General features: G+C 37.4%; 5 protein-coding genes, 2 long non-coding RNA genes and 1 pseudogene across 23 annotated transcripts; 3 read left to right on the forward strand and 5 right to left on the reverse strand.

Annotated features, from left to right (window-relative positions):
- Positions 1-404: 404 nt before the first annotated feature.
- On the reverse strand, positions 405-114,968 carry LOC138918537 (uncharacterized). Of its 2 annotated transcripts, none has more exons than XR_011428011.1 (6): positions 114,711-114,968; positions 104,802-104,906; positions 81,227-81,320; positions 20,236-20,357; positions 15,595-15,855; positions 405-14,940 (listed from the first exon to the last, which is right to left on the reverse strand). It is a non-coding gene; the product is annotated as an uncharacterized lncRNA (long non-coding RNA). The 2 variants fall into 2 exon arrangements; XR_011428010.1 differs by having other exon boundaries at positions 104,802-109,162.
- Positions 114,969-181,512: 66,544 nt separating this feature from the next.
- MZT1 (mitotic spindle organizing protein 1) lies at positions 181,513-200,519 on the reverse strand. Its single transcript, XM_023621685.2, has 3 exons — positions 200,386-200,519; positions 191,241-191,386; positions 181,513-183,575 (listed from the first exon to the last, which is right to left on the reverse strand). Exons 1-3 carry the CDS (start codon positions 200,462-200,464, stop codon positions 183,552-183,554), a joined length of 249 nt encoding a protein of 82 aa, XP_023477453.1. The 5' UTR covers positions 200,465-200,519; the 3' UTR covers positions 181,513-183,551.
- BORA (BORA aurora kinase A activator) lies at positions 200,137-227,987 on the forward strand. Of its 6 annotated transcripts, none has more exons than XM_023621684.2 (12): positions 200,137-200,359; positions 201,791-201,958; positions 203,952-204,058; positions 207,092-207,137; positions 209,993-210,074; positions 214,859-214,924; positions 215,473-215,529; positions 215,947-216,173; positions 216,802-216,937; positions 218,994-219,604; positions 225,776-225,905; positions 226,886-227,203. In XM_023621684.2, exons 1-11 carry the CDS (start codon positions 200,222-200,224, stop codon positions 225,896-225,898), a joined length of 1,761 nt encoding a protein of 586 aa, XP_023477452.2. In that variant the 5' UTR covers positions 200,137-200,221; the 3' UTR covers positions 225,899-225,905; positions 226,886-227,203. The 6 variants fall into 6 exon arrangements, with proteins under 6 accessions (XP_023477452.2, XP_070095956.1, XP_070095960.1 ...); XM_070239854.1 differs by lacking the exon at positions 200,137-200,359 and adding an exon at positions 200,484-200,874 and having other exon boundaries at positions 226,886-227,987; XM_070239859.1 differs by lacking the exon at positions 203,952-204,058 and having other exon boundaries at positions 200,196-200,359.
- On the reverse strand, positions 226,524-254,170 carry DIS3 (DIS3 homolog, exosome endoribonuclease and 3'-5' exoribonuclease). 5 transcript variants are annotated; one of them, XM_070239850.1, is made up of 23 exons: positions 253,640-254,003; positions 253,313-253,380; positions 252,909-253,066; positions 252,054-252,143; positions 250,121-250,314; positions 249,641-249,714; positions 246,644-246,811; positions 245,583-245,747; positions 244,338-244,451; positions 244,079-244,216; positions 243,369-243,515; positions 242,868-242,984; positions 242,239-242,340; positions 241,224-241,288; positions 241,056-241,140; positions 239,452-239,579; positions 236,332-236,418; positions 234,156-234,312; positions 232,577-232,791; positions 232,297-232,465; positions 232,009-232,167; positions 231,172-231,294; positions 226,524-230,508 (listed from the first exon to the last, which is right to left on the reverse strand). In XM_070239850.1, exons 5-23 carry the CDS (start codon positions 250,212-250,214, stop codon positions 230,425-230,427), a joined length of 2,391 nt encoding a protein of 796 aa, XP_070095951.1. In that variant the 5' UTR covers positions 250,215-250,314; positions 252,054-252,143; positions 252,909-253,066; positions 253,313-253,380; positions 253,640-254,003; the 3' UTR covers positions 226,524-230,424. The 5 variants fall into 5 exon arrangements, with proteins under 5 accessions (XP_070095951.1, XP_023477447.1, XP_070095950.1 ...); XM_023621679.2 differs by lacking the exon at positions 252,054-252,143 and having other exon boundaries at positions 253,640-254,005; XM_070239849.1 differs by lacking the exon at positions 253,313-253,380.
- On the forward strand, positions 254,151-429,666 carry PIBF1 (progesterone immunomodulatory binding factor 1). 5 transcript variants are annotated; one of them, XR_011427823.1, is made up of 19 exons: positions 254,168-254,405; positions 255,500-255,799; positions 260,772-260,872; positions 264,099-264,297; positions 266,687-266,806; positions 284,746-284,879; positions 290,103-290,211; positions 290,476-290,657; positions 291,832-291,957; positions 305,570-305,668; positions 343,571-343,736; positions 349,182-349,332; positions 353,063-353,153; positions 366,361-366,463; positions 385,879-386,009; positions 392,682-392,766; positions 414,794-414,967; positions 417,174-417,811; positions 429,376-429,666. XR_011427823.1 is itself a non-coding variant. In XM_023621682.2 (18 exons), exons 2-18 carry the CDS (start codon positions 255,548-255,550, stop codon positions 429,424-429,426), a joined length of 2,274 nt encoding a protein of 757 aa, XP_023477450.2. In that variant the 5' UTR covers positions 254,151-254,405; positions 255,500-255,547; the 3' UTR covers positions 429,427-429,666. The 5 variants fall into 5 exon arrangements, 2 of the variants coding, with proteins under 2 accessions (XP_023477450.2, XP_070095953.1); XM_023621682.2 differs by lacking the exon at positions 417,174-417,811 and having other exon boundaries at positions 254,151-254,405; XR_011427825.1 differs by lacking the exons at positions 385,879-386,009; positions 417,174-417,811.
- Positions 426,154-426,659, reverse strand: LOC100051999 (small ribosomal subunit protein eS24 pseudogene; annotated as a pseudogene).
- A 27,468-nt stretch (positions 429,667-457,134) lies between the features above and the next one.
- KLF5 (KLF transcription factor 5) lies at positions 457,135-478,522 on the forward strand. Of its 3 annotated transcripts, none has more exons than XM_014732129.3 (4): positions 457,135-457,362; positions 464,133-465,006; positions 466,047-466,106; positions 476,789-478,522. In XM_014732129.3, the coding sequence occupies exons 2-4, from the start codon at positions 464,145-464,147 to the stop codon at positions 476,965-476,967; spliced, it is 1,101 nt and encodes a 366-aa protein (XP_014587615.1). In that variant the 5' UTR covers positions 457,135-457,362; positions 464,133-464,144; the 3' UTR covers positions 476,968-478,522. The 3 variants fall into 3 exon arrangements, with proteins under 3 accessions (XP_014587615.1, XP_023477454.1, XP_023477455.1); XM_023621686.2 differs by lacking the exon at positions 457,135-457,362 and adding an exon at positions 460,862-461,811; XM_023621687.2 differs by lacking the exon at positions 457,135-457,362 and adding an exon at positions 461,810-462,347.
- A 60,926-nt stretch (positions 478,523-539,448) lies between these two features.
- On the reverse strand, positions 539,449-544,191 carry LOC111768691 (uncharacterized). The gene is made up of 3 exons (XR_002801164.2): positions 544,084-544,191; positions 539,736-539,852; positions 539,449-539,619 (listed from the first exon to the last, which is right to left on the reverse strand). It is a non-coding gene; the product is annotated as an uncharacterized lncRNA (long non-coding RNA).
- Positions 544,192-576,716: the final 32,525 nt, after the last annotated feature.

The raw sequence follows: 576,716 nt of genomic DNA on the forward strand, positions 1-576,716 counted from the left end.
CTTCTTCTGTCGTAAGCCTATTTCCTCGTTCTATTTCCCAGTGGGTGAATTCAAGATGGCCCTAAAACTTCCTGGATCTAAAACCGGATAAGGTTACTCTATCATTTAAGCCAAATTCACACCTCTCTGTGAGTGATCTTCAGTGGAGAAAAATGTGGCATTGATTCCTTATTATCAATCAATAACATTATTAAATATCCACCAGGAATTTGGCACTTTTCATAATTTCTCTGAAATTTGGAAGACCTAAAGCTGAGAGATTCCATGCCTTGTCCTTCCCGAGGAAACAGGAATTGAAAATCCTAAGGTTTAGGGGTAAAGGTAATTCTTATGTAAGGTGAAAGATGGATTCATAATGCAAAAACAGCAACATGTACAGACACCAAACTTGATGTTTCATGAGATGTTTTATTGTCATAGTATTTTAGAACCGAAAAGAACTTTAGAAATCACCTGTGCAACCCCAACATTTCACATATGGAGAAATTGATTCCCAGAACATTTTGATTAATTGAATTATGAAAGACTTAATCTTTTGCTACCTAAAATAAATGAGTGGAAAGAACAATGATAAACACTCACTAGTATTTCGTTAAAACATCTTTATTTAAGATCATAAGCAGGGCATATTTCTCATGAGATAGTACATGGTCGTTTCAGAGCATTGTTTTAGGTATCTGTGTGTATCACCACAACACTTATCAGTGTTGACGTCTTTTTTACCCTATGGTACTAAGGGACCATACCTATTTACTCTGCTGTACCTATTCAGGTGATTGCCTTCTTCAGCTAGGAGGTTAATAAAGAGAACACAGGGGACAGAGATGAAGGTAAAGTAAAAGAGAGGAAGGGAAGACAAGGGAGAGAGAGAGGCAAAAGATCATTTAGTCCCATCTCAATTTTTTTCTCATTATGCTTTCAAATTTCAACATGTGAACCTAGGGAAAGTTGTCTTCATCTGACAATTTGTGAGCAAGTGTAACTCCTTTCCTTCATGAAATTAACCTCAAATGTTAAACAAACAAGGGAAAATAAAATTGGAAAACCTTTGTTATAATATTCCTCATAAATTCACTTTGTGTAACTTCTACAAAGTAGAATCTTACTGACAGCTGGGCACATCTTCGTGATTGATCTGAAGAAGTGATAATGTATTTCCAAAACAATATAAATGACACATGTTAACGTATGATTTTTATCAGTGGGAAAAAATTTTCTTTTTCTTTTTAATTTCAAGAAAGCATAATGATCTTGTGGGAACAAACTTTTAGACTTTAGGGAAGGAAAGACAAATGGGTTCCAGGATATCTTCCCAAGGACAAAGAAGAGGAAGATGGAGTGGCATGTGAGGTATTGCTCTAAATCTAGGTCAGAATAGCCATAAGAACACTGAGACTTAAGAGTGGTTGTTCTATTGAGTGATGTGACTTAAATCAATATGGAGGGATCATCTCTGGCTAATATGTTTGACATTAATTTTCTAATCAGATTTCACCTATAGTCTGTCATCATTCCTTTCAGAAATCATCAATATTTTACTTGGATGAATACATCATAATCTTTTTACTTTCTCTTGTGGCTTTATTCCTGTTTTAATAATATTGCATTTTAGTAATTATATCTAACTAAACTAGAAACTGAAAAAAAGATGCTCTCCAAACTTGGGCTCTGACTTTCAGCTGTATCATCATTCTTGATGGAGAGTGCAGTTTTCAGTTTTATGCAAAGATCATTTATACAGGGTAGTGTTACTGAATAATATTTGGCCCTAGAATGTACATCTATCTCAGCTAATGAACTTCAGCTTTCACCACAATTTATATTGACCGAGCTGTCCTCAATCCAATAAATATTAGCCCAATGAGCGAACAAATTTAATCTGTGGCCACAATATGTGTGGATATGGCATCTCCAGACACGCAAAAACATTTACCTCTCTATTCAATGTGAAAGATATGCTAGCAGTGGGGCTCAGAGCATTATGTAGAAGATCTAGAGTTAGGTTACTTTTGAGAGTCAGTATGGAAAAAAAATGCTCTGTAAGATTTTGAGTCAAACAATCTTTGGTTAAAATCTTCCTTAGAGAAGTTACTTAGACTCTCTGAGACTCAATTTGTATATCAATAAAATATAAATACATTTTATTCCCCTCACAGGATTGAGAGGAAATAAAATAATAAATGTGAAAGCATCCAATCCAGTGCCTGACACATTGCAGCACCTCACAAAAAATTACTTTACACTCAATCTAGGTTGATTAATCCACTTTACTCAAGGGGAGATTCTGCTATTTTAGCAACTCAACTTCTCTAACCTTGTTCCTCACACTGTTCTTCCCTCTCAAGCAAAGAAAACAAGGAGAAACAAACAAATTCTCAGGAATTGCAGCTGGGCCCAAGCAAGCTGGCCTACTGCTGGACCTAGGAAGTGTTGCTTCAAAGGCTTGTCAATGCTGCCTGTGGTGATGGAATCCCAAAGATGTGAGGCAGGGGTCAACCTTTACTCAAGGTCAAACTGGTAAAGAGTTTGAAACCATAAATCATAAAATATCTCATATTCAGTAAGTATAAGAAGGGTTGTTCAGAGGTTTGAGATGCAAATAGGGTAAGGAAAGAACAGTGAAATTTAAGGTAACGATTTGATGGTTTTTCAAGCTGATTTGGAAAAAGAGTTTTAAAGCTTAAAAGACTGGCAAGCATCATGATCTCTGGCAGTCTAACTTCTTAAATGGAGTTTCACAGACCTTACTAGTTTTTGACAACTCTCACATCATTTAATTTTTTAAGAGATGTGTTTGACCCAAGGTTTTTGAAATATCTTTATATTTGACCTAGAAGACACCTTCAGCCTAGCCTCTTTTAAAGATAACTCTGACACAAAAGTTAGCCTTGGCTAGTAGCCACACCGCCGTAAGTTTTGACCTTGAGTGAGTTCTAGTTTCTAGTAATATTTGAATAAGTGACTTTTAGGTGAAAGTAAGAGGTCAGGAAGTAAAGGACCTAAGTTATGAGGATTGATTTTTATTATTTCTTTCTCATTAATTGCCTGTGCACTACCCCTTCCCCTCTGATTTAATACCTTCTGAAAATTTCCTTCATTTGTAGGTCATTAACAGTAATTTTAATGTAGGTCGTGTCCTATTATAAAAAATTCCAAAGACTTATCTGAAGCAAAGTGACAGAGTGGAAAGAGATTTGGCGGTGGAGTAGGAACGACTGGATTCCCATCCTGGTTCTACCACTAACTAGTTGGATAAACTATCTTTACCTTAGATGAGATGATGATAATCAGCTCTTCAAACTCACAGGGTCTTTACATGGTTTAAATACATTCTTGCCTATGGAAACATATAGAAAGCTGTAAAATATTGCACACATAAATCATTATGCTAATTAAATTATGTATTTGATTTATGGTCTTGAAATTTTGAGGATAAAATAGTGTTTCAATAAATTACTCTTGAAATAACTTTCTTTTAAATATATATTGAAATAAAAATATTTGTATTCATGGCATTTAGACTACAAAATTCAAAGCTGCAATTTCTAAAATAATTATATTCTATGAAGTTAACCCCGAAGAGTAGTAATAAGAGCCTCCTAAGAGATCGAGCTGCTTCTATCCTTGTCCACTTAGAGTCTATTTTCAACAGTTGCCCAAATGATTCTTTCAAATAGTAAGTCAGATCATTTCACTCCTCATCAAATCTATCCAATGACTCCCCCGTCACTCAGAGTAAAAGCTAAAGTGCTTAACAATGGCCAAAAAGACTACATATGATTGGATCCCCTGTTAACTCTCTGACCTCATCTCCTACTGATTGCCCCAGATCCACATTTGCTCCTCAGTACCTCTGGGTTGTCTATTCCCCCCACCTGAACACTTTCTCTCTGATGTGGCTAACTCACTCATGGCATTCAACTCTTTGTTCAATTGTCATTTTCCCAATTAGACGTATCCTGACCACTCTATTTAAAATTGCACTCCTCCTCCACATACTCAATACACTTAACTCTGTTGTAACTTTTCTTTCTTCTAAAGTATCACCTTGTAATATACTACATAATTTGCATATTTATCATGTTTATTGTTTGCCTCCAGCCCCCACAATATAAACTCCACCAGGGAAAGGATTTCATCTGTTACCTCCACTGATATAACTCACATACTTCAAACAGAGCCTGGGCAATAGGAAAAGTGCTCAAAAAATTACTCACTGAGAGAATGAATGATATAATGATGATACCATATAAAATTTTGTCAGTAGATGTGATGACTTCTCTGGCCCATTCTTGTGACCAACCACAGCATTTACAGGATATGTGCATCCAAAAAAAGGTAAGAAGTGTGGCTATAAAAAGAGAATGAAACTACCCAGCTCTTCTAAACACAGAATCCATGACCTTGGAATCTTTTTATACATTTTTTAACCAATGGTGTTAACAGGATTTTCTTTGTCCTAAGTCTATAGAACATGACAACATTAATCTCTTAGTAAATTTGCATAAAATTTGCAAATATAATTTCATGATCTGTAAAACCAAAATCAAAGTATAATATAGCAATTTCACTGACTTAATCTTCCAGAATTCTATCAAGAAAGTAATCAGATTTTTTATCATTATTTATCCTTTTTTAAATACTTATGGTTCATCATTCTGCAGTTATCTAGAGGTCGATTAGTAATTTTCTCCCTTCATATTTATTCCAATGTTTTAGTTGAGATTAAACTAATTATATCTGGTACCTAGAATTACCTACCTCTTTCATCTTTTAAACCCATAAGACATTACTTTTTAATTTATATTTAGAAATTGGAAGTTTCATACCAATTTTTTAAAACCCAACCTGTATTGGATCAATAATTCTGCTGCTTGGTCATCTTATGCAGACGGGCAAGTTAGTACCTATAATTAGGACTATGTCATACCTCCCTTTATTAACACTATGACTTCAGTGGTGGCAGCTGTGGTCTTTGGTTTACTGTTCCTAGTCTCGGTCTTCCTTTCCAATTCAAAGCTATACACCAAAATTTTGGTTCTGTCCCCAGTTTCCAATACGAAGTCAAGGCATTCAGTCTGAGCAGATCATTGTACACACTGGTGAGAATCAAGCAAAAAAAACAGAGATGATGGTCTTAACAACAAGGTCATAACTCTTAAAATGACTTCCACACAGTCTCCATACCATGAGCGATGTTGGACCTCCGATTAATACCAGACAAGAGTATGAAATCCATTTGTGTAGTCATTGTACTATGAAAGATATTTTTAATCCAGTCACTGAGTAACTTATTGTTAAATACATTGGCCACCTTTTTGGGTTTTTTGTTTGTTTATTTGGGGTTTATTTTGGCTGGCTGAGCAACAATAGTGCCAAACAGTTACTAAACACATTTTCTAAGGATTTTCATTTTTCTTACTTCTAATCTAAAACTTGAAATTTCCCCTGTTTCTCTTTTGTCTTCACTAACCATGACTCACTCAAATGTAATGCACTCTCTCTGGTTTTTAAGGGAATTGAAATATTTATCAAAATTGAAATGAAATGTAAATCTAAATCTACCTCACTAGATGGCAACCATATGTCATATGTGAAGAAAACTGAAGTACTAAACTTCCTAGTCTGTTTGTGTAAAAAGGACTTTAAAGACGTCTTTTCAAAAACAACATAGATTTCATGGGGCTTCTTTTCTTCTTTTGTATAACCTGGTTTGTCTTCTAAAGCTTCAAACCTGATTATACAACATCATTCTATAAATTTGTTCCCTAGAATTTCTCTATCCCCCTCATTAGTCTTTAAAAGTTTCATTATTTGCTTCCTTACCGGAATACATTTCTCTAGAAACATTATATGGATCTTATCCTGGTGTGCTAACTCCAGGCTTTTGGCTATTGTCCAGCTTGAACAATTAGTTAAAATTCTCTTTGAGTTTTAACCAGATGTTATAGTCCTCATTTCCTGACCTAAAAGGCTCTTTGAAATTATGAAGAACTTTTAAATACTTGTCCCATTCTCTTTCTGAGCTAGCTGCACCTTCTTGCTAACTTAATATGGTCTGAGATTCAGTATACACACATAATTAGTGCGGTTTATACAACATTTGGAATAAATCAGGCTTAAAAATACTTTAAATATGAGAAGGCAAGCATTAATTAGCAAAGATTTACACATTGTATATCTATTGACTTTAAATTTCCTTTTATCAAGGTTTTTAGTTGAGATTTTATTTACTAAAGAGATCAGAGCATTAATTCCAGAGTTTTCTAAATTTCAGATAGTATCATCTATTCAATGAGACTGTAATCTTTCTGAAGATATACCTTTTACCCATTTTGCATCTTATCCAGACCCAATCAATGCCGTTTACATTGTGAGTCCCCAACATAGATTCACGATCACTTGATACGATGTGCAGTTGTGTATTACTAGTCATCCATAATCACAACCATTTAACTTATTTTTTTCTCTTAACCTTTTATTCCTACATTTAGTTAACTCTTCATAGACCTTCAGGGAGCCAAATTAAAGTAACTGTCCTCACTCACCCTTGATTGCCGAAATTACCAAAAGAGGAGCTGCTGTGGGCCCAAGACAGTGGATGGGCAAAGGCAGCGCCTGTCGATCCTGAACGGTCAGCAACAAAGGCGATGGGTAGGATGGAGGAAAAGGAGTAAAAGAAACACTTTTAAAGCCCAATCAACTGATTAGGAGAAAATCCTCAAGATGTGTAGTGCATGCAGTGGACTTTTGAGAGGAAATACTAGCCAGAAGCTATGCTTAACTTTCCCTGTTCCTTATCTCTAGCAGCAATTGAAACCAAATGCTTAGGTCTTTTAAGTACAGCCTCTGGGTTGGTGGTGTTCTGTGTTTAGATAAAAGTGAGTTCAATATTTCTTTATTAATTTTAATGGTATAACAAGAATGGTGTCTCATTTGGACACAAAGAGTTCAAAGTTACTATATAAGCACTCTTCCATTAATCTTTAAAATGTATCTGCTGGGTGAGCAGCCAACATAATCCTGCCTAAACAGATAAGAAAATAGAGAGCTAGTGAGAAGGTGACTGGTTCTGTTTAAAGCTACACAACGAATCAGAGAAAGAGATGCAGCTCCAGGTCTCACCCCTGCTCTGGGCCGTGGCCACCTCTACTGGCACATGCTCATGAGAACAGCCAAAAAGCTGATGCTTGGGAGTTGCAAATTACTTGATAAAAGGGCCTCCTTCTGATCATTTCTGGGCCATTCAAAAGAGAATTCCATAAGTGAAATTTCTAGAAAGTTCAGAAGAGAATTTCGTAAGCGAAAAGTAATATTTTCTGTGACACCAGTAGTTTGTGTTGTATCCTTTGCTTGCATAGCATCAGTTCTTAATTATCTAGAAAATAATTATCCATTTGTGGCTTATCAGGCCCCTTTTTTCTCTCCTGCTTCCTGCCTTTGGGCCATTTCACTGCTCATTAATATTTGCATCAGAGGCCAGATCAGCTGCTTTGCTGGTGGATCTGGTTAAAAGTTTTGGTGGGCAAAGAGATAGAAACCATTGAATCTATAAAATGTAGTGAATATCTTGAGGTTTAACCCATCTATACTACACTAGACAGCCAAACTCAGTAACAAATGATAATGTTCATTTGTCAGGGATAGGTCCACTCTTTTTTGCCTTTTACTCTGCTTATCTACTTTCCTCTAATTCTATACTTGATGCTTATTATCACAGATAATTGAAATTTGACAAAAGACGCAATCAAGTGTCTGATGGATTTTGACAATGTTCACGTTTTTAAACCGCATTTTCCCACCCCTAGAAGAGAACCTCAATAAATACATCTTACATTTATTAAGGAATAAATGAAAGGTGTGCTTGTTCTGTATTATTTGTGGGTTGGTAGATAAAATATGGCGATCAGCACCCTGCCACCCCTGCCCCTTCAAGGATTCTCCCTGGTTAAAGAGCGGGTGCTGGCGGTGGGGGATTAGTAAGAAGCCGTGATTGCCTCATGAATCAGGGTGAAGCTTCTCACAGGTGGCAGTTAGTTTGATCTTCCCAGTCACTCTAGGAGGTGATATATCTTTTGCGATTATCACTCACAAGGATATCCTTGAAGGAAAACGAGGCTGCCTCGCCAAAACACAACTAAATGAAACAAACAAAAAGGAACAGTGACAGTGGAAGGGGGCAACAGAGAGGATTCTTTTAGAATCTACACAGATAAAATGGAGCGTGTTGGTGAAATCCTTCTGCTGCCACTCACAGCCCTATTCCTAGAGCTGTGCTGACCGCATCAAAACAATGCTGCTGCATAAGCAAGGCAATAAGCAGAGACCATTAGCTCTGTTTCCATTAGACACGCAGAGGGTAAAAAAAAAAAAAAAAAAAAATCAATAACAGGCAAACACAAGATAAAATTGATAGGAAAGAAATGTTAATTTTAAAGCTTTAAAACGAGGTATTGCAAACAATGGCAGGCAATAAAACCTTAAAAACTATTTTTAAAACTTTCAAAATCATTTACATGGGGAAAAGAACTCTAGCAGGAACATATACAGCATATTAAACTTTAGTGCATTTTTAATGACTTGTTTTAAACAAATTATGCATGAGATAGATTACACATCCCTCACCCACTTAACAAAAAGGCATACGCACGAACAAAAACAAAACCAGGTGGCTTTTAAAAAGAAATTAAGTGTATACTTGGTGACTGATTGGGAGAAATGCCAAGCGATGTAAAGGACTTCATAGAATAGAGTTCTCTTGAAAGAAGCTAGATTGATGGGCTTTTCGGCCCAGACTGCAGGCAGAACAGTACAAATGATGATCAGTCTCTGCCTTTGCATTCCATCCTCTAAATGCCCTCAGCAGACAGGGTAGGGGAGCAGAAAAAACAAGAGCTCTGGGATAACAAGTCTTAGATTTCAGTCCCAGCCACAGCACTCATTAACTGTGCTAACTTGAACAAGTATTTCTCCCGCCCTTCCTTCCCTTATTTGTCAGATGGAGGTAATAATAATGACGCCGTCTTATCTCCCTAACTTGGAATGAGGCCCAAACCTTGGTATTTTTAAAGGCCCCAGATTATTATAATCTACAGGCATGTTTCAAAACCATTGGTTTCAAGCATTGGGTCTCAAATTTCAGGGCGCTTATGAATCCCTGGAAGAGTTTGTTAAAACACGGACAGTTGAGCCCCGCCCTCAGAGTTTCTGATTCAGTAGGTCTAGGGTAGGGGAGGAAAATTTGTGTTTCTAATAAATTACCACGTACTTCTGAACCTGCTTGTATGGGGGCCACACTGTGAGAACTTCCGGTCAAGCCTTGCTATTCTAGTGTGCTCCACACACCAGCATGGTCAGCATCACCCGGGAGCTGGTTAGTCATTCAGACCCACCCAGACCTTGTTGGAAATGCTGATGCAGTCTGCCAAACTAGAAATGGCATTTCACGGGATCTCCAGGTGATCTGTATACCCACTAATGTTTGAGAATCACTACTCCAGAGCATCCTTGGAGGAAGTGGAACCAATAAAAGATTGTGAAAAATCTGCTATAGGGTGCTTGTAGGAAGAGCCTCCCAATCCAAACAACAAAACTCCAGGTTCTTGGCATTGGCATTTCTCCCAGGAAGTCCCGTTTGTGAAACTGACAATATACCCCAATTGGAAACGGCTTTTCTCATGAAGCAAGGGGCTTAGACCCACTGCAGTAGGTGCCAGACTGCTGAGTGCCCACCTGAGCCATGAGGCCAGATTGAACAATTACTACAGTATCTTTTGACTATCGATATAAATTTTGTTTCCTTAGAGGATGATCTTCTTTCCAGTGCTTGCCTGTTCTTTTTCCCATCATCCTGTGAAGACTTTCTTTGTGTTTCCCATGGATGTGCTCGCTTTGTATCTAATTATGGACTTTGGCAGTCACATGAAATTTGGTCAGAAGCAAAGGCTGAAAACACCCAGTGCATTTCCATCAGGGAGTTCCTTTAGGCTAAAGAGTCACTGGGTTAAGTGTCAATGATCTAATATCAACCCAGCATCACCAGAACCCCTTCATTCAAACAAGGCTTCCCATTACGTGGAATACAAATCGGAGCACCAGCTTCACATTTGTGAGATTTATACGACCATTTAGAGAAATTCTTCTTGTAACTCCTCTGATAACATCACTGGCAATACAAAGCCGAACGGTTCAAATCAGATTTCATCTCTACCATGTAGTGGTTTAGTGTTTGAGGATGAACTTACAGACTATTAAATTTATAAAAAACAAAGACAAATATACAACATAAAACAATTCAAGCTCCAAAAGCTTTATATTAGCTTTTGGAAAAGAACAGCTAGAAGAAGAAAAAGGCAGTGAAGATTAAATCTTTTAAGATTCAATTTGTCAATCCTGCCATATAAGGCCTAACCTTGCTGGAGAGTTAGAATTATGACTTTATTTTAGTCTACAACTAAGCAAGGCAGTGGATATCACTTCGATGATAAGTTTTACAGTAAAATCAATGAGAAAATGTTTTGATTTTCAGAACTACCCTCCACAAGTGATATTAATAATGTAAGTATTATGGCAATAATGTGTATATTACATTAACAATGTAAACATATAAACGCAAGGATTTTTCTTTTTTATTTCCGTGTGTGATTTCTTTCTTAAAAGTGAAGCCATGGTGAAAAAAATAAGTAAACTATTAGGATCTAAGAGATGTTTTAGAACTGAATTATTTTTCAGCCTTACAGTCTGTCTCTCTTCTTACCAATATTAAAAAAAAGAAAGACATTATCTTTCTCACACAAATGAATCAGAACTCTAAGCACTGTCTCCCTGGCAGGAGAATTCCTTCTACTCCCAATAGTTCTGACTTTCTAATCAGATATTTCTCCATATGGGTTTTTTTTTCCATCTTGCAAGTTTGTTGCACCAGTTAAAATTCCTCTCCGCTTTACGAGAACTAAAGAATTTGTGTTTCTTCACTGCAAGTGATGGAAATCTTTCTGTAATTTACTTTCAGACAACAGACTTTATTAACAAACTGCATTGCATGATCCACTACCTACCTGTGGAAAGAAGTGTGATCATTCCAGTCCAGCCATGTGTCAAACTTACAGCAGCTCAGTTATCCTATTTGTGTTCTATGCATTTATCTCATGAATGACAGATCCCTGCAGCAAGGAATGGTTTGTCTAAAAGCTACCAAACATATTTGAAATATTCCTATTAATGCTTTATACTAATATTAAATGTTGGTGAATTAGTGTTGCCCTAACAAACAAAATCTCCTAGGCCACAATTTTTTTAAATACGGTAACTCAAATACCTTTTCTCAGCCATCAGGAGACACACGAAGTTCAGAACTGAATCTACATCCCGACTAGATGGTAATGCCTTGAGGGCAGAAACTCAGGATGCTGGTCATCAGTCACCTGCAAGGGGCCCTGCAGTGGCAGACACTCTGCTTGTTGAGTGGATGGATGGATGAACAGAAGTTCCTCCAGCTATGACCACTGTGTTTAACCACTTGCCCAGCATACGACCACTTTGTTCTAGAAAGAGAAGGCTGCTTCCTGATAACAGTGTTTAATTGTGGACACTATGTAAGACCTTTGTCCAAACAAAAAGAGGCTTTGAACTTATAGAATAACTTTCGTTAACCTGGGCTAGGTTGTTAAGTCCCTTGAAATGGGTTCTTTGTAAACTCCACCAGGCCTCACCCAGAGCTTGGCACATAGTAGTTGTTTGTTAAATGGAATTGACTTGATTCAGTAGAAGCCATTTAGTGTCAACAAAAGTAAGTACATTAATGCATTGCTCCACATCTTACTCATTAGAGTCACTCTGTTTTAAACTCTCCTTTCAAATTGTATATTAATCTTTTTGATGAGCTAATGCATGTAGATGGTACAAATTGAAAAGGTATAAAAGGGCATACGGTGAAGAGTATGTCTCCATCGCTCTGACTCCCAGGTGCTCAGAACTCATTGTGGGAGGAAAATCTGAAAACTTACCTTTTATAAAAGGAAGTGTTTTATTGTTGTTGTTGTTGTTGCTGCTGTTTTTAAGTACCATGGGAAACTAATGCATTTTCCTTTGGCACTTTAACCCTCAACTTTTTCTTAGTCTTTTTAGATGTGGAAAACAATTTCTCCTGTAAGGTAAACAAAACCTGGTACACCAACTGCAAACAGTATTAGTAAGGCTGGCAGTAGCAAGTCTAAAAGCTATTCGCCTGAGACCTGATGGCCCTACTGTGCTTTTTTTCATTGCTATTCACAAGAAACAAATTGCCAACAGCACCATCGAGGGCGGGTCTTACCTCTAACAACCACGGGCCATATATGAATCAGCTGTGATAGAAGTTTGTGTTGGAAGCTTTCTATGTTTCCGAGGTTATTCTTCAAAGATATTCAGACAGTCAAGCAGCAGTTTAAGAAAGCAATGACTGGTTTGCTGCTTTTTCTAATCCAGTGGGTAGCGATAAACCACTCAGAGTAAGAATAAAGATTGAGGATTAAGATCAACAGAGCATTTATACTACAGCATTTCCTGATGTGACAAATCTCCTGCTTTTGCTGTTTTGCTTGTTTGTTTCACTTTGTTTTATTAGATTACACAGACTTTTCACCTATTTATAGGAGCACAGAAACTTCACTAAAGCACAGAAGAAAATGTACGTTCATATGCTAAATAAACACAGACAGAAAAAAATGCATTTTGGCCCTATGGGAAAACAGTAAAGTTACTAACACCATTTGTGACTTTGCATTATGTTTTAGTGACTTCAGAGAAATTCTATAACATTTCTTGATATGTTCAGCAACCCTTACGATAATTTTAAGGAAGGAAAATATAAAGGGAAAGCATTAACATTAAAAAATATATATATTGGAGACAATGACAAATGCATCCTACAGAGAATTACAAAATATTTCATACCACGCCTGCCTCTTTCACACCATCCCATAACACTGGCCTTGACCAGAGATAACTATGTTTTAGGCATTACATGAGCATTAAATTGTCTTTGGATATTTTTCTAAGCACTTGAGATTTCTCAGGTAATACTTCATGCTAAATTAAATAAGAGAATACTACAAGCAGAGCATCTCAGGCATTATGAGTCTGCAAATCAATTCCACAACCCAGGGTGCTACTTTGTTCTTGAGCCGTTGGTGTAAAGTGCTACATAATTTGAACATTCACCTACTAAAACTTGCATGTACATGCCTAACGCTGCTTTTTCCAAAATACGTGATGACGCATACTATATATTAGAAGGTAAGGCAGAGCCCTTAACAACCCCCTAGGGATGTCTCTCTCTCTCTTTTTCTTCTTTCTTTCCAACAGCAATGGTCTTTGCTTAAAGTTCCTGAACCTAAAAATGTTTTATGAATTTCAACTTTGAGAAAGTGAATCAGATTTAATCCAAAAAGGAAAAGGGGAGATAGTAGCATTTACACATTTCTGGAAGCTGGCAGCAAGATAAATCCAATGTGACAAATCTCTGTGGGCTGTTAAGTGAATTTTGTTATGGAAAGCACACATAAGGCATGCCTAATGAGAAGTAGGGTGCTGGGTTTTGAGAAATGGGCTACTATTTATGAATTCTAGGTGGTATGCAAAAGAAAGGCATTCAAGGATTTAAACACTGATCTCTCCAGAGCCTGGACTTTGCTCTGGGCATCACTCAGGACAGAAAACATGGGGTGCATATGATCCTTCAGATAACCACACATCTTATAGGATAATCCGTAAGTCTTCAACGCCTCTGGGCTTTTCATTTAACTAAACAGGATCGGAATTCAGGATTGTCAAGGAGAAAATCTGTGCCATAGTGGAAAGACCTCCATCTTAGGAGAAAAATTTTGGTTTCAAATCCTGCTTCAAGCCCTAGTATCTTTATTTATAAATAACATGATAATACGTGGCCTGCCCACTTCATAATGTCCTTGTGCAATTCAATGAGATAATGCATTGGAAAGAGATTTTGAAGTGTTAGTGCTTCAGACATGTAAACTGTTAGCATTATTAATACCTGGGAAATCATCATGACCATAGATTTGCTCTATGTCAAAATTGCTACATGGCCAGAATCTGGACAGGAAAGTTTCTCCACTAGTCCAGGGGAAGCAGCCAATCCAATTTCATTGCTAAGAAGACCACAAGAGCAGAGCTGCCAAGACCTAATCACATTAATATAGAAGTTTTACTCTCTTCCACCAGATTGTGTGCAACTTGTGGGCCCAGATCCTACTTTGTTCATCTCTGTATCCCCAGCATCCAGCAGAGTTAACTCTCACCAAATGACTGTGAATGAAGTAAAATAAATGAGATGTCTGCTATATTAGGCATTTTGACAGATACATGAGTCAGAGTTCAAACAGAGAAGCAGAACCACTAGGAAATACATTTATACTAAGGGACTTATTATAGGTATTTGGCTCTGCTCTATTGTGGGAGCTGGTTAAACAGTACACAAAGGTTGTTGCTTTTGTGTTTGGTGTTGAAGCCTGAATTCAGCAGGGCAGTCAATCAAGAAGAAAAGATGGCCATGAAGAGGGGAAATAAGGACAATGTGGAACCTACAAGGATAACTGGAATCTGCAAAGACAGACCAGAACCCACATCAGTGCCTTACCACCACTGAGACTCCACCTTCAATGATGAGGAAGTCCTGCAGGTAAAGCTCATGCTCTTCATCAGGGAGCTAAACACGCACCTAGCCCAGGAGGAAGAGAAGCTGAAGGTGGAGATCCAGTGGGCCCAAACACTGCCCCACACCAGCCAGGTGTGGGTAAGCGACAATGTACATTAGCTCAACAGCACGTCATGCCCTGTACAGATCTTCCAACCCAAAAGAATATGGTGGCAGTTTCACTTGCATCTTCCAAATGTCATTCAAAATGTCTCTCATGGTCCATGAAGTATGTGGAGAAGGGAATTCTGGGAAACAAATGGTAAGCATCCGCTAGTTGCCTGGCATTTTGTACACTCATTGGAATCCTACAACTCTTTAGAACTATTACTTTCCTTGCTTCCTAGATGAACCCTCTGAAATCCTGTTTACATAACCCACCTGGGGTCAAAACCCACCCACCTCTAGGCCTGCAGTCCATGCCCTTTTCCTACACTTCTACCTACAGAGCAGCTGGAACGTTAACACATGCCCTCAGCCTGGCTTTGAGTGTTCCTCAGGGCAACCCTGAGGAAAATTTACAGCACCTGGAAAGAGCTTCTATCAGTTTCCCCGTTCTCAACAGTGACATAGAGACAGAGCTGATGACACACTCTTTCACATTCTCTCTTCAGTGTCCCTTAGAGAGGTCCAGAGAAGAATGAATTAAGAGCCCCAGAGAGCACCCCCTTGGAGAGTAGGAAGAGGTGGAAAGGATGTCAAAGCCCGCCAAGCCTGCCTCCTCCAAGCTTGGGTTAGTTCTCTCACCCAATATTCCCGTGTGCACTCAACACACACTTGACGAGGAGCCCTTACATGCCTGGACAGCCTGGCTGTGTCTACACTTCAGGTTTCTGCCCCTTCACAGAGTGAGTAACAAGACAGCATTATGTCATACCACCCAGAGGACACTTGTTCCCTACCTGGGGGCTCTCCGCCATGGTTGTCCCCTTGAAAGCCAGCTCACATTCCTGAATATCGAACTTTGTCATGTTGGGTACATTTTACAATTTCTAGTTTCTTAAAAGTACAACTGTTCATACATCCATTTCTGGTAGTTACGCCTCTCTCAGGCACACTCCTCTGGCATCTCCTCAGGCTAGAAGCTCTTCTGGACGTCACATCTCATTTTATCACAGAGTATTTTTAAAGTTTGAGTCCGAGAATGAAGATAGAGAAGACCCCTGTGCCGTGGGAAGAGAAATACACGAATCTGAATTTGAGGTTCATTAATTTTTCAAGAAAATTTTTGTATTTTTAAATATATTTAATAGACTACATGAACAGATGTTGCAGAGTGTGAGTTTTGAAGTCTTTCAAATATTTAAATGTAAACTCCACGAAAATCAACAAAAATGTAAGTCATGCTTTTTTATGTCTCTTTTTGCTATTAATTTTGTGCACAAGCTGAGTGAGGAATAGAATCAGTTCTATTTCATTTAAGAATGAGCATGTCTTCCTTCCATCCCAGGCAGGCCTTAGGCAAACTGGGAAGGAGAGGAAGTTGAATATTTCAGAGCCTTCCAAACATGCAGCCTGCCGGAGGCATTCTAGAACCCGTAAGCCAGACACTTCCAAACACAAAATTAATTTCTCCTGTGCCCATTCTCTCTGAGTCTATTGCACCAAAAAATTGGATTAATACGTTTGTGTACGAAGGTTAACAATGACCAGAGCTGATAGCACAATTCATTTATACAAAGATCTTCAAAGTCTTAAGGAATGACTAATAGAGAGTCTTCGAAATTTTCTGGAAGGTAAATCAGGTTGTACCTGTTTTGTCAAAGGGGTCAAGGAAAGTCAATCACAGCCACAAAGGATATTTACATTTTTAATTAAAGAAAGATGGAAATTATACAGAAAAATATTATGGTTGTAAAGTAAATAAAATGCAGCTCGTGGCGAAATGCACTTTTCTGTCATTCTCCTTTAGGTAAAACGTTATAGCCGTGCAGTCATATATTTTTAGGGGGATGGAAATCACCTTTCCTGCCCTCTTCCTATTTCACATTGGCGTTTTTTCCAAGGTCGTTAAAATGAAAGAATGACAGTAGACTTTCTTTATCAACAGCTTGTTCCAACAGATACAATACATGGATGGGGGATCAAAAAGAGCATGAGAAGCATTTCTGCCAACATTGTAGAAAATATTGAACATCTGCTATATCTGGGATCCTGGGAGTTGTAATTATAATTTTTTGAAATCTGTACACAAGAGTTATAAATATTAGAACTGTAGCCTGTGAAAGCCATGAAATATTTAACTTGTTTGGCAGGCTTAAGCAAAACTCATAAACTTAATTTAAGCAAGCCAAACACTATAGTTTTACCAATTTTATATCTTTCATGTCATTAGTTAGATAAATTAAAGCAAACTATAAAACAGCCTGGAGATTGCCGACTGGAAGTCCTGGGGTATACCAAAAACGCGTTTTGAGAATTAACTCATTTTAATAACGTTTTACCTTTCACCTTTCCCAGTTATCAACACTTGTCAAAGACTCTTTGGTTTGGGGATGAGGGGAGGGGGTGGATTTGCTATTAAGAAATGTCTCCAGGGTAAGTAAAAAGAAAAGCAGGCATCAGACATCTTAAGCAGCTTCACAAAAGCCACAATAAGAACTGAAAGCTACTGGCGATTGCCTCGGTGTCAGTTCAATATCAACACAACAAAAACCCACATGCCACCTTGAGTGAAAACTTTTCTAACTTGAAAACAAGGCCTGGTAAACAGCTCTGTGCTGCTGTAGAAGACAAACTGAGAGACTAAGAGAGCAGAGAGAAACCAGGTTTCCATCGGGTTAGATCTGTGGCCCTGTAACATTGCCCAGACTTGTCTTTAGCAATATGGACTAGAACACGCTGGGCCGTGTCCACCTTACATGTGCCTTTGAGGTTTAACACATGACAGTGATAACCAAGCCGACCTTAGTGCCTATTTTTAAGTTAAAAGTAGCTTCATATACAAGTATAAAGGTAGCTTCAACATTTCTTCATTAGCATCCCCTCCATGCTGCCTACTCTTATCCTATGCCCAGAAGGTTCCCCAATAAGAAACTAAGGATAAGGATATTCACATTATAGATTCTCCATGAAGAAAATAATTGATGGGGCCGGCCCAGTGGTACAGCGGTTAAGTTCGCATGTTCTGCTCCCCCAGCCTGGGGTTCACTGGTTCAGATCCCGGGTGTGGACCTGTGCACCGCTTATCAAGACATGCTGTGGCAGGAGTCCCACATATAAAGCAGAGGCAGATGGGCACGAATATTAGCTGAGGGCCAGTCTTCCTCAGCAAAAAGAGGAGGATTGATTGGCAGCAGATGTTAGCTCAGGGCTAAATCTTCCTCAAAAAAAAAAAAAAAGAAAGAAAGAAAAGAATTGATGATGCTACCATTTATTTCGTAGCACTTTATTGACATGTTTTTGCAATTGAACCTCAGAGCAACCCTATTTATGACTATGTGTCTTGTACAGACTAAAAGAATGAATGGCCACAGAAGTTGTGAGGTGAGCCCACATTTGCACAGCTCACAGCACTGAGCCTGGTCCTGAGGTCTCCTGAAGCTTGGTCCAGCACTCTGGTCACAAGGGAGGCAGCAGATTCTCAGAACATCTACCTGACGGGAGGATGAAGCAGGAGGGAGCTGAGGGGCTCCAAGTCCGGAGTAAGGCTGCTGGTGCTGCTCAGGACTCTTGGCTTGCCCTCCTCCTGGCCCTGGCACTCTGAGGATTCAGTATCTCTATTAAAACTTCCTACTCCTCTTTCCCTGCCTTGTCTCTCTCTTCTAACCCCTACAAAGGACTGAAACTGGCTGTCAGCTCTGGGGCTTGCCACAGTCATAGCAGCCTTTGTTAACAAGTTAAGAATCTACAGGAATCCCCTTTTTGCTGTCTCTACACTCTGTACATGAGAGCAATCAAATGGATCAGCTGGAAACCCCTAGCTGCGAATGCATAAAAGAGCAAATGAATAGAAAAGTTCAAACGAGATATTTCACTGAAATATCCTGCTGATCCAGTTTTATTCTGCATTTAAGAAAATAATACCCATGCCCAAACAGCCTCTTTCTCCCCGAAGTAGAGGGTTGATATCACACAGACTCTACACAGGGGAACCAATTCAAGGCAGAACTAAAAGTTCCAGTTCAATCCAATCAGCCCATGTCAGATGTCTGGGGCCAGTCCAACAGGGCTTAGAATGGGATTTGAAAGAGCCAATGCGAGTTGCCGGAGGCCCACACAGGCAGGAACTTATACCTCAGGTTTACTTGGACAAGAAGTGAGCATTAACAGTTTTTCAAGTGTCTCCTGGGTGCTGGGCACTGTGCAAGGCTTTTTATATATGTTTCTTCATTCACCTTCACAATAAGCTTATGGGATAGATTTCAGTATTCGTTATCTCCCTTTTAAACAGACATCATGAAGTCATTTCCTTAAGATTAAAAAGCCAGTAAGTGGAAGATATAAATATTGTATGCAGATCTGCAGCAAATGGAAATTTTAGGGTGAATCTACATTTAACTCACCCTTGAGAATTGTGAATTTCTAGGCCTGCCTTGACCAGGGACACAAAGCTGGGATGGAATGGAACAAGGTAATTAGGCTGCCTTAATCCTTCCCACATTCTTGGGAGGTGTGGAGATGCCAAATACAACCAAAGTGCTAGCTGTAAGGGTGTCTTGGTGCGGGGGCATGGACCTGCGTTCCCTCTCCAATCCTGCCCTCCTCCAGGCCCCCAAGAAGGACCATCGTCCATGAAGGGCATGGAGAGCATGGTCTCATCTCCTGGGGACCAAGCGGAGAGGAACATGGCAGATAAAGGCTGGAGAAACAAGGGCCCCGGTCTTCTTGTCTTCCTTCTGATCATCATCACAGGTAAAGTAAAAAAAGGACCAGAATCAAAGCTCAAAGACTCTCAAACATGGAACTCAAAAGACGTAAGTGCCATGACCTGACATTATTTTTTCTTTTACAAAGAATAACAAATTGGAAATTCCAACAGCATTGCAGAAGTGTTTGACTCAGTTCCCACTCATAGTTGAAAACTGCATTTCTGCTGTCCTGCTGCCGAGCTTTCTCACCCACAGGAGGGCACTGCCTCTGATTACACCAACAGGTTCGAGTCCTGAGGGTCAGGCCTGTTGCGCAAGTGCCAGGAGGAAGCAGAGGAGGAGTCTGCAGCAGGACCTGCAGCGCAGGAGCCATCCGGCTCCTGGGGCTGACTCCTTGCCGCTTTCCTTCTCTGCTGCTCACAGGCAGTGCAGACTCGGGAACCTTTCCAGGACAGTTGTATGAAAGAGAAAGCCATTACTCCTCCAAGCCTGAGTAGTGACAGAGGCAACTCCACTAGGATTCCTGATCAAGCCACCACGTCTGGTGGGAACTGCATTTTCCACTAAGATTGCTGGACTTGTTTACATGTGTTTTATTCAGAGCTACAGTAATCTGTTCACAAGAGACAGAAATCCTGGTAAATCAATCCTTAAAGCCTGTTGACATTTGTCCACTTGGCAGATCATAAAAGGCCCTTGAAAATCACAGGAGTAAATGTGTAAACCGCTTACCAAATTATATGAGGTAAACGCCAAGAGAAGGCGTTCTGCAGGATGAGATCACTGACTTGTGACTGCCTTCCGAATGTAACTATTTTGGTCTTGGGTTACATGTGAGGTGTTGCCAAGATCAACTGAAAGAGAGACAAAGACACATGAATTCAGCCCAAAAGCTGACTTTAAAGTTCTCTGTCTTCAAAAAGACTGGAGATTCTTTATGAGATGTAGTTTTGCATAAACAATCTTTGCTAACAAGAGTTTTCCCCAAATATCAGCGAAATTTTATCCAGTTCCTTGTAAACATTATGTGAGTGCCAGAAATGATCTTGGAGTTTTGAAAGAAAAAACTAGAACTAGAGAAAACTTCATGCCGTAAATACACAGATAAAATACACACTGAAATGACTGGTGGCAATCAGACAGCGAGGGGCTCAGAGTTCAAGATCACTGCCACCACTTTCCCGAGAATATCTCTGGAGAGAGTTCTCAAAGACTTGAAGAGGATGTAATAGAATCGTTATGCACAAAGCGCTGTATAATGTGTGCTCACTGTCCTTACAACAGTACAGGCAAATCTCTACCAGAAGCTGTTATGCCTGAATTGAGGCTTATCCCAGACTCTCTGAGAAATCAGGATCAAAGCCTAAAACCTTCTTTATGTATCAGGGTAATCACTATAGATTCTATTTTAAATCTTTTGCCTCAGTTGCCTAAGGATAAATTGCTTGTATTTGAATCTTCCATAGAGACAGTGCATTAGTTTCATTACATCTCTCCACTGTTTTACACATCGTACTAGATATTCAGCTAGAAGTGCAAAATGAGACTCAAAGAAGACAGAGGGAAAGAGAGAGGAGAGAGGCAAGGCAGGGGAGAGAGAGAGAGAGAAGCGGAAATGAATGCTACTATATATACTTAGGTAAGGAATTCTCTTAATATTCATACATGTCTTGGATCAACAGTAAAGCTCACGGTAAGGAGGAGCTCCCAGGTCTCCAAGGTGGCAGGAAACCCTTCAAGTGTGGTGAGCTCCTGTGGACAGGAGGGGTGTGGCTTACTCCTATGAGAGCAGCCTGGGCAGGGTTTCTGGAACTTTCCAGGGATCCCAGCTCTTTACCAGGGTGAGAGTTATAAATACGCTTCCTGACTTCCAGGAAGAGTTTGCTAAGGGTTTACAAAGCCTGTGCCTCTGTTCTTCTACAACCCATGGACTGCAGGCACATATCACAACACCACAGAACCTTTCATTGATAAGGGACCTTACAGGGGAACCGGTTCAACATCCTAATGAAAGCATACCTTCCCTCTCTAGTGTCTTCACTCTGGTCTCATCCAGCTTGCACAGACAGAGACAGGGAACACCCTGTCCCCAAGGGAGCCCTTGTCATCTTTGGACAGCTCTGGCTCTCCAAAACCAATTTTTCGGAAATAATCATTTTCGTTAGTCCTATTCCCTCAAGATCTTAAAAAACAGACACAATTCCTCTTCTTCCTGAAATATGAAGCAGATGTCAGGGCTCCAGAACCAGCAGTCATGTTGGACTTTGGCAGCCTTTTCCTCTCCATTCTTCCCAGTTAAAGAGAAGAAGAGACTGTGTCCAGGTCACATGCATCTGCCTCTGTCTGGGCCCCTGGGTTTGGGGAACTCTGTGGCATGCCTTGGTAGTGCCATATACCTGTGGGTCTTTATGGAGAAAAACTCTTTGCAGGTTTCTGACTTTTCAGTTGTGCTACCTATACTGAAGGAAGAGCTTTTAATTTCATCCAAATGATGTGATCCGCTTATCCTCTGCTCAGTCCACATGCGTTTGGTGGGTGACAATTATGTACCCGTTCTATGTTTTATGCTAAGTTTAGGGAAATTTAATGGTGATTAAGACACAACCCCTCTCCTCAAGGAGCTGATCATCTAGAGGAAACTCTGGATGAGTAAACAGGCAGGTCTAATACATCATTTGTAGGATGACAAGAGCTCAGAGAAAGGGCTGCAATCCAGTCATAGGCAGTCCTAGAGGAACTGACATCTAAAAGGAGAGTCAAGCAGTAGACAAATGAAAGGGGAAAAAAACAGAATGCTTCCCAAGCAAAAGGAAGAGCTTTTGTAGAAGACCAGAGCAGGGAGAGAGCGTGATACATTTCTGGAACTGCTTAGAACAAAGGCAGGTAGGCATAAGTGTTTATCAATAGCCTATGACTGTATCTCTTCGTATATGTGAATGAAGCTGTGGTCCACACAAAAGATTTTAGGTATTAAACTGTGTGCTTGTGTTTATGTCATACTTGCATATTAAAGATTAAATAAAATTCAGTCATATATAAGCACTGAGATACAAAGAAGATAAAATGTTGTTCTTGGCTTTGTGGAGCTCACAGTCTGATGGAAGCAATATTTTTTTAAACTTGAATGTTGTCCACAGCAAAATTTTCAAATAATAACACTGGTTATTTAGTTTTGTGAAAAGTTTTTAAATTGTTTTGAGTAGATAGTCTTCTGAGACAGAAACCCAAAATAGAAGTCACCTACTCCACAATGTTCTCTTTCTTCTTAATCAAAAATAGTAATAGTAATCAAAAATAGCAAGTCCTATCCTTGAATGTTAATTGAAAATCCAAATGCATTTTGGTCAGAGATTAGCTCCCTGACTGTTCCTTCTATTGACCTTGGAGCGTCTCTACAGAGCTAAAAAGATAAAGAGTTGAACTGAGTTGGAGAGGAGGCTGATGTGCATAGAGTGTGGACATGGCAAGGAATGGGCTGTAAGAAGCTCCGTGGGAGAAAATTCTAAAAAGGGAGGAAACCATCACTGGCAGTTAAATGTTTACCAAGAAAGAAAGACTAGTGGACTAAAGTAAGGAGGCAAATTTGATTAAAGAAAAATGTTCTGGATTCTACTTAAAACCTCTCCTTGCCTGTTTCAAGAAAGGTTTTCTTCTTAATTTAAACGAAGTTTTCTCAACCTTGGCACTATTGCTATTTTGGGCTGGATAATCCTTTGTTGTGGGGGGCTCTCCTAGGCACTGTAGGATATTTAACAGCATCCCTGACCTCAATCCACTGCATGCCAGTAGCACGCGCAAACACACACCAGGTGTGACAAACAAAAATGTCTCCAAGCATTGCCTAATGCCTCACGGGGATCAAAACAGACTTGTTTCAAGAACCACTGACTTAAACTAACAGGGACAAGGGGGTAGAGCACAGCCAAAAGAATTTTGTGGAATATGGGAAGGGATCCTTATGGCAAAAATTACTGCAATCCCACTGTTGCAGATTATCAGTGTTCTCCAAAATTCTTAACCTGAACAATCTTTAGGGTCTGTTTGACACACATGCACACACACACACACAAATTAAGTGGAATTTTTCAACCATCTTTATATTGAGCTGGTACTAAGAAATAAGTTGTGTACTCTGTAATATAAGAATTAAGTGGATTTCCAAATCAGCTTCCTGGGGTTTCAGAATAATGTCATGTTACCATATTGGTGCCGGAAAAAAAAATGTATCTCATCAAAACGATTCCAGAAGCACCTCATTTTGATAGGAAAGTACTTTGTGATGATTACCTAATCGGCAGCATTTGTTGAAATGCTTTTAATAGACCTTTTTTATCACATGCAAAAGAATTTCAATGCTAGTTCAGTCTCCTGTTTCATTCTGCCATGAATCAATTTGTAGAGACATTTAGAAGTCAATAATCCACTGCAGCTTTCATGACAGGTGATTAATTTCTACATTTTAGAGACATCATAAGATTTAGCAATAAAAAGGCCTTGAAGTAACCTACCAAACAGCTTTAATCTCAGCCTTGGGACTGTTGCTAAATATGAATGCTTGTACACAAATGTGAATGATTGAAGTTAGTAGGTTTTATTGCAGACTCCTTGTGTTTTCATATTAATCTTGCTTTACAATCAGGCTATCTATACAATCAATTTATGGTGGATATTTTTTCCAACACAATGCTTGGAGGGAGGTGGGGGCTAACAAATTATTTACGCACAAAGGGTTTGTTCTACAAAAGAAGTCATTTTACATGCTTATTGCTGAGGGGATGACTGATTTTATTGGTGTAGCAGGAAAGAGAAAAAAGAAGTGAAGGTGGCCTTACAAAAGATTCAGATGGGGAATAGGTTCAGGAAAGGATGGCAATGAATGCCGAGCAATGGCTAGCACTTCTTTCCAAAGAATCGGCTACTCTCTTCATAATGCCTTTCTTTCCATCATTTTTATTCTCAAAATTAACAGAGGCTTTATTGTAGTTTCTAATCCTCATCAGAAGATTTCTATAAATTCTAATACTAACAAAAAGAGTGAAGTTAATCTAACCTAAAAAGAAGGGAATTTGGGTTCTACCACTGAGGGGTGGTAAAGACCCATACGTGGATATTTGTTTAAAAATAAATATATGAGTAAAGATGGATACATTTGGTGTTCTACATAACTGATCATTTCTGACCAACGAATGGTATGTTCTTAGAAAACACTAAGTATTCCTAAGGCAGATGTTCCAAGTTCGGTCAAGTTGTGCCGTGTTTGTTAAATCTTGGTAGCTTGAAGTTTTGCTTTGTTCTGACATGTTTTTGATGTAAGTGGAGGAACAGTGCTGATCGGCTTTATGGAAGAAATGTGGGGTTTTTTCTTTTTTCAGAAGGAAATGACTAAAGAAGGGGTGGTTGCTTGACACACGTACAAAACAAGAGGAGACAGCATGCTCCTGGGGAAGATCCAAGAACAAGACACGGAGACAAAAATAAAAGACCTCTCAGGAGACCACCCATCAAACCAGAACTCACACTCACCTCCCGTCACTGTGCCCTTTCCCTTCCCCACTGCTACTATCAAGATTTTGCTTTCCTTATTATTCTTCTTGTTTTAAAGACTAGACATCTGTTATTATCTTTTCTTCTTTCTTCTTTTTTTATCCAAACTTGGCATGTCTCCCATTAAAGTGTTTTCTAAAACAGTTCGTTCTCTTTATTCCCTGATTTAGGGCACCAAGCCCTTCTAACTAGCTTAGCTCCATGCCCTCCAGCCTTCACTGCCTCCAGTCTTACCCTGACCACCCTCCTACACCTCCGCAAAGCCGCTGCCAGACTAACCTCCTCACAGGACCTCTTGCCAAGCTGTTTGCCTTTTTTTGTTCATTCACACATTCAAGGAGCAAGTCTGAGCAATTAATACATGCTAGGCACTCTGGTAGGGACTAGGAATTTAAAGAAGAAGACAGGATGTCTTCATGTAAATAGCTTGAAATCCATCCAGAGAGACAGACACATAAATAACTGGCAGAGTGGTAAGTGCTATAACAGACATGTATGCATGTATTCACAAAGTGCAGTAGGCATTCAGCTAAAGTTGTTATCAACACCTCCTAAGGAGAGGATATCAGGGCTGAACTCTGTGCCAAATCTTACCAGGAAGAGAAAGGCTATGCAGACAGAGCAAATAATAAAGTAAACACGTGGAATAATCCTGCCCTTAAAATAGAAAGGTAGATTAGAGATTAGATGATAGATAGATAGATAGATAGATAGATGGATGGATAGACAGACAGATGACAGAATCTCCTCCTGACTTCCTGACTCTCTCTGTCTCTTTCTCTCTCTCTTCTCTCTTCTCATCTCATCTCCTGCGAATTTCTTGAAAGACTAGTCTATGCTTGCTTCCTTCCCACTTATTTTTCAGCCTACTGCTCCAAGGACACGCTTTCCCCCACTTAGAAGATGTGACCTCCTAGATGCCAAATCAAAAGCAACTTTTTCCATCCTTATCCTACTGGACCACTCTTGGATTTAAAACTTTCATGTATGCTCTCATTTTAAAAACTATTTCTTTGGCTTTGACACACATTGAAACTTTCTTGTACCCCTTCTCCTATCTCTCAGCCTCCTTTGTGGGCTCTGTTTCTTTACCTCCCTTTAAAGGTTGAGCTCCTGAAAGATCTCTTCTCACTGTACACACCTTCCCTTGGGGTGAGTCATCATTCTCGCAGTTATGACGAGCACCTATCACCATTCCCCACCAGTCTCCAGTCCAGACCTCCCTCCTGAAGTCAGAACCATTACATCAGACTACCTGTAGAACAGCTCATAACGTTATATCAAACCACCTGAAGAACATCTGTCAATTGGCCACAATGTGTTGTTTTTAAGGAGAAGGGAGGGAAGACACAAAAAGGCGAAGAACATGCTTCATCTAGATTAATCAGATCTATTTGTCAGAGAGGCAGTTGGCAAAACAAGGAGCACATGCAGGAGTTATACAAGATGTTCCAGTTAGGATGAAGGGAGATAGTACACTTGTACATGAATCTAATAAATTGTGTGTGCATGTGTGCATATGCATGTATGTGTATGATACAGGCATAAATAGTTTTATTGCATAGAGCACATGATCAAAAAGATTTGGAGATCACTGAAATAAAGCACAGTTCTTATGAAGACAAAGCTGTGAGTTCAGTCCTGTGGGGGACAATTGTTTACTCTCTAAATAACAAGATCTTCTCTGTACTATATCTTTTATTTCCTTTGCTCAAGAATCCAAAAGTCCAAGTTTAAAACCTAAATATAACTTTTATCCTATACACATAAAACTTTGTTTTTCATTTCAGGATACCTTTTGAGTTTCAGGAACTAAATTTTGGAGATACCGCCAAAATTGACAATCCCATGAGTACTTGATACCGAGACAGAAAGTTCAGGATAAGTGTCCACTTTCTCTCATTGGTCTTTTAACACTTCTCATTGGCCAAATAGAGAGCTGTAAACACGTACATGCACATATGCATGCGTGTGCACATCCGTTAATTTCTCTTTTGTTTAAATAGCAATATCTAGCATTTATTAATGTTCCTGTGACAGGTTCTAAGTGTTCCATATGTATCAACTTATTTAAGCTTCAGAAAAACTTGATGAGGTAGATATTATTACCATACTAATTTTACAGGAAACAGAAACAGAAAATAAGTAATTCGCAAATATGATAGAAGTATAAATTATCAAGAACTATAAGATAGAAAATTCTTAATTTGATAGATATTGAAAGAAAAAAATTACTGCAACTTCTTGCTTTCATCTTCAATTATTTACTTTCATAGATTTACCAGGTGTGGATGCAATACAGTTAAGGGGCAAGGAAAGTTATTAAAAACCATAACTAGCCTTATTTTCCACTCTTTCATAATTTTTCGTGATTTTTCATCATCTTAGGTACCAAAATATACATCAAAGCTGGAAATACCACTAAGACAAAAGGACAATTGTTTGCTGTGTTAACCTCAGAGAAGTATTGCAGCCCAGTAACATCTGTAATAAAACGATGGCTGCCTGTTTTTTCACCAGTGTCAAATCATCATAAAATACTGAGGAGAAGGGAGGAATCAAATCTCACAGTCCTCGAAATCTGATATGAGGTCTATAACCAACCCCGTGCCAGACGGGGAGCTTTTACAAGAGAACAAACACACTGTAAGGGAATGAATCAAAGCAGAGGATTCGATAATTGAGGAGGTGACAACACATCAGATAGCGGGTGGCAGAGTGAGGTATGGAACAGGAGTTGCCTGCCCAGTAACACACAAGAAGAGTTACGACATTTATGCATTTTCATTTCTACAGGTGGGAACCTCAAATCATTCCATGGGCTAGCCTCTGAGTACCTCTAATCCCAGCCTGCCAAGCCTCAGTTGATATACTCCTGTGTTGTCAGAGATGGACTCAACATATTTTCAACAATATTTCTTTGGTCCTAAGGAGATACATTTGAAGTCTAAACAACCTGTAAATTCAAACCTTATTTTCTATGTTTAGGGCATATGCCTTACAGGTTCAACCTTACAGGTTCTATTGTACATGGCTATAGATTCAGGAAATATTATTTGACCAACTACTCTGTGCCAGGCTTGGGCAAGATTATTCTCCTACAATTTCTCATTCACTCCCAACAGCCATGCTCTGCTGGATGTGCTATCAGTGATAAAATAAGAATCAGAGAAGTTAAGTGATTGCCCAAGATAATATATTTTAGAAGAATTTATTTTTTGCCTACTATGGTGAGTCTAATTGCAGCTGCAGAGTTGAAGGACTGCAGGACTAGAATGTGCTCACCTTCTGCCTGAGCTCAGAACCCTGGAGACTGAGGTGCTCTCTCTCTCTCCTCCCAGGACTCTCCATCAGGATCTCACTGCCAGGAAGTTCTCTGTCAAGCCTGCCAACTTCTGGCAACAAATTTTTCCATTTTATTTCAGACAATGGATCTGTCCTTTGCTAAGACAACATAAAATTTGATTATTTTCCTACTTTACTATTTACTATATTTTACAATTTTTCAAGATTTTCTTTTCTTCGTCTTTAGCAAATGAAATAGCATATGGCTAAAAGGCCTAAGGATAAGCCAGTACTCCAACAGAGGACAATTAGCCTTCCAAATAGATTCTGACCTCTCCCAACAGATCTCCATTCCAATTTTAAATTATCCTCTTGACCTTAAAGATGATGCTCTGTGGGAGTGAGACACCTAAAACTACTGCTCTTCATAACTGAGTTGAGTTATGAATTTAAAGTTTCCCACAAAATAGCAATAAATCTGGATCCAAAGACAGTTTAGGAAAGCTCTAGGAAAAGTGTTGTTCTCTCATCTCAAGGACTTTTCAGTCCTTACCGAATTTAATTGTTGCACTTTCTCAAATTAGCCAGATGTCTCAAAAGATCTGCCTTATAACCTTAGAAGACATTGAGGACTGGGGCAACCCCTTAGTGTGATCTTGCTGCAGATTTAATCTTGAAGACAAAATGGTGCAAACTTCTGATGGGATTCATTGTAGGAAGTCATGTTGAATGAGAAGCAAATACCGGGGTGAGTGGGATCAAATTAGCACCCATCCTAGCTTCACCCTACCAATGGTTCAAACTAAGACCATGCATTCATAACTCTTTGGGTACTTTGTTGCCTCACATGAAAAATGTAAGATCCTTGACTAAGTTATTTGGAAACCTCATCTTATGACTTGCCATTGGAATAAACATAATTAAACTTATCCATCTCGGCTTCAGAATGGAATGATCTAATATTAAGTTCTCTACTCATTTCATTCTGAAAGCCAAGTAGAAGCTGGTTGGAGTTAGAATAATTCCACCAAGGCCATGAAGGATGGAGTTCATCATAACTCTGTTAGGAAAGCACTTTTTTCAACAGAATAAATTTCAGAATTTTATTTAACAAACCAGAGCATGACCAGAATTCCAAGTTTCCTCTGGGGAAAAAAGGGCACTATAATAATAATATAAGTTGATAATATTCTTTCACCATGTATTGGATGTCAGTGGGTGACAGTGTTGCATAGACTTCTGGTGCACTGAGAAATAGGCCAATTTTGAAGCCAATCAATGAGTGACTCATTCTCTGCTGTTTTCCCAGGAACTTGAATAATAGCTAACATAGTAGGATCTTGACACATATTTGATAAATGAATAAATGAATTAACAAATGAAACTGTTTCAATCTCTTTAGTTTACAGATAAGACTGAAAAAAGCTAAAGAATTTATCCTGGACTACTAGCAAACAGAAGCTAAAACCCAGAATCTCTAGATTTTCTCCAGTGTCACATTGTGACTTTCCGTTTTTAGTCTGCTTGGTTTTGAATGTTTAGAAAATGTAAGCCTGTATTGAGCAAGCTACAAGTCAATTGAGGTACTGATTTACCTCAAAATGCCATAGCATAGAGCTTTCCAAATGGGCCTAATTATAGAAATCACCTGGTATATTTACTAAAAATAAAGGTTCTCAGGACTCTGCCTGGAGATTCTAATTCAGTATTTCTCACGAGGCAAATCCGGGGAACATTAACCCAGCCAGGTTGCTGGAGAGGGAAGAGACCTCCCTTTGCTCTCCACAAGTACACCTGGTTCAAACCAAAGAGGAGAGGGTGAAGAGACGCTGATCTGCTCAGTTGGGATGCAGGAATACAGAATGCTCTGTTTATTGCTGGTGAGTCAAAGGACACTGATGAGAGCAGTGAGGAAGGTGATGTTGAGGGCAAGAAAACACGTGGGAGAGACGGCGCTCACCTTTGATTCATTAATTAAATTTGCAGAAAGGCAGCTGCCCAAGAGGTCCTGCAGCTGCACACGCTGGACTCCACTTTTTATGAGAAAGAAACAAATGACCTAAAGGCAAACTGATGTAGGGTTTTTCTTTTTCCAGAAACTAAGTTTCAGCACCACTGCTAGGATGAGTACTCGGCCATTTCTATGTTCCATATCACTCACATGGGCATTTTCACCACAGTTGCCTTCACCCAGGTGAAAATATAAATATTTTATGTGAATGAATGAATGGCGAGTTCCGTCTTCAACCATTAGCACTAGTACATGAGAATTTATCTTGATGGTCCTTTTCCGGAATCAGTATCATTTCCTTTAAGGAATATGTATACTATGAACTACATTATTACAGATATTAAAAGAGAAAATGGAGAATGAGTCAATGGCAGAATAGTTGGAAACAGAGGATTTCACAAGCACACATGCTAAAAGCCTTAAGGGAAATAAAACATGATGACAAAAAGTAAACAGGGATTACAATTGTATGCTAGTCACTGTATCAGTGAGGAAGGAGGGTATGTAGATGTGCTTAAGACAGATTCACTTTTTTTCTCTTTTTTTGCAGTTTTCTAATGTAAATCCTGCTAATGTAATCCTGGCAAATTCCATGAACACAGTACATAATTGCTGCAATGCAAGCTTCACGAGAGTAAAGTCAATGTCTGCTTTACCTAACAGCCCCCAGAGCCTAGCACAGAGCCTGGTACATGGTAGACACTCAGTAAAGACTAGATACATAGAGAAATGAAGGGATGGATGGATGGGTTGGATAGATAGATGAATGGATGGATGGAGGGAGGGAGGGATGGATGGTTGGATGGATGGACGGATGGATAAACGGGTGGATGGATTATCTTGGATACTTAGGGGGAGACATATACATACCTACAACTATCCTAAGCTGTTTTCAGCTTCAGGAGTCTAGCTGTTCTAAGTCTTTGAAACCATGGTGAGATATGGAAGATGAGACCTACAAGGTAGAAGTCAGTACTACTCTTCATAAAATCAGCAAGGAATTAAATCTTGATGAAAGACTATTATACTCGTTTACTAGGGCTGCCATAGCAAATTACCACAAACCAGGTGCCTTGCACAACAAAAATGTATTGTCTCACAGCTTTGGAGACTAGAAATCTGCGGTCAAGCTGTCGGCAGAGTTGGTTCCTTCTGAGGGTGTGAGGAAGAATCTGTTCCACGCTTCTCTCCTCTTCTGGTGGTTTGCTGGCAATCTTTGCCATTCCTTGGCTTGCAGATGCATCAACCCCCAATCTCTGCCTTCACTTTCCTCTGGTGTTCTCCTTGTGTGTGCGTGTCTGTCTCCAAATTCCCCCCTTCTTATAAGGACACCAGTCATTAGGGCCCACCCTAATGACCTCATTTTAGCTTGATTACCTCTGCAAAGACCCTATCTCAGATACAAGGGGTTAGGACCTCTACATAGGAATTCAGAGGAGGGACACAATTCAACCCATAACAACCAGTTATGAAAATAAGTGCTACCTAGAATGCATATTATCTGCAACAAAATAAAACTAAATTATTGTTTAAGCTTCTCATGGAGGAGAAGATGATGTTCCAGTAACAAACGGATAGTAAATAAAAATAAGTACAAATTACCCATTGTTACTTAACATTTCTAAAATGTCCTTGATATTCTCTTGATATAATTGCTCTCTACTAGTTTAAAGAGGGTATTCCTTCACTGTTTAAACACACAGTTCTTGTGTAAAAATATTTATAGGAACCTTAATAGATTTACTTCCAACATCAGTTCTCTCTCATCCTCTGTTACATTTAATGGTTAAATTCCTCCAATACCATGTATTTAAGGAATCTAGTTGTCATGGTTTCAAAATAAATACCATATATAGTACTGCATATATTTTGGAGAGATGTCAATCTAAAATAAACTTAAAGTTCTGACCCTTGAAAAGACAGTGCCCTCAGAAAATTTACTTACCATTTCCTGACATTGATAAATAACTGAGATTGTGCTATTTATAGAAGTGATTTAGCTGGATATATACAAATGATAAAGTTCAGCTCATTTTACGTGAGAACAAGTACCTTTATGATGAAGGAAAAGGGATATTAAAGCAATATCCAACAAAAACTTTTAAAAGCTTAGATAAGTTGTATAAGTCACCTCCATTGGGAGTCTGATAAACATTGAGAGGAAAAGATCAAATTCACTGTTATAGTAACAATCATGGTATTTGGCTTTTTTGCTCTATGAACGGGACATCAAACATATCCTCTGAGTACACTAGACTCAAAAAAGAGAAAATTAAGAGGGCTAAATGTTAAGTCCTACATTCAGAAAGTTCAGGGGAAATATGGTTATGATCACACAGGCATAGATTCTAACTAGGAAAATAAACTAAGAGTGAAGAAACACTGAAAAATAAAATTTATTTCACTGCCTGACAATTATAATTGATCCTGAAGAGAAGGGAATAAATTTTTAAATCAACAAGGCTTTGACATAAAATCAAGGACATTTGTGTATTTAGACTAATAACAGAGTTCTACAAATGATCAAATAGAGGAATACACTAAAGACAGTACCTTTCCTAAATATCAGCGAAATTCAATTAGAAACATATAATTGTTAAATCTCACTCACAATTGCATCAAAATATACAAAAATATCTAGGGACAAATTAAGCACAAAATACATAGATCACATGCAGAAAAATACAAAGTGTTTTCAGTAAATAAAATAAGTAGAGAAGCGTAGCAAGTGATTGAGATGACTTTAACACTGCATAAATGTCAATTCTTTCTTAATTGACACAGTTAAGATTTTTCCATTGAAAACTCCAAAAGAATTTTTTGGCAAAATGAATCTAAACTTCATCTGGAAGAATAACATGCCCATGTAACCAAGAACATTTTGAGAAAGAAAACTGCATGAGGATTTGCCCTGGGAGATATCAAATATATTTTTTGTAAAGCTATTGCAAAGTTACAATACTTACATGGGTTCAGTGGAGTACAAGCATTCACTATGACACAACTAAATACATAGCTAGCAAAGAAAAAGCTCCTGTAAACTTAGCCTGCAGTTTCAAAAAAGTAGGAACACTAGAGTTTATCTAAAGAAGGGAATGCTATAAATTGGACTGCTTCAAGGGTAGAAATTTGGCCTAGGAGGGATTTCTGATGTTCCTCGCCACTTCAGGACTCTATGAAAACAAAGTAGAATGTATGCAGACGACTGTGACTCCAAGACTTTTGAAAAAATGTTTCATCAGAGCCAGCCCTGATGGCCTAGTGGCTAAAGTCTGGCACTCTCACCTCTTCCATGGCCTGTGTTCACTTCCCAGTCACGGAACCACATTTCCTGTCTGTCAGTTGCCATGCTGTGGTGGTAGCTCACATAGAAGAACTAGAATGACTTACAACTAGGCCGTATAACCAGGTACTGGGGCTTTGGGGAGAAAAAAATGTTTCATTAAAGCCCTCATATTTTATCAGAGTACTTTAGAGGTCTCTGGGGCAGGTAAATAGGAGGAGAAATGGGTGCATTCAAGTTCACATATCATAAAGATCACTTGGCAGCAGTGAAATGGATTAGAAGGGCAAGGACGGGCAACAGGAAGACCAGCTTGACGGTTATTATAATAGTCCAAGCAAGAAGGTTGACGGAACAGAGTAGCAGTGGAGGTGGACAGGAAAAAAGGAATCAAGAATTATTTAGGAGGTAAGATTACCTTGGTGATAATGGCATATCAGAGTAAGTATGAATGAAATTCCCAGACAATTCACACGTATGCAGTCTTAAGCAACTGGATAATAAGGAATAAAGACGGGTGGGTTTAGAGGGGAAGACAATGAGTCCAATTGCTAGGTCTTTACTTTTAAGAAAGAATCTGCATTTTTACATATTTTATATATTTGATATATTTATTTTACATATTGAGGTTCACCATATAATTTTACTTGTGAAAAGATTCTGTTGCCTTAAAAAAAGATTGAAAATTTCTAGATTTGTGCAAGAGTCTTTGCATAGTTACGCCAATTCACATTTGCAAAAGACAAAAACTAGGTGCTTATAAAGTTAGGTGACTTTCATCCATATACCTAACCAGTGTCAAATATGAACATTTTAGTTCTAAGACTTGTGATCCCAACCGTGTTCTCAGATCACGACCACTTGTGATACAGAACGTCATGAACTTTGAACTTCTGACCTGATAAGGACCTTAAAGTTCTCCTGGTCCAATCCTTTGATTGTACAAGAAACAGTCCCAGACATTTGTCCCAGCTTGCAAAGCAAGTGCAGTGATATAGCTCAGATTAGAATCCAATAGAGTAAATCCTAATTGGGCCTGTGACCCACTGCCACATCCTGCCTCACCACTGGATGCTAAATCAGGCAGTAGAATTAATAGCATTTAATGACATTTTGAAAACAAACTGCATTTTTCTATTAACAAAATAGATTCAACATAGTATCTTATTCAATCTTCACAACTCCGTGAATTAAGAATAAGATTCCCACTGTACAGATGAGGAAACTAAAGTTTATAGAAAAAAGTAACTTGCCCAAAGTCACATAGCTATGTGTTAAACTTTAACTCAGATCTTGGAACTATAAGCTCTTTTCCCTAATGCCCCCATTTACAAGAGAAATGAAATTAAACACACACACACACATATGTATATATATATACACCAGAAGGAACTAATGCTATTTCACATAGGTCTGTTGCAAGATGGTGAAAAATAAATAATACATACAAGGTTTGTGTATCATATTAAAATCAGAATTTTTAAAACTGCTTACCTAATACATTTACCTTGACATCATAGATTACCTTTAATACTACACTTGCCCTGATGTATTTGACCTCTATTCATAGAAAATGAAACGCAGCTATAAGGATTGATTTTTAGATCTCTTTATTAAAGTAAAAAATGAGCCAAAATCAAATTTCAGTATGTCTAATATTTATGCTTGCAAAGACAGTCTTGCAAGTGTCAACATTGGGTTTATATTAGCATTATGGACGATCAGCAGGTATTGGGTGAAAAAGCTAGCATCAATAAGAAAGTCCCATAATAACAGTAAACACAACTTCAGGATATTGTTTTAAAAATATACATAGCCTCTCATTTAGACTGTAGTTATTTTATTAACAATATTCTTTAAGCTCATTTTTCTAAAGTGCATAAAACTCATCATTTTTCAATGTCAGTTTCCAGAGAACATTCTTCCTAACCACAAATTGAAGTAATTGGCCAGTATGGTGAAAGAAAAATGGGTAGAAACCAAGAGCCCTGGATTCTTGTTCTAGGCAGCATGGCAGAGAGATTAAGAGCAAAGACTTAACCAGCTAGCTAGACTCCAATCCTGACTCTACCACTTGCTAACTGTGTGACAGCGGCCCCATTATTCAACTTCATGATGCCTCAGTTTCCTCAACTGTTAAATGGGGATGACAACAATTGCACCTACCTGAGAGTTATTGTCAGGATTAAATTCACACTTATAAAGCACATAAAACAATGACTGGAACAAAGTAAATGTTAGATAAACTTTTGTCAATGAAACAAAATTTAGGCAAGTCATTGTGTGAATTTCGACAAGTCACTTGACTTATCTGATCATTGATCACCTTCTCTATACCATGAAGTGACTGCACAACCTCTAAACTCTGCCTGAGTTACCCCTTTTGGAGATAATTAGAAGAGGAGACTACAGAATACAATAAAAGAGGTAAAGCAGAAAGAAAAGTCAGAGTGGAGTGCTTGGAAATTAAACCCTGGGAGACTGCTAGCAGGATCATAGTGCTTTGGAGTTGAAGTTTGCAGGCTGTTTGACGGTGGTCAAGTCTCAGCTCCTCCCTAACCTGCATGATGACTGACAGATTTCTCAGCATCTCTGAGCCTCACAATCCCCATTTCTATTGACGGTAGATTTAATAGCAATCCCTACTTCACAAGCAGTCAGGAATGAGATTATGCAAGTAAAGCATAAGGTTTGACACATAGTAAGACAGTGTTCTGGTGGTGATAAGAATGACAATGATTATGATGTCTATGAGGAAATTTAGCAATTTTATAACTAACTCTCCTATCAATTCACAAAATTATTATAAACTCTACAAATTTTATTAAATGGGCAGTGTGAGGCTTAGCTCAACTGAATTCCTTCTTTTAGTGGTCAGGCACACCACACAAATTCTAAAAACAAAATATGAAACTAGAAAAAATAATTTTCCATCACAACTTACCACTTTCATTTTAAATTGTTTTACCTAAATACCCACAACTTTAAAGCGTTCACACGGAATTTTAAAAATAACAAAGTATTAAATGATTTCGCTTTAAGGAAGCAGAGCATTATTAATAACTCAAGGATGACGTGTGATTGCACAGCAATAGAAACCTAGTGCAAGTGATCCTGTCCTTCAGATGTGAAGATGTCTCTGTGGGTGTCACTTTCAGTTTAGTTGATACAGCTTAAATAAACAGAACTATGAACAATTTTGTAGGCTAAATAGATTTTAGTAGACCAAACAAAATTTTAAACTATTTTCAAGGCTACCCATAAACATTATATCAAATCCGCAAGAATATTTCTTTGGGAAAAAAAAAGATGCTAAGCACTAATTTTATGTGCTTACTTTCAATACTTATAAAATTTCTAATGTTTTCTATTCGTATTTTACTGCATTACTGTTTTGGTAAAATGTAGTAAATGCCGTTGAAAAATTAAATAAGGTACAATAGAAGATTAAATAATCCAAAAATCTGCCACTCAGAAATAATCTCTGTTAATACTTTGGAAAATATCATGTTAGCCCTCTCTCAAAACATATATACACATATGAATTATGTACATATGGTGTTACCTTAATTATATCATGCCAAATGGTATTTCTTAATATGTTTTTCTCTCAACAATATGCTATGGTCATCTTTTTTATCTCAGTAAATGTGGATCTATATCATCATTTTTATTGCCATATTGTATTCACTAACATATTAGCAAAATCTACTTAGTCCATCATTAATGAATACTTAAAACATTCTTTTGTAATCATTTTGTGAAATGTGATTATCTTCCCCCTCTGATAATCCTTCCAGCCAAATAAGAAATATTTTTTTAAAAAAGAAAAATATTAAAAAAAAATAAGATCCCATTCACTAGTAATTTAAATATTTAACACGTTATATATTACTATAATATATATTTAAAATATGTTTGCATTCCCAAAAATATATAAAGAAATATGTAGGTCCTATAATAAGAAAATTACAAAACTGTACTAAAGAAGAAAGACTTGAAAAAATGGAAATATAAAACTTGTCTTGAATATGAAGATTCAATGTTGTAATAAGCTAGTTCTGCCTAAATGATTACATAAAATTAATGCAATCCCATTTAAAATCCCAGAGGATCTTTTAATGATTCTAAATGTTATCTAAATAATAAGTATGCAAGAATATTCAGGACAATTTGAAAAAGAAGGAAGATCAGGAGAAGAAGAAGGAAAACGAGAAAAGGAGGAGAAGAAGGAAGATTCATCAAAAGACACTGGAATGTATTATATAGCCATCATGATCAAAACAATGTGGTACTGGCACAGGAATGTTTAATGAGATCAATGAGACAGAATATACATTCCAGGAAGTACATAGTGACATCACATGATAAAGGTGTCATTTCAAATCACATCTGAACTGTTCAATAAATAACACTAGGGCAAACTGCCATTGTAAAAAAAAATTAAAGCTACACAATGAACTCTGTCTTTACACTATAACAAATTCCAAATAAATCAAATGTTTGAATGTCTAGAATAAGCCCATAATCTATTAGAAAAAAACCGTGATGAGCTATCATATAATTTTAAAACAGGAGACATTTTTTGAACACGTCACAACCAATGGAAATCATAAAGGGAATGGATGTATCTGTTTGATGATATAAAATTTAAATTTTCTGTTTGATTTTTTTTTTAAGAAACAACATACATAACATTGAAAGACAAACCACAAACTGGTATCATTTTTATAGCCCTTTTTCATTTGAAAGAAGGCTTTTACTTCATATCATTGCCTAAAAAGTTGTTTTATAGCGCTTTACAAATCCCAATAGAGGAGGGATCCTTGACCCCTACATGAACTGTATACTTGCTATTGAAAAACGAACGAACTGCTAGCTTCCCTCAGTTTTTCCAAATAAGCTTTCACATGTAGCCTACTGATAATACATTCTTGTTGTAACAATTATACAACAATGCAAACCTATTCAATTACAAGATATTCAGGTATAACCTTATTTTATCATGCCAATAAATCTCACATTTGTTACTGACATTTTTAAAAGGTATCTCTTCAGTCTCTGAAGAAATATTTGGAAAGTGTTCCTTTTCTCCTGCATCAGATAAGCCTTCTTAAAAGACAAGGGCCCCTGTGGCAGCTATCACTAACTGATACACAATTTCAACATAAGACACTTTATAGATTGCCTCCACTCTAAGGGGGGACACACAATAGAATGATCATGTTTTAGCCTAAAATGATTTTTTTTATTTTTACAAATATATTTATCCCCCTCTTGCTGCCAGAAAAACAAAAGGTCAATAACTTAGATGAATATTTATCCTCTATACCTTGAGGATTAAATAAGTTAATATATATAAATCATTTAAAATAGTGTCTTAGCATGCTGTAAGTGTTAAATAAATGTGAATTGTTAATATCATTATTAGAATAATTATTTAGTCCAAATTAAGGCAGGAGCACCTGAGAGGAAGGAAACTACTGCCTATGAGTCCTCTTAAATAAACAGTCCATACATATCTATCTGATCTTGGAAATGAAGTGAAGAAACAGATAATGGCTTTGAGCTACAGTTTCCAGGTTACGATTAATGACGTCTGGCTAGTAATGTCATGGCATTGTGCAAGTCAGGGGAGGGAAGACAGAATGAGAGGTCATCCACTGGTGTTCTTACCAAAGCATATTTAAATTGTTTCTCTCACACCAGGTGAATTGCTAGTCATGAAAGGTGGAGAACACAAGGAAGAGAAAGAAGACACTCAAGTTGCAGAGACAGCACGGCGGCATCACATTGACAGCCCAGTAACTGATAGGTCAGGCAGCTAGGACTTTAGAGTGACGGAAAAGATGCAGATGAATCAGGAATTGGCGACCTGAGGCAGAGGGTAGGAGGCGATAGCCATGGTGGGCTCTCTGAAGGGACTCCAGGCTGGACAAGAACAGAGACTAATCCCCTTGCCATGCCAGTTAAGGGTTAAGGGTCATATCTGTTCTCTCTAGTAGAGGGGCTAGAAATTGACATCAGAACCCACTGTATTTCCTTTAGCGTATTTTGTATATTCAGTAAAACACATGCTATTTTTCAGAATATGGTTTCAGACAGCATCAACAGAGCCTACGATCTTTTTCGAAAATTTCCAAACTAAAAGACAAATAGAGGCCGGCCCAATGGCAAAGCGGTTAAGTTCATATGCTCTACTTCGGCAGCCTAGGGTTTGCTGGTTCAGATCCCAAGCGCAGACTTAAGCGCCACTTATCAAGCCATGTTGTGGCAGGCGTCCCACATATAAAGCAGAGGAAGATGGACACGGATGTTAGCTCAGGGCCAATCTTCCTCAGCAAGAAGAGGATTGGTGGCGGATGTCAGCTCAGAGCTAATCTTCCTCAAAAAAAAAAAAAGACAAAGATCAAAATTCTAGTACCCTGATTGGACAAAACCAAGAATAAGGACATATTTCCAAACGGTATGTTAACAAACTTATTTCAACCTGGGTATACTACACATTGGATAAGGATCTGTTAAGAGTGTAAGACACCTGGAAATTCCTGATGACTTAACCTATTTGTCTGTTTTGGGTCATACAACATTTGCTTCAAAGTAGTTTTCTATACCACAGAAGAAGGAAGTTTCCAGCCACAATATTTAATTAGTACTTAATTAAGAGCATCAACATAAGTGATGCAGGGTTGGGCTCCAATGTTTGTACCTGGATATGGGTAAACAGTTTCTACTGAGTCTTGGCTGTCTGACAGCTCTCAGCTGTCATTGGCACTACACAGCCCAGAGAAGGTGCTGATGCTCCTTGGCAAGTGTATACTAGTAAACACTCAAAGCAGTCAGAGAAATTCAATCACATCAAGTAAACTACTGAAGAGAAAATGCGGCAACAAACTCACATGTATATGCTTCATATTGAGCCTAAGTTATTACTCCAAGTAGTCCCTGAATGGGTTCATCAACTCCTTCTACAGTTAACTGAGGTATCAGCTATCCCAAGGTATCTTCAAGAATATTGTTCACTCAGGTAAAGTCGGTACAACTGCCAAAACCCAAATACTCATTTGATGCAAGTAAAATCCTTGATGAACTGCGATTACCAAATTGACCTGCCTCCGGTGAGCAACCTGTCTTACGCCAAGCCACCAAGGGAATAACATCACTATGTATCTGGAAATATCTGGAATTAATAATCTTTTTGACCACTAGGCAACTCTTTTAAATATGAAAACTGGGTGATTGAGTTTCCTGTACTTTGTTAAACACTAACCAATTATAGGACCTTGGACTGGCCATTTAACCTTTCTGGTTTCTTCACCTATAAAAGGAATGAGGTTTTCTATGAACTCTTCAGTTCTGAAATGATTCGATTTGCTACTATGTATTTATATAGCATATTCCTTATGCAGATTTCAAAATCTCTCAAGAGACTCTCATTAGTATTCTCAGTATTGCTGTGAGGCAGGCAGGTGGCAAGGTTTATTATCCCCATTTTTTTTTAAAAGAGACAGTGAGACACTTTGCTGACACAGCACTCTTGACCAAGTGAAGACTAGAAGCTAGGCGTCCTAATACTAATCAAGAACTCTGTTAAACCACTTTGCTACTAAACTAAATGGAAGGTCTCTGATGAATAAAATATTCTGTGCTCATGGGAGGAAAAAATGTTGTTTGATCATCTTGCAGAGATGTAATGGTTTCAAACAATGATTTCCAAATTGTAGCCCACACGATATTCCAGGTGGTTTTCTCAGTTCTCGTTGCCATATTGCTATGCGTATTTTCTTTTTCTGACACGAATAGCAAAATGTGAATCTAGTAAAGTAGAAGGGTGTTAGAGAATGTGTATAAGAAAAGGAAGAAGATAGTCTGAGGTATAAATAATTAAATTTACAACGGAAAATTTTCAGAGAATAAATTATATAATCTACATTAATATATAGAAATTATAGCTAAATTCAATTATACAAGTCAATGAAATGAGATTGTTATCCAAAGAATAATCCAAACACCTTTTGATAACAGTATGTATTTATCAAGAACTACAAAGGGCCTAAGGTTTTATCTTATTTATAATCTAACAAATTGGCCTGCCATAGTTTCATGGGTGATGACAGAAGACACAATACTCCTAGCTCAGAGAAAAAGGATGTCATTACTATGAGGAGTAGTAGTAGCCAGAGTATCGTACCATTATTTTTGCTTTAGCTTCCCAAGCCCCACTTCCCACAGGGCAATGCAAAGAGAGCCAGATGACATCTTCACATGCAATAGGCTGCATTAGAGGAGAGAAACTCAGAGCTTAGGGATCTTGAGTTGCCTATGTAATGGACAGTAAGCCCTTTTGTCCAGAGGAAGACACTATCTTATCTTTCAGGGGTGTTCACTACATAAACAGGCCTGGAAAGATAGTCCAGAGCGAAAACAGTCAGTGCCTCTGTCTGCAAAAAGTGCAGAAACACAAGAGACCCATAGAGAAAACCTCCCAACAGTATTTTCTAATTTTATTTGACTTGGAGAATTGTTTCCCAACTGTATTTTCTGATTTTATTTGACTATGTGTATCTGGAGTTCTGAGAACTCTCAAGTGCTCAAAGTAAATAACGTAACAATATTGATGAAAAATAGGACTTTTTCCCCAACCTGAACTCCTCCAGGATGTCGCCTTGTTTCTGTCTCCATTCTAGTCGTTCAATGAATTCAAAGCTGAAAAATAACTTCTTTGGTTCACATTTTTCAGCCTTAGCTTCACCCCTTTCTACTTATTAAAGCAAGCTCAAGTCCCCCCACGAGTGAGACAATACACGTAAAACCACCCTGAAATGAACAAAATCCCATATGAACTTAAAGTTGGGATTCCAAATTCCTTGTCTTAGTTCCAAGTACTCTGCAAAATCCATAATTCTCTTTTCTTATTTCATAATCACTTGAAACTCCCTTTGTTTCTCTTTAGCTCTGAATCTCAAGTCTTAGTTATGACCACATATCCAGAAAACAAAGAAAATCTCTGGTAGCCCCCAGTCATGGAAGTAGGCTCACCATCAAACATATGCTCTTGGGTACAACTGTGGTCAGTATTCCCACAAAGTTTCTGGCAACATCTGAGAAGTCGCACTTGCGGTGGGTGAGCATGTATACTGGAGAGTCACATGGTGGCCATCAGATCTTGGAAGTGCTACTCACTAGCTATAGGAACTTGGCTTGGTTGTTAAAGCTCTCTGTGACTCAGCTTTCCATTTGTAAGATGAGGGTGATAACACCTACCTCTTAGGGTGTGGAGGAAGATTAAATTAATTCACAAAAGACTGCCTGGCTCATAGGTATTTGTTAAAGGTTTGCTGATGAATGAACTTACCAAATTGCCACTGTTAACATCATTACTGCTAAAATACTGACATTAAGGGAAATATGTAGATAATGAATAGCACATTTTTTTAGAACCTACAGATCATTCCTAATTTGTTCTTATAAACTAGAGTTTGGGGGGAGCGGTGGACAAAGAGATGTTAATCTATTCACAAATTAAAAAAGGAAACTTTCAGAAATTTTGCTGCATTAGATACACCTCATTGATTGTTAAATAAGCATTTTCTACTGTGCTCAAGATTTAATATCAAACTGCTAATTTTGTTTCTTGAAAGGTTATGTATGGAATTATGATTGGAGAGCTATGACCTTCCCCTCTATAAAGAGAAAATTTGGTTTCATGTAAATATAAATTGTTATTTTAGGTGGAAATATGAAGGTCTTAAAAGTTGCACAATGTGGAATTTTCATTCCATACAAACAAATATAGAACAAGAAGAGGTAAATAAATGGCAATGACATTTTTAACATGACATTTTAGAATATTTAAAGGGACCACAAGAACAATAAGTGCATCTTGTGTGCAACTGTCTTTGAAGTTCTAATCTCAGTTCATGCCACTAAATCATCAAGGAAGGCTATTTTTAACTTGTTATGTAAAAGCTTTAGGAAAAAAAATCAAGGAGCTCAGGAAACGTCAAACAGAAAGAAGTTTTTGTACATTCTTAGTATACTACGGTGATATATGTATGGATCAGAGAGAATTAATTTATCCCAAAATTTTCCAGAATAGCATGAAAAGACTTACAGAAAGGGAATGATGTCTCTTCCTAAACATCTTCTTTGAGCTACTTTGTGAGTGAAATATTTGTGTGGCTAAACCACAGGACAGATTTAACCAATTAACAAAATATCAACCCTGGAAACTAGATGTGAACCTGATTATGAGGCCTCTCTGGGAAGAACACCAACCTCCCTGTAGTTCCAGAGATGAGCTTTAACACCAGACGGAGGACGGACTCCCCATCTTAGTGAAAGCCCAAACAACTCGCTCCTGATGAAAAATTCTTTTTCCTCTCTCTGCTCCCTTCTTTCCTCACATTTCTCTCTTTTTCCTCCTGTCACCTCTCTCAAGTACACACACAGATCCCTCTGTTCTTACCTTTCTTAATCTAGTCTATCTCTTTAACAAAAGTTAAGATTTCCATGGTGTCTTCCCTTCACCTGCAATAAATGACAATATGTATAACATGCAATGCTTTCTCACGTAATGAATTTTGTCACATCATTGGGTAACATTTTGATTGTAAACACCCCCTTACTCTGGGTCAGTAGGAGAACCCCGCATCTATCATCTTTCTCCCAAGAGAGTGAATTTGCTCTTTTGTACACTGTCCACATTCCTTTAATCATGTGTTAAAATCTTTATTTTGAAAATGGGAAACATAAATGGTGTCATCTCTGCAGTTGGGGAGAAAACGGAAAGATCCAAATTTCTCTCACACTTTAATGTGGGTGAGCCATGATCTACTTGTTAAAATTCTTGGATTGCTAATAAAAGTCATAATATACCAAATGGTGGTAATTTGGATGAAACAAGCATATCAATCATTGAGGAATGGGCTCATGGCTCTTTATCTGGGCAGAATCATTAAGTAGAATTTATGATATATAATGTATACTATTAAGTAGGTTCCATTAAACTTGCCTGCCAAACTCATTCTACATAGAGAGACGTTTCTAAAAGCAAGATGTATGCAAGAGCGCCATCTATAGTAAAACTTCCACATTTATTTTACAATGCGAAAAACCAAGAAAATTACCAGGTTTCGAAACAGAAAATTTAAAGAAAAAAAAATACTGAGGAATTGAGATGTTTCGTTTAATTTGTAAGTCCAAACCAGCTTCGAAAAAGAAATTGTATGAAATTTATTTGAATAAAAAATATAAACATTCTAAGACACAAATTTTGTTTCCTAGGGAAAAAGTACTCTGATTTTGCAGATAATTTAAACCACAGAAATAGCTTTTCTTCTAATTTAAATAAATAATAATTCAAGCAAAACCATTACACTTTTTACTACTCTTTAAACATTCCTCTGTTTTGTTTTTTGAGACTGTACTTTCAGCAATCTCCTTTTTTGAAACCCGAAAACAATAGCCATTTAAAGTACAAATAAATAAACTTCTTTCTGATGTTCAATTATTTAGAAAACATATTGCCCAAATACTTTACTTCAGCACAAATATAAGATAGATGAAGACTGCTAGGAAATGGTAACTACTGCTAGTGCTGTGAAATGTCCTTTAGGAGTTGATATCCACAGAAATTTAGTCTTAAATACTTGTTACTTTGACCTAGAAGCTAATTATGAGGGAGTCGAGCCAAAAAGTGAGATGAATAAAAAGAAATTTCATTGGTATTACAGAGAGAGTTGCCAGAAACAGCTTACAAATCATGAATCTATACAGAGATGAAAAGTTGAGTCTAAATTATTATTCGACTGGGTCCTTAAATCAATGAAGAGCAAAAAATGATTACAGTGGACCTTTAATTTTCAACTATAAAAAGTCAACATGGTGGCTTGTTCAACAGTGTTTTACTGCAGGCCGTTAAGAAAGCGTTTGCCTTCTCCTTTCCAAAAAGAGTATGTTTTTTTTAAACCGAAGTTCCAATCAATCATTGCTGCAGATCACATAAGAAGCTGCTCAGCTCTCTGACCAAGTGTGGTCTGTCTAGCAGGAAACAAACCAGGAGAGGAGGATGCCCTGAAGGTACCCCTCATTATGTCACACTTGGGCCTTTTTGCGGTTCATAGGCCCATTGTTCCTCTTGGGGAGGCTGGATTTTAAGTACATTCAGCACTCATCAAGCAGGGTGCCAAATAGAGAGCACTACACACCGATGTCCTCTGTTTGCAGAGCACGAGGAGCCGGGACAGCAGCAGCTTTCCCACAATGCACTGCGACGGTGCTTCATCTCGGCCCTGGGAGGCCCACTTCTCAGGATGAGAGGATAATTCACTCGCTATAGCCCATTCAATCTTCAGCCTCTCGGCTGACGCTGCCAACAGAAGTGCCAATTAATGCCAATTACAATGGTGACTTTTCTGATATGGGCACCTACTCATATAGGCCATCAAACAGCCATCATATATTAATGACTGTCAGTCATTACCAATATGGGCGAAGTTTGAACTAGTGACCTAGAGGAGAACTGCTCTTTATCCTACTTCCAACTCCCTGAACCGTCCAATTCCCCTCCCCCTTTCTTGGCCAATGTTCTTAATTATAGTTTTGTACCTGAATAATGAATGCGCTACGTTTTGACAGTGACAATTGCTGAAACCGTGACAGCAGAAGTGCAGCTACTGTCTGCCATTTAGCAGTCCCTGTCACAGCCTTCAGGCCATTGAGGTCCAGCTCAAACCTTGAGGGGGCACTCGGATTTCCTTTGTCATTCAATCGAGTGTATTTTTTTATTTGTCTTTACTACTCCTTAGAAATAAGGAGAGCATTCTTATGCAGATAAATGTGTCACAGGCTTCTATGCAGATGCTGCCATTCGGCCTTTCTTATCTGCTCATTATTTCATATAGCCTTATGAGACAGAAACTCCCCATACAATTAAATATACTGCAAATTAATCTGGAAATGCACCGTTCAGTCTCAGGAAGAGAAAGCAAGTTAAACACAACAAATATTCTGAATGATAGAAAAGTGTCAAGTTCCTTTTGTTCTTGAATATCATTTAAATCCCAATTTGGGGCACAGTCCCTAAATGGCCAGTTGCTGTCTACTGACTGACGGGAGGTGTTTTCAGCGACCCTGAGACTCAACTCACTTAACTCCCAGAATGCACTTCAGCCTGCAGCCTTCAGGGATATCTATCTCAAGTTTGGACAATTCCTAGATTTTGGAAAAGAACTTCAGGAGAAAGAAATTGTTACCAAGCCCTTCACTTTACCTTCCAAGGGGGCTGAATAAAGACCCAGCAATGGCCCCACATTCCTCGCACATCGAAAGAACAAGAGAAGTAACCAAACAGTGAGATGTGTCACACTTCCAACTCTTTACTCTTTCTCTGAAAGCGGCACCAAAGGACAACTTTGGAAGAAATATTCTGGAATTTCACTTAATTCCTCAACATCCATGACACATTTCCAAAAAATGGTAATTCCTTTAAAAAACGTTTAATTTCAACACATAGATTTAGAAATCAAGGTTAAGTAGTCTGTCCTATTTACCTAGTGAGATGGTGGCAAAATTAAGGTTAAGGCCTTTTGAGGCCATTTAAGTTTGCAATTCCAGCAACCTCCTCTGAGTGCTACACATGCACAATTCCGTGCAACTGGCGACCTGCATAGGAAAGATGATTAGCACCATTTTGCAGATAAGGAAAGGAAGGTCTGGGAGGATAAGACAAACTGCCCAAGACACCGCAACGTATAAGTGGCAGAACCAGGACGGGAACCCAAATATCGCTGGCTCCAAAGAACATGATTGTTCACTGTATCACATGACCTTAGTCCTATGGAGATTTATTGGAAAAGTAGGTCAGCATTCCTTAGGCCACTTCAGTTTGCTGTGCAAAATCCTCAAGCAGTCTATGAATCTTTGAGATTTCAAGTCACTCCAAGTTGCCATAGAGTAAAACACGACAGGCAGCATCCTATACTAGATAAACGTGGCAGAAAATACACTGGTTTCCATTCTTGCCCAGTGACGCTGATGCCATAAGGAAAAGAGACTAGAAGGTAAGAAATGCAGGACATGGTTTTTCTTTAACTTTCCAAGAATGTGACTCCCAAAGGGCACCATCTAATAAAACTTTAAATAAAACAGAGTGATTTTGTTACTATTAGTGACCATTCACTTAAGTCTATTGAGAGTTTATACACGTTATAAACTAACCAATTCCCACAATGGGTATTGTCGTCTCATTTAATGCATGAATAAACCAAGGCTCAACAAAGTTCAGCCAGTTGCCCAAATGTACCAAGCTCAAGCTAGGATCTGAACCAGGGCTCTTAAACTCCAAAGCCACAAGTTCTGTCTCACCACACTGCTCCTCAGTAAGATCTTTGGTCTCACAGCTATCCACATTTACTTGTTTGGGAGAGAAGAGTCCCCAGAGGATATTTCTAAATAGATTAGTCTAAATAGACTATGACTGTCCTCACTTCAAGGGTTTAAGAGGTGGAAGAGTGTGTAGAACAATATTTTTTAAAGTATTAACCTCAGGAGAAAATATCAAAAACTTCTTAAGATGATCCTTTATCTTGGTAGTGTGTTTTAAATGACAGAGACCTTTCCAACTTTGAGAGAAGATTAGGGAAAAAATAAGACTAGTGTACAGAGTAAACAGACTGTAGAAGTCTAGGGAAAAAAATAACTAAATGCAATCTCTTTCTGGCCTCACCCTGCCTTTCAAAAGAGGAGCTCCAGGAGACTGCCTGCAGCACAAAGGAGACCCCCTCAAAGACACAGCCGTCATTGGTTTTTGAAAAACACATGGTGAGCCGTCCCTCCTCCCATGCTGGGCGGGCTCACACACAGTACTTCCTTTACACGAAACATATCAGGACTCAAGAAGCCCTCCAAGTACTACATAAAAATATATATAAAATATTAGAAATAATCCTGGGGATGAATTTTTCCTTAAGACTAACATTCTAACCCCTGATGTGATGGGTCTTCAAAGCGCACAGCACCCTAGCACTGTGAGGCCATTCTGGACCAAACACAAGGAAATTAGCCTGGCTGATAAGCAATTTTAAGGTCACAGTAAGGAAACATCTAAGATCTAGGGATAATAAATATTACAGAGGTTGAAATGCAAAGTCATGAAAGATTAAAGGAAATAATAAAATGTTTGTGACTTCGGGAAATCCAACTTTGAGGAAATGTGTCACACCCTGAGGAATTCACTAATCGAAAATCCACTACTGAAAAGTAGGTATTATCAGCTGGTACAGGTGAAACCAAATAGCTTCTGATTCTGTGGAGGACTTACGTGGGACACAAGGTCAAGAATTTCTGACAAGTGTTCTGCAGAAACAACTGAGGACGTCTTCAAAAGGGACAAAAATTTCAGTGTTCCACTCTTGAAGCCAGCAGGAAAATAAATATATAAATCAAAGAAAATCATAAGGATGGGCATTTTTTAAAGAAAGGACGTAATGAAAAGATGAGAACATCAAGGACAGAAAAAAAAGAATGAAATAAGGCATTAAACAATCTAGTCTAAATTTAGGACAAAGATTAAAAGGTAAAGATTGAGCTGTGTTCGCGAGTGCTCTACGATCCACTCACGGAATCCAGCAATGCTTCATCTTTTAAGACCTTGCAGCTCTTCCCAGACTTCCACATCTTAGCTGGCAGCATTTTTCTCCTCTACCTACATTTTTCTTTCTAAATTTAACTATGGTTTCCTTTCTCTGACTACATTTGAAATGCCACTATTTCAACTTTTAAACAGTTTGCGTGCAAGATGTTGTTTTATGTAAAGAAGGAAAAAGATTGACAAATCTAAACCAAACAGGGAAGAATGATAAATATTTTGCTTCTCTATCACAGCTCTCTCCATATGCCTCAAATAAAACATTTCCAGTCGAGCTCTGCTTCTGCAGAAAGCTTACCAACAAATAGGTCTTTATTAGTATGTAACATGTGTAAATGTAATTAGCTTTTTTTAAAGAAACAATTGAAATATGATGTTTATGAAAAGGAACTAGAATTATTATTTTTTTTTTTGCAAATGAAATCTGAAACTGTGCAAGCTATTGACAGACCGATGGCTGGGTCGGTTGCCAGAAGCTGGTTAGGGAAGTCAGTATGAAGGTCACTAATTTGATTCTGTTTTATCTCAACAGGACCTTGAAACAAAGAACACAGCCTTAAATAGACAGTGAGGAGGGATGGACGATTAAACGTGCCTTACTGTCAGTTCTGTGTGATTTTTAAAAATAGGGAGATCGTATTTTATCAGAATATATGTTCTAAATTTTATCATCAAAGTAAAATGAGTGAGAACAGGATAAGGAAATAATATTTGTAGCAGAGACTGATTTTAATTTTTCCAATGTTCCTTGAATTTTCCTTTCTATATCCCCAAATTACTATAATTTGAAGCAAATCAGCTAATGCTTTCTTCTTAAGCGGACTGTCTAGGTTGTGTGGAGAGTATTCTTTGGGAAGTTTCTGGACTTTCTCCACTTGTTTTTAATCGTCTCCATGCAGAACTCAGATACAGTCTTTTGTCAACTTCATTTTTCTCATTAATTAACAATGGAATCACACTAAGGCAATCCATTTCCCCACAACGGTCACTCATAAATTATTCTTTTAATAAATTTAACTTGTATACAGAAGGAGAAGTGTGTTGTTCTTGATCTAAGTAACAGCTAAAAATATTTGTTTTGTTTTTGTCTCTTATTCAAGTAAATAACTCTGAGTAAACTAACACAGGCCTGAACTGTGTGATATGCATGAAATTCCTATAGCACAGTAGAATTATAGTTTGAAGAGATTCCCTTAAAATCTAAATACAAAATCCTAGATAGTGTAATTCTCGTAAAAGAAAATTTGCTTTTTTTGAACTGAGAATTTATTTTAAAATATACATTATGCTGTCTACACACAAACACACAGAAGGGCTGAGGGGATAAATCTAGGAAATACCCAAAGGACATTAACTGAAAAAAATAATTAATTTTAAAAAAGCAAGAGAAATCCTAAAATGTTCTATGGAATAGACACAAATCCAACAGATAAATCAAGAATGAGGCAAAAATATCAAACAGAACCCCCGAAGTCCTGTTAGTCTCAAGTTGACATGGGTTTTCTGTTACTTGAGTCAGCACCAGACCTGGGCAGTGTCAGGACATCCCCCCACCCCCAATGGTATGAGGGTCAGGCCCAACCTTTCAAGACAGTGTAGCCAAGTCAGGCTCTAGAAATATGGTCCACTGAGAATCTGTCTGCCCCAGGATAGACGAGAGAGTGTATATGTTTCCCCTTTGGCTACAAAAACTCTTCTCCATTAAACAACTCCTTCCAAAACTACCAGTCAGAGGATAGCATTAACTGGTGCTACGGACTGAACGTTTGTGTCCCCTGAAAATTCATATGTTGAAACCCTAATCCCCCAGGGGATGGCATTTGGAGATGGGGCCTTCAGGAGGTAATTGGGTCACAAGACTGGAGCCCTCATGATGAGATTAATGCCCCTATAAGAAGAGCCAGACAGAGCTTACTCTTTCTCTCTGTCTGCCGTGTGAAGACACAGCAAGAAGGTGGCTGTCTGCAAGCCAGGAAGAGAGGCCTCCCCAGACGTCAATCATGCTGACACCCTGGTCTCAGACTTCCAGACTCCAGATCTGTGAGAAATCAAGTGTTGTCTAAGCCACTAAGTCCAGGGTATTCTCAATACAGCAGCCTGAATTGACCAAGATACCTGGTTTGACATACCAGTAATGGGCTAACTTCTCGCATATCCACAGAACCCCCACTACCAATGCTTTTTCAAACACTAGCTGAAACCTCCCTCCTCACAGCTGCCAGACCTGTGGCGCTTCTGGTGTTCGTGAGACTGAAGGCTGAGAATCATGATTCGCCCTTCCCCTCACTAGGCTCAAGGCGGGGCTTGTGCCAAGCTGTCCCAACACTATAATTCTGCATGGTGGGATCTTGCAGCAATTCCTCTGAAACAACACTACCTTCCTGCTGTGTAGCTAGCAGGCTCGAAGGGTTCCTGACATAAACCTTGCCATGTAAGAGGGGTAAATACATCTTTGCACTGTTTGCTTTTTCTGCCGATGCCAGTGAAATCTCACACTTTCTCAGCTCCCTCTTTGTTCCCTCTATCCTATTCACCTCAAGAAGCCAGAATTCTTACTAGCCCAGCCTTCTTTTTGCCTAGGCAAGGGGGGGGTCACTGCCTTGAAGGCAGCTGCAGAGGAAACAGTTCGGCAGGACCTCGATGTGCAAATTCCACCCTCTTACTCCTGGCTTCTAAATTCTTCAGAAATGATATTTTCCTAAGTCAGAGGGAGAAAGTCAAATACGTATGATCTCACCCGTAAGTAGAAGATAAAAACAACAACAGACAATCACATAGAAACAGAGATTGGATTGCTGGTTACCAGAGGGAAAGGCAGGAGGGAGGAGGGCGAAAGGGGTGATTAGGCACATGTGTGTGGTGATGGATCGTGATTAGTCTTTGGGTGGTGAACATGATGTAATCAGGACACAGAAATCAGATATAATGATGTACACCTGAAATTTATATAATGTTATCAACCAATGTTACCTCAATTAAAAAAAAAAGATATGATATTCTCCAACCCACTTTAAATAAGGACAAGCCCTTCTCCACCCTATCAGTGGAGTGTCAGATCCCTTAGGCTTTCCCAGCCAGACCCCTAAACTTTCCTCACACCTGAAACATTTTCACATGATCCCCAGAGCACCCAGTCACTAGTTCCCCTGATCATCTGATACAAGAAGGTAGACACACACTGGAGATTTCATAGACTTCATGCCTTTGGGGTACACAAAATAATTCCTCTTCTTGTTTCCTTCCAATGCTAACTTAGTTATCAGATTGCACATTTTTACATAGGAATTTTAATCAATTGATTATCCAAAATGTCCTTACTTACAAAAATGTCCCTGCATGGGGGAAAAATTCATTAAAAACTTTAAAGGATTCTAGTCCTAAACTGTTTATAACCTATTTGAAAACACACGCACACAGAACAGTAACTATGCTAGTGACTAGAATCTATAATCAGTGTTGATAATCTCTTAAACTTTTTATTTGTTGCATATTAACTTCACGAAAGAATGTTACAGTGGAACTGCATTTTCATGGACTTCACATATAAGGCATTAGCTTATGTATCTTGCTTTTCAGAATTTCTGATTAAATGTTTTAATTTCAATGGAAAATAATATTTAATGTAATATCTAGCCTAAAGTGTCCCTGAAGCTTCAATTGCAAACAATCATAATAAAGAATGTTCTTGTTTAATCTACAAAATAAGTACATTTGATTTTAATTACTTGGATAATGACTAAGCAAGTACATCAGGCACATCCCTTCCAAGAGATAATGAAAGACACAGAGGAGCAAACAATATTCCTGCGAACAGACCATCACGTTCTGACTCTAAGGATGACTCCACTAATGAAAATCTGTCTTTGCAAATGACTCATCTTCTGAAGACAGCTCTGAAGATGTTGGAAATCAGAATGATGCATGTGAAAGTGAAATTAATCAATATGAAGATGGGGAACAGCAGTCTATCACAGAGCGGCTGTTTGATAATAATGAAATTGAGGAAACAGTCAGTGGTAGAGAAGCAAAGGAAAGCACAGGAAATGTCAAGGATAATAGTGAATAAGTAACTAATTCTTGAAATTCAAGAGGAAGAGTTTGCGAGCAAAGACAAATTATCATCCAGAAAAATGACAAAGCTATGAAACTACAATTACTTTTAAGTTTACTTCAAATTTCTAAAGATATGAAAACACTAATATGGTAGGAAATATAAAAGAAAGGGAGGTCTGAAATTTTGAGAACTCCGCATCAGTAGTAAAGCTACAAGTTTTGCTGCCCAGTTTGGCTGGAGCAGTCAAGCTTAAGAGGGTAGCAGTGGGAGATAAGACTAGAAAGTTCTTCCGAACTTCCAGCAGGCATTGGAAATGTCAGAATGAATCTTCTTCTTTAATGGACCCTACCTGTTTTTTGATCACATTATTCCATGTCCATAATCCCACCCTAGACCATTTTGTCTGTCGCAACAATATGACAGCTTTCAGTCTCTCTGTCTTCAACTGCTCTTAAAGTGTAGATTTTTTGTCTTGATTTCACGCTGTTTATCAATTCCACTTCCCTCGTAAATGCTATTATTTGTAGTACCAATGGTGAATCCACACATGCATGGAATAGCATCTGGAGGCATTGTGGCTCCCCTGAGCATCTATAGGGCAAATGCCTTCTGCCCTGTTTTGAATGCTGTCTTGAAGATTCTTTGCTACCATGCAAACAACTTGTTCTCTACACTTTAAATATTCCCTTGTCTTTCTACCAAACTCCCCACTTCAAAAGAATCATTTGAAGCTGAGGCTGAGCTTAGCCTAGGAAGCTATTATTTGACTCAGTCAAGTCCTCTAAATATTAGTACACTTGCAAATAGTTCATATTTGTTCATCCTTTCCTGATTTCACATAAACCTTAGGTTTCTCTTTGTTTATTTGTTCTGGATTTTTTTTCCTTGAACTCAGCACATTATATTTGGGCATTATTTCTTCTTGTCTTATAACTTGCCAGCAGTGTTTGCCTCAGCCTGGACCTTACCCTAATTCCCAGCATTTAATATGCATCGTGTTAAAAAGTTAAGGAAATTACTTTGAATACCAATCCTGAAATTTACATACAGTTTGCATGTATGGATCAGAAAAAAGTTTTGCTCTATCTCTACGTAATTCAACAAATCAGCAAAACAAAAAAGGATACTGGACTACTAGAGGAAAAACATATTATTGCCTCATCTAAATCAGGATGCTTTCCTGACATGTAGTGTACACTTGATACATGAAGGGAATAAAGAAGTTAATTAATAAATGAGTGAATCGGTATGTCATTTGTTTATGTGTCTTATGTGGTAGAAAAGACAAAAGACGAGAGAATTTTAAGGACAAAATGGTAAACATTATTAAATGGTGTGAAGAGGTCAGAAATGATGCGAACAAAGAAAAAACCATTGGATTTGGAGGTCATTAGTGACCTTTGTGAATGTAAAGATGGCTTATACTTTTAATTTTGACCTCCTAAATCTCAGGGAGAATTAAAGACTGGTGGGTCTGTTAACCTGAAAAATGTTAGAAAGATATCAAATCTAACCCTTTATGCTATAAAGAAGAAAACAGCAGCAGAACAAAGCACATCCATGCAAAATTATCAATTTTGGGATCAGAGTAGATCCAACAGAGGGACGAAGTGGATGAGATTATGTTGTGGACGCACAGTCCCTAGTAACACACAGAGTGTGTAGTAACACAGAGTCCTGTGCATCCAGGTAACTGACATTGCAATGAAATGAATTAATCAACAGTATTTCCAGTACAAAATGGCAGATTTAACACAGATGTCAATTTCAACTCCTTCCCAAACTACTGCAAAAATGACACTATAAGAATTTCTTAAGATATACAAATACAAGGTAAAAGAGAATGGGAAAAGAGAAAAACTGGACAAAGGATTCCTACGAATTTGGCAATAATAGAAAGTTAATTGAGACAATGAGATTGTATTATACACCTATCATTTGGGAAAAAATTAAAAGTCTGATAATAGGGCCAGCCCGGTGGCACAGTGGTTAAGTTGGCATGTTCCACTTCAGTGAGCCTGGGTTCACCGGTTCAGATCCTAGGTGCGGACGTGGCACTGCTTGGGACGCCATGCTGTGGTAGGCGTCCCACATATAAAGTGGAGGAAGATGGACATAGACGTTAGCTCAGGGCCAGTCTTCCTCAGCAAAAAGAGGATTGGCAGCAGATGTTAGCTCAGGGCTCATCTTCCTCAAAAAAAAAAATAAAAAGTAAAAAAGCCTGATAATACTTAGTATTAGTAAAGGTAAGAAGAAATGAGAATTCTCATATTCTGCTGTTGAAGGTGAAAATGTCCCACCCACTGTGAAGAGCAATATCTACTAAAGTTGAGGGTGCTCATACCCAAAACAAAAAGAATCTGGAAATAGCATATACATCCTTAAGAAATACTCACATGTATGCACAAGGAGACATGCATGAAGATGTCCCTTGCACAAAACGTGACACAGCAAAACTAAAAGTACATGTCAGGAATTGGCAAGCCGAAAGGAAACTAAGAGAATGTTACTATATTATGAAGTAGGATTAAGGAATAACTATTGTGGATGGAACAATAAGTAAAAGAATAGGCATGTTTCTTAAAGTTACAAAAGTAACAATAAAAGAATCAAAAAATAACATAACCAAAAGTAAAAATACAACTACTTTGAGAGAAATAGCAGAGGAATTGGAAAGTGGAAGAGCTACATATCCATATATGTCATGGAGAAATTTAGTTGATTGTATTTTTAAATTAGGCAGTAAGAAACAGCAATTTACACATCTTATTTTAGATACAGACATTACCATTAGAAGTTTTTGTTGAAATATTTAAAAGAAGTCCCCTTTTGTTAAAAAGAATTGAGACGGAAAGGAGGGGGAAGAGGGTAGAGAATGATTGTACCATGTACAAATATTACTGTAATTCAATTTTTAAAAATACATCAGAAAGGTCGTTTAAAATAAACTGAAACATTGCAATTGCACTTGGCATTTAGATCACTTGTGACATCTTCTAGATCATTTCCGTGAGGTTGTAAGAGCTAAACCAGGTAACAGTGTGTCAAACATCGAATGAGAAGTGTGGAAGTAGGAACAGTTAGTGTAGGCAATTCTTTGAAACTTTGGGGGCAAGGCAGAGGAGAGAGCTGGAACTGTGTCTAGAAGACCAAGTGAGGACCTTTTGCAGAACGGGCAAGCAGTGAGTGCGTATATAGGCTGATGGGAAGAGCTAACCGGAGATAGAACTATCAACGACACAAAGGACTGGTGGAACAACTGATGGAGAACTAATCCCTGGGACAGTTACTGGGTAGTTAAGATGAACACGACCCTCCCTGCCGTTGAGAAACCCGCGGGCTGAGAGTGGCAACAGATGAGACAATTCTGCACAAAGTGTTACAGGAGCATGGAGTGGGTTAGGACTGTCAAGAAGAGTTTTAAAATCTTCACAAAGGAACTTTGACTGGTGTAGAAAAAGTGAATGAAAATTCCAGGCAAAGAAAACAGCAAGCTATCCACTTAAAAATGGTTAAGATTGTAAATTTTATATTACATGCATTTTATCATAATAAAAAAAGAAATAAAATAGCAAGTGAAGGGCCCAGTGGTATGAAACACATAATACTTGGGAATGTATTTAATAGAAAATAATCTGTGTGGGTAAATGCTGAAAACTGGACCAGATACAAATTGGGGTCAGATAGTAAAAGATCTTATATGCTGTTCTGAAGAGTTCAAAATTGATCTTGCACTCATTTATTCTTAAAACATTTTGAGAAGGAGTACTTTCACTTTCCATTTTATTCAGCTTTGTATTATTTTAATGTTTTCATTGATCATGAAGTATTTATGCAATAAAGTAGTCAAAAGAAAAATTACATTAAAAGCGCTTATTGAATGCCTACCATTTGCCAGGCGTTGGGGGAAAAACACAAACAAAATGAAATCTGTACCTTCCGAAATAAACAACGTGAAAGAAAGATAGGCAGGACCAAATGATTTGCTTTGACCAATGAAATGTAAGTGGAAGGGACATGTAACGTGTCAACATGGAAATGGTTAATTGCTGGTGTTTTGTTGTCCAGTCTACTCTTTTCTTGCCATAGAAACCATGGGAGAATATTTGAATAGGGTAAAGTCATAACATCAAAGCATTCTGGAATGGTAGACCAACTCCTGTAGGCCAATACACTTTGTGTAAGTGAGAAAGAAACAAGAGTCACGCACTGCATAATGATATGTCAGTCAACGACAGAGCACATTTATGATGGTGGTCCCAAAATATTAGTACTATATAGCCCAGGTGTGTAGTAGGCTATATCATCCAGGTCTGTGTAAGTACACTCTATGATGTTTGCACAACAATGAAATTGCCTAACAATGCATTTCTCAGAACGTACCCCTGTTGTTAAGCGATGCATGACTGTACAGTGGATTAAGCCATGGAGATTTAGGGTTTGTTATTGCAGCATAACGTAACTTATTCCAACTAATATAATGGGACAGCTTCCAATTCTCAGAAGGAATTGCCCAGTAACGTTGACATGAAGCTTGTTAAATGCTTCATTGGATTTCACCAGGCATATGGTACCCTGCATTTTTGACAAACAAAAATTGGAAACCAGCATTTTTTTCAATACATGACTTCACTTAATCCATATAGAAGCCCACATTTTTTTCAGACATACAAACTCACGAATATTGCCAGAATATACACCGTTGGAAGATGATCCAGGGAACTCTGACCTTAACGCCACCGTAATCCTTAAATTTCCCTCTAACCTTATTCCCCACATCTCCCCATCACAAACCCTGTGCTCCAGGAAACTTAGCAAGTAGAGTTTTCTTCAGGCAATTTCCTGTCTCTGTTTCTTAATGTATGCTGTGTCCTTTATCTGGTATGTCGTTTACCTACCATCTTCTAATATCCAAATCCAGTCGACCACTTTTTCATAAAATATTTCATTACTCCTTTACAGATTTATATACACACACATACACAGTTGCACACCTATAACACATACAAAGTAATCCTTCCCACTAGTGAAAGGATGAGAAAGGAACTAAATGCTATTGAAGATCTTACTGTGTGCCTGGCACTGTGCGTGCTACTTTGTCTAGGAACTCCCAGAGCACTTTATCTGCTTCTGTTTTGTGATATTTAAAACTCTATATCTTATTATGTTGTATATGTATATATGAATATATAAATATATATTACAAATATTAAAATATATGTAAATATAAAGATATATTTATGTATCTTTATTGCCTTTGAGGACAAAATCAGTATCATTTACAGGGCTTGGCCTGGGATCTGTCATTATTAGAGTCTCAATAAATTTGTTGTTTTTTCTTTTCTTTTTTCTTCTGCTGAGGAAGATTTGCCCTGAGCTAATGTCCACTGCCAATCTTCCTTTTTTTTGTTGTTTTCGCTTGAGGAAGACTAGCCCTGAGCTAATATCTGTGCCAATCTTCCTCTACTTTTTTATATGTGGGACGTGGCCACAGCATGGCTGGTGAGTGGAGTAGGTCCTTGCCAGGGATCTGAACCTGTGCACCCAGGCTACTGAAGCAGAGCTTGCAGAACTTTAACCACTTGGCCAAAGGGGCCAGGCCCTCAGTAAATATTTTTTTTTAATGAACAAACGCTTTCAAATCTCTTTTGAATGCCTTCAACATATATTTATATTTAAAATAGTAGTGAAGGGGAAAAAATGCGATTAGAAACTAATATTGTCTTTGCCTCCACTCTTATGCCTGATTTCCTGGCTTACAAACATGCCAATGCCAGGCTGCAAGCATCAGTTTAAATCATCATGCTGTCCAAAAAGAGGCACAAGGAGCCAGGATCTGCTGAAGGGGCCTTCCTTGTAAAGACATTTAGGGTTTTTATCTGTTACACATATCTCGTGAGCATGACTGCTTAACTATCATTAAGTAAGGCTCACTGTAACCGCTGACCAATCAGAAGACACGGGTAAAATGGTGGGAGGAAGCCCAGAGAAACAGTCAAACAGCTTTAGGCTTCACAGGACGCTAATTAATCATTTTGGCTAGAAAGCCCCTCTCCCCATGGAGCTTAATGGCTTCCAAGGAAGGTTTGGATGAAACATTTCCCCAGATGGATCCACTACCTACATTAAAACTCTGCCACCCACACCCTTATGTATTCATTTACTTCTCCATAAAATATTTGAGAGCGTGTTGAGGTAATAGAATCTGTACTAACAATGGAATAAAGTGTTGTATGACAACTTACCTCCTATTTTTCATAGCTAAGCATAAACTAAATGGAGATTCATAATTAATATTATGTTATCAAAAACTTAAAATTTCAATTTTATTCTTTTTGATGAATGAACCAGGGTGGCAGGATGGCAATAACACACTAATCTTGCAAAATATCAGAGCCTGTTTTGCACTGAATTACTCACATTTACAGAAATAAAATACCTGATTGACCTCAAAACCACATGGCAAAAAAATCTTTATAGTACATTTTCCCTTTAGCCATTGTATTTAAATTGTAGGATTTCAAGAACTGAATCTTTTGCTAAGAACAGACTGTGATAAAAGAACTCCGGCACAAAATATTAGTTTTGTTTTTACCTAAAAATTAATAATGATCAGCTTTATTTGCAAGGCTTTATAGCAAAGGTTAAAATAAATGTTGATAAATTAAGACTATTAACACAGACTGGTAATAGTCTAAATAGCAATCTAGTGACATTGTCATCTTACACTTTAATGAAATGAAAATTTGAATTGATTGTATAAGGAAAGAATCTCTTGTTTATTCTAATCTTAATATTATGGTTGATAATTTCACCAGCAGTCCTGATGAAAATATACCTGATACAACAACGCCACAGGAAACTAATGATCATAATGAATCTACCCGCCGCTAAAGTACAAAGAGAGAGACTCATAAATCTTTTAAAAATTACCAAAAGCAAACAACTGATCAGGGCAAACAAATTATTACTTTATCATTGTTTATATGTTCTCTACTTTATAGTTATTGTCTTACTTCCTCGCGAAAATGGTCAAAATACCTTTTAAATATTTGCATTTTATTATAACCTTGACTATGTTTACTCCACAGAAGCTCCTGAAGACTGGATTTCAGCAACCTTTATTTAATTACCATGGCTATTTAATCATTCCTTTTCTTCTTCATCAAAAGATAATCAGCAGTCAACTGATGAGTACTATTAGAATTCACCTCTTAATACAATGTTTTGCCTGTTTTTAAGACTTTACAACTTGACGAAAAATAATTAGTCAAACTCTAGTATGCATAGATGGCCACGTTTCTAAAAATCTTTTGTTCTGAAATTGTGTCTAAAAATCATAACATATATTTTATTACTTATTACTGTAAGTTGGTGTTCGATCATGAAATGAAAAATTCAATAAATTACCCAGAAATTTCCATTGTTCCCATCACCTTTGAAGAATATGGTCTAAACAAAATAAAACAAAAAGCTTTACTCAGGGGCCAGCCCCGTGGCCGACTGGGTAAGTTCATGCACTCCGCTTCGGTGGCCCAGGGTTTCACGGGTTCGGATCCTGGGTGAGGACAGGGCACCACTCATCACACCATGCTGAGGCAGCATCCCACATAGCAGAACTAGAAGGATCCACAACTACCCACAACTAGAATATACAACTATGTACTGGGGGGCTTTGAGGAAAAGAAGGAAAAAAAGATTGGCAACAGATGTTAGCTCAGGGCCAACCTTTAAAAACAAAAAACTTTACTCAAAGATAGTTGCAATCATTTAGATAACTGCCTCTGTTGTAAACTTTCCACTTTTATTAATGGACAGTCCCAATATGACCAATTTGTCATGAGCAGAAACTAAGTCCCTGCATGTTGAGTTCAGATAAATAGGAGGAGGGGGTCACCCATCTACTTTTAAATGAAAATCAGAATATTTTTGATTATTTGATTACAATATTGACTCTTGTTTTTATAGAATTTAACATTTCAGAAATCTTAGACACTATCATGTTTATGATCATTACTTACATGATTAAAAGCATTGCAATATGCACAAGTCTTGTCTAGTTAGTCTAATCTTGATCTGGAATGAACTACATTTCTTAGGCAGTGTCGTAAAACAATAATATGACAGTAGTCATAAGCAAAGATTTGCGGTGGGGGGTACATACCTTTACCAACAGAAAATAGCAGTTTAAAGTTTGAGTTTGAGGTTTGAATTCCAGCCATGCCAGTTATTCCCTACACGATACTTATTAAGCCAGTTACCTCTGTGTGCTCTTGGTGCCTCAGCTTCCTGGTGTGTACAATGGCAAGAATATCAGCACCAGCCTCAGAGGTGTGTTGTGAAGATTAAAGGAGTTAAGGCATGGTTATTGCGGGGTCTGGTACATATGAAGCATCAAACACGTAACAGTATTGTTGTTCTTGTTCCTAAACACACAATCATATGTGTGCACATACTGAAGATTCCAAATGAGTTAGAGCCCTTGCATATTTCCCTAATCTTAGTCATTCCCACCTTAGTCCATCAATGGAACGATGTTAGTGTACTTCTAACTGGTTCTCCAGACTCCAGTCTTGGTCATCTCTAGTCTATTTCACCTTGGCACTTAAGGGTCCATGATCCGGAGTCTCAGTTTCCTCCTCTCAAAAAATGGATTATAAATCTTGTCACTCACAAGATTGTTAGGAAGATGTATGGTTTGATTATGAAAGGATCTTAAAAATATAAAACTCTGCAAATATTACTTACCGTTAGGAGGGATTCTGACCTTAGCTAGGAGTGACTCATTTATTCAACATAAATGTATCAATGCTTATTAGGTATGTGCAAAATAGTATGCAAAGTGCTAGTGGCAAAAGTATCAATGAAACACGGTCCCAAGCCTTGAAGGAGCACAAAATCAATGCAGTGGAAAGCCTTCAAAGTGTCTGTCCAGTGCAGGAACTGGCTTTGTCTGCCCTGAGAGCTGCTCTCATTCACAGGGTGGGCCTGTACAGACAGACACGGATGATATGACTCCATTCTCCTGGACACTGTGGATTGGACAGGGATAGACAAGTAAACAACATGAAACCACCAGATGTAATTCTCAAAAGACTTTGACACAGAGATTCAGAGACAGCCAGTTAGTCTCTGTAGGTGATTAGAATTGCAACTCACATAAATTTTGAGTTGCCATGTGTCTCAGTGGGGACAGGGAAGCAGAGAAGCTGGTCTGTAGAATAAGAAGAACGAATCTGATGAGGAAAAAGACGTCTAGATTTCCGATGACTTTTTATTACTTCAAGTCCCTGCCTGAGCTTGAGTGCATTTCCAACTCCTGGGGTCCCTGAATCCCTTCTCTCTCCACCCCAGTAGACTTAAAATTGTACCTTTTCTCTTGACACTACCCCCTGTGGTTTCCTTTACTTCCAACCAGAAGAACATTTTAAAAATACAATATTCATATATTTAATACCAGTATAAGACAATGACTACTATAATAAAGGCACTTAGAACGAGCTTTGAAAGCTGAGAGGTGGCTGCAGATAACTGACTTTGAGATTGCTTTACAGATGAGATGACATTTGGGTTTGTATCTATTTCTGTATCTTCTAGATTATCTGGTCTTCCTGACAAAAGAGGCTTTCTTCAGCACTCATGTTCTGCTTATGTTCCATCCTAGTGAGAAAAATTAGTTCCAAGCCCAGTCCTAGTGTGCCTTGTCACACTCTATTCAATTGGACCATACCAGTTTGAACTCCAGCATGCAACAGTCTTTTTAAGCAGGGAATATATGTCACCAGTGCTGCATTTCAATTATTTGCCCAAGATCATACAATCTTTAAGAGGTTTTGAACACAAATATTATGCTTTTCCCACAGTTCTAAGGTGTGAAGAACCACTGTGAGGAAGTCAGATGGCAATGTGGACACAGATTGAGAAATCTGCAGAGCCCTATTGCCTATGGGTTCAAATCTAAACTCCTTGGCATGGCATTCAAAACCGTCCACAATCTGGTTCCAATCGGTCATTCCTATCCATCTCCCCACATATTGCCATCTCAGACTTGGAACAACATCTAAACACACCACCTATTTTCATACTTCTCCTCATAATACTCTTATGAGCACAACCCATGTCTATCATCCATCAAGCCTTCTCCATCTACACACAGACAGATTACATCACCTCCTACTCTGCTTGACTTAGCACTTCGGTCATCCTTCTAAAATAGGAGCTAGCCAGAAATTCTCATTTCCTCACTAGGTTGTGTGTGTTTCCCAAATTAGTGTCTCTACAGAATCATAGTTAGACACATCTACCCAGAAGCAGGTAAGAGCAGAGACAGGCTTAAAGAGAAAGAAAGTGGATATGATCTGCAGTGAGGGTAAAGATCATGCCAGCGGCAAAATATCTTTCCCACACAAGTACCGCAGAGCCTGAAATCACACTATTAGGGAGCTATTTCTTTGAGTCTAGTATTACTTGGTCTTCTATTAGTGTGAAAATGTTTAAGCAATCGAGGTGTAAATTAATTTGGGATACATTTCCTCTGTGACAAGAGGAACTAAGCTATGAAAGAAGCAGGTGCATAAGAAATGAGGTACAGAAAAGAGAGGAAAGGTCAGAGGAAGGGGACATCCAGATAGCAAAATATCAACTTGGCAGGCCTTAAGAATCATGCATTTAATTGATTAGAAAAGCAGCAAGTGACATCACTATCACCAATCTCAAAGGACTTCATTTCATTCTCTCTCAAAGAATTTGCTGCAACCGAAGGTTGAAATGTTATTTCAATTGATTTTTAATACATGACAACTTACATTTCCTTTTGCCATCCTGCTGTTGCAATTGAGAAGGCACTGGTTAAAGCATTACAAGATGAGAAAGTCCATTATACTCCTTTGGTAAAAAATGATTTGATAATATAGTAGAAGTCAATTCAGGTTTTGGTCAGTTGGCACAAGAGATGCTAAACACCCATAACTTAATTTCCATTGGTACAGACTGCCTAATTTTTTTTTTATAGCAGCAACATGAAAAGTAACGAAGTTTTGGAGAGCAAGAGAAGGAAGTAGCTCGACCACATTTTTGCTTTGCCACTAAACCTGGAATGTGATATCAACCCCACTGTGTAACCTACATGTGGGTTTCCTCATCTGTAAAATTAGGGTAATAATACTGCTCTCCCTCAGATAGGAGAAATGGAGAAATAACTATTTCGTGCATTGAAAATAGAAATTGAGGGGCTGGCTCCGTGGCTGAGTGGTTCCGCACACTCTGCTTTCACAGCCAGGGTCTGTGGGTTCGGATACCTGGTGAAGACCTACTCCACTATCAGCCATCCTGTGGCGGTGTCCCACATGCAAAATAGAGGAAGACTGGCACAGATGTGAGCTCAGGGTGAGTCTTCCTCACCAAAAAGAAAGAAAGAAAGGAAAGAAAGGAAAGAAAGGAAGAAAGACAGAAAGAGAGAGAGGGAGGGAGGGAGGAAGGAAGGAAGAGAGAAAGAAAAATTGACCAATTTTATGATAAACAAGGTAAATAAAATACATCCTTGGTCACAAAATGGTCTCATGATGAAAATTATTTTCTGAACAAATACGTGTAATCATCTTTAATTTCCTAAACATTGAAGGAGGCATATCAAAAACAGTTTTAAAAGCAAACACACCTTACGATCTCAGATGTAAAATAAAGGTTTGTTTCCAGTCGACCCTTTCGCTTGGAATCTATGCTGCAGTCTATGGTTGTAACAGTTACAATGAATAGCCTACTGGCAGTAATGTTTTAATGAATGTAAAAATCTGGTCTCATTACAACAACAGCAACAATAGTAATAACATCAGGAAATAAAACAAGCACTTTCCTTGCATGATCTCAATTAATTCACACGGTTAATTTTACAGGTGAGGAAACTGGGACTCAGAGAGTTTAAATGACTTGGTTACCGTCACACAGCCAGTAGAATGGAAATCTCAAAGTTCTGGTATGTGCAGCTTCACCACATTGCTTCTGGCATTGGTGGGCTTTCGTTTAGATCTAGGGTTATTAAGGAACACATATCCTGCTACAGTCTGAATGTTTGTGTCCCCCAAAAGTCGTACGTTAAAATCCTAATGCCTGATGTGATGGGATTAGTAGATGGAGCCTTTGGGAGACGCTTAAGCCATGAAGGTGGAGCCCTCACCAATGGGATTAGTTCCCTGTAAAAGAGAGAGATCCAGAGAGAGCCCTAGCCCCTTCCACCATGTGAGGACGCAGCAAGGCACCAGCTACAAACCGGACAGAAGGCCTTCACGACAACAGAATCATGCTGGTGCATTGATCTTGGACTTCCCAGCCTCCAGAATTGTAGGAAACAAATTTCTGTTGTTTATAACCTGCTTAGTTTGTGTATTCTGTTATAGCAGGCTGAATGGACTAAGATACCTCCCAACTAGACTTCTGGGAGCAAGTTCTAAGAAGCAGGGACCTGGGACATCACATCACACCCGCGTCAGCCTGCATTGCACACCCGTGTTTTGCTGTGTTCAATTCCTGACCTGCCCAGTGACTCACATTACGAGCATTGTAGCTCTTGGTTTTCAGGCACTATTCTTTTAGTATCTATTTCAGGCCTTTGTATTGTAAAAGGACACCGTCTGCTGGCTGTGTGCAAATGGGACTTAGGCAAAATTACAGGTATAAATTTCAAACAGAATTCCATGTGAAATACACTTTAAAGGGAAAATATGCACATATTAACCATCTGTACAGAATTACAGCCTCCTTCTCTTTCACTATGTTGGGTATTATAATTGACCAGCTATACTGCAATGGTGTTTAAATACTGTAACATTCTAAAAACAATTCCCTTTTCCTGTTAGGTCCGTCTAATTTTTTGTTTCTGCCAGTACACCCTATGTCAGTTAACAACTATACTCTACATAATTCTAAAATATTGAACTGTATGCTAAATAAGTAAAGTATTTTAAGATAATGTCCTGAGGGAATAGTATTTCACATTATAACTCAATATGCCCTAAGGTAATTATTCAGATATCAATATGCAAAAGAGCAGTATGTTGTAGTACCCTATATTTCTTTTTATTTTGCTTCTTTGTAGCAAGCAATAAATTTCAAGGTGCAAAAAAAAAATTAAAGGAAAAGTTTGCAGTTGATTTTTCTCAACAAGATTGTTTTCCTAGGGAGAGAGAAATTTCACTTGGTCCTTTTCTAATTATTCATGTAAATTAAATTCTACAAGTGAAGAAAAATTCATAAAAGTCATACTTACTCATCTGAGAGGGAGATATGGCATATGAATGGGGCCCATAACCTCAGAAGGTGAAATGTAGAAAATATCACAAGCAACTCCCACATTAAGTGAAGTGAACCAAAAAGAGGGAGATTCTTCGTGTGAAGGAGACTTCAAGGAGATCCTCCCTAATCGCCTCTTAATAGTCTCAAATCTCTGACACAGGAAACAGATCAAGAATTCAGAGAACATGGAATTATTAATCACTTATATTTGAAACCAAATGCAAGCACTACTAGACACATTTTAAATTTTAAAAACCTTTTAAATATAACATTTTAAAAAGCACAGAATGTAATTTACATTTTTAAGACATTAGTACGTAGCACATCCAAGGAAAAGTTAATTGTACATTCTTTGTATCTTTCTGAAACCCACACGCTTTTTTCCTCCTAAATCTATTATATGTTAGGATGAAATTTGGTAACAAACAACTACAGACTTGTATGCTAACATTCAATAGTCACACTGAACTCAAATCATTCAGCAAATATTTATGGAATGCCTCTCGTGTGCAAGGCATTGTGCTAAATTACACAATAGCACTTCTCAGTTCAGACAGAAACAGGCTAATCAATCCTTTCACAAAAGACTTAATCATTAAATGGAAAGTATGCCCACCCACCATGGGAATGTCTTAGTTTGAATCTCCTCAGGATAAAGTTTAAAACTATGAAGGAAGCATAAACTAGACCTGGTGACTAGTTGAATATAGAGGATGAAGATGGAGAAAACAAAGATAGAGCAAAGATAAAAACTGAGACAATGGCAGAAATTAGGAGAGAGTTGGTGAGACCAGGATGACAATCTAAGTAGTATATATGTTGAGCTGGAAGTAAGTCAGATACCCAGGACAGAGGGATTAGAGGCAGCTAATTGTATTTGACCAGCACTTCATAGCCCTAAAATATTGTCTTAAAATATACAGTAAGAAAGAAAGTACCAATCTGACCCTGAGTTTGCGTCACTCACAGCTAGTAAAGGTTAAAAAGGAAAGACACAGGCAAATGAGGACAAAAGGTAATTGCTGAGGAGGTTATGGAAACCTGTAGGGTCAAAGCACTGAGAGATAATAGTGAAGGAAAAAGTCGTGATGCACAAATGAATAGCAATAGATATCAAGAAAGCTAGCAGCTAAGAGATGCCCACTGAATCTAACTAGGACAGCGCTAGTGGCTTTAAGAACAGATCACCCAAGAAGATACACAAATATCCAATAAGCACGTGAAAAGCATATCAAAATATACAAAATGCAAATCAAAACCATAATGAGGACATCAGCAACATGGTGGAGTGAGCTGTTCCCTTTATGTCTACCCCTTGAAACTACAACTAAATGGACAGTCATTGATCAACAGAGGATACCTGCACAACACAACAGGATGCCTGAGAGACCTGTGCAGCTATACATCTGAAGGTGAATGGACTACCGTCAGGGAGGTGGCAGAGATAGGTTAGCACTTTCCTGCCTTCCAGCAGCCCTGTGCACATGCATGACTGCTCTTCCAGATGGAGAACCCATAGCACCACTGCGGCCCCAAGGGTGGGAGCACAGCTTGGCACAACTGCAGGAACAGGTGATGGCAACCCTGAACCCCTGCGTGATGGCTCTCCTGTCCAGTGAGAGAGCCCACAGCACTGCTGAGGTCCCCAGGGAGTGGCCCAGGCTCAAATCCAGTGCTGAGATCCTGCCCACCAAGCAAAACGGCTGGTGCAACCTGGGAAGAGACAGTGGAGGATCTGCGCATCCAGGCAGACGAGTTCCCAGCTACCACAAATGCCCATAGCACTGCTGCAGCCCCAAAGTGGGTGTACATCTCAGTGGGACTGTGGGAGCAGGTGGCAGCAGCCCTGAGCCACCATGTGTTCACTTTCCCCTTCAGTGGGAGAGCCCACAGGGCCACTGAGGTCCCAAGGAGTGGCCCAGGCTCAGACAGGCACAGTTGACAGGGATAATGGTGGCAGGCTAAGAATACACAGGTCCTGCCCCCACCGTACTGGCGGCAGGTGGAATTTGCAACCAGATACTGTCAGTATGCAAAGGCACAAATCCACATGATCAAATAATATGAAGAGATATATTAATACTCCAGATCAGAAGGAAAAAGGCAAACACCCAGAAATCAATCCTGAAGACACAGAAATTTACAATCCAATGACAGAGAATTCAAAATAGCTATCATAAAAAACCCAACGAGTTATAAAAGAAATCAGAAATTCAGTTCAATAAAATCAGGAATAAAATTAATGAACAGAGGGAATTCTTCACAAAAGAGATTGAAACTATAAAGAAAAACCAATTAGAAATGTTGGAGACAAAAACATGAGATAAAGAAAAATAACAGAGCTGATATTATGGAGGACAAAATTAGCTATTTAGAGTATAGAAATATAGAAATGCTTCAGATGGAGGAAGAGAGAGAACTAAGACTAAAAAGAAAAGAAGACTTCCTCCTAGAAATATCCAACTCATTTAGGAAATGCAACATAAGGATTATAGGTATTCCAGAGGAAGAAGAGAGGGAAAAAGGAACAGAGAGATTGTTCAAAGAAATAACAGCTGACAACTTCCCAAACCTGAGGAAAGAGCTGGAATTACAAGTAAAAGAAGCTAATAGAACTCCTAATTACATTAATGTAAAAAGACCTTCTCCAAGGCATATATTAGTAAAACCAGAAAAAGTCAACGACAAAGAAAAAATATTAAGGACAACAAAGCAGAAGAAAATAACCCACAAAGGAAGCCCTATCAGGTTTTCAGTGGATTTTCCAGCAGAAATCTTACAGTCTAGGAGAGAATGGAATGATATATTCAAAATTCTGAAAGACAAAAACCCTCAGCCAAGAATACTCTATCCAGCAAAAATATCCTTCTGATATGATGGAGAAATAAAAATTTTCCCAGATAAACAAAAGCTAAGGGAGTTCATTGCCACAAGATTCCCACCTATAAGAAATTATCAAGAAGGCCTTCATACCTGAAAAAAAAAAGGGTTTAAAAAGCCTTGAGCAAAGAGATAAATAGGCAGACAAAATCAGAAAATTGCAACTCTCTATCAGAACAGATTAGCAAACACTGAATTATAACATTAATGATAAAGGTAAGGAAAACATCAAGAATAAATACATCACTTCATTTTAACCACAAACTCACAACACAAAATGGAATAAGTTGTGACAACAATAACTTAGATGGGGAAGAGGAAAGGGGTGGAACCTGCTTAGACTAAGAAAATAGGAGGCTATCAGAAAATGGACTATCTCATCTACTAGATCTTTTATACAAACCTCATGATAACCACTAAACAGAAAAGCAGAACAGAGACACAGATGATAAATAAAAAGAAAACCATCAAGGAGAGCCACCAAACTGAATTGGCAGTCCGAAATACACAGGACAGGAAACAAGGGAAATAGAGAACAACCAGAAAGCAAGTGACAAAACGGCAGCATTAAACCCTCATATATCAATAACCACTCTAAATGTAAATGGATTGAATTCTCCACTTTCTCCAATCAAAAGACAGAGAGCAGCTGGATGGATTAAAAAACAAGACTCAACAATATGCTGCCTCCAGGAAACATGTCTCAGCTCTAAAGACAGACACAGTCTCAGAATGAAGAGACAGAAGATGATACTCCAAGCTAATGGCAAACAAAACAAAGCAGATGTTGCCATACTTATATCAGACAAAGCAGAGTTCAAGATAAAAAAGGCAATGAGAGACAAAGAGAGGCAGAATATAATGATAAAAGAGAGACTCCACCAAGAGAACATAACACTTATAAATATATATGCACCTAACACAGAAGCACCAAAGTACATAAAGCAACAATTAATTGACCTAAAAGGAGATATTAACAGCAAAAAAATAACAGTAGGGGACCTTAACACCCCACTTACATCAATGGATAGATCATCCAGACAGAAAGTCCACAAGGAAATAGTGAAATTAAACAAAAAAACTAGACCAGATGGACTTAATAGAGATATATAGAACACTCCATCCAAAATCACATTTTTCTCAAGTGCACAAGGAACAGTCTCAAAGATAGATCATATGTTGGGAAACAAGGCAAGCCTCAATAAATTTAAGAAGACTGACATCATATCAAGCATCTTTTCTGACCATAATGCTATGAAACTAGAGATCAACTACAAGAAAAAAGCTGGGAAAGCGACATGTAGAGACTAAACAACAAGATACTGAACAACCAATGGATCATTGAAGAAATTAAAGGAGAAATCAAAAAATATCTAGAGACAAGTGAAAATGAAAACACACCATACCAACTCATATGGGATGCAACAAAATTGGTTCTACAATACAGGCCTACCCTAACAAACAAGAAAAATCTCAAATAAGCAATCTCAAACTATACCTAATAGAACTAGTAAAAGAAGAACAAACAAAGCCCAAAGTCAGCAGAAGGTGGAAAATAATAAAAAATTAAAGCAGAAATAAATGAAATTGAAGGCAAAAACACAATAGAAAGGATCGATGAAACAGGGAGCTGGTTCTTTGAAAAGATAAAAAAAATCTACAAACTCTTAGCCAGATTCACTGAGAAAAAAAGAGAGAGATCTCAAATAAATAAAATTAGAAATGAATGAGGAGAAATTACAATAGACACCACAAACATAAAAAGGATTATAAGAGAATACCGTGAAAAACTATGCCAACAAATTGGACAATCTAGAAGAAATGAATAAATTCTTAGACGCATACAACCTCCCAAAACTGAACCAAGAAGAAATAGAGAATCTGAATAGAGCAATCACAAGTAAAGAGATTGAAAGAGTAATCAAACACCTCCCCAAAAATAAAATCCAGGACCAGATGGCTTCTCTGGAGAGTTCTACCAAACATTCAAAGACGATTTAGTACCTATCCTTCTCAAGCTATTCCAAAAAAACTGAAGAAGATGGAACACTTCCTAACACATTTTACTAGGCCAATATCACCCTTGTCCCAAAGCCAGACAGGGACAACACAAAGCAGGAAAATTATAGGCTAATATGGCTGATGAACATAAATGCAAAAGTCCTTAACAAAATATTGACAAACCAAATACAGCAATACATTAAAAGGATCATACACCATGATCAAGTGGGTTTTATACCAGGGACACAGGGATGGTTCAACATCCACAAATCAATCAATGTAATATGCCACATTAACAAAATGATGAATAAAAACTACAGGATCATCTCAATAGGGGCAGAGGAAGCATTTGACAAGATCCAACACCCACTTATGATAAAAACTCTCAATAAAATGGGTATAGAAGGAAAGTACCTGAACATACTAAAGGCCATATATGATAAACCTACAACCACATCATACCCATTGGGAAAAAGCTGAAAGTCATCCCTCCAAGAATAGGAACAAGACAAGGATGTCCACTCTCGCCACTCTTATTCAACACAGAACTGGAGTTTTTGGCCAGAGCAATTAGGCAAGAGAAAGGAATAAAAGGTATCTAAACTGGCAAGGAAGAAGTGAAACTCTTGCTGTTTGCAGATGACATGATTTTATATATAGAAAACCCTAACGAGATTGGATTCCATCAGAAAACTATTAGAAATAGTCAACAACTGCAGCAAAGTTGCAGGGTACAAAATCAACTTACAAAAATCAGTTGCGTTTCTATACTCTAATAATGAGCTAACAGAAAGACAGCTCAAGTATACAATCCCATTTATAATCACAACATAAAGAGTAAAATATCTAGGAATAAATTTAACCAAGGAGGTGAAAGACCAATACAATGAAAACTATAAGACATTTTTGAAAGAAATAAATGATGCCATGAAGAGATAGAAAGACATTCCAGGGACATGGATTAGACGAATAAACATAGTTAAAATTTCCATACTACCTAAAGCAATCTACAGATTCAACACAATCCCAATCAGAATTCCAATGACTTTTTTCATGAAATAGAACAAAGAAGCTTAAAATTCAAATAGGGCAACAAAAGAAGCCAAATAGCAAAAGCAATCCTGAGGAAAAAAAACAAAGCTGGAGGCATCACAATCCCTGACTTCAAAATATACTACAAAACTATAGTAAACAAAACAGCATGGCACTGGTACAAAAACAGACACAAGACCAATGGAACAGGATTTAAGCCCAGAAACAAAACCACACATCTTCAGACAGCTATCTTCAACAAAGGAGCTAAGAACACAATGGAGAAAGGAAAGTTTTCAGTAAATAGTGTTGGGGAAACTGGACAGCCACATGCAAAAGAATGAAAGTAGACCATTATCTTTCGCCATAGACAAAAATTAACTCAAAATGGATTAAAGATTTGAAGGTAAGATGTGAAACCATGAAACTCCTAGAAGAAAATATAGGCAGCACACTCTGATATCAGTCTTAGAAGCATCTTTTCAAATACCATGTGTACTCAGGCAAGGGAAACAAAAGAAAAAATAAACAACTAGGACTTCATCAGACTAAAGAGCTTCTGACAGGCACAGGAAACCAGGAACAAAACAAAAAGACAACACACCAACTGGGAGAAAATATTTGCAAATCATATATCCTACAAGGGGCTAATCTCCAAAATATATAGAGAACTCATACAATTCAGCAACAACAGAAAACACCCATTCAAAAAATGAGCAGAGGATATGAAGAGACATTTTTCTAAAGAAGATATACAGATGGCCAACAGACACATGAAAAGGTGTTCAACATCACTAATCATCAGAAAAACGCAAATCAAAATTACAATGAGACATCATCTTACACCTATTAGAATGGCTATAATCACCAAGATAAAAAACAATAAATGTTGGAGAGGATGTGGAGAAAAGGGCACCCTCATACACTGCTGGTAGGAATGCAAACTGGTGCAGCCACTGTGGAAAACAGTACGGAGATTTGTCAAAAAATTAAAAATAGAAATACTATCCAATCCAGCTATCCCACTACTGGATATTTATCCAAAGTACTTGAAATCAACAATTCAAAGAGGCTTATGCACCGCTATGTTCACTGCAGCATTATTCACAATAGCCAAGATGTGGAAGCAACTCAAGTGTCCATCGACTGATGAGTGGATAAAGAAGATGTGGTACATATATACAATGGAATGCTACTCAGCCATAAAAAAAAAACAAAATCGTTCCATTTGCAGCAACATGGATGGAACTTGAGGGTATTCTGTTAAGCGAAATAAGCCAGACAGAGAAACACAAACACCATATGAGATTTCACTCACATGTGAAACATAAACTATCACATGGACAAAGAGAACAGATTAGAGGGGAAGAAGGTTGGGGGTGTGGGCATAAGAGGGAAAGGGGCACATATATATGGTGACTGACAAATAATAATGTACAACTGAAATTTTACAATGTTATGAACTATTATGACATGAACAAAAAGAAAACCATACTGAGATACCACTTCACACCCATTAGGATGGGTATTATCTAAATAAATAGATAAGCAGCAAGTATCAGAGAGGAGTATGTGGAGAAACTGGAAGCCTCATGCATTGCTAACAGGAATGTATAATGGTGCACCCCCTGTGGAAAAGAATTTCGCAGCTGGAAGTTCCTCAAAAAGTTAAACATACAGTTACAATATGATTCAGCAATTCCACTACCAAGTATACCCAAAGAATTGAAAGCAGCAATTTGAACAAGTTTTTGTACACCAATGTTCACAGCAACATTATTCACAATAGTCTAAAGGTAGAATATCCATCTACAGATGAATTCATAAACAAAATGTTGTATATACATATAACAGGATATTATTCAGCCTCAGTAAGGAATAAAACTCTGACACATGCTACAACACGGATGAACACTGAGGACATTATGCTACATGAAATAAGCCAGACACAAAAGGACAAATACTATTGTACAATTCCACTTACGGCAAGTACCTAGAATAGGCAAATTCATAGACACAGAAAGTAGAATAGAAGTTGCCAGGGGTTGGAGGGATGGGAGGGACGCAGAGTAGGGAGTTAGTATTAAACGGGTAGAGAGTTCTGTTTGAGATGATGAAGAAGTTCTGGAGATAGATCGTTTTGATGGTTGCAAAACATAGTGAATATGTAGGCTAATGCCATTAAGTACATTGAATTGTACACTTTGAGAAGATTAAAATGGTAAATTTTATGTTATACATATTTCTCCAACATTGAAGAAGTGGGCAAGAGAATAGATCAGCAGGACTATGAGAGAAGAAACCAGACTACATGGATTATGGAGGGAGTGACTGGAGATGAAATGGGGCTTACACATGACCTTCACTTAAGAGGGGGGTATACCCCCCAAACCTGATGGGCAAAGTACAAACCTCCCCAAACAGAGTAAACCACAGATAGTATTCGTTGTAAAAGGGGGAGCGAGTCTATCAACTGAGTCACTCCATTTCAACCCTTTCGGTGCCTGGACTCTGCCAGGACCTGGAGACACAGACTTAATAACTTGTGGTCTCTGCATTTAAAGGTTCACTGTGTGTTTGAGAATCCTGAACCTGGGACCGAGTAGACTTATTCACCGACTCAATTAGCATTTAATGAGCACCTACTGTACACCAAGACCAGAGTTAGTCACTAGATTTGCTGGAGGTTACATATAGAGCAGGTAGCTATCAACAAGGCGAGACTTCTGGAAGACACTAAGACCCCCATCTCCTTACCCAACTCTCCCCAAAAGATACTCAACACAGCTCCAAGGCCATTAAGCCTTTTTCCCACACTCATAATCAAAATTCAAAGATCACGTTTGACTCAGAGAAGCAGTACACTCATTCAAATCCCCCCTGAATTACAAAAGTCAGATATTGGGCTTCCTGAAAAAAAAGTTCATGAAGCTTCTACTGTACACTTTTACCTAAGGCTGGTAAAACGATTCAACAACATGTAAAGAATCCAGAACCTTAATTGCTGTGAAATTAACTGTGCTAAATACTTTCTACATAATACCTCCTTTGATCCCTACAACAATCCTATAAGGTAGATTATGTCAAATTTTCTAAATATCAAATTCAACCCAGTAATAAATAACAACAGATACTAAAACATGTCTGTTTTTCTTTGAAGAGGCTTCAGCAACTTCAGGGATCAGAAGGGAACCATAATCTCAGCTCTATAGTTTTAATCGGCCAACAGTTCCTTTTGTAGTCTACTGCCTATTCATTTTCAAAAATCAATTTATTTTTTTAAAAAACAGAAAACCTTTTTTAGGTAAAAATGTGAGAGAATTATACCTTCTTATATTTTTTCTCTTTGCACCTCATGTTTATATTGTTCCTTATCATGCTAGTGGTAGACACTACCTATTAAAATTCCTTTTGTCTTTGTCTAACTTTTTTCTGAACAATTATTATTTATTTACTCACAGAGCTATCATTTCTTGAGCATCTCTTACATGCTAAGCACTGTACTTGACTGCTTGGTAAGAAGGAATTGGGGCAGAGGGAGGAGAGAGAAACAAATGGAAAGAAAAAGAAAAGAAAAAGGCCCCATCTTTTTTTCCCCCTCAAAGAACACCCAGGCTAGTAGGAGAGAGAGATGTATAAAACTATTTATAATACAATATGAGATGACCTGTGATACAGACATGTAAAGGACTGTGGGAGCCCAGAGAAAAAAACTAATCATCTCTATGAATGAGGCATTGTGCTAGATATTGGGGGCTTCCAGGATATAAAAGGATATGTCCCTGTCTTACAAAAGATTATAATTCTGTAATAAAATTAAATATATACAAAAATGACTATACACCAAGGTGGTAGTTATAAGTGCTGTTAGAGCGATACAAAAATATAAGTTCCTAAGATTGCTTGCACATCTGGCTAAGAGAGCGAATAGTACTGTCCTTTATGGAATATTTTCCAAGAATCTTTCCATTTCCAAGGAATATCACCTTGAGGAAGTCTTCATAGACATAATTTTCAAATTTGCGGGTTGAGAATCGTAGCAGACAGATTCTATTATGACCCCCAATTGTCCCCACCTCCTGATAGTCACACTCTTGCATGACTCTCTTCCCATTGAGTGTGGGCATAGTGTAAGGAAGAGAAGACTATGAATAGTGTGTGTCTATATACACAGAGAGACGTACGTGTATATATATATATATATAATGCATACATACACATATGGGGAAAAAACAGATTTCTAGGAAGATGTAAGATTGAGATAGCTTTATTGGACATTGTGGTTGACTCATCAACACTCTTTCTATCCCAGATGATTAGTCTAGGCCACCTAGACTAATGAATGCCTCCTGGAAACCGATATTAGTCCAGGGGGTACACATTTCCCATCCTGGCCCAATCATATTGAAAGGAAGAATTTGTATTCCAGAATAGGGTGAGGTTTTCCAGATATGCCCAGAGCAACATGTAGCAAAAATTACCATTAGCAGCTGTTTTGCAACCATAAGTAAAGCCAACTCAAGCAAGAGCGAGAAGATAAGAGTTCACAAAAAAAGCAAAGTCAAGGCTCTGACGTGCTCTGTCAAGATTCCACCCTCTTCTGGGCTTCTTATTATATAAAATAATGTATTTTCTTGTTGTTTAAACCATTTTACTGAAGACAAATCTCTCTGACCAATACAACTGTGCAATTAAGAGAACTCAAGTATTGCAAGCAAGTCAAATACGAGAAAATAAAATAAGATTTCACCACTTGGGTAGATTGTATTCTGGCTCATAATTATTTACCCCACCCTCCATTATCTGAAAGAGGATTATATATTCCTGCCCCTGTGTGTGTGACTTGCCCATGCCTCCTGTAACAGGAGTATACATCCTCCCTTGGATATGAGTGGACAGTGGAATGTGAACATATGGGACCCATGTTACATCTGAGCAGATACTTTGAGAGGTGTCACAAATTTCCATGAGTTTCCTTATCCTTCCCATCTGCCACATCCCAAATTGGGGCTGCCCTTTCGCCTGGGTTGTGTAAGTACAGAGACACATAGGGAGAGCCCAAGAGATCTGAGACGAGAGATCCATAAGAGCAGTAGTCAACCCACAGCTAACAATATGTTATATGAGTGAAAAATAAGTAGTTGTTGTTTTAACTGACTGATACTTTTGAGTTACTTGTTAGCACAGCAAGGCTGACTAGTCCACCAATAGAAGACCCATGAAACTCTTCAAGAAAGCGATTTTTCTAGGTTGTTTATGCCAAAAGGCAAATTCCAAGGGATTAAGAAATGAAGGAAGGAGGGGCAGTTCCTCTTCCGCTTAGGATGTAGAAAGCCTCAGAATATGTCACTACCCTAACAATGAGAAAATCCAGGCTAATAGATAAAAGTCATAATTTTGGGGGGTCCATCAGAGAGTCACAGGGCAACCAAGTAAACTGAATTTCTAAGGTCAACAAGCCACTCCAGTGAGAGACTTAACACACAAACTGTTTCATATTTGGCAGAGCAAGGAAGGGATGGTGACCATAGCAGTAGGTAAGAAGTAGGTGGGAGAGAGCAGGAGAGGTGGAAGTACTGAGCTTATCCAATTAACAACAGCGAGAACAAAAGCAAGGCCTAAGACTAGGAAAGCAATTAAAGAGAGCGCCTCACTGCTCTACCAAGTTCAGATTCCTGGTCTAAACAAATCACAGTCAAGGGTACTGAGAGAACTTGGAAAAGGTAGATCCAAGCTATTGACAGTGAACTTTGAATAGTCGGAGAGAAGGAAAAAGAGCACGTGCAAAGAACAGAGGCAGGGGGGAAGCAGGGATGAGTTAACTATTACCAAAAAGGAGAGGTAAATTCTGCAAATGCCAGGCCGAGACACTCGAGAACAAATCTAGGCAAGGAGCCACAGCAAGTGACTCACGGGGTATTTGGCAGCCCCTAGAAGACAAGGACAGACAATAAGATTCACCTCATCTCTTTCTTGAATAAGATGTATTAGTAGGTCCACAAAATCCATTGGCATGGTATATTTGAGCTTTAACAAGGTATGTGACAAAGTCCTTCACGATATTCATGAACACAAGATGGAGATATACGAACTAGAATAAGTAGAGAATAAGAACTTCAAGAAATTGACTATAAAAACTTGAGAGAAAGCGTGGTTTCTATTGTAAAGAGATTCCAGGTAAATTACTTTATGTGGGATGACGCTACTCAATTAGGGTAAGAAATTAGTACAATCTAACTTTAATCTAACAATAACACTCTAATTTTAATCTGATAATAACCTAAGCTTATTAAAATAGCTTAACAATAATAGTAATGATTTACTTAGCACTTACTATATGCCAAGTATGGTGCTAGGCACTTTCCATAAATTAACTTTTTTGGTTTTTTCCCCGAGGAAGATTAGCCCTGAGCTAACATCTACCAATCCCCCTCTTTTTTCTGAGGAAGACTGGCCCTGAGCCAACATCTGTGCCCATCTTCCTCTACTTTATACGTGGGATGCCTACCACAGCATGGCTTGCCATGCGGTGCCATGTCCACACCTGGGATCCGAACCGGCAAACCTCAGGCCACCAAAGTGGAACATGCACACTTAACCACTGCACCACCAGGCCAGCCCCCATAAGTTAACTTTTTTAGTCTTTGTCACAAATCTTTTTAGGTAGATATTATTTTCCCCCTTTACAAACAAGGAAAGTGAGGCTCAGAGAGGTTAAGTAACTCAGCCAAAGTAAAACAGCTAGCAGGTGAAAGAATGGAGATCAGAAGTCGGGTCTGAGTCTAAGGGTTGTGCTGTTAAATACCATGCTGCACTTGGGATAATGCTGGGCATTTATTCAAAATAAGACAGAGTAGCACTAGGCAATGTGGAAAAACCAGTGTAGACCTGATCTGAATAGGAAGAAGTCTGGAGAAGAAGGCAGTGATAGAAAGCCAGTTGTGTATTAGGCAGAAGGGATGATGGGTAAAGGGGCAAGAGAGCCAGAGACGGGTTGGAAGGACTTATTGGTTGTGGAGATGCAGAGGGAGCAGAGCAGCTTGAATTGTGGTTAATAAAGCAGACTAGAATGATGGTGGGGCTTCATTCTCTTCCAAGAAAGACACACACACTGCACCTGCAGGCACTGTTGTGCTCGGTCCAGGTGGCGCCTCCAGTATTGCTGGTGGGAAATACACTAGTTGATAGAGACTCCTAGAGTGCTGATATGATAGATATTTCTGTAGCCCTCTCCTTTAAATACTCCCAATAACTTTATTACCCTTAATGACTTCCTAATGAAGATATTTGGTCTTCCTCACAAATCTCAAAGTTTCTTCATTGATCAAGCAAGGCAAAACATCAACAAAGTTCAATATTTTTTAAATGTATACTTCATTACTCCTATTTCTTTCATCTATACCAATACCATATTTAAATGATGGCAATTTACCTACGTAAACTTTTAAACGGTAAAAGATGCTGTTATTCTATGTTGTTGTCAAACATCCCAGTGAACTAAGCATTGTAATTGTTCTCAACTTAACGTATAGCAATATCTGCTATTTAAATAACAAATCTGGAACTTGGGGAAGCAATTAAAGTTTATGCAAGTAAATAAGAAAAGGTTCGAAAGCAATAGAATTTTTTAAGTTCCTATGGAAAATACACACAGATATTAATACAGCCAAATAATCCAAAGCTGGCACTATAAATGGAGAGCTAATATTACAATGCTTGTATCCAATATAATGTGTACGCACTTGACGAATTTGGGGTTCAAACAGCGCAGAGGAAATGCCGTTTTTATCTAAGCCTATGAAAACAGTTGGTCACCTGCTGTGTCCGAGGAGAGTCTCAAGTTTTTGTCATTTATAAGCAGCCTCCTGCCTTCAATATAAAATCATTGGCTTACACAGTGAATCATTATAAATCTCTCACAAGCTTTTAAACCAATCAGTCAAGCTTAGAATGCAGTGATTTGGAGAATCATAGCTCTGAGGCTTTGGGGCCTCACTGTGCAAAGGTAATAAATGTAAATGATTTTGTAACTTGTAGAAACATAGGTTAGTTCGCTCTTTACCTCCCAAGGAGCAACTGGGTTTGACTAAGAAGGTTTACTGTGATCCTAGGGAAAAAAAATCTATTATGTCATTTTCTTTCCTGAGTCCTGGGAGAAAGAATAACATAAAAAGCAGTTAATCTGTTAAGCACACAAAACCTACTATATAGAAAACTGCCACTCGGAAGTCCTAGATTCCTCATGCAATTCATAACATACCCAGCGAGAAAGGAGCCTTTCTAAAGCAAAGTTTTCTAAGTCGTGTCGTTTACCCAGTTTTACCCATTCTGGGCAAGAGAATCTTAATTACAAAAATCAGAGAATATTTATTAGGTATCATTGCCATTCTCAAAAAAAAAACTTTTTGCAGTATTCATGAAATAAAATCTAAAATCTGAAAATAAATTCTATGCAGTTTGAACGGTTTTTTTTCCAGTGTGAGACAATTTCATCAAGACAGCAGAAGGATTTACTAAGAATGGTAACAACGTTTCAAAATGAGATAAAATGTACATATTATCACACAGTTAATTAAAGTTTAGTTATATCCAACAAAACTATAAATGTTGTAAAGTGAGGTTCTAATTGTACTTATAATTTCTCTTTACTAGAGACCTGGTAAAACCTCTTAACCGAAAATGGATAATAAAATATACCTGCTTTAGGTTTGATCTGGATTTGCCATCTTGCGTTGTTTCAGTTCTATTGATGGTCTTGGTGTCTGTGCTGTTTTCGTCCCCCTAGTGTCATCTGCAAGGTCATGTCGTCACAGTGTCAGAACATTTACTATTTAGTCTTTGTTTCCTTGCTCAATGTTCAGGTTTTAAATAGCAAATTCCTCAAATATGCTTTGCCAAATTCCTTCTACTCATCACCTTATCTTTCTCGAGCCTGTCTGAGCCCCATCCGTGTTCCATCCATACTTTCTACATTCTCCATCTTAATGCAATGCTGAAGCAGAGAAGGTAGTTTTAATATCCTTCTAGCAGGATTCCTAATTAAAGAAAGTCCAAATTGCAAAAGGAAAAAAAAAAGTGTCTGGATACCCCACAACGGGGAGAAATGCAGATAGCGTGAAACACCCTAATATAAAATGTCTTCCCACCACCCCACACCCCCTCCTCAGCCCCTCCTCCCTCTGTTTGAGGGATATTTCTATTTAGTCATTTTGTGCCCAATATTATGTAAGTGAAACTTAGAAATGCTAAAGGGTAAAAATTGTATATTGCTTTATTTAAGCAATAATTTCTACTTTAACCACTAGAGGCCAACTTTCTCTTTTTACAAACATATCCTCTTATAATTTAGATTGCAAAATTAAACAGACTTAGAAATCGTATCATTCATGCACATCTATGAATCAAAGATAATTTTCACCCTTTAATTATTGAAGATTCTTTAGGCACCCCTGCTTTTACCCCTATTAATCTCCTTGTCTCTACTGCATTTTCTGCTCCATGCTACATCTGTTGAAATCTTTTAATATCCAGCTAACATATCACTTCCTTCACAAAATCATTCATCATTATTCCAGTTGTTATTTATAGATCTCTTCTCTTATTCAGAAATACTGTAATAAACCACACAATTAACACAGAAAAATATTGTGTATTTGCTAATTTTGTACATATGTTATTATTAACACCCCAATTAGACTGTATCTCTCTTATCTTTGTGTATTCACCACAATATTGCGACACCTATGAGAGTGATCAACAAATAAAGATGGATTAGTTGATTGATGGATTAAAAACATCAAAAATGGATTGAACACAAAGAAGGAAGAGGAAATGCATTATGAAATGCTGATAAAAAAGTTGAAATATTTTAGATAGATACACGAGTAGAATTATGATCCAAATTTATTTTTAAAATAAACTTTGCTGAAGCTGGTCCCATGGCCTAGTGGTTAAGTCTGGCACCCTACACTTTGGCAGATGGGGTTCAGTTCCTGGGTGCACACCTACACCACTCATCGGTGGCCATGCTGTGACGGTGACCCACATACAAGAGGAAGATTGGCATGGATGTTAGCTCAGGGCAAATCTTCCTCAGCAAATAAATAAATAAACAAATAAATTTTATTAGAATGCTAAAATGAGGGAGCTAGAAACTTGGAGAGGTACATTTACTACAAATAGAAATAAATCCTCTTTCCAGCAGGCCCTGAACTATGAAATCCCATACCAAGAGGGGAAAAATAAATGAAAACAAATGAGGTTCAGGAGGAGTTTGGCTAATTTAATTCATGCAAGAGCTATAAATAGTTAATATTTACACAGTTCTTATCACATGCCACACACTGGGTCAGGCAAACTGTTATTTCATTTGACGCTCATGAAAAGGTAGATCTATTATCACCCCTATATTACAGAAGAGGAAATCGACATACAAAAGAGGTTAAGGAATTAGTTCAAGGTAGCCCAAAATGTATTGAATTCTTAGTTTTACAAAGGCACTAGGCTGCAGACACAGAAAAATAAACGATGTTTATACTGGTTTGGAAGCTAAGATAAATGAAACAACCAGAGAATAAAAACTACATAAGCGTATATCCCAAATTGTTGAGAGAAAAAAATTCAAGGAAGTTGTAAGAGTAGAAGATGATCACTCTGGGAGGAGAATTTTTGGAGAAGATAAGTGCCGAATTAGCTGCAAAGGGCCATTTAGGACAGTGTATGGATGAAATTTAACGATACGCTTGTATGGATGGGGTGTGTGAAGATACACCCTTGTCTCCAAAAATTTTTCTGATTTGCTCTTAAAACTATATTGAAACTTAACACGTTCAAGGCACAGAACTTAGCTTGGCATACAGTAAATCTTTATTTCTGCAGAAGAATCAGTATTACCTATATCAAAACAGGTTTTTTCCTTTGAAAATTTGTAATAATGCTTGCTTCAAAATGATTACTAATAGAAAACAACAGAAAATGAATAAAAAGAAACTGAAAATTGCTTCAAAAACAACTTAGATGCCAAGAAATTTAAGAATAAGTTAGAACATTTTGAATAGTTTTACTAGTTTGACCTCATTTCCCATTTTTCCTCCAACATGAAATACAAAATATTGCGTTGTATATTGGTTAAAAAGTATGTATTGGTGTATGAATAGTTGTGAATTTCATTATTTATTGGAACCTTTAAACTTTGAAAGATCTTTTTGTAAATTATTTATATAAAATATTGTGATAATAGTAAAATTAATAACATCAGGTACTGAAAAGTCTATCAACTTTGCTTTCCCAAATACATATCAAGAGAAAATGAGCTCACATAAGATCTTGTGAAAGGTTCTTGTTGAACATCAGCAAAAAAAAAACGCTGGCACTATGGTAAAATAATGGGATGAGCTCATAAGAGTTTACAGAATGCCTTTTCTTGGAAATCTTACCCTAAAATCACTTATTTATCTGTTTTTTTTAAATTGAATAATTACTTTTCTGAAAGTAGAAGGTTTGACCAAATGACTGTTCCAAGATCCGTCAGAAGCAATTCTAGTGTTGTCTTCCTTTTTCTTTTTATTTGTGCGCGCATGTGTGTACATAGACATGGACCAAATGAATCCCAGTATTTTTCAATGCTTATATTATGACTAAAAGTTATATATGTTCTAAATATCCCACTAAAGTTTTATTCCTATGAATTGAGCTTTAAATCTCTCGGTCAAGTTTCCAACCATGATTACGCACAATGATCCAATTACATAGTTTATGAGTTAATTTATTAATATTAATTATTGTTCATGTAAAGCTAAAAACTAGGATCTTGAAAAAACTAACTTTAAATGCAATATCACAGAGCCAATATTTCAATAGTAACATGCATCAGGTAATAAATAGCCCCCTTTGATCATTGTTTTTAAAGTCTCTTGAACCATGCTTTGATTAGTTCTATTTAATATTTAACATCTGGTTAGTCAATTTCAATCTGCAGGAAACACTGCTGGAAAAATTCTATGCTGACTAAATACATTTATAATACTACAAAGCTGACATGTAATTGATTTTAGTTCCCATAAAAGGATTATGTTAACTTTCCTTAATCTATATATTTGTATTTTGTGCAGTCTAGTGAATTCACACCAGAGATGCTAAATTTTTATTTCTTATCAATATTTTATGTAAAATTGATAGGATTATATTTTAGGCTAAGTACCACTTTCCAGTTTTTCCCTTGAAAAGAAAATAACATGCTAAAAAATATGACTGCACAGTTGTAGCACTAATGTGATAGAGCCTGACTGGCTGGCTGCAGTACCTCTAGTCCATTAAAAGGTATACAGTAGTAAAACATTTGCTATAAGCTATCAGGCCCCAGAGAGATTTTTCGACTAAAAAAAAGATACAGGGGCCAGCCTGGTGGTGTAGTGGTTAGGTTCACCACTCTGCTTTGGCAGCCCAAGGTTTGCAGCTTCAGATCTCAGGCACAGACCTACACACTGCTCATCAAAGCATGCTGTCGTGGCATCCCACATACAAAACAGAGGAAGATTGGCACAGGTATTAGCTCAGGGCCAATCTTCCTCACCAAAAAAAAAAAAAAAAAAAATATATATATATATATATATATATATATATATATATATAAAAGTTTTTATTTCCCACAGCTCTGAGTTTGGTGTTTTTTTTTAAATATTGTCTAATTTAGGAAATTCCAGATTTTCTCATCTTTAAATAAAGTGTGGCAATGTTTACAAAGTATTTTGATTATCACTCATTTAATACTATTTCATATTATTGTATATTAAGACATGTAAGTATGCCAAATTTATAATAACCATTTTCAAGTCAGTTGTGAACTTTATAAGACAGAAATTTTGGTTTTATCTTTATAACACTGTCACAACTGACAGAGAAGTTAATTTTTTTAGATACATAAAACTTACCTTTCCTATTTGGTTTCAAATACCCAATATGTTGAAATTGGTGATTTTTCTTTTAATTTCAGGATTCAGATTCACCGTTGTGTGTGTTGACGGGAGGGTATAATCACAAAGCAGTATAAAATTTATGAAGGCAATGTCCAAATTTCAACTCTTTCACTAATCTCCTCTACAGATCATCTACCATTATAACTGTGACAAGTTAGAAAGGCACTCCATTACAGAAAAAAGAAATATTTAAAGCAATACTAAAAGACTAATAAAACTTTTCTTTTTAAAGAAAAAGTCACCAAAGATTGTAATCTCTGGCAATAAATACTCTAAAGGAAATAAAGATCTTTTTGTAATGACAGCGGTTGGCTGTTCCAACTCTACCCAAGTTTTCCATAAGTCTGCAATAAACTGTGTCTTCTACAGGCTCTTAGATACTCATAGTGCTTGGACAAGAGCACATGCTTGAAAAATAAATACTAATAAATAAATATTGTGCTTGATAAATAAGTCTTAATGGATAAAGTGTAATGAAAGTTTTATATATAATAAGTAATTCTTTTTTAAAATGCACATAGTAAGAGCTAATATAAGAGGATTAACAGTATTGATTATTAAATTCAACATTTGCTTTTTTCTAATATAATTATATTATGTTGCTAAAATAAAACTGGTTATGTTGCTGAGATAAGACTGATTTTTGTTGTAAGGACTTTGGCTTTTACTCTGAGTGAAATGGGAAGCATTGGAGAGTTTTGAGCCAGGTAATGACATAATCTGGTAAAGGTTTTTCACTGTGGCTCCTGTGTTGAGACTAGACTGCAGGAGGCAGAGGTGGAAGTAGAGAAACCAATTAGGGGGCTAATGCAATAATCTAGGTAAGACATGAGGGTGACTTGGACCAGTGATGGAGTGAAGGAATTAAATAGTGGTTGGATTCTTCACACATATTTTGAAGGTACCACTAAAATATTTGCTCACAGAGAAGATGTGGTCCAAAGGAGAGAAAGGAGTTAAGGATGACTCCAAGGACTTTGAGCACATAAGAAGGCTGAGTTTAAGATGCTTGTTAGACATCAAGTAGAGACTGTGAAGGCAGTTGGACACATAGGTCTGGAGTTCAGAGCGCCACTAAGAACTGTGAAGATTATTGGACATGAAAGGTCTGTGAAGTCTCACTCTTCTGGCTTTTTTTTTTTTTTTCCTGCCTGGGGCAAAGGTCATTTAATACAGCCAGAAAGCTTACAATTGGTTAAAACTTGGAGGTTTGGAAGGATACTATATTCGCCTTAAACTATAATGACTTTGTCAATTCAAGTCATAGTTCAACTGTCACCTACTGTATTGGGGCGAGAGAGGAGAGCAAAAGAGAGCAGGCATTTTTATACAGTTATATTCTTTCTAACATCTTGTGGGATTCTCCGGAAGTGTATAAAATGGCAAATACATTTGTCGTAATTCCATTCCAATTTAACAATATTTATTGAGCATTTGTGATGGGATGGTTGCTAAGGGACTTACAAATTAAATAGAAATCCCATAAATTTTGCAAAAGTATAAAATATTATGGCTCTCAAGATACCTATGCTCTAAAGGGGAAATATACACAAAATAGGAGATATGCTTCAAAGGCAGTGGTTCTTAAACTTTAATGTGCATAAGAATCTCTGCACTCAACCCCAGGGATTCTTTTGGTAAATCTGGAAAGGGGCCTAGTATTTTATCAAAATTCCACGTTACTCTATTGAAGATAGTCTGCGGATCTAAATAAAGATATTGTCTTTCAAACGCACTTGATGAAAATTATCTGTATTTATAATGTTGTATGTCTAAGGCAGATATAAGGTGGGGTCAACCTGTTTCTTGAGATCTAGATTAGATTGGCTCTAATTCCAAAACACGGCCCTATCGAAGTCTGAAACCCTCTTAAAGATTTCTTTGTATTCTGGGGAAGTAACTTTTCAGACTTATGCTCAATTCTGCCTTTTAGATACCTGCTTCTATACACAGTTTCTTGTCTGCACAGTTTTACAAAGATGTGAACATTCCTCCGCTACCATCCTGTTCTACACACACACACACACACACACACACACACAGCATTAATAAATAGAAGAGATTTTACTATAGTTTTGAGAGGAAGAGTTGAGACAAAGAAGAGTAGACCCTGTAAAATAGTATTAACTTCGAGTTCAGCATGAGGTATCACATGCCCCACTCTCATTCCCAAGTCAGAAATTTTACTGACTCTAAGCTTTGCTAGAATTATATGATGCAACGTATTTAAAGCAGAAATGAGTGATATCTAAAATTAGTGTTTTTGTGGAAACATTGAAATATCAGATCATTCTCTAGAATTATCTCTTATTAAGTTAATATAAACAGGAGCTACTGTGATTTCTCAGTCTTAAAAAATAAATGACACTTAGGACCTCTCTATCCCTGAGCCTCTATGATTCTATGGGTAGTTATTACTGTTTGCTTAGAACTTTTCTCTAAGGCTCCCTAAAACAATGTATTTACATATGATATCTGCTCAGCTCAAAACTTGCAGTAGTAAGCAGTTCACTTAAAATTTTGGGACCTAAGAGACTAAACAGGAAGTCAGAGGAGCCGTATGCTACGGAACTGCTCAATCAACAAAGGATAATTTCAGAAGCTTGTCAGAGAACTCCGTACATACAATACCCATTTCAGCTTAATTTACAGTACCCACGGCAAGGGAGAAAAGGTCTCCAGACTCCTCTCTTTGGTATAGATAATGCCTCACCCTGATTCAAAGAGCAATATAAAGTTATACTGTACATAAAAATATAAACACATCAACTACATAATCAAATTCAGTTATACATTAGTGATCTACACAATGTGCTGATGAGTTATTATTCGTGAAGTGATTAGACAGATCAGAAGAAAGAGGGAATCATTGAAAAGGGCTCCACAGAGAAGTGGAGATTTGAAGAAGAGAAAGAGAAAGGATGGGCATATATTTTTAAAGAGAAATGGAGGAGTTAAGAGCGGAAGCTGATGACACATTGGTGAAGAATGACAGGGACATTTACCTGATTGAAGCCACATGCCTGCCCGTGTGTTATTGACAATGAGGTTGGGCAGTTTGGAGGGATGCAAGCGGCTATGAAGGATGTTAGAGGTTTAATTTCAAGCTCACGATTAGGAACTAGAAGATGGTCATTTAGGGGTTGGGGGGGATTCAATTCGAAATTAAGAAAGGAATAACCTAATTTAAAAAGAAAGGTAAATTGTGTTGTAAAGGCAGACTCTTGGAAGATGCAAATGCCTTCACAAGTTTGATGAATAAAAAACGAACACAAGAGTATTGCAGTTGTCCACAGAATAATAACAGCTAAAGTTTATTGAGAGCTTACTATGTGCAGGCACAGTTACAAGTAGCTGTACATGCATTAACTTTTTTCCCTCTACAACCTGTTTAGATAGGTATCATTATGACACCCATTTTACAGATGAGTAAATGGAGGCACAGGGTGGTTACATAATATGCCCAAGTTTGCATAGAATATAAAGGAACTGGGATTTGAACCTGAGCACTCTGGCTCCTGAATCTGACCTCTTAGCCACTGTAAAGGTGCCCAGGGATATAAAGAGAAAGAAACGAGAGCTAATAAACACTATCAAGAAAAAGCTGTAAGGATTTAAGGATCAAAAGAGAGAAAAGAACTGAAGATGACTCCAAAGTTTCCAGTGCAAGAAACAGGAAGTACTGATAGTGTGCTTGACAACTATTTAAGTTTTAAAAGTGTATTAGTGACACAGTAAGAGAAAGAAGTCATGATATATTCGCCAATCAATATGTGAACATCATTTCCTTTAATGTAAGGAATTTTCCATATTGAGAAAAAAATAGATTAGGAGGTGATTGTGCCTCTTGGTAGCTATATTTAAAGTATTGCAGCTATTTTTCATGTGAGATAATACTCTGTATTTATGTAGCACCTTTCTTCTAAGGAGCTCAAAGCATTTTACCACAACGCATTACCTTATTCATCCTCATAACATCCCCTTTTAAGAAAGGAAGTGTCAAGTATAATGACCACAATTTTACAGATGGGAACACTAAGACAAATGGAGCTAGCGACTTGCCAAGATCACAGAAAACCCTGTAGCAAAACTAGGGGTAGAACTTGTGCTTTTTTAAATTCAAAACCTTTTCCAATCTCTTCTCAGTGATATGGCTCAAATTTGTCTTAACTTTTGGCATTACTTTATCTGTAAGTTAGCATGTTTAGAATCATGTTATAATCTAGTATTATTTGGGAAGTGTGCATCATGAATTTGGTAATTTCTCATTGAATAAATCTATAAAATGGTAAAAATCAATGCTTTATTCTTTTAAAAAATCAAAACTCTCCTCCTCAATTAGGCTTTACTATGCCTTATTTTAACCCTAAAGAAGTTTTGATATGTGTAGAAACTTGAAAGTCCTGAGAAAATGCTGTCTTTTACTTGGAAAAATTTTAGTATATGTAAGCCCCAAATTATCAATAAATGATAAAGAAAAATAAGATAATGGATGCACGCATGTGCGCGCGCACACACACACACACAGGTGGTGGTAATATAGCAAGAAATCAAGTGATCTCTTTAAGGAAATTAACTATTTCCTCCTGACAATAAGAGAACAAACAATAATACCTTTAAATCTGGGGAAATATTTTAAAACTCAAAAATTATGTGATTACTTCTATATTAACTAAGAGTTCCATCTCATTTTTATTTTACTTGATTACAAATACAGTGCAAAATTAGCTGATAATCATATACTTAGGTCTTAAAAAAAGAGAGAGAAGACAAAACAAGAGCTGACAATTTTTTTAAAAAGAGCTAATAGAATATCTTCACTTTCAGAGTCCTTTAACAAAATCCGTATGTACACTAGTGGGTGGTGAACACAGTATACGGTACAAGTTGCACCATATTCACAAGCCAGTCTAAGATCAAAGGCTCAATCACGGGCTGACACAATTCAAGGCAGGTATGCATTTTACTCTTCCTCCTTAAGTTGCACATGCTCTGCTCTTAAAATGTATAAGGCCTTTTAGAAATTCTATCACAGGTTGGCAGGATAGTCTAGTTCGAAAAGGAACTAGAACAGCTTTTTCAATGATAATCTATGAAAAGAACAAAGATGATGAAAAACAAATGATGTACAATAATCTGCCAAAAAGTGTATCAAATCAGATTCATCATTATCCCCAAAGTCAAGGAATTATTTGGGAACTAAGTTGTATTTCATATTTATATCATTTTCTATAACAGGTATAAGGCCTTATAGAGAAATGTCTAATATTTTTCTGTGCTGCAAGATTTCCATTAATAACTACTATTAACATACACGGACAATGGTCTACCATTTCCTAAAAAATTAAAATTCTGACTAATCAATGTGAGTTTTCTGAATGACTTGAATTATTATTACATGCTTTATGTTTTATAAAATGCCAAATCTAATAGTCTCAAAATTGGCCCTAACAAAAAAGTGGTTCTTTGAATCACACAAATGATACACTGTAAGTTCACTTACTTATTCAACAAATATTTCTCGAACACTTGCTATGTGTCGAGTATTGTTGAGAGCAACAGGAATAAAGCAATAAGTAGAAACAAAGCACTACTTTCCTGGTGCTCACACTCCAGAGTAAGACTAGAAAAAATAATTCATAATTAATTAAATTGTAATATGCAATATGTCTGGTGGTGATAATGGCTGAAAAGAAAAACAAACTGCTATGGAGTCAGAGTCTAGTAGAGGATGAAATGTATACTAGAACATTACGTCTTTGTGTTGCTTGAATTAAGTCAAATCTGGAAACCACCTAAGGAAACCTAAAACAAAAAAGTGTATTATACCTTGCCCTATCAGAAAAATCCAGTATAGTTAGAAAAACACATCTGTTTTGCCATGTTGTTAGTTCCTGGGATTTATTCCACATGAAGATGATGAGCATTCTGTCATTTCATTCATTCCATAAAAATTTATCGAGAACCTACTATATATAAGTCCATATGTTGAGGAGTGTGAGTGGTGAATTAGATCCAGATTTTGTCCTCAAAGATATGTACAGTCATGGGAAAATGAGACATGAGACACAAAAAATAATCTGAGCCATATAGGTGACATCAATGCCAGAACAAATGCAAAACGTTGAATAATTAATCACATATAAATCTTCAAGAGAAGCTTCGTGGGAAAGGTGGCATTCGAGTGGAATTATGGAAGATGAGAAGGATTTAGGCAAAAAGAACAGCATAAGCAGAAGTGAGTGTGAGAAAGGCCATGTAGTCCCTGGGATATGGAGCACAGGAAGTAGCTGGAGACGGGGCTGAAAAAGTAAATTGAGGACAGATCTTGGAAGGACTTGAATGAATAGGTTTACACTTTATCCTGTAGGTAACTGTGATTCACTGAATATTTTTGAACCAATACCAGACACCACCAGGTTTGGGTTGGAACGATGTCTCTGGCAGCAAGGTAGAGGAGGGATATAAAACGGAAAAGAATGAAGTTAGAAAGAGCGTTAGTTCTTAAGCTAGTCTCGTGGGAAATGGAAAGGCTCTAAACTAAGACAGCAGAAAGAGGAATTGAAAGGCTAGAATGGCTGAGACAGAATTTTTACTTCACAATCAATTGGTGGAGCATGGAGCAACAGAAAAGTCTTTTCACATATGCAAACAAATCTTCCAAATTAGAAGTAGGATACGTAAGCATCTCAAATTTTTTCTGGAATCAATTCAAATGTAAACACCTTGCTTACAAAGTAAATACAGCGCTCTACTTAGTAAAGTATATGTTGAGGTCATAGTGGGTACCCAACACTGCTAGGCTCTGTTTAGAATGAAAATAGAAAGCCTTAAGACAATTATTATCCCCCAAATAAAAGATACTACACTGTTGATGTCAGTATATAATAAAGAGTTTAATTACATAGTACAATCTAAAACTGTTACTGGGGCCCTAACAATTAATTTCAGCTCTTGAGTAATTGGTAGACACTATATTAACAAATCTTAGATTTAGTATCTTTGACTTTTTTGTTCATGGAAAAGGATAGAGAGTCAAATAATGTGATCAGTTTTTCCACTTGCCAGAACAACTACTCACAATCAAGAATCATTTCCTGTCTAGTTTCAGATCTTCAGAAAGAATAGGTACTTTTAACTTCCTATTAAAAAGAGTTTTCCAAAAACTAATGATTTTCAATGTCAAAGAGTCATTCTACTTAAATTACTCCTGGTTAACTTACTCTTTTATATTGTTTTAAATAATTCTACTCCCACCTTTTAACTTTCAAATATTTGTAGAATTTTATAATAACCCTGTAGTCATTACTTGCCTAGCTATATATTTGTCTACTTAAATCTTTTCTTATAAATTAATCCCTTCGTTCTCTTAATCATTGCAACTGCTTTCTCCTGGCCTAGCTCCAATTTTTCTTCAAATCATTTGTTCTGAGATACCTAAGTCTAACAGAATTCTAGGCTTAAATTTTATGTGGATATTTCCTTCTTTTTTATTTATCATACTACCTGTGTACGTGTGATTTGCTGAAAACCATTGCCCCATAGACACTTGGCTAGGCACAAATATACTTCATGACTGAAAGATAATCATAAGTTTCTCAAAGTCAATAAAGAAAAAATGTCCATTTTCATACATCACTTGTCTACTATTACAATATATCTAAAGTAGCCCACATCAGCATTAGTAAAGTAAGTTAGTTGAATTTGTTTTTGTTGTTTTTTTTGGCTTGACTTCAATTTTATTTTAGCATCATATGTTGCTTGCTTTGTCTTGGTAAAAACTGAATAAATTAAATTGGAACATTTTATTTCCCAAAGCATGTATCACCTAGTGCAAATGCATGCATTCTCAAGACTATTTTGCATGTTTCTCATTTTATATTATACCCTACCTAAATTAACATGTGGGCTAAGGAAATTTCGTTAAGAAGTGATGATCTTAGTTTCAACAATAAAAGGAAACTGTGAAATATTATTTTAAAATTTGCATTCTATTTTTGTTATGCTGCTTATTGTGATTTTTTAAATAGTATTTACCCAAATTCTAATAAAACCTGAATCTATTGATTCAGATGAGCACATAATTCTCAATAAATAGATAAAGCAATCTCATACTCTATCTCTGGATTTATACACATTAAAAATATGTGTTCCCTGTGCCAGGGAAACAATCGATCCTTCACCCATGTCCCAACCACGTCTCAGCAGCACAATTCATGAAATTATATTCTCCCTTTTGCATCTAAAATCATGTGATGGAGAGATTTTTCTTTCGCCTTTTCTTCTCTCCACTTCATAATCTCTTGAATCAATTTTTATCCATACTGAAAATAGTGTCTTCCTAATTAGAATCTGAGCTCCTTTCAGGCAAAAACCATATTTTAGTTTCCCTAGCACTTAGCAGAGTATTTGGTAAATACTAGTTGTTCAATAAACATTCACTGAGTTCGTGAAGCATGAATTAGTGAATAAATCATGATCACTTCTCCAGTGCTGGCAATCTATGCAAAGATGGAGACAGTATTTTCAGAAGGAATCTTAAAAAAAAAAGAAAAGAAAGTGGGCTTTTATTCAGAGAGTAAAATTATCACATTGTTTTCTTCCTTATTTTTCCTTTCCATTTTCTCTGAGTTCTAGGAATCAGATGTGTTCCAATGTATGTTTCTAAAATCGTTGGCCATTTGATAGTAGTAAATCTCAGATGTTAGAAAGCAACTGGTGAAATCTGAATAAATTCTGTAAACTGGAGAGCAGTGCTGTATTAACTGTTAATTTCCTTATTGCATACTGTGATTATGTGAGATAATGTTCTTGTTTTTAGGAAATACATACTGAAGTATCTAGGGTAAAGAGACATTACGCCTACAACTTATTCTCAAATGGTTGAGAAAAAAGTCCATATATCGACAGAGAGATAGACAGAAACACAGAAACAGAGAAAAAAGAGAGAATGATTAAGCAAGCGCAGCAAACCATTAACATTTGGACAATCAGAGTGAAAGGTATATGAGAATTCTTTGCACTAATTTATGCAACTATTCTGTAAATCTGAAATTACTGTATTTCAAAATAAAGAATTCTTTAAAATAATAGTGGTTAAAAAATGATTAAAGAATTTAGTGATACAAACAAACTTTAACGTTTGATGAAGCGAACAGTCTCCATTGGAAGAAATGCAAAACGGGGTGGGAGGCAGGACACCTTTATAGGATAAAGAATAAAGTACAAGGAAGAGAAAAATAGAAAATATCTGATTGGCTGGGGCCATGTAGTCACCCTTGTTTGGGGTCAGAAGGAACAAGGAAGTAAGTAGAGAGCTCGGAGTTGGGTTGGCGTCTGGGGATTAGCTGACTGCATATGCTGCATTTCTGGTCAAGTAGAGCATTTACCGGGACGCGAAAGTTATCTTAAGTCTCGGTTTGCTGACGTGGCACCCCAGGCAGGAGTGGCTCTCTCTTAGGTCTAGAAGTTTATTTCAACAGTAGTGTTTATTTGATTTGTAATTTATCATTTATGAAGTTTTTTCACATTCTACATTATCTCACTGAATCGTCCTTACACCATTTTTTTTTTTTTCTCTAAAAAAGGAAACTCAGAGAGTACCTACATAAAGCGTCATAACTGGGAGTCAAAGGCTTGCATGCAGCTTGAAGCAAAGAGTTATTTGTTCTACAGACCATTCTGCTTCTCTATAATTAAAAAATTACTCAAATCAATTGCCTTGAGGTGTTTTAAGAGTTTTGTGTCATTAAGGAACATTTTTGTAAACAATTGTTCAAATAAATAAATTTAGCGTGGTTTCTCCACATCCAAAAGCATCAGAGGTCTCATCAAAAGCCTGTTGATCTGGGGCTGGCCCAGCAGCGCAGCAGTTAAGTTCACACGTTCCACTTTGGCAGCCCAGGGTTCACCGGTTCGGATCCCAGGTACAGATGTATGCACTGCTTTTCAAGCCATGCTGTGACAGGCATCCCACATACAAAATAGAGGAAAATGGGCACAGATGTTAGGTCAGGGCCAATCTTCCTTAGCCAAAGAGGAGAACTGGCAGCGGACATTAGCTCAGGACTAATCTCCTCAAAAAAAAAAAGCCTATGGATCCTACCACTGCTGTATTGGGCCCATCTGATCTCCCTTCACACTCATCCACAGTCCCCTCCTGAGCACTGTGTCATGGACTGGAATCACAAGTATGTGATGACAGCAAATATACTCAGATTTTCCATGAAACCTGATCAAAAAGGAATTGGGCCAGGGAGGAGTGAAATATACTAAACTGAGGATATAGAACACTTCTGGTTTCTGAAGTGGCCCTGAACACATCTCATGGTACCTAAGTGCCTTGGACGATTGGGGCTGTCTCAAGGGTGATCTCTTCCAGGCCACTCCATATCCTTTAATTAACTATGAACTCAAGTGGCCAGAAAAAGTAACCACAACTCCACACATGTCTCTCTGGGATTCATTTACACACTAGAAGAATACATATGAATACTTTTACTCAGACTTATTGATTTCCATATGCCATGCTTTAGTTTCAAGAATTATTTTCATCTCTTTGATTCAAGACTCTTTCTTGAATGTTTTAACTACTTCCCAATCAACCCAAATATTCCTTCACTTTTTGCTCAAAACACACTGATTTCAATAATCTCAACTGTTTCAGGATTGTACACACTTTGAAGGCAGGATAAATAAGTGTGCTAAATGTGTAACCAGAGGCCCTCCAGGACCAGTTCACCAGACCCCGTCTTATCAACAGAGTAATTAAGAGTGGTTTTTCAGGAACTGAGACCCCTTGTCCAGTTCAGGCCCATTGAGACCACCAACCTCTCAACTGGGCCTGCGCAAATGCTGGATAAGTGACCTTTTTGATGTCAAGGAGCTAAAAACTCCACCCTTGGATCATGGCAATGCCATCATTTTACGAACATGTGTCCTATGAAGAGGCATGAAGCTTGACTACGCTTGTGCAGCTCATCAATTACCTTCCTTCTCTTTGCCTTCAATCATCTATCTCCACACTTCTGACAGCCCTGCCCTTCATCCCATAAATTGTGCCCCAAGTCCTGCATCAGAGAGACAGATCGGAGAGCATACGCCCCTGTCTCCTTGCAGATCAATCTCACAAAATAAAGCTACATTTCTTCTCCTAAAAGCTGATGCCATAATAATTGGCTGTTTTTATGTGCATCGGGTAAGAAACTCCATTTGTGAGGTAACAAATGAAGTAAATTTTATTACGAAGAAAATTATTTTTCCTCCATTTTGGGACTGCTCACCTAAATAGTTAAAGCTCTTTCCTTTTCTCTCTGGAAAGATTGACCCTGAACTGACAACAAAACCCTAGGTGGGATATTTAAATCTTAAGTGAGTGGTCAGTTAAGTGCTTGTAGAGGTAAAAGGACAGATAGCATATTTGGTATGCTAATGGAACCTATTTACTTCAAGGAAAGTGACAAAAACATCAATCAACTCAGAAGAGGCTATTAAGGATTGTTAACTCCCATTCAGATGAGCAATGATTTCCACTGGGATTTAAATAAATATTCATGAAAAAGACCAATGACAGAAATTCCACCAAAAAATCATACCACGGTTAGGTTTCTACACAGTTTATGGCAAAACTTACTTGGCTCCCAATTTCACAGGAGCTTTCACTACTTGGGACACATTCTCTCTTTTAAAATATCAACAAAATTGGCATTCTTTTTCCATTTTAAACCCAAAACACACTTATTTAAAATTATGCCCTTAAAGAATCTCTAATTCTCAAAAGATTATATAATATCTTCCCCAACCACAAAAATTACCCAATTGCTGATACATTAGTATTATTCAGAATGTACTTCAATTAAAAAAAAAAAACTGGAGACGTTAAAAAAATATTTAAGGAAGCAGAATAAAATCATAATTTAAAATTATATGCAAATTATCTACGGAGTATTTTTTTATTGAACAAATCAGACATTAGGCAGCTTTTCTATGTTTGCCGCCACCTGGTGACAGCTCTGTGCAAGTTTACTACAAACACCCCAAAATAAATCCCATTAGTAAAGCCTAGGTCAATTCAATTCAATTCAATAAATATCTATTGAGTTACTATTATACTTTTAGGACCGGTTTAGACTACGTTAGGAATACAAAAGTATGGCACAAGGATTCTGTCTTAAATATGCTTACAATTGAGACAGAAAAGCAAACAAGTAAAAGAAGCAATTTTTATGGCTGTTATCAAAAAGACAAAAGGCAGGTGTTGATGAGGATGTGGGAAAAAAGGTAGCTTTGTACACTGTTGATAGGAATGGAAATTTTACAGGCTTTATGGAAAACAGTATAGAAGTTCCTCAAAAAATTAAAAATAGAACTACCTAGTAGTTTCAAAAAATTAAAAATGGGACTACCTTACATCCAGCAAACCCACTTCTAAGTATATATCCAAAGGAAACAAAATCAGTATTTCAAAGAGCTATCAGCACTCCCATGTTCACTGCAGCATTATTCCCAATAGCCAAGACATGGAAACAACCTAAATCTCTGTTAACAGATGAGTGGATAAAGAATATGTGATATATATATTCTAAATATACATATATACACACACACACAATGGAATATCATTAAGCCTTAAAAAAGAAGGAAATCCTGCCATTTGTGACAACATGGATGAACTTGGAGGACATTATGCTAAGTGAAATAAGCCAGACACAGAAACACAAATACTGTACGATCTCATGTATATACAAAACCTAAAATAGTCAAACTCATAGAAGCAGAGAGTAGAATGGCGGTTACCAGAGGCTGAGGGGAGGGGGAAACAAGGAGATGTTGGTCAAAAGGTACAAATTTTCAGTTATGCAAGATGAACAAGTTCTGGAGATTAATGTGATTATAATTAACAATACTGTATTGTATAATTGAAATTTACAAGAGAGTAAATCTTAAGCATTCTGACCACAAAAGAAAAAAAAAAGAAAAGAAAAAGGTAATTATATGAGGCAATGGAAATGTTAATTACCTTGATTGGGGCGATTATTTCACAATGTATATGAATATCAAAACATCAAGCTGTATACTTTAACTATATATAATCTTTATTTGTCAATTATACTTCAATAAAGCCAGGAGAAAAAAGAAGTAATTCTTAAACAATATAGAACAGCATTAAGTGAACACTAAACATAAAAGAAAAAAAAGAAACCACATGTGGGCCTGGATTTTCAAGCTCCTAGATAAAGTGAGACTTGAGATAGTATTTAGAAAAATTGTAAGGGGCTAGATTGTAAAGGTAATTGAAAATCAAGAGGATGTTAGACTTGGTGCATGAGATATTGGGAAGCCTGGAAATGTCTTAATCACAAGATTAATGTAATAAAAGTGGGATTTTTAGGAAGACTAGTCCAAGAAAGGTCAACAACATGGACAAGATCAAGGAGATGACCATTTCAGAGGTAGTAATCCATCTATGAGTTGACGAAAACCTATGTGGGTCAATAGTAGTAGAAATGTAGAAGAAATTACCAAAATAGAATATTTCAAAAAAAAATTTGAAAGAATCTGGTGACTGGTATTTGAAAGGAAGAGAGGAGTCATGACTTTGAGCCTGGTTTACACCATTAGCAAAAGGAAGGAATGAGAGAAAAAATTATATTGAAGGAATAGAAGTTACATTTTGGAGATGCTGATTTTGAGATGACAGTAAGGTTTCCAGATTGAAATCCTGAGGTTTACCTTTCACAAGTTAGTTGTTAACTAATAATAGCATTAAATGGTACTTCTCCATTTTTAGTTGTCTACCATAAAGTTTTACCGTGTAGAAATCCTCCTAAAAATTAGTCTTGATACAATTCATATTCAACTAATTGAATCCTTTCTAACTGCCAGTCACTGTGGTAGACACTTTCACATACATTATCACATTTAATTCTCACAGCAACTGCGTGAAGTTGTTTATCTAGAAATTCTAATTAATTATATTGTAATGAAAATGCAACTGCCAAATATTAATCAAGTATTCATTGAATTAATTAGACATATATTGTTTGATTTCTAATCCTATACTGCTCCACTGCCCAGATTCCAATTTTCCTTTTAATAGACATTAATAGCACAAAGTAACAAAAAGAGTAGTTCAATGTCAAATAACGCACATGAATAAAATGCCTTAGTGAAAACAGAAATATATTGGGAGATGGAAGATTCAAGTTACAATCTAAGCTCAACCTTAGGCAACTCACTAAATTTTCTTGAGGCTTAGTTATTCATCTGTCACATGAAGTTAATGATTTTCATTCAGTCTGCATTTTGGGGTTGTGGTATGAGTCAAATGAGGTATTGGTGAGAAAGTGCTTTACTAAACAAATCAAAGGTTTAGGAAAGGGGGAAAGAGGATATTTTTCTCTGGGTCCCTCTTCTTTTATTTTCAAAGTCTTTCCTTGAGAAGGCTTTGTGAATAAGGAGAGGTGGCAAGAGAAAGGACTCTCAGTTTCCATCACCTCTGTTCTTCATCCATGTCCAACATCCACCCCCTTTCCTCCTGTGTACCTAAGTCTATGCCCCAATACACCTGCACCTAAGACTGTCAACTTGCTATTAATGATTGTTCATATGGTTTCACTCGATCGTTGTTATAACTCTTGACTTTCACCTCTAATCACCAGCACTCATCAATGAATTGAGAAGTCCTTTGAAGAGACAGAAGAGTGTAGATTGAGTGTACACCTGGATGTTAACTGCAATTGTGGGTTGAATTTATCTGTAGGGTACACTTCTTTCAAACAGAACCTTAAGAGAAAAGCTATAAAGTTATTTAGAACAAAAACCCACAAAGACTTTACCTAATGATTAATTTTAAACGTATGTGATTACAAGCTAACCAAAGCATCCCTACAATGTGAGTTTGATGTTAATGACCAACCCTTCATTCCCAGGGAACCAGTGAAGCACTAACCAGCAAATGCTCAGCTTGCATCTCTGTCCTGCAAAGTAGACCTCTTATTTTCCTAAACTTTATGTGACTCCTGCCACTATCACCATAACAAATACCATTTATGGAGCCACCACCAATGGCACTGTGCTTAGACCCTACAAATATTAGATTGAGCCAAATGAAATTACCATTTTTATAAGTCAAATATAGGCAATTTCCTATGATCAATCTAATATTTTTCATTCAATACCCTCAACCACCAAAAACAGTAAACATAATCCTTCCTATTTCAGAGGGGAGAAAACTAAAACTCAGATTGATAAGTAACTAGGCCACAGCCAGACACCTGGAAAAGCGGCAGAGCCTGGTTTTAAAGTAACTGCCAAAGTGCCATTGTTGTATCTATACTCACAGAGATAGATCTGAGGGTAGATGAGGCTATAGAGGAATTTATGAGAGTAACTATGGGTAAAGAACACAGACTAAGATTCAACATGAAGACGATAATATAGAGACAAAAGAATAATAAACTTTAAGAATTCTTTTATGAATGAGAATAGTACAGTCTTCTAACCCTCTAGCAAAGAGAAACAGAAAGAAAAAACATAGATTACATCACAAAATTAACTTGAAAACAAAGAAAAATATCCTAGTCATTCAATTTTTAAATATCAGAATGGCTTATTCATAAGAACAGTTGACTTGTCCTCTTTTTTCTTTGAAATGGGTAATATCAGAAACCCTAAATAAAAGTAAATAGCCAAATGATCAAAAAATAATAATAGGCAGGCTTTCGAGTAGAACTCCTAAGTTAGGATAGCAGAATGGAAAAATGTAGAGAACCTGCGACCCTGGTGGCATTGCTGGGGTGCCATCGAGATCCTGAGTTACCTATCCTCAACTGCCCCTAATACAGGACTCAGAAGTGAGGGGTGTAACCTTGACGCAAGGGTAGAGGGAAGAGGTTGGATAATTTAATTGTATGCTATGGGAGAAGATAGGAATCAAACTGAAGCACATTGAGGTTAGAAAATGTGAAGGATTAATATCTAGTAAGATCGAATAAAAGTGTAAAATCTTGGTAACATATAAAATCAGTGAAATGCAGGGCCAGTCTTCAGCAAGAGAGAAAGCGGCACATTTGACCAGGCACTATGCTATGAAGGACACAGGAATCTCTCTCGAAGCTGCTACTAATATGCTGAAGGCAGTTGTCACGATGTCAAGAGGAACTGCACATGCACACGTTCCTATCTAATGAGGTCAGCTTTCATTCGTTCACTGAGCTTTCTTCTTTCCTTTTTTTTGAAACACATGTAGACAAGTTAAAGATATTTTTCAAAGGCAAAAACATCCATAAACATTCTAATCTGAACTAAAATAACTATTTTCATATTTTAAACTGCCCTTCCAGAATTCATCTATGTAATTGCAACCACTGTAAACATAAAATTTGTATTCTATATTTTTCTACTTATTCCATAAGCATGTTTCCACGTTTACAATTATCACTTTAAATGTTGGCATCTGCAAGGACATTCAACCTAGAGACTAGGATTTATTCTGAACACTCAACTGAACAATTGAAAGCATTTTTTTCTTTTTGGTGAGGAAGATTCACTCTGAGCTAACATCTGTTGCCAATCTTCCTCTTTTGTTGGTTAAGGAAGATTAGCCCTGAGCTAACATCTGTGCCAACTTCCTCTATTTTGTACGTGAGTCACTGCCACAACATGACTTGATTAGTGGCGTATGTTCACACCTGAGATCCGAACCCACGACCCCAGGGTCACTGAAGGGGAGCATACCAGGCTTAACCACTACACCCCACTTTTTTCTTTTTTTAAGCTCTGAATTCCAGTAAAGAGATCTGCAATGGGCATCTGTTGTTTTTGCCTGTCCATAATTCATTCCCCCTTCTGCAGAGGGCTATGGTAAAAGAATCCTCTTTCCTTTTGGAATACCAGGCTGTCCCTACCTTAGTCCATTTGGTTCAGGTAGAGCTGACCCCAAACCAGGAGTGAGGCAGTGATTAGATTGAACAATCAATATATTCCATCCCTTTGGACAAACTGTTTGACTGGGGAAAAGTCATGTGACCTACTTAGTACAGTGAGACACAATTATGAAGGAAGAGTCCTGTATCTGCTAGATTTGATGCTGGTAGAGTGAAGGACTGGATTTACCTAAGGCCACCATAAGGCAAGAGCTTGTTGGGGACTTTAATCAATAGAGAAGAGAGCAGTTCAGACAAGGGGTGCAACAGAGAACAAGATAAAAAAACCAAGCCCTAATTGACCTTTTTTGAGTCCCTGAATGCAGCTGGGTCTGACTTTTTGAATATTTTAGCTAATAAATCATCTTTGATGTTTCAGCCAGTTTAAGTCAGACTTCTATAACTTGGAGCCAAATAGTCTTGAATGATTCTAAATCTAAGAAACCAAGCATGACAACAATAAGAAAGAGGGTATCTATACTTAGAACCTTGGATCTGGGGAATACGCAACAACATTCTCTGTTAATAGATATATTTCACCCAGAAATAAATGAAATACGATAAATGGGGTCTAGAAACTTGAAATTTATAAAATGCAGGGTTGTGTTATTACAAGGTGAGCCAAGTGACAAGAATAAACCTGAACAGGTAGCTGGATTATTCCAGGGTTTGGCTGCCTAATTCAAATACAGTCTTGTTCTAGCTACTGTTTGCTGCTGTCTGGGAGGAGTTGTCCAACCTTCCTTACATGTTGATTTACAGCCTCTGGCTGGTTGGGACTCCCACGACAGGGGGCAGTGATTCGAGCACTCTGCCTGGTTGGAAGCTGTTTTCTTGATCTGATGCAAGGCAATTGGGTTAGAAGAATACTAGGGACGCAGTGACCTACCCTCTCCAGGACCTTCCTGAGAACTCTTCGCCCCACTCCAAGCCCCCCTTTCCTCTCCCTCATTCTCTCCCATAGAAGAAAACAATTTTATTTAAGAACACGGGCTGGACAGAGGAATGTATCCAATTAGCTCTATTGCAGGGTTTTACTATTACAGATGGTCCCCAACTTGCAATGTTTCAACTTACGAGTTTTTGACTTTAGGATCGATTGAAAGCGATATGCATTCAGTAAAAACTGTGCTTCGCCTTTGAATTTTGATCTTTTCCCAGGATAGCGGCATTTGATATAATACTCTCACATGATGCTGGGCAATGAGCCATGGCTCACCGTCAGCCGCACAATCAGGAGGGTATACAACCAATATGCTTAACATTTCTGTATCCATATAACCATTCTGTTTTTCACTTTTGGTATAGTAGTCAATAAATTACATGAGATATTCAACAGGTTATTATAAAATAAGCTTTGTGTTAAATGGTCTTGCCTGACTGTAGGCTAATATGAGTATTCCGAGCACGTTTAAGGTAGCCTAGGCTAAGCTATGACGTTCAGTAGGTTAGGTGAACTAAACGCATTTTCAACTTAGGGTGTTTGCAACTTACAATGGGTTTGTTGGGACGTAACCCCATCATATGTCAAGGGAGATCTGTATTGAGTTTGCAAGCTCTTACTCCATGACAGACACCATGTAAAACATATACATAAATGATTTAACCCTAACTCTATGCTCTATAAGCCAAGCCCTATTAGTGTGGCCATTTCATAAATGAGGAAATGATCCACTCTCCAATGGAAATGACCCTGGACGCTCCATTTTGAGCCCCTCATTTTACATGTGAGGACCATGAGCCATGCATGGTCAGGGCTGGCCCAAAGACATCCAGCAAATCAACAAGCTCAAGGCTTGAACTCAGCTTCTCTGGCTCTGGTCACCTTTTTCTCCCTTAGGCTCTCTTTGCTCTTTGGGTTTCTGTCCCATAGCATTTAAAACAGATGTAGAAAATGGGCAAAACTACCTTTCAACAACTACAAAGAGAATGCCAAGCTTAAGAACCAGTGAGAAGGGAATTGATAAAGTTTGGAGAACAGGCCATTCTGCCCTCTGGTAAGGACAGGAGAGAAAAAGGTGGAGATCATGCCTCCTCAGAAAAGGAAAAGAAGGGAACAGAAGAAGCCGAACTCATGTCCTTGTGTTTAACGGTCATATTTAATCCCACACTTCCAGGTTAAAAAAATAATTTTGATGGGGAAAATATCCAAGGGAGAAAAATTTAAGAATTGATAAAAATGAAGAAATGATGAAAATAAATATCAAAAGAGTTCGTCTTTTTCCTGTTTATTAAATAACATCCTGTTTATTAAATAACAGTCAAGAGCATGTAACTACAAGCAGTGGATAAATGAGTGGGTAGAAATCAGGCATTGTGAGAGAAGGGTGAATCAGAAAAGCAAAATAAAGACAGAGTGAGTAATGTACTCACCTAATTAAGACCAGTTTAAAAGCTCACTACTGAAGTCGGTACTTGAACTGATTTCTATGGTGGGTGACCGGGGTCATTCCGTGTGCTCTCCTATCACATCCCATCCTAAAGAAAAACACCAAAAAAAAAAAGACCGGTTTTCACCTTTATTAATGTATCATGAGAATCAGATCCAAGCACAAATCTTTCATAAAGAGCTTGGATAAGCACCGCAGGGAGCCAAGTAGCACAGACACACAGAACCCCAAGGTGGCTTATTTAACTAGCTAATTGTTAACTGTTGGGAGGTGGGTGATGGCGCAGAGTGGGAATGGGCCCGCCTTCTGCATGAGTGAATTCAGCACATGGAATTCATGTTCATATTTACATTTATAACTTACAGAATTTCCATGTCATTGACCCCAAGCTGATAAACAAAATTACAAAATTCATTTTAATTTCACAGACTTGGCCAATCTCATCAGTCTCCCCATTAGGTTTTCATATTAAAAGAAAGAGAAAAAAATGAGAAAGCATATGTTTATAGCCAAGAATAAATATAACAATAATAAAGGAAATAAAAAAGGAAAACTGACCTTGGCACAGTTACTTAAGTTTTTCCACCTTTCTCATATGGAGACGTTCCAAGTTCTACCATTTCAAAGAAAACACCTCATCGAAGAACACGTAATTGCATGTTGTTTCCATTCTTTAAATGTGGGAAATGAAGCCTTTTCACATTCACATCATCAGCTGTGCCCCAGGAAACCTTCCATTCCTTCCAAATTAGTTTTTGTATCATTAAACCAATCAGCATTAGGTGCTTAGGATTATTTTGTGGAATAAACCCTGAATCATTACCTACATCATGTATGTAATAAAGTCAAATAATGACATCATTTATAAAGCACATGAGCACTGACCCTAAATGACCAGGACCTAAAAGAAATCAGGGCAGTCCTAATAAGAATCAGGCAGGATGCCTAATGAAAATCAAACAGCAGGCCTAATAAGAAACAATGTATTTTGCCTCTCCTTCAAATTCGCTTTTGATTTGCTTTTCATGAGAATCCCTGTTTGAAGTGGAGCTCCCGCAGGCTACAATTCTCAGAGCTAACTGTGAGATGAGTAACTCCCAGGTGGGTCTCTGGGCCATTTGATCTGGGACAAGAACCACTCGCTCATGCAGTAAGTATTCGTTGGGCATTTAACACAACCATAGGCTTCAACTTAGCTGTTTTGTATTTAACAAACATTACTGAGCACCCAGTATAAGCAGGATTGGTGCTAGGCTTCAGAAACTGAAACAATAAATTAGAAACGTCATAGGCACGACTTACAGTGTATTTATTACATGGCAGGCACAAATACACGTGCATTATTTATTAATAATTTAATATTCCCAGCAGCCCTAGGAGGAAGTGTATGTTTTGCCCCACGGTATAAGTGTAGAAAATAAGGCTCATCCAGATTAAGAGACTTGCCCAAGGCAATGCTGCTGGGGAGGGACAGAGATGGTGGGGAAAATCCAGTCTGTCCCTGGCTCACGCAGTGCATTATGTTCAGTTCTAACCATTTGAATTGCTGGTATTGGACCTTTTTTTAAACCTACAAAATGACAAATGGGTTTTTCCTGAGAAGAGCTTAGAGTATGGTGGGGAAGACAGAAACATCAAGACAGCACCACAATACAAGATGGGTTGCAGCACGATGGTCATCCACATCACCATATGAGTGTGCCCAGCTGCCTCCCAACCTTCCCAGGCACCGTTCTGTAGCCTTACCTGTGAGCCCAAATCTCTTCACTTTCTCTCTCCACCTAAAATCCAGCCACAGATACACTAAGAGAGCACATAATGTGCTCTTCTGTGTCCTCCTCTATCTTATTCTAAGACCCAACCACCCCTGTCATAACTCTCATGGCTTGAGATGGAAAAGCAAAAAAAGATTTGCCCTGCCACAGAAGGAGAAGCAAATAGCCTGGCCAGAGAGGACATAATACGTGTCAAAGGAGACCAGGGCCAAGCAGGTGCAGGAGGTCAAATAGAATTTTTGCAACATTCTTTTCCACAGATTATTTACAAACTTGACTATACAACTCATGTTTTGAAAAGCGCCTTGCAAATCTCAAAGAACGGATATAATCCGAGCATCCAAATGCTTTGAAAATACACCAACTATTTTTTAAAAGACGTAGACTTTCTATCTTCTATTGTACACATTAGATAAACCCTAAATGCTCAAAGCATTTCACCTCTATTGTTTGTACCCCATGTTTCCTGCTCCACCTCAACATGCATGAGCACCAAGAGAAGATTGGAAACTGATTTTCCTCTGGGTACAATTCCCCACATACGTTAAATATGAGAAAATTGATGTAATTAGTTGATTAACGTAATTTTTTTTTTTTTAGATTTTTTAAATTATTTTTTCCTTTTTCTCCCCAAAGCCCCCCGGTACATAGTTGTGTATTCTTCGTTGTGGGTTCTTCCAGTTGTGGCATGTGGGACGCTGCCTCAGCGTGGTCTGATGAGCAGTGCCATGTCCGTGCCCAGAATTCGAACTAACGAAACACTGGGCCGCCTGCAGCGGAGCGCGAGAACTTAACCACTCGGCCACGGGGCCAGCCCCTGATTAACATAATTTTTACAGAGAATTAATCTTCTGCTTCCAAGATTATCAGCCTCCTGAAAGTAAGTACTACATCTTTAGTTCTGAATTTTTCTCAGGTTAAATAGCAGACCCTAGAAATGTAGTTGCTTGGTTGCTGTATTTAGGTCTTTGATAGTATTTGTAACTACTCGAGGGATAAACCAAGTAAGAAATTGTGTTTGCAGCCTTGATGTTTGTAATCCAGAAATGGCTGAGTTGCAAGAAACAATGTTTTATCAGTCAACCATTAAAAATATTCCACATAGTATTAGGCCTATGCAGAGCCAAAACTGACCAACATGAAATACTTCATCTCCTTGGACAACACATCCCGTAAATTATGAAAAGAAAATGGTATTTTATGAGAGCCAGGCAACCTCATTTTCTAGGCAGCACATTTCATTCATATTGCGATTATTAATAGGTCACTTACAGGATTCATGACTGGTGCCACTGCGTGAAGGTACCCATACACGGACAATCACCGTGGCGAAAAGTAGTATACCTCAGTTCTTTCCAGAGCAGTAACTTTATCAAAACTATCACAGGTGTCCTTTGAACTCCACTCAAACATTTTGTAGTTAGATCTTTAGGTTATGTTCACCAGACTTCCTTTAAGATATTTTTTTAACTCAGAAACTTTCAAAATCTCCTTTTTGCTAATGAATTTTGCTGACTAAAGTTAGCATTTCCTCCGTTAGACTACTGCATCTAAAAGTGCCTGGTCGTACTTCTGTCACTCTCAAATCAGCTAGTCTCTTGCATGAGCAAACATACTCAATATTTTTTAAATTAGAAGTTGAAAAATACACAGGATGAGATGTCACAATGAAGGGAGCTAGGACAGATAATTAAGGGTTAAAATCTAAGCCGTTACCCATCACCCAAGGTAGAGCAAGGAGCGTGGACGGCTTCCACCTCCTTAGAGAAATACAGATGCCGTGTTCCCAACAAGGCATTCATAGTTTTCATTATAAAGTTAATATTTATCTTATAGCATTGAGTTTATCTTACCAACATATCTCATTCAGAAAAAGAATTTCTTGATTTATCACATTAAAGTAAATATTGCTATGAGATACCTGTTAAATTTTTAATAAAAACCACCCTATCTTTGTTGGATCAAAGAGAGCTGCTTCAGCTGAGATACAAACAAAGCCAAATAAAAATACATAATTCCAAACCCTGAGCATCTCTGCACATGTTGACCAGCCTGCCCACGACAATTGTGGTTTTATGTGGCTGAGCATTCAGAGTTTCACCTAAGTTTATTATAAGTCATAATCTTACAGCTAAAACGGGCAATCACCCATAATGCTGACCCAAAGATGGCATTTCAGAACTGCATACTCCTTGTTCCTGAACTATGCCCCCAAAAAGGCACAAAAGTGAAATTCAATTCAATTAGATTTACAAACATGATCCTTTGCCTTGTGTGGATACATTTTTAGTATGGAAGATTTATTAGCATGGTGTGTTTTGCACAGGATAGAGTTAGATGTAAAACCTAGTTTGTTTCCATTCATCCCCTATCCTTTAAGTTAGCAATAAAAATCCTATTACTGAGGAGCAAAAACAACCTGATATAGTGATCCTGATTCGCCCCCTTGTATAAAGGAGAATGAGAAGTCAGCAAGCCCAGAAAGGATGACGATCCTCATCGTCGTGAAGTGATTCTCCAGCAGCCTGCAGTGAATTCTCATGGGATCCCTTTCTCATCCTGGAATAAGCTGGATAGAGGGGAGAATACAACATGGACACAGAAAAAGAGGAGTGTCTCAAACCTCCAGAAGGAAAGAATAAAGCCAAATCTTCACAACTTAGTACATAAATTAAGTGTCTATATTCAGGATCCTATACCACCTCAGCTTGGCCTCCTTTGTGCCCTCCTTGTAATAGAAAAGCACCATGGCCTCAAGACCACAGACTCAGCAGCCAGACTCCTAGGCATTTGAATCCCAGCTCTGCCACTTACCTGCTGTGTGGCCTTGGGGAAGTCATCTAACCTCTCTGTGTCTAGATATTCTCAACTATAAAATAGAGATAATAATCATATCTATCTCCTAGGGTTGAAAAGAGCATTAAATGAGTTAACAAAAATTGCTAAACTCTTGTAAAGAGTCTGGCACACAGTAAATGTCACTGTATAACTAATTGTTAAAGTAAAATGTTGGTTCTACTGGCTTCCTTGATTTTTTTTTTTTGCTTTTTGGTGAGGAAGATTGACCCTGAGCTAACATCTGTTGCTAATCTCCCTCTTTTTTTTTTCCTCCCCAAAAGCCCCAGTACATAGTTGTATGTCCTACTTGTAAGTCAGTCTACTTCTTCTAGTGGCATGCCGCTACAGCATGGCCTGACTAGCAGTCTGTAGGTCTGTGCCCAGGATCCGAACCAATGAACCCCAGGCTGCCAAAGCAGAGCACGCAACCTTAACCACTCAGCCATGGGGCAGCCCCTCTTCCTGGATTTATATGATCAAAGAACTAGAGATAAATTCCAACCCTATGTCTGGCTCCATCTCCATGCTTTTTCCCTCCCCATGTGCCTAATTCATTAGCCTCTTAATCATAATCAGAGGTACTTTTTCTCTTAGTAACAAGAAAAACTAACATTTAGTAAACATTCCATACGCACTAGGTTAATTATCTCATTCAGTCATCATAAAAACCAGTGCAATTTGCGTTATTATTATCCCCATGTAACAGAAATTATTATCCCCACTTAACAGGCGAAGGTTAAGTAAAGTGTCCAAGATAACAGTATGAAGCAGAACCAGGATTAGAATCCAGACAGTGTTGAGATTTGCTTCAGAGAAAGAAAACATATACTACAAAAACTTCCCTATTTAACCAACCTCTTATAAAACTAACCTTCACTCAACACTCCCTCCCACGCCACTCAAGCTCACTCTAACCAGCGAACACACAAACAACCTGCAAATCCATGAGAAGGAATGATTGCTGTTTTAAGCCACTGAGTTTTGAGGTGGCTTCTTTCACACTATGTTTATAGCCAAAGCTCACTGATCCAGGCTTTTCATATGCTTTTAATAAATGGAAACAAAACCAAATTTGAAAATGCTTTTAAACTATGAAACAAAGATATGTCAAAAACCTGTATATTTTCTTTGACTACACACACATACACACACACACACACACACACACACGCATACTTATTTTAGGCTGATTGTTTAAACGTAACAAAAATAAAGCTTCTCCTAGAAAAACAATCCTTCTTTCCTTAGCGCTAATGTCTATCCCCATAATTCAGGTTTTGAACAGCAAAATGATTTGGCAAATCTTAGCAAAAAATCCAGGATTCCATGACGTCCAAGAGAGGGCTGACATAAGATTATTCACAGCACAAAGCTCACAACCAAAACAATTGGAAAGAGTTAAACCAGCCAATAATCAAAGATGAGAAATATCAACAAGTTTGATGACACAATACGTATTTCCAAAGAGATTGAGTCAAGTGTCAAAGAATTAAGGAATGTCCTTGCAAAAACTGATAGTCTTTGAATAATTTTACAAAAATGATTTCTTTTATAATTCTACTAGGCAAGACAGCAACTCTCTTTTCCACGAGACAGAGCTGAACTAACAGAACACAAGCTGGATTCTGCCCAAAAGAAAAAGAAAAACTTTGATTCACTTTTTTTGGTACATAGTTGAAAATAAGATCTAAAGTTGGTTAAATATAAAAGTAATTGAACATATTTTTTATAATTCTTAATGTTATTTTTTAAGGTAAAGCCCACTCAAGCCATTTTTTCCTGATCACATTTTGGCCAGCACCTTTAAGTGGGTGCACTTGAAGAAGGCTTTTTTTCTCCAGGACGAATTATCTTCAGATAACAAGATAAGGAGAACTTCCTCTCCCACATTTCACTATCAAAGAATTTCCAAAAAGTAAACTCATCTAAGTCATAAAAAGATTATAACAAGAGTAATTCTGCTATCTGGTGGCAAAACACACAAACAACAAGAGCAAGCGATGGGATTGAAAGTACCAAAGGATGGGTCTAAATTTTTATTACATTTTCCAAAACATGACGCTTCCTAATCTGAACTAAAAACAAGCCACTTAAATCTCGTCAAAGAATCATTAACATTAGGGATAAAGAAAAGAAAGGGAAAGAACAGAATATCATTGAATACTAGGTGCTAAGTACTATTAGAGACCTTGCATTCAATTTCCAAGAAAATTTGGGTCACTAAGAGCTTTCTTCACCAATAAAGAACAACTCTCCAAAGCAATTCAATTGCCACAAAGATAAACTGGTCAATTTGCTATTGCGATATAAATGCCTTCTTTGACTTAAAAATCATACAATGAATTTCAGAGCAGGAGGAGGTTTTAAACATCATCTAGGTTGAAATTCTCATTTTATAGATGAGAAGATGGAAGCCAGGAGATTAAGTGACTTGTCTAAGACCATACAACTGATTAGGGTCAATGCAGGATCTAGAAGCTAAGTCTCTCGACTTGAAAGCCAATGGTATTCTTCCCTCTCTCTTCACTGAGAAATGCTAGCAGGGTTACCAAAGAGACTTTCAACCAAAGCCTGTATCACCCCACGTTTTCCTCATTGAATCAATTTCTCCCATTTGAAAAGGGGTGAAGTGAGGTGTATCAACCATGAGTTTAGTATTGTTTTCTATACTTACACACAGCAGTCTTAAACCCTCAAAGCAGGGTTGCAGGGGGCCCTTTGTATGACTTCCAGTCACGGCAGCCTGTGGATTTCATCTCCCACTCACCCCCACAGCCAGGTGCCCTAGTGCTGAACACAGCATACATAAAGCTTTTCAAAGTGCTGTCCCCGGACCAGCAGCATCAACTTCAACTGAGAACTTGTTAGAAACGCACGTTCTTGGGTCCTATTCCAGACCTACCGGATCAGAAGCTCTGAGAGTGGGGCCCAACACAATCTGTGTTTAACAAGCCCTTCAGGTGACTCTATTGCGCGCTAAAGTTTGAGTACCACTGGTCTACACAAGCAATAAAATGGCCACCTTAACAGAATCGAGGGTGTTCCACCTGAGAGGTGTTCTTTATCATGTTAGAAATGCCAACTCCTGGAGAATGTGTTTTCTTAAATTTTGAAGCACTGCCACAAAACTTTGCTAACGGCAGTTGTTTCAATTTCCTAGTGGGAGCCTATTCCTAACTTTATTGAGATTTGAGGGTTTTATGTTGTTTGGATTTATTCCCCACAGATAATGAGTGTTCCTATCAATGCAGAAATGATCAAGGAAGGGGAGGAAACATCTCAACAGCACAGGAAGTAGGACAACAGACATCTCCATTGCCTTCTCTTCCTCTTCCTTTTTGACTTCCTGCTGCAGCTCCATCTCAGCTTGCTCAGCTATACCCATCCCTTCAACCACTATTGGCCCTTGCCTCGCTTAAGTGCTGCTTATATGGCCCCTGACTCTTCAGCTCCCATACTGTCACTTCTGCCCCTTTTCCCTCCACCCTTTCACTGCCATGACTTCCACTTTGCCTGCTAATTTCACTGCTTAGTCCCTTAGCTTCAGAAGATTAAGTAATCTCAGTACATATAAGAGATTTAAAGTCTAATTAGGTCCATCTAATGCAGAAAAGAAAAAACTCAGGTCTGAGAAAGTTAAATAAATTATTAACTACTATGCAACTCTTCTAATTGAATAAATAAGATTACATTTTTTGCTATGCTTTAGCTTTCTTGCTTGAGTCTAGCATTTTAGCCCCTCAAAATCAAGTTAAAGTTGGCTTTGTTATTATATAGCTATTCTTTCTAGCTTAGGTTCATCAAAAAATTTCATAAGCCTGCTTTTATATTTTCAACCAGCCTTTGTTGAGAATACTCAGAGCTCTAAAGTGCACCTGAGATCTTGCTTGAGGTTGCCATCAAGACATTAGTTCTGGGGGCTGGCCCCGTGGCTGAGTGGCTAAGTTTACGTGCTCTGCTTCAGCGGCCCAGGGTTCACTGGTTCAGATCCTGGGCACGGATCTACAAACCACTCATCAAGCCATGCTGTGGTGGCACCCCACATAGAAGAACTAGAATGACTCACAACCAGGATACACAACTAGGTACCAGGGCTTTGGGGAGGAAAAAAAAGAAAGAGGAAGGCAAGAGATGTTAGCTCAGGGCCAATCTTAAAAAAAAAGACTGGTTCTGATGGTTCAATCTGAATAAGAGTATTATCATTCAGGCTGCATTTCAACGTCTTCACAAAGATATTTCCTCTTTCAGCACCTAATATGCACTATGGACTATTCTAGGTGCTGAGGACACAGCAGTTGAGAGAATAGGGTTGGGAGGAGGGGAGACTTCCTCATGGTGCTTACATTCTAGAGGAATGCACAAAATAAGTAATAAAATAGTGTGTTTGATGAAAGTAAGTGCTAAGGAGAAAAAGGAAGCGAGGGTAGAGGGTACAAAATGTTAAGAAAGGTTACAATTTTAAATAGGGTGATCAATGAAGTTTCATTAAGAAGGGAACGTCTGAATATCATGGGAGATTCTCTTATATGTTTTGCTAAAACATTTATTTGACATGACTAAGTCTTAGATAGTCCTGTTGATTTCTAAGATTTACCAAAAACTATTTGTTTCTAGATTACTCAAAAACCATTTGTTTAACCATACATTCTGGAATTTTCTAGGAATCAACATCAATCTCGTAAATTGTATTTTCCTGAATTTGCCCTGTGTTTTCCCAGAATCAGTAACTTCAGATACCAGTAAGAAAACAACAAATACTGGTATATATAAAAATAGGTGGAAAATGCAATGCCACATCTGCAGAACTATTTGTTTTCAAACACAGAGAAGTACCATGGAAGCTACTGTGTAGAAAACATGTTTTTCCTTCTGTGCCCTTATCTACTGAAAGAAAAATATCAGTGTTTATTATCATTATTATTAAAGCCAGCTTCACAATCTCCTAAGAACTCAACAACAAACTGTGAAATAGCCACATGGGTAGAAGAGAAAAATTGTGGGAGAAAAAACAGGATGAACCTTTCAAACATCTTTTTGCAGAGAACAGTATTCACCTTCTTGTCCCAGACTGAACTAATAAAGTCATAACTTATCATAACTTATTTATCCAAAACACCCCAAGTCAGATCCAGAGTCTGAGTTACCTTTTTATGCCACTTTACACTTGGTTCACACAGGAACCAGTTCAAATAATTTGGCCAAGGTCATATACCAAGAGTTTCTGGGTTTGTCTCTTAAAACTGGAGAACTTAATGGTTTGCCTTTCTTACTGTACTCACCAGAATCCTTGGTCTCTTTCTTAACTTCTCTTTCCAATTCCGTAGAAAACACAGAAAATCTTCAACTGCTTTTGGTCATTTTAGTTCTTCCAAATTTGGCAGTTACACAAATTGCTTCATGTCCAATATAATTAGTTACTGCAAAATGTCCTGGGAAATGGGACATCATTGTTAGGGGAAAAAGGGAGACTATTGTGGGAATACTGGGTAAAGCAAAACAAAACTAAAGGAAAAACAAACAAAACAACATTATACAGAATAAATCATATCTTAGAATCAGACTTCCCAGGGTCATGCACAGAATCCGATGATTTATTCAGCTCTGCTTGGAGAAGACTTATGGTGATGAGTCAAAAGATTGAACTATAATCTCTTCCAAATAAACTATATTTAAAGAATTCACAGGTTGCTGATTAAGCTTCAAACTATACTGGTCTTCATGTAATAGAAAATCTTATTTTTTGCTTTCTTTCTATTTAGCAGTTTTTCAAAATGATTGCTTCCAACTCTTAGTGGCCTCACTACACCAAATTAGAACTTACCTTCTAGAATTTCTTTCCTCCATTCCTGAATTCTCTCCTTTATTTTTTCTGGGTTTTAGAATCAGTCCTGGATTCAAATCCTGTCTCCTTTAATTATGTGCTGAGTGCTGTGTGTGACTTGAGCCAGTTATTTACCTCTCTGAAATTCATTTTAGCCTTAACTGGCAACAAATAGTATAAAAAGTCTTCAAGTGGTAATTTTGAGAATTAGATAAATAATAAATATGCTACTACTGACAGTAATGTTAAATCAACGTTAGTTTCATTTCTTCCTAACCAGAAATTTTCTTTGTTTGTTTAAATGATATTTCTTATTACAAAATTTCTACAGAATAGTTGTCAAAAATCTAGACAATACACAATGGAATACTACTCAGCCATAAAAAAAGACAAAATTGGCCCATTCACAACAACGTGGATGGACCTCGAGGGTATTATGTTAAGCGAAATAAGCCAGTCAGAGAAAGACGAACTCTATATGACTCCACTCATAGGTGGAATTTAGTATAATGATAAGGAGATCTGATCGGTGGTTACCAGGGAAAAGGGGGGGTGGGGAGAGGGCACAGAGGGGGAAGTGGTGTACCCACAACATGACTAACAAAAATGTACAACTGAAATCTCACAAGGTTGTAATCTATTATAACATTAATAAAAAAAAAAATCTGAGGAAAAAAAAATCTAGACAATACAGATAACTAAAACGAAGAAAATTTGAATTACTTATATTCCTCATAAAGACAATCAAGTTAATGGTTTGTATATCTCTTTCCAATCTTTTCTACTACAGGTACATAGAATGATTACTTATTTAAATTATATCACTAATTTAACTCATTAAAGTGTAAGATACGTTTTAAAAGTGCGTAAATCAATGAATGGTCACAAAGTGAACACAGCTGATACCACTTCTCGTTGATGTGCTTTTGGATTTAACAATGCATCAGGACCACGCCGGCTCCAGAGCCAGACTCTGCCGCCAGATTGCCTGAGGCAGAATCCCGCTCTGCAATTTCCTAGTGATGGGATCTGGAATAAGTTATTTAACCTTTCTAGGTCTCAGTTATCTCATCTGTTCAATGGTAACAGTTTCCCCAGTTATGAAGATGAAATAAGTACCTGTAAATAATTCACTTACAATGATGTGAAATATATAGCATGTACCCAATAAGGTAAGCTACTGTTGTTATTTACAATATCTGGAAAAGCTTTTCTCTCACAACAGTTACACCTTCTCTTGCGTGCATGGGAGTCCATTTTCATGAAGAGTTTGGTGAGCTTCCTTAAAGTCTTCTCCGATTTCCTGGTATGCAACCAGCTAAATGGAAAGTACGGAACCACCGTTTTCACAAGAAGCCGCCTATTTCTTTTGGAGATCAGACTCCCTCCCCTGGTACCAGGACTACGAATGCCCCCAAATACACCATAACCTACTTTTCCGAACAGAAATCATTCGCTTCCTTCTATAAACACTCCTATCAGGCTAATTATTCTCCTCTAAACACATCTTGTTCTTTGCTACCTCTGGCTTTGGACTTCATTTTCCTGACTTCTTGAAATGCATTTTTCTTTCATGGTTTCAAAATCTCCCACGCTCTTCTAATTGGAGCCTTGTCTCGCCTCTGAACTCAATATCGCCCTCCCTTGGCTGTCATCGTGCACTGCCTTAATCATAACGGCGCAATTCACGTCAGCTTCACAGCTTTCAAAACACTTTCACATGCAGTGTCTCTTCTGATCCGCACAGCAATCTGAGATAATAAAGCTGTGATTATTATCCCCATTTTACCGTGAAAGGGATTAACTCTTCCTTCTGAAAACACATCCAGTCCCTGCCTAGAAAGAAAACTCCTCCAGACGAAAGACGTTCCACTTTTCTTAGTTTTCTTGCCCACAGGACATATTTACTCTGGAATCAATCTGCTGCCCAAATCATTGTTATCGATAGAAATAGCGAAACACTTTTGAGTTTCTTGTACATATCTCTGGGCTAAACACATATGCTTATCATTTATTTATTTTCACACTATATTGAATGTCTGCTATCTGCCAGCGCCTGCTCCTTCTTGAGACCCCTGGCTAGGCGCCTCTTTGGTTCTGTGCCTATTTTAAGGCTCTGTGAAAAAGCACTGGATTACACGCCAGGGACCTGGAGTCAGGTACCGCCTCTGCTAACAGTCGTGAAGAGTTGTCTTGTGCGTTTCTGGAGCTCAGTTTCCTCATCTCCAATACGGAGAAAATAATCTCTGATCTGACCACCTCACAAGATTATAATGAAGATCAAATAAGATATGCAAGTGCCTGTAGTCTTTATGAAAATATAAAAGTATCAATGTTATGCCGTTATTAAGAGATGGTTCCTGCCCTTGCAGTCCCACAATTCAGTTGAGAAAACAAGAAATGTACATAAGAAAACAAGTTAGATATAAAATGACATGTGCTAAGTGACAGAAGCTGCAAACGTCTGATAACCTAGAGAGAAAGTGAGATGGTAAATTGTGCTTTTAAATTCAGAAGATTAAAACATTATTCCAAATCTTAGTTTGTCCCCTACTTTATTAATGTTTAAATTGTGGAAATATTAATTCTTCTTGTGGGAATTAACTTTCAACCAGAAATCAGGCTACCTGTTTGGGTTTTAAAAATGTTTTGAATGCCCTGTATTACTGAGGCAGTACCTACCCAGGACCATTTCGTCTTCTACACCTATTCCAATGGCACTGCAAGAGTTATTGCCCCCCGATTTCTGAGTTGAAAGAATAGGAGAAAATGTAAGGAAGCTGTTCTTTGATCTCCAGGCACATCAATTTCAGGTCATAAATCCCCCTGCAGTTGGAGCTAAGACAGGACCTCAAAAGCACATGGACTTTGCCTATTAGAAAATATAAACCAAATAGTGACTATTTGTTGTTTAGATTTATTTTGTGAGTAATGTAACTGAAAAAACAACCCAGCATTGAAGGATGTATCATTTTTAATCTCAGCACTTTTAGCTACTGCCAACACCAGATAGAGTATCTTATTGCAATAATTCAAGGATTTCTCTATTAGTTTCTCTAAGCCCTTAAAGCAAATGAAGCTCTTATGATATAAAACACCTTCTTTCTCTATTTTTTTTCTCAGCTTTCAAGCCTAAATGCATTTCAGGGTAGAATTTTAAATGAACGAGATAAATGAAATTCTATCTAACTGTATTAATTTTTGACACTCTTTTTATGATTCTTTTAAAAAGAACATGGAAACGAATTGCAGCTCTGGTTGCTGTACAGTCATGATGAATAGCATGCTACAAATAATATTTTTTTTCAAACTTTTGAAAGAACAATTTAGGTGTTTAATCTCTTGGGTGGGTTTACAAACACCCTACGTTGATAATTGACCAAGGATCTACGAATGAGCTTTCTCAAACAAAGAATAAGCTCTCGTATATTAAAGGAAGCATTTTCATACCTTTTTCTCCCTATTGTTTAACCTTTTGTTCCCATCACAAATATCTACACGTAGTTCTTATCTCTGACCTTGAGGAAATGTGTAGCTTTATCGAGGCTTCCTCTTAGATCACAGATGACCTTCAGCTGATGTCATTGAGCTCTGACCTGCCTCAGTGATCTGCTCACACAAAATACATATGCTGAACAGTGCTGGTGTGTGCAGTAGGGGTAAGTGAATTATTTACAAAAATTTGAGTTGACACCTTTTATCAAATGTGGAAAGATGAAGACAAAACAGCTGCTATTGCTGTCGTAAGCAATCTGCTGGTGATTGAATAAAAGTGTCAAGAAAATGGCTGCTTGATGGCCTTTTGTTCTCCCTCATCCAGCTTGATGTTAGTTTGAGCTGTCAGTTAGGAATCACGGCAGTGTGATTTATCAATAGACTGAGTGACCTTCTGTTTGAGCTTGTGGTAGAACTGGAAGACAGCGCCCTCTACTGCAAATACGCAGCACTTCCTCTGAACATGCCATTAGACTGAGCGATTGGTTCACACTTGCTAGAAGCAATTCACCCTTATGATAATTATAGCTTTTTAAATTTTGTCCTGTCTCAATTGCCTCCACACACTTATTAAAAATTAGTAAAATCCAAAAACAGAAAACTTCAAGCATGTTTCTATACCTTCCAGCAAACTAATTTAGAAAATCAGTTTTTCAGATAAAATTCTTCCTCCTTGCTAATTAAACTGCAGAATAAGGAAACATTATCTTCGATAGCAAACTGAATGTTTAAGTAGTGTTTGGATTATATTTATATTAATAACCCATCTGCATTAACTCAAATTATTTTATAGTCTCTATAAAGAGAAGGATTGAGACTTATTTTTCTGCCGTGATATCATGGTCTCCTCAGGGAGAGATGCTATTATCAATCAGAGCTCTGTGGATCCTTGAGCGATATGAAGCCATAGTGGACCAACACCTTACAAATGAGTATTCCCACTGCCATTGTGTAGATATAAGCATTTTTTTTAAGTAGAGCTTTCTGGTTTAAAGGATATTTATTTGATCCAAAACCCAAATAACATGAAAGTAACTTATGAGAAAAAGGATATTCAAGCAGTTATTGAAAAGGAAGTATAGAATATATTTAAAAGAATTAAAGTAGCATTATCTGATTTGCAGCAACACGTAATCCTTTCATGTTCAGATCTAAATTGCCACAATGTGAAGAGAATTTTTGTTCTTTTAAAAGCTATTAGATATATGCTATTTCAAATACATTTATTTTCTCTGTTAGGTATTTCACAATAATTTTTCCTTTTAGCTTCTCATCTTGTATTTCTAAATCAGACCTGAAAACTCATTGTGTAAGTATTACTTTGTTGGCTGCATCAAAGACTTAACTACTTAAAGATACTTTTCCGGGGCTGTCTTTCCTCAGTCTGTCTTCACTGCCCCGCAGATTAGGGCAGACCAGGCTAGGACCATAAAAAGATGTGCTTCACTAATTCACAAAATTTCCACTTTCTACTCCGTACCTTTTCCTCCTCGATTTAATTTAGACCATTAGATGGTTACGTCACTCCCGCTTAAATCCACAGAAGCACCACAAACAGATCCAAGCTTGAGGTTCAGACCTCAGTTCCTTGCATGAGCCTTGACTTTTTTCTCTCCGTTCTGATATACACACACACTATGACTTGTTCATAAAAGATCTGCAGCGAAGTTGAATAATATGTAAATTTTATGTTATAATGAATTAGGTCCTAAGATCTTTAAAGGTCAGACACCTGGTATAATACATCACATTCTTTAATATCAACTACAAAATAACTGTAATAAATTTCTCCAACACCACATCCTCACACACTGTTACCCACAAGGAAGCACCAAAGGAAATGTGTCATTTGTCAAAACATGCAGAAAAACTGGCATGTGTACAAGCCGCTTTAAAAGTAATGCTCAGGTTAGAAATAGCTTTCCAAATGAATATTTTGTGGTTAAACAAAGAAAAATACATTAGTGCTTGAGTGAAAGTATCTCCTGATGTGTAAAAAGAATGAGAAAGAAACAACTAACCTTCTAGGCTATATGATAAAATCATTTTAATTACTTACAGGATAATGTATAATTTATAGGCAAAGAGCCTTATTTGATTACCCTTAAGAAAAAATTCAACAGGCATGGAAATTCAAGCATGGATGAGTGAGAGGGCGATTATAAAAATGTATACTATCTGAGTTATAGAAATTTGAGTTGCTATTAAAATAAAATTTTTTATTTCTCTTATAATGCTATTTGCAAGCTTCAATTACAAGTCTCTATTGTAGGAACATGTCTATTAGCAAAATAAGGAAAAGAGATTTGCCTACAAACAAAGCAGACTTTGGGGGCTGAAAAAATGCAGACTCACCTAAATACCCACTCTCCTTCCTATCCACCCCGTGTCCCTGTACTCCAATAGTGTATTGGTTAACTCAGGATACAGTGAAATGAACATACAAGCAGAAATGTTCACCTTCTGAATTTCTAGTGTGGATTGTAGGTCCCTAATAGGTTATTTGTAATGCTGTTGAAGGTGTTCCTTTAAAATATGTATTGTAAGTGTTATTTTATATATACCTCCTGGTTTGGCAATGACTTTCTAGAAAGGGATTGAGAGAATATTTGAGAAATAATTGAATGGATTTGCCAATTTAAATAGTATTTGTCTTTTAAATTTGAATAGGCTTAGAGAAAGACTGTGATCACCTAAACAACCAATTTTATGTTTTCCAACAAGGTCTACAATGGTTCTGTTAGCACGTACATATGGCATCAGTCAATAGGCACAAAGTGAAGTGGAAATTTTGTCCAGATCATTAGGAGGCACCCCATGAGTAAAAAGAATTGAAGCCAGTGTAGTTTTCATATTTGAAGGTTCTGGAAAATTGCCCAAATCCCACCCTTTTTAATACATATACATAAAGTTAACCAAAATATTTGTAATCTTTATAGCCAGATCTAAAATGGCCTTTCTAAGTTGAGGAGAATGAACTCCGCCCCCCACAGCAGCTGAACACCTGCGTTTTTGCTCCCAATGAATCCGATGTAGAGCTCGTTAGACAGACTGAAGGGAGTAAAGAGATCTGAAATGAACCTTTCAGGGTTTAAATTAATTTGTTCAAAACGGGCAATGGACATGTAGAAACAATTTAAAGAAAAAAGTGTGTAGTAATCAAAGGAAAGCAATTTAAAGTAAATTGCCCAAAAATAAAATGTTTTAGACCATAACACACAATGCTCATGAAGGTGTAGTAAGAAGAACATGTTCATACTCTGCTGGTAGAAGTGTAAATTTCTTTAGTTTTTTGGAAAATAATTCCAGAAAGTAGGAATCTGGTATACAATTTGGCAGTATGACCCAATCATTCTTTCATTCAACAAATGTTTATTGAGTGCTTAGTTTGTGCCTGAGAGTAAATAGACAAAAATCTCTGCTTTCACAGAGCTGATATTCTGGTGGGGGGAGATAGACAATAAGCAAGCAAATAATTAAAAAGCAAGTATGTCAGATGTTGATAAGAGCAATGGAGAAACTTTTTATTTGCAGGGAAGGGAGCAGAGGTATGTGGCTATTTTAAGTAGAATGGTCAAGGGTAGCATCGCTAAGAAGGTGGCATTTGAGCAAAGACCAGAAAGAAGTGAGGGTTATCAAAGAGAGGAACCCTAGCCATGGCCTCAGAATCCTACCCAGACCAAGCTCCAAGCCATCAGACTGGTTTACTGTCAGTTACGATGGGAGAGGAAAGCCTACCTTTCAGCACGCTCTCTGCTGGGTGACCATGTGGCAGACCTGTTGGCTGAGTATCCCTGTGCTAGAGAACCCAACCCTATCTCTGCCAGTGATGCAGGTACCCTGCGCCCAGGATGCCCGGGCCCTGGGGAGCTGTCCTCAGTGCTGACAGGCGGCTGGGCCTTGGCGCTGGAGCGCACAGCAAGACAGGGCTAGTCCCTTGCAAGCCTGTAAGCTCAGGGAGCCCAACTCCTTATGACACCCCCACAAGCACTCAATCTGCCTCACTGCTTCCTGTCCTGGCTCTGTGTGTCCTCTGAGAGAACTCACATAGGTGTTCTTCATCTATCCTAGGGAATTAGGCAAAAATCAAAGCCAAATATGTATTTAAGGTTATATATCAGTTATTCATAATAAAAATGTTCAGTGAAAGGCAAAATTGTAACTTGCATTTACAATAATTTAGACATATATGTGTATAGAGAAAAGACAGAAAGAAAATTCACTAATGGGTCAGCGATAGTTACAGAGCAGGGGTCAGCAAACTATGGCCCAAGGTGCCAAATCTGACCCAAGGCTTGTTTTTGTAAAGTTTTATCGGAACACAGCCATACGTATTCATGTAGCTGCTTTTGCAATACGACAACAGAGCTCAGTATTTGCAATAGAGACTATATGGCCTACAAACCTAAAATGTTGGTTTTCTGACCCTTAGCAGAAAGCAGTTGCTTGTCCTTGATCTATAAAGTTCAGTTACGGATATTTTAATTTCTTCCGATGTCCTTATATTTTCTATCTTCTCTTATAGTCAGAAAGAAAAAGATAAATAAATGATTTCATTCTTTTCCATTGCTCTTGGAATATACTATAAAATGAGAAATGATTGTTATCAAATCCGGCTTGGTCCTCAGCCATAGTTAAATAGCTTATAATGGGGGCTATAAAATTATTATTTATGTCACAAATATTTGTTGCTTGCACTTACTACGTTTCAGGCATTGCTCTAAGTGCTTTGCAAATATTAACTCCCAATCCTCATAATAATTCTATGAGATGGGAATTAGTATTATCCCCTATCACAGATGAGGAGACTGAAAAGCAAAGGAATTAAATAATTCACTCCAGGTCACACGTTCGTACATTGGAGCTGGGATTCAAATCCGAGGAGTCTTGAGTGCAGTCTGGACTCTAAGTCCTATACTATGCTGCCTCCTTGTGACTCTTCAATTCTTGCACTGCCTTTTTACAGGAAAATGTGGTTGTCCAGGGTAACAATTAGTTTTCTCAAGTTAATACTCAAAGTCCAAAAACTTTTCCTGGGGCTGAAAGGAGAAAGAGGTGGGTGGAAGAGAGGAAAGAACAGATAAATGTGGGAAGTTGAGTTTTCATAGCCCAGACTATATTAAAAATGTAAGCCTTGGAAAAGTATATTAGTCAAGGTTCTCCAGAGAAACAGCATCAACAGAATGTGTGTGTGTGTATGTATATATATATATACACACACACAGAGATTTATTCTAAGGAATTGGCTCACATAATTGTGGGGACTGGCAAGTCTGAATTCTACAGGGCAGACCAGCAGGCTGGAGACCCAGGGAAGAGCTGATGTTGCAGCTTGAGTCTGAAGGCAATCTGGAAGCAGTATTCTTCTTTCTTGGAGGACTTCATTATCTTTCTCTTAAGATCTTCAACTGATTGGATGAGGCCCACCCACATTATGGAGGGTAATCTGCTTTACTAACTTAAATGTTAATCTCATCTAAAAAAAATACCTTCCAAATGACACCTAGACTAATGTTTGACCAAATTTCTGGGTACCATGGCCTAGCCAAGTTGACCCATGAAATTAGCCACTGCATTGGAGTAAACGAATTAGAAGAAGAGAAAGAAAAGAAAGAGGGGAGGACTAAGGGAGACAGCTACAGAAGGATGTGGGATTCTGGAGAGGTGCATATACTCTTCTTCCCTCAGAGAGTTTACAATCTAGTAGAAGAAATGGACAAGCCAACAGAAAAGTCACAGCTATAGACAAGCTCATGCCTTGACTCCAAAAAGGGATTTGGACACATCTGAGCATAGTCAACAAGTGAACAAGCAGCCTGGGAAACTGGCTTTAAAGTTTAGCTTGGAAGGGAGAGGAGGCTAGGTCAAGGGGGGCTGTGGGTGGGAGAGAGTTGGAAAGAACAGCAAGGAGCCTAATATCTTATCCCTGATCCAGTGCTGCAGGCAAAAGTGGAAAGAACTGTCTTCAAAGGCATTCTGCAGCACTCAGGAGCACAAGTCATGCTGCGTGGTGAACAGGAGGCACTGTGATGAGAATGGAGTGGGTTAGCCTGACTTCAGCTTCCATGTGATGAGGGTTCCGAGGACCTCTGTTCCACTTTTGGACCTTCAGGGTTTACAACTTGGATAGGTCCAGGGACAAACTCTGCATCTCCAAGTGGTAGTGGTAGGGCCCCAAATAAGTATCAAAAGTGTTGGAGCAACAGACATGGGTGAGACCAGATGGGAGGTTACTGTACTTAAGCAGATTTCAGACATACCTGGAGAATCTTTGGAACACTGGTGAGCCTGTGCGTGGGTTACTAAGAATTTAAGGTTGGATTAATGTTGCTCTTACTCCGTTAGTACACATAGGCTGAGGAAACTTTGGCAACACTACTCTGTGATGCCTTTTTGATGGACATAAGCACAGGGTGACACAGAAGCATGGAGGCCTGAGAAGTCTTTGGAGTATGGGCAACTGCAAGTAATTCTGCACAACTTGACCAAGGACTGCATGTGAGGGTCAAGATTGAGCAGGAATCACAGATTCTCTGAGTTCACAGAACTTTTCAGATTGAGTCTTTTTTATTGATTGATTGATTGAGGAGGAAGATTGGCCCTAAGCTAACATTTGCTGCCAATCTTCCTCTTTTTGCTAGAGGAAGATTGTCACTGAGCTAACATCTATGCCAATCTTCCTCTATTTTGTACGCGAGACACCACCACAGCATGGCTTGATAAGCAGTGTATAGCTCTGGGCCTAGGATATGAACCCACAAACCCCGGGCCACTGAAGCAGAGCATGTGAACTTAACCACTAAGCCACCAGGCCAGCCCAGATGTAGTCTTTTTCAGATTAATCATTGAGCCACAATAATTCTTCCTTCCATCTTTCTCCATCCATTACTCTCCCTGTCCTCTTACTGCAAATTCGTCTTCCTTATTGTGCATCCTTCCTCCCAGAGAAAATTTCCATTTCATTTGCAGACCAATAATTACCAAATTCATTTGATTGGAAATAAAAGCAGAACACAAACTCCATCAAGGCAGGAATTTTGTCTCTGTTGTTCTCTATTTTATCCCTGATGCTTGACAGAGAGTAGGCAGGCAAGATACATTGCTGAGAAAAAAAAAAGTCAACTCAGTTTCCTTTTATTTTGGAGATCAATAGCAACTTGAAATACCATAGGGAAGCCCAGGAAGACGTAAAATTGCTTAGCAGAGTACCTGGCACATTGTTAGTGGTCAGCAAATGTCAGCTGTAATTATTTATAAAAGGAAAAATAGATGGAACTAAAATTAATTTTCCAGAAAATAAAATATTAAGTAGCTAGACATCAAGAGGCCAGATTATGGAGGGCCTCCATGCCATATTGAGATGTTTAAATTTTATCTGAAGGCAAGGTGAAGCTTCAGAGAATTTTAAGCAAAGGAATAAATGGTATGAATTATATTTTCTTGTAGTAGTGTGAAGAACAAATTGGAGTGGAATTTTGAAAAGGCAGAACAACAGAAAGGGGTGGCAGATTGGGAAGGTATTTGGGAAGTAAAATTGGCAGGATTGTTAAGCAATTAAAGAAAACAAAAAAAAAAAGCTGAGTAAAAGAAAATTCAGCATGAGTACTTTAAGCTTAAAAGAGAATTTCTTACAAATATGTTTCGAAGTGGTTTACCAAGAAAGATTATACAATCTCCTTTTCTGGAGGTCTGTAAAAATGAGATGGTGCCATCTGTGTCTAGCAGCTGAAGGCCTGGGCTTGGTCAAAAGTTGACCCACCCTTTTGATCCTATGATTTCAACAGAAAACCAAAAAGCAGACTACAGTGTACAGAAACACCATATTGTATTTGTAAGATTTTAATTGTATAAACATTTTATCTTCACATCTTCTTACACTGATTTTATTTACCTGCAGAGTTTCTCCCATTCACCTTTAAATGTGCTATCATTCTCTGTCCGTGATTTTTTTCCAATCATGTTCTCATTATGTCCCATCACTTTATGACAATGACATTGCCGCATAGTGACTTCATTACTGTAAAGAAATAATATGAGTTTACTGCTGAAAAAAAGTATAATTAAAAGCATAAATTATGGCTGCTGTCAAGACAACAGACATTAACACTGAAACTTAGAACATAATGCAGAAATAGGTTAGGTTTATGCCACCTGAAATCATTGTGAACCTTGAGTGTTTTCTCTACAAATAATCTACCCAAAAGTTATTACATTTTTTTTAAACGAGGTGAATCACCTATATTGCCTCTTTTCCTGGTCTTTTCTTTTCTTGATACTTACCACAGTAATATTAAAAGGTGTTATAAGAATGTTTTAAAAGCCACTGAAAGACATATTAGTACAAAGTAGTTGTCATCAAAAACCAATGAAGTTATGAATATATGCGCTAACAAAAATCTTTAATCTTATGCAAAGTCCAAGGAAACTACAGCAACATCTTAAAAAATTGACTTTTCAACTACCATCTGCTAAGTAAAATCACAGCTGTGTCAATTCTTTAACATTCTGAGATGGAGGGGCTCCCCTGCTCTCACTTGCACCTTGCCCTCTCAAGCTAGCATAATATTGAGGTTCAGAAAGCCAGTGCCCCACAACCAGTGCGCTTCAAGACTTCAAATTAGAGACCAAAATTTCAACAAAGTTGTTCAACAACACTGTGCTTAGAGAAGAGAAGTTTGGGTACAACTTTAGTCCTGGGAATCTTAATGTTTTGTGTGGAATGGTAGCCTCATAAACAGAGATCCACCACAGAGGACTGTACACAAGTAGAGGATGCTTGGCTACGCTATCGGGGGTGTTGCAGTGGAAGTCCATGATTATTTTGAGGGGCTAGAATAGATGAGCTCTATGATTACCTACCGCTCAGAGGTTTGCCAATCTACAGAAACATACACACACCCGGAAAACTTTGACACTCCAAAATAACAAAGACTTCAATGTTTCCCTCTATGTGTGTATGTATCTATATCTACGTTCCTATATGTATATAGATATAGGTATAGATGTACATATATATATATATATATGATTTCTAGATTTTTGAATATCTTATTTTATATATCTGTATCTATGTGTATAAATAGGTATATATATGTAAAATAAAATTATGCACACTGATTCAGCAATGTATTTGATCCTTTACATACATGTGATCTTATAGAAATAATAAAATGGTATATTTTGTCACAAAAAATAATAGTAATAAATAAGAAGATGGGTGGAAACTTTCGGAGGTGATGGGTAAGTTTATGGCGTAGAGCGTGATGATGGTTTCATGGATATATACTTGTTTCCAAACTCATCAAGTGTATACATTAAATATGTACAGCTTTTTGTATGTCAAAAAACATTTTTTGAGGAAACAAGGTATTGTTTTTCACATGCTAGACTGACAAATATTTAAATGAAAATCTCTAATCTTGATGAAAATATTTTTAAACTAGTGACAGATACACTGACGGGGGCAATTTAAATTTGCTCGACCTTCCTGAAAAGTAGCTTAGCAATGTATTTTATGAGATAAAAATAATTTCATGCAATTTGATCCAGTAAAATTATTCATAGGAATATCCTAAGGCAAAAATAAAATATAAGAAAAACACATCAGCATGAATATTTTCATTGCAGTATTATTTACAAGACGAAAATGGAGTCAACAACTCTAGAATTGTACGAATATTATGCAGTCATTATAAAATTAATATAAAAACAAAAAAGGATAAAAAGAAAATCTAAGAGTGTGAATTCCTAAATGTATTTGAGAAACTTCATCTTATCTGCTCTTTTGCCCCTGAGAACCGTCATAGGACAACATCTCTGATGTGCTTATAATATAAGGAAACATCAGGTTATATATTACATATTTTCAAAAATATTATCTATTGTTTTTATTTTTGTTGGTATATATTAAACTCTTACATATATGATAATTATTGAAAATTTTTGCCAACAAGAATCTAAGAGGATTATTCCTACCATATACAAAGAAATATTTTCCTAATGGTGACTAGCAGGTTATTTATTCCTAAAATTCTTTATTTCACTGCTTAGGAACCTGCATATGTGATAAATAAGTAGACTCCTTGACGAGTGATTTGTCGTGTTTACCAAAACGTGAGGTCTAATTTCTGTTAAAATATTTTTCAATATTTTTAATGAATTTTAATAAAGGTTTATCAGGTGCTTGTTATGGTGCAGAACTTTTATTAAATTCTGTGATCCATAAAACATTTTTTTTGAATGACACATAGTTTAGTTTTTCATTTAGAGGCTATAAAAGTGTTCACAAAAGTTATGTTGAAAAAAAAGTGATTGAAAGTGCTAAAACACTGTACAGAATATAAAATCCTTTCATAGACTTTTTATGACACATGAAACATGAGTCTTAAAGGTTTAATGTTACTGACTTTTATACAAGGCTTTTTAATTCTTGATTCCAGTTATGGTTCTGCAAATGAACTGTGACATTAAAAGGAATCAGGCTGGAACTGCCTGGGCTCCCTTTCTAGATGAGTTCTGACTGGCCATGAGAGGTTCGCTCCGGGACCCACCCCACCCACAACTGATTAACGCTCACTTGCTTTCCAGGAACAGAGGAGTGAGCCTACGTTACAGATTCCCTCCTACCTAAATTCAGTATTACTGTTGGGGAGGGTACGCAGATTATTCTTAGTAAACACAAAATGTGAAGGATGTCTATGCCTTAATCCTCGATTCTTTAATGGCGTATACCATTTACTGCTATAATTGCAATGTTGTCTTGGTGAACTACAGAGCCCAATATTGCTGTCTGTTCCATTAACATATGGATAGAAATTTACTTTGGCCCTACCTTCTGGGAATTTAGAATCAAGGTACTGACCTGAATTTAGTACCAGAGACGAATTCACTATTTTTTGTTAATTTCTAGTATTGGGATTCAACCATGTAAAGTTGCCATTTTTGTAAATTAAAACCACTGAAATCTTCAATTTCTTATGGTCCATCTTAATTTTCTGAGATTGCCTAAAAATTAATAGGTTTCAAAAGCCGCAGTGGTGGTTTGTATCAAGAGGAGAATAAAGCAATATGTGATGAATCGGATTGATATAAGAAGTCAATTTGGGTAATTCAGATTAGACTTCAGAGTGATATGCTCAGCTTAAGTTATGTTGAGTAGTGCCTAAAGCTTACACACTATTTTGTATGCGTAGACATTGTTCTTGTTGGTTAATTTCATAGAAGAATCAAAGACCCATTTTCGATCTGTTGATATTGTACTGTGAAAATTACTTACAAAAATGCTCGGGTTTATAGAAGAGAATGAAAAAAGTATGGTGCTGAATAACTTCCCCACATACTTTAGCTTACATTAAGAATCGTCAATGATACCAAAAAGTCTGAAATAAAATATTTGTGCCATATATGATATTAATGAGTCATCTGTTTGTTTTAATAAAAACTCTTCCTTATTTCAAAATTATTTTAATATGAAAGGGACTGGACATTGGATTTCTCAAAATTAGTCATAATTAATATTCTGGATGTAACTGAAAGAATAATCAGATACAGTAAAAATGTTACTCCCTTGTAATCTGTGATGTTTCTAATATGAAACAGGTGATTCTTATTTAGCAAAAATTATCAAATAATTTCTTTCTCTATTCATCTCACCACTACATATTATAAACCAAAGACTCACAAATTTTACAATAATTTTAGTGTGCTTCAGAAATTATTGAAAGATATATTTTTGATATATTACTATATAGTGCATTAAAGACATATTGCAAATGGTAATTTTTTCTTTAACTTCAATGATTTATGTGTTATCCATTGTAGCTTAGTTTATTATATATACTGTGTCTGTAAGATATTAAAACTGCATTTCAACTAGAATATTCTGTGTTAAGACTTCATTAAGACAGATTTACTTTTCTCTCATGTGTTCTAAATTAATAAATTTTAGTAAATTGTCAAATGACTTCTGAATATTATCTGTAAATATTACTTATCTATCTGTTACCCTAGAGATGAACAATAAAAATTCAAAATACTTAGTCTACTAAAGCCAAGAGCTAACAAGCAAAAATCCTGCCTAACACTCAAAAAAACCTTGAGAAATATGTCCAATGGGAGAGAAGCTTCTGGGGTACATGATAGAAATCTGAGCAAGCCAAGGGGAGGGAAAAAAGCCATTACAAGCTTTGTCACTATTAAAGACATTTTTGTACCATCAAACGTTGCTAATTTAGGAAGGAAAAAGAATAAGCTAAGAACTTGAAAACAAATCTAACTTTTTGAGAAACTGTTTCCAAACAGGTGATATTTTCTAAAAATCTCATTTTAATCTTTCAGTATGTATTACATATATTTCTTTTTTAGGACATTTTATATGTCTCCTGCTTGCTGTGTCACTGGATTTTAAAATTATGAGTATGAGGGATATAAGAGACATGTGTTACTTCCACTTGAAGGCAATAAAAGATGGTGTGAGATCTCCAAGCTGTCACTCCTCATCAGCAGTGACTTTAGAAAGCACAGTTGAGATGGCAGAGCCACAAAATGAAAGAACCCTAGATCCCTGGGTCACCGTGTGGAGAGGAGCTGCTCCAGAGAGTCTCTTGACCTTCTTAAGAATTCTCAAGAGAAGGAAATAAGCCTTGTTGTGTTAAGCCACTAAGATTTCAGATTTATTTGTTACTGCAGTGAAGACTAGGCTATCTTGACAGTACTTTGTCTTACAAGCCAGATAACTCAGAGCCATCCTTAAATTCTCCCTCTTATCCCCTCACCATATCAAATCGGTCCACACGTTGATTTTAGCCTCCTAAATACTGTTCTAAATTCTACTACTATTCTAAGAACCAAGATAACAAAGATAAATAAGATAGATGCTCACGTTTTTGTGGATGAGACAGAAATAAAGGCAGATTATTTGAACACAGAGAGACTGGGTACAGTAACAGGAGTTGGTTCTTTTGTGCAGTGGCACAAAAGAAGAGATCATGCTTTCCATGAATCAGGTGAGGCTTCCCAGAGAAGAAGATGTTTAAGCATTGTCTAAAAAAATGAGTCCCAATCTTAGACTATTATAATAGCCTCCTAATTGGTCTCCCTGCCTGGAGACTTCTCCTGCCCTCCACCACCCTACACATCAATCCTCCCAAATGTCATCTAGGTTATCTTTCTAAAGTTCAAAGGGCCATTCACCTGATTGAAAGCATTCCACAGCTTACCTCTCCATCTCATTTCCCACCACACCTCCCTTTGTGTTCGCTACAGAAAACACCTTGTCTTTCCCTGAGCGCCCCAGCTTTTCACAGCTCACTGCTGTAGTGTCTTTTGTTCTCTCTGACTTGATGGCCCACCTCTCCTTCCTTTTCTCTGCTTGGCAAACTCCTATGATAAAGCACTTCCTGGCGCAGATCTGGCAGAATGAATCACACCTTTTACTCATGCTCTGCGAATCTATCTGCTATAATAATAATAATAACTAATATTTATTGAGAACTTCTTTTTTGTCGGGCACTTAAGCACTTTCCACATCGATTGTTCCATTCAATTCTCACAAAAGGCCTATGAGATAACTTATTACGATGATGTACCTTTTACAAATGAAGAAGCTAAGTCTTGGGCTCAGCAGCCAACCCAAGTTTTTACACAGCTGGTAAAGGAAGGAATCAGAATAAGATCTTATCACAGTTGGACAGTTGGATTCCAGATTTGTACACTTAATCACTGTGCTTCTTGATCTCATTCAAGTTAAAAAATTCCTTGGTCCTGCTCACTGCCTTTTCTCCCATACACCCAATAACTTCGCTATGTAGGCAAACTCATGCTGAGCATGCTATTCCTTCATCTTTAAAGGCCCTTCCTCATTTTATTTACCTGGTTCCCTTCTGCTTGTTCTTCACATGTCAGCCCTAGCATCCTCTCTTCTCACTCCCCCACGTTAAAGAAATACCTCTTCAACACTCACAGCATCTCATATACATTCCTACTATATCATGGGCTACCCCATGCCCCAGTTGTTGGCTAATTTCTCTCTCTCTTTCTCTCATCAGTGTAGAGCTGCTCCAGGGCCAGCATTACTCTTAGTCCCTATCCCTGGCCCCTTGCTAAGTGTCTGACACACAGTAAGTGCTCAACAAATGTCTTTGAAAGAATGAATGAATGAATGGCATACGTTTTGTTACTCACATTTTATCATTATTAAAACGTTGCTCTCCCAAATTATTAACTTTTTATTTTGGAATGAAGGACATTTTGTCCCTTCTTAATAACTTCCTAATGAAAGGTTCAATTTGTGAGTTATGTGATCCCATTCATATTGTATTTCTTAATTTATTATTTATTTCTCTCATATATGTATGAGTGGATATATATTACAGAAAATTAAAGCTCCAAAGTGAAAATTAAAGTATTTTCTCCTAAACTTTTTATTTCAAAACTTAAATTTCAAAACTTAAAACTTAATCCTAAAATGTGATGTTTCCAATCTTTCCTTTTTCTCTCGTAGAGAGAAAGTCACCTGAGAAAACAACAATAATAATGGTTAAAAAGTATTAAACTCACTACATGTGACAATCTCTGTTTTCATGTTTTACATGAAGTAGCTCATGTTCTTCACACCAACCCTATGAGGTTACTACCATTATTATCCCCATTTGACAAACGAGGAAACTGAGGTACTTTGATATTAAGTAACTTAACTTATTCAAGGTCACATGTTAGTGAGAACAGAACATGAAGACTGCTTTCAAACTCAAAGTCATCTTATATTGCCATATTTTAAAGGAGATGATGTTTTACATGTTGATCTCTATTCTTCCAAACAAACTAATAAAAATGAGAAGAATGAAAGTAACCTATATTTGGGCTATGAGAGAATTATGGGAAGATAAGAGTTTCTCACACATTATGTGTGAGCCTAATGGCATATCCCTAGGATGCCTTGGCGACGTGTAGTATTCTCAATATCATCCAGTCTAGTTGTGAAAAGGTAGATTTGTAAAGTAATTTCCTTTTTCACTTCTTCCTTAATATTCATATTGCTTAGATCTTTTACTAACTAATGGACTTAATAGAGTTCATATATAGAGGTTCAAAAGGGCTAAGACCTTATAATCAGTTTTGTTACCTTGTTGATCACTCAAAATTATGGCAGTTTGCTGATTACACATTTGCAAGTTCTGCCTCTGATCTTGTCTTCAAAGACCTTATAATCCTGAAAGGAGAAATAAATAACTAGAATGCAAGACAGAAAAAGGTACATACCGTAAAAGAGACGTGGATAATAGCTAAATGGAACTTGAAGAGGGAAAGAATATTTCTACTTTGTGGAACAAGTTGAATTTGAGTTGGAACTTGACATAGAAGGAGAATTTCAACAAGTAATAGTAAGCGAAATGCCAATCTGGCCAAGGACAAAAGGATGGAGGAGAGAAACATGAGGCAGTTCCAGGAAACAGAGAGAGCGGTTCAGATGGGCTAGCGAATGGAGAATGTGTAAAGAGGAGGACTGGAAAGCAAGAGATATTCTTTGAGACTTATTTTACAAGGTCTTGAATTACAAGCTAAGAAGCTAAATAGGATTCTTTAGGAATTAAGAAGTCAACAAAAGTCTTAGGAAGATATTTTCTGGCAAACAAAAGGGAGAAGAGAGAAGACAAAGACTAGAAATTTTGAGGCTATTGCAATATATCAAATTGATAGATAATGAAGACTTAAAAGAGACAGGGTGAAAGGGACAAATTCAGAAGACTGTGTGGAAATAAAAGCTATAGGACTTGTAGCAAATTGTATACTGTGAGAGAGCACTCAAGGTTTCAACTTTTATTGATCCTGGAACTATTGATGGCTTTATTCAAAATAAAAAACACAACAGCAGGATAAATCTCAAGAGGAAGGATAGATGTCATATCCAGACATGTTCCACTCTATGGGGCAGGGACTATCCAGTGGCGATGCCTAATGGGCAGAAGTGGATTTCAGAAGAGTTGGCACATGGACTTGTGCATTTCTAAATCACTCAGAAAGAGGGAGTGGTTTGCAGCCGCAAGATTTGAACAGATGCCCAAAACAGAAAAGGTGGTCAATAGAATGTGGATCTTCAGAAAGAAGCGAAAAGAAACCTCCAGAAAAAAGAGCAGACAGAGAACAGAAGACCAGAGTGAAGAGAACAGAATTAAGTAAAACAAGGGAATAGAAAGTTTTGACAAGAGTGTCAAATTTTGCGAAAACATCTGAGAGAACTTTAAGATAAGAGAGAATTGAGGTACTGATTGATGGGACATGAGGACAAGACATAACCTGGGACTACCTTGCAAACCAGGACATGTGATCACCTTAGTTATGATTGAAGAAGTAATTGGTGAATTTCAAGAGATTTCCTGCTCCACAAATTCAAGTTAAGTGAGATGTTTCAAAGCAGAGCCAGTTATCTAGACTCTATTACAATGCTCTTTCCCACTATATGTCCCTAAAAGAAGACAAAGACATAGAAACAGGAGAAAATTATGTAAAGAGTAAGAAATCAACATGAACTATTTTTTTAAAGGAAAAGAAGAAAATTCATTCCTTCAGCAGGAATTTATTGAGTGGTTACCATATGTGAGACTGTAGATGATACACACTAATATAAAAAGTTTACTCCTAAGTATTTTATTCTTTTTGATGTTGTGTTAAGTGGGATTTTCTTTATTTTCTTTTTAGGCAATTCATTTTTAATGTTTAGAAATGCAACTGATTTTTGTATGTTGATTTTGTGTCTTGCAACTTTACTGAATTCTTTTATTAGTTCTAACAATTTCTTCATATGGTCCTTAGGGTTTTTTATGTATAAGATTATGCCATCTGCAAAGAGAGATAATTTACCTCTATTTTTTTCCATTTGGATGACTTGTATTGCTTTTCCTTGCCTAACTGCTCTGGCTAAGACTTCCAATGCCACATTAAATAGAAGTGGTGAGAGTGGGCACTCTTGCCTTTTTCTGGATCTTAGAGGAATGCTTTCAATTTTCACCACTGTGTATGATGTTAGCTGTGGGCTTTTCGTATACAGCCTCTATTGTGTTGAGGTAGGTTCCTCCTATACCTAATTTTTGAGAATTTTTATCATGAAAATTTGTTGAGTGTTTTCAAATGCTTTTTCTGTGTCTATTGAGATGATCATGTGATTTTTATCCTTCATTCTGTTAATGTAGTGTATCACATTGATTGATTTTTATATCTTGAACCATCCATGTATCCCAGGGATGAATCCCACTTGGTCATGGGATGTTATCCTTTTAATGTGCTGTTGAATTCTGTTTGCTAATATTTTGTTAAGAATTTTTGCATCTATGTTCATCAGTGATATTGGCCTATAGTTTTCTTTTCTTGTGGTGTCTTTGTCTGGCTTTTAACCAAGAAGTGAAAGAAAATTTAAGAAGATACAAACAAATGGAAAAACATCCCAGGCTCATGAATTAGAAGAATTAATATTGTTAAAATGTCCATACTACCCAAAGCAATCTATATATTCAGTGCAATCCATATAAAAATCCCAATGGCATGTTTTATAGAAATAGAAAAAACAACCCTAAAATTCATGTGGAAACACAAAAGACCCTGAATAGGCAAAACAACTTGAGCAAGAAGAACAAAGCTGGAGGGATCACACTTCCTGATTTCAAAATATATTACAAAGCTACAGTAATCAAAATGATATGGTACTGGTATAAAAACAGACACATAGACCAATGGAGCCAGAAATAACCCTTCTATATATGGTCAACTAATTTTCAACAAGGATGCCAAGAATACACAATGGGAAAAGGATAGTCTTTTCGATAAATACTGTTGGGGTTTTTTGTGTGTGGATATCCACATGCAAAGAATGAAATGTGACTCTTATCTTACACCATACTCAAAAACCAATTCCAAATGGATTGACTTAAACGTAAGACTTGATACTGTAAAATTACTAGAATAAAACACAGAGAAAAATCTTTCTTATCTTGACATTGGCCTTGGCATTGATTTCTTGAAAAGCATAAGCAACAAAAGCAAAACTAGACAAACGGGACTACATCAAACTACAAAGCTTCTGTACAGCAAAGGAAACAATCAACAAAGTGAAACAAAATGGGAGAAAATGTCCATAAACCATGTATCTGATAAATGGTTAATCTCCAAAATATATAAGGAATTTCTACAACTCAACAGCAAAAAAAGAAATAACTTGATTAAAAAATAAACAAAGGGCCTGAATAGGCATTTCTCCAAAGAAAATATACAAATGACCAATAGGTACATGAAAAGGTGCCCAACACTACTATTCTTCAGGGAAATTCAAATCCAAACCAGAATGAGATATCACTTCACCTGTCACCTGTTAGGATGACTATTATCAAAAACACAAAAGATAAATGCTGGTGAGGATGTGGAGAAAAGGGGACCCTTATACACTGTTGGTGGAAAGCTAGATTGGTCCAGCTGCTCTGGAAAACAGTATGAACATTCCTCAAAAAATTAAAAATATAACCATTATATGATTCACCAATCTGGGCATATATCCAAAGGCATTGAAATCAGGATCTTGAAGATATATATCATGAGCACCCCCATATTCATTGCAGCATTATTCACAATAGGCAAGACATAGAAACAATGTAAGTGTCCATCAACAGATGAATGGATAAAGAAACTAATCTATTTACATATAATGGATTATTATTCAGCCTTTAGAAAGAAGGAAATCCTGTCATTTGCAACAACATGGATGAATCTGGAGGATGTTATGCTAAGTGAAATAAGCCAGATACAGAAGGACAAATACTGTATGATCCCACTTATATGAGGCATATGAACTAGTTAAACTCATAAAAGCAGAGAGTAGAATGGTGGTTACCAAGGGTTTGGGCCTTGGGAGAGAATGCAGACGTGCTGGTCCAAGGGCACAAGCTTCAGTTATGAAAGGTGAATAAGTCATAGAGATCCACTGTACACAATGGTGCCTATAGATAACAATACTGTATTGTACACTTAAAACATTCCTTAGAGGGTAGATACTATGTTAAGTGTTTTCATCACAAAAATAAATAAAGAAGACAAGAAGAAACTTCTAGAGGTGATGGATATTTGGTTTATGGCATTGATTGTGATGATGGTTTCACATGTGTATTCTTATCTCTAAACTCATCAAGTTGTATACATCAAATATCTACAGCTTTCTGTATGTCACACTTATCTCAATAAAGTGATTTTTTTTACTGTGGTCATAATAGCTTTTAACATTGTGAAATTTCAGTTGTAAATTAATATTTGTCATACACCATATAAGTGTGCCCCTTAACCGCTTGTGCCCACCCTCTTTCCCCCTTCCCCCGGTAACCACTAATTTTTCTCTTTGTCAGTAAGTTTGTTTATATTCCACATATGAGTGAAATCATACAGTGTTTGTCTTTGTCTGTCTGGCTTATTTCGCTTAACATAGTCCCCTCAAGGGCCATCCATGTGATTGTGAATGGGACGATTTCATCTTTTTTATGGCTGAGTAGTATATATATACCACATCTTCTTTACCCATTCATCAGTGGATGGGCACTTGGGTTGCTTCCACATCTTTGCTATTGTGAATAATGCTGCAATGAACATAGGGGTGCATAAGTTTCTTTGTATTGTTGATTTCAAGTTCTTTGGATAAAGACCCAGTAGTGAGATAGCTGGGTCATACGGTATTTCTATTTTTAAGTTTTTTGAGAAATCTCCATACTGTTTTCCAGAGTGACTGCACCAGTTTGCATTCCCACCAGCAGTGGATGAGGGTTCAATAAAGTGATTTCTTAAAAAATTAGAATAAAAAGTGGTCTCTGTCCTTGGAGAACTCGTTATCTAAGTAGGGAAAGAATGTGTTTATAATTAGAAATATGAGAGGCCTTTAAATAAAATTCAAAAACTTTAAATTGATAAAGAAAATCAAACGAAGAGAAAAGAGATTTTTTTTTTAAAGTATTCTCATTTAAGCAGAATTAAAGAACACATTTGAGGTAAAGATGAGAGTAGGCCCCTTTAACAGAGAAAAGGGTTACTTGAGCCAGGTGAGACACACAAAGGAATTTTAAAAGATGTATATGCTACATTAACTTGAGTTGACATGTTCTCCTATTTTCATCATTCATAGCAAAAACAATATCATGAACGCCTACTGTGGTGAGAGGACTTTATATCCATGACATAGAAACTAATTAATTAATTGAACATTGAGTTCCATAGAATCATTAAACCCAGAATATGATTTGGGAATGTTAGGAAGTCTATATTTAAAGCACAATCCTCTGCAAATGATTTAAATAGCCAATGAGCTAGCAATGACTGTCACATCACACAATGGACGAGGTTTTGGAGTGTATCAATGAACCACACACAGCCACTGAAGGTAAAAAGCAACAACCTCTAAACTACTAGGGATCCCTAATGAGAAAAAAATGATGATATTAAAATAAATTGAATCGACAAAAATGCTTCAAACTCTCCGGACTTATTTGGGGAAAGAGTGAGCAAATAAATTAAGTGGTCAGAAAATACATCTGGGATGCAAAGTAGCAAGACAAATAACAATCCATTTTTTATAATTAAAGCTCAGCTAAACTATCATTGGGCCACAATGATAATTTTTTATAGAACTATAAATATCACCAGGGGATTTGTCAAGAAAAATTGCCTTGCAGCATTTTTGGAAAAATTAATGCATATTCAATATTGATTTTGATTTGTTCATGTTAAGCTGTGCCTCCTCAAGTAAAATATTCCTGAAGAAGTCAATAATATGCCGTAATCTCATATGACACTAATAAAATAACGCAAATGACAATTCATTTTTGTTTACCTGTCTATGACTTAATGGATGGATAAATTTTGTTAAAGGAGGAAGCGAGAACTTGGTGCATAGTAGGCACATTTATAAAACAATTGTGATTGATCTTTTCTCTTTTTTTTTTGGTCACTTGCCTAAGAGAGAAAGTGAAACAATGAATCTCTTGGAATTCTTTGCTGAAAAGTATCTTTATAGCTGTTGATATGTGTTATGAATTTCAGAGAACTGAAGCCACATATATTAGGTAGCTCGTTTTGTTCACTAAGATATAGCAGAGTAATTGTGTTGCCAATAAAGTCCAAGGAAGCTAAAGATATGCAAAACAGTGTTCTTATAATGACTTTATATGTAACACTACTAATTCTATTACTCAAAATTGTTAAAATTAGTAACACTAAAGCTGTTTTCTTGAACTTAGGGGACGCTAGTAAAAGAAAAGAATAACTGAACAGTGAGACAGACAAGTGAAGTCTTAGTTTCAAAGAAAAATACAGAGCAAGTAAGAACTATTTTCCATCTAATCCAACTTTGCCCTTCTTCTATTATGAGAAGGCAATGAATTAAAGACACAGTTTGCTCAGGACACCAATGAAATTTACAGTAACTAATTTGCAGGAGAAAATACAATGTATCTTAAGAAAATAAATCTTAGCCTGATTCTCCCTAGTTATTTCCTAGCCATCATTCAAATTCTTAGAAAGGCACCTTAACTCTTTCAAGGTACTAGTAATCCATATAGGCCATGGTAGGAACATTACAGTAACAGTTAAGGTGCCACTTAAACCCAAAAGCATACAACCCAGGAGTGCCTTGGGCAATGAGAATTTGTCTGATGTGTTCATTCTCTGGAAAAACACTGTTGGCCACAGTGTGAGTTTGGTCATAATGTACGCAGAACCGAAACATTAAACAGAATGGTAACTTAGGTGAAAAGTCAGTTGTTGACAAAAATTGTTAAAATTGGCTCACCTGCGTAACAATAGGACTTAAAAATAAAAGGAAAGTACCACCCCTTCTTGCTTCACTGGGTCTCACAGACAAAGGAAAACTCAAATTATTAAATTAGTTATCCAAATTAATAAATCTTTTCATCATCACATAAAAAATTTTACTCAAAATGGATCTTAGACCTAAATGTGAAAACTAAAACTATAAAACTTCCAAAAGAAAATTTAGAAAAAAATCTTTGTGACCTTGGGTTAGGCAAAGATTTCTTAGATATGACAACAAAACTATGATTAGTAAAAGAAAAAATTGGTGAATTGAACTTATATCAAAATTAAAATCTTCTGCTTTTTGAAAGACACTTTAGAGAAGGAAAAGACAAATCATAGATCTGGAGAAAATGTTTACAAAGCACATATTCGATAAAGGACTTGTATCTAGAATATTTAAGGAACTCTTAAAACAATTATAAGAAAACAACCCAATTTTTTTTAATAGGTAAAGATTTTACAGACACGTTACCAGAGAAGATACACTGATCACAAATAAGCACATGAAAAGATACTAAACTTTATTAGTCATTAGGGAAATGCAAACTAAAACCATAATGAGATGCCACTACATACCTGTTAGAATGGCTAAAATTTAAAAGACTAGCCATGGCAAGCACTGACAAGAATGTAGAGTAACTGGAACTTTCATACAGTGCTGATGGAAATATAAAATGGTACAGCCACATTAAAAACAGTTTAGTAGTTTCTTAAGATGTTAAATAGACAACTGCCATATGACCCAGCCATTTCACTCTTAGATATTTACCCAAGAGAAATGAAAAGCATATGTCTATACAAAAACTTGTAGGTGAGTGGTCATAATACTTTATTTGTAATAGTCAAAACTCAAAACAACCCAAATGCCCCTCAGTAAATGGTAGTATATCCATACAATGGAACACTAATCAGCCACAAAAGAACATGCTACTGATATATGAAACAATGGGGATGAGCCTCAAAATAATCATGCTGAGTAAAAGACGCCAGACCAAAAAGAGTAGATGTTATACAATTCCATTTATATGAAACTCTAGAAAATGCAATCTATAGTGACAAAAGGCAGATCAGTGGTTGCTTGGGACAGGGTAAGGGGGCAGCAGGGGAATTAGGGAGGGAAGGTGTGAGGAGCGATTACAAAAAGGGACCTGGAAATGTCTGGGCATGATTGACTTGTTCAGCATCTTGATTGTGGTGATGGTTTCTTGGGTCAAAACTTTTCAAATAATAACCCTTAAATATATGTAGTTTATTATACATCAATCACACCTTAATAAAGTCATTTTTTTTTAATGAAGGTCCAACCTCTTTTTGTTTTACTGGAATCTTCTAGACAAAGGAAAATACAAGTAAATAAAAAATCTTTTCATCATAAACTATTGAGTCCAGTCTGTTAATGGAATCTGAATTCCCAACATCTTACTTTGAAACGTTTTTTTTGGATGGGGCACTCCCATTACTGATCCCACGTCCCCAAGTGAATTTTACAGTTCTTGTGTGAGCACCTAGGAACCCTAGCAGGCTTTAAAAAGCTAATCTTTATTGTGTGTGAACTCTATACCAAGCACACTCTAAATACTTAATATCGCTATTTCACTTAATTCTCACAATAGCCCCAAAAGGTAGGTGTCATTATTATTCCCATTTTACAACAGAAGAAATTGAGGCTCAGGGGGCTTAAGTAATTACTCAAGGTTACAGAGCCTGTAAATCCTAGAGTGAGGATTTGAACTTGGTCAGAGACCAGAGCACATGTGCCTAAATAAATGCTATATTGCCTCACTGTAGAACAAGAATGTATGGTCACGTAATAATTTATCTGCCGCTGGAAAGGGGGGAAGAAGAGGTCCGTTAGTTTCCTAGGGCTGCTGTCATGAAGGATCAAACACTGGGTAGCTTAAAACAACAGAAGTTTTTGTCTTGCAGTTCTGGAGGCCAGAAGTCAAAATCTCTCTGATGGCTCCCGGGGAGTCCCTCCTTGTCTCTTCTGTCTTCTGATGTTTGCCAGCAATCCTTGGCATTCCTTGGCTTGTAGCATATCACTTCAATCACACAGCCATCTTCTCCTTGTGTCTCTTGTCATCTTCCCTCCGTGCAGTGTCTTTTTCTGTGTCCAAATTTCCTGTTTGTATAAGGACACCAGTTATCCTGGAGTAGGACCACCCTAATGACTTCATTTTAACTTGAATATGTCTGTAAAAACCCTATTCCCAAATAAAGTCACTCTCTGAGGCACTGAGAGGTAGGACTTCAACATTTCTATTTGGGGAAACATAACTCAACCTATAGCAAGAGGTAATAGAACTAAAGGGTGTGGGAAAACCAGAGGATTGGCCTTATAACATGGAGAAAAATTCCTTATCTTAAATATTAGTAGAATCTCTTGTGGATCTGCAGAACTGTAAGAATGGCCTTGCAAGCAATCAGCGACCCGGGAATTCTTAGGGAAAGAGTACATCATATCACGCAAATCAAAGCCTTAGTTCTCCTTACAATTTTCTGATTTTCACAAACTATAAGATCACAAAGTGACATTATTCTTCCACTTATTCTATAAATACTAGTTGAGCTCTGTATTATATGCCATGAATAGTGCTGGCTTCTGGGGATACAGAGTTCAAACATCACAGTCTAGAGGGAAGACAATGTCCGTCAAGTATAACACGGTTAAAAGGGGCTTACTAGAAGTTTACCTAGAAGGCTACTGAGTCCAGAAGTAAACAGATTACTCAAGGAAGGGGATGATGATTCAAGGAAAGCATGAGATGATTCTTAAAAGACAGAAGCTTGCCAGACAACAAAAGTCAAAAAGAGCATTTCAAAATGTGTAAAGTTAACACACCCCCAAATGAACTCCAGTTCTTGCCCCCAAATCTGCTCCCCCAGTATCCCTTCCTGTGTCAGTCAACTCTATCTTTCAAGTTGCTCAGAACAGAAAACTTAGAGTCGTTCTCAACTCCTCTCTTTCCCTCATACCTGTCTCCAACCCATCAGGAAAAGCTGCTGTCTCTACCTTCAAAATATATCCACAATCTGTCAACTTTTCACCACCTCTGCTATTCCAAGTTACCATCACCTCTCACCTGCAACAGATTGTTACCTAGTCTGGCTGCTTCTAACTTTGTCATCCTCTACTGTCCGTTCTCAACACGGCATCCAGCATTATTGTTTTAAAATGTGAGTCAGATCATGGTGGTCCTCTGCAATGGCCTCCCATTTCACTCAGACCAAAAAGTGAAGTCTTCCAATGATCTAAAAAGGCCTTCACAATTTAGCCCCTCAATCTCCCTCTCTCCCTTCCTCAGTACTGTTATCTCTCTGACCCCTTCACCCTGCTCACTGCTCTCCAGTCACATTTGTGGCTGTTCCTAGAACAGACAGCAAAATTCCATGTCAGGGCCTTTGCACCAGCTGTTCCCTCTGCTGGAACTCTGTTCGTCCAGATCTCTGCGTGGCTAATTCCCTCACCTTCTTAAGGTCTTACTCAAACATCTCCTACCCCAAACACTCTATATCAAATGGATTCTCATTTCCCCCCTAAACTACCACCTCACATTCTCAATTCCCCTAATCTTGCTCTGCTCTAACCTTATCACCTTCTAACATACTATAATTTTCCTAACTATGATGCTCATTGCTGGTTGGTCTTTCTGCAGTAGAATGCAAGCTCCATGAGGGTAGAGATCTTTGTTCACTTCATTGATGTATCCTTAGATACAGTACCTATTACCTCAATAATGTTCGGTTTCTTTCTTTAATGAATGAAAATAAAAGCATTTCATTGACTATAAATGATTAGTGCCACGGGAGCATTAGAAGCATGCAAGATACATGAGAAGATAAAATTCAAGTTGTAGAAGGTCCTTCCATAACCTGCTACGAGTGCCGACAAGTGGGGAACCACTGATAAGATTTACACGTGGAATTAACATGATTATATTTGCATATTAGTACACTCTTCCATAAGTTGGATCAGCCATCTACAATTTTCCATGTTTGCAAAAATAAAATTTTAAAATAGTTTATTTAAACATGTTGTCATAGACATGGCCCTTCCTGTGTGCAATAGAAGCATAATTTTTCAGAGCACAGACTCTGGAACAGACTGCCTGGGTTTACATCTCGTTTCCACCAATAACTCTAGGATCTAGAGCAAATTACTCAGCCTCTCTTTGCCTCATCTGTAAAATAAATGAGTTGTTGCAGGACTTAAAGAGTTGAAATAAAGAAAACGCTTAGAACAATGCCTAGACATAGTAAGCACTAGATGTGTTTTAATATTGTAAGTTACTGCACAGTGACCATGAGCAAAGTTTTTGTTTTTTCAATAGTTTCTTTTTTTTTTTAAAGATTGGCACCTGACCTAACATCTGTTGCCAAACTTGTTTGTTTTTCTTCTTCTTCTCCCCAAAGCCCCCATAGCATAGTTGTGTATTCTAGCTATGAGTGCTTCTGGTTGTGCTATGTGGGACACAGCCTCAGCATGGCCTGAGGAGCAGTGCCATGTCCGCACCCAGGATCCGAACAGGCAAAACCCTGGGCCGCTGAAGCGGAGCACGCAAACTTAACCACTTGGCCACCGGGCCGGCCCCAATAGTTTCTTGAATAGGTAGCATTTAAGTTAATCAGGTCAGCAATCCTTTCACACAATGCTTTTACTGCTAAAACAAGAAAAACATTTCGTAGATAGTTTTTAAATTGCAAAAATATAATTTCATCTTTCCTCCAACAGTTTTGCATTTTCTAAATTGAGTAAGCCTTTTCATAGGTAAATATTTCTGGTATTTTCATATTTTAAATTAGTAAAACTTGAAGACATGATCATTGAAACTAACACTTCAAAGAATAAGTGCTCCGTTGTGTTTTGACTTTAAACTACTCCTGTCTCAGATTTCCACAAATTCCAATCTAGATGAGCAATATTCATTAAAATACCCACTGCTTGTTTTATTATTTATAGTCTAGATGTCTTTCCATTCAAACAAAGAGACAGATTGTCTTCTAGCTGAGACACCTGGAAGGTGCTTGAAGTACAAAGGCCATGATTCAAAAGTCTGCGGTGCAGTCAACAAGCAATTACTTTTGCATGTGAGAGGAGACTGTCAGCTTCAAACACAGGACATTCTTTGGGAAGATTAGCCCAAATTACATTTTATTACATTGGCCCACTTGAATAGCCTAAACTTCATATACTTCTTATTCTAATGGAATTCCAACTGGGGCATTAATATATTGTTTATGACATGTTTGGAGTTCTTGCGTTATCAGCATGCATTCATGAGAGAAGCTTCAAACAGTATCAGATAACAGTGAGCTGGAGGTTGGCTGTTGTACAGCATAGGGAATTTTATCATCTTGTTGAACCAGTGGCAGTGATTAAATTAAACTGTCTGAACAAAGCTTTTGCATGTCAGACTGTTGAATGGCAAAATGAAAGAGTGACACACTTCAAAGATCAGAGGAAGGGAGAGAGAGGACTAGAAAAACATAGTTATGTAACTCCTTATTTACCACATTTAGAAATAAAGTCAACAGTTAAGAACACTTTCCATTTTTCTTCAACTTTAAACTTTTCAGTATCATTTGACTTGCTTTCTAGGCAAATTTCCCCACATTCTTTCTCACATAACGTATTTAATTCAACTTGGAACATTGGCTGAGTGATGAGGTGGTTTGGGGGTTTCTACTTTTGTTCTGTTTCTTTGTGCAAAGAGGGTTTTAAATTTGTTTTAATTTCTAATTTTTCTCTTGCTATTTCCAAATGAGGTATTTTAAGAAGAAAAAAACAGGAGATTAAAATGTTTCCATAATTTACTGCATGATTCTTATTTGGAGAGACAAACACAGGGGCTTTTATTTTTCCACTTCAAGAAACAAATCGAAATTTTGAAATAAAAGTTTAATGCAATAGAACTAAACTGAAATTACTTTTATAAACTGAAACATTGCAATATATGAACTCTCTTAAGTTCATTGGCGAAAATGTTTTAAGAATCTAAATATTTCTGAGACGCAAAGTAAGCTTTATAGGAATCCACATGTTTCCTATCCAATGAGATTTTTAAATCAACAAACTGTGTTGACATTTATTTATAATTATCTTTGTTAGTAAAAAAAAAGTTTTGTTAGTATTAAAATGTTATTTCCTCTCAAACAAAATAAAACTGGGAAAAAATCCAGAAAAAGCAAATTGAGTTTTAGTGCTGTTTCCATTACAAAGTCTACATAGCCCCAGTTTTAAATTATTGTCTAGATTGGTGGCTTCCTTTTTATTAAAACTCTAAATCAACTATTTAGAAACATTTAGGAAACTTCAATGTGTCATGATAGTTACAGAAGATAGGTATTCAAATGATGGTAACCCTTGTAAATTTATCAGTTTTATTTTTACAGTTGACAGAACCATAAAATAATGCCCATTTTGAAATAAATGCTGTTTCTTAATACACATCTTCACAATTTAGTTTTTCGTTTTCATTTATCATGAAAGGTGATGGCCTTTCAGAGAGAGCCACTGCTCAGAGACATCCACTAACATCTTAAAACACAAAACACTTTCAATCCAGTTCCACTTGAGATATTTAGTGATAGGAAAAAAATCAGAGAAAAAGCAAAAAGAAAGTTAACCTGGCCTCTTGGACTACTCCTCTGTGAATAACCACGTCAGTATGTATGCTTTACGAATGTACTTCTTTCTTTAACCCATGAAGTATCCAGGGCATGCTGAGTATAGTGAACCACAATCAGAATTGTGCACAGATATAACAAAAGATGAATTTGGCTTAGTTATGTGAGGCTCCTTTTTTTCGTTTTAAAGATTAGCACCTGAGCTAACAACTGTTGCCAATCTTCCTTTTTTTTCTTCTTCTTCTCCCCAAAGCCCCCCAGTACATAGTTGTATATTCTAGTTGTGAGTGCCTCTCATTGTACTGTGTGGGACGCCACCTCAGTGTGGCCTGGTGAGAGGTGCCATGTCAGCGCCCAGGATCTGAACCGGCGCAATCCTGGGCCGCCGAAGGGGAGGGCGTGAATTTAACCACTCGGCCACGGGGCCAGTCCCTGTGAGAGATTTTTTTAATTAGGTTAGAAACATTCTCATTTGTAAATCTGTGGAGACAGCATAAAAATTCCTAAATTTATAGATTTCTGAGTCCTAAAATCTATATGATTGTAAGCTTATTTAGAGCTTCTTTATAAACTGTATTTTCAGAGTATGTATTTTTGATTAAAATATAATTAGGAAGAAGTTATTTTTGACATCTTCTATAGTATAGGAGGTTAATGGTTACATTTATCAAAGATAAACACTCTAAAAACAAAAAATAAACTTTTCAGAGGTCCTCCCGGTGGCGCAGTGGTTAAGTGCACACGTTCCGCTTCGGCGGCCCAGGGTTCGCCAGTTCGGATCCCGGGTGCGGACATGGTACCGCTTGGCACGCCATGCTGTGGTAGGCGTCCCACATATAAAGTAGAGGAAGACGGGAACGGATGTTAGCTCAGGGCCAGGCTTCCTCAGCAAAAAGAGGAGGACTGGTAGTAGTTAGCTCAGGGCTAATCTTCCTCAAAAAAATAAAAATAATAAAAAAATAAACTTTTCCATTTCTCCTTGCATTTTACAAAAATTATTCAAGAATTAGACAATGAAGTAAATCTCTGTGAAGTCATAAAAGCAGAAAAATTTTAATATATATTACCTGATAAAAATATAATAAAATTAGAAACGAATAACAAAATTTACATAAACCCTCAATAAGTAGGAAATTCTAAAACACTCCCCAAGTGAATTCTTTCTCAAATCAGAAGTTGTAATGAGAGCATCATGAGTCAAAACTCATGAGATATCTTCAAAACAGATGTTCAAAAAAAAAGTTTTATTCCTGGATGTTTATATCATCCAAGAAAGAGAAAAAATGAGCATAAGTGAAAGGAGCACTTAATTACAGAAGTCAGAGGACAAACACAGCATCGAAAGAATGTAAAAAGAAATTAATAAGCATACATTTAGAAATTGATAAATGAAAGCAGAAAACTTTGGAAATAATAACTTCATCCATAAACTAATATTTGGAAAAGATCAATAAAATAGACAATTCCTTGGCAAGTCCACTCAAGAAAAAGAGGGGGAAAAACAAATACAACATTAAAAATCAGAAAGGATCTATAATCACAGGTTAAGTTTTCAAATTATAAGGTAATACTATTAACACAAAACCCAGAAACCAAAAAAGAGAAGGAATTATTGATTTTACTACAAAAAACATAAAACTTTTGTTTGGCCAAAGACATCCTCAACAATTTAGAAGATAAATTACAAAATTTCAATCTGGGAGACATGTTTGCAATCTGTATGAAAGACAAAATAAGTAAAACAAGAGTAAACACATCTCAGAACAAATAAATAGGTTACAAAACTTTTAAAATATGACTCCTCTTTGACCTAGCAGTTCTGTTTTTAGTAATTTATCCTATAAAAATGTTTGAAAAGATAGTCAGACATCCATTGCAGTTAATTTATAATGTAGAAAAATGAGAAACAACTATGTTTGTTGGTGAAAAAAAAAATCACAATACAAAAGGATACAATGAAATAATACACAGTCATGAAAAGAGTTAAGAAACAGATAAATAAAAATATCTCCAAAGCACATTGTTTAATGGGAGGTAAGAGAGAAGCAGGTTACAGAACAGTATGTAGAGCGTGATCAAAATTAGGGTTTTGTAAGCTTCTTTTGGGGCCGGCCCGGTGGCGCAGCAGTTAAGGTCGCACGTTCCGCTTCTTGGCAGCCCAGGGTTAGCCAATTCGGATCCCGGGTGTGGACATGGCACCGCTTGGCATGCCATGCTGTGGTAGGCGTCCCACATATAAAGTAGAGGAAGATGGGCACGATGTTAGCTCAGGGCCAGGCTTCCTCAGCAAAAAGAGGAGGACTGGCAGTAGTTAGCTCAGGGCTAATCTTCCTCGGGGGAAAAAAAAATTAGGGTTTTGTAAAAATGAGGTGGGAGAATGGTTACATATGCGTCAAAGGACCTGGAAGAATATACACCAATCTAGGAACAATGGTTTTCTCTGGGACTTGGCATTGTGATTATGTAGTTTCAGTTTCTTTCCACCTACAGCAGTCTCCTTGTCTTTCCATGACACTGACTGAGGAGACCTGTGCCACTTGTCCTTTAGAATGTCCCACCTCTGGAAGGTTTAACTTGTGGTGTCATATAACTGATTCATCCATCCGCTATGTTTTCTGTAACTGGAAGTTAAGTCTGAAGTCTGGGTTAGACATCCAGGTTAGACATTTTTGGCCAAATATAAGCAGTTTATGCTGGGAAAGAGGATTACAGTGAAGGTACAGGAGTATATAATGACATTTACTTTCTGGGATATATATATTCAACATAAGTGATACTTCTTTTGAAAGCTGTGCATTGGAAAATGCATTCCCAAATGTGTCCTCACAAAGCAGGCCATATTTTCTGATATCTTCATTATAATTTTGTCTGGGGGCAGCAGACAGGGAAAGATATTTGTTCTACAGAAATTTGCTGAACAAATTATAACTATGACCAGACTTCATTAGAATCACAGCAATAACTATGATCTGCTATAATAATTTAAAATATAAAATTATATTCTAAGTAGCAAAAAAAGTGAACACGAATATGATGCTTATTAGTAAATAAGGGCCCTTGGGAGTACATAAATCAACACATAAATATGTATTGTTATAAATTTGACCTTTTTAACCTTTGTTTTTAAATTTTTTTGTTATAAACATTGTCATAAACATCTCCTTATGTCAAGCAGAGGTATTCTAATCATTCTGACTTAAGCAGTTCTTGGCATTGTGGCTATTCATATGAATAACTAGGCATGGCAATTGAATCTTGCAAGTACCCTTTCTAAATTTGGAGATATGAGATCTTGGAAAGAATGAATGTGTAGATCCTTTTTCTCTTTTTCTTTTCTTGACCTTTCCCACCCTTAACAATACTGCAAGCTTAAATAGGAAAAGAAATCTTCAAAAGGAATTCTAAGGGGTATGGAAAGTCACACAACTTTGCCTTATTAATAACGGTCTGGGTTAAAGCAGGATTGGTGGTATCAACAAATCGTGTAAACACAAGCTTTTCAAAGGTTTTCAGAGCCATCTCCTTCTTCCTACTGCCTCTTTAGAATCCCTCAACTGAACAAATAGACACTATGTAAAATGAAGTATGAGTATTTTTCAAGTAGTGTCAGAGGAGAAATTCCAAACAACGAAAACCAAATTTGAGAGTATACTTAAAGATTTACATCCCAAATGCTTAAAGTTCGTTTTATTAAATCCTAGGAAATAAAAAACACAATCTCTACTCTCAAGGATCTTTTTTCTCCCCTAAGTAGGATAGCTGATGTAAACCAAACATTTGTTGATGACTCTCTCACACAACACTGATACGCCAAGGATTAGATTATAAAATGCATGTGAAAGCATCTACTGTGGAGCTTTAGCTGTAGCCAGGAAGCCCTCAGCATGGTGGTTTCCCTTTTGTTTATGCTCCCTGTGAAATCTACAATAAAATGCGTATCATAGTCACTCTTAGGTGATTGATCGGCTGGTACTAAACTTTAGAATTAAAACACCTAAGTCCAATATTATTCAGCTTGAAAAGGCCTGAGGTTCTAATACATGCCACAACATGGGTGAATCTTGAAAACTCTACACTAAGTGAAATAAGTCAGACACAAAAGGACAAATATTGTATGATTCCATTTATATAAAATATCTAGAATGGCAAATTCATAGAGACAGAAAATAGGTTAGATGTTATTAGGGACTGAGGGTAGAGAAGAATGGGGAGCTATTGCTTAATTGGTACAGAGTTTCTGTTTGGGGTGATGGAAAGTTTTGGAAATAGTGGTGCTGGTTGCACAATGTGATTGTAATTGTAAATGTAATTAATGCCACTAAATTCTACCCTTAAAGATGGTTAAAGTGCGTGTTTTATGTTATATATATTTTGCCACAATAAAATTTTTTTAAAACACAAGTCCAGTCTACAATTCTTTGTCTACAATTCCAAAATCTAAAAAGTTCTGAAAACTGAGATTTGGTTTTTATACATAATTTGATGGCAGAATCTGACTTAATCTGAATTCGTCTGGCCAAAAAACATGATCGAAGTTGAAGTGAGGCTATTTAGTATTTATTTATCTTACTTAGTGCTAATATCTATTTGTCTTGCCACATAAACATTAACATGTTGACTATAGGATGTTGTCCTAGACCCCACTGAGATGTTTTGTGATATATGGCATGTGTTCCTTTTACCTTCTAAAATCCAAAATGTTCCGAGTTCTGAAACATGAAACATTGCGGACCTCTGGAAAATTTTGTGTTCTCCACTGGTGAATATCACCATTTATGATGGCAAAAAGATGTTTTTCCCCCAAGTCGTAATACCTTCCTGGAGAGCTAGTTTCTCCTAAATAAAGATTTTAAAAATTCCATTAGAGAAGGAAGTGACAGCTTACTAAATCTTTCACTGACTGTCTCAGGAGAGTTGTTAGGGAGATGAGGGAAGAAGGTGGGTGTGACTAAAAGGGGTAGCATGAGGAAGATCTTTGCGGCGATGGAACAGTTCTGTAACTTGATTGTGGTGGTATTTACACAAACCTACACAGTGATAAAACGACATAGAACTACATGCACACATGGTACCAGGATCAATTTCCTGGTTTTAATACTGTACTATGGTTATGTAAACTGTAAACATTGGAGAAAACTGGGTGAAGGGTCAATGGAAACACCCTGTACTATCTCTGCAACTTTCTGTGCATGTATAATTATTTCAAAATAAAATTTAAGAAAAAAATTCAATGAGGCAAGGAAATGGCAGCTCACTTATTGACGAGTCTAAATCCTCCATTGACTGTCTCAGAGTAGTTGCCTTCACTTTCTCATCTCCTCCAGGCATCCTGAGAGGAAGACGCAAAGAATCAGAGCTCCAAGATAAATGGTGCCCCAGGTGGTCCAGTATCCCTTTGAAAATGAGACCTGTTGTACCATCCACCATTTGCATCCCCATTCCTAGACTACAGGTAACCCATAGGTTAGTCCGATAGAGAATTTTGGTATTAAGGTCTTAAAGGGACCTCAAACTCTCCAGCACAAGGACCTCTTACAAGAAAATTAATTAGACTGAGACAACCTGCTGCCATGATAGGCCTTGGTTCTATCCTCCACATTTAATCTGAGTCTGAAGCAGTGTAGACTTCCAGCCAAGAAATTAAGTATTTTTATTCATTTGTATAGCCACCAAACTCTACCCTAAACCTTTTTCCCTGTGAAATATCACTTTCCTGTAAAAGACATGCTTTATTTTCCTTTGATCACATGGATTATACCAAAAGCATGTGTACGTGTATTTAGTAATATTTACTTTCCTTATTAAATTTCTCTAATTAATTATTTTTCTTCCAAAGAGCTAAGGACATTTTCTAAATTCTAAATTATATAATTTTATGAGAACTTTAAAATATCTTAACATTAAAAATAAGAAAGAAAAATCTGAAACAATATAAAGAAAGGGGAAGAAGCCATACAGTGAAAAAAAAATGAAATTCTAGAAGGACTCTAAGAAGATTTCAAAATATGGAAGATTGCCAAATTCATCACATGAGAATTCCTATAAGAAGATAGGATTCTACAACTGAAGGAATCACCCCAAACTCAACCAGAGAACAAATTTACATATACCAATATCAATGGCAATGAATTAAATAAGCAATACAATGTAATTTACCTCTTCATTCTTGAACTAAACTCTAAATTTTTTGTTTCTACTTTCTTCAGAAAAAAAAATCAGTAGAGGACTAATTACTACCAACACAAGAAAAAGGGCAAGATCCAATGATGTACAAACTAAAACTAGATATTCTAGATGTTACTTACCACAATCTTTAATGTGGCACTGTTTGGAATGAAGAAAAAATGGAATCGACCTAAATATTTATCAAAGTGAACAGAATATTGCTTAGCAGTTTAGAAATAATGAGTTAGATATATGTTTATTGACCTGGAGAGATGACCATGGCTTATTACATGACTATAACTTACTCACCAATGTGTATCATATCATCCTATTTTTGTGAGAAAAAAATTGTGCGTGTATGTATATGTACACATATATTTAATTATGTCATGTGAGCAGGCAAAAGAGTAGAATGATAAGCACCTGGTTGTTAATAGTGATTATCTCTGAGGATTGAAATTGCAAAGTACATGAGCTATCTATTACTGTAAACAAATTACCCCGAAACACTGCAGCTGCAAACAACAGGTATTTATTATCTCACAATTTGTGTGGTTCAGAAATCAAGGAGCAACTTATCTGGGTGAATCTAGCTCAGAGTTTCTCACAAGGAACAACCAAGGTATCGGCTGGGTCACATCAAGCCTCCACTGGGGGAGGATCCACTGGTGGTTGGCTTCGGAAGAGCCACTTACAAGTTCACTCAGCCCCAGGGCTGCTTCAGCTCTTCTTCATGTGGCCCCTCGTCTTCCAAGATCTCTCTGTCCATGTGGACTCTTCAGACGGAGAGCCAGAATTCTTTACATTGGGTCTAAGAGCTGAGAGACACAGCTACGTAGCAAGAGAGAGCACATCCAAGAGAGTTAGAGAGTACCCAAGACAGAAGGCAGAGGTTTTTCATAACCTAATTTCAGTAGTGACATCCCAGCAGCACTTCTGCCATATACTATTCATCAGAAAAGAACTTACATTCAAAGAGGGGAGGTTACACATGGACACAAATACCAGAAGGCATCATGGGGAGCCATCGTGGAAGCCGCCTACTACAGAGATAGAGTTTTTACGTATACATTTCTGTGTTGTTTGAAGTTTTTTGCAATGACTAAATCTAACTTTTCTAATATAAAAAAAGTAGTGACTTTTGAAAAACTAGAATTAATGTAAAAATGACAACTAATTTCTGCCTTTTAAATCTTATTTTACAAGTTTTCACGTCAGCAAACCGTTTTCCACTTGTCCACTGTTCTTGTTTTTTCTTTAGTTTTTCTTGCAAAGTTTTGAGTTAATTTCCTAGAGGCAGTAAAAGAATTTAAATTTAAGTGATTTGTTTTAAAAACCTACATCCTGGTAAATGACACTATGCCATGCTTTCTTTGACATCAGAATTTCCACTGATTCATCGGAATTCATCAGAATTGGACCTACAAATTTCTAATGACTCATTTAGCTGTCCCCAGGATTGGTGGCTCAGCCTGTAGTTGCACCTTACAACTTGTCACTTGTGTTGCAAAAACAGACAGCAGAGATAGGCCAGCACTGGAAAGTAGTGTTATTATTGTCATCGTTTTAATTTCCGCGTGAGTGCCAGTATCTTCTTCAGAGATATCAGAGCCAAATACTTCACTAGTTATACAAGAAATCTCTTGTGAAAAGCTAAATTAACTGGTACTACACTGATGATTTATTCAAGAGATCTGGTAGCAACCCTTAAAGATTGGTGCCCAGGCTGCTGCTCAAGTAGCTCACCACTTAGCCCATTCCCAGGGTTTGAGAGCAAGCAAATACAGAGAAACACAGGGGAAAGGCAGCAAGCAGAAGTCTGAGATAGTCCCCACTATACATTAGAACGCATGAGCTGCAGAAAGGAGCCAGTCAGCTGCTGAGTTAGTTACTGCAAAAGTGAGAGAGAGAGTCACTGCCTCACCAAAATGGTGAACGCCAGAGGAAGAAGCAAGATGAACCCATTGCCCAGGGAACAACCGGTGGGTAGATGGGTCTTGGAGTCACCAGGGCAGCCGCTGGATGACTAGGACCACTACAGTGTCCTGAATGACATTTCAATACCCATGTTGCATCTTAACAACAAAAGCCTAAAACCCGGAGTAACTTAAGCACATCTCTGTTGCTTGCATCCGGAAGGAAGTCAACTAATGCAAAAGTTTTAGACAATGTCAGATATTAAAAATTATGAACATATTTTCATTTCAATTGAGTTTAAGGCAGGGGATTATTTTTAAGTATCAAAAACAAAGACTATTTTTTCAAACTTTTGAGTAAGAGAAGGCAGCATTTTATAATGCTTTACAGTTTATAAACCACTTCCACAGTCATGTAACCCTCACAATGGAGTAGTCTTTATTAGCTCCATTTTACCAATGAAGAAACAAGCATAGTTACATATGCCATAGTGTATATTTAAAAAAACAAAAAGCAAGTGATGGGAAACTAGTCTTGAATACTTATACAACATATTTAAAAATTCCACACCAATTGAAATATATCTTATGCAAATATTTTGTGCAATTCCAAATTGTTAGATTGGTAATATTTTTAGTAAGCAGTTTCCATTACTCCACGGCAAATTGAGATGAATGAATATCTAGTAAGTAATGAGTGATATATATGCATAAATCAATTCAGGAGAGACTTTTTAATCATTTTAACTACAGCAAGAAATTTACAATATGATTAGCGATTATTATTGGACTATAATAACACACACAGAAGTTTTCATCTTTCTGGGAATTTAGAAACATTTAATATCTAATTCTCTTTGTGTCCACTGGAGGTTACTCTTTTTACTTGGTGTTTTTATCAACAGAATATTTTATCAAGATACTATTCTTCAAAATTGTCCGTAATGGCTTTTCTGAGGAGGTGGTTCACTGTGGTACTTCAGAACATAGATTCTGGAGCCAGATTGCTCGGGTTCAAATCCCAACGCTGCCATTTACCTTAGGCACATTATTTAACCTCCCTGTGTCCATTTTCTCGTTCATAACACGGGCGTGATTGTAATGATAGAATAAACCCTCATGAGATTTTTATAAGGATTAAATGACTTAGCACCCACAAAACTCTTAGAGTAATACCTTGTACATGGTATTACCTCAATAGTTGTCAGACATTATCAGTGTATCTCACATTAAAAGCAGATTTAATTTGAAAGCAGAGCAAGTTTCCAAAAATTTGTTTACAAATTAGAAAGTGTTGCCCCAAAGAAACAGTTTTGCCAGTGAAGGATATGAAGGCAGGGAAGAGACAAGTGTCCCTTTCCCTTATGATGAGTTGAGATAGTACTGAGAGTACTTCCAACCTCTGCATTCTCTGAGCCCCTCTAAGCTCTGGAAAGCAACTTACAAAGTGTAGTAGGAATTGTGGGTGTCACCAGCTGCATCAGGGAACGCCATCATTTTAACTAGAGCAAGAAATTTACAATATGATTAGTGGTTGTTATTGGGCTATAATAACACAATTATTGGGGTATTGGCTTATGGAGAAGATGTTGGTGGGGGCCACGAGGGGCAACATGATTCCACCACAGGGTGTGGGAGGACTCTTCCTTCTTATGCTTGAAGAAGGCTCAAGGCCCAAGACTCCAAGACAACTGAAGGAAAGACTCCAAGTTGCAAGTATAGTTGCATATTTAATTATTTTTAGACGTAATTTACTACATTTACATTGTATGCGAGCATTATAGTTTTCAAAATGAGAAAAGTAAGTACCAAAAGGCCCACTCAGAATTATTTTCCAGCCTGGTTACAAGGTGGATCTGCACCAGTAATAGTGGGAGGAGCCTGTTTTCTTTGACGGCAACAAGTCTTGAAGCAGTGTTAGGACCGGAAGGAAAAGGAAGGAGAGGCTAAGAAGCTTCCAGGTTTGGCACTCTGCCGCCTTAGATCACAAATTGATGTGTCCTGGACCTAGTACCTTTTGGTCACACTTTTGCCTTCTCCATTTCTCTCCAACCTTTTTCAGGAAGGAGACTTCATAGACCAGAAGGACAGACAGTGCAGCATGGAGATGAAAAAGCATCTAGGCTTAGGCACATACTGTTTCCTCTGCCTCGACTCTTTTTTCAAACCAAACCTCTATGTACATGGCCACCTTGGTTTTCAGGTCTTATTTAGAAATCCCTGGCTCCAGAGAACAGCTTTCCCAATCCCTCCAAACTAGATACGTGTTCACGTCTATTATGGCAGTTGCACACCGAATTGGAATGGTTTGTTTGTCTTTACTACTTTTGAGAGCTCCTTAAGAATAGAGAAAGAGTCCTATTCATTTTTGTGTCAGCAGTGCCATATGTCATGACTTTCACAGAGAAGGGACTCAATAAATACTGGTTGAATAAATGAATGAATGAAAGCAGGGATTTCAAGGAAGCAGAAAGACAATTCTTGAGCCCTTTCTTGTTCTCCTTATCTTGTTTTGATTAAAACTGAGTGCACCCAGATCCTTTGTCTCTGTAGAATAAAGTGAAGCTAATGTGAGATCCAGATGGAAAGCATGCAAGAAGCTGGCTGCTGAGAGCCAGTTCTGGTCCAGGCTGTAAAGGGAAGGGATGAAAAGAGCACTGTGCTTTCTATGCTGTCTAGGCAAGTTGACCAGAGCAGGAAATCAGAAATGTCAGAGCAAAATTCCTAACTGGGAAAGAGCTGACATCCAGTTACAGTAACCTCTCTGCCTTCTGTGCCTTTAAGGAATGCAAGCATAGAACTGGGCACATGAATGGGTACCCATCAAATAGAGGAATGAAAACCCCAACAGTGGACACTCAATTAAAGCTCACTTCTACAGGGGGCGAATCTGTCCTTTACTGACACACTGGGTAAATGAGAACTGGGAATAAGGAAGAAGAGAGCCTGATCACGGAAAGAAAGCTGGGTGTTTTGCGTTAAGACCTCTCCTCTCCTGAGAGGTGTTCACCTGCAAGACCTGCTTGTGGAAATATACAACTTACTAGTCTTATTGCTGCTAAAACAGTTTTAGGTCATTCAGCATATTAATGGAAGGAGCCGGTCTCAGAATTAGAGATAAGCAAATACCCCTAGATTCCAATTATGGAAATCAGAGCTGAGAAGTTAAATGCCACTCAAAGAGACAATTTTCTAGCTCAATAGAACTAAGGAATTCTTAGCTTTTAAACTCAGTTTTATCAGATGGAAGGAAGTACTATTGGAGAACCGGGAGATTAAATGTCAAGACTAAGACCGTATCTACATATAGCAATCACATCAGCCAAAGTGGAGTGAACCCAAGATACTTTGTCGCCTCCATGGTGAAGCTGTGCAGCGATCAACCATGTCAGCTGTGGTGGGGTCTAACTCAGTCTGTTTGAAATTACCTGATCAGCTCTACAGCAATCCAGTGACTAGTTGTAATCTTAAATTGAGAGCCCCTGGTCTTCCTTTAAAACTTCATAAGGAAACACAATTCAGTTAAAATGGCCAAATCATCTCTCAAAAATTAAAAAAGTTATTTAAAATGCAGGATTTCTGCAAACCACAGATGTATTCTAAAAATTATTGCTTACTTAAACATATTCGTTACAGTTCATCCTTTTGTTTTAATTACTGACATTTTCCTGTGTTATGTATTTTTCTTCAAGTATACAGTTTTATCATGTTAGCCAAATTGCCTAACAAGCAAGATGTTGGCTTTTGGCTACTTTTTTTTTCTTTGCTTTTTTTTTTTTTTTTTTTTTGCTGAGGAAGATTCACCCTGAGCTAACATCTGTTGCCAATCTTCCTTTTTTGGTATGTGAGCTGCTGCCACAGCACCGCCACTGAGCAACAAGTAGTGTCTGTCCACACCCAGGAACTGAACCTGGGCTGCCGAAGTAGAGTACACTGAACTTAACTAAGAGGCCCCTGGGGCTGGCCCAGGTTTTGGCTACATTTTGTCTATCTTTTTATACAGCATGACTTACATACAGTTCTCGCAGCGTAACTGTAGGAATGTCCAACAACTAATAGCAACATGGGCAACAATACACGTGAATTGACCATTTAGATAAACACAAACTCTCTCTCCTCCTGTACCCGTTTTATGAATTTAGAATTTAAATTAATCTTACTACCTTTGATTTTGATACAAGCCTTAATTTCTTCTCTAGTCCTCATTTTCTTGGTTTTCCCGTTTTCTTACTTCTGTATACACATGCAGAGGAAATTAAAAGTAAGAGCTAACATTTGTTGAATGCTCTTTATGTTCTAGAAACTGTGCCATTTTCTATATAGACCATATCTTTTCCCAATAACCCTAAAGGTAGTACTGTTATTATCATCTCTATATAAGCCATGAGAACACTGGGCTAATTGAGATTGAGCTATTTATTCAAGTACAGGTGGGGTATTTAGATTATTGTGCATCAAATACCTTCTCCCCTTCCCACCCTGCGCACAGTAGTCTTCCTTGCGTACTACTTGCTGGATCCATGGAATGTTAACAGACAAGATGTGACCAGAGGGCTCGAATGCGCTTCCTGGGTTTGGCTTGCCTCTTGCGTTCCAGTCATCTGCCATGAGAAAACATGCTCTAGATGGATGCTGCCTTTCAGCCTGGGCCACGTAATGAAGTACACAGGGCAGAACCCCTGCCCCAGGAAGCTGTTAATCCCGGGAGTACCAAGACACATAGTGTAAGCCTGACTTAAACATATAGCCTGCAGCCTGGAACGTAGCCGAGCCACTGACTTACAGATCTGTGAGCAAGAGAATCAGTTATTTTGTTTTATGCCACTAAGTTAGGGGGTACCTTGTTGCTATGGATTGAATATTTGTGTCCCCTCCCCAAATTCATATGTTAAAATCTAATCCCCAATGTGATGGTATTTGAGGTGAGGCCTTTGGGAGGTAATTACATTTTGAAGGTGCAGCCCTCATGAATGGAATCAGTGGCCATATAAGAAGAAACATGAGAGAGATGCTCTCCCTCCACCGCGTGAGGCTCCAGTAAGAAGGCATCCACCTTCAAACCAGGAAAAGGGCCTTCACCAGGAACTGAATCAGCCGGCACCTTGATCTTGGACTCCTCAGCCTCCCGAACTGTAAGAATTAAGTTATAGAAGTACAAGCTGATTAAGATATTTTTTCTGCAGCATTGTTGAAACAATTTAGTTGGTAAATTGTAAAGCTCGGATTCAAATCCATGTGTATGGGGTACCAGCACAGGAGAACTCACTTCTAACTCAATATTACCTGTCTGTGAAATGGTAGAATAGGAAATTGAGCACAAGATGTATGGCTCCAAAGTCTGAGGATAATAGGCTAAAGGATTTAAAAAGGCAAAGGGAAGGGAAGCCAAGACAATGAATAGGGAAGCCGTGGGCCTTAGAAGTATCTGGCGGAGGAGATAATCTATGTGGCTAAAGCCCTCTTCCTCCCTATACTCAATCCCCATACCCACACCTCCTCTTTCATCCTGCCCCAAATCTCGCTTCTGGACAGCACAGAGAAGACAGAACCAATATATGTGTTGGTTCAAAGAAAGCAAACTGCTCTAGAAAAATCCTGAAGTGTCTGCTTTACATATATTTTTCTCATCTTTCATTTTAAAGGAAAGATTAGAGAATAATTCTGCCCATATTTCCACTGGTCACAAGGATCCAGAAAACCATTTAAGAGCCAATATTTAACAAATGCTCAAATATAAGTGGATTCTTTTTGATAGCAATATCACTTTCTGATGGGATGGTGACCCAGAAATTCACAATAGTGGTTTTCATTAAAGAGCATCCTTGGCACTTTTTATGGCAAAAATTATTAGCACTTGTCTTTTGGCAAAATGCCAAGCCAAGCAATTATATTATACCTGTTCATACTCTTCCCATGATTTCAAATGTCATTCTTCTTGCTTTCTTCCTTGAAACAATGCAATGTTACTGTGAATGTCTAATTCAATTCCAGAAGTCAGTGAGCCATGGTTTCTCCTTTCTTAATATCAGAACTTTTAGAGTGTTAATTAACTAATCATTATAAAGCAACTGTATGAAAGGAAATGTGGTATTTATAATATTGATATCAACTGGTTTTATAATATTTAAAGCCAGTAAGATCATTAAGAGAGATAAATTAGAAAACTTCCTAGATCTCTTCCACTCTCAATACATATGATATTTTGCCAGAATTGAGGCCCCTCTAGTAATACTTAGTGCTGAATTCATATTTCAGGCTCACTTGATAAAAGGAAGAACCATTTTAGAGCGAGTATAAATGAGCCTAGATGCTATTTTACTTTGGGATTCTAAATTTATTAATATCACCCTTGAAGCTGGGATTTATTATAATGCCTCAAATCACACTCTCTCACAGGTTGAAAGTGCTTCTCTAACTCATGGTATTAATCAAGGTTCTCCAGAGAAACAACACCAATAGAATGCTACATGCACAGAGAGAGAAAGAGAGACAGACAGACAGAGAGACAGAGGCAGAGACAGAGAGATTCATTGTAAGGAATTGGCTCACGCCATTGTGGGGGTTGGAAAGTCTCAAATCATCAGGGCAGGCTAGCAGGTTGGCAATTCTGGTGGGAGTTGATGTTGGAGTTTTGAGTCCAAAGGCAGTCTGGAGGTAGAATTCTTTCCTCTTCAGGGGACTCAGTCTTTTCTCTTAAGGCCTTCAACTGATTGGATGAGACCCACTTACATTGTGGAGCGTAGTCTCCCTTACTCAAAGTCTACTGATTGAAAAGTTAGTGACATCTAAAAATACCCTCACAGCAATATCTGGACTGCTATTTGACCATATAACTGGGTACCATAACACAGTCAGTTGACACATAAAATCAGCCATCTCACTCATTGATCAGCAAAGTGGGATGACTGTATTCCAGGAGATGCTCTAGACAATCAAGTGACATGTGGGAAGAAAAATAGAATTTATTTTTATATTTATTTGTATCCAAAATATTATCTTCACCAGCATTTACTGCATAGGTTGACAGCAGCACCCTCTTCAGTCTATATGTGAGACATCACATGCCATGACTCGCATTTAAGGTGTCCTGTGAGAAGAGTGGGAGTTCTAGGGCACAGAGCATTGACAAGAGTCCCTCACAGCAGAGGCTGCAGTCTCAGGTAAACCCTGGGCCCCCGAAACGTACCTCATCTTTATCTCTAGAACCTGTGAACACATTACCTTACATGCCAAAAAGAATTTTGCAGGGGCCGGCCCCGTGGACGAGTGGTTAATTTCACGAGTGGTTAATTTCAGTGGCCCAGAGTTTCGCTGGTTCGGATCCTGGATGCGGACGTGGCACCGCTCATCAGGCCATGCTGAGGTGGCGTCCCACATGCCACAACTAGAAGGACCCACAACTAAAATATACAACTATGTACTGGGGGGCTTTGGGGAGAAAAAGAAGGAAGGAAAAATAGAAGATTGGCAACAGTTGTTAGCTCAGGTGCCAATCTTTAAAAAGAGAAAAGAATTTTGCAGATGTGAACAAGTTAAGGATCTTGAGATGGGGACTTTATTTTGTACTATCTGGGTGGGCTCAATATAATCACAATTCCTAGGACACAGGAGCAGCAAAATCAGAGAAAAGATGATGTGATGACAGAAGCAGAGATTGGAGTGATGCCCTTTGAAGATGGAGGAAGAGGCCACAAGCCTAGGAAGACAGCAGCTCTATAAGCTTGAAAAGGGAGGGAAACGGATTCTCTCCTAGCCCTTCTAGAAGGGATGCAACTCTGCCAGTACCTTGATTGTAGCCCAGTGAGACCCGCATTTGCAAAAACAGTGTATTAACAGCAGAAAAGGTGGAAATTTCTTGCTAAATTTCAACGAAAACCTTTGCATCATTTTTGAATGGGATTTAAAAATGTATTTCATGATTTTTAATTCATATTGCACTTCTACAGTTATGAGCTGGTATCTTTGTGAGTTATTTCGACTATAGCAGTCGCTAAACCAAGTATTAAAAAAACCCTTAGAATCATAAAAACCCTTAAATAATAATCAAATTATTTAATCATGAAGAGCCCAAGATACCCCAAAACCACTGCTGATGGCTCTGGGATGATGCTGCCCCAGCAGGCAGCAGCTCTGGTCAGGATTTTCTTTTGAACTCATAAGGAAGAGCAGCATTAGGGGGAGGTAGGGTCCTCAGCTTGAGATGCAGCAAGAATGTGAAGATCTAGCTTAGGAATGTGAAGGGGGAAGAATGAGAAGTGAATGCCCAAGTGCGGCTGGCCAGTGCACACCTGATTTCATTTTCAACTGAATATTACTGCCCCTTAGCACCAGTGGTCCAGACAGTGGCTGCAGATTTCTATGGAGAACAGGTAGGTTAGGATTATACCAAGGCAATCTGAAAGGAAGAAAAGGGAAGAAAAGAGAAGAAAGTCCGTGAGCACCGTCCGCTAAGACACACACATATGTTAAGATCATCTCCCCTCTCCTTAGGGATTTCTCACTGTTAGTTGGTAATTTGGTTGGTAGGTTGGTGTTTGTCCCTAGAAACCATATTTCCACTCTAGCTTCTATAATTTCTCCAGGGTTAATTGTGGAGAAGAGACCCAGAAGCACATGCTAATTCTCCACCTTGCCTTTAGTGACTTACTCATCGCATGTTGTGCCCACATATTCCCACCTCTAAACCCTGTACCAGTTTACTTAGAAAATCAAAGACATCAGCTTGAATTTCTTCAACTTCCCTGCCTTCCAGCTCAACGTGTTTTCCTTCTTCTGAAACAAGAGGAAAGAAGTTTTCCATGGCTGGTCCTTTTTACCTTTCCTGTGACATTGTTCTATCAACAATCCTTTCTCTTTCTTCCATATCTTCTCTCTCCTTTCCACTGGATCCTCTTCTTTCCCAAACATAATTAGGTCCCACTTACTCTTAAATATAAGTCATACCCTTAATTCTGTTATAGCCACAAGCCAACATTTTCTTATTCCTTTCTTCTACTCTCACACTTCAGGAAAGGCTTATCTCCAATCATCTCTACTTCCTCTCTACCCCTTCACTCCTTCACCCTAGTTTTCTAATGTACAAACCAAAATCCCCTCCCCTTTTCTTCTATGATTCAATTGAAGATTTGATGCCCACTCCTCGTGATTTCCTCCTTCCTTAACTACACCACCCAGATTGACTTGCTAACTTTTAACCATCTTGATTTTTTCTCATCATCCTTCACCTCCTGAGGCATAGGGTCTCAAACTTTCATGTTTATAAAAAAATGTTGGTAACTTAAAAATATAAAATTCCTAATGTCATCCGCAAATTCTGATTAAGTAGGTATGAATGGGGTCTAGGAATCTGTATTTTCCACAAGCCCTTCCCTGCCATGCTCCTCAGGCCTCTGCTCCCACTTCGGGGGAAATACTCTGTGATCTTATCTATGTCCCTTGCCTCAACTTCTACTAGGATGAATCTTAATTCTATATCTCTTGGTTTACATTTTCATTAGAGCTCCAAACTTCCTTTTCCAACCAATTGTTAATCTCTCTTTCTCTCATTTTAAAGCTGATACCTTACACTTATGTACTTTCAGAAACAAACCCATCAGCTTCCCCCAAACCTGTTTCTTCTCCCATCTTCCTAAACTTTATTAACCTCCATTTTCCCAATTATTTGGGCTCTAAAACCTCAGAAAATCTCAGTCATCGTCAAGCGCTTATTGACCCAACTGGACTTTCATGACCATTCTCTCCTTTGCATTCCTCCCCTAGGAACCTGCCCACTTTCACCTGATCTTGTCAGCATCCTAACTCGTCTTTACTCTCCAAACAACCCAACGTGCCGCTGCCAGATTAATCTTCCTTAGGAACAGTCCTGTTTCTAGAAAACTTTGATGACTCTTTCTTTTTAATCAAATTTAATTCAAACACTTTATCTTGCAATCAGCATCTTCCTCTGCTGGTCTGAAATTCTTCTCCAAAGTTTTCACATGTACACGTCCTCCTGCCAATTGTTGTAGGTGCAGGATATTAGTCCTTTGTCAACCAAAGCTGTGGCAAGTATTTTTTCCTATTTTGTTGCCTATAGGATTTTATGATATTTTTGTGTGTGTCCAAAAGTATGAAACTTTTAAAGTGTCAAATTTGTCTACCATTACTTTTTCTGTGTTTACTTCAAGCTTTTCTTTGCTCAAGGTTTTTGTGGGTCACTCAAGGATGCATCGATCTTGTTTTATATTATTCTGTACATGCCTTCTCTTAGATCTTAAACTGTAAATTCTTTGACGGTAATAATGTTGTCTTCCTTATACATAGATAGAACATATTAATGAACACTTACTGTGAGCTATTATTATTTTTAGCACCTTACAAATGTTAATCATTTAGTTCTCTATTTCAACCCTAAGAGGTAGGGACTGCTATTAGGACCTTTATGCAGAGAGAGAAACTGGGGTAACTTGTCTAAGGTCACACAACTTTCACACAAGGTCACACAATTAGTGATCCTGGTGGAGCCAGGGTTGGAATCTAGGCAGTTTGACTCCAGAAATTCTGCTTAGAACCGCTACCCTGTTCTGCCTTTTCATGTGTGGAAAACTAATGGGTGCTCAACCAGTACTTGCTGAATGAATGAAATGTAATATATAGGCAAGCTGGGTTGGTATTTCTGGACTATACACACTTTCTTAGAAGACCTCATGAGCATTTAAGAGGTCACAAGAATTGTTGAAGAACCATAATGTGAAAGGCCAAAGAACTCCAAACTGAGGCTCCAAGTTCTGAGGCTTTTAGAGCTCACCAGTCCTCAGGAACCTGGTTGGCTAAAAGGGAAATCTCCGATGATGAATGGGAGGGAGCACAAAAAATGTGGAATCCAAAGCAATGGGCAGTTTTCCACATCATTATAGCAGTATTTTGTAACAATTTCTTTGGCAACTGACAGCAGGCATTTAAATCAGCTATTTCCTCCTCAGAATTCCTCTCCAAAGAATAATAATGGCCTCTGCGACTCTGAAGGAAATGTAACCCCTACTCGGATACAATCTTATCTGGGAAATTGCCATGGTATTCATCACAGCTGTCATCGTGCTGAGCCCATTAGAGATGTGCTAAGTGTAGATCTACAGGGTTGTGTACTCTGAGGGCTCCTGCTACATTCTTCCCGGTTTAGGCAGGAAAACAAAAACCACTCAACGTTTCTGGGGCAGAATCCCCTCAGAGCTGGGTAGGCAAAAGAAAGCTATTCATACAGCCCTGAAGGAGTTACTTTGTGTCTCAGGGTGTAGATTTACAAAGACACTTTCAGTGACACCATTGGGAAGGGCAGAGCATGAGAAAGGTTCATAGAGAAAGACCAAATTTTTATTTCTTTAATTGGAGAATAAGAGGGGAACCAAAGACCTAAAAAGCTGGGGTAGGAGATTGGCGCTGGCACCTTGGACCAGAGTTCTTTTCGGTTTGTTTCAATTAAACAGTAAGTTGTTACAGTCTCTATTCTTCTCTGCAGAGAATGTTGGAGCTGGAAGTCTAACTCCTAGATGATACATAATTTAAGAAACCAGGGCCCAGAGATGTAAAGAGACTGGCCAGGGCCCCACAACCAGGAGGCAATAGGATCCAAGGTTCCTGGATTAGGACCAGTGGGATTTTTTAAAATTTGGTTCTGCAAGGAAGTGCTCCTGCAAATCTAAGGTAAGTTTTCTTCATTAAAAAAAAAAAAAAGTACACCAAATCATATTCTCTTTTATTTTAAAATTTATTTTGTTTTTAACTCACAGTTGTCTTTACAAAGAAGCACCTAAAATTAGTCTTCCACTCAATTCACCAGGGGAGACCATTTACTCTGAAATTACCTTGTCCTAGAAACTAATCTACCTCACCATAAGAGTCGCTCATTCCCAGAAAGTTTTTTACCCAACTTGACTCAAAACAAGATCAGGCATCTTTGCCATACACAGCACAGCACAGGGTTTTCTAAGCTAGAGACTCTGAAACTGAGTATAACTTACTTTACACAGATAGTAAGCTGCCTGGGGGTCATTGTAGATGTGGTTCCCGTCTCTGCCCATCTCGTGCCACCAGAAGGCCCTCCTTAGTTTCCTGAGGATTGTGGGCATTACCAGCCTGCTCCAGAGTTCTCTTTTTGTTTTCATTTTTTGGGGGAAGAGGCAGTCAGCAAAGGCTGGGAGAGAGAAAGCTGAGGTAACCCAACACCCCCCGCCAACCCCCCCCAGCCCCCCACCACCCACCACCCACCACCACCACCACCACCACCACCACCACCACCACCACGGCAACTATTATGTAATCTCCTCAATCCTTTTACTTCTTCCCCTTTGCTCACCTAACCTCTCCCCTCCTCTCTCTATATTGTGTTCTCTTTTTGAGAGAAGAAGCCATGCTTCCATCCTCACTGCAAAGCCTGACTCAGAGGAAGCACTCAACACGTTCATGGACTTCATGAATGATTGGACTTCACTCCTTTTCATCACCTCCCATTTTCCATCCTTTCTTTTTTCTCCTCTTTTGCTGTTGGTCACTCTTCAGCTTTTGGAAAACCAGTTGTAAGATAAACAGTAGCAAAAATAATGACTGAAACAGGGACAAAATAATTAGTTTCTTTGAAATCGTTTTTATTTCATAATTTGATATTACATTATCGAATTGTGTCTATGTTTCCTTAGACATTCTCTTTTGTATAAATCATTTATTAACCATTTTGCTCTTTGAAGGTCCATAAGAGAATTTTCTCTTTGATGGTAAGTGAACCAGAGCAAGGGTACAACTGTCTGTGAAACTCTTCTCAAGTGCCTAGTAAAATGTTTTAATTATAAATACCCGTAGAGAATTATTGTTGATAAATAGCAACATGACACACAAATGCAGGGTAAAAATGCTACATTAGAATTATTAGCATGAAAAGAAAAAGATAAACCACGTTTAACTTTTTTGTTATATTTACCTAGTTCACATTGTTTTTATTCTCTTTATTTAAAAAAATAGTATTTTGAGTTTATAATCATGGATTTATCATCAATCTTTTTACTTATATTATATCATTATCTGCAATAGATGATAATTAAGTACATCTCAGTTGTACACCTAATTATATCCATGTGTAACATTAAAAATGTTTCTACATTAACTTAGAAGTGTGTTTAAATATTACCTTCTATTAAAGAATTTGTACTAAAGGAGAGCATGGCAGTATTCTAAAGCCAATGAAATTCCATCCTGTATACCTTAATTGAGATGGATGGACATATGTACATATACAAACGCAAACTAATTTAAAGTTTTCTCTTTAATTTTAAGTTTAATATGATTAAATTAGTTATAAAATAATCAGTTGTCTTATAATCATATTGTACTGTTCAAACTGAAATAAAATACACCTGCTTTATTAAAAAAAGTCTGCAGAACTGATTAAATAGATGACAATATAATTTCCATTACAAGTGCTTTTTCTGCCATCTAGTGGAAAAATGAAATCTATGAGGAGTCACAATTTACATTTTTAATTCTATTGTCTCAAAATATTTAGCAAAGGCTTATTTGAAACCTCAAGAAAAGAAAACAAAATAATGCGTTTGTTCTCCCTGTTTCTGATTTGACTGGCAAGTGGACCAGATGTGGATAATCCTGAGCTTCAGCCCTTCTCTAAAAATCACAGAAGCCATAGACTCCGAACAAGATAATAGCATTCATTGTTTTAGATAATTGGATTGCTGTTCATTGTCAAAGTAATGAAAGATGTCTCAAGCCCTACATCCCTTTCTGTTCCTGTCAATACTTTAACCCTATAAACTGGAGAAGGGGGAGGGTTTAGACTAGAGAGGTGGCTTGTCCGGCACTGTCTAAATCAGTGGCTTTCAAACTTTTTAAACTGCAACTCACACTAAGACACGTACTTGACATTGTGACCCAGTGTGTACATAAAACAGAAGACAAAGTTCCACAAAGTAATAACCTGTATATGACTGATCACTACGATATTTTACACTTTGTTCTGCTTTACTCTATTTCACTTTTTTGGTATTATTTTATGACATTTTAAATTGATTTTATGATCCACTAATGGTCCTAAAGCTAAAAAACACAAGTTAGAGTATTTCCTGAGAAGTCCTAAGTGTTTACCTTTCCTGCTTTAAAAATATTTGATACTAAGTCTGAAATTATGACAAAATAAAAGTTAAAGAAAAAAGGTATGATAGAGATTGCTTAATTAACGCAAAGACTTTGAGACCTTCCCAGTTAAGGATATTTTATTTGATGAATGTTCACTATTATTACCAGCATCATTCTCTCTATTAGCCATAATAGAAGGCTCAGATTCATCTTCATAACCACTTTTGTCATCGAATCAGTCATCAAATTCTGTGGATTCTGTCCTCACAACATGTCTTATATCTTTGCTCCTCTTTTCATCTTTATCTGGTTTAGCCACTTCCCATTTCTCCCTGGATGATCACAGAAGCTTCCACATTGCTCTCTCTGACTCCATCTCTCACCCCTCTGGTCCATCCTTCACCCAGCTGCCAAGACTTACCCTCCTCCTCGCAGGTCAGATGACATCATTCACTGCATCTTCTACCTAAGGAATAATGTCTGAGCCCCTTAAGGTGACATTCAAGACCTTCCCTGCTTAGTGCTTTGTTGGCATTTACTATTTTAGATTAGATTATCTCTCTCTCTATTAGGTTGTGAGCTATGACTATATTTTTGCCTCTTTTTAAAAGCATGCTATATTTGCCCCAGCCGCTGTTTAATAAATATTTGTAGAAGGCACTGAATGGAACTTTCTTTCTGATCCTCAGTTCTCTCTACAGTCCTGTGCATGCCCTATATTTCAGTTGCTTTTCTACTAATCATTCTTTGAACTTTCCTTTTATTAATTAATCAGTTTTTTATGTACTTTTTTAAAATGTGCATTTGCTCAAGCTCTTTTTCTGGGCTGCCTTGCTCTCTGTTTTCTGCCTGTGGAAATCCTTTTCACCCTTTAAACATCAGCTCAAATGCCATGTGTCACAAGAAACTCCCTTGCTCCCCAGTAGATTGAACTCCCAGAGCTTAACAGTAACTCCAGTTTCTATTCAATGCTTATGCTATCATTCCCTGTTTTCGATTATGTTTCTCCGGGTTTGTCTCACTTGATTGTAAAGATCTTAAGGGCACAGGAATGCCTTGTGCTTCTTTCTAGTCCTTACTGCTCTTCCAGGTGTTGAATATATGTTCATTTACTTGAACATACTTGTTGCATATATCTTTTTAAATATGTAGAACTGGAGTCTGATGACAATCATTTTGAGTATAGACCAGCCAAGTCTTAGATGGGCTATTTTATGTTTCAGAGCAGGGATATGACCAAGTTTTCTAGTTTGAATTATCAGTCCACCTATCAACACTTTTTTTCAGTATCTACTGAGCACTATAGGCTGCTGCCAATACCAAGAGCGGAAGTGCCAGCTTCTACCCTCATACAATGAAAGCCCTGTTGGATGGCCCTTCTCCACGTTTCCGTAATGATCCGTACTTTCTCCTGTGACTAGACTTCCTCCTTGTGCTACACGTATCAGTTTCCATGAGCTCCCTACTTCCATGAAGGCAGGGGGTCTCTCTTAGTCATTTGTACACTCAGCAAATAACCTACCGCCTGCACATAGCAGATTCTCAATAAATACTTGTTGAGTGAAAGAATGAGAGACATAAAGAATTATAATGGATAAAAAAGAAGTACTAAATATTACGCCCATCTTCAAGGAGCTTACGCACCAGTTAGGGAAATAATTACCTAAATATTCTGACCATAATGTCCTACACTTAATAGACATTCAATACATTTTAATGAATTACAATTAGTGAAATGAGAGTCAATTTCTATGTGCATGAAAAACGCTAAAAACTGATGAAGTATAAGTGGTGGTCTCTGTCCTCTAGGACAGCATAATCAAGTGTGAGGTAAGAAAAGTCTTCACAAATACATTACACAGCAGTTTGGGTTCCCTGCCAAATGTGTCTTAGAGATATCACTGTAAGCTGGAGTGGTTAGATATGGCTTCCCAAAGCAAGAAGGTCTTTGTGAAGACCTGTGAAAAGTCTGAGATTCTATCCTATTTGCAAGATGAAAAGTTAGTCTGCTACATTTTCATAGATGCTGACAGAGGACACAAATTTCTGGGTCAGAGGCAAGAGGCTATATTACTCACAGCACAGCAGGCAGCAGGAGCTTTGTGTTCACATTGATTCTCCTTGTCCTCCAAGTCCCATAAGGCTGATAAAGAGCAGCCCAGGGGAATGCTGCACATTCTGTGGGTTTGCATCACAGCTGGGGAACCCTGAGCTAAGGAAACCCCAATCCTCTAAAGGGGCTGCTAGCAAACTTGTCCAACCTTTGTCCTGGAGGGAGACATTATCCTTATTATCCTGGTCAGAAAACAAATCTGTCCTTTCCCAGAGGGAGATGCTATCTCTATGTTCCAAGGCTGTTTGCTATACAAACATCCTTGAAAAATAGACCACCACAAAAGCTGTCAATGCCTTTCATCAGAAGATGGACAGAAACACAAGAGACCCATGAAGAACATTATTCCAACAGTCTTAATTTGGTTCTTGAAAGTTGGGTGCGATTTGATCAAACAATAAATAGGAAGAGAATAGATATTCTAGGAGAAAGAAGAATTTCATGTGTGCGTATTTATTTCATGACAGATCTCTCTGGGCCTTAGTTTCTTTACCTGTAAAATTGGAATAATACCTATTTCACAAGGTTGCTGTAAAAATTACATGAGGTAATGTAGATATGGCATCCAGCCTGATGACGGACATGTTGCAGGTGCCAAACTGTTAGTGCTTTCCATCTTCACCAGAATGTATAGGATGTGACTTTATCAACTGCTATGACATTAAGAAAGGGAGAAAGACAGGCATGTAACCAGTCAATTTGCAAATTTTTGTATTAAACATCTACTATGTTCTAGGCACCAGGCTAGACACCACGCCTGTCCTCTTAATGTTTGTATTTGGCATCCTGGGGAAAATAGAGGAGAGTAGAATTACCTTGCTTCCACTAAGTAAACCTGTTGAAGATATACCTCCAAAGTTTTATGGCAATGCCATCTGTTCAGGAAGCCAGGGGATCATTGAGACATAGGAGGACCACACAGCTAAAATAAGAACAGAGAAATGTCAAAGTTCTGTGATGGCATACACCAGTCAACAACATGCTTTTCAAGATCATCTGGAAAAAAGGATACTAACAATTGCAGCAAGAAGATTTTATGTGAACCTTATTGTCAGCTATGTGTGATTGTTAAATCATTCACTTGATAAATGTTTATTGAGCACTCACGACAGGTTATGTACTGTGTATTGATACGTACTGGAATTTGAGGATCAAGAGCGGGAATTTCCTTGAGAGTGAGACGGCACGGCACCCAACGGACAATGGATTGCTTTCTTGAAAGTTGGTGTCAACGTTCATCTATATATGAATGGAGAGAGAAGTGTGACAATCTGAGATACTATGAGAAAGGTATTCAGTTCAAAGATGATTAGATTATTGATTCATTGGACAATCCTAAATTAGACCTTGAATAAGAAGAGAAACAAGTTATTAAAATTTTTGTCTTTCTCTATGAAGAAGGTAAACAATTATTTGTTATATTATGGACTATATTTATGCCTGAAATATTTAAAAGTAATAAAATAATAATTTTCGAGAGTGAAAAGAGAATTATAAAGACCATCTTCACTCTGGGTGGTGGGGCTTGATATTTAACCACTGTCTGCCTGTTTGATGAATTAGAATAGGATATGAAAAGGCATTGCCAGTTGTTTTTCTGGAAGAACTATGGTAATAGTACTTTGTTCCTACCTTGTTTCCAGCACAGTGCAGACTGGATTTCAGTTGTTTGTCAAGAATCTACCTACTGGGCTAGATTGTGAGAAATGGCACACCTTAACAGCTGAGTAATGGAGGCTAACCAGGAGAAGGGAATTACATTCGAAATGTATGCAAGCAAAGCCAAAGGGAGCAGTGCTCCAGCTTTCGTTTTTATTACTCATGGCTCATGAGATGGTTTTTAGCCAATGCTAAGAGTTGGCCTGGTACTGGATGGCTTAGAGGAATGTTGGGTCCAGCAGTCAAATGACCTGAAAGACCTTAAAAACTACCAATCTCAGCCCCTCACCTACTGCCCTGTGCTCCCACCTGGTTGAATTCCTTCAAGTTAAATCATGTTAGGATTTGGCTTTTCTCAGAGAGGGGAGATGCATTATTAGTAACATCTTAGTACGAATTTCTTTGTTTTGACCTGAGTTTGTGAAAGAAACAGGAAAACTCAGTACAAAATGCTGAAGTGAGAGAAGAAAAAACTGGAGAAATCCCAGGTGAGAAAGCATCTTCTCTCTTGCACATATTGCTTTCCCTAGGGGCTCCCTTGTTAACCAGATTTACTGCTAAATCTCACACAGATTCTAAAACCTTTCCCAACTGATGAGAGCGACAGTGTGGGAGTCATAATAATCCATCACAACAACTCTCTTCCTATCTAAGTCATGCTAGTGGCTGCTACCTTGAAAGGCCAGGTTCACACCAGTTTTTCCTAAGACTGCTGGGCCCCCAAGGTCCTTGCACAGTAGCATTTTAATATAGAAACAGCTCAGTATATGGAGTGCCATTTTTGTGAAAATAAAGCACTTTTGTCTTTGTTCCACACAAAATGCTTTTCTCTCTCTGAACTTGGCCCTGATTGATAAAGTCCTTTCCATTTCTATTAGGTAAAGACAGGTGAAAGCAGGAGTGGTGTTTATCCAGGGCTGAAATTAAACCTTACAGAGCTCTCTCTCTTGGCTGGCCCTCCTCCCGCACAGTTTTCTATCAGTAGACTTCCAAGAAAACGTTCCCTTAGCCAGGTGTTTGCTCCTATTTTACATGATGCTTCTCAGTGTTCAGCAGGAACAAAGATCACTGATATTCCCATTGGGTTTATCAGAAGCAACTGAGAACAACGAGCTCTTTTTATGTTGAAAATAAAGATTTAAAAATTATTCATAATCCTTACTTCTTCTCCCAACACATTCTCATCCCCATGGGCTCCTTTCACTAATTAGCTATGCAAGTCTTCACACTAAAATTCAGCTATGTATTAATCTTTTGGTTGTATTGGTAGGATGTCTTGATCTTCCTCCCTATACATAGTGTATGCTTATATTTAAATACATTTTGTCTATGTTTCCAAAATGAGTATATAAAAATAAGAGCTTATGAAAACATTAAGTCTGATTCCACTGGTGAGAAAAAAATTCACTTTTAATGTGTCTACTCAGAATCATTGGGCCACTCCTGAAATTAAGTTCCTAGATAAATCCAATTAATACAAAATATAAAGTTAAGATTAACATTTATGAAGCTCCTACTATGTGTCAGGTGGTATGCTATGGATTTTACATCAGTTATCTTCATTTAATCTTCATAACGCTGTGAGCTATAAATTAGGATCTTCATCCTACAGATAGAGAAACTGAGACTTGAAGAGGGCACACAGAATCCAAGTCTGCCTGATCCCAAAGCCTGAGCTTTCTACCAAACTGTATAACTATTAAAGCCAAATGGAATCTTGGGGATTATCTACAATAGCAGTTTTCCAGTGCAGGATGAGTACCAAGGGGGGTGGGGGGGTGGGGTGGACATGGGATATTATTACATTTAAAATGCAATAAGTGCCATAGTGAAGTTCATTCTTTTCAATAGTCTTTTAATCCTTCTGATAACTCAGTTCTGTTTTATGTCTCTAACACTTACTCATCTCCTTCTCTGTCATAGAAAGAGCAGGTCCCAGAATCATAGCTTTTAAAGACAGTACCTACCTAAGATATAAGTTTACATTTATTTTCACTGTAATTATTTTTATAGCTACTTTCTAGCAATGGCAAATGATGCTGGTTTTCCTTATGAGTAGTCATGTAAAGTTTTATTTTGAAGGTAAATGTATTTAGATCTTTTAAAAGTTAGCTTAAAGGAAAACGGTTATAAATAATAGTTCAGTGGTATACACATGTGGTAAAAATCATGAAGATGCCACAGGAAATCTAGACTTTGGCGGCATGGATTTAGAGATTATAGGTTAAAACTCACATGATGCAATTGAAGAAACTCACGTGATACAACTGAAGAAAGGGAGGCCTAGAGAGATGTAAACAAGCGTCCATGACAAACAAGTTTCCTGAATTGCTGAAACGTGATCATTTACCTTTTAAAACATACGAAGATCTCCCACAAGCTGGTCAATTTCCACTGTTGTTCTCCTGGTTTTTCCTAGTGGGGCATCGGACATATTTCCAGTAGCAAATACAGATTAGAATCAAGGAAATGAGGAATTCTGTTTCCTTCCAGAGTGGTCACATAGTTCCAGTTTTCTTCTGTGCTAAATGCTGTGAAATTGAAGTGGGTGGTATTTTCGATTAGCTTGACACACTGGGTATTCAAATTAAATCAGATGTGGATATTTGATATTTGTTTTTATAAAATTTACATTAGTTTATTTAGATATTTTAATGTATAGGAGTCAGCAAATTCAACTATAAGCTGTAGCTGTTACAATAAAAAGGCCATTTGCTGGTAGGAAAGCAGATAAACTCTCTAAAAAATGTAACAAGTGAAACAGTTTTCCAACATTACCTCTCGAAAGTGTAATTATCAGAACAACCTCTTTAAAGGATTTAGATGTAACTCTCCAAGTATACATCTGACGATTTATTGCTTTCAGTAGCTAGAGGTGATAATGTGGACTGAGACTGATATAACATGAGTGCATTTGCATTCAGCTACTGGGGACCCACAAGATACCCCCGTATTCTGCTCTATTCTAATGAACAGACTATCATTTGCTACCAGATAGACTTCCTGAGGCTGCTATTTAGGACTAGCAGACATATCATCTTTTTTTTTCCACAACACTCAAAATATTTCAACCTGGTGTATATGAGCTCAACTGTGAATTTCATAAAATAAGAGATTTTTTGTTGTTGTTAGAATTGGGTTTCCCAAGTACAGCACTTCTGGAAAATGCTTGGTTTTAACCTGTTATTTATTTTGTCCTAATTAAAAGGCAATAATATATATCTGCAGAGGTGCCACAAAAATTCATCAGCCCACCAACATCAGCAATAGCATGCTGGTTAGGAAAAGAATGGGGCAACCCTGGGAAAGATAAGCATCATTCATTAGTCTTTTTTTAAATATTCTCAAAGTCTACTTCCAGAGTTTCAACTATCTCTCGGCATCTGATTCCCAAACTATTTCAGCTCCTTCCCATTTCGCCTCTTCACCCCATGAGTTGCAACGTATATTGAGAGGCACTGTGGTGCGTGGGCTCTAGAGTTGGTTTACCTGGGCTCGAGTCCTGGATCTACCCCTTTCCTGATTAAGCTATTTCTTTACCACTCTGTGCCTTACTTTCCTTACCTGTGATGAGATGATGCTCTCTATCTCCTTCGGTAACTATAAGCAATTTGCTGTATTTAAAGCACCAAGCAATGCCTTGCATGTAGCAAGTTCTCAATGTGTGTTAGTTATCACTTTTCAACTGCATGGTAGATATTGTTTCTTGGACGCCCAATCTATCCATGCAGTCAGCTAAAGTATATTTATTGAGCACTTATTATGTGCCAAGAGGCTTGAGACACATCAATGAACAAAACTCCCCAAATCCTTGCCCTTGTGGAGCTTTTCCAGGTAGAGGGAGACAGATAATAGTCAATAAATATAATAACAAAGTAAATTGTATTAGAGAGTGATAAATGCTATAAGAAAAAAATAGAGTTGGGTAAGGGAATTGGGAGGGTAGGTGACAGTGAGATTTAATATATATGTTCAATACAATATTCCTAAAACTCTTTTTTCCAGGAAAATTAGATTCCCCTCTCAATTTCCAGTGCCTGATAACCATTCTTTTTGTTACTCAGATTAAAGACTTAGTCAACTTAGTTTCTTCTCTATTTCCTCCTTAACTGCCATTAACTCCCATGGTGTTTTGGGTAACATCTCTTGAGTCTACCTGATTTGAGCACTTGGGCCTGTGTTAATGTCATAACCTCCTCACTAGTCTCCGCTTCCAGTCTCTCCGTTTCAATTCATCCTGCGCTTACTCCACTTGCAAAGCAATTCTTCTAACAGAGCTTATCCATGTCTCTTCCTTTCTCTGACGCCTATGGAATGAATTTCGAACTTGTTCAGGAACATTCACAATCTGGCTTCAACCTGTCTTTCCAGCCCTTTCCAACTTTCCCCTAAATATAACTTTCCATGTCAGCTAGAATAATCTACTTCTGTGGATTCCCCCTTTATGCCTATAAAACGCATTAGGTTGTTTTCTGACACTCTTTTGCTACTTTTCTCTTTCTCTTTGTAGAAGTGTTAGAAATTTCATTAAACTTAAAATTGCATACGGAACTTTGTATAATAATTTGACTTATGAAAGAATCCCAGGTGAGACTTCCTCAGGAGGGAAATCGTGTGGACCTGATTCAGCAAGGTGGAGGTGCTGGTGGTAGGACTCGTGGTTTTCTGGAGAATCCTCAAACAAATAAAATTGTTTTGATACCTTTACTCAGTGTACTCAATGATGGAACGCCAGCTATCTAGTTTGCCACCAAAAAGTGCAAACAAGATTTACTTTTTCTAGACTGCTTGCCTTCTTTTCTCCTCTCGCTTATAAATCTTGTTCTCGCCTTTGTTCTTTAACTCAGTCAAGGATTCTCTCTCTTGAGAGCAATTTGTGGAAAAATAACTTAATACTTGTTTTTTGAAATAGGCACAGAAACTATTTTGTTTATGTTTAAAAATATACTGTTAATGACAAGTGATTAACAAGCCTTTAGAAGAGAAAATCCATTTTCTATTTTTATGTAAAAAAATCCTACCGTTCATTTAATGGAGTTTGTGTGAAAATATCCTCGCCACTGGTGAATATCAAAGCACTTTTATATTAATCCATTTCCTTCTCTGAGGTCCTAATCGACAGCGGGCTACAATTTTGATTTCTCAGCAATACCGTCCATTTGAGACTTTCTTCAAGCTGCCTGCATGCAAATGATTCAACCAATTTCTATTACTTCATGTGGGTTTCAATACTAGTGAGATGCACATTTCTGCCACATAAAATGCAGACTTTCCCAAAGACTTCTATTAACGTAAATGGTAACCTTCAATTGTGTCAGTATTCAAAGCTACAACATCACGTACCTCAAAAATAAGAAATCTATTATTTCAGAACGGTTACCAGAAAAAATTATTTTTATTCTTTTAGATTTCAGGTTTCCCAAGTGACTGGCTGGTCTCTGGGCTATTTTCAGTGTGTCTCCAAGTAGGACTTAACTCAGGGCGCCTTTTCACCACTGAGGGGTAGGGCAGCCCCTTAAGTCTTCTTAAAAAAAAACAAACCCTATTTCATCTTTCCAATTTGCTTAGCTCTTACAATGGCTTGTCTATAACAGTCACTTGATAAATATTTGTTTCTGTATTGCTTTGCTAGAGTTGCCGTAACAAAGTACTATAGACTAAGTGGCTTCAACAACAGACATTTGTTTTCTCACAGTTCTGAAGGCTTGAAGTCCAAGATCAAGGTGTTAGGAGGCTTGTTTTCTTCTGAAGCCTCTTTTCTTGGCTTGTAGATGGCTGGGCGCCTTCTTGAAGCATGCTCACATGGTCTATCTTCTGTGCACGCACATCCCTGATGTCTCCCTGTGTCCAACCGTCCTCTTCTTACAAGGATAGCAGTCAGTTTGGATCAGGACTCACCCTAACGACCTCATTTTAACTTAATCACCTCTCCAAATAGAGTCAAATTTAAAGTACTGGGGGTTAGGCTTCAACGTATGAATTTTGGTGACACACAATTCAGCCCGTAAGCTTCCTAACAAAGAGATCCAAACTGTTGCTTATGGTGTCTTAAAAGATTTTGCCTGTCTTGGGGACAATATTAACGTAGTGTCAACAGTAAAGGAAACTTATGTAGATCACACGGGGAGGAAGAGGGACAGTGCAGGGTTTGCCTGGAAATCAAACCTTTGATCATGGGCGCTTAGTTTGTCCTACCATCCCAGTTCTATGCATAATTCTTAACAGCCCTGCGCTCCTGGCCCAATGGAAGAGTGTGTGTGTGTGTGTGCATGCGTGTGCATGGTGTTTGTAATAAGTATTTGACACACTTTAGGTACTTGGCAGTTTACACACACAAACTCTGATCTAATCCTCACACGCCTGTGAGGTAGAGAGGATTTTCCTCATTTTTCCGATAGGGAAACTGGATCTCAGAAGTAACTTGCCTAAAGTCACTGAGCCAGAACAGGAAACCAGGTGAGTCTGACTCCAGAGCCCAGTCCAGGAGTGTGCTCCTGGCTCCTGTCCAGTTCTCAGTGGAGACTGTGGGAGCTGCAGATCTCCTGCTATGTAGGGTCCTCATCCAGCTATGGCTCAGTACCAGTCAACTGAGCACCCTGGTGTGCCTCTGCTATGACACCAAAAGCACAGGCAACAAAAGAAAAAGTAGATAAATTAGACTTCATCAAAACTTTCATAATTTGTACATCAAAGAACACTACCAAGAAAGTGAGTGGAGCCAGCCCTGATGGGCTAGTGGTTAAAGTTCAGCTCGCTCTGTCTGCTTCAGCAGCCCAGGTTCGGTTCCCAGGCATGGAACCACAACACTTGTCTGTCAGTAGCCATGCAGTGATGGTGGCTCACATGGAAGAACTAGAAGGACCTACAACTAGAATATACAACTATGTACTGGGGCTTTGGGTCGGGGGGAGAAAAAAAAAAAGAGAGGAAGATTGACAACAGATGTTAGCTCAGAGTGAATCTTTCCCAGCAAAAAGAAAAAGTGAAAAGCAACCCACAGAATGAGAAAATATTTGCAAATCATGTATCTCATAAGCAATTAACATCCCAGAATATACAAAGAACTCCTACAAATCAACAACAAAAATAATTAAAAACTGGGCAAAGGACTTAAATGGACATTTCTCCAAAGATACACAAATGGCCAATAAGTACACGAAAAGATGTTCAACATCACTAATCATTAGGGAAAAGCAAATTAAAACCACAATTAGATACCACTTCACTTCTATTAGGATGGCTATTATTTAAAGAAACAAACAAAAACAGAAATTAAGCATTGGTAAGGGTGAGGAGAAATTGGAATCCTTGAGCATTGTTGGTGGGAGTGTAAAATGGTGCAGCCACAATGGAAGACAGTATGGCAGTTCCTCCAAAGATTAAACGTAGAATTACCATGTGATCCAGCAATTCCACTTCTGGAAATATATCAAAAAGAACTGAAAGCAGGGACTTAAACAGATACTTGCACAATGTTCACAGCAGCATATTCACAATAGCCAAAAGGTAGAAACATCCCAAATGTCCATCAACTGATGAATGGATAAATGAGACAGTAAACACTTAAAATGAAATATTATTCAACCTTAAAAAGGAATAAAATTCTGATGCATGGTACAATATGGATGAATCTTGAAGACATCATGCTAAATGAAATAAGAGACACAAAAGGAGAAATATCCCATTTATATGAGGTACCTAGAATGGTCAAATTCAGAGACCAAAAGCAGAAGAATATTTACCATTTTTCTGGGGCTGGGGCAAGGGGAGAATGGGTAGTTCCTGTTTGGATGATGAAAAAGTTGTGGATAGTAGTGATGAATGCACAGCAATGTGAACGTTCTTAAAGTCACTGAACTGTACAACTTAAAAATGATTAAAATGGTAAATTTTATGTCAGGTATATTTTACAATAAAAAATGTGGATGATGTGAGAAACCGAATTTTTAATTTTAATTTATTTAAAGTTTAACACTGATATTTGACTCAGTTATTGGAAAACTTTTAAGTATGCTTGGAACATGCATGTAAATTTCATGAAGTCCCACTATGTAAAGAAACTCTTATTTGAGGCACAGAAAAATATCATCTTACATGTATTTGAATTGTCAACTTTGTTTTCAAGCCTGGGGCAATGTTAATACAACTATCTCCTTTCACTACCAGGGGAAAAAGTATTCCATTTTATACCTCAAGCCTAATTTTACATTGTAAATTATATAGCCTACCTTTAAACAGTCTTTAATCACACATAAGCATCTAAATATTTATAGAATAACTATAGGAACACAAGTTGAATTCAGAGAAGCACATATTAAATCAAAAGTACATGCCAATACCACCAAAATGGTTTTATTTTTGTCACTGACAACACGTACAACACTGATTTCATCATTACTTTGTTTGGTTTCCTTAAATATTACTTAAGTATGCATTAAAAATATAGGTTTACATTTCTGAAATGTAACACATTAAAGTCCTCTGTAAACACAACTCCTTCTCAATATATTTTCCTGCTTTGTTTCATACATAAATAACTTAATCCAAAAAGTCATAAATAAAAATATTCTTATGGCCTAAGAGTAAATGCAAATTGTGGAGCTTGACAAAAGTGTTCTCTTTACGATTTTATAAATAACAACATGCAGGTGTTGGCCCCGAGGCCGAGTGCTCTGCTTCAGCGGTCCAGGGTTTCGCCGGTTTGGATCCTGGGTGCGGACACGGCACTGCTCATCAGGCTATGCTGAGGCAGCGTCCCGCATAATACAACCAGAACGACCTACAACTAGAATATGCAACTATGTACTGGGGGTCTTTGGGGAGAAGGAGGAGTGAAAAAAAAAAAAGATTGGCAACAGATGTTAGCTCAGGTGCCAATCTTTAAAAAAATAACAACATGCAGTATTTTCAGTGTTTATGATCAAACAAATAACATCACAAGTGATTATTGTCTGCCAACCAATTCTGTCAATAATAAACCTTCCAGTGCACTTGGTAAAGATGCCATGCATTTAAAAGTCAAAATAGTCAAAAGACTAGATTTTTAAAAATGGCAGTACAGAAGGTTGCCATTTAAACCTTACTAAGCCTTTTAAAACTACTTCAGTTTGTCAGTAAAAAATGCTGCTAAAGAGTGAATGCTTGTACTGTTATTTAAACAGAAGCTAACGAAGCCTAAAATTTAAGAAACAAAATCAGATTAACTCGGTACTAGTCTTGGGACAAATATTCTGTTGAAAGTCTCTTACAGGAACAGAATGAATACTATCCTAAATTTTCTATAATTTATTTTGAACCATTACTTTAACTAGTTAAAACTTTAAGGGTTAAAATAATGACAAACAAAAATCATCTCAGAAAGACATTTATAATTCTTGCTTCAGAACATCTGATTATTTCTGTTTAATGACTTGTAATCTTTATTCCTTCAGAAAATATTAAAATACTTGTTGAAAGACACCTCCTATTCAGTGACTTACTAGATAACCACTCAGGATGTACTAGGGAAGCACTTGATTTTTATGCAATAAAAGTAAAAAAGGAATTTTGCATGTTGGAAATGTTTCCTTTTATGTTTTTTAGGCCATCATTTACAGAGTACAAAACTTAGAAAGAAAAACATGCTCAATTAATATTCTCATTAAATTTAAATGATTCAAATGATAAATAACGAAGCTAATAAGCTAGTCACTACTTTTAAAATCTAAGTTTCTCAAAGTTCTATTTTTAAATCAATACAAAAACAATCTGGTTCTCACTATTAACTGCCAGTCAAACTCTGGGTTTAAAAAACTAAATATTCTTTGTTAAAGAGCAGATTACAACATGTTTTCCATGCTCTTATAAAAAACAAGATTCTGATATACATAACGCATCTAAACCAAAATTCACAAACGGTGGCTGAAATTTTGTCAACTTTCAGCCCCAAACAACGTAAATCCAGAGTTATTATGCATAAACAATTCAAAATGAAAGTTTATAATGGAAATGTCAACAAGTCATTACTACATTTCTACTGATGGGTTCCACTGTACTTCAACCAGGCACAGGAGACGTGCACAACTGATGGACAGACTGCTTAGAAAATTAAAGCTATCAGAGCTATAAATAAGGAACACATCAATATGAACAGAGCAATGCCAAAGCACTAGAGCTGTTAAAAAAAAAGTAAGATGTGACATAAACACATCTGATAGTTCTCGCTGTAAGCCACTTTCCACTGATTTATAAAGCTATGGTTTTATAATTCTTTTAAAAAAGGAAAATGTTTCTACACTGCTGCATGCAGCAATTTCATTGTACATTCTTGACTCCAATGCAATCTTCAAATCTTCCTGCAGAGCTTGACATATCCCATCAGGATTTCTCCAGAAAGTCAGCTTGTCATATTTTCAGCAGCCTAGAACAAGAAAGTAAGATTCATTATAGTAAAACCATAGAAAAAGAGACACCACAGAGATATATTTGTCAATACTGCACTGTCACTATAAACCACAGCCCCCTCCCCACACCAAACCACTTTTATCAGGAGACTACAGTGGCTTTCACCTTTTGCAGTACCTTAGAACTACTTTTTGAACTGATTGCTAGGCTAATAGTAGAAAATTCTTCTATCTTAAATAATATAGTTAATGTAAGAATATACTGCTACTTGAAAAATTAACCCATAGCAGACCTTATCCAGACAGTCTTTATTACTTTGCCTGTTTCTGCATGTTTCACTATAGTGTGAAAAGAGGATTAAGAATTGTTATGCTATAAGGTGGAGAAAAAAGGGCAAAAAAGGAATAAGGAACACATGGCTAATCCTGCTTTACCTCCATCACCAACCATTATGCCTTCCCTGATTATTCCACAGAAATTCCCATACACCATATCATTCATCAGTAAATGATCTGATACTTATTTCTAGAAGACAAGGATTTAAACAATCAAATTTCTTAAGGCCCAATATGAAAATGATGATTTTAAATAAGTTTAATTTTAGAAATACATGGTAAACTTTTAATTCATTTACATTTCAACTTCCTAATTAAAACCTGCTTTTAAGTTTAGTCTAACTGCAGAGGTCTTTCATGAAAAATCACTGAAGAAACTGAGAAAACTGTAGACAACCCAATCTGAAACATTCTCCTTGCAGTCAATGGAACCTACTTTGTTTTTCTATATAGTTGGCTATTCTAACTAGCTTTTCCCTTCTTTGGATTTACAAGAATTAGAAACTAGTTTGAAAAAAAATTTCCCTTGTTCTTAAAGGTTTCGTACTTCTTTCTACCCTCCTAGATTCTTAGATTAGCTTGAGCCACCCATCCCTTCAGTACTCTGTCTTCTTCCTAACCCCGTTCTCGGTATGGTCTACTTCAAAGAAAACTTGAAATAACATACACAATTTTAGAATTTTTTCAAAATTAAAATATCCTAACTAATGCAATTTAACTTTAATGTCTTTTCTCATTCTATTTTCATACTAATTTTAAAGGTTCTCCTCCAAGATACAATGAAACAAGTATTTGCATTTAAACTAAGTAAGCCACCAACCTTTGCAGCATTCATGTTATATGAATGCAGAAATACTTCCTATTTGAAAGGACAGCAATGGCATCCTAGAGAACTATATAGTTACCACATTGCCATTAAACATTATAAAAATGTATAAGCACTGGCCCTGGGGAAAACCAACTTTAGTAGTCTTCTCTTCCAAACTTTCCTTTTATGAGTAAGTTTATTCCATCCTTTGAGGGGGATGAGTGGGGACAGGGGACTCAATCCTTGATTTCTCTCCCAACTCCAAATTCCACAGCTCGAGTGTCCTCATGCTGCAGGAGACCCTCCTACACAGTGAGGAGATACATCATCACCCTAAGATACCAGCGAAAGTACAGGGCAGCTGCAAGAGAAAGGGCAAGGCTCAGCGCGCAGGAACACAACCAGAGTCTAACTCAGGACACCCTGGCAGGAAAGCAGACGATACAAGGAAGTCGGTTTTGCCCAGAATTTCTGAAATCACAATATGTAAATGACTGCTTACACACAAATACTAGCACTGACGAGACAATACAAAAATCCAGAGATCATGAAAGAATCATTCATACAAATAAATTCTGCTTTTTTAAAAACGCACCTAATGAACAGTCCTATTTAAGCTGTGGGAGATACACATACGGCAACCTATCCACTGCTGTTAAGAAACGTATCTAACTGGGCGACACATAACTAGCTGCTTTTACCATAAATGATTTCAGTGATATCAATATACAAATCTGTAAAAGAGAAAGGCAAAATAATGCACAAAAAGATTATTACAATTTCCCACAGAGTTAAAGAACAAAAGGAAAAACCAGATGTTTCAGACCAAAAGTTCCTCACAACATTTCATGATGTCCTTGACTTAGATTTTACACAATCTAAAACAGAGATAGTACCACACAATTAAGTTCTAATTACTAGGATTTCTAGGTAAAAATAGCAGAATGCAGCAGGAACAGTTTCTCCTTACCCTATTTTTATCAAAGATTTTATTTTTGTTTCCTTTTTCTCCCCAAAGCCCCCCAGTACATAGTTGTATATTCTTCATTGTGGGTCCTTCTAGTTGTGGCATGTGGGACGCTGCCTCAGCGTGGTTTGATGAGCAGTGCCATGTCTGTGCCCAGGATTCAAACCAACGAAACACTGAGCCGCCTGCAGCACAGCGCGCGAATTTAACCACTCAGCCACGGGGCCAGCCCCGTCTCCTTACCCTATTTTTAGTACCAAAAGAAATAAACAAAAAATGAGAAAAAATCATTAACAGCAACCAAACAAAAAATGGAGAGCTACCCCATGCTTATAAAATTTAAAGGGGTAGGCAAAGAAAGACAGGTGCGGCTCAGCGCAGTTCTGAACCTACTAGCCCCCAACCCCACCCAACAGAGCAGTTAAGAGAGGAGCGACTTTAATCTGGAGAGAAGCAACCTGAGGAAGGTTCTTCTTTTTTAATTCAATGAAATTAAGTATAACATTTTTATTTTTAAAGTAGCATGAAACTATCTAGAATCATGTTCACCAAATATTATCACTGGTTATCTCTTGGGTGATTTTTTTTTTCTGAGTTAGATTTGCCCTAAGCTAACATCTGCTGCAAACCTTCCTTTTTTTCGTATGTGAGCTGCCACCACAGCGTGGCCACTGACAGACGAGTGGTGTAGGTGCACACCTGGGAAGTGAACCCAGGCTGCTGAAGCAAAGCACAATGACCTTAACCACTAGGCTGCTGAGGACGGCCTCTCTTGAGTGATCCTGTATGTTTCCTTCTTTGTATTTTCTGATTTAAATATTTTAAAATTATGAGTATATTTTTAAATACAAATTATATAGATTTCAAAAATTAAAGAGAACAAGAAAAGTTCTAATTAACATTTTTCTTCTTTGCTAGGAACTTTTCAGGATCTCCTCTCTGCCTAGTTTTAATGAGATACTGGTAGACTGGTTTTAGATTGTGGGAGAAATGCCTTTTAAGAGGTTTTGTGTGTGTGGGGGGGGGGAGACTGATCTTGCACTCAAAGGAGCAACATTTTTTGATTCTGTTCATCTTATTGATTTTGTCTCCCGTATCTAACTATGGTCTACCAGATGTGGAATAACTAGTATGCTCAAAGCTGTGGAAGCTATGTTAAATAGGTCATTCTGAATCTCCTAATACCTTGGGTTTTATTTTGTCTAAGAAAATACTATGCCAAAACACTCTGTCAGTTTCTCTCGCACCTGCTCCAGCTAGGTTATTTGCCTCTGGTTTCTTCATAGCACTCAAACTGCATTACAATGCAAAAATCTCTCCCTATTCTGCCTCCCTATTCTCTTTCAAATTCCAGCATAAAGAACAAAAATTCTTGCAGCTCTGGAAGATGTGCATTAAATAAATCCTCTTCCATTAGAATTTTAGAAATTTATTGATGAAAAACTATATGCTACTTATTTTTGTCAACAGGGCTATGAGAAAATACTAAGTCAGAAACGTTCCCATGCTACAGTCCTTTAACTGTTCCACTTATAATCACCATTTCATCTTTCTTAAATAGCAGGCTCAGATACTTTTTAGAACTTATTGTAAGTGGAAACTTAGTGATTAACAACTCTGAAGTCAGACAGTCCAAGTTCAAATCCTGGCTCAACTACTTATCTCCAAGTCTCTGGGAGAAGTTAGCTCCATAAGCTCCAGTTTCCTCCGCAGTAAACTACTAACGGTGGTGCAGTACACATCACTGTTGGCACTATGGAGGAAATAACGTAAGGAACGCCTTTGGTGCACAGAGTTTGGAAAAAGGAGAGTACTCATAAATACCAGCTATTCTTATTATTCAGTTATTTTTCTATCACATGAAAGCAGGAATTGTGAGTTTAAAAAGAAATAGGAAATTTAGATAGTTTTTATAATTATTCAAAAAATGTGATTTAAAAAATTAGAAACCTTACACGTACATCTGACAAAGGGTTCATATCTAGAATATCTAAAGACCACCAACTGGGGCTGGCCCTATGGCTGAGTGGTTAAGTTCGTGTGCTCTGCTTCAGCAGCCCATGGTTTCACCGGTTCGGATCCTGGGCGCAGACATGGCACCGCTCATCAAGCCGTGCTGAGGTGGCGTCCCACAAAACACAACTGGAGGCACTCACAACTAGAGTATACAGCCATGTCCTGAGGGGCCTTGGGGAGAGGAAGAAGGAAAAAAAAAAGAGGATTGGCAACAGATGTTAGCTCAGGTGCCAATCTTTAAAAAAAAAAAGACTACCAACAAAAAAGAAAAGGACAACCCAGAAAAGTAGGCAAGCTACTTAAAAAGATCTCTCGGGGGCTGGCCCCGTGGCCGAGTGGTTAAGTTCGTGCGCTCCGCTGCAGGCAGCCCAGTGTTTCATTGGTTTGAATCCTGTGCACGGACATGGCACTGCTCATCAGACCACGCTGAGGCAGCGTCCCACATACCACAACTAGAAGAACCCACAACGAAGAATATACAACTATGTACTGGGGGGCTTTGGGGAAAAAAGGAAATAATAAAATCTTTAAAAAAAAAAAAAAAAAAAGATCTCTCACAATAGAAAATGGCCCAAACCATGTGAAAATGCATTCACCCTGATTTGTACTCAGAGAAATGCAAATAAAACCACATGAGAAACCCACACACACTCACCAGAATGACTAAAATGAAAAAGACTCACAATAATAAGTATTGGCAAAGATACAGAGCAAGGGAAACTCATATGCTGCTGATGGGAGTATAAATACAACTACTGAAAGAAGTTTGGGATTATCTATTCAAGTTGAAGACGTACAAAACCTAAGATCCACCAATTGTACTTCTAGATACACACCCAACAGAAATGCACACATACACGCATCATGAGACATGGACAACTATGCTTCCACACTGGAACAACCGAACATCCATTTGCAGTAGAAAGAATAAATGAACCATCGTCTATCTGTCCAATGAAACATGACTATTACAATTACAGTGAAAAGGAAGGCACTGCAGCTCCACCCAACATAAATGAACCTTGCAAACATAATGTGAAATTAAAGAACCCATAAAAAAAAAGACTGTTGTAAGATTTCTTTTGATTATATCAAGTTCAAACATTTTATAAAATTAAACTGCAGTGCTGAGAGAGAGATGCTGAGTAAAACTGTTAAAAGTAAGAGTCTCCATAAATATCAAGAAAGCAGTTACCGGAGAGGACAGGAGGAAGGTGAGGTGAGCGATGGAGGGGGCACAAGGGAACTTTTAGGGTGCTGGCAATGAGAACTGTATGGATATTCTCTTCAAGATAAACTTTTGGTCTGTAAATGTGCTTTGTTTACCTTTTTGTATTAGATTTATAAATTAAAAAGTTTTAAAAAGCATGAAACCAGCAATCTAAATCACTGGAACTTACTGGAGTGTAACTTAATCTGAGATGGATAATCTACCTGTTTTACAATAGTTCTGTTTCCTCAAAGAAAAAGGACTAGAGAGAAGCCATTTTCTTCTTGACCAAGTTTTAAGGACTAACTTGAAGTTTCAGTATTCATGGTAACTTAGTGCTATCTAACCTTTGAAATAAAATCACCCATTTTTTTTTTTATTGAGTTATTGATAGGTTACAATCTTGTGAAATTTCAATTGTACATTAATGTTTGTCAGTCATGTTGTAGGTGCACCACTTCACCCTTTGTGCCCACCCCCACCCAACCTTTCCCCTGGTATCCACTGAACTGTTCTTGGTCCATAGTTTTAAATTCCTCATATGAGTGGTCATACACAGATTATCTTTCTCTTGCTGGCTTATTTCACTTAACATAATTCTCTCAAGGTCCATCCATGTTATTGCAAATGGAATGATAAAATCACCCAAGATTGTAAATCAGTGTGTGCAAGCAAGAGAAGGAACACAACACTTTTCCTGTTCCCAATCTCAGCAATTAAAACGCAGTGAATTTGAATCTGAAAAACGGTGGTCCTTTGGGCCCATGTTGGCAGTGCAACCTAATTGCCTCAGCAGTTCCCTGGTCTCTGAGCCACTCTGAGTCATTCTTCCCTTTTCTTGAAAGATAAATACATGTTCACAGCTGGGTAACTCTATCAGCCAGTTTCCTGCCTAGAGAATCCCAGAAGTCTGACAGCCTTCCTTCATTTCGTCCCGTACCGGTCCCTTTCATTCCAAGTTGGCATTGTTTCGTGCTGAGATGGCTGACTACATCTATGAGAAACACACGTAATCTCTTCACCAAAAGGTTGCCCACTCTTGGCCTTCTCTCCAGAGCATACTATCCAGATAGGCTGAGAATTTTCCAAAGTGCGTGCTGGTTCCTTTCTGCTTACCAGTTCCGTCCTCAATTTCTCATTCCTCTTACATTTTACTATAAGCAGCAAAAAGAAATGAGTCTGTACTTAACACACTTTGTTTGGAAACTTTCTCAGCTAAATATCCAAGTTTACTGCTTACAAGTTGTATTTTCCTTCCAACAGTAGGACGTAATTCAGCCAAGTGCTCTGTCACATTATAGCAAGGACAGCCTTTCCTCCAGTGTCCAATAACATGTTCCTCATTTCCATCTGAGACCTCACCAGGAGCACCTTTAATGTTCATATTTCCAGCAAGATTCTGTTCATAATGGTATACATATTACCTAAGACGACTGAGGTTTTCACTATAGCTCTTCTCTTCTTTCTGAGCTCTCACCAGAATCACCTTTAACAGCCATAGTTCTAACAACAGTCTCTTCAAGGCCATCCAGACTTTTTCTATCAAGTGCCTTAAAACTTTCCAATCTCCATCCATTACCCAATTCCAAAGCCACTCGCACATTTTTAGGTATTTCTTACAGCAGCACTCCACTCCCCAGTAGTAAATCTGTATTAGATTCCCAGCGCTGCCATAACAAAGTACCACAAACTGGGTGCCTTAAAACAGAAATCTATTCTCACGGTTCTGGAGGCAGAAGCCCAAAATCAAGGTGTCAGCAAGGCCATCCTCTCTCTGAAGGCTCTAGCAGAGGATCCTTCTTTCCTCTTCTAGCTTCTGGCGGCTGCCGACAACCTTTCACCTTCTTTGGCTTGTAGACGCCATCACTCCAATCTCTGTCTCTGTCTTCATACGGCATTCTCTCCTGTGTGTCTGCGACTCCACATGGAGCTCTCTTTGTGTATCTGTCTAAATTTCCCTTGTCTTATAAGGACATCAGTCATTAACCCATTATGATCTCATCCTAATTTGATTCCACATGAAAATACACTATTGCCAAATAAGGTCACATTCCCAGGTATCAGACTTGAGCATATCTTTTTTGGGGTGGACACAATTTTACCCACAACACAAAGAAAATTCTAAACACAGTTGGAGACTTCTGGGAAAAGACAACATGGTCCATGACAGTAGCAATTTTTGTGATCTGAACATATGCTAAGCTCCTGGTCTTCAGAATTCCTCCTGATGGTGATAGAAGCTAGTTTAATAATGTTTAGGATCTTTCAGATAACTTCATCATTAACCATTTTCTAAACGAATGCATCTTTATATATTTAGAGTTTACTAAAAAAAAAATCTCTACCTTGAGTGCTTCAGTGGCCTTGCGAAGTTCCTTAATAACTGATGATAAAGCTTCGGGGTTAATTCCTTGTTCACAAAGCCGTACACAAATAGACAGAGTTTCCATATCTAAGCCAGTATTCAAAATTCTTGAAATCTCCAGCAAAACTGAAAAAAAGACAGAGAATTTTAAAAACAGAATCTTACCTTTTAAAATCTGCACATAATACTTTTGTTTTTAATTAATGTAATACTGCACTATACCAAAAGAACTAGCATAGTATTGCTGGATGTGGAAACTGGCATGTAATACTGTCTTGCCCTTACTTAGCTCTAGAAACTTACAAATAAACTTACAACCTCCTTCCTCATAACTGCTGTTTACATCTTGGTTTATATTCTACCTCTCCTTTAATATCTTTCTAAAATTCGTGTATCATAATCAAGATTATCCTGAACATTTCCTTACTTTTTAGTATTCTTTTACCACGCAATTTCATTAGTCACATAACATTCCACTTAAGGAAACACCACACATCACTTAACCTCTCTACTATTTTAAGGGTTGGGTGGGTCTTATGTTTCCATTAAAATAATGTGATAAGCATCTGTACATACTAAATTTTATTAGGATAAATTCCTAGAAGTGGAACTGCTCAATCAGTAATATGCATATTTAAGGTCTTAAAAGTTTTTAGAAACTTCTACAATTCGACAGAGTAATCATGTTTGTTGACTCTAAGTATATCAATGAAAGCTTATATTTTTTAACCTCATTTTTATAGTATTTCATTTTATTACAGTTTATAAAAGTATCTGTCTCTGACATGAGAAGCACTAGCATAGACAAGCACAGGATGTAAATACATCGCTCCATTACACTTTGTTTAGAATGTGTTTAGAATTTTTAAGTGAATGGTCAACATGTTTTCTGTTGTTTCCTGCATCATTTTCCCTCGGCATCATGCCTAGAAAGTTATTCCCCATGCAAAGATTATATAATTATTCACTAGTATTCTCTTCCAGCATTTTAAAGTTTATTTTCCCCCCTCCATAAACATTTAAATATTTAACTCTCTGGAGTTTGGGTGGAAGATAGAATCTCTAACTTTTCCTTCCAGAATGTCAGTTGCCCTAATACTATTTATTGGATAATCTTTCCTTTTACAGCTCAATTAAGATGTCACCTTTATCATATATTAAATTCCCATATACCTATGTATTTGTTACATGTCTTTTGTCAGAGAAACAATTTTAATTACTAACTTTATATTGTATGTAGTAGGTTAAAGATACTTTTGTTAACTTTCATTATCAAAAGCCCTTTTATTCTCTAGGTGAACTTAAAAATTTTGATGGATTCCAAAAACAAATTCCATTTCAATTCTGATTTGAATTGCATGAAAACTACGTATTATTTTGGGACAAACGGACAAGTTAACAATATTAAGTCTTCCATTAATTTAAGTCTAAGTCCTTCTGAAAACTTAATATTTATGATGATCATGAGATGGGCCCTTCCCATTTTTTCATTTCAGACACTCACTTTCATTTCTAGAAGTTCAGTTTGAGTCTTCTTAAAAATGTCTTCCATGTCTTAACTTTTTGCACAGATGGAGTACAGTTCCAATGTATTTGTCTGCTAAACCTAATGTCTGTGTCAATTTTAGGTCTGTTTCAACTCAGTGAATTTTTCTCATCATGGGTTGTATTTTCCTGCTTTGCATACCTAATAAGTTTTTATTGGATGCCAAACATTGTGAACTTTATCTCGTTGGGTGCTGGATATTTTTCTATTTCTGTACAGATTCTTGAGCTTTGTAATGAGAAGTAGTTATCTGGAAACAATTTGATCCTTTCAGGTCTTTGAAGATTTATTAGCAAGGACCAGAGCCTTGTTTAGTGCAGGGCTAATTATTACCCATCACTCAACTAAGATCTTCTTGCGTACCCTACCCAATGTCTCATGAACAAGGTTTTCCATTCTGGCTGGTAGATACAGGCAGTATTCTCAGTCCTGTGTGAGAATGGTGTAGTGTTCCCCCTAATCCTTTCAAATGGTTCTTTCTCCAGCTTGGCCGGTACTTTCCTCGCACACATGTGCTAATCAATGCTCTGCTGAATACTTGAGGGGGACCCTTCTGCAGATCTCCAAAATTCTCTCTCGATGCAGCTCCTTCTTCTCAGATACTCTGTCTTTGAAACTACTTTCCTTGGTCCCCCTGGACTCTAAGCTCCTTCTGCTCAAATCAGGGTCTCCACCAGGTTCTGCCTGGGTTCCCCTCTCCCCTCACTGCATTGTGGCCTGGAAACTCTCCGAAGGCAGCAAGCTGGGGCAAGTACCATTTGTTTCCTGTCTCTAGGGATCACTGTCCTTCGTTGCCTGAAGTCCAGTGTCTTAAAAAACCCTTGTTCTGCATGTTTTGCCTGGGTTGGTTGGTTTGTTTCAGGTAGGAGGGTAAATCCCATCCCTCTTATTCCATCTTGGCTGAAAGCTGACAATCCTTCTCATTTTCATTTCTTCAGTTTTGCTATTCCAACATACTACTACTTTGCTCTTTAATTATATGCAGGCTGTTATTCACATTATCTGCTGAGTTTGTTTCAATAACTCTATTTTAAGATTTCTAATTTCCCACCATAATCATGTTTATTTCATAGCTAAATGTTTGTTTTTAACCCCTTCTTATTTTGTGGTGTTCTTTTGCCTTTATCTATTTCAGACTACATTCTTATCTTAACCTATTTTTGAGATTTCTGGTTCTTTAAGTGTGAGCAAACAGCAAAAGAGAGCAGTTAAGAGAGTGCTCTCTAGAGCCAGACTACCTGGGTTCAAATTCCACTTTCATTATTTAGTAGGCAATGTAACCTCTCTGTGCTTTTATTTCACCATTCTGTAAAATGGGGATGACAACAGTACTTATTTTATAGGTTGTTGTGAGGATTAAAGGGCACACTTAGAATAATGTTTAGCATATGGCAGTACTCAGTAAAATAATTAGCTATTACTACTACTTTCTCTCTCATTTATTTTTCATGTTAGCTATTTTTTGTTATTTTTTTTGAGAAAGATCAGCCCTGAGCTAACATCGGCTACCAATCCGCCTTTTTGCTGAGGAAGACTGGCCCTGAGCTAACATCCGTGCCCATCTTCCTCTACTTTATATGTGGGACGCCTGCCACAGCATGGCTTGATGTGCAGTGCCATCTCCACACCTGGGATCTGAACCAGCAGACCCTGGGCCGCCAAAGCGGAATATGCGAACTTAACACTGTGCCACCGGGCTGGCCCCTATTTTTTTAATCTACTTTAGGTGCTTTGTGATTTTTGGCTGAAAGCTGATATTCCACAGGGGATTTTTCTTGGATGTCCTGCATCAGTGATGTGTTCTTGGATGCAAAGTCTCACACTGGCCTCAATCTTCTGGATCATCCTGGCTCCAGACCCACAAGAGACATGCACGGTGCTTCTCCATCCCTGACTGTGGCAGATGGCACATTTCTGGCCCCAGCTTCACTGAGACGGGGCAGCACGCTTCATCAGGTGTCACTCCCTATCCCCTGCTGTGGTTCCCATCTGCTCCTTTCTTTAGGGAAAACCTCATTCTCTCTCTTCAATGGAGACTTCCCTTTCTTGTTTTTGAACATCGCTATATTGATAATTGTATTTTAGTATTATTTCCTGTCATTTTTATATGCTTGGAATAACAATTTTCAGTAAGTGCTTACTCATCAATTTTGATAGTTCAATTTCTTTAATTTTTAGTTCTGATTGTTTCCATAAATGGCCTTCTACCTCACTCTTGCATATTCTAAGTGGTTAGTGCTGATACTCTAGGATATTACTTTTTGTTTTGTAGCCAGCCACCCTAATGTATTCTACTGAAGCCTTGAACAATTTTTCAGTGGATTCTCTTGTGTTTTCCAGTCAGATAATCATTTTACCTACAAATAAGTTTTATGTCCTTTTCAATAGTCTCTTTCTCTTCTCCTGTGCTATTTGCTAAACCTTTCATATCAATGTTTAAAACAAAGCAGTAAAAGCAGGTATTTCCAATTTTATTTAGAATGTATTTAACATTAATGTTATGGATGACATTGGTTTCATATAGTTATCCTTTAGCATGTTAAAAATGTACTGTTTTCTTTTGCTAAGACTTTAAAATCAGGAAAAAATGTTGAGTCTTTTCAATACCTGTTCATCAACCACTGGATGACCAGGTAGCTTTCCTCCTTTGACCTAGTGAGGTAATGCATTATACTGACAGACCATCTTCACAGCTGAAGAACAATGAGCTGAGGAAATTCCTACTTTTACAGCAAACAGCAAGCCTACTCTCTATGTGGAGGCAGATGTTACCTCATCTCTCACTGTCGCTCACTGTAAACACAACCGTGAGAAACAGCAGGCGGAAGAAGCAGTCAGGGCCTTGCATTCTTGGCATTCAGAACAAGAATGTGCAGGTATGCTCGGGGCTCATGGCAGACTGCGTCTCTCAAGAGTGACACTGCACGACTTCTGAGGCTAGGTTTAAAAACGCTATAATACAGCTTCTTCTGGCTCTCTGTTGAGACACTCTCCCTTGGAGCCCAGCCTCCAACTGTGAGGAAGCCCACATGTTCCAGACAACAGCTCCTGCTGAGGGCCCAGCTAAGAGCCAGCATCAACTGGTACATAGGTGAGTGAGGAAGCTTTGAGATGACTCCAGCTCAGCACTAACTGCAACACGTGGACACCCTTAGAGAGGACTACATAGATGAGCCTGATCGACACCCAGAACTGTGCAAGGGAAGTAATTTTTGTTGTTTTATGTCACTAAGTTTGGGGTCATTTGTTATGCAGCAACAGATAACCAGCCCATATTCTGATCCGATCCCAACTCTCTAGCATTACCACCATTGTCACCATCGCTATTAACTGTTCCTGACAAATTCTCCTCTCTCCAGTCTTCTCCTCATGGTAGAGCCCTATCTGTAAATGATGCCTTTGTTCATGCTTTTCTCCTCTGCCTTTTCTCTACCCTCCATATAATTCCATGCCGTCTTTCAGGTCCACCTAGTGTTTCTTCCTGAAAGCTTTCTTTTAAAATTCACATTGATCTTTACTTCCTAACATCACAAACTGTCTGTAGTCAATAAGTATTTCCATAGTGTCTACTGTGTAACTGGTACCTGTATGTATTTTGTGCATACTACACTACTGCTGGAAATGTAGCTGTGAACAAGATAGATATGGTCCCAGTTCTCATGGACACTATAACCTAGAAGAGACAGACCATAAAATTATAACTGATTCCAGTTATGATAAGTAAAATAAAGGAAAAGAATAGCATACTTCCAAAACAAATGACAAAAGTATCTTACCTAGTTGTAAAGGACACAGTGCTTAAAAAGACTTGTCTGAAGAAGTGATAGTTAAGCTTAGTCTTCAAGGGTGAATAGAAACCAACCTTAGTAATGTGGAGGCAGGAGGAACGGCAAAGATAGGAGCCAAGAAAATAGCTTGTGCAAAAGTTCCCATGCTGGAGAGAAACTGCTAAGTTCACAGATCGGAGGGACTCATGTGAAGGAAATGTAATTACAGGGGATCAACAGGGATAAATATGAGCTGAGGCAGACATGAAAATCCACTAAGACCCTACTGAAGATTTTAGAACTTTGGGAAGCTATTAGAAGATATAAAATGGAAGCGCGACAAAATCAGATTTTCATTTTTTTTTTTTTTAAAGATTTTATTTTTTCCTTTTTTCTCCCCAAAGCCCCCCAGTACATAGTTGTATATTCTTCGTTGTGGGTCCTTCTAGTTGTGGCATGTGGGATGCCGCCTCAGCGTGGTTTGATGAGCAGTGCCATGTCCGCGCCCAGGATTCGAACCAACGAAACACTGGGCCGCCTGCAGCGGAGCGCGCGAACTTAACCACTCAGCCACGGGGCCAGCCCCCAGATTTTCATTTTTAAAAGACTGGCTGCATAATACGGAATGGCTATTGGAAAGGGGTAGAAGACGTGGAGAGGGAGTTCAGCTAAATTACTGCAACTCTGGTCAAAGAGTGGCGGGCAGTGTGGAGAGGAGAGATTAAGACAAGTGGTCAAATCTGAGATGAGTGAAGAACTGAAAGGGCTTAGTGAAGAAGAGGAGAGAGGTGAGGTGAGAGAAAGCAAGACTGACTCCCAGGTTTCTTTCTCACATGAGCAACTAGGTGGGAGCATGAACTATACATGTTTTGCTGACCCTGCCCCGTACACAGTGGACTCTCTTAACTCCTTTTTCTAGCTTACTACCTGATATATAAAGTAGTATTACACTGAAGCCTCTAGTAAGGGAGAGGTATATTTTTATCGTAATTGTCAAAAACATAATTACTAGTAGTAAAAAATTAGAGGGATAAGGAAAATTCTAGAATATAAGAAAATAATTTAAGTATGAATCTATCAATAAAGAGTATCTAAAATTTCAAAACGCTGAAAAGCAAAAAAGGCAACAGAGTACACTGGAGGGGAGAGAGAGGTAGTTGAAAGAGCCTGACATTTTAAAGAGGGAATGTAGAGAGAGAATGTTGAGGATCTGAGTGAAAAGTAGAACATCTTAGGCAATAGATTAGGGCTAGGATCAGGTTCCTTTCAGAGTGATCTTTGCAGATAAAGTCAGTCCACCGCTTCCTCCCTGTCTGAAGTGTCTTTGTCAAAATCCTTTCATTTCACAATATTCTACAATCCTTGCAAATCACTGACACCCACTACAAAAGATTAAATCACTGTTAGCTGACTCTAATAGGGATGGGAGGAAGGAAGGAAGGAAGAGGATGAGGAGAAATACACAAGATCTTGAAGGAGGGTAGTTAGACTCAAAAAGTTTTGGACACCAGTTAGGTTCTCATGCATAGATTTAAGAACAGTGAAACCCCACATTAACAGAATTTCAATATAACGACGTACACCTGAAATTTATATAATGTTATAAACCACTGTTAACCAATAAAAAAATTAAAAAATAAAATCTAAAAAAACCAGAATTTCAAATAATAATGATGTTTGAGTAGGTCAGCCCAGCCCCTTGGGCAAGCTAAAGTGTTATTTCTGGGGAAGAGGGCGGAGGAAGGTAGGATTATACAGGACTGCATTTAGGCCTTTTTCAGTTCAGTGTATGGTCACTTATTTACAGTGCAGGTGTCACTGTTTCCCTTGTGCCTCAATCATTACTGACAGCAAGAAAAATACTGTTTTTCATTAACTTTGCAATAATTCAAGTTCCCATTTTACGTGACTGTTTTGGACCCAATTATGGCATGATAGCAGGGATTTTCAGTAAGTTTAGGGTTCTAATGGATACAACAGTATCTAAGGGCCACATTGAACAAATACTGATCCATTGCCAACCTGGGGCCTTTCTTTTTATTTTTTGGTTTATGGGCAAACTGTGTGTAGAGAAGCAGTATTTTCTCTAATCCACATAGTCTCTCCTCCAATTTTTGTTTTTTTTAAAAAATCTGGTCTTTCTTCACTGTTCCATTACACTATAGAAACTCTTACATTTTCTATAATCTTCATTTTACACAAAGTTCTCTCAGGAAAAATCTTGATGATGCAAGTAATACAAAATATCAGTTCTCATTTCTACATCAGTAGTTCCACCAGAGATAAAATGCAAGTTTTCTTTTCAATTAGGATCCTGTGGCCATAAAATAAAGGAACCTAAGCACAGCTAATAGCAGAAAACTGCCGGGAAGTGAAGCCTCATACTCTCCATGCTGTTCAAAAGACGCACTGTCTTCCAAGCAGAGATATAACACAATTCTGTTATATACATACAGTTTCTATGTACATAAATTCACTTACAGAATAAAACTCACAACTGCGATACATCAAGAAGAATGGGAAATAGAATGTGGCGTTAAGAACAAAATTCTATTTTTCAGAAAAACAGCAAGGCAGATACTTGGTAAGTAAAAAAGTAGAAGCAAAGGCTCTAATAATATAAGCTATTCTGTGAAAAGGAAAACAGCAGCCTGCGCGGGAAAAGCCAGAAGCCTTATCAGACGTTTCTATAGGGAGGGGCGGAGCCTACAGAGAAGGAGACAGGGATGCGGCTAACGGCCGACACTGCTTTTCCATTGGGTTATGTTTTAAGAGATAGAGGCTAATGTGGATCCCTGGAAAATGCAAAAAGCAATGTTTAACATCCATCAAACATATATATAGGTGGATGCGAATAAAATGGAGACAAAGAAAGGAGCCTGCAAGCTGGATGACATCTTATATAACATAAAAATAATACAGTAACTATCTTTTAATGATCACCTTCGATATGCCTTTATCTAGGTATCTTATTTAAATATGCACAAGAACCCTACGAGGTAGTAAGGTCATTTTACAGGGAAAAAAAAGCAGCAGGCTTAAAGATGTTTTCGTAGCTTGTCCCAGCTCACCACCAGGGGTATAAACTGGCAAAGCCGGCATCAGAGGTTAGAGGGAGGGTAACTCCAAGACGCTCAGATCGTCTTCTACCACGTGTGTGCTGGCTTTAACCCACGTGCCTCGGGGCGCGAAGACAGAGAAATACACCACCGCCCCCCGACACCGGCGTCACCCGCTCCAGGGCGAGCCTGGGGCAATTCTGATGAAAAGGACACTTGTTCATTCACCGGGTATTTTGAAAGTGCCTACTGAAATGCAAGGGACAAAGGCCGTAGCCGTGACCGCACACACACGGCCACTGTGCGCACAGGCTGACAGTCTGGAGGGCTGCGGAGGCGCCCCGGCTCAGGACTAAGAGAAGGGGCGCTCTGCACTGGACGCGTCGCGGATCCGGCGCGGCAGGGGATGGGCGGGGAGGGCACGGCGCCGGAGGCCGGCCCCGGAGGGAAGGCCGCGCGGCCCCGGAGCGAGAGAGGGGCGTGGCGCCGGCAGGGGGCGCGGGGGGGACGGGGCACGCGCCGGGCTGACGTGGGCCGAACGCCGCGCACGGGACCAACTACGCAGCAGCGGAGAGACAACTCTCCAAAGATGGAGCCACCAGCCCTGCGGCCCTGGCGGGGCCCTTGGAAAGAGCTTCAAAGCTGCCGTTCGGGGCAGCAAGGGCACCTAAAGTCTTCCTGGGCTCCCCGCCGCCTGGGGGCCCTGGCTCTGGGAAACGGAGGCAAGGTAAAGGGGGCGAAACGGGCACTCACCGTCCATGGTCTCCCTCACCGCATTCAGATTCGCCGCCGCGGCCCCCGCCGCGGCCCCGCCGCCGCTACTACTCGCCATGACGGAGGCCGAGGGAGGTGGGAGAAGGGCCTGACCCGGAACTGGAGCGCCTTCCTTTCTCCTGGGCAATCACACCGCGCGTCCCCCGCTCACGCCGAGCAGGCTCCGCCCCTCGCGCTCGTCGCCGGCGTGAGGCTGCGTTGATTTGAATTTGGAGCCTCGTTACTCTGCGCGGAATGTGAAGCGAGGAGTTGCCATTCGAATTTGCTACGCGGCCTCGATGCGATTGGCTGGTTCGCGGACAGCGGTGCGATGCGATTGGCCAGTCGCCCACAAGCCCCGTGCCCTGGTTGGCCTAAGACAGCGCGGAAGCGGGGAGTTAAAGAGTCTGTGCCTGTCGTGGGAGCTGGTCTGGCCCCTCGGGAGCACCCTGGAGTCGCTTTTGGGGGCTTCCTTTTTTACACCACTAGGTACGTTCTTTGTAGTTCCTGGCCTTTCCTCCTGTCTCACAAAAGTGAGTGGAGAGCTCACGTTTCCCGGCTCCGACCTGCCTGCCGGCTCGCCCCCGGGTGAATGGGAGCAGCGGGGGAGTAGGTGCGGAAGAGAGGGGTGCCAAGAGAGTGATCGCGTAGGGTTGGGGGTGACACTGGCATGAGTGTCCACCTCTGCTCTTCGCTCACGGCTGCCAGCTGCGCTTGAGCTTTCCAAGAAGTGGATTTCCTCCCTCTACTTGTAGCCCCCTATTGACTGGAAGTAATACAGTCTCGCCTTCAATCCTGGGGGTCTTAGCCAAAGGAGGATGTTTGAAGAGAGGCAACCCAAGGCAGTTAATTTCCTAGCCCTAATCAGTCATACTTGTCTGACCGGGGCTAATGTGCAAGAAAGGCACCCCTGCCCAAGCTTCCTCGCCTCTTATTTGCTTGCTATAAATAATTGTTGTTTAGTAACTGCAGTTTGATAGCGAATTGCTGGGCTATTGGAATGATATTCAAGTGTTTAGAGACTTGAGATAAAGAATAATAACAGTATAGGTAAGTCCTTTAGTTGGAAAGTGATTTGTATCTGTAGTAACATTTAGTTCCTTCGAACGTGGACCTGAACTCATTCATACTTGGTCGACTGTACTTACAGCCACTTCTCTGAGCTTGGTAATTCTGCGAAATGCTGTCACTAATACCTTACCTCTACTTTTCTAGGTTATCTAGAGGATCACTTGAGAAAATGTATGTGATGCTTTTTTGTAAACTATAAAAAAGCCCCAAGAGCGTTAGGTTTTGAGTTAGTTCTTTTTGTGAAATATATGTTTGTTGAATACATTTTAATTGTCAAAATGAATGTCCCTGGAACTTTGTAGTTTTATTACACATAATTCTGATTTCTTTTTAGTTTGTCCTCTGTGCTATGGGAGATGTCAGAGAATCAAAAATGCAAATAACACCGGAAACTCCAGGAAGGATCCCTGTTTTAAATCCTTTTGAAAGTCCTGGCGATTATTCTAATCTCCATGAACAAACTCTTTCCAGTCCTTCTGTTTTTAAATCAACAAAATTGCCAGTAAGTTATTCTTGACTTGTGTTTACAAATAATTTTAAACGTAAATATCTTTCTTTACAAGGTAGGGGGGAAATTTATCATGGAACATGTATATCTAGAATGTGCTTTTTAAATTGTATTGATCTTTCTAATTTAGTGGTTGGGCTAAAAAGAAGTTGGCTAGAACATTTTTTTTTAGTTAGTATTTCTCTTTTTTTTAATTTAATAGATAACGTATTAGCTTCCTGTAACTGTGGGTTACAGGTAGATACTCTGGTTGGTGATATATCTGCAAATACCATATTAGAGAAGAGTGTTGTCATCTAATTATCTATTCTCATTTTTTCAGCAAACATTATTTGAATGCTGCCGTGTGTCAGATACAATGCCAGGTAGAGAGGTTATACCTTGAACAGTCAGGGTCATTAGACACAAACTCTCAAGGAACTTATACTCTAATGCAGGGGTCAGCAAACTTTCTGTCAAGGGCCAGGCAGTAAATATTTTAGGCTTTGTAGTTCATCTGGTCCATGTACAACTGCTCATCTCTGCCTTGTATCATAAAAGCCGCCAGAGGCAAAATAAACATGGCTGTGCTCCAGTAAAGCTTTTTTTGTGGACACTGGAATTTGAATTTCATGTAATTTTCATATGTCATGAAATACTAATATTCTTTCTGGTTTTTGCCAATGATTCTTAGCTTGCAGATTGTATAAAAAGAAGCCAACGTCTAGTAGGATAGACACAACTAAACTAGCAACTTCAAAAAAATGTGATAGGTGCTATGACCAGTGGTAAAGCTCAAGGGTGACGTGGGAGGGAAAGTGCTCTTCGGGAGATTTGGAAAGGCATCATCACGTTAGCTTATTTTTATTGTTATGGGCTACGCTGGAGAAGTTCTTTCGAAGTGTGATCTTTTAACCTAGTAAATTATCTGCAAACTGTGTGGCAGTTTATGCTACGCTTTCATATCAGCTTGAAGCAGGTATGTACCAGAGGAAAGTTTTACAGTTATACGGTTTATAGTTAGTCATTAATCTGACCTCATGGTGTGGGGGGGGTGTGTGTGTGTGTGTGTGTATGTTTGTGTATGTGTTTTGGTGAGGAAGATTGGCCCTGAGCTAACATCTGTTGCTGATCTTCCTCTTTTTGCTTGAGGAAGAGTGGCTCTGAGCCAGCATCCATGCCAACCTTCCTTAATTTTGTATGTGGGATGCCACCACAGCATGGCTTCGTCAGTGGTTTGTAGGTCCATGCCCAGGATACGAACCCATGAACCCCGGGCCACCAAAGCAGAGCATGTGAACTTAACCACTATGCCACCAGGCCGGCCCCCTGACCTCATGATTTTTAATTGAATCATATTAAATTTTAGTTATCAGTTAGTCTTAAAAATAATGGAATGACTGCAACTTACTCCTCAAAGCCAGAATGTATAGTATCTGGGGTTTTTAAGCCTGAATTTGTCAAAAATATATTCTGAATTACAGATTAGGATTTGGATAAATTTTTGGGTTAGTTGGATAGTTGAATACAGAAAGGCAGCACTAGTTGCCCTTCATAATTTATTTTAAGGATCAACTATTTAAGAGCTTTTCCTGGCACTTTTTAAATTAGAACTTTAATTTCGCTTCATTCTTAGTGAAACTAAAGACCTTTGAGAACACTAAGCAATTTTTACTTTTACCTGGGCACATTGCATCACTGATGAGTGCTAATTGTGGAATTTCTATACCTTTATTACTCTACTGTGATTTTTCTATTAGTATGGAAAAAATCACCCAGAGGGTAGGTTTGGGTGTTTTCAAAGACATACAGTCAAGTCAGTTTATTTAGTGTGATTTGATTACCATTTGCCGTTGAATTTAGTGGTAAAGTCAGATTTTAAAATATGAGCTGTAAGGTATTTTTATATTATAACCATTCACATTATATTTTTAAGCTGACATTGGTTAGCATTTTGATGAACTATTTTAGTTTGCTTTTACTCATAAGCTCACTTTTTTTTATTAAGACTCCAGGGAAATTTAGATGGTCTATTGATCAACTAGCTGTAATAAATCCTGTAGAAATAGACCCGGAAGACATTCACCGTCAAGCTTTATACTTAAGTCATTCTCGGTAAGTTTTCCTTTCTTGCACCTAAGTGTGATGACATACTCTCCAGTGAAGAAAGAGGAAATTCCAAAGATTGCATATTTTTATCTGAAAAGATATGGGGGAAGAAAAATTATGATACAGATTTATCCTAAATAACTGAAGAGCAAGTTCAAAGAACTGCATCCAGAAAGATTCCATCACCAACAGTTCCAAATCTGGGTAGGAGTCCTTTTCTTTTAGAGATAACCTGCCCCCTCTGCTGTTTACGGGCCAACTCTGCCTCCCCAGCACGGGTAGACGGAAGGGCATTTTGAAATTTATCCCTTTCTGCCTGATTGAAGCTTCTGCCATTGAGTTTTTGTTTTGTTTTCCTTTTTGGTGGTGGGGGGTAAAGCAAAACACTGTTTCATTGCCATCTATTTTTAGGGAAGCTGAAAATCCCCTTCCCAAGTTAAGACACATCGAATGGAAGGGTATCCATTAACAACAGAGAGAGCTTTTCTAGACATCATCCAACTTTGCACAGGACACTTGGGGATCAGAATAACATTGTCTTGAATTCACCTGGTAATCATAGCAGCCTTGACTTCTTTGTTAATGTGTTGATAGGTTTCCAAGCACTAGTGTGCCTCAGACTTGTGCTGCTTAATGTGCCTAATGGAGTGAAAACATGCACTTCTTTGGTGGAACAGACCTAGTTTTTGATTATAAATTGCATATTCTGTAGTTACAAATTACAGACAGCAGTATTCGTTAATAGTTTGATGGACTCTTGTTGATGTTAGTTTTATAGTCTGATTTTTTTATATTTGAAATCACATACTGGTATGACCAGCTTTTAATTTTCAGTTCTAAGTTGCATGTGTTGTCAGTTCAAAATAATGGATGATCCTTTTCCCTTTACTTTTAGAATTCAGTCACACAAAGATGTACACACATTGAAATGCTCTTGCAAATGTTTGTCTGGTTTTTCTACCCCTTCCTCTCATGGCTTGGTGACTTGATGACTACTCCCCCATAATTAATTAACGTCCCTCCAAAGTGTTGTAGAAAGGGAATAGAATGGGGATAGAGTATAAAAGGTTTTTTTTAACTTAAATCTAAATAATACCTTTGAAAGAGAAGGTGAAAAGAATATCTAAAAGCAAATGAGTCACAAATTTTTTATGTCACACAAACCGTGTGCTTTATTTTGCCTCTTCTCTTCAGTATGTTCAACCCTGGACAGCTATTATCTATCAGTCAAGAGATATTTATTAAGCACGAGGAGGCACTATGAGGAACACTGAGGAAGTATAGGATGTTATTCCTGCCCTGTAGAGTCAACAATACAGTTAACCAAAGTTGTGACACAACATTTCTATAGTTGTTAATAAATGGTGTAATGTCTGGGTGGGTTTATGAAAAGAATCTTGGTATATTTCAATAGATAGATTTGTAGTAGAGGAGAGGAGGAAAAACCCTAATTTTAATTTAATTTACTAGTGTAATTAAATGAGTGGTTATGGCTTCTACCAAGGATAGTGAGTATACTCTTAAAACATGTTGATTCATTCTTAGAAACAAGCAGTGGCTTCCAATGTTTCTTCCTACCTAATCTGAGTTCCCTATTTCAGTGTTTCTTAGTCTTTTCATGCCATGCTCACATAAAAAATGATAAGTGTAAGGCACGCTGGTGTGAACAAATGAGTCTGTCCATACAGGAGGTGAACAATCCTGACCCCACGCCCACTCACCCCCACCACTGCCAAGGATCCATTCAGTATATGCCTGTAACCTGTGTGCATCACAGCGGTGTCTTGTGATGTATTGGTCAGGATGCTCTTTCCTATATGACTTCTTAGAACCTCCTATGATCTAGCTCTGCAGTATTTGGCAAGACTGATTTGCACTGCTTCCAGCAATCACCTGAATATTTCAGATTCTTAAAATCCCTCAGATGAAGCAGCGAAAGGTTTCTAAATGAGGTAATGCTAGATCAGAGCTTACTAATACTTTATGCTATTATTATTATGCTCTGTCATTTTGACCTAGTTATGTCCATGATGAGATGAAGAGAACTGACTTATTACTCTCAAAATGGCTGTTGTTCAAAGCTATGTAGATTATCGTCATCGTCTATTTTCTCATAATACTCTTATTTGAAAAGTCTACTTGATTTTAATTTCTGAAACATATACATTATCATATAAGCTTTGTTAAGCCACAAATATATACCTGAAAAAAATTTGAGAAGAAAATAGTGTCATACCAGTTTATTGATGGAAAGCAAGTATTCTTTCCTGGAACAGATTACAGAAATGGTCCTACAAGGCTAACTGCTGAGTCCTTGGCAAGTTTGTGCCTTGTGCTTGAGACCTGACATTTATGTTAAATCTTATAGCTGATAAATTTATGTTGCTGTAATTGCATATTGTATCAAAGTGAGGGGGAAAAAAGAATTTATTTTGACAAAAGTTTATATTGTTGTTATTTCATAATTAATAATTTTGCTTATTTATTCAGAACTGTAAGGATGATAGTTTCTTTTCTATTTCAGAGTAAGAATGGATTCTAAAATTACGACTATGATAAACTTGCTATAATTGAAGAGAAAGATAGTTTCTTTTCTATTTCAGAGTAAGAATGGATTCTAAAATTACGACTATGATAAACTTGCTATAATTGAAGAGAAAGAATTTGGACAATTTTTAGATTTCTGTGGAATGAAATATTTCTGAATTTGTGGTGATTAAAGGACAAGGTTTATTCAAGTTTTCTTTATGTTGTTATTAGTAATTTTTAAATTATATCAATGTAAGCTTTTTAAAAGAAAATACTATTCCATTCACATTATGAATGGAAAAGAGGGAGGTACGCCTTAACAACACAATGCTAAATATCTAAATACCATCATTTACTAAACATCGTAAGATTCCAACTTTTCTTTTAAAGTGAGCTTAACATTTGGTAGTTTTCAAGAGAAGGAAATTATTTCTTTGAAAGGTTATTATTTTGTATGTTCAAGCAGCTGAAGTAATGGCCTGGTTATTTTTCTTCTTTATCTCTATATAGAATAGATAAAGATGTGGAAGACAAAAGACAAAAAGCCATTGAAGAGGTAACTTAAAACTGTTACTGATCATTAAGCCAGTTAAGCATCAATTCTGCATGCGTGTCCCCTCTTTTAGGAAGACTTCCTTCAGATCCTTTACCGTCCCACCTCTCCACCAACCTGCCCATCCAGCTATCTTAAGCACCCCTCTGTGCTCCCAGAAGACCAGTGTTTTTCAGCTCTTCTGGCGCCTCTCATAGTACTTACATGCTTTTGGAATGATTGGTTTAGTGCTTCTCTGCCCTAGACTGAATGCTTTTTTGGCCAATATTGTGCTTCATTCATCTTTTCATTCTCAGGGCCCTGGCACAAGTTTTTCTTCTTGTGCTTTCCAAATACTGCTCAGTACAAACTTCTGTTTCAAGTTGGAATTTATGTAGAAGGAGTTCAGTATTTTCAGATCTTGAAAATCTAGATTGGTGTTTGGTAATGGTTTTATCTTTTGTTGTTAATTCTTTGGATTTTTAAGGTGTAGATAGTTCATGAAATAAAATCTTACTGCTAAATAAAAAAAGTATATCATAAATGTAGGATTTTTTTAAATAAAAATAATGAACTAAGTTTTCCACTTTTTCTTGCTTTCTTTGCTGATGTCCTCTTAGAGTGTAAGTAAGGGTAATCTGTCTTTTTTCCTCAAACATCTTTTTGTCATGGCAACAGTTTTTATTTTTCCTTTTCCCCCTCTAGCCCCATCTGCCTACCTCTATTCCTTAGCTCTGCTTGTCTCTTCTGCACCGCACAGACCTCAGCTCTGGCATGTTCAGAAATCGGGTGATGTGCAGGCCCCTCCTGCACTTATTTTTCTAGTATCTATGTTGTCCCTTTGGATTTCAGATATAGCCTGTTTCTTAGAAAACAGTTTCATATACTTTACTCCTGCCAAACATTATCTACTTCTTAATCAATCTACTAATTTCAAAATTTCCATTCTAATCCAGTCACTTGATTGCTCCCCTTTCAATATTCTCAGACTCTTTCCCATTTCCCAACATCTTGGAAAATAAGCTTTCTCTTTTGAATCCTTAGCTTTTTAAAGCAAAATTCAGCAGAAAACTTAGGAAAATAAAGTCAGAATGAAGATTAGGGTTAATGTATCAGAAAGAAAGTAATGCATCAGCAACAGATTAAATTTTTTCATATATGCATTTGAAATACAGTGAATACATGCGCCATGTAGTAAGAATAACAAAAAATTTGAACTGCAAAGAAAAAATATTAAAAAAAATGAAGAGCCTCTTGTTCTCCCTTCCCACTCCCTAAATGTAACTACTGTTACATTTCTACATATACTTTCAGGATGATTTAATGTGTATAATAGCACATATCCTTTAAATATTTTACACAATTCTCGTACTGTTTTATATCTTGCTTTCTTTGCTTAATAATTTTTCTTAGATATTTTTATTATCAGCGCATTTACTGATGTTTAGTAATAGCTTAACATTCCATAGTATGTCCCATAACCTAACACAGCCCCAGTTCATAGATATTTACATTGTGTTTGGTGTTTTCCTATCACAAATAATGCTGCAGTGAACACACTGGTACATATTTCTTTGTGTACTTGAAATGGACTTGCTAAGTCAGAATTGTGTTTTCAGTTGTCATAGATTTGGCTGTATTGCCCTCTCAAAAGGTTGTACCAATTTATACTCCTGGGCACATTATGATGCTGTTTTCTCATATCTGCAGTACTGGTTATTATCAAAATTCTTAGTTTGTGCTACTCTTATTACTTTAAAAATTTCATCTTGCTATTTGGATTTGTATTTGTTTTGAGTGACCTTATGCATTGCATCATAAGTTTATGGGTCCTTTATATTCCTTTTTTTCTGAGAATTGTCTATATCACAATCTCTGCTCCCCTGCCCCCCTTTTTTACATCATTTCCTCATGTGTTCTTAGATAGTTTAGTCAAGGAAATTAGTTCTTTGTCATAGATATAGCAAAATGTAAAGAAAATGTTTTGAGTTGCCCCCAAAACAGAGAGGAAAGGAGAAAATACTGTATTAGGCTTAATTAATTTTATTTCTGGAATGACAGAAGAAAGGCATTTATCTAAATGCTCTATCTGCATTTGAGTAAATGTTCAACAGCTGGCCCTCTGATTGTGGGGAGAGGGTGAGTTTTAGCGATTGCTGCTAACCGTGGTGTACATGCTCCACCCACACCAGTTTCAGGTTACCGATGTGACTTCACTGAGTGGGCAAAGAAGCGCAGTGCTATACCGTTATACGTAGGAATCCCACCATACAGATACAAAAGATGTGATTAACCTCAACAGCCTAAATCCTGGTAAATGTGGTAAAATAATTAGCAAGTGATGATTTGAGTACTTATTACCTTTATTTTTAATATAATTTATTGTAAGTTCACATAATTTTATTTTTAATATTGGCTTTGTTTAATAACAGACACCCACAAAATTCCTGAAAATTTAACAATTAGATCTTGATAGCCAGTACAAGCCAGCTTCAGCACACCATTCATACTGGCTTACTTATATACACCTATCTCCATTTATTCCTTCCCTCTTCATTCTCCCTTTTGTCATCCCCCCAAAGAAAAATTGAGGGAGAAATTAAAAATATTTTCTGTATGGTTAATGCCGTTAGCAGAATTTGCAAGTTTTAAATTTAAGTGGTTGATTTGAAGTATTAAGATTTCTCTTTAGATATACTTTAAATTTCTTCCATTTCAACTTTTTGTGAAAAGGTCATTTGTGTTAATTATTAAAATTTTAGAATATAATTATAAAGTCAGTGTATAACATGTTTGATGGTTATTTGAAAATAACATAGGTACTTTTTCATATTCATAGGGGGAATTTATGCCTAATTTTGTGACTTTAATTTTCCTAGTTTTTTACTAAGGATGTCATCGTCCCCTCTCCTTGGACTGATCATGAAGGGAAACAGCTTTCAGACTATCATTCCAATAAATGTGAGTGTATTAAAAATCATGAATAAAAATCATAAAAATCAGTAAATGTAAAGCAACATATACTGAAGTGTCAGTGTATCTGCTTTCACAGGAAGCTTGTTATAAATTAAGTTTCTAGAGACTAGAGGATTTCACTATTTAAGAGTTAGGATTCAAAACTTGGCTAAAATATACTAAGTTCCTTTTTTGGTCATTCTATTCTGAATTTAACTTTTCTTCATGACCATTGTGAATATCAGTTATAATGATGGGTATAGAGGATCCATAGATGCAGAAATAGTTGATATTGAATGCAGAGCTGCATTGTTACTGATTTTTGCAGTGATTTTGAAGGTTAATTTTTTAAATGAAATCCTAAATTGCTTTACTTTTTGCTAATTGGCTGACTTCTTATCAAATTAGAGAGGAAGGATGGATATTTACATGACTTCTGGGACAGTGTAATACAGCTGATTATCTGCAAAATTAATAAGGAAATTGAAAGGCAAGCTAGTAATCTTTCAAATATTTTTCTACCTCCAAGAAATAGTTTTATTATAATTGCTTTCACCGTCCTTTGGGTTGTGAGAAGTGTTCAAATGTTACTTGTTTATATGCATTTCTCATTTCAGTGGGATTCCCCACTCTTCTATGTAGCGTACATTAATTATGCTCTCAGTATAAGAGGGAATATTTGTTCCATTCTTTATCAAAAACACACCAATAATAAGTAAAATGGGTTGAGCACTTTCCATGTGCCAGGGCACTATTCAGTGCTTTCAGAAATTCCTTACGACAACTCAAATGAAGTAGATGCTGTTATTGGCCTCATTTTAAAGGTGAGAAAACCGAGTTTTAGAAAGCTTAGATCCCTTGTCCAGAGTTATAGAGATGATAAAAGTGGTAGAGCCTGGATTCACAACTAGGCATTCTCAGTTCAGATTCTATATTCTCAGCCATTACAAAGTAAGGGTGGCATGCAATAGTGGGTGGAGACCTGGGCTGGGGACCTCCTGCTGCTATAAACCAGGAAGGGATCACCTTGATCAAGTTGTTCAGTCTCTTTAAGGGCTCAGTTTTTGATTTGTAAAATAAAGAGGTTGAACCAGATGATAGTGTATTAACATCCCTCCTAGCTCTGAAATGGTATATCCAAGGTGACATTTTCATAGGTATTAGTTTTTCCCTCCACATTCTTGTTGGATTTTTGAACAGACGAATCAACTTTCTTTTTTTTTGAGGAAGATTAGCCCTGAGCTAACTACTGCCAATCCTCCTCTTTTTGCTCTTTTTGAGGAAGACTGGCCCTGAGCTAACATTCGTGCCCATCTTCCTCTACTTTATACGTGGGATGCCTACCACAGCATGGCTCTTTGCCAAGTGGTACCATGTCCGCACCCGAGATCCGAACTGGCGAACCCTGGGCCACCGAGAAGCCGAACGTGCGAACTTAACCACTGCGCCACCGGGCCAGCCCTGCGAATCAACCTTGTTATGTGATCTTTTTTATAACATCATTTCATATTCTAAGTATCCTGTTTTAGATAAAGTGATGTAGGACCAGGAAGATGTTAAAAATACTACAGCTTCTTTGATATGCTGATCAAGCCCATGATGACAGAGTACAGCGGTTAATAGAGTGGGCTCCAGAGTTGTGCTTTCCAGTATGGCTTTGAAGACCGTTCTTCATGGGTCTTGAATTTCTATACATCTTGTGAGGAGTGGCATGGACAGGTTTTGTTTCAAACTGTTTTCAAGGATGTTTGTATTGTGAACATCCTTGGAAGATATAGTGTGTCCCTCCAAAGCAGAAGGCAGGTTTGTTTTGCTCTCCAATATAATATGATAAGGTCTCCCTCTGCAACAGGTTTGCTTGCAGCAGGAATGGGATTTCCAAACTGAGGGTTCCTCAGCTGTGACACAAACCTACTGTGTTCACTTCATCCACCTGGGCTGTTTCATCTCACTCCTCAGGACTAGGGGCAAAGGGAACTGACATGAACATGAAGCTTATGCTGCCTGCTGTGCTGGGAACAATGAAGTCCTTTGTCTTTCACCCAGAAGCCTCATGTCTTCAGCCAGCATCCATGGAACACTGACACACTAACTTGTTAGCTTTCAAGTAGGGTAAAATCTCAGACCCTTCACAGTTCTTGACATAAGGTAACCACTAGCCACATGTGGCTCTTTAAATTTAAGTAAATTAAAATTTAAAATTTAGTTCCCTGGTCACCCTATTGACCTTTCATGTACTCAGTAGCCACACTAGTAGCAACCATATTGGCCAGCACAGAAATAGAACATTTCCATCATCACAGAAAAAGCTTTAGTGGACAATGCTATGTTAAGGTAGACATTGGCAACTTTTATCTGTAAAGGACCAAATATTAAATATTTTAGGGTCTTCAGGCCACATCGTTTCTGCTACAACCATCCAACTCTACTGCTGTAGCACAAAAGCAGCGACTGATGATACATAATGACCGAGTGTGGATGTGTTCCAGTAAACTTTATTTACAAATATGGGCAACAAGCCAGATTTGTCCCGTGGGCTATCATTTGCTGACCCTTACTCTAGGGTAATATTGTCTGGGTTTGAATGCCCAGTATAGCTTACTAGGTTTGTGACTTTAGGGGAGTAACTTAGTTTTTCTGTGCCTCAGTTTCCTTATTATAAAATGATGGTTATTATGAGATTTAAATGAGATAATACTTACAAGATTATGTACCTAGCACATGGTAAGTGCTCAGTATTATTTACTTTACAATTAACAAAGGAAGTGGTGAGTCAGTAGGAAAAATGATTTTGTTCATACACATCGGCTTATGCTGTCAACTTCTACTAGTATTTATGCAGCTAAGTACTTTCATGAATATCCTCGTGTGTTTTTGTTTAGGACTTGAGTGAGAATTTCTTTGGAATATACACATAGGCTGAGAATTTCTGAGTTATAGGCTATGTTTTTATTTGATTTGACTACGCAGTGCCAGACTGCTCTCCAGAATGGCTACACAGTCTCCATGGCCACCAACAGTGCCTAGGGTTCCTATGTCCTGACATCCCTGCCAACACTTGACATTATTCAGCTCTCAAATTTTTGCCTTTCTAATGGGTTGTTTTACATTCTAAATGAATTGTTTTAATTTTCATTTCTCATACACTAATGACATTTTTTATTTCCTCTCTTGTAAAATGCCTATTCATAATTCATTGGTCATACTCCTATTGGAGTTGTCTTCTTTTTTTCCTGTCAATTTCTAAGATACCTTGTATAATGTAGTTGTATTAGTTCTAAGCATTTCAAATATCATCTTCCATTCTGTCATATGTATGTTATGTTTGTTCTTGATGTTTTTGGTTGCATAGAAGTCCTTATTTTGGTGTAATCAGATCCATCCATTTTTTTTCTTCATTCGATTGTGGTCTTAAACTTACTTAAGAAGTCCTTCTAGAGGAAACAACCAACAAAACATTTGCAGTACACTTGAAGAGTGTTGCAGTAATGCTGCTGTAGATGTCTGTCTGATGTAAGGAGGTCAGGAAAGGCACCCCTGGGAGAAGACACAATTTAAGCTGAGACTTGAATTAGCCAGACTTGGGGAATGGGGGAGAAAAGTCAGAGAGGAAAGACTGTGAGAAATACCTAGAGGTCAGACAGAAAACCTGTTTTGTTTTGTTTTTCTCCCCAAAGCCCCAGTGCATGGTTGTATATCCTAATTATAAATCCTTCTAGTTCTGTGTGAGCCACTGCCACAGCATGGCAACTGACAGGCCAGTGGTTTGGTTCTGGGACCGGGAAGTGAACCCCGACCTCCAAAGCGGAGCGTGCCAAACTTTAAGCAATAGACTGTCAGGGCTGGCTCAACTTGCCTCTTTTGAGGTACTCAAATAGTAGTGTTTAGTTGGAGACAACTGTGCTAGAGACAGAGACAAGGTTTTTGAAGGGCTTTCTGGCCCTGAAGGTGTTTGGACTGCAGCCTATGGACCAAGGACATTATAGGGTTTTCGGCAGCCGAGTGCCTTGCTTACGTTTGCTTTGTAGAAGGTCATGCAGCCTACAGCAAAGAAGGCATTTGAATCTAGAGTTTTGCTTTTTTACTCATTCTGATAGTATTTAATGGGAGACTTTAACTCATTCACCCACTCACTCATTCACCCATTTATTTAGGATTGTTAGGTTACCAGTCTTTATTCTGTTTTCTTTCCTTTTATTTTGCTTATATTAGCCATTTTTTTCATTGTGTGTTGTAGTTTTTTTAATCTGGTGATTTTCAAGTTATGAAACTTAATATTTAGTCATTAACTTTCCATTGTTTAAAAAATTATTTACAGCCTTATTTTTGACTCCTGTCGTGAAAAAAACTGAACGTGGTTTTATTTATCAGATTGCAGCTTTCGTCAAAATCATCTGGCATTTTAATTCAGACAATTTATTTAAACCCATTTTGGAAAAACATTCTGCAACAGAGGATCTGTTTGAGGCCACTGAGGATGGCTGACATGCATTCCTAGCCTTTTGGGGTTGACATCATGGAGAACAACTATGCTTTCCTTAAAAAATATTACTAAAAATATTACTATTTGATGTGGTAATCCTCCAAATTTTATCCCTGTGCTCCCTTAAAGTTAAAAATAAACTTAATAGTAACATGCCAAATTATATACCTGTATATGTAGACATTTGCTTTTTTGATGTTATAAAATGAAAGTTTCCACTTTGTTCACTTTTTTACTCTGGAAAAAGTAACCCTAAAATAAATGAAGAATATATAATGTAAGATTTTTCACGCAAAATGTTTTACAGGTGTTGACATAAATAATGAATCTCCAATTGGAGGAAAGCTGACTATCCATACTGAGAAAAGCAATGGTGAGTATGTATATAATCTGAGAACTATGTTCCATATTAAGCTGCGTTTGATTTTAAATTCTGTTCATGTGATAACACTTTACACTGGAATTGTAAGTGTTTACATTTTATGAATGAGCTATATGAGAGCTGATGTTTAGAAGCAATTAGAGTAGATGCGTACAGCCGTGTTTTAGGAACAGCAGTATGTTTTCTTGTTCAACGCATGTGCATCGATCTCTGGTTATGGAAAGCATTCTTTTGAAAATTTGTTAATATTGGAAAATCTATCCCCAAATATAGATTGCTGACTCCTTTTTTGATTCAAGTGCCAACAGCACAACCAGGAGTTAACTTTTATCATTAACAGGTTTACATCAGTGCTAGACAGTGTGGGAAACCATCTATTGGAAGGTGGCATGTTATATAATAGAATGCATAAATGAAATAATTCAGCGTGGCTGGAACATCATGGGGAGACGGTTGATTGGGAAGCACATGCTAAATTGCATGTAATGTGCTCACATTGATTTATCCGTGTTTGTATTTATTTATCTGCTTGCCTCCAGCTGCTTGTCAGACATTGCTGTCTCTTCCTGTGGATTTTAATTTAGAAAATATATTAGGTAAGTATTGTATCCATTTAAACCTTTAATAAATTAAATAAAAGGTTTTGTTTTGATGGCTTTTTGTAAATGGGAATATGTGGCAATGCCTCTTTCTAAAGAAGTGGGGAGCCATCCTGAGATTTCTCCTTATTCTTTAATATGGCCTGAATTAGCCTTTTATCATAATGAACTTTGCTATAGACATAAACTATTCCTGGAGACATCTTACTGGTCTTACCTGTACTATTAATGAAGCACTCCAAAAAGAAGGAATAATTTCAGATTTAAAACATCACATATGCTGTTACACTTTGCCTTTTTTGAAAACAATTCAAACGTATAGTACATGCTGGTTTTTAAACATCAGATAACTGAAATATTATTGCTCTTCAAAATGACTAGCTTTGTCTTTTATTCTGTTAACATTAAATGCAGGTGACTATTTTAGAGCTGATGAATTTGCAGATCAATCTCCTGGAAACCTTAGTTCTTCATCCCTCAGAAGAAAGCTATTTTTAGATGGGAATGGAAGTATCTCTGACTCCTTACCTCCAGCTTCTCCGAGAAGTGCTCACAACGGTGCTCAAGCATCACTCGAGGTTTTTTATTCAATAGATTTATCTCCTGTACGGTGTAGGAGCCCTGTGCAGACACCGAGCTCGGTAAGAGGTGTACTGAAAATGGCTGGTTATTTTGCTATAGATATACTTGGACCTAGGTGCCCATAGTGTATTCAAGAGGAATAATTGTATTTGGGGTTTTATATTTTGTACAGATTAGCATAGTTCACATTTTGTCCTTAGTCATAAGAATGTTTTTGGTCAGCCTCTCCAATTTTGTGTTTAGAGCTATAAAGGATGACCCACTTTATCATGAGTCTCAAGGAATTTCAGTTGTAACTTGTTTACTGAAGTATGTAAGATTTTCAGTAAGACAGCTAGATCTATGGCATTAATGGAGTAACTTAATTTGAAATTTTTTGTAAACAGCCGCTTAGTATGAAGTGTTGTAAGGGTTTGTGTAAACACAGTGCATTTGTATTTTATCTTGACTAATATATTCTATTTCAGAATTTTGTAACAATCTTTTTCACTGTCCTTGTTACAAGATGGCTTGCCTTTTGGCATCATGCCTTTTGCCAAAAGGCGGAGGTAGCATTCTTGGTTTTGGTGAATGACCAAAGTTTGTACAACCTAGTTTATGAATGTGTTGCAAAGATGAAGACAAATGGCATGTGGTCTAACAGAGTGGAGGGAGAAAACCATATAATTTTATCTATTTTTGTTATAGGGGCAGTTTTCTTCCAGCCCTATTCAGGGTAGTGCAAAGAAGTACAGTCTGGGAAGCATAACCAGTCCTCCTTCACCTGTCTCTTCACCCACTTTCTCACCAGTAGCATTTCAGATAGGAAAGACACCACTCGCAGGTATGTCTCTCAATAAAATGCCGACTTTAAATTTTTATCCTGTCAGTATTTCTTATTAACGAGGCTCTTTCTAGCTTGTTTTTTAACATATACCTTGAATTTACCTTCCAAGACTGCAATTTTCAGCAAAGTTCTACTTTAGTGTTAAATACGGGTCATTTGATTAGCAGTATTTCTATCAAACCTTCTTATAAATCAAAGAAAGATGGCAATTTTAGGGATAAGTTGGTTTTGTATGGCTTCTGACCTATAGGTTCAGACTTTGGTAATAGGATGTTCATATTTTGTAAAGATATATTGGTTTGAGTAAGGTTTTTAAGGTAAAGATAGTATGTGGAAATTTACATATTCCTCTTTGCAATATGTCAGTTTCTCTTTGAAAAAAATTATAGCACTTTTTGAAAATTAATCGCAATTTAATAAACTTATATATAGTAAATAAAAATTGAAAACTGAAAACTATTGTTATTAGTCTTTCCTTTATGTATGTATGTCTATATTTGTGTGTGCATATATAGCTCCACACATATGTGGACACACACACACGCACATATATATATATGTATAGTTCTATATCCTGCTCTGTTCACAAAGCATTTTATGAGTATTTTCATACGTTATTCAAGTCATTTATTATTGTCTGAAACCATGATTTTTGAATCACTATATAATACTCCATTTCACAGATGTACCATTTGTTTTCAATTATTGATAAACATTTAAATTATTTCTAATTTTCCTTTATCACAAAACTAATGATTATCCTGGTATATACATTGTATTGTACATATTTATTTCCTTAAGTAAAATTCTCAGAAGTGGAATTATTTGGTCGAAAGGGGTGAATGTTTTTTTTTTTTGAGGAAGATTAGCCCTGAGCTAACTGCTGCCAATCCTCCTCTTTTTGCTGAGGAAGACTGGCCCTGAGCTAACATCTGTGCCCGTCTTCCTCTACTTTATATGTGGGACGCCTGCCACAGCATGGTGGGCCAAGCGATGCCATGTCCACACCCAGGATCCGAACCGGTGAACCCCCGGCCGCAGAAGTGGAAAGTGGGCACTTAACCGCTGCGCCACCAGGCTGGCCCGGGGAGAATGTTTTTAATACCCTTTAGGAATTTTGTCAAATTTTCTTCATAGAAGTTTGCAACAATTGGAATTTTCATCAATAATGTGTAAGAAAGACAGTTTTGTCCTATCCAGAAGCACTGGTCTTACCGTTCTTTTTGATGTTTGTTAATTTGGCACACTACACAAAGGTCTCCTACTGCTTTAATTTCTGTATCTGATTATTGTGATGAACTCTTGCCGAATGTTTACTGGTCATTTTTTTTTTTTGCTGGGGGGAGGCAGGGCAGAATTATTAGGTCAGATTTAAGTGTTTTTGTTAAACAAATGATCTCTCATTGCTTTAACTTCCATATTTTTTATTATTTGTGTGGCTGAACACTTCATATGTTTATTTACCGTTGAGAGGATTGTTTATGTACTTTTGCCCTTATTTTATAACTTTGGTTTTTTAAGCTAATTGTTATAAAAACTATTAAATTTTTTTTAATTAAAAAAAATTTTAAAGCATTTTGATTATCATTGTTACACTCTTTATTATTGCAAACATTATTTTAGTTTGTTTGCCTTTTAATGTTGCTTATGGTATTGTGCATAAACACGAATAGATTATTATGTATTTCATCTGCCAGGTACAGCTGTTACACTGTAGCTGTCAGCTGGTTTGTCTGGTATCTTGTGTATGAACAGTTTTGTTGAAGTAGCAGTGTGCTTATGAGGAAGTAATTCTCAGGGAATAAAATATTTTGTTTAATTAAAAAAGGGAAGGTGCCAGAGGAATTCTTTTTGAAGAGCCTCATCCTGCTTATTGAGCCGCATTCGTTTGTGCTATTGTTTTTAACACCAAAATTTCACATTAGAAAACAACAAAACTGTTATAGAAAGCTAGTTTTTCTGTCATGAAATGTGATGATTACCGTTTAGTAATGGCTTTTCATTTTCCATTTTCATGTTTTTGTGATGTAATTTTTCTTTTCCAATCTTTTAGAACAAAGGAAGTTTACTGTTCATTCTCCCGAGGCTTCATCTGGAAGAAATTCTAATGGAATTCCTAATCCGTGTATCAGAAGTCCTTATATAGATGGCTGCTCACCAATTAAAAATTGGTCTCCTATGCGACTGGAGATGTGTAGAGGTGGTACTCAGTATCGGACCTCACTGATTCGGATTCCTTTTCCTCTTGAGGCTCACAGTGAAGATGAAGAAGATAAAGGGAGTCTTCCTTCCGCAGATGCCTCCTCACCAGCCATGGACACTGCTGCAGTACACCTGCGGCAGTTGAGTAATGACGCTTCTCCACGCGGCCCACGTTTACTGGTGACTGCCATGTCCATTACACAGAATCAGTCCAGTGCTTCTGAGAAGGAATTAGCACTGCTGCAGGATGTTGAAAGTGAAAAGGAGAATAACACTGTGGATATGGTTGATCCTGTAGAGATAGCAGACCAGAACACCTGGATTAAGGAGCCGGTTGACAATGGGAGCTTACCCGTGGCTGATTTTGTGAGTGGGATTGCCTTCAGCATCGAAAACTCTCATATGTGCATGTCACCTCTTGCAGAAAGTAGTGTCATTCCTTGTGAAAGCAGTAACATTCAGGTAAGGTGTTTTAATATTCTGTAGTCCTTTACTTTGTTCTCTTGGTATTCTTTATCCTGTCTGTTCTAAGATTACAGTAACAAAGAAAATGGGTTAAATGTGCAGACTATAGCATTATATAATATTTTTTTAAGAATAGCAATACCAGGTGATACCATGAGGGATAGTTTCTTTTAGTTTGGACTGATGATGTATATGTAATATTCTCATTAACTGATGTTTATTTGGAGTAGGAAAAGATGAGAGCAGAAAAGAAATCGAGCTGCTCTGTTTATACAGACTGCCTAGAGTCAGGCAGCTTCTCAGGATTCATCTCTCTTTCATGTGGATCTAGTGCCAAAGGAAGTCAATTTCTGGTATAGTATTTGTATTTTAAAAATACAATAGTTTTTGTTTTTCCTTTATATGATTTAGGGAGAAAAAACAGTTTAGAGCCCTTTTATGTGTATATTTTTTGTAGTTTTCTTTCAGAAAATGTGATTTATAACCAACATTTTTCATGTAATCGTACATTTCCCATTTTGCAGTATCTGGCAATAAGAAAGCATAATTCATTTGACAAATGCGCTTCATAGCCAGCATGTACTTTCAGAAAGACATTTGTTCTATGAATTGCAGTATTCTTTGAGCTGAGAATTTTGAAAGAACTTCAAAATAGTCAGAAAGGCAATTCTTACCTGCCGTTTCATGGTAACAATCTCTAACACATAGCTCTTATTATATGCCAGGGACTATTCTGAGTACATTACATGTGGAAAGTTTAATCTTCACAACAGTCCTGTGAAATAGGTGTACTCTTATCTCCACTTTATGGGAAACTGAGGGTCGGAGAGGTTAAGTCAATTGCCTAAAGCTTATATAGCTAGTAAGTGGTGGAGCCAAGATTTGAATCCTGGCAGTCTGGCTGTAGAGTCCATGCTCTTTAATCCAAGTTTATACTGACTCATAGTAACAGCTGATACTTTCACAGTGTTTCAGTGTGCCAGGCTGTCTTCTAACCACTTTATGTGTATTAATTAAGTCTCACAACAACTCTATAATACTATAGTGCTGTCAGTTGGGGCATGCTATAGTATAAAACTCATGGAGGGATTCTAAATGACCCAAAATTAAATATAATCTTTTGCTCATATTTTTATGCCTATGTTGTCTACCCTGACTTCTAGGTTCTTTGCTCAAAAAAAAATACTAGAATCACTTTTACATGTTTTAGCCTCTAAAATTGGACACATAAGTAGAAAAAGCTCTTAACCTTGGAAAAATAAACTTAGGCTTAAAGGTATTTACTTCTTTTTCTCACTTTCTTTTTTCAGAACATTTATAGAAGAATCATAAGATAGTCTTGTTGAAATACACCTTAATCATCCAATCCGACACCTATCAGAGGCCTTTATCACTACTAAATTGTCATCCTCTCTGTGCTTGCATACCTCTAGGAATGTTCCAATCCGTTTTCAGACTTCTCTTACCATTACAAGCCTCCTCCTTATATTGTGTTAAAATATGGGTCTGTTTGTGATATCTACTCATCGGTCTCAATTTTACCCTTTAGGCCACAGCATAATAATGCCCACCTTTTGCAGGGCATTTTGTAGCTTAAAAATGTTTCATCCATTCTTGTTTTCCTACCACAGAAGTAGCTTTCAAACATTTGAAGACAGCCGTGTTTTCCCAGGGCCTTTTAGCTTGCTTTATTATGGATGGTTGGCCTCCACGTGTGGTGCACAGCTGTCGTCCTGGAATATTCTTTTACCTTCATCCTGGGAACTCCCTTAATCTCTCCTGTGTTCTCTATCGTGTTTTCTATATTCCATTCTTCTCTTTCCTGGTTTACTTCTCACTTTTACTGGAACACGTTTTCTGGTAGTTTTCTGAGGAGGAGTACATTTTTCAAGATACTGCATGTCGGAGCATGTGTTCTTTATTCTCACATTTGAGAGTTTGGAAATAGTTGTCTTTCAGAGCTTGAAGGCGTTGCTTCATTGATTCTGTTCCAGTATTGCTGGTGAGAGAGATGAAACCATTTAAATACTCAATCTTTTGTATATGATCTCTTTTTACCCCCTTTCTGGAGTAGAGGGTCTTTTCTTTGTCCCCAGTGTTCAGAAACTTCAGTGATTCTTTGGTGTGGATTCTTTGAATTCTTGTCATTATTTGTGCTGGGCACTCAGTGGGCCCTGATGATCTGTAAACTCCTGCCCTTCACTTCTTGAATCTTTCCTTGAATAATATCTTAGTTTTCTCCTCTGTCATTTTCACCGTTGTCACTGAACTCTTTTTGATTCTCCAGTTTTTAAAAATCTTTTCAGTATATTTTTCATCTCCTTTTTGTCCTAGTTTTTGGGAAATTTCCTCGACTTTATATAATAATCCTTCTTTGGAGTTTTTGTTTCTACATCTCATCTTTAATTTCTAAACTTTTTTTGTTTCGTCTTTGTTTTTGGTGTTAATTTAAAAATCTATAGCCTGGTCTGGCCTTTGTCTTACTCTCCAGCCTCATTTTATTTCCCTTCATCCTCTTTGTTTCTGTCACATTGGCTTTCTAGAGTTTTGAATAACCATATGCCCTCTTGTCAAATAGCCTTTGCACACACTGTGTAGAATTCCTTCCTTTCCCACTTTGCCGAGTTAACTCCTGTTTATTTTTTAGCTCACAACTTAAGGGTCATGTCCTCAAAGGAGCCTTCCCTGATCACACTGGCCAAGCAGGATCTCATTATGGTTTCATAATTCCATGTACATTTTCCATTCTTTCCAATCTGACCATTAATCCAGCAATCATATATGTTTTTGTTCATCCCAGAGTTTATTTTAAAACCTGGTACTCATTAACTATTTGTAGAATGAAAGCAGAATGAGTGCATAGATGAGTTCAAGAAGAAGGACTGTATAAAGTGAGAAGACTAGGGCAACATTTGGAACCCTGAGGAAAAATTGAGGGGGTGGGTAAAGGAAGCAGAACCCCTGAAGGAGACTGAGAAGGACCAGCCAGAAGGGAGAGGGACGGTAGGACAGCATGGTGTCACGGACTGTCTTAAGAGGAAAGAATCGTTAGTACTGTCAAAATAAGAGCGAGGGATATAGGGCTTGAAAAGTGGCTGTTGGATTAGTAACAGGAGTAATTTGGTGAGTTAGCAGCCTTAAGGTGGGGAGGTGAGAAGTGAATGGAAGGAAGGTAAAGAAGGTGCAGTAATGAAAAGATATGTGTGGATAACTCTTTGAAGAATCTTCGTTGTGAAGGGAAAGATTTTGATAACTGTAGGAGAACATTAAAGTCCAGGATCTTTTTGTGGTTTTCTTTTTTACTTTATTTTTATTTTAATGGGAGAAACTAGCATATTTAAATGAAGAAGAGAGGGAGAAGAGTAAAAAGAAGAAAACTAGAAATCAGGCAGGATAATTTTTTTTTTTTAAAGATTGGCACCTGAGCTAACAAGCGTTGCCAATCTTTTTTTTTTCTTCTGCTTTTCCTCCCCAAATCCCCCCAGTACATAGTTGCATATTTTAGTTTTGGGTCCTTCTCTTGTAGCATGTGGGATGCCACCTCAGCATGGCCTGACAAGCGGTGCCATGTCTGCACCCAGGATCCGAACCAGGAAACCCTGGGCCGCCGCAGTGGAGTGTGCGAACTTAACCACTCGGCCACGGGGCCGGCCCAGGCAGGATAATTATTAATAATAGGTATCAGGTATGTCTCCTTTTGAGTATTAAAGAGCAGGCCATGTATTTTACAGTCAGAATCTGATCCTTATGATACCTTCCGGCAGTGCAATAGATCCCATCTATAAAATGGTGATTCGTTTTATTCATGCGGGAACTGAGGCACACAAGATGGGATAGATTCTAGAGCTCTGCTAGGAGGATTAGCAGTAATAACCCCTCTGCTCTTATAGGAGGGCAGGGGGCCAGGATGGGCGTGGGTGCACATATTTGTAGCAGGGGGCTAGCACGGCTTTAAAGAACATGGGCTTGGAAAAGCAAAATGGCAGATTTGTTTATTTCTCAGCTCTGTTAGTTTTATAAATTTCAGAAAGTGAAAACTTCTTTGAGCTCATTCCCTCTTATTTAAAATGGAGATAATAATGGGATTATAGGATAAAAGTATGATCATTGTGCTTAATGCGAGGAAACTGTCCTGAACACAGTGGGTTTTCATTAAGTGATGGGAGGCAGAGTCCTTTGTGAAAGGTGGCAAGCAAGAGAGACAGAATGATGAGGGTGAGAATGACAAGGGAAGGAGTGCTGAGGCCAGACTTTAGGGAACGCCTTGTAAGTTACAACAGTTGTGAACCACTTAAGGTTTTAAAAAGACCGCATCTGATTTATGTAGGAGAAAAATGAATTTAGTAACAATGTGTAGGATGCTTGGCAGTCGAGACACCTTTTAAAGGCAGCATAGTGCAGCTGGAAGACTATAAACATTGCAGTCAGAACTTAGTTTGAATTAGAGTTCTGTTATTTATGGGCTGTGAGATCCTAAGGCAAGATCCACTTGAGAGTGAATAGAGCATGACTTTTTAATCGTTTTGAGCACCTCATCCTTCTCAGCTGTAAAATGCTGCTGATGCCACCTTGATGCCTGTGTGGAGTGACGAGATGATCTGTGTTGTCAGTAGGCATTGACTTTAGCAGTGGTCTAGAAGAGAGCCAGGTGGTCAGCCACCATCTCATGGGGTGCCCATTGATCCTTCTCTTCCTGTAGAGAGCGACAGACTCCCTGTGTGCCTCACTTACTCACTACTGTACTATTAACTTTTCCCTTGGCATATTCAGTTAAGTATTAGTATTGAGTTGTATAAGCAAGTTTTTTGGCACTGGTGAATAATAAAAGGAAGAGTAATTGGCAGTTTCTGGAAGCAAGCTGATGATGACATTTTTTGACCAAATAGCTGTTGAATAACAGCAGAACGAGGTCTTTCCCCTGGGATGTAATGTAAGATTGTTTTTTACACGTCAAAAGGGGCTTTCGTTCAAATGGGATGTGACTCCCAGTACTGAACAATAGGCATCCATCCCTGAAAACTGGTAACATTTTTCTTAAGATTATGATAGAATGCACTTTCTAGGCTATTCTAATGTTTGTGGGGACGGGGGGTTGCAAAACTAGAGTCTTCTCTCTTCTCTCCGTGCCGAATTTGCAGAAAAGGGCTTAAGCGCAAGGTGGCCCCTTGTGGGACTTTGTGTTTGGTGCTCGGCACTGTGCGGGTGAATGCGGTGTGCGTCGTGGACGGCGTTTTGGAGCCTCAGCTCTTCATCACCTCATTCTGTCTGACACTGAAAGTTAACCATTCTCAGCCCTAGCCTCCTCATCTGTCAAGTGAATAGTGTTGTAAGGAGAAAAGAAGAATGGTATTATATAAAGTGCTATACAGGGCCTGGCACTTTAGTCACTCAGATATTTATCATATATGTACCAAAACTGAAGTTTGCTAGAATCCTTTTTCTTTTGCTCTTTTTGGCCGTAACAATGTGTCCTAGAATGCTACAATTCTAATTAAAATGAAAAGTTGAACTAACATCTAGAGCCGTTATATATTAATGTAGAACTATTTTGAAGCTTATGATTATTATTTCAGCAGTGCATGTGAGTATAATGTAACCTACCTTTTAAAAAATGTATATTACCTTGAATATTCTTAAAGGTAGCATGCTTTTTAGGTAAATTTTGTTTAGAGATTCAACCAAGCCATTTACAGACAAGCTTGGTATATGTGTTGGAAGGTGAAGTTGGTTGTAATCTTCACTTTCATCTACTGGGTGTGCTCACAAAGTAACAGGAAAACATGTTCTTGGTGGCTTGTTCATTGATTCTAAAGGAAATTACAGGATATATTTTATTAGAAGGAACTGTACAATACAGTGACTACTTTGAAAAACAACCAGTTCTATGTAGAACTACCTTTTATGGTTATATATTACCTTTATATTTCATTCAATGAGCAATATTAAATAATACATTGTATTGTTCAGTGGTGAATGATAGTATATAGTGATTCACTAAAATACTTTTAAATATTTTATATATAATTACATCAATTGTATATTTTATGTAAGTATATAATTTTATAAATATTTTAAAATAAATTTAAACATACAAGTTACTCAAAGTAAATTTTGTGGCTGAGTTACAGTGTTACCTTGGTGTGTTTTTTTCCTCCTCATTCCTTGCAGATGGATAGTGGCTATAATACACAGAATTGTGGAAGCAATATTATGGATACGGTTGGGGCAGAAAGTTACTGCAAAGAAAGTGAAGCACAGACCTTGGAAGTTGAGAATAAATCTCCTTTTTAATACAAAGGTATGGAAAAAACAGAAAGCTTGAAATGGTTGTAGGTTATAAGTATTTACTAAATGTGACTTTTTTCAGTCTATTTTTTCCTCCATTTTGCTTAAAATTCTGGCATCTGTCTTCAGTTCATTTAACAGCAGGAGCAGGTGGTTTTTAAATCAAAACACTTCATTTCTTAACTCTTCTGCTGTGAGGGAGTGTAAGAGAAGAGGCTGGAGAAGGGGAACTGGCCCTACTCTAAGATCGGTGCTTGAAATCAGTTCCCTAAAACTCAAGGGGAAGAGGAGTGGGGGCCCAAAAAGGAGGAGAGTCAGAGGTTTCTGCCTTTAATATTGTCTCAAAGCAAAAAATGAAAAAGAATTTGATTATTAGAGAGGGAAATAATACAGTTGAGAGATGAGACATCAAATTAAGAATATTCAAAGGTAAGGGCTCTTAAAATCCAAAAGCCTGTATAGATTTTGGATGCTCTGAATGAGAACACATGCCTATCTTACATACTAAGTATTTATACAAAGTATACTATTGATGAGCACATTTAGAGGAACCTTCTAGATAGGATGGTTATAACTATATATTCCTATTTGAAGAAACCCATCATGATTTTAGACACTAATCAGGAGACTCTTTGACTTTTATATGCCAGTTTATTAATAAACACAATAAAACAACAGCAAATGTGCAGCTGAACATAACTCTCCAAATGAATATTAAAATTTACTATGGAGGCCACTTTACTTTCCCTTTCCTTCACTTTGTCATGAGGTGGGACTGTAGTTGTCCACTTAAAAGTAAGCAAGTATGATTAAGATACAGGAAGTACTCTTTTTGATACAGAATACTGATTTGTAAAAAACCGTATCTTCACTGTCGCTTTAGAGTTCATAAGGAAATCTGCATTCATTCTCAAAACATTTCACATAATAGTTGCATCCTTGAATGGTCGTATTTAAACTGAAATAAGGTATTTTCTTCTCTTTCTTTCACAGCAGCCCACAAAACCCAAAGGTGTTGGATGGAAACAGCACATCCCCCTCAGTGCAGCAGTCCACAGAAAGCTCTCTCAGACCCAAAGACTACACTGAATAGCTCCTCGAATATTTTTTATGCACAAGATCAACAATGTGATTGTCACTGGGGAAAAAAATGGCTTCAACTGACATGCTCAGCATTTTTCTTTCCCTCCTTAAATGTGAAAAATCAAGGGCTTAATTTAGTGACACAGGAACAACAGAAGAGCTCCTAGAACTTTCAACAAGTTGCTGAAGTACAGGTTTATTTTTTATCAATAAATATTTTTGTACTTACCTTGAGTGATGTGTTTAACAAAAAACTGGAGTGCTGACTTTGCTCCTAGTCTACAGGTCAATGAACTGCTTGTTAGCAAGCCTTACCGGCAGCACTGACTTTAGCAGTAGTTCTGAGAACATGTGGACCTGTGAAGGTACTATGTTTTACTTTACATAAAAATATGTGAATATACAGATGAATTTAAATTTATAACCTATGTGAAATAGATCTGATTTAGATATAAAACAAACTTAATTGAAGAGGTAGAAAGGAGCTTAAGCAAGATTCCAAGTTTTCTTTTTTGAACTATTCATTTCTGTGAAATTCTTAGTTCCAGTGATAACTGGTCTAGTTACTACTTTAAAAGATGTAAATACTAGAAAGGTAGTACTAACAGCATCTTAATAGCATGTATTATTATTAGTGGGGTAACTGTGGGAGGCCCAGAATACATCTCCATCCCTAAGGTAGAGACATCCTCTCTAGCTCAGATTTGGCTAGGGAGAGGAGTAAGAAAATGCAAGAACCAGGATCAACAGTGGGGAAGGGGTGACAGTGGAGTTCCTGTAGGGCTTCAGACCTGTGAAGTTACAGGTGGGCAGGCAGACATGTAACTGATTTTATTAAAACTCATATTCATGTTGGGAGTAGAATGGGTATATAAATTTTTTGGAAATATTCTTTACCTTTGGAGAATGTTTATTTGTATTTACAAATCACCTCTTAAGAACTGTCTCATTCAAAAGGGAGTAATAATTCATATGGAGCCCTAGGAAATAAAGACATACTATCATTGTGTCATTTTCTTCCTTCCTTTTTTGCACCTTGCAAGCTCACTGCTAACCTGCAAAAAAATGTTTCTTCCTGTGTACCTGGGTCATCCTCTCCTCTAGCACACTAACCATAAAGCCATGAGCCACTAGGTCCATTGCTAAAGATACTGCAGTAGGGAATCCATAATCACATTGGCTTTAGACTCAATATAAACTTAAGACAATTGCTGTATGTAAGCAGTTCTAGATCCTAAAGGTAAGAGCTCCCCTGGCTATGTTTTTCTAAGCACAAGTCAAGAAGCAAAGAACAGAGTGACTATAACTTGGATTCAGGTCCCTCCTCCTTCATCCAGTACTTCATCTGGGCCATAAAAACCTCAATCAATTTTGATATGTTAAATGAGAGTAATAGTCCTACTCAACAGGGCTTTTTAAGGGAAATATTCCATGTAAGCTGCTTAGCCTAAGAACTGGCACTAGAAGTACTTTAGACTACCTAAGAAGAGACTGTAGGGTGAAAATAAGGTTTCTGGTCATATTGAACTACTCAGTAGGGACTAATGTCTAAAGTAGGCCTTCCTCATAAATGAGGAACAAGAAAAACTTGGAAGAAAGATAAATACAGTAATGCCCTGCTTGATGTTTCAGTCAACGACAGACTGCGATACGATGGTAGTCCCAGAAGTTCAGTACCATATAGCTTAGGTGTGTAGCAGGCCGTAAAATGCAGGTTTCATGTAAATAGAGTCTGATGTTCGCACAACGCTGAAATGGTCTAATGACGCATTTCTCAGAACTACCCCCTTCGTTAAGCGACACGTGACTATAGACTCAAGGTCGTCGTCTTGTTTTACCAAGAAGCCTCCCTTTTCCTCTACCGCAGGTGAACTATGGCCCATGGGCAAAGAAATTTTTAAATGGTGGGGGGGTGGGGGGATGGGGGGGATAGTGGTGGGGAAATCCAAGAGTATTACTTTGTGACACATGAGAATTATGAGATTTCAATTTTTGTGTCCATAAATAAGATTTTGTTGGAACATAGCCATACTCGTTTGTTTACACACTGTCTGTGGCTGCTTTCACTGTAAGAGCAGGAGAGTTGCGTACTCTGGCTGTAACAGACTGTATGGCTAGCAGAGCCTAAGTGTCTGACAGAAAAGGCTGGCTGACTTGCGCTCTAGCGTGTAGTCCACACAAGGCTCTCTTCCTTCAACTGAGACAAGTTCTCCCTCAGTGTACGGATGTGTTCCTTAGTAATGGGAGACTGGAACAATCATTTAGCAATTACTGACCGCCTAAATGATTGTAGATGTTGGAATTATTCTCACTTTGTATATGTGCTGATGTAGCTGCCAGTCTTGTCTTGCTGTACCACAAGCTCCTTCAAGGCAGAGAAGACAGCGTATGTGACTGGGACACTGTAGGTACTTTAGAAATTCAGTAAGTAAAATGTTTCAAAGTAACTCTATCTCAAAATATCCTCGAAAACACCAATTTAATCATCACTAATCTTTGTGCTTAACAAGGGAAGTAGTCACTCTGGCACACCAAATTACAATACTTCAATCTGTTCCCTTTAATATGTCCTTACACAGTCTCCCCTTTCCTATATAGTCTGATACATACACAGTTTAACAATCATTAATTATCTACTTTTTATTTTATAAGTAACATGATGTGACATTTAAAGTGCCATCTCTATTATTTCTTTGAGCCCTAATGCCTTATTTTGGAGGAGATTTTTGAGCTGAAGATCAAAGATGATGATCACACTTACTACCTGGTATAAAAAAAACCTATTTTTCCAGTCAGATCAAAATATCCTACTTCTTGCCTGCCGCCTTACAACATCCAATTCCTAAACATCCACAGCTGTTCAAGGACTACTAATAAAATGCAGGAGGCTTTTTAACAATAAGGGAACACTTTATGTAAGTTAGGTAAATTAAAGATGGCAAAGGAAATTAAATACTGAATTTCCTGACAGATCTTGACTTCATTGTATTGAAATCTAAAAAACTGCCATACCAAACACTGACAGCTTTCAAGAAGAAAGAATAGATTGTTCCTTGCTTCTAAAAATGTTCTATTTTTCTCCATAGGAAAATGATAGTTTTTTTCTATCAATATTAAATAATCAAATTACATATGCAAAATTAATCTGCCCTTCAATGAGCAGATGAATGTTCCCTTTAAATGATCTTTACAGATCCCTGAAGTTGCTATCCTGTCACTATTTAAGTGATGGATATTCAATTGAGATTTTCTGCATAAATAGTTCTGTTCAATCCAGAAATGAACTAGCGTGATGGGACAAAGTCAACAGTTCAATAAAAATGCAAATTTTTAAAATTATTAAAATGTAGTTAAAAGTAACAAATTGTATCACACACTTCCTAGATTTAGAAGTCTTTCAATTTTTTTAAAAAAGAAACTAATCTTTGAAGTTTATGTTTTGGCTGTAGCTACTTTTCAAGCTTCTTCTTCTTTCTCTCTGGTTCATTAATGTCCATGTTTGAAGTATCCATAGGAATGCTTATTCCTGGTATCTAAAGCAATGCAAACGGTGAAAAATAAGGTGAGTAAAAGCATAAAATAAGGAATAAATCTCATTCTCATCTTCCCCTTCCCCAGTGACACTTTCAAGTTCAAAAGGATGTAAGAGTAAAGAGGGGGAAGGGGGTTAGTAAAGGTTTCTACACCAAGTATATATATTTCACAGAAAAAGTTACAGTGGTTCAAAAATGTAAAAGACATGATCTCAACAGGTGAGAAGCATGTCATTGGGAAGAGCGTGTTTACAACATGCCCAGTTTATCCTTGCTGAGCCACTGACTGTCAGCCGCAGAGGCCTCAGGTGTGTTGGGGCAGAACAGAGGTTAAGAACCAGTATCTCAGGTGAAACACACTTTATCTTAATCTTCACAAGTGCAGATTCGAAAACTGGTAAAAGTGAAAAAGGACTAGGCAGGAGATCTCAAAGAGCTCTGCTTTTGGTACCAAAGACCTCAGAAGAATCCTAGACATCTGGGATCCCATGGCCTATAGAAATCAGAGAGAGAAAAGGGTGTGCTATGCAAATATTTGGCCTCCACACTACTTGCAGGATTCCCTCAATCATTCAACAGAACTAACCTGTGACTATATCCCTATTTCACAAAATATGTACTGGTTATTCCGCCACAACATGGACAACAAAAGTTTGGTCTTACCTGTGGTTCTACCAGAGACATTCGGATTTTCTGATGCTGAAGATTAGATGAATCTAACACGATCTTCACTTTAACTTTATCAAATATATGGAACACTGTATCTTCTATTTTAAGTGAAGGTATCTAAACAAAACACATTTTACTACTTTTAATTGCTTCCATCCACTCGAGCCTTTGTTCTAATTCTTTATAATTTACCTTTCATAGTGATTTAAAAGTTTAAAAATCACTTCAATATTTAATAAGCATATCTATGTGTCCAAAATAACAAAAACCACTAATCTAGTAGCCTCACATAAATATGAGTTATTTATGTGCATTATTTCCTCCTCTCATTAAGATGGTCCCTATATATATTAATTAATCTCAGGATTCTCACCCCTTTAATTAGCAAATTATGGGTCTAGCAAAGGAGCACAAAGGTACTGCGGACACAGTTTACTGTTTTGTAGTTCTACTAAGGTTAGGGAAGTAGGGAGTGTGTCAGGTAAGAGACACTGGAAACAGGTTAAAAAAAATTCCCTTCCCCTAGCTCTAAGCAACATTTCTTTCTTCACTTTAATCCAGCTGTCCACCTAGGGCAAAGCGTAATTCAAGTCTTCCTTAGAGGAGAAATCTTTACATGGTATAAAAGAAATCAAGGACAACATGTGTATGTGGGAACAAATACTGAGGTGAGAAATTTTGAGTAAGATGATAAGCTTAGTTGGCACAATTAAATTCTGTAGGGTTCAAAAAATAACTTTACCCTTTATAGATACCATTTGTAACCTATCGAAGAAAAAGTGCCTCCCCCCCAAAATAAATAAATGAATAAAAACATGAGAAATACTGTACCTCATCATCATAAATAAGCCGTGGCTTTGGTTTGTCCTTTTCTTCAAAGAAGACTGTACCTTCTAAACCATACTTTGGAATTAACACCACAATAGCATTCTTTCTTACAAATAGAATATAGGCTTCTTCACTTACTATTCCTTTGCTTTTGAAAAATAACTGAAAAATAACATACCACCTTATTAAGAATTGTCAAATATTTTGAAATGAAAATAACCTTTGAAATTAAATAAAAAAGAAACAAAACGTCATCTCTCCTAACATTATCAACAGAAAGCAAATAAATACCTGGGTATGAAAAGCCACTGATGCACGTTGGGCATACTGAGCCATTTTGTGCCGGAAATTGAGATTCTTACATAAATCTGCAAGCTTGTGTTTGTCTGTCAACTCTGGATAAGTGCAGTCTGCCCCTATAGCCACAGCCAGCAACCGATGAACAATGATGTCTGCGTATCTAGATACATGAAAGAGAAATAAGAATCATGCTATGTTAGCATTAAAAGGTCTTTTTAAAATACAAAATTAACTACATTCTATTTTCTTCAATTTCATAAGGAAAAAGTACCTTCTGATGGGTGAGGTAAAATGTGTGTATATTGGTGATGCTAAGCCATAGTGATGAAAATCATTATCCATTCCCGAGCAGAAGTACACAGCCTGCATCATGCAGCGAGTGGCTAAGATTCGTAGCAGGGTGTTTAGATACGGGAAACTAGGAGAATCAGCCCGGTCCAAAGAGTCAGCCAAAGATTTGGCTGTATCAGTTTTAATTTCCAAGTTCTATCAACAAAGAGGAGGGAAAGAGCACCACATTAAACAGTTTAAAATCAGTACCATCATGTCTTCAAAATACAACAAATCAGATTGAACAAATACGGTGTTTTTGACCAGATAATAAGTGTTTGTTTATGCTTTTTATCCTTAACCCAGGAGAACTAAAAATAAATTTATAAAAAGTAATGATTGTTTCATGCAACATCAAAGCTTAGTTTTCTGAATGCATTTAAAGTTACCAAAGTAGCAACATTCTGAAGAAGTTTCAACGAAGAAAATGATGGTGGGAGCCAGCAGTAATACTTCTCAAAGTCCAATTTGTGTTTCCATAATCTTTGTTGGGGTAGAAAAAAAATAAAAGCACATCTGGATACTTTCTAGCACATCTGGACTTTTTCTGCAGATAATTTCCTTCCACTCAAAGTAGAAATAAAGCCAGAGCCAAAATAAAACTGTACTGGTCACCACAGCTCAATGTGCTGATACATCAAACTTAGCTGTTTTGTCCTACTTTGGGAGATGGGGCAAAAAATACTTAAATTTCCCATCTTCTGCCCAAGTCTTAACAGAAAATTCCCCAATTTACAGTGTAAGCCTGAGAGCAGAGGAGAAGCTGACTGATGGATATGACATGGCTACCATAAAAGTCTGACAAAGGTCAGAAACCAATGCCATCCTGTTAGAATACTGCCCTCAGGGCCAACACTACTCTTCCCAGCTCTCTTCTAGACAGGAAAGATGGGACCTGAATAAGCGATCCAAAGAAAACCACTGTAAACCACGGTCGCCCCAAAGGTAGCAGTCATTATGCCTAAACGAGAGTTGACTAACCAGAGGCAGCGAGGATATGGGGTTGAGGAGATAGTGCCCTTTCTACATTTTTCCTTTTTCCCACGTGTGCAATAAACGGACTGCTTTCTTAGGAACATGATATAAAGAGGGCTTAAGTAAGTTGAAGACAAAGAGAAAAAAATTATTTGTAAATCTCTGAAGTTGGGCCTCAGAGGAGGCATGAAGTAACAAAGCATAAAAAACGTGTAAAGGCACAGAGATATGGAAGAGCTTACTATGTTCAGGATACTGCAAATAAGTCAGTCTGCAACATCTGGCTTTAGCATAGGGTGTTCTTTAGAGCCAGTAAAGGATTTTATTAAGCAAATGATTTCAATGTGGTAAGACATGACCATACCCAAGTTAGATCATTTTTTTTTTAATCAAAAGAACTACCAACATCAAGTAGCTTTGCATCAAGAAATAAAAAAACTTTTGTGGAAATGTAGACAATAATAATAATGATGATATAGATTATGCAGTCCCACGGATAGCCCACAACACAAACACAGATGATTCTCAAACTATTGTATCTTTACCTTGGATTTAGCTGCCTTAACAAGAATTTCATAATTTGATGGAGGAGGAGCCGGATGTTTCCGAAGCAGAGCATGTTCAGAAAATTCTTCATGAATTTTTTTTGCAACAGAGATATTGGCAAGTAACATAAATTCTTCTACCATGGAATTTGTTTCTCTGTCAATGGAAAAATCATTAAATAAGGAAAAAGAATCTGAGACTTCTATATATCATATTTATTCACAGGTTCTCTCTTCTACTAACAAGATAATAGAATTACTTCCTATGTAAACATTCATATGTGTATGTACATGTGTATTTTTAATAACTTAAGGCTCTTTCATTTCTCAGCTACTATGCTAACAATCTCTATGTGATGCATAATAAGTAAATCTCATCTCACGCTGGAGGAGACTTTACAAATTGCATTAAAAGAATAGAAACTTTACTAACTCTAGTAATAGTCATGAATCGCTTAATGACAGATGTAACATTCTGAGAAATGTGTCATTGGGTGATTTCATCATCGTGCAAACATCATAGATTATAGTCACACAAACCTAGATGGTATAGCCTATTACATGGTATATGGTACTAATCTTAAGAGACCATCATCATACATGCCATCCATCATTGACTGAAATGTTATGCAGTACATGACTGAATATAAAATCTAAATCATAAGCATTTTCACCTCCTTTTACTAAGTCCAGAGAGATTTTTTAACTGTAAATCCATAAAAATAAAGTTTACTATGAAGAATTAAAAGCTATTTAGGTCATACAAATTTTGACTTAAAAAAACTAAAACTTCCACTAATAAATCATCAAAATGAAGCAATAATATTTACAATAGTTATTTTGGGTGCTTATTATGGACCAGGTATTGTGCTATAAGTGCCACATACATTGTGAGATATATAAATATATTTATATGTGTGTATATATATATATATGTGTGTGTGTGTATATATATATTTGCAGATGAGAAAACTATGAATGTGTAACATTATTCTTTTGCTCAAGATCAGTTAGTAGTATCAGAATCTGAGCCCACATAATTTGACTTCAAAACTCTTAACCAACTTGATACTGCTTTTAATTCTATATAGTTAGCCGACATCCATTTAAAACCTAGTTTAGTAAATGTGTTCTATTTACATAGTGCTTTCTTTCTCACAAGTCAATGAACGTGCATTATTAATCTTTCATTCATCTCTCCATTTTTAATAAGAACTTACAACTTCTTGACAAGATTCCTAAAGTATACTAATTTTTAAAATATTAGGAAGACCTCCAATCATACCTTCAAAAGTACAGAGACAATCTCTTAGAAATATGGTTTTTCTTCTTCTTGGTAAGAAGAAATGGGTGATATTCTACTTTGGCCAAGCTGGATTCAACATTTTTCTCAAAAAAGTTCCTAGTATTGGGCTCACAGTTTGTATTAACATTAGACTTATTTGCACAGAAGTTCACCCAAAGGTATCTTTTAATTTTAGCTTTAATTCTATAAAGCACATACCGGTCCCACTTTTAATCCTTAGTCATCTACTAGAAAAGTATAAATGCATGTTTAATTTCAGAATTATATTAAGAGGCATGGAAAGGAGGCCTATGATTTAACCAAAAGTAGTCTTGCTTCCTAAAGCTTAACCAAATCAATAAAACAGTAACAACAATACCTAACATCTGAGTACTCTTCACAACACTGTACTATCAATCCTATTTTACTGACAAATTGAGGCGCCGGGAGGTCAAATAACTTGTGCAGAGTTATTGGCAGAAGTGGGATCCAAGTCCAGGTAGTCTTGGCTTCAAAGCCCATGGTCTGGACCACTACTCTACCCTAGTACAGTACATTCTATATTAAATACTTAAGATGTTAATCAGGGCAATCTTCTTTTACTTACCATAACTATTACTAGCCAAGTTCTAATACATCACACATCAAGACAAACCAATTCAAATTGGGAATTTTTCTATTATAATACTCATCTCAGTTTTATATAAGAAAAACTAAAAAGTGAAATTATAATTGCTTTTCTATATAACTCATAAGTGAAAAAAATCTGCAGAAATCATAACCCTACTAGAAATAGATTATTTTGGGTATAAATATGTTTATTAATATATATACTAGACATTACATTTAAAACCAAAATTGTAGCTACTGCCCACGGAAAAAATTGCGCACCTAAGTTCCTTGGTCTGCAGATCTATAGGATCGTGAGTTTCACTGTCCATGTGGAATCGAACTTCCGGAGAAGAAAGAGTCAAAGCCCTAAATAAAAATTAAAGAGGTGAATTAGTCAAATGAGCCAATAACAGAAATAATTCTGGAAGTGATTCTTTTAAAATAGAAAATGATTACTGCATATGCCTAACAGTTTTTCTTTTGAAGTCTTTATGACCATCTGCTAAGTTTTATGCTCTATTTTCACGGATAGGTTAATATTTTACAGATTTAAAATGCATTTAAAAAGAGAAGACAATAGCAACACAACAAAATATAAGTCCTTGTGCTTCTGAGAATTTGAATAAATTCTCTACCCAAAATAGTTGGGAGTTTTTCCTGAGCTACATGGGTTTGTAATCACTTTTATAAATGAAGAAAGTACCTGGCAGTTTTTTATTTACTACAGAAAACAATGTACTGGGGTGAGGGATGATGGAGAGAGGGAAAAGGGAAGCTGCCATGGGTAGATCAGTAATGTCAAAAGAACCATGGTTCAAAAGTATCTTTCACATACTCTCAACCAATGGAGAGGAGACTGATAAACTCCCACCACTAATATCTTAGAAATACTGATGGCTCTTAACATTTGAGTGCTATGTGTCGGATTAACGTATTATGCATGGTTCATTTAAAGAGCTGGCAAGTTCTCCTTTGAGAAGTAAATGTCCCACAAGGCAAGGTAAGTCTAATGTGTCTTCACACCTTGATGCTATTTTCATCAGGTCAGCTCCAAATCAACCTAAAATTAAGGAGTTTAATGAGGCTAGGTAACCGTGGACAATCATGGAGAAGGGAAAAAAATAAGATGGGGCAAGTTAAGAAAGATTCCAAGTCCTTTTGCCCTCCATTCTTCACCTTTATTAGAAGAACTACAGAAGGAACACAATACAGGGAATCTCGACAAATATTTCTTTCTTGCCATGTGGTATTTAGAACAAGGATCTACGCCAGATTTAATCTGTTTATTAGTATATCTTGACCCAAAAAGCAAGGTATACTAATCACATTTTGATCATTTTTCCTTCATAGAAACACTTAAAATTTTATGTCATGGATCCATCTATCCTTTAAGATAGATATAATTTAATGGGGCCGGCCTGGTGGCACAGCGGTTAAGTTTGCACATTCCACTTCGGTGGCCCGGGGTTTGGCGGTTTGAATCCCAGGTGTGGAACGTAGCACTGCGCGGCAAGCCATGCTGTGGCAGGCGTCCCACATATAACGTAGAGGAAGATGGGCATGGATGTTAGCTCAGGGCCAGCCTTCCTTGGCAAAAAGAGGAGAATTGGTGGCAGATGTTAGATCTGGGCTAATCTTCCTCAAAAAAAGAAAAAAGATAGATATAATTTAAGACAAGACATAATATATCCTTTAAGAAGGTAAAGATACCAATTTGTTTACTGATTGTTTCCTCAATTCCCCTCAAGACTGAGAAGATTCAAAGGTATGTTTTACCATTAGATGACTATCTACTTACAAAACTAAACGGGCAGACTGTTTTTGAAATTAAAAAATGTTTCCCAACCTAATTACAAGAAGCTTTGTCATAAATGCAAATTTACATCTCTTACTTTAAAACCACCAAAATGAATACAGTTTTGTGTTTTTATTCACTTTGCTTTTAAAACAAACTTTCTAAAAATTAATTTTACATAAACCTTCTTTTCATACCAGTCATACTGTAAACCTCCGATAACCTCAAAAAAAGAAAAAATCTAATTATATTCCTCTTATTTACATCTAAATGACAAGCTTGAGCAATAGTTTCATTGGGTTTTACTGCATTCAAATTATCCTCACACATATTCAAGTTTCATATTTACGATCATATGAAAAATTCCCAGAAAACTGAGGTGTGAGTAGAGATGGGGTGGCTCAGCATAAGTTCCTAGAACAAGACTGTCCAATGAAACTTTCTGCAGGGATGGAAATGTTCTCCATCCACTGTGAAAAATGGTAGCCACTAGCTACATGTGGCTACTGAGAACTTAAAATGTAGCTAGTGCAACTCAGGTACTGAATTTTTAATTTTAATGAATTTTAATTTAAATAGGCACATCTTACGAAACAACACAGATCTAGAGTTTGCACTCTCCAACAAAAACTCTTTTAGTACCTACCTGTGACCCTACCCTGGCTGGGGAGGGGAACCCAGAGACCAGTATCTGAAAGGCTCACGTACTCGCTTTACCCTGATAGTGGATGACATCTTTCAAGAATCGAATTTCCTTTAACTACTTTACTTGAACAAGCCTGGGTACTTGTATCCTCCTTGTCTTACATCTCTGCAACTAGACAAATGCCATAATGTAATAGTTAAAAGATGCAAATCTGCCACCAATTATCGCATCTTTGGCAGACTGCTTCCATGTAATTTTTAATCACTTAAAATGAAGATGTTGAATTACACAATCTCTAAAATCTCTTCCAATTCTAAAGGGCAAGAAGGACTTCATCTACATTTATTTAGACATCTGGAAAATAATGTGCAACCTGGAAACTCATTTCTACTTAAAATTAAAACAATCTGTAGAAGAATCTTAAGGAGCTTTTGCCTTCCTAGAATTTCTTCAAGATCTTTGACTCAAACATACCAGTTTTTAGCACAACAATCACAAGGTCAGAGGTCCTGAACAAATACCAGAATCCAGTTGCTAGTATTTAAAAGGTAGCAAGAACAGAATGTCTCTACTTAAGAGTCTCTATTCAGCCTATTAGAAAATTCCTCATCGTCCATGATAAAACACTTTAAAAAGTTCACAAGTTATCTTAATATCAGGATATATGAATTATACCTTTTTTTCCCAGGAATATTAGCCCTGAGCTAACAATCTGCCACCAATCCTCCTCTTTTTGCTGAGGAAGATTGGCCCTGAGCTAACACCTGTGCCCATCTTCCTCTATTTTATATGTGGGACACCTGCCACAGCATGTCTTGATAAGCAGCACATAGGTCCATGCCCGGGACCTGAACCAGCAAACCCCAGACCACTGAAGCAGAGCATGTGAACTTAACTGCTGCGTCACTGGGCCAGCCCCAAATTATGATACGTCTTAACAAATATTTTTGAAATGTACCCTTTTTCAATTCTTCTTTTTTTCAAGATTTTAGCTAGTTTATTTAGTCCACGGAGACTAGTGGTGATATCATCATTCATGGTTGCTGAATCAATTCTCATCTGAGCTTCCGCATATGTAAGAGAAGCCTAAAAAGGAAACCATATGTTAACATAACTCTTACAAAAACTGGCTTACTATGTTCTCATATTTCCACTACCATAAACTGCATAATTTTGAAAAACCTAAAATCAGTTAACAAAAGAGAATCAAGATTCCTAGCTATAATATTTATACTCCACATCTCAATTTCTGGTTCATTAACTGATGTATTATTTAACATAAGCAAACTTATGTTAAAACAAAATGGTAGTATTGTCAGTAAATAAATTGGTTAAGCTTTACTTTCATAGTTCAGTTAATGTACAAATACTTAGATAAGGCTAAAGTAAAATAAAAAGGAAGGTAGGATTATTCTCTGATAATGACTGTAAAGTGAAATCCTTTTCAGATGATCATTACTTCTTTACTTTAGATTAAGAAAACTGTAATAATCTAGACATCATGTTTTATAAGAAATCTAATAAACACTCCAAGTATCTAAGAATGAGACAAATCATAGTACTAGAAAATATTTAAAGTAATTTCCAATTACAATCCAAATATACAAATATCCAAATGTTTTCCTACTTCTCTACTCATGGAAAACTACCATATTTTAGCTTATTCAAAAAAAAAAAAGTAGCTTCACAAGTAAAATTCAGGAATGGCAGAAGAGTTAGTTGATGCAGGCCAGGTCAGATTCTTCAGAGAGCCAAATTATCTACTAGGGGCTAAGAATTCCCCTGCTAAAAATGTTTTCTCTTATATACATGTTCACTAAATTTTTTTCGTGTAATTTTGTTACACTGACCAAGTCTGGGAGAATTATAAACTCATCTTATTTAAAAACACAAATCTAGGAAGGCTTAAATCATTCACACATCACTGTCAGTCTAACACTGCCTCCTTTCCAACCACTGGTTGATTAGAACAGAAAGAATGAAGTTAAAGGGAGAGAAAAAGTTGGTAAATTTGGAAAATGGATCATTGGAAGTACGGGGTTTGGCAAACTCAGAGGAAGATTCAGGGAAAATGAGAACCTAAGGGAATCTGGGGAGAACAAAAAAAGGAAAAGGATAAGGAGAAAGATGATGTGGCTCCATTCTGTCTGAACACAGATCTCATGCTAGTTCTACTGGAATCCAACTATGATTTATAACACCATTTCTATGAGAATAAGCGAGAAACAAGAAGATGATGCACATGACAACTTTTAAAATACTAACCAATTATTAGTTGGGACAACTTCAAACACTGGGGTTCCTGAGTTAGGGCAAAAAGTCATCTATTTGGTCTTCTCAAGTATATAGGCTTTGTAAGTTTCTGAATATAGGACAACTGTCACATAAACTCATTTCTAAACAACATCAAGAATTAAGCAGATAACTCAAAGAAAAACCTAGATTTTGCTGCAACATTGGGGAAGAGTTTCTTTAAAAAAAAGCCTAACTTTTTCAAAAAAACCTAGAACACCATTAAAAGTACCAAACATTTTAATATTAAATATTAACCATGAAACTAACCTTCGAATTAATGGCACTTTTAGTAAACCTCGTTTTTAAGATTTCAGCATTGTGATTCATTTCCCAAATACATGAAAATGCCAACCTACGGGGGAAAATAAACAGTATTTGTAAATGGGAATTAAAGTAGTAAATACTATGTTCTTATGAAAAAACATGCATAAATACCTGTCAACGTTACATCTCAAGGAACATAAGTTAGAGCTAAGCAACTCTGGAACCATGTCAATCCTCTGAAACAGATAAAAATAGAGTCACAGATTACTCAGCTATAGCCACACATTTATTGGTGGTTCTATTCTCAAATAGCGTTAATTTAACAAGAAAAAAAGGTCTTTGTGAATAGAATTGAGAAAATGTGAAATAAGAAGTCTATTTCTAGAAAAGCACTTATACACAATCATCACAAAAGGGAAGCAATGAAAGAAAACTGGACTTCATGTCAGCGGACCTCAGTTTAAATCCTCTACACTAACCACCTGGCTATCCTCTGAAAGTCTGAAACCTCTGGTCTGTATAGTAAGTTTGTACAGATAACAGACACAAACCCTACTAGCCCGAGGACTGGACTTTTCTCCAATGCTTAATACAAACTACATGGCATTCTAAACATACTAAAAAAGAGAGACACCAAATTTTTACAGAAAATAGCTATGCGGAAGAACTTTGACAATGAATTCGTAGCAAACTAAGCTTAACTTTTCCTTCTACTTTCACAATTTTTCTATGTAAGTTTATGGGAGCATACCTAAAAAAGAGGAATAAATGGTAAATTTTGACAGAATTGACTCATGTCTTAATCAAAAACAGAAAATACGTTAGTTATCCATAGATAAAGTTAAATGCTATACAACAATGTACCTCAACCATATCTACTTGTTATTTGGGCCACTCTATAACAAAAAACATGGGAACATTTTCACAGATTTAAGCTCACCCTATTCTGTGTATGTCTTTTTGCTAATTCATATACTAGTCCAGACTGTTCAAGAATCCTAAAGCACTCATAATTTTTACAAACTATGCACAATTAACGTAATAGTTACTCATCTTATTTCACTAAATACTGATGCTCTCCTTTCCTCAGGAAATACCTCAGATGACTCTATTATTAAGAATAAGGCAGATGATGAAAAAGTTATAAGCATATATCAAAATTTCATTTTAAATTTAACACATTTACCTTTTCACAAAGATATACAGTTGTTCCCCTTCTGGCTGATTCTTGATCTAAAGCATTTCCCGGCCTAATAAAGTGGCTAACATCAGCAATATGAACACCAACCTTAGAAAGATAAAAATAAAAGCATGTGAACATTCTTAATTGGGTAAATGTACTAACGCAGTTCTAATAAGACAAAATTTAGCTAAACTGGAAAAAGGGTCAGTCACATTTACCAATTCAATTTTTTTTTTTTATAGAAGGGTTTTTTTTGGTTTTTTTTAAAGGTTTTATTTTTTTCCTTTTTCTCCCCAAAGCCCCCCAGTACATAGTTGTATATTCTTCGTTGTGGGTCCTTCTAGTTGTGGCATGTGGGATGCTGCCTCAGCGTGGTTTCATGAGCAGTACCATGTCCACGCCCAGGATTCGAACCAACGAAACAGTGGGCCGCCTGCCGCAGAGCGCACAAACTTAACCACTCGGCCACGGGGACAGCCCCACCAATTCAACTGATACATGCCTATTAGTCTCTGCAGCTAAAACTAACTATACTTGGCATGAATAATTCACAAATTCTGTAATGGGTCAAAAGAAAATGAACTCAAGACCAGAACTATATTTAGATAAGAATGTCATTACAATATGAATACCTCCAAATTTCCATTTTCAAGCTCTCTACAATGTAGAGCATCATCTATATCAGTACATCCTGGTGGGTCCACACTACAAACACACAGATGTCTCAGGTCTTCTCGATTTTTCATGTCCTGGAAGATGCCACATTATAAAGAAATAAAAAATTATAGTTTGGTAGCACAAATGCAACACAGCTTTTGGGAAATCAACTATCTATAGGGGAAAAAAAAAAAAAACCTTAGCTTTATTTCTTAATGATAACCACACATTATAATTTGTAATTTGTGGTTTCCTCACCTTTGAAAATATTGACATAAACTACCATTAGTCCCCTAGAAGAAGTTATCTTTCAGTACAGCAAATGATTTCTGTAATACCTAAGAGTGGTGTGTCTAACTAAATGCAGAGGACGAGAGGACCATGGTTTCTACACGTTTAAAACACACATAGAAACCAAACAAAATTAGCTCAGACAGAGTAATTTATAAAGTCACTAAGAATTCTTTCCAACTTACCTTTTCAGTAATGCTCCAGGGCATCTTTGGTAGAAAGCTAAGAACGGCCTGAGAAAAAGGCTGATGGGGAACATCGTGCTCAAGTAACAAAACTTCTGTTTCTGTCTCTTTATCTCCAACTTCCCCTAAATTTTTTACAAAGTGTCCCTAAAACCAAAAGGTATTATTAGAAAGGTGTATTTCAAAGCCCTTTGTTTGGTCATTTATATTTTAACATCACATTAAATTCTTGAACGTTTATATATCACCTTAGTACTTCTAAACATTCCTATCACTTCGTAAAAATGACCCCTCAGTAAATTAAAGCTGAAAATGACAAGACTTCTCAAGTGACTTACGATGGAGACTTCCTGAGGGCCCAGTTCTTACATAACAAAGCGTCTGTTTACTTCCTATTATCTTTCAAGTTTAAAACATGCTTCAAATATAGAAGCTTCAAAATTCGTTTATCAGAATCTACTTAAGTCTCAAACACCATTTTTGTAGTCACTATCAATAAGTTATTTGTTTGGAAATATGAGTAAAAGTAACCAGATGATTTACATTGGAATTTCGTAAGATTAATTTTCAAATTGAATGCACTACTTAGCAAGTAACTTTTTGAAATATTCCTAAATTTCAGAATGAGTTTTATATAACAGCAGATTCTACTTTCACCAAAAGAAGCAATTTTTAATTATTCTAAAATAAAATTAATAATTCAAGCTTACATTTGGATATCTGGAATTTCTGGGCCAACCATCAACAGCAACAATAATTCTCCGTCCTTCTAAAGTAGACGCTTGTCTGGTTTCTATCCGAATTCTAGGGATTCTCTTATCAGCAGGTGTAAAGAGATGCCTTCTTGACTACAGAAAATTAGGAAAAAAGATTTTACACACACACAAATGTGGGGATGAGGGCAAGGGGAGGACTATAAGTTCTATTAGTGTATCATTTTTATTACATAGCAACATGCACTTTACTCACCTCCTTAATATCAGACTTAGAAAGCATGCCACAATATGGTCTCCAATTCCTCTTTATTATTCCAACAACTCTACCGGTCGGCTTTAACATTTTTTCATTTACAGCAGTCTTAAGCTGAGATTTAAAAATAAAAATTCTCAGTTATTTTTCTGGTAAGTATAATGAGACAATTACTCTTCAAATGGAATATGAATATGAATACTAAAACTTTCAGGCAGTAAATTATGACATAAAACTACAGAATCTTGATGCTTCAAAATTCTAGGCAAGAGTATGCCAAACCAAACAATGGAAATAGTTCCATAATAACAAAGCACTACAAGAAAGGATGATCAAAAAACAAAGGAAAAAATAAATACAATCAAATAAACACGTCAGAACTCAACTCTTCACTTTTAATATGAAGATCTACTGACTAAAACACACACACAGGTCTGGAGATTAATAGACTAGGATTTTAGTACTAGTCTGCACTAATTAGCTGTGTGGTATTTATTAATTCATTAAAAAAGAGATGTATCTTTAAAGGTTCTTCCTTATCCAAAACAAAAACCCAAATAAAGAGAATTTCTTATTAGAAACAGCAGAAGGACCTTATAGTATTTTACCTCTAACATTCTCCTATGGCCTACACTCTGCAAGGATAATGTTACAATAAGACTCCAGAGCACTGAATATAATCCACAGAAAAAGAACTACAAATGATGTATGAATTCCTACTATTCATATTACTCTTGTAACTCTACAATAGGAAATTCAATAGGTCATATCAAGTAGACTTTGGCTTATAAGAAAAAACTGAAAGCATTCTCTTCATAACAAATACAGTAATAGAAAAGGAATTACCAAATGTACCCAAATATAAGGGCCCAGAAGTACCTCTGTTATGCTGAGGGAATTTTAACTTTTCATAAAAGCATTTCAGAAAATTTTACATTTGTATTTACTTAAATCTCACTAATGCAGACAGATCATGTCCCTGAACTGTCACAGAGTTCCAGTTTCATACTCAAATTAACTGTTTTTGTATTTAAACTCACTTACTTGAGCAAAATAAGACATTAATTTAAAAGACTACTTAAGCACTTAGAGGGAAAACAACTATGTATATGATGTATTAAAACTACAGAACTATAATTTATTCAATAAATCTGAGAATTGAGATTTAACTTTCTCCAAAGCTGACACACTAATTAATTATACAAAGCTACATGGACAAAAATTAAAACCTGCTTGGTTTCATACAATGCGTTCTCTCTCCTCTTCTTTCTCCACATCGTCTTCATTTTGACCTTCGTCATGTAAAACCACAGAAGACGGAGCTACCCACTGATTCTTGGGGAGAAGCTCCACAGCCACAATATCTTCATGAATAGCTCGGTTTAAATTTTTGAGTCCTTGTAAGATTATCTGTATAAAAGAGCAAATGGCATGTGCCCAGAAATTTTCAACAGCAATAAAATAATGGGAAGGTTACCAACCAAAAGTTTAGATACATTTTGAATGTCTCTGTATATCTCTCTTTGCTTGAGGAAGAGTGTCGCTGAGCTAACATCTGTGCCAAACTTCCTCTATTTTATGTGGCATGCCTCCACAGCATGGCTTGACGAGCAGTGCTAGGGCCATGCCCGGGATCTGAACCTCGGAACCCTGGGCCACCGAAGCAGAGTGCATGAACTTAACCACTACGCCACCAGGCCAGCCCCTTATTCTGCCCTCTTAATTTCTCAATATCAAGTTAAAAAAAAAAAAACATGGTCAAAAAATATAGGTTGTGTTCCTGGCTTCACTGTAACTCTTACAACATTAGTACCAAAAGACCTTAAATTTTCTTGACCTCTCAGGGTCCTGATTAGTAAAATAAACAGTACCTACTTTTATAGGCTGGGTTGAAGATTAAATGAAATGCAGCATGCAAAGCAGTTAGAAGAGCAGCTGGCAAATAGCACCCCAAAAGCAACTGCTTTTCACTTTCAAGTGAAGCCCTCTGGAACAATTACATGTTATGTAAATAGTATTTCTCATAACTGGTCATACCATATAAAATAGAATCATATTTATTATTATCTGGGTGACTAGATTTTTATTCTCCTAAAAGTACGTTAATAAAAAGTTCTTCAATAAGCAGTTTTCTAAAAAACTGATTAATTCTACTAGTATCTATGACTTCCCACATAACTGCCTTAAAACTGATAAACAGGGAGATAAAGCAAATTTAAATTCTCATATAAAATTTTAAACACTTATGAGAAAAAACAATGAACAGGAAGTATTTTAGAGTATAAGGAATTTATTTACACACTTGCCTCTTTATTTTCCTCAGTGTCACCATGAACCCAGACGGTAGCTTCTAAATAATTTTCCCTGCTGGCTCTAAATGTTCCTTGAAGGTATGTACCAGATTTTATGCCTTGTTGTAGCTTACTTAAGGGAAGATGCTCTGAAAATATTACTTTTCCACTTTCTATTTCACTCTGTGAAATAAACAAACCAAAAGATGTAGTTAGTATGCAATTCTGCTGTATGCTCAACAAATAACTATTATCACTAGCAGGTCATTTCTTTTACAAACCATCCACACTATGGTACATACAATTCTATGAATTTGAGAGACTACAGCACAATGAGAAAAAAATGCTTTCCATTTTTAGAGCAACTTACACAAATATTTCAATTTCATTACACTTAGGTGTTTAGCCACCAACATATGTCACTAAGAAGCTCTGCATAGCCCCATCTCCCCTCCCCAGGCCTCCCAAAATGAAGGTACGTAGTTAAGTGATCAAGTGAGCAGGTGGGTACATGAAGGCTAATTTGAAGCCTCAATTCCATGAAAAGATCGTGGCTACTGAAAGCACAAGAAAAGCTATTTTTATTCTGCCTATTCTAATAGCTAAGGATATAAGATGGAGGGAAGATGGAAACTGATGTAGATCGACCACAACACCTGTCTTGATTCTTAGACACCTCAACATCCAAAACCCTGATTGCTTGGCTCCTTTAGTTTCCTTCCTCATTTCCCACAAGCATTTTCCTACCTTCCAAGGAGATTACTTTATACCTTCTCCTTTTTTGCTTACCTCTGCAACTTCCCTGTTGTCCTTCTTCCCTCTCAGATCTATGACCTCAATCTCCATACTGAGAATCAGAAGCAATCAGAGACCTACTTCATCCTCCCGCCACTAGATCTGCCCACCTACCTGCATCTGTACCACAACCTCAGCTTTCTCTCCTTTAACAATAAATAAAATGCTTCTGTTCTTTCAGTTGGGCACTACATACCATCTCCTCTTCTCTATTCAAGAACTTCATCCTGCAATTATCTTCCCTCTCTGGAATCAAATTTCCCCCTCTCTACTGTAACATTCTAACATCGTATAAACTTATAATAATATGACCTATTAAAAATGAATTAATTTTGTGTCCCAATCCAGACACTGGCCTGATCCTCTGTCCCACTTAACATCAAAATGCCACAAAAGCATTATCTACAATTGCAGTGTATTCCTTCTTCACAGGCAGTCTCTCATGAATCCACTACAAGCAATTTTCATCCTCAGTCAACGGAAACCATTATTGTCAAGATCACTAACAATATATTGTCTTAGCAAATTCGGTTGTCCATTCTCAGTCCTAGCAAAATTTTTTAAAATGACCTTTCCTTCTCTGAAATACTTTAGCATCCAAATCATCACTCCTTTGTTTTCTGTCCTACTTCACTGGTAGCTCCTCCTTAGTTTCCTCTGCCAATTCGCCTTTTCCTGATCTCTAAATGTTGAAGTGTCCCAAGGCTCAGTGACAGGCCCTCTTCTTCTCTTCATCTACATTTACTCTCTTATTTTCTCCCATGTTTAAAAAAAAAATCCTCTTGATTCTACTTGCTCTCCAACTACCACCTCATTTGTCTCCTTCCCATCACACAATTGAAAGTGTTACAATACTGTAATTTCTCCCTTCCCAGTTTTTCACCTATTCACACTTCCTTTTAGTTTTGTAAAGCAGCTGGCTGAAGACAAGCAGGGATGGGGAAGATGCTGTAAAGACTGGACGTATGTCTAACGGTCTATTACATAAAGCCTATTTCTATGATAACAACAACCACCATTTACTTTTACCATAGGCACGTGCCAGGCACTGAGAAAGAATTTTACTAATTCTACTGTTATTATCGCATTCGATCATAACGGTATGAAGTCATTACTAGTAAATATGCTTTACACATAAGGAAATGAGGGCTCACCAAAGTGTAATTACCCACTTAGCACACCCTCCCAAATCAGCTATGGCAGTAATCCCTTTACTCATCCCTTTGCCTCTAATCTTGCCCTCAATAATATGCATCATCTTACAAATCAGTCCTCTTTCAAATAACATTTCTGATCATTTACACAAATCAGTCTTCCTTCAAGTAAATACCATTTCTGATCATTCTCCCCCATTCCTCCCAGGCACACTCTCATACTCCCTTAATTTCTTTTAGCCTGCCATTATAATGTAGGGATCCCAGAATTCTATCTGAAACTTTCTCTTCACAGTAGCCCTTTAGTCAGATCCTTGTAAGACAGTTTGAAAATTACTGACCTACAGAACAAATTCTAGGTCCTCATTATCTGGCCCCTACCCTTCCCATTCTACGTCTTAAGACTCCTTCTCCTCCACCTTTGGGATTAATGCTACAGCTATATGTTCTGTGTCTGTAGTGTCTGCCACTTCTTTGTCAAATACTTACTACTTATTCACAAGCAGCCATGGATTCTTTTTTTTTTGGTGAGGAAGATTGTCCCTGAGCTAACAACTGCTGTCAATCTTCCTCTTTTTGCTTGAAGAAGACTGCCCCTGAGCTAACATCTGTGCCAATCTTCCTCTATTTTGCATGTAGGACGCCACCACAGCATGGCTTGATGAGCAGTGTGTAAGTCTGCACCTGAGATCCGAACCTGCGAACCCTGGGCCACCAAAGTGCAGCATATGAACTTAACTACTACGCCACCAGGCCAGCCCCTGTGGATTCCTTCATTTATTCATCAAACAAGTAGTCCCACCATGTGCCAGGATCTACTCAGATTACTAGAGACATATCAGGGAACAGTGCTATATTAGAAGGTCAAGTCTTTTAGGAACAGCAATTCAATAAGCCTAGCAGAGAGCCACTCTTGTTGTTTCTAACCCAACTCCTATTCCAATTCCAGCTTACTCATCAATATTCCAATTCTTAAATTTGATAACCATAAGCCTATTAACCCAAAGTGACTATTTTAATATTTTCACTTTTCAAGAACAAAGTAAAACAAGCTCAAACATACCCCTTCTTCAGACAAACAAGCAAGACGATCTATGAGTTCGGGGTTTGCAGTTAGGCTCTTTACATATTCTTCACCTGAAAAATAAGTTTTGTTGTTCTTGATAAATTCAATTTTTTTTCTTACATATGAAAGGACAAGGATAATCCTGTTTGTGACAATATACCTGTCAACTTTTTTTGGAAAAAACCCCAATATCTGTTGATGTGGTCATGCCTAAGCAGAGGCAGTGGGTCAAGCATATCTATGAGCTTTTATTGCTAAGGCAATTTCAAATGGAGATGGGGGAAACTAACAGCCACTGGGCACCACAACTTACTTAGCTTAGAAATGCTGAGAAATTAAAAAACACAAAAATATCACATGAAGGTATATAAGAATATGAAAATATTAAATACTCAAGTAACCTCTGACCATGGGCCTGTTAACAGTTCCTATTTGCAAATGCATATAAAAATTAACAGCTTCTACATTAAGACTTACAAGTGAAAGCTGGTATTCCTTCTTCTATGGCTTTCTCTTTGTTTCTCCTGTCATTTGTTATGAAGACAACTTGCAGCTGATTCTCTGCTGACATTTTCTTCAAATGTTCATTGTACCACTTGGCTGCTACTCGAATGGCTCTATCATTCCTGTCATTAGCATTTTCTCCCTGTTCCTGCTCAACGTAAGTTTCTCTTAATGTAAAGGGAAGAAAAAAAAATGAAACAAGTGGAAATCAACAGAAACGAGGACATGTAAAAAGTCTTAGGACATAAATGCTTAATAAACACTAAACTTAAAGGTCAGTGGTGTATCTTTTTCTCTTGAATGTATTCAGATTTATACCTCACAGAGGAAATAAATAGGATCCTTACAGGTAAGTTTTTAAGAGAACAATTTGGGTGGAAAAGAAGACAGTTCTATTATTAATAGGACAATAAAAAGGCTAAAAGCATTTTATTTCACAAAAACAAAAATTCAAGATCAGAATTTATTACTGAAGTATAATTGACATACAATATCATATTAGTTTCAAGTGTACAGCAGTGATTCGATCTTTATATACATAACAAAATGATCACTACAATAAGTCTAGTTACCATCTGTCACCACACAAAGTTATTACAGTATTATTGACTATACTCCCTATGCTGTACATTACATCCCCGTGACTTATAACCAGAAGTTTGCACCTCTTCATCCCCTTCACCATTTCTCCCACTCCTCCAAGCCCTCCCCTGCTCCGGTTTGTTTCCTGTATCTATGAAACTGTTTGTTTTGTTTTGTTTTGAGAAGATCAGCCCTTAGCTAACATCTGCCACCAATCCTCCTCTTTTTGCTGAGGAAGGCTGGCCCTGGGCTACCATCCGTGCCCATCTTCCTCTACGTTATACGTGGGACGCCTGCCACAGCATGGCTTGACAAGCCGTGTGTAGGTCTGCACCTGGGATCCGAGCTGGCGAACCCCAGGCCATTGAATTGGAACGTGAGAACTTAACTGCTGCGCCACCCGGCCGGCCTCTCGTTTGTTTTGTTTTTTTAGATTTTGAGATTAGAATTTATATCTTAGGTTGGGACATTAAACAAGTAACAGTTTGTTGGAAAAAACTGTAATAAAACTTAGTAGGTCTGATAATGAGATTTCATTCCAACTGTAGGTTGACAGTAATTCCTAAAAGCTACAAATAGGATGGTTAGATGATTGATGATCATATAATCCTACTTAATGCACATAAATTTTTACCAATGATAAATACTCAGTAAACGGCAGAGGCTATTTAGAGACTTAAAGGCCAGAATACAGATATGATTGCATATTCCTTCCAAGTCTATCCACTCTGAACTCCCAAACATGTCAGTACACTTATTTCTTTAAATCTGTTCTTCAAAGCCAAATTTAAGTAAAACAACAAAATTTGGAAGCATCATAACTTCTAGTGCTTGAAAATAACAGATTTAATTTTAGAACTTTAGACATTTATATTCATAGTTTTTAGAATTATTTTATTCCTCAACATTAATTGTACTTGCTAATGCTTAAACCTTATCAAATACAGTCATAAATTTTTGAATTGGTTTTAAAAGGACTTGAGCAACAGAGTCTTAGATGAGATTTGCTCAAGTGTCCTAAGATCAAAGATTCTTCCCATCAACCCCAGTATTACTAAGATCTAGTCACTGCACGAAAGCTAACAAAATTGCTAACCTCTGATTAAGAATCTGATGATCATGCTCCACAAAAACCTGGTCTTCTGTACTGTTTCTAGATTCACACCAGAGCTAGGAATAAGAAGTCTACAGTGCTTTACTGACGCACTGTTCTTTACAAGAACAATATTTCAGTTTGGGGTATAGGAATAAAAAAGAGAAAATTAAGAAATTAAATATTTCTTAAAATTTGCATACTCCAATGGGATTTCATTACCAGACCTACCATCTAATCCAGTGGTTCTCAACCAAGGGGTAATTTTGCCCCCCAAGGAACATTCGACAACGTCTGGAAACATTCTGGGTTGTAAAAACCCTGTGGGTGAGGGGAAGACAGGGAAGGATTGCTATTGGCATCTAGTGGGTAGAAGCCAGGGATGCTGCTAAATATCCTACAATGTGTAAGACAGCCTGCCCACGACACAGAATATCCAGTCCAAAATGTCAACAGAGCCAAGGTTGAGAAGCCCTGATCTAACCTAATAAAAGTATACTAGGACTCAACATAGGATATTTATGTAACATAATAGCAATATATTTCCTGAAACTACTTATTATGTTCAAGGGTCTTGAATCTGCAGCATAAAAAGAATTTCATTTTTCAACCTTACGTTCTCGACGTGACCAGTTATAAAGTATTAGTTTTTAAAGCCCCTTAAGAATAAATCTGCTTTATATTTTTAAGCCTTTCCTTCACAAACTTACATTTTACTAACCTATGTCGATTAGCCATATAATATGGTATTCCAGGAACCTAGGCAAATCTCATCTTCCAAGGTTCTATTGCTCAGCTCATGCTAAAATCAACTCAAAATGAAAATATTTTGGAAATAAAAGTACCTACTGTAGCCTGGTGTCAGGAGACCTTGGTTCTACGTTTGATCCAATCAATGCCTACATTACTTTAGTGAAGTCTACTTAGCATTATCTTCTGCAGAACTGGGTAAAAACCAAATAATACCCCCACAAATATGAAACCTATGCGTATCTTCCGACAATGTCACTAATTACTGCCAGGAACCGTCTCCCAAATTTAGCTAACTCCATGGTTTTCTGATAATTAATATAATTTTCCGCCTACCTATGGTGCTCATTAGTGAACGTATAGAAATGCTTCTCTTGGTTATTAGTCACATCTCGGATTCGTTTATATACAGGAGCACTCCGATTTCTCACTTCTTGGAGAACTGTTTGTAGCACAATTACATTCCTGATGGCAGGGTCCTCAAGAACATCAATCTTAAAAAGAAATAATAATAATTTTTCCTATGTTCATTTGTAAATTGTTTTTGTCGAACAAAAAACCCTGTCGGCTCGAAGAACAGTAAATACACATTAAGGTAAGGAGCTATTTTCCTATAGAAAAGCCTTCAGCTCAATTACGGAAGAGCACATATAAACAGACTAAATGACAAAACTTCGTAGAATAAAGCCTATTTATAAAGAAATACGTTGGCCCACTAGTTTTCGTTCGTAGGCACTTACAAGCTGCCTGGGGGTCGCAGGCTGAAGGCCACAGAAGCCCAGGTCCCCGGCCTCCAGACACTTACAATCTAAGGCAGAAGAGACACCAGGAGTTAGAATATTAACGTATCTTAAAATTCTTACGACTCCAAGAACTCAAAAAAACAGTACAAGGAAAAGAACCTTGGCCTGGCGGACAGGAGGCATGTGTCCTGATGGGGTTTGCGTCTCCCTAAGTACACGATGTTGCACAAGTAGCTCTTCCTGGGGCCTCAGTTTCCCTATCTGTCACACCCCTTCTGGGGAGGGGAGCCGCACTGCCCTCGGTTCGCCCGCCCGCCCACGCACCTGATGCAGCAATACGTTGGTGTCTGGCAGCAAGTAGTGCGGCTGCGGGCAGAGACTGCTCGCCGGGTCCAAGGGCTGCGGCTCGAGAACCGGGCCCTCGTGCGCATCGCCGCACGCCACGCACCCGGGTGCGCCGCAGCCGATGTCGTCGCGCAGGTAGTGCTCACGCACGATCTTCATCACGCCGCCCGCCCGCGTCTTTTTTAAGAAAGTCTTGGACTTGAGCATCTTGCGTCGCGTGCGGAATCCCTACCCCCACAGCGCTCTTCCGGCGAAAAGTGTCAAGGTACGAACCCTGTCGCCCAACCATACCACACCCAGAGGTTCGCCCCTTCCCGCTCCAGGATGTTAGTAAGCACTTCTCGCGGGAAAACGTGGAGACGGACGTTGGTTGGCTCTCTGAGGACTGCGAGGATTGGGCGAAAGCGAGGAGCCCGGGAGGATGGGCGGAGCCCGGAGCCATTTCCGTCCGTGAACTGGGCGGGGCCCGCCTCTGGACTCTAACTCCCAGCATGCGTTGCTTCCCGCGCCTGAGTGGATCCGGGCTGAGTTCCGGCGGCGTGGGTGGCTGCCAGCTGCAGCTCCCACAGTCCTGGTCCGGGCGCGGAAATGGTTGTCTTGGTTACGGCTCCTAACGGTCTCCGGCCTGAGATTCCTTGTTGAGGGGCTACGACCTGAACTGCTGTCTGGAGACGCCTTCAGCTCCTCGAGTGGCGGCAGTGCCTGCTGGTCCGGCCTACGACGTGGAGTAATTGAAGCTTTCCAGGTAGCTCGTGGTTCTCCCTTCCTTTCGCGCGTGGGGCAAGGAATCCTCCGATGCTACCAGATTGGGGTTTATTCTTCACTCCGCACGTGTGGGCAGTCCTAGTCCCTGATCGTTTGAAATCCAAAGATGTTGCCTGTTTTGGGTGTCACCTTTCCTTACCCCTTTCCCTGTAAAAACGAGGGTGGCAGATCCAACTAAAGGTCTGCCCGTTTCCCCTCCGTACACCTTTTTCTGATCATTCAGTTTGGAAAAACTGATATCTGCAACACAGTAAATAACATTATATCCTGTAGTATTAAAATAAGGGAGTTGCTAAAATTCTTGCAAAAGGGTTAGAATTTCGACTTAGAGTACTTGAGTTTTTCTCTTCTACCCTCTTGTTTCCGTTTGACTGTCTACAAGTCTATAAAAAAGTGTTTTATCTCATTGTTTCCCATTTTAAAAAATCTTCAGGGATGCCTCATTGCCTGTGGAATAAATTTGGAACACATTTTGGCATTCAAGGCCCTCCACCGCGTTGATTGTTAAGGGTGTGCGTGTGTTTGTGTTTGGGGGTGGAGGGAGTCACTACTCAAAGTCACAAAGACTTGGCCCCATGCCAACCACCATTATGTTTCACTGTTGTTTTACACCTTTTCCACCTCTGTATCAACTTTAAGACCTGCCTGCTTTCCCTTAACTCCTCTCCAAATCCTTCACGATTCTAAGTCCTACCTTTGTATACCCTTCGCCTGACCAACTCAGAAATGATTTCTCTAATGTTGCACGTGTGCTGCTTTTATTAGTAGCATTCCTGGGTATTAGTGATTTACGACTTTATCCTTTATCTAGTACATTTCTTTGTTTTCTCCAAGTAAGATTCCTGCCCCCAGGAACTGGGTTTTTTATTCTCAAACGGCTGAGTTCACAGTGGGATTTAATGAGTATGATTTGATTTATTTGATTTGAGCAATAATTTACTAATCTGTCCTAGACTTGGGGGTCTTCCAGATTGCCTAATAGTGACTTAGGAAATCCTTAGTATCTCTTTAATATACTTTATGCTTTCCATAGAGTGTTTGAGTGTGTTTAAATTAGTATTTTTTAACCTACAGAAAATTGAAATAGAGTTGGAGAAGAAAACTGACCTGTAATAATAAAAAATGTCTCGAAAAATTGCCAAGGCATCAAAAAAAGTCAACATCTCTAGCTCTCTGGAATCCGAAGATATTAGCTTAGAAACAACAGTTCCTACCGATGATATTTCCTCATCAGAAGAGCGAGAAGGTAGGGGCAAAATCACCAGACAGCTAATTGAACGGAAAGAACTGCTTCATAATATTCAGTTACTGAAAATAGAGCTATCCCAGAAAAACATGATGATCGACAACTTGAAAGTGGATTATCTTACAAAGGTGAGATTGGTTAAATTTTATCTATATGCTTTATTGTCTTCAAGCTGCAGATAAATTGTTAAATATATACATGTAATCTGAACCTGAAATGATACATTCGTCGTTTCAGGAATATAGTTATATTTTCTTGCATAGTTTTAAAAAGCTGTTTTTGAAAGGAGAGAGGGAGTGAGTAATATTTCTGTGTACTAAATAGTAAGTCCTGAAAGAAGAGATGACTTAAAGGTGAGCAGGGATGAACTGATTCTGTGGGCTCAATTTTTAAAATCTAGCATGTGTGAGGTATGTTTTCTTAGGTGTTTTTTCTAGCCAAGTTGTTTCCTCCTTCATTTAGAACTAACCCTGGGGCTGACCCAGTGGCGTAGTGGTTAAGTTCATGTGCTCTGCTTTGGCGGCCTGGGGTTTGCAGGTCCCAGTCCCGGGCAGACCTACACACCACTCATCAAGCCATGCTGTGGTGCATCCCACATGCAAAATAGAGGAAGATCGGCACAGATGTTAGCTCAGTGACAGTCTTCCTTAAGGAAAAAGAGGAAGATTGGCAACAGATATTAGCTCAGGGCCAATCTTCCTCACCAAAAAAGAAAAAAATTAAAAACTAACCCTGATGAGACTAGTTTGATAAGGAGAATCAAGATCATAATTATATTATTGAATCTGTATAGTCCTCTGACCTGGAGATTTGGTTTCTTTGGTATCCTTCTATTTGATACTTACTATATTTGTCTTTCTGTTTGGTAGTTACTGTGTCATAGTAACAACTATAAATTGAATTACCATAGTTTTTAACAGGTAATGTTGCCAATAAGAAGAGCTGTCCTACTCCTTGTTTTTCTGCCTTGTATGGTTATTTACAGTTACAGAGTATTGTATGTAAGACCTGGTAAAGTTGTCACTAGCTATAGGAAATTTACAGTGATTTCAAAAAGAGAGGAGATACTTTTTAACTCTTACTACTTCTGTCTCTGAGAAATCTTTTCTTCCCAATGGTGAACCCTCCACCTCTGCTCTTGATCCCACCTCTTCCTGTCTTCCCTCCCATTTTGTTGTTTCAGTCATACTTTCTTTCTTATATCAGTCTACTATTTTAGCTCTTGCCTATGTATGCTTGTTCTTCAGTATCTTGCTGCTAGAAAAATTTCTTGACCATGTCTCTCTAGGAAAATGAAGTGTCCTAGACCCCAAGATCTTGATGAAGTAAAGAAATGGTTTAGGTACATTTTTTAAAATTATTGATAGCTAACATTTATTGACTGCTTATTCTGTGCCAGACACTGTTCTATGAGCTTTTCATCAGGGATATAAGGATGAAAATCTTGCATTCTAGCATTACAAAAAAGAAATTTTCTTCGCTAGACTAAGGCTCCATTGTAATGGTTGGAACTCACAGGAAAGGTACTGTGAACAGGTCTACCTGTTCTTGCTGTTAACATTTAAATGGCCTGATTTTAAGTTACTGAGCTTCCCGTCATTAGAAGCGTTCAAGTAGTCCTGAGTGATCAAGCGTTATGAATAGTATAGGTATTTCTGTTGTGGAAAAAGATTGACCCAGCTGTCCAGTGTTTCAGGAATTAAGTTCACTTGTTAGTACTAGAGAATTGGAAAAGGGTGGCTACTGATAACAGAAATGCAGAAACCATAGCTTAAGGAAAATAAGGATTTTATTTGTCTGGTATAACAGGAATCTGTAAATAGGTAATTTAGACCTGGTATGGTTACTACTTGTTATCATTAGGAACCCAGGCTACTTTTAATCTTCTGGGCATCTATTTTTAGCATTTGCTTTTCACCTCAAAATCACACATGGCTCATCTACCTCCAGTATTGTGTCCATATTACATGCAGAAATAAGGAAAAGGGTGATGGGAAAATGCAGCATATGCCAAGTGAGTCAGTCTCCTTTAAAGAGCCTTCCCAGAAGCTCCAGCCAGTGACTGCAGTTGACTAGAACTGGCCACCCCTAGTTGCAAGAAGTGGGAAGCTGGGAAATGTAAGTTTTTAACTGGACATGATGTTGTCATGAATAAAAATCAGAATTACCTCAGAAAGAAGGGAAGACTTGATGCTGGGAGATAAGTAACAGATTTTTCCTACTCGTCAAAGTCTTTTTTAGTTAGGAAATATGTGAATCTATGTAATCTAACATCTTTCCACACCAGTATGGCAGCAATACAATGTTTGTGTTTATTACAGTTTATTACTAATGTTACAGTTTATTACTATGCATGTTTTGGCCCATGTTGGTTTGATTTCTCCTTGTCTAAAAACAGGAACAGAGAGGTCCAAGGAAACTTAAAAGCAGTCGATTCCCACTTCCCACTCAGCTGCTTGCTAGCGGAGAGAACTTAGGAGGGTAGCTATGAAGGCCAAACTTCCTGATACTAGAGAATTGTTGGCATTCCATTTTTACCCCATCCGTTGCTGCCTAAATGCCCTTCCTTATTCCACTACTTTGATCCTTTCCTCTTCACTCTTCTTGCCAGTCTATTTTTAAATGCCAAAAATTCTTTTTGTTTAGCTCCCAGTAGAGATCTGTGGGTTCCTTATTGCTTCGGAAACGGAGAGCATCTTCCCAGCCTGATTGTCTCTGAGTTCAGGGACTTAACATAGAAGTCGGTTGAAATTGTGAAAGTTGTAACTCTGAAAAAGAAGTTTCTGTCCTTGTGGTAACAGTGTTCTTGATTTATGAAATAGTAATTAGGAGGAATGTGGTTATCATGTGTTGATTTAAGACATTTATTGAGACATTGCTGGGAATATAGCAATGAATATGACAGAGTCCCTTTTATATGGAGTCCCCATTCAAGTGAGAGACATGATCAAAAAACAAACCAGGTGTCTTCAAGGTCATGTGATATAGCATCACTTAGCAATGGCTTTAGATAAGAAGTCAGCAAACTTTTTCTGTGAAGGGCCAGACAGTAAGTATTTTATGCTTCGTGGGTCGCATATGGTCTATCACATATTATTCTTTGTTATTGTTGTTGTTTTGTTTTGTTTTTTTACTACCCTTTACAAATTTAAGACCCATTCCTAGCTCGGGCTGTAAGGACCTGGGCTGAATTTGGCCATCACCATTGTTTATTAACCCTTGCTTTAGACTGTGTAGTCAGAGAAGCTATTGGCAGATTTTAGGCAATTGAAGTACATGTCCTGAGTTTTGTATTCAAAATGGCACTGAAGTAATAGACTAAGGGCAGGTAAGCTACAAGCAAAAGACAGTTATTAGGCAATTGCCTTATGTAAGACTTCTAAGTTGCTGGCCTCGTCAACTGGAGCCATTTACTGAGAAATGGAAGGCTAGGGGAAAACTGCTCTGTGAGTTAAATATGAGTTCTGTTTTGAACACGTTAAACTTTAGACTCCTGTTAGACTCCTAAATGGAATTGTCAGTTGGAGTTTAGGGGAGAGTCCATGACTAGATGTGTGGGTGGGGGAGGGCACTTAAAGCCATGGGATTGGATGACTTCACCTAGGGAGAGCAGAGGGCCCCAAATCAAGGGGCAGTGCAACATTAAAAACGAGATAGAGGCAGAGAATCCAGGAAAGGGGCCTCAGAAGCCTGAGAGTGTCCAGTGAGTTAGGATGAAAACCAGAGACAAGTATCATGGAAGCCAGAAGAGGATGGAGCAGTCAGCTCTGTGAAATCATGCTGTTAAGTAAGATAAATATGCAGAAATAACCATTGGACTGGGCATTATGGAGGTGATTCATAGCTTCAACAAGAATAGTTTTACTGGAATAGTAAGAGACAAAAACTATATTGAAGTTTTGCTCTGATGGTGAGCAGAAAAATGGTACTGTAACAAAGGCAGTGGTGTCATCAAGGCTGTGTGGTTTGTTGTTTTGTTAGTGGAAGATAGAGCATTTTGGTTAATGACAGGAATGATCCAGTAGAAAGGGGGAATTTGATGATGCAAGATATTAAGCATTGGCTATTAATCTATTTTAAGGGGTGAACAAGAATTGCCTGGGTTTACGGAGAGAGAGTAAAGAATTCTCTAAATAGACTAAGGGTAAAATCCAAGTGCATAGAGGCTTAAGAGAGAGCACAGCATATTTGGGGAATGGCAAGCACTTAATTTGGCTGGAACAGTGTTTTCTTTTAAGTTAGTGACGAGAAGTGATTGGCGAGGGCCAGGTAAAGAGGGACTAATATATTATGCCATAAAGTTTGCAATTTATTGTGAAGACAGCATCCTCTGAAGGATTTAAAACTAGGGAAATAAATTTTTGATAGCATTTTTCAAAGGTAAAATAAAAGAATAAAAGATAGGTTTGGAGGTTGACAAAACTAGAGGCAGGGAAACCGTTGAGTAGACCACTATAATAGTCCAGGTGAGAGACAATAGAGGTCTAACTGAAGACTTGTCAGTGGCTATTAAAGAGGACAGTTTTGGCAGCAATTTATGAAGTAAACTCCACAACAAAAAACTGGTGTCTGATCAGAATAAGCAGTGGGGGAGAATTAGACATAGCAAACATGACTCAAATGTTTTTGCTTTGGAAACTAGGGAGGTGCAAGGAATAGAAGATTAGGTAAGGTTGATGACTTGTTTTGTTTTGGACGTTTATAATAGTTAATTGAAGATGTGTAGTAGTCAAATGTGTGAATCTGGAGTACAAATGCAGTCTGGCCTGGAAATCATTACCTGGGCAAGGCACCAACACACAATCCCAGTTATCAGTGGGCTTCTCAGTGAGAGTGGGTTAAGGGAAAAATAACAGTCTTAATGACAGCCTGGCAAAAAACCGTTTATGAGGCAGCAGTTTCAAACCATAGCGTAGAAACCATTGGTATGAACAGACTTTGTAGTTTGTGGACACAAGCGTTGCAAAAAATCCTCTATCCATTTTTAGCCTATTGCTTTTAAATGCTTTTTAAAATTTTTACTATCTTTCAAACAGAAGAGTTTTTATAGTGATAAATTTGAAAATTGACCATGTAATGTACCTTTTTCTCTTTATTAAGATTGAAGAATTGGAGGAGAAACTTAATGATGCTCTTCACCAGAAGCAGCTGCTAACATTGAGATTAGACAACCAACTGACTTTTCAACAGAAGGATGCTAGGTAAGAAAAGTTTTTAAAAAGCCACAGTTCCTATTTAGCTGTTAAAAGTAATGTCATTACCTGTTCGTACATGTGATTTATAATTATAAGCTAAAATAGAGAAATTTTAAGTCAAAGATGGTAATAATTTTTACATACAGAGCAACAAAAAAAGTAGGTTACTGGATACAGTACACGAAATACAGAAAGTCAAAATTCAACATTCATTCAGCAAACATTGCCAATGTAAGTTATCATAAAAGACAATGCAAGCTTTCTAAACTGACCACCACTTGGCCTGCTGTCTGGATTAAACTTTCTTCTTTTGCTCTGTAAAACATGCTGATTGAGTCTTGTGGCCCATTGAACTCTCCTAGCTTAAAGTACCTTCTATTTGCCTGCATACTTTCTCCATCTCAGAGTGTGGCTATCAAGAGTCCATTGTCTTTACTCTCAAATATGCTTAGGTGAATTGTACTTATTAAACTTATATAACTTAATTAAAAATTATATAAGCAAGTAGGAGTACAAAAAAAGATGTCGTTCCTATGAAAACTATAATGAAGTCTTTGGAAAGTTTCAATAAAAGTGAGTGACTAAAAAAAAATCATCAAATTAAATATAAGCAAGACAGGTTTAGAGATTAGGGGCAAAAATCAAACAAATCTATAAGAAGTATCCCATCATCTTTCTTCTGAAGTGTCTTTTAAGTTCTCCTCCATTGTTATGAAATTGAACTTGGAAATGATGAACAATGATTTACACAAAAACAAAGCATACCTCTGTATTAAAAAAATCTGGACCCTATGTAAAAAATTTGGCTGATGAATGTTTATTTCTATATTTTAATTAGAAGTAAATGTGTAAACTAAGATATCACCTTACACCTGTTAGAATGGCAAAAATATCCAAAACCAAGAGTGACAAATGTTGGAGAGGTTGTGGAGAAAAAGGAGCCCTCATACACTGTTGGTGGGAATGCAAACTGGTGCAGCCACTATGGAAAACAGTATGGAGATTTCTCAAAAAGTTAAAAATAGAAATACCATATGACCCAGCCATCTCACTACTGGGTATCTATCCTAAGAACCTGAAATCAGCAATTCCAAAAGTCCCATGCGCCCCTGTGTTCATCGTGGCATTATTTACAATAGCCAAGATGTGGAACCAACCTAAATGCCCAGCAACTGATGATTGGACAAAGAACATATGGTATATATATAAAATGGAATACTACTCAGCCATAAAAAAGGACAAAATCGTCCCATTCATAACAATGTGGATGGACCTTGAGGGTATTATGTTAAGTGAAATAAGACAAACAGAGAAAGACAAACTCTATATGACTCCACTCATAGGTGAAAGTTAGCATAGAGACAAGGAGATCTGATCGGTGGTTACCAGGGGAAAGGAGCGGGTGGGGAGAGGGCACAAATGGTGAAGTGGTGTACCCACAACATGACTAACAATAATGTACAACTGAAATTTCACAAGGTTGCAAACTATCATAATCTTAATAAAAAAAAAAAAAGTAAATGTGTAAAGTAGGTATCTTTTCCCTTTGTAAGATTTCACTGTTTAGCTGATACTTTTCAAAATTTCCTGACCAATTATTAGCCACTGTCACCTATGATCAGTGGCTCTCAAACTTTAGCATACATCAGAACCACCTGGAGGGCTTGTTAAAAAAGATTGTTGGGCCCCACCTTCAGGTTCTGATTTGGGTTGGGTCTTGAGAATTTGCATTTCCACCAAGTTCCCAATGCTGCTGCTGCTGCTGGTTCAGGGATAATGCTTTGAAAACCATGACATTCAATAATAGGGCTTTTACTCTAATTCTTTAGATATTTATCAGATTGAATGATACTGACAGTACAGTTAGGAGGCTATTGCAATAATCCTCTTGGTAGCTGATGGTGGTAAAAAGTACTTGGATTATGAATATATTTTGAAGATAGAGCTGATAGGATGTCCTGATGAACTGTATGTGGGGTTTAAGAGAAAAAAAGGAGCCAAGGGCTGTGGCAACATTTTTGGCCTGAATAAATGAAGGATAAAGTTGCTGTCAACTAAGATGGAGAAACAGTGGAATAGCTGTGTGAGTGGAGAGCAGGAGTTCATTTTGCACATATTAAGTTAGAGTTGTCTTGTTAGAAATCCATGTGGAAGTATATGAAAATTCTGGTCTAGGGATATAAATGTGGGAATCATTAGGATATAGACAGTATTTAAGTCATGAGGCTGGATGAATTCCCCAAAGGAGTGAATATAGAAAGAGGAGAGGACCGAGGACCGGGTACTCCAGCATTTAGAAAAACTAGAAAAGAAGACTGAGAAATCACCACCGGTAAAATAGGAGAAAAATGAACAGAGTGAACAGAGTGTGGTGTCTTGGAAGCCAGGAGAAGAAAGTGTGTAAGGAAGGAGAGACCAGTTGTGTCAAGTGCTATCATTAGGGTAGGGATGGAAAGAACTGAGAATTGTTCCTTAGCAATCTGGATGTCTTTGGTGACCTTGAGATGTCTGTAGGAGGGTCAAAACCTGACTGGCATGGATTGAAGAGGAAAAGCATTGGAGACAGTGAATGTATACAGCTTTTGAGAAGTTTTGCTCTGTGGGGGAGCAAAAAAGGGGAAGTGAAATGGAGTCAAAAATTGTGTTTTTCATTTGTTCATTTGTTTGAGGTAGGAGAAATAGCGTGTTTATATGTTGATGGGAGTGATACAGTAGGGAGGGGAAAAAATCAGATGGTCACTTCTTGCTCAAAATCTTTGGGTAGGTAACTAACAATAACACTGCCTACTGCATGTATTCTTTGAGAATGGTGATTATGTGCAGATTACTGTTTTCATTACCTCGTTGGTTGAATGAATACTTTACGATGGTTCAGTGTTGCCATCTTAAAGAGGTATACCTTGAAGTACCTGGATAAAGGAAATGAAAATTACATTAATGAGTAGAGTCCAAAATAGATGTATAAGACTTAAACCTTAAGCAGAGGAAATGTATAATGTTTAAAATTATTCTTCAAGAATATTCTCTGTTTAATAATTTATGCGGCTGTACATTTAATGAGTATAGAATTGTCATTTCATGTTTAACTGGTTAGGTAAATAAGTGTTTAGTCGCTACAGTCAAAAATACTATTGAACTCATTTCCTAGTTTTACGTTACTATAAAAAGGTGACTTTAAGAAAATTAAATCTCAAGAATTTTTTTAAGCTTGCCATAAATTCTCTTCTAACAGAAAATATCAAGAACTAATGAAACAAGAAATGGAAACTATTTTATTGAGACAGAAACAGCTGGAAGAGACAAATCTTCAGCTAAGAGAGAAAGCCGGAGATATTCGTCGAAACCTGCGTGCCTTTGAGTTGACAGAGGAGCAGTACGTGAAACTGAGAGGTTTCCCTGAGGATCAGCTTTCCATTCCTGAATATGTATCTGTAAGTGTCTTCTATCGTTTTAAAAACTGCGTGTATCTTCAGACTAAAATTTGCCATTTATGTTGTAGCCATAACCTTTGAAGTACCCAATTGATAAATTATTTTATGGCCCTGATCCGAAGATGGTAAATTGTGTTCAATCACCAAATTTTAAAGGGTCTTGACCATTGATTGCAGAAGTCAAGCAATAAATAGAGCCCTGAAGTTAGTGGCTGCGTAGTCTATAGAAGTGAATTATTTTGTCATAAACTGGTGGTTTGTAACATTATCAAAATGAAAAATGATAGAGATAAACAACAGACTAGTAGTAACCGGGGGTTAGGGATAGTTGAGGAGAGGGGAGCTGATATGCTTATAAAGAAGTCGGATGAGGGAGATCTTTGTGGATCTGTAGTTCAGAATCTCCATTGCAGTGTTGGTTACGCAAATCTACACATACGATTCATCTGTGGCAGTGCTCTCAGATTTTTTGGTGTCAGCATCCCTTTACACTCTAAAAATTATAGAGGACCCCAAAAAGCTTTTGTTTGTGTGCTGTATCTATTACTATTTATCATATTACAAATGAAAACTGAGACATTTTTAAAACACAAGTACATAAGCACACATTCCATTAGCCTTAAGGGCTGTGATATCGTCACACGTCATGTGGTTACTGGCAAATGCTACTGAACAGGCATAAGAGAATGAGAGTGAAAACAGGCAAAAAATCTTAGTATTGCTAAGAAAATAGTTTTGATCTTATGAATTCCCTAGAGTAGTGGGGTAGGGACTGGGGCTCCCCAGACCATACACATTGAGAAATGCTGGTTTCTGATATATAGATGTCATTCCACCTTAAGAGGCTTGAATTTTTTCATCTGTGGAAGGGTTAATAATAATCATAGCGCCTTCTATTGGGGTAAAGGTGAAGATTAGCTATGATTATCTATGTAAAATGTTCAGCACAGAACTTAGAACATAGTAAATACATAATAAATATTACCTGTTATTTTTGCTGGAGTGATGGTTGCTACACTTGGTTCTGATTTGGATAAGGTTTCCAGATGAATGATTTTCTATGAAATGAAGTATTACCTTTTTGTCCAGCTTTTTATTTGAATAGCTCAAATATAATTTTTCTACCCAACATGTACTGTCCAAAGCAAATTAAATATCTCAAGTGCTGTCCTTGAGGCTTTATCCCTAGTAGATATCAAGTAACCTATTAATGACAGTTATACATATTTTTGCTCTCTGGTTTGTTGATAAGTTCCTTGTCATATCTTTTGTTTTCACAGGCATTATTATCCTAACTAGTTAATTGTATGCAGATTCATTGTGTTGAGGACTAACCTTAGGACTTGCCTCTTAACAGATAGGATACTTTTTCAGTACAGCAGTCTATTAAGGAGTTTCAGGTTGTATGCCTATACATTAAATGGTCCCTAATTACCCTCTCCTAATTTGCTCATGGCTTCTTAGTTTTATTGGAACTTGTCAGATTGAACACTTTACTGTTAGGGCAGGCACATTCCCCTGGGAGCATCTTGAGCAGGAAGAGAGGTCTGAACTAAATGGAAATAGTGATATGAAAGATACTCCTGATTCACCCTGATTAGCGCTTTCACTGCAGTGGTAGTCAGTAGAGCTTCACTAAGGGCCTAGGATGTAGGCTTATTGTATATTTAGGCGTTGGAGATAGAGCAATGCCTAAAAACAAGAATGCCTGCCCTCATGGAGTTTACATGCTAGTGGAGCAGCACAGATAATAAATTAAAAGTAAAATATGTAGAATGTTTGTCATAAAGGCTATGGAGAAAAGAGCAGGAGTGAAGAATTTGGACTTTCTTTCTTCACCAGGTGGGGATGCTATTTTAAATCAGGTTAGGGGGATCAAGGAGGGCTTTACTGGTAGGGTAACGTTTGCGCAGAGACCTGAAGGGAGTGAAAGTTGAGCCACACATTTATATGAGGGCAGAACTTTTCTCTATGAGGAAACAGCAAGAGCAAAACTCTTGAACACTTGTGTTCAGGAAATAAGCATATAGTGTGGAGTGAGCAGTAGTAGGAGATGAGTAAGTAGTAAATGGAATATTAATAGTAGAAAGGAGAGACTGTGTCGGGGTGGGGAGTCATACATAATCTGGGCCTTGAGGAAATCAAATTGAGCATTAATACTTAATAAAGTATTAGTGGCTGGGGTCAGTTAATAGCTGTCTTGTTTTAGTTTTGTACAAATAAAACAAAACTTTATTGTACAGGCATATAATCTGAAACTCCTTAACTCCCTCCTTTTATTACCTTCATACTTTCCTTTTGTTACTGATAATTGAGTATTGTAAATTAGCAAATTTTAATTGTAATTTGAATTTCAAGACTGCTTATTAGTTTGTTTTTTTTTTTAAAGATTCGGTTCTATGAACTAGTGAATCCTTTAAGAAAGGAAATCTCTGAACTACAAGTGAAAAAGAATGACCTATCAGAAGAATTAAGTGAAAACAAAGGCCAACTGAAACAACTGACAGAGGTTTGTATGATTTTGATTGCTGGTGGGAAGAGGCTCCAAGTTCCTCTACAGGGAGTTCCTCAAGATTTGTGATACCGAATATAAAAGTCAAACGATGGAAAACTAGGACCAGGGGATGCTGGCTGCTGTGATTCTTCATAAGTAGTGGGAAGGACGTTAAATTAGAAATAGTCGTCTTAAAGATGGACAAGGTAAATCCGTGATATTGACCTGTAATCCCTGGCCAAGCTTTTTGTTCTTGTAACTCATTTCATTCTCAGTTCTTTGTTACAGATTAGCCTTGTTTGTGATGTGAAAGGGAGCTACCGTCCATTTATCAGTTATTTTGCCTCTTTATTAAATACCTTTAGCTCTCCTGGTAGCTCTTCTTGTTCAGAGCACGTGCCCTGCTGTTAGCGTCAACCCCAGTGATGTGCCTGGTGCTGTTCTGGGTGCTGGCAGCAGTGAGCACGAGAGAATTCACATTCTAGTAGATTAGAGGTAGAACCTTAGATGATATCTTGACACTCATTTTCTGTGTGACCTTGAACAAATCATTTCATATTTCTTGCTCTGTCAAATGGAGAAAATAATACTGTTGGTCTATTCATTTCATTGAATTGCCCATGTTTCTGTTACAGAGTAAAAATGTGATTTTTAACAAAGTTGCATATAAATATTTATCTTATGTCCTATTTCAAGGCCATCTTTTACCAAAAATCTATTATCCAGAAATAATTACAATTTAATTTATATTTCGATGCTGTAATTTGCTTCACTATTAGTGCTGGACAGAGTCACTTACGTCATTAGTATAGAGCCAATATTATAGGCAAAATAAAGGTTCAGCGTCCTTCCTGTCCTTCTAGGAGTGATGAAGTCAGCAGGAGCAATGCCAGAGAGGCAGATGTGCCAATATCAATCCTACTACAGGGTTCTGTTGTGTTTTTTTCCTTCTGCTAACCTGCCACATTGTGTAGGTAAACTGTTTTTGTATATTTGGAAAGATAGTTTTTAATTTTTGAAAAATTTGCATCTATGGTCAAAATAATAAAAGACAAAGTTAGAAGGCCTCAGTTTGGCTGGTAACTAATTTTTCAGCCTTGGGCATGTCATTTAATCTCTGTTGTTTCTGTAAAATGCCCAGGATGGTGGTGGCAGTACAGGGCTTGTTGAGGACAGGGCAGTTAGACGAGTTTTCAGACTTGGTTCTGTAGCACCTCATAGTACCTCAGCGTCCCTCAGGGACTTCTTATTTTTTAGGAGGAGGGCAGGAGGAGTTGCTTATCCTTGTTTGTATCCAACCACCTCTCTTTTAATCACTTTAACATTAGGCGGTTCTGAGGGTGGTTTCTCTTGAGTGAAGAAATTCCTTGGGCCAAAAAAAAAAACTAGCAACTCTACAATTATCATTAGTATGTAATATGTTTTTACTGTGTGGTAAAGCAAATCTCTACTCTCCAGGGTCAGTAATGGCATTGCATCCCTGATTTTTGTTTTCTTAAACCTTGCTAACACTTTTAGTATTTTACTGATAGAAAAGCATAGATAATTAGCACTGCTTTGACTCATAGGGTTCCTGAGTATTTTTAATGCACTAATAACTCTTGAACATAGAAACAGTTTTGTTTATGTACCTGTATTAGTCAGGGCTCTCCAGAGGAACAGAACCAACAGGATATGTATATAGAGAGAGAGAAAGAGAGATTTATTTTAAGGAACTGTTTCACATGATTCTGGAGGCTTGGCAAATCCAAAATCTGATGGGATAGGCTGGCAGGCTGGAGAGTCAGAGAAGAGCTGCAGTTTGAATCCAAAGACAGTCTGCTGACAGAATTCCTGCTTGCTCAGGGAAGGTCAGTCCTTGTTCCAGTAAGGCCTTCAGCTGATTGCCTGAGGCTCACTGCATTGTGGAGGGTAATCTGCTTGACTCAGAGTCCACTGAGTTAAATGTTAATCATCTGAAAAATACCTTCATAGAAACAGCTAAAATAATGTTTGACTAAATATTTGGGTACCACAACCTAGCCAAGTTGACACATAAAGTTAACTATCACGGAATGCTTCCATGTGCAAGTTTGTTTCTTAAATTTTTGTCACCTCTCAACTGAAAATATAATGCTCTATCTTAAACCTTTTCCTAAATTTAATGATAATATAAACAGAATTGAATCACAATCAGGAAGAAAGAAATTAAGCATTGTCTTATCTACTTAATAAAAGGTCTTAGAAATCAGAGAATATGATTTTGATACAATAGAATCACCTTTATATTAAAGCCGCCCTTGAAGTTCAGTGGTTGTGCTCTGTCAACGGCCTTGTACAGGTCAGCTTTCCCAACACCGAGAAAAAATAAGTGAATGTTTTTAAATCAAAAGTCAAACCAGCGAAGACTTTTTTGTAAGGATATAATGAACAATAAATATTAATATTTAATATTAAAAGAAATTTAGCTTAACTATATATTGTGGGGGTTTATTTTTTGAAATGAGTTGTTAAATTATTTACTGCTCTAGTATTTAGAGAATTCAAAGATGCTGGTTTGAGTTCCATCGCAGCAACTTGACAACGGTGTGATGATCTTGGATAAAAACTTAGTTGTCTCTACTCCCTGCCCTCAATCGTACACTCTCTTCGTCTGTAAAGTAGGGAGGATAATGCATAACACCCACCTCACATGCTCATTATTATGAGAGTGAAATTCATTCGGTACTTATTGTACATCTGCTATGTGACAAGTATTGTCCTAAATGCTTGACATCCCTCAGTGAACGAAACAATGATCTCTGGCCTCATGGAATTTATATTTTAAAAGGAACGTAGGAAAACAAACAGTAAACATTAGAAATAAGCAAATCATAGAGTATGATAGAAGGTTATAACTGCAAAGGAAAAAAAAATAGTTTAGGATAATCGGTAGAGCTGCATGGAGGCCAGGGAAGAAAGCATATTCACAATTGTATGAGGTCAGCTGGTAGGCCTCCTTGAGGAGGTTACAAGTTTCCAAAGACTTGGAGCTGAGGGGTACAACAAAGTTGTTGAGGAAGAACTTCCAGGCAGAGGGAACAGCCAGTGCAAAGGCAAGAGGGTGCCTTGGTGTTTGTGGATCAATGAGGAAGCCAATGTGACTGGAATGGTTGAGGGAGGAGAATAGTTGGAGATAAGATCAGCGAGGTAATGGGTCTGTTGAGGTCATTTTAAAGACTTTAATTTTAACTCTAAGTGAAAGGAAGCATTGCAGGATTTTGGAAAGAGCTGCAGCAGGATCTGACGTTTGGTAAAGGGATCATTCTGGCTGGTGCATAGTAGACCCTCACAGAGTATTAAAGAATGTTCTTAATGTTCCAGATAACAGTTTTTTGCTGAGAATAGACTCTGAGCTATAAGGATGGAAGCAGAGAGACTTGCTGTGAGGCTGTTCTGGCATCTAGGTGAGAGGTGGTCGTGCTTCACATCAGGATGGTAGCAGTGGAAGAACTATGAGCTGGTTGGTTCCTGGATGTATTAGGAGTTCCTGATAAATTGGATGGAGGATGTGAAAGAAAGATAGGAGCCAAATTAACTCCAAGGTTTTTGGACTGAGCAACTGAAAGAATGGATTTGCATTCAGCTGAGATGGGTAGGTTGTGAGTGAGGCAGATTTAGGTTCAGAAGTGAGTTTAGGTTTTAGCTATGTTGAGTTTGAGAGAGAGCTCTATTAGAAGTACAATCGGAGTTACTTGTATATACAAGTCTCAACTTTGGAAGCTATGCATTTGGAAGTTGTCAGCATCAAGATGATATTTAAAGACAGGATGAGATCACCAGAGGAGAGTAAGTGTAGGGGACCAAAGCCTGAGCTCTAGGGCACTTCAATATTGAAATGTAGAATAGAGAAGGAGGATTTATCAGTGAAATAAGGAAACCAAGAGAATTTCATGTTCTAGAAGCCAAGGGAGAAAAGTTTGTCTAGGAAGAGAAAGTCATCAGCTATTTCAGATTCTGCTGTTAGGTCTAGTAATATGAAGATGGGGAATTCACCTTGTATTTAACAGGGTCATTGATGACCTTGTCAGGAGTAAGTAGTTCTGGTGGAGTGATGGGGTCAAAAGCTTGATTACAGTGTGATTAAGAGTTAATGTGAGGAAAGGAATGGAGACAGAAGTCTGGATAATTCTTCCTGTGGAATTTTGCTGCATGGGAGAACAAAGGGATGGTGTTGAAGATGACAGGGGAAGTAGGGTCATGAGAGGGGTTTGTATTATTTTTACAGCAGGAGAAATCACAGCTAATGTACATAAAATTGCATTGTAAACCTTAGACATTTTCTCATTGTCAACAGAAGTAGAAAGGCATTCATCTAATTGTTAGCCGGCAGTGTAGCAGTGCTGTTGGACACCCAGTTATACTTGTGTTTAAGGCTCTCCGCTTCAGTGTGATCCAGATATAAAAAGGATCATTTGTGTTTAGGGCATTGCCAGCAATATATGTTTCTGTAATTATGATATTTGTGGGAAACTGTTAGAACACAAAGGTGTTTGTTAATTGAATTACTGTTGATGAGTTTTAAAGAACTTTCTTCATATCTCACATAATGATTTTAAAAACACTAGTAATGATTTTATCAGTAAAGTGAGATCATTTATCTATTAATGACTAGAGTTTTGATTATGTATTTTTACAAGAAGATGGGGCTTGGTTTAAAAAACAACTGAAGGATGTGATTATAACCAGGTAAGGAACGTAGAGAAGATTACCGTCATTAAAGGAAGGTTTATAAAAAAGAAGTTTATAAAAAAAAATACTGAATTAGGAGGGGGGTTGAAGAAGTGATTGGAGATTGTCAGGTTACTAGGGTTCAGTTGTCATCAGTGAAAACACTTGTCTCTAGGACGTTTTTAAGTAGTCGGAAGCACTTAGTTTATTTAAAGTACCAAATGAAATTATTAATTTTTTGGTCAAAGATTTCTGGTTTTGGTTCTATTACTTGAGATGCTCTCATTTTGGTGCTTTTTACCCAGTGGCATCTCATATTTCTTTCTTCTTCAGAATGTGTACTGTACGTAGAATATTTATTATTGGTGGCCAGAGGCAGGCAATGAGAAACACAAAAATGCCCATCATATTCAAACGGAGTAGCAAAAATTTTTTACTTTTCTAGTGGTGTCATTAATTTTGAATCTCGACCCAGAAGAGTAAATTTTTCTTTCAACTATTGTGAGAGAAAATCTGGATTTCTTTCTAAGGGGAGTAAATGTTTTATTTTATAATGGACAAATTGAAAATGCATCCACTGAAAGATAGTGTCCATTGATTCTAAGCTCTTCTAAATTTGACAAATAAAATGAAGTATTACTTTGTTCAATAAGCAGTAAGATACAGTGGTGTAGTAAGGCTTGGGACATGGTCATGGTATTAGTGGCCACAATCACTATCAAGTTACTAATTTTTAGTAAGTCATGATCCAAAATTTTCATATTATATTATTTGAATGAACTCTTCAAACAGTAGTTCAGCAAACGCTTTAGTCTTTAGTTTACATATATTTAGAGTTGGTTATTTTAAAGGAAGTACGTAGGTCTTATAATTTTAAAGTCAAATAACACATAAACTTTGAAGAATAACATGACTGATGGTATTCAACCAAGAATTTTTAAAGGATCTCAAGGATGAACTTGAGACTATAGCATGTGTATAATTGTGTTATCAAATAGAGCAGCTAGAGTAGATTTAATTGCTTGAGAGTTGGTGAATTACCTACCTGTCCCTAGAAACTAAGGACCCCAAGAACTATAAACTGGTAAACCTCACTTCTGTCCTTACTAAGCTTGTAGAATGCATGAAGATTAGGTTACTCAATACTTAGGCAAGTATAAATCTATGGGAGAAAGTCAGCAAAGTGTTTTATAAATGAACATACTGTAATATTTCTCTTTGGTGATAACTACATAGTCATGCACTGCATAATGATGTTTCGGTCAATGGTGGACCACGTATACAATGGTGGTCCCATTAGGTTAGTACCATATAGCCTAGATGTGTAGTAGGCTATACCATCTGGGTTTGTGTAAGTATGCTCTATGATGTTCATACAATGATGAAATCACCCGAGAACATATTTCTCAGAATGTATCCCCATTGTTAAGTGACACATGATTGTACATGTGTATAAAGCGGAAATAGAGAATGAAATATGTAGACTTTCAAAGAGCCATTGACAGACTTCTAAATTTTAGTTTAAAAAAATTTGATGGACTTTTAAAGAATTGCTATGAGTTCCTGGAGAATTGTGTTCTCTTTATTGTTTGAAAGATGAGAGACAAACAGTAAGAATAAAAAGAAACAATGAAAAGTGAAAATAAAAGTATTGTCCAGAGATAACTGTTAAATCCAATTTTATTCAATATTTAACGTTTTAAAACATTATATTGGAAAGGAAGCACAAAGTAAAATCTCAAGTTTGCAGATAGTAAAGTCTTTCATAGTAGTAGAATACCAAACTAGTAAGGCAAACTGGAGGAAGATGTCAGAAGATAAGTGGACTGATTATAACCTATGTGTTTTCTTTTTTATAACTTCTCATCCTATATTCCCCAAATTAGCATGTTCAAATTGGTGACCAGCTCTAGAGAGTATAATATTTTTCTGTTTCATTAGAAAAATTTCAAGCATAGATAATTTGAAAGAACTTTACAGTGAACACCCATAGATCCATCACCTAATTTCTGCCATTAGCATTTAATTATATCTGTCTTAGTCACATATCTATCCATTGTTTCATCCACTAGTCATATTTAGTTTTATGAGAAACTGCCAGGCGATTTTTTTCTTTGTATCAGTAGCTTGTTCCTTTTTGTTGCTGAGTAATATTTCATTGTATGAATATATTTATTCACCACTTGATAGACATTTGAGTTATTTCCATTTTGGTGACTTTATAAATAAAGCTGCTACAAATGTTTGAATATGGGCTTTTGTGTGGGCATATTTTCATTTCTCTTGGGTAAATATTTAAGAGTGTGATTTTTCACTTGTAGATTTCCATTTGTTATAGTTTTTATTTCTCTGCTATTTGTTTATTCATTATGAGCATATTTTCCTTTATGCCACTGAGAATAGTTAAAATTCCTGCTTTAAAATCTTTGTCTGTTGGGGCTGGCCTGGTGGCGTGGCAGTTGAGTGTGCATGTTCTGCTTCGGCAGTGTAGGGTTCACTGGTTCTGATCCTGGGTGCGGACATGGCACCACTTGGCAGGCCATGCTGTGGTAGGCGTCCCACGTATAAAATGGAGGATGATGGGCACGGATGTTAGCTCAGGGCTGGTCTTCCTTGGCAAAAAGAGGAGGATTGGCAGCAGTTGGCTCAGGGATAATCTTCCTCAAAAAAAAAAAAAACAAATTTTGTCTGCTAATTCTGAAATCTGGATCACCCCAGAGTTGGTTTCTGTTAATTGTCTTTTAAGAATGGGTCACATTTTCCTGTTTCTTCAGATATTGAACAACTTTAAATTGTTTATTTAAAACATAGAATAAATTTAGATCATAACATTGTGACTGTTATGTTATGGAGACTCCACATTTTATGTTCCTCTAGACAGTGCTGATATTTTTGTTTTAGCAGGAAATTAACTTGCTTGTACTCAAACTGCATACTCCGTCTCTTGTGTAGCGTCTCAAATTTCAGTTCAGTTTTTTTGGCTTTGGTAGGACTGCTTGGGTCTCTTCTACACAGGTTGTTCAGGAGTCAGCGAGAGATTTGGCACAGATTATCTGCAGAACTCAGAGTTCCCTTTCTCTGGCTGTCTTTGGAATTCCCTCCTCACTTTAGAGCAGCTGAGTTACCCTAAACTCTGTCTTCTGGTTCTTCAAGCTAGAAGGACAAAGATTTTCTGTTGTACCTTTATCCATCCACTTGGCACAGAGTAGGCCTGCCCTCAGGCTAAAAGCCGTTAAAAAAAAACAAAACCAAAAAAGACCAGGAAATTCCCCCAGTGCTCTTCTCTTCCTCCTCCTCATGCAGAGGCACTCCTCTCCTCCCCAGAATCTACCTGATTGTGGTCACTTCCTGTGCCTTCAGGTAGTTTTCTATTTTGTTCAGAATTTATAGTTGTATCTGCAGTAGGATTAGTCAGATGGGAATGGCCATTACCGGAAGTGGAACCACCTTACAATTTTGTTTTAATCACAAGTGAAGAAAGAGAAAATCTAGTCAGTGCATGTAGAGCATTTGATTTTGAGATTGCCCTGCTTTCCCTAAAACAGACTTTGCTTCATTGGAGACTCTTTGGTCAATGTGTTTAACTTTGTACTGATGTGGATGATGACGTGTTAGGCAATATTAAGAAAAACGTTAGAAGCAAAATAAAGCACGTTACTAGGCTGTGAACAAAGTGTGCAGTTTTGAACACTGTCACTTCGGTTGTTTGTGCTTCTTACCTATTAATAATTATTGAATTCTTGATAAAGCCATGAAGTTTGGAGTTTAGAAACTAAAATCTGGTATTTGGAGAGCTGAGTTTACTATCTAAGGACGTGTAAAGATTAAGATGTGTCAGATGAACACCAACAAGTAGGAAAAATGTGATTGAAGTTCGTAAAAATCATGATACAGATAAGATAAGAATTGACTTGCAAGAGGATAAACTCAGGACAAATAAATACAAGAAGATAGTGCTATTTCATTGAACAAGTAGTAACTTAATAGAAACTTAGAAGAGGACATAGCAGACAACGAATATAGATGCCTCAAACATGATAGCAATAATGACAACTCCATAGTGTTACTAAGAGAAACTAAGATATTTGTCAGCTGTGTCTCTGAGTTTTGAGACTGACAATTAGGAAAACAAACTGCACTTAGTACTAAGACTTTCTGGGATTGAGTTTGCCTTTTCCAAAATGCCCTTAATTTTTTTCACCACTTGGGGGCAGCATATATCTATCTATTTAACTGGTTGGTTTTGGTCTGCTCAGAAAATCTTGTCATTTTTGACCTAAAGGCCAAAGTATTACATTGTTACCTTATTTTCATTTATATTCCTTGTTTCATATCAACTGCCCCAAATCAATCAAATACTGGTTTTTTTCCTAATAAAATTTAGTAGATCTATAACTGAGAGAAAAGTTATAAAAACTGAAAATTTTCTGGCATAATGTGTTCTTCAGATCAGAGGTGTCTCAGTTATTACACTGATTTCATAATTATCCCTAACAGAAACATTCAGAGATGTTAAATCCCCATGCGTACATAATTAACTATGCTTTTGTTCATATAATCTGCTGGTTCATGGCAGATATGAGATGAAAACTGTTTTAGAAATTTAATAGAATGTGACTTTTGACCTTTAAAAAAGAGGGCACTCTTTCTGAAGTGCCAATTTTAGTGGGTTTCTGGGCTCTTCTTTCATAATTTTTTTCCAGATCTTTAGTTATTTGGAAATAATTTCTAGATAATAACACTGGAAAATAAGGCTCGTCTTCAAGTTTAGAGTTTCTTTATAGTGTCAATAACATAGTCTAATTTTAGCATATTTTGAGCTGTATTATGTGCATGAGCTGGTGTCTGGTATTTAGTGTCTTCACAGTGCCATATTTTTATTTCTTATGAAATTGCTCTAACAGGTCAGAATTTTGTCTAGTACATGTAGGTAAGCCAACTGCAGCTGTTTTGCTATTATAGAGTTATTTTAGCATGCTCCTTTCATTTCAAAAGAAAGAAATGTTAACAATAACATGTAGGGCATTAATAAGGCTCAAGTTTCATGAGGAAATGGTGAAATAGTTTTATCTTATGAGAACTTTGGTAACTAGGAAGCAAGGAGAGTGTTTTGTTCAAGATAACTTCCTTGTTTAGAAACATAGTTACATTTATTGAAAAAAATTCTTTACGATTACCCTGAAGCTCATCTTAAGTATTCATTAGCGAGTAATCTAGTTAATTTTAATATGAAATGAGATCTCATTAATGATACGTACTTTTTATTTTGGTCTTTATATTTGAGGGACATTAACTGTTTCTTTTCTGAATTTCTTTTTTAACCTGCCTAACTGATGAGTTTAGAATTCCTGTATAAGATACATGTTGATATCTATGTATAATCATCCTAGGGTACCTAACAAATTCATTAGTAAACAATTATAGTTTTGCCTCTTCCTATATTTTTTTGTTTTCTTTTGTTTTTTATTTTTTTATTTTAGTAACATTTGTTTATAACATTATATAAATTTTGGGTGTACATCATTATATTTCGATTTCTATGTAGATTACGTCATCTTCACCACCCAAAGACTGATTACAATCCATCACCGTACACAGGTGCCTAATTGCCACTTTTGCCCTCCTCCCTCCCCCACTTCCCCTCTGGTAGCCACCAATCTAATCGCTGTCTCTATGAGTTTGTTTGTTGTTGTTTTTGTCTTCTATTTATGAGTGCGATCATAAGATATTTGGCTTTCTCCCTCTGACTTATTTTGCTTAGCTTAATACCCTCAAAGTCCATCCATGTTGTCACAAATGGCCAGATTTCAGCCTTTTTATTGCTGGGTAGTACTCCATTGTGTATATCTACCACATCTTCTTTATCCATTCGTCCCTTGATGGGCATCTAGGTTGCTTCCAAGTCTTGGCTATTGTGAGTAATGCTTCAGTGAACATAGAGGTGCATATATCTTTGCACATTTGTGCTTTCATGTTCTTTGGATAAATACCCAGCAGTGGAATAGCTGGACCGTATGGTAGTTCTATTCTTAATTTTTTGAGGAATATCATACTGTTTTCCATAGTGGCTGTACCAGTGTGCACTCCCACCAGCAGTGTATGAGAGTTCCATTTTCTCCACATCCTCTCCAGCACTAACTATTTTCTGTCTTGTTAATTATAGCCATTCTGATGGGCGTGAGGTCATATTTCATTGTAGTTTTGATTTGCATTTCACTGATGGTTAGTGATGTTGAACATCTTTTCATGTACCTGTTGGCCGTCTGTATATTTTCTTTGGAGAACTATCTGTTCACATCTTTTGCCCATTTTTTTATTGGGTTGTTAGTTTTTTTGTTGTTGAGTGCCTCTTTATATTAAATTTAAAGTGAATAAGCACTGCTTAAAATTTAGATTCATGGATGCCTCTATAGGTTCTAATTTTGGTTCAAGATGGAACTAAGAATCTCAGTTTTAATAAACAGGCCAGGATTCTGATGTGGCAGACTCATGGACCATGAACACAAATCTCTTTTCTTTTTTTGTTTACTTATTAGTTGAGGTTAAAAAAAATCTTTGAATTTTTAATTAAATTTCATGTTTTTAATTTTATGTATTATTAATGCCATTACTTGATTAATATATCTTAATGTATTTAACATGTCCAAGAATATAATTAGAATAACACTGTCGGTGGCATTACTACTTGGAGTTGCTAAAACCCGTTTCTTGCCTACACCTCCAAAACTTGTTGCTTTTTCACAAACCTTTTGTAATTTTACCGACACTGTACATGACTTACAGAGAAAAGTGCGTGAGGGGGAAATGTTCATGAGAAAGCTATAGTGAAGGGAATTTTAAATATGGTGTCATCAGGAAGAATCTTCGTTTAGTTATTTTATACATTCTATCTGAGGAAACTACTTTTTAGAGAGTAAGATGACCTTTTTAAAAATCTACCTCTGTGTTAATAATCTTAAATCCAGTAACACTTCTAATTTTTAATTTTAGGGACAGATTTTGAGGGGTTTATTAGACCTTGAGATGAAATTTTGAACCTAGTGGCCAAGATGGTATATACCTTCATATTATGGCAGGGGACCATAATATGATCACGAGGGACCTTACCAAATCCCTTGGCTTAAATCCAGATATGCTACGAACCACTTTGTCCTCTTGATCTACACTTCTTGATCCTGATTCTCAATTCAGATTCCGCAGACATATTTTTGGTGTCTGAGGGTTCTTTTTTATCTTTTTTAATTCTGTGATTTCGTTTTTTTAATGATCTAAAAAAATAATTCATAGCTACGTATGCTGGGTTATCTGAATAAATAATTTATAATAGAGTATTAGCACCATGATGTCCACGCCAATGTTTGTATTTAATTTTGTCATGGTGTAAGTACCACAAAAGATCATTTAAAAAATAGCCATCAACTTAATATGTAAAATATGCGTTTTAGCCAAATAAAGGCCAGATGCTGTCATGGATCATTATATGACTAAAGGTTTCACAGTTCAAATAGAGAAAAATAGTGATAAAATTGTCATCCTACTCACTTGTGGGTATAGCCATGCCAAACTCAAACTAAATAAACTCCTACTTGCTTTGACATTTTAAGGTTACATTGTAGTCAGCATAAACTACTGAATAGAATAAGCCTTGCTGTTTAGGCTTATTTGAAAGAGGAAATAAAGGGATTCTAGAAGATGACAACCTAAGTGCATTTCATTTTTCCTTTCTTAAGTTCCAATGATCTGCTGCTTCTTAGCCAAGCTCCCACTAGGGCTGGCAGGCAGCTGGGTCTGATTGACGTCTTGGGCTTTGGGAAAACTAGGCTTCCAATAATCTATTGCTGCACAACAAACCACACTAAAACTTAGTGACTTAAAACACTTAATTTGTCACAGCTCTGAAGATTGATAGGTTCGGCTGGATATTTCTTGCCTGTCTGATGCTGGAGTCGTCTGAAGTCTTTGTCAGTCACATGTTTGGGGCCAGATCACTCTCTTGCCACCTGGTCTCTCCATGTGAATAGTTTAGGCATCCTTCAATGTGGCAGTCTCAGCTCATGGCAACTGGTCTCCTCCCAAGTGAGCATTCAGGCATTCAAGAAACTCGGGCCAGCTTCTTAGGACCTAACTTTAAAGTCCCAGAACATCACTTCTGATACGCTCTTTTGGTCAAGCAAAGCATTAAGAGGGATAGACTGCACTTCTTAATCAGGGAATAGCTGGCCACAGACAAGGAAAGAAATTGATAAAGGCCATCTTGGAGATAGACTACCACAGTTTGGGGTTTTTCTCGCCTGGCCTGCGATGGACCCCACATACAACAGTGGTCCCATAAAGTTACTACCATATAGCTTAGGTATGTAGTAAGCCATACCATCTAGGTTTGTGTAAGTATGTTCTATGAGGTTTGCACAACGATGAAATTGCCTAACGAAGCATTTCTCAGAACATATCCCCATCATTAAGTGATGCCTGACTGTATATGAACATGGAGGAGAGTAGGGAAAGATATGTGTTACTTAACATGAGTTACTTGGGGTCTGGGTCAAAGGGGAAGAGAAAGAGGAAAAGATCAAAAAAGTATAAAAATCCTGCTCTTAAATTTAGCAGTATATATGATAATTCCAATATGTATATATCTTTTATTTATATTAAATTGTGTTTGTGTATGTTTAAAGTGTTAAAATATTTTAAATATTATAAAGTTATAGTAATCTATTAGTAAAACAAAATGACATTCTTTTGCCGTTAAGTCACCTGTTTTTGCACCATACATCCTCATTTGCTTCAAGAGCTAAAAAAATTATTTGAACTTGACGGTAAATTGGTGAATCAATTCTTTTATCCTTCCTGTCCACATTTCTTAATACTTTTAATGCTTATCTAAATTACTTGAAAGGCATGGGAAACCATACTTTCTTGCACTGATATACTTAAATTCTTTGAATAATAAGTGAGATTTTAAAGATAATTTAGCAACTTGGTCTCTTTTAAAATGTTAAGATTTAGATTTGTTTGGTTCAGTCATATTTGGGTCAATACCTCTTGAAAGGCCAATATTTCAAATTTGTCTCAGTAGTTTGCTGACTAGAATGTAGGCTGTAAAAATGGCCTCCCAACACGTCCATTTACCATTCAGTGATGGAGGGATCTGCTAGACCCGTGAGCTGGTTGTGAGTAACAGTAATGTTTAGTCCAGTAGTAGGCACATAAAATAAAAGAGCTAGAGAATCAGTCAGTGACTCGCTTTGCAGAGGCGGCAGTTGGGGTTCGGAGAGCTTGACTGGCTAGAGCAGTTAGCAGCAGATTTTGAACCCATGTCTTATATCCCAGTCGAACATCCATGACACTTGAATGAAACTTACTTTTCTTTATTCCTCTGAATTTTTTTTCCTTTTATAAAAGCTTAAACTTTTATGTTTGAATTCACATTTACTGAAATAGGAATTATTGAAAATTATCGTTAATATAAAATATTAAAATTTTCTTTTCTTTTTTACCTACAGCAGACTTTTAATACTTCAGTTTTGTCTTTTTTTTTTTTTTTTGTAAGGCTTAGAAGACATCAGAATTTTTTTAAATAATTTATTTCTTGATGATCTTAACAACAACAGAAAGTAGTCTTTGGCAGCAAAACAGATATGTTGTTACTTAAAGGGACAGTGTATAACAATCAAGGGTTAATTAGGTTTCTTGTTTTTTTGGTATTTAGTTGCTTGGGGTAGATTATAGATAATGGGAAACTTGTGAGAATTCTGAGGAGTGAATTCTCACTTTCCCAGAATAGCTAACCAAGCCATTTCTTCTCATTCACCAAATTGCTATCCCATGTAAACTGCTTCTGATTTGAACCATTGACCTTAAGTTAAATGTCACTATATCCCATTTCCAATTTCCTTAGCTGCCCTATCTCCTCACAGGCAGAAGATCACTTCATTTATTAAAGATTTATTTTGACACATAGGTTACCACTCTCTTCTCAGTTTACGTGGTGTGTGAGACAAGAGATTTAAATTGATACTTAGAAATTCATTATATCTAAAGTAATTGCCTTTTGGTTTACACAGCTGCTAACTGTTTAAAATGTGTCTGTTTAATTGCATCTTGGAAGACTTTTTTACTTTTGTAGAAAACATTTAGATTCAGTGTTATTTTGTCAAATGGTTGTTTTAATATGTATTTAAGGAATAATTATAGTAATTGTTTTAAGGGAGGGAGTCCAAAACTAACTATGATTTATGCATGTGCCATATGTGAACCCATAAAATTTGCAGTTAAAGTTCTTTTAACACTCTGGATTTGAGCAGTAAATAATATTAACTTCCGATCAATGGTTTAATAGTTTGCACAGAATAGATTCTTCAAAAAACAGGAACTTGGATTAAGAAAAGAATGAACTATGTAAAAATTCAAGGACCTAGATTCTAGCTCTATCTCTGCTATCCCTGGAATCCTGAACAAATCGATTAACCCCTCTAGGCCTTAATGTTCTGATCTTGAAAATAAGAAGATTGTAGGAGAGTATCTCCAGGGTATCTTTCATCTCTGAAATTCTATAAATCTAAAATGCTTAGCTGCTGTGTTTGGAAACAGGCTTGGGGGGAAAAAGGCAGCTCGTTATAAATACGAAAGGTCTAACAGTTGATAACTTTGCCAAAACACTGTATAACGTAAAATTTTCGATTTATGTCAAACAATAGAGAAATAGAGTAAAAAAACTGAGTGTCTCTTCACTACTCCCTTTGACCTGCTCCCTGTCCCCTTTGCTGTGACTCCTGTGTCCCCCTTTCCATTCCCAGTACAAGCATCCCTGCAGAACTTCTCCCCAGTTAGTGTTTTCCTGATTGAAGCCTCTTGTTTTATTTCTTTAAAATGTTTGTGTAATATACATAAAGAAATCTTAATTGAATTTTCACAAAGTGAACACGCCCATTTAACCACTGCCCAGATCAAGAAATTGAAGCCCCTTTCAAGCTGTCTTTCTCCAAATCTTTCAGAAAATTCTGCATATATGTTGCCTAGATATCATTGTTTCAGATAAGGTGTTTTATTTGCAGATTTATGATATTCTTCAATATCAGTTGGAAAACTGATGATTTATTAAATACTAAATTTTTTAAGTCACTTTTTCTGCATCTGGAGCTGGTTATTTTAAATGCTAGTGCTGCATAGTCCATTTATATTTCAACATTAGTTCCCTTTGCAAACATTTCCAGTGTGACTACTTTGTAAAGGTTACTGGCCATACAGAGATAAGACAGGTCTTCCAGGAACTACAGGTCTTAGGTGAGTGTGGGGAAAGGCAAGGGGTATAGGCAGGACAGGAAAATACACAATTACAATAACAGACTTACCTTTCTCAGACTAGAGATAGCCTTCTATTGTTTTCTTGTATGAATAATTTAGGAGATGAAAAAGATAACTTTAACCCTGGCAGTCACAATCAGTTCCATTCTAGATATGTAGAAACTGGCAAATAGTTAAAATTTTCTCAGTGACTTGGATTGTCCTTGTTTTCCCTGTGTAATTTTTTTTGTTTATTCTAAAAGGAAATTGAGACTTACTGTTAACCCATTTGCAATTATGTAGAGATTTTCTGTTAGGTCTGGTGACGAGAAATTTTGTGTGTGTCCCTTTATGTTTGAAAAGGTTACTTTTTTTACTTATTTTGTTTTAGTCTATTTTTTGTCCTCTTTTGCTCCTTTTTTCCCACAGCCATTAATTACAAACCTTCTATATAAAAGAGTACTAGGTACTAGGATTATAGACAACTTCCTTAAATTTTTCCTTATGATGGGGAAGGCAAGTAATGGCTGCTCATAGCACATGTGATACATTTTCTCACAGAAAGAACTAAGTGCTCTGGAAAAATCTAAGATGGACATCTAACTCAGATTTGGGGCTTGGAGTCTTCCCGCAGAAGACTTCCCACAGAAGTTGATTCCAACTTCGAGACAGGGAAGAATGCATAGGGATAATACAAAGTAATCGTTTCTACTCTCTTTAGCCTTAACCTGAAAGTTCTACACAGTCACGAGGTTTGGTTTATTTTGAGGGAAGATTCTATGTTTCCTATTTTCCAATGCTATGCCTTAATCTAGTTTAGCTGCTAATAGCAAGTGAAGCAGATTTTTTTTTCAAAATATAAAAGTAATAATTTTATTTAAGGGGAAATTTTTCCATTGAAAAGTCCCAAAGAAAGTGTTGGTAGAATATATACATCCCTATACTTAACTTCTGCTTTTACTTGGTTGTATGGTGTTCATATTTAAAGAAAATTTATATATGTAATATACACACACACAATATTTACATATACATGTATATATCTATATCTATCTGCCATGAAATTGTTTTCTGGACCAGGAGTTTATACTCCATATATTTCAGAACCAGTTACTGACATCCTCTCTAGATCTTTGCAGTTTTAGACCTTGGCACTTCCACACTCACAGAAACCCCTGCTTCTTTGGGCATTCTTGTCATCTGGATACCCCACCTTCTTACCTTCCTCATTTGCAGACCACTGGGACATTTTTCTTTATTTTAGTGTGATTTAGATTTAGTCTTCCTTTTCACCTTAGCGTCTTCCTTGGTTACTTCTGTGATTCGTCCACAGCCTTGGCCTTGAATTCTGTTGATCTTCTCATCTTTAGTGATTGATTGTTTTCCATGTTAGCACTCAATCTCGTGACCCACATTCTATTCCTTGTCACCCAGAACTGATTTACTTCTGAAGTTATCAATTCAGATTGATCACTGAACATACTACTTCCTGTATTTCCCTGTTTCTTAATCATCAGCTTCTAATTTATCTTTAACATAATTTCTAATCCATATAATTTCTTTATCAATCCCTTCCTAAATTTATTTTCCTACCTCTTCATCATGTTATCAGTCTTAAACCTTTCTCTTGCCATTGTTCTCTAATTCCTCCCCAACTGTCTTTTTATCAAACCTTCCTGACAAAATCTCAACTCTGTATTTTTCCAACTGAGCATTACTAGAGAAAATCACACAGACCATAAGAAACACAAAAGGTTATTGTTACCACCCTCAAATGGGCACACACAATTGTGCTGTGTCTATTTTTTCTAGTCCTCTTATTTTTCACAGAACAGTAAATGTTGCAAAAGTCATTTAACATTGATAGTAATTTTGTGTATTATTTTAATTACAAGGACATTCATGGCTTAACAGAAGAATTCAATACAGAATTTGGTCAACTATGTTTTGTTTGAAATGTTTTATTATTGTTTTTATCATAGACGTATGAGGAAGATCGAAGAAACTACTCTCAGCTTCAAATCAGATGTCAACGTTTGGCCTTAGAATTAGCAGACACAAAACAGTTAATTCAGCAAGGTGACTACCGTCAAGAGAACTATGATAAAGTCAAGAGGTAGGTAATTAAGATGGCTGTAAGGGTTGTTCTTATTTCTAGCATGCATCAGATCACCTAAATTCTTACCATCAACATTAATTCTACTTTGTACCTTATTCTTTTTCTGTCTCCATAGTTTTGACTTTTCCAGAATGTCATATAATTGTAATCATACAGTATGGAGCCTTTTCAGATTGGCTTCTTTCACTTACTAATATACATTAAAGTTCCATCCATGTCTTTTCATGGCTTAATAGCTCATTTCTTTTTAGTGCTGGATAATATTCCATTATCTAGATATACCAGTTTATTTATCCATTCACCTACTAGAGGTCATCTTGTTTGCTTCCAAGTTGTGGCAGCTATGAATAAGGCTGCCATAAACATCCATATGTAGGTTTTTGTATGAACATAAGTTTTCACCTCCCTTGGGTAAATACCAAGGAGCATGTTCACATGGTAAGAGTACATTTAGTTTTGTAAGAAACTGCCAAACTGTCTGTCACAAAGTGTCTGTACCATTTTGCATTTCACTGGCAGTGAAGGAGAGTTCCTCTTATTTCGCATCCTCGCCAGTATTTGCTTTTGTCTGTGTTCTGGATTTTGGCCATTCTAATAGTTGTGCAGTAGTATCTCATTGTTTTAATTTGCATTTCTCTGATGCCATGATGTGGAGCATCTTTTCATGTGCTTATTTGCCATCTGTATATCTTCTTTAGTGAGGTGTCTGTTAAGGTCTTGGGCCCATTTTTTAATTGAATTGTTTGTTTTCTTACTGTTGAGTTTTACAGGTTTTATGTATATTTTGGTCAACAGTCCTTTATCAGATATGTCTTTGGCAAATATTTTCTCCCAGTCTGTGGCTTGTCTTTTCATTCTCTTGGCATATCTTATTCCTCATTGCACAAAAGCATGTCATTTTGGCAGTCTGTTGGGTTTAGATTGTATTTTTGTATAGGTTTTTATTTTATTTAGAAGTTGCTGCTATCTTTTAAAATGTAATGTCTTAGAAGATAGGGACCTAGTAAAATCCCATTTGTGTAAATATTTTTAAAATCTTATTTGACAATTATCTTTATTTTATGGAATCAATTTAAATACTTGACAGTTTTATCTGAAATTTTCCCACCTGTTCCTTTCTGACAAAAGGTACACATACTTTCAAAAAATAACACTTTCTGGGAATATGTTTCCCAATATGTTGCTGCAAGTAGCTATGGCAGATAATTTTTCTTTTACTGGAATATGCTTTTCTGCTGTTTGTACATTAATGAACCATTAATTAGCTATATGTTCCTAGGTAAATCTCTTATCATTTTTAGCCAAAGTTTTGTCGTCTATGAGAGATGATGCTAATACAAATAACTGCTCTATATAAACTAAGAAGATCAAATAAAGGATTATTTGTGAAAGTCTTTATTTATATATATAGAGAGAGATGTTATCCTTATTGTTCACTGCTATATCTACCTGCACCTAAAATAATTCTTGAAATATAGTAGTCATTCAATGAATATTTGTTAAATGAATGAATGCTTTATAAATCGTGTAACACTGTAAGTAAATTTTCAAGGATTTGGGGATATAACATTGACACTTGTGCTCGCAGCATGACTGACATGCAGTGTGTATTATTATGTATGTATTGTTATGTCAAAATATAGTAATTATTGGAGCTTGAAATCCATGAGAGCTATGCTCAGTGGGCTCTTGAATAAAGCTGAATTTCAAAAGAATCTTTTCAAACTGAAGTAGATTGTGATGGTAAGATGATACTTTGAATTGGTGTTTTGATGTTCTCCCTGCCACTATAAATCTACAGCAATAATAGATAAAGTATGAAAAGAGAACACTAAAAAGCACTATCACCAGAATAATCCAGAGTGGGCAAGAATGAAGGATAAACCAAGATGAGTCATGAGTTGATAACTGTTGAAGCTGGGTGATGAGAGCAGGGGGATTAATTTTATTATCTCTATTTATATATATGGTTTATTTTCTATAATAAAAACAGAGAAAAGAAAAACAGTCCTGATCAAAAACATGATAAATATCTTCATATGCTAGAAATGGAACAGAAAAACAAACAAGCAAGAGAAGCTCAAACTGCACACCCTTTGGTTCACTCAATAGGAAGAATGGATTAAAAAAAGATGTTCTGGTCACAAAAATATAAACTGGGGGGAAAAATCACTGTTATGTCCTTGATAAATTCTCACAAATGTGCAAAAGGAAACAGGTATATGGATGGTAATTGCATCATTACTAGAATTCAAATGCTTTTCAGCAGTGGAATGAAAGATTGTGACTTACTTCTACAGTGTAACTCTATGTAGCAGTTAGTCATTAAATTTGATCTGAATATATCTATGTGGATAAGTCAAATATATAATATGTTTTAAAAACAAAAATTTATGTGCCCATTTTTTTTTTTTTCCTTTTTAAAGCAGGTCCTTTCTGGCATTAAATAATATTCTCAGATTTATTTTGTAATTTCTTCCCTTAGCCCTTTCTCTAAGGAGTCCTGGTTCCTTTTGGTTGGGAATACCATTCAGAAAGCTACACCGGTCATTGTTTCTAGGCCTTTTTCGTAGGCAGAGGCGATGGAGAGGGAAGCGGGAGGATGACTTTAACACACTGTGATGAATAAGATCATGCTGCTACCTCTAATTCCAATTCAGCACCGCAATTTCCAGTTTGAGGGGGCTCCAGCAGGCCAAATATGTACAATTTGAATGTCAAAATGAAAGTTAACAATAATGAGTTATAATACGTCGAATAGAATAAGAATTCCTGAGTGCATGCAGATAAAAAATAGAGAATCTTTATAGCAGAACATCAACCAATAAATATATGCGTATTAGAATTACTATTTTGTAACCTCATAATAATTTTGGTTCAGAATCATCAGTGGATAGTTGAGTAAAAGTATGTTAGGGAACAATATTTATACATTCTCAGAGCATGTCCCTACAGATTACTTACTAATTGCAAAGAGAAAAAAGCTACCTTTACAGTTGAGAACTTGGCAGATACCACCTTAAGCAAATGATCAAAGTTACTATCACAAATCATGGGATAAGGTGACATCATGTGCCTCTTTTTGTGATGTACTGAGGACACATTATCACTTCTGTAGTATTCCTGCCCAAAGTGCTTAACCCAAATCTAATCTTAGGCAAACATCAGGCAAATGAAAATTGAGCAACATTCCACAAAACAGTTGGCCTATGCTCTACAAAAAGTCAGTGTTGTAAAAGACAAAGACAGGCTAAGGAACTATTCAAGGTTAAAGGAGGCTAATGACACATGACATCCAAATGCAGTACATGATAATACATTGGATTCTGGATCAGGGCAAAAACTGCCACAAAGGACATTTTTGAGATGATTGACAAAATTTGAAAATGGATTATATGTTAGATATTGTATTAGGGCTAAGTATTCTGAATTTGATAATTATACTCTGATTATATAAGAGAATATCTTTTTTTTAATAATTTTTTTTTCCTAGAGAATCTTTTTTTTTTTTTTTTGAGGAAGATTAGCCCTGAGCTAACTGCTGCCAATCCTCCTCTTTTCGCTGAGGAAGACTGACCCTGAGCTAACATCCATGCCCATCTTCCTCTACTTTCTATGTGGGACGCCTACCACAGCATGGCGTGCAAAGCGGTGCCATGTCCGCACATGGGATCCGAACTGGCAAACCCCAGGCTGCTGAAGCAGAACATGCGCACTTAACCGCTGTGCCACCGGGCCGGCCCAGAGAATATCTTTAATCTTTGGAAGCTTACACCAAATTATTTAGGGATAAAGGAACCTAATCTGCATATAACTCTTAAATAGTTAGTTGAGGGGAAAAAAATGTACATGTATAAGTGTGTGTTTGCATTTGTGTGTAGATGTCTATGCAGGTATATATGTGTGCGTATACATATATACATTCACATATATGAACAACAGAGAGGGAGAGAATAAATATGACAAAGTAATATTTAGTAAACATTGCAAAGTAAATATAACAAATTGTTAACAGTTGGTAAATAAAAGTATGTTAAAAAAATATGGTATGAAGAGACTAATTCATCATTGTATCTAGGGGATGATATAGGAACAGTGAGGAAAATATCGAGAACTTCATGTTTACCTGTGGTGTTTTATCTTTTTAAAAAACAAAACTTTAGTGCAAATATAGACAAATGTTAACTGTTGTCAAGTGTGGATGGCAAGTTTATGGCTGTCTTGCTATTTTGTGCTTTATAATCATTTTTTACATAAAAACATTATAGCAAAGGGCGGGTGATCATAACCTTGTGAGAATAAAAGCATTTGCCTGTAAAAGCACAAAATACTTAAAATAATATGTACCAAAATATTAAGACTGATAGTCGTCTTGAGTTAGTGGGTTTATGAGTGGTTGTTATTTTTTAACTTGTGCTTTGCTCACTTTTCTTTAATAAACATAATACTTTGTTAACCAGAAGAAAAAAATCTTTCTGAATGAGTTCTTGAAAAATCTAATGAAAAGAACAATAATTCTTAATAGCTCTCTCCATGGAAACACCAGGTGGGCAGATGAAATAAAGTACAAAGGAACTGATGCTGACTGGAAAGGATAAGTTAAGAGTTAGTAAGTCTATTTCTCTGTTCATTTTTTAAGATACCTGTTACAGGTGTGGTCCAATTCTTGGTTTTACTGTTTCTGGGAAAGAGCTAGTCTGAAAATGGAAATTAGAATCTCTAGGTAATCATAAATGATTTGTGAACGAAGTAGTCACAAGAATGGCTGCCTGTGTATCTGCTGTGCAATCTGACTGATGAGTTAAGGCCTTTTTACCTTCACTGAACTGAAAGCCTAGAGCCATGTATAAATTCTTTAAAAGTTTTGGCTTCAAGATAAGATTGAAGATGATTAGTGAAAAGATCTTAGAAAGGTGAAAACCTTAGAAAGTTTTTTATTATTTACTTGACTGGCTAGTTTGCATATTTATTTTTTAAGATAATAAATTCATATTTATGTATCTGAACAAGGTCTTGAACAGAGAGTTCCTTCTAAATTTGAAAAGCAGGTACTTTATTGTTCATAGAATGACATAAAGCCCCACTGCTAATATCTCTGTTCAGTTTCCTGAAACATAATCACCCCTTTTAAAATGTTCGTTGTAAAAAGGGATATAAAATTTACCTATGTATTTGCATTTTATTTTAGTAAAAATAAATAACTGTATTTGAATTTTATAGTGAACGTGATGCACTTGAACAGGAAGTGAGCGAGTTAAGGAGAAAACATGAAATACTTGAAGCCTCTCACATAACTCAAACTAAAGAAAGAAGTGAATTATCAAAAGAGGTAAGGTCATAGAGTCACTTGTGTTTTTTTGTGCAGTGATTGTAGACTTAGCCCAGGGCAGAATTGTGGGAGGGACATCCTCTTCCTTTTTGATGTAGCTGCTAGAAAGAAAGGACTTTCAGTAGCTCTGTTTGGATGAAAATTTGCAAGGTAAGAATTAGCCCATTTTATGCATTGAGCGAAAGCACAAATGAAAAAAAGTGTTCAGTAAACTTTCAAAAGTAAGACGACGTTACTCTGGACACTGTCTCTGTGTGTATGTAGGTAGCCACCTTACAACAGACTGTTACTTTACTGCAAAAGGATAAAGAATATCTCAATCGCCAAAACATGGAGCTTAGTGTTCGCTGTGCCCATGAAGAGGACCGCCTTGAAAGGCTTCAAGCTCAACTTGAAGAAACCAAAAAGGCTAGAGAAGAGATGTATGAAAAATATGTAACATCCAGGCAAGATTTACATTATTTTCTATATAAATAGATATAAATTAACACCAACTTCTTTGGGGGAATTCTTGGCTTTGGGGAAGAATAATGATTTTTTTAAGGTCTATAGGATGATGTTCACTTTGTTTCCTTATAAGATATTCTTATTCTAATTAATTTTTTCTTAAGACACTGGTTTTTCCAACAACCAGAAGCCTGTTTCTTTTAGGTAGGGGAATATATCTATAACTACTTTTATTTTTTTTTTTCTTATGACATACATATATGACATTTTAAATTCCCTATGACTAAGGTCTCTATATAAGTACTTTTTGAAAGTATATAAATATCTCTGTAGTAGTATCTTTTTGAAGAAAATCTAATCATGCAGAGCCTAACTAAGCTGACCTTTTCCTGAGTGTGTGAAACATAAAAGAAGAATGAGGAGACAGCATTGCATACTGTTTTAAGACACACACTCTGGCATCAGATTCCTGCGTTTCAGTCCTGTCTTCTCACTTCAACAAGGTGTATAAGCTATTAGAGTTGCTTTGTACTGATAGCCCTTGTAATCCCTGCGTTACTTATTTTTATCAGCACATCAAAAGCTAAAACAAATTCTAAATTTCATCCTTAAGAATTCACACATTCATTACCTTTTTCCTAGCCTGTGATATTTTTCATCAGTTTGTGCTCCTGCTAATGCCCTATGTAATGCTTTATACCTTCGCTAAGAGATCACAGTGGCTATAATTAGGCGTTAAAGGAAAGTCAATTAGAGTCCTTTTGGTTTTATATTTTGTTTAATATTAGTTGTCTCTCAACCTGCACCACAGTAGGTTGTTATTTCTAAATGAAGGACATTACATATGCATCAGTTTTCAGGTCTCCAGCCATAAGCATTAAAAACTATTAGTAAAATATTTTTGAAGATGAATTATTCAGCACAAATTAACTAACATTTTATGTACTAATGAATCCTTTAGGGCAGTATGTTTAAAAGGAAATCTTAGATGGAACTAGTTTGGAACAATATGTTTAGAAATTATAAAACTTTATATCTAATAGCTATGTTTTTCAAGTAACATTGTATATAGAACATATTTGACATAGGATATTAAAGTCTTATATGAAGGGCAAAAATCTATGTCTTTTACAAAAAAAGAAAATCATGGCTATTCCTTTTGACTCCTTGCAGAGACCATTATAAAACTGAATATGAAAATAAACTACGTGATGAACTGGAACAAATCAGATTGAAAACTAATCAAGAAATTGATCAGCTTCGAAGTTCCTCTAAGGAAATATATGAACGGGAAAACAGGTAAAAAAAAAAAAAAAGAAAGTGGGAAATTTGTGTGATATTTTATTTCTCTGAAGCTTATAGTTTCATTGGGATTAAACTTTATTTCTATGAAAATGTCTTTTTTAATACATTAAAGAAAATTTGTCATAAATCTAAAATAATGGAACGTTAAAGTTCTAAGATCTTTGATAAACTTAGAGCAAAGTTTATCAGACCTTAGGCCTCTTTACTCTGGTATTCCCACTATCTCTTTATTACCCTGGTAACTTGTCTTCTTATCTTAACCTCAGTTCAAGGACAGAGATGAAAAGGAAATTAGAGAATACTGAGGTACCAGTAGTTCTTCCTGTAACATGCCACTGATTTCTCCAGAAAATTTTTAAAAACTGGAATAATAGTACAAAATATTTCATTTGCCTCATTTAGCAACTGGCCCTGAAAGACATCACCTTAGATAATCTTGAAGAAGGATCATTTTTATTCATGCAGTTACTTTTAGATCATTGTATATTAGGTTCCTTTAGAGATTGACAGTATTAGGGGAAAATAAATGCTGCTTATTTCAATAGCAATTATTTTCATAAACCATCATTATAGTTTGTATTGCTTTTGAAAGTTTATATTTTAGTGAGAAAATTGTTTTGAATTGACTTAATTTTTATACAAGTTTATTAGCATTGTTTGGGTGTATAATATTTTGATCTTTACCAACAATCAAGACTTTAAATCAGACTAAGGTTGATGTTAGAAAGGTTTACATTTGAGCTTTCAGAGCAATAAATTAACTTACTTAGCAAATATTTATTGAGACCTACCGTTTGCCAGATACATGCTAGATGCCCTAAATACAATGGTGACCTCTGCCTCTACCAAGCTGTTGGGCTAATGGAGGGTAAAGACAAACAGAGAAACAACGATCGTAAGTATGGTGACAATGGAGAAATTGTCAGGATACACAGGATGCAACCACGTGGACTCAAGGTGTATCGAGTCCAGCCTTGGGAGAAATCAGAGAAGACTTCATGGTGGGAGAAATGCCCATGCTAACATCTGTGTGATGAGTAAGAGTGAGACTATGAGTTAGGGGAGGGGAGGGAATTGAGGGAATGAATGAACAGCCTGTATAAAAACCTGGAGGCAAAACAAAATTAAGCTTTTTGAACAAACGGAAAATAATTCAGTATGGCTAGAATGTAGACTGAGAGGTAGTGATAAGAGATGAAACAGAAGAGGGAAACAGGAGTCCAAATCATGCATTGGACAATTGTCTAAGATCAGTGAGGAACGATTGAAAGTTTTTTTTTTTTTTTGAGGAAGATCAACCCTGAGCTAACTGCTGCCAATCCTCCTCTTTTTGCTGAGGAAGACTGGCCCTGAGCTAACATCTGTGCCCATCTTCTTCTAGTTTATATGTGGGATGCCTACCACAGCATGGCTTGCTGATCGGTGCCATGTCTGCACCCGGGATCCAAACTGGCAAACCCTGGGCCACCAAAGCGGAACTTGCACACTTAACTGCTGTGCCACTGGGCCAGCCCCTGAAAGATTTTAAGAATATGAGTGGTATGATCTGATTTTATATAAGAAGACCGCTCTGCAGTGTGATTAATAGATTGGAGGAGTAGAAGGCTACAGACAAAGAGGCTACTTTTAGAGGTTGTTTTCATTATCAAGATGAGAAGTGATGATGGAACTGGATTAGTAGGAGTAGAGATGGAAAGAAATGAGCAAGATTGGAATAATATTTAGGAGGTGGAACCAACAGGATTCAGTGACTAGATTGGATTGGAGAGTGAGAAGAAGTTAAGGATGTCACCAGGTTGGTGCATTGGGCAGCTGGATTGGGCAGCTGCATGGATGGTGACCAGTTTTTAAAATATTAGAAAAGAAAAGACTTTAATTGGAAAACGTGATAAATTTATTTTATTTTCATTTGAAGTGTCTGTGAGATATGCAAATAGAAAAGTTGACTATAAGTTGTGAATCTCAGGAGAAAGAACTGAACATGAGATAAACCTGTAGTGTAGGTGATATTATTCCTGCTTTATAAATAAGTACTTTTAGTCCTTTGGCCCAATTCTTTATGGATTTTGTAGGCTTTTCTTGACCTATTTACTAACAATCTTAAAATTTATAGGATTGTTTCCATAATAAGATATATGATTATTTCCAAACAATCCACATAGCCACATAAATCTTGGTGTGTAACCATTTTGAGAATTTCCTGATTTTTTAGTTTTACTTGTTGTTATTTTAAAAAAAATTCTCTGAAATACATCAATGGTAACATGAATTTAGATACATTAGCCCCTCTTGTCTAAGATGGTTGGTAGAGGTAGGTTGGGAAACAGCCGACAGAACCATTTCTGGAAGCAGGGAAGCTGAAAGCAGGTCGTCTCTTCCCCAGTGTTACCTGAGTCCATATCCACATCAAAATGGATAGTGCCTAGCCAGGAGATTGCTGTGATTGTGGCTGCTGCCCTGGAAGCCTCAGCCGGACAGGGGACCCAGAATGACCCCGTGGATATTGAAGCTAGAGTAGACAGTTGCCACCGGGTGGTGCCAAACTACAGCCTAGGCCCGAATGGCTTCGAATTGCACAGGAACTCCAAGCCAGCTAGTTGTATAGGCTCACCTTTATCATTTTATTAACCTCACAATAATCCAACCCTGTAGTTTATGCGGCAGAATCTTTTTGAATCAGTTTCCTCATTACAGCAGGATTTAACTGGAGTTACAGCTTATGTCCCACTAGTCTTTAACAAGGTAAAAATAAATTGTGAATTATTTCTTCCAAAATCTTACAACTTAATTAAGGAAAGGATTTTAGTATTCCTTATTATAAAATGTGAGATTCAGAACAGGTCTATGCATTTAGATATTTTTGTGTCAGGACAAATTAATCACCTGCTTTGGACTTAGATGTGTAACTGTGTCAGTTACATGTATTTTATCAAAATGTGCTATTACACTATTAGTTAAAATCAATGAAGTTCTTATATTTGCATATTTGTGCTTAGTCTCCTTACCTCTCTTTCCCCTCAGTAAACATTTTTAGAAGAAAGTTAGATAAAATTAGAGAAATATGTTTTGCCTTTGGTTTGCTTTCTGTACATTGGGGGATATTAAGAGAGTGCCTTTTGTTTTCTCTCCTTAGACGTGGAAAAGAAAGAGAGAACTCATGCCATCCAATCTTGGTGTCTGCCCCTGCAGTCATACCAGTTGTTTGTGAAGTTAAGGGGTTGAGAGGGAAGTGGAAGAGAGTAGAAGAGATAAAAACTTAAGAAAAGGCAAAGATAAGCAAAGAAAGAACTTGGGTATTTGGGTACATCAAAAATACTATAGTTGGGATTATAGTGTGTATGTATACATCGGCTCAATATGTGAGTTTTGTTGTCTTTCTCTGTGCTTAATAGTTGCTTTGAAATGAGTTTGAAGCTGTGGGAAATAATGAATGAAACTCACTGTGGTGGTGAGATTTATTATATAAATAACTTCTTGCTTAGTAGGTATTATATGACTCAAATATATAGATCCTCATACACATTTGGAAGAAAAGCATTATTCCCTGAACAAGGAGTATATTATGAAATAGATTTCAAGCAAAAGACTAAACTTAAATTCTGGCTCTACCACATATCAGCTGACTGAATTTGTTGCTTAATATCCCTGAAGTGTAATTTCCTCTTTTATAAAATGAGCTAATAATACTCTTTCGCAGGGTGGCCTATAAGGTCTAAGTGAGATAATATATGTGAAGAGTACGTTGTAAGTTATAAAGACGTATATAAATGGTAGTTATTTTGATACCTTTTGCCTATATGAAATACTTAAAATGTCTTTTATGCACTGTACTGACAATTTAAGTAAAATGAGCATTATATAAAAATCAACTTATAACATTATGGAAGTGTTTATTGTAAAAAAAGCACTGTAGAAAATAGATAATTATTCTTAATTATTGATCTCCATAGCATTTAACCATTTTTCATAAATGGCACTATATAAACATAGCGGGTCTGCATGCCCTTTGTTTTGGTCTAAATTTGTCCATAAAATGGCTACCTTATTTGTTCTTAATTAATACTATGTGCTAATAAAGAAAGGAAAGATAAATTCAGCTGATTATTTAGTTTTTCCAGAAAGTAAAACTACCTTTACCTAAAGTAGTCTCAAATACAGAAAGAACTATTCTCATAGCGACACTGTGAAAAGGTAAGGTCGAGTTTGTTAGAGGTATTCATTATGTTCTTGATGCTGCACAGAATCTGGAAATTCAAATTGCTTTACAATTATTTGAAAAGGGGAAGGCAGTAGGGAAAAGGAGATCTAAAATATGCTTTAAAATGTAATAATTAGTATTGCTTTAGTGAGGTTATTTTCCCACTATATCAATAAAAACCATCTTGAGCTCAATTTATCATCTTTCAAAAGTACTCAAGAGGAAACTATAATGACATAAACTTGAAATTCGTGTAGAATCTTGGAATGATATTACACATCTTTAAATCTTGAATCTAAGTTTATTTACAGAGGTTAGTTGCGTGTATATAATGCATTACAATAGGTGACTTAGGACTGGTGTATAGAGGCTCCATTCATCATTTTAAAAATGTGTGTCCTCTCTAGTGCTTAAACAAGCAAACGGACTTCTTTTGTTCATATCTTACCAGTTATCTGTATAATTTTTCAAGTTCTTTATGGAAAAGCTTAAGAATATTCTGCTGTGTCTTTTCACTTAGATTATTCTGAAAACATGTGGCTTTATGGATGACTTTTTGAATATCTTAATTTCTCAAATAATTATAAATGAAATTTTATTGTTAGCTATCTTTTATTGTTGACTATATTCTTTATGCCTATAGGTGATTACCACATTTGTTCACTACTTAATTAATAATATTTAAGTATTTCAAGGTATATAGCGTGTTCCAGATATGAAGCAAAGTGAGTTCTTAGATTCACCTCAATCGTATAGCTGCAGAATATAATGTATAGTTTCGTTGTATAGATGCAAGAACTTAGATTTACTTGCACCATATAGTTCATAGGGTGGTGAGGGAAGCTGGTAAAGTAGGACAGGGTCAGATTTTAAAAGGTCCTGTTGTCAATGGGGAGTTCTTGCAGGTTTTATAGTAGAAGAGTGACATGATATATTCCTTTTCTATGACTACGGTTGCAGTACACGGTGGATTACAGTTGAAGAGAGCCTAAGGCAGGGAGGTTGGTTAGGAGACTATTAGAAAGTTTAAGGGAAAATGAGAAGTGGAAAGAGAATAAGAGCTGAATTTAAAGAATATTTAGGTAGTAGAATTGGCAGGACCTGGTTATTGACAGGATGTGGACATCAGGAATGACTCCAGCTTTCCTTCTTCACTACAGTCTCAGAGAGATGGATGATCAGGCGTGGCCGTTACCTCAAGGGTGCAGACAAGATTTAGAAAGGAAGATAACAATTAATTCCTGATCTTTTACAAATATGGCAGCTCTGACCCAAAAGTACTTGTCTAAGGCCACACAGTATTACTAGAAACTTTTCTCTGCTGTGCCCTGGATATCACTCCTCTCAGCCCTTAAGCTGCTAAAGCCCCTCCTGCAGTCTTCTCTGTTTTCCCCAGAGTACTCTACAAATATTATCATTTTCTTTTTATACAATAAAAAATCTTGGGAAGCATTACTGTAATTATTGCGTCATTCTTTAACTGAATACCTTCATATTATTAATTTCAATTTTCATATTTAGGTAACATGCTAACAACAGCTACTGTTTATTGAGTGCCTATTATGCATCAAGCATTGTACTCAACACTTTACATACATTGTAGAGCCAATTAAATGGGACATTTTTTGAGGTCATAGGTATTAGTTTCCCCATTTTACAAATGAGGAAACTGAGACACTGAGAGAGTGTGCTTTGCCTATGATTACACACTTTAATTGGTAAAACGAGATACATCTGACTGTAAATGCAATGCAGACTCTCATTGTACTGGTCAAGGCTATGAAAATTGACAAAAGATTTCTTATCGAAAGTATAATTTTGGTGGTAATTTATTTAGAAAAGAAACTCTGTCTTTAAGAGAGTTTGCAAACCCACTCCACGCTTGAGGGGTGAATATGAATCATTATAACTTTGTAAAAGCATTTGTAATTTAGAAAATTAGTAAAGAAGCCTTTATTTTTCTATAAAATGGTACAATTTTTTGACAGGGTGTACCTCTCTGACACTGCTCTCCTAGGCCCAGGCTCTCCACTTGTAACTAGAGCTCGTCCCCTCTCTCCTGCTCTAGGACACAGCTCTAGCCATTCTCCCCTTTCTCTCCTCGATTGGCAGTTTTCCCCTTACTACCAGATAGTTCTCAGCAGTTCTCAGCTATGTGTAAATATGTTGTTTCTCCCATCTTTAAAAAGCCATTTTTATCTCCATTTTCTCTCTCTAGTCACCACCCCATTTCTTTGCTCCCATTTATGGCTAAATTCCTTCAAAGAGTTTTATATACTCACTCTTTAACCCTGTTTTTAAAAATCTACTAGCCAGCTTTTGCCGCTATACCATTCCAAGAAAGTTATTCTTCTCAAAGCCCCCACAGACCTTCATTTTGCCAAAAATCTAGTCATCGGGTTCTCAGTTCTTATCTTTCTTGACCTATCAGCAGTATTTAATGCGCTTCATCACTCCTTGCTCCCGGAAACACATTCTTTAACTGGCTGCCAGGATACCACGCTTTGACTTTGCCCTTCCTCACTGGCTCTACCTACTCACTCCCTTTCCTGGTCCTCCTCATCTCCTTGACATCTTTTGCAGTTGCCTAATAAGCACCTTACGTTTGATGTGTCCGGAAGCAAACTTCTGTCCCTGCAACCCTGCTCTGCCTTCAGTCTGATCTAACTCAAAGGCAACTCTTCTTACTCAGACCGAAACCTTGAAGTCATCTTCAGCCTCTTCTCTCTTTTTCACATTCCATATTCATCAAGACCTTTTGGTTGTGCCTTGAAAATTTATGATCTCTTATCACATCACAGATACTACCTTGGCCCAAGCTACCATTGTCTCTTGCTTTAATTCCGCAAGAGCCTCTTTTTTTTTTTTTTTTTTTTAAAGATTGGCACCTGAGCTAACAACTCTTGCCAATCTTCTTTTTTTTCCCCTCCCCAAATCCCCCCAGTACATAGTTGTATATTTTAGTTGTGGGTCCTTCTAGTTGTGGCATGTGGGACACCACCTCAGCGTGGCCTGATGAGCGGTGCCGTGTCCGCGCCCAGGATCCAAACCAGCGAAACCCTGGGCTGCCGAAGCGGAGCATGCAAACGTAACCACTTGGCCACCGGGCTGGCCCCCGCAAGAGTCTCTTAAGTGGTCCCTCAGCTCCCTTCCATGCCCTTGCCCACCTATTCTCAGCACAGTTCCTGTTAAATGGTAGGTCAAATTGGATCATTCCTCTGCTTGGATAAAAAGGCTCCCCATCTCATTCAGTAAAAGTTTAACTACTTATGATGGCCTGTGGTACTGTGTGATCAGTGCCCAATTACCCCTTCCTCATTTCACTTCTCTGTCCTAGTCACTTGCGTAGTCATACTGCCTCCTGTTCCTTTAGCTGTTAGGCATGTTCCCACCTCAGGTCCTTTGTATGTACAGTTCCCACTGCTTATCCCTCCACTCCTGGATACCCTAGAGCCCTGTTTCCTCACTTTCTCCAAGTCTTCAGATGTCACCTGCTCTCTGATGTCTTTCCTGACTACTCTGTTTAAACTTGTGAAATCCCCAGGCCCCCACGCCTGCTGCCCACTAGCCCCTTTTCTGTTTCAGTTTTCTCCAGAGCACTTAGAACCTACTCGCTTACTTTTGGTTTCTTTCCTCCTAGAACATAATCTGCGTGTGAGGAGGGATTTTTATCTGTTGTTCAGTTCTTGATTCTCATGTACCAGTGTCTAGTACATAGTAAGTGCTCAATAAATATTTGTTGAATAAAAGAATGAATTGATCCTACTTTTGAGACATCAGATGATTATAAGATTAGATGAAAACCTACGTAAGGATTTATAATGAGGTGGATTTGATCAAGACTGACCATGGTGACTGACATATAATAGTCAGTTAAGCATCAACCAGATTAACTTAGTTTCATTTTAGTATATTACATTTCATTCTATCAGCTACTTTTTAAAGCTGGACACATTAACAGATTTTAAATGAGTGTTTTGCATTTTGGTGCTTAAACTTTTCATAATTTTTTTAAACCATGATTTGGTTTAGATCTTTATCTACTTTAGGCCATTTTTACATTTGTAAAATGAAAAACACCTACTTAAGCACCAACTAAAACGAAGGAATAGCAAAGTGTAGTGTATTCAGTCAACAGTAATTTCAGAAAGTTTCTACTCTTAAAATGCATAGCTTCTCCCAAGAAATTGTTAAATAAAATTTCCACTTTGCTGTTTTTTCATGTCCTATTCATTCCCTTTCCAACTATCTATGTTAAGTAAAGGAAGAATTATCAGTCATTGATTATAAACAGCAGATAATCCACTTCCAACCCTTCTCTTTTTGTGCCATCAAATACATCAGATAAGGAAATGAGCCATTTTATTTTTTTGTCCAGGAAGAAGAATCTGAAGGTAGAAGTGATTAATTCAAATGCTTTCCCTATAAATAAGCTTGTCATATAAACAGCCTGTTTCAATCCCTTTTTGTTCCAACTGGAAAAAAATATATTCACTTTTTTTTTTTTTCTGGTGAGGAAGATCGACCTTGAGCTAACGTTTATTGCCAGTCTTCCTCTTTTTGCTTGAGGAAGATTGTCACTGAGCTCTAACATCTGTGCCAGTCTTCCTTTATTTTGTATGTGGGATGCTGTCACAACATGGCTTGATGAGCGGTGTATAGGTCCATGCCCAGGATCTGAACCCGTGAACCCTCAGCCACCAAAGCGGAGCTTGCAAACTTACCCACTGTGCTACTGGGCCGGCCCAAATATATTCACTTTTATTAACTGAAATATGTTTCTGTGAAAGCAGAAAGAGAATGGGCTGCTTAGTTGTGCTTGTTGAGCTCTGCTGACTATCATGTTTTTGTCACTATTTATTCTTGATAAATTTCAAGTTCTGAGGCATTAAGGATGATTATTCAGGCTAAGACATGCTCTTGGCTTTGTCAAATTCTGACTTGTTCCTATTAAAATTTCAAAGGTTCCTAAAGTTTTTCTCATTCTTCTAACATTTTTCTTACCACTTTTCAAGTATAAATTTAGATTTGGCCTATTAGTATCATGAAATTTATCTTGTAGTAGTAAGAAAATACATTCCTTCCTCTACAGAAGTTTGCTGTTATTGTATGTTCGGTCCTGAGGGTTGCAGGTTTCAGTTGTGAGATACTTTTGGATAAACTTATGGGTTTGAAGCCACCTCTGCACAAATACACTAGATTGCAGATGAAATACATCTATTTTATTATAATATTAAAATTCTTTTATTTAGAGAAATAATTAAGAACTTAACTTTTTAAGTTTCTTATTGGAATGTTATAATTTAAGTGACTATATCTCCCAGTGATTTGTCCACAGAAGTCCTGGTTTATGCCTGTTCCTCTGGCATAATTATTAATAGCACCCTCTTTCACTCTAAAAAGTGCCTCAAGTTGAAAAATACATTATTTGGGCACTAGTTATCATACTAGGGTACTCGCTTTACTTTTGAATTTTATGTAGGATTGATAAGATCTTTTCCCTTTCTGCCATCATTCCTCTCAACCTACCTCCCACACACAAATATAGAATGGATGGGAGAGATAAGTGTGTGTATATGGGGGATGGAGTTAATAGGAAGCAACATGAAAGAATCATGAAAAACAGTTTTGGAATCAAATACTGGCTTTCTAAAAGCATTTCTAAGGATGAAATATTTGAATTTCTGTATTTTAAAACATTTATTGTAATGTTAGCCAGTTGGCAAACTCCCAACATCATTCTCTGTAATTATAATTGCATTTAATTGTATACTCAGTTTGGACTTGGAAACTTTACCTTCATTAGCTTATGCATGCTGCAGATAGTTTCTATCAATTTCTCAAGTTTGTCTTTTGAAGAACATTTGAATTCTTGCTATTTCTTCTGTAATTGTATTTCTGTTAGGTTTTCTAGTGCATTTAACATTTAAAAATGGGTAACTTATTAGTTATACAGCAGTTGTGGTTTTATCTGTGGCAGGAATACAGTCCGTCTGGTGTTTTATCAAACCAATCTAAGTTTAAAAGACCATAAAAACAAGTGTATAATGAATTCACAGTTCTGTCAAGCTTTGTTTTTGCTTTAACATCTGTCTGTTCTATGTGACAATCATATAATATAAATCTCGTAATGACAGAATTTCCCAAGGAGAAAACTTCTGTGAAACAAAGGGATTCTTAAGAGAGGCAGCATGGTATGATGAGCATGGACTCTAGAAGCAGACAGTTTGGGTTCACATTTGGGCTCCATAGCTGACTTGCTGTTACCATAGGAAAATATTTAACTTCTCGTGTTTCAGTCTTCTCCTTTGTAAAATGGAGGTAATGATACAACCTACACTTTGTGGGGTTATTGTGAAGTTAAATAAGTTACTATATGTAAAGTGCCTAGAATAGTTCTAGCACATGGGAAGTACTCTGTGTTTGCTATTACTATTATTCTTGTCAGTAGAAGAGTAGTTCAGTTTATGTCTTCTAGAGTTAATTTGAAGCATTAAAAGTCAATTGATAATATTAAAGGAAGTATCTCTATCTTTATGTTAAAAGGAATTGTGTTGCTTCTTGTTGTAGTATGCATGTTGTGGGAAGGATATGAAAGGTCTGGTACCTGATAAAAAGAATGGGTTTACACAGAAATCTGTACCAGCAAACATGTATGAGAGGCCCAAATGATAGAAGCCTGAGCTTCCAGGACTTTCTCCCGTTCACTTCAGTTTTCTCTTTTTGAATTGCCTTTACTTGTTTGTTCTTCAGAGTCCAACTTAACTGCCTTCCCTTCATTCACTCACTTCTCTTCCTTCAGTTAAAAATAATCAACTCCTCTTTGTGCCGTAGAATTTTGTTTATGCCTTTATATAGCACTAATTATAGTTAGCTGGATGATGTAGATCATGGCATGTGAATGCACTAGTAGCCTCTAATCATCCCTCCTCATAAGCCCTGGTGTTAGTTTATTCTGGGTTTTATTTCATTCCCTGTGACTTGCTTTTATTGTTAAACTATTGCTAGCCATTTCTGAGTAGCAGTGGCTTCCAGGAATACTCTTAGTGTACACTGTGCCCGACCTCCACGTGTGGTGAGAAGTAGGAATGTGTCTCAGGTACCCATTACTGGAACCAGGCATTGTTGCCTTCTTTCCTTATGCCCATATTTCTAACGTCCATTGTTGTAGGAAAGGAAGTATAGTTAGAGACTGAAGCTTCCCTATCTACCAACTAAATAAGCATTCGTGATTAATTAGTACTGTAAATATGATCTCTTTGGAATTTTCATACTGAAGTAACTTATAGAATAATGAGGCTATATTTGAAAAATGAAAATTGCAACCGAGTTGTAATGATTTACTGACTAAAATATAAATCATCTAGGAATGAAAAATATATAAATGTTTAATATACTTTGATAATTTTATTCTATGTATAAAATTAAATTTTCATGTTTCAATTAGTTTGATAATAGAATATTTTTTGAAGGTAATTGCAATCAGGATGATATCAGAAAATAATGACATACCATTTTGTGATATCTGCTTTAAAATGCACTTCCACTTAAATAAAAGTATACCAAAGTTATTTTCTTTTTAATAAGAGTTATCTGTACTCCAGTTTTTAAAAAAATTATTGTATTTCTGGCTCATAAACCGTTTTCCTGATGAATCTCTATTGGTTGAAGTGTTTTAAAATTTCAAATTTGTTAATACCACCCTGCAAAAGATGACGGTGAGTACTGGCGCAGCAAGTATGACTGCTAAACATTTCTATCCAATAGTTCTTAGGTAAATTTATTCAAACTGTGGGGGTTTTCATGACTCCCTACTGACATTCTCCATGAATAATAAAAAGCAAATTCTAAAATCCAGTCCAGTTCTTTATGGGAAATAGGATGATATAAAAAACACTTGCTTTGGAGTAAGACAGAGCTGGGCTCAAATTGTGACTTTAACACTTAGGCTGTGTGACTTGGGGCTAGGTACTTAAGCTCTCTAAACTTCAATTTCCTCATCTATAAAATAGATTAAAGTGCAACAGAAGGGATTTATAGGGATTAGTGAGCAAAATCGTTTATGTTACACCCTTTATTTATGTTCTAACTCTGTTAGAGAAGAGAATTAAAAAGAAAATAGATTGAAAGAAGCTTACTGTTGGTATTTTTCTTTTTTGTGTATTTTTTTAGTCTTTTTTTGAGGAAGATTAGCCCTGACCTAACATGCACCCTCCAATCCTCCTCTTTTTGCTGAGGAAGATTGGCCCTGAGCTATCGCCTGTGCCCATCTTCTTCTGTTTTATGTGGGACGCCTGCCACAGCATGGCTTGATAAGCAGCGCATAGGTCCACACCTGGGATCCAAACCAGAGAACCCCCCCCCGGCTGCCAAAGCAGAGAGCATGCACACTTAACTGCTTCACCACCGGGCCACCCCCTGTTTCTTGATCCAAACTTCCCCTTTGATTAAAAAACAAGATTTGATTTTGGAAGGCTCGTTTCTGGCTGTTTCATCTCCTAATACTCACTGTTGTTACCTTCCATCTTTTGGACATTCCCCTTAACTGTCACTGAATATATCTTTCTGTCAATTTCAGTTTCAGCTATCAGCACTGAAAGTGGTGAGTTGTCTATACTCTGCCTGCATTTCCTTGAGCCCTACATGAATATTGCCCTTCATCTCAGCTCTGCTTCAGTTAGCTGCTCCAGTGATCACACCCTGGATCTTGTTATCAACCGAAATTCTATCACTGAAAGTGTTATTCTACCTCCAAATCACCATTCTCCAACAGCAGTCTCCAGTCTTCCGTCTTGCTTGTAGAACTCATTTCACTTATCTGTTTGTCATCTTCTTAAGACTTTGTGTCCTTTGTTCCTTCTACTCTGTCCTAATCTATCAGCCCTTCTGGGTTCCCTTCTCTTCCCTTCCTCTACAAGTGATATCCCAAGGTCCGTTATTTCAGCTGTTCTCTTCCTCGTATCCCAAACTTCATTCCCATTTTGATGCTTGTGATCTCTATATTATATCTTTCACTTAAAGTGTTTCATAGAACATTTATTAACTTCTCAAAACCTTGGTTTTCTTGTGGATAATATGTGAGTAATTGTACCTACCTCATTAGATTATGATAAGGATTAAACAAGTTACAGTATATGCAAACTGTTCAGCCTGCCTTTAACCCATGTAGAGAAAAGTTGTGGAGAAAGGTAACACTTAGAGAGAGACCATTTTTGCACCTGCCCTGATAATGCTGCTACAGAAACTCACCAAGCTAGGCAGATTCATATAGTATTCACTTTGGGTTACCAACCTCTAGTGGCTCCTTAAGATTGTCATATAGTTCAACTCCAAACAAGCCCATTTATGAATCCTTAAAAGATGGATACTTATGTATTTGGAATAACTGAATGTATGTTTAAATTTTAGAAATCTCCGAGAAGCAAGGGATAATGCCATGGCTGAAAAGGACCGAGCAGTGATGGCTGAAAAAGATGCTTTAGAAAAACATTATCAACTCTTAGACAGGTAAGCATCCTGAAAATAGAAATGTTAAAACTCTTCAGTTTTTGTCTCTGTTACTTTTTCTTTCAGAAAATATATTTCTTGTTTTTTGGGGTGTTTTTGAGGAAGATTAGCCCTGAGCTAACATCTGCCACCAATTCTCCTCTTTTTGCTGAGGAAGCTTGGCTCTGAGCTAACATCCGTGCCGATCTTCCTCTGTTTTATATGTGGGATGTCTGCCACAGCATGGCTTGATAAGAGGTGCATATGTCCTCACCCAGGATCCAAACTGGTGAACTCCGGACTGCCAAAGCAGAACGTGCGAACTTAACCGCTGTGCCGTCAGGCCAGCCCCTGTGTTTTTAACAGGAGTATAATTTTCATTTCAATTCAAGTCTAATTTCATGCATTATTTTTGTCCTATGTAATTGTTGCATATATTGAAACAAGATACAGAACAATTCAGTCACCCTACAGAGTTTCCATATACCCCTTTATCAGTCTCAACCACTACACCTCAAGAGGCAAACGCTTTCTAGTTTCTGTCACCATTGCTTAGTTTTGCTCTTCCTGGCCTAAAAATAAATGGAATCCTACAGTATATACTCTTTTGTGTCTAGCTTCTCTCACTCAGTGTTATATTTTCGTCCATTTTTGTTATTGTATCAGTAGTTCATTCCTTCCTATTGCTGAGTGTGAATAGACCACGGTTTGTTTATTCATTCACCTGTCGATGGACATTTAGGTTGTTTCCACTTTGGAGCTATCGTGAATAAAGCTGCTGTGAACATTTTTATACAAGTCTTCTTGTGGGCATATGTTTTTATTTCTCTTGGATAAATACCCAGGGGTGGAATTGCTAATCATAGGGTAGATGAATCTTTTACTTTAAAAGAACCTACCGAACTTAACTGCCAAGTGGCTGTACCATTGTACACTCCACAGTTCCTTTTTTAAAAATCTCTGTGTTCTAGTTCATGTGTGTTGGAGGGAGGGGAAGAAAGAGAATGATTAGTCTTTAATTTATCAATAGAAAAGGGTATTTAATAGCCTAGTTAAAAGGAAAATCACTGATGAGTGTTAAGGTAAATATCATTACCTCATTGAACACTGAATTCTCAGTGGTTCCTCTACATGCAGAGCAAACAAAGCCATTTTTTTCCCCCAACTTTCTTTTAAAATAATTTCGGGCAGAAAAGTTGCTAAAATAGTACAGAAAGTTTCCATACCTTTCACATACTGATAAGCTTTGAAAATAAGCTCAGTGGGTTTTTTAATTATTAAATGAAGACTTCAGATTAATTTGTGATTTAAGCAATACACGAAACTAAAAATTGAGTTGTCTTCATATAATTAACCTGTTAATCTTTTAGAATGTTAGAATCTTTTAGAATGGCTCAAATTGTCATGGTTTTGAATTTACGTCAACTTTGTAAACTTGACTCATGGAGGAATTTTAATAAATATAATATTAAAGAAACTTTTCCTATAATGTAAAAGTATGTCTAATTCCAAAAATTTTAATATAAAATAAATTCATAAATCAGCTATTTTTATTGGAGTGCTGTTACAACGTATCTTAAAATTATCTGTTATTAGGTTTAACCCTCTCATTTATAAATCTATATGATGTCCACTAAAGATTTACTTGGCTTGAGGGCCAGCGCGGTGGCGCAGCAGTTAAGTTTGCCCGTTCCGCTTTGGCAGCCCGGGGTTTGCCAGTTCGGATCCCAGGTGCGGACATGGCACCACTCAGCAAGCTATGCTGTGGTAAGCGTCCTACATATAAAGTAGAAGAAGATGGGCACGGATGCTAGCTCAGGGCCAGCCTTCCTCAGCAAAAAGAGGAGGATTGGCAGCAGTTAGCTCAGGGCTAATCTTCTTCTTCAAAAAAAAAAAAGATTTACTTGGCTTTTTGTTGATTTTTTTTAATGTGATATATTTAGTAATGACTCCAGAATAATATTTATGAACAAACTAACAAGCTTTAAAAGAAAGCATAAGATTTTAGCTAGTAAACCAGAACTTATATTCAGGCAGAATTTCATAACTTGGTAGCTTTTGTATGTTTTTGTGAATTTAGAAGAGAATAGTACATCTGATCTTAAAATTGGCTAATTTATATTTATACTAAGCTCTGTAATATCCTAAACTCTGACACATAAAATCCTTTTTGTCCTACTTGTCCATACACTAGCAACTGGTATTTATTCTAAAGGCTGTGGGATGCTTTAATATCTAAAAGTATCTTCTGCATTATTGAGACTTCAGTCATTTAATGTTTGTATATATTTTGCACATAGGTAGTATTATAGAAATGTTTTCTATTATAGAATAATTTGTTCAATTAGTTATGTTATTTAGCTTTGCTAAGTGATTTCTTCTTTTTCTTTTGTCTTTTTTTTTTTTTTTTTTTTTGCTGAGGAAGATTTGCCGTGAGCTGACTTCCACTGCCAATCTTCCTCTTTTTTTGCTTGAGGAAGATCGTGCCTGAGCTAACCTCTGTCCCAATCTTCCTCTGTTTTGTATGTGGGTTGCCACCACAGCATAGCTGACGAGTGATGTAGATTTGCTCCAGGATCCGAACCCTTGAACCTGGGCCACCAAAGTGGAGCACACTGAACTTAACCACCATGCCACAAGGCCAGCCTCCTACTAAATGAATTTTTGCTATTCAGAAGGTGATGATATTTTTCAGGGGCTGGCCCGGTGGTGTAGAGGTTAAGTTCACGCACTCCATTTCAGCAGCCCGGGGTTCACGGGTTCAGATCCCAGGCACAGACCCACACACCGCTCAGCAAGCCTTGCTGTGGAGGCATTCCAGATACAATACAGAGGAAGATTGGCGCAGATGTTAGCTCAGGCACAATCTTCCTCAAGCAATAAAAAGGGGGGAGGATTGGCAGCAGATGTTAGTTCAAGGCCAGTCTTCCTCACAAAAGAACAAAAGTTGATGATAGTCAGCAGCAGACCACATGTACAGCAGTGGTCCCATAAGATTACCATATAGCCTAAGTTTATGTAGTAGACTGTACCATCTAGGTTTGTGTAAGTACCCTCTGTGATGTTCGCACAATGACGAAACCACCTAACGACATATTTCTCAGAACGTATCCGGTCATTAAGCACTGTATGACTGTATATTGAGTACACTGGAACAGATCATTTTTAAACTACCAGATGAGAGGAAGTTTATTTATTCTTAATTCCTTGAAGTGGTAGTAAAACCTTGGTTATTCAGAGCGTCATTTCCAGCCAAACCTAAATATTTATGATAATTTTAAAATCAAGACGAAGGAAAAGTGTTTCTCAACATACTGGAAATAACCCATGAGCAGCAAAAAGTGTTAATGCCCAGAACTTCAAAGGACGTTACAGGATTTCTTGCACAAATGAATGAGAATAATATCTGGGAATCTAAAACTCAAAATAAGCTTGGAGTTTAACAAAATGCTTAAAACACCTGAGGGTACTTTTCTGTTTTTTGAACTATAACTCCTTGCTTAAAGTTGTAATGTTGCTAGATGACTTCAAAAAAGTAGGATTCTGGATATCTCCACAGTTTAATTCTTCCTTAGTTAATATCTTATAAACTCAATACAATTCATGTCAAAAATTTCAAAAAACTTTTTAGTGAAATCTGACAAACTGACTCTAAAATTTTGTTCTTTGAATTCCTGTGGCTATTCTTGTACCTGTTTTACAATATAGTATGTTTTATGTTTGTGTATATTTGCTTATGTATGTATAAACGCTATTGCTTGTGGAACCAGAAATTAGGTGGCTGGGAGACAGATGTTGGATGTAGATTTTTTACAATATATCCTTTTGTGCTTTTTAAATATTGAAACTTCTGAGTGTGTTTCTTATTTTTGTTAAGTGTTTTTAATTAAATGCAAATACAGAATCCTTCTAAGAATACTCATATATGAGTTCCAAGTCTTAATAACTGAGAAACCCTGGAGATTAAATCCTTTAACACTCCTCTTGGACAATGGAAGTAAATAAAAGGAGTGAACAAATAGCATCGATTCTCATGACTGTTAAGAACAGATTAGTAGATCTGTTACACATGCTATTTTGATAGTTCATAATAAATTTTGGCATAATGATTTGATGCAATCTTGTGTAAACTTTAAGCAAGTTACTTAATTTTTATGAAACTTAATTTTTTCCTTCTCAGATAAGGATGACAATTCCAACCTTTCAGAGTTGTTTTTGGGCCTACATATTATAAGTGTTTGGCTTAGATTATGCTCAGTAAGCAGTCATACTTGTAGTGGTTTTTAAGATTGTTATCAGAGGAAGCAAGTATGACCAAGAGTTGGGGGGGGCGGGGTTCTCTAAGAATAAATCAAAGCAGACTACATTTCCATCTCTAATAGGAATGTTACACTGGGAAAGCAGAGAAATGAAGTTAGTGTACAAGTGATTTGCCAAGACTTTCCATGGTATCCTTTTAAACAAGATGGGAAAAATAGGGGCACAATTCAAGGTTAGGTAAATGGATTAGGAACTGTTGAAGGACTTTACCCAAATGTTTTTTAGAGAATCATTAATAATCAAGAGAGAGGTTTATGATGGCCATCTTTATGCTTTGTAGTCTTATATTACTGCATTTAGTACTATATTTCTACATTTTTATCAGTGATTTGGGTAAAAGTAAAAACACTTTATATAATAAAACAAAGAAGAATAACAAATTGAATTACAGATTGAGGCTCCAGATAGGTCTTTTCAGGCAGAATTAATGAACTGAATGAAATTTAAGGAATAAATATAAGATCACACACGTGGGTCCAGAGAACCTATGCTGTTAGTATAGGTTTAGAATTGAAATGCAAAAACAACTTGGAAGATTTCAATATGGAAATATTATCCTACAGCAATAGAAGTTATATCTGCACTGTGGTCACTGGTTATCTCAGCTATAGAATCATGTTGAAATCTGGGCAGCCAAGCTTTAAAACCAGGGTCTTAGGAAAATGACCAGTACTGTAGAAAGATTTAAAAAATGTCCTATTAGTGCTAGTTTATAAACTGTCCACACATAGTTGAAGGGTTCTCATATGAACAAGCTGGTTTTCCCACTTGGTAAGACCTAAAGTAGTAGAATTGGGACCACTGGGTAAACATTACAATAAAGAGTAAAGATAAACTTTCTAATAGGGCTTTTCAGAATGCCTTAGCATCTAATATATTCTCCATCAGTAGAAGTGTTCAGGCATCAGCTGGCCAGGCACTCAGTGGGAAGATGCTTGTAAGGATTGAAGCATTAAGTGGGTAGCTTGAGAGTGTGAAGTTCCTTTTGATCCTGAAATTATCCGTGACAACAGCTCAAAAGAGTTAATGTACTGGTTAAGTTACCGTGCAAAAGGAATGGTGAACCCAAGCTGTTTTTAGAGTATTATTTTTAAAATCTCTGCATTTCACTTTTCTTTTGTTTTTTCAAAATAAAAACCTAGTGCTTAGGACTATTATTTGAAAAGGACATTATGTACTTTTTAAATATCCACTGAAATTCTTTTGAATGTAGATTGCCCAGGAATAGTTGAATTCATATTTTGAGAATGTCATGTATATCTTTTGTGTATAGTGAAACTCAAGGAAAAATATTTGTTTTGTTTTTTTTGTTGTTTTTTTTTTTTTTTGGAGGAAGATTAGCCCTCAGCTAACTACTGCCAGTCCTCCTCTTTTTGCTGAGGAAGCCTGGCTCTGAGCTAACATCCGTGCCCATCTTCCTCTAGTTTATACGTGGGACGCCTACCACAGCATGGCTGCCAAGCAGTGCCATGTCCGCACCCGGGATCCGAACCAGCGAACCCCGGGCCGCCGAGAAGCGGAACGTGCGAACTTAACCGCTGCGCCACCGGGCCGGCCCCTTGTTTTGTTTTTTAGATGTGGAATTTTTAATACTCAAATGTGATTCTGGCTTCCTTTGTATCAAAATCGGAATAAACAAATGTGTTTCGCTCTTTCCATGGATTGTAATTTCCCTGAATCATGCTTAAGTAAAGCCTCAGGCATGTCTGTACACAGTTTTCTAGTCAGGTATAATTAGTCTCAGCTTTTTCATTTAGGTTAAAACTTTTTCTATATCAAATGCCTTGTTTAATGGTTAAACAAGATGTGTTGTTATGAAGAAAAATATAAGGAAGTAGTATGCCACTTTCAAACATGAATGGAAAAGGCTTTTTAACTCAAGGGCTTTAATTTTCTACAAAAAAGTGGATGTTTCTCAGGCATATAAAAGGCCTGTGTATGTCTCAATTCAAATTCAACAGTTTGATAATCAGTAACAAATACTCAGCTTTCATAAACATGAACAGTTACTGTGTCATGTTCTGTTGCTTTGAATCTCTGCACGCACTCTGAGGATTCTTTCTGCCAAAAAGGGAGGTTTTAAACTCAATCAGTGTAAATGGTAGAATAAGTTGAATACACTGTTACATCTGCGGGATCCTACATGAGAGGCCTGTGTTTGAAACTAAAGTGTAAGTTTGCAATCCAGAATTAATTTTAATAGTATTTTTTTCAGTTACACTTGTTTTACTTGTTTTTAAAACTATGTATTTCATATTTTGAAATATATTTGTAATAGTTTTCAGTTTGTATTTTTAAGTGGATATTACTCGAAATTATGTTTTCAACCCTACAGCTTCTCTGATAATAGTAAGATTTTGTCCTCATTTTTTAATTAGAAGACAAATGTGAGCAGGATTAAGAGATCAGGTGAGGAGAGTAAGTGATTTTTATGTCATACTGAGCTAGTTTAAATCTTCATGTGGAAGCCAACTGTCCTAAATTGTGCTTTATCTCCAAGAAGAGGAGTTTTGACACACTTTTTCTGCTTTTTATCATATTCTTATATTGTTTTATCTTTGTTTATCTGTCTTTTAATCTATTCCTGGCTTCTTGAGCAGGCAAGTAAGTGTTTGTGTCGTTTCCAATATAAACTTAAGGAACTAAGGGGGGTTGAGATTTGAAATAAAAGCTATAGTGTTGTACTTAAATTTTGTGTTATTTAGAAAACTCTGTGATAATTTTATTCATATTCTTAGTTTTCATGGTTACATCAAGTAATTGACATCATAATTATTATTATTTGAATGCAGAAATTCCTAATTCTCAAGCCTATATCAAGTTACTCTTATTATACTTCTTTGTGAAAGAAAGACTATACAATAAATTCGTACTTTTTAAAGGAAATTTTTTAGTACCTGAATATTTTTTGTTTGATAATTTGCAAAATATTCTCATTAAAGGACCACTCTAATGATTCTCCGGAATTTATAAAATTATCTTTTCTTTCTTACTTGATTTCTCTTATTCCTTGCAGTATTCTATTTGCCCATAGGTTTGCTTTGTTTATATTAAAATAGTCTAGCCCCATGTTATTCTAAAATTTTTTCTTTGCTTTTAAGCTGCTTTCTGTCTGAGAGATACTTGTCAACTTGCAATAAATTATATCTCAAGCTGTACTCATTACATCCCAAGTTACCGCAAGTGATTCTATGCCTTTCTCAGTAAAGGCTTTGGAATTAGTGGTAATATAGTGTACATGAAAGCATTAAGAAGTTTTTATTGCTGAGATGAAAAATATGTGTTCCCTTTCAGTCTAGATATAAAGATCTGAAAGGAACTGATAAGAAACTGCCACATTCAGATCACAATGTATGAATTTTATTTTATGCCACCTCTCATCTATCTTCTTTCTTCTTTATTCGGTATTAGTCTGATCTGAAATTCCTTGTCCCACCAGAAACAATGGCCCAGAGAGTCTTTTAACCATTCGTGGATAATTTATTGCTTGTAATTGAGCTTAAATAGTACTGGTTCTATTCTCCTCCCTACCTATTCTCCTACCTATTCTCCTCCACCTCAGAAGAACATGTCTTGAATGTTTTTGTGCAACAAGTCAAAATGCGCACACACACACAGCAATTTGACATTGTTTGCTGTCTGTCTTTTTTCTTAAAGAAGGACTTGAGAGGCTTCTGTGGTCAGAAAGGATGTTTACTCTGTATCAGGAGAATTAATGATGGATGCCAGTGTTGTTAACCTGAATTTCTGTGGGACAGAACATCTTTGTACAGAAATGAACTAGAATTATCAGCTTATTTTGTTGGTTAAGTGGAACAGTTCGTATAGAGAAATGCTGTTTCCTTCCATACCCACTGACATAAACCTCTTTTCTCCTCAATCCAGAATAACTCTGAATGGCCATCACTTTCAGGGGATGGATTCTCTCTTTACCTTATAAAATCACAACTGTGCTCTAGCATTTTGTCTTGGTCCATATTCTTCTTTAACTTCTTATTTCAAATTTCATATGTGTACAAATTTCATATGGTACAAAGAACTCCTGTATATCTTTTATCCAGATTCACCCCTTTTTAACATTTTTTATGTTCGTTTTATCATTCTTATTCTCTCCCCCCTCCCCACTTATACACACACACACACACGTTATTTTTTTTAATAGTTTAATAGATGAAATGCACTATGTACTTTTACCTCTTCACAGTTTATTTCCTAGGAATAAGAATATTCTCTTATGTAACCACAGTACACATACCAAATTCAGGACAACATTGATAGCAATACTTTCGCTCATTTTTGTCAGTTGTCCTAATAAATATCTTTTCAGAGCAGTTTTTTTTTCTGGCAAAGGATCCAGTCGAGAATCATGCATATTAACTTTTAGTTATCTTCAGTCTCCTTTAACCTGAAACAGTTCTTCAGTTTTTCTTTTCATGACATTTGATCCTTTTTCTTTTAATTTTCTATCTATCGTCCTTCTAGGGTCTCATCTTCTACTCAACTTCAACTGTTACTTCAGGAAATGACCCACAATATTTTTAAACTCAAAGCATACCTCTTCTTATGTCTCGTAAACTCAGATTTCTGGCTACCTGATTGACATTTTTATCTGTATGTCTTTCTGAAACGTTAAACTCAGTATTTTTGAAACAAATTCAGCTTCCTCCCACATTCACCCCTCCCAAAAGAAAAAGTTACTTCGACTGACTTTGCTTCTGTAAATCGCACCATCTTTTTTAAGCCATTTCTGTTTTAATCTTTAGAATAATAATTCTTTCCTCTTGCTCGTATGTGTAATCACTTGTCACATTTCATATACTCTACCCCTGTCGTATCTCTAAAATCCTCTTCACTCCTGTTGCCATCTTCCTAGATCAGCTTCTTATTACTTTTTAACTGGTGTCATGATGTAATTGTGTACAATAACCTCTTAAGTGGTTGCTACATCTCTCCCCACTCAGTTAATCCTCTTGCCCAGACCTGTTCTTCCTCTCGTAGTTTTGCATTCTGACTAACATCATCATTTGCCCAGGCACTTAAACAAGAAAGCTGATGATTCATAGCTACTTTTTTTCCCCTTACTCCGCTTCGCATTTATTCAACCAACAAATATTTATTGGTACCTACCATGTGCCAGTCACTGTGCTAGGTGCTAGTATACGTTAGTAAATAAACTGGAGATTGCCTCTGCTGAGAGTCAATTGAGGGAGACAGAAAATAAACAGATACATAATTATTACAATTACTTGCTATAAACTAGGTGGTGTGAGGAATAATAATGTCTCGGGCAGGGTATACCATGGTAGGATAGTCAAGAAAGGCCTCTCTGACACTTTAGCTAAGCCTATACCATGTTGATTCTAATTTCTAAATATATCTCATTTCCCTCCTCTTAATCCCAGGTGCCACTGCTTTCGTTAAGCCTTTATTTTCCCTTGTCTAAACTATTTATAATAGTCTCTGAAGTCTTTTCTTTCAATTTAGTCTTCTGTATTTTCATCACTCATTCTTCCAGGGTAATTGTTCTAAAACTGAGAACCCTGATCGTGTCATTCAACAGAATGGCATCCACACTGCACAGCTTAGCATTTAAGGTCATTCACAGACTCCCTGCCTATCATTCCAGACTCAGATCTTTCTTTTGATTCTCCCCTTTATACTCAAGACAAATTGATCCCTTATAGTTCTCTAAATATATGATATTTCCTCTCTCACCCCTGGATATATGTTCTTTGCTAGGAATAACCTTTTCTCTTCCCTTGCTTGTGTATCTTACCATTTATCTACTAGGTAAATGTCCATTCATGGTAAGACTGAACTTAGTGATCACTTACTGTATCTTATTTTTCTTTGATGTGATTTAGATTCTCAACCAGGAGTGATGGGGTTTGGGATAAAGCAAACTGAGTGGCTGTAAAACAGATAAAATATACAGAGAAAAATGCTTCCTACCACATGGGTTGAATGGCATTGTTTAAAATCTGAGGGGTTAGGATGAAACTTTTAATCTAAACTGAATTTTCATCAAAATGACTAACTCTCCCAGAAAGAGGGAAATAAATACAAAATATGAGACGCAGCAACACTTATAAACTTCCAATCTGGTAAACTTGACCATGGGTACAGGAGTTTAGAAAAAACACAAAGATAAGCTTCCAGACTGACTTCTTACAATTCCAGGTTTCTTTCCTCGTTTAAGCAAGGAAATTGCTGAGCAGATAATATTTTCTTAGTCTTCCAGTTCATTGGAGAGTGGGACAGTCCCCAAATAATGTCTCATTAAACAGAAAAGGGGCAAAATGAAGGCTTGGCTAGAACTGCCCTCGTTCAAAGATTAATAAGTGATTAAGGGTCAGAGAAGACAAGTATGGGACATATGTAAATATTGTCTTAAATGGAGGGAGACAGCAAGAGTAATATAAAAGCTATGAAAGATAAAGAGAACGTTTTGAAGTATCTACTCTAGGAATCTAAGAAGAAGACTATAGATTATAAGTTATTCACAACTAAGAAAATTTGAGAAAGCATAGACTTTTTGAAACCAGAGATATGGAAGTAGAATAAAATGGAAGGAAACTGGCAACGTTCAGGAGAAAAGTTACCTAGAAAAATGATGTACTTAAAAAAGAATTAAAGAGAAAGGTCAAAAGGTCCAGAAAACTGAATTGGCAACTTGACGGGGGGAGGTTTAAAAGCAGAAGCAAACCAAAAAAAAAAAATGGACAAAATGATGAAAACAATTAGAGAGGAGATAATAGACATGGAGAACAGACAACATATATCCACATTCAAAATATTAGTGTGCCGGGGAAGAAAACAAGAAAATGGAAGAGGAATAGATATTTAGAGATACAGTGGAAGGAAATTTCTGAAATAAGGAATCTGCAGTTTAGCAGAACTAACGACATTCTGGGGTGGTGGGTCAGGATGGGAAAGAGCAATGTAATAAATCCAAGTGAAGTTATTAAATATGAGCATTAAAGGAACAGTATTAGAAGCATTTCGGCTGAATGAGTGAGTCATTTTCTAAGGAAAAAATAAATCAGGCTGAGCTCAAGTTTCTCATCCACAACTTATACTTTGTTCACTCAGCGGTCTTTACTAACCACCTGCTTTGTGCCATGCGCTTCCTCCGCACTGTGATTGAGGGTTTAATAAGATGAAAGGATCTCTGTCTCAGTGGAACTCACATTTCTATGGCATAAATCAGAAAATATACGAATAACAAAATAAGATAATTTTAGATAGTAACAATTATTTGAAAGATATAAAACGCAGTGTGATTCAGGGAAGTGAGGTTATCTGAAGGGTGACATTTTTTGCATCCTGAGTGATGAGAAGGGACTAGTCATGTGAGGACTGAGGAAGCCTGTTACCCATGTGACATTCCTGAATAACCTACTTGAAATTGTAACCTCACCAACTAAAGAAAGAATCAAAGAACTTGTGAATTGAGATGTCAAGGTGTAAAAGAACTGGCAAAGAATAGTTAATGTAAAATTACATCTTAATAACTGTTGTCATTCTGGTTACAAAACACCTTGTAATCATGATTGTTAAGGGGAAATTATAACATAAAAATAATAATTTAACATAAGTAGAGGCAAAAATAGCAACTTTTGACTAAAATTAGAGAATTAATGGTAGCAGGAAATACTGTATATATAATATATATAATATTGTGTAATTATAATTACCTCAAACTTCATAAGAATCAGTAGTTTTATCAGGAAATATATATTTAAGCATATCACTTAAAGTCATGAATGAAGCCATTAATTAAACTAAAAACAGACAATATACTTTGCATATTACCAGAGGATGGGGGGGAAAAAAGCATAGATCTTATAGCAAAAGATAGATAACAAAGCAAACAGCAAAGAAGCAAAAAACAGAAAATATAAATTAAGATGGCAGAAGAGTGAATTTATCTTTTCTGACAATGGTTGTGAATGTGATGAACTCACTATATATATAGGAAATAAATACAACTTGGGTCAAAAATAAAACTATATTGTCACATCAATAAGTGATTTGAGATGTTTAAAAATGGAAAAGATAAGAAGGCAAAAATAACATAGGATCTAAAACTATTCTGCAATAAATAGTTTATTAAAATTTTTTAAAAATAGTAATTCAGGATCTTTAGAATCCCTCTGTAAAACAGAGTGTACACAATGAAGATATGCTCAGGAGTGTTTATGTGTCAGATTTCCCAGAGGGAAAGTGCTTATTGTCCCACTTTGGGTTACATGCCCATGCCCAGACTGCTCAGTTGTCTCCAGAGGTGGTTTAAAACATGCTTTGGGGGTAGGAATAGTTTAGCAAATAAAATTCCTAGATAAAGGGGTGCTGAACAGATACTACAACGATTTGTCTACTGTAGTTCCTGATCAGTAAATAATTGATGAAATAAGGAAACAAAGCTCAGAAAACATAAACAAACTGGAATCATTTTGTTAATTCATAAGCACTTTTTTTTAAAATTCAGCTTATTAAGGCCACATTAAAGTTATGATCAAAGATATATTTGAATGTGTGGCTCATTAATTACCTTAGAGAAACTATATTGGTAGTGAGATCAAGAATTCAGGTTCAGGGGCGGGCCCGGTGGCGCAGCGGTTAACTGCGCACGTTCTGCTTCAGTGGCCCGGGGTTTCCTGATTCGGATCCCGGGTGCGAACATGGCATCGCTCGGCAAGCCGTGCTGTGGTAGGCGTCCCACGTATAAAGTAGAGGAAAATGGCCACAGATGTTAGCTCAGGGCCAGTCTTCCTTGGCAAAAAAAGGAAGATTGGCAGCAGATGTTAGCTCAGGGCTGATCTTCCTAAAAAAAAAAAAAACTCAGTTCAGGTTCATTCAGCTTAGCGACCTTTTTTGATGCGGGAGGGCAGGTGGGTTCCATGTTCTTTTCTAAATCTAGCTAGCTGCCTTCCAAATGTGTAATTTGGGGTCACAAGTAGAGTAGATAGAATCAGTATAAATATGTAAGAAGTAGTACTAGAGGAAGAACTCAAGTACCTGCCCTCCTGATGGCGTATCAATAACATCATGTTTGTAAATGAAGGAAAGCACATTATTACATGTCTACACATTTTTTAGGATGCTTTCTTAGAAATCTAGAGTCATAGTTGGTCATTATGCATGTGAATTGAACCAGAGCGAGAGAGAGAGAGAGAGAGTTTATACAGCTTTCTTTATAGGCTCCTGCTCTCTTGCTTTGGGGGAAATTTTCATAGATTTACATTTGGTAAATATATCCATGTCCAAAAAAAGATATGTATAAAAAATTGGAATGCCAGCTGACTAAATCAACTCATAAAAACTTCAGTTAAAAGTAAGATATTTTCCATGATTATTTTAAAATATGATGTTTACTGGAAGGAAAGTCCAGAGAATTACCACAGATGAAGTGTGAGTATATTTCTCCCACTTGTAAATGAGCTCTTATTTCCTACAGTGTATATTCTCATCCACAATGAGTCATTTTCAACATGTTTCAATTTAACTCCTAATACATTTTTAAACTTGGCAGGCATATTTAGATGAACGTTACTTCCAGTTTTAGAGACTGCTTCTAAATTATACTTCAGTATTGTAGTCATCATACAAAGTTCTTTCAGTAAAGAGGAAACAGAATTGATTGGAAATGTATGTTTTAATGTGGCAAAAAATGGTTACCATTGAATAAAAATCAGATAGTTAGGTTTTTTAAATTTTTGTTAATAAATAAACCCTCAACATTATCTTTAAAAAGTTGTTGGTATGAGGTCCTTTTTGGTAGATGATAAAAGAAGAAAAGATATGAATTATCCCAGGTAATAAAGTTAATATTTGTTGATCTCTTACTATGCTTAGCACTGTTTATCTCATGTATATTAACTGTTTTTTTGGAGGGGTGAGGAAGATTGGCTCTGAGATAACATCTGTTGCCAGTCTTCCTCTTTTTGCCCAAGAAGATTGTCACTGAGCTAACATCTGTGCCAATCTTCCTCTGTTTTATATGTCGGACACTGCCACAGCATGGCTTGATGAATGGTGTGTAGGTCCGTGCCCAGGATCCAAACCTGTGAATCCTGGGCCACTGAAGTAGTGTGCATGAACTTTACCACTACACCACTGCGCCGGCCCCTGTATTAACTTTTTTCAGGCCCACATAATAGGGGTAGTTCATTTTCTATAAATCATTGAAGTTTTATTTCTATTATAATACATGGAGCCTGTCACATTTCTGGACATATAGCTAGAGTTACATGAATGTTCGTAGAAGCTAATGACTTTGTGGAGAATTATACATATTGCCAACTCTTCATAAGTATTTAATAATTACCATTTATAAATTTATGCAATCATATGAATCTTCTGGCAGATTTCAGTTGACCAACCTGTCCATTGTTAGGATTTTAATTTTCTTTATTTTTATTTTATTTTTACTTTGTGCCTTATTATTTTTAACACTTTGAAGCTTCCCAAAAGTTTAGAGTTGGGAAAAACTTAGAGATCATTGAAAACATTGCACTCACTTTGCAAAAGAGGAAACAAATCTAAAGAGGTTATATGACTTGTTCTCAGTTATACTGTTAACAGAAGCAGAGTTAATAGAAGTAGACGTGTGTTCTCTTTGTTCCCATCTCAGTTCATTCTGCCACACAATTTTCATATTATTAGTAAATAGTTTATGAAGCACAGTATGTGTGATATTAAACAATTCAGAATGATATTATATTAATTTTCTGTGGTTGCTGTAATAAGTTGTCACAAACTTGGTGACTTTCTTTTTTTTTGCTGAGGAATATTTGCCCTGAGCTAACATCTGTGCCAGTCTTTCTCTATTTTGTATGTGGGTCGCCACCACAGCATGGCTGCCAACTGGTGGTGTAGGTCCGTTCCCAGGAACCAAACTCCAGCGTGCTGAAGCGGGGCACACTGAATTTAACCACTAGGCCGCGGGGCTGACCCCTCATAAACTTGATGACTTAAAACAACAGGAATGTATTCTCTCACGGTTCTGGAGGCCAGAAGTCTGAAACCAAGGTATCTCCAGGGCCGTACATCCTCCAAAAGCTCTGGGGCAATCCTTCCCTTGCTTCTTCCGTCCTCTGGGGCTCTAGGTGTTCCTTGGCTTCCAGACACATCACTCCAGTCTCTCCCTCTGTCTTCACTTTGCCTTCTCCTCTTAGGTCTCTTATAAGAATGCACATGAGGGCCGGCCCCATGGCCAAGTGGTTAAAGTTCCACATGCTCTGCTTCGGCAGCCCAGGTTCACGGGTTCAGAACCCCAGGCGCAGACCTGCTGCACTCATCAGCAGTGGTGTCAAGGCATCCCACATACAAAATAGAGAAAGATTTTCACAGATGTTAGCTCAGGGCTAATCTTTGTCCAGCAAAAAAGGGAAGGCTGGCAATGGATGTTAGCTCAGGGCAAATCTTCCTCACAAAAAAGAAAAAAAAAAAGCACATGACCCTTTTTCCAAATAAGGCAATATTCACAGGTTCTAAGGATTAAGACATGGACATATATTTTGGGGAGGGGCCACCGTTGAACTCACTGTATATGCCTTTAAGTCATTTGAATAGTATTTTTTCAGGTCCCTCAGTAGAAGTGACATTTTATTTTTAAATTTTCTGACTAGAATTTTGTAATGTACCAGCTAATTTTAAAAGTTATTAAAATTTTATAAAGGTGGATTATCTTTTCAACCTACTAACATAACATTTAGCAGATTACTAGCTCTTGAATAAATGGCACCTTAGAGATTCTAGACTCTGTACCATATGCTGTATAACATGCATTTATTATGAATTAAAAGTCTCCCTACATGACTTTTAATAACATTTTTTAAGAACGTCCTGGCAGTGACACTAAGGGTTAAAGAAACAGAATTGGACATTTTTAAGACACAGTGTAAAAATCTAGCTTTAAGGGAAGCTATATTGACTTCAGTTAGACCATTTAATTGTTCTTTTTCTGTGTAGCAGTTGAATTTTGCTTTATTGTATTTGAGAGTCATTAAGTAAGATCTTGAGTGCCTTAATATAATTACTGTTTCATATTTTACTTTTGTTCTACTTATTTTGTTCATTGAGCAAAGTTTTAGCCCTTCCTGGTTTTAATAAATCTTTATGTGTAACCTGTATGTTTCTATAATATATGCCCGATATGTGATCATTTAGTTTTTCCTTCTGTAGAAATCATTATTACTAGATGTGAACAAATTCTAGAAATCATTGTTACTAGATGTGAAGATAGTCTCAATTTCTTCTACCCATTAAAGTGTGTTAGTGTAAATGAAAGAACCAATATATTATACAATTATTACATTTTATATATAATCACCAATTGGTTATATATATTGTTTATTAGATATATTGGGTATATGTAATAATATATAATTCTATGCTTCATAGAATTAAATGAGATTTATTATACAATTTTAGGTTTTCAATAAATTTTATTATTTATTATCATCATCCAGTTAGTTGATTTTTAAAGTAAGGTATATCTGTGTTCTCTTTTCAGCACTATAAAGACAAAGGGTTAGAAGAAGTCTCTAACTAGATATGGTGAAACTATTTTATGGAGATGGATAACTTTCACTGTTACAAAGCTCTCTAAAGAAGGTCCCTTTCCTCAGCTTACTATTTATCTTAACTATTAGCAATTCATACTATTGGAATTTCCCTTGCACTTTTTTGTAAGTTTTTAAAAATATATCCATGTATTTCTTATTTTTTAATTTTTTTTGAGGAAGATTAGCCCTGAGCTAACATCTGCTGCCAATCCTCCTCTTTTTGCTGAGGAAAGCTGGCCCTGAGCTAACATCCATGCCCATCTTCCTCTACTTTATATGTGGGACGCCTACCATAGCATGGCTTGCCAAGTGGTGCCATGTCCACACCCGGGATCCAAACCAGCGAACCCTGGGCCGCAGAGAAGCGGAACTTGCACACTTAACCGCTGCGCCACCGAGCTGGCCGGTCCCTCCGTGTATTTTTTAAATGGATGTGTTTTTTAAAACTTAAAGGCAATGCATTTTCATTTTACAAGTGAAAAGTCTATCTATATATTTGTAGAAAGTACGAAATGAGTTAATCTGTCTTCAAACAGCAGAATTTAAGTGACATTCACCTATCTATTATTAGAATTCAGATGTTTTCTTTTAACTCTCTTGGACCCCAAATGTGAATTTCTATTAGCTAGATTATTCATAGATACTCTGAATGTAATGATGCCTATCGTTTCTAAAATTGTTTTTGTCCAAAATCACAGAGATGGAAAATGCCCAAAAGAATACATCCCCCTGCCTCCAGGCAAGAGTGCGCCCAGACCATTCCAGTCAGATAGGCCGTCCACGTGTAAACCTGTAAAGGAGCTCATGTACCTGTAAATAACAGTGAACTGTGCACTTTGAAATAGTTTTTTTAAAGTAGTTTACAGGAAAATCAAGGTATGTTTAATAGCCTGTCGTTTATGAGAATGGAATGTTCTGTATGTTGGTGCCACAAAACATGTCTATTCTTATTCATTTGTCATCTTTTGCTATTGGTTGAACTGCATTTGATCCAGAAATAAGTCAACAGATGTTTAAATGAGAAATATGTGTTGTGAAATTCAATCATTTGTATATAATAAACACAGATTTTTTTTGAGTCCAAAGTTAAAGCACTTGTAAAACATAAATTGGATTCTTTAACTAAAGCACTGATGTCTAATTTTTGAAAATTAAAACTATGCACTGAATGCTTCTAAAGGAAAACAACTTGCTAGTCAGTTTTCCATGTTGCTACTTGCTGTATACTTCCACTTGGTATCCAGTGTAGCCAATAATGTCTCTTCATTAAAGAAACTACCCCTTTCCCATCACCATCAATAACCCCTTTAAATTTTTTTCCTCCTTTTTTTCTTTTCTTTCTTTTTTTTTTTTTTTTGAGGAAGATTAGCCCTGAGCTAACTACTGCCAGTCCTCCTCTTTTCACTGAGGAAGCCTGGCCCTGAGCTAACATCCGTGCCCATCTTCCTCTGCTTAATACGTGCAACGCCTACAGCAGCATGGTGTGCCAAGCGGCGCCATGTCCACTCCCGGGATCCCAACCGGCGAACCCCGGGCCGCTGAAGTGGAATGTGCGAACTTAACTGCTGTGCCACCAGGCCAGCCCCAGCCGCCTTAACTATTAAGCATTCATTTATAAGTAATTTGTAAACTCTGATTGCCTTTTTGCAGGCATTTGTACCAGTTTTCATTCCACAAATTTTAGGCACTACTACGTTTACAAATTATAAGTTTTATACCAAGGTATAGCTCAAACTTATGGTTCCTTAAACCATACATACATCTGTGATGATAGCGCTGGAGCAGTGTTGAATTAAATGGCTCAAACTTTTCATGGAACTTTCAAAAGAAAGAATAGCAGTAGTAATTCTTGGGGTTCATTTGGATAGAACTATGAAAAAAAGGTATCTAACTTTTTTCTTTTTATCAATTTTATTTGTAAAAATTATTTAATTTTATAAACACTTTCATGAATTTTTAATTGTAGATACTATCTGATAAATATTATAAATTTGTACCTACATAATTATATGTAAAGTAAAATTCCATATAGCTAAACTTATTTTCATTTACCATTTTATAACAGATCCTAGTGGAAATTAATGGCCCTGACTGCCTCTTCTCTGTGAGAATTGAGTCTCTATAGCCCAATTCTGTGAACTGTTCTCAGCTTCCCTTAATTCATTAACATGTGGATGAACCTAAGGGTTCTTTCCTGTCAGTTCAAAATGTTTGACATTGCTTGCCTTATTTCCTTTTATTTTAAATGAAAGCCAACATTATGAACTCTGTACTTTACTGTGTACAACAAAAAAGCAAAAGAGAAACATATTTCTCCGCATGGTTTCAGAGGAGAATGTGGAGAAAAATATGTGTGTTGTGCTCAGATTTCTCTTTGGTGGAGTGTGGACTATGATAAGAGTAATAAGGAACTAAAATATCTCTCTAAATTTTTCCTATGGTGAGCTAGACATCATTCAACTCAATGTTCACTGAACCTTTGTGCATGACACTGTAGAAGAAGAATAAAAATTTAAGACGTGATTTCTGTTTCCAAAAAGCTGAAAGAATCAATGTGTATCCATATTTATATTTTAAAGCAAAATGTTATATATCTTAATGAATCTGTGGTAGTCTATGAATGTTGGTATCTATTTTAAGAGAGTATCAGGAATGACCTTTTAGAAGAGGTGGTATATGAAACAAACATTTGAAGTATGAATTTTGAAATGCAGATCTAAGAGAAGGACATTCCAAAAACTTCAGAACCCTTCCTAAATAGAGGAGGGAAATTAAAGAGTTGTCAGGAAACAGCAGACAATTCAGTCAACTGATTCGGAATATACAAGTAGGTAGGAAATAAATCCTTTTATATTTAGGTAGGCCTAGAACATCAGAATAAAGAGCTTATATTTATTTTGGTGAGCAATAAGTGGTGACATGAAAATCACATTTTAGAGAATTAACTTGGCAGTAATACATGTATATATATTTGTTCAGGGTAATTAAAATACCCTGAACAGAAGTGCCTGAAGTCCAGGTGAGAGCTGCGCATGGCCTCAGTTGGAATGATAGCATAGGGAATAGATGGGAAAATTGGTTTTAGAAGTACAACTGGGGCATGGTAAACGGAGGAGATTTTACTACCCCCCTCTTCCCAGAGAAAAGAAATTTCTAGTATTTTTGGATCATATTCCAAGACATAGTTTGGGTCATGTTTCTAGTTGGGTGGTCTCTAGCTAAAAGATCACAACCGTGATTAAAGCTTACTCTTCCACTTCTCTTTCCCTGTGACTGGAAAAACAGATGGTTGGAACTCACTTGCACCTCTTTTCAATCTTCTGCAACATATACACTCTAAGGTATTTAGTCTTTAGGAGCTCGCCAGTGGTTAGATGGGATTGGGGCTTAACCACCTCTCTTAAACCTTAAACCTATCACATTCTCCTTCCCCGTCTACCAGAAACCTCTGAATTGGGGTGTTCACTGTAAGCCCAGCTAATAACATAATCATAATTTTATTTCCCATTTGCTACTGGACTCTGCTCCTGTTTTTTTTTCCCAAGAACTTCATGGTGAGGGATGCTTATTTTAATGGAGCAGTAGACATTTCTTGAATTTCCCCAAATATCATTTAATAGCACTCAATCCCAGTATCTCCACAAGCAATGGATCCTACAGTCTGCATACATTAGAGGCAATATAATTTATCTTTAAGATTACTGTTTCTAGAGGTAGATTGCCTTGGTTATGACACTGGCTCTATGGTTACTAGGTACATGACTTTGGGAAAGTTATTTAACCTCTATGTCTCAGTTTCCTCATCTGTAAAATAAAGGTAATGATAGTAACTTAATTCATAGAATTGTGGTGAGGATTAAATGAGTGTTTGACATAGTGTTTGCCACATAATAAGCATTAAATACTATCTATTGTGGTTATTACAGGAATCGGTAGTTACTAGATTTGAAAGTATCTTGGAGAGTTATCAGTGATTCCTACAAAATTTTCTGGGTAGTTGAGATGACAGTGATTTTATTATCAGAAATAGGACTTTCAGAAAGCAGAAGTGATTCATGGGTGAATAAAGCTATGGTTTTGATTTAGGATTTGTAAAAGTTCTAAAGCACCATTCACGCATAAAAACATAGTGGATAAATGGGGTAAGGATGCCAAGCCTGGGAGAAAGATCAGGCCTAGCGATAAAGATTGGAGACACACCAACGTTGCTGAAACTTATAGTAAGAACTCTGAAATTTAGGAAGTGTTTTAATAAGTGCTGAATATTTGCTGTGGGTTGGATACTGTGCTAAATGTTTTAAGGGTTTTTTTGTTTCCCTCCTTTGATTAATTTTTTCTCAATTTTTATTTCTCACAAATCCTATTTTTTTTTTAAGTAAGGAAATAAGGGCTGAAGGAGGTTTTCTAAAAACGTCATAGCTGGAATCTACAAAGAAACCATTAAAACTAATGATAAGTGGCTTTATCAAGTTTGCAGAATACAGATCATTATGAAAAAAGTCAATTGTATTTCTGTATACTAGCAAGAAGTAGTTGAAAATTGTAAATTTTTAATAGCATCAAAAATATTAAATACTTAAGGATAAAATTAACAAAATATTAAGCAAGTACAAGACCTGTCCACTGAAAACTAGTAAATATTGCTGAGAAAAAGTAAGACGGACTTGAATAAGTGGAGAGATATATCGTGTTCATAGATTCGAATATTCAGTGTTGCTGAAGTATCAATTGTCCCCAAACTGATTAATAGGTTCAATGCGATCCTGATGAAAGCCTCAGCAAGGTTTTTTGGTAGAAATTGACAAACTAACCTAAAATTTGCATAGAAATTCACAGGATCCAGAATATCCAGAACAATTTTTAAGAATAAGGATGAAAGTGCCAGGATAATTCAATAAGGAAATTACAGTCTTTTCAGCAATGTGCTGGAACATTTTGATGTCCTTGTGCGAAAAACTGACCCTCAACCCTTACCTCACACAAAATATAAAAATGAATTCGTAATCATTTGTAGATCTAAATTTAAGAACTAAAACTAGAAAACTAGAAAAAAAACAAGATCTTAGTAACTTTGGTTAATCAAAGATTACATAAATAGGACACAAAGAGCATGAAACAAAAAACTTGTCAAATTAGACTTCATCAAAATAAGTTTTTGCTCTTCTGATATGAAAGGAAAAGGCTAGCCACAGACTTGAGAAAATATTTGCCAAACACATATCTAATAAAGGACTTATATCCAGAATGCTTACAACTTAAGAAGACAAACTTCCTGATTAAAAAAAAAATGTATATGAATAGACATTTTACAAAAGAAGAAATGCAAATGACCAATAAGCATGTTTATAGCAGCGTTATTCATAATGGCTCAAAACTGAAAATAAACCAAATGTGCCTCAGCTAGTGAATGACTGAAGCACTATTGGTATATACATACCATGTGATACTACTCAGCAATAATAAGGAGCCAGCTACTCATACGTGCAACAACATGGATGAATACTTTAAAAAGCGTTATGTTGAATGAAAGAAGGCAGACACAAAAGACTACATACCGTTTGATTCCATTTGTGTGACATTCTAGAAAAGGCAAAACTAATGACACAAATCAGATCAGTGTTTGCTAGGAGTCAGAGCTAGGATGAAGGAATTGACTTTAAAGCAGGACAGAGAATTTGGGGGGATGATGGAAATGTTGTGTATCATGCTTATGATCGTGGGTTCCTGGCTGTAAACATTTGTCAAAACTCATAGACTTGTGCACTTAAAATTGGTGAATTTTATGTGTGCAAATTATATCTTAATAAAGCTTTGGCTTTTTTCCTTTTAAGTGAAAAAAAGGTATACTCAGTGGGTAGTTATGCCAATATTCAAACGTATTTCTATACTTTTATGGCAGGGATGGGAGGGTCAGACAAAAAAATCATTGAAAGTTTAAGATCTCTATTTTCAGATAACTCGGAGTAGAAACTGGCTCATAACATGTTAAAGTGTGAAGATGCAGAGGCATCAACTGTCAACAGTGGGGAAGGGAGAAGAGTCATTAGCTTAAAGGGATGGCAGAGTTAGGTGAAAGTTGAGGTTTTTTTCTTTTTTTAGGACACAGTAGAACTAAGCATGTTTGTGAGCAGAGGAGGGGCACTTTGAAAGGGAAAGTTTGAAAATGTAATAAAGAAGTAATAATTGAGGAAGTTAAAATATTTTGGTATCAAGAGGTTAAGTGGAGAGCTATGGTCCTTCGAACCAGAGAAGAAATGTTCTGAGAGCAAAGAGTGTAGGAAAAGAAAGAAAATTAGGGTGTAAAGAGGTTTTAAAGTAGAGAGGAGGGAATCAGAAGAAACCTTTGCTGGATAGATACTGATCTTAGTAAAGAAGAAATCATATGAGAATGAAGAGGGCTCTGAATGACCTGAGAGTCTTAATAGGAGAGCAATATTTGGAGCAACCGCTGTAGAGAATATAAGAGTCTAATAGATTTGAGTTAATGTATAAGAGCTAGGTCATGGTCAGACTTGGTCAGCATGCTTATCACTAACATTCCACAGCTTCTCTTAATTCAGATCAGAATCTGACAGTTCAAGTCAGAGGTAGACCAAATCCAGCCTACCATCTGTCTTTGTACAATCTGAAAGCTAAGAATGGTTTTTATATTTTTTAATTATTGGTAAAAAATAAAAATAAGAATATGTCATGACACATGAAGATTATATGAAATTTACATATTAATGTCCATAAATAATCTTTTATTGGAACACAGCCACACTCATTTGTCTATCTCTTGTCAATGCCTGCTTTCATTCTACAATTACCCAGTTGTTACAACAGAGACTTTATGGCCCATAAAACCTGAAATTTTTACTCTCTGGCTCTTTACAGAAAAAGTTTACTGACTGCTTATCCTAAAGCATTTATACCAGCTTTTCACCAGCTTCAGTTAATTAGCAGTAATAGTTATCCGGTTATCCATCTGCTTCTCTGTGACTGTTCATGGATCTGAGTAGGTAGGTCACCATTTGTAGATTGCTCCCTGGATATCAGGAGTGCTCTTTCCCATGCATCTCTTTAGCTGGGTAAATGGAAAATTGTTTGACTTTGAAGACAGTTTTGTTTCTTGATGAGGATAACATGTTACAATCCACTGACTGAAAGAAAAATCAAACTCTGTGCTTCCAAAATTCCTACATTTTAAATAATTAGAACCTCTCATGGTTCATAGGAAAACATATGAAATATGATAAAACATCTGGGCCAGACTGAAAAAAAGGCTTTGGCAGGGACTGGCCCCAAAGTGTAGTGGTTAAGTTCGTGTAGTCCACTTGGGTGGCCCGGGTTTGTGGGTTCAGCTCCTGGGCGCAGACCTACACCACTTGTCAGCCACGCTGTGGCAGCACACCACATAAAGTGAGGAAGGTGGCACAGATGTTAGCTCAGGGCAAATCTTCCTCAGCAAAAAATAAAATAAAAAGCTTTGGCAATCCTGAATATTTAATTTTATTCAACAAACACTTCCATAATGTTTACTGTAGCAGCACAGTTTTAAGTGTTTTGCTAATATTAACTCATTTAATCTTTATAACATGATGTGATTCTTACTATTATTCCCATTGTATAGATCTGGAAACTGAGACACACAGGTAGTAACAGACAGGTGTGGAATGTGAACCAACACAGTCGGGCTTCTGCATCCTTGCTTAATTTAGTTATATGTAAATATTTAAAATTACATTATGAAAAAGAATACTTCAGTCTCATCACATGAACCTTCAAGATCTCTTGAGGCACATTTTGAATCATCTAACACAGTTTTCTAAAACACATCTCCTTTACTGCTTTTAATATTTTTTCACTATTTGAATCCCTAAATGATACTGTTGCTGGATTTTTGTCATTAGCCACACCAGTATCCATTCAAATAAATAAATTTTTTTAACTTTTTTTTGGTGTCTTTATGATCTTCAAAATGGATTAATTATATTTCTTTTTTAAATAATCTTTAAAACATGTTTTCAGTGTAGTTGTAAGGCTGCATCCCAGAAATAATTATTAAATCTGTGTTAAACATCTTTGTTTCCATGTTTATTGATTGCCTCAAGCAAACAGTATCAGCATTCAAAATTTGAATTGATTATGGTCTTTGCAAGCCAATGGGTCTTCCATAAACAGTATTGACATTTCAAAATAAAATAATTAAGAGAATACTCAGTGGGAGAGGTTTATAAGAACTCAAATAAAAAGTGGCACCCTTTTTGTCATCAGGACGGTTTTGAGGGAAAGACCTTACATTTACACCCATGCTGTCAGTATTGGTAGGGCACAGAGCCACTTTTGTCCAAAGCAAAGGGAAGTAACTTTTCTCTCTAGACTTCCTTCTAGGACATCCAGTTACCCTCTAATGACCTGAACCTCCTTAAACCTCTGACCCCCAAAACAAGTTCTACTCTGCTTGTAGAAAGACTGTGCATTTTATTCTTTTTGTGGAAAATCCCTGCCTGTTTTCTTCTTTGTTCACCTTTCAGTCACGTCCTTTATCTCTACTGTCTTTCTTCTTTAGTTGTGCTTTCCACACTTACCTGCCAGTGGTGTGCTGCTGGAGATTGTGTGTGTGTTTTTGGTACATGCTTTATTTTTATTTTTTTTAAATATTTTTTCTCTCTTGGATACAGAATGTTACAGTGTAAGAGCTCAGAAATTTGAGGCAGGCCTGGGTGCAAATTCCAGCTTTGCTGCTTGCTTGGACTAATGATTCACTTTTCTGAGTCACAGTTTCTTTATCTCTAAAAAGAGAATAATCCTAAATTCTGTGTTAGCCTTTTGGAGATAATTAAATGAGAAATATGTATACACATGAAAGCAAATATAAACATAAGGCACTAAAATGTTAGGCTCCTTTCCTTTGTGTTGGTCTCTACACATGCTTACAAGGAGTCATGCCAGTTCAGGTCTCCTCTTAGTAAATGCCTTCAGAGTTCATCTCCAACTTCTGATCGACAAGCCTCTCACAAGTCACTGGCTTAGGTCTTGGTTACAACAGCAAGTGAGAGAAAAGGAAGAGGAGGCAGGGCAATAATAAAAGCACTAACTTCTCACCAGCCTAGAGGGGGAGAGCAACACTTTCTGGGATAGGAGGGCATAGGAAAAGTGTAGAGAGAAAAGTAAGACCCAAGAAAATATTTAAGAAGAGAAGGCATTTCTTCAAAATAATAATGTAAGATGTTAAAAGCTTTAATTTTTTTCATTTAATTCTTACTTAGTTTCTTTGATTATATTAGGTACTTGATTATTTCATTTTTGTCCTGATGTGTTTATAGCCATAAATAGATGGTTAAATAAATACCTAGGTATGTAAACATTTTCTGGAATTTTATAAATAAGCTTTCTCACTTGATAAACAGCTGTAGAAAATAAAAATATAATCGTCACATGATATGCGTTAGCTAACTGTGCTAACTGGCATAAGATTATATTTTGTATCTACTTGTTTGAAAAATCCCAAGGTGGTGTTTTATGAAAAACTTGTAAGTAGTTATTTAGTCCATTAAGTCTAATGATAGAAATTTAGAGATGGGAAAATAGACCTAACAAAGTGATTTAATTCTTCTCATTATTATGTTTCTCTTCTTCATTTCTGTTTTACACGCACATGATAGACTTGATTACATTCTTGTGGGTAGGCTAGTGAGTTGCACTTATATTCCTAAAATTGTGTGTACATTTTGCAACAACTTTAACTCGTTACAGGACTTAGATATATCACACTGTCATATCACACCTACGTTGCTCCCTCTTTTGCGTTTCTGTTTTTAAAATGTTTTTAGAATGTTGTCATGTCTCCTTCTGCCATCTTAGTCATTAGCCAAACTGTACATTTTTAGAAACTTTAATCTTTCTTGTAGCTCAGTCATACCTATCCTATAATCATTTTGGTTTCTTTTTTTCTTCACTCCCTATAATTTATTTTCATCTTATACTGACACCTAAACCTGGAAATAATAATCTTAATTCACTGGCTTTTCAAGTTTCAGAAAAGACTCTCCCTCATCAGATTAGTTTATAATACTTTAGTGTTTTCTATTCTGACTTGAACCTATTTAGTAATTTAAATTTTATAACAACTGAAAGTGGTTAATATGACTCCATTTATTCATTCAGTAAAGATTCATTAAGACCTTATAATATACTAGGTGATATACTAGATTCTAGGAATCCAAAGATGCATTAAAGAAGATTCTTACACTCAAGAAACTTATATTTTAATTGTACAAGGCACTTTTGTTAACGTTTTACTTATATTAGCTCATTTAACCGCTCAGAACTCAGCACTCCCAAGTCTATCCTCAGAGATTTTAACTCAGTAGGTCTAAGGTGGAGCCATGGTATCTAGAGTCCCACAAGTGGTTCTGATGGTCTTCCCTGAGTAGGCTAGATAAAATCAAGTTTAGGAGTCATCCTCACCCTTAGAAAAGAAAAAAGTTTTTCTAATGATCCAGCTCTACTACCAAACTCTCTGGGTTTGAAGACCCAGGACTCTAGTTTCTAGATCCCAATTCAGGAGTTTCCTAGAGTCCTCATGGAATTCTTTAGCCCATAACACTGATTTGTGTGAGTTAAGATTTACAGTGTTTGGCTGTTAATAGGAAGTTGGTCTAGATAAATGACTTTTACATCCCTTTTTGCCTTATAAAGAACTTTTTTTTTTGATGAAGATTAGCCCTGAGCTAACATCTGCTGCCAATCCTCCTCTTTTTGCTGAGGAACACTGGGCCTGAGCTAACATCTATACCCATCTTCCTCCACTTTATATGTGGGACGCCTACCACAGCATGGCTTGCCAAGCGGTGCCATGTCTGCACCCGGCATCCAAACCGGTGAACCCCCGGCTGCCGAAGCCTAACATTTGAACTTAACCGCTGCGCCACCAGGCCAGCCCCTATAAAGTACTTTATATATTAACGTAGTAAATTAATTTCCTTTCTTTTCAGTATATATTATGGAAAAATAGGACAAAACCATGATTAACCTCTGTTATGCTACTGTTAATGCTTGACATTATTCTTCATAAAAGCATCTCCAAAAGTGCTTTTTCTTATGACTTTTTTTTAAATTTTTTTTTCTTGTGGGCATAATAGCTTGTAACGTTGTGGAATTTCAGTTGTACATTATTATTTGTCAGACACTATGTGCCCCTTCACTCCTTGTGTCTTATGATTCTTTTTTAAGACTTTATTTTTTAGAGCAGTTTTAGCTGTGCAGGAAAATTGAGAGGAAAGTACAGAGATCTGATAACCTTTTTAGATTCAGTTTTTTATGTATTCTGATTTTTTTCTTTAATGTAGCCCAGCACTCTGAGGTGTACATTGAAAGCAGCATCAAATAGTTTTGAGTGCTGTGAAGCACTGATGTAATAAATACTCTTGATTCAGAGGATGCTTCAAGCTGAATTTTAAGTGTTTGTTGTCATGTTCCCACAAAAGAGAAAACAGCTACCCATTCAAACACTGTTATAAAATATTTTACTCTAATTTTATCTCATACATGCTTTGATTTATTTTAAGGCAACATTCTTTTCGTTATATTTGTTTCACTTAAGCAGTTTTATCTTCACATACCTGCGGTACCTATTTTTTGCCTTTATAAGATGGCCAAATATTGCTACATATTGTTTATCTTATTAATGACATTACATATTTTATTTGATCATGATATGATAGATGCATTGAATTACTCTAAATGCATGCTTGAAATTCTTATAAATCCACAGTACAGTTGTTAAACATACTCAGCGTTTTTAACTGAGCAAAAAAAGATCTCTCACATTCATTTAAGAATTAGCTTGTAAGCCAAAAATGACAGATGTAGTATTACAGCTGAGCAGTGAACTGCTTGCAGAAATCATCTCAATGGCAGAAACATTTGAACAAATACCCAGATGCCTTCTGAGTTCCTTCCTCTTGTCCTGTAGTTGCAACCTTGATGGTGGTTTTATAAGTTTTCTGTACCTGCTTTTCTTTTTTTTCAGCTCAGAAAATTTCACTATTGAAAGGGAAAGGCCAGAGTAACTAGAACTCTGTTTTTCTATAATTTTATGTGTACATTTTTAAACTTCAGTAATTGCTCTCCTAATTTTCATTGAAAGTAGTTTGATTTAGTGTCTAGGTATATATTTTAAAACTTTGTAATATTGAGATAACAAAAAAGTGAAAGAGAACCGTTGGTAGAGCAGTAGATAGTAGTAATGCACCAAAGTAAGATCTCGAGGATAACGTTTTCTATTTTAATGTCAGTGAAAAGAAAGCAATTTAGATGTATTCTCTAACTCATTAATAATTGTTCTAAATATGTTTTCTACCTTCAAAGCATTCACATGTGCAACATACTTTTATCAGTAAATTTTTCTCATCATATACAATGATTCTCGATTAGAAAACAAACATCCCAATAGGAGGGCATGTTACAATATTATCAAGTTGGTATATAATCTGAATAACAGGAGATTCTGATCTTCCCTTCTTTCCAACTGATATGTAAATTGATATAATTGAAGAACATAACCATCATATTTAAATATTTAAAGATCTTGTGATATGAGAAGTTATTTTTAAAGACATAGCTGTAGATTTTCACAAATCTGCCTTTCAAAGTTCAGTTATAAGTTGTGGTATTAATTTATATAAATGTAAATGTGTATATAAATGTGCATTAATTTGATGTATTCTGAAGTATATAAAACCACATAAAAATTGTGCGGTTTCGGGGGGGGTTGCTTTTTTTTAAGTAACAGATTAGGAATTGTAGATTGGGTATGGTAGAGCAGGAGTGCTTATATCCGGATTCAGAGATCTTTCAAATGTTTTCAGGATATAAGAAAACTAACCAGCCAGACTCGCTTTACTAGACATTGATGATGTAATGATAAGTACTTCATCCCTTGCTTGGCTGATAACACTTTCTTGTAAGAAGTAAAATATATCTCAGCCAAAATTATTTAAATGGAAAGTACCTAATTACTAGTCATTTTTTAAATTGCCTATATCAAAAATTTTTGAGTTACCTTTAGCAAAGTTACTTTTAAGATAAGCCATGTCATGTAAAAACAACTCTTTTCTCCAACCTCCCTTTCCCCAGATCTTTACTTACAATGATAACATTTCTTCAGGATATATACTTTTTCTTTTCTTTTTGTATAACTGTAAGTGTCCTTATGTGATTTTAGATATATCCCTGATACATATCTAAATATGTATGTAAGTAATGAGTCAAGTTTATATTTTTAAAAGAAGCACATCGGAATATATGGATCCAAGTGAGACTGTCCTCCACCAAAGTAGGCACATTTGGGGCTCATACACTTCTCCCAGCAGTCCTGGCATTGCTCAGTGCTGTTACTTTACTGTTCTTGGAGCAGCCTTTAATTGTAGTGGCCTTCTTCTTTCAAAGATGTATTTCATTTTTGGAAATTCACGCTTTATTCAGAGTAAAATTCATTGCGTTGGGTGGGTGAATAAATTGGGTACTACTGATTGGTATGAAAAATGAGGTCAGAAATTGAAGAAAGGCTACATGTGTTACAACAGAGGAATAATTAAGAATGGAAAATCATAGGGCCAATAAAATTAGTACTTATGAAAGGGGTTTAATAGCATAAGATTTTTAAATTGTAATGTCAGGGAAAAAAGGATAGCAAATTCTGTATGAAAGTATGATTCACAGATAGAATGGGCATAGCCAACATTTTTTTATATGGTAGTATCAAAAGTTGATAATGTGGAGAAACCGTATTTCGTACACTTCTGGTAGCATTTTAAATTGATATCGCCAATGGGAGGAAAATTGGGCAGTATCCATTAAAATTTAAAATCCTTTGATCCAACAATTCCACTTTATGATATCTTTCTTAAAGAAACATTCACTTGTGCACAGGAGGCATTATTTAGGATGGTCTTTGAAACACTGCATATAATAAAAAATTGGAAACAATCTAAATGTTCATCAGTTTAAGTTAAATAAATGAATCGGAATTAATTAAATGATTATGTCTACCTTGTGGTTTACTGTTGTAGCAAATTAAAAGAACGAAGTACAGATATGGAAAAATCCAAAAACATATTCTTAAGTGGAAAAAAGAAGTTACAGAGCACATATGACATGATGCCATTTTTTAAAAAAGAAAAAGGAGACTGATATATCCTTCTGTGTGTAATACATTTGAATTGTTTTTAAAAAAAGATACACAAAAAACTGAGAACAGTGGCTATCTCTGAAAGGAGAAATTAAGCTGAGTGGTAATAAAGAGGTCTTTAACCTTTCTTTGTAATATTTGGAGTTTTTACCCTAAGAATTGATTTTATAAATTACTTACAGATTTGAAAATAAATTTGAAAATATTTGTACAGGAAAGAAAAGGAAATATATGGAAATATAAAGAGCAATTATCTTTATGGGCATATGATTGATATTTTTCTTCTTTATGTTCTCTGTATTTTCTAAAATTCTATAATAAGTATGTATTGCTTGTACAATAAGCACAAAAATTAAAAGGACGTTTTTTAAAAAACACAACGGGGGGCCGACCTGGTGGTGTAACAGATAAGTTTGCACACTTTGCTTTGGCGGCCCAGGGTTTGCCAGTTCAGATACCAGGCGCAGATCTATGCACTGCTTATCAAGCCATGCTGTGGCAGGCGTCCTACATATAAAATAGAGCAAGATGCGCACAGATGTGAGCTCGGGGCCAATGTTCCTCACTGCAAAAAGAGAAGGATTGATGGCAGATGTTAGCTCAGGGCTAGTCTTCCTCAAGAAAAAACAAAAAACACTTCGACCGTAAATGCTAAAAGGACATTTCTTATGTGGTTTATTAATTACCTCAGAATAAAAATGAATTCAAATTATTTTAAAACAATTACAGAATTGTTTGTCCAAATAAGTATCTGTTTCCAGTCCCGTGAAATAGTATCACTCATCCTGATATCACCAGTGCACTTGTTAAACGTTCAGTTCTCTTTCTTTTAGTTGCAATTCATATAGATTAGACTCTCTAGTAAATCCATTAGTGTAGTTTTGGTACATAATTTTAACTACTGGTTTAAGATACCAAGTTTCAAATCAGTGTAAAGGATTTCTGTTGCCTTCATATGTTTGATGTTGTATCTGTTCTTTAAACTGAAAAAGTCTATATTATATAAATCTTGAATATGATACATGACCAGTAAATATTTTCTGATTAACCAATTAGTTGAGTTCTAAAATACAGGTTTTAAACTGAATAAATGTATATTTTGCCAAAAAAATAAAATCAAATACAGGTTTTAGTGAACCCTGGTATACATGTCTTTGCTCAAATATCACCTTAACAAAGAAATACTCTCCCTGCCCAACCTCTTTAAAATAGTACTTCCACTAATATCTCTATCGTTCTCTATTCCCTTGCTCTGCTTTGTTTGTTTATTTATTTATTTATTTGAACTTATTAGCATTATCACCTTACATTTGTGTATCTGTCTCCCACCATTAAAGAGTATTGATGCTATTTATGGTCCACTGGTATCTAATAGTGCCTAGAACTCTTAGGTGCACAATAAATATTTTTAAATGAATTAGATGTTGAGGAATGAAATATTCTGGTTAATGGAAAGTCAGCCCTATATAAAATAGCAGTTTTAAAGAAGAAATACAAAATGTTGTGTCTTGTGGTATCCTATACTTCTTATATATTAAATATATAGTTGGTGGAATACTAGTTAATATATTAGCTATAGATTTATAGGTATACAGATAGATATATACTTCTGAAAGCAAGAAAAAAAAAACTTCAGAGAGAATTGAAAACTCAGTGGTTTAATTTAGTATTTTTAACCTAAAGTGATTAAACTCAGCCACAGAAGTAGAAAACGCGAATGAACAGTTTTTTTTCTCAATTCTTAATTGGAGTAAGTGAATTTTAGGGATTGGTTAACTATCATTCAGTGACTCATCCAGAGGCATTTTGAACATGTGGTACAGGTCTGGAAAAACAAACAAAATTCTCTGTGAAAAGAATGGAAGAGTTTTATTCCCTTGGGATTAGAAATAGGCATGAAGAATAGTTAAGGTAAGGATTAGTTATTAGCTCAACCAAAATGAATAATTGAAAGGGAATTGGACATCAACTCCGAGACCTTATTAAAAGAACAGGAGAAAGAGGAGTCTGAAACGCCAAAGTAAAATGGGATTGGTATCCCACCTATGTAAGCAAGGCTGATTCTCAGTTGATTAGAGATGTCAGCTTCTGCCCTTGTCGACTCCAATTTCCACAGCAGAGTCCACTTAAGGCTTCCTATCTGGAGACTCAAGCCTATCTCTGTTTCAAAGCACCCGTTTTACATGTAGGAAGTTTATTGGCAGCTTCTACTCCATTTGCTTATAGAATTTAGAATTAAATTCTCCTCCTCAGAGGAAGGATTTAGTGGTCCAGCCATGACTATCTGCTCCCGTGCATTCTTCTAAACCACAGTGTTTTTCTCTGTATTGACCCTCAGAGTACCTTTCAATACGTTCCGCCCAGTTTATCTACCTAATGCCTGACCACTAAAAATCTTTCCCTGAACCCTTACCAGTACTGGAAATCCTGCTGCTTTGCTTAGCTTCTTTTGCCCATCTTCCTTGTACAGGTTTTACTTCCTGTCCTCTCTGTCTGCACACAATTGTCCTCCTGCACACAGACTTAAAATACCTTGCCTCAACTGCGGCTCTGCCTTACTTCCAAATTGAACCAAGTCTTAAAATTTCTTAATAGAAGGACCACTTCCTGGTCCTGGTGATTACAGGAACCTCATCACTGAAAACAATATTTTTTGAGTATTTTGCCATAGAAGGCCTCTCTACCAAATGAGATTAGATCACTGGGTTCAGACTAATTAATCCAGTTTTAATATTGGGGAAGCCAGGAACAATTTGTGGGCAAAATTCAAAGATCAGTTGTTGTTTCACATTGGGATAAAAAGCTAAGATTAAATAAAAGGCTCATAATTATATACATCTTTCACCTTACTCAATGGTAACCTTGTTGACAACGTTGAGAATAAACCATATACATTGCTTGACTTAATATATCAGAGTATAATGAGCAAAACTTTCACTGTAGAATATATGTAAAGACTGCTGATGTAAATAGTGTCATGAAAACCTGTTGTTATTTAGTGTTTTATCTATTGCCTTTGTTCAAATGAGTTCTCCCATTTCTGAGAATAGAATGCCACATTGATGTCTCTTCTGCCATTATTTCTAAGCATTGCAGAACATTCCATGCTATTTGAAGTTTAAGTCACCTTAGCCTGAGAGCATTTCTTATGAGTTAGCGTCTTTGTAGCTCCCTATCTAATAACTGATTTGTACTTTTTAACATGTCTTTTCTTTGTACATCCAGCTCCAAAATCTGTTGGTGGTGAATATTCCTTAAGAGCAAACAGTTTATTCTAGGACTTTGTATTACTGTTGTTCAAGTGGTATGTGGTCTATGGGTGAATCTTATGAAGACTAAAATCCTGGTTACAAATGTAGCATAAAGAGTAAGCTAGCCACATTTGGGGCCTTGATGACATGGCTGTGAGGACAGTTGGAGATCCTGATTATACTTTAACTTGACCTCTTAAAGTTACTATGATGAATCAGAATGTCAAACCTAAAGTTGTTAACATGTGAATAATATTGACTTAGTTCAAATCAGATGTTCACATTAACGGGATGAGATGAGAAGTCTGAGTCAGTGAAGTAAAATGTGACAGGTTATATTAGCAAAACAAGTTAAGAGTGAGTTACCTGAAACTGTCACGCTATGCTCTTGTCGTCCCCATTCCTCACTGCTGCAATGGCTTTGCAGCTGTAATGTTTCTTCAGCATTTTCACAGTTCAATTTAGCAAATTAAAATAATAGTAATTATAACAAAAGCATAATGGTTTGAGGCAGATTCTTTCACTGTATAAACAACATGAGGATAGATTAGTCCTTTAGAATTATCACTTGATTTATAGAAATATCAATTTATTACACTTAGTATTCTCAGTTTTCTAGGAGATACCTATTGTTATTTAGCTTTTCAATTTAGAGGAAGAATAATAGTGCTGAAAGTAACTTTCAAGTGCCATATAACGAATGAAAAGTGCAGGTGGGATCTAAAAGCTTAAGTCTTTAATTTCCTATTTGGAGTTGGCGTTGATCTCAGGGTTACTCACGATGTCCTGAATCCATAAAAAGGCAAACTTTACAGTTTAATCTTTTCAAAATAAGTTATTTTAAAGATCAATATCACTTTTTAAATGACTTATCCAGAATTTATTTCAGTAATATGATCTAGTGTGTCCCATAGTTTAGCATACAAAATAGGTATGGATTTCACACATGTTTTATACATTTATATTTATAAAACAATTTACCCCAGGGAGTACAGGGACATTTTCATGTCAGTAAAATAGTGAATTAATGAATTTTTGAGTAAAATAATTTTTTACTACCTCACACTCACAAGGATCAAAAAGAGACAATGATAAATTTTGATAAGGATGTGGAGAAATTGCTACCCTCATAATTGCTGGTGAGAATGTAAAGCAGAGCAACCACATTGGAAAGCAGTTTGGCAGTTCCTCAAAAAGTTAAAACTCGAGTGACCATTTGACCTAGTTCTTTTCCTAGGTCTATAACCAAGAGAAATGAAACACGTTTACACAAAAACTTGTACGCAGATATTCATAGCAGCATTCTTCATAGTAGCCAAGAAGTGGAAACAACCCAAATGTCCATCAGCTAATGAATGGATAAACAAAATGTGGTATATCCATACAATGGAATATTATTCAGCCATAAATTCATGCTACAACGTGGATGAACCGTGAAAACATCAGAAGACCACGTGTTATATGATTCCTTTTATGTGAAATGTCCAGAGTAAGCAAATCCATAGAGACAGAAAGTAGATTAGTAGTTTTGAGGGCCTGGGGGGAGAGGGAAATATGGGGTGGCTGCTAAATGGACATGGAATTTGTAATCAGATAGTGGTGATGTACAATTTTGTGAATATACTAAGAACTATAAAAAGTGAAATGTACACTTTAAAAGAGTGAACTTTATGGTATGTATATTATGTCTCAATAAAAAAATTATCACCGTTTGCCTGTCCGTATAAAAAGGTATTTTTAAAATCAAATTGTAATAAGTTTTATATATATATACTTAATGCTAGAACTTTCCAAAAAGCTAAACACAGAAGCTGACATTCACCTTAAAGCCTTGCTATATATTAAGGAATGTGTACCAATATGCACTGAATGGAACTTCCACCAATTTGAACGTGAGATGCTTTCCCCAAAGATAAGAGTGCCAAGAGTGAGGTAGCCTATAGCAAATAGCTAATGCCCGTCTTCTCTGCTTATACTTTGAACATTATTATTATTGTCACATGCAAGAGTGAAATGACCTTTAAAAAACATTCGAAAGTTTACCTGACCTCAGTGTCAGAATATCATGTACTAGTGGAAAGATCATTGCTATAGAGTCAAATATAGCTGAAATTTACTAGCAGCTCTTCCTGTTAAGAAATTATTTGAGGGGACTGGCCCAGTGGCATAGTGGTTAAGTTCACATGCTCTGCTTCAGCCGCGCAGGGTTTGCCAGTTTGGATGCCAGGCATGGACCTGTGCACTGCTTGTCAAACCATGCTGTGGCAGGCATCGCACATAAAAAGTAGAAGAAGATGGGCTTGGATGTTAGCTCAGGGCCAGTCTTCCTCAGCAAAAAAAAAACAAGGAGGATTGATGGTGGATATTAGCTCAGGGCTAATCTTCCTCAAAAAAAAAAAGAAATTATTTGACATTTCTGAGCTCAGGTTCCTCATCTGCAACATACCTAATAGGGTTGTTGTAAGGATTAGAGATACCACGAACAAAACAGTCTGTGCTTTCTGCTTCTCTGCCCTACACATACTCTTGTTTCTAACCCCTACAACACTTCTCACCCCAAACTTCCTCCTGCCACACACACACACACACACCCCCGCGCACACACACACCCCTATACAAAGTGAGTAAAGTCTCCTTCCTGTATGTTCCCACTGAACCTAGGGATTACCCTATTGAAGCACTCAGCATCTTCTGTTGAATTTTCATGTTTATTTGCCTATCTTCCCAGAAAACTAAGTTCTTTAAGGGGGGAAAAACCATATTTTGTCTACCATTGTATTCACATTTACCTAACATAGTGACTAGCTCAATAAATATTTGAATAAATGAATTTTAGTAACATATCTAGCCTTATACTGGGTCCGTAATAGCTCCATGAAAAGGTATAGCATGTCTGTGTTTTGCTTTCTGTTAGAACATCATCAACCTGAAGCATTTTCAAATTTATAGCATGTAGTGCTTTCTATGTTAAGTGGAAATGTTTTTATTACTAGTTATACCTATCTAATGAAGAGAATATTCCTTACCTGTGTTGTAATAGACTGCTTGTTATATATTTATCTTTGAAATTTGCACATTATGTTTTCTTATAATATCCAAATATATGCATTTACTAACTTTAAAATTTATTTTATAAGTATATCAAGAATTTGCAGTTTAATGTGCATATTTCATGCCATTCTTCTCCATCTGACATTATTTAGACTTAGAATGAAATAGCAAGCTTGGAAACAATGCTGTAGATTTAAGAAGGTCTATGAAATTTATAGAAATTAAATCATTTTAAGCAATATAGCTGAAACTTGCTCTTACCATTTTTTGTTTTAAATGTCTTCAAAATAATAATAATAGACAGACAATAATTATTTCTGGATGGACGGAATGAAAGTAAGAGAACAGTAGAGGAAGTTTAAATGGTATAATTTGTTCTGTGGACTTAGCACATTTCCTCACATACCCCTATCTAAATTATTTACAGAAGCTTTGCTGAATAAATATGTTATTAACTGCATAATAATAGGATATGGAAAAAGTAGAAGTAATGCTTATGTTTATATACATCATCGAGATTTCTATAGTCTCGTAACCATTCTGCTTCTTTCAGGTACAGGGAACTACAACTTAGTGCAGAAAGCAAAGTAACAGAATTTCTCCATCAAAGTAAATTAAAATCCTTTGAAAGTGAACGTGTTCAACTTATACAAGAGGAAACTGCAAGAAATCTCACACACTGTCAAATGGAATGTGAGAAATATCAGAAAAAATTGGAGGTACATGTACAAGCTTTTCTTTTAAAATTAGCATAGCCTATAAGGTCCGTAAGTACAAGGTCTATATCATATTGAGCTTTTTTTCTCCTATGGGACCTGGCACTGTCCTGCAATACACACACACAAAAAAGAAATACATATTTCAGAAAGAAGTGTACCAAAAAGGACTGGAATTATTAGAAAACCAAAAAATGGAAAAAGATCTTATTAACAATAGCAATCAAAAATATATAAACACTTGAAATATTTTCAATAAGAACAGTACAGAGCCTGTATCAAGAAAAGGCTAGAATTTAACCATCTTTCTGTGTATTCGGTATTATATAGTTTTCATCAAGTGATATTATATATTCATTTCTAATCAAATGCTAGCATTTTTTTAACTGAAAAAACAATTCTATAGTACAACCAAAAGAAAAAAAGAATACTTGATATTTTTAGAGAAGATATTTAAAAAGAAATAATGAAAGGAAATATATTTCATATTTTAAAATGCATTCTGAGGCAAGAATAATTAAAACAGAGAAAAGAAGTCTACAAATGGTATAAAGCTCAAAAAGACGTTCACATAAATTCAAGAATTTATTCATGGTAAAGGTTATATTTCAACTCAGTGGGGAAAGATGAATTGGACAATAAATGGAGCTGTGATAATCACTTGAGTATTTAGAGAAAACAGTTGGATTTAGACTTCACACCATGTACCAAAATAAAACTCAGATCCTAAGCTAAATGTAAATACAGAAGCATAAAACTATTAGAAGTAAAAACTGATGAAATTTTATATTACATCAGTTTGGGGATTAATCTGTTAATCTATTGATTAAAGTAGGGGGGAAAGTAATGTAGGAAAAGTAAAAAGTAAAACCTTTAACACCTTCTGTATGTTTTAAAAAAGAGTGAATTCGGTGCTGGCCCAGTGGTATAGTGGTTAAGTTCGCATGCTGTGCTTTGGCAACCCGGGATTCGCAGGTTTGGATCCTGGGCACAAACCTACACACCGCTTATCAAGCCATGCTTTAGTGGCATCCCACATACAAAGTAGGAGAAAATTGGCACAGATGTTAGCTTAGGGACAATCTTCCTCAAGCGTTATATATGTGTTATATATGAGAAAGGGCCTATGTCCTTAATTTTAAAAGATCTCTTACCAGGAGAACATAGATTCTTTTATTCTAGATAAATAGGTGGAAAGAAGGAACAGACCATTTCTAAGAAAAGAAATGCAGATTGCTAAGAAATAGATGAAAATATTTATTCTCCTTAAAAATTAAAGAAATATAAATTTAAGCTTTTTTCACCTTTATATAAATCTATTTGTTGTTTTTAAAGTGCTGGCCAGAGTACCCTTAAATATGAAATCTCCTGCAGTTAGACAATGGAATGTCCTTTCTGGAGGACAATATGGTAATCTTTGTTAAAGTCCTTAAAAGTTAATCCTGTCGTTTTAGTTAACAGAATTGTACATAAAGAAATAATAAAAGAAGCTTATGAAGGTTTACATTAATGGTGTACATCACAGCATTAATTTATTGTGGTGAAAATTGGAAGTAACTGTCCAACAGTAGAGAATTAAACAATTTTCAATTAGTATCTTATAAATTATATGTTTATCTTTATTCATGCATTGTATGATTACATGAAATAATTTTCTTGAACATATCAGATTTTGAGGGAATGCTTATTAAAAATTGAATGAAAGATGCAGTAATGTCATTTGCATGCTTAATTAGCTAATGATATAAGTATTCGTTGCAGTAATCTCTCAGAGATTACGTTTCTGAAAAGTACCTGATAAGTAAAACTAAGATTAGCAAGATAAAGGGTCTCACAGAAAATGAAGCCTTAGGGAAAAACATAAAAAAAGATGTTAAATACATACATATTTAAGGAAATAGAAGCAAAAGTTGTAGATGGTGTCTACTTCTAAAATCTTTTGAGTACTTAAAACTTTTTCACACACCTTCAGGAAACTGCTGCAGTCGTAATCTCCTATGGCAGATTCTCCCTATATTTCCCATCAGACCATATTAGCTTAGCTCTGATTTGGAATTTATCATTTGCAAGTTATGTTTTTCATGGTTTAAATTTCATAATTCCTAGCAAAATGCCTTTCCTTTTCCTTTTCACATTGGATGATTTTGCTTAACGGTGTGTCTTGGAGTAGGGCCGGGGCTGGGGGTTATATATAGAAAGAAAGAGAAGCACTTCCCCTCTCTCTCTGCACTTCTGAAACAAACATTTCACTAAACCATACTTTACGACATACAGTGCTTATGTTTTCTAGACGGTTCTATTTTATTATTTTTAGCTGGTTGCACTCCAAATTGATTTCATGACCTCCTAAAGATCGCAACGTGTATTATGAAAACCACTCTCCCATAGAACTACCCACTTTGGTCTGCGGATGCAGATGACTAGTAATTATTGTGTTCTTTTGTGTAAAGGTCTTATATAAACAAAAACCTTTGCGAAAAATATTATGATTCTAAAAGCTCTGGTTGATAAAACTGAGACTTTAGGGGAATGTCTTTACATTTTTTCCTCTGTTAAACTGGGAGCCTTGAGAGGACAGGGACTATTCATTTATCATTGTGTCACCAATACCTAACATAGTGCCTTGCTCAAGGTGGAGGCTCAATAAATATTTAATGAGTGAAAGGATGGTTTGATGAATGCTAATATAGTACCATTGTTTGAATCCATTTTTCTGGAATATTAGAAGATGGTAAGACAATTCTTATTTATAGTGAATTTAGAAATAATTTTTGGGGGCCAGCCCAGTGGCACAGCGGTTAAATTCACACATTCCGCTTCGGCGGCCCAGGGTTCGCTGGTTCCGATCCTGGGTGCAGACATGGCACCACTTGGCATGCCATGCTGTGATAGGCATCCCACATATAAAGTAGAGGAAGATGGGCACAGATGTTAGCTCAGGGCCAGTCTTCCTCAGCAAAAAGAGGAGGATTGGCAGGAGTTAGCTCAGAGCTAATCTTCCTCCAAAAAAAAAAAAAAAAGAATTTTTGTGAGTAAAGATTTTTATAATTATATACTTTTCTGTGGCTTTTACCCAGTATTCTCATTGATTTATAACTTGGGGACAGTTTATTTTATTTTTTCTTAATTATCAATTGGCAAAGGCTCCCAAAACGCTGGCTCTATATTTTTGTCTCTTTTTAAAGCAATTGTTGACCTATAATTTTGTATTGTCATTCATTTTATGTGTAATGATATATTTTATATATAATTTTAGATAATTTTTATTGTTATTCTGTTATTTAAGGGAAGGAAATATCCACTGTGAGAACTCGATATTTAATGGATTCCTAAAAGCAATCGACCTATTTTATGCATTCATGTTTAAACTCAAATGTGCATATATTGGGTTTTCCTAAAGAAACTTTAATATAATAGCCTTCTATACTTCCAATAATCAAATTCTTCTTTGGCTTTTCAGCAACAGTAATAAATTTATTCATAGCAGCCACTCAGAAATCCATAGTAAAAGGGAATTTTTCACCATGGGGTACAGAGGCGTTGGAAGATACCCCAAACCGGAAGTTTCTGGGGATCACTCCCCTTTGTTATGAAGAGAGAATTTTAAATTGTATCTCTCAATTTAATGCTGCTTTTAAATCTCTTCCTAAAATATTTTATGAAATGTCCCATCTTTCACATTTTGATTCTTTATGTCTTTAGATATCCATTTCTGTAGTTTTTGTGTGGTGTTTTTGTTGGGGGAAGTGGGGTACAAATGAACAGTATTACCTGTGCTATGGGAGTAGTCATTTAACACTATTCTTACTGATCTTCTCTTTTGACAGTAGAATTAATTAGTGTCGTCAGCCAACAGATTCTTAATAAATTACATCCCAATATAATGAACTCTATGAAAGCCCCAGATTGTTTCACTGAGCAGTGATTTTGTTATAATGAATTAATGTCTCTAGAAAACACATTCCCAGTCAGCAAGAATAAAGAAGAAATAATGCTAAAACATGAATTTTCTTTTTCTGACCCAATCAGGGACACTAGAAATCATCTTACAAATATTATTCCCATGTTATTATTTCTCCACCCTCCAAAGGAATGTATTTGGAGGGTGGAGGATAATGTTTAGTTTACTTTGGGGGGAAGTTTTGATGGAAATAATTGAAGGAAACGAGATGGAATAGATTACGGAAAATTAAATTCTAATTTCTATTTGTTAAACACTGTAAATAGCTCTTCTGCATCTCCTCCTTTTTCCACATCACAGAAAGCACACAATCACATGCTTTTGTTGAGGTGAACTTTATGTCATTAGAGAAAATAAGATGTCTTCAAAATTGTCTAGTTATGGAGAATGCAGGATAATTAAATCAGTGGATCTCTATTTCTATGAGCTATTTAATACAAAGTTCTCATAATTGTATTTCTTACAGTAGTAATAGTATTTTTCAACACTTACTATGTTCTAGGCACTCTGCGAAGTACTGTGAATTGTGAATTTATCATCTCATTTAATCCTACCAACAATATTTTGGGATAGGCCTAGAGGATAAGCAATTGCCTTAGATCACAACTAATAAACGTTAAAGCCAGGACTGAAGTCCAAATCTTTCTGGCTCCAAACCATATTCTTAACTATAATATTTTATTGCTTCTCAGAAAATACTACAATACTTATGCTGTGTTAGGAAGCAGGTGTAATACCACTCCAGAATTTAGTCTGTACTATTAAGTAAACTTTCTAGACAATTGGAATCTAATTTAAGCATTAAAACATTTCTTTGTCAAAGCTAGAAATGTCTCCTTTTTTAGTGAATTCGTTATCATCAAAGTGATTCCTTCAATGAGTTACCTTGAAGAAGACAAGATTTTTGTTCTTACCCACAATAACTTCAATTTCAATGCCTTTTGTATCTCCTTTTTATGTATTTTTTAATCCTTTTTTCTATACAAAGGCATTTTCTGATACTGCCCCAAGTAGCACTTCACATTACATTTTGATTTGCTGCTTTGAATTTTTCAGGTAAGAGTAAATGAAATAAGCTCTGATGGAAAGCTGAACGGCTCGTTATGAGTATATCGTTTCTACCCACAGCTTTGTCAGGCTCTCTTAAATAACCATGATTGCCAGAGAAATGGCCTCTGTGGCATTATTACGTTTTTTGAATTCTAACAAGCAAATGCTAGTCTTGCTCATAACTATTTTAAATTTTGTTTGCTTTTTATTCAGTTTATGCAATAAAATGCTTTGTAATTTTCAGTTTAAAACAACTGAATGATTTATCTTAGAAATAAATATGTTTTACTCCCTCAGTCATCTCAATTGAGCTACTTTCTCTTCATATTTAAATCATTAAAAAATAAGAGAAAAAACTAAAAATATCTTGTATCACATTTTGGCTAACCGTTAACCTATTTAATTCTGCCTTTTCAATTTTTTTCTTCCACTATTAGGTTTTAACTAAAGAATTTTATAGTCTCCAAGCCTCTTCTGAAAAACGCATTACTGAACTTCAAGCACAGAACTCTGAACATCAAGCAAGACTAGACATTTATGAGAAATTGGAAAAAGAGCTCGATGAAATAATAATGCAAACAGCAGAAAGTAAGTCTCCCACCACCCCACATACACAGCTCTTTTTTCTGGCAGGAGAATGAACCTGGTCTCGTTTCTAAAACTGCTTTGGTATATTTCTTTAAAATGTGATTGATGACCTATTTTTAAAAATATTTGATATTTTAATAATTATTAAATCTTAATTCCAGTAGTTGGGGTCAGAAAAAAATAGGTTAACTATGATAGATTTTATCTTTTCACTTATTTAGTTCACTCATTCAACAATTCTTAAGTGTTTACATATGCCAGGATCTGGGGATATGTAGTTCATGCAATAATTCTTGCTTACAGGGGTTCCTAGTCTAGTCAACTGGGAGAGACAAACATATTAACAGATAAAGTAGTGAGATAAGTGCTGTTAGTAAGAGATAGGCAGTTCTCTGTGGCAGTGCAAAAGAGATGAGTTAATTCTGCCTTGGAGGTGAGGAATACCCAAGAGGGGAGGTGACACTTGAGTCAATCTTAAGGACAGATAGAAATTCATTGACTGTACTATATAATCTTTGACCTTTAATTTCTACTCCTTCTTTCCCCTCTTATTATGCTATCTCCCTGTGTTGTCCCTGACTTTAAGGAAGTGTTTTAAATCAACATTTCACCACTGACTGAGGTGTTTGCTACAGTACATTATTTTTGTTCAAAAGTCTGAAATATCAATAGCATTCTTATAAAAGTGAGTTTAAACTTCAGTTGAAGTTGAATCTATTTGAGGTACATTTTCTTGTAAGGACTATATTATATTTATAGGCCAATTTAAGAAAAACTTCTATTTCATTCCTATCATTGTCTTTTTTCCATTTCCAAGGTCAGTGTCTGATAACTGCAATAGTTTCCAGATTATTTTCAGTTTCTTCACTGGAGTCAGAGTAATCTTTATAAAATACAGATTTGATCATACCATATACCTGCTTTAATGCCTCTCTATCATCTTCTTAAGACATCGTAAATTTGTAAGACGTCGTAAATTTGACAAAAGGCAAATTCCTTAGCCTGACTTTTTATTAGACTCTTATCTTTCTACTTTTCATACCTTGCCATTCCCTGTCATATCATATTATTTTGAGAGTTCCATACTCTTATCTCCATAACTTTGCATACGTCCCTTTGTCTAAACAAATTAGGAGTAGAAGGAAACTTCCTCAATTTGATAAAAGATATCCACAAAAAACCTATAGCTAATATCATACCCAATGATGAAGTATTAAATGCTTTCTCTGTAAGAGAGAGAACAAGACAAGGATTTCTATTTTCATAACTTATAGTAAACATTGTATTTGAGCTCCTAGCCAGAATAATACGGCAAGAAAGAAAAAAGATATATAAAGATCAGAAAGAAAGACTAAGACTATTTTCAGATTATAAAACAACCACTAACACTGATAAGTAAATCTAACAGGCTATAAAGTAATTGCACAAAAATGTACTAGAAGCAGACAATAGGAAAAGGAAATTTTTTAAAAGCAATTTTAGGGGCCAGCCTGGTGGCATACTGGTTAAGTTCGTGCACTCCATTTCAGCAGCCTGGGGTTCACAGGTTTGGATCCCAGGCGCGGACCTAGCACCACTTGTCAAGCCACACTGTGGCGGCATCCCACATAAAATAGAGGAAGATTGGCACAGATGTTAGCTCGGCAACAATCTTCCTCAAGCAAAAAGAAGAGGAGTGACTACAGACGTTAGCCCAGGGTCAATTATCCTCACCAAAAAAAATATTTCAGCTGACTTGAAGCTGGTTAGACTTCATTTATTAAGGTGTAACCGTGGCAAATTATATAACCTGTTTATACTTGAATTGCTTTTTGTAATCAAATGGGTGTATTATTTGGATATTTAAGGAGTTTAGTTTTCAAAGATCTTAAGTTGTTAAAAGTACAAGTAGTGCCTAGAAGCTAAATAAATTCAAATATAAAAAGAAAACTGGACTTCAGGTTGTCAAATTCAGTAACCTGCTATCCATCCTCATCCTGCTTGTAACCTGTGGTAGGCATTTGTCACATTTCTCAAAACTCTTCTCTTGCTTCTTGAATCATCTGCCTTTGATTGTTTCTTCACCATCACTGCTGTTGACTCTTCTGTTTATCTCTGCGTAATAGTTCAGCGAGGTTTTTTCCCTCATCCTCTTCAAATCTTACTTACTTACCTACTCTCTGATAATCTTATTCCTTTCCACAATTTTAGTTACTGTTTATAAGCTTGTGATTCCACAGGTCTGTAAGTTCCTGCAGTCATTAAAAATTTATCATTATTTACATTATATCTTCCTTCCCTAAAACTTAGTAATTTTCTTGGATTTTTGGTCTGTTAATAAGGTTAAAGTCTGTCTAATTACCCAACTAACTTTTGTCAACCTTGATTCCTCCCTCATTCTATCTAGTGCCTCATCTCACCTCCACGCTTGCTCAGTTGTCTAGAATCCAAGTTCTTTTTCTCCATCCTCCATTGCTATTATGGACCATGTCTCAACTGGATTATTGCTATAACTTGTGAGGAGTTCTCTGTGCTATCAATCTAAGCCATTCTTTTCCCCATTATTGAGATTTTTTTTTTCCTATGATATCAGAATCGACAACAAACATCTATTGGTCATATCACCTTCCTGTATTAGTCTCTGTTAATTTCTTGTTCACTATAGAATAAAATCCAAACTCCCTAACCTGGCAAACAAAACTTTATTTCCATTCACAGCTGAAACTCAGCCTACTTTTCTACTACCATTGTTCTCCAGACTAACTCCAGCCACTTTTCTCACAATTACAAACTTCATAGCTCTGTACCTTTAGATATAAAATTCCCTCTTGCACTTTCTTTATGTTCTCCTCACACCTTCCTAATGCCTCTAGCATGGGAAAAATAGTGGCACTCAGATGTAGTTGCTCTGTGCTTCTAAGACACTTTCAGATCTCTTTGGTACCATTTAGCATGCTGTATAGCACATTGTTTCTGTAATCACCACTAGAGTAGTTATTCCATGAGTTATTAGTCCATTAAGTATTAAACTCAAATTTAAGATGTCCATCAATATCTGACTGATGGGTTTTTGAGATAAGTAAATTTAGCTCTCTCCATTCTGAATTTAGAACTAGAGAGACAAGAGTCAGATAGGTATCTAAATGCCAGCTCTAGTTCTCATATAGCTGAATTAGAGGTCTCAGCTTCAATCTAGAACTATAATAGCTGATAACACTATCGGCAATGGCATGTATCATTTCTTGCTTCCACATATCCCTCAAAACTAATAATCCTACTTCTGAAAACTGATCCTGGTTCACCATGAAAAATAGGGACAAAATAAAGGAAAACAGTTATATGTAGTCCTAAAGGTTTTACTGTAGTACAGAAGGATCAATGGGCAAATGTAATGATAACATCAATTTCATTACTTCCTTTCTTGATAATTGCATAACATACATTTCATGCAAAAAGCCTTTTGAATCATTCAGAGTAGCACTACATCTGTATTATTATGCTTTGTAACGAGAAAACGTGTCATATGATGCAATCTCTTACACCTTTTAAAAATAGATGGAACAAATCCAAGCAAGCATATACTTTAAGAAATATGCTTCTACTTGCAAATGGCCTGTTTGAGATTATGCATTAGCCCTTTTTAATGTTCTTATGCTCCCTAATTCATTATTGTGACCTCTTTTATTTTCACTTCTGCCATGCTTTTTAAGAAAAAAAGTGATTTCGCATCATACACTTTAATATTTTCCAGTTGAAAATGAAGACGTGGCTGAAAGGGTTCTTTTTTCCTATGGCTATGGTGCTAATGTTCCCACAACAGCCAAAAGACGGCTACAGCAAAGGTAAAATCAATACATATTTGTTTTACTTATCTACTCAAGCTAAATGTAATTACATTATGTTTTTTGATAATGTGCTGAGATGAGTGACAGAGTAAAGTAACTTTATTCTTAGTATACATGAATATTAAATTGCTCAAAAAATAAAACACAGTAATAAATTATCATACATTCATGATCATTTATAATACATGAGAAAACTGATGTATTTTTAAATGAGTTTAATGGTCAGTAGAATGGAAGCATACGTTAGAATTTTCCCAGAATTAGATTCAGTGGTAATGACACCATTTTAATTTTATCTTCACGTTTGTTTCAGGTGAATTACAAATGCTTTTGTACCAATAATTTTCAGGTTAAAATTAATTAATTATGCTTTCTTTTTTTTCCTCTTGTCTTTATTCACCTGCCTACGTTCCTTGATATACACTTGAGAGAGAGAGAGATCATATATATTGTGATTGAAAGTATAAAAGACTTTGTGAAGGGGCCGGCCCCATGGCGTAGCAGTTAAATGCGCATGGCCCGCTTCAGCAGCCCGGGGTTCGCCAGTTCGGATCCCGGGTGTGGACATGGCACCACTTGGCAAGCCATGCTGTGGTAGGTGTCCCACATATAAAGTAGAGGAAGATGGGCACGGATGTTAGCTCAGGGCCAGTCTTCCTCAGCAGAAAGAGGAGGATTGGCAGCAGATGTTAGCTCAGGGCTAATCTTCCTCAAAAAAAATACTTTGTGAAGACCAGGAAAATTTTTGGAAGATCCACTAGTTATCTTGTGAGATGCCGCTTAAAGTACACTCAGAGAAAATTGTACCTGTATTAATTGGCTTCCCAGTTGACCTAGCTGATTTTAGGTAAAAAAAAGTTTTTACCTAACTCCTTTCTCCTAAATTTATCCTGCTTTGCAGAAACAGCTCACTACCATATCAAATCTAAATGTTTCTGTCAGACTTCCAAGCCCCTCCATGTGGCCTTATTCGCCTCTCTACCCAAAAATGAGAGACGTATATCTCTCTGCCTATAACATCTGTTTTCTCCATGCCACACAATAGAATATTTCTCTTATCTCATCAGCTCTCATTTCTCATGTCCTTTCCACAACTAGATGGAAAGTTCTTCAAGGTTACCAGCTACATCTTATTCTTATTTTTCTCTACCTAGCACAGTGTAAGATACCTACTAGAATTGTTTCTTCACCTGAGTATTTAAGCATTCAAAGCTGCTTATCTTTTATTTTTATATGAATTGATTTAAACATTTAGAGAGTTACTTACTGTATAAGTAAGAAGAACAATTCATCTTGACTCTAATACTCTTGTAGAAACTTTGAAGTGGAGGCTCAGAGAATAAAATATCTTTATGGCTATCTGAAGTGATGTAAGATATAGACCATTTTATGAGAAGTAACAAAAGGATGCTTGTGTCTCTTACTGGTTAAACTAAATATCTGAAAGAAATTTAGATCAAAGCTAGACGACTAGCAAGTATCAATTTGTAGCTAGAATGGTTAATTCTATCTGGTGAAGATACGAATTTCTAATTTAGAATTTCTAAATTATGTGTTATTTGAAAAATCAGTTATAATCTCATCCCATTTCCATTCTCCCCCAAGTTCCTCCAGATGTCACTAAGGATGACATAGGATATTTTGTAATTTTCAGCATATCTCTGTTTTTGAGTATTATGATGTCTTGGAAGGAATAGAAATGTAGTTTTGTGGGGTAGAGAGTTCTTTATCAGTGATAAATGATCGGTTAAATATTAAAAGTTGAAATTTTAAGGAAAAAGTCCATTTTTTTTCCCTCTTTTAGCATCTGAATCCTTCAAAAGAATCTTTATCACAGGGAAAAAAAAGAATTTTGCTGTTATAAGCTGTCTTTCTTTAGCCCCAAATTCTGAGTTCCTCTAAAATTGAAGGTAATTATTGCTGTTACCTTACTGTTTTTTTAAGAATTTCCAAAAACACATTTTGATTTCTTAATATTTAGACTGAAGATTTAAGCAACCACAACTGAATCATATTCTGAATAATCTTAACGGTCCAAATATTTCTAAAGATTTTATCACTGAGCTATCTCTATGCCTTGAACAAGTGCCTAATGGGCATGCTATTAATATCTCTTACCAGCTGGTGCCAGGCATTCTTCTCATGGTGAACCAGAGGGTTATTTTGAGGAAGTGCTTCTCAGGTCATCTAAACTGAGTGAAAGGAAAGTAGGTCCAGATATCCAAAGCGGACATTTATGCATTCCTTCGCCCATTCATTCAACAACTTTTATTGAGTGCCTACTGCATGCACAAAATTGAAGTGGCACAGAAGATGCCTGTTGAGGGTCTGATGCATCTTTGAAGTTTGCAAAGTCCGTATTTGAGTTTTTTCATGGATATTTGTAAAGAAGTCCAATGCCTTTGTGCTCTAAGTTTATTTAAGATGAAAGCAATATAGCCATTGAGAGAATCTATATTTAATTCTTCACATTTGAAATTAAAGCAGTGGAAACGTAAGGTGAATTGTAAAACAACTCAGAACAGCAAATGAAATGTTTGCATAATAAAGTTTTCATTATACATCAGCCTATACCAAAATGTATGAAATTTCAAAGGAACTTACTTCCCAACTACCACACAGTAGATTTCCTTCAAACTAAATTTGACTTAAAATCTCATGTATTCTACAACCAGATTTAGGTATTTTATGATAACGCTTAATTGGAGGGGATTTCTGACTATAAAAATAATCTATGTTTGGGGCCAGCCCTGTGGCGCAGCCATTAAGTTCGCATGTTCTGCTTCGGCAGCCCAGGGTTAGCCGGTTCGGATCCCGGGTGCGGACGTGGCACTGCTTGTCAAGCCATGCTGTGGTAGGCGTCCCACATATGAAGTAGAGGAAGATGGCATGGATGTTAGCTCAGGGCCAGGTTTCCTCAGCAAAAAGAGGAGGATTGGCAGCAGATGTTAGCTCTGGGCTAATCTTCTTTAAAAAAAAAATTAGAAAAAATAATAATGCATGTTTATTTTAGAAAATTAGGAAACTTACTGGTAATCTTATCATCCAAAGATAACCATTTAAAATTTTTTACAGATACATATATTTTCTTATGTTTAGGGTATTATTATATGTAATTTAGAAGCTTAATTTTTTATCTTATGATTCTATCTGGAACATTTTCTTATGTCATTGAATATTCTTCAAAAGCATTATTTTTAATGGTTATCCAGAACTTTAATTTTTAGGCATTTGTTTTTGAGTGCCGTATTGCTGTTAATAAATTGGATAGCCACTGAAAAATTTCATTAGTTGCCCTTTGCTGTCCAAGGTATATTATGAAATTAAAATGAGACACTGAATGCAAAGTTCACTACACAGTGCCTGGCCTTGAAGAGGTGTTAAATAAATGTTAGTTTGCTATGCCAATTAACATTTCCTAAAGTAAATTGCACAATTGATTTTAGAGGAAAAGTCAATGTTCCAAAAATTTTAGGCACAATTTTTCATTTAAAACAATTATCTTTAAAAATTTTAATGAGACCTCTTGAAATAATTAGTAGAGACACCCCCTGGACATGAAACCAGTTTTGAAATTCGCTTTCTTTGATATTAGTTTCTTAAGACTTATACCATACTGCCAATTCCCTTTAAAGAAGTAGCAAAATTAACTTTTCTAGCTTGAAAAGTAACTCGCAAGAATCTCACCTAAACATATTATACTTATTAAATAAGGTGACTCACATTTTGAAGTTTCAGTAGAGATATGAACAGTAACTAAATATTGTACTAAACTCTTCCTGGGACAAGGTGTGGAAGGTTAAAGGGCTTATACAACTAAAGTCGATTAAAATAAAACGGGTTCTTCTTAACTTGACTAAACTTGAAAATCTGAAGTAATGTTTTTGTTTCGGTCATGATTGTTTTGGAAATAGCAAACAAGATTTTCTGGTTACATGTTTTGGTTATGCTTTTTAACCTGACACACTAAATGGGTAACACTCGGGCACTAGCGTGGTCTCGGTGTGTGCTTCACTGTTTGTTTTGGCGGACGTGAATGTGGAGACTTTTCTGAAGGTTTTTAACCTTTCAAATTGCAAGATTTGCTGCATACTATAGACCTTTTGTTTTAGTGTCTGTCTAGTTTTATAAAGAGCTTTAAGTTGAAACTTTCACAGTACACTGAGCTTCATAATAAGGAAAAAAATAAGCAGGGGAAACTTAATTCCTCTAGCAAACTTCTGTGCATAATGAAAACTTGCTTTCCTCTCCTTTATTCTCATGTGTATGAGTTCTCATTTTGACCTTGTGGAAAGTTGTACTTGTTTCATTTGGGTCAATTTTAGGAATAGTCCCTTAAAAAGTTGCTACTATTCTATTGATGATCAATGTGAAAGTTTAAACTTATAGAAGAAACTAGAGAAAGTTTTCTATAATTATAAACGATCAGCGTGAGACCACTATTTAGTCCTTAATAACTGCCCACAGAGCTGGCAGTGCAGGGACCAACCGGAAGTGTTCTGAAGCCAGGATTATTCTGGCGTATGTGTTATTTTTTTGAGCTATTTTTTATGTCATGCTAATAGAGACAGAACCCTGACCTGCTAAAATTGTAAAAGATCAAAAAGCCAAATGTTATTTCAGACCAAGTATCGAACTAGCAAGTAACTAAATAAATACACTTATTTATTTGGAGTTTTGCTAATACTAAGAGAACCATACCAGTATTGAAGGACTCAAAATTCTCCACTGGGCTTTGACATCTCAAGTATAAATAGAGGTCTGCCGTGTCCACATTGGCTAGGCTATACATTATGAAATTGTATGTAATAATCGAAAGTACTGACTGCTGTTGACAGATCCAAGAGAGTAACTTTTATTTGGAGTCAAGAAGTGATGAGAGAGCTAAGAGATAACCCCTAGGGGAATAATTTTACCAAGGTAACAGGTGAAATTTGATTTAATATTTAGATACAAAACTATACTTTTGCATTAGTTTCTTGTTGATGTCCAACATAATCTTGGTACAGGTAAAAATTACAAGGCAGTTAATTAATTACAAAGAAGCGTTGTGTTTTGTACCTAGTTTAGTGCCCCAACAGATAGCCTGTAAAAAAAAATACTTTCTTGAGGAGTTCAGTACATTCAGTACAAAAAAATAACCTTACCAGGAGTTATTTTCCCTGACTGTATCCATAGTTACTCTTTATAAAGAACTTAGAAAGGACTTGTTTTCATTGTATGTGCATTGTAGTTAAGGATACATACACTCAGCTATAGTTGAGCAATTCTTCATTTGTCTTGCTTTGAATTTCAGTTAAACTAAGCTCCCCTCCTTTCTTCCCACTTATAATATCCCAGATTTTTAAACAGAGTTCACCTGAAATCACTTACCACAACAATATGCCACACTTAAAGATTTAGGAGGTTGAAATATGGAAGAGGTAAATTGTTATGTGACCTTTACCTTCTTCCCTTGTTTATGCACTTTTTAATTACTAGTTGAATGCTTAGATGCTGAGCATTAGTTGTGCTTTAGTGTCGAGGCTCTGAAACCTCGGAATATAGTTTCCAGCAGCATATTCATTTGAACAAAATTTACTTACAGCAAAATCAATCAGGAATGATTTATTAAGTGCCCACTCTGTTCAACACACACCACAGGGTATAAGACCCCGGACTTCATATAAGTTGCATCTGTTGGGGGAGAAAAGATGAACACCATGAAAGACCATCAAGAAACATCCCAAAATGTATCATTTAGTGCTGTATTCTGTGCTAGACTTTGTCAGAGGAGTAGAAAGCAGTGAATACTGGCATGGTCAAAAATGGAGGAAATGGAATTTGAAGGGTGCCTTTAAGAAAAGCTGGGCTATGAAGCAATGGAATAAGCTATCTTCTTCAGTCTGGAGGACTAACAGAGATACAGTGCAAGGAATATACAAAACAGGTTTGTGGGACATTAAGTAGAGTAAACATTAATGGAAAATAAGGCTGGTTCAGTTGAGATTATAGAAGACCTTGATATTTTTAAATAATTTAGATGTAGAGTATGATGAACCACATAGGTAAGATTTGAAGTGGGTGGGAAAAGGACATCCACATCGATTTGTTAAGTAAGAAATACAAATGTCTGACAAACATATGAAAAGATGATTAACCTCACAAATAAAGAAATTTAATTTAAAACAAGATTCTATTGTTTACAAGGTTAGCAAAACTTTTTTTTTAATGAGTTCATAATAGTTTACATGAATGTGAGATTTCAGTTGTACATTATTTCTTGATTGTCACCACATAGGTGCTCCCCTTCACCCCCTGTGCCCACCCCCATCCCCCTTCCCCTGGTAACCACTGAACTGTTTTCTTTGTCCATGTATTTGTTTATATTCCACATATGAGTGAAATCATCTGGTGTTTGTCTTTCTCAGTCTGGCTTATTTCACTTAGCATAATTCCCTCCTGGTCCTTCCATGTCATTGCAAATGGGATGAATTTGTCTTTTTTTCTAGCTGAGTAGTATTCCATTGTGTATATATATATATATATATACACCACATCTTCTTTATCCAGTCATCAGTCCATGGGCAATTGGGTTGTGTCCATGTCTTGGCTGTTGTGAATAGTGCTGCAACGAACATAGGGGTGCATATGCTCCTTTGGATTGTTGAATTCAGATTGTTTGGGTAGATACCCAGTAGTGGGATAGCTGGGTCGTATGCTAGTTCTATTTTTAGTTTTTTGAGGAATCTCCATACTGTTTTCCATAGTGGCTGCACCAGTTTGCACCCCCACCAGCAGTGTATGAGTGTTCCCTTCTCTCCACACCCTCTCCAACATTTGTTATTTTTAGTCTTAGTGATTATAGCCATTTTAGCCATCTTAGTGTAGTTTTGATTTGCTTTCCCTGATGATTAGTGGTATTGAACATCTTTTCATGTGTTTATTGGCCATCTGTATATCTTCTTGGGAAAAATGACCATTCATCTCCTCTAGCAAAACTTTTAAAGATTGATGATGCCTGGTTGGCTAGGGTATGCAGAAATAGGTGGTCTTATATAAAGTTTATTCATTCACCAGTTAGCTTAATACTCAACACCTCCTTTGTACCAGGTATTGTTCAAGGCAATTAGAACTCATTAGATAACAAATAAAAATTCCTGTCCTTGGAGAACTTTCATTCTAGTTCATGAGAATTTAAATTTGTACAACCTTTCAAGAGGAATGTGTGAAAATTTGTGGTGCACATGTGTTTTGACCCAATTGTTATACTTTCTAAGGAAATCACAATATAAAGAGTGCAAAGATGGATGTAGGCAATTATTGAGAACTTTCCATAGGTAAGTCAATGTACTAAATGCTCTAATTGGGTCGTCTTTTTATTGTGGCGTTTTAAGAGTTCTTTGTATTTTCTGGATCCAAGTCCCTTATCCAACATATACTTTGAAATTTTTTCTCCCACTCATGGGTTGTCTTTTCACTTTCTTGATGGTGTCTTTTGAAACACAAAACTTTTTAAGTTTGATGCAGTCCAGTTTATCTAATTTTTCTTTTGTTGCTTGTGCTTTTGGTGCCGTGTCTGAGAATCCTTTGCAAAATCCGAGTTCATGAAGATTTACTCCTATGTTTTCTTGAAAGAATTTGTGGTTTTAGCTCTGAGATTTAGGTCTTTGATCCACTTTGAGGTCACTTTTTAATATCATATTCAGTGTAATGACTTTATACTAGTTTTAATGTGGCTACTAGAAAATTTTCAATGACTTGTATGGCCCGCATTGTCTTTCTATTGGACTGATCTGGCTTAAACCAGTGGTCTCCAAACTTTTCGTATGAATCTCTATTGGGAAAAAAAATTAACATGCCCTCATCAATATATGTGTATATACTTATATTTGCTTGTAGATTATACACATGTACTATCATATGAATAATATATTATGTACATTATAATATAAAACCTACATGGAAAATTAAAACTTAAAGACACATAATAGTAAAATAAATGTAAATAAAATTTCCCACACTTTAGTGGGTTATCTTGCACATAACTACTTTTGGGAACCGTTAGTCTAGACTGTGACCTTAACCTAATTCACTCAAGTCTTCCTTCTCCAAGCCATTGCCACAATGTTGATAGAGAAGTCTCTCAGGTGAAGATCTGATCACGTCATGCCTAACCAACTTAAAGATGAAATCCAAACTCAGCTTGTCCCACAAGGCCTTCCATCATATATCCCTGCCTATATCTCTCTCGTTTCAGCCCTCACCATGCACCAGCTGTTTGATCAATGCATCCCATACTGCTTACACTTTGCCGCTGCAGGTCATCCTTTACTTACGCTTTTTCCTCTACCCAGAATACTATTTCTCTGCTTCTTCACCACTTTAGTCAGTATTAGTTTTCATTTCTCAGTGTGCCCTTTCATAGCATTTAGCACACCAGAATAATGTTTTTATTTGCCTATCTTCCTCGATAAACTGTTAGATCCTCCAGATAGAAATAGTGCATTCCTAGGACCTACATAGATTAGAGGCTTTTAATAAATATTTGTTAAAAGAAAGTGTTCATGAATATCTTATTGAATTAATTAATAAGTATGTTTCTTCTAATTTAACCTGTGTTTTCTGCAGTCATTGATATTCATGGTCAAGAAAAAAGTTGCTAATTTTCTCTTCATCATTTTTGTTTAATTGCAGATATTATAATTATGAAAAAGTTATATTTCTTGTTTATCCTGTGTGTTCTATGTGCTTAAATATGTCATTTTTTTAAAAGAAAAAGATTTTACAATATTGTTATTATTGTTTTGTTAGATTGGCACCTGAGCTAACATCTGTTGCCAATCTTTTTTGTTGTTGTTGTTGTTCTTCTTCTTCCCAAAGCGCCCCCCTCCCCCCGCACCCCCCCCACCCCAGTATATAGTTCTATATTCTAGTTGTGCTATGTGGGACACCACCTCAGCGTGGCCTGATAAGCTGTGCCGTGTCCTCACCCAGGATTAGAACCAGTGAAACCTAACAATTGGGAGAATATATTTGCAAACCATATATCAGATAAGGGGATAATATCCAAAATATACAAAGAACTCATGCAGCTCAACAACAAAAAAACCAACAATCCAATTATAAAATGGGCAAAAGATCTGAACAGAGATTTCTCCAAAGAAGACATACAGATGGCCAAAAGGCATATGAAAAGATGCTCAACATCATTAGCTATCAGGGAAATGCAATCAAAACTACAATGAGGTATCACCTCACTCTGGTCAGAATGGCTATAATTAACAAGACAGGAAACAACAAATGTTGGAGAGGATGTGGAGAGAAGGGAACCCTCGTACCACTGCTGGTGGGAGTGCAAACTGGTGCAACCACTATGGAAAGCAGTGTGGAGTCTCCTCAGAAAATTAAGGATAGATCTACCATATGATCCAGCTATCCCATTGCTGAGTATTTATCCAAAGAACTTGAAAACACAAAGGCATAAGGATACTTGCACCCCTGTGTTCATTGCAGCATTATATACAATAGCCAAGACTTGGAAGCCACCTAGCTGCCCATCAAGGGACAAATGGGTAAAGATGTGGTATTTATACACGATGGACTACTACTCAGCCATAAGAAATGATGAAATCCGGCCATTTGTGACAACATGGATGGACGTTGAGGGTATTATGCTGAGTGAAATAAGTCAGAGGGAGAAAGTCAAATACCATATGATCTCACTAATAAGTAGAAGATAAAAACAACAACAAGCACATAGCATTGGAGATTGGACTGGTGGTTACCATAGGGGAAGGGGAGAGGGGGGAGGGCAAAAGAGGTGATTAGGGTCACATGTGAGGGGATGCACTATAATTAGTTTTCAGTTGGTGAACATGATGTAACTACACAGAATGCAAAATATATTATGATGTACATCCGAAAATAATCAAATAAATGAAAACAAAGAAAAGAACCAGTGAAACCCTGGGGCCATGGAAGCAGAGTACGCAAACTTAACCACTTAGCCACAGGGCCAGCCCCTACAGTATTATTTTTTATCCTTATTCTTGTTCTTGTTTTCTTTTTCTTTTTTCCTTTTTTTTTTTTCCTATAACATCATAGGCTAAATGAGTCATTTAGGGTAACCTGAAAACCTTAATAACATTTCTGATGTATCTGTGAGATGTGACTGCTATCTTTACAACTGACTTAGAAGTGAATTTTTACAGCGTGGTCAGTGGAACAACTGGAGACCAGTTGCACACAGTGTCTCTCACGTTATAGCCATTATGCATCATAAATGATATCAACATTCATAGTGGTAGTCACAGTTATTCCTGTCAGCGTCAGTTTCTAGAAAGTTTTTCTCAATAAAATAGCACTATAAGCTAGTCATCAGAACACTGTGGAACACATTAATCAGCAGTGTCAAGGAATCGTAAGATACCTTTCTTGTTTTTAGAGTTGATTTTCATCACTCAGAATTCCCCAACCAAAATCAAGGAAATTCTTAGTAGAAGGAGGTAGCCCTGGTGTTAGGACTTAAGCACCAGCATCCCAAGAATTTCTTTAATTCAGTGATTTATGTCATGTGATATTTTGCATTGATGCCTGATATCACACCATATCTGCATAAGAGCATTATGCAATTTCCAAACAAAGCGAAAAACACTCAAACTAAGTTACTTAATATTATTAAACTTGATGTCTTCAAGTCATTATCTTCTTCAAAATGTTAGTAATGGGTGACCTTTGCATCTTATTATTTTCTTGCTTCCCTTTTTCTTCCATTTCATCTCATTTGTGACTCTGTTTCTGAGTAATAGCATTTGATTGTGTTCATTGTTCTATACAGAGCATTACACAAATATGGTCTGTACCTTTGACATACATGTATTGAGAAATTACCGTGTACAAAAAGACGCTAGGGGCTGGGCCTGTGGCCAAGTGGTTAAGTTTGCGCGCTCTGCTTCAGCAGCCCAGGGTTTTGCTGGTTCGGATCCTGGGCGCGAACATGGCGCTGCTCATCAGGCCATGCTGAGGCAACGTCCCACATAGCACAACCAGAGGCACATCACAACTAGAATATACAACTGTTTACTGGGGGGCTTTGGGGAGAAGGAAAAGAAAGAGGCAGGGGGGAGGAGGGAGACCCTAATACTGAGTTCTGTTGGAGAAAGAAAGATGAAAAGACATATTCCTAACATATTTGAAGGATGAGAGGGAATGAAAATATGAATGAAGATAATACTAAGGTTTTTAAATAAACCTAATAAAAAATAGAGCTAATGATATAAATACTGATGTTTGCAACCATATAATAGGTTCAGCAGATTTACAATGTAGACGACATTAAGACTTATTTTATTTGTAGAAATCTTATTTAGGGTCAGATTTCAGAGAACTTGGTATATTTTATATTGGGGTATGGAAAATGGGGTAGCCATAAACTATAAGCACCTTCAAAATCTATAAAGAAAGTAGATTAGTAGTTCCCTGGGGCTGGGCAGAGAGAGTGGGGAGTGATGATAATGGGTGCAAATTTATTTTTTAGGGTAATGAAAATGTTCTAAAATTAGATTATAGTGATAGTTCCACAACTCTAAATATACTAAAACCATTGAATTGTACACTTTAAATGCATGGACTTTATAGTATGAAAATTATGTATCAATAAAGCTTTTTTCTTTTCTTTTCTTTTCTTTTTTGGTGAGGAAGATTGGCCCTGAGTTAACACATGTCACCAATCTTCCTCCTGTCTTCTTCTTTTTTTCTCCTCAAAGCCCCAGTGCATAGTCGTATATCCTAGTTGTAAGTCCTTCTGGTTCTGTGTGGGATGCCGCCACAACATGGCTTGATGAGTGATGTGTAGGTCCACGCCCAGGATCCAAAACGGTGAACCCTGGGCCACCAGAGTTGAGCACGTGAACTTAATTAACCACTACACCACTGAGCCAGCCCCACTATAAAGCTTTTTCCTTAAAAAACGAATTATTGTCAAAAAATGGGGACTGTGTCTTTTCCGTCTCTAACTTCAGATGATTATTAAGGCAAAATCTTATGCCAATGGAAAGGATGGAAACTTAAATATGAGCATATCTAAACAAGCTACCCAGTTCACTGTGTAAACTTTTACCAGAATTCATCTTTTTCATTTGAAATAATGAGTTCTTAGAAATGAATGTGTAGGGTCATTATTTAGCATTATTTTCAGAATTTTGTCTGCATTCCTTTATCTGATGTTAGGAAATATTAAAAATACAATGGAAATTGTTACTGTCCTATAATTTTATTTAGAATGAAAATATTTTAGTTCTTGTCCATGTAAAACATCCTGTCTTGGATTCCATGGATTTTGCAGTTCTCTCAGCTTAATAGATTCACTCATACAGAACATGAAAATGTGATAAACAGGAAATTTTTAAATTTGGGACATTACAGAGGATGTTTGTGGCAACAACATATCTTCTCAACATTATTAGCAGTTCTTTAAAGAATTATGCCACATTTTTCCCCCTGAAGTCGGGAGGAATAGTTTTATAGCTGAACCCTTTTTTTAATTGTCTTAGAAGTGGAATTGAGACATTTCATATTTAGTGTGGCTTTAAATACTGAAGGTTGCATTCAGTACAATAAGTTGTGATCTTCTCGTGATACTCACAGTTGTGATCTTTTAGTGGCTTCTTTTAGCGTGGAATCTTTGCCTTTACTGTAGACGTTCTCTACTTTTCATACATCTTTTCCATCTCTGCTTTCAATAGAAAATCTGTTCAGTTGTGTTTTGTATTATAAAATGCATTATGTTGTCTGAGGTAAACACTGATGCTTTTCAGAGTGCAAGTTTATTGTTTCAACTAATTGCCTGATTTGTTTGTAAATGGGAAATTTTACAAAAATGGAGAAAAGCTGTAAATTGCTATCTTGTGGTCTTTTCAAGTAAATATCGTAATGTAACTCTCCACTTTTATAGCAAAGGCTAGGAACCATTACTGCAGTAATCACTATATCACAGTTATGTTATTATGGAGATTTTAATGTTACTTTCAAAATTCTGAGTTATTGGGATATTGGTCTTCCACCGTTGACACCTGAAAATATTATTTGACTCTATATTTTTTCTGGTAATATTTAAGTATTATTAGGAAATGGCAAGTCAACTTTAAAGCATGCAACACATTTTGAATATTTTAGATAACACTCCACTTTTGTAAGCATTAATTTTCTTATTTCGTTCACCTAGTGTCCACTTGGCAAGAAGAGTGCTTCAGTTAGAAAAACAGAATTCATTGCTTTTAAAAGATCTGGGACATCAAAAGGACCAAATAACACAGCTTTCACAAGAGGTAAATAACTTAAAAGAAACGCATATAAAGAATCACAGTGTTCATTTTAATTCTTTGCTACTCCTTTGTGCTTTCTGAGCAGTTCTGTGATAAGCTGTTTGCTAGTATGAAATGATTCTACAATTTATGAAACTAACAATGTTAAAGCCTTATAAAACAACTTACAGTGTATGGCAAAACTAAGATCAAAAGAGAGATTAAATGCCCAGACTAAATATAAATGCAGACCAGACAGACAAAGCTTTGATTTCAGAGAATATCAACTGGCAAAACAAGTTTGGCAAATTTTGGTGGCATTTTAAGTTTTTAAATAAAACCTCATTTTTATAACAGATTTGCTTTTTGACTTCTTTGATGAAAAATCACTTATCTATTAAACACGCTTAACTTAGTATACACTTAAGCTCTCACATTCTTTGGGATATGATAGTTCCTAAATTATATTTATTTTTTAAAAATCAGATTCATGTTTCTTACTTTACTTAGTGTTATACTATATCATTTAAAAACTATGTATACATTTTACATAGTATTTTTAATCCTCTTACTTAAAGCCAACATCTAATTACATTTTTCTGTACTTCTAAAATTTAAGTAAAAAAACAATTAAAACCAAGATGTCGCCTCACTAATGTTCCTTTTATTTTCTGAGTTTCAGCATAATAAGTGTTTCTATATTAATATTTTAAAACTTTTGGATCTTATAATAAGGGGATTTTTTTAAGACATATGTTAAAAATTATTAATACATACCATGTGTTCTTTGTTTTCTTAAGGACCTGTTCATATTTGTCTTTTAATACTGTAACATTTGGAGGATCTTTATGCCCAAATTTCAAAAGACCAGAAATATTTCATATTACTACAGTGCCTGACACATAGTTAATGTTCATGGTGCAAAGAGTGCAGTGCTGGTAAATGTTGACAACCGGCTCTCCAGGCAGGAGGGTGAGAGACAGCTGATTTGTAGCATTTGCTTATGTCTGTGAGATAAAGACTTCCACCATGACTAACTTCAAGCTGCCAACATCATACACTGGAATCGCAGTACAGAAAAGATGCTCGGTACCACACCGTCATATAATGTTTTCACCATACCGATACAATAGACATATGTAAACTTAAGAGCATAGATAATAGTAAAATAATTAAAATTGATGAGTTTTAAGTATTCCCTTTTTTAATAAAATTTATTTTATTGTAAATTTAAATAATTTTTAATAATGGTTGTATTTAATAACCAACTTGCAAAATTCCTAAAAATTTACCAGTCAGTTTTCAAAAACTGCCTTAAGCCAGCTCTAGCACACCAGTGAGTGGAACTATTGAAGGATGAGTAAGGGAATGATTACAGAAATGAACCTCTGTTGGCTAGTATGTTATAGATCCCTCATGTTTAATTTCAGAATAACCTATCCAAAATATTTCTAAAAAATAAAATATTGAAATACTTATAGACTTGTACATTTGTATGTCTTTATATTACTTAAAAAAAAAAAAAGATACCACCTTCCTGAGCACTTCAGTTAATTGAAATAGGAATTTCTAAATGTGAATTCACTCCTATACAAATTATAGGGGGACAATGTAAGAAATTAAGTGCTCTTGTAATGTAGTATTAACTTTGTATGAAGCAATTTCAAAATAAACTGTTGGCTTACGTTGAGAAAAAGACTTAAATACTGAAATACTTGTGATATGAAATGGTATGATGCCTGGAATTTGCTTTAAAATATTCCGTAAAAGGGAGGGGGAGGGCTCAATAGATAAAACAGGAATCTCAAAATGTTGATAATGTGTGAAGCTGGGTGACAGGTAGATATTGGTTCACTATTCAGTTCTGTATGTTTGTGTATGTTTGAAAAACTTTCATAAGACATTTGGAGAAAGAATCAGTAAGCCTATATTAAAAGGTTTATCCTGACTATGGTATATAACTTTTCTCTTAAGATTGAAAATAAAGTAATATAATTTTAAATATTCCATAGATTTTACTTTTTTCTACCCCACATATTGCTTAAATTGAAAATAATTACATAATTAGCTGAAAGATGATAATGTTAGATCGCTTCTATAACAATAGACTATTCATGATAGATGGTAGAAAAAAACAGAGAAGGAAATTCTCTCAGGATCTGTATTCTTTTGAGCAGGTTAAGTGTTTAAACCAACTTGAAGTTTTTGAGAGTAATACACAGATGAAACTCAAATAACTAATGTTAGAATTAACATTAAGTTATGTACTATTCAGAATGTCTGAAATTATACATAAATGAATTGCCAAAATGAGAATGCTAAAAAATATTCAAAATGAAGACAAATACTCCTTTCATAGCAGCTTTTTTAGATATAATTGACATGCATTAAATTGTACATGTTTAAAGTGTACAGTAGGGTAACTTTTGACACACGTGTATACCCATGAAACCATCACCAAAATGAAAATAATAAACACATGCATCACCCCAAGAGTTTTCTTATGCCTCTTTGGAATCTCTCCCTTCCAACCTTCCCCCCTCCCCATCCTGGTCCCCAAACAACCACTGATTTGCATTCAGTCACTGTAGATTAGCCATTTCCTAGACTTTTATATAAATGGGACCGTTACAGTATATATATGCACATAACATATATGTATATATACATACATATATACATACACACTTTTTAATCTGTCTTCTTTCACTCTGCATAGTTATTTAAGATTCATCCATAATTCATTTCTTTTCCTTGCTGAGTAGCATTCCATTGTATGGATATACCATAGTTGTTCATCCATTCACCTGTTGATGGACATTTGGGTTGTTTACAGTTTTTGCCTATTACAAATAAAGCTGATACAAACATCCATGGACAAGTCTTTTTATGAACATATGCTTTTGTTTCTCTTGGGAGTAGAATAGCTGGATCGTATGGTAGGTGTCTAACATTAGAGGAAATTGCCTATTTTCCAAATGTTTGTACCATTTTACATTTCCACCAGCAGTGTGTGAAGCTTCCAGTTCTTTTACGTCCTTGCAAAGACTTGATATGGTCAATGTTTTTAATTTTGGCCATTCTAATGGGTGTGTAATGGTATCTCATTTGGTTTTAATTTGCCTCTCCCTAATGACTACTGATGTTGAGCATCTTTTCATGTGCTTCTTTGCCCTCTTTTTTTATAGGGAGAAGTGTCTGTTCAAATTTTTTGCCCATTTTATCACTTTGTTGGTTTTCTTCATATTGATTTATGAGCATTATTTATATATTCTAGAAACAAGTCCCTTATCAGAATATGATTTGCAAATATTTTCTGCCACTCTCTGACTTGTCTCCATCTGTTAGTAGTGTTATTTGAAAAGCAGAAGTTTTTAAATGTCTGGTTTATCAGTTATTTCTTTTATGGATAGTGTTTTTAGTGTTATGTCTAAAATATCTTTGCCTAACCCAAGGTCATAGGGTTTTTGTCTGTCTTTTCTTCTAAATGTTTCATAGTTTTAGGTCCGTGATCCATTTTTGATTTTTTGTAGTGCACACAGTATTGATTGAAATTCATTTATTTGCATATTGAAATCATATTGTTCTGGCATTATATGTTGAAAAGACCCTTGCTGAAAATCAATTTTATATGCGTGAGTCTGTTTATGGACTCTGTTCTGTTCCAGTTTTCTATTTGTGATTAGGTCAATACCATACCATCTTGATTATTATAGCTTTATAGTGTCTTGAAATTAAATAGTATTAGCCCTCCAACTCTGTTCATTTTCAAACTTTTGGCTATTCTGTGTCCTTTGCATTTCCATATGAATTCTATAATCATTTCTACAAAAAAAAAAAACGCTGGCTGTGATTTTGATTGGGATTGCATTGAATCTGTAGATTAAATGGGGTGAATTGCTATCTTAATACTATGGAATATTTCTGGCCTATGAACCTATGTATCTTCCCATTTATTTACATCGTTAATTTCTTTTAGTACTGTTATTTTTTAGTCTTTAGTGTAAAAGTTTCACATCTTTTGACTAGTGTTAATGTGGTTTGTTTTTTCCATTCTTCTATTTTTAATCTGTTTGTGCCTTTATAATTGTTTATAGGCAACGTATGTAGTTGGATCTTGCTTTTTCATCTAGCCTGACAAAATAGGACTTCTAATTGGGGTTTTCAGAACATTTACATTTGATGTTTCTATTGATAAGGTTATGTTTAAGTCTGTCATCTTGCTATTTGTTTTTTATTTGTCCCATATACAAATACACTATACAATATAGTATATTTCCATTTGTCCCCTTTTGACCTTTGTGCTTTTGTTTTTATATGTTTCACTTATGCATGTGTAAACCCCACACTGCATTGCTATTATTTCTACTTTAAACAGTTGCTAATCTTTTAAAGAGATATAGTAATATGAGGAAAAGGTATTATACTTAACCAAACAGTTACCATGCCTAGTGTCCTTTATTCCTTTGTGTAGATAGAAATTTCCATCTGCTATCATATTATCTCTGGTTGATGCACTTCTTTTAACGGTACTTACAGAGCAGGTCTGCTGGTGATGAATTCTTTCTGCTTCTGTAGGTTGCAAAAAGTTATTTCACCTTTTTGTGTTGTTTTTTTGGTTTCTACATTTCTGACCATTTATTCTTAACATAAGTCAAGATTAAAATATATTTCTCACAGTTGTGTTATTACTAAGGCCAAATAAACTGGAAGTATGCATTCGAGGGGTTCACTCTTGTCTTTTTTATTGCAGTAAAATTCACCTAACATAAATTTCATTATTTTAAATTATACATTCAGTGGCTTTTGGTACATTTACAGTGTTGTACAACCATTACCACTGTCTAGCTACAGAAGATTTTCATCACCCAGAAGGAAACCTTGTACCCATTAAGCAGTCATTCCCCATTCTCCCCTCCCTGTAGTCCCTGGCAACCACTAATGTGCTGTCTGTCTCTATGGATTTGCCTCTTCTGCATATTTCATATAAGTGGAATCTTGCAATATGTGACCTTTTGTGTCTGGCTTCTTTCACTTAGCATAATATTTTTAAGGTTCATTCATGTTGCATCATCTGTCAGTACTTAATTCCTTTTTATGACTGAATATTACTCCATTGTACAAATATATCACATTTTGCTTATCCATTCATCTGTTGATAGACATTTGAATTATTTCCATCTTTTGGCTATGTGAATAGTGCCTCTATGACCATTTGAGTACAAGCATATGTTTGACTACGTATTTTAGTTCTTTTGTGTATACAGCCAAGAGTGGAATCCTGGGTTCACCTTTGTTTTTGAAAGTCATTTTCACTGGGTAAGGAATTTGAGGTTGACTCTTTTTTTTCATCTTTTTGTTTTAGTACTTGAAAGATGTTGCTCCACTCTCCTAGTTTGCATTGTTTTTGCCAAGAAATATGCTGTCATCTTTATCTTTGTTCTTCTCTAAATAATGTGTCTTTATTCTCTAACATCTTTTAAAATTTTCTTTTTTTTTTTACAAGCTTTAAGCAATTTGATTATGATATGACTTGCTGTAGTTTTCTTCATCTTTCTTGTGCTTGGGTTTTGTCAGACTTCTTTTCTATGTGCAATCATCAAATTTGGAGGCCTTTCACCCATTATTTCTTCAAATATTTTTCTGTCCTACCTTCTCTCTTTCCTTTGGAGACTCCATTAGTCATATATTAGGCTGTTTGAAGTTGTCCTACTCCACAACAAATGATGTTCTGTTTACTTTTTTCAGTTTTTTTCTGCATTTCCTTTTGCATAATTTCCCTTACTAAGTCTCCAAGTCCACTAATCTTTTCTTCTCCAGTGTATATCTGCTGTTAGTCCAATCCAGGGTGTTTTTCATCTCAAATATTGTGGTTTTCATTTCTAGTTCAGTTTGGATCTTTTTTGCATCTTCCAGGTCTCTACTTAACCTTTCAAACTTTATTTTCTTGAGCATATGAAATACAGTTTCAATAACTTTTGATAATCCTTGTCTACTAATTCTATTCCTGTTTCATTTCTTGATTGGTGTCACTTTAATTGATTTATCTCATTATGTATCATATTGTCCTGCTTCTTTGCATGCCAAATAATTTTTTACTGGCTATCAGACATTGTGAGTTTTACCTTAGACCTAAGTGTTTTTGTGTTCCTGTAAGTTTTTGTAAGCTTTATCCTCAAACATGGTTAAGTTTCTTGGAAAAAGTTTGGTCCTTTCGAGTCTTGCTTTTAAGCTTTTGTAAGCAAAGAAGCATTCATCTTAAGGCTAATTTTTCCACCTCTGTGACCAAAGCCTTTTGAGTATTCTACCCAAGGTCCTATGAATTATTAGGTCTTCTACTTTGGCTGGTGGGAGTAGATACAATTCCTGGCCCAGGTGATCTTCAGAGATTGCTCCTTCTAATCTTTTCAGTGCTTCTATCTCAGTGTCTGTAGTTTCTTTACCTATATGCACTGTTCAGTGCCCAGATGATTACTCAAGAGGGACTGTCTGTAAATTTTCAGAGTTCCTCTCTGTGCCACTCTCTTTTCTTCAGTATTCTGCCATATGAACTGTAGCCACCTTGGTTTCTACTTCTGGCAACAGATCTTTAACTCAGGGAGTTTGGCAGGTTCTACCTTGATTCCCCATTCCTGAGCCACAGCCTGGAAGCGCTCTCTGTGCAGTAAACTGGGGCAGGCGTAGGGCTGGGCTCACCTTGTTTGTTTCCTGTGTGTGAGGGCTCGCTGTCCTTCATTGCTTGATGTCCAGTGTCCTCAGACTGTTGTTTCATTAGTTGGTCTAGTATAAAAAAGAGAAAAATAAATTAGCTTTCTTTTTTGTATGTAGGTGGATGCCACCTAATTCTCAAGAAACCACCAAGTTAGTTAAGAATGGAGTGTTCATGTGAGGTTTGATAACAGTAGAAAATCTAAGTTAAATCATAAAGCATGCCACGTTACCACCACCAAGAATTGTCTGCCTCAGCTGCCTTGAACCCTAATGCTTGCTCTTTTTCTTTCCAGTCATTCAGTAAATATTTATCACACTACCACTATACTCAACCACTGATGAGCAAAATAGGCATGGTCTCGCCGTCTTAACATGTACAGCCTTGCTCACAAAGGCCTTGTCTTTTAGTAAAAGTACTTAGAGATTTGTCTGTTACAGCTAACTTTATTTCAGAAAACTTATCTAGAAAATGGGACATATACAATCTCAAGTGACCAAATGGCAAAGTTTAGTTGCCTGGGATTTTCTACCTAGGAGGCACTTAGTGGAATCCAGGTAATTTGTTAGAAAACTTTAAGTTGCTAGATTTGAAAGAGACTTTAAGATGCATGAGTAAAATAAAGTAGATCTGTATGTACTAACTTTAAAAGATGTTTCTACTATATTGATAATTTTTTTAAAAAAGTAAAGTTGCAGAATAATATGTATTATGTTTATTTTAGTTTAAATATGTATTTGTGTGTGTGTGTGTGTGTAGGGGATAGGATTGTGTTTCTGTTTAAGCATAGAGAAAATTAAGAAGTTTAGAAAATATACAACTGTCATGCCAAGGGCATACAAATACCACTAGTTATGTTTTATAAATATAAAATAAGCTTTATTGTGGTAAACGTATAGGCAAAGAATTAACAGAACATATACGATCCCCCAAGTTCTCTTCCCACAGAAAAGTGTGCTTAGGCCTGGCACAGATGGTCTGGATGTACTGCAGAAAGGGATCTGATAGAGGGACTTCACACCAAAACACTGTACACATTTAAATAGGAGGAGGATAGGAACATCTGGTTGACTATGTAACAATGGAAGAGGGAGCCTCTGGAGTTTATGGAGGTAGCTCATATTAGCCTGTTCCAGTAGGATAGGAAATGAGCCTCCAGGACCATCCATATTTGTCTCTCTAATATCAGTGGTTACTTCTGGGATTGGGAGTGGGGAAGTGAGGAATGACCAATTTTTACCTTATGGATTTTTGAATTGTTTGAATTTTTTGCAGCTCGCATGAGATTTTTTTTAAAGGCATAGATTTGGTGACCAACATAGTATTTAATTCACAATAGGTATAAAGCAAATGTTGATTCATTAAATAGATCATTGACCTAGCCCATCCACCAAACTTAGGTAGATTTATAAAGTTTATGAAAATAAGAGGCAAAATCCTATCTTTTGTACATATATCTATAAACAAAGATTACATTCCAGAAATATTCTTTGTACCCAAAATTTCATTGCGAGGAAATATATACATACACATACGTAGATACTCATACGTACATCCAGATATCTGTATGCTCATGATATATCCATGAAGATGTTTGGAATGATACATACCAAAAGAAATCATTAATGTTGGTTACTGTGGAGGAGATATTGAGGTTCTAGGATGGTTGGAAGAGATACTTTCAGTTTATGTTCCCTCGCTGTAGTTTGAATTACTTGCTGTGTGCATGTGTATTCGTTTCTTTCCTCCCTTTCTTCCTCACCTCCTTCCTTCCATTTCATTATCAACAGCAAGTATATTAAAGGAGTATGGAAGTGGTCCAAAATATCAGAGAAAGGATTTGCCGTAGGAAAAATTCAGAAGCATCTGAAAACATAACATAGGCATTTGAAAGCCTTGGACTTAGAAAAGGAAGGAGGAAAGGTGTCTAATGTGTGCTCAGGCAAGGAAAAAAGATGTGGCAGAAGGATGTGCTTGATGGGAATCTTTGTAATACTTGCCAGTGTATATATACATACATACCATGACATTGGGATACATGATTTCCGCAAACATAGTAGAAGTAAGAATCTAGATGAGTAAAACACGCGCCTCTGTCCTTTTAGTTACCTGACTCTAACAACTGCTGGGAGTGTTCCACCAGCATCCCCAGCGAACCCAGTCTCTGGAAGGAGTCTATAGCATACACAACTCCTACAGCCCCACCTCATCATTTTAAAGGTGGAGACTCACATCCCAACCACAGCCCTAAAAGAACTAAGCTAGCCTTTCCCACCATGTTTCTAAGCCTCCATTGATGTGAAAAAATCTCCGCTATTTTATGTACCTCTAAGGACTGAGAGTAGAAGATGCTGCCAAGTAAACTATGATACAATGCTTTATTATCACTTTAAATTTTCTCTTAGTTTTAGACACACATTCTTTTAGACTTTAGGCATTATCATATATTACACAACTCACTTTTTGTACCTTTCTTCTAACTAACTTTGTTTTGGTGCCGAATCGCCTTGTAATCTTTCTAAAGACATTTTAAGTGGCATTTAAACTCAACCTTTGATGAATTAGCCATATTCAGAACTCAATTGAAATCACAATATAAACAGCTAAGACCAAATGTGTTCATATGCAAACTTGGCTGACAATTATGAGATGCATCCATTTTCATAGAAAAGATGAAAAGTAGAATGAGTTATTGGATCCTTTTGCCTCCCAAAGTGTTTCCCTGAAAGTTTGTTGTTACTTAAAATTCCTTCATTAGAGAACATTGTTTTTATTTCACCATTAGAAATACAAGGCTTAAAATAGAAACAGTTAGTTGAGGTACTCCATTGCCTGAAACGTTTTAAATGTAGCAAATGAAGTTTATTAGTCCATCAAAAGTCCTTCTTCTAACCAGGACTGTCCTCCCTGCTGTAGATGGTGATTCCTATTTTAAAATGCCCACTGCCTACCAGGCAATGTCTGCGTTCTCTAGCATGGCATAGAGGGCCAATTCGATTCTAACCAACTTCTCATCTTCATCTTCCCTTTCCTCCCTTTTTCTTGTGTGTCTTTGTGTGTCTTTACTGTTTCTGTGTGTACATGCGCACCCCTGCCTTTAGTCCACTTCTTTACTTTAAGGTAGTAGGGGAGAGGAATTCTTATCTCTTCACATTTTGTGCTACTCTGACATAATTTTTTTTCCCATCATTGAGAGGCAGTCGTGAATATTGGTTAAGTACACGATTCTGGAGCCAGACTCACTAGGTTAAAATCTCATTTCTGGTAATTACTTGCTGTGTAAACTTGGATAAGTTGTTTAACCTCTCTGTGCCTCAGTGTCCTCATTTGTAAAATATTTATTAAATTCCAAATAAAATAAGTTTCATTGAAATATTTCTTGAGCAAATGAGTGGATTACTTTTTTAAAATAGTTTTTTAAAACAGATTATGTTTTGTAAAATTTAACAGGGAAAAACAGGAAAGCAAAGCAAAAGGGGGAAAAATCGCTTTTAAAAACAGGCGAAGACAATCTGAAAAGGCTACATACTATGATTACAACTATACGACATCTGGAAAAGGTGAAACTATGGAGACAGTAAAATGAGCAGTGGTTGCCAGGAATTATGAGGGAGGGAAGGATGAATAGACAGAGCAAGAGGATTTATAGGGCAGACTATTCTGTATGATACTATAACAGTGGATACGTGTCATTATACATTTGTTAAAACCCATAGAAGGTACAACACCAAGAGTGACCCATCCTGTAAACTGGAGGCTTTGGGTGATAATGGTGTGTCAATGTACATTCATCAGTTGTTACAAATGGTGATGCTGGGGCAGGTCGTCGGGGAAGGGGGAGCTGAGAATATGTGGGAACTCTCTGTACTTCCACTCAATTTTGCTGTGAACCTAAAAATACTCTAAAAAAAAAAAAAAACAGACAAGAAAGAGAATGAAATCTGAGAACCACAGAGAAGAGACTGGAGAAAAGGAAGAGAAGGAGGGAGCAAGATGTCAGTGGCTCATTTTCTGTGAAGGTAATCATGGCCACCTTTTGTAACTTGTGCAGTTCAGCAGTCCTTGAAGCTAGTTTTGTCGGTGGCAGGAAAATACCCCCTGGAACGTAACTTTGTCTAGAGAAAAATTAACTTCTTAACATAGGTAACAGAACTAACTTTTTTGTAACGTTAAAAAATTGGGGCGGGGGGGGGCGGCCCCGTGGCCGAGTGGTTAAGTTTGCGCGCTCCGCTGTGGTGGCCCATGGTTTCGCTGGTTCAAATCCTGGGCGAGGACATGGCACTGCTCATCAGGCCAAGCTGAGGCGGCATCCCACATGCCACAACTAGAAGGACCCTCAACTAAAATATACAGCTATGTACCGGGCGGCTTTGGGGAGAAAAAGGAAAAAAATTTTTAAAAAAAACAGAAAAAATTTTTTAAAAAATTGGGGCGAGACTTCGTTTTCTCTGTGTATGTGTGTATTTCACGTGGTGCTTCACCCCTTGTGAAATTAGTGTTCTCATACATTTTTTGAATGCACAAGATAAAATGTAACTGAATATAAGGGATAATTACATTATTGATACTTGATAAAGTTTCATGAAGAAGACTTAAGGTGAAGAGGATGTTGGAACAAACAATATTCATAGGTAATATTTGGCATAATCAAAACATAGTACCAGAAATTGCCTTTAACATGTATAAGTTATTAACTATTGTCATTTTGTCTATTATTTTTTGAGGTTCTAATGTGGAATTACATAGAAATGAACATTTTTATTTTAATAATAATGAACTTATATTTATCTACCATATGAATGGCTGATTTGTTACATGGGCAAAACATTCACTTTCATTGTAGTAACATTTCTTTGTCTAACCTTGCCAAATGTTTAAACCAAGAAGTCTTTGTTATGGTTTATTCTGGAAAAAATTCAATTACATGGATCTAGGACAATATACCAGAATTTGTCCTTTAAGCCATGCTTTTATAGGTTCACATACCATGTAATGTGAATGTATGTGTGTGTGTACCAAAGGCCAGCCACCACTAAAGTAAGGAAAAACAATGACTTATTTATAAATTGTATTCTGTTTACACATCAAACAAATAAGATAATTGTTTAAACTTTTTATCTTACTGATGTGCCTTGATAACTTATGAATGACGATAGATTTTTTCATCTAAGAGCTCTTACAAATTACACTGCAAATCCCACCCCCCCACCCCCACCCCTGCCCAATCAGCATTGCTATACAGTTGAACCACATTAAATGAATTTCTCAGGGGTAGCTTTGAGGGGAAAGAAATTTAAAACATTTGAACTTGAAAATTCCATTCTCTGACTCTAATCTCCTGTCTTTCCAGCTCTCCCGGTCCTTCCAGCTCTCCCAGTCCTTTCATTTCCACTAAACCTGCGCTTTATTTGGACTCATTATGAGTCCCAGACTCATAAACTGTTCGTATTTTTCCAATCTGTCAAGCCCCTCCTGCTGCCGCTTTTCTTCCTACCCAGCCTTGGGCCTTATCAACCCTCTGAGCACTACATTCACTAGCACTCTAGATTGCTTTGTTGCCAAATTCATCCCTACCTTTAGCATGGTATCTTACAATCTGGTAGTTACTCTTAAATATTTAATGGAAGGAAGGAGAGAGAGAATTTCTAGAAAATTCTTTGGTTTTGTGGCAATGTGCTAAAAATTTCTTGTGGAAGTCTATTACTTTTGCTGCTTGGAAGCATTACAGATTTTTTTTGTTGAACGTCACCCAGGCCGTCATTCCTATTGCCTAGTGTTTTTATTTTTATGTATCTATCCTGTTTTCCATTATCTTCATTGTAGGTCACTTCCACTCCCCAAAGCCATCAATTCCATCATCTGTATCTTTACCTTATTATAATTAGGTCATCTAAATTTATTTTCTTTGAGTCTCTCTCACCCAAGGATTTTTTAGTATCTTCACTTACTCTTTTTTTCCCCTTTTGGTCCCACCCAAAAAAATGAGTGTGTGTGTGTGTGTGTGTATTGACATAACTTTCAAAAGTTAACCCATTTTTGTACATAATTCCTTCTGCTCTCTTCCCCCATTAACTATTCAGCTACACCCTTCCTCAGTGATCACCAGTGACTTCCTAATTGTCAGTATTCTCTTCTCAGTCCCCTGATCTGTCTATAGCATATTATAAATATTATAGATATTTTAGAAATTCTGCCTTCTCTTTGCTTTATGACACCTTTCTCTCTCAGGTGACTCTTTAGTCTTCCTAGCTAACGTCTTCATCTTCTTCCAACTCTGAAATGTAGGTGTCCCTCATGTGACTGCCCTTTGCTCTGTTCTTACACCTCAGTAGTGATTCTCAAATGTTAGTGAATATAAGAATCACCTAAGATTCTTGTTTAAAACATAGATTTCTAGATCTTACCCTCAGAGATTGTGATTAAGTAGGTCTAGAATGAATCCCAGGAATCTGCATTTTTAACAAACTCTTCTTGTGACTTTAATAAAAGTGATGCGGGGTCACTCTGAAAAAAAATAATGACTCTACCGTTCTATCTACTCTAGTGACTTCAGCCATCACTTCCATGCTGATTACTTTAAAATATTTTAACATCCTACTCTCATGAATTTCTCCTTATTGTTTGGACTGTACTTTGAGAATCTCAGGACAAGAGTAGGGCTGATAATCAACTAGTATGCACTTGCTTTTGGTTATGAAAATAATAAAATATTTGAAAAACACTGGTAAACAACTATTGCCCTAAGCCCCAGAATATCATTCCACCACCACAATCCGGTCTGTCCTCGTCGCTTTCCTAAGATCCCCTGGACCTCCCTGCCATCCAGCAACAGAAGTAACACCTGGCACCACGGAATTTCTCTAGGACCCTGCTCCACTGTGAGGACTGGCATCCTAATTGGTTGACTTCTTTCATTAAATATTAGTCCTGTTAAAGATGATTATGTCATTAGCCATATAGGGACACAGGCGAAGTTAGTTTTAGTGGGGAGGATGGTAAATTCAGGATATCAGATGGTTTATGTGCAGTACTGTTAAACCTACTAAAATAGTTGGATGGAATGGCCTGCAGCAAGTCCAAGATCACAAGAGCTGTGCTTTCCAAATTTGACAGATCATCAGAAGGCTCAACCCTAAGAAATTTTGATTCATTAGGACAGGGCTGGGGCCCAGAAATCACTGGATTTTTTAAATATTCCCCGGTGGTTCTGATGATTAGCTAGGTTAAAGAACTACTGGTTTAGATTGAGAACACAGAGAAGTAGTAACAAAGTAGTGCCCCATATTGAACCTCAAAAAGGCATTTCACATTCCGTGGCACAATCAAAAAGATTTGGCAAGGATATGTGGATTTTTCAGCACAAACTACCACCACTACTAGGAAGTATCACTTGTATATGTTTTATACACAGAACGAAACTCAACATTAAATCCATTCAACAGAATACATTTTGTCCCTGGGAAAAAAAAGCTCAATTTCTAGGAGTTTCTTTGAAAAGAAACTCCGCGAGAAAAAAATCCCACATCCCAATACAATGCAGTCACCTTTATATGTCTTTTAAATTTTAAGAGAAAATATATAATTTTAGGGTATCATCAAGAATAAGTTAAATATTTGAATTAAAATATATAATTATGTTTTAGTCAGGTGTTGCTTTTCTCTGAATCATTTGTACAGTTTATTGAAACAAAGGAGGAATAACAATTCTATAAAATGTTGTGTCATGGGTTTAGTTATGAGTCACTTATTACGTATGTGATTCCTGAGTCACTAATTACTAAGGCTTTCCTATAAGGAAAAGATTAACAATAAGCAAAGTGAGTGATTGTGAAACTTTTTGAATACTAATTATTATAGCTACAGAGAGACTTTTTTAAACCATATTAGAGAAATTAAATTCTGTTAAATTAACATTTATTTCAAAAATAGATATTAACCTCGCTTTTCACTGAAGTGTACTTTTTTTTTAAAGATTTATTTTTTTCCTTTTTCTCCCCAAAGCACCCCGGTACATAGTTTGTATTATATTCTTCGTTGTGGGTCCTTCTAGTTGTGGCATGTGGGACGCTGCCTCAGCGTGGTTTGATGAGCAGTGCCATGTCCGCGCCCAGGACTCGAACCAACGAAACACTGGGCCGCCTGCAGCGGAGCACGAGAACTCAACCACTCTGCCACGGGGCCAGCCCCCTGAGACGTACTTTTTTTGAGAAATTAAAATAAATTTTTGGGATTTAGAAGCTTACAAACAAGTTTATAAAGAAATATATCCTTAAAACTGGCAACACTATAGTAATTTTTGTTATCCAGAGAGGGAGGAGTTTATAGATTGTATATTAGAGAGACCTTTTGAAAGTAAAGCTTTTGACCCTTAATTTTGTTTATAGTACTAAAACCTAGTATATGTAATTTCTGTAATGAAAAAATCAAGCTAAAATAATTAAAGTAGTGATTGCTATTCTATTTTTATGCAGTTGAAGTTAGATTTGATGTTTCGTACGTAGCTCGATCTAGACTACAGCTAACTACAGTTTGGAAAGGCCCTTAGTCCTTCCCTGCAGTCTGCCCCCACCCCTCAACTCTGCCACAGACTGTTCTGCGCTTTGAAACACAAAGCAACTTGTCAGTTCGGTTGATTCAGTTAGGGTCAGTTCTGTGAAAACAAAGTCAAGGCAATTGTTTGATTTAATTGACTAGTGAAACTGGTTAAACAGGTAAGTAGAATTTAGTTTTATTTTTGTCCAGCACATATTTGAATGTTCATAAAGTAACTTAGTAGCCTAATAAGATTCCAGTGACATTGTAGTAGATTTTAAAGAATGATAACCAAAGCAAGGAAAAAGAACACTAAAACCCAAACTATAGAAAATGTTCATGGTATTTTTTCCTATTATAGCTCTGCTTTCACTATAATGAATTGTGTCCAAAAAAAAGAAGTTGTCTTTTCTTTCACTATTCATTTCCTTTTCTTTGAGGAGTTTTTTCCTGGGCCATACTTAATATAACCATAGGAAATTTTCTAATGTAATTTAGATGAATAGCTTAAATAACTTCTACAAGTAGTCCTCAAACTGCAAGCAGATATTCTCTGATAGTTGGTCAGCCACCTCATGGCTTCACTTTCTTCCTTACCCACCTGGACCTCATGGTTGATCATTCTTACAATAGTTGTTTCTGCCATTGATTCTTTCTGCCTTCCACTGTTGCCTTCCACTGTAGCCATCCTGCTGTTCTCTACACCATCAGCTTCTGGGATACTGATCACTCATTATTTTTTGTGTGTGAACAGAAAACCAAAAAATTGGAGTGCTAAAATAAATGATACGTTTAGATCTTAAAAAAAAAAAGTCTTGGGGCTGGCCCTGTGGCCGAGTGGTTAAGTTCGCGCGCTCCACTGCAGGCGGCCCAGTGTTTCGTTAGTTCGAATCCTGGGCGCGGACATGGCACTGCTCATCAAACCACGCTGAGGCAGCGTCCCACATGCCACAACTAGAAGAACCCACAACGAAGAATACACAACTATGTACCGGGGGGCTTTGGGGAGAAAAAGGAAAAAATAAAAAATCTTTAAAAAAAAAAAAAAGTCTTGTAAATGTAGTTCATTTGAGAAAAAGTATAAATCATTTCTTGTCCCAGAAAAACAGCAAATCTTTAGCCTCTATTGAACTTGTTAGGGATTATGAAAGGAAAGAGGAAAAAAAAATTAAACCTGTAAAAGGCTAGAATTTTATTGTCAAAGAACATTTTAAGGTCATAAAGTAGGTGTTTTATAATATTTTTGTTCTGTGTAATAAGATGCTGCCTCCTCCACTCCCTCACTCTTATAATAGATATTCACCACTTTTATTGATTGTTCAGTTTTTGCATATGCAACTCTAGAATACCTGTTTTGAGAATTCTTTATGTACCAAAGTAGAGGCTGCTGACGTTGACAGTGTTGTTTTTAGTCCTATACTGACATACATTTTACGTTCGCTTAGGAAAAAAGAGCAAACAAAAAAACTAAGATTGATTGGGTGTGTAAGTTGATAAAATCCCTTAGGAAATATGTCAAGAGCATTACATAGTCGTACCCCTTAACCTTAGTGCATGTCCTATTCTAAAAAATTTAGCAAAGGAAGCACTAATTTAAGGAAAAACATCTACAATGCAAAAAAAGTTTGTTGTAGCATTATTTTTACTAGTCAAAAATTGATAACATCCTAAATGTTTCTCACTGTAAGCAATGGAATTAAATTATGGCATATTGACTTACTAGACAGTTTTGTAGCCATTAAAAATATAAATTAAGGTACTCCAACAACTTGGAAAAATGATTATGATATAAGGTAAAGTAAAAAGGCATAATATAAAATTGTACGTAGTGTACTAGCAATGAACAATCTAAAAGGAAATTAAGAAAACATTTATAATAGCATCAAAAAGGATAAAATACTTAGGAATAAATTTAATCAAACAGGAGAAAGACCTGTACACTGAAAACTACAAAACATTACTGAAAGAAGGAAGACCTAGTAAATGGAAAGACATCGTGTGTTCATGGATTAGAAGACAATGTTGTTAAGATGGCAATACTACCTAAAATGATTTACAGATTCAGTGCAATCCCTATCAAAGTCCCAATAGCATTTTTTTTTCCAGAAATAGAAAAACCCATTCTAAAATTTATGTGGAATTTCAAGGGACCCTGGATGGCCAAAATAATCCTGAAAAGGAAAAACACAGTTGAAGGACTCACGCTTTCAGATTTTAAAACTTACTACAGAACTACAGTGATCAAAACAGTGTTCTGCTGACATAAGGGTAGACGTATAAGATTAATGGAATAAAATAAAGAGCCCAGAAATAAACCCTCATATATGTGGTCAGTGGTTTTTCAACACGGTTACCAAGACCATTCAACGGAGAAAGGTAGTCTTTTCGACAAATGATGCTGATAAAACTGTATATCTACATGTAAAAGATCAAAATTGGACCCTTACCTTACATAATATGCAAAAATTAAATCAAATGGATCAGAGATCTAAATTTCAGAGCCAGAGGTATAAACTGATAGAAGAAAACATAGGAGAAAAAATAGATCAAAATTAAAAACTTTTGTGATCAAAGGATGTTAGCAAGAGAGTGAAAAAGCCCACAGAACGGGAGAAAATATTTGCTAATCATATATCTAATAAGAGTTTAATATCCTGAATATATAAAGAACTCCTAACCACTCAACAACCAAAAAACAGGCAACCTAATTAAAATAAGGGTAAAAGACTTGGATAGACATTTCTCCAAAGAGGATATACAAATGGCCAATAGGCACATGAAATAACAGTGTTAGCAAGGATGTGGAGAAATTGGAACCAAGTACATCGCTAGTAGGAATGTAAAATGATGCAGCCACTGTGGAAACAGTTGGCAGTTGCTCAGAAAGTTAAATATAGAATTAACATATGACCCAGCAAATCCCCTCCACTCCTAGGTAGATACTCCAAGGAACTGAAAACAGAGACTCAAACAGGTATTTATATACCACTGTTCATAGCAGCATTAGTCACAATAGCCAAAAAGTAGAAATGACCCAAATGTCCATCAACAGATGAATGAATAAACAAAATATGCTAAAAATGTACAATGGAATATTATTCAACCATAAAAAGGAATGAAGTTCTGCTACATGGTGCAACATGGATGAACCTTGAAAACATTACATTAAGTGAAATAATCAGACACAAAATGACAAATATTACGTGATTCCACTTATATGAGCTGTCTAGAATAGGTAGACTCCTAGAGACAGATAGTAGAATAGAGGTTTCCAGGAGCTAGGGGTTGAGGGCAGTGTTTTTGCTTAATGGGTACAGAATTTCTGTTTGAGTTGATGAAAATGTTCTGGAAATAGATACTAGTGATGGTTACATAACATTGTGCATGTAGTTAATGCCACTGAATTTTACACTGTAAAGTGGTTAAAATAGTAAATTTTATGTTATTTACATTTTAACCACAGTTGTTTTTTTTTTGAGGAAGATTAGCCCTGAGCTAACTGCTGCCAATCCTCCTCTTTTTACTGAGGAAGACTGGCCCTGAGCTAACATCTGTGCCCATCTTCCTCTACTTTCTATGTGGGACGCCTACCACAGCATGGCTTGCCAAGTGGTGCCATGTCCGCAGCTGGGATCCCAACCAGCGAACCCCAGGCTGCCAAAGCAGGACATGCGAACTTAACCACTGCACCACCAGGCCAGCCCCTAACCACAATTTTTTAAGCATTTGTTTATACATAGTGATTTAGACATAAATTATCTACTTTACAAATAAGGACCGAAGGAAATATGAAGACATGAAAAAATTACTAAATTATAACATGATTGTATTATTTTGAGTAGAAATGAAGCTCAAATAAAAGATTTTCATTTTTAGCTAATGGATATTCATTAAAAGATAAATTTTATGTCACATATCTTCTCAGACCAACAAATGGTAAGAAAATTTAGGTGTCCCATCCCCAAAACTGGTAACAGTATTTTGTTTAAAATTTTTCTTCTCTGTTTTAATGTTATTATTGTAAAGAATAATAATATTGATTAATAATTTCTAAAACTTCCAAGTTTACACAGGAAAGGCTTTTCAGAGTAATTCATGTAAGTGAGAGTTGGTGTACTATATCTATGCTAGAGCCTTTTGAATAATTTTAGTTTCTTGTAAAATTTTCTAGATTTTAATGAAATCTGTTTTTCTTTAGCTTGACAGGGCCAATTCTCTGTTAAACCAGACTCAGCAGCCTTACAGATATCTCATTGAATCAGTACGCCAGAGAGATTCTAAGATTGATTCACAGAAGGAGTGTATTACACAACTTGAGAAAGATGTCAGGTAAACCATCTACAAATCTTTTATTTGAATAATAAAGGCATTGTAAACATAATACTACCATAGATAAATTCAGATTCTGAATTGTGAAGAAAAAGTTTAAATAATAGAGGTGATCTTAAATTTAATGAGTATTAAATTTCTCTTAGAAAAACTAGGCCATATCACATTAGGTCTTCACGTTCTACTTTATGCAGAAGTCTTAGCCTGGAAATAACAATGCTACGCTTACTAACAGAGCGCTCCACCCACTATAGGGCACACAACAGCTATCCTGTCCTTGCTCCCCTAGAATCAAAGAGAGGGGAGGAATATAACCAGATGCCATTTATGGAGTCAAAATAACTTTTTAAACAGATAAAATGTACACATTTACTTACATTCATGTTGAGTTTGCCAAGGAATTTTTAGGCTTTTCTTCCCTTGACCCTGTACATGAAGTAACCTGTGAATTACCTAAATGTAAATAAATTCCTTTCACTTCCTTAAATTGAAATTGTTTTCTTAGATGACACGCTATCCAGAAGACTTGCTCCATTTAATAATGATTCAAATTCTTTACCTGTTCATCTATATAATTATTTTAGTCTTTTTAAATTGCAGTAAAATAATGATGCTATGCATAAAGAGGTTTTAACTTGCGGATGGTTGGTTAGTTGACTTAGTTGTTACTAGGTTTTAAGGTTATTAGAATAAATTATTAAATTATTAACCAATTCATAAATGTGAAAGCAGAGGATTAGGTGGGAATGGAATTGTTAAATTAAAGAATTGGAAAACAAGAAGATAGTTATTAAATTCAAGTTTCCTAAGCTATATAACCAAAAATATAAAAACTGCTGGTAATTGACTCCAAAGTTTACTTGAGTGTTCTTTTTGATTAATCAGAGTAATTACCTTCTCCTCTCATTTCTAACCCACCAAAATAATTGGTCCAGAACTTTACTCCTGAACCTAATATTTTGATGATATAATAAAATAATTTTAAATCACATTTGTGCTTTAAATGTCAACATAAATAACAATTTATTTCTAGATTTATTTTGTTAAAAATTGTAATTAGAATATAGATAACCAGCATTAATAAATTGATTCAATGAATTAATTAAGCATTATATAGATAGCTATTGGGGCAATAGAAATTATGTCTTATCATTCACTGGGTACTTGGTTTTCTTAGGGAAATTGAGGAAAGAACCCCAAATGGAATTTTTTCTTCCTATATTACAGTATCTATTTTTGTTACATTTGAAGTTTTGTATGGAGTCTTGTTTTACCTTTGTAATCTTGGAGTGGGGCTATATAAAACGCCTGTGGAAAAGATTACGTCTTCCACAGTTACCTTCAAATAAATTTATTTGAATATTTATTTTACTAAGAATTAAGATAGCTGAAAATGTTTAATAGAAAAATAATAGCTAGCTGCAGGAGAAAATTATACAGATGAACAAATTCAGCCCTAGAGAAATCAGGCAACTTGTCATCTAAGAACATACAGTTTTGTGGTAAGGCCCAAATTTGAATCCAGACCTGCCTTCTAATTCTACACTCTTAACCGTTATGTTATACTGCCTCCCTATGTTCTGTTCTGAATAAAGGATAATTTTTCATTAACATAATTAAGAAGAGGAGCAAAAAAAAAAACTGTAGAATAGCAGTTAACAGTAGGACTTCAACGAGTTGATAATTGTTGAAGCTGGATATTGGATACAGGAGGGTTGGTTATGTTTTCTCTTTTCTTTTGAAATATTCCATAATAAAGTTTTTGTAAAAAAACAGATTTTACAAGGGAGTACAGGTTCTATAGATAGGTTGCATGGGTTCAAATCCTGCTCAGTACTTAGTTTTGAATTGGAACAAGTCTGTTAAACTCTCTAAACCTCCACTGTCCAATAGAACTCCCTGGAATGATGAAAATATTCCATATCTGCGCTGTCCGGGATGGTAGCCACATGTGGCTATTGAGCATCTGAAATATGCCTACTATTGCTGAGGAACCATATTTTTAATTTTATTTAAATTAATTTTAATTTTAATTTCCACTGATGGCTGACTAATGGCTATGGTATTGGATGGTATAGCCAGTTTTCTCAACTATGAAATGAGAGTGGTACTAACAGTACCTAATTCATATGGTTATTCTGGGGATTAAATGATATAATCTTTGTAATATATATAGCACCATATATATATATTTGCTATATATGTATATATATATTTGCTATTATTAGTATTTATCTTATATTTAACAAATTTTTATGTTGAAAATTATCTTAAAAATGAGAAATAACATTTCAAAATATGTTGAATTTTTACAAAAATTAGGGCTCCCTTAATAACAGCAGCAGTAAACATAAAAAGTATGCTAATTATGGAATTAACTACAAAAAATATTTTTTATGCTAAACATTTGAGTCCTTTAAAGCTGTCTGTTGTTTCTTAAATTTATTGCATAATATTTTAGTAGATTCAGAACTAATCTTTCACAGGAGATGAAATCTTGCTCTTAGTTGAAGCAACCACCTTCTAATGTGAAAAAATAAGGTGCTTTAAGTAGTTTAATTATGGCCTTTGAGATGCTGTAGATGTACCCTGAGACACGAATGAAAGGATGGGATGCTGTAAAAAACTGCCCAATTTGGCCCAGTGGCACAGCGGTTAAGTGCGCACATTCTGCTTTGCCAGCCTGGGTTTGCCGGTTTGGATCCCGGGTGCGGACATGGCACCACATGGCAAGCCATGCTGTGGTAGGCATCCCACATAGAAAGTAGAGGAAGATGGGCACAGATGTTAGCTCAGGGCCAGTCTTCCTCAGTAAAAAGAGGAGGATTGGCAGCAGTTAGCTCAGGGCTAATCTTCCTAAAAACAAAAAAATACAAAAACAGCCCAATCAATAAGTCAGATACTGCAGGATAGATCACAGGTCTATCTACCATCACCCCTCCTCTGAGCCGATGTCATTTCAAAGATAGTGCTATTGGGGCCGGCCCCATGGCCGAGTGCTTAAGTTCCCACACTCTGCTTTGGTGGCCCAGGGTTTCGCCAGTTCAGATCATGGGCAAGGACATGGCACCACTCATCAAGCCATGCTGAGGCGGTGTCTCACATGCCACAACTAGAAGGACCCACAACGAAAAATATACAACTATGTACCAGGGGGCTTTGGGGAGAAAAAGGAGAAATAAAATCTTAAAAAAAGAAACAAAGATCATGCAATTATCCTGGATTTTGAATGCACATCGGCCTGGTTTCTTTTCTCATGGTAAAGACATCTGTAAAATATAGATATTAAGGTGAACTTCAAGGGGTAGTTGTGAAAATGAAATGAAGTAACGTCAATAAAGCTTCTGGCACATGGGCAAAACTCAGTAAATACTATTTCCCTTCCTCTTGTCCTTAGTTAATTTGAAATTTAAACATTAGGTGACCCATCCAAAAAGATTACTAAGTGATTATATTATGTTCCTTGAGAATTCCTATTTCTCTTCTCTGGGTGTTGATTTTAATTGTAAAGAATATTTACATTAACTGGTTATTTTTAAAATGTTTCTCTAGCTTATAGAATAAAAGCTCTTTAAAGAATGAATACTTTTGGGGCCGGCCCGGTGGCATAGCAGTTAAGTGCGCACGTTCCACTTCAGCAGCCCAGGGTTTGCCGGTGTGGATCCTGGGTGCGGACGTGCCACCGCTTGACAAGCTGTTCTATGGTGGTGTCCCACATATAAAGTAGAGGAAGATGGACACGGATGTTAGGTCAGGGCCAGCCTTCCTCAGCAAAAAGAGGAGGATTGGCGGCAGTTAGCTCAGGGCTAATCTTCCTCAAAAAAAGAAAAAATGAATACTTTTATCATTTTCTTAGAAAATAAAACAATGCCACTATACCACACCCACAACTTGCAGATTTAGCTATTTATACAATGCATTCAACATCTAGAAAGGTTAGAGTAAATATGCACTCAAATGAAATCACTATAAACATATTAAAAGCTGACGTTTGAGATATCACTATTAACTACTTTAAATTTCCCTATCATTAAAGTAATAATCCATTCTAAAAGTAGTGCTGTTAACTCTCCTCCACCGAGCCACGAGATAGTCTGCGTTATATAGTGTGATCTGTAGTTCAGAACTGAAGGAAGCATGGAAATAGAATAATTAGCATACATTTTCTTTCTCTGTTGTCAGTTCTCAGTTTATTCTTAACCAGTGGTTTAAGAAGGAAAGACAACTTCGCCTTGTAAGGCTAAGCCAGGGTATATTGATCCAGGAAGTTAAGGAACAATATATCAGGGATATGTTTTCATATAGCAGGTGAAACAGAGCCATAAACATGAATTTCTGAGTAATAATTAACAGTGAATTGAACAATTATGGGTGTAATATACCGTTCATGATAGATGTGCTTATGAGGAGATTTGTTTTGTAGTTACTTTATGAGTCACGCATAGAAGCTTTGTATTTGTAAAGGGAAGTTTCCACTGTTATGAAATGTGTCTTAAGGAGACTAAACTTCTATTGAGTAATTACGTATGTACTGGAAGAACACAGAGTATAAAAATCATCATATTCAGTTTTAGAGACCCACATGGTGCTCTCCCTTGGCATTTAAGAGTATATTATAGAGAAGTCTAAGACTGAAAATATGTACTGAAGTATTGTCTGTGGAGTCCGTACTGTTGGTAAGAAACCAAATCTTTAAGATGGAACAGAATTGCTCTGTAAAACCTGTTTATCCACCCCATCTTTTATTCCATGTTATACGGTTATTTTTGCTACTTAAATATGGAATATTTACTTTACTCTGGAAAAAAATTAAACACTACATATAAAGCATTACTAACAAATGTTAATTACATCAACATTCCATTCCTGTTACACTACATTTTATTTAATGGGCCTGTTGGTATTTGAGAGGATGTGGGTATATGTATACATGTATGTACTGTGAGTTTCTTTACATACTGTGTATACGTGTGTATATGTGTATAAACAGTAACACAGATCTGTTCCTTAAAAATTCCTATTCCTATTTACTGGATGTTTATTTTAATTTTGAAAAAGTATTTTATCTTCAAGATGATTCTAGCTAAAGGTAGATTAGAATCTACGATTACAGAATCATCTGGTCTTTACCATGCTTTAGGGGTCTCTGACAGAGCATGGCACTCAGTTTCTTTTATATCATTTAGTTCTTTTCAACTCTGTGGCTCAGTAAGATTTCTGACGCCTAACTCCAAAAGTCAACTTATTTTTCTGCTAAACTACTTGCCTCTATTGGCATTTAATTACTGTTTTCCTGTGATACCTGTTTTTCATCTAAATTAGTCATACTATATAGCATTTATGTAGAGTTATATGTATTCAGTGCTTTATATAATCGTTCATTAGATAATTCACATATCCATTTGACATACCTGATTGTTATTTTCCACTTTTACAGATGTGAAAACGGAGGTTTAGTGGGGTAGTGTGTGTTATACTTTGTACCACACAGTTGAGTCAGTGACACAGTTGGAAACAGAAGTCAGAATTGCATCTAGTCTTTCTTCTCAGAGGACAAACTATGATGCTTCCTTGGGGAAATTCTCAATACCAGGAAAGAGGAGAATGTGAGCTTTTTCCTCTTACGTCCTTGGAATTACCAGTTCTTCCAGAATACCTACTACTATTCCTTGAATTTTAAAAAACTTCTGCCTTTTATTTATATTTTATATATATTTATATATTTTTTATTTATTTTATATTTTAAAATTTGATGGCTTTCCATTTTCTTAAAGTAAAACTTAAAACATCTTACCTATTCCGCAGAATAATTCTCATTAATTTTACCATCACAGATTTTGTTTTGACATTTAAGGAATCATGTTGCTTCAGTTCATTGTTGCTTTTCTTAATTCTTGTTGTAGTACTGGCTAAGTAGACTCCTTTCAGGGGCTTTCAAAGAATATTTCATTTAATGGTTCTAATTAATTTTTATATGGTGAATAATAAAACTCCAGACAGTGTAAGACAAGCCTCAAATATTTATCTTTTAAAATATTAATATGTCCTAACAGTTAGGCTTCTCACCCTGTCCTATCAAAAAATAGGTCATATAGGTGAAATTCACAATGCAGACTTAGAAATTGAAGAGTGAGCTAAGAATTTGGAGACAAAAATTATTTTCTCAGTTTACCACAGACTAAATATCTGATTCATTTCTCTAACTCAATTATATACTTGGTAATTTATTATGTGGTAAATTATATTATACTACTTTCATTTTAAGGATAAATGTTTTAATTTGACTTCCTGTGTCTTAGGTTTTAATATTTTGCCATACATACTTCTACCTTTTATTTAAGTTCCGCTTCATCTTTTTACATTTGAGGAGTAAACAGTCAGCTTTAAAACACTAATTTTATGTCCCCACTAGGCAGGAAAGTATTCTCAGAAAGCATCTCAGTTGCACTGTCAAATGATTATTAAAAGAAAAAGTCTCCTTACAAAATATCTAGGCCATTGGTTAAATCAAACATTTCAATGGCTGGTCTGATATCTTTATGGACTATAAATTTAATTTATCTTTAATTCATATCATCAGATTTGTCTTTAGTCTTTTACTATTTACTATTTATTCATTAGAATTACAACAATATGATGACTTTTAAAACTTGGGGGTTCTTTTTTTTCCAGCAATTTAAATAAAGAAAAATCAGCTTTACTACAGATGAAGAATCAAATGGCGTTAGATTTAGAACAACTTCTAAATCATCGTGAGGTACTCTCTCCATTTTATCATAATTTTTACCACTTTAAGCTTTTTCAGAGTCCGTGTTGGGTTAAGATTACTGAATCTTGGTTGTCTTTGTTTATTATTGACTTCTCACATTTGCATCTTGCTGTGATCTGTCTCTTTATATTCAACTTATGATACACTTTATTCTTTATTAATTAATTTAACCTTTGTTCTTTGTGTTAATTCTTATTCCTGGAATGCCCCTTCTTGTTGACCCTTGATTGCCTTGTTCATCTCTCTGTCATTGAATTTCCATATTATTTAGTAATTATTTGTTTTATCTCTGTCTCCCACTAGACAGTAAATTTCTTTAGTGTACCTCTGTCTTATTCATCATGTGCCCATGCCTAGTGTGCAATATTTGTATTGAACTTTAAAGTTCATAAAGTGCTTTTTTGTTTGTTCCTCACCAAAAATCTTTTACAATTAATATAATCCCCATTTTATAAAAGGAGAAATCAGTTTTAAATGGCTTACCCAAAGCCAGTTAGTAACTAAGAGATAACTCTAGTTTTTTTCTTGTTTTTTAAGTCAAATTCATTGAAGTACAATATACATACAGTAAAATTCACCCTTTTTAGCGTACATTTCTATGATTTTTAACTAACACATAGAGTTGTGTAACCATCACCACATTGATACATGAAATGGTTTCATCACCCAAAAAAATTCCCTCATGTCTCCTTTGTATTGACCTTTTTCCCCCCAACTCAAGTCCTAGCAACCACTGGTCTGTTTTTCTATCTCTGTAGTTTCGCCTTTTCCAACAAAAGACATTATCCTTTTCCAGAATGTCATATAAGTGGAATTATCAGTATTAGTCTTTTCAGTCTGACTTTTTTTACTAACCATAAAAAAGATTCATCATGTTGTTGCGAATATTACTTATTCCTTTTTGTTGCTGAGTTATATTCCATTGTATGGATGTCCCAGAGTTTGTTAATCCATTCACCAGTTGATGGAATTTGAGTTGTTCCCATTTGGGGCGTCTATATAACTAAAGCTACTGTAAACTATTGTGTATGTGTTTTTGTGTAAATATGTTTCCTTTTCTCTTGGTAAATACTCAAGAGCAGGATTGGTGGATCCTATGGAAAGTGTAAGTTTAACTGTATAAAAAACTGTCAAACTACTTTCCAAAGTGACTGTACCTTGTCCATTCCCAGCAGCAATGGATGAGTCCCAGTCGCTCTACATCCTCACCAGCAGTTGGTATTGGGAAGCATACCTTTTTAATCCAATGCATTTTTTCCGCTTGAACAGTTACTGCCTTGTCTTAGTCATAAGCCATGTTTTTAAAATTTTATTATGCTAGCAGAAGAAGAAATGCTCAAAACAGATCATTAGTTTATGAGTATCCTGAAGACATTGTTTCCTAGGAAAGATATACTAGGTATTTGGGGAGAAATTATTGGAAGGACATTATTGAGAGAGAGAGACTGGGGAATATTACTGGAAACAATTCAAAGGTTCATTTCCTAGAAATGGTGTCAAGGGAATTGGAGGGTTGTCTCTGTCTTAGAAATGGCCTTTGGAGTGAGTTCTTTTAAAGGTGTTTTATATGGTAGCTGAAAGGGATAAGAAGGTGTCCCTGGACTAAATTTTAGAGATGGCTTGTAGGTAGATGAGTAGATTTAACAACAGGTTTCAGACTAGGAAAAGCTTCTCTGAAGGTATTTATTCTTTTTTCTGACTTCCAAAGTTTCAGGCCTTATCTGCTATCACTTATGTCCTAGGATTCTGCCTTCAAATAATTGTTTCTTCATTGTGGAAGCCTGATTCATTCACTATGTGGATTTTCACAAATGTTTTTGAGATTGACTATTTAAGAAATAGTAGCTACAGATGTCCATTCAGTCATACCAACTTCTTTTTTTTCATAAGACTGCATAACAAGTATTTTTTCAGAATGGCTGTTCTCATTTGATTTTAGAGGATTATACTAGACTCTGAAAAATCTGTGAGCGACTTTGTATATTTTGTACATCACACTTCAAATCACATTATTCATGAGTCCAAATAAAACCCAAAGGTTTTGCTTAGTGGGTTAAGAATTGAGTAGATTTAGGAGAAAGCATGTTTAAACAGGAAAATTAAATACTAGCAAGATGAAGCTACTGCATAGTGTAAGTGAAATTCACATGGATGCATATCTAATTAAATAATTTTCAGTTAATTTTTATGCATTTGGTAATCTTTCTTCATTTTGGCAATTATATTTTAATAATCCAATATTGTGACTTCTTAATACCAAACTTCTAAAGAAAAGTAGCTTTTCTTCTTTTCAAAGCAAAGTAAAAATTAAAGTTTAGTAAAACAAATCTCATGCAAGTTTTTAATCTTTTCTAAGAAACAGGTTTTTTTTGGTTTTGTTGGGTTTTTTTTTTTTTTTGCAAGGAAGGATTCACCCTTAGCTAACATCTGTTGCCAATCTTCTTTTTCTTTTCCTCCCCAAAGCCTCCGTGTGTGATTGTATATCCTAGTTGTAAATCCTTCTAGTTCTCCTATGTGAGCTGCCACCACAGCATGGCAACTGTCAGATGGGTGGTTGGTTCCACAACCAGGAAGTGAACCCAGGCTGCTGAAGTAGTGAGAATGCCGAACTTTAACCACTAGGCCATCACGGCTGGCTCATAAGAAACAGTTTAATCTCCACTTGCATAGAGTGTGCAGATGTAAAAACAAGTACAAACTGCTTATATGGAAAGAGAACAGCTGGTGACCCACAGAAATGCTTGACCGTGCACTTAAACACTTACCTGATGAAACACAGAGTCTTCAGGATTGATTTATTCATTTTATGGCTTTGAGGGTCAAGTGCTCAGAATAGCCAATAGATTACAGATGGATAAGAATAACTGTGATGATAAGAATGACTGTGATGAATATAATTTTTTGGAAGTAAAAATCAGGACTGAGACTAAGGTGAGGCCAGCAAAGCACCTAGGACACTGGCTGGGAAAATGGTCTAATATGAGTCACTGCTGTAATCAGCTAAATTTTCTCAGTTTAAATTAATGACTCATAAAGAGATCAAATGAACATTTTAAAGTTTTTCTTTCTTTTTTTTTTTGCACTGGACAACTCTAGCTCTAACTTTTTAAGCAACGTCACTTAGTTCTGATAAGACTGTATATGGTCATGTAATATGAAATGAGAACACCAACTCATTTAAATAGGTATCAAATATGTGTTGAAGGAGAAAAGAATACAAGTGTGACAATTCTAGGACATTTGGGGCGTGGCCATGAGGGGTTTTCATTTTCTATATTAGTGTTAGCTCAAAATTATTAGCTTAAAAGTAACTCCTCTCGTGTGAAGAGTTCAATTGTGGTCTAAAGATTTCTAGAAATGATAAAATCAATATTGGACTCTTATATCCTGTAAATTTTTAGCATTTATACATTCAAAAAGTGGTTGTGTGTATTTGGAATTATGAGTAGTGTATTAGGTAATTTTTATTCTCAACTTTTCTTTACAGAAAATGTATTAATATAATAATAAAAAATATTAAAATGTGAAGAGGGGGGAGTATGGAGAAAAACAGCATTTTTTAGGTTGCCTTTTCAGACTAGAAAGCTCAGCTGGGATGGGTAAATATATTAGGTTAAAGGATCTGCACAATAAATATTAACTAAAAGATATGATCATAAATTGAATTGAGATCTCTTACCTGTCCACACCTCTCCATTCTAATTCTCCAAATTCTGTCCCTGTATTCAGTGAAACATTCATAAAACAGAGTGAGACGGAGGGGGCAAAATATCTCTCCTCACAACGTTCCTTCCATTAAGGTACAATTTAAGGTCACGCTCTGCGCCATTATGGAGGATCAAAACAGAATCTAGTGTCATCTCTTTTTGTTTTGTGAAACTATTTAAGGCAATCTAAGTGCTTCCATTTATATTACATAATTTAGTCTTTACTATAGTCTACTGAGATGAATATCATTGTCCCCACTTTTACAGATGAAGCTAATGCTGATAAGAGGTAAGTAACTGAACCATGATTACATACTTACTGTCAAGAGTAAAAGTAAATGCTTTTTTCTTTTCCTGAAACAAAAGCTTACGATCTTTCTCCTTAGTCCCATTTAAACAAAATTCTCATGATGAATTTTGCTTGCAATAGTTCCAGGAAAATTTTTGCCTCTGTAGATCAAGTTATATCCTTCTTTCTTTTTTTTTTTTTTAAAGATTTTATTTTTCCTTTTTCTCCCAAAGCCCGCCAGTACATAGTTGTGTATTTTTAGTTGTGGGTCCTTCTAGTTGTGGCAAGCGGGACGCTACCTCAGTGTGGCTTAATGAGCAGTGCTCTGTCTGCACCCAGGATTCAAACTGGTGAAACCCTGGGCTGCCGGAGCAGAGCGCGAAAACTTAACCACTCAGCCATGGGGCCGGCCCCTATATCCTTCTTTCTTTTTGTGAGAAAGTGAAAACTATGTAATTTAATGTGTTTCCTTTTTGTCTTAGTTGCCAGAAAACTCAGGGCTGAATATCTTATCCAGGTGTTATAATCTCTCTTTTTTTCTCTCTTTCGCTATTGATGCCTCAGAAAAACTTTGTTTTCTTAAAGTGGGTTGTAATCTTTCTTACCCTTAAATGTCTTCACTACACTAAGACCTCTTAGGTGTAAAAATATGAAGAACATAAACCTTAAATAATTAGGTAAAAAGAAGGTAAAGGAAAAGATCAACTGATAGGATCTCACTCTTAGACAACAGTAACAAGGCTTCAAATTAAACAAGTTTGAGTATAAGAAAAGTGATTCCATAGAATGGCTTGTTTCTTGTCAAGCGTACCTCTCAGGAGTCTTCTTAAATGACCTTCACTTTTCATCCTTTTTTTTTTTTGAGAAAGATTAGCCCTGAGCTAACTACTGCCAGTCCTCCTCTTTTTGCTAACATCCGTGCCCATCTTCCTCTACTTTCTATGTGGGACGCCTACCACAGCATGGCTTGCCAAGTGGTGCCATGTCTGCACCCGGGATCTGAACCAGCAAACCCCGGGCCGCCAAGAAGCAGAACGTGCGAACTTAACCACTGTGCCACGGGGCCGGCCTCTCATCCATTTTTATTCATTCATATTTGCCTTAGTAAAACAAGATTTGCTAATCAACTTTGGAAGTTCTCATTCTGCTTTTCTTTGTACGTATATCATCATGTGTCCATATAATATAAACTTTCAAGAGTAGGAAAAGCATCTTTAATCAGCCAAATGTTTAACAGAATACTGAATATAATTTTAAGAAACTGATATGAAAGCCTTTTTCTCATTTCTTTTGCAGCTATATTAAGCTCAGCGGTAAGAGCTCCACTTAGGAAGCTATTCCAGTATTCAGTGAGCAATAGTGGTGTCTTGAGCTAGACTGGTGATGATGTGTCCAACAAAAATGAACTAATTTGAATGCTATTTAGAAAGCAGAATCATGGGGCTCGGTGATTGATTAGATTCAGGGAACAATGAAGAGAGGAAGAATGAGAATTGACGCCCAGGGTTTGGCTTGTATCCTGGGTTTATGGTGATGCTACAGAGAACACAGGAGGAGTAGGTTTGGGGAAGAAAAGCTTAAGAATATAACTAAGTATATATCCAGAAGAGAGTTAAAAATGTAAGTTCTGGAGCCCAAGAAAGAGAACTTGTCTAGAGGTAGAAATTTGAGAGTCACAGCATAAAGATGGTGCTAGGCATGAAAATTAATTAAATGAACTAGTAAGAGTATGTCGAGTGAGAACAGAAAAAGGCCTAGGACAGAATCTTGAAGAGCACCAACGTTTAAGGGATGGGCAGAGGAAAAAGACTTACACAGAGAAGAGTGAGGAGTGACCAGGGAGATGGTAGGAACCTCAGGAAGAGAATAGAGTCAGTGAAGCCCAGAAAGAGGCGTTCAGAAGGGAGGAAGTTGTCAGCAGTGGCCTAGGCTGTCAAGGGGCAAGGTCAGACAAAGGTAAAAATGACAGTGTCATTTGGATTTAGTGAGATGCTAAAGCAGTTTCAGTGGAGCTAAAAGTTAGACTGCAGTGAATTGATGAGCGAGGAGAAGCTGAAAAGTGGTCATAGGAAAAATAGGAAACCCTTAAGATATTTATATAAGAGAATATAGGATGGGGCCGAGTGGTTAAGTTCGCGCGCTCCGCTTCAGCAGCCCAGGGTTTTGCTGGTTTGGATCCTGGGCACAGCCCTGGCACCGCTCATCAGGCCATGCTGAGGTGGCATCCCACATGCCACAACTAGAAGTACCCACGACTAAAATTTACAACTAAGTACTAGGTGGATTTGGGGAGAAAAAGCAGGAAAAAAAAAAAAAAGATTGGCAACAATTGTTAGCTGAGGTGCCAATCTTTAAAAAAAAATTTTTTTTAATTAAATAGATAAATAAAAGAGAGAGAATATAGGATGATCAGGGAGAGGGTATGAGATCAAGGGCCTTTACCACTGAAAGTTACCGAGTATCCAGCTTAAATGGTGATGAGAAGGATCCAAATAGAGAGAGACACTGAAAGTACAAAAGAGAGAGAATAATCAGTTGAGCCACAGTGTTGGGGAAGGAGGAGATCCAGAGCAAAGTGATGGGATTTAACTTTAGACAACAGGGGCACCTTTTCCATTTTATAGAAAGAAAGATTATGTTAAGATAAAAGTAAGTTTGTAGGTTTCGTGTAAGAATTTAGGCAGTTCCCATCTAATGGCAGTTCTCTAATGGCAAGAGACATGAGAGGGTCGGAGTTTTGAGGAAAATAGTATTTTGAAATGGCCACTTACTAAATGAGCGATTTATATTACAGAAACATAAAATAATTGTCAAGCCGAAATGTCGTATATTTAGAGTAGTGCCATTCTGTGTAATTTTCCTCTAGTAGCACTCAGCATGCTAGGTGTACACATGGAGAAATGGACAGCTGGATTGACCCAGAATTACAGTCTAACTTCTACTGTATATGCCTATATACATGTTCAGCTCTCTCATTAAACTGTAAGGCTGGAGTTACCTTTGTATTCCTTACATCACCAACATTTTGAAGTAACTATGGAAAAAGTCAGCAGTCGGACAAGATAAGTTCGTATCACAGCTCTCCTACTTAATAGCTATGGTTTCTTGGGACAGTAATTTAACCCCTCTAAACTCAATTTCCTCATTTATAAATAAAGGTAATATGTACTTTACAGAGTTGTACGAAAATTAATGTAGTAAAAAATTCCTGGCATGTAACAGTAGCTCAATGAATGTAATTCTCTTCGCTCTTTCCCTTCCATTTGAAGGGTCAGTTCAAATGTTTTCTATTCTTTGAAGCCCTCCCTAATTCGACAAAGAAAAACTTACTCTTTTTTCTACTTCTTTCCCAGAACTTTTAAAATATTTCTACTAACGTGTTATAATTATTCATGTGTCTTGCCCAATAGAGTGCCTAGTTGTTCTTTATATATAGCCTTTAGCACAGTATTTAGCATGTAATAAGTACTCCATTGAATCTTTATTAAACTAATTATGGTCCTTTCCAGACTTTAATAATAATTACACTAGAGGCTGTCAAATAGAGTAGTCAAAAAGAAAGCTTTAGAAACTAACCTTTAAAATATCTTCATCCCTTTCTCTCAGAAAACAAAATTCACTCTGATAACTGATACCATTTTAACTAAAAAAGCACAGAAGCTCTCTTACACCCAAGAACAATTTCAGAGAACTACCTGAAAGTAGCCAATAGAAAGTCATATCTGAAAAGTTCATCTAGAATAGAGCTACTCCTAAAACCCTGGACATGGTGGCTGTAGCCACAGCAACCTCTAGGGGTATTAAGCCTCTAAGGAATGATATATATTTGTGGAATAAAAGATATCTGTTTCTAAGAGCTGGCATTCTTCTACCCTTTCACTCAGTGCTTCTGGCAGTAATCTCTCTCAGGGTCCACAGGCATTTCAGTTAGTATTTAACCAGAATTAACCACCCACTTCTTACTGAGTACCTAAAATGTGCAAAGCCCCACACTTGCCTAAATGTTGGACTAACTCCCATTATCCCAGATAACTTGCGTCTTACTAGAGTGTATGTCACTTAACAAAAAGAAAACAAAACCTGCAGTTAGCCAGGTTTCTTAAAAGTGAAGTCACAGTATAATTATCATTCTTTTGTGGTAGGTTTATGTTCCAAGATTCTAACTTGTATGTTCTTTGTGATTTCTCGGAAAGTTTCAGGGACATTTCAGCATCACAAGTGCCCCTTAGGCAATCCACTTCATAAAGGGTTCAAACAAATTACATATTTCTATATGTGTGTCATTCTTTTTGGTTCATACTTAAGTGTTTTGAAATTTTCTTAAGAATACCTTTTTACATGATTTTTTTATACACCTGTGTAGTTAAATTTCATAGTCACCATGACTGAAAAAACCCAGAAAACAAAAAAACCACTGAATAGTAAGTTAATTTTTCTTTAAATGAAAATATAATTTTTTCTCAGATTAATGCATTTCTCATCATAGTGGTGCTCTTCAAGTTAAAATTTGTTTTTGATTTGCTGGATGTAAATGAGTATTGTAAAGAAAGACAATTATTATGGTAACAACCTTAAACATACGTACAGTAAAAGTCGTATTTTCCCTATAAAGTTTTAGAATACTTATTTTTTCCGTATAAGGGTGTGTGAATTCAGGTGTGAAGAAATTCAGGGACTAAAATATTGCAAAAAATATTCATTGCAAATGAATTTACACATACTTTAAGTATGCCAGAACCAAACCTATTGTAGAACAGGAATAATAATAATATCTTGGGTTTTTATAACTTCTTTCTTAACCAAAATGTTTAAGATATTTAGAGATCAATTATGTTATACTACCATACATAGGAATCAGTTGTAGATTGCTTTCAACCTGGTATATCTGGCAGTAAGGAATCAGAGAAAGGAAAAGTTTTAAATTATCTCCCCATACTGAGAGACGTGGCCTTTTGCTTATGCCATCTAGAATTTGAGGGCATTAAGTTTTTCCTCAAAATAGGTACTTTTCAGTTAATAACAGAATGTTTAATATTTATATATGACTTTTTAGTTCTTCTTATATTCATTTATTTCACTTAAGCTTCACAAGAGCCCGTGATGGTCTTATACCCATTTCACAGAAGCAGCAGCTAAATCTCAGTGGTCCATTCTGGTGAATATTAACTCTCCTCAATTTTGAGTTGCATAAAAGGCAGCTGAATTTCTTTTAGATTGTACTTTATGAACCTCTATGTTTATGGGGACTTATGCAGAACTTAGTAGAACTAAGTCGAATTATTTTGATTTGATTTTCATAAGTATTTTGTCTTCTTCTTTAATCTTTTCATCCTCTTTAAAATTACAAATATCTTTGTTGTACCCTACAAGTAAAACTCTGTCTTGTATGAAGCAATATAATATCTCATCATAAAAATATTTTGTCTGTGTATATGCCCCTTTAACTTTTGCTGCATCCCAAATGTTTTGGTATGTCGTGTTCTCATTTTCATTAGTCTCCAGATAAAATTTGATTTCTTCTTTAATTTCTTCAGTGATCCATTGTTTGTTGAGAAGCGTGTTGTTTAGTCTCCACATTTTTGCACCTTTCTCTGCTTTTTTCTTGTAGTTGATTTCTAGTTTAATAGCATTATGATCAGAAAAGATGCTTGATATTATTTCCACTCTCTTGTATTTATTGATGTTTGCTTTGGTTCCCAAAATATGGTCAATCCTTGAGAATGTTCCATGTGCACTTGAGAAGAATGTGTAACCTGCTGTTTTTGGATGAAGTGTTCTATATATATCTATTAAGTCCATCTGGTCTAATTTTTCATTTAATTCTATTATTTCCTTGTTGATTTTCTGTCTGGATGTTCTGTCCATTGGTGTTAATGGTGTGTTGAGGTCCCCTACTATTATTGTATTTGTTGATGTCTTCTTTTAGTTCTATTAAGAGTTGCTTTACAAATTTTGGTGCTCCTGTGTTGGGTGCGTATATATTTATAAGTGTTATGTCTTCTTGGTGGAGAGTCCCTTTTATCATTATATACTGTCCCTCTTTATCTTTCTTTATCTGTTTTGCTTTGAAATCTACCTTGTCTGATATTAGTATAGCGACACCTGCTTTCTTTTGTTCATTATTAGCTTGGAGTATTGTTCTCCATCCCTTCACTCTGAGTCTGTGTTTGTCTTTGGGGCTGAGGTGTGTTTCCTGGAGGCAGCATATTGTTGGATCTTGTTCTTTGATCCATCCTGCCACTCTGTGTCTTTTGATTGGGGAGTTCAATCCATTTACATTTAGAGTGATTATTGAGATGTGGGGGCCTACCACTACCATTTTGTGTCTTGTTTTCCGCTTTTCTTCAGTTTCCTTTGTTTCTTGTCCCATGGTTTAATCTGTTCTGATGTAGAGCTGCTACTCTCTGTTGTTGTCCTTCTACTTATCTCCTCTGCTCTTGGTTTTGTAGCCCCTTTCCTTTTTTGGATTTTTCAGGAATGAGGGTTTTCCTGAGGATTTCCTGAAGAGGAGGTTTTGTGACAATGAACTCCCTTAATTTTTGTCTATCTGCGAAAGTTTTTATTTCTCCATCGTATTTGAAGGATATTTTCGCTGGGTAGAGAATTCTCGGCTGTAGATTTTTGTCCTTCAGATTTTTGAATATATCATTCCACTCTCTTCTAGCCTGTAAAGTTTCTGCTGAGAAATCTGCTGATAGCCTGATGGGGGTTCCTTTGTAGGTTAGTTTCTTTTGCCTGGCTGTCCTTAGTATTTTCTCCTTGTCGTTGACTTTTGCTAGCTTCACTACTATATGGCTTGGAGTTGGTCTTCTTGCATTGATAAAGTTTGGAGATCTATTGGCTTCTGTCACCTGAAGATCCATCTCTCTCACCAGATTTGGGAAGTTCTCAGCCATTATTTCTTTGAATAGGCTTTCTGCCCCTTTCTCCTTCTCTTCTCCCTCTGGTATACCTATAATCCTTACGTTGCATCTCCTAATTGTATCTGATAATTCTCGGAGAGTTTCTTCATTTCTTTTTAGTCTTGCTTCTCTCTCCTCCTCTGCCTGCAGCAATTCTATATTGCCATCTTCCAAATTGCTAATTCTTTCCTCCATATTATCGGCCCTACTGTTCAGAGCATCTAGATTTTTCTTAATCTCCTCTATTGTGTTCTTCATTTCCAATATTTCTGTTTGGTTCTTCTTTATCATATCAAACTCTTTTGTGACATAGCTCCTGAACTCGTTGAGTTGACGGTCAGAACTCTCTCTTAACTCATTGAGAATTTTAATGATGGCTGTTTTGAAGTCATCATCATTTAGGTTATATATCTCATTTTCTTTGGGATTGTTTTCTGTGTATTTGTTACTTTCTTTCTGTTCTGGAGATTTAATGTATTTTTTTCATATTGCTTGATGTTGTTGATTTGTGCCTCCGCATGGAGATAGAGTTTAGTTGCTCCTTTCACTTGTTTCAGCTGCTGTGGTGGGGGAGCAGCTGTTTATACTGCACCAACCAGGAACCCTGTCCGCAGTTGCTAACTGGGCCTGGGCCCCTCCTCGTAGCCACAGTGGCCCTTTGGATTCCCTCCTCTGCTGTGGGGGCCGTCACAGGGGGGCTTCAGGCTGCTGGTGCCTACTGTTGCAGCCCACCTAGATGTGCTCTCTCCTTGGGGTCTGCAACGGTGTTATGGGCTTTTCCAGCGGCCAGGGGTGGGATCACTTATATTTGTCGCTCCGTTGCTGTCGGCACCCACAAAATCTCACTTGTCCTCTATGGGTCGCAGGAGAGCTATTGGCATCTTCTACAGTCTGTGGTTAGTTCACCTAGCTATGCTGCTTTTGCCCTTGGGTCTTCCAGCCTTGTGGCTGGTGGCTGGGTGCCTTCTACTGGTGCTGTGCAGAGGCTTTCCCTAAGGCTGCTGTGAGCCTGTAGGGTTTCCCCCTAGGCTACGAAGCTGGGTCTCTGGAACTCCCCCCAGCCCCGTGCCCCTTTAACTTTTTTCGCATCATATTTTTACATCTATTATGTATCCTAGAGACTTGTCATTTTCTAGTTTGTTTGTTTTTTTAAGAATGAAATGTGTGTTTTTCCCACCTTTTAGAAGTTTGATATGTTTTCTTTTAAATAGTAGGTACACCTCTCTGACCTCTTTTTTATCAGTAAGGAACAAGTAAATGACCTCTTGCTATCATTTCTAGCCCTGTGTTTTTATGACTCTCAGAATTATTGCAGTTTATAAGAAGCCAAACAATTCTAGGGCATAGGGAGACACACAAAACAAACTGCCAAGCTATAAAATAAGCCTCTGGGAATGTGTGGTGGCCAGGAGAGAATATTAACAATATGAGAGAATAGTGTTCATAATTCTGTTAGATACCATATTGGCAATATTTTGATATAAATTTAGGAAGTCACTGATCACATATCGAGGAGCTAACACTGAGAGTAGGCTTGGAATACAACAGGGAGAAAGTATAGGCACTGGAATGAGGCACACTCTAGACACCAGTGCTCAAAATGGAGGATGGAGCTTAGACTCTGAAGTTGATGATGGAAATCAGCAAGGATATGCACCAAAACCTATCAGATTTTACTGAAATAATAAAGGCCAGAAACTAGACAGCAGCTAGATGAATACTGTTACAGAAGGGAAAGCTAGGCACCAAGAGGACATGAATACCAGAAAACAAAGCAGTCAGAAGTCCACAGTACTACTCGGTAATCAGATGAGCTAAAAGGTCTGTGCAGACCAATCAGAAGAGAATCAAGTTGCCCACCCTTCTTTTTTTTTAAGGCCAAATCTGTGTAATATTTTATTTATTTTTTTTGAGGAAGATTAGCCCTGAGCTAACACCTGCTGCCAATCCTCCTCTTTTTGCAGAGGAGGACTGACCCTGAGCTAACATCCTTGCCCATCTTCCTCTACTTTCTATGTGGGACGCCTACCACAGCATGGCTTGCCAAGCGGTGCCATGTCCGCACCCGAGATCCAAACTGGCGAACCCCGGGCCGCCAAAGCGGAACGTGCGAACTTAACCACTGCGCCACCAGGCTGGCCCCTGCCCACACTTCCAAGTCAACAATGGCAGTAGATTTCAACTGAGGCCTGCTTCAGTGTCTTAATACTAACTTCCTCTACCTGGGTCACTGTTGAGAATGGCCTCAAGGTTGTATTCAAGTTCAGGGAAGAATGTTCCTGGTGATCAGTTATGTCCCCTAGGCTGTGACAGCACAGTTGTCTCTCAATTATGTAAACACTTGAACTCTCACTAAGCTTTCAGCTGTAGATAAGATATGGCTCCAAAAATGTTTATGTCATCTTAAATATGCCTTAAATAAGGAGTAGATAGGCCTCATTCTGCTCTCCTTTTGCCAGGACTTCTTTCTTTATCCTGTTCTAGGCCCATAACTTCCGATACCAGGTCATCTGAGGAAAACAATCAGGATTTTGAAAGAATTATTTTTCGTCATATGAGAGAGATGAATGAACTTGGGGTTGTTTAGAGAAGAAAAGACTTAGAGAGATATAAGAAATTCAGATCAGTCCTGTGAAAGAGGCGGTGGGAGACTTGTTTACACGTCTGCGAAGACTGAAATTCAAACCTAAGGGCAGACATCATAAGGAGAGGCACTTTTGTTTGGTTTTGGGTTTTTTGTTGTTATTATTATTGTTTTGTTTTATTTTGTATGAAGGATGGGTTAAATAACTTGAAGATCCCATCCAAACCTGGGTTTGTGCATGTGTCAAAGGCCTTGATAGAAAGCATCTGCATTATTGTGTAAATAATGACAACTTTGAACCCAGAAAGTCCTGCATTTGAATCCTAGTTTCACTTATTAGTGGCTAATGAACTTCCCTAAATTCCTTAAAACCTCTAAGCCTCAGTTTCCTCAACTTCAAAACTGAAGCAATACTCACCTCTTGGTATTTGGGAGAGGATTAAATTATTATGTAGGATACTTAGCGCAAAGCCTAGCACAAAACAGATACTCAGTGAATGTTAATTTTTGTCCTCTCTCTTGCTCTCTCCACGCTTAAAAACTTTTATATTCTCGGGGCTGGCCCCGTGGCCGAGTGGTTAAGTTCGCGCGCTCTGCTGCAGGCGGCCCAGTGTTTCGTCGGTTAGAATCCTGGGCGCGGACATGGCACTGCTCGTCAGACCACGCTGAGGCAGCATCCCACATGCCACAACTAGAGGAACCCACAACGAAGAATACACAACTATGTACCGGGGGGGCTTTGGGGAGAAAAAGGAAAAAATAAAATCTTTGAGAGAAAAAAAAAAAAAAAAAAAAAAAAAAAAAACTTTTATATTCTCCCCTTGAGGCAAAGAGACAATCCTAGGGTGAGATTAGCCTACAAATGGGATCAAGTAATTAGATGAGAACACTGAGGGACTGTGGAACACAGCAGTTTGCAGTTGTCGATATTGACACCATTCTGTCACACTATTTTGCCATACAAGATCTGTTTTGTCTATTGTTTAGAGTGTAGTGGCATTTGCATTCAAGGTATATTTTAACTTCTTCAAAAATCATATATTAAACTATGCAAAAAATTTGCTTTGATAATAAATTTAAAATTCTTATTGAGCACTTAGAGTATAGAATGAATGACTGAATTAAATTTACATTTTCTTTTAGACTACTAGTTGTGGTAGATATGATAATGATATTTTGTTTCTGGGTTTTTTTTCAATCATTATGTATTAAAAATCTCTACTGAAGTATTTACAAGTGAAATGATCTGAGGTCTGAAATCTGCTTTAAAATATTTTTTAGAAACTGGTAAGAAAATAGATAAAACAATGTTGACAAGACAATCTGGCAGTTCCTCAAACAGTTAATAACCCAGCACTTCCATTCCTAGGTATAGTCCCAGGAGAAATGAAAACACGTCCACACAAAAACCTGTGCGTGAATGTTTATAGCAGCATTTATTCACAACAACCAAAAGGTGGAAACAACCCAAATGTGCATCAGCTGATGAATGGATAAACAAAATGCAGCATAGCCAAACAGTAGAATATTATTTGGCTGCAAAAAGAAATGAAGTACTGATATATGTTACAACATGATGAACCTTGAAAACACTATTCTAAGTGGAAAAGCCAGTCACAAAAGACCACATATTATATGATTCCATTCATTTGAAATGTCTAGAGTAGGGAAATATACAGAGGCAGAAAGTAGAGTAGTGGCTGCTTAGGGCTGGAAAGTTGAGGGTAAGAGAAGGTAGAGGAACGATTCCTAAAGGAATCAGGGTTTCTTTTTGAGGTGATAAAGTTTTAACATTGTGGTAATGGTTGTACATATCTGTGAATATACTAAAAACCATTGAATTATACACTTTAAAAGGATAACGATGGTATGTGAATTATATCTCAATAAAGCTGTTTAAAAAAACAATATTGGATGGGGCCGGCCCGGTGGCGCAGTGGTTACATTCGCACATTCCACTTCTCAGTGACCCAGGGTTTGCTGGTTTGGATCCTGGGTGTGGACATGGCACTGCTTGGCACACCATGCTGTGGTAGGCGTCCTACATATAAAGTAGAGGAAGATGGGCATGGATGTTAGCTCAGGGCCAGTCTTCCTCAGCAAAAAGAGGACGATTGGCAGCAGTTAGCTCAGGGCTGGTCTTCCTCAAAAAAAAAAAAACAATATTGGCAAAATGTTGATCATTGTTAGTTGGACAGTAGAAACTGAGGGCTCCATATGCTGTGCTCTCTTCTTTTTGTAAGTTTGAAATTTTCTGTGATAAAATGTTTTTTAAATACCCATTTAGATGAAGTTTAAATATACAAATATGCATGTACTTGGTTAAAACAAGGTTGATTTTTACCTTGTGTTACCTCAAGGAGGAGAGATGCACAGAATTATCTGACTTCTTAGTCAAGATACATTGTTGTTCCTATGTAAAAGCACTTAGATTGCACCTCCAGTGGAGCACATAGTTTGAATTATACTTGTCAGAGCTATTTTCATCAAGAAATGCCATCTATGTGTCCCCTTGCCAACATCTTTGCAGAGTTTACAACTTTCAGCAATTTACTGGCATCAACTATGCAGTACTGTTAAGCAGCTGCTCTGAAGTTGAGCTGTGTTAATATGCCACCACTCTATGCAAATAGTTTGTATTAAGTAGCCAAAATATGTGCTTTTGGATTCAAGAGAGCACTTTATCTCTTTTATAGAGATTATTTGTACAGTAGCAATCATCATCATCATCATCACCATCATCTGAAAGTTTCATAAGAATGTTCTTGCCCTTAACTCTTCCATTTTGAAGAGTAATTATTGTATTGCAATGTGGTTTTTATTACTTTGTTTTATTTTGGTTTTATCCTAAGTTTCAGTTATATGATCAGATGCAATTCTACATTTGTTAATTTTAATGAATGGTTCATTCATTCTTAAAGTTACTGTAATTTTCTTATGTATTTGATATACTAGAATTATATGTTCTATTAGCTTTTTGAAAATCAGTATAAAAGCATATCAGAATTAATGAATATTTTTATAAATCAGACAGTGTTGTAGAATGATATTTAAAGGTCTCAAACAGTTGATAAAAGGAAAAGAGGATAGGGGCATGGCACTTTTGCAGTATTTGAATTTACAATGAACAAGTAATGCTTCTATAACTTTAAAAAACAGGAATTTGAAAAAATATTTTGAGAAATGGCTTTCTAAATTAATGGAGCATTTGCCAGGAATAGTCTAGAACAGCCAAAACGAAGGGGCTCCAGGTTAGGACACTCTACATTTTGGAGAAGAGAGCCTACCTTCTGCCTGAGCACCCTAGAGTGAAGCCTGATAGACACATTTTCTTGTCCACATCTTCAGAGATTATACTCAACTATTTCATTCAGATGAATGACCCATAAGAGCAGAAAGAAAACATTTAATCTGGTCCTTCGTTCATAAATTGGAACACACACCAAAGTCCATCAAAAACTGGAAGAAAATTAATAACACTAAAGGGAAAAAATCACAATAAATGGAGACACTGACCCCTTTCTCCAGAGAAAACAAAAAAAATTCAGCAGAAAAGAACTTACAAAATATTGTAATTAGTTTCTTCAGAAAGATTTGAGAAGTTGTATTTCCGTAAAATAAGCAGCAGTGGACAAAAAATAGTTTGTGATATTTTCAAAAATTGCTAAAGTCAAAATCACAAAGTTATTAAAGTAAAAATGCCAGTAATAGGATGTGAGGAAAAGCCAACGAACTATCCTAAAACTTAGGTAAAGAAAAAAAGATGGAAATTAACAAGGAAAAGCTAAACAATTTAGAAGATTCCAGAGAGAAAGAAAGTACCTACAAAGAAATAAGAATCAGCATGGCATCATAGTTCTCAGAAATTTGACTTTCGAAAACAGAGAAGTAATACTATTAAAGTTCTGAAGGAAAGCACAATACTTTCTTCCACAATGCCTTTTCTCAGAAAATTTCTAGATTGTATGCCATTAAATAACAAAGAGAGAGAGATGCAAGAAATAATGGAACTTGCCAAGATGTGCAATAAAAGGAAATTTCAGAGTAACAACTGCATCAGTCGTAAAAACAGTCAGTACAAAATTGATCCCAGCAAACAGCATGATTAAGAAGATAGATATAGGCCAGCCTGGTGATATAGTGGTCAAGTTCACACACACTGCTTCTGTGGCCCAGGGTTCACAGGTTCAGATCCTGGGTGCAGACCTACACATCACTCATCAAGCCATGCTGAGACAGCGTCCCACATACAAAATAAAGGAAGATGGGCACAGATGTTAGCTCAGCAACCATTTTCCTCACCAAAATAAATAAAGGATTATTTTTTTAAAAAACTAAATAATCTTAGGTAATATGAAAAAAGGCTTATATTGTGTCCATAAATGTGAAAATGAAAAGCAGGAACTCTAAGAAGAGGAGGGGAAATCTCGAAGAAAGTCAGGTTCCAAATAGGAACCTAAGTAAGTGGGATCATTTTGAGCAATGTATGCAATGTAAGAAAAAGAATCCATTTGAACTTGATACTTGAAACATTCTCCTTTGAACATCAGAAGTTCCTTTTCTGGGGATCTAATCACACTCTCTGCTCTGTGGTGAACAGTATTTATAAATCATTAAACAGTAGTACAGATAAGCCTACTGACCAATCAGAACAGGGAGTTATAGAACAGAGGAAAGCAGAATTAAAAGCTGAGGAAATTAATGCAACAGTCAAGTCTAAACAGGAAGAGCAGAATCTTTAATAGGACATGAAGCCAGCAGTCGGGAGCCAACCAAGAACATGGCAAGAACCGAACCAGGTTAGGAACAAACCAGAAGATTTCAAGATGACTGCGTCTTACCAAAGAGTTCCATTTTGTAGTAAGAAATATGTTTTCTAGCTCTTTTCTTTAACTTATCAGGTTTTGAATTGGGATCTTGTGAATCATGACAATTTATTTCATTGTAATAGTAACACCAATTAGGGCATGACAATTTCTGCCAAAAATATAGGTGAAAGATATATTAAAATATTTTCGTGATAAGAAAGACTCAACATCATAAAAGTCAGTTCTTTCTAAGTTTTTTTTTAATGCAACATAATCCCACTCATATCCCTAAGAATGTAGCTGAAAAGATACCTCCGTTATTAAACATTAAAACAGTGTGACATGGGTGCATGAACAGATAAACCGTTGCAATAGAGTTTAAAAGTCCAGAAATAAATCATATACTTACGGAAGTGTAGTGTATGATAAAGATAGCATCTCAAATCAGTAAGGAAAAAATCATCTCTTCAGTACGTGTTGTTATTACAGAGTAGCCATAGGGGGAAAAGTGCTGAATCCACACCTTTCACCATAAGCCAGGATAAAGTTCAAACAGATCAAAGATCTAAATGTTTGAAAAAGAAAAGAAAAAGAAACCTGTATAACAGTAATTTGAAGAAAATGGAAGAAGAAAACATGAAGACGACCATAAAATTAAAGATTAACATACTCAGCTACGTCAGAATCAGAAGGTTCTGCAGAGCAAAAAAAAAAAAACCAAAAGCATAAACAAAGTCGAAGAAAAGATAAACGGGAAAAAAAACTGCCACTCATGTTACAAAGGACTAAAATCTCTAACATATAAAGAGCTCCTTGGAATGTATAAGAAAATGACTAATAACACAGTGGAAAAATGGGCCAAGGATATCAACATAAAAGGAAATATACTTAAATATATGAAAAGCTACTCAACCTCACAATAGAAGAAATGCAAAATAAACATACCCAAACACGTACCAGACTGGCAAAAATCCAAGAAAGTAACACAAACGTGCATTTCATCAATTAGGAAACTGAAACTCATAAACCAGAGTGGATTGCCTCAGTTTACACAATTAATAATAGAGTCAGGAATAGATGTGACTTTTACTTCTAATCTAATACTAAAATATTTCTACCACTTGTGCTTGACTTTCTGTGTGTTCCATATGTAATGGTATTGTGGATACTATTTGATGTTAAAAAAGAATTTTCTTTCTTCAAATTTACCATTGATATAAAAGGCCTCATCTATATGATCAAACAAGCTAAAACTGAACAGAATTGTTCTGCAGGTTATCTTGGAATCCATTGTAGCTGTATTATCCTAATAGGAATTTAACAGAATGTTATTGCTTTTAAAGTGTTCTTTGGGGCCGCCCCCATGGCTAAGTGGTTAAGTTCACGTGTTCCGCTTCCAGCAGCCCAGGGTTTTGCCGGTTCGGATCCTGGGTGCGAACCTAGTACCGCTCATCAGGCCATGCTGAGACAGCATCCCACATAGCAGAGCCAGAAGGACCTACAACTAGAATATACAACTGTGTACTGGGGGGGCTTTGGGGAGAAGAAGAAAAACAAAATAAAGTGTTCTTTGCCTGGATTTCAGAAGCCGTGCTAACATATTTTAATATTATCAGAAGAACAAAAGTTGTACTATGACTGCACCCTAAATTGGGGTGATCCTAGTCTGATCAAAGCAAAGATGTGAATTTTCCTTCTGTCTCCTCACCAGCATCAGGGATGATCTGTTTCCTGTAACTGCTCCTATACCAGCAGCAGAGGGAAGCCAAGGAGAAACAATGTGTTGGCCTCCTCTAGGGCACCAGCAGCCACAACCCTCTGCCTAGTACACCTGAAACTCCTTCCATTTCTCCCTCTTCATCCTCATTGTCCCCCACTCTCCCCTTCCCCCAGCAAGTATGATCCCCTTTACCTTATTTATCTGTAAATTAGTGGTAGGTTGTGTTGGAGATAATTTTTTCCTATTATTTTATCTTCATGCAAAGATACAAATGGCTAGTATAAAGAACTTCTTAGAATGGAAAGTTTTCTTTTGATAGGCTGAGAGACCATCATCTCCCCTTTCCCTTCTACTCATTGTGGTAAGCAGACCAGGAGCTGAAATCTACCGGAACACCAGACATGTTTAACATTAAATCAATGATTGTATACTTCGCTGTAGGGTAGCATATAAATGAAATAACATAATTGAAAGCAAAAAGAGCCCTGAAAAGGCTCAAATACTAGTATGTCAGATTGGCAGTGTCTGAAGATGTACGCATTCTCATGTGCTTAGGCCAAGCCAACCCCACTACTGCAGAAAGGAGAAAGAGGATTCCGGCACCACTTCTTCCAGCTTCTCTCTTGGCCCTAACATTTATTAAGGCTCTGTGGCTTAAACTCAATAGCTCTGTTTTAAAATACCCACTCAAGCTAGATGGTTCTAAATAGAACTAATGACAGCCAGAAAAAAAAAGGCCTGTAGGAACTTGCTCTGACACAGAGCTGATGTCTATAAACAGATTAGTAGAAGGGAGCAGAACATCTTCCTACTATCGTAACTTTTGTGTCTTGGCACGTAGATGAAATAAAATAACAGGAAAAAATTACCTCCAACACAGCCAACAGTGTTCTACAGATAATAAGGTAAAGGAGAGTTTAGTCTGTCCTCTCTCCATATGCTTGTGTTTAAGTCAATTTAGTAATTAATCAGTATGTCACTGATTAGTGCTAGATGTTAAAGGTTTGGCTATGGGAAAAAGTAACAGACAGAACAAACTTGGAAGAGGGAACGAGTGAAAATTTTTATCTGAGTTCTTTAAGAAGTTCGACATAATTAATTCTTAGTTCAAATGGCAACTGATAAAGCCAACTCGTTTTCATTTGTAAAAGAATAAGGAATAATATGATTGAAGAATCTTGAAGCTATATTAAACTTACTGTCGGAACTGCTGATTGGTAGGCAAGATAAAAATTTTGGACTCTTTCTCCCTACCATCGGAAATGGAAAGTTTAAGAGGTAGAAGAGAAAAGTTAAGTGCCTGAATAACCTACTCAACAAAAATGTGTAGAAAACCTGCAGTGGAACGTAGCTATGCCAGTTGTTTGCAAATTTGTCCGTCCATTAGGCTCACCTGGAGGTTTTTAAAAAAAATCCCGAGGCCGGCCCTGTGGCCGAGGGGTTAAGTTCGCACGCTCCACTGCAGGCGGTCCAGTATTTTGTTGGTTTGAATCCTGGGCGCGGACATGGCACTGCTCATCAAACCACACTGAGGCGGTGTCCCACATGCCACAACTAGAAGGACCCACAATGAAGAATATACAACTATGTACCGGGGGGCTTTGGGGAGAAAAAGGAAAAAAAAATAAAATCTTTAAAAAAAAAAATCCCAAAGCCAAGGCCGTGCCCCAGCCCAGTTGTCTCACAGTCTCTGGGGTCAGACACAGTGTCGGTAGTTTCTGAAGCTCTACAGGTGATTCCCGTGTGCAGAAAAATTGGGGGAACCAGTAGACTCTGGAAGGATGGGTTTATTATTTATCATACTTAAAGTATTAATGGCTATGAAATTCATGTGCGTCATTATTGTGCATTAATATGTTGTTATTTTCACAACTTTCCTCACTTATATAGAGTAATTGCCTCAAATTTTCTTCTATTTTAAGAATAAGTGTTTTAACATCAATCATTATTGGTATGCTTGCTAAAATCATACTTGATATTTTCTTCTGTTTTCGTATATCAACAGGAATTGGCAGTGATGAAACAGATTCTCACTAATATGCGTAGTAAGCGTTCTGAGGACAGGTTACTTCTTACTAAAACGGAATCAAAAAATGCAACAGAAAATCAGAAATCAAAGACTTCAAATGTGCCTAGAGAACATGAAGACAATATATTTATACCCCAACCAACACTCTTTGTAAGTACAATAAAAGTAACTTAGAATTTTAATATCTCTGATTTTCACTAAACATATTTTACTTAAATTTCTTTCCTCTCATTCATACTGGTTTTAAACTAATTTTGATAGTTTTATGAAAAGACCTTGAAAGATCTGTATTAACCCCTTTTCTGAATGTATATATTACCATCTTACAACTGGTAACTGGGTTTTATATTTCCAAGTTAATATGTTGAACTTTCCCAGAAATTAGCTTTTACATAGCACTTACCTCCTCCAATCTCCCTAATGATGAGAATCTCAGAAAGATATTTTGTATAATTTTTTAATTACATAAGAATAAGAGGCTGCAAAATATCACCTGCCCCCTCTTATTTGGTAAATGGTATATTTTGCTCTAAGCGTGTCCTCATAAAGTATAAAACCAATCATATTAACAAAACTGAATTGCATTATTAGGGAGAAATGTATATGCACAGAAATTAGTCAAAGAACAAGAATTAGAAAATTTTGGATTAAAAGAGAAAATAAATTAGGAAATATTGAAAATGATGTTTTAACAAATAAGAATAAAAAGGCAACAGAATCAAAACAGGAACGTTATTAAATATTTCATTTTATTTCAACATGCTTTCCCATCCATGCTTTAATTTCTCAGAAGAAACATGATTTTTACCATCTAAACATAGAGACTCAAAACCAGAAAGATTTTGTCTATGATATTCTGATTCAGAGAGTCCTCAGAACCTTAATTTTTTTGAACTCCTTGGATGATTATAATAATCAGTCAAGTATGGGAGCTTCTGACCCAAGTGATTTCATTATACATTTAGACAGTGTACCCAAGATCAACGAGATGCAAGAGATTGCTTTGTGATTACATAGTTCAACTTCCTTTTTTGAAAAAATGACAGAGAGTTACAATCTAGATGAAATAAAGGATAGTTACTCTAAGGATCCACATGGCAGTAACAGAGACTGAGCTGACAGAATGGAGAAAACAGGAATCCTAGATTGACCAGCCTGAATACTAGGCAGCTATACAGATTTCTCCAGCTGAGTTCATGGATCTTTTCCTCTAGTGATCTTTTCCTCAGCTTCTCTTTGTTTTTCTCCTTGTTTCTGCTTTCTCAGAATTTCCACTTCCTCATCAACCCACTCGCAGCCGCTTTTCTTGAGACATGTTTTCTGTGCGCCGTTCCTTCATCTACTCTCTTATAATCTAGTTCTCCCTGTATTTTCCAGAATCCAGTGGGCACAGTTCATCCTTGTTGGGTAATATACCTTTGTGGCAAGAATCGTTAAGGCTGTTAGCCAGCCTTCTGAATGGCTGCCCTTGCTAGTGAGCAGGGGTCACATGGTACCAAGTACAGCTGCCTAGGGCTGCTGATTCAGAAGGACCGTGGCTGGGCAAGCTTTCTCAGAAGGTGGTCTGAGATTATGGCAGACACTACAATATGTGTAGTATATTATAATCTACAGGAAGAGAGCAGACTGAATACATAGATGTTAGTAGAAAAAGTAGGGTCAGGTGAAAGCCACAAGATACAGCCAAATACTTAAAGCCTGTCACACTCTCTGCTATGCTTTTCTGACCCTTTTCTGTTCTGAGCAATGAACTATTCCTTTTGACCGAGACCTTCTACATTTCTGACTTTAGCTTGGTAACCTCATTCTGATATCCTAAAATCCTGACTGTAACCAGTACATAAGTAGCAGTAAGATTTCTCTGGTACCTCAAGATAAGTTTATGCAGTGAGAATAAGATTAAGAAGATTCAAAATATGAAGTATTAATTGAGTAGTTTTTATTTCCTTCTTTTTGCTTATCTGCATTTTCTGGGGTTTTTTCTACAGTATACTTTCTTTCTTTTATAATAAGGGGAAATTTTTCAAAAGAGATATGTATGAGTTCAGCTATATCCTAATGAAAACAGATAATACGTACGGTAAACCAGTCAAATCAAGCCTATGTGCTAATAATGCAGAATTAGTAATGTGAACTGACTGGGTCACCTGGGGTGAGTCGTTTAAACCCTCTGAGCTGGTTCTTATCTGTAAAATTAGGAGGGAGATTATATGAAATGAGGTCTGGACTTCTTTTATTTATTTATTTTTTAATTTTTAAAGATTGGCACCTGAGCTAACAACTGTTGCCAATTTTCTTTTTTTCCTCCCCTGCTTTATCTCCCCAAATCTCCCCAGTACATAATTGTGTATCTTAGTTGCAGGTCCTTCCAGTTGTGGCATGTGGGATGCCGCCTCAACATGGCCTGACAAGCGGTGCCATGTCTGCGCCCAGGACCCGAACCGGCGAAACCCTGGGCCGCTGCAGCAGAGCACGCAAATTTAACCACTCGGCCATGGGGCCGGCCTCTGGACTTCTTTTATATTAACATGCTATCATTCTTTTAAGGCATCATAATTTTTACAGTTATTATTTTGAGTATTTTCAATTTTCCATAACAAGATTTTTGTTGTATCCTCTCTGATTTTTTTAATAAGGAATTTATGATGCCAATATCTGAAAATAAGATCTAATTGTTTCATAACCTTATGGTTTTATAGCTAAAATGGAAACATTTCTAATTTACTTCGAGAGCTTTTGGCTGAAATTATTTGCTGTTAGTACTTTTCCCTGATATTAAATTCAGTGCTGGATGAATGCATATTTATATATGCATTGAAAATATGAGGAAAACACACAAAACTACTGTTAACTGGGCCATGGCGGGGAGTGGAACTGCCATGTAGAGGACGAGGAGGAGGAAGAGCTTGAGGCATTTTCTTTACGTGCTTTTACATTCGTATGAACATTTTGTAGTGCTCGTGTGATCTTTATATATGAAGACCATCCCAAAAGGTGCGTATTATAGACAGGCTCTGACGATTGAAATCACAGATGTGGCAGAGTTGTTTTTCAGACATTGAATGCACTAACAAAGACTAGATTGAACCACAGAGTGTGTAAGTGTTTTAAGGACGGAACCTATGTTCCCATTGCCTTGCAGAACACATGAACAAAGCAGAAACTCAATAAATATTTGCTAACTGAGGATTTAAAAAACAGAACAAAACAGTTATTTGCCTCCCCAATTTAGTTATTTTCTTAGCCGTTAAAACTCTAAACTGGGTGGGGAACTTTCTTGTTAAACTCGAGGGAGAGTGAAAGCAACAACTCCCAAGACTATGGTTAGTGCTGCTTCTGCAACAGGCAACACCACTCAGTCTCTTCCATTCAGAAACACCTGTTCATTCTCACTAATCGTCTACTTTCTCTCTCAGGGTAGCTTTATAGCTATGCTAGCCCTTTTTTCTAGCCTATCTGTCTCCTTCCTAGAAACAAATGGAGCTATTCTAATCCTCTTTGGAGCAACTTTCCTCTTTCCTTCCAGAGCAGCATGAGAATATCTTTTGCTACTTTTCTGCTGTCATCCTTTTCCAAAATACCATTTATACCCAGGATTTATAACATTGTCACTGTTTTCTCAATACTTGCTTAAAAATGCAGATATTAGCAGCATTGCTCTTAGTCTTGTCTCCAAGTAGATTATAAGCATTAAAACAAGAAAGAGCCTTAGGCTCAAAGAAGGATAGGGAACATAATAAGAATGTGTAGCACCAGTGCACAGTGTATGAAGTGTCTGGATTACAGTGAGTTTATGGCCGGGTCCAGGCCTTGGCCTGTACTGGTTGTCACATTCGCTAGCATATGTTGGATGGGTAAATTAAGTTTATGTAATTTATACATAAGTGGTTATATGAACCACATGATTCTCTAGAAGTGATTTAGAAAGCTACATGTGGTCATCTGGAAGGAAAAAATGTTCAAGTAAGTATAATTCAGTTCAATAAGTGTGTACTGACTATATGCAAGAACCTGTGCTAAACATTATATATCATCTTTTCATTAAGATATAGAGTCAGCTTTAAAGATGCTTCTCCTCCAGGATCAAGGATAAGTAAACAAATAATAATAGTGTAAGGAGAAATTGGGTGGACTGCTTTAAAGGAAATACAAACTGCTATGGAAATTCAAAGAAAGAGTAGATACTGTGATGTTGATGGGCTCCAGGAAAAGAAAAGTATTTGAGGTTGGCTTTGAAGAATGTCTAGGATTTTGACAGATGACAATGAGGGTTAGAGAGTGAGAAATTCCAAGGGCAGAGAAAGTACAATATTCACAAAATCTTTTCTAATTTGTGCTCTTTTTCATTATTCAAGAATAAGATGTCTAATATGTATTTTCCATATCTAGACTTTGTTCCTTTCTTACTACATTCTTATGTCTAACTTTAGTCATTTCCACACCCATTAACACTTTCCCTTAGGACAAAAGGGAAATAAAAGTAGACAGGATAGACCTCGAGTAGTCAACTTGATAGAGGCACCAAGTAGAATGGTGGTTGCCAGGACTGGGGGAATGGTGAGTTAGTGATTAATGGGTGGAGAGTTTCAGTTACGCAGGCTGAGAAGAGTTCTGTGGATGGGTGGTGGTGATGGGAGCACCACAATGTGAATGCACTTAATGCTGCGGAACCGTACATTGAAAATGGTTAAGAGGGTAAATTTTATATTATGTATATTTTACAACAATTTTTAAATTTTTTTCTAAGGTAGATTATAAAAACAGTTTTTCTCGTTATTCGTCAGGAAAAATTTATAATTTCATCAAAAATGGAATTTAGCAGTTATTTGTAATATAGTAATACAATAAATGCAATTGAATGCATTAAGATAAGTGACAGAGGATGCCACACTGGAACAGCATTACCACAGTCATGTCCTAACTCTGTGCCTCCCAATATTTTTCATGTTATAACACATATAGAAAAGTATAATATTAGTATGGCACAGCAGGGTTGAATGAACTTAGCTGGTAGATTAAAAGGACTGCAGCCATGTCTGGGGGCTGAGGGGATCAATAGCTCATCATACCTAGAACACTTTCTTGTCCCATTTGTTTGGAAGCTCTGCTCTCACTTTTTAATGTGGAATCTAGATTTATCTCAGCAGAGTGTGCCCAGACTTCAGGATACCCAGCTCTGTACATTTACATTTTAAAAAATAAGTTTTCAATTTCTAGTGTCAAGAATACTAATTGCAGCCTCCTCCTGATGTAATTTAGCAGGTAAGCTAAGTGAGAAACACAGAATTTCTTCATGAGCATGGAAGCAGGCAGTGAGGGTTGAGTGATCTCAGGTGCGCTCTCGTTCACTTGGTAGGAAAGCCAGTCAGGTCTCCTAGGCTCACTTCACTCGGACCCTGCGGCTGCCTATGAGGACTCAGAAATGTTTATTTCTTTGATTCCCAGCTTATACCTTTTTTGGAGAACAAAGCAATTATGTCTACTAGACATACTCTTTCTCTTTTTTAGAAAAGTAGCACTGGGTGAACTCTAACAGATTCGTAATTTCTAGCTCTTTCTCTAGATGCCATGAATAATCCGCCAGGCTTACTACGTCTGCCTTTATCAGTCATCCTTTCTCATTTTAACATACTTTCTCTATGTTATTATCCCCAGTTATGTATTAGTGTTTTAGTTGGCTGCTTCTGGATGACACATAGATGCCTGTGTTATCAGTTATTTATCTCCAAAATCACATTATAACAGAGTAAATTACTTCCGGTTGGTTTCCAGTTAATCCTGTCATTTGTTTTTACCACAACTCTCTGAGCTCTTTCCTAAATCTGGAATACAGTTCACTTTAGGGCCTGTTAACACACCTGTAATAATCCAAGGTTTTCATTAATTTGTACTCTTTCTTTATAAAATTACAAATATAAATAACCTAAACCAGCACATAAAAATTAAAGCAGTGTTCCCAATATAAAAGGTCACTTTTAAATAATTTATATGTCTAATGTAGTGTTAACAATATGTATATATATTTATATACATGCATATATATATGAAAAAATTTCATATAATGGAGCCTGTGAGAGTCTTAAATTTTAAAACAATGTAAAATAGTCAGAAAATAAGGCCCATCCTCAATTGTTAACTCTGTTAATAACTGAAGAGGCATAACAAAATTTGTTGCTTAAGTTCTCACACTCCACTTCAGGGGCCTAGGGTTTCACTGGTTCGGATCCTGGGTGCAGACATGGTACCGCTCATCAGGCCATGCTGAGGTGGCGTCCCACATAGCACAACCAGAGACACTCCCAACTGGTATATACACTGTGTACTGGGGGGCTTTGGGGAGGAGATGAAAAAAAAAGATTGGCAACAGATGTTAGCTCAGGTGCCAATCTATTAAAAACAAGAAAGAGAGTAATAGAAAAGAAACACTACTTTTTAAATAGGTGAAAGAGTGGGATTACCAAAATAAAAAATGGTCAGTTGTGTATCTGAATTATGTCATGTCTGCTTTAACAGTCGTCTATCAGGACTCGGCAGATCTTTCTTTAAAGGACAGGACAGTAACTGTTTTAGGCTTCGTGAGCCACCTGCAGTCTCTCCTGTGTATTCTGTTAGTTTGTTTTTACCTTTCTTTAAAAAAGGCAAATCCGTGCTTTTCAGGCAATCCATACAAAAGCAGACCATGGACTGTGGTTTGCCATTCCGTGATCTGTGTTATGCTAGTTGCTCAGTACTGATCCAGAGTTCGTAAAGGTTTAGAAACTTCCAGTGTCCGGAACTTAGGGCTGTCACTAGTGGATAGTACCTTACTGACAAAATATTTAGAAATGAAGAATGTATATCTCATGAGAATCAGAAATCAACTTTCCAGAATTACTGTTACCTACATGGAATTTGTTTGAATTTCAGTAATGATTAGACTTAGATAGTAATGTAGACGAGAAATCACTGTGACATATTCTATCTTAGTGCAATTACCAGATAACCTGAATTTTAGACAATGATATGTCTGAGGGCAGAAGTTTACCACTACAAAGATTGAACATATCAGTGAATTTGAATTCATACAGCAGAATATGCTATTTCCTTGTCTTAGTGGTTATGATCATTTCCTCTCAATAATTGCGATGTTACTTAGAATCATAAATACTACCCACCGTGCTCCTCAAAGGTGATGTTGCCTGATGAGTCGGAGTCATGTCACTGCATTACTGTAGTGGCAGTTTCTTTCACATTGCATAGGGGAATCTGCAATATAGACTCAGGAGACTTTATGTCCAGACTTAAAGAGAACCGAGCGGCTTCTTTCATAGTAGACCCAAACAACATTCATTCATTTATTCAAAAAAATATTTATTGAGCACCTACGTTGTGCCAAGAACTGTTCTAGACATTAAGAATATAAAAATTCCTGCCTCCATGAAGCTTACATTCTTGGATAGATATAGACTATAAACTAACAAAAAAATAAATTGTATAGGAAGTTAAAACATGACAATTGCTATGGAGAAAATAAAACAGGGAGGCAGGTGAGGAATAGGGAGGGATGGCCTCTCTGGGAAGGGGACATTCAAGTAAAGACCTGAAGGAGGGGCCGGCCCGGTGGTGCAGTGGTTAAGTTTGCACGTTCCGCTTCTCGGCGGCCCGGGGTTTGCCAGTTCGGATCCCAGGTGTGGACATGGCACTGCTTGGCAAAAGCCATGCTGTGGTATGCGTCCCACGTATGAAGTGGTGGAGGATGGGCATAGATATTGGCTCAGGGCCAGTCTTCCTCGGCAAAAAGAGGAGGATTGGCAGTAGTTATCTCAGGGCTAATCTTCCTCAAAAAAAAAAAGAAAGAAAGAAAGACCTGATGAAAGTAAGAACGTATGCTCAAGATTTTTGAGTAGCTGGATTTTGCTGGAAGTCATCTTTCTCTTGATACTAAGGAAATTTTAAATGACAGCATACTCAGGTGAAAACTGATTCTGATGGCAACTTGCTTTGCTATTAAATATGTAAAAAATTAGGCCCTATTACTTTTTTCATTTTTCCTATTTAGATAGAATACAAAATATGTAATAAAATAATTTAACATTTTTTAACAGCAAAGGCCAAGTAGCTAGCATTGGAAACAATACACTTTTTCAGTATTGCTACCATTTCTTAAACCTTTTTTTAAAGGCTCTTGGTTTTTTGGCTTGTTTGTTTTTTACTGTGATAAAAAACACATAAAATTGACCATCTTACTCATTTTTAAGGGTACAGTTTAGTAGCGTTGAGAATATTCATATCGTTGTGATCTTTAGAACTTTTTCATCTTGCAAAACTGGAACCCTATACCCATTAAACCACAACTCCTCTCTCCCACCTCCCCACCCCAGCCCCTGGCAACCCACCGTTCCGCTTTCCGTTTCTGTGAGTTTGACTACTTTAAATACCTCACATAAGTAGAATCCTGCAGTGTTTGTCTTTTTGTGACTGGCTCATTTCACTTAGCATGATGTCCTCAAGGTTCTTCCATGTTATATCTCAAAACACGTTGGAATTCTTATAGAAGTTTCTTTTGAGTCTATGGCACATTCTTTTGAAAGTGTTCATTTATTTAAGCCTGTCCAGGCATAGGGCCCCTGCCCTTGAGTGCCCCAGCGTCTAATGATGGACACTGGGTATCGCATAATACAGTGTGATAAATGCTAAATAGGAGGCAGGTACAGAATACTGTGAGGGTCACGTTGGTATTCTCAGATCTAGACAGCAGCAGAGAAAGATGAATTAGAGGAATGGAAGGAAAGGCAACAGACTTTTATATTAATTCAGACAGAAATTAAGAGGTTTGTGGAGGGAAAGGAAGTGGGAGCTTTAGGGATAAATTGGAGGGAGTGAGAAACACTCCCACAGGAGAAAGAAGGAAGGAAGACAAAATAATACTTGCTAACCAAGTGAAAGTAGAGTGAAGGAGACACATAAGGGAGCTGGAAGAGCAGGCGCCTCCTACTTCGTAAGCACGCCTCTTACGTGCTTTGCATATTTGTCTCTTGGAGACATGAAGAGAAGTGAGATTTTATAGTATGAGACTTGACAATTAAGTGCTTCTAAATATTAGTTATGATAAAATGTGAACACCACCAGAGAAAATTATTATAAAATATAACCACTGAACTTTATTTTGGATTATATAGTTAGAAAAAATTATAAGATAGCTGTCTTACATTTACTAACTGAAGTCTAGGCCAAGAAATATTAATTGGGTATTCAAAAATCTAGCATCCAATTGTATCTAATGTCGAAACTGTGGATAATATAGGGATCAGCCACTGAATACTCTCATTAATATGGAGAGCGTTTAGATTAAAAAATGACAATAGAAATAAATTTATTCATTTAACATTTATTGAACATTATAACTTCCCTCAAGGGATGCATTTATTGAGTGACTGATTCAAGTAAACAATTGTAATACTTATGCAGTGAGTTAATTCTTGAAGTCTTTTTTTTTTTTTGAGGTCACCTGGTTTATAACGTATAAATTTCAGGTGTACATCATTATATTTCGACTTCTGTATAGACTGCATCATGTTCACCACCAAAAGTCTAGTTGTGAAGGCTTAAAGCTCCTGAAAGGAACACCAAAGGAAGCCTTGAAGTATCAGAGCAGGCTTCCTAGAGGAGGTGACTTTTGAGCTGAGTCCTGAAAAACAAACAAGTGTGAGCTCTTCAGCCAGAGAGAACATCAAGTGGAAATACTATTCACAGTTAGCATTTTCTAAGAGCTAAATGCTGTTATATACATTATCTCATTTTATCCTCTCAACAACCCTCTAATGTAGATTGCTGTATATCACTGAAGGTCCTTTTAGGAAATAGATATCACATTCTGAAGAGGCTGTTTACAAGCCGATTGAAACCAAGTGATGATGAACATTTCAGGACTAGTAACTGTGCAAAGCTGTAACCACTTCTAGGTTTCAAGGGGCAAGGAGAGGGATTGGAGCCTTCTTATGGAAACTGTGGTTTTCTATAGAAGAATTTAGCCACTACCAAACCATGGTCAGGCAAAGAGGAGCTGGGGAATAAATATTGCAGCTTTCTTTCTCCTCCCACCTACAAGCCCGCTGTGCATCCCATTGACTGAACCTAATCTGAAACCAGAAAATAGTCTCCTGGGGCTCAGAGTAGGATGGAGAAGGATGGAGAGTAGATCTGAAGGACACAGAATATCCAGCACAGTAATTTTTATTCTCCCCATATTACATATGAGGTAAGTGAGAAGTCATCAAGTTGCCCAAGTTTGCAGTTAAATGTCTGGAGCCTATTTCATTCTAGAGCTTGTTCTTTAACCACTGTTCTATACTGTGCTCCAGCTACAAAAAACAAAGGAACTGTGGCATTGAGTACCTACGGCACGCCAGATACTTTACTGTGTGCTGAAGATACAACACAAAGCAAAATAAATGCTATAACGTACTTAAGGAGAAGAGTCAGTCTTTAGGAATTGTGTTCTACTGCTAGTTCAGCAGCTTAAGCCAATCGTTCTGTCTCTCAGATAGAGGCCTGGAGATAAGCATTTCAGGGCTAGTATGTGAACTCATCAAGAATCTAGGTTCCTTCTGCCTTTCTCTTCAACCATCCTTGGTTTATGGCTTCTTTCCTCGGAATCACAAGATGGTTGCTGTAGCATCAGCCATCACATCTGCATTCTAAGCAGGAAACAAGAGGAAATGAGGAAAATACTGTCTCCCTTTCTAAAAGCGTTTTCTCTCAAGTTCTACCCAACATCTTCTATTTATATCCCATTGGCCAGAACTTAGTCACATGGCCACACCTAGCAGCAAGGGAGGCTGATAAATGTAGGATTTTTTTTTTTTTGAGGAAGATTAGCCCTGAGCTAACATCTGTGCCCATCTTCCTCTATTTTATATGTGAGACGCCTGCCACAGCATAGCTTGATAAGTGGTGCATACATCCACACCTGGGATCCAAACTGGCAAACCCTGGGCCACCAAAGTGGAACATGTGAACTTAACCACTGCGCCACTAGGTTGGCCCTGATAAATGCAGTTTTTAACTAGTTGAGCCCATTACTCTCATAATAAAATTAGAGTTCTGTTATTAAGAAGGGGAAAATAGATATAGGCTAGGCAACCCGTAGGCTGTGTTACAGGGTCTTATTCATTTTTGTATCCCCAGTACCTAACACAAGGACCTGGCACAGAGTGAGTGTTCAATGAAGTGCTAGTAAACTAATCTCAACTACGAATAACTTATTTCTCGTAGGAAAGTGTCAACAGATAGGATTAGAGAACCAAGTATGGGCCAGGGCCTAAAAGGCCCTGTCTTCTTTCTTTTTTTTTTTCACATAAAAGTTTAGTTTATTAATCCTCTCATGAAAAATCTGCACAGTCACCACAGATAAAGTCACTGCAGAATCTTTACTCCTTCTGCTGTCCAGTCTCCAGCTCACTTTTTGCCAGCACCGACATTGGCCTTCGCAGGCCCCCTGACTTTCTTCATTCTGTTCTTGCCTTCCTTTCGTTTTCTTGAGGTGTTTTTCTTCTCATACAGGCCACGTCTTGCAAGTCTATGTTTTGGTTCATTTTTCTTTGTGTGATCCCAGGAATCATAAATCATGCCAGAGCCAGTTGTCTTCCCACCACCAAAATGGGTTCTGAATCCAAATACAAAGATGGCATCTGGTATGGTCTTGTACATTTTGGCTAGTTTTTCCCGAATTTCTGTCTTAGGCACTGTTGCCTTCCCAGGTGTGAAGAACATCTATGACCATTTGTTTCCGCTGAAGTAGTCGGTTGGTCATGAACTTCCGGGTCCAGATAGTTACTGTGTCATTCATGATGGCGATGGATCCTCAGGCAGCCATCTAAAGGGCCCTGTCTTCTAAGTAGTTAGAACGTGACAGTGATAGTGAAGTTCTCCCAAAGTAACCTAGGAATAAGGAACAAACATTAGTCCTCTGGGAACAAGCTTGAAATTAATTTAAAATGGTTATGGTCAAAGATCTGAAAAGTCAGTTTATGAAGTGGAAAAGCAGTTAATCCCCAGGACAGAGGTACATTTGACTGTGGCAAATCTACTTCATTAACACATAGGAAGAAACTGCACGGTGGGGGAGGGGATGGCAGGAACGTGGTCTGCAGTGGACCAGACACAGATAAAAGGAGTCAGGAAGAACCATCTGCCTTTGAAATTCTTGTACTGCCCTTTTTGAGTCTTAAGATTCCTTTCTTTTTTTTTTTTTTTTTTGAGGAAGATTAGCCCTGAGCTAACATCTGTGCCCATCTTCCTCTACTTTATATGTGGGACACCTACCACAGCATGGCTTGTCAAGCAGTGCCATGTCTGCACCCGGGATCCAAACCGGCTAACCCTGGGTCGCCAAAGTGGACCGTGCGCACTTAACCACTGTGCCACCGGGCCGGCCCCTTAAGATTCCCTTTTAATATCAGAAGTTTTATTTACCTTCTTCTCATACACACATGGTAGTAATAAAACTTTTAGTGTCAGTTGATTGAGGAAATGCAGATGTACAAATTCTATACCCTTTGCTATAAGCTTGAGGATCTGTAGCTTGGTCTGTAGAAGTGGCTTTCAGATTTTTTTGTCCACAATTAAGAAAACCATTTTACATTGTGACCTACTGATGATCACAGTTTCTCAAAACGGACTTACCCCTACTATGGCAGGTACTTTGATATTTTCTTTTCTGGTCTAATTTTTCTCTCAATTCTAGTCTTTACCCACTAAATTGATTTTATTACCCATAAGTTGAGACCTACAGTTTCTTTTTTTTAATCCAGTTTTATTGAGTTATAATTGAAGAGACTCGCAGTTTCACAAACACTGGCATAGACATTTCTCCTCTGACTGTGAGAGCCTTAGACTTTTAATTGCCTCAGCTTTTCCAGTCACCCAAACCTCTTGATCTGATTGTATAAGAACCCACAATTCCCCGGTTTTACTCTGACCTTTCCCTATGATCTGTGACTATTTAAAAAAGAGACTGGTAAAACTACCAGGGACTCCTGGCCAAATGATAATTACATTTCTCATCACCAATTAATAAACCAGCGTTCTGGTTTGGACTTTGGTTTCTTTTGGATTTGGTCAGCCTTGGCCACCTTTGAATTCTCTTGGTAGACAGTATCTGGCCTTTCCCTGTGATTTCCTTATTTTGCCATAGAAGTTTCTTTCACCCTTAATGCTAAGGACTTTGGACTTTTTTGTAAAGAAAGAGCTACTTAAGCATTTTAGTGCAGATTTGCAATTTAGAAAGATAAGCTTGGAAGGATTGTGGACAATGAATTGAACAGAACGGAAGAGAGCCAAGCCAGAATTAAGAAGCTCTTACAGGAGTCAAGTCAGAAATGATGAGGGCCCAAGGTAAGGTGATGAAGTGAACATAGGAACAGAATGAAGAGTTAAAAAGATATTCAATAAAAGTTAGAGGCTGTTCAAAATGGTGTAGCCAGTGAAAAGAAAGAGAAATCTGTGATGAAGAGGAATCAGAGATTTCTAGTTTAGATGGCTGAGCAAAGTATGGTACCACTCACCAAGAGAGAGAATAGGGAAGACTGGGGGAGTTCATTTTGACCTACAGAATTTTAGTTTGCCTGTGGGGACTATCATGGAAAAGTATTTGTAGCTCAAGTTAGAGCTGTGGTGTAAAGATAAGGGCAGAGGAGGGAGGGGGTGTGTCCACTGGCTTCTCTGCTGGTAATTGAACCTAGCCAAAGGTATGGACAAAGTCAAGAGGAGCTGATTGTTGGTCACTTCCAACATTTTGTGCATCAGCTATGGCATGTAAAATAGTATAAAAAAGATAAAGTTATAAACTCATACTTATTTATATGCATATGTAAATGCATGTATATATATTTAGGAATGTGGCCCCTCCTAGTTTTAAGCAGGTATAAGTGGGAAAGCAATAAACTGTATATTTAATTTATTATATTATATAAAATAGGATGTTTTGATTGGAATCAGTGCCTTATAGAAGGAGATCTGAGCACTTTATTCTGTAACAGTCCTCCTCCCCTGCTTTCTTTCTTACTACTCTGTACAGCTGGGCTCTTTTTAGACTGAAATGATTGAGCAGTAAACCCAGGAAGTACTCTGGTAAATACTTAGCAATTCAGAAGATCCAGAGCACAATGATTTGGATCCAGTGAGTCTTCAGTAAATATCTACGCTGAGTGAATGAATATCCACGTATAGACAGATAAGACAACTAGAAAGAAGCTGTGTGCTTTATTTTATACCTCTCTTTGAAAATAGAATCAAGTCATAAAATACACACCTCTGTAGAATAATGTTAAATATAGGCTTTGAGCCAGAAAACACAACTGTGTATTTTTTCCACAGACATACCAGGTGGGAGATTATTTCTGACAAAAGATAAAAACCTTTGCCCCTAAGTATCCTTCTGAAATAAGAAAAGCAATTATTTACTGTCATTTTACATAAAAAGTCCAAAGTATATAGGTACTTAGTTCTCTGAATTGCCTCTCTTGTCCTGCTTGTAAGCATTTTACTTTATTTTCTTTTTTTCTTTTTTTTTTAAACAGACCAAAAAAGAAGCACCTGAATGGTCTAAGAAACAAAAGATGAAGACCTAGTGTTTTGGACAGATTTGCTGTATCGTTATTTACCCTGAAGTTCTTTTTCTGATGAACACAAAGTTTATCTTAATCATGTACTTTGCATTTTTTAAATAACTAATTTGAAGTTTATTTTAACTGAGTGTTAAATTAACAGATTTCAGCATAATAAACAAAATGTATAAAGTGCAAACAGTGTACTTTACATTTGGTTTTATCTATTTTGTTACAAAATAAATATATGCTCTATGATTTAAATTTTGGAACTTTTGTAATTCTCAATACATTTTAAACTACATGGTATATAAATATTTTGGTTAGTTATTATATTGGTGAGTATATCTTTTAACTATATAAATTCCAAATTTAAATGTTATAACATAAATACCAAGACACCAAACACTTTTTAAAATTAAGAATCATTTGTGAAATCTGCTAGAAGGCACTTCAAATGCCCAATAATGGTGGTCAGGTATTATGTAGGTGGATATGAATTGCTGATTTTTTCTTTGGGCTGTGTTTTTTCTTACATTTTATATTATCGCTGACCAGTAAAATCTGGTGAAAAGTCTGTTAGTCCATCGGGCAAGTGAAAATCTGGTGGAGAGTCTCGGGACATTGGTCAAAATAGTGCTGATTGAAATGCAGTGTGAACCAAATTTCTAGTCAATGAGAAAAAAATCAGTAGGATTGTCTCTTTTTCTGGTTATAAAATATGCTCCTTTCTATTCAAGACATAAATTTAAAAGAAAGAAGGAGAAGAGAGAGAGAAAGAAAAGAAAACAAATCTGTTTATATATGTCAGGTTTTCAACAACTGTTGCCATAGTGGCTGATAATTCTTTGTTTGGGGTGGGAGTGGGGGCAGTCCTTTGCATTGTGGGATGTTTAGCAGCATCTCTGGCCTCCACCACTAGATGACAGTAGTATCCCCCCAGTTGTGATAACCAAAAATGTCTCATGTCCCCTGGGTAGCAGAATCACCCCGCCCCCCACCTCCTGCTGGAGAACCACTGACACACATATCAATGACCATCTTTGTAGACATGATAAAAGAATACTATCTGTCCCGTGTGTTCTTTGAAGGTCACAATAGCATAGGCTATTTGTTGAGTGTGAGAGAACAGCAAAAGCCTTTGATAATAATATATCCTTATAAATCTATTGTTGGCTTGAAAACCCTAATCTCAACCCCTCTTTTTGTTTCATTTGGCTACATCTTCTAATATATGACTTTCTGCAGCAAAGACTTATGAAAATGGCCTTTCTCAGACATGCATTTTAAATCCAAGATACCCATATAATTCATTAAAACCAAATGAATTTATAGACATAATTTGTTTCCTTCTAAAATGCTAGAAGAAAATCTTTTATTTTCACCTCTAGTTATTAATCTGAAATCATTTCACAATTTAGTTCAATCAACCCCATTTATTATATGTACGTATTTTAAAATAAAGGAATACTGATTGATTATCCAGGTTAAAGTAATGTGTGGACAAGGGCACAGAAGTAGGAAAATTTGGAGCTAATTTAAGAAATAGAAAATACAGTGATGAAAAAATAGAGGAATTCTTCCTCCCTCCAAATCCCTAGTTTTTGCTTCCTTCCTTCCTTTCATTTCTAGATATGAATTACTCTTAAAAAAACACAAGTTCCTTATATAATTTACTACCATAGTAACTATTAATAACTCTCAGAGTTAGATTGTGATATGAAAGCTTTTTGGAAGATATTTGTGAATCTGTAATTCAAAGGTTACTCCTTCCAGAAAGTTGTCTCTGTTCTACCATAATAATCTGTACTCTGTACTCTTAATCTCTTTAATTCTACTTACCATATATTGCAATAATTGTTTACTTGTCCATTTCCTTGAAGGCAAAGAGTGTTTCTTATACATTTTTTGGTCCTCACTATTTAGCACTGTGCCTTGAACTTAAGCAGTAAATGTTTATTTCATGAATTTGGGCGCAGGTCAGATACTATGATGTAATTTTTTTTAATGTCTTAAAAATTAGAGATGGGTCTTTTTTTAATATCATATAGTCTATTCTACTCATTTCTTAATATCACTACAACCTTTACCTTTCCTCCAAATTTCTAGATCTTCGCTTTTTCACTTTTCCTTTCACCTTACTTCTTACTTTTTTCTTAATAGTAGTAAAACGTAAAACATACAATTTACATCTTACTCATTTTTAAGCGTGCAATTCAATAGTATTGAGTATATTCACATTGTTGTGCAACAGATCTCTGGGACTTCTTCCTTTTCAAATCTCAAACTCTATACCCATTAAACCACTCCCCTTTTCCCCTTTCCACCACCTTTGGAAACCCACTTTTCTGTTTCTATGAATTTGACTACCTTAGATACCTCATATAAGTGGAATCATACAGTATTTGTCTTTTTGTGACTGGCTTATTTCACTTAGTATAATGTCCTCAGGTTCATCCATGTTGCAGCATGTGTCAGAATCCTTCCTTTTTAAGGCAGAATAATCTTCTGTTGTGTGTATACACCACATTTGTTTATCTATTCATCACTTAAACATCGGGCTTGCTTCCACCTCTTGGCTGTTGTGAATCTCCTTACTTAACTCTTATCACATCCTCTCCTGGCCTTGGCATTTTCTTATTAAAAGTAAGTGAAAAACAAAGTTAACGTTCTTTTTTTTCCTTGCTAAATGTTTCATGACATGTTGCCCAAATGTTTGAGTCATAGCTACCATTATCAAGCTCATTCTATCAGCCAGTTGCTGTGTTATGTGTTTTCTACTCCTTGGTTTGCTGAATCTTCACAATAGCTTTGCCGAGTAAACATTATCTTCATTTTTAAAATGAAGAAACTGAAACTCAGGAAGGGTCACTCAATGGCCCAAGATCAGACATGTAATAAATAGTAGAAGTGGATTAGAACCAAGACTGTCTTATTCCAATTGTCATGCTGTTTCCAGTATGCTACATTGCTTCTCCTACTTTGCTCTCTATCTCCATCTCCCAACCCCAGTAGGATGGCAAGAAGGGGGAAAAATAATCTTGGTCTATCAACTTTTTTTTTTTTTTAAAGATTTTATTTTAGTTTTTCTCCCCAAAGCCCCCAAATACACAGTTGTATATTCTTCGTTGTGGGTCCTTATAGTTGTGGCATGTGGGATGCTGCCTCAGCGTGGTTTAGATGAGCAGTGCCATGTCCGCGCCCAGGATTCGAACTGACGAAACACTGAGCTCCTGCAGCGGAGCGCGCAAACTTAACCACTCGGCCACGGGGCCAGCCCCGGTCTATCAACTTTTTTCTTGGGAAAAAAAATATGTGGGACTTAGCAGAGTTGCATTTTTGTTCTAGACTAGTTCATGGATATCAAATCCATTTCTAAAGATTTTGATGTTAGAGTAATGAAGGATTCTAAGGCTAAAGAATCCCATCACTATTCTAACAGGTCTGACTAGGTTACTAGGATATAGTGAACTTTTCAGAACCAACTAAATAGCATCTATACGTTTTATTGATTTATATGTTCTTTCATTTAACAAACATGAAAAACCTAAAATATATAAGGCATTCAAACCATGAATTTTTTGTCTTCATCCTTTTTCTCTAAGGGGCCTGAAAAAGAGAGATTTTATTCTTATCATCTTCAGTATAGGAATTTCTAAAAAGAGCTATCACACAGTGACCGAAAGTACTCCAGATTCACTGCATTGTACAGGCAGTGGTTGGATAATCCCTAAGGAAGTTTAAGGCAAGATTCCCATATTTGGAGAAAGTTGAAATTGTTAATGAGCCAGATTCTCTTTCATTCTGAGATCCTGAGAGGCTAAAGATATGCAAAATGAAATAGTTCATTTTACTATTACTCATCTTAAAATGTAGTAAATATTGTAACTGCTTCAAAGAAAAACTTCCTGAGGCTTGGAGGTCACCAGATAAAGCTAGCCAGTTGGCTTTCAAGAGTCCTCACAAGATGTCATTGATTTTGGTTGATTTACAGAGTCCATAGTCCAGTCCTCAGCTTTGTAGGCCCAGAAACTTAATGTTATTAAAGCACGGAAGGTGACACATCTTTCAGGAGTATGCGCACCCTTACTGGTGTATAAATCATGATGTGCTAATTTTGAGTGGAAAGTTAAAGTATTATACAGAGTATGACCTACTAGGATTAGCACAAATGGCACATTCACTGTTTTCCCTGGCTGATGCGATACTGTGCAGTCATTCTCCTCCTTCCTCCTCTTTTTGCTAATAAAACATTAGAGGGGCCAGCCCCAGGGCCGAGTGGTTAAGGTTGCTCGCTCCACTTCGGTGGCCCAGGGCGTCGCTAGTTCGGATCCTGGGCATGGACATGGCACTGCTTGTCAAGCCATGCTGAGGCGGCGTCCCACATCCCACAACTAGAAGGACCCACAACTAAAAAACATACAACTACGTACTGGGGGGATTTGGGGAGAAAAAGCAGAAAGAAAAGAAAAGATTGGCAACAGTTGTTAGCTCAGGTGCCAATCTTTAAAAAAAAAAAAAATTAGAATTTTTCAGTTTCTTTTTGCCCTTAATTCCTTTTTCTGTTCTGTACTTATTCTCTTGATAATTTCTTCTCCCTGGCTTCAGTTACTATATGCCACTATTCCCAGTTTATCTCTCTAGTCCCAACTCTTCCTTTTGATTTAACTCCTGCCTACTAGACATCTCTACTTAGATGTCTCATTGTGACCTCAAACTTAACGTGTACAAAACCAAATTGAAGTTTCTTCTCCAGTGTTCCCAGTTTCAATAAATGGTTCCACCACCTACTCAGTGACTCATACACAAAACTAGGAGTCATTCCAGACTCTTCTCATTAACCTCCAAGCATTCAATCACCAATCCCTGTTGATCTGCCTCATAAATATTTCCCTTTTTTATTTTTCAGGTGAGGAAGATTCGCCCTGAGCTAATATCAATGCCAATCTTCCTCCACTTTATAAGTGTGATGTCTCCAGAGCATGGCTGATGAGTGGATTAGGTCCATGCCCAGAATCCGAACTCACGAACTCAGGGCCGCCAAAGCAGAGCGCACAGAACTTTAACCATTCAGCCACAGGGGCAGCGCCCCTGGTTTTCTTTTAACTTTTGTTTGTGGAAATTTCCAAACATATAACAGGACAGAATAAACGCCTTGGAGTGACAGATATGTTCACTATCTTGCTTGTAGTGATGGTTTCATGGGTGTATACATATGCCATGTTTATCAAATTGTACATTTTGTAAATGTGCAAGTTACTGTTTATCAATTGCACTACAATAAAGCTGTTTAAAAAAAAAGAAAACAGGAAATCACTATTTAGTAACCCCTGATGAATTAAATGATTCAAATATCAATCACCAATGAATGCTAAAGCAATGAGACATAAGGATAAAAGGAAACTTTATATCAGACCATTACCAGCTAAATTCCCTAATCAACCTTAGCATCACTAAAAGTGGGACAAGCAGAAGTTATGTGCCTCTTGATGTGATGTAATCTGAAGTATAAAATAACAACTGCAATATCCTTGCCAAAAAAAACCCAGAATCAAGTCTTCAGATCTAACTTCCAGTCTACAGGCAAAACAAGAAATATTTGGGGCCAGCTGGGTGGCGCAGCGCTTAAGTGGGCGCATTCTGCTTCGGCGGCCCAGGTTTGCCAGTTCGGAGCCCGGGTGCGGACATGGCACTGCTTGGCATGGCCGTGCTGTGGTAGGCGTCCCACATAGAAAGTAGAGGAAGATGGGCACGGAGGTGAGCTCAGGGCCCGTCTTCCTCAGGAAAAAGAGGAGGATTGGCAGCAGGTAGCTCAGGGCTAATGGTCCTCAAAAAACAAAACAAACCAAAGAAACTGATTTCTGTTAAAAAAAAAAAAAAAATAGATCAAGCTGACTGACACCGTCGAAGAAGGAATCAACTAAATCCGGAATGTAGAACATTCTGGGCATTGAGAATGTTTGTTGGTTTCTAGGCCTTCCTTGTTTCTAGGCTTTTTCAGTAGACAGAGCTATAAAATAAGTGTTTTTCAACAGAAGAGAATAATCATGAGTTCCTACTGATATATCCAATTCTAATTTCAGGTTTTTTAAAGATTTCAAATTCTTTGATTTTGTACTTTCTCTTTCATTTCCTGTATGTGAATTTCTGTCACCACCTTAGTTCCTGCCCTCACGTGCTCTTCCCTAGATTACGGTAGAGTCTCAGCTGGTCTCCCGAGATCTGCAAACCATCCTCTACAGCGGATAATGGTCTTTCTCCTTCTTTTTCACACTACAATTTTTGACTTAGAATTTAATCTACAGTCTATACAAAGTATTTCTAAGACATGAACTTGAAAAATGTAAAATGCAGTTGAGTAAGCTAGGAGCACAGTATGTCATGTTTCCATAAATTTAATTCAGACTTTTTGAGTGACCAGATAGATGAGCCTTGCTTTCTATTAAATCCACGTTAAAACATTTGTTTCTTCCATAGGAGGTAGAAAACAGCTTTATTTTTCATTTAATGTAATCATGATATCTTACATCGTTGGCAAATGTTTAAATTATTGGCTGTATTGGTGATAATTTAAATTTCTTTTGCAATAGCTGCAGAACTGTATTTCACTTGCTGCCTCCATAGATTAAAGGTTCAGAATTTCCTAACTTAAAAGACTGCCATGTTGGCATAACATTACCAAGGTAAATGCTTCTAAATAGATGGGTGAAAACATATATTTTATTACCCCCAGTCTGTGGATCCCAAAGGCATCCTAAATTCAGCCGGTTCTTTCAGCTCCTGTCCTTAGAAGTAAGCTGTGCCTCCTTTATATTCAGGGAGGGTATATAGAGCTTAGAAAAATCTTCCTAAATTTCTTTTAAATTAACTTTTGATACATTATTTTATCTTTTGGGCCTTATTTTTTTTTTTGTCTTATTCTATAGTTGAGCACTTTCTAATTCAAAAACATAACACTACCTAATACATTTAATTCTGTGACCAGTGAAACGGGCTCTCAACTGTATTAAGCATTTTAGAATCTAGCATGATGCCCCAAAGAGAATGGAATGGAATAGAATAAAAATGACTGTCCTTTAAACCCAGATGCAATATAAAATATTTCTTTTCTTTTCTTCTAATAATTAAAATGCTTATGCATCACTTACTAGGAAAACCAAAGTTTTAAGCTCTAAACATTTACATTATTCTATTCCCAGCATAGAGTATAGCAGCTATGACCCTTATTGCTGACAGCTTCAAAAAACAAATAAGTAGTTTCAAGCACAGAAAATGATATAGTAAAAGTACAACTTTAATTTTCTAAAATGCTCTGGCTTGTGGAATAAATAGATTAAGAGCAAAGAAAAAATCTTGGGGCCAACCTAGTGGCATAGTGGGTCGCTTCATTTGTTCTGCTTTGGCAGCCCAGGGTTCACAGGTTTGGATCCCAAGTACAGACCTACACACCACTCATCAAACTAAGCTGTGGTGGCATCCCACATACAAAATAGAGGAAGATTGGCACAGATGTTAGCTCAGCGACAATCTTCCTCACCAAAAAAAAAAAAAAAAGCAAAGGAAAATCTTAATTGCAATTTCTTCCATCAAATAATCAAAACAGAAGCCCAATAAATGAGAAGAAATGTTAGAAATTGATCAAAAAACTTGAGTATCAGCTTTGTAATTTTAGGGAAATGCATTGAACACCTTTAAGTTAATTTATCATTATAGTTTCCTTCAGAGTAAAGCCAGGGATGAAGCAGTAGGGGAGTACAGTCATGACTTCCAGGTATTTGTAAAAACCTTATTATATTTTTACACTATTACCATAATTTTACTATATCACTCTATAATTAGCATGTTGATTCTTGAAACCTCGGCCAGGTGTTTGACACTCTTTTACTGTGGTAAAAACACACAACGTAAGTTTACCCTCTTAATTTTTAAGTGTCCATTACAGTGTGGAGAGGTGTGCTTGTAGACATTTAACAGCCGGCTCCCAAAGAAACAGGACCTAGATTTGGTGGGAGCCAGATGTTCATGGTGGGATGAAATTAGTACTCTCACCGTGGCCAGCAACGAACCGCCAAAGTGGTGCTGGGCAGGGATGCGCACACCGGGCTCTCAGGTGCGAGTCGGGTGTAGCACCTGCTGCGGACGCCCACAGGGTGCAATCCCGCCTGCTTTTCAAACTCCTTCTGAGCTACTCTCTACATGACTCAGTGGCCTCTTTTCAGTTCCTTAAACTCTCCCAGCTCTTTCTTTTCTCAGGATCTTCACCACATGCTGCTTCCTCTACCTAGAATACTGCACCCTACTCCGCCAGCTACCCCTCAGCCTTTAGATCTCAGGCTTCCGCTGTACACAGACACTATGAGAGAACTCAGATCATGATATAAAATGTAGTTCTTAAGAAAGCTTTTAAAACCACTGCCCTAGAGGATACTAGGATGGGCATTGCCATCCAGACTTATTTTATAGGTTTCAGATGGACAGTCCCGACTCCACCCCTGCCATTGCCACGTTGTCTTTACCTATGCTAATTTCTTCTGTTGTTACATTCTAGTCCATACTGTCCTGGGAGCCGTGAACCTGCCTTCTGGGTGACTTTGCATATCTCTCTTCTGATCCAGTAAATGCTAATTTTATAGTTTCGCTCGCTGCAGCCGAGGACTACCTTATTCTTAGACACCATGATAACATCACTCCTGGACGAGCTACACAAATTGTATTTCATTTATTTCCAACATTGCCATTGTCATGTGATTTTGAAGCCTTGTTCAGGCTTCTAATGTTTTAATATCCCTCTTGAAAAAGAAGGTTGTACCTGATATCTTACCTAAGTCATTTAAATACAATTAAAATGTAAAAGTCATTTTAATCACTTTATAGACACTGTCTTTAAATAATAAGATTTATTTATACCGTTCATGTATATCTCCATTGACATCATTTTCAAGAAAGTATTATGAAATTCTCCATGGCCATTTACTCATTAGGTCTTCCTTCCTTCCTCCCTCCCTCCCTCTCTCTCTCCCCCTCTCCCTCTTTGTCTTTCATTTTTATTTTCTTTCATTAATAAATTGGTACCTGAATAAGAATAATGAACCTGTTTTTGTATCTTTGATCTGTTACTTTGTATCAGATATTTATTGAAAATATATTTTCTAAGTCTAATCATGAGTTATCTTCTCTTTAATGACTGTAGAACAATTAAAACATTTACTGAGAATCTAAAATTAAATTCCTGTCCCCTAACCCTTCAAAGTTCATCGCATGCGTAATTCCCTGAATGCCATCTGTTAGTGCTTTATTAAGCAAGTTGTTAATGTTATGTAGCAGAAATGTCGCTAACATTAAAAATTGTGCTCTAAAATACGTGTCGACATTCTAAACTCCTGATGACTTGTCTCTCATTACTCTCCTCCTTGTTTGTAATACTGCACTCAGTCATAAATATTCTGCCTCTTTTTCTTTTAGTTTCTTCCATTTATTTCTGGGTGATCATCTTGATTTACTATTATCGGTAGAGTTGGATCACTACCATTCCCAGTGACTGGCGCAGTTCCAGGAACACACTACTCTAGAAAATGTTAAATCTTACTTCTAGTATTTTCTAAAAGAGGTATTATTATTATTATCATAGATAGATATAGATATAGATATTCAAAATATTCTCACCAGAAACTAAACAAAGGTTGTGACCCTAGGGACCTAGAACAAATAATGAAAACATTTCTCTAATTCCCATTACCTTCCATGACTAAAGGATAAAACACTGCGTCCACTAGAGCAAGATTTAGGAAGGAAAAGAATTCTAGGAGGGCTCATTGCTGCTATCCCATGAGTAGAACAATGCCTTGCACACCATAAATACTCAATAGAGGCGGGCTGAATCCATGAACCTGTGGACAAGCAGGGACCACAGCCATGTCTTATGTGGCACTGAGTGCCCACAAATACATGTGTATTTTCATTAATTGTAGAATTAATTGATGTGTCTGTCCAGTTGATCAAAATACATTATATGCCCAAAGATGCCAGAAAATATTTGTCCATATGGGATCTTTAGTCACAGGTTGTTTATGTACCTGTTGTTTCAAGAAAGTTGAAATAAAATTTAACATGTAATTGTTCTAGCAAATAGTCATGCAGACAGATGAATTGTGGTGGGTTTTTTTTTAACTGATACTTATTTGTTTTGGTTTTATAGAATCAAGAGTAGGTGGTTTTGGCAGAAGAATACAGATATGGAGATGACTTTATTTGGCCTCATATATAGTCTTTTTTTTTTTTAAAGATTTTATTTTATCTTTTTCTCCCCAAAGCCGCCCAGTACATAGCTGTGTATTTTTAGTTGTGGGTCCTTCTAGTTGTGGCATGTGGGATGCTGCCTCAGCGTGGCCTGATGAGCGATGCCGTGTCTGCGCCTAGGATCCGAACCTGCGAAACCCTGGGCCTCCTAAGTGGAGAGTGTGAACCTAACCACTCGGCAATGGGGCCAGCCCCACTTCATATATAGTCTTGAATTTGTTTTTTAAATACCTGGATTTTAGGGGCTGGCCCCGTGGCCGAGTGGTTAAGTTCGCGTGCTCCGCTGCAGGCGGCCCAGTGTTTCATTGGTTTGAATCCTGGGTGCGGACATGGCACTGCTCATCAGACCACGCTGAGGCAGTGTCCCACATGCCACAACTAGAAGGACCCACGACGAAGAATATACAACTATGTACCGGGGGGCTTTGGGGAGAAAAAGGAAAAAAATAAAATCTTTAAAAAAAAAAAATACATACTGTTTTAAATACCTGGATTTTATAATGTACTCAACATGTAGGCACATAATTCGTTAAATTCTTATTGTGAAGCTTACAGTTGAGCCCTTTCCCCCTCACACACACACCTGCCGCTGTATATTCTGTTTCTCTTTTATTTTCTTTAGAGCACTGACTGAAATTTGTATTTAGTTTTTTATTTGCTCATTGTCTGTCCCTCCTAAATAGAATATATGTTCCATGAAAGCAGACAATCTTATTTGACACACTGCTGTATCCGCAGCACCCGGCACAGAGCCTGGCACGGAAAAATTGCCCCTTGAAACTTTGTTGAATGGTAGGAAGAAAGGAAGGAAAGAAGGAAAATGGCGTTTGCTTTCTGATTTTCTTCGTATCGAATTTTTATTGGAAAATGTCTTTGTCCATTCGGGCTGCTGTAACAGAATACCTTGGACTGTGTGGCTTATAAACACCAGAAATTTATTTCTCAGTTGTGGAGGCTGCAAGTCCAAGACGAAGGCACCCCCCAGATTCCATGTCTGATGGGTAAGGGCCCACTTCCTGCTTCATGGGCAGCTGTGTCTTGTTGCTCTGTCCTCACGTGGCAGGGGGTTGGGGAGCTCTTGGGGTCTCTTTTATAAGGGCACTAATCCCATTCATGAGGACCCTAACTTCATGACCTAACACCTCCCAAAGACCCCACCTCCAAATACCAGCACACTGGGGATTAGGTTTCAACATATGAATTTTGGAGGAAACAAGCATTCAATGTATAGCAGGAAAAATTTTTTTAACTAATTAGATAACCCTTTATCCCATATTACCCAGAAAAACAAGGTCATTTTCCATCTCTGTATCTTAGCATCTTTTTTCCCTGATCTCAAAAGAAGAGGTGTTTCTCCCTTCCAAGATTAACCCCATGATGCTTGTACTCTACCTTATACTGAGATCCAGGGAGGGCATAAGATGATCCAGGAAGAGAGTGGGGTGAGAAACGCAGAGGTCGGAGACAAAATGCCAACAAATGCCAACATTTGAGGAAAGGACAAAGGAAGAAAAAAACCAAAAAGGAGACCCTCCTTCCCTCTCATTTACTCCTTACCATCTAGTTTCTGCCCAAACCGCCAAATTACAACTCTTCTCCCAAAAGGTGCTGGCCGCGCCTCCTCTTACTGACCTTCTAAGCCTTTGTCTCTCACTACTTCCTGCGTAAATGCTCTTCCCCTCTGGCGCCTTGGAGAAGTCACTCCTCAATGTTCAATCGCATACCCCAGGTTTTGTTTTGTTTTTTCTATTCTCCTTTGAGCAAAGAATTAGAGGGAAATCAACATCTTCCCCCTCACCTCCCTCCCATCCCCGCTCCGTGTTTTCCATGGGGAGGAATTTTCTCAAATATTCCTGCCTCTTTCCACCTCCTGACTATCTGAGTGGTACTTCTGTTTAGGGAACCGTGCTTTATAGTTTTTCCTCTTCCTTTCCATCTTTTTTCTGCAGAAGAACCAGCCTGTTCTATTCCTGGGACAGTTCCCTGCTGCGCTTGTTCTCAGTCATAATCATCCCCTTGTGACCGAGAGGTCCAGCCTAGGACGCAGTCGGGGCGAGGGGCGGAATGAAGGCCCACTCGGCCTTCACATTAAACTATGTCCTCCAGCAGAGCATTCACTAATAAGAAAGACGGTATTTTAAAATCTCTATCCACCACTTTTGTCTTCTTAATCTGTTTGTTCAGACCCTGCCTGGGAAGAAAGATGCTATTTATTGAGCCCCTCACATCTCCACAACAGTAAGGATCTTTTTTTTCCAAAGAGCTCGGTATACTCATATCTTGATATAGTATAAAGTGCCTTTTTTTTTTTTTAAGTGTTTATTGTTCTTTTTTTCTCCCCAAAGCCCCAGTACATAGTTGTAAATCCTGGTTATAAGTCATTCTAGTTATTCTATCTGGGATGCTGCCACAGCATGGCTTGATGAGCAATGTGTTTGTCCGCACCCAGGATCCAAACCCGTGAACTCCCAGCCACAAAAGCAAAGCATGGGAACTTAACCACTACGCCTCAGGCCGGGCCCTGCAAAATGCATTTCTGCCCTTTCTCTTCCTGAGATACCTTTCTGGTCTCTGTTCAAACATACAGAACTTGTTCCTTCCAAAAGAGTCAGTGAAAACTAATTTGACCATTTGTTTTTCACCGTTTTGGAAGAAAAAGATATGGGTAAGCTCTAATAGTTAATACGACTGTATTTTCTAAGAAGTTCTAAATGATGGAAAGTATTTTTCTGAGTGAATGAATGAAAGGAATCAATCTACCAGTTACCCTCATCCATGCTCACAAAGGACTTTCAAATCTCCTTCTGTAGCCCTTATCATCCCTGGAGTCTTCTATTTCCAATCCTGTGGTAGCAATTGAATATTTCCTCTTACGTTTTTATTGTTTTTCATTGCCCTACATATTTTTTAATTCTTTGAAACCTTGTATTTTGACACAATTGCAGTCTCAGAGAAGTTGCAAGAAAGATGCAAATAATTCTCATTTATCCTTTACCCAGATTCCCCAAATGTTGACATTTTATCACCTTTGCTTTATCCTTTTCCCTGTCTCTCTTTTTTTGCTGTTGTTCTGACCCTTTTGAGAGTACTCTGAAGATACGATTTCCCTCTACTGCCAGATGTTTCTTGAGCGTTTCCTAAGAACAAGGACATTCTCTTACATAAGCACAGAAGAATGATCAAAATCAGGAAATTAACATTGATACAATACTATTATCTAATCTAAAGACCTTATTCAGATTTCACCAATTGTCCCAATAATGCCCTTTATGCTGAGGAAAATCTTCAATTATTCCTTACATTCAGATGTCATATCTCTTAAATCTCCTTTAATCTAGAATAGTTCCTCAATCTTTGTCTTTTATGACATTGATATTTTTGAAGAGTACATGTCAGTTATTTTGTAGACTGTCCTTCAGTTAAATATCCCTTTGATCTTATTCATTCACATTAATTTGTCCCTGGGAGCAACGATGAATAAAAGTAATCCATTTTCCATGTCCACGTTCCAGTTTCAAATTCCAGCACTGCTGCTTACTAGACGTGTGATCACTTAACCTCTCTGAGCCTTAGTTCCTCATCTTTAAAACTGGGGTAATTATACTTACCTAATGAATTGTAGAGAGGATTAAAGGAAATGAGGTATTTAAAAGGAATTTACCTTCCAAACTCATCAAGTTGTATACATTAAATATACAGCTTTTTTGTCTGTCGATACCACGATAAAGTAGTTGTTTTTAAAAAAGGGGATTTACCCAATTCATGTCACATAGTCATTTGCTTTTCATGTGATCTGGTTTCTCAACTCTCCACTATTTGGCCACCCAAATAGTTGCATTCAGATTGCCCTTGTGTCTCTGAAAATGGGCTTGTAGAGCTACTTACAACTCACCTAATCGACTGTCAGCCTTATCAGACCATCCACCACTGTTGAACCTGTAGTCAATAAAATCCCTAAAGCTTTTTCTGCACAACCTTTTTTACTATCAGTATTATTATCCTTATTACTAATACTTACTGGCCTGACCAACTATATGTGTCAGGCTCTGTACTGAGCACCTCCTTGGATGAGCTCTTCATCTTATGTAATTCTCTCAACTTCATGAGGTAGTTGTTATCTTGATTTTTGAGACAAGGAAGCAGATTCGAAGCAGTTAAGTCAGAACTTGTATAAATGAGAGATCTGGAGTTTAGTTGCAAGTTGACTTTTCAGAACATAAGTAAAAGTTAAGTATCATCTTTAATTTCTGCTTATCACTCTAGCCTATTGGAACCTTTATGATTCCTGATCTTGCCATCTAACATGTTAGCTTTTCCTCCCAACTTGGATCTTATGTGACTCTCATATCTTCCTCCAAGTCATTGATTAAAATGTTGTTCAACAGAGAACACGGTGATAAATGCTAAACAATTCCTTCTAGGTTGAAATCGATCACCCTCTGGGTACAGTTTTTTCAAACAGCTATAAATAAATCTTGGGGGGTTGTAGGCTAATTCACCTATAACCATCTTATCCACAAGAACAACTAAAGACATTTTTTTCTCCTGCCTCTGGCAACCACTCCCCCCCCCCCCCCCCCCCCCACCCCACGAATCTAATAACACCATTGGGGGAAAAGAATACTTGTCTTAGTTTAGCCCATGGGGGAAAAGAATACTTGTCTTAGTTTAGCCCAACTTGTTTGTATTGAAATAACATCGGTCCCCAGTGATTGTTCCTTTTCTTACTAATTCTCTCTTTAATAATCTATTTAGAATTTTGATAGAGGTGAACTAAAACAATAGTAGTTTCCAAAATCCTGGTCCCCTTCTAACAATTTGCTATGTTACCTACAGCAGGTCACTTTTTTAACGTAGACATTTCTGAAAAAAGAATGAGAAAATTAAATCTACCATTTACTGAGCTCACTTTGCTAATTATATTTATTTGATTTGGGCCACAACCTATGCAGTACATATTATCTCCGTGTTATAGATAAGAATATGGAGATTTGGAGAGATTTAAAGACGTCCCTAAAGTCACTCAGGTTCTAAGTGGTGGAGCTGCTAGGGATGTTGTCTCGAAGTGGCAAATTTTTTAAATTTATGTATTTTAGGACACTGCTGCCATTAACTGTTCATTTGTACCAAATGGTATAGACTAAACAGTAGATTTGCTTGAGCATCTAAGTGCTCCCTGTGCAACCAAATGAGTCACATGGCAGAAGGCGACAAATTCCCAAAGTGTTTTCAAAGGAACCCTTGTGCTTCCAACAGCCTCGGGGTAAAGCAGCCCCACTGTCAAATGTTTGACATACGTCTCATACTACTGTGATTCTCTTGGAGATTCAGAGTTCTGAGGAGCCCTTTAGACAGGAAACTCGCTTAACTTTCTTGAACCACAGTAGAGTTTCATGAAGCACACCTGGCATAAGCTATTATAGGGGTTAAAGTTGCGGGTTTTTTCCTTTTTAATTCTTGGGACCACGAGGATGTTTATCCAGAGACACAATGAGGTTTAAAACCATGTTCTTCTTCAGATGAACATACCTCCTATTTGGGAAGGGCGTTAGAGTTTACGAAAGGCTTCCTCCTGTCCTGAGGTCGCATTTGGCCTTCACAACCCCCTAGTTTAGGGATGACTGTTATCCTCATTTAACATCTGCAGAGAAAGATCTCGAGTTGCTAACGAATTTGCTTAACGCCTTACAGCAAGAGAAGGGGCCAAACTGAAACTCAAATTCAGATTTTCTCAATCAGAATTCAGTACTCTTTCACTTAACTAATGCTTTTGTTTTCCTGTCTTTGATCATTTAAGAAAAATGGACAAGGTTACATTAAAAATGTAAGATGACCTTTACATTACAACAGTTTTAATGCTAAAAACACTATTTGGAATTTTTCCCTTTTAAGAAGTTATTATTCCTTAGCATCAGCAGCTTGGGGTTTAGAATGGAAAATGGGGTATCCCATACTACATTTGAGCCCTGTGGGAAAACAGTGGGATCGTGGAAACAGCAAATTAGCCCACAGCTATACCTGTTTATATAGTCAACATGTTTGTTCTGTTTGAAGATACTTCAAAAATAACAATTGTAAAAGAGATTACTGCTTTGATCAGAGAATCTGAATCTCCTTTGTTTGACCATGAATAATTGGTCTTTGTAATGGTAATGCTTCTTTTAAGCAATATCAGATCTGTAAATGCCCCTTAATTACAGGCAAGCAGTTTTGGAGGGAATTCACGACAGCATTTTATTGAAGGTCTCTTCTAGTTCCCCTTCAAATCTAATTACAGTAGGAAGATTATTTTAGGCCAAGCATCAAAAAGCTATAATTACTTGCGTTTCCATTAATGTTCACATAGGTCAAAATGGTTATCTTATTGAAGACTAAGATTTAAATCTTAGGAATGTCATATTTTTCCTATAAAGCATAGAACAGAAGGTAAACACTTGCTGAAATGTATTTGCTAACCTGTTAACCGTAATTCTACTGACATCCTTAGGAGTATTTTTTCCCCCAGACCTGACATCTAGAAGCACTCCATGGGAATCCATAACTTAAACAATGGTTGATTCCTAAATCTCATTTTTAAATGTGAAACCAACTGAATAATCCAATTAGAGTAGATGAGTACAGTATGGAGAGAAGGAAAGACTGTTTTTTTGAGTCCTCCTATTTAAATTTGGGGGTTATGAGGCTTAGTTTTTTTTTGTAAGAAAATATATGTTAATACAGAGTGTTAGATGTTGCTGAAAATGTGAGGAAATGGGATTGCTAAACTGCAGATCGGGTGATTTAGATAGATACGAGGAAGAATTTCTCAACAGCAGAGTGAAATCTCCTTATGTGGAGGTGGTTTGAGAGTTGCATATTTTGTGAAATGGTGTGGAGCAAAGCCTGTGTGCCAAGCAAGGCCTCCTTCTAAGAAGGGGAACCTTCAGTTGATGGCATTTCTTATTTTACATCATATTCAATCCCAAAATGGGATTTATCTCCTCACCTGGCCAGAACGCGAAGGACGCCATTAAGCACTTATACCTGGCACAAGCTGCTACCTTGCAACTTGATTCTTTTCAAAATTGTGTTAACATTTAAACTTATTTAAAAGCTATGAATAGAGACAATCACACCTGTGTATGAGAGGAAATGATATCTCTGAGGTTTAAACCATACCGAATTAGCACATTCCCAGTCATTTCATGTGTGTGTGTGTGTGTGTTTTCCTAATTATGGCAGCAATTAGCTTTGAGGCATTGCATTCCTTCCAAGCAGCAGGGACGGAGAACAATAATCTTGTTTACAGGAGCTGGAGAGCATGTACCTGGCTTTGTTCCCTCCACAGCCTAATCTAAAACGCTTTGCTAGGTGCCATCCCACACAACAGAGTGTGACTGGACGCCCTCAAAGATCCTCCCTCACCTGGTTAATTCACTTGTCCCTGAAAACCCCTAGAAGGTCAAGGAAAAACAGGTAACAGGCCATTTCCAACTTGATAAGGTAGCACATTTTATTTACATTCATTTCAAAAACAGAGCCTTCATCTACAGGAATCCGTTCCTTAATCGTTTAGCGGGGTGAAATTATCACAGGGAAAATAATGAAACTCTTTTAGACTGTTCTTGACAATTAATGGGATAGAAAGGTGGCTGTTGTAAATGGCTCTTTTGCAGTAAGGGGGAAAAGCGAATTGTGAAATGGACAAGTTATTTACGTTCGAAAATAAACTGCATCTCACACTGGGAAATTAGGTTGCGGGCGATTCTGCATTACCACATGAACATGTCATTAGTTTTAATTTTCCACAACAAAGATTTTTAGGGTAATTTGCTTTCATTAGAATGGAATAGTTTCTCTTCTACATACACTTTCAACACCTCTGTTGTCACCATTAGAGGCTTTTTTCTTTTTTCTTGATGTGTAAGAAGACTAATCTTACTTTTTCTAAGTATCTAAATATTACAGCAGAAGTTTTATTGCATTCAGCAAGAACTGAAACAGCGGGTGAGCACAATGCAGATGTATCATAACTATTGTACAATGCTAAAATAATGACACTATGAAGGTATACTGCCAGCATTTGCCATGTTTTAGTGTTTTAGAGTGCTTAGTGTACACAGTATATTTCTCTACTGTAAAATGTAGGCTACTACAGAGGAAGAACAATTACCAGTTATACATTAACCATGAAAGCCCATTTCTTGTGGCAAATGCAAGGTCTATTGATCAAGTAATATTTGTCAGTAGAAATGAGTCTCATTACTGAATGAAGCTTGTGAAGGAAACCATTGTCTAGTGGGATATCATGACATGTGCAAATCATCCATTTGCTTAGGGTGGTTTGAATATCATCAACTATTTATCTTCACTTTTATAATGTAATTTACTGACTTTTCCAGCTAATCAACCCCAGAAGCTGCATTCTTTTGTTAACTTAGTATGCTGCACATTCAAACAATGATTAATCGCCTAATGTTAACCATGAGATAAGAAAAAAATTAAAAGAAAATGAATGACGTAGTCACTTGTGTTACAAAATTGGCTATAAACTAGTTTCCCAGCATGAGCTGTGGTTTATTTTCAAACTCAAATTACTTGTCTATGTAACCTTATCTTCCGGGTACTTCCTGCAAACTTCATATCTTATGCAATCAAGCCCATAAATATAGGTAGAAGTTAACCTGAATGGCTGAAACAGAGTTAAACACACACATGTAGTTAAAGCTTTATCACCATTTCTGTCATAAACCTCTCCCTTTTCTTTAAGAGATTTACCAAGCTATCATAAAAATGTATTATGGCTGTATCTTTGCAAAGGCTTCAACTCTTCAGAAGGAGCTTGCCTCCTCAAACGTACTGGACTTCAGTCTACAGTCTCAGAGGAGCACAACAGATGTGCTACGACACGGCAGGATGGCCAGTGTGTCTGGATATGAATGTCACGGGGTTGAGGTGACACTGGCATTAACTATTCCCTCCTTATTTTTTGTAAATTCCTAAAAAATTAACACAGCATAACTCCAATGATGACGTAATACTAGAGGCATACAATTAAACACATTTAACCAATTCACCAAATACATAAGAAAAAGTGTAAAATAGAATGCTTTATGGGAAAAAAGTGATTATACATAATCAAATATCTGTAATGAGAGGATAGAGATTTTCCAGGGATATAATCAACCTAAAATGATTGGGCAGGAAAATTCAAAGGATCAGATCCACCAAATTGACTTAGCAAAAGGCTGTAGCAAGCGTCATACTGATGATTCTGCTGATTCATTTGCAGCAGCTACTTGCAGTAGCATTGTATCTTGCAGTATATGTGCAGCATATCGAGAAAGTAAACTCAGTCTTTGTAAGTTTCTAATAGGTTTTTTTTTTGAGGAAGAAGATTAGCCCTGAGCTAACTGCTGCCAGTCCTCCTCTTTTTGCTGATGAAGACTGGCCCTGAGCTAACATCTGTGCCCATCTTCCTCTACTTTCTATGTGGGACGCCTACCACAGCATGGCTTGCCAGGCAGTGCCATGTCTGCACCCGGGATCAGAACTGGCGAACCCTGGGCCCCTAAAGTGGAACTTGGGCACTTAACCCCTGTGCCACCAGGCTGGCCCCTCTAATAGATTTTTAAAGGGGTAGACACAAGGCCTCTCTTTCTGTGGATGACTTCCCCTCCAGATATATAAGATTATCTTTAATTACCTCTTACTTTATATGTTCCTATCTTAAAAGCCAGACGATCATGTAGTGGAAGATCACTGGCCTTGAGTCAGAAAACTGAGTTCAAATTCTTCAGGGCTCTTCTCAGAGATCACTTCCTCCAGGAAGCCCTCTTTGACTAACTAGCACAGATAATGCTTTACCTTCTGGGTTGTCATAGCATTTTATGCTTAACCTTTAGCAGCACCCTTGGTTCCCTCTGAATCCCCGGCGCTCGTTAGCACCGTTCATGTCACTTTGTAGGCTCTGGGGAACTGCTTATGGAATAATGGGTTTCTAAAACTGAAAGGGTTCTATTAGAACAGATGAGTCTTTTGTTTCTCTTCCCACCTATCAATTCCACGAATCCCAGCTTATCTCCCTAGTAGCAGGCTTTCTTGAAGGTAGGCCATTTGTGCATGGAATTGCCAATGCTTAAGAACAGTAATACTGATATCTTGATGACTTGGGACATAGATAGCAACCTTCTTTGCCTTCCTTCCTGCCTGCCATCTGTAACCTCTAATCTCTCTCTTCTCCCCAGAGGTAAACTGGTAACAATTGTGTGTTAGCAATTTTAGACATTGTATATTTCATATAAATTATTTACATAAATGGTACCATGAAATATGTATTAAACAGTGACTTTTTTTCACTAATCATGCCTTTACAGATCATTTCGTGTTAGTGTAGACATAGCTACTTCATTCTGTTAAAATTTTGTAAAAACATTGGGAGTATTCCACGATGAGTATATACTAGAATTTACTTAATCGTTTACTTGATCATTACAACACTTATTGTTGGCTATTTAGATGGCTACCAATTTTTCATTATTACAAGGAATGCTGCAATAAACATTCTGGTACGTCTGTCTATCTCTGTGCACATTTAAGTGATTTTTGAGAATGAATTCCTAAATGTGAAATTTCAAAGTGTATGAAAAGTTTACCTTTTGGTAGACGTTCTAGATTGCCCTCTGTACAGATATACAATTTACAAAGCCTATATAAAGTTATCTTTTTACTAACGTTATGAGACCCGCAGTATCCCCACAGCCTCATTGAATCTTTTTCATTTTTGCACATCAGTTGAGCAAAAATGGTGTCCTGTTGCTGTTGTGATTTGCATTTCCGTGATAGTAGTGAGGTTGAGAATCTTTTCATATGTTTATCAGCCACTTATACATCTGCTTTTGTGAATTGCTTATTTACCACCATTGCCTAATTTTCTGTTCGGGTCTCTTTGTCTTATAGATTTTTTGAGATCTCTTTTATGATTGTGGGTATTAAGCCTTTGTTGCAAATATTTTCTCCCAGATAGTCACTTACCATTTTGGGGGGTCGGGGATCGAGGGGTCACTTGTCTTTTAATTTTATGGTCACACTGATTTACAAGACTCTCCATTGTGTTAGGCAGTCTCCTGGACTTTATTATCTAAATTCTTTAGACATCACGTAGAAATCAGATTTGATCAATCCATGGGCCAGCTGCGTTCTCCAATTTATCCAGTTTGTGATTTATTCTAAGCACCGTGCTCTTCTTGCCTGGAATTCCATCCTCTCTCTTCTTATCTACCGTTTTGCAGAATGTCGTGTTTTCTTTAAGGGCCAATTCAAGAATCAAAGTCCACATTGATCTCTCTTCCTTGTTCACCATTCGTTTGCACACGATAAAGTTATTTTGTATTTTATGGGTGCATGTATTGTAACTTCAACCAGATGGGAAGCTGTTCAACTGAAGGACCCTTGCTTTTGCTGTATAACTTCCAGTGTTTTCCACATAGTAGGAGTCTAGTAAATATTTGCTGGCTGTTAAAAACAAATTTTTTTATAGGGAAATATTTCATCTACCTGCCACACCTCATACTTACACACTAGGAGCAATTTGCCTATGCATTTCTTCAATCATCCTTTTTGTGTAATTTGTCTTTTGTGCCATTTGTCATTAGGCCAAACCTGCTTATAATGTCTGAGTTCTAACCCTCAACAATAAAGTTGAGAACAGTGTTAAAGATCTGATTTTCTCAGAATTCTCTGGAGGCACAAAGAAGAATCTACTGTTTTTCAAATTTGAAAGACACATCTCTGAAGTCCAACTTGTCCGTTGGTCTAGGTCTTTATTTCAAGCTCCTTGAGCTCTGGCTTCTCCAACACGACCACTGTGCATGGTGTTGGGATATAAGATGGGCCCACCTAAGAGAGACCATGGCTTTGCAGCGGTTTGGGGGTTTATTTGTCTGTTTTTCGAAATTAAAAGGCAAAGCCTAATCTAGACTACGTTAAAATAAAATTGATATTTCATTGATTGTTCAAGATGTGCTTATTACTACTGTTTCTACTGTGCTTACCTTAAGGTTTTTTTTATCATAGAACATTTCAAAAAAGATACAAAAATAGTCAGAATGAACCCTCATGTACTCATCATCCAGCTTAACTCATGCGTTAACAGCATAACTCACGGCCAATCTTCTTTGATTCATACCTCACTCAATGCTCACCCTCTCCGAGGTATTTTGAAGCAAATCCCAAAAAGTGACATCATTTTATACTTAAATATTTTCCTGATAGCTTTGAAAGACATTACTGCAATAACTTGCTTTCTGACATTTTCGTTCAAAGCTCTGGAGGCCCGCAGTGTATGTATGTGTGTGCGTGTGTGTGCACGTGCACACATGTGCATGAGAGCACATACTCTTCGTACAGACATACACTTTCATTTAGTGCTCTATGTGGCAGAGGCTGAGTGGGAAAACAAAGATGAATGTGACATGGAATATAATAAAAAGAAATTTGCTAAGTTCAGTGATGATGGTGGTACCCAGGACATCAGGGCCACCATGACAGAGAAATGATAAGACCACAAAGGCTGAGGAAAGAGATGTGTTTTAGCTGAGATGGAATTGATTGTGTGGGTTTATGATGGATTCTCCTCAGTTTAACTCTAAGTCTTCTAGAAATACAAATCTGTGAAAACTGGTCCTAGAAAGCAGGATCTCATCTCTCTCTCTCTTTTTTTCTTTTTGCGGAGGAAGATTAGAAGATGAGCCCTGAGCTAACATCTGTTGTCAATCTTCCTCTTTTTTTGCTTGGGAAAGATTAGGCCAGAGCTAACATCTGTGCCAGTCTTTCTCTACATTGTATGTGGGTCACTGCCACAGCATGGCTGATGAGTGATGTAGGTCCATGCCTGGAATCCAAACCTGCGAACCCCAGGCCACCAAAGCAGACCACACAGAACTTAACTACTACACCATAGGGCCAGCCCCCAGGATCTCATCTTGTGAAGTAAATGAAGTAGCTCCCAAAGTTTGGAGAGTTTTTTCCTTTTTATTTCAAATGATTTCAAACAAAGAAAAAGTTGCAAGAATAAACAAAAAATTCCCATATACTTTTTACCCAGATTCAGCAATCACTAACATTTTGCCACATCTCTCTCTCTGTTTCTGTCTCCCTCTTTCCATACACACACACATGCACACTTTTTTTTTGCCTTGATTAATTCAACCATTAGTTGCAAACATCATGACCCTTTCCTGTAGATATTTAGGGTGTATACCCTAAGAACAAAGATATTCTCTTATATACCACAGCTACATTATCAAGTTCAGAAACGTAGCCTTGCCCATACTCAAATTTTGCTAATTAACCCAGTGACGGTTTTTACAAACAATGCTGCAGTAAACATCTTGGTACATCTATCTTTGTGCACATTTAAGTGATTTTGAGGAATGAATTCCTAAAAGTGGAATTTCAAAGTGTATGAATTTTTTATTTTTAGGAAGATTAGCCCTAAGCTAATATCTACCACCAATCCTCCTCTTTTTGCTGAGGAAGATTGGCCCTGAACTAGCATCTGTCCCCATCTTCCTCTACTTTATATGTAGTACGCCTACCACAGCATAGCTTCATAATCAATATGTAGTTCCACACCCGGGATCCAAACTGGTGAACCTCGGGCCACCAAAGTGGAGCATGCGAACCTAACGACTGCACCACCAGGCCAGCCCCTGAAAATTTTATTTACAATTCATACTCAAATTTGGCTAATTATCCCAAAAATGTTCATTGTGGCAATCCCCCCACTCCATCTAGATCAAACCAGGATTCTCTCTTCCTTTATTTATTTATTTGTTTTTAAAGATTTTTTTTTTTTCCTTTTTCTCCCAAAGCCCCCTGGTACATAGTTGTGTATTTTTAGTTGTGAGTCCTTCTAGTTGTGGCATGTGGGACGCTGCCTCAGCATGGCTTGGCGAGCAGTGCCATGTCTGCGCCCAGGATTCGAACTGGCGAAATCCCAGGGCCACCAAAGCAGAGCACAAGAACTTAACCACTCGGCCATGGGTCCGGCCCCCACTCTCTCTTCCTTTAAAAAGAAGTAGTAGTTGCTGAGTCTTTCTCTGTCTTTCATGACATATACATTTTTGAAGAGCAGGCTGCTGGTTTGTAGAAAGTTCTTCAGTTTGAGTTTGTGCGATCTTTCCTGTTTGGATTCAGGTTATGCATTTTGGGTAGGAATACAACATAAATAATGTTGCATCCTTCTCCATTGATCACATCAGGAAGGACACGATGTCTGTTTGTCCCATTAATGATGATGTTGATTTTAATCATTTGCTTAAGGTAAGGTCTGCTGGGTTTTCCACTGTTAGGTTACCATTTTTTGCATTGTAAGTAATACCTCATCTGTGGAGAAATACTTTAAGACTGTGGAGATAGCCCATTCCTCATCAGAATTTCACCCATTTTGGCTTTCATTGATTTTTGCCTGAATCAGTTAACACTACGATGGTTGTAAAATGGTGATTTTTTGAATTCTCATTTCTTCTATGTTTTTAGATGACATTCTATCAAACTTTTATTCTTAATTTTACCTTTAAGTCTATAATGAATAAAACTGAATTCATCAAGCATTGATTGCCTGTTTTCCGTGGGACACTGTGCCAGGAGACATTGTGAAGAACACAAAGACAAGACCATTTGTGCCCTGCAGAGAGACACAGGATTTGCTGGGAGAGACAGACGTAAAGCAGATGGTAAGCCATGCTTTCCTGGTGATACACAGCTAACGGGAAGGAGAAGAAAGCGAGAGAAGGTAATTTACTGGGGGATATGGACTGACCTTGAGAGAGACGTGGGATTTTAGCTGGGCTGGTGATATACAGTACATGTGGTCAAAGAAAGACATTAGAGTTGGTGGGAACAGCAGGGGTATTTTGGGAAATGACAAATAATCCCCATCGTTAGGGCCTCAGGTTCCTGGGAAAAGAGGCGGGAGGCATAGTGAGATTCCAGGCTGGAAAGATCCGCTGGGGTCAGCACAAAGTGCCAGGCTGAAGAGTTTGGATTCCAGTCTACTCATTGAGGGAAGCAATGAAACGCATTTGAGGAGGAGCGTTACCTATCAGATGATGCTTAGGGCAGGGACTGTGTCTTGTTCATCTTTATGTTTCCAAAGCCTGCAGCAGTGCTCAGCACATAGACGGTGTTCAATAAATGTTTACAGACACCAACGTGCCAGATGATTTGAAACAGGGACTGGGGTGTGTGTGTTTTATGTGTGGGTTGAGGTCAGGATGGGGGGATGGGGTAGGGAGGAGGGGGGTCCTCAGAAAGCAGCTCTTTATTGAACTGTTTATGGAAAATGTTTTAAGACTACCACCACCCCTCCTCCCCACCCCCAACTTTAATTTTCAATTTCCAATAACCAAGTTTGGGAATTACTTTTAAACAACTTTGGGTGCCAGGAAGGAAAACAAGGCTGTTAGGGAGAAGACAGGGACATCCCATTAGAAACTATTGCATTCTATATCTTCTATATGAATATTTTATTTTTATTTTTATTTTTTTGAGGAAGATTAGCCCTGAGCTAACTGCCGCCAATCCTCCTCTTTTTGCTGAGGAAGGCTGTCCCTGAGCTAACATCCGTGCGCATCTCCCTCTACTTTATATGTGGGATGCCTACCACAGCATGGCTTGCCAAGCGGTGCCATGTCCGCACCCGGGATCCGAACCGGCAAATCCCGGGGCCACGAAGTGCAACGTGCGCACTTAACTGCTGCGCCATTGGGCCAGCCCTACATGAATATTTTAGATTTTAGAAAACCAAACAACACAAACAGCTCTTTAAAGATTCAAACAAACTTTATTCAGCTTTAAGAGTCTACATATTTTGGGGGCCAGCCCGGTGGCACAGCAGTTAAGTTCACATGTTCCACTTCGGTGGCCTGGGGTTGGCCAGTTCGATCCCAGGTGTGGACCTACACACCCCTTGTCAAGCCATGCTGTGGCAGACATCCCATATATAAAGTAGAGGAAGATGGGCGCCGATGTTAGCTCAGCACCAGTCTTCCTCAGCAAAAAGAGGAGGATTGGCAGCAGATGTTAGCTCAGGGCTAATCTTCCTCAAAAAAAGAAAAAAAAAGAAAAGACAAAAGAAAGAGTCTATGTATTTTGTCAAAACACTATAAATAATCTAGTTCACTTAATAGGGGAAAACAAAGCAACAAAGTAAAATGAGATATACAAAATAACTTTAAGAAAAAGATTTATACAAGTCTTGGATCACTTAGGAAATGAATTAAAACATATTTATATCTATATTTAAAACATTCCAGGTTGTCCCTTTCCAACTTCAAACTTAGTAATCTTTCTTCAGCTTATTTTGTAGTGAATCCTGAAAATCTAGCAGCTTGGTTAAGAAAGTTTACCCTTTTTCCCAGCACAGATTGCTGGCAAGTTGTGGCTATACTTGCTGGTTTCAAATGGAAAATCATTTGATAATCATCTACAGTTCTAATGAACTCTTAATTGTATAAAAGTAACATTTATTTATGGGATTTTTTTTTTTTTTTTTTTTTTTTGGTGAGGAAGATTGGCCCTGAGCTAACATATGTGCCCATCTTCCTCTATTTTGTATGTGGGATGCCTCCACAGCATGGCTTGATGAGTGGTCTAGGTTCCCATCCAGGACATGAAATCTGTAAACCCCAGGCTGCCGAAGTGGAGGGCATCGAACTTAACTACCACACCTCGAGGCTGGCCCCCTATGTATGTTTTTAGTAGAAACATTTATTCTAATTACAACTAGAATACATGGCAATTTTGGAAAATTTAGAAAATATCGGAAAGTATAAAGCAATGAAAAACTACTCATCATTTCACTACCCAATGATAACCACCAAAATACATACATGTTTTGTATTTTCTTTTCACCTTTATGTATATGTGCTTATAAAGCCTCAACTTTCTTTTACTTAGCATATCATGAGTATTTTCCCATGTGACTAAACATTCTTTAATAATATGAGTTTCAGTAGCAGAACAGTAGCTATTGCATGGATGTATTGTTTAACTACTGTCTTATTATTGGGTACCTGGGTTATTTCCAATTTTATTTTATGTATATGTAAAAATATATATTTCCTAGAGGGGGAATTATCTATCATTTTGACAGGTTATTTACATTTTTAGCCTTCTTCATAGTTAGTGTCAAACGGTCCTCCTCAAAAGTTATCCAAATTTACACAAGCATCACCAGTGGAGAGAAGTTAAGGCACAAAGAGTTGGCATGGGTCTTAGCACTATTTTTACACATTTCATTTACAAATCAACCTCCAGCGGGTGTTCCCTTGTGAGCCGTGCGCAATTCATTTGAACACTGAGCTGCGTGTGCCCCACAGCCTAGTGCCATTAATGCTTTTGTCATCACGTCAACAGCAATTGGCTCAAAACATTGCTCATTGTGATGCTGGTGATGTGGCCTCCTTAATATTCTAAAAGATTGTTTGGTATAACTGCTTCAGTGCAGGATTTTTTTCCTTAACTTTTCCTATCATGTTTAAAGTCAGAATTCAAATACAGTACAGTGTAAGCTACAGTGTGCCTGGCCTATAACTTGGTTCAAGGCATTTATGTGTATGTCATTTTTGTCTGTTTATTATACTAACAAGGTGGAAAAAGCAATCCCAGTCCCCTCAAAAGGTAAAATTCTGTTTTTTGTATATTACTAGAGTTTTAAAAATAGGTGGTTCGATAAATTATAGTACATTTAGGAATAAGTGCACACTGAAAGTTTTATGAGATATTTCATGAAGAACACATTTAAATCCAAACAAATATAAAATTTAATTTCTTAAGAACTAGGGTGAGAGACAGCACAAAAACAGAACATTAAGTTTTTTTCTTAAGACATTATTTTAATTTGTACAAAACAGAAGTATACAATCTTATTTAAATTCCATATTTTTTTCATCACAAAAGGAAGGAGCAGAGCATCTTTTCTCGTGTTTCTTAATCTTTTGAGTCAAAATGGTTTGGATTTTTCCTAATCTCAGTTAAAGCTTCTAATTATTATGTTCTTTTCTCAATGAACTTTTTCTTTTGGATGTGTGGCTTAAAGCAGTTGCCATTAATGAAAAGATTAAAAACAAATGTTTCAGAGGACAATAATTATATTTTATATTTCTATTGATACAGATTCTAACACTAGGTAGATAATTAATGAATATCAAAACAGTCACTTTAAATTGAATAATCTTACCCTAGAGAAGAGGGTATTCCCTTTATAAAAAATTATTTTTACTCAGTCTCGTGCTTTTTTTGTGGCCCGATATCACTCGGTAATTTGATTCTGGTTTTACAGAAATGGAATAGTCCATGAATATTTTCCAAAGTGAATAAAATCTTGTCTAAAATGCTCTAGGTCCCTTCATTTCAAGCTCTCCCTGACATTTTGGCCAAACAACTGAATACAGATATTTCTTTTGCCGTATCTTCTTGTGAACATTGTTTTAGTGATGGCTCCGTATTTCTCTCATCTCATCATTCGGAAGCTATTTATTACACTTTTTTCCACTCCCTCCTTCAAAATTCCCCCTCCCCCATCGTTGAATGCCTGTTCAGCCCCCACACATTCAGGCATATTTATTCCCGTAAAGATAGTGACACTTATGGTTTATTCTAAGAGACTAAATCTGTGTTGCCCAGTGACTAAGGACTTAAGCATGCACACTGCTTCTACACTTAGCCTCCTACCTAACTTGACTACTCAACTTTTTCTTTCTTTCCCTCAGATTCTCTGTTTTGGCACAGTTCAGTTAACACACCACTCACTGCCAGGCCACTAATTGATTTCTGAAACCTGACATTTGTTTTTTGTTTTCTCCTATCTTCCCTAATGGTACAGCACTACTCAGCAGGAAGGAATGCAAAGAACTAGAAAGTTCAAAGTAATTGAGGATCTGTCCATTCACACTCTCTGGCATCACGCCAGTGTAGACCTGGAACATTTGAAAAATATTTATCAAGTTTTAACCCTTTTTGCTAAGTCGATGAAGCAGGTTTGCAGCTGTAGCATTTGTGTTCACAGCAACAGCAACTGAGCTTGGTTGAACATGTTCTTTATATGTTCGGAACCGCATGGCAAATGTCTCAGAAAAGGATTACTTTCCAATTTCCGTACTATTGTACAGTGCTAAGCTAGCTATTTTCTATGAGATTGCAGAGCTGGGCATTTCAAAGAAACCATTACTTAAAAGTGGCAGCCCTATTTCATGAATCTTTATGTCAGAAATGAAATTTAAATAAATGCTACTGTATTTGAGCAAAAAAGATTGTATTCAGCTTTTCTACTGGAAATGTGTTGCCAGCCCAACCATAGCTAGGTTCATATCTGTATGTATTAAGAAAAGTGGAAATGTGAAAAAAAATCAAGAGGATTATAAAAACTTTTTATTAAACATTTATCAAATAGCTAGGTATTTCCCCCATTGGACAAGCTTTTGTAAATGAAAGCATGTTAAAAAAAAATGGGACGAAATATAGAAACATTTCTAGTAAATAACTATATTTCATTACAGTGAAAACTTAGGTTGAAATAACAGGCCACTGACACTCTGGTAAAAAAGAAAGACAAAAGGAAAGGTCTCGAAAGGCTTAAAAGCAAATAAAAACATAAATAGATACGAAATTGTATTAAATCTAGATTAGATTTAAAGTTAAAAAGAATACAAAAGTTCTTTTAAGAGTTATCTACATCACACTCAGGTTTGATCACGTTATCAGCATTAAATAACTAAAAATCTTTCAAAGTTCAATTTTTTAAAAAGTTATATTAAATCCCATACCAATTCTACAATCTGTTTCGAAGTTATTTAATTACATAACTGGGTTCAATATTAGAGAAAAACAGGACAGCTTTTTAAAGGTGAAGGGGGAGAGTATGAGGATTGTTTGCTCAGAAAAAAATTTGCAAAAACACTTATTAAGTAATACTTTGGAGACATGAAAGTATTCGTCAACCATTATCTGAGAGCAGTGACACAGCTATAAAAATGAATCATTTATTAACAAGAAGGGAATGAAAAGGAGAAAAAAGTATATTTTACAGTGTAATTTTATGCTTTCTAATAATAAATCAATACCTCTAATACTTTATTTGTACATTATTTTTTGATCTACACACTGAAATGAGGTCCATACCTTTGATAGATCCACTCTTTGAAGTGAATGTTTTTTCTAAGAACTCGGTTTTTTAAAGCTTTTTTATTGTGAAGTGATGAGTAGGCTGTTGTATATGTAAAATTGTCTGATAGTATAGTGTGCTGTCAACATATATACATATGTAGTAATATTCCAGGCATTTTTATTGCAGTTTCTTTTTCCGGCTTCCCAATAAGCCAGATAAAAATCTTGTACATGACCACTGAGGATTAAGAGAAGCGGTTTCCTTAGGTGATTGCTGGCAAAAATTCACCTTCTTATTATAACATAGTAAATGGACGGTAATCTATTTGGCTATTACTTTCCTACAAGTTTGGATTCCCAGTTTTCAGAGTTGCTGCCTGTCTAATATTTGTGGCTTCTTTGATTGTCTCTTCGTAGGAAAAGGTGTTAGGTAAATGTGCTACGTTTCTGTTTTGTAAATAGCAAACTCCATTTTTTGAACATACAGTGGTAGCAAAAATAAGTCAAAGATGTAATGTCTATTTAAATACATTTGATCTAGTCGTTAGTGCTTAAATTAGATTCCTTGCTTCGGCTAGAATCAACAGGGTAAAAATATTAAAAATTTCAAAATTCATATGGCCCATCCCCCTTCTCTCCGTACACGGATACGACTTAGAAATGTGTGTGAAAACCTCTAACCATTTAAATACTGTAGGAAAGACAAGCTTTTATGCAAGGACTTAAAAAAACTTGCCATTAAACCTTTTATTCCAGGCTTTCCAAATTTGCTTTGCTAAATGGATATATTCGCTGCTAAAGATACATAGAGACAAGAGCTGTTTTTAAATTTGTTTATCACACCGCCCCTAGTTTTCCGCTAAAGAAAAGTACATTTTGTATATTTAAAAATATACACTCGTTAAACGAGTCTCTAAAAACCTGAGCGGCCCCCCTTCGCTGCCTTCTGGGTTTCAGCTTTTGAGTTTCAGGTCCTTGCACAACACCTAAGACGTGCAAAACTCTTTTTCTCCCTAATCCTGTCAGAGAACAGTCCGAAGAGATCTCCCTCCACGTCTCCACCCTAATTCTCTCTTCCTAGATTCCACCCGCTTCTATCCCTCCCTCCGCCCCCGGCTCCGCCAGCCCAATCTGTCAGAGAAGTTGTGTACAAACTGCGCGGCCGCCCTGAGCGCGAAGCTCGCGCCCCAAGAGGGGTGCGGTCGGCCCGGCGGAGGCGGGGCCCTGGGCGAACTTCTCCCTCCTCATAGGCTAGCCACTCCGGCCCGGCCGGCCTTGGCGCCTCGCGATTGGTCACGGCGCTGCCAGTCTGGCTGGCGGGCCCCGCCCACCCGGAGTTGGGTAAAATACAGGCGGGCGTCAAGTGTCAGTAGTCGCGGGGCAGGTACGCGCGCTCGCAGCTCGTTCGGGGAGACCGGCGCTGGCGGGAGCGGGCTCCGGCGAGTGAGAGAGCGCGGCGGGGCGGGGCGGGGCGGGAGAAAGTGGCCGCCTGGAGGACGTTGGCGTTTACGCGTGGCGGAGCGGAAGAGTTTTGCTTTTCGTGCGCGCCTTCGAAACCCGCGCCTGCTGTTGCCTGAGGGGTCCGCCCCGAGCCTCCCCCCTCCGCCGCGGCCCCGCGCCGAGCTCGCCGGCCCGAGCCAGCGTGGGTGAGGTGGGAAGCGCGCTCGACCCGCGCCCTGCGCCCGGAGCCGCCCCCGAGTACCCATGGCTACGCGGGTGCTGACCATGAGCGCCCGCCTGGGACCCGTGCCCCAGCCGCCGGCCCCGCAGGACGAGCCCGTGTTCGCGCAGCTCAAGCCCGTGCTGGGCGCTGCGAACCCGGCCCGCGACGCGGCGCTCTTCCCCGGCGACGAGCTGAAGCACCCGCACCACCACCCGCAGGCGCAGCCCGCGCCCCCGCAGCCGCCGCAGACGGCGCCACCGCCCGCCGCGGGCCCGCGACTGCCCGCCGAGGAGCTGGTCCAGGTAGGAAGAGCCGCCCGCCTCCCTCCCGGGGCTCGGGCGTGTCCCGTCGCTGCGACGCGCGGGCGACAGGGGCCGCTCCAGGCTGGGGCGTGCGTCGGGGCGCACCGGGAGCCGGAGTGCGGGGGCAGCCCCGCCCTGCCCGCCTCGCCTGGGCACCCGAGTTCCGCAGGGAGAAAGTGGGGGGACCCGAGGGAGGGTGTCCAGGATGAATCTGCCCTGGCGGGTCCGTCCGGGAGCGGTTACAAGAGGGAAGTAGGTGCTCACGCGCACCGTCGTTGTTTTTCTTATATTTGGAGGATGAAAGCTCGTCCCTCACGCCCAACTTAACTTCGATGCCGCCTTTCGCCGAAATCCCCCCTCCTCCCAGTGCCGTGGCCTTGGAGGTCCCCTCCCCGCCCCGCGTCGTCTCTGGTTAAGTGGAAACGCAAATCAGGGTGCTGGCGGGAGGCCCCTCGGGGCGCTAGTTTCGTACCCCATGGTTCACCCTGTTTTAGACGCGATCAGGGGCTGCCTTTAGGAAACGGGAGTTAGAAAAGGTAAGGTTGTATTGGAGGGCTTATTTTTCCTGTAAAAGAAGGAAAGGGAGGGGGGGAAGACCAGGGTGTTGTTTTCCTCGTGCGCGTAAATTTCCTCCCGAGCCGCGTTGAAAGCTGGCAGTTGGCTCTTACACTTGCCCGGCAGCAGAATTAGAGCAACCGCCTGTTTCTTTCGCCCACGCAGGGAGTCATATAGCCCAGAAAAAACTTCCCGGGACTTTTAGCCTGTCCCAAGGAAAAAAAAAAATTGGAAACATACCCACATGCAAACAGCTGGAAGAGCTAAAATCAGAAACCACTAACCACCACGGGAGCGAACTGCATGAAAGGGTTTAGTTCGGTTTATTTCAAGACGCTTCATTTAATACCCCTTGGTATATTGTGTGTTTGCTACCCAGCTCCTACTCCGGGGGTCTGCGAGTGTCGCGGTGCTGTGAAAGGGCAGTGGCATTTGTCAGAGATGTGACTCACAGGACTAGAGCGATAATTTTTATTTTTAAATCATGTCTATCTGAGAAACCCCGTCTGCAGCCACACCGAATGAGACGAGGTCCGATATGAAACACTTTTGAAATTAAGTAGCAGCAAAGAAATGACTGCGTTATTCACCGATTGAGATGCTGCGGTTAATAGTTCTCTGAGCCATCTAGTTGGTGTTTCTCTTCTCTTTTGAAATTTCTTATTCAGTGTGACAAATCAAAGGAAAAACTATAACAGGAGAGAGGATGGCTGTAAATGGTGATTTTTTTTTTTTTCCAGAAAGTAGGATAATCCAGGTTGTAACCATTTGAAAACAGTTTGGTTATTTCAGTTTGTCAATTTTCTGCTTAGGAGATACCAAGAGGGTAAGGGGGGTGACTGAGCTTTTTACAGAGTAGGGGGGAATGTAGCACTGGCCCCTGAGGACGACATGATAAATGTTTTGCTGATGACTGTGCTGGCGATTCAGCAGCCTCCCCACCCACAGCCCCTTAGCACCACTCTACCAAGGGAGTGATTTTCCCCTAGGTAATTAAAGATCTGTTTTAGATAGGGATATGAATAGGAACATTTCATTATCATATTAACCAATTACAGAATCTGCTGATTAAAATCAACATTTAGATCAAATGTTGAATGTGAAGTTGTGTTCTTTCAGTGGATGCTATATTTTGCTCAAAACATTGTATTTAAGTTTCAGTTGAACTATAAACGAGAAAAGACACGAAAATAGCCAAGGGATGTGTCTTATATTAGATATTTCAGCAATATCTATCCAAGCAAAAAAAAACCCCAAAAACCAAAAGACTTTGCAATATTATTAAGATTTGCATAGTTTTTAAAAAAACATGTTAAATTTATCTATATGGAATGAATAGAATTGAGGTAATTTGGCAATATTACAAAACTGTACTTTAGTTCCAAACTTAACTGCGTAATGGGACAGGGAATCTTGCTTGCACGTGAGTAATAATAAAATATACTTTATTATTGCATCAGAAAAGAATATGGTTTCTGTTTGCTTCTTTTTTCTCTTGATTTGCCTCTTTCACTTTTTGTCCGGGGTTCATTGTGGGAGCAGTTTTACCAAGTACAGGTTGTACAGAGTTTCATAAGGTTTTGGTGAACCAATTGTTACACAATTGGCAAATAAACCTGATATGTTTATAAGCAACGCTTAGAAGGAGCTGGCCCTAGTACTTGTCACAGGGATTGTTGGGGAATTTTTAGTAAGCACCGTTTGTTTGTCCTTCCTGAGGTGATGAATCGGATGGATTATGCATGTTCATATCTCTTCTTTTTTAGACAAGATGTGAAATGGAGAAGTATCTGACACCTCAGCTTCCTCCAGTTTCTATAATTCCAGAGCATAAAAAGTATAGACGAGACAGTGCCTCAGTCGTAGACCAGTTCTTCACTGACAGTGAAGGGTTACCTTACAGTATCAACATGAACGTCTTCCTCCCTGACATCACTCACCTGAGAACTGGCCTCTACAAATCCCAGAGACCGTGCGTAACCCAAATCAAGACAGAACCTGTTACCATTTTCAGCCACCAGAGTGAAACGACTGCCCCTCCTCCGGCCCCGACCCAGGCCCTCCCCGAGTTCACCAGTATATTCAGCTCACACCAGACCGCAGCTCCAGAGGTGAACAATATTTTCATCAAACAAGAACTTCCTACACCAGATCTTCATCTCTCTGTCCCTCCCCAGCAGGGCCACCTGTACCAGCTGCTGAATACACCGGATCTAGATATGCCCAGTTCTACAAACCAGACAGCAGTAATGGACACTCTTAATGTTTCTATGTCAGCCGCCATGGCAGGCCTTAACACACACACCTCTGCTGTTCCGCAGACTGCGATGAAACAGTTCCAGGGCATGCCCCCTTGCACATACACAATGCCAAGTCAGTTTCTTCCACAACAGGCCACTTACTTTCCCCCGTCACCACCAAGCTCAGAGCCTGGAAGTCCAGATAGACAAGCAGAGATGCTCCAGAATTTAACCCCACCTCCATCCTATGCTGCTACAATTGCTTCTAAACTGGCAATTCACAATCCAAATTTACCTGCCACCCTGCCAGTTAATTCGCAAAACATCCAACCTGTCAGATACAATAGAAGGAGTAACCCCGATTTGGAGAAACGGCGCATCCACTACTGCGATTACCCTGGTAGGTGATCTCGCCTGGTTGAAGCATGAGTACTTGTGGTTAGTGTTGGTGTGAGTGTGCCTTCTTCAGCCTCAGGTTTTAAATTTACGCAGGAAAGTAGGGCTTGATAATGAAAAAAAATCATCTACTTTGTTCTTTTCGTAGCTCAGTCTCTGTGCCTTACCCTGGTATGTAACTTTAGTTGTCTCTTGCGTAGTTGGTGTATTAAAAAATGGCCAGAATATTCTGGAAAAAAGTTACTCTGGACTCTATAGTATTAAATAAAATTTGAAGTTGGAGTTTAATGCCAGAGTTACGTTGTTTAACATAATAATCTAAATTGGAGTTTTAAATTCTGGATTAAGTACCCTAAAAAGAGATTACTTAAGTAAGGTAGGGGAAAATAAGGTGTGGTAATGCAGTGGGGATTGAGAAGGCTGCTATCCTGATGGTAGGTACAGGACTGTCGGGACAGAACAGATTTAAGGGTAGTTCTGATAGCATATGAACATATGTTCGTTCTTGAATGAGGGACATGGCACAAAATATAAATTGATGACAGTGATGAATCTATCTACAAGTTGCTGGCATCAGCTAGTTTATGATTAATACAGGGTATGATTTATTGACTGTAGTACATGATATGGCATGACATACTGAATGAAAAAACGAGAAATGTAGGAGCACAGAAAATTGCAGTCATCCTGGATAATGGTTTAACCTTGTCAGCTCTCGAGCCATTAAAAACGTTTAAATCACGGAAGTATGTGTTACTAGTATAAGGCACATAGTGGAATATAAACACAAATTTCCCATTTGTAACTAGGCTTGATTGTCTGCGCTCTTTCTGCTGAAGTGATACATAAAGCAGATCACTTTATACCTTTAATAAGGCAATAGAGGAGCGCCCTTTAAAACTTCTTTTAAAACCGAAGCTTCAAATACCTCATCTAGCATGAAAGATTTCTTTAAAGCCAGATTTTAAACACCAAATCATCAAATGTAAAGATTTCAAAAGGATCTCCCAAATGACAAGCTGTTCTTCCTCTCCTTTATTTTAGGCTGCACAAAAGTTTATACAAAGTCTTCTCATTTAAAAGCTCACCTGAGGACTCATACTGGTATGTAATTTTCTTGTTAATTCTGTGAGTTGTGTAAATAGTGTAAGTGGTATTCATCCTTTTAAAAGCCAACACGTGTTTGATCTCTTCTTTCTTCTGTCAGGTTTTATTTTTAATGGCCTACCTTTTCAGCACTGGTTTGGCTCAGAATTCAGTTCACTGAAAGTCTGGTTCCAGAAAGGCTGATGTCCCCTCACTAAGGCCTTGCCCTGTCACCCCACATAGAATTAATTACCCAAAAATGTAAACAACAGTGTTTACTAACGGATTTTAAAACTTTAATGGCACTGCTATTCCTATCTTGAAGGAAAAAAATGTAGCTCATTTTCTCCTCCATAACAAATCAGTTGGCTTCTATAAAGCTATATTAAACACTAAAAACCCTTCCATTTAGTACGTAAGTCGTAACTGCTTAATACATTATCTTTAGTTTCATCTTAAGCCTAAAGTATCTGTGTTTAGCATGTTTTCTATGCTTGATGAAAGGTAAGGCTGAAATTGTAGAGTATTAAAATCAGGCCAAGATGAGGTCGTGGTTTAAAGGTTTTTCTGCACCCACCCCAGCCTATATTTGATGCGACTGAGAGACTGTCTTTATGCTAGCTTGTATTTCATCCTTGTTTAAAATGTGCTTTTTTAAGTTTAGCCCCTTTAATTTTATAAATATTTGTTTTGTCAAATCAAACAATCAGTTTTCAGTGCTTTTCAATTTTAAAACTGTATCAGAACCCATTTTAGGGTGAAACTGGGTCGCATGCTTTAAAAGCCTCCAGATACCCCCAATATTTTCAGATCTATCAATTGTCACTCTTCGTGATTTTCTTAAAAGGCCAACCCTAAAAGGAGAGAACTTATACAAAGTGATTGTTTTTTTTTTTCTCTCAGTAAATGCAGCCTTAACTTAAAGTTCAAAGAATAAGTTAGCTAATAAAAGCAATGACCGAGCAAAATGTTTTATTCCATCATTGCTATGGAAACCGAAGTATTCAACAGTTCCTTTGAATGGATTGTTGGATTAGTGTAAGGACTTGAATCTCCCCAGGCTAGATGTTACTATGGAAATTGAGTTTTGATAAATGAAGTAGTTATCTCTAACTGCTGCATTAAAAAGTAAAAGCCTTTGAACAAAGGTCAGTGCTGAGATAGAACACAAGAGAAAGATGGCTGCGGACATTTTGTGTGCGTGTTAGGAAGTATTGTTGCTTGATATCCCAATGATAAACACTGCTTACTAAAATCTAAATAGTGTTTGTGACCATAGGGTAGATTCCAGGGCTTTCTGAGAAATCACTTTTAAAGAAAAGACGTCTCGTGTTCTCATCAATGAAATGAATAGGTTGTTTTGGTCTGAAATTTTTAGATATAGACCAATTGATTATATAAAAGGAAAGATTCTACATAAGCTGCCCAAAGTAGAAATTATGTTTATGTTAAACACACACCCCTTACGCATATAAGAAGCTCAGTCCAAAGTTTTCAAAATACAAATGATAAGGCCAAGAAGACATTACATATAGAAATACTAAAATATCTTCTTATAGAAAACACATTATATTAAGAAAGGAAAATTGAAAATGGATTTTTTACCTGAAGTTTGATTAAGGGGAAGTGAAAATAACTTTGAAATAATCGAAGTAGTTTTTCCTCTTTGAAAGTCCTTGAAACAGGAGATAGGAAGGAGGGAACACAGTTTTCATGAGGTTAAAGTCTCCTCATAAAAGAGAGTGCAGTTGCATATAACGACGTAATCGACTGCTTATTGCCGGGATGTAGTCAGAGCATATCTAAATGGCCTCGCAACCCTGTCAGGGTTTAGTGCTCTGAATGCTTATACCTGAGATTCTGGAACTTGACCTGCTGGCAAAGAAATTTAATAGTGGGTTGTGTTACCAATGCTTGTCCTAATAAAAACAGACTAAAAAGATGACCTAGGCCTAGTTTGGGTCCCATGCGTCGGACTTTTTCACCTGGTCATAAACGTGTGGCCTTCGACTTCTAATGAGGGAGCCCATGTAATCCAGTTTAATGAAGTTTTGTTTGATAGTCTTTCAAATGCCTTAGGGAGGGTTTGTAGCAGACTTGTTCATCTGGCTAAACCCGTTCTTGGGTAATCATAGAGCATTGAGGTTGTTTTCTCCCTCATTTCTAGTTTCTAGACAATGCCTTTTAAAATTACCTCTGCTCTCTCATGGCATCCTCCCCACCCTGCCTGTTGTTTTTAAATGAATGTATCTGAAGCCAGCAAAGGCTTCTTTTTTTTTCTTCCTTTTAAGGCCCAGGTATTTCTAAATAACTTCTCTCATTTAATCCTTTTCTCGTTTTCTTTCTGTTTCCCTCCCCACCCATCTGACCTTGGACAATTTATTAAAAAAATTTAAAAACAATCTGTATGGGAATTTTGATCTTTTATATGATCTAAAAAATTACTTTTTAAATCATAATGTGAAGCACCCTAGTGTTCCTTTGGAATATAATTGTAATTGCTTTAAAATGTCAGGTTACCTTATGTTTTAAAAAATGATTTAAGCAATTAAAACAACCTACATCTGAGTTCTATTTAATTGCTTATTCTGGATTTTTAGCTTGTAAATGCTTCTTAACTTGACTTGCAAATTGAACATAAGGAAATAGTCTTCCAAGACAAGACCTTTTAAAAATAAATTGGTATGAAAGAGTAGAAGATACCAGTTTCCTGAGCCAGAAGTCTCATAGCATTCAAGTTTTTGTAAGTTCCTACAGTTTGATTTCTTTGTTCAGAAGGAATATACAAATAACACAAAGTTCTTTCTTTCTATGGTTAAACACAATATCTGAAACATATGTTGCCTCTATTCTGGGAAATAATTACATTTCACTTTTTAGAAACATGTTTTTATACATGTATTATAGCATGCTTATAGGCCTATAGAGGTACTACTTATGGGTGTATGGGTGTTTGTGTGTGTTACTTGTAACGTGTGTATATGCGTGTCATGCCTCTGATTAGAAGTAATTATGGCTGCTTCTAGGCAACAGTGTCAAGAAGTGGTATATTTCCAAATAAAAATATCTGTACTTTTGACGGCATTTAAATGTGAATGTTCTGCTGAAATTTGTGTATGCCTCATGATGTATGCAAGGCGATATACCCACTGCGGTCATTTAAAAGTTGCTCCCAAGCACCTGTTAAAAAAAAGATTGGCATACCATTTTGCCCTTACAGATCAACATGACTGGTAGACAGATTTATGAATCAAATAGAAAAATGTACTGCTACTAGCGGTATAGCTGTTTGTGCTCATACATCTTACTATCTTTTCTTTAATTTCATAATGAAGATTTAAAATAACTTCTAAGCGCAGGATTGGAGCCAAAAGAAATTAAATGCAATAGGAAAAATATTAAGACTATATACAAAGATAAAAGTGCAAGAAATTGAAAAATTTTCTTATCACCGGTACTAGTTTCTTGGTATGTCTATAGAGTACCGTAAGTTGAAGTATTGCTTTTACGTTCAGTGTGGAAATTTCTTTGAAAATCATGTTTACACTTAAGTAAAAAGTATGTACTTTCCAAAGAAAAAGTTCTGAAAAAGTAAATAGTGAACCAGATACTGACGTTTGAAATCTTAGTGGTTTTAGTCACATGTATGGATATGCACTTAACCCCAGAGAATATGCTAAAGTGGTTGGGATATTAGGCTATGGGAACATTATCAGTCTCGGCTTTCTGGAACAGGGCAGAAAATGAGCAGTTGTGCAGAGAAAGTCTTGGAGCAGCACACACACTTGGCTCAAGTATCTCTTAGACCCAGACTATGCACAGGCTGTTACGTGTGTGCTAAGTGATCCCAGGATAGCTTGCCAAGGGTTGACGAGAAAAAGACAATTGGAAACACCCCCACAAAAGAAAATGGGAACCCACTAATAGCATAGGAACACAAAATGGACTCTTGGAGTGAAGCACTATGCTGTTAGTGCTGTGTTTTACGCTGAGCTGTGTTCGGGATTCGGAATTCCTTGTTTAAGAAAGGATTCTACAGTAAGTTTTGGAAAAATTTTTAGCCCAAGCCTAGTTGTAAAGGGGGTAAGTTCCCAAATTCTGCCTTACTTGCTTATGCAGAACACTATTTCCTAATGACATTTATATTAAGGTGTTACGGTGTATGCTTTAGAATACATAACCTCTGCTAGAAATTTGTTGCTAAGGGTTGATTCTGGTTTCAGTTTGGGTACTAAAAAATCCTTAGGTATGAATTCCTGTCTAGTTCTTTGCTCTACACTTATTATCCATTGAATATATTTGATAATGGTTTTTTATGTAAAAATATTGACGATGTTAACAATAAAGATTTTCATTCATGGCACTTCCGCATTAAAGGAAACATTCAAAATGTTCTGAAAATGAGTTACTCTTTTTTGTGGAACTGGAAAGGAGCAAAAGGCTTTAAAAATATATAGGAAGGATTTTACTTCTTTAGAAAATTATTTAGAGCTAAAATCAGCATATATATCTCATATGGTTTGGATCTAGAGATCAATATTGGTTAAATGTGTAATCTGTGTTTTTGGTAGAGGTGAAGAAGTTTTGTAGGATAAAATTATTTAGTACCCAATGATTTTTTGAGTCTATATTTGGAAACTATGCAGGAAAAAGTATCACATTTAGCCTGTAGTATTAGATGTTTCTAGTTAAACGTTCTTAAATTATTTTCATTTGCAGCTTTGAAATTTATTTTCTATATTGACAATTTCAAGCTTATGTAAAAAAAAGTCGTGGCTTAAGAGACTTGCTGGTTCAGATCCCTGGAAAGGTATTTATGAGCATGAAAGCTTAGAAACAGTTTTTTTTAATGACTCACTGGGAAGATTAAACTTTGCTTCCAGGACTTGTTCTTTCATCTGAAAAACATTTACATAGGAAATTGATTAAACATTGTTTCGAGATGATAAAGCTTATCAAAAGTTAAGTATAATTTGATTAAGCAAACATTTCTGACTGATCTCCTGGAGAATCCAAAGAGAATCTCTTCCTTTTTGTTCTTAAAAACCAGTGGGAGAAAACAGTTCATAAGTGCATTAAACAGAATTGCCATAGTTGTGATAGAAACAATCAGCTGTGAAGGTAGAGAGACTGTAATGTTTTTTAAAACAAAACAAAATAATTTAATCACCCAAGGTTTTTACTTTGGCAGATATTTTTAGTTCTATAGAATTTAGTGGCTGTTTACTTGATGGCCTACATCTTTTCTGGTGAAAGGTTAGAAACAGTAATGTCCTACTTTAGTAAAAGTGTCTCTAGCAGCATTTCTGTTCTGTCAGCCTGTATTATTTATCTTCAAGGAGCTCTGACAACTTGATTAAGGGTGAGTTTTTACACTGTTTTAGAAGTGTACCGTGGGTGACTTTCATTAAAAGCATCTAGGCTGAAGAATAAATTTCTTTGTGATTACTTTATAAATGCAAACCTTGAAGAGTTGGGAGGAATCTCCTGGTCAAGGTGTCCACATTAAGTACAAATTAAAGGAAAGATTATCTAGCACTCATTCCTTGCTGAAAAATGAAAATACAGGGTTTTTCTATTTTGGTTAAAAAAGAAAAAGTAAAATATTTCATCAACACTTTACTTTTTAGAAAAAATTGAGTTTGAACTCCTATTACAAGAAAGTGAATCTGAGTGTTGTCAGGAGACTGAAGGATTGATATTTCATTAACACTATTAATAGAGGGTGTTTTCTGTTGTTTTTATGGAGAACTCTTAGGAGAAGTAGCAGGAGCTTAGAAGCCTGGAGATTCATTCTCTGCTGGGATGTAGACGGCAAGTGTAGCCCTGGACAGCATGGCCCCACCTAGCCGAGCCCTTTACGTTCGGCAGATCACTGCTCTCTGGCCCCAGAAGTGTCCCCTCGCTGCCTTTGCCCAGCAGTAGGAGAATAACTCCTTGATTTTCGTCAAATCCAGTCCAATTCTGTAAAAGAAAATGCGTTTACATAGAGTTTACTCGTCCTTGTAGAACTTCAGGATGGGTAATAAACTGATTCTGAACATGTCCTCCTGAAGAGGCTAAAAGCATGGTTCTTACTGTACGGACGGTTAGGCAGACTGTCTTCAGTGGTGGGGGCAGAGCAGAGCCAGGCGGCCCTGCTGCAGGAGGGGCCCGAGAGAGAGGCAGTCTGACAGACTCACAGTGGACGCCTTCCTGCCTCTTGTACCTCCCCTCCTTTTCTTCTTCTTCTTCTTCTTTTTTTTTTTTGCTTTTTCTCCCCAAATTCCCCTAGTACATAGTTGTAAATTTTAGTTGTGGGTCCTTGTAGTTGGGGCATGTGGGACGCCACCTCAGCATGGCCTGACGAGCAGTGCCATGTCCTCGCCCAGGATCCGAACCGGAAAAACCCCCGGCCACTGAACTGGAGCGTGAACTTAACCACTCGGCCACGGGGCCGGCCCCTCCCCTCCTTTTCATTAGTGAAAATAACTGAGTTGCTCAGACCTGGGCCAAACAGGTGATTGTTCCAAAGATGCAGTAGGAGAAGTGTGGCCTTGCAGTTGGAATAGAAGACAGTCTCTGCCCTTGGGGAACTTTTGGAGCTAGCTAAGGAGGCAAAATACAGCTTTTTGAAGCCTTCATACAGCAATGCATGTGCAAGTGCAAATCAAACACTGGGAGTAAATTCAAGTGATGACGGGAATACAGTGAAGTGGAATGATCTGGACTGTGGAGAGGTTTTCTGGAAGGAGTAAGGTGAATCAGATTTTAGAGAAAGGGACAAACACACGAATCACCCAGCAGGTAGAAAGAAGGGAATTTCTTTCTTACTGTATCTTTTTAATTAGTTTCCTTAAAGTGGGCACATTATTAATAAGGATTCTATATGTACTAAGTATTAGATGCATTTTGCAAGTACTACTAGTACTAATCTTTGAAACAAACTGTTTACCCTTCAGTTCCAAGTGCAGGAGATATGCTACAATGAGCTTTAATAAAAAGATTTTTTAAATGGAAAATTACTGGCATAGATGTATAAAAAATGTGAATTAATGAGCCAAAATCATCCTACTGTATCTGGGTTTTTTTTAGATATCAAGTATTTCCCCATGAATTTCTTCAATCTTGGGGATTAATGTGTCCTATTTTTTACCTTCACTAGAATATATAGACTGTTTCAGAGTCTAAGTTCCAATAAGTCTCTAATGATGGAAAGAAATATAATTATTGAATTGCATGAAAATATTTTCCTCCTGAAATAAGAGCTCATTTTGAGCTTCAAGGACTCTTAAATTCTAAGAATTAAGATTAAGTACTAACTATTGAAATAATTTATTCCACTTGAACAGTTTGCATTGTTTTGGTTCTCAGAATAGGCTGTGGATTTTAAGTTCTCTGAGGCCAGAAACCAAGTCTTGTTTGTCATGTTTTGCAAGTCACTTAGTGCAGGTCACCCTCTCGTGTACTAAACATGACTTGGATTCTGATGGTTTTCAGCCTCTTTCAGATATAATTGATTGGATTATCTTTTAGACATCAAGAAGGCAGCCAGATGTACAAATTTGCTGTAAGAAACTTTTAAAAAGTTACCTAAAATAACTATTCTAGGGTAAATATTTTCATCGATGGCATTTTTCTTTTGTTAGGAGACTCGAGTAGAACGTTCTAGGGAAAGGCCTTCGTATGACCCTATTGAGTATGTTCAGCAGAGCAGAGAAACCTCCCATTCTGTTATGGTAGATTCAAAGTCATTTTTTTATCTGTTCATCAGAGGAGAAAAAATAGATAAAAGATAATTTTTTAGTTCATCGCTGAAAGATCTTTCAGATACTCGACAAACATTCTGCTGTGGTTCTGCTAAACCACTGACATTCACTTAGCCTGGGTGGGGTAAAGGGGAACCATCATTAGGTGGTAGTTGGAGATTGTCAATACCAGCACAGAACAGTTTTTGGGACCCCGCAGGTCCTAAAGGTGCTGCTCCACTGAGGATTGGCCCAGCCAGGGGTTTAAGGCCCGCTCTGAGTCCGTTAAGCTGTTCCTTAACTGACCTTCACGAGTGGCTTTAGACTCTTTAAATAAATTTGAACTGTATCTATGTGTTCCTTAAATCATTTCTGTAGAGTGTATTAGTGTTTGCTAATGGAGGATGTTAGCAGGACATCGAGGGAAAGTGGAAGGCCAGGATTCTTAATGTGGAGCTCATGGTTTGCTTCCAGCTCGTGGAGTTGTTGTTAGGATTAAGGGAAATAATGAGAAGTACCTGACTCTGGAATATGTGCTCAACGGATGTTTTTGCCTACTCTCTTTTAATGGTAATGTTTTTGCTTAACATTTTTATAAAGTATATTAATTGACTTCAGGATGGATAGTATGTATGTTAAACTCTAACATTTTTTAAAAAGGTTAGATTCCTAGCAAAATATTCCTAGTAATTTTAGAATAGAATGAGAAAATATATCCTTTGAGATAAAGTTGAAGCTTGTTTTCCATGCTGTGCAAACTTGTCATTTTTTTCTTCCTGCCTTTGGAAAGTTTCACATTAACAGCATGAGGACTTAAAAATACAGTTGGTGTTGAAAGAGCTTAACTAAATATTTTAAATTGGTGGTATTGGAAGGAGATTCTGTAAAAATCCAATTAAATTTTTGAAAGCTCTATCCTGTTGAAATAACTTAAAGGAAGTCAGTTTGGTTTCCCAGAAGTACTGTGCATAGTGTTTCTGGCTGAGGAAGAAAGGCTCGAATCTGCTATTTGGCCAGAAATTGGGTCCTAGCTTCCTCTATGGTGTTTGCCTTGAGCGGTGTTGACACTTGAACAAATCCCATAGAAACTGCCCCAAGTGGGCAGTAGCTGTCCTTGCTTTTATAGTAAAGACTTGGCCCTGTAAGTAACGTCCCAGACACTGCTAGTATTCTTGGCTGAGTAATCTATAGATGTGCATAAATTGAGAGCAAAACCCCAAATGTTTTAGGAACTTTAATGGCTACTGTTTTTCAACCAATCAGTAAAGTAAACTTTAAAAAATATTGGTGCAGTTTATTGCTTCATAGCCAATAAAAATAGTGAACAAAAAGAGTCTAGTGTCCCTTGTTTCTTAAATAAACTCTGAGAATTCAGTTCTCTTGCTATTTAATTATTAAATTCAAAAGACTAGAATGATTTCTTTTAAAATTGGGGCACTTTAGGAATTTTTTTACCTTGCTTCAGACATCAGAAATAACTTTCTCTTTCCATTAAATGACAGTAAAGTATTTAACCAACATGTTTGTTTTGGTGATTTATTTTTCACAAGGAACAAAAACAAACACTGTGCAAAAAAGTTATTTTTTTCTGACTGATTTACATCTCCAAGAGTGATGGCTACGTTTACTACTACTATTAAAATATTTCTACATATTAAGCAGATTCTACGTGAACATAAGTGAAAAGTGGCTTAGTATGTTACTTAAAAGTTTTGAGTATATTAGCTTAAATTCTTAGAATTTACTGTGAGGAAAAAAACATTTCGGGAATTGAGATGTGCATTTTTAAAATAGAGTGATAGGAACCAAAAAAAGAATTAAAGAAATAAAGAAAAGTTTGTGTCTTGGTTCAGAGCCAGAGGAGAGGAAAGAGGAAGGTGGTTTGGGGATGTGTACCAAGGGAGTTGAAAGAGATCTCATGGGAAATAACTGGTGCAAATTTCAAAGGGCTATTCTAGCCCTTTCTTCTTTATCCTTATGGGTTTTTGTTTAAGAGTCAGACTGGTTATCAGGACAGCAAAAAGTATATTATCCACAAACTACAGAAATCTCAGTTGATGTGGACAGTGTCTTTTAAAATTTGGACTCCGCTGAGTAATCTTACAACTTCCTGAATGTGATACTGCTAAATCAGGCAGAAGGGCTGTTGAGTGGTGTTGTGGTACGAAGTAACAAGTGTTCAAAGCAACTCGGAGGCTCTTCCCTTTCAGAAGAGAACATTTTTAAAGCAATTTTGGAGTTTCACTATTCAGAATTTTAAAAGGTATCCATATAAAACTCAGCTGTAAGCCAACAGTATTTTTTTTTTTGGAAGGGGAAGATTCACCCTGAGCTAACTAACACACTGATGAAAGTAATGTGTGTGTGCTAGAGTGACTTTCAAAGAGTGCCCTAATTGTCCATTCTAGAGGCCGAGTGTGGAAGTGAACTGGTTTATGTGCTGGAAGTTTCAGTCTGGCTAATTTAGAGACATTGAGGGCCAGTTTGAAGAAAAGGATTGCAGTTGTGGTACATTAAATTCATTGTATTGGTGATTTGAGTAGCTCCCAGTTTTTTTCCTCCCATCTTATAGGCCTTAGTCCTACACTAATTTAATTTGGGTTTGTGGGTGTAGAGATTGTATTTGCACGGTAATGACAAAGCCACCCAAGCTCATGTAGTCATTGCATGAATTTATACCAGCAAGGGCAGCACATAAAAATAAGTACTGATTCATCGTGCATGTTTAAAATTGCCATTTTCCTGTTCTTGAAAGGTACACACAATAGTTATTTTCTTTACATCATTAGGTTAAATGCTCTTCTATGAAACAGTGACTCTCTTTACTAGATTACCTCGCGGGAATTTAGTTCATAATGGAATCCCTGAACTTTTCTTCTCCTGGACCATGATTTTAAAAAGCATTCTTAGGCAGTGTCTGTGATGTGTGTCTTGCAAGCAGGCCGCCTCACCGCTCTCGGTTCCTTGTCACAGGTGAGAAGCCGTACAAGTGCACCTGGGAAGGCTGCGACTGGAGGTTCGCGCGCTCCGACGAGCTGACGCGCCACTACCGGAAGCACACGGGCGCCAAGCCGTTCCAGTGCGGGGTGTGCAACCGCAGCTTCTCGCGCTCCGACCACCTGGCGCTGCACATGAAGAGGCACCAGAACTGAGCGCCGCCCGCGCGCACGACGGCCCGTGGGCCGCCTGCAAACTTAACTCTACATAAAAAAACAAAACGAAAAACTGGAAATGTATATTTTGTATATTTGACAACAGGGAATACATGTATTAATACGCAAGTGTTTGGTCCTTTTAAGAATCTGGAATGATGCTGTCACGTGTATGGCTTTACTCAAGCAGATTTCATCTCACGACAGGCAGCCACATCTCAGCGTGCTTGGGGTGGGGTGCGGGGTGCGTTTGCAGTGTTTCTACCTGAGCACCGTCATTTAAGGTGACAGTGTTTGGTAAACAAGTCAGTTGGCAGGCACAGGAAGAAGACTGGATTATATGTCAAGATTTTACTTGACATTAAGCTGTTTTTTCAATATTAGATAATTCCTTAGAGGTGCGCAGTGTATCTGGCAATTCACAAATAGCCATTGAACAAATGTGTTTTTTTTTTTTTTATGAGTTGCCTATATTTGCTATTCAAAATTTTGTAAATATGCAAATCAGCTTTATAGGTTTATTACAAGTTTTCTAAGATTCTTTTAGGGAAAAATCATAATTCTTTTGAAAATAACCATGAATACATTTACAGTTAGAATTTGTGGTAAGATACCTCTTAAAACCTTACCAAATTCATTTCTTTAGGGGGAAGAAGAAATAATCATTCAAAATGAACGTTAAAAGCAGATTTCATGCACTGATTAAAATAGGATTGTTTATTTTAAATATGGAAGACATTTTATATGAATTGTGAAGTCAAGAGCTTAAAGATATTTACAATATATAAAAGTTAAACCTCTTACAATAAGCTAAACAGTATCATTTTTGAAAAGAAGGACTTATGTAGTTTTCACATGGCAATGTTGAACTTATGATGCAGTTTTCATATACCAAGATGTTTGCTCGTGTAGGACTGTTGGTTAAATGCCAATTTATGTGGATTTTGCATGTAATATACAGTGAGACACAGTAATTTTACCTAAATTACGGTGCAGTTTAGTTAATCTGTTGTTAATACTGACTCAATGTCTGCTTTTAATTATAAATGACATGTTGAAAACATAAGGAAGCAAGCGCTACATATATGCAATATAAAATAGTAATGTGATGCTGATGCTGTTAACCAAAGGGCAGAAAAAATAAGCAAAATGCCAAAAGGGTCTTAATTGAAATGAAAATTTAATTTTGTTTTTAAAATATTGTTTATCTTTATTTATTTTGTGGTAATATAGTAAGTTTTTTTAGAAAATTTTCATAACGATAAATTATAGTTTTGTTTGTTAGAAAAGTTGCTCTTAAAACATGTAAATAGATGACGAACGGTGTAAATATTTTGTAAGAGGCTTCAAAACGTTTGTACGTGGAAACATCCCTACATAAAAGAGCAGAAATCGGTTGCTGTTTTGCTTCTTTCTCCCTCTTATTTTTGTATTGTGGTCATTTCCTATGCAAATAACGGAGCAAACAGCTGTATAGTTGTAGAATTTTTTGAGAGAATGAGATGTTTATATATTAACGACAATTTTTTTTGGAAAATAAAAAGTGCCTAAAAGATGCATGTGGTGCCTTCCTTCTTCACCTACAATAGCAAAAACAATTAGCAAATTCTGTTCCCAAAACTATTGAAAAGGGTCTTTTTCATCAGTGCAGTTAATAAAAAACCAGTTCCTACTTTGAACCAATACCTACCTTTGTTTAAGACAAAAGAGAGGGATTTAGTTTTAAAATAAGATTAGAAGTCTAAAGGGAGGCCCTTTTTTTTGTCACTACAAAGACCTATTGCATTGACCTTTTCAAGATCATTGTTTGAAAACACTGTAGGGGTAACTTGCCTATGCTAGTTTTATCAGAAGTAAACAAAACAAGAATTGGGTTTTTAACATTTTTTTCCCTTTTAAAAGACAAAACAAAGTTGATTTTATCCACTAGCAACAAGCACACCTATTTCCTTGATCTTGGTTTCCAATACTATTCCCCAATAAAAAGAACTGGAGCTCCTTAGAGAAATGGCTGATTCTAGGACTGGGGCAGGAAATATAAGGCTGTCTTATAGTGTCAGAAAGCAAGGAAGTGATTAAAAAAATCCCACAATGACGGGGGTATGTCAGAGCATCCACATAAAGTAGGATTGGATTATAACCCAAAGTATAAAATATTCACAAGTCCATAATGACATAAATGAATGAATAAGAGAAAAGAGATATCTGCAGATGAAGTCCAATTTTTACTCCACTTTTGGAGGTAGAACATAACTCCCCACTCAAGTGTGGGCTGCACATAGTGACTTTATTCTAAAGAGTACGATGTGGCCAGGAGGGGAGGGAGAGTAACTTCACAGTGCGGAAACCTGCCAGACACCCTCAGCGAGGTGATGGTGGTCCATGTCAACAGTGGTAAATCTTGTTGATAGTGTGTACCCTTGATCTGATGTGATGAAATGGAGTTTGCCTCTGTGGTCTCCCTTCTGAAAACAGGCAACTCCAGTCTAATCATAAGAAGCACATCAGACAAATCCTAATTGAGGGACACTCTATAAGACACCTAACCAGTACTCAAAACTCACGGTCACGAAAAAATTCAGGAAGCTGGCACAGCCAAGAGAAGCCTCAGGAGACATGACAACTAGATGTGACAAACTAAATGGGGTTCTGGAACAGAAAAAAAACATTAGGGAAACACTGAGGAAATGCGAATAAAGTGTGGAATTTAGTTACTGTATCAATATTGGTTCTTTATGACAAATATATGACGTTACTGTAAGCTGTTAATAGGGGAAACGGGTGGGATATTCAAGAACTCTTATCTTTGCAGTAATTCCACAAATGTAGAACTTCTAGAGTAAAAAAGTTAGGTTTTAGAAAAGTGAAGGAAAGAATTGGTATCACTACTGTATATCAATAGATGGGAAAATCCCTGATGTTGTCAGAACTAAAGTGAAAATTGCAGTTACGTAATTTGGCATCATAAATTCATTCGGCCTCTCATTATTTGACGACTCATTCTTCCCTGTCATTCAAGTAATATCTAGGTCAAGCATTCCCTAGCCAGAATTTCTCATTCTTTCCTGGGGGAAAAATTTAATTTCTCTGTCTTAAATTTATTTCTAGAAATTGAAAGTGAGGCTATAGGTGTTTTGAAGCAAAGACTACTCCACGTGTCTAGCAACGAATGAGAGATGTATCAGTGTTCAGTTGTAATTGATAATCATATGAATTAAGACATTTTCCTGTGAGTAGAAAGCTCCACTCTTGCTTTGGTTCCCAGCACTTAATTGTATTCAGCTTCCTCACAACTACCATTTTACCCCAAATTACGGAGCCCAACTGTTTCCAGTTCTCTTTCCCTCTCTTAACTTTTTCTCTCTTTTGCAGGCTGTCCGTTCTCCTCTCTTACCAGCTACCTGTTCAAATCCTTGTCTGCGAAAGCTCGCTTCAGACCCTCAGTCTTAAGCCACACTCACTGGCGCTTCTTTTGTATTTGGAGACATTATGGCATTTTAGCATTTTCTGGCTTCTATCATATGTTTTTCTTCCTCAGATTGTCAACTCCTTGGAAGAAACACCACTTTTTGGGTTGTCTTTGCATTCCTGCGCTTATTGAGTGATAAAGCAGCTGTCAAGACATAACTTTATGGTGCTGTACGAATTGGCTTAAGCCCTGCAGCGATTGAATCTAATGTTCCCCAAAGTTCCTCTTCATGCTGCACTGTTGATACAGTGCTGGTGTTGGATTTTTGATAAGGTGTGTGACTGCGAAACTGTGATTATAATGTGGGCAAACAGGTTGTACCTTGTGAACTCTTAAACATTATTAGTGAGTTTTCAAGGGAAAATTATTTTAGACAACTATGCCTAACACACTTTTCAAAGCTGCAAATAATTTAATTGCTGATCATTAGCATGTCCATTAAATGAATATCTGGGTTCAAACATATTCTGACCTGTCGCTTGGCAAACAAGCGATCTTAACCAGACAAAAATTGAGGAATACACCAAGCTCCAGTTGGCCAGAATGCAATAATGTGATTTGATTTCAAGTAAGTAATGCTCTGAGTTTTAACTATCTTCAGTTAGTTTTTATTTTCCCCACCCCCACCCCCAAGTTATCTTGTTTTTTTGTTTTGCTTCGTTTTGTCATTTCTTTCTTACCTTGTGGCTTGTGTTAAGTGCATCAATCACTTCATGGCATCCAATTAGAGAATCCTTAGATAAGCGTGACCTGGCCTGCCTACATAAAAATGCTCTTCAAAATCTAGCTAGATTCCTTTTCCTATCTGCGACTAAGCCCACCAGAGCTCTCTGGATTAACTCGTGGGCTGTACAATAACAAAGAAGGGCTTTATTCTCCATTACTAAATCTGGTCTCGACTTTGAAGTGAACCAAATTCCATCTTTGGTTAGATTCTTCACTGCAGTGTTAAACTAATCAATAGGAGCCTTTTTTTTTCCCCTCATACCAGAGGTATAGGTGACAAAACCTGGAAATTATTTAATACTTATTTTACAGTGATTATTAAGAAAAAGCGTAATAAATCATATGAGAGCTATGTGTGATTGCAAACTTTCTTTTGTCAACTCTCAGTGCATATCACCCTATCTATGAAAGCATTTGGAGTTATAGAAAGGGTAATATTCTTGAATATGAAGGTAAAGTTTGGCAACTGAAGACATCTGAATGACCATATATATCAAAGAACTCGAATAGGAGACTAAAGAGTTCATATAGACTTCTAGGTAAAGATGGTGAATTGCAGGGGCTGGCCTGGTTGTGTAGTGGTTAAATTCATGTGCTCCGCTTAGACAGCCCAGGGTTCACAGGTTCGGATCCCAGGTACAGACCTACTGCTGCTCGTCAAGCCACGCTGTGGCGGCATCCCACATAAAATAGAGGAAGATTGGCACAGATGTTAGCTCAGCAACAATCTTCCTCAAGCAAAAAGAGGAAGATTAGCAACAGATGTTAGTTTGGGGCCAATCTTCCTCACCAAAAAAAAAGAAGAAGAAGAAGAAGAAGAAGAAGAAGAAAGAAAGAAAGAAAGAAAGAAGATTCAGAATTAATGGTAATAAAGCTTTAAAAAAAAAGGGTAGATGGCATGCATCTAATCATGGAGCCTGCTAAAACCCCCTTAAAACAAAGGGCCTTTTTCCTCCAAGGCATAGACCTATGAGAGCAGGAAAATAGAAACACCCACAAACTTGTGGGAGCTGGAAGAGCTAGATTTAAGAGTCAACAATCTGAGCAGAACTGAAAAAGCTAAATCCTAAAGTAGTAGTGGAGAAAACCAGGAATTCACCTAATTCTAACCTCTACAAAAAGCCCAAAAGATCTCAGGAATTTGTAGCATTAAGTATTTCTAGAAGTAGAGCTAAAATATGATTGTTAACAATTTGTCTAAGAAGCTGTTAATTTCCTAGTCTCCCCCACACCCACTCCAGCATACACATCCTATAAATAGGGAATAACCAGCTAGTCACCATCCCAGCAGAAGAATGCTTACTCTCTGGAAAGGGAGAAGACAGAGGGTCTCTAAATTAGTAGACAACAGGGTCAGTTGAGGCAGGAGTACCAAACAGAAAATAGGAGGATTAAATGACTGTGCATATTGGTTGCTGGAACCCATTCCTCTTCTCTTCCCCATTTGATTCCCAGAATGCTGGAGCCAGGACTTTATCCCCCAGGCAGGAGGCTGGAAAAGTCTTCAGAATGGACCAGCCCGAGAGGAAAGATCTAAATATACTGAAAATCCCAAGTTCATCAATAATGTGGCCCAACCAGATCTCTCATGTAGAAACCCACAGATAGTTAGCCTCTTACATATGCTCAGAACTTCCAGTCTTTTGTCCCTCACTATTAAATGTGAACAGATAACCAAGAATTACCAGATATTTAAGGATACCATCTAATATGAAAGATAGAGATGAAACGGAAGAAAGCAACTTGGAGAAAAAAAGACTATATAAGGTGGGCAAAATATTGTTAAAAGCCTCAGAGGTATAAGAAAAATATTACAATTATGAAACAAACAGGATGCTCTAACATGAAGGCAATAAAAAATTAAAATTGAAAATATGACAGCAGAAATGAAAGAATCAAAAATAGAGTGAACAGAGAATGCAAAAGCAGATATGTAAATCAGAGTTTCAGTCTAAGAGGCCAATCATCTAAATGAACTTCCAGAAAGAGAGAATAGAAAAAAACCGAGTAGGGAGAGAACTTAAGAAAATAATTCAAGAAAATTCCTTAAAGCCAAAAAACATGAATTTCAAGAGTGAAAGGCTTTTGGGATGCCCTAACACATCAGTGTAAATCCATATCAGTATAAAATTTCAAACCCTGGGACCAAAAGAAGTTTCTAGATCTCTCAGAACAAAAAGTCATATATAAAAGCAGCTGAATTGCTTCAGACTTTTCAACAATGACATTGGAATCTAGAGGACAGTAGAGAAATGCCTTTAGAAGTCTGAAAGAAAATGATTTTTAATTTACAATTTTATACCCAGCCATACTATCAATCAAGTGTGAAGAAAAAGACATTTTTTTGACATGAATGCAAGATCTCAAAAATGTTACTTTTTTACCTCTCGGAAATCTACTGAAGTCTGCACTTCACCAAAATGAGGGAGTAAATCAAGAAAGAGAAGACATGGGATAATGGAAATGGGATCATGTGCAGATGAGAGGAGAAGGGAATCCTCAGGATAAGGTGAGAGGGGAGCAAAGGGTGACAGCTGTACATTAGACATGGAGGGCAACCGGTCCAGGTTAGAACAAGTTGAAAATCAATGTGAGAATCTTCTCCGAGATTGTGAAATTGATAGACTATCTGATACATCTGAATGTCTCTCAAGGAGATTCAGACCAGGGGTTGGCAAATTACAGCCTGAAGTCCAACTCCAACGTAAGGCCTGATTTTTCCCTGCCTGTGAGCTGCAAAGGGTTTTTACATTTTTAAAGGGTTGGAAAAAAATATGCAACAGAAACTTAATGTGAGCCACAAAGCCTAAAATATATACAATCTGTCTCTTTTGCAGAAAAAGTCGCTGACCCCAGATTTTGACAACTGATGAAGATTTTGGAATTGAATTAGAGATCCATGTATAGAAAAATCAACCAGACAAAATATTACATACACACACATGTACAATTATTAATTCCGCGTAAAACAAAAGTTGTACAACTGCAGAGATGGTAATGCAAACATGTTATGTAGAAATATGGAGGTAAACATTGAAGATCAGCTAAAATAGTTGAATGTGGATGTCTCTGGGAATGGGGTAATGGCAGAAGGAAGGAAGGTGGGATTATTGATTTTTCATTGAAAAGCCTGGTGGAAGTATTTAAGGTTTTAAACAGTGTGTATACATAATTTTGATAGAAACAAACAGGATCAGGAGGAAGAAGAGGAGGAGGACAGTAAGCTCATAAGAAAGAGTTTAGTGTATACCATGGTTCCTTTGGAAACTGCTGGCTGATTTTGAACAGCTGACTCCTCCAGCATCATGTCCACCTTTGGTAGTTTGTATGAGAGAAGGCTCAGTTTCTTTCTTTCTTTTTTTTTTCCAAAGATTTTTAAAAATTTTTTTCCTTTTTCTCCCCAAAACCCCCCGGTACATAGTTGTATATTCTTCATTGTGGGTCCTTCTAGCTGTGGCATGTGGGATGCTGCCTCAGTGTGGTTTGATGAGCAGTGCCATGTCCGCGCCCAGGATTCGAACCAACGAAACACTGGGCCGCCTGCAGCAGAGTGTGCGAACTTAACCACTCGGCCATGGGGCCAGCCCTCAAGAAGGCTCAGTTTCTAACATGAAAGTCAGTATCTAATACAAAAGTGAATAAATGTAGGTTTAGAAGGAGTTAGGAATAATATTTGGAGGTTGTTTATTATGTAAAATGATTGAAAGCAATCTGCGTTGAGGCACTAATATGGGCCTATGGTTTATAAAGTACAGCAATGTACAAGAAGATGTTATCTCGAAAAAAAGGCACAGAGAAGAATCATTTTTCTCTATGTTTCTGAATTTTCCACACTGGGCTTGGCACATAACAAATTCTCAATAAATATGTGTTACTAAATAAAGGAATCTGTAAAAATACCTCATAAAAGACAGAAGACATCTTAGGTATGTTAGACTAAGAAAATTAGGGTGATCTAAATCTGAGCAAGAAAATACAAACACTAGTCATGAATTCTCACCAGAAATTATTAAAAAGCTATTGTTCTGTATTACAGTAGAAAATGTCTTGAAATAAGTATAAGAGCAATTTAAAGTTCGAATACTATAGATTGCAATACTTGACAACATTGACAATTGTAATATTATAAATTGCAGTATTTGACAATATTGCTCTGCTGAATAATGGATATACTGGGATCTACATAATAGGATTCAAGCCCACTTTGGAAATCTTTTGGACACAAATGACCTTACCTTGCTAAGTACTACATCAATTTCTTATGTGCTTGAAACATACAAAGATTAAAAAATTACAAAGTGATATTTATTCCTCTCTGACCCTAAAATGAGCAAAGAAGATAATATACTTGGTGTTTATATAAGAGATTTTCTCTAGGAAGTCACAACCCTCTGAAAATAGTCATCACTGTAGTGCTGTGAATCAGGTTAGCGTCTTATTCCACAACCACCTGTGGAGACACCCCAATGGAAGCACAAAGGTAAGCACTGATTTTCTTTGTGGCTGAGGGATATGGAACTATCCTTTTAAAGAAAAGCATGCTCAATTGTATTGCAAAAAAATTACCTTTTATTAAAATACACTGTTCTAATCTTAAGGTTTAAAACAAAGAAATGACTTCCACAAAAGTAAAACCAGGATCATTAATATTCTAAATTCTTGAGGTGATATATTTTCTCAGCCTTTGTTTTATTTTCTAAGTCTGTAGGGAGTGAAGAAGGCAGGGACATCTAGTCCTAACCTTACAATATGTGTTCGAAGATGACAATGACTAAGATCCACGTGCATTTCTTTGCCAGAAGATTATAATTTCTTTATTTCTCCAGAGAACGTTTTTCCTCCTCTCTCTCTTAAAAATGACACAAAACAAACAAAAACTCTGAAACAACCCCAATAATTTTCTCTCAAACACAAAATACTTTGCAAACGTAAGCTTCGTTCAAAATGTTACTGATTCCTCTTTGAATCTGAATTGCTTCTGGGATCTGAGTTCACTCCCACTTACGCTCCTCTCTCGGTGGATCAGCCAGGAGTGTGCAGCAACTTCTCCTGTTTCACCTTCCACAAGGCTTCTATGGTGTTGTGGAGAACCACAGGTTTTCTAGGATTGCAGTACCATACAACACTTATCTCTGTACTAGCGGCTTGGGAAAATCACTAGCTTCCCAACCTGATTCCCAACAATAGTTCATAAATTTTACAGAAATGTAAATAGAAGTTTTAATTGGCCACGTTTATAACTGTAGCATCCTTGGAGATACGGACCTGCATGTCTTCTTTTTTTTTTTTTTAAAGATGTTTTTTCCTTTTTTTCCCCAAAGCCCCTGGGTATACAGTTTTAGTTGTGGGTCCTTCTAGTTGTGGCATGTGGGATGCCGCCTCATCATGGCCTGATGAGCGGTGCCATGTCTGCGCCCAGGATACCAACCGGCGAAACCCTGGGCCACCGAATTGGAGTGCGAGAACTTAACCACTTGGCCACGGGCCTGCCCCTGCATGTCTTGAATGATGCCTTGGTCATTCTTGGTCACAAAATGAGCAGATAATAAAATTGAAAGGGCCAATAGAACTTCAAAGATTTTCCCGTTTACCTATCAGAATGTATTTAATGGTTGAAAGATGTGTTCAGTTTCCTACCTTGACAATATGATTGTTATGAAATTACTGGCAATGCTAATGTTTTGGCCCAAAGTGAAACAAATGGAGAGATTTTGTTTAATGTTTTGTTTTTTTAAACTTTATAATCTTAGAATGGCATCAGATAAGCTATGTCTAAAAACTGAAAATTAAAAATAAAGCCAATTACTTGGGGATAATAAGAAGGAACTGAATACTGGGATATGTTAGATACACAGTGCTTAGATCTTCTAGGCAATTTACTAAGAAGATTTTCCTTTAAGACAATTAGAGATGTCTTACAAATGTTATTTTTTCCTGCTAATTGCCTTAAATTTTATAAGTGTTTAAAGCAAAAATGATCACCTTGTCTTGTGGGGCTTATAACATAGATGTAATACATTTGACAACTACAGCAAAAAGCAGGGGGGTAGTAAATGGACATATATGGGGGCAAGGTGTCTGCCTTTTACATGAAGCTGTACAGGCAGTGAAAAGTTAAAGAGGTCTACTGTAATCCCTAGGGTAACCAGTGAGAAAATACAGAGATAGAGCTAAAAAACCAAAACATAAATTAAAACAGAATTCTAAAACAAGGGTTTTCAAATAAAAAGAAGGCAGGAAAATAGGAACAGAGGGACCAAAAAAACAGTGGGGACAAACAGAAAACAAATGGTAAAATGGTGGCCCTAAATCCTACCATGTCAACTATGACATCAAATATTTATGGGCTAACAAGCTATGACTTTTTTCTTTTAAGAGTTAAGGACCGAAGCTCATTTTTGGAGCTGGTTGTTCCTTATTTTTGAAAAAAACCTCCTCTGAATGGCTCCTTTAGCTACACAGATGTAAAGCAAGGATCTGCTCGTGGTTCTGGATTGAAATTTTGGATGTAGCTGTTATTGGTAATCTCATCCTGGCCAGTGACAACCTGACCTTGGCAAAGGGCTTATTCCCTGGGAAGACATATGCCGGTCAGCAACCAGCAAGAGCTGAACCATCAAAGAGCTGGAAGACTTGGGGACCCAGCATGTTTGTCTCAGGTCTCCCTGGACTGAGGGCTAAGACAGAGGAAAGTGATACTTTCTTTTTGAAAAATCAACAATTTGTTTTCCATAACTACGTTTTTATAAAGTACTTTACAAAGTGCAGCCATCATAGCATGACTATAGGCAATAGTGAATCAAAGATAACATGGCAAACAGTGACCAGGAGAACTGAGAATTGTTGCAAGGGGCCAAGTTTTGGAAAGTGGTGGTCAAAATAACTCTGAGGTCAGGTGATTAGACACAATCTTCTAGGTTTGGTGGTCACAGCCGAAGAGTGTGCAGAAAATCAGGCTGTTTGAGACACAACCAACATATATTCTGTGCCAGGGGACTGTGCCAGGGTCCTTTAACACACATTTACCTTCCTTATTATAATCCTATAATGTGCTTGTTATTATACCAGTTTTATAGATGGGGAAAATGATGCTTAGGAAGGTTAATCGACTTGTTTTTCTCATGGAAATATAGCTGAGAGACAGAATTGGGTGTTCTGATTTCAACTCCTTGACTCTTTTCACAATAACAGACCTGTCTTAAGATTCAGCAGACAAACTCTAAGTATAGGGGAACCCATCAGAGGCAAAGAATTAGGGAAACTGGACATGGAGGTAACTTTCAGCTCATCTAGAGAGCTTCCCACTCTGCCTTTGGGGCAGCCGTCTGTTCCAGGGTGTGGCATGCCTGGACCTGCCAAGAGTAGCAGGTGAGCCCTGATAAGATGCTGGTCAGTGGATTAATCTGCTTACAGAGAATCACAGATCCTGACTGTGCCTTGGAGGAACAGTGGTGGATCAGAGCTGCTGTATCTAGGAACAGACCCCAGAGCTTGCATGGGCCTCGACAGAGTTCTCTGTCCACTGATGAAAAAACGTCATCCAAGCCGAATAACACAAGTCACTGTAGGAACAGAATGACGAGTACATTCCTGAAGATTATACCTAATGGGGAGGCAAGAATAAAGGGAAAGTGGGGGATGTTCTCAGGACTTTGATCTTGTCTACCTGCCACAGGCCTCTCCTCCCCCTCTAAGAGACTTCCTGAGGCAGGAAATGGTGACATCACCTGTGTTTGTCAGCACTCTCTTGTTCTGAGTCATCAGGATTGTTGGCATAGTTGTCCCTAGGATGATTTCCAAGTAGATGATTTACTCCCCTTTTAGGGGCTTAGCGTTGTGCTGAGCAGCTCTCGATGAACTGCCAGGCTCCTATTCAGTTCAAGATTTCCTCCTTGGGGTGTCATTTGGGGTCCTTATAAGCAGTATCTTCTTTTATTGGTGTTATCTTAGATGAACTAACTCTAAGTTGGGGGAGGAGATCATAAAAATAGTTGAGTGAATTACAGTTAATTTTCACCGTTCCCCTATCGTTGAACATGAATACGGTTTCCAATTATTCGTTATTCCACACAATGTCGAAGGAGGCATCTCTCTACATAAATGTGTGCGTGTGGATGAATGTTTCTGTAGGATAGATATCCAGATATGGAACTGAGTGGTCACTGAATTTAAATATGATAAATTAAGCAACATAAATGCTGATATTATTTATATAAAATATTAGCTAATATGTAAGCTAATTACTAGCTTATATATATATCTAGTATATATTATGAGCTAATATATAAAATATTAGCATTTATTTTGTTTAATTTATTATATTTAAAATCTTTTTATTATGGAAATTTGCAAACAAATATAAAAATAGAAAGAACAGTGTAATCAACACTCACTCACCCTTTATGTAGGTTTCACAATTATCAACTCACAGCCAAGCTTAATTTACCTACACTCCCACCTTTTCTGCTGTCTTCTCTCCTCTTGGGAGAATAATCCCCTTGATTTTTATTATTATTTTTTTTTAAAGATTGGCACCTGGGCTAACAACCGTTGCCAATCTTCCTTTCTTTTTTTTTTTTTCTGCTTTATTTCCCAACCCCCCCCACCCCCCCGCCCCCGTACATAGTTGTATATCTTAGTTGCAGGTCCTATCTAGTTGTGGGATGCCTCCTCAACGTGGCCTGATGAGCGGTGCCATGTCCGCACCCAGGGTCCGAACCCTGGGCCACCGCAGCGGAGTGTGAGAACTTAACCACACGGCCATGGAGCCGGCACCCCCCCTTGATTATTTTAAGGCAAATCTCAGACATTGTATCATTTCATTTGAAATTGTCTCAGGATGCATCACTTAAAGATTATCCTTTCTTAAAAAAACATAACCACAACATCATTTTTGGACCTCAAAAATTAAGAATTTCTTAATATCATCCGGATATGTCATTTTAAATCTGAATAGGTTCTCAAAAATTGTCCTTCGGAAAAAAAAAGTGCTCATTTACTCTCCCACCGACAGTGCTGCTCCTGGGAGCAGAATTCTGGAGGGAAAGGCAGTGTGCAAGGGAAGGAACTTGCATTAGGCAGTGTTGAAACGTCAAGAACACCGCCAAGCCATGGCCCTGTAGCAAGAGCGGAAGCTGAACCCACCAGTGGTCTGTGAGCTCTCGTACATTTAACTCCTTTAAAGAACAGTCTTGAATAACAGACAACATCAAAAGGCAGCTGTGCTCTTCTCAGAATAAAACAGCTGAGCTAAACAACCAAGACCAAACAGCTGTACTGCCTTTGGATTTAGTGTTACATTAAAATTAGATGTTTTCTTTCTCCAGCCTTTTTTTTTTTTTTTTGGCAGAAAGAAACATTGAAGACTTTTATTTCAAACATAAATGTTATGTTTCAATCATTTGCACACAGCCCATAGTAAAATTTGGTTATTATGGAAATTCGACTGATAGCATTGTCACTCATAAGTCTAGACTCTCTTCCTATTGTTTTCATTATTCAATACTACTTAATTATTTAGATTTAGAATTTGCCTGTGTACAGTGAGCACCATTTATGATCCAGAAGTGGAGGTTCAGTTGCAAAATTTTCAGATATTTTATTTGTAAAAAAAACGAAAAGAATTGTTGAATTAAAACAACTTAAATTTGACTTTTTAAAACAAGTATTCTTCCTTTCCTTTATAGAAAAGATAATTATTGTCTTACAATATAAACTGAATGGAATGATGCAGGCAAGAAAAAAAAAAAAAAAACCCCAAACGCAGCCTTAATTCTTCTGTACAATAAGCCCATAAGTTTCAAAAAAAAAGGTAATACTATTCATCAAATTTTTACATTACAAAATCTTACACGTTCATTGTAGAAAAGGGAGTTAAGCAGAAAGAAGAAAATAAAGATTCCCATGGTTGCACCATTTATTTTTCAGATATTCATCTGTTCTCTATGCTAGGCACTACTCAGAGATAACCATTGTCCATTCCTGCCATTCAGAAATCCATCTCGAAAACTCAAGGGTTATACTGTACATTCTTTTTTATTTTTTTTGAGGAAGATTAGCCCTGAGCTAACATCTACTGCCAATCCTCTTCTTTTTGCTGAGGAAGACTGGCTCTGAGCTAATATCCGTGCCCATCTTCCTCTACTTTTTTTTATACGTGGGACACCTGCCACAGCATGGCTTAACAAGCAGTATGCAGGTCTGCACCCGGGATCCGAACTGGTGAACCCTGGACTGCCGAAGCAGAACGTGTGAACTTAACCACTGCACCACTGGGCTGGCCCCATGTGCATTCTATTCTGTAATCTGCCTTGTTTTCTACATGTCATGACAATTTTTCCATGTCATTAAACACTTTTTACAATGTAATTAACATAGTTCCACAAAATCATTTTTAACCTTTTTCTCCATAGGCCTTTATTTTGAGCGTGAGACTGTCCAGAAGCAGGTAAAGAGGAGGCTGACTTGAGAGCAATGCTTCTCACGTGATCTGTGATTAAGGACCAGTTTTTAAAATTTTCAATCTATTGTGGACTGATATTTCTGAAAAATATAATACAAATAAGAGAAATGAAATATTAATAGAAAATCTATTTTCAAGAAAATACTACATATCTAATAGAAAAATGAACTAAAGGTATACAAAGTACCAGCCCACATTTTTTATTAGACGTGACAGATATAAAATTTACTTGTAAAATTGTTATATAAATTTCTGAGTGTTTATTCTTAATGTTTGTATTGATGTCATCACAGGCCAAGGACAGTTACATGGACTACACTTTGGTTATACTGCTTCAGACCTTACTAAGAAAATTAAATAAATGTTTCTCTTCATAGACAATAAAGCATAGAAAGGTTAAAAAATAATTTTAATTTGCTATTTGAGAGTAGACCCAACAGCCTTCAACTCTCCCTCATTTTCCATCTACGTGGAGGCCTTGTGTATGGAAGGGACAAGGGAATGAGTTGTCCCTTGAAATAAGTCTTAGTGAATGGTCGTGGGTGTGTCATTTCTTGGGCCTTCCTTGCCAATAGCCCCACATTCATGAAACACAGTGTGCCAGAAAGCTATCTTTCTCTCTCTCCTCTACGGCAGGCTCCTTCAGGGATGATTCCAGACTGCTCTGTGGATGAGCCAACCAATAAAGAGGTTCCACATAGATCTTGCTTTTACTATGATTGATTCTTTTAAGCAGCTTTATTGAGGCATAATTGATATACAATAAAGTACACATATTTAAAGCATGCAATTTGATAAGTTTTGACATATGTATATTCCCATGAAACATCTCCACAATCAAGATAGTGAACATATCCATCACCCCAAGTTGCCTTGCAATCCCTTTAAAATTCCTTTCTCTGCCCCTCTTCCCTCTCCTCTCTCCCAGGCAACCACAGATCTGCTTTCTGTCAGTATAATTTACTTTGCATTTTTTGAGTTTAATATAAATGAAATCATATAGTAGGTGTTCATTTGGTCTAGCTGCTTTTAATTATTTTGAGTATGTATTATATAATAATTTTGAGATTTATTCATGTTGCATGTGTCAATATTTCATTCCTTTTATTGCTGAGTAGTATCCCATTGTCTGGAGAGACCACAGTTTGTTTATCCATTCACCTGTTGATAGACATTTGATTGGTTCCAGTTTTTGTCAATTACAAATAAAGCTGCTACGAACATTAATGTGGAAGTCTTTGCATGGACTTAAGCTTTCTTTTCTCCTGGGTAAATCCCTAGGTGTCAAACGGCTGGATCACATGGCAGATGCATCTTAAACTTTTAAAGAAACTGCTAAACTCTTCTCCAAAGTGGTGATATCATTTTGTATCCCCACCAGCAGTGAATGAGAATTCCAGTTACTCCACATCTTTGCTAACCTTGTTTGGTCACTCTTTTTCATTTTAGCTCCTCTTCTACCATGTGAAGTGGTATCTCATTGTGGTTTTGATTTGCATTTCCCTAATGATTAATGATGTTGAGCATCTCTTCATGAAATTATTTGCTATCAGTATATCTTCTTTGGTGAACTGTCCAAATCTTTTGTCCATTTATAAAATTGGGTTGTTTCTTTCCTTGTTATTGTATTGAGTTCTTAATATAGTCTAGATACAAGTCTTTTATCAGATATATGCTTTGCAAGTTTTTCTCCCAATCAGTGTCTTTTTTTCATTCTTCTAACATGTCTTTCAAAGAGTAGAAGTTTTTAATTTTCATGATGAATTTGGAAAGTCACAACTAGTCCTAGATAGCTAGCCACTGCTAGAAGAGAATCCCAGTTCCAGAATGAAAAAATAAGAACAAAATAACTCAGGCCGTACCTGGTGTTGTGAAGTCTCATCACCGTCCACAGATCAGGGAACAGGCAGGACAGCTGTCTTTTATTGAAGAAGGAACATATAGAATCTGCCTCAAGGCCGGAGACTGCAACCCCAAACCCACCATCAGCTGTCTCATATTACTTAGTATTAAGCTTGGGAGAGAAGTTACGAGAACGTAGAGAATTTACTTCCTGAAAACAGCAGTTTAGAAATTGCGAACACCTGAAAACACTCTGGCTTTGGTTTATATGATTGAGGAAGACCCTAAAATAAGCCACTATATTAGTTCGCGAGGGCTGCCATTACAAAGTACCACAGACAAGGTGGCTAAAACAACAGAAATTTATTTTCTCACAATTCTGGAGGCTAGAAGTCTAAGATTAAAGGTGTTGGCAAGGTTGGTTTCTTCTGATGGCTTGCTCCTTGGCTTGTAGATGGTCATCTTGATGTTCACATGTTTTTCCCTCTGTGTAAGTCTGCATTCTAATCTCTTCTTATAGGAACAATAGTCATATTGGACTAGGAGGTCATCCTAAAGACCTCATTTAACCTTAATTATCGCTTTAAAGACCCTATCTCCAAACACAGTCACATTTTGAGGTACTGGGAATTAGGACTTCAATATATGAATTTTGAAGGAACAGAATTTAGTGCACAACAGCCACCTAAATGAAAAGCTAAACATTTATTCAGAAGGACTGTATTTCTAATCCATTCAACACTGGTACAGAATGAATGTGAATAGGGTTCCTGAAGGACCCCAAGAACATGCAACCCAGGTGGCATTAAGCAGTAACCATTTGCAAGCAAACCTGTATTACAGGGGCCGGCCCTGTGGCCGAGTGGTTAGGTTTGCGTGCTCCGCTTCAGCGGCCCAGGGTTTCACCGGTTCGGATCCTGGGTGCGGACATGGCACTGCTCATCAAGCCATGCCGAGGCAACATCGCACATGCCATGACTAGAAGGACCCACAACTAAAAATATATACAACTATGTACCGGGGGGCTTTAGGGAGAAAAAGGAAAAATAAAATCTTTAGAAAAACCCCCCAAACCTGTATTACAATGTAGATGAACAGTCTCTTAGTAACTTCCTGAACTTGTCTGTTTTCAGAGGTAGAATTGTGTCTGTTTTCAGAGGTAGAATTGTGTATCAACCCGTGCCCACACTCCTCCCAGGCAACCGGAACAGCAGAATAAGTGAGCTTCTCTCAGGAATTAACCAGCCATCTTTATCTACAGGGTCTCTCTACTTTGATACTATTGACGTTTTACACGGACAATTCTTTGTCGTGGGGGCTGTCCTGTGCATTGTAGGACGTTGAGCTGCATCCCTGGCCTCTACTCACTAGATGCTAGTATCATCTGACCAGTTGTGACAACCAAAAATGTCTCCAGACATTGCCACACATCTCCTGGGGGACAAAATGACCAAAACTGAGAATTCCTTGTCTGGAAAATATTTTTCTGGATTCCAAAAGTGAGTAACTCAGCCACTCGACAATATGGAATGGAAAAAAAATGTGATGATATTATGTGTGAACTGAAGCAGAAGTGTCTAGTTTGGGTTGGACGTACAACATTCTGCAAAGCGTTTCCTATCCCTTCTAACCCAACAACATTGGACACTCAGTGCTCTTACTGCCTACTAGATCCTACTTTTCTCTAAGTACTGGGTACACAAAAATTAACTAGACAAGCTTTCTGCTCCAGATATTCTTTGCAGTGTCCCCTCTCTCTTGGGACCTGTCCCTCTGGATCAGCTGCCTAAAGCCACTATCCTCCAAGCTGGAAAGAATTATGAATGCTGAAGCATTAAAAGCTGATAAGAATTACTGAGTTAAATTTACAATTTGTGTTTGCCTTTTAAAAAGGGGTAGTTCTTTGGTAACTCAATGGAAGATTCTTTAAGTGAATTTCAATTAATGATGACATTATTTGTAGAATATAGATTCTTCTTTCTAGTGATTCAAATTGCATGATATTGACCATGGTCTACCTCACCAATGGGTGAGCCTTCCCAGAAAAAAACCTCTTTGTCAATTGTGAGTCATTCCCTCCTTTCCTTAGCTGCTGAGCCCTGAAGAAATTAAGCAACACCTTACCTGCTATAAAATGGAGGTATTAGTGCTTGCCTTATAAGGTTATGGTGAGGATCTGAAGAGATTGTCCACGTAAAGCCCTTACAACAGTCCCTAGGACTTACTAAGGGCCCAAAAATGTTAGGTGTTGTGATTTATTCATCAAATATATACTGAATTCTGCCTTTGAACTAAGCACTGTGCAAGGTGACGTGGCAGTCAAAGGCAGATCAGTCATAAATGCAGTATTGCAGAAATGATTAATATATCAATACTATTAATAACTACCATTGATTGAGCACCTCCTGTGGGTCAGCTTCTATGCCAGTGCCTTATGTTTATTATTTCTTTTATTCTTCAAAAAGACCCTGCAAAATAGGTCTTGTCCAATGTTATAGATGAGGAAACTGAAACTCATCTTGGAAACTGAAAACTTGGGGTAAGGAAAGTACCATAAACCAACTATTAAGTCATGGATGTGAGATTTATACAAGACCTGTCTAATGCCTACCTTCTGCTCCCTTCTTTGTGTCTATGGTCGTGGAAGAGATACTTCACATGTATCAAGAAGGATACTATCAAGGAAAAAGTGCCGTGAGCCTCAGGAGAGATATTGATAAATTCTTCTAAGGATTAGAGTAGGAAAAGATTTTTCCCTTTGGGGTTTTAGGGAAAATTCGTAGGAGAGAGATAATTTGGGCTGAATTTGCACGTGTGTAATTGGCAGGGTTGAGGTGGGTGGGAGCATTCCTGGATATGAGAACAAAACCAGACAACAGGAAATTGTGGTTTGTAAATGAGGAACAAGAGGAAGTTTGGTTTGACTAGAATGATGAGGGAAACCCTCATCAGCTCAAGCTTGAACTATGGCCCCTTTGTTCTTCCTCTAACTTGTGCTCTGTCTCATCTTTCCGAGGGCTTGGTCCCCCACATATCATCCACGTCACTGGGAGACAGATGATCTTTCTAAAGCTGATCATGTTGCTCCCCTGCATGAAATTCTTCAATGTCTCTCCATCACCAACCTGATAAATATCTAAACTTCACAGCTTCCATGATGTATCTCCTACCTACTCCTAGTCACACCACCTTGTTTTCCTTCTTCTGTCTTGTGCCCTGGAATTCCGAACCCACAGCTGGTAGTTGGGAGAAACTGCCATGTTCTCTGACACTGCCCTGGTCTTTACACATGTGTTTTTCTTTTCCCTTTCTTGTCCACCTGGAAAATTCTACCTTTATTCTTTGGTTTCAGCTCTTAAAATGCCTTCCTTGAAGACTTCCTAGACATCCTCCATCCCCTGCCGTAGGCAGACTTAGCTCATCTTTTTAAGCACTCACTATTTTGAGTGTGTGATTATTAAATGATTATTTTATTATTATGATTCTGTTACTTATGTTTTTCCATTTTTTAGGGAAAAATTGTGCCTTGTTTTCTCCTCTGCATTCTCAAGTCTCAATAAGTAGCAAGAGTCCAATAAATACTTCTTAAATAAATGAATGCATGAATGAATGCATGAATGAATACTGGCTGAAACCACATTAGTCAGGAATATTGAGGCTAGATCTTTGGAGATCCAGGTGACAAGTTTAAGTAATTCAGTGCTTTTTATTTGTTTTGTTTTGTTTTGTTTTGTTCTGCATTGGGGAGCCAGGGAACATTTTTGAACAAGGATGAATACTCCCAGATTAGTATGTAAATCTTATAGGAAAAATCAAAGTCAGGGAAACGAGGAGGCTATTATAAAAACACAGGAAAAAGGTAATGAAGACCTGAACTGGGGTAGTACTAGGAAACAGTTCACTCTGCCTCTTTGACCATGGGAAATGTCATTGGGAAGTGAAGTGAACTTTGCATTTAGCAAACTTTTTCTCAAAATCTCAGAGCTTAAATAAGAAATTCCTGGGGCCTGCCAGTGGCATAGTGGTTAAGTTTGTGCGCACTCTGCTTTGGCAGCCCTGGGTTCACGGGTTCAGATCCCGGGCGTGGGGACCTACACACTGCTCATCATGCCATGATGTGGCAGCGTCCCACAGGCAAGGTGAAGGGAGATTGGCCCAGATGTTAGCTCAGCGACAATCTTCCTCATGCAAAAGGGGGAAGATTGGCCATGGATGTTAGCTCAGGGCCATTCTTCTTCACCAAATAAATGAATAAATAAATAAATCTTAAAAAAAAATACCTATATGCTCCATTCCTCATGTTCTTCTGTAAAATGAGATTGGCCTTGATGAGTTTTAATTCCTCGTGGCTAATGTGAGAGGTTTCACTGAGTTGTGCTCCTTCAGGGCAGGGACCAAGCATGGAGAACCTCGAACTGCTGACACCTTGAAGAGAGCTTGGCAGATGGGTGCTCAATACACGTTTGTCGAAAAATGCTTTCCAGGGTTGTCATGTTCAATTGAATGGCCCTACTGTAATTGCTGCCATGTTCTTAAACCTTCTCTTGTCTTCTCCATTCAGAAAGATAAAACTTCTCTTTCTGCCATTTCTCCAGGCTGTGTAGGCATCTTCGTTTCAGCAAATTGTATTTATATTCGTTAAATGAGAAAAACCCATTAGTGTTTCCCAGCTGAGTTCATCTCCCTACCTTCTTCCACTTGCTTCTGACTATCCCACTGAAAACCATTTCTGTGCAGCCAAAAGTTAAATCAGGCACTCAAAACCTGCTTCCTGGCAGGTTGCGGGTCCTTGGAGGAGGAAAAGTCTTGGCTTTTTTAGTGAATCTTGCCCTATGTCCCTGTTTCTATATCTGGCTGGGTGTCGTCAGGGGAACTAGGTAAACACCTACATTCCTGGTGCCATACCAGCCTCACTGACTCAGAATTTGGGGGGGTGGGGGCTGAGGAGGACAGCAGGAGGCCCAGAAATCTGAATTTTACTAAGTGTCCAGGTGATTCCGACATCCAGACAGTCGAGACACTTGTTGTAAATCCCTTACAGGTAAGCAAAAGGGTGAGGGAGAAGGATCTGTTCAAACTTTGGTGGAGCTCGGGGCAGAGGCAGAAGGAGAAACCCACAGGCTCTGCTTAGTCTGAGTCTGCCCTTCAGGGTTAACTATGCATTTTATTTTTATATTTCTATTCTACATTTGCCTTAATCCTTCTCATGGTGAACCCATAGACAGAATCTGAAGGCCCAAGGACTTGCTACTACATTTGTATTAAAAGCAGGAATTTCCATGAAGACTCAAAGACTTGAATTCTTTTATCTTACAATCCTAGAATTGTTGGGGATCTTAAAGGTCATTTAGTGGGACGTGCAAATTTTTAAGACTACCTTAGATATCCAAAGGACAAGCAATGACATCAAGATTAGCAATGCACATAATTGTGGTGAGCAACCCATGTCAGGCTTAAGGGGAGGCTGCCTCCCCCCGGCATTGCCAGAGGAGAGATCAGGGAGTCAATGAGGAAAGGCTGAAGGGGCAATAATCTGGAGGGTTGTGCACAGGAAAATGAAGGCAGATAGACTGCACATGGAGAACAGAGGGAGTGGAACAGGAGTATGTGAAGGAGAAATTTTTCAGTGTACTCAAACTCAAGGAATTCATTTACTCCCTCACCAAACATTTATTATTATCTCCTTAGAGTCTGATCTGATACTAGCCACAGCTCCTGCCCTCAAAGAGCTCTCAATCTAGTGGGATAGACTGATAACGGGACAATGGAGAGAGATAAGTCTAACAGTAGAGGAAGATAGTAGGAGTAGTGTAAGAATGTGCTAAAATATACAGCCCAAATTTCTCTTTCCCATTCCTTTTTAAACCCCCAACTTTCCTTTGTGTTTCTTTAAAGAGGTAAGTATTTCTGTTTATGGGATGATGTGACAAATGAATACACTTTGCCTTCATCTCCCTCCTCCACTCTTGCATGTCATTGCAAAGCCACTGTTGGGTGCTATGGACTGGAGTTAACTTATTGCTGTGATATAAAATGGCAACTTTATGAAAGTAGATTTTAAGATGTTTCTGGGACGGACTGGGTAGAAGCAAAAAATTAAGAAACAGATTGAAGGTGCCCTAGGCTGATGTGAGGGTAGGCAGAAAGGTGCCGGGAAAGGACGAGGAATTAATTGGAGTATGAAAAAGAAAAAAAGAAATTTCACACGTGGACATGGCTGCAATTAGAAAATATCAGGCGGTATAGTTTGAGCCTGTACAGTGGCAGAGCAGCATTCAAAGTGTGTTATTTTACCAGTCAGCAAGAGTGAAGAGCTATCTTAACCTTTTAATAAAGAACCACATGAATCAGAAGTTCTGCAGGAAATTTCAAGGATGCTAGGGAAGATATATCATAATCTACCGTTACAATAGTGAAATTAAATGAAAATTAACAATCAAATTGGTATAGTTAGTAGTAAAGTTAGTCGGAATGATATCTAATCACACTAAAATTACTATGCTACTTCATGTATAAATTTAAGTAGTTTAGATTTAAAATTTAATAATTTAAATTAAATTTAAATTTTAAGTAATTACTTAAAATTAGTATATTACTATAATTTAGTTAATGCCAACTTCAATAAAATTTAAATGATAGTTTCAAATAAAATTTAAAAGATGGTCATGTTTTTTCCCAAAGATTATATAAGGTTGTTATTGCAATGGCATCCTAATTCTTTTAAATAGCTTTCATTTCTAACAACTAGGTTGAATCTGTGCTACACAGATTTAGTTATTAATAGATGTCTTATAATTCAGCCCTTTCCACTGAAGTTAGTGCTCCCATTTTATTTGTTTCTGCTCCTGATGCAAGACAGGTCCGTGCTAGGCATTCACAAAATAATTGTTGACTGATGAAAACCTTGACTAGGTATGCATAGGCTCAGAGTTTATAATTTTGATCGGTTATAGAAAAGAATAAACAAAATATGGATACAATAATCCATAGTCATTTCAACGAATACATTTTTTTCTAAGTATCAGCAAAATATTTGTACTTTCTGGACAGGTAAAATTGAGATCTAAATTCCATGCGCTTATTTAGAGTTTAGGGCCAATACTTAGATTATAGGAGGGCATGTCTACATTCTAAATTCACTCCAAGTGGACAGTCAGTCAGAGAAGCTGAATAATGGCCTCAATTCTTCCACTCCTTTCCCTGCTGCCAGGAATCGGCCGCATGAACTCTGAAGTGTGGCCCAGTTGCCATGGGCAGACTGGTTAGTTCGGACTCTTTTGCATGCAAAAGATAGCACCTGTGACTGTACATACTAAAAAGCCAATTGCAGGCGTATTTGCAAATTGGATTTTGAGGGGGAAGTTTAAGCAAATGCTTTTGAAAGTGAACCCCTCCAAGACATGAGTAATGAAGAAATAAGAAGAAAAGTGACAATCAAAAACCTATTAAAATCTAGCTGCCAGAGAAAAACCTGACTGTCTAATGACATTTATGCTTTCATAGCTAGGCATTTAATAGTCGTTTTGTGTCAGTTGCTTCCTTTATGAATGCCACATGACAAATTTTTCAGTTCTCTGTATTTCTGAGACCCTAATCCCCACCACTCTTAGATGCTTGAAATGAGCGGATGGCCCTGAGAGATGAAGTTCTCTGTCCCTCTGAATTTCTCGGCACGAATCTACAATGACACCTCAAGCATCACTCATCCAATCCATTCATTCCATTCATTCTTTCTTTTATTCAGTCTTCAAAATCCACGGTAAATTATTATGACCAAACAAAGGCTAAACCAACCAGCTGTTTAAAAACGTTAGAATTTGGGATAGCAAAGGAGTTATGTGCCTAAACTCAAGGAAGAAATTATTCTCTCTTGATTCATGACTGATACTGGTACTTTGTATTCCTGTTTGCCTCTCCAATTTTTTCTTTTGTTAAAAAACCACTGCATTCCCCCCCCACCTCCCCCAATTTTTAGCCTATCTGTTCTATTTTGCACCTGGACTCTATTTGCTCCTCCTGCTGCCTCTCAAAACGGCTGAGAAGGTAGGAATCAGAAGCAATAGAAGCCTACATCTGACATTTTGGTCATATAAATGTGTGTGAGAACAATGTACGATCAGCTTTTCCTTGTTACCCTTATCTCTCCAATTGCCATTGGTTATTGGGGGGTGGGGCTGCATGAATGTCTGGCTCTCTCTTTCCTTCCATGGTAAAGAATATAATTCTAATCAGGAAAAGAAGATGGAATTATCCAGTCTTATTACAGCAACTGGCTTATAAGATAATCTTGGAGTGGTCTAGTGCAAATATATTTAAAAAGTGGGGTTGGGATTTTATTTGATCTCTGTTAGATTCTATGAATTGTAGCACCTGAGCCTGTTAAGAATAAATGCCTTATAGAGAAATGTTTTCTGAAAGCAAAACTTGATGTTTGCAAAACTTATAGGCTCATGGGTTTCTGATCTGGAGAGTGCACACAGACCCCTCCAATGTAAATACATGCATGCTAAATTTACCTGAGCGCTTTAAGCAGCTCTTAACATCATATGACAAGGAGAACATTTGTTAATCAGAAAAATTACAACCTATTCATACTTATTGTTTGATTATTTCTTTGCTGACCTCTGAGGTCCCATTGTTGATTGAATTGGTTATAGTAACTCATATTTATTTTAGCAACTAGCTATTATGAATGCAAACTTTTCTTATCACCAGATGATTGATAGACACATTAAGAAGTTGTTCAACAGGTTGCTTGGTTTGAAGAAATGCTTAAATCCAGATAGGTTCCCTTTTTATCAGCAAAGAGTGGGAATTAGCACAGATAAGCCCATGGTAACAACAATTTTGTTTTCAAAGTGGAATGTTGTCATTTCTTTAAATTGGATTCTTGTAAGCAGTAGATTCTATCAGTTCCCTTTTATAGATTTAAATGTACAAAATTTTGGTGGTTTGAAAACATTCTGAGACCAGTTGCTTTTCTAGAGTTGGCTGGAGAAAGAACACTACGAGGAATATTGTCAAGCAGCTGAGAGTGATGAGGGATCTGTTAGTACTAACCATCCGGATTTTGTTTCCTTTTTAAAAAATTGTTATTGGGGCTGGCCCGGTGGCGCAGTGGTTAAGTCTGCACGTTCCGCTTTGGTGGCCCGGGGTTCACCAGTTCAGATCCCGGGTGTGGACATGGCACCGCTTGGCAAGCCATGCTGTGGCAGGCATCCCACATATAAAGTAGAGGAAGATGGGCACAGATGTTAGCTCAGGGCCAGTCTTCCTCAGCAAAAAGAGGAGGATTGGCAGCAGTTAGCTCAGGGCTAATCTTCCTCAAAAAAACCCAAAAATTATTATTATTCTTTGTGTTTCGTTTAGAGATTGCATAAGGCCTCCTGTTTTGTAAAGGCTTTCAGGCACCTAAATTAAGTTAGGCCCACAAATGCCTAACATTTTTTTTCCATTGGTGAAAGTGTTGTTTTGATTCTTTTTTTTTTTAATGGAAACGTAAGTACAGTAGAGTAAGGTAAATTGCCCATGGCTATCTGACAGGTGAGAAACAGGGTTAAAGTTCACAGGTCCTCATCTTTTACCTGGTCTTTGGTGTACAGGGTTAGCAGGGCTTCTCAATCAGATTTGCTGTCATTTTATCTCATTATAATATCTCTTCCTGAGGACAGGGGCCCGGTGGTAATAAGCACCAGAGAAAGGCCTAAATACGGACACAATGGGTAAGTGAAAATAAATGACTGAAGATTTTTTCTTGAATGGAGGCTGAATGAGTTTGCTAGAAAATTCTGTGGTGTAGTGCCTCAATTTCAAAAAGGTATCTGTTGACCTATCAGGGTTTTCATATGACCTCAATTTTTGATGGTGACTTGTTACATAGAATTGTTTGGATCACCGTACCATTTTATACCAGTGTTGTGAAGGCAGATATCAAGAAAGACAATATTATATACAATTATAGGTAGAGCAATTTTTAAGTAAAAAATCACCAAAGGAATATGAGGATCGATGACATGGAGTTCCTGAAATTGAACCTGGCCTGGTGTCACCTGGTCAGGATTTGCTCGCTCTTTGGAGGGGGGTTCTGCTGTGGACACTGCAAGCACTTTATCTATTAGCATATTCATGGATGACGTGGAGAGTGACAAAATGGCAGGGTGACTCATTATTAAACAAATCACAGGTTCATATCTCCCTCCCCCTCCTCCACTCGTTTCCTTGGAGACACAGTTCCTTGTCAATTTTCTGAATTACATTAATATCAAACTCTGACTTTGATCAGGAAGAATGAATCTGAAGAGTAGTATTTATATCTTCCATGTGACATTTGCATCACATGGATAAACGTTTAAAATGTTCTTGGGAACACTGAAAAATAAGGAAATAGAGTTCAAAAATAAAGTATAGAACTTGTTAGACTAGTTTCTGTTTAAAACTAGGTGGATTATACCTCTTTGTTTTAAACCATTAGAACAGCAATGATTAAATATCAGATTCCTTAAAGAGTCACTAGTTCCTTTCGGAAAGTTTTGATTAAAGCATTGTATTTATTAAACTCTTCTACCCACACATCTTTCCTTCAAGATGTTGTTTTTCCCATGTCTGCTGTTTTATTACGTGACAGTTATTGAAAGGGTAGATGTCGTTTACTTTCCCAAGGTTTATTTTTATATCATAAATCATACTTTTTTTTTTTTTTTTAACACATCACAAGAAGCAGCGTGGTCTGTTCAAACTGGGCGTCAGAAGAACTGGGTTCTATTTCTGACTCTGATATGTGACTGGGTAGGTCAATGAATTCATATGTGTCTCAGTCTCCCAAGCCGCTTAATGGGGATAATAACATCTCCCTTCTACCTACTTCACAGGGTTTTTTTTTGTTTTTGAGGATTAATTAGTTAATGTTTGCAAACCACTCTGAGCTCCTTTGATAAAATACAAAGCACCATTATTTATGACAATAATAATAGTGTCTTGGACCTGTAGGCTTCCTTTCATCCAAGGATCCCAAAGTACTTTACCACTGGGATTGTAACTTTACAGAGAGTTACTGCGGGGTGGCTGGCTCTCCTTGAAGAAACAGATGGTAACAAGCAGTCTGGGTTTTCACCAGAGAGTAATTAAGTCTCCCACCAACTCCTTGCGTCATTTGCATAAACTTCCCAAGACAGAAGCACAGCTCCCAAAAGAGAGCTGAGTCGGACTCCTTATCCCTCGATCACTATTTATAAACGTGTCCCAGGAGATTTGGAATTTCAATGTTTTCAACTCCCAAATCTACATGTTGAGAATTTGGGAAAGCATGGGAATATTTAGACAGCAGATAAATTAGGTACAAGGAAAATATAAATGTAGCAAGTGTGGGTTACCTGAAGGTCTTTTAGATTGTGTACATCAATTATGTATGAGTCCTGTGATCTCTCCTTGGCAGTCTGGTTAACTTTTAGTTAATTGACTAAAGATGAATTAAGTGCCTAACTCATGTGCATGTCTGGGGTTATTAAGAAGAAAAGTGTACGATGTGGTCCCTGCCCTCAAGTTGTTTACAACCTATTTGAGAAGATGAAACTAAGATACAGGAAACAATTAGTGGACCATGGAAGACAGCATATAATTAAAGGCTAAATTGCGTGCAACAGACCACAGGAAGTAGAGAGAAGAGATGATCAATATGGACCAGCCTAGTTCAGGAGAGCAGGATGGAAGAGGTGAATTTAAAGGAGTGTGTTTTCCCCAGGACCAATATCACACAAGCAATGTATGTAGAGTGTGTATGGGACAGTGGGGGTCCTGTGTTGTGGGACAGGGCGGATGGCGGAAACTCATTCCAGGTAACCAGAGTCTTTAGTGGCAGGCAGGGCGGAGGGAGCTTCCGGGGTGTAGGGCACTTTCCTAGGCAGGCAGAGGAGTTTGGATTTAATTTAATTCACTTAAAAAGAAAAAAAGACTTCAGAACCCAGGGGCCTGACAAAGGCAGCATTTTGGAATGATTCTTTTGTTACAGTATGCTGGAGACACTGGAGCAGGAAGGAGATCTAACACTGGGCGGCTCGCTGGGGTCGGATGCAGTAATGCAGAGGGATGGAATGTCATCTGGAAGGGTTGTGGTGGACGTGGAAAGAATTCATTAAAAATAGAGCTTTTAATGAGAGCTTCGCATGTGCTGGGAATGCGTCTTATTCTCACAACAACCCAAGGTGATACTAATAATAACTATGTTAGCACTGATTTCCTAACTCCAAAACTGTGGCTGAGAGGGGCTAGTAATTTGCTCAAAGTCAAAGAGATGGAATGTGTTAGGGCCCAAGTTTGAGCCTAGTGTAAATCCTAAGCCGCTATTTAGATTTACGAGATTAATATGAGAGCAGTAGACATTTTGGTGAAAGAATATCCATCCAGTCTAGATAGGAAAGTGCTGGCTTAGACAAAGTTAAAACAGGTCATTCCCCAGCTTTATTCCTGTAGGATAACTTAGTGCTACTTACCGCACATTGTGAATCTGCAGAATTCAGTCTGAGGAGTATGTCCTCACAGGGGCAGTGTGCAGAAAACGCTTGGAAAATGCTAGCTTGCAATCTTCCTCTATAGCCACGGTAAGCCCCAGGGTTGGGAATGCTAGGGAGCCATCAAGACTGGGAGTGGAGGTATTCCAACCACTAAGAGAGAGCCACAAGTTAGGATCAGAGTTAGGAAAAGCAGGAAGTAAGAAGAGAGACAGACCCACAAGGCCGCTATCAGAATGCCAAACTAGGTTTAGGGACATGGGAATTCAAAGTGGGAAGGTTTAGATCACAGGCAAGTTAGTTGCAGAGAGAACCCAGCACCTGGAAGTTCAATGCCCACCGTCCCTGAGGCTGCACCCTCTCTTGCCTCATCTGATCGGACTCCGCCAGTTTAAGCTGTCTGCACTTCCCAGTTTCTCAAAGTGCTAAGGCTGGGCAGCTGATGCTCTTGATGTAGGATTGAAGAGCAGTAAGTAGATTTTCCTGGTGGGAGAAGGTGTTAAGGAGTTAAGGGGCAGATGGGAGTGAATTTGCTTGACATCCTAGAAACCAGGATTATAAAATTTTACTTTGAGTCAAGATGAAGCTGGGAATAATTTTAATGAGAATAGAAAGTTCTTAGAGATGGGGGTTCTTGCTGCTAATGTCTGAGGCTTCATGGGGGAAGAGGTTAAAACAAAACTACTGCCGAGTCTAAGCCCCCAAGAAATCTTAAACATCGGCTGGCTTTAAAATTCTCCTACAAATGATCAGAGCATTAGCCATTATTTCTAAAGCTTGCAATTTGACTTATGAATCTACTCACTGATTACATTTTGGATACATTTGGCAGCCAAAGTAGAGCAGGAAATCATTATTGGATAAAAAGGGCCACACAAGAGGAAGTTTTTATTGGCAAATACCAGCTTATGTATTCACAGAATCCTATCATCTTAGTCCTAGAAGGAGTCTACCCCCCTGCCTCATGCAGGCCTTCACTAAAATGTGTCCAAAGAGATAACACTCTCTTCTTTTTTCGTGTACCCCACCGGCCCCAAACTGGGGTCCAACTCTCTGAAATGTATTCCAACCTCCAATAGGACTATCATCAAATACGGCCACATATCAGTTAAAATCCATTTTTTTGTTGTTGTTCTCTCTTCTGTGAACATGGAAAACAGTTATCATCTTTTCTTTCAAAACCCTTCATATTCTAGAAGACTATAATTACATTTCCCTCAATTTTCTCAGCTTTGGATGGAATAGCGTACATGTGTAAGGCTGACGTTTGCTGACTCCTTCAGATGTGCAGGGCACTGAGAATGTCAGATAAATTATCTCATTTACTTCCGACAACATCCTGTGAATCAGGCATTTTTATCCTCATTTGAAAGATAAAAACTTGAGGGTCAGAGGTTAATAATACCTTTCAAATAGTTGGTAAATAGAGGAGCCAGGATGGAAAAACTGCCATTCTTTTTTTTTATTATTATTATGGTTTTTATTATTTATTTATTTAAATTTTTTTTTTGTGGGGGGAAGAAGCTTAGCCCTGAGCTAACTGCTGCCAATCCTCCTCTTTTTGCTGAGGAAGACTGGCCCTGAGCTAATATCCATGCCCATCTTCCCTACTTCATATGTGGGATGCCTACCACAGCATGGCTTGCCAAACAGTGCCAAGTCCACACCCGGGATCCGAACCGGCAAACCCCGGGCAGCTGAAGCAGAACGTGCACACTTAACTGTTGCGACACCGGGCCGGCCCCCTATTTATTTTTTTTTAAAAATTTTTTCCTTCTTCTCCCCGAAGCCCCCAGTACATAGTTGTGTATTCTTGTTGTGGGTCCTCTGAGTTGTGGCATGTGGGACACCACGCCACCACGGCCTCAAGAGTGGTGCCATGTCCACGCCCAGGATTCGAACCTGTGAAACCCTGGTTCGCTGAAGCGGAGCGTGCAAACTTAACCACTCATCCATGGGGCTGGCCCCAAAACCTCCATTCTTGATGGGAACCCATGGATTGGATTTTCCAACCCTTTGAGTCAACTCTCCTGTGATGACCTTCTTTCCCTTCTTCCATTTCTCTGCTTTCCTTCAAGGCCTAGTTGTTTTCTAGTGCTCATTCGTTTCCCCCATGCTTTCGTTGGCTATTTGAGGCCTCACTGTTCTTCTTTTTAGCTATCATTTTTTATATATTATACATATTTATTATTTACATATTTTATAATATTTATACATTAGTTTTTTCCTCCATTCTATCTAAAAGAGAAGCTCTTTGCAAGTTGGAACCATGCCTTGTAATTCATTGACTTCTTAGCCAAAACATTGTACTTTGAGTGGTAATTGTCTTATTATGGAATCGGAAAAAAAGATCAAACTAAGAGGAAGATAGAGACTTTACGAGGCCAGACCATTCTTCCTTCATTTGTGCTCCAAAAGCGTTTTGCACAAATGAAGCCAAGTGTAGCAAAAAAGAAGGTGGGTGCTGGGGCCAGAGGACTTGGCTTGAAATCCCAGCCCTAAAATTTACTCCCTGTTTGACTTTGGGAAAGTTGCTATCATGTTTTAAGGGCCCATTTTCTCCTTGGTGAAATGGGGATGATAATACTAATTTTATATGGTTCCCGTGAAGATTCGAGAATGCAATTAGGTGGTCACTTTGCACTGAGCTGGGTACATGGTAGCTCTTACAACTACAGCTTTCTTAATAAGACTATACTCTGTTTGGTTCTTTTTTTTTTTTTTTTTAAAGATTGGCACCTGAGCTAACAACTGTTGCCAATCTTTTTTTTTCCTGCTTTTCCTCCCCAAATCCCCCCAGTATCTAGTTGTATATTTTAGTTGTGGTCCTTCTAGTTGTGGCCCATGGGACACCGCCTCAACATGGCCTGATGAGCTGTGCCATGTCTGTGCCCAGGATCCGAACCCTGGGCCACCGAAGCAGAGTGCGCGAACTGAACTGCTCGGCCACGGGGCTGGACCCTTTACTCTGTTCTTGTTATGTCTCTCACAGAAATCACTCTCTACTAGATAGTAAATTCCTCAAGGGCAGAGGGTTGTCCTTCGTTTTTGTTACCCCCTCCCCACCTCCCCAGCTCAGTGCCTGCCACATAGTAGCATTCGACAATTTTTTTAACGACTATGAGAAGGAACTCTAGTGAAGAGTCCAGGTTGGAAGACCCTGTAAAAGCCTCTTTAAAGCTGATCGCAGCCAGGTTCTACAAACTGTGCTTTGTACCAGACCCTAGTGTGGGGCTCGACCCATAAAAAATGTGCTCAAGTAAGGATTCTTCAGTTACTTGAATTTATCCCCATGACTGTATTTTCGTTTCTAGTATTTCATCTGGCTCATTTTCAAATATGGATATTCTTTTGTCCATGATGTCTTGTCCTTGCCTTATGGAATCCATTCTTTCTTTAGCTCTTTATACATTTTAAACACACTTATTAGGAAGTCCCTTTCTGTTCTGTTACTCCTAGCTCCTGTTCTGTAAAGTCTTCCTTTATTGGGATTTGCTGCATCCCTTTCATGGCAGTTGGCTTCCTCTTGTGTTGCAATTTTTGACAGCGAACGCATCTTCAGCGGGAAGTATTGTCCGAAAAGGTCCAACCATGCCCTGGATTGTGGCAGTGTCCAGTGGGATGGGTTTCCCTTTGTCTCTGTTAGGATGCTAAAGGGGTAAACAGACCCAGCACAGTTTTTATTAGTAACAGTAAGATCTAGAGTACAGGCCCAAGAGACCTACACGTGACTTACTTCTTCCATGCCTTCCTGGACTACTTTGACAAGCAGCATGTGGTTACAATCATGTGCCTATATTGTCTAAGATATTGATAAGGGCCTTGTAAAAGTATATCTTCCTTTTGTTCTTCCAGAACTGTCATTCTGATGTGGAAACCAGGTGATCTGGACAGGATTAGTTATTAGGAACCGTTTTGGTTATTATTTGGTACTGACTTTTCTTAAAGTGTTTGCTAAATCAATTGGCTGGTGAGTTTTCCCCTTCAAGTATAGAAGTGAAGCTCATGAGTGGATGCATCTAGAGTCTTATTATTATTTGTGATTACACATAGTTTATTTTCTTTATACTTTTTTGTATTTTCCAAATTTTCTACAATAAATACTTTTAATAAAAAATAACTTAAACACTTCTCTTCAAATTCCAGTTTTCTTAGATTTCTTAAATTATCAGTCTACTTTTCAACTTCCTCAGGATTTTTCAAGCACAGCTACTAGACTTTCTTCTTCATGGGTGATAATATCTCTCTTTAATTTCTCATTAAGATTTCATAGAATAAGAAACCATATATCTCAAATATTCCAAGAGAGTCCAGTTTCACTCTCCTACTTATAAAATCAATATTTAAGGGGCCAGCCCGGTAGTTCAGTGGTTAAGTTCACACGTTCTGCTTCAGCAGCCCGGGGTTCACCAATTTGGATCCTTGGTGCGGACCTACACACTGCTTGTCAAGCCATGCTGCGGCAGGCATCCCACATATAAAGTACAGGACGATGGGCACAGATCTTAGCTCAGTGCCAGTCTTCCCCAGCAAAAAAGAAGAGGATTGGTGGCAGATGTTAGCTCAGGGCTAATCTTCCTCAAAAAAAAAAAAAAAAAATCAATACATAATTAAGAAAATGTGGTTATTATACCTATAAGGTTTTTCAGTTTCTCCATAGGCCCTTGCCCACCCCTCTGCACATTTTCTCTCTAGGGTCTAGTTTATTTAATAGCTCGAAGAAAGTTTTACAGTTTTTGTTGCACAGAAGTAATAAATATGTTGAGTGTTATGTTCCTATACAGTGTATATTACACTGTTTTTTTCCAACACATAAGCATCTCCTCAGACTTTGTGGAGTTCCTGGAAGATGATGGAAGTAGTCCTCTGATGGTGATAACTGATTCTTAGAATAGACTTAGATCCAAGAGATTGGAAATATTGGCACTTCAAGGATGAATAAGACGTTGATTTTCCCATCAAGGAGTTTATAATCTAGAAGAGATATATACATGCAAGGCAATGACAGGAGCACCATAGGAGAAAGTACTGTCTTGGAGTTAAGTATAAAGAGCTATGGGAATAACAATGCAAGACCAATTAATTCTGCCAAGTAGAAGAGAATAGAGGAAAACTAAAGAAAGAAGGTGACCTTCTGATGCTCTTGGAATGAAGATTTCACTAGGAAGGCAAGGCTGGAAGACATTTGTGGCGGAAGGAATAGCTTGAACAAAGGTGTGACCACTACAGTAGTTGGATGCAAGAAATAACACACCTGTTTATTTTTTTCTAAATGAAATGAAATCTAGTTCAGGATCCCCACCCACCTCTTGTCAGGAAGTAAAATGTGTCATTTTTTTTGGGTGGGGACACCAGTGGGCAATATACACAGTATAAAAAGATGGGGGATGGGCCTCTGGTCTTTGGGGCACCATGGTTGTCACTGAGAGGTCCAATCTTCGAGCTCCTGGAGTCCGTATGAAGGGCTCACAGTGCCTACTGTTCCAAGTGCTCCTCTTCCAAGAAACAAGAGTTTGTCCTAGGGGTTTGTAGATATCCTGGGAGCTAGGCTGGGATCACATGGCTCTGCACACAGTTTGACTTAATGCCCGTTTTCCTATTCAGCACTTCATCACTGCCCTATGCTGTGCCTGCTGTCTAAAGATCAGACATCTCAAGCCTGGCTCAGTGGCTGCAGAGAATAAAGCTCTCGTTCTTTTGTGGATGGGGAAGAGTCCTTCCCTGACTGCAGAAAGGAGGGTAGGAGTCTGGAGTCCATGTGCTCCTTGTGCAGACTTTCAGTCAAGTCCTCTCTTTCCAGCAATTTGCCTCTTTCACTGTCTTTAGTGCCTGAGGCTTCCAGCACTTGAGCCTGAAAGCCAAAGCAGCTGGCTTCTGGTCAATGCACCCCTCTGTAGGTCCTTAGGCTTCACCTTCCCCCACTGGTCCAAACTAGTTACTACCTGTCCATCCTTTCTGTCTTCCTGTTTTACTGTTTGGGGCTACAGATACACACTAGATTCACTGCTGATGCCTCTTGCTCTTCTTGTTGGTTTTGGATGATATCTGAGGAGAGGGTTACTCCACTATTTTTTTTTTAAAGATTGGCCCTGAGCTAACATCTATTGCCAATCTTCCTCTTTTTTATTTTCTTTCTCTCCAAAGTTCCCCAGTTCATAGTTGTATATGATAGTTGCAGGTCCTTCTAGTTCCTCCATGTGGGACACCACCTCAGCATGGCCTGATGAGTGGTGCTAGGTCTGTGCCCAGGATCTGAACCGGCGAAACCCCGAGCCACCAAAGCAAACTTAAGCGCTCGGCCATGGGGTCGGCCCCTCCACCATCTTTGAAGTATGCATTCTTCAAGATAAATTTTTCTTTCCCTTATTTGCTAACTTTCTGACACTTTCTAACTTTTGATAATTTTTTTTTCCTCTTAGATCATTAGACTTTCATTTACTTTTCCTTGAATTGAAGATGAGAATCCACCTTAATAGTCTCTAATTTAAAAAATTTAACTTTTATTTTATCAGAGTTATTAATGTGCGTAATTTAAAGGATTAAGCAGTTCTGTAAAACTTATTATGAAAAGTAGGTGTCACCTGCATGCCACTGCCCTCAATAGCTTTCTAGAAGCATCATCTTTCAAACTTGTAGCTGTTATGATTGATACTTATATCCACATCACTAAACAACTTGCTTATAGTGCTATATCTTGATTTTTCAGTTAAGGTATTGTCTATTCGCTTCCTGCTGTGGAAGATGAGAACTTAGCTCTCTTTTACCCACCATTCTTAAACACACACCCCATCCCCCCATCTGCCCTAAATAGATGTATCATAATTTTGTTTAATCTTCAGCATTTATCAGATTTATAACTATTTATATGATTATGCTTTTATGACTATGTGATTATTATTTACACATGAGCTATGTGATATTCTATGATTGTTTTTCTTTTCTTGAACCATTTTGAAAAATTTTAATCAAGTACATAATTGTCCTATTGTTTAGTTTGCTTTTTTTTCCTATTTTCTTTTTTTTCTTTATTCATCTCTAAACTCCCCTCTGAATATATATGCATATATATTCAAGCCCATCAGATGCTCTCTCATTTTCATCTTGTTGGAAACCTCTCTCTTAAAAGCCCTTTGACCTCCAATCTTAACTGTGTCCTTTATCCCTGGTGCACACCTGCCATCCTGTTCTTCCTTCACTGTCATTCTGGGACCCCCTTTGCCTCTCTCTTGAGTTGGTTCCACTGTTTTTGGATCCCATGTCCTGTCTTCCTGATTCTTGGTTTTCTCCATTGTTATTGTGGAGCACCTCTTCCAGTAGCTTCCTGAGTAAGGGTGCATAGGGGATAAGATTTATAAGCATGTCTGGAAGTCTTTAAGTGCCCTCACACTTAATTCATATTTCAGCTAAATGAGTAATTCTGAGGTGGAAATAATTTCCCTCAGACTTTTATTTTTTTTTTAAAGATTTTATTTTTTCCTTTTTCTCCCCAAAGCCCCCCAGTACACAGTTGTATATTCTTCATTGTGGGTCCTTCTAGTTGTGTCATGTGGGACGCTGCCTCAGCGTGGTTTAGATGAGCAGTGCCATGTCCGCGCCCAGGATTGAACCAACGAAACACTGGGCCGCCTGCAGCGGAGCGCCCCAACTTAACCACTCAGCCACGGGGCTAGCCCCTCCCTCAAACTTTTGAAGCCATTGTTCAATTGTTTTCTAATTCTAATCTTGGAAATTGACAGATCCGGAAACATTTTGACTCCTGACTCACTGTATATATTTTTTCTCTCAAAGCTTTTAGAATCTTCTCTTTACATCGGTTTTCTGAAATTTCATGAGGGGGTGTCTTGGTATAGCTCTGTTTTTATCTATTGTGTTAGGCACGCAATTGGTCTTTCCCATTTGGAAACTCATTTCTTTGGGAATTTTATTGAATTACTCTTTGACTTCTTTCTCTCCACTTGTGTTTTCTTTCCTTCTGGAATGTGTACTATTCGGGTGTAGTACAATCTATATTGATATTCTACTTTCTAAATTTAAAAAATTTTTTATTTTCCATCTCTGTCTTTTGCCCAACTTCTTGGGGGATTTTTTCTTTCAACTTTATTTTCTAACTGCTTCTTGAGTTTTTCATTTTTACTGTTATATTTTTTATTTCTATAAACTCTCTTTTTGTTCTCTGTTTTATTTTTTTTAAGTTATCTTACTCCTGTTTCATGGATACAGTGTATTCTCCTATCTCTCTGAGGATATTGATAACACCTTTTTTCTCCCAGGAGTTTTTTGTATGGCCTATGTTTATTCCGAGTTGCTTCCGATTATTTGTTCTCTCTCACAGTAGAGATTTTTCTCACATCTTTGCTGATCGCATTTAACATTGGGCACTAAAAAGCTGACTGGAAATGCTGAGCATATGGGGAGGTTTTGATTGTAGGCTTCATCATAACTGGTGTTCTGGTTGAGTTTTTTGGGGGAATAATATTCCTGATGTCTGTATCTTTAGACTTTTCCTTCAGAGTTCCCCATCGAGGTGTCTAATCTCCTGTCAGAGCAGCGCCACTCAAACGTCACTGTGTATACCAGTCACTGTGGAATTGTTGAAATGCAGATTCTGATTCAGTAGGTCTGGGGTAGGACTGAGATTCCTCAATTCTAATTGTTGTTGCTTTCCATGGACTGCATCTAATTTTTTTTTATTGAGGTAACATTGATTTATAACTATATAAATTTCAGGTGTACATCATTATATTTCGCCTTGTATATGGATTACATCACGTTTAACACCAAAAGTCTAGTTGCCTTCCGCCATTGTACACATGTGCCCCTTTACCCCTTTTCACTCTCTCCCCACTCCACTTCCCCTCTGGTAACCACCAATCTGTACTCTGTATCTATGTATTTGTTTGTTTAACTTCCACGTATGAATGAAATCACATGGTATTTGTCTTTTTCCATCTGACTTATTTTGCTTAGCATATTACCCTCACAGTCTGCCTGTGTTTTCACAAATGGCAAGATTTCATCTTTTTTATAGCTGAATAATATTCCATGGTATACATATACCACATCTTCTTTATCCATTCATCCATTGATGGAGGCTTAGATTGTTTCCAAATCTTGGCTATTGTGGATAATGCTGCGATGAACATAGGGGTGAATATATCTTTTCGAATGAGTATTTTCCTGTTACTTGGATAAGTACCGTATCTTGAATAAAAAAGGAAGAGGGACTATGATCCTGGCCGCCAGTTCTGTGAGTTGTTTTGGAGAAAAGGACTGGGAAGTCTCCACATTCAACATATGAAGTTTGCCTCCTTTGCACACTCATTCAATCCACTTGCTTTTAGCATGGTGCCCTTACTCTCAAGTGTGGGTGATGCCCCCAGTCCAGGGACCCTGTGCTTCTCCCTCTCCAGCGGGGGAACCTCTACTGTTCAGCTAGGGAGGAAGGAGGGTGGGAGCAGCAGTTGCTTGGTCAACGGCAGAGCGGCAAGGGGCTTGGAGGGAGTCTGGTTTCTTTTAAACAGACTTTTCACCAATTCTGTTTTGCTCTTACTTTCGCCCCTGCTTCCAGAGGTCCTTGATTCTGCACATTTTTCAGGATTAAAAGAAACATTGTATGTAAATCAAATTGGGCTGCCGCTGCTCTCCCTCAGCTGCTGATTTTAGGATTCAGCTTCCTTGGACTCCTTACTTTATTTTACTCGCATTCATCTTTCTACTTTCTAACCTCTACTTTTAAAATTTAATTTTTCTTTGCTATCGTGTCTCCCATTCTCTTTGCCCTTGGGCGTGGTGCTCTTAACAAAAGTCTCTTTGCTGTAGTTTTAGGGAATTTCAGGAGAGAGAAGATACACGTGTGTTTAGTCCGCCATCTTTAGCTACAAACCCTCCCTAATTTGTTTTCTGCTTTATGCTTCTGACTGTTGTCCTCAGGGCCCTTGAAAATATAGTTCCCCATACACAATTTATGAGACTTTGTTTCCCAACTGAGTTTGACTTCCTTGCCTTTCTAAGGTTGAGGGATCCAGGCTCATAAACTTTGATGTATAGTCTTAAAGTCTCTGTATGCAAATGAGACAAACATCACGATTTTATTGACCAATTTCCAATATTTCCTCTGGTCTGGGGCTCATAAGCACCATTATTCTTTCTTAATGTCTGGGAGCAACTATAAGGGCATAATTCAATTAATATACAGCTCCTACTTGTCTTAGAATTGATTTATTTATAGCTGAAGAGAGAGCTGGTTTTATATTACCATATGGGAGGCTGACTTGCTTATACTTGCTTCCCCCACTGCATTTCCAGCTCAGCACTCAGATAAAGGGAGTACCACGATGAGATGTTCTGTGGTAATCTGGACTCTTTTTTCCTTTTCTTTTTCTCCCCTTCTGAACTCCCCAATAGGGAGCTGAGCCTAGATATTTAATAGAAATAATATTTGGGATATTGAGGGAATTAAAATACAGTATAAGGGTGACTACTCTGAGATTCCATGATTCTATGAGAACCTGCATGTCTGAAGGTGTATCCCTGAATGAGTGTGTTTTTCTTTTGCTGAACCTGATGGTATGAGGAAGTAGAGAGTAGTGGCTAAGAACATAGACATAGCTTTTAAAGTCACATAGACTGGAGTCCGGTCCTCTTACTAATGGGATTGACTTGCACAAGATACTTAATCTTTCTAAGCTCCTGTTTCCTCACCTGTAGAGTAGGAAAATTAATACCTGCCCTACAGGTTGTCATAAAGATTAAACGTGATAATGTATGTACAGCACTTAGGACGGGGACTGGCCCTTAGGATGCACTTACTGTCTGTGATTGTTTGGGGGATTACCAAGGCCTCCTTTTCTTTCAAAACAGAGAATCTAGCATCATCTGCAATTCCAAGAGTTCCAGTATTTTCCATCTATTTGTATTAGACAACAGAAGACATTTGAGTCATACCTGTAATGATGTATTTGGCAGCCCTTAAGAAGTCAATTTATGATATAGACTTTAAAAAATCTTCCAAAAGATGCAATTTTTTTCTGAATCCTCTGATCCTTAAAAAAAAAAAAGTTAGAAAAAAATTCTAGCTACTTTGACTCTACGAAACACATTAAGATCAAGATGAAGAATTAGGTTTCTTTGAATAAAAAATCTTAGGGCAAAGCGCCAGACCAATTCTGAAGGGTGTAGGGTTATGCTGTAGCTCCTCAGATCAACTTTAGTATTTAAATTATTGTCCGATGTATTTATTTTTATGAAATACTCCATGATAAAACATTGAACAGGTGCTGGAGTAGATATAAATATACAAGCTGATTCAACACAAATCTAAATTACCTTAATAAAAAAATATCATAAGAAAAAAATAAATATACAAGCTGGCTTTTTTGCTTCTTCAAGATAGAAAAGTGACTGGTATAATTCCATTACTTGGTTTCTTCTTTCAATCCCTCTTTCTCTGTTTTTTTTCCCCCCAAGGTGGGGACAAGACAGAAGGCTGTAATGGCAAAATTAGACAAGACGGAAATACTCTGCTGGCCTAGTTTGCTGTAACTTTCCTGTATGACTACACTGTGCAGCCAGGACCTGGAAATACCTGTCCTGTCACTAACCTGTCATTGAAGGCTGCCTCAAATGGTTTAGCGTGATTTAATCACTCATTCTTTCTTTCTCAACAGCTTAATACGCAGTCTCTATCATGGCTTCTTATCAATATGAGACACCAATTAATGCTTTTGACTTCTTAGTGTTTTTGGAAACTCTTGGCATTGTGTCCAGCTGCCTGCGTTCTTTTTACACGCTTCCTTCGGCCAACCCTCCTTCGGCAGTTTAGCCTGACTCCAACTTGCAAGTGATGTTTCCACAACAAGTCTTAGGTTGCATGAACTTTTAGCTGCAGCAGATCCAGTCATCTGGGCAGGGAAAGAGATGCAATGACGATGAGTGAGGCAATCCTTACAGTAGCCCAGGGCTCTGCCTGGAAGGCAAAATTCAAGAGTAAAATTCCCCTCTGCCCTGCCAGGCTCTCTCCTGGCACCAAAAGGAACCGTAAGAAGGACAGATTGGCAGGGCTGAGACTTGGCCTGTCTTTGATCTCCCGCCTGCTGTGTCAAATTTGCCCCATGACATTAGTTTTTGGATCAATCTGGAATAAATTGTATGATTTCCTAAAAGCTTAAAAATTAGAAGAATATGTTTCTACTTTTTATCTTTGATTGACAGAGAAGAAAACACTAGAATTTAGTATTATGTATACTCACAGCTAAAAAGAAAACTGCTTTTGAAGCACAAAAAATTTATTTTGAAAGAGCTACTTTTTAGTTTTTCCAAAATTGGATCATCACAGTGTTCGATCTTCCTAATTTATTGTTTTCCTGGAGTGTTGTTTATGTAGGAAGCTGTTTCTTCTTTCTGTTTTAAATCATATGATTCTACATTTCAAGATTTCTTGGTTTGATCGCCTTAAAACTTTCCTCCTCATTATCAATGAAAGCCATCAGGGGTCTGGGGACCTAGCCTCTCTCCTTTCAAGTGTGCTCAGAATCAGCAGGATCTTACATTTCAGAATACAATTTTAGGTCTGTAAGAACAATTCAGCATCCCAGTTTTGAAATTTGATGCCAACTTCTAGTCACTGTCCATCTTTTTTCCTTTTTTCCCTCACTCCTACACCCCCACTCACTGAACTCTCCCATGACATCAAAAGGAGCCCTGCTTTGAAGGGGCAAAAATCACACTGACAGGACATTCTATTTTAGTGTTTAAAATTTAAATTGTGATTCTACTTTATAAGGAGCATGTTTCTTTTTCTGTTTTTCTAGAACCCAACCCATTACTGAATTATAACAAATGGAACAAAAGTGCTGAGAAGAAATTAATTAAATATCGTACTGGAATATGCTCAGAAAAGGTTGAAAAATTATTATGATTATGGTCCCTGCTTTATCTAAAGTTCTTTTATTGTTTTAATAGTATTGCTTAGTTTTATATACATATATATTTAAACATAAAACTTACATAGAATATAAATAATCAACTCTAAATCACTGGGCTACATTTCAGAATTAATGTTACTTTTTACTTCTACATTAAAAGCAGTTTTTAGGTTTATAATTAAAAAAACCAAACATCAGAGATTTAGATAAATACATTCTGGCTAAACTCATGGACAGATATTCGAGAGAATAAATGAAAAAGAGTCACTTCAGATAGAATTGGTGGGAAAGGCATACCTTCTGGACAGTGAAGGAGAAGAATCATGGAAGATTGGAGATGTGTGTGTTTGTGGTGATTGAGCCCTTCTCTATTTCTTATCCCTTCCCTACATCTTTGTGTGGCAGGTGCCGGGAATATAGAGAATTAAACTTTTGTCCCATTCATGGATACAACAAGTTATGTACCTCTGGTCAGGAGACTATTTGCCCCTGTAACCCTCAGATTTTTCTCCCCTTAAATAAGGGGTAAATTCCCTGTCCATCTGTCTCTTCTTGGGTCACCTCTTCATGCTAATCTTTGGAAGTATTACAAAGAAAGTATCTTAGCCTAATTTCAGCCCATGTTTTTTTGTTCCTGTTCTTGGCCCATTGGTTGGTTTCTTTGGAGACAGTTTCTGACTGTTATGCCAATTGTTACAAAGTTGTGAATATCAAATTACAATCTATAGTTAATATTCAACATTAGTAGAATATTTTAGAGCAAAATTCACCAAATACAGAGCTTGTGGAGAGAATATATAACATTGCCTTTCTCCTTGTAGTCCTTCAGCAAATCCTGGTTTTATGGAGCTAAAATTTAAAGTGTTTATAATCAGTGATGGCATTTTGTACTACAATAACTGCTGTGAGAAGAAAGAGAATTCTCTAGTATTACAAATTGAGAATTTAAATTTGAATGATGTTAAGTGAATATAAGAAATATACTTCCAAAGTAATAAAGAAATTTATATGCATGCCATCCAGTTTGTAATAGCAGCAGTGCAAAAATCAGAGCCACTTTATAAAGAGCTTTTATTGATTAAATAGAATTATCATGTGAATTTTGTATTTAAATAACTGAGTTTGGTTCTGTCTCATCTTACAGAACAAGGGTTTTTTTATATTTTCCTTTAAATATGATGCTATAGTACTATCAGAGAGCTGTTTGCTTATATCTTACTAAACTCCATGTGTATATATAAAGAGTTTATTGGAAAATGTTTAAAATGAAAAAATACATACCCTTCTATTTAGTTTCTAATAAAAATAAAACAAAAATTTGAGTTGTTAATTTTTTTGTAGAAGTAACTAAAAATTGGAAATGAAAGCTATCTGGTATTAAGACAGGAGACGTGATTTTCTTGGATAATATTTGTCATTTTTCAAAATTTGGAACGTCCTAGAGGACAGAGATATTATGTGTTTTGTTTACTGTTGTATGACCAGTTTTATATGTGGTATATGCTCAATATGTGTTTAATTGTTGATTAGATATATATTTTTCCACTGCAAATCTTTCTCTATGCTCTCTTGTACTATGATTATAGATCATTATATACAAAAGTTATTTGAGTCATATCTTCTGGGCTTTATACCTTATTTTGACTAAGATATTGTTCACAGGCCTGACTTGGCCATAGATAAACCAGTTTTACCTAGTTTTTCACTCTCTTGGCCATTTCTTTTTCTTTTTCTCCGTAATTAAAAATATTCCCAAGTTTAAGGCCAGATCAGAGGCAGCTGTTGCTCTGTTCTAGACGCAAAATGATTTAGATATGTATTCACATTTGGGCACTTCTTGAATTGTTGGCCTCAGGCACTAGGGAAGTTTTCTCTTTGTGACTGAGAAGGTGACATCTGACATCTTGTTAAATTAACTATGTGGAAAGAATATAACATTGGCCTTTGTAATTAGAAACTGATAAGGGTTCAAGGGTTGATTATTGGGTAAATCATTGATAGCCTCTGATTCAAGGGCATTACTGGGCTAATTTTATTGTATGTTTTTTAGATATGTTAGATTGAAATAAAAACTATAGTGACATAGAAATAGAAAATTTTTTCACAATTATTTATAAAATGGTTGTATGTTTATATAGAAGATATGCAAATTCTTCATCTGAGCCTTGGCTTCTCAGTGTCTCACTTCTAGGTGTTTGATGGTTTCTGCTTATTGAAACCATCTATTCAGATGACTTTTGACTAAGAAATCACAGAGGGTGGGACTCCCATTTGTGTGACTTACTCTTTTCTTACCTGCTAGGTGAGTGACTAACTTAGCAGATAATTCTGCTGAATTGTTTGGCCCACTGATGAGATTCGTTTCGGGATCAAGTTGAGCCTTTTGGGCTCCCCAGTCAGCCCCACAATGTATATTTCACACATGCAAATGTGCTCATATGGAAGTCTTCGCGAAACAGCAGCCAGTTTTATTTGAGATGCCTTACAATTTGAAAATAAATGATGCCAAATTTAACCAGATGGTGAGTATGGAGTTACTTATAGATAAACTTAACTCGATTCCAATGGTTTTACATACATCCAACAACTAATTAATTAAAAAATGCTCCAAATATGTATATATCTATCTATCTTGCCTACAAAACCGTATCCATTTGGCATTAATAATATGAGAGAAAGACATTAAAAATGATCAGTTTTGTGGTCTTTCCTTTCCCTGTTTAAGGGAGAATGTGATATGCTGGTTGGTACAAATTTAGTTCCTGCTTTTCAACTGCCTTGTTTTTCTTCAAGCACTTATTTTTTCATTTATCATGCAAAAAAAATATTATCCTTGTAAAACTCCACTTACATAAAAGTATACAATATATACAAAATTGCCCCTCCTAGAATGCCCCTCCCTGCCCTGAGTCCCAGATCCCACTCCCCTCCCAGAAGTAACCACTGATAAGACTTTATTATATATTCTTCCTGACCTTTCTTCTCTGCATAAGTATAAACTATTCTATCTGTTTTGAATGTCTTATGTGGGATCATACCTTACATATTGTTTCTTAATTTAATGTTTTCACTTGGGTTTTTTCATACCAGCAAACAGATCCAGCTCACTCTTTCTAAATGCTGCAGCGTAAGTAGTCAATAGAATACTAGTCAATGTACATTTTTGGTTTTACCATTTCTATATTAATAAATCATTTATCTTTTTCCCCCCAATATTTCAGTTATAAAAAATGTTGCAATGGACTTTCTTGTACATGTTTTCTCAAATGCTTCCTTTTTTTATTTTTCCTGATGAATTGCTTTCGTAGACTCATTCTGTATTTTTTGGGTCTTGTATATCTAATGCAAAAGTTGGAATGTGAAATGCTGAGGTGTTACTTTTGACTTTTCTGAAGTTTTACAACTGAATCCAGGATGAGGAGCTATTATAGTTATTGACCTGTTGAACTCCTCTCTCCACTGAGATGGCACGTGAACTCGAGGGGAGGGGAGAACATGGTAATGGCAAGAAACTTGGAGACCCACCTGTTGACTCATCCACTAATTAGCTCTCATCTTCAAAATAAACAAAAACCTTCCTCAACACTGCATTCCTCCATAGTTACAGTTTCTCATTGCAATTTTCTCATCACATTGCAGCCAAACTTTGCTAAAGAGGAATCTCTGCTTGCTTTCTCTGACTTCCCATTCAGTTCTCCACCCACTGCAGTCGGGGCTCTGCCCACCACAGCTACCACCACTGAAACTGCTCCCTTCAAGACCTTCTGGTTATCAATTTTTTTGGATACATTTCAGGCCCTTCATCACCTGGCCTCTAGACACCATTCAATTCTTGATCACTTCCTCATGAAGTTCTCGTCTCCTTTAGTTTCTGTGACACAACTATATCTATTAGTTCTGTTTCAGAAGAAAGTAACAGAAAACTCAACCCGAATTGGTTTAAGCAGTAAGAAACTTCACAGGCCGCACAAATGGAAGTCTAGAGGTAAAGCAAGTATCAGGGTTGGCTCCAGCTCCATATCTCTGTTTCTCCTGGCTTGGTTTTCTTCCTTCAGTTGGTTTCTTTCTCAGATTGGCAGGGAGAGAGGGCTGCAAGTCTGGGCTTAGTTACCTAGGATGACATCTGGAGGAAGGGAAAGCATTGCTTCTAGAAGTTCTTCTAAGAGAATAATGAGGAATTTGTCTGATGTCCCAATAAATTGGTCTTTCTTTTTTTATTTATATAAATATATAAATATTATATAAATTGTATATTTATATATAATTTACATATAATACAAAATTATATATATAAAAATAATATTTTTCCAGTTTTATTAAAATACAATTGACATGCAAAGTTGTATAAGTTTAATGTGTACAATATAGTGATTTGATATATGTACATATTGTGAAATCATTGACATAATAAGTTTAGTTAACATCTATCACCCTACATAGTTACAATTTCTTGTCTTGTGATGAGAACTTTTTTTTTAATGTTTTGGTTTTTCCTTTTTTTCCCCAAAGCCCCCCGGTACATAGCTGTGCATTTTTAGTTGTGGGTCCTTCTAGCTCTGGCATGTGGGATGCTGCCTCAGCATGGCTTGATGAGCAATGCCATGTCTGTGCCCAGGATCTGAACTAGCAAAACCCTGGGCACCCAAAGTGGAGCGCGCAAACTTAACCACTTGGCCACGGACCCGGCCCCAAGATGAGAAGTTTTAACATCTACTCTCTTAGCAACTTTCAAGTATACAATACAATGTTGTTAACTGTAGTCACCATCCTATATATTATATCCCCAGAACTTATTTATCTTATCATTGAAAGTTTGACTGCTTTCACCCATTTCATCAAACTTTTCTTGAACCTCATTGGGTTACTTGCTCCTCATATGAAGTCTCTAACAAAGGGGATGGGATTATCTTTAGACTAGTTAGGTCAACCTTGGAACTAGAGACATTCAGCCTCCCTAGAGGCCCATGGACTTCATGGGGGGGAGGATTATGTGAAGAAGGAGAGCAGAAAATTGATACATATTAGGAAATCAACAATGTCCACCACAATTACTGTCTCTTGGTTTTTGTTTTCTTTTTTTTAAAAAAAAACCTCAGATTGCTCTTCTTGGTTCTCTAATGATTTCCTCTTCCTCTGCCCAGTCCTTCCATGTGGATGACCACCAGAGTGTCACTCTTGCTTTCTTCTCTTCTCACTGTTCATATTATTCCTGGGGCTATGCATTCTCTCTTGAGGCTGTGTATACTGATGATTCCCAAATCCACAACTCCAGTCCATGGAGCTCTTCTAAACTGTAGACTCTTTTATCCAATTGTGTATTGGACATCTCCACTTGATAATCACATATGCATCTCAAATTCAACATGTCCCAAACTGAATTAGTCAACACAGCCCAAAGATCAGCCCATCCTTCTGTATTCCCAACCTCAGTGACTGCCTTGATCAAACGCTATTCCCTAAGTCACTATAGACCCCTTTTACTTCTGACATTGAAGCAGTTACAAAGCCATTTTCATCCACCAAAATTTAACAGGGCCACAGGCTATGAGAAATCTTTTCTGTATTACCCTTTCTCTATAATTGGGGATGTGTTCTTATCTTATGTGATCCTATGGTGCTTTGTATATACAGTCATACGCTGCATAATGACGTTTTGGTCAACAAGGGATTGCATATACAATAATTGTCCCATAAGATTAGTACCATGCAGCCTAGATGGGTAGTAGGCTATACTATCTAGGTTTGTGTAAGCACACTCTATGATTGCAAACTGAGGAAAGTGCCTAAAGATGCATTTCTCAGAATGTATCCCTGTTAGGTGAACCATGACTGTAACTCTATAAGAGCACTTCTGATGTTCACTATCTTCATGACTGTAGGTGCCGTATCTTACTAGTTTTTAATATCTCTGTTCTCAGCAGAGTACCTTGAACACTGTAGATGTTCAGGAAATGTTAGATGATTATTGAATGACTTTAGTCTTTAAACACTTATTGCACCACTATTATTTCCACATATTCTACCAAGCTCTGAATGTCTGATGCTCCTCCTTGACAGATTTTGTCCTGCCTTGTGATTGGGGTGGGTGGAGTCAGTAGGAAAATGCCAGAAGCTATGTCTTAAGGCAGTGAGTGCCCGTTCAGGGCCAGTATAAACAATTTGAAACCAGGTTAGAGATCCAAATAAGGCTGGATGACTCTAGGAAGCTAAGGCATGAAGCCAATTGGATTGGTGTCTGAGTTTTTGAAGCGGCCAGTGGGAAGAAAATCTTAGAGTTAATTCCAGGTCCGAGAGAGACATCTATGGCAGCTTTTCATCCAGTTCAAGATGCTCAGAGTGTCATAGTCATTGGGATACAAAGGTGAATAGGAAATGACTATTAACCAAGTAGGAACCCATAGTTAGGTGGGAAAATAGGTAACAAAAACTTACACTTCAATGTAAGAAGTGATATGGTAAAATATACATATACAGCATTAGGAAATCCAGAGGAAAAAGCTAATGAATGTGCTTAGAAGAAATTGCAATGACCTTGAGGAGATCCTTGTTAAGGGAGGATTTTTTTTTTTTTATGATAACATCTCAGATTTGGCATTTAACTCCATAAATGTCCTCAGGAAAAACCACTTCCCTTAATACATGTGCAAAAGTTGGTTTGGTCCATTGTATCCATATGTCACATTTTTTTCCAGGGCTCTTGGGAATTCTACCTGTGGAATTCTTTTCAGTAGCTTGGTATTCAAACTATAAATAGGAGAGGTGTTTTTTAGGGTGATTTTTATGCAGAGAAAAGATTATTCAGAGTTTACTTTAGATATATAAAAATTAATATTCAATATATTAAGATTAAATTAACAACTATACATTTAAATTGAGAATTATAAATACTTGATTCTTCCTTAAGCTTTTAAGTTTAGCTCATAAATCTTATTCTACTTAAAAGTCTAAATTTTAGCCTCATGTTCTGAGAATTTAAATAATGTTTGTAAAATAAAAACCTTAAACATTTAAAACTGTATTTATAACTTAATATATGTGATTTTTCTATTAAATGTTACAGTTGCATGATTTAATAAAGAAGATTCTTCCTAAATTGTTAAATAACTCTTCTAAATCTAATTGAATGTAAATTTGGATAACCTTAAATCTTCTAAAATTATGCATAAAGTTAAGATTTAAACCAGCCTAAATATCTAATACAATTACATATTTTAAATTTACACAGTTGACCCTTTACTCTAATAGGTCAGATTTTCTTTTGCATTATGCCTACTTAGAGTAACCAAGTATGCTCAGATTTTTAGATGCAGAAATATTAATTGTAAGGTTTTGGTTTTCTTAACAATTTCTCTACTTAATTGGAAACTTTTCTGAGACTGGGAGATGCTTACTTTATGTGGACAAGATTATAGCTCTGTCTTCTTTTTTTTTCCTCAATGCAGGTCCATTCTTGGAGACTCTGGGACACACCAAGGCCATTTGTAGCTGGAGTGGTTTTGGGTTCCTAAACTCTGCCTTCAAGAGATGTATTTCCTAATTATTCCATCTATTCTTTTACTTCTGCAATCCCCATCTGGCTGGCTTTCATCACGTGCATCCAATCAGAATCCCAATGACATTCTTCACAGAAATAGAAAAAAGAATCCAAAAATTGATATGGAACAATAAAAGACCCTGAATAGCCAAAGCAATCCCAAGAAAAAAGAGCAAAGCTGGAGGCATCACAATCCCTTACTTCAAAACATACTACAAAGCTATAGTAATCAAAACAGCATGGTACTGGCACAAAAACACACAAGTTAATGGAGGGTCATGTTTCTATTTGCTGTGGGACAGTGTTAGTCATCGGAAGCAGGATGATGCAAAGATCTCTCAAGTACAATAGTCTTTAGATCCAGTAGATGGCAAGACATTTAAGTATCTTACGAGTCAGAGCAATGCAAAATTCAATTACACCTCTTCACACCACATAAAAATATCTGTGATTATTAATTAGTCTACTTGTTAGTTATCTGCCTCTCCCAGTTGAGTACAATCTCCATGATAAAGGCTAGTATTTTTTTTAATTAAGCATTTTATTCTGAAGTAATTTTAGGGTTACATGAAATTGAAAATACAGTAAAGAGTTCTGTGTACTCTTCATCCAGCTTCCCCAAAGAATAACATTCTTATGCAACTATTGTACGCTATCAAAACCAGGAAACTAACATTGCCGTGATACTATTGTCTAGGCTTACAGACCTCATGGGGGTTTCACAAGTTTACATACACTCCCATGTACATGCGTGTGTGTATACGTGTGTGGTTCTATGAGATTTTATTCTATGTATAAATTCCTGTAACCACCACAGCCAGAATACAGAACTATCCATCACTACAAAGACACTCCCTCTTGCTATATCCATATATGAAAACTAGTCTGTTTTATTCACTTCGTCCTGTCAGTGCCTGCATAGTGTCAGCTACATAACAGGCACCCAATAAGTGTTTGTTGAATATACTTGTACGTAGCTAAATATTACTAGAGGAATTTGCCTAATTTGTTTGGATAAAGAACTGTTAATCTGTTTACCGGACTTGAGTTACTAAGAGGATATTTGAGGATAAAAATGTCATCAAACTGCATCTCATAATGACTGATTTGCAAAGAACACAAAAAGTCCTCAGCTACCAAGTCCCATAGAAACGGTGCATCACCAACTAATCCAAAATTTATAATCCAGCCTTTGCCAACATGCAGAGGTTACAAGTCTTGAGAGGAGATATATACACACACACACATATGTGCTTCAGATCAATTATGTGAAATGTCATCTCGACATCCTCTGGAGTCAGACGATAGAATGAAGGCAGCCTGACTGGGGGGCACGGGGCTCCGGGGCTGCGAGGTCTTGCTTCCTCCTGGTTCTGATGACTAACACTGTCCCAGAGTAAATAGAAACATGACCCTCCATTAACTTGTTTTAGACTGACTACAATAAAATTTCCCCTAATGGGACTAGGGGGAAATCGACTACTCCCGAAAGATATTTGCACATTGCTGGAGTTTCTTGACCTTGAGATATCTTTTTGGAAGCATTTAAAGAACTAAAGAAAGAGATTGCCCTTTAAGGAGACCTTACAGCAGAAGGAGGTGGGAAAATAATTACACTGCATACCAGCTCTTACCTTTGCACAGAATCACTACATGACAAATGCTAAAGCAAACACGCTGGGAGAATACCATTATAGCCATTCATCTCTCTTCTGATAAGAAAGGCATATGAATTTTATATCTTGAAGACTTTTGTTTTGCAGGGTTTGCTTTTGCAGGCTGCTTTTTACTCACGATTTGTGGAGATTGAGTCACTTTGGAATCCATTTTTGTTTAGTTACTTGAGGTAGAGCGTTTAGTGTATTTTGTGTTAGAAACCACAGGTAAGACCTGTTTCTGTAAATGATTTATTTCCATGGATCTGTTACTTTAATTGATTTGATATTTACTCAAGAACGTTCTTTCTTCGCTTGCCCTGTCAGCCCCCTTTGAGGGCTTTTGGAAAGTATGTGGCCATCATAAATAGGTTGACTCCTTCCCAGGCCAGTTACTTCTCTGAGGTTTATGCATGTTTAAATGGATTCTGGGCACCATTTCATACGGATTTTTTTTGAAGTTCTCTTTTGGAATAAAACCTGTGGCTTGGGAAAGCTTTAACCTATACCTCAACCAGCTCTACAAGTCCCCCCATAGTCACCAGAACAATAACATCAATCATAATAATTAAAAATATGGACTATTGACATATCCTTGATCTCATATGGATTTTAAACAGAGGCATCTTTAGAAACCTTTCCTAGTTTTATTTTATTGGTTTTAAAATTCAACCTAAACAAAAACAGGATGATTGCCAGGAAAACTCAGCTTTAAGACAAACCCTGTGCTGACTCTCCCAACCATGTTGCCAGCCTTAAGCCGTTCTGAGTGGCCACTGGATATGTAACCTGTGAGGCAAAGTTGTTTAGCGGGGCGGCCAGTAAGCCTAGAGCCTCAGTGTCCCCACCCTTCTGGGTAATGGGGATTCCCAGGTCTTTAAGTGGTTTTCGTGTGTTTCGTCTCAGGCCTGGTTCACTCTCTGGGAGTAAGGCAGGTATGGAGATGCACTGGAGTTGAATTTTTCAGCTCCATGGAGCTGGCTATGGGGGACTCAGGGCCAGGGACAAGGGCCTGGAGAAGGGTCGTCTCCATTCTGCACCCAGCAGCATCTAGAAGCTGTTCAGTCCCTTTTCACTGCCTTTTCTCTTCCAGTAGATAGAAAAATGCTGCTCTTCTGCAAAATATTATTTCAAGAAGCACCTATACTGTTTGTCTCAAGCTCCCTAAAAAGAAGAGTGGTTTTTATATGGAAAGGAAAACCAAAGTCCAAGGTCACCAAACCAAAAGAGAGCTAAGAAAGAAAACTGCCTTTCAAAGCTTCCAGCCATTTCCAGTCAGTGGACCCCGTTGGTATCCAGAGTTTATGGTGCAAGCCACTCCAATGCAGAGGCCCTAGCTGCAGTCTTCTAGTTGGCCTGAGAACTGAAGGGAATCATTGAATTTCACCTTTGCTGGGGGAAGGCCACAATGCAGGGGAAACTCTGTTCAGCCTTCCAGGGAACTTCCAGAACTTATAGACTGGCTACGGAATGACTTGGTCAATTAAGTGTGCTTTCCGGGCTGTGGTGCTTCATTTTGCCCTTACCAACATGAATATTTGCCCAAATGTTGCTTTCTGCTTTACCCTTGCCTCTGAGGAGGAAAATATCGTTAATGGAGAGGGCAGACCAAGGGCAGAGAGTTGCTCATTTTTCTGCATCATGGAAAATGTAGGATGTGCAGGAAACTTATCCTTTCAACTAGCTTAATCCTTTCAGTGAGGCTCTTCAATGGGCTGCATTGTACTCAGTCTTTATTTGAACACGATAAAAATAGCACACTTAGGGGACTACGTGTAGAGAACCAGAGTGAAATGGAGAGTTGAAGTAATTGTCCAGATAATCCAAGCAAAAACAAAACGAAACAAAATAAAACCAACCACTGGTGAGAAAAAAGCGGCTTTAGAGCCTGAACGATCCAGTCTGGTTCTCTACATTGTTCAAATTCACTAGCTCTGCAACTATATTTACTTTTTCTACATAAACTGAGCCTAAGTTATGTTGAAGAGTTTTTTTTCCTCCAATATCATCTCAAGTACTACCTCAACAAATGCCTTTGCTCTAAAGTCTCTCTCTCTGCTCTGTTTTCCAGGAAGAAAGAAAGTAGATCTCGCGATAGATTTACACGTTTTTATATGAGACAACAGTCTAAAGACTAGATGGCTCTGGAGTTTGGGGAGATTTTTTCTCATTTGTTCTGTGAATTCCCCTTAGCAAGCTGCTAAAGGCTGGAGATGGTTTATCTACACACTCGCATGTTTTAAACCTGGTGCTTTATGCTTGGCTAAGTGCCTGTCATGTGTGTTGGTTGCCAGCACAACAGCTTGGCTCATTTGGAAAATCAAGGAACTCAGTTTCCTCTGAGATAGCAGCTGGTAATATTCCACTGGATGCTAGTGAGACACTGGCCGGCTTGGACATGACGTCTGAGGCAGAATGCTCCTTTGTCTGGCCTTCCATGTTGGGATTGTGGCTCACCTCTCAGATTACTCTCCCTGATCCTGCTGTTATAAAGACACTGCTTCTCTCACCATCCTTCTCATACAAGCTCAAACTTTTTCCTTCATTCATCTGATTTTTCTTTCTGCCTCTTTCCTTACATAAGCAGTCACCAAGTCCTGTGGATTCTTCTTTCCCAAAAGTTTCCCTACTCTAATCTTTTATTTTATTTCTATTCCCTGAGTTTGGGATCTTATTTTCCTATCCCTCCCAATAACCCCTTGCTTTTTTCACTCTCATCCATTTCTTTTTTTTTAAATTGAGGTCACATTAGTTTATACCGTTATGTAAATTTCAGGTGTAGATCATTGTATTTCGACTTCTGTATATCGTGTTCACCACCAAAAGTCTAGTTCCCTAATAATTAATGATGTTGAACATCTTTTCCTGTGCCTGTTGGCCATCTGTATATCTTCTTCGGAGAAATGTCTGTTCAGATCCTCTGCCCATTTTTTAATCAGGTTTTTTGTTGTTGTTGTTGTTGTTGAGTTGTATGAGTTCTTTACATATTCTGGATGTTAACTCCTTATCAGATATATGATTTGCAAATATCTTCTCTCAATCGGTAGGTTGTCTTTTTGTTTTGTTGATGGTTTCCTTTGCTGTGCAGAAGTTTTTAGTTTGATGTAGTCCCATTTGTTTATTTTTTCTTTTGTTTCTTTTGCCTGAGGAAACATATCCAAAAAGATATTGCTAAGACCAATGTCAAAGAGTATCTTGCTTACGTGTTCTTCTAGGAGTTTTATGGTTTCAAGTCTTACATTCAAGCCTTTAATCCATTTTAGGTTAATTTTTGTGTATGGTGTATGATAGTGGTCTACTTTCATTCTTTTGCATGTGGTTGTCCAGTTTTCCCAACACCATTTGTTGAAGAGATTTTCCTTTGTCCTTCATATATTCTTGGCTCCTTTGTCAAAAATTAGTTGTCCATAAATGTGTGGGTTTATTTCTGGGCTCTCAATTCTGTTACATTGATTTGTGTGTCTGTTTTTCTGCTAATACCATCTGTTACGATTACTATAGCTCTGCAGTATACTTTAAAATCAGGGAATCAGACTCACTCATTTCTAATCTGTCCTAAGTAAATGCCAGAACAACCTTCCTTGAAGCTCTGCTTAATTGAATTGTATTGTCTTGCACAAGCAACCTCACCCCTTAAAAAGTTTTCCTCAAATTCCTCACCCTGGCATTGAAAGCTTTTGTCAGTTTAATTCTGATGACTTTGGAGCCTCGTGCGAATATTCAGCTGGGCCTATTGTCCTTCTACCTGAAACACCTTTCTTCCTCTTGCTCACCCATCAAAATTCCAACCATCTCCTAAGGCTGGATTGGACATGCCAATTCTTCCAGGAAGACTTCTCTGACCACCTGGGAAGGAAGTGGCCATCTTTTAACTGGAATTACAGTATCTTAGTGTTTGAAGGCATCTTGGAGGGTACTGAGTCCAACTTTCCACCCAGTAACACACCCTTTGACCTTTCCTTGAAGATGTCCAAGATGGGGAGCACATGTGGCAGCTCGCTGCATTTTTGGATAGCTATTATTTTTTTTGTTTTTAAATATTTTATTTATTTATTTTTAAATTTTCCTTCTTCTCCCCAAAGCCCCCCAGTACATAGTTGTATATTTTAATTGTGGGTCCTCCTAGTTGTGGCATGTGGGACACTGCCTCAGCATGGCTTGATGAGTGGTGCTAGGTCTGTGTCCAGGATCCGAACCAGCAAACCCTGGGCTGCCGAAGCAGAGTGCGTGAACTTAGCTACTTGGCCATGGAGCCGGCACCTCGGATAGCTATTATGGATAAGAATTTCTTTTTTCTCCTTTTTAAAAAAAACTTTTCTTTCTGTCTCTCTTTTTGACAAAATTTCTGCCTCCCTGTACCTTACTTGTCTTTGGTCTGTCCTCAGGAGCTATACATAAGAAATAGCATCTTTCTTCTATATCAAAGCTCCTCAAATGTTCGCTGACTGCTATCTTAGCTATCTTGAGTAATCCAAATACAACCCTGATTCTTCAATTTTTTCTTATATTAAAATGGTTTCTAAATCATTCTCCATATTGGCTTTTTTTATCTGGAATTGCTCCAGGATGTTAACAATAATCTTCAAATATAGATTTCAGCAGAAATTACACAACTTTCCTGATTCAATGTATTCAGTCCAGAGAACCTGACATATTTGCATCACTCATTTGGCTCATTATGTACTGTAGTATTTACAGATTCTTTTGGCTGCGGAGGAAAGAGGGACTATTCTCTGTGCCTTTGCATTGTTGTTTGTAAAGCGGATGATCAGTCATTGGAAAGCAGCAAGTCAAACCTGCAAATCTCTATGTCCTTTAAAGGAGGCCCTGCATCTAGTAGGCATTCAATAATTCAGTGATGAACAGTGCTAAATCTAGTGTTCACTTCTCAGCTCTCGTATTATTTGATCTCTTGGCAGCACTGACAGTCGACCACTTTCTCCTTCTAGGAACTCTTCCTTTGGTTTCCATGACAGTCTACCCTGCAGGTTTTCTACCTAGCGCTCTCCACTTCTCTGTCTTCTTTATAATTTCCCTTTCACATTGGTTTTCTTCAGGGCTCTTTCTAATGCCCTTTTCCCTTCTACTTCATCCTCACTGTCACTTCCCTACTCTGGCATCCATCTTCTCAGGCACAGAATACTGTAATAATCACCTACAATCAGATTTGGGAAGTTTGGGAATGCTTAAAAATTGTTCATCTTTAAAGTCCTTTCCTAGGGAAAAAGACAATTGGAAGAAGACAACTGAGGAGATTTAAGAGATATTTAGGAAGTAGAATTTAATGTACTTAGTGATTTTTTGGATTCTATGATGAGAAAAGGGTAAAGAAGGCAAGGGCTGGAGAAGATAAGAAGGCAGAGACCCTGGGGGAGCTTGAGAAAAACTGACAAGAGCTAGGTCCCAGTATGAGCATTGAAATGCTGGTGAGTCCTGCATACCTGGAAGAGCTGAGAAATTGTAACCGGAGGGAGGTGGCCACGAGAAAGGAAATAAAGTGAAGTCAAGGGTAGTGATGTAGAGGACTTTTGTAAAAATGAGAATTCCAAAGGGGCTGCCCTTCATGACAGAAATGGAGAGACATAAACTATGATGAACAAGGGTTGAGGCTCCCAGAAGCAGCCAGCCCCAGAGGAGTGCTGAGACGGTGTGGAGAGAGGTGTTCTGAATGGAAAATCAAGGGAGAGACAGAGGTGTCTAGAGAGGATCTTTAGGGGACTTTTACTGTTTATGGTTTGTAAAAGCACTTTTCCTGATTTATGGGAGTTGTATAGGCTTTACCAGCTTCACTCAGTAGCATGAACTCTGGCAAGAGTCTGGGAACCTCCATGTATCCCAAGCACATAATTTATATGGTTATTTTTCAACAGAATAAAGATTGTAGATGTAATTAATAAAATACAAATGATCAAAATCATTGCCGATGTCACAGTGACTTCTTGTTCTATATATCTCCCTATCAGTAGACGATGGAAGAAGAGACATTTTTATGTGTGTGTGTGTGAGGAAGAGTCCTTAAAAGTTTCAGAAGAAGCAGAGTGACAAACACAGGTCTATGGGCATCCTCAGTTCTTGATTAATCTCCCTGTGTTTTTACAGCTTTATACATCAATGTATAGTGTTGAACTTTCCTATAGAAATGGTGCACAGTTTTCGCTTTTAATAAAAAGCTGGAGGCTATTTCTGACATAAGAATTTGGTGTCTTCCATGAATTTCCTCTTGGAAGACGCGAAAAAAAAAAAAAAAAGAAGTAGATACATGCTTATGGCATATTTTGGGTGTTTTTTCTTTTACTATGACAATGTTAAAAATATAGATGGACAAACGGAAACTAACATTTCTAAATGAACTCTATTTATTTCTGTGATGATTAACTAATAATGTTGTGTGTGTGTTTTTATTTTTTTAAAGATTTTATTTTTTTCCCCCCAAAGCCCCCCAGTACATAGTTGTACATTCTTCATTGTGCGTCCTTCTAGTTGTGGTATGTGGGATGTTGCCTCAGCGTGGTTTGATGAGCAGTGCCATGTCCTTGCCCAGGATTTGAACCAATGAAACACTGGGCCGCCTGCAGTGGAGCACAGGAACTTAACCACTCGGCCACGGGGCCAGCCCCTGTTGTGTGTGTTCTTATACCTAATTCTTACGTTCTCCTTCACAATGCTCTTTTTTCCCTCTCTTCTCTAGTTCAGCTGAGCTAGCTGTTTTATGTATTATTCTTGAAATACTGTTTGTTCATTGTTAGCATTTAAGGATGTAGTATGTGTGTATGTGTGTGTGTATTTATGTTCTGGCTTCTTTCATTAAACATATTGTCAATTTTCCCATATCATTAAAATTTTCATTTAAAACTACTGGCTTCCTAGGTTCCCATATGCATCTTCTACAATTCATTTAACTTTTTTGTAGGTAATTCCTAAGTTTTTATCATTAGAAATAATGCTTTGGTCTACAATGTCGTGAGAGCGTGTTTTTATTTTCCCCTCCGGAATTATTCTTCTGGTAGTAGAGTCTGACATCCTCTGGGGCACCACATTCTTGCACTCTCAGCGCATGTATTCAGGATGGGGCTGGGGAGTTGAGCATATGGCCTCAGTCTAATCACAGGATTTCCCTGCCCACAGTGACGGCCTTGTGATCCAAACAGTGCCAACTAGATGCAGCGAGTCTTTGGCTGAGACTTCTGAGAGACTCACACTCTTTTCTTAAAGGATTTACAAATGAGTGGTCATGAAAGTGATACTGCTGAGACCGTCTTGCCACCATGGGGAGTCTCAGAATGACATCCACGAGGAAAGCAGAGTAGAACTAAAAGACAGAAACAACAGAAAACAACCAAACAAACAAAGCGTGGTGTTCCAAAGTCTCTGGAACTCTAACTTCAGCCTGTTCTGCACCTAGACTTTTGTTGAACCAATAAATCCTGCATTTACTCTTGCCCCCTCAATACACACACACACACCTACACCTTATTTTTAAGTTTGTTTGCATTGAAGGCTTGGCCTCTCAATGAGAGAGCCCTGTTGTAACCTCTTTGTTCACATGTCATTGACTTCACAGTGAATTGTGTCCTTTGGATAATTAGAGCTAACATGAATTGAGTGCTCACCTTGTGTTCAGGCATCATGTTAAAGGTGTTACATACATAATTTAGTCCTTCCGATAATCATTGGAAGTAGCTACTATTATAATCCTCATTTTACACATAAGGAGATTAAGTCTTAGAGAAAAGACAAGAACAAAATGTTAGTGCAGAGTCGGCCTAGCAAGTGGTGGAGATAGGACTGAATTTTAGGTCTGTCTGTTTCCAGAGGCAGAGCTACATTACAACCTGCCTTTTTGTTACTCCTAATTTCCCTTATTTATTCCCTAAGAACAAAATGCATTCTGTATGCAATCAGAAAGTCTCTTTAAAGAGCAGTGTAGTTAAAGGTTTTGGTCTTGCAGCAAGATACAAGGAAATTAAAGGCTGGATTTTAGAAGGAACATAAGAAGAAGCAGGGTCTGAGAAAAGTCCCAGAGGTGGGACCGAGGTGTGTCACAGGTGTGTGTGTGTGTGTGTGTGAGTGCAACAGGTGAACTTTGGGATTCTTTCCAATCACAGAGTCTAGGATTCTAAGAAATCTAGTCCGTCTAGAGCTCAGAAGCCATGTAGAAATGTGAGTTATGAAATTGGATCAGATTTTGAATCCTACATAAGAGTCTGGATGTGATATTATGGGCAATGGAGAACCCTTAATTCCTTCAGAAGGTGCAGCAGACTGCTGCTTTGGTGGCCGCCAATGAACCACGGCCCTAGTAGTCACGCCCTTGTGTATTCCCCTCCACATTGATTTAAGCCTGGCCATTTAATTAGCTTTGGCCAATATGACAGCAGCAGACATAATGCAAGTGGAAGCTCCATAAGAATTTGCACATTTGGGTCTATTCTCTTGGAAGGTTTTTTCTTGAAACCCAGCTGCCAACTACAAAGAAACCCAAGCTGCCAGAGAAATGTCTGTGGAGGAGAAGCGAGGCTCTGGGCTGACAACCCCAGCTGAGCTCCCTGATGGCACCCACCACCCCTTACCAGCCATGTGAATGAGGCCATTCTGGATGTTCCATACATCCTAGTACCCTGGTCATCACAACATGAAGCAGAAGAACTACCTAGCCAGCTTGTAGAATGGTGAAAAATAATTGTTGTTTTAAGCCACTAAGTTTAGAGTGGTTTGTGATGTAATAATAAATCATTGAAATGGTTGAAAGTGGTCTTCCTGCTTCCCTTTCTCTTTCCTTCCTTCCCGCAGACATGATGGGCTTTGTGGATGATGCAAAGATAAAGAGAGGAAAGCTTCATGATCTTTGTCTTGAAGGAGCTTGATAATTCTTGTACCTCTGGCTCTATCCTGCACCTTTCTGAGATTCAGACTTTCATTTCCAGCTGACTATCAATATTTCCAAAGCAGAATTCATTTCTTTTCACTTTGAAACTCTCCTTTTCTCCCTTTTTCTCTTTTGATTATTGATATGGCCATGTACCCAGTTGGTCAAGTTAGAAATCTCAGATTCATTTTGACTCTCCCTTCACTCTCACTTCTCACGTTGAAACATCTATACTGTTCGCTTACCATAGCGCTGCTGCCAGCCTGGTACCAGCTGCACTGGAGAGGGAGGGGCCTGGGTGCCAGGAGACCTGATACCATAACTGTAGTAGAGGCGGTAGCCACTGGGAGTGTTGCAGCTGCATTGTTGACTTCTTCTAGAAGAGAGGGGGTCACTAGGCCTTTAGCTAAGATGAAAAAATCTCTCTTCTGGCAGTTTTACCTCCTGAACAAGTGGACAGAGTTTTCTGTGCCTGCTGCCCAGCTCCAGTCTTAGTTGGATGAAGGATCAATTGCAGTCTGGGCAGAGGAGGCACAGAGGAGACTGAACCTCCTTATAATTTTGGAAGACTTATTCTGGCATCGTCTTTTGTGCAAAACCTAGACCAACTGAACACATTTTCCAAAAAGTGTTTAACAAAATCCAAAACATATTTAATTAGCATAGAGTTGAATCAGTTGTGCTACATTTAGAGAGTGTTATATTATAACCAGAATGAAGTATCCTGGCACTGTTTTAGCCAGGAAATCTGGTTGCATTCCCTGCTTCTTGGTATACAATGATGCCATAGAAATTAGAAGGCACATACCACTCTTGGTTTTTCTTTTTCCGTATTCCAAAGACAACTTATCTTTTCTATTCAACACTAGAAGAGGAGTCAAGAGACTTGGGCTCAGAGCTGCTGCTGGTCTATGTACGACATCTTAGTACCTGTTAGAGGAAGGTGTCTCTGTGTGGCAGGAGCCCTGTGGGCAGATGCTACCCCTCTTCTAGATGGGTGCTACTCCCATCCCAAAGCATACAGCTTGGCTGAGAGAGTGCAGGCTGGATTTTAGTCATGGCTTGCCTGCTTGGTCAGGGGCCATTGTGCAGTGCAGAAAATATCCCCTTGTTCTTGGATCTCTCCTGGGGATCTGGTGTAGCGCTGCCACCAGCAAGTTGTGTGACTTCATATCTCTGGATCTGGGTTTCTGCATGTGGATAGAGCCCTGCATCTAGGGTGGAGTCTTCCCTCCCCCTCTTAGTCACACCATGACCTTGAGCAAGCCCTTGATTTCAGTCGGCCCTAATTTTCTGATGTGGAAAATGGAGGTGGGTAAATTAGAGAACCTTCAAGAATCTCCTTTGGGATTCAAAAAGCTTGGATACTAATATGTTGCAGAAAGCCAGGCATGTATTCAGAATCTTCAAGTTTCATTACAGGACTTGCTTTTAAGAGTCTGCTGTCATCTTCTTCCTCTTATTGCAACTCAGTCAATTAGTTAATTTCTCTGCATTTTAGTTTGGCTCTATTTGTCAAATGGAGATAATAAGGGATGCCTTAGAGGGATTCAGGGAGGATAAACTAATTAATGGTCATAAAGTCCTAGTCGCCGTGTGCCTGCTAAGTAGTCATGATTCTAAACAGATCTTTATAGTTCCTCGGCTGCTCACTGCCTGAGCGTCAGACAGCACCATTTATAACATGATGTTTTTTTTTTTATCAAAACAGACACACTGCGGCATTGGGAAGAAGCATGTCAGAAGCAAAGGACAGAATAATGGCTAGGAAGGGAGGGGAGGAGGGAAGGAGGTGTGAGTTGAGGGAGGAAGGAATCTGTTGCAGTTGAGATTTATGGGACCCGAGTTCCTGGGAGGTTTGTCCTGCTGGTAGGATTAGGTAGTGGCAGAAGGGAGGGCACCGAGATTGGCAGAAGCACATTCTGCCTCTGTATCTGTCGTTGGCGCTCCAGCTTTGGGTCCCACATTCTCTCTCCTTACTTACCTTGAATATGTGGGATGGGGAAGGCAAGAAAGAAGCTGTAAGGAAGGCAGAATCTATTTCCTTAAGAGTTCATCTTGCTGTGGCACTGAAGATCCTAACCAGCTCATTCAAAATACCAATATAGTATTTTACTAGTTGATCTAAATTATGTTTTGGACAAGTTGATACTTCAGAAACTAGACAATATATTTCAGAATAGAACATAAACATGAGCCGTTGTCTACATCTAGATTTTAATTCTTCCCTGAAGTTTTTTCAGATCTTTTCAGTTGAAATGAGTTTCTTCTTCCTAATGTTTCCACATTGCTTTCTGGACTGCCATATAGTATTAAAGGTATTTATGTAACTACCATGATAAATAGTAAGTTTCTTGAGAGCAGAGGACATATTACTTATCTGCAAGCTCCTTAGTGTCTGGCATACCACTTTCAACATAGAAGGTCTTCAATAGCTACTTATTAAGTTGATTTGTGTCATACCATAGGAAGAAAGAATATGGAGGAGTTGAATGACAAGGTTTGAGAATTTCAGGATTTTTATTTTCTTGGATATATTACTCAGGTAAACCCTATCATTCTTTTTCCCTTGATTTAACATTCTCTGTGAGGCTAGAATTTTGAAGTATTAACACAGGATTAGTTTATTTGGTAATCTAATCACAACACCTTGGAAAGCAGAAGGCAGTTACCTAAGGGAAAAAATGAGATGAAATTAATTTTTAGGAGGGCAAGGGATGGGTGGATAGATCTAGAATGGAAAAGGATGGGTAACATGGCAGAAGTAGCAAAGAAAAATTTCACTCACTCTATAAGTTGGCTCTTGGGCAGATTTGATTTTAGTTATGTAAGCTCTCAATCAGATGAGTCCTCTCTGTAAGTCCCTTGATACGGAACAAGTGAAGTCCTTGGTTGCCCTATGTCACTAAGAACATAAAACGAGGTAAACACTGATTCTGTCTTATGATTTGGTTGAACTTTGGCTAATGATGTATGTTGTCAGCAGATCCTTCTGCTGTAATTCTTGCCGCACAGCTGGCTAAGGAATATTTATCTTTGCACTCAAAGTATCTAGAAAGTAGAGGTACAAGGTTGTATTTCCATGCTCTTTGTAGGCAGAAGGAAAGTTTACTGACCCCTGATCATATATTTTTGCCTTTAGTGGGAACATACATAGAACCAAAGAATTAAAGTATTCCAGATCTGCTTTTGCCTCAAGAAGTTATCCAGTCCCTTCTCGCATGTCATACATAAGGATACTGAGGTCCAGGGAGCTTAAGTGATATGCCCAAGGCAGCAAGGATGGGATCGGAACCCAGGTTTCTAACTCTGAGTCCTGGAGACTATTGCCATTTTTTTTCCTATCATGATATTGTCCGGCTTGAATTCATAGAAGTGATCATTTTTGTTTGAACTTATATTTTGCTTCATTCAACGTATCAACTACAATTCAACAGATTGCCTTCTGTGTGGACTGCTTACCAGGATTTGCCCTCCCATGGCACAGGAGTCTTTATAGCAAAGATGTTAGGTTCCTCCTAGCTCAGAACCCATACGATCATCCCTAGAGGCTTTAACTTAGTGTATTTAGAAGCTCGTAAAGCATTTACTAGAATGATTGCATCTGTAACATGTAATGCAAACCCTTTATTGTTACTATTCTATCAGTAAGTAATGCTTTATGCTGCAAATCTTGACTAACTGGCTTAAGCAATAAAGATGTTTAATTATCTAACACACAAGTGGTGACCAGAGGTTCAACAGTGTCTCCAAAGTCCAAGACTCTTCCTAACTCTCTGCTCCACCATCCTCAGTGTATTGGCATGCCGACTCGTCTCAAGATTGCTGCATTATTTCAGGGCATCTCATCTGTATTCCAAGCAGCAACAAGGGGAATAAATCAGTACTGGTGATTTTCTTTTCTTTTTTTGAAGAAAATTAATGTTTTTTAGAAGCTTGTCCACTCCTAACCTGTAGACTTCCTACTTCTCATTGGTCAGAACTGCGTCATACATTTTCTCTTGTCTGACAAGGGACTGGGAAAGAGTTATATAGCTTTTTCACCCCTATAGTAGATGTGGGCAAGAGAACTGTACTAGACATTAGCATTGAGTTAGCCAAGCTTCAATGTAACGTAACCCAGGATTAAATATGTACCACGACTATAAGTAATATTCTACATCAACTTCTGATTCTGCTTTATTGTGTGGTCCATCTTCTCTGATGGACAAGTCAGAAGGTAGGCTTCTTTGGTTAGATTCAAGGGAATTTACTGTGGTGCCAAATGTGCCCAAACTTAGGGGCATGCACAGTTAAAGGGTCAATAGGCAGGCTGGGATCAAGATGTGAATAAAAATGGGTCATTCAAAGGAGAGAAAGTAGATGAAGGTGGTTAAGGTTATGGGCTTTGGAGCCAGATTGTGCTAAATTCTGACGCTGTTACTCCCTAACTACGTGACTTCACCAAGTTAAATAACCTCTTTAAGCCTCAGTTTCCTCATGTATTTAATGAGGATAATAATAATACCTTACTCATTGGGTTGTTGTGAGGAGTTATAATTTCCTGAGCACAGTCTCTGGCTCATGGTAACTGTTCATTATCACCACCATCATCATCATCATCATCATCATGGTCATCATCAAAACAGGAGAGGTTTGAAGGACAGGCATTACGAATCGGTTTGTAGAATAAAGAACTCTCAGAACCTGAAGTCCGAGGAGGTTAAGTACAAAAGCAAGAGAGTGAAATCCAGCAATACATATTCCCTGCAGTGAGGGTGGGCTGACGCCATTAAAAGGATTGCCTGTTGAAAGATAGTACAAATGACTCATATATGGGGGTATACCTCTTACCTTGTGGCTTAAACACATCTGCAGGAAGATAGTGACTGTTTTGATTCTAGAGTATAGAAATAGGATGGTGGAGGGAAGAAATGCTGGCAGTAGAACCCCAAGGAGACTGAGTGGATGGGAGTCTTCTGGTTATGGGTCTTCAGCCAAAAGCCTCACAGCCACTTTTGAACCCTTGACTCTAGAAGCCTTAGAGCCTTAGCTTCTCACTTTGTTCTTCCTTGGCCTGCTTTGATTGATTGATTGATTGATTTTGTGTATGTATGTCTGTTTTATGAGTCACTGGGGACGCCCATTAGCAGTGCTCACTTAGATACCAGTAGCTCTAAGTAGGGTGGGCATTTGGGCTGGTTGGAATGCAGCTTGGTTCACACACCTGCGTAACGTGTCTAAGGCCATCACTGGCTAGGATCTAAAGTAGGGTAGAAATGCAAGACTAAGTTTAGGTGGTTTCCATCTGGGGCTGGATAACATCTGACTACCAAATAGATGGCTGTTCATCTGTATGAACAGGTGTGAGTAGTCAGTTACACGGCTTCCTCCCCTTCCAAGAAAGCCCTGATGTAGAAGATAACATTAAAAACATATGCTAGACATTATTATCTATGTTAAATAACTTAATCCACAAAACAACTCCGTGAGGTAGGTATAATGATTACCCTGATTTTTTTTTTTAAGATTTTTTATGTCTTCCTTTTTCTCCCCAAAGCTCCCCGATATGTAGTTGTGTATTTTTGGTTGTGGGTTCTTCTAGTTGTGGCATGTGGGATGCCACTTCAGCATGGCCTGATGAGCAATGCCATGTCCGTGCCCAGGATTCAAACTGGTGAAACCCTGGGCTGCCGAAGCAGAGCACACGAACTTAACCACTTGGCCACAGGGCCGGCTCCTGATTACCGCAATTTTTACAGATGAGAAAAGTGAGGTAAAGTAACTTACAAAGATCGTAAAAGTGTCTATGTGTTGGAAAGAAGACATGACTAGGTGTAAACTTGCAAGTCTAGACTTATGCTAAGACCCGTGACTTCAGAAAGGCTAGGAAAATTGGTCTGTGGTTGTTCTTACAGATTGTTTTATTCTAACATTTGCATGAAGAAGTGCAGTTTAATGAAGCATTGATCCAAACCCTTTGCACTATGACAGAGAGAGCGTGAAAAGAGAAGAGCGCACATCTGGGCTTTTCTTGACATATGTTAGCCAATGACTCGTGCAAGGCTCCTCTTTGCCCTCAAAGTACACACATAATGAGATGACTGGCAGATGGGTAGATGTGTCCTACAGCTACTAGGGTGGAAGTTTTTAAGAGTTCAGACTTGATGGAGAGGTTTGAAGTGAGGGGTTGTTAAGGAAAATGTTATAAAGGTTGAGTTGGATCTTGTGAAGGACAAATAGAAGGTGGTTGGGCAGGAAATTCCCAGCGTGGGCAAAGATATGGAAGAAGAAAAAAAAAATGCAGTGCTTAAACATGAGCAATTAGTTTTGCCCGGAATATAGGGCATATGAAAGAGAATATTTGGAAGTAACAGGGATGGGAGACAGATCACAGACGACTTTAAACGCCAGGCCAAGGAGTGTGAACTCTACTCAGTAGGCAATGGGGGAACTTATTAAATAAAATCTAAGTAAAGATTGGGGCCCTGGAGGAAGGACAATTTTTATGTCATTCACACCTCCATATAAACTCAGCCTGGGCTATTACAGTCACTGCCTGACTTGTGACTCCAGATTGAAGGCTGTGGCAGAGTAGTTCTTTCAATCCTCATTATTGTCTTCCTGATGACCACCACATGTCTGAAAGTAAGACTTAGGCAAAGAACTGTTAGATAGATGGTAAATGAGTGGAACTGGGATTTATGTTTCTGGCTCTCAGATCAGTTTGTTCAATTAACACATATTTTTGAGCATCTTTTTAGTTACAGTAGATACAGCCATTAGCCAACATGGTTTTAGGGACATGGTCATCCCCAAACTTAATCTACTATATATCTTATTGGCTCAAGCTTTAATTTCTTGGATCAGACCCCTTTATACTGCTCCTGTGGAGCACGTGGGTCTGAGCTTCCATTTATCTCTTGCCCACCTCCCTTCATAGTCTCTTAACTGGGCTTATGGCTTTTGTTCTTGAGACTCTGTATGCACTTAGCAGCTAGAGTAATGTCACAAAAGCAGAAGTCAGATCTTGCACTCACTTTCATGAAATCCTTCAAAGTCTCTGATGACACCTAGCTTAAAATTCAAACACCTCTCCACACCCCACAGGTCCTTGTATGAACACCTTCCCCTACTGCCAAGACCTCTAATCTTACCCCCCTCCTCTGTCTTCCTTGCTCACTACGCTCCATCCTCACTGGGTTCTTGCTGTTTTGAACAGTCATAGGGTATTCTTTCCTCAGGAACTTGACTCTTGCTGTTCCCTCTGCTTGGAATCTTCTTCCAGATTCTAGAATGGCTGCATACCTCCTCCCCCCAATGCCATTCAAATCCCAATTCAAATGTCAGCTCCTCAGAGAACCATCCTCTGACTAGCTATCTAGCTATCTGTCAGGCTCTTGGCACTACGTAAAATTATACTTTTGTTTGTCTATTTGTTTATTGTGTATATAGCTCGTTAGAATGTAAACTCTATGTAGAGAGGACTTCGTTTACTTGTTTATTTTGGTATCCTCAGCACCTAGAACAGGGCCTGGCCCGTGAGTGTACAATTAGTATTAACGAATGAATGAGTGATTATTCTTGGGACTTCTTTCACAGCTTAGAAGAAAAGTTGTTTCATCCCTCAAAAAACTTAACATCTATCTATATATATTTTCCTCACTTATCACAGCTTCAAGTCTGCCACTCCTGACTTTTGCAACCCCTGAATAAGTGACATCCATTTTAGGCATATTAATGGGAGTCTGTAAATAGTAGAGTGCATTTCTGACTTTGATTCTTTTGGCTGCCATGAATAGTTTTTCTCTGGTTGTTAGTAATTAAAACAAACAAGCAGAAAGACTCATATTATTCTATCTCATTGCCAAATTGGATATTGCTCAACTCAAAATTAAATGTACACACACCCATAAAACTAGCCAAACTGGCTATTACAATTACATAAAGTTCCTTGTGTTCATTAGCAGTGTTGCCTTTCATGGGTTTATCCTGTTTGGCATGTACATCAAAGTAACAGTCATAAAGACTTCTACAAAAATTTGGAGCATGTAGATGTGGAAAAATTTTTAAGATTTTTTTTTTTGTTTCCAGCTAAATTGCAACAAAAGCACAACCTTGTTATTGCGATATAAAGCTTAAGGCACAGAATAGAGACATTCAGTATTTTGTCAAAATTTGGTACTTTAAACCCAACTGCCAGAGTCATCTAAAAGCAGCAGATATGATTCAGCTTTGTATTCTGCATCTTGGGAATTAGTGTCAGAATACCAGCCCTGATCGCTTTAGGGAATGATTCATTCGCTAACATGATTAACAATTCTGAGACCCAGCAATGTTGGCCATTAACATCAGAGTTTTGGAAGCTGCCTAAGTTTAACAGCATTGGGCATGTGTTTGTTTGTACTCCAGGGGAAGAGGGGGTCCTGAATCTGCTGTTCTAATTTTTAATGTTTTTATTGCATCCAGGAGAAAGAACTTAGGATTTTCACAGCTTTCCATTTTCTTATGGGTAATAACTATTCATGAGAAAACCAAAACAATAACAGATAGTTCAGGGAAATTAAGAATAAAAAAGAGTGACAAAGGCTCATCCAGAAAACCTTGTGGATTAAGTTCTTGGAGGTTTGATGAGTACGTTGAGTGAAAAAATATTTAGTCTCAATTCATTGTTTGATTCAAAGGCGGGACTCTGCACCTTTGATTTATTTTTTTTACTTTTCCTTCTTCTCCCCAAAGCCCCCTAGTACACAGTTGTGTATTTTACTTGTGGGTCCTTCTAGTTGTGGCATGTGGGATGCCGCCTCAGTATGGCTTGATGAGTAGTGCCATGTCTGTGCCCAGGATCTGAACCTGTGAAACCCTGGGCAGCCAATGCCGAGTGCGCGAACTTAACCACTCGGGCACAGGGCCAACCCCTGTACCTTTTTGAACATAAGGAATTCAGAAAAACTGGGGCAGATTGAGATTGGTGCTATGTTTGTTTACATGCCTGTCTCTAAGGGTAGACCTTATTCATCCTTATTTCCCACTGTCTGGCCTGGCAAGTTGTGTAGCTTAATAACAATGATGATTCTGATGATGCTGGTAATGGCTACCATTACTCAGCTAACCATAGGCCAGACACTATGCTAACTGCTTTTCATATATTACCTTATCTAATTCTCACAAGACTATATTCTATCCATATTTTGTGAAGTGTCCTAAATCCATGCTGTTAATTACTACTCTATAGTCTGTTGCCTGGATGAATGAGAGTGTAGTTAACAAAGGACTCCCTCCTCCACCTGGCCCCCATGACTCAGTCAAGAGTTAAAAGGTGACAAACAGAACTAGGCAGTGCTAATGTCCCAGAACTAACCACGGTTTCACCAACCAGTAAGAGAAGAGAAACCTTCAGTGTAAGTAACCAGAGATGGAGGAATTATCTGTCAAGGATTACCTCCAAATGTGAGGAGCACGGTGGATTTAACAAAAAGGGGAGAGAAAGAAAGTGCCACAAAAGGGAAACCTGAGCAAAGAGAAAAGTAGGAATTTTTTTAAAAGAGGAGGTAGATTTTCATTCTCGGAAGCTTCCAAAGTGATGCTTTTAAACCCCCATCTTGTTCAGATTCCTGCCAGTATGCATGGAGCAGGAGAACAAAAAAGCCAATGGAAAGGTTCGAGCACGCCTCTGTACACTGAGCTGCCCTCCCCATCCGCTTTCCCCGGAGGAATGTGAGCATTGGAAGCAAACGGGTGGAAAGTTTTGCCCACTTCGGCTTCCTCGCTTTTGCGCGTGGGCGTCAGTTTGTGCGCCCGACTCTTTTAAGGGGAGTTCAGGTTGCTTTACCTGTTACTGAGTCTTAACAGGGCGAGACATGTGCCTGTGGTTGCAGGCCTGTCCCAAGAGAACTTGTCATACTGGATATGGAAATCGTTACAGCAAAGTGGGAGGCCAGCTTGTCTTATTTTCATGCCGATACTTGGGTTGCTTTCCTCCTGCCCTGCTAGAGCATGGCATCGCTGGAGGGAGTGGGACCAAGAGGAAACCATTTGCATGTAAGGCTCACCTGGCAATTCTGGAGCAGTTAGCCAAGAGTGCCACTTTCACAGACAACAGGCGTTAAAAAGATATGTCCCCCATCAAAAAACAAAGGAAAAGAAATCACAGGTTTTCCCAGCTCTTGCTCTCTCTCCTCTCTGTGGATCTCACAATCTTGAGGGCTCTCCAGCTTTCCAAACTGATTCTTTTTAGGTTTCCTTCTCTGGTCCCTGATTCTGTCAGGACTGTTCTCTGGCTTCTATTTGACCAATGGTTTTAGAAGAACTGATTTAAGCCTCAGTATTAGCGTGCTGCAGGCCTGCTGTAGGGAAACAACTCACCTTCGTGAAGCCTGCGTCAGCAGCCACGGATGGAAGGTGCTCCTCCAATAATGTGATTAGAGAAGGGTTAAGGACGGGTAAATTTCAATGTTAGGAGATTTAATTTGGATAAACATTGTAAAACTTTTCTGCTTATCAGAATTTATCTGATCCTTTCTGTTTTTTCTTTGTTCCACAAATTTTCCAAGAACAGGTACCAGAGTGATACCCTCCCTCCTTCCTTGTCCGGAGCAGATAGGAACTTCATGAGACTTGACATTCCTGTGATACATTGATAACTTCCACTTCAGGGGAAACAAAGGAGGGTGCAGACGCATACAAACGCAAAACCAAACAAGATACCAACAGAATGACTTAACAATCCCCTCCTCCCTGGAAGGTTCTAGTGAAAGAAGCAGTACTTCTAAGGAGTTCAGTTGTTTTTTCAGTCTTAATTTACTCTTTCCTAGCAGGTAGCAGTGGATCAGTGAGAGGTTTTTGCTTTTGAGAGCTCCTATCCAGGGGACAGACAGCAGATAAGGCTGTCTGTCCCCTCCTCCCAACTCTCATGTTTTTCTGAATCCATTTTTAAATTTTTTTTTTTTTGAGGGAGATTAGCCCTGAGCTAACATCTGCCACCAATCCTCCTCTTTTTGCTGAGGAAGATTGGCCCTGAGCTAACATCCATGCACATCTTCCTCTATTTTACAGGTGGGATGCCTGGCACAGCATGGCTTGATAAGCAGTGTGTAGGTCTCCACTTGGGATCTGAACAGGTGAACCCTGGGCCACAAAAGCGGAACATGTGAACTTAACCACTCTGCCACTGGGCCAGCTCCAGAATCCATTTTTAATTTGCTGTAGTGCACATGGGCCAAAAATAATCCATATATAATGCACAGCTAATTTATATGCATCTTTCTCAAGGAGGATAAAATTGTCATTGCTTCCTGTCTCCCAATGTGATTTCTTTTTTTCTATGACACAACCTAATTTCTCCCATTTTTTCGTGTTTACTGATTGGTGGTCTACTGTCCCGCCCTCTATTTGTGTGTCTTATATTTCCTGTTGTATGGAAAGGCTCATCAGTCCAAACCGCAAGCAGGCAGAGCCAACGGGACTTTTGGGGGAAAGGAAATGGTTTGGTGGAAGCTCTTATTTTTTGTTTGATAACTGGAGTGAATACTTTTTAAAGACTATTTTCTCTTTTGGGAAAATTGGAAGAAGAATTATGTTCATTTTATAGTTTCTACTTGTTGGGTACTTATTTTACCCAAAAAAGAAAAAAGGAAAATTCCACGCCCCAGGAATCCATCTGTTGTTACATTTCACGAGAACTAAATGCACTGAAAAATACGGCTAAACACACTTTGTTCACGTTTTCTCCACCTTTGGACTGATGCCAGTCATAAAACTCCATCTTGTATAGACAATCTGTTAAAATAAGTTACTAAGAAACCCAAACAGGTGTAAAGGTCATTGTTAGTGTGAGTGGGCTTTCTTTTGCTTTGGTTATAACCAAACCCAAACTCGCTTCGAGATGGTGTTTTATAGTCGATGTTTTAAACTGTAAACCACATTATATGGTTGTAGAGCCACACCCGCAGAGTCAGTTTTCCTGTTTCGGAACTCTTGTGCGATCCAGTGCATAATTCATACTCATTCGTCATGTTCTCACTTTGTTCAGATCTCAGAGCTTTATGAGCAGGTTGCTCCACTGCATTTTAAACATGTCATCTTTCCCAAGGTGTATTTTAAGAAATATATGGGCAATGAAAAGAAAGCCAAATGTGTCCTTAGTATGAAAGACAGAGGATGTTGGTAACAAACTGGAAGAGATTCTATTTCTGGAGAGCCTGAAGAAAATTTATCAAATTATGGGAAGGGCATAGGTTTGAGGGCAAAAGTAAATGCATTTAAAGTGAAGAGACTACTCTTTTCTACTATTTTCTGAGCACTTATTAGATACCGGCCATTTTGTTAAGCACTTTACACACATTATCTCATTAAATCCTTGATAAGCTTCTGTGAAATATCAAGAATGTGGGTTAAGATAGGTGAATGACTTGCTCAAGTTCTCATAGCAAGGAATTAGCTGATGTACAATTCCAGCCTAGTGTGGTTAAACTCCAACACAGCCTGCGTCCTAAGGCCACCTCCTTGATGGGGTTCTCTCTTTGGTGGTCCCCCACATACCTGCCCCCATGAGCCTTAATGTTACAAGGGCAGAAGAACAGAAGTGTCTTTTTGCATTTGGCCTGGATTTTCAATGATAAGATAACGAATGGCTGGTGATGGTGCTGAACATTTAGATGTTCTTGGTTGGCTCAGCCCAGCTGAAGAGCTTCTATGCTCATCTGGATAGAAAGGAAATATGTGACACATAGTCTCGTCTTGCTTTTCTCTAAGTATGAACACTGGTGAGTCATTAGTTTTAATAAAGTCAGACCACACCTGTTTTTTTCTTTTCTGTGCAGAAAAATCTATTGATTTTCACAACCCATTCCTACCTTAAATGAATCTGTTAAATTGCAGAAATTTTAAGTGAAACTTTTCAAAATCCTTTATCTACCAGCCTAGAAGCAGGAATGTTCCTTTTTTTCCTTCAGTCTTTCCTAAGGAAAAAGGACGCTTTCAGAGCTTGATATGTGAAGTTGCCTTGGCTGACTTTGGAGATTTCTAGACCAATGCTCTTTTTTTCTCCCAAGATAGCACATTTATAGCAATAATCATTCTGAGATGTAGTATCACTTTCCTTCATTCATCTGTGCCTATGATTGTGTAACTTTCAATCAAATGAGATTAAAAGAAAAAATCATATTCTTGTGAATTAGAAATTAGACCTCAAGGAACTTATAAGTTAGTTGGGGTGTCACAAAAAACTGTAACACTTTACCAAAGGATGGGATTAGTTACCAAAGGAGGGGCGGAGTAGCTGCAGGAGTGTGTTTTGGTGGGGGTTAGGATGGAAGGGTAGCTTGTCACTGCTGCCTGGAGCAGCTGGAATAAATGAATGAGTCAGCATTTGAGCTAGATCTTGAGGGAGAAAATGAATTTGGTGAGGTGAAAATGAGCAAGCAGAAGAAGAAATTGCCTTGCGTGAAAGGAACATGAAAGGTGGAACATGAAAGGAAACTCAAGGACAGGAATGAATACTACATTTGGAGGGAATGGCAAAGAATATTGGGAAAGATAAAGATGTGTGTTTGCCATACAATGATTGGATCAGATCCTTTGCTTTCTGCTGCAGGGGTTTTCTAGACCTGTTTAAAGAAGAAAATAGATCCCGGCAAGACCTCCAGCTGGCTACTGCAAGATATGGGAGGAAAATATACTTCCTTAATTTTTTCCTACTTTCCACATCTTAATCAATGACAGGACAAACCTTTCTTACTGCTATTGCTGCTAAGACAATAAATGGATGAATAAATCGGCATATTTTATAAGGAAAAAATGGCTATAATAAAGACTGTCTAAAGTAGGTTTCTCAGTCTCAGTACTATTGGCATTTTGGGCTGGGTAAGTTTTTGTTTTGGGGCATAGTGACTGTCCTGTACAATGCAGGATGTTTAGCAGCATCCTTGACTCTACCTACTAGATGCCAGTAGCACCCACGACCCACTCCCCGAGTTGGGAAAAGCAAAAATGTTTCTAGACCTTGCCCAATGTCCCCTGGGGGGCAAAATCGTCTCCACTTGAGACCTATGCTTTACAGTGGATAGAATGGCCTAGTACAGGCATGGTTTCTTTATGCCTGGAAACTCGCTGAGCCGGGGTGAAGATTTACGACCTGAGAAAAGGCAACCACAGCAGGTGTAGAGCTTGAGAAAGGATAGTGTTTCTGCTCTAAAAGGACCTTAGGGTCAAGAACATGTCTTGTTCATCTTTGAGTGCTCTCCCTGGGGCCTAGCACAGTTCCCACAACCTAGAAAGCGGTCGATAAATGTTTGTTGAATAAATGGGATATTTGCTTAGAGTCTCAGAGAAGAAATCATAGGAACAAACAGCTATTTCCTTATAGCTGTATCTACTTATTGCCTTTTTGTGTTCTGTTTGAGGGTCTCCTGAATATTGCAAAAGTAACCAAAGACACCAGGATGATCACATGCAGCAAACGTGGGAAAAAGGACAGAGTGACAAATATCACAAGGCCTATTTTTCAGATTTGTTGTCAGAAAGTGTAGGGTTTGGAAGAGAGGGTGTATGAAAGAAGTTGGGCTAGAGCCCTGCAATCTTCCAGCCTCCGTTATAGTGGAGATTTGTTACAGTTCTCATTGTTGCAACTTACTAGTTTGACATCTCTTGCCTTTGAAGTTTGTATTTGTCTTAACCAGGGTTCTATGTATCTTCATTGCAAGGGAGCAGGTAGGGATTCCTGAGTCCTGAGTTGTGGAACCTCTGCCTCTTTACTGAAAGACTTGGCTAATGAGGAGTGGAGGGAGATGCAATGGAGAGTCCTGGGGTGGGAGATGAGCTTGTTTTGGCAAAGATGCGTGTGTCCATCTCCTTCCGACCAAATGACGACAAAGTAAAGGATGAAAATAGCCAGCTCACTTTTTATCCTCTTGGGACTCTTGTTTCCACCCTTTACTCACATCTTTCATTTTTGATTAATGTGTCATTTTGTATTTAACATATTCCTCATTACTAATGACTAGTCTTAAAAATTCCAGGGTTAGGATTTAAATGAGGGAACTTCTCTTTGGAAGATCTTTATGTGAAAAATAGAAGTTGGGGGGCGGGCCCCGTGGCCAAGTGGTTAAGTTCGCGCGCTCCGCTGAAGGCGGCCCAGTGTTTCGTTGGTTCGAATCCTGGGCGCTGACATGGCACTGCTCCTCAAACCATGCTGAGGCAGCGTCCCACATGCCACAACTAGAAGGACCCACAACGAAGAATATACAACTATGTACCAGGGGGCTTTGGGGAGAAAAAGGAAAAAAATAAAATCTTTAAAAAAAAGATTAAAAAAAATAAAAAAATAAAAATAGAAGTTGGGCATCTTCTACTACAGGCAGCTTTTGCTGATCTCTCCAGAGTACACCATGGCAGGCATCCTTTTCATCTCGTCCTTGATACTCCGTCAGTATTGGCATCTGCTGAATTCCAGACTCACATACTCAAGCTCCTAGTTGATATCTCCACTTGGATATCTTTTAGACATCTCAAGCTGTATATGTCCCCACAATGAATGATTTTCTGCCTCCCCTGCCAACCTGCTCCTGTGTCCTTATCCATATCATTCAAAGGCAATTCTATCCTTTCGGTGGCTTAGGTTGAAATCCTCTCTTCTTTGTCTCACACCCCATCATCACACTCTAACAAAGCTTGTTGGCTTTATTTTCAAAGTATATCTAAGATTTGAACATTTCTCACCACCTACATTACTATCATTCTGGTCTGAGCTACCCAAAACTCAACAGAGTGGCTGGGATGCCATTTTAAAATTGTAAGTTAGATCTTGCCGCTTCTTTACTCAAAATCTTTCAATGTCTCTCTGTCTCAGAGTAAGAGGCAAATTCTTTCCATTGTTTGATAACTCCCCCCGACCCCTTTATCTCTCACGCTTTATCTCCTCTAGTCTCTGCTCACTCATTCACCAGCTCACCTCCTACTTGCTGTTTCTTAAACACGTGAGACATGCTCCACCTGTTCCCTCAGCCTGCAACCCTCTGCCCCAGGTATCTGTGTGGTTACATTTGGCCTCTTCAAATCTTTGCTTAAATATCACCTTATAATGACACCTACCCTGATTATGCTACTTAAAACTAGGACTTGTTTTCCACTCCACTTTCCCTCCATCCTTTTTTTTAAAAATAGCACTTATCAACTTCTAACATACTTTATAATTTATTTATTCACCACATTTATTTTTTTGTTTCCCATGCTAAAATGGAAGCCTCGCAAGGGCAAGGATCTTTGTTTATCCCAAGCACCTAAAACAAGGCCTTGCACATAGTTGTTGCTCATAAATATTTGTGGTTGAAAAAAATATCTCTTTCAAAGCACATACTTGCTGTTTACTCAGTCTCTTTTCCTGCCCAGATAGTAACCTTTTTTGGGGAAAATGGTCAATACAATGCACTATATTGCGGTGGCTAATAGTATTCTTTTCCTTAAAGCGTGCTCCTCAAATTGTATAAGCTTCAGACCCTGTAACTCCTGGCCTGCTCCTGTTCCTCATAGGGTTATTTTGAGAATTAAAGAGATAATGTGTGTATAGATCTTGGAAAAGTGCCTGATACTTTAAGGTTAAAGACTGTTATATTTTTCATGCCCCCTCCCCCACCACACACATTGTGATTAGCTCAATACCTGGAACAGAGTAGAGGGTCAAAGATACATCTTTGCTTATAAACAAATCAGTTGAATGAATGATTATATTTTGATATGATAGTTCAACCATCTTCTTAGGTTTTTATTTCTAGGTGCCGTCTCCTTCCTGTTTTTTTTAAGACACTTTTTTTGAGCAGTTTTAGGTTCACAGCAAAATATAATTGGAATCATACAGTATGTAGCCTTTTCAGATTGGCTTCTTTCCCTTAGTAATATGCTTTTAAGATTCCTTCATGTCTTTTTTTTCTTTTTTTTTTTTGAGGAAGATTAGCCTTGAGCTAACATCTGCTGCCAATCATCCTCTTTTTGCTGAGGAAGACTGGCCCTGAGCTAACATCCGTGCTCATCTTCCTCTACTTTATATGTGGGACGCCTGCCACAGCATGGTGTGCCAAGCGGTGCCATGTCCACACCCGGGATCCCAATTGGCGAACCCCAGGCCGCTGAAGGGGAGCGTGCGAACTTAACCACTGCACCACCAGGCTGGCCCCCCTTCATGTCTTTTCATGGCTTGATAGGTCCTTTCTTTTTAGAGTTGAATAATATTCCATTATCTGGATGTACCCTAGTTTATTTATCCATTTACCCCTCCTTCCTTTTTAAAGTTAGGTTTCTCTTTTTGGAGATTTGTCTAAAGAGTCATACAAAAAAGCTCACGTTTCGTTCTGCTTGCATTTTATTACGTACCTATCAAGACGATATCAAATGACATGGTGTTCCATGACATTTTTAATTTGTGAATAAGAGTGAAGGTCAGAATCGTTTATTTTCTCAGCTGTCCTTGACATAATGTAGTGCTAAACCATATAGTGAGTGTAAACACATGACAAATGGCAATGAAGGTGAAATACGACTTTTTTAATGGCCCCTTTCTTATTTTGTTAAGTGCCTATGTTAACAATATGTGAGTTTTCCTAAGGTTCCTGCCTTCAGTCTTATCTTTTCCATCATATTGATTTCTTGTACCTGCCATGTTTATATTTAACACACTAGCTAGATAAATATATTTTAAATATCTCACTGTGATGGCTGTTTCTATAGAGTAAGGCAAACTCTGTGAAATAAATCTCATGGGAAAAAAATAGTTGAGACAAGGGTTTAGAAATGACCTTTGAATTGTTTTTACTTTCTTACTTCCCTTTATCTCTCAGTGCAGTATAATCTGGTTTCTGACTTCACCATCTCTGTAATTGCCTTTTCAGTGGTCAACAGTTAGCTCCTAACAGCAAAATTGCCTTCTGATGAACTTTCCTTCTACTTGGTGTCTGCAGCATTCTATAGTGTTAACTATCTTTCTGAAACAGCCTCTGAACTTGGACTCTGTGGCAAATTTTGTTCTTTCTTCCATCTCTGGCCATTCTTAGTGTCCTTCCGGGGCTCCTCGTTGTTCTCCAAATATCTGTCATCGGTCACCTTCTTGGTGCTTAGTGCATTTTTGCCAGAGGTGAAGTTCATACTTAATTTATGTTTGAGTGGCTCCAAATTCTGTATATTCAGACTTGTCCTGAACTTCAGATCCGAATTTCCAACAGGCCCCTGGACGTGGCTGCAAGAAAATCTTTCAGGTATCTCAAACTCAATGTTTCATGAAGTAGAACAGGCTGTCTTCTAACACTAGCCCTAATTTCCTTTCCTCTGTGTTCGCTATCTCAGTTCATGGCGACGCCCTGGACCAAGGCTCCTAAGCTAGAGACAGTGGAGTCCTCTTTGAGTCCATTCTCTCCTGACCTCTCCCCTTTCCAATATCCCCTCCACACAGTTGCTGTTATCCTTTCTAAGATATTAACTCTAAAACACCAAAATGGTCTCCTGTTATAAAAAACCTTCACTATCTTTCCATTGAAAAGGACATTTTAAACACGTTAGAAGGGTTTGGTGATGAAAAAGTCCTGACAGAAAAAGAACTGAAGGGAAGACCCCACGACACTACAAAACATTTCCAAAGGTAGCAAAATAAGAGCTTTTGAATATGGCACAATGAGATAAAAAATATCTCTAGAATTTTGTGTTTATCCTCTGAGACTGAGAATGAACATAAATTCTCTTTACATTTTGACATTATAGCCTAGATATTTTTTAGTGTTCTTCCTCATATTTTCTCAGTTTTGTGTGAGATTTGAAACAAAGAATGCTTCTACAAATTGTGATTTTTTTTGTTATTGTTATTTTTACTTTTCTCCAACAGATGAACACCTGTTAGTCTTCCATTGGCTCTTTTGAGACCAGTATTTGCCAAATGAAGTTGGTCTGCGGTTTAGTGAACATCTCAGTCATCCATTTCAGAGCTCAGGAGGGAGGAGGAGATGGGGGTCAGAAGAGAGGAGCTGGATGGGAATCACTCCACTGAGCAAGGGGCCGAGGGGGAATAAGGAGGAAGGGTGGTACAATGCAGCTTGGCTGGTCTACGCCCCGTGTCACAACACCAGAGGAAAAGGTGAGAAATCCAGTCCATCACCAGAGTAATGTTAAATTTCCATTTATTTGGTAACTTCTGACATTGTGTGAAGCAAGCATACACCACAGAATTTTCCTACGTTGTACATGTTGTGAAGAAATGACCTCATTCTTTGTTATATTGTTCTAGGTCACTTAACATGGAGTGATTTAGCATAGACAGAATGGAATCTCTTCCAAAATTCATGCACCATTGAAGAAAGAATCTTCCATATCAACCAGCTATTCAGTGTACCGTGGATTTTCTGATTCACGTCTTAATAGGTACAAAACTAAAAAAAAAGTTCTGTGTCTATCTTTTACCACTTACAGAGTTACCTTTTATAGCCTCACTCTCTATGAAGGCTGTCCTATCCTTCAGGAATATGTCTTGTAATGTCATTCCTGATTCATGTGTTCCTATCAAATGGCACCAGGTATTCTGCTCATTATGTTTTTAAATATTAAATGTCCTCACTCTCTTGTCTCCACAAATCTCAGCCCTCTAAAAAGCAAAAACAAAAGATGTGTACAAGTTTTAGATTTCCCTATGACATAGAGGAATGTCTCCACATCATATAAGTGTACATAGTGGAACTGAAAGTAAAATGCAAGTTGAAAGTAAAACATGGAACTGAAGGTAGAATATTTATGAAGATGTCTGAAATCTTTTCTGGAGCAAGGCAGTTCTACATACATAAATAGACATAAGAGGAGAAAATGTGGAAATTCCTGACATAAAGTCTTGTCCGTACATCTGCTGTGTTGGATAACAATGTGGGTTATGATCTTATATCCAAGAGTCGGTAAAATAAATATTTAGAGTGAAAACCAGGTCCCTCCTATGATGTGGAAGGTTGAATATCTTATGTATTTATGCTGTTAGGACATTATTATCCACTGTTAAGTACTAGTAACTTTAATAAAGGTCAAATATCCATTAAGTTTTAAAAAAATCAATTAATTGCTGGCTATGGAGCTGTGAACGAAACAAAAAAACCTGCCTTCACTGGGGATGGTTAACACATAGAGTGCTTACTATCTGCCAGGCACTGATTTGAGCCTTTTACATATATTAACTTTTTAAATGTTCAGTTAACCCTCTGAGATACTATTATTATCCCATTTTACAGATGAGGAAGCTGAGGCATAGAGATGCTAAGAATATTACCCAAGGATTATGCTAAGTGAAATAAGTCAGAGAAAGACAAATACCACATGATCTCACTTATATATGGAATCTAAAAAACAAAAACAAAAAACCCACAAGCTCATAGATACAGAGAACAGACTGGTGGTTGCCAGAGGCAGGGAGGAGGGTAGTGGGGTCAAAACTGGTGAAGGACATTGAAAGGTACAAACTTTCAGTTATGAAATAAATAAGTCATGAGGATGTAATGAACAGCAGGATGACTATCGTTAATAATACTGTATTGAATATTTGAAAGTTTTTAAGAGAGTAGATCTTAAAAGTTCTTATCACATGAAAAGAAAATTTCGTAACTATGTATGGCGACGAATGTTAACTAGATTTATTGTGGTGATCATTTCACAACATATACAGGTATCGAATCATTATGTTGTATACCTGAAACGAACATAATGTTATGTGTCAATTATACCTCAATTAAAAAAAAAAGAATATTGCCTAAGGTCCATATTAGTAGTTAGTGGTAGAGCCAGGTTTCATACCCACGCAGTCTGTTCTGGAGATAAAACAGTGAAATGATAACCTAGGCAATGGAAGCATAATCCATGAATAATTAATTAATGACTTTGATAAATATTTTTTCCCAGAATATCACCTCATGGGTGGTTTCCAGCTATAATCTATATCTCTAGTTGTTATTGATTTTGAAGAAAACTTAAATCCAGGGAGTTACAATAAACACTGTTGTTAGTCTATGGCAACTGTTGATCAATTCTGCTGTAAATATTAGAATGATAATTGATTCTCTCAGATATTCTTGATCTTACAAACCTCCATTATTTTAGATTGGGAAGATAACATAAAGTCTCTAGCAAACGTATTCAAGGGGAATAATAATGTTTGCATCCAGACGATAACAAACGTGTTATTTTATCCCCATGTTGTAGAATACCCATGCTAACTGGATAGGTTCTTCTGTTAAAGTAAAGCAAAACATGTCATGGCTTGTCTGAACTTTGGACCAGCATGTAGAAACCCAGTGGCCTGACTTACCGCTAGGGAATGCTTCAAAAAGCAACTCTTGATAATAATGTCACACTGATTTGCTTTGAAGGAAATATGTCACTTGTGTTATACACTGAAAGTGCTTTCAAATGAGAATCAGTTTCACACATAACCTTAAGGACAACATAACCTAATCCAAGCCTGAATAACTCAGCTGTTGAAAGCATACAACAGGTCAGATCATATACAAGCCAGTCAGCAGTACTCACTGTAACATTCTATGGCCTGAGACCACACCTCTGAGCAGACCAATCAAGAAAGACCATGTGGATGATCAGTGGAAATCCATCACACTACTGGAAAAACAACTCAAATACAAGCCTTAACGATGAATATATATAAAGTTTCATCTTTATATACGGAAGATTGATTTATTTATGGGAGAAGTCTTTAATACTTACACAGTTTGTAAAAAAAGAAAAAAGCCTTTGTGATATATTTTCAAGAAGCTTCCTTGGCTTAGTTATACCGAGTTTAGGCAAATAGATTTAATGGATTGGAAGTATTGGCATTATAAATTTCAACAAAATATCATGGATATGACTCTTAAACTTCAGATTACTATACCCTTTCAGGCTACATGGTTATTAATATTGTCAAACTGATGTTAGAATTTTTCTAAGATCAACCCCTCCCTTCTTCTAGGACTAACAGGACAGTCTTTCAGGTGGAGGCCAAAGCGTGTGTGTGTGTGTATATGCGTGTGTCTAGTTCCTGGAGTCTCTTATCAATGGTATTAGTAAATAGAGAATAGGTGAATTGTAGCCAAGAAAGAAGGAAATTGTATCCAAATAAAGGTTGTGCTGATGGAATATTGTCACGGGTTGAATTGTGTCTCCCCAAAAGATATCTTCAAGTCCTAACCTTTGGTACCTGTGAACGTGACCTTATTTGGAAATAAGGTCTTTGCAGATATAATCAAGTTAAGATGAGGTCACACTGGAGTAGGGTGGGCCCTAAATCGAATACGACTGATGTCCTTATACAAAGAGGGGAAGAGACACATGCACAGAGGAAAATGCCACGTGAAGACACAGACACAGACACAGACACACACACGAAAGAAGGCCATGTGATGATGGAGACAGAGATTGGAGTGAGGCAGCTGCAAGCCAAAGAACACCAAGGACAGCTGGCAACCACCAGAAGCTAAGAAGTGAGAAAGGATCTTCCCGTAGAGCTTTCAGAGAGAGAGCATGGCCCTGTGGACACCTGAACTTTGGACTTTTAGCCTCCAGAACTGTGAGAGAATGATTTGTGTTGTTTTAAGCCACCCAGTTTGTGGTACTTTGTTACGGTAGTCTTAGCGCGCTAATACATGTATCATGTCCCAGTGTGGTGTTGTGGGTCAAATAGGAAAATGAGACACTCCCTGGATGAATCCTGAAATGTCGGCTAACATTAATGTTTTAAGCACTCTGAGCTTGCAGGGATAGCGTGGGTCTATTAAAAGTCCTTCTTTTGCAGCCTTCCTCTCTGTGGAGCCAGTTTTGCATTTCTCTGAGTTTGCATGATGGATGTGCCTTACGCACGCCTACAAACCTTATGAATTGGGAGACAAATTACTCTGACCACTGTTCTGGACCCTTCAGTCTCTCAGTGGGCCAGTTTTGCATATGATGCCGTTGGGTTGGTGGTAGTGGGTGAGAGTCCTTGGGCAGGTGAGGGGCGGATTGTTGCAAAAGTCTTGGCCACATAGGTGGAGTTGGGAGTGATGAAAATGCAGTATGCTGGGGATTGACTGAGAGAGAAGGCTCACTGGTTGATGATCTCTGTAACCTGAAGAGATCCTTTCACTTTTGACAGGGATGAGCAGTGTGTTTATGTTAGAAAGAGAGTCACATGGTCTCTTCCACCTAAATGGATGCCTTTTTTTTCTGGAGCATAAAACCAATTGCCATGCTCATCATGCATGATGCATTTTGATGAGGTGAAGTTGCAGCTTGGGGTTTCTGGAAACAGATTCTGAGGTGAAGGTTAGTGTGCAAGATGGTTATTAGAAATTAAGACTTGAGGAAGGAAAGTGGAGAAAGCAGAAATGGGCAGTGGAAGAAGTCAAACCATAATACAGACCCAATTAAGCCTTGGCCAACCCAGCAGGGAGCTCTGGAGTAAATCAGAGTTGTCCCATGTTGGACCCAAATGACCGCATCTTTATATCTCTACCCTTCTTAGTCAGCATATGTGAGCTTCCATAGGAAAGGCTGACCTAGTCAAAGGCTTTCTCTGCAGGAGGAGTTTACAGCTATAGTCTGTCTGCTGATCACACCCCCTGTAACTGGGCAGCAAGTCCTTCCTTGAAGGGAGATTGGGTGGTGTATCGCTGTGTCTACTTGATTGACTTGGGATCCTAAGATCCTGGAAGGATGTTGAGGTGTTGGTGGTGTTGGGGATTGAGGGAAGTTATAAGGGAGTATTCTGGTTGAAGAATATTGTCAGTTGGTAGGTAGACCGGTCATGCTGTATATAGGCGATGTAAACACAATTTTTCTTCTAGAACTTTTTTTGATGTGCACCATCTGGTTGTCTTGAAATGTAGACAGCGGGCAGATGGAGAAAGCATTGAACAGCCACTTCAGCAGTTGGCATATAAATTGGAAGATCATATTAGTAACCAGGTGATTTAATGTGTAGAGGCAGAAGATCTCTTTGCAAAACAAGGTAATAGAGAAATGTGGAAAGGTAAAACAATATAGATGAAGAAATGTCCATTGTAAGATGGCATTATGGTCAAAGAGAGGTGGATGTCATTCACACATTTATTCAAAAGATAAGCCTCGAAGGGTGAGTGATGATTAACTAAGTAAAGAGAAAGGAGAAGAGAATTCTAAGCAGAGGGCCCTGTAGCACAGGACCCTGCATCCTTGTTACGGGCCTCTGTGATCCAGGTCTTCCATTTTCTTTCCATTTGCTGATGAAAGCAACAGAAATCTCCATAGAGGACAAGAGGGCAAAGCTGAGTACAGACCGTGACCTGATGGAACAACTGAAAGAAGTTGGTGCACAGAGCATTGGGGCACATGTGGTGTGAGGTGAGACAAGGGCCAGGCAGGATTCAGATGGTGGAGGGCCTTATATACCACTTCAAGGGGTATAGACGCCTCCTAAGGGCAAAGGAACATCTTTGAACAGCTTAGGCAGGAGAGTAACATGAGCAAATTTGTGCTTTAAAAGGTCTTTGATAGTAGAGTGAAGAATGAAGTGAAGGGAGGCAAGCCTTGAGATGGAGAGAACAATTACGAGTATTTTGAAGTGATTTAGCAGGATAACAGTTAAGTGGGCAGAACTGAGATCGAATCAATATCAATTGGAGATAGATTGCATTTTGAAGGTTAAGACCAGGGAGGAGTCAAGGATGAACGTGGTTTCTAGTAGAGAAATCTGGATAAAATAAGCTCATCGAGACTTTGCAAACTTTGCTCTTGGTTCTATTCTCTTCATCCATGGCTACATGGTTTTGAAAGGGATGATGATAATCATGATTATAGAAAAAAGACTTATAGAAAAAAGACTTAAATTCTTCCTTCAGAACTGAAGCAAATGTAGCAGCGTGGGGTCTGAAGTTAGCAGATCTGGATGACTGTGGGAAAGTCAATTGCTTTTGAGTCTCATTTTCTTCTTTGGTAAAATGGGAGTAATACTGCCTACATCACTGTACTGTTGTGAGGGCAAATTGAAATAATTATTAATGTATAATACATATAAAAACTTTTAGCCAGTGCCTGATACAGAGCTGACGCTTATGCATTCATTCATTTGTTTAACAATATAGTCTTTTAAAATATGTTAGTTTTTTATTTTTATTTTTTTTGAGGAAGATTAGCCCTGAGCTAACATCTGCCACCAATCCTCCTTTTTTTGCAGAGGAAGACTGGCCCTGAGCTAACATCCTTGCCCATCTTCCTCTACTTTAGATATGGGATACCTGCCACAGCATGGCTGGACAAGTGGTGCATAGGTCCGCACCTGGGATCCGAACCAGCGAACCCCAGGCCACCGAAGTGGAACGTGCTAACTTAAGCACTGTGCCACCAGGCTGGCCCCAAAAATATACTGTTAATGTTAACATTATATCATAAATCGACATTTATTGAACAATCTGCAAGTCACTTCAGGGGATAAATACATGTAAGACATTGTCTCTGTTGTTAAGGATTTTGTGGTCTGTTTAGGAAGACAGGATTTATATCTGTGAAAAGTGTAAAACTAGTAAAATCTTTAAACCTTTTTCTGGTTCAGGCAACAATAGAAAAAAATCAGACAAGATAATAATGACAGTTGTCAGCTGGGTTGACTAGATGTATTTACTTAGAGGAAGAGGCTGTCCCTTTAATCTGAGAGCCTTAAAGGAGGCTCTGAGGAGGAGGTCGAATTTCAGCCAGATTTTAAAGATTGGTTGGATTTCATAGTGCGGATCAGGAGCTGGCAGTCTACTGCCCGGCCCACTGCCTGTTTAGTCTGGACCTGTGAGCTAAGAATGGTGTTAAAATGGTTGAAAAAAATTTGAAAAACAGGAGCATTTTGTGACTCATGAAAATTATATGAAATTTAACTTATTTTTTCCTGAGGAACATTTGCCCTGAGTCAACGTCTGTTCCAGGCTTCCTCTATTTTATTTGTGGGCCATCGTCTCAGCAAGGCTGCCGACAAGTGATATAGGTCCGTGGCAGGGAACTGAACCCTGGGCGGCTGAAGCGGAGGTGGGAAGTTAACCACTAGGCCGAGGGGCTGGCCCCTGAAATTTAAATTTCAATGTCCATAAATAAAATTTTATTGGAAAAAAGCCATACCCATTCCTCATGTATTGTCTGTGCTGCTTTCAAGATACAATGGAATTGAGTACATTGACAGAGACCCTAAGGCCTGCAAAGTCTAAAATATTTACTATCTGGCCCTTTAGAGAAAGCTTGCTGAACCCTGGTGTAGAGGATGGAGGGAGATATTCTGGGTGTGTGAAATGCCAAGAGTGCGAATAACTCCATTGAAAGAAACAGAAAATGAGTAGTTACAAAGGGAGAGGGAATTAATATACAGGGGCCTCATGGAAACCGAGAGAGGAAAGAGGGGGCATCTCAAGAAAAGGCAGGTATCAACAGTGCCAAGTGGGTACGGAGAGAGGACCTGGGCTTTTGCATTTTTGCCGTCACTTGGGAGTTTTGAATCCTTTAAACGCATATTTAGCGATCTACAATACGTGCGTGGAATTCTTCCTGGAATTTTGCCATTGGGATCAATGGATCTGGACTTGTAGTTTGGAAGTTAAAATGTCAATCTTTTATGTACACTCCTACTATCCAGTAACGTCCTTTATCTCATGGTATAAGAACCATGCTGTCATATTTGTCCTCTAGGTAAGTTTTTAAAAAATTTCATCTTTTAAAGGTATCAGTGACTTTGAAATTTCAGAATGAAATTGAAATGAAAAGTAGTCTAAAATTATACTCTTCTCCTTCCTCTAATCGTCAGGGAACATTTATACATCATTTGTAAAGACGTAATTCTAAACCTTGGTTAAAGTTATTGACCAAGTTTTCCTCTCACTTGAATATGCGTAAGATTTACTGAAATCAAATAAATGTGTATGAGCGAGGGTAGAAATTATATTCTCTAAAGCACGTGATAAAAGATTTGCTCACAGAGCAGATTGCCATTCCTTGCTTTTCAAATTTTTGTGTCTGTTATGGAAGAATTTTGTTTGTTCTGTGTATGAAGAAAATATATGCTATATTGGAGTGTGGTGATAAGATCATGTTACTATGGTATCATTTTTTTCCAAGTATTTCGGTATTTTAAGATGTTATCTTTTTAGTTTTCATGGCACGCTAGGAAGAAGGAAGGACATGTTGTTCTCACCTAACAGTGAAGTTGAAGTAAGCGATTACTCACTCTCTTGCATAAGTCACTGATTGAGCTGGGCATGTGATACCAAACAGTGTTCTTCTATTCACCGGTCCATTGTGACCCTGCGGCATTTCTGGTCAATCCATTAATCCCATTTTCTTTCTCTTAGTTAATGACTACACAGCTGATTCTTGCTTATCTGCTCTGAGGGAAAAGGGAAGAACAGAACATAATCTCAAATGGTAGATAATAGAAAAATAATTGGGGTTTGGCGATGGAGTATGTTTTTGTACTTCATTGGAACTTGGGTGTATCTGGTGTTCTGGAAATTTATAGCAGTCTAATCCAAGTGAAAAAACTATGCAAGGAGACCCAGGGTGGGGACAGTCACAAGTGCACCTATTTTGTCTCTTTTGATTGCCAGCCCACCTGCTCTACCCACTTTCCTATGCTGAGGTCAGACAGCCTCATCTCTCAGTTTGATACATGGAACCAACCTAAGTAAATCTGTCTTTTCTTTCCTCTAAATCCTGAGACGTTCGTCTCATCTTTTTCCTGGGTATGAGAGAAACTGGTATCTTGTATTAAAAATTGTTAATCATTTCTTGAAAATTTTTTTTAATGCAAAGGCACTGATAATGTACTATGAAAATCTAAAATAAGATTTTTGTGAATATATAATTAGAGGAAGAATGTAAGAAAGAAATTGAAAGCAGTATGAGTGCCAGATAACGACAGATGAGTGAGAGACATTATAGGAAAGTGAAAGTATCTTTTTATTCTAAATTTTGTAACTGATGAGAATAAATTCTTTTACAACATTTATTCGCCTGTTCATTCAAAAAAACAAACATTGCTTAATATCCACTTTATGCCAGGAACAATTAGTGATTAAATTGATGATAGGAATTTGCATAGAGACAAATACTAGAAGTCGAAAGTTAAAAGAGCTTGATGGTATTTTTGTAACATTCTTTTTTTGATTCATTGTTATTTATGCATAAATTTAATTGATTCACTTATTGAACAATTCTTTAATCGATTGACTTATATTTAATATTAGAGATAAATATTAATTTTATATTTTATTTATTTATTTATCCATAAAAATATTTAAGTATCTGCTTGAATACATAATGAGTATTACTTTTTCTCTCAGTTTATTCTCTCATTAACCAGGAGTAGTCTGAAATAACATTGTTTAAAATTATTTTTAGGGGGCTGGCCCAGTGGCCTAGTGGTTAAGTTCATGTGCTGTTATTCGGCAGCCCAGGGTTTGCTGGTTTGGATCCCAGACACGGACCTACACATCACTTATCAAGCCATGCTGTGATAGGAATCCCACATATAAAGGAGAGGAAGATGGGCATGGATGTTAGCTCAGGGCCAATCTTCCTCAGCAAAAAGAGGAAGCTCAGGGTTAATCTTCCTAAAAAAAAATTATCTTTAATTTAGTTTTTGTGTTTAACAAAATTATAGATGCACATAACTCAAAGAGTCAAATAGTGTTATAAGATTTGTTTGGAAATGGTCAGTTTTCTTCTTTCATCCCCTCACTCTCCACATAGCTTCCCAACATCCTATCTTCCTCCTCCACTACTGTTCATTTTCCTTTCTTGTCAGGCAACTACTCTCAACTCAATCTAATATAGCTGATTTGTGGGGTGTGGTATTTAGGTATCCTTGTCTCTAAATAACATGCTTATATTCTTACCTCTTTATTTATTTACTTTCACTTTAGGAATCAGCTATTGATTTTCCACAATGAGGATTTAGCTCTTCATGCACACTTTCCACCTCCTGCTATAGACACCCACATTTCCCATCCTTCTCTTTTAAGGAGAGTTATATTGTTATTTTGGTCAGATTAAGATTCAGTCTTTACATAATATAATTACATAATACATAATGTGTTATACATAATACGATACACTCCATACAAATCATATGCAATGAGCCAGGTAGTATATCATTAGTGCTTTTCCTTTCCTACCTCAGTCTCGTTTCCTTGTGCCATCTTTTTGGGATTCCTCCATTTTCTTTTTCTGCGGTTACCCGATTTTACTCTTACTTGGCTTGTTTCCTCATTTTGACAGAGCATTTCCTCCACTTACTTTCTGTTCATCAAGCCAGGGCAGACAGATATTCAGCCACTCTGAATGTATGAATATGTCTTTATCCTTCCCCATATACAGTCACCCCTCCATATCTGTGGAGATTGGTTCTAAGACCTCCTCGGATACCCAAATCTGCAGATGCTCAAGTCCTGTATATAGAATGGGTTAGTATTTGCATATAATCTATTCGCATCCTCTTGTATACTTTAAATCATCTCTAGATTGCTTATAATAATTAATACAATGTAAATGCCATCTAAATAGTTGTTATCCTATATTGCTTAGGAAATAATGCCAGGAAAGAAAGTCCGTACGTGTTCAGTACAGATGCAACCATCGTAGGTCTTTCCACCTGCAGCAGTGGAGCCTGCGGACACAGAGGGCCGACTATATAGTTGATAGTTTTCTTGTGAGTGGGTTTCCAGATTGAGATTCATTTTTCTGCAGAATTTTGAATGTATTGTTTTGGTTTTTTTCTGATTTTTTTGTTAGGAAGTCCGATGTCATTCTGATTCTTGGTCCTTGATGTGAAACTGATACCAAACCTCTTAATCTCATGTTCGTGTGCCCAATGCACAGTAAGGCAAACACTGAGACACTGGTGCTTGCAGATGGAGAAAGGTTTATTTGAATTGGCCAAGACACAAGGTAGGAGCATGGATTCTCTCAAACCTACCTTAACAAGAGATGAAAGCAGAGAGTTTTGTAGAGCTGAGGGGTGTGGCAAGAAGAGTTTCAGAGAAACAGAGAGGTAATCGTGTTTCTTTCCCCCCTGATAAGTCTCTGGGCAGTCTGACTTCTGGGTGTCAACAGCAGCTGGGGCTGGTTATCTGGTGATTCTTGGAGGCATTCTCTTTCTTCTGTAAAACAGGCTGATAAATCTTTGTGACCTTTGAGTTACTCCTCACGTTAGACTAGAAAACAGTAAATTAACGAGATTAACTTCTTTTCATAACAAGGTCAAAAGGTAATCTTACTGAATATTTACAGTAACCTTCAGGTACCCAGCTTTAAAACTTGTTTTTCTCTGTGGAAAACGTCTTTTTTTCTGGCCCTATGTTCTGTAATTTTACCATGATGTGTCTTGGTGTGCAGCTATTTTTCTCCATTGGACGGGGTACTCAGAGGACCATTCAATCAGGAAACTTATGTCTTTCAGTCCTGGATAATTTTCTTAGATTATTTTATTGCTGACTTCATTTCATCCATTTCCTCTGTTCTTTCATTCTGGAACTTTTATTATTTGGATAATGAATTTACTGGACTAATCCTCTAATTTGGACCTAATCTCTCAATTTTCCGTCACTACCTTTTTTGCTTTTCTTTTGGGGATATTTTTTCAAGATGATCTTTCAATCTTTTACTGAACTTTTCATTTCTGCTATTTTATTCTTTAATTTCCAAAACCTCTTTATTCTCTGAATTGTTGTTGTCATTGTTAGTTTACCTCTGTGAGGATGTTAATGGTGCTTTGTGGTAAAGGTTCTTCTCATTGCACTGTCTCTGTTTGCTTTGCATTGTTTCTTTCTCCCATGCTGCCTTTTACATGAGATGCCTTCTCAAATGTCTAGTGATCTTTGCTTGTCTGTTCATATTTAAGAGTGGGGCCCTAAAAGCTGTTGTGAGTCTCTTGACATCGAGGTGGGCCTTACCAACTATCTACATCACGAGACGTTTCATTGGAGAATCCATGGTGTTAGCATCTTCAATTCTTTTACTAAAGCTGGCTAGATTCTCCCAGAGAAGCAACTTTTGATCTTTTTCTTGAAGAATATAATTCTGGCTGTCAGCACTTTGGGAGCTGGTGGGAGAAGACTCAAGTTCTCAAAGTCCAGTTTGTACACTTTCACTTAATCCCTTTATTTTCAGAATGTTCTCAATGTCCTTGACTTAGCTTGGCGTCCTCTGATCCACAGACCCTCTCTTTACCCTCTCTAGAGAATAACCCTTCAGTTTTCTCCTGGAGTAGGATAGGAATTTGAGAATTTTAATTGCTTCTTAATCATACTTCAAACCAATCCTCTTGGTTTTTAGCCTTCTTCAGTTTCTAAAATTTAGTAGCTGTCATCATATCTCTCATTTTTTTTGTCCTTTTGAGTTTTTACCTTAACAGATCACTTTACTGTTATTTTGATGGAATTTGCAAGATAGTGGAGGCTTAGCTCTACTTCTAAATGGATATTTTAAATCGTTAAAAGCTTTTATTAAATGCCTGTTTGCATCATGTGGTCCTGAATTCTTTAATGAAAATTTACATAGATGGTCTCAGAGGAATACATGCTTACCCCAAGAGTAGAGGAATGCAGGAAGAAGATGTGGCAGTGAAATCATTGACTGAGGTGCTCCACATTCACAGTACCACATTCAAACTGGTACCCGTGGGCTAAGTCTAGAAGGTATTGTCTGGCCGACATAGCATTTAAAATTTTTTAAAGGGCCTTATTTTATAAGTATATTTTTATATTTATTTATTTTATAACTCAAGATTTCCAGCTTCTTTTCAAAATCAAGCAATCTGTCAATACTGGGTCGCATTTCCATATGCAATAACTCATTGAAACTGAGAAGATAAGGCATGTCTTTTGTGTTTCAACAAGTCCCCTCTACTCCTTCTGAGTCCCACCCGGCCTGCTTCTCATTTACATCAAACAATGGACATCATCTTCTTTGGGGGTGAGCAGTTAAAGACCAAGGACTTGAAAACCAGCTGCAAAAGCAGGAGCAAAAGGGATCCCAGTCTCCTTAACCTCCACTTAATCTCTCTTAGAGGAATTGTCCAATGGATCATGTCAAGAGGCACTTTGGTGAATACGGAAACAGAGCAAGGGAATGGTTCATGTGAATCAAAAGAATAGTATCCCTTCCTGATACTATTCAGCAATTCAGATGTGTTTATCTTCCAAGAGGACTCCATATTTATGTTGTCTTGCAGGGACCGGCCAAAGTATATCTCTCTAATGAAACACCCTTCAGATGAACAAACTATTTCTTTAGATATATTGTCAATACCTAAGCTTATGGTCAAGTCCTGTTCTGACCTGAATGCAACTTTACTCTTTTAGATTGTGATGCTAATGATAACAATAACAACAAAACTGCAGCAACAAATCTTTATTGGATTTTTATTGATGCCATCATCTGGCATGTGCGTTATATCAAGGAATTCCCACAGACTATGCAAAATAAGTGCTATTTCTTCCTGTTTGAGACTAAAGGAAGCTGACAGTTAAGTAATTTATCCAAGGTGACATGATAATAAGTGCAAAAGTCAGAATTTGAACCCAGGTCTGTCTGATTCCAAAGCCCATGATTATTACCAAGATTCTGAATTGATATACCTCGCTTTTCATCCTGAATTGTCAAGATTCTTGGTTGCCCTGATAGAAGGCCACTTCAGCTTAATCAACAAAAGGAAATGTACTGAGAAATGTAACCAAATTGAAAGGGCAAGAGGCTCACAGACCTTAGCAATGACTAGGACTGGAGATCCAAACAATGTCAAGACTCTCTATTTATCTGCTTTGTTTCTGCTTCCCTCTGAAGCCAGCTCCGTTTTCTTCCATGGGAGCCTGGCTCCATGGGGGAGGGGGCAGGGGAGAGACTGATTTGTCTGCAGGCATGTCACTTTGATTTAGCGACTTGAGCAACAAGTGATTCTTCACTTGGCATTCCCAGCAAAGAAATCCTGGGAACACCCTCAGTAGTTCTGTTTGGTTCATGTGCCCATCCCTGGACCAATTGCTGTGTCCAGGAAGAGATAAGACTCCAGGCTGAGTTCCATAAAACCCCTTTGTGAAGGTGGTAGTGTCTATTAACATACAGAGGAGGAGAAAAGAGTAATGGGTAGACAAAAGTATTAGCCACTATGTCTCCATTTATGTTGATTTTAAATACAGGATTCAGTTGTACAATAAATTTCTTACTTTTATCAGAAAAAAGTAAAAAACTGCAAGGCAAAATTCTGGTATTCACAGGATAATCTTAACGTCCTCCTCAAAATTCTTGGAGAGCACCTCTCTGCTGCCCCCTTGTACCATTCCAGAGACTTTATAGGGGCTGGTGGACCGGGTTCACTAGGTCATAAATTGCCAGCATCAGTTACATAACTAGCACCTGACCAGGGAGCAGTCTTGATTTACACATTTCCAGGTAAGCCAAGTTTTATACAAAGAAAAAGATAAGTGGATTTAGTGGATTGATGAGTAAAAATGGAGCTACTATTGAGGAATCATCACCAAAGGAATCTCATGGTTTCTGTTTGCTATGCAGCAGAAAGATTCGTAGAGGCTATAAGATTGATGGTATTGGAAATATGAGAGAGAAGAAACCTGTGAGTTAGAACAAAATTCTGGGGAAGAGGAAAGAGATTTAAAAATGGAAAAAATAAAAGTGCTCTTAATTGGCAAGTTTAAGTCCTTCCCACTCTCTTCTACTACTCTATGGAATGAAGACTCAAGAAGAAAATTAAAGAAAATAAAGAAGCTACATTTTATTTGCAGTGCGAATGGGTTAAACTGGAATATTGCTGCCGTCAGATCAGGTTTACATTTTAGAAAGATAATTCAATACATTTTAAGAATGTATTGGGGAGCAGTGAGATGAATGGCAGGGAGACAGTTTAGGAGTCTTGTGATAATCCAGACAAGAGTTGATAGTGGTCTGGACCATGGAAAAAATATCAGAAAGTAGGAGAAAAGTGGTATATTTGAGAAATAATAGAGGAATATTAGGACTTGCTGATGGATTGGGGGTGGGTGTGAGAGAAGGGAAGAGAGAAGGATTGGCATCATCCTCCATCTAGGTTTCTGGTTTGGGCAAGTGGATGGATGAAGAGACCATTCACTGGGATAAAGAACCAGAAGGAAGAACAGATTTGGATGGGGGCACATTCTGACCTCAGTTTTGGACATATTAAATTCAAAGTTTATACTTATATTTACATATACACCCAAGAGCTGTCTCAAATTAGTCAACAAACAAATTCTGTTGATTCTTTCTTTGATTTTTTTCTATCTATTCTTTCTTTCCTATTTTTTTCTACCACTGTAATTTAGATTCCCATTTTCTATCCTATATGTCTCCTAATATTCATTCTGTACAGAGTTGCGGTATTAATCTACTCGAAAGCTGGTTTTGCTGCATCATCTTTCATCTTACTATGTTTCAATGCTTTCCTGTTGCCAACATAATACTTTCAAGATTGCTTACAGTGGCTCCTAACTAGTCTAACCTTATCCCACTCTTCTCTAACTGAGAGTTGCCTCAGTTTGGTGAAACTACCACTTCAAATACAATATATTCCTTCTTATTTCTGCAACCGTGCTCATGTTGTTGCCCTTTCATGGCCTGAAATTGCCTCTCCTATTACCCACCTGATTCTTTAATCTCAGCCCTCAAGGCCCACATCTTGCCTGGAAACCATCAATTCTCTCCACTCCAGCTCAGCCTGAGCCCTTCCTTCTCTGAAAGTCTACAGGATGCTGTCGGTGCCCCTCCTATTGGCGCTTGTGCCCATATTGTATTGTTTCCCAATTTCATATTCATTTAATCTCTCTATACAAGATTGAGAAAAAAGATCAGGTATTCTATTACTTTGTATTCTCCAGGGCACCTAGCACAATTCTTTGTACAAAATGGGTACTCAGTAAGTATTTGTTGACTTGAAATATTAAGGTGAATTTTTTTCTTTCCCACTCGTCTTATCTCTGCCTGAGTAAATGAGGTCGATATGTGAAAGCAGTTGAGATTAAGCAGGTGAAGTGGAAGAATAAACAGAGACAGAGGAGATTTTAATGAAACTTTATATGACATTTTAAAAAAATCATCATTAAATCTATTTTTTAAGCTTTTCAAAATTTTCAGATTCCTGCCCTCTCATTCTGATAAGCAATTTGGTGTATATTTAAGTAGTAGAAGGCATACAGGTGCTAAAAAAGTAGAATAATTATTTTTTAAAATATTTGACAATAAAAATAAACTTGTTTTAATCAAAAAGTTCTTGTGATTTTTTTTCAAATGACTTCATAGTAAAAGATTAAATTTTAATGTAAGTCACCTATTTCGGCTCCAAATTGACTTTGGGTGGAAAAAAATCTCATTTCTTTAAAAAAAATCAATGATAAATAAAATACTTAGATCGAGTTTGTTGGCATAGATAGTAATAGATTTAGTTATAAATCAAAGCCTTCAATAAATATCTAAGTTTGGAGTTAAAAATTACCATAATATGCACTAATAAAAAAAATGAAAGGGAGGAAAACACTCAAACTATGATTCATGTGAACATTTTCCATGAAACAAGCTCTGCTATTTTTATTACAGAGTTAGAGAAGTCAACTTAAAGCATCTTTAAGTCAACAGAAACTGTTCTAGGGAAATGAATCTCATCTTCATGGTCACTGACACACAACATAATCTTGTTTCTCTCAGAATTTTTATTCTTTAAGTAACTAAGTGACTCATAAGCTCAGAAAATATTTTCTGGTACAGGTAAGTCTGAGCTTAGCATGAAATATTCTGAATATTTCTTCTCCTCTTCAGATGAGTATTTCAAAAATAACAGCTCCTTCCTGGAAGGTGTAATTGGCTTTTGGTTAGGAATGTCTAAAAATGATTGTCCTTTTCTGGAATGTGTTTTAGGACAAACTAGAATATACTTTTTCCTTTCCCCATCCATCAAAATCCTACCAATACTTTAGGGTTTAGTTCAAATGCCACCTCTTTTATACAACTTTGCTTTATTTTTAGGCAGAATTAATCACCCACTACACCTTTTTTGGGAGGAGGAGTAACATCTCTTATAATATTTATTTTAGTTTACCAAGTCCCATAATTGGCATGTCTCTTTGTTTTCACCCCAAGGAAACTATAAATTATTCAACTTTGTGTCTCCCTTTGTACCTTAACATAGTGCTTTACATATGGTAAGTGATCAGTAAGTGAATATATTTTATTTTTAAATATTTAAAAAATTTGATCAAAATAGTACGTAATTTTATGGTCAAAAAAGTAAAATGCTATAAAAGGGTGTATAATGAAATAATAATAGCACCTTTGCCCACCTTTCTCCACCACTAACCTTGCTTACTAGAGGGGACCACCTTTAATTTTTTATATTTTTGACTTTTAAGTTCTTCTGATGGTTACCTTCGTTTCACTAAATAATATACGTAGTTCTCGATTTCTTTTTTACTTTAGTCATTTTCTATCGATTTCTTGTTATGGGAAATAGCTATTATGGGAGAGGAGGAGTGTTAAAACTACGTATTTATCTACCTTTATCTCAGGCTTAAGTTGCTTTTTTTCTCAAAGATTGTATCGAGTCCCTGGAATAAAGGGAATATTCTTGGCTACCTTCTGTCCTCTTGCTGCAATATGGACGGTTCTTCCCTCACAAGGGGTTACACAGCTGGCGTTGGGGGACTTTTCTCTTTTGTTCTACTTAGTTGGATTTACTTCTTTCTAAATCTCACATCTTCTTACTTCTTGGTTTTTTATCTACATGTTTTCGGAATGCATCAAGGAACTTCCTAATAAGGGACGTATGGGAAGGAGATTTTCTTCGTCCTTGATTTTTACTTGATTTATAGTTTGGTATTGAAAATCATTTTCCCTCTGAGCATTGAAGGCAACGTCTGACTGTCTTTTGGTGTTCAGTGCTGCCAAAGAGATGCCCCACACCAGGGTGCTTCTCGTTCCTTGTAGATGAAAATCTGTAAGATGTAAGAATATTCCCGTGATCCTTGGGGTTTGGAAATTCCCCAATGACATATTTAGGTGAGGGCACTTTTTGGTTCTTCAACTCTGAGATATTCTCTTGATATTTGCTTGATGATTTTATATCTATCTATATCTATATCTTTATTGAGACATGATTCACATACTATACAATTCACCCATTTAAAGTGTACAGGTCAATGACTTTTAGCATAGTCAAAGAGTTCAGCCAATCCCCATTTAGCTCTCTCCCCAGCTCCTGGGACACACTAATCTGCTTTCTGTCTCTATGGATTTACCTATTCTGGACATTTCATGTAAATGGAATCATAGAATATGTGATCTTTTGTGTCTAGCTTCTTTCACTTAGCAAAATGTTTTCAAGGTTCATTTGTGTTGTAGCATGTATCAGTACTTCACTTCTACTTAGGGTTGAATAATATTCCATTGTATGGACACATCACATTTTGTTTATCTATTCATCAGATGATGGATATTTGGGTTGTTTCTACTATTTTTTAAAAATAATACTGCTATGAACTTTCTTTCTCCTTCTTTTTTTTTTCTTGGTGAGGAAAATTGGTCTTGAATTAATATCTATTGCCAACCTTCTTCTTTTCGCTTGAGGAAGCTTGTTCCTGAGCTAGTATCTGTGCCAATCTTCCTCTATTTTGTATGTGGGATGCCACCACAGCATGGCTTGATGAGCAGCATATAGGTCCGTATCCAGGATCTGAACCAGCAAATCCCGGGCTGCCAAAGTGGAGCATGCGAACCTAACTACTACCCCACTGGGCCAGCCCCTACTATGAACTTTCACGTACAAATTTTAGTGTGAACATATGTTTTCATGTCTCTTAGACATGTATCTATGAGTGGAATTGCTGGATCTTGTGGTTGATTGTTATATTTTAATTCCTTAGACCTTTGTCACATTTTCTTTTTCACTTTCCATAGTACCCTCTTCTTACTTTATGATTTTAATGTACTCTTGAACTTCTCTGAGAAAACTGATTAGCTTTATCAGTTACCGTTGCTACATCTACTCTCTCCCAGGAATTTGCTAAACTCACTATTCATTGATACTCTCTTCTCTCCTCCCAATTCTCTTGTTGTTTTGGGCTTAAGTCCGTACATATGTTTAGAAAAAATTTACTGGAGTATTGTCAATCCACCATCTTAAATTCAAATCAATAAATATTTGTTAAATGGTTATCAAACTGCCCCTCAAAGTGGAGGTAAGAAGATCCTTTACCTATTGTCTACCTGCTTACCTTCATGTGATCGCCGTGGAATACTTTATAAAAACCTGAACTGCGGAAAACTGACCTTATAAAGAAACTACTATTACAGCAATCTGTTTGACCCTAATATCTAAGAAATTATAACCATGATTTAGACTTTCTCTTGCATCTGGAAACGCAGAAGGAAAACTTCACTGATACTTTTTTTATTTATGAGGAATTTGCTATTGGTTCACATTATGGTCAAAGACAAGTCATCTCTCTTTTTTTCGTCATCTACCAAGTAGAGCTTATAATCTCTTCAGAGTGTTATGCTATAGACTCATTGGCTACTGAGAAGTATTAAATAAAACAAGTTTCCCATGTCCAAAGAAATCATCTAAAATAGTATCAGGTTGGACTGCATTTTCATATAGAGAAGGATGCCAGTCTGCTCCCTGGGTAGGCTCACTACCCTATCCGTTCCTAGGAGAAGGTGTATCTCCTAGGAAATGATCGACAGGCAAGTGGTAATTCATACCGGTAGCCATGAAGGGAAAGAATTGCATCGCTCCCAAGTTTGTCCATTGCTTCTTTTACAAGGAGTTTCATGGCTAGAGCTAGGCATCAGGAGCACTAATCGTCTCCTCACTAACTCTCCCACTCTTTTATTTTTGAGAAAGTTCTTCTGAGCAGGTAGGGCCAGGTACTTAGTGCTTGAATGGCCAATACTTTCTTAATATTCTGCTTGGTGGGATGTGCTTACTAGAAATTTTGCAGTGAGTGTGTAAATGAGTCTGGCAAATGCTGACTGATTTCCTCCTTTCCAAGGTTGAGCTCAGTTTCTTCAGGGAAACTACATGTTTCTATGTGTGTTCTTGAGAAAGCTTTCATTGTTCATTTTGATTTCCTCATTGGCAAATAGGAATGCCTATGATGGCTTGATCAAATAACCACCGTGGCCTGATCAAATAAGGAAACTCAGAAAACGAATACTCCATATGGCTTCATTTGTCAATACTACTATATTCAAGGATGGCACAAACACACACACACACACATACACAGAGTTACTAGTGTGAGGCCTCATTCCTTTGCCAGCCTTAGCATCTATCATCGCATTCCAGATCCTATATGATTTAAATTGATAATGAGTTACAGGCTTAAAATTATATGCTATGAGATGACTTATTATGCACAGGCATACTTCTATCATCCAAGTGGGCTTCTCTTAATTAAAGGACTGGGAAACTTTTAGAATGTGGATCTGTTAGTCTAAATTGTGGGAGAATAATCCTTTCCTTGGTGAGCCTCTAGTTGTGTTGCACACGGTGTCAGTTGTGGTTTTCCCCAATGAATCTCATTTCCTTTTTTCTAGTTTCTGGTTGGTGTTGGTTTGATGTTGCTGGCATTTTAAACTTAGACAATCCTAAATTTTAAGCTACTTTGACTTTCCAGGAGGGCGCATCCGAGCCAGGATTTCTACAAAGGCAATTCCATGCAAGAGTTTTGGAGAGAAATAAAACCTGGGTGTGATAGCTCAAGCCTCAAGAGGTCCTAGAGACTAA

Source organism: Equus caballus, chromosome 17 (assembly GCF_041296265.1).
Source record: "Equus caballus isolate H_3958 breed thoroughbred chromosome 17, TB-T2T, whole genome shotgun sequence".
In the NCBI taxonomy this organism is placed as follows: domain Eukaryota; kingdom Metazoa; phylum Chordata; class Mammalia; order Perissodactyla; family Equidae; genus Equus; species Equus caballus.

What these genes read in the sequence shown, in the direction of transcription:
- MZT1 (XM_023621685.2), bottom strand. Translation starts at nt 200,464, where the DNA reads ATGGCGAGTAGTAGCGGCGGCGGGGCCGCGGCGGGGGCCGCGGCGGCG. An exon ending in GGTGAGGGAGACCATGGACG is followed by an intron (nt 191,387 to 200,385) that starts GTGAGTGCCCGT and finishes TCTTTTTTTCAG; the next exon opens with TTTTGCTGGAGATTTCAAGA. An exon ending in AGGCCACTGAAGCACTCAAG is followed by an intron (nt 183,576 to 191,240) that starts GTAGAGATTTTT and finishes TTCTTGTTCTAG; the next exon opens with GCTGCTGAAAATATGACAAG.
- PIBF1 (XM_023621682.2), top strand. Translation starts at nt 255,548, where the DNA reads ATGTCTCGAAAAATTGCCAAGGCATCAAAAAAAGTCAACATCTCTAGC. An exon ending in GAAGTGAATTATCAAAAGAG is followed by an intron (nt 290,212 to 290,475) that starts GTAAGGTCATAG and finishes GTGTGTATGTAG; the next exon opens with GTAGCCACCTTACAACAGAC. An exon ending in TACCCCAACCAACACTCTTT is followed by an intron (nt 414,968 to 429,375) that starts GTAAGTACAATA and finishes TTTTTTAAACAG; the next exon opens with ACCAAAAAAGAAGCACCTGA.
- KLF5 (XM_023621686.2), top strand. Translation starts at nt 461,551, where the DNA reads ATGGCTACGCGGGTGCTGACCATGAGCGCCCGCCTGGGACCCGTGCCC. An exon ending in CCACTACTGCGATTACCCTG is followed by an intron (nt 465,007 to 466,046) that starts GTAGGTGATCTC and finishes CCTTTATTTTAG; the next exon opens with GCTGCACAAAAGTTTATACA. An exon ending in TCACCTGAGGACTCATACTG is followed by an intron (nt 466,107 to 476,788) that starts GTATGTAATTTT and finishes TCCTTGTCACAG; the next exon opens with GTGAGAAGCCGTACAAGTGC.
- BORA (XM_023621684.2), top strand. Translation starts at nt 200,222, where the DNA reads ATGGAGCCACCAGCCCTGCGGCCCTGGCGGGGCCCTTGGAAAGAGCTT. An exon ending in TTAAATCAACAAAATTGCCA is followed by an intron (nt 201,959 to 203,951) that starts GTAAGTTATTCT and finishes TTTTTTATTAAG; the next exon opens with ACTCCAGGGAAATTTAGATG. An exon ending in AGGAAAGACACCACTCGCAG is followed by an intron (nt 216,938 to 218,993) that starts GTATGTCTCTCA and finishes CCAATCTTTTAG; the next exon opens with AACAAAGGAAGTTTACTGTT.
- DIS3 (XM_001495217.7), bottom strand. Translation starts at nt 253,867, where the DNA reads ATGCTCAAGTCCAAGACTTTCTTAAAAAAGACGCGGGCGGGCGGCGTG. An exon ending in GAAATTCCAGATATCCAAAT is followed by an intron (nt 243,516 to 244,078) that starts GTAAGCTTGAAT and finishes TTTTGGTTTTAG; the next exon opens with GGACACTTTGTAAAAAATTT. An exon ending in TTGAAAATGGAAATTTGGAG is followed by an intron (nt 242,341 to 242,867) that starts GTATTCATATTG and finishes TATCTTTCTAAG; the next exon opens with GTTGGTGTTCATATTGCTGA.